Genomic DNA, 561,030 nt, shown 5'->3' with positions numbered 1-561,030 from the left:
TTGTAAGCTGGGTTTCCCCAAAACAGGCGCCTGCTAACCCCACTGTGTGCAGGCTGTGTCATTGGCTCTGGCCACCCCACTCCCTCTGCCCCAGGCTGGGTCTGCATTCTTTCCGATCCAATCAAGAAAACCTGAAATAAGAGAACAGTGTTAAAGAACAGCTGGCTAACTTATAAACTACCAGTAAAACTTAAAATGAATAATGGGGGCTATGAAATAGAAGGAGGAGTAAAGAAAATACACTGCTTGAGAGCCAGCTCTTTTCCTGTGCAGCTCCCAAGCCACACATGTGCACATTTCTGCTGTAAAATCCCCTGAAAACAGCGACTTCTCAACTTTTCAGCTTTCGATCCATCACAAGTGTTAGCAGATTATTTAGAGCAAGAGCCTTCTAAACGGTCCCCTTAGCTTTATATACACGAATTGCTGCCACTGTCAGCCAGAGGGAGATGCATGGCAGCAGGACCATCCATAACACTAGTGCCGCCCTGCCAGGGAGAGCAGGAAAATATTCTGTGATTTTTGCAGCACCTTTTCCCTAAGGCCCACAACGCTCTTTGCAAGTCAGATTGAACTAAACATGTCAGCACTCAGTGTGGGAGGCAAACACTTCTTCCCCTGTGCTGGAGGAGGAAAACTGAGGCTCTGGGTCCCCCCAGCCCTTCAAGCACTGCTGTTCTCTTTCCTGAGGCGTGGGGCGCAGCTCCGATACCCGAACACAGTGCTCCTGTTCCCTGTGGCACCTGACTTCCTGCAATTCGTGTTTGCCAAGTGAGGTGTAATGCAAAAATCTACACGGGATATAAGGAAGGAGCAAGCTGAAGCACTTCTAAGGTCAAATGCTCTGAAAAAGCAGGGCTGTACAATTCTTCAGTGACTTAAAATTTGTTTTTAACGTGTATCCTCATACTGATGACTCCCCACAGCAAGCCTGAGATTGAAACAACCCTTTTAAATTGAGTGCATTATTTTTAATGCTACCCATACCCTAATTATGAGGATAACAGGGAACACCCACCAATTGCTTGCTGCTGTGGATGGAGCCTGGCTGGCAGCTCACTGCTGGGCTGGGGATCACAGTTGTCACCTGTACACCTCCAGCATGAAGGGCATTAGGACATGGCATTTTCCTATGTGAATCACAGCAGCTCTTTGCTATTTTCAGTGACTGCTAAAAATATGACAAGTTTTCTCTGTTTCCTGTAGATCCAGCAGCCACACAGGTCTTCACTGCCATAAACAGCAAAGAAATGTCTAACCCAGTATTTAACTTGGAGCCAGGAAGCTTCTGCTGTCCTCTCCTAAGTAACAAAGGTTTTTAAAATAAAAGGCAATTTGGATGTGGCTTTTGCATCCCAAACGCCAGCCCTGGGCCTGTCGCTGTGAGAAACATCACAGATGTTCCTTTCTACATGGAATTTCCATAGCTCCTCTATCAGTTACCTGGAAAAAGCAGTCATTGTAATGAAAACCCTGAGGGCAGATAGAATCACGAGAACAGACCAGCCTTATTGCAATGGGTATTGACTGTAACTCATTAAGATGTTAAGGTATTGACATCCCATTTGATGAGAAAAACGTCTGATAGCGAGCGTACACAACCGGTAGTGAGCACGCCGGCATCAACACATCATAATGAGTAACTAATGATGTCTGCGGCCTAGCCGGGCGATTAAAGCAGTATCCTTTGCTCCGTGTCACCGACTTGATTGAATGCCGCACCAAGATCGGATCTCTGTGCATCGCTGGGGAGATTCCAGTCACTGGGGAGATTTGTTGGCCTCGTCCTCACGCCACCAGGGTGTCTGTGCCCAACACGGTCGCTCCTATAGCATCTCAGCTGGCTTCCCTCTGAGCAACATCAGCCCTGCTGGTTAACTACCAGCAGTGCATTGAGGGCACGCGAGCTGTCACCAGCACACTGCTCAGCCTGGCACATACCTGCTTTGCTCCTTCCTTCTCGCTGTCTCTGCTCCTCGCTGTGTGGCCCTGCTCAGCAGACAAAGCCTGTGACACTCAAGTTCTGCATTTTCCACGTGCCTCGCTGAGCTTTCCTGAGCACACTCACATAGGGGATGTGTGTGTTGGAGTCACTTTGTCTTGAGACACGCCAAAAGCTGTGCAGGCTCCCAGGTGTCCCCAGCAGCAAGGAACCCTTGGGGACAATGTTTGGCCCAGGCGATGCTGCTGAAGGTTGGTGCTACGGCATCGCCTCTGGTGATGAGGGGCAGTTTTGGGAATGGGGTCCTCCCTCTCCCCTGTGCCTGCCCTGGATGGGCACTGCCCTGATGTCCCAGCATGGCCTCAGGACAGCAGCCTCAGGGGAGCCCCGACAGGAGCCCCACACCTCCTCCATTCCACAGCACCAAGAAACCGCACAGCGGGCCCAGCCTGCAGAGCCCCGAGAAAAAACCCTGCCAGCGGCACCCAGGCCATGCACTGGGATATAGGCAGCCGATGCTGTGATTTAGGGGAGAATGATGAAGGGCCAATCCTCATCTCGGCAGCACAGCTCACCGCCCATAAGGCCATTACCTCTGCAGCAGGCGCTGATCCCTCATTAGGGACTGGGTGGGTGGTGTGGGGCTGTCCCAGCACGGTGCTCTGTGATGGGTGGATGTGAGGGGCCCTGTGGGGCGGTGGGGCAGTACAGCAGTGACAGGGGAGGAACACAATATCCCTTCCTACAGTGAACCATTCATCCTGCGGGCCCGCGGTGCACCCCGTCCCACAGAAGGAAACAGCTCTGCAGATGACCGTGGTGATCCATACCCGCAGATACAAAGGAGGCAAGAGATGGCTAAATGTAAAGTGCTGGAAAATCCAACCTTTTATTTACTACATTTTTGTGACTACATAAACGCTGAAACATTTTAACACTGAAAAGCATGATGACATCATCACTTGCTCTTTTTTCCGTTTTTTTTTTTCTTTTTCCATTTTTCTTTTTTTTTTCTTTTTTTTTTCTTTTTTTTTTTTTTTTTGCTTAGCAAACACAGCAGATGATATTGCACGGCATAAAGTGAGAACAGTAGCAAAGCTTAGAAAAAGGAACGTAAGGAAATTTAACGCAGTACAGGAGATACTCTGAAACAAAGCCGATAATGCCTAGCGCATTACACGTCGCTACACACGAAAATACAGAAGAAGAAGCGCTTGACTAAGAGAGAGATTGAGGAAATATTAGCAACCAACCGTCATTAGGTACAATAATCGGTCTGAAATGCAGATGCGACGCATAAACTACGACTGCTTCCTAATGGATGAACCGAGCAGAGCGGCGCGGCCGCCCACTCCCACTCGCCCCGCCTCGCCCCGCCCCGCCCCGCCCGCGCGGTGGGCGCTGCCCCGCCGCTGCCGCAGCCGCTGATTGTCTCGGGCGCCCCCTGCGCGGCGCGGGCGGGCTGGCGGCGGGGCGGGGCCACGCGGGAAGGGGGCGGGGCACAATGGGGCGGGGCTAAATTTGGGGCGTGGCTAAGGAGGGCGGGGCGGGGCTAGGAGGGGCGAGGCCGGGCTGACCCAGGGCCGGGCCGGGCAGCGGGCACGGGATGAAGACAAGTAGCAGAGCGAGTGAGAGACAACGCCGTCAGTTTATTGTCGTTTAATACTGCCGTTCGGTTCGTACTGCGAAACTAAAATGATTCCACAATGATTATGCAATAAATGCAGAACATACCATGAGAAATCAAACGACTAAAACAGAAAAAGGAAACTTTCTTTTTTTTTTCCTAAGTACAGTTCTGTCCAGTGTTCAATAGCTAATGCTGGATTCGCAGACTAATACTTTGTCTCCTCCCTCCACGTGACACATAAGTCATTGCACGGCATCAGTTTATGTATTAAAAGCAGACATTTAGCCAATGCTTACCGACAGACCATTTAATGATCCTGCATTTCAGAGCATCTTTATTGCCCCATTTCAATACTTGAAGTATAAAAATGTATCTAGAAAGTGTAACTTCTGACCAAAAGCTCAAACCCTGCCCTTGTCCTTCCCTCCCTCAACCCCTCTGACATCCCCCGAATGAAAACAACGTACACCTGGAGCTCACCTACTGTGCATGGAAAGAAATATTTACATCCCTCACAAATCGTGTCATACACAACATTTAGTTGAAACAGAACCTATTATTTTACGCAAAATAAAATACAAGTGAGCGGCATCCTATTTTCTGTGCCGTGATGCCACCGTCAGCTTTGCAGAATTATCATTGTCATTACTCTCCTCAACTCAAAACTGCTGTTCCCCTCTGGAGCTGAGCGGGGTGGCACGCGGTCCCCCAGCGGGATGGTGACACCTCTGCCCATCGGCCAACGCGGGGCCCTACGGTGCTCTGCGGCCCCGAGCTGCCCCCTCCAGGAGCCCACAACCGTGGGTGGCACTGAGGTGGCCCGGCGGTGGCCAGGGCCTGAGCGCTGCCAGCTGGGTGCAGCCATCCCTGCCATCCCCGCCACCCCCATCTGCCCCCAGCTGTCCCCCAGGAGTGCAGCCTGTGGGCGCACACCGAGCTGGCAGTAGCCAGCCACCCCATGGGTGCTCTGGGTCTCACAAACGCCGGTGCCTCGAAGCATTAACCAACCAGAATGCTTTGGACGCGCGGGTCTACCCCCTAAGGAACCTTTCTAGAAAAAAAAAAAAAAAAAAAAGACAAATAAATTAAAGGAAAACGTGCTAAATAATGCCTTTCTACTCTCTATGTGACAAAAGCACTACCTTGGAACACTCATTTTGGCATGTACAGGGCCAGGGGGAGGGAGGCTGGGGGATAACCTGGCAGTGTTTGGGACACGCGTGGAAGTGCACGCCAAGACAAGCCTGAAGACACACCCTGCAGTCAAGAGAAGCACTCTCCTTCAGTTTATCTCAGCATCGAGAATGAAAAGATTGTAACATAAAGCTTTGGCCATTTTTGAATCTACTATATACAATTTCTTTTTAAACTACATAGTCATAAATTAAAGCAGTGATTAAATAAGCGTATACAAAATGTAATTAAATTAAAAATCACAGCACATTATAGAGAAAAAATAGGAACCATTTATCACAGCAGATAATATTTTTTTTACCCTGTGAAAAGAACGTTGACTAGCAAACACAAAGCATCCCAACCCAAACAAAAGAAATCAAAGCCGCTTTTCCCTATCTCGCGTTCATTGCAACCAGCGATCTTTACCCACTTAGAAACGTTTCCAGGAATAGGATCTTCCTTGAGTATAACAGAGAAGTTCTGCCAAAAGAGAATTAGAAGAAACCCAAACCCGACCACAGCAATAAAAAAGGAATGTACAAACAAAACAACCCCTACAAAATAAATAAGAATTATAAAGCTTCTTTTAAGTAACCTTAACAATTATCAAACTAGTAAGTTCTGCCTTATCACATAGACTCTCTATACAACGTAACCCTAACGATTTATTACTATGAGGTATTTGGAGGAATTGGTAAAAGCAATGCACGGCCTGTCTGGGCTGAGGGACTCACGCTGCTTGCGGGGGAAGGAGGAAGGAACCTTTGGTTTGTCAGCAAGAAAGTGGAAAAAAACATTTTCCTTTGGTATCAAAGAAAGTTTCATTGCATGGTTGCACGGCAAAAAGCACCACGGTGAAGAATTATTCCTTTTTTCATTAGTGGCCTTTCTAACAGGCTGAGGTATTCAAAGAGTATAAGGTGAGAGATAAAGAGGTCAACAGCGGTTTAACACTTTGGTTCAAGCAAGGCACTCGTCCTAGGAGTTTACAAAGTTTGCAACATGTTTGCCTAGAGCTTTATTATTATTATCCTTATCATCGTCAGCAGTAGAGTTGTAGTAAGAGAAGCATTCATCAGGTTACCGTCATCGCTACAAGGAGCAGACGCATCTACGCACTGGGAGAGGCGAGGAGGGGGGGGAGGAGTTCCCTTCACAGACCGAGGCCGTGCATGAAAAATCTTTGGTATTCTTTGGTATCATCAATGTGATTAAAATCACCAATGGAAATCGAGTGAGGTAGCGTCTTTGGTTCACACTATAAATAGTAGATCTTTACACACTTTTTTTTTCTTTTTTTTTCTTTTTTTTTTCATTTTTTTTCTTTTTTTTTCTGTTTTTTTTCTGTTTTTTTTTTTTTTTTTTTTTTTTTTTTAACACGTGGAAGTAGCTATTCCTTACCTTTTGCTTCTTTGTCTTTAGCAAATAGTTACCAAATGTATTGTAAAGCTAACCACACCACAATAATAAACCAGAAGGCTAAGCAAAGTCTCAAAATTAGCCTCTGGACCTTTGAATGCACCCAAACGCAGCTGGATAGAAAAGGGTAAGTGCTTTCTCTTTGTTTGCTAAATGCATAGTTTTCATTCTTATGTACAAAGGAGGAGAGGAGGAAGAGTGGTGGAAAGAAGGGGCGAGAAGGCGGCTCACGGCATGGAGAAAGGCCCTGGGGCTCCTTTGGGCAGTGCCCAGCAGCAGTGCCCCTTGGCTGTGCCCTCCAGCAGCACCCAGGGCTGCACCCACTGCCAGCCCCACACCCAAGACAGCTGTCGACACCGCCTGCAGGAGCGGCGGCACGGCCCCGCCGGCTCGCTTGGCTTTACCTGAGTGAGGAGAGGAGGACAAGGCCCTGGGAAGCCTCCTGGGGCCGAGCCGAGCAGCGCTGCCATCCGGGGCTGCGCCTGCTCCCCAGAGAGCCAACAGCGCCCTTAGGGTGGGATGGGTGCTTCACCTCTGAACCACACTGCCTGGGGTCGGCATGGTTTTGGCAGCCTCCATGGGCCGAACGCACGCCCCTGACACCCTCGTGCCACGAAGCCCCATAGAGCCATGGCAGACTGGGTTCTGCTCCTCTCCTAAATGTTCCTGGCAGACTTTCAGGTCCTTTGGGTTTGGAATCTGAAACTAACTTCCAGTTTGTCGGGTGTGAAACCCCGATCTCATCCAGGTGGACAGACGGACACTAACGTAATGGGAACAGGACGGGTGTGACACTCAGCACGGCACAGGGAAGGGATGGCAGCCAACGAGCAGCAGTGATGGGATGGGGGCAAAGGGGAGCAGTCCCACAGGGATCCACTGCAAAGGCTGAACACAATTAAAGAAAAGTGGGTTCTTGGTTTATTCCGAGTACGAAGCGCATATTGCTTATGGCAAGGGTGGTTTTGTTCTCCATGGCTTATAAAAAAATCAAAAGGTTTACAGATACCTCAACAGGCATGTAAAAAAAAAAAAAAGCAACACTTAAAATCTATAACTTGTGCATCAATTTTGGTGTGTGTGGATACATGTGCATGTATACATACATACACCCATGGGGAAATGTGCGTGCATATATGTATACATAGATCTACTCAGGGGCTCGTGTGGGTGGGTGTGTATCAGAGATCCTGAAATTGCATATTGGGTGCAAATTTAATGCTGGTATGAAAGTTCTCTTTGGTTTCAGCAAGTAGTCTCTAAAGACAATACAATGGAAATACTAAAAAATGCGGCAATGTACTTTGAATTTCCCTGCATTTTTAAATTCTCAAGTTTTAAATAAATAAGGCTTTCTTTTCTAAACTATAGGTACGTTACAAAGCAGTGTTCTGCTGGAAAACAAAACAAAACAAAACCCTAAAACATTAGTTATCACTGTCCTTTTTTAATCTTACACTAATGAAACTGTATTCATAAGATGCTTTATAGGTGAGCTTATTAGTATTTGTCAGTTATACTTTGGTGGGAATGGAACACTTTAAAAGAGAGCTCTCTAAAATTTAAGGTAAGCTAGAAGTTCTAAAGCCTCGGAGATTATGTTTAAATAGGCATTTGCTTTGCTATTCTTAAACTGGGTGTAACATAGAAAAATGGGGAGAAATATCTGTTTTACTTGGTTTTACTTGAATTTATTTTAATAAAGAGATACTTTGGTTTAATTCTAAACACCTACTGGAAGTTACCTATGTACCCTGATACCTGACTAGACTCTGTCATCTTGGGAAATAAATGGTGCCACTGGTATTTGAGTGGGCTTCATCACAAAACTCTCTATATGGCTGATGTTGGTAGAATTCTAGTTTACCTAGAATTTTAATTTCCCTTGAAAAAAAGAGAAGAGAAGAGAAGAGAAGAGAAGAGAAGAGAAGAGAAGAGAAGAGAAGAGAAGAGAAGAGAAGAGAAGAGAAGAGAAGAGAAGAGAAGAGAAGAGAAGAGAAGAGAAGAGAAATAAAAAAGAGTGTAAGATTGCCTATTTCTTGGGCCTAATCTGCATATTTGGTTACTTTGGAATTTAATATGCCTAGTAGAATTATGACAGAAATTCAGGACATTCAGTAGAAATCTAACAAGCACATGTATTTAAAATTTGTTTTTAAAGTCCAATTGGTTTTTAAAGTCTAATTTCCCCTTACACTAAAATTCAATTTGCAGATGTTGCACGCTTTTCTTTTTAATTTTATCAGAGTAGGGATGGGACGGTTTATCTTCTGAGGTTCTATTAGCAACAGAGCAGTTAAACTTTCCAACTATGAATTTTAAACTACTTCATGCAGTATTTGGATTAACAGATGAGCAAGAAAGAATGCACGGAAGAAAACTCAGCCTGATGCATGTGGACAGGAAGCCACGTGACAATAGGCTGCACCTCTGTGTTATGGGAACACTGCTATCAACTTCAGAGGAGCCACGACTTGGTTTTCCAATGGCACACCCGGAGCTCCTGCCAGAGCTACTGCCATCAACACTACCCTACCAGCTTTCAATGGGAAAAGACCCCCAGGCCTTCACATATATTGCTATTCCTCTGCCTAGAAAAGTCAGTAGGTAAAAAAAAAAGAAAGAAAGAAAAAAAGCTCTCTAACATCAATGAGCATTGACCAGGGTTGGGCCCCGGCCCCATTGTGCCATTCTTTCTTGCCATTTGTGAAAAGAAACAAGAATGTGACATTGCTAATGGCAAATAACAGTCTTGATTACAAGTTTTATGTGTTATACAGTTAGATTAGTTTATACCTATAACTCTACATAGTATTTTGTGTAAAAATAGCTTTGGAATATTAAAATCATTGCAATAAAATACCTGCAATATAATTATTAAATGTGTTCTTTGGTAGCTAGTCAACTTTTATGGATGGAATAGTTTCCCTTTTTTAAATCTGAACATTCCTTAACAAACAAAGAGAATGCACTGGTTTAGGTACCATTCAAAATTTCTCTGCCTAGCTTGAACTCATGTCCGGGCATTGCACCGGGGAAGTTCAAACACCAAAACAGCAAAAATCACACTACCATTCAAATGCATTCGGACGACTCCACGCATTGCAGGTCATGCTGCGCACAACCCTCTCTGCCAACCAGCTCTGACTCAGTCCCTACCACCGGTGTGTACACAGCACGGACACACTGCACACCTTCATGGCGATCGCTGTGGAAATGAAGAGCCATATCTGACAAGATGTCCATTCAATGACAAGAAATCACTATGCTCCAAACCACTACACAGCCAAGGACGGTGAAGATGATCATGGATGAAGGTGTGAGACCAGTGGTCTACTTTTCTTCTCTTCATGTTCCACCTCGTTCATTCCATTTCACTCTCTTCTTCCCTTTATTTTTTGCAAGTTGTCATCCTACTAAAGCGTGTGTCTTAGAACAAAGTCATAATGCAGGTGAAATAAGTCTTTGGTTTCTTTGGACTTATAAATAACATTTTTTTCAAATAGTTCTAAGTATAAACCTGCTATCTTGAGGTCCCGGTCTTTCTTTATTTATTTATTTATTTATTTTTAAAGCTTTTCCACCGAGGTTTAGTTTGTGGTAATTCCTTCATGCTTTGGTACAAGTGCTTGATGAAGATGAGTTGCCTGAATTGGAGCTGCCCTCGTCTTGCCACTTATCCAGACTCCTCCTCCGTGCATTCATGAAAAAGTTGCTGACGGTGCTCAGCTCCAACCCGAGCTGCTGGGAAATGGTGATTTGTAATTCTTTGGATGGACGCTTATTTTCCTTGAATATTGCATGTAGAGTTCGACGCTGGACATCCGTGAAGACCAACCGAGGCTTTTTGGGGGTATTCCCTCTGTCTTTCCCGTGCTCTTGTTCTTTCCTCTTGCACGCTGCAAGAAAGCGGAGTACTGGTTAGAGGTCTGGCAGAGTGGTAAATGGCAACCAGAATAAAAGGAGCACTCACTTTGGCTTCTACATTCAGCAAGGATGTGTGGCATGGGATACGACATGCACTTACATGCAGGTTTTGTGGGTCCACCGACAGGCACTCACACAAGTCAGTGTAAAGACAAGTTTAAGGGTTTATTTTTTAACACGCTATAAGCTACGAAAAATTAAGGGAAATAAATTAGAAAATGCCTTTGCCATTGTCTGCTAAAACTCAGTGAAGCTGTCCCTGAGAGGTTAAGTTTTGACATGGTTGAACTATGCAACATCCCTCGAACGTAGAATGGAAATTCACAGAGCTCTTAAGTCAATCTTTCCTACATTTTTAATCTTTGCTATTTGTTGTGAATCCATTTCTGTTTTGTTGTTGCTGATGGTTTTCCTCTTTTTTTTTTTTTTTTGACAGAGAAATAAGGAACTGGGAGAAAACAGGACCCTGATACCATCTCACAGCCCAGAACAATGTGTTCTGAATAAAAGAACCCATATTTTCACACAGAACAATGGCACACCAACTCTTCCTTATGCAATTCCACTTTCTTCTGTCCTCTCTCTCCCCTCTGCTCCCTTTCAGATTGCTGTTACACCATATACCACTGACAGGCCGTGGCAACCCCAAATCTGCCTTGCAGATCACCTGCTCGGCAGAAACCAGGGAGCTGGGAACACAGCTCCAGGTCCCCTGCAGCCTTTGACCGCCTGCCAGCTCATATTGTTAGCATTTAGCCAGGATAAAAGAGTTCCCTGGGAGGACAGATTGGTCTGTCTCACTTTCAAAAGAGTCTGAAGTTGTCTGTTTCCTCTTTTTTTTCTGCTCTAACAGTGTCCTTCAATGCTGATTTAGAGAGGTATTTCTGAAAAGAATATGGACGTTCTGCCTTTGTATGCCTAGCCCTTATTTCTGTGGAGATCAGAGCTGATCATATTAAAAACTCGGTGCAGTTCCTCCACCTATCCCATGGATATAGAATGAAGACAACAAACTATTTTACAAAGATCCTTCCTCCACCTTTTATTGTTAGCCAGGGCCAGCATTGTCACGAGGGTGTAACTGCTTTATGGAGATAGAAGAATGGTCACTCACTGTCTGTCCCTCCAGTTGCCTTCCAGCCCCATCCATGCAGATGCTTTTGCAGAGGCTAATGATGTGGTCTCAGCCATATGATCATCCATATGATCATAAGGACTGGTGTGCCAGACTCACATCTTCTATGGCTATTTTTATCTGAAAACCTTTGAAGAGTACTTTGAAGTTACATCTTAACCTCTAAAATATGGTATCACTTCTAGGCTGAAAAACAGGTTTGATGCAACAGGTTTCTCACGGACTTAAGCCGGTGAGCCCACTGCAGGGATCAGTAAAATAATTACACTGAATTCAGAAATAATTCTGGGTCCCGACTGGAAGTAAGCATTGATAACTCATGGGTTAAAAATACTATTGCAGGAATAGTCCATAAGTTACCAATTGGTGTTCAAAATGAGAAAATGAGGAGTGCAGGAGAGAGAGAAGGAATCTCAGCTTTTTAGATCCCTCAACATTTGAGGTCAGAAGCTCCTGAGGGAGAAGCTGTGAGGCTCAGCTCTAACAGCTCCTGCTGCCCTCTGCCTGTCCCGCTAAAGAGGCAAGCTGAGCCCACGCCACATTAGCTGCCTCTAACAGCTCATTTCTACTCACAATGCTTTACACTTTTCCAAAGACAATGCAAATCCCAGCTTTCACGTGGACAGGCTGTGCAGAGAGACTATCATTTGCCACACAGCCCCTATAACACCAGCAGTGTGACCCACATCAGCAGGAACCACAGAGCTGGTTCACCTGGCTGTGCAGACCTCGGGGCTTCCATCATCACTGAGTATAAGAGTTCTCTGAAATCACAGAGAACAAAACAGCCACATATTGTGAAACTAACTCACATATCATGTCTACCTGAGCTTCTGCTTCTGAGATTTAACATTCCTGGATAATTATTTCCCCAGAAAATGTCTCAGCAGTTACCCAATATCTTGCTCTCAAGGTTCAGCTGCCTGATTACTGCTAGCAACATCCCAGGGGTATGAAAAAAGTGCTCAATGCCGAGCAGAATAGAACAAATTCTGTACGTTCCATGATACAAATAAGCTGAGTTCAGTATTTCACAGATTTCTGTAGATTCCTACTTCTCTCCAGTTTGCCCAGCACCTCACTTTACAGGTGACCGGTGATACCATGCAAGCTGGGACTGACTTTCTATGAGCTGTTTGCTGGCTGGTGAAGGGAAGAGACCAAAATAGAACAGCGGGGATGTGGTTCTTTCACAAACTGGTTGCTGGTTCCAAGGCCTGGCCCACGGTAAAGCTCCCCGGCTCACAGAGCTCACAGCAGGGCTGCCAGGTCTCTGCCTGAGCGGGGAGGGCGGCTCCCGCCTCCATCTTCTGCCTTGTCTGGGCCCGGGAATATTAATAGCACTTAAAAATAAATAATGGTGATAATGAAAAACCGTAATAGGGTTTCCTGACGATCGTTTTTCCTGCATTGGAGCCAATCAATTTTAATAATAAATCATAGCTTCCAGCTTGCCAGGGAACAAATGCGCACAGGGAGGTGAAGCCTGCTGCGAGGCAGCACTGCCCAGGCCATGCCCACACAGCAGCAGTGCCTGCTGCGGCCAGAGCTCCTGTGGCACGGGCAGCTGCTGGAGGCACAGGCCTCACCGACACCAGCTGGCACCTCTTTTGGTAAAACACCAGAGCCCATCCTAGAACTGCTTACCACACACTCATATGTGGATGTAAGCACGTCACAGCACACACGGCACACAGCACAGCCAGCCCTGCCCTCCGCCCCAACAGCAAGGCACCTCGCGATGCCTTTGGAAAGAGCCTTAAGAAAGCCCAGTTTAAAAAAGACAACACAGCAGAGTAGAGTTCCTTTGAGTCTGGCAACACAGGTGCAGATATGACAGTGTAATATTATCAGTGCTAGAAGGAGCCCTATAAATCTAGTGCTGAACTCCCCCCGTCACTTCTATCTTCCTGTGCCTTGAGCAGGAGATATTTCTGACACTTGCAATTCTCCCGATACAGCCCATCAATCCAGTTTTGTCTCCCTTTGTTCCTCACGAGCTGCCCGAGGGATGCGGCTGCGCTCACTTGCTGGTGCTGGGGAGCTCTGCACATCTCCTCACTGCTCTGTGCACACTGCCCTGCAGTCCCACCACAGCCGTGTCCAGGAGGCTCAGCTGGGCGCTACACGCAAGAGGAGGCCATAGGAACTCTCAGTGGCACAGCTGCTTTCAAGCTTCTGGAGGAGACGGAGCACACAGGTGCACACACACATCTGCAGGTGCAGCAGGTCATGGCAAGGGAGCACGCAGCACCCTGAGGGCTCCCTGCTTCAGGATTCCCTTTCTAGATGGAAAGACAGCCATGAACACTGAGACACCGGACACTGCTGGTGTGGGAGAACAGCCACTGGGACAAAGCACAGCAAAACATCACTGTCCACAAGCACAGCATTTTTCCTTCAGACAGGCAAGAGAAAAAAATAACAGCATTGTGCCTCTCTCAAAGGTTCCAGTGCAGGGTTCCCTGGCAGCAGTGTGGAGTTCACGCTGCACCAGGAACCAGCCAAAGTGCTGCAAACCAGGATGCTGCAGGAAACACAAGCAGGCATGCAGGAGATAGACTCGAGAGTTCTCACAAGTTTTGTGAGGGTCCCTTTTCCCCCTCCTCTGGCAAAATGAAATCTCTTTGCTATTCTGACTCCATCTGTACAGGGCATGTCTCACAGACATCAAAAACCTGTCAGAGTTCCCTTCTTTAATGCATTTTCTGATCTTTGCCACATTCCATCTGTAGAATCTGGCACCTGCCTCAGCCATCCAAATGAGGCCCACCAACACTCATCTTCTTCTAAATCACCTGCTTTCCATTTGAAACGTTGCAACACATCCAACAGCAATTTCAGAGAGGGAAAAGTCTTCAGCAGTACAGCCCAGAAAGTACCTTGGAGGGGAAATTCCTCCAGAGGAGGCCTACAACTGACATGCTACCTTGCCAGAGACCTCACCACATGAGCTAAAAGCAGGCAGTTCTCTTCTCTAGATCCTCCCGGTACCATTCAGCACTTTGTCTCTCTGGGAATCTGTATTTACATCACTTGCTCTGGATCTTATTTCTCTGCCATCATGCCCCTTTTACTGTTCCACAACATGAGAAGAGTTAAGGATGAATCTGCATAGGAAGCTCACAGCCTGACATCACCCTGCTAACGCATGGATCCCAGCTGAGACTGCCAGTGCCAAACACCTCACTGCTTGTACTGTATTAAAATGTGACTTTAATTTGCTGCCACTGGAATAACAAAGCGAGGCGGGCTCAGGCGTGCTGACTCTGCAGCGGGGATTCCGGGCTCCACGTGCCTGCAGTGCTGACAGACCCGTGAGCACCTGCATGAGCTGCCACGGCCACCCAGGGCCTACCACTAAGTGGATCAATGGGGGAAGCACCCGATATTCCTGCTATATCATAAAAGCAAACGCTGAATTTCTGGAGCCGAGTCTTTAGTTAACCATATTACTGTGACAAATATTTCTTTGTCTAGCATAAGTAATTAGAATTTAATCACTTTAACGGCATCTTAATTACCTCAAATGAATTGAAAGGACATTTAATAGCAAAGATTAAATTGCCTTAATGAATGATTTTTGCGACTCCATCAATATGTTAATCACGTTAGCCCTTCCTTTCCTACGAGCGCTGGCGGCTGCCGGCCCCTGGGTGGCGACCTCGGCTCACCGCTTCCGCGCAGCCAGTGCCGTCTGCACCGCCCCGCAGCGCCCCGCAGCGCCCGGCTGGGGCCGCCCCCGCAGCCCCTCGCCCCGCTGCCGTGCGGCCGCCCCAGCCCCGGTTCCGCCGCAGCCGCCGAGATGGGGTTTCCGGGCTGTGGAAGTGACGCGCTCCGCTCCCAGAGCTTCGCTGGGATTTTAAAGGTCCTCGAAGGCACGTACCGAGCGAGCAGCTCTCGGACTTGTTTCCTGAGGCCCGATCCCACTTCTCCTCGGCTAGTTGGAAAGCCCTTCGTCAATTCCGATAGTAGTCAAACAGCGAGAGCTGCTCTGCGTCCTTGAGACGGCGGTGCCACCACCGGGTCCCCACGTCAGGGCACTGCAGTGCGGCTGCTACCGTGCTGCGGCCGTGCCCCGAGCTCCGGGCAGACCCCCGCAGTCCCCCGCCCCGCTTGGTGGCCCCGCAGCGTCCACCCGAGCGGTGCCGGTGTGAGAAGCTGCTCCCATGAATTCACAGCATCGCGGGGCCGACTTCCTCGGGAGCGGGATAGCTCGAGTGAGCCTCGTTGCAGAAGAATTTCGCTAAGACCGGCCGCTTCTCCGCCGGGAGGTGGTCTACCCCGAGACATCGATGTTTGCGGCGAAATCGCCGCTCTGGATCTGCGCACACGGAGGTGCAGCAGCCACGGAGAGCCGGCGAGAGCCCGGAGCTCACCGGGCAGAGCCGCCCCCGGTACCGCGCTGCCCCGAGGCGGGCCACGAGCACGCGGCTCCCTCGCTCGAAACGACCCCGTCCGTGCGTGGGGCCCGCGGGGTCCCGCTGTCGCCCGCAGCCGAAGCCGAGCGCGGTCCGTCCCGGCGACGCGCGCACAGTCCGGCGGCTCCGCAGCGTTCCCGTAAACCCTCGGCCGAGTCCCCCGGGCGGCCCCGCGCCGCCGGTAACTGTCCGCAGTGCTGAAGCAGACGAGAGCCGGGCCGCTCCGGAGCCCGCACGGCGCCGCACGCCGTCATCCGTTCGCCCTCCCCGTCGGGGTATCCCGGCCCGGGAAACCGCCGCCCGGCGCGGGGGCGGTCAGTAGAGGGCGCAGAGCCGCCGGGAACGGCGGGAGGCACCGGGCCGGGGCAGTTCGACGGCAGCCCCCGGGCTGCGCGGGCAGAAGGGACGGAGCGGTTCCGAGGCCGCTTCATCAAAATTGCAGAGGATCAGAACGAACGAACGGACGAACAAGGGAGAGGCGGGAGCCGCCGGGGTGACATTAACGAAGGGCGAACGCGGTGCATGCGTGCGGTTGGGAGTCGGTCCCGCCGCAGTGACGCCGCCGAAGAACGCGGGGCCCACGGCGGCACCGGGCTCCGGAGCGGGGTGGCCGGCCCTCGTCAGATTCCATATAAATGCGGAGAACGCTCTGATTACGGTATTGATTTCTTTACAGTTAATTTGGTGAGAAACCCTCGCAGGCTGCCCAGGCTTCCTCCCAGATTACGTTTGGGAGGGAGAAAGGAGATGGGGAGGAGAGAAAAGATGCGTAGGTACAGACAACAACAGCCGGCTCACCGGAACGCAGCGGGGGGGAGAAGGAGAACAGAGGGTACAGCCGCCTCCCGGGACGCGCTCAGCATCCCCGGAGCAGAGGCCGCCCCCGAGCCCCCGCCCGACGGCCCGCACCGCTGGGAAATTACCGCGGAGGAGAACCGCTCGGAAATGCCGACGGGCCGCAGCGGGGCCGGGCGCTTCCTTCGAACCGCGTTTCTTCTCGGAGTCCCTTCGTGCCCTCCAGGTGTCAGCGGCGGCGGTGTGGGGCCGAAGGAAGTGAGCGAGAAACGGCTGAACGGAGACGTACTGAGCGATACGGGGGAGAGCGGGAGGGGGGTCAGACAAAGAACAGAGAGGAGAGGGGAGATGGGGTGAATAAGATGGAGGCTGAAAGAGTCGGCGCTGCTCGCACTGCGAGGCGCAGCCCGGGGAAGCGCCGGGGCCTCAGAGCCGCTTCCACGCAGCCCCCGAGCCCTCGGACTGCCGGAGCGTAAGGCGGAGCCCCAGGGAGGGTCCTCCCTGAGCCCCCCCACCGCCTGAGGCCCGGGGACAGAGGCGGAAAGGAGCCGGGCGTTCATCCGCCGCCGACTGTCCGTAAACGCCCGGGAGTGAGCTATAATTGGGACGTGAGATTTAATTGCCGCCGACTGGAGTAATTTACGATATTCTGAATTGACGTTCATACATCATTATCAGTCCGGGCAGATTTTTACCACTCGGAAAGATCATCACACATGTAAAATCTGCACGAGATGAGATCGATAGCTGACGCACTTGCAGAGGTCGCCCGCCGCCCGCCTCTCTTACGCCCGCCTGCATCCCTTCCTGCCAGCGGCGCTCAGCGCGCGGGCCAAATCCTGCGGCCCGGGGGGAGCGCCGCGAGGACCGCCCCCATTGGCTGGGATACGCCGCTATGCAAATGAGCACGTGCGGCGGGCGGCCCAGGTGGAGCCGGGCGGGGCGGGGCGGGGCGCTGCGGGGCCGGGCGCTGCTCCCTGCGTCCCCTCGGCCTCGGGCTGCCGGAACGGCTCGACCCCGGCAGGCCGCTTCTCCGGGGTGCCGGCCGTCCGGTAGCGTCGGAAAGGGGATACGAAACGATGAGGCTTTGTCCCTCCGCCGGGACCGCCCCGCTCTGCCGCCCGGGTGCAGGGGCGCTCCGGGAGCGAACAAAGGGCCGCGCGGCCCCGCGGGGAGCCTCTCCGCAGCGATCCCCGCACACGAGCGGGGCTCGGAGCGTACGACACCGCGCGGCGCGGGCGGTTCAGCACCGAGGTCGTTGGGCGACGTCGGAAGCGGCTCCCATCCGCCTCTCTGCAGCGCCCGCGGGACGGAGCTGCCCGGCTACCGGGGAGCGCAGGAGGCGGAAAGGGCGCTGCCGAGCTCGGACCTTGGACGCCGAGCGGGGCCGAAGCCGAGGCGGCGCGGGAGGAACGGGGATCCGCGCCGCGTCTCAGCGGTGCCGCTCGTCCCCCGGCCCCGAGGGCAGGGCCGGGCCGAGCGCACCCCGGGTGTCCCCCGGCTCCCGGCACCGAGCGTCGGTGTGTTTGCGAGCGGGGAGACGCGCGCCTTCCCTCGTTGTTGTCTGCGGAACGGATCGGTGACCCCGGCGGATCGACTGTCTCGCGTTCTCCAGGGACAAATTAATGGAGACCTATCACTTAATTAACAGCCTCTTGCTCACGGCATATTAAACCCGCGTCCCACACACGCCGGGGGTGGGGAGGAGCGGGGAGACCACGGGGCCGGAGACGCGTTCCGCTTCGTTCGGCGCACACGGCGCCCGGCCGGGCCCTGCCCGCGGCCCGGAGCTGAGCTCCCGCAGCGACGCGGGACGGCCGCGGGGAGCTTCTTTCATCCCCACACCAAAGCCACGCTCCGCGCGACAATCACCACAGCAATCCGTTAAAAACCGAACGACTTCAGCCGACGGCGTTGCTCCTGCACGCCGGGCCCTCACGTCTGTGCGCGACTCTCGTTCCGCAGCGCCCGCTGGGCACGGGCAGACATAGAGCCCCAACCCACTCCGAGCTCCGGCCTCGCTGCGCTCCCCGAGCCCGTGGGCGCGGCGTTGGGCAACGCAGAGCCCGGACCCCGTTCCGGCCGCGCAATGCCGCCTATTCCTCCGGTGCGGGAGGCCCGAGCCACGGCGGGACAAAGCGGTGCGGGCAGCGGCACTGCCCGGAGCTCCCGGCCCTCCTGGAGGCGCTTCTCTGCACCTGCGGCTGACGCGTGCGTCGGCGCCCGGCGTGAGCTCCGCAACCCGTGGGCACTGCGGGCACCGCGCGGGAACGCGGGGCCGAGCGCGGCCGGAACGGGGCCCGAGCCGCCTCCGCACGGCCGGGCACTGGCGCGGGGCCCGTCCCGTCCCGCCGCGGCTCCGCTCACCTGCCAGCCGCAGAGCAGACATCCGCTGGAACTCGGGCTCCTGGAGCCACTTCCACATCCTGCGGAAGGTCTCCCGGCCGGACTTGAGCTTGCTCCAGGGCTTGGGGTTCCTCAGCAGGTCCGAGAGGGTCCCCTGGGAGCGGCACAGCACCCGCTGGGCGAAGATGGCCTGGGGGATGCTGTACCGCTTGAGCTCGGTGGTGATCCTCTGAGCGACTTCTTTGGTATTGATTTCTTCCATTTGCCCTGAATTGCTCCCGCCGCCCGCCTGCGAGCCCGCCACCGCAGGGTTCTGCTCCCGGCCGGGGCCCAGCAGCTGCCCGTGGCCCTGCGCGCCCAGGTGGCCGTGCGGGGGGTGCGGGATGCCGCCCAGGGGCACCATGCCGGCGGGCGGGGCGCTCAGGTGCTGCTCGCCGTGCCGGCCCAGCATGGCGGGGTGCGGCGCCTCGAAGCCGGTGGGCGTCAGCATCTTGTCGGCGGGCATGGCGGCGCCGGGGTGCGCGTAGTGCGGCAGCGCCTGCTGCGAGCCGTGCACCGAGCCCAGCCCCGAGCCCGACAGCGGCGACAGGCTCTGCCCCATGCCGGCCACGTCCTTGTGGTACGGCGCGTAGAGGTTGTTCATGGGCGCCAGGCCCCGCTCGTCCCGCATGAGCGTGAAGCTGCCGCTGACGTTGCCCGGGAGGCGCTGGTGCGGGTGGTGGTGGTGGTGGTGGTGGTGGTGCGGGAACTTGTCCGACACCGTGGAGATGGGCGGCAGCGGCTGCAGCGGGGTCAGCGTGGTGTAGGTGCCGCTCATGCCCATGCCGGGGGGCGTCTCGCAGCCCATGCTCATGGCGGGGTGCAGCGGCCCCCCCAGCCCGTGCTCGGCGGCGCGGTGGTGGTGGTGGAAGTCGCCGCCGTCCAGCAGCGCCATGCCCGCGGGCCGCGCGGGGCCGCCCAGGTGCCCGCGGGGCGGCACGGCGGCGGCGCGGGGGTGCGCGGGGCCGCCCAGCAGCTCGGCGCCCGGCTCATGGCTCACCGCGTGCAGGTCGCCCATGCTCTCCATCGCCAGCTGCGCGTTCATCGCGGGCCGCGCACATCCGTGTGGTGCGGCGGGCGCGGGCCGGCTCCTCCCGCGGGACGCGGCGGCTCTGGAGGGGTCTCGGTGCCGTCGCCGCTCGGTTGGTGGCGCTTGGGTTTGATTTTTTTTTTTTTTGGTGGTTAACTGAGTTTTTCTTATTTTTTGCGGGACGACGCCGGCTCCGTCCTAGGGCCCCCGCTCCCTCAGGCCAGGCTCCGCAGCCGCGGCGGCCGTCCGCCCGCGCCCCTCGCCATCTCTAGCCATGGCTCTCTCTGCGCTCCGCCGTTTGGCCGCCGCTCCGCTGCTGCAGCGCCGCGGCGCTCCGCGCGGCGCATGCGCGCCCCGCCCCGCCCCGCCCCGCGCCCGCCCGCGCCCCGCCTCCGCGCGCCCCGCCCCGTGACGTCACCACTCCTATTAAGGGGGCCGGCCCCGCGCGCGGCGCTCAGAGCCGCGGTACCGCGCGGCCCCCCCGGAGCACCAAGGTGACGGCCCGGGCGGGGTTCCCGCTTCCCCCCGGATTCCCGCCCCGTGAGCCGTGCCCCCACTCCGCAGCAACCCCCAACCCCGGGCTGACCGGCCCCCCCTCTCGCCCCCCTCCCCAGGCGCTGCGGGGCCGTGCCCGTGCCTGGAGAGCAGCTGCCCCAGCGCAGCCGCGCGCCCGCGGTCTTTTTTTTTCCCCCCGAAATAAAGAATAGAGGGAGGAGGAGAGAGAGAAAAGCGGCCCCCCCCGCCGGCCCCTCGTTAGCGGAGGTGCCTTTATCCCGGCAGAACGGGCAGATGTGCCCATTGTCCGCCCATTAACAATAACGGACCCTGCCGGCGGCGCGGGGCGGGCGCGCTGCGGGAGAGCCGCGGGGCCGCGGCCGGGAGGGTCGGGGCAGAGCCGGCGGGTGGGGCCGGGCTCAGCACCCCGGCACGGGGCAGCCCTGAGCGGAGCCGCGGGGCTCTGCGTCCGCGAGCAGCGGTGCGGAGCACTGTGAGTGCGGTGCGTGGCACGGGGAGCCCTGGGCCGCTCTTGCGGCGCCCCGTCAGGGAGCACCGGGCCGAGGCACGGAGCAGAGCGGAGCCCGACGGGGCGCTCGGTCCCGGCCCCGCGTCACGCTGCGGCGTTAGCGGGGCGCTGACCGCATGCCCCGGGCGGGTGCCGGGACTTCGAGTTCGCTGCCGCTGCGTGCCCAGAGCTGCGTGCGCGGCCCTCCGAGCCGACGCCGTTGGGTCTTTATCCCTAAAAAAACACGATTCGCTGAAATGAAAACCCCACGCACCTCCGCGTGCGTTTACGGCAGAACTCAGAGCCGCTGAATCGCGCCTTCGAGGGACGGCCGTTGCCCACCGCTGGGTGTTTCCCGAAGCCCTTCTGCTGTCCCTTCACCAAACTCTGCGCAGCGCAGCGCCGTTCCCAATACCCGAATCTGCGCGGCCCGAACGCCGCTGCCCCATTCCTTATAGAACAGGAAAGTGACACCCAAAGCTGCTCGTGGCCTCGGGAAACGTTCGGCAAAAAAATAAAATGAAATCATCGAAGCATTTCTAGAGGAGACGAGCGGCTGCGGTCGCTCTTCGGGCCAACGCGAGGAGTTCCGGATCTGATGGGGACGCTCAGCTCCTCGATAACCGTGCCTGCGTACAATTTAAATATTTAAATTTAAATTAATCAAAAGCTCCTCTGCACGACACTGGGCGAGCGGCTGCCAACGCGAACACGGCCGCGCGGAAGCCACGAGCTCGAGTTTGGGGAAAATCACAGCATCCGATTTTTCTTCGAGAAAGGAACGCAGTCTCCGCGGCCCGGGGCGGCTCGGGGCTCGGGAATTAACGGCCGCGGGCCACAGGCCCTGCACCCCGCCCGACCGCCGCTTTTCCGTAACAATTTTTTCCCGTTGCTCCTGGGGAGATCCTGGCAACGGAACGCCAACGGTGCGGAAAGGTTGCGGCTCCTCGACGGCTCCCGCTGGGCGCCCCGGAACGGTCCGGGGCCCGCACCCCGCACACAGCCCGCACTGCCCGCACCCTGCGGGGCCGTCGAGGTGGCCCAGTCCCGGCCCCCCCCCGGGCGCAGAGCCTCCCGCACTGCCGGCGGAGGGGGAGTGTCGGGGACGCATCATTTCGGTGCTTTAATCAATTACCGCTTTGCAGTCAAGTACCATATATTTAACAGAATAATCGTTACCGCCCTTAAGTCTTTATTTGATCAGCAGATACTCAGCGCGGACTTAAAACGCAACTTCGGTTGTTTGAGTTGCGCCGCGTGTTGTGCTTTTTAAATCCGTGGCGACGACAGACGGAACGGCCGCCGGCTCCCGCTGACAGCAGCACAAGCGGGCATCGGGCCCTGCGACGGCGCAGCCCCGACGGGGCGGCCGGGCCCCGGACAACGAGGGGGTGTCCGGCGGCGGGGCCGCGGCTGTGCGGCTGTCCGGACGACTTCGTCCTTCTTTTTTTTTTTTTCTTTCTTTTTTTCCCATTCTTTTCCATCTTTTCCCCCATTTCATTTTCTTTTTCTCTTCTCTTTTTTTTTCCCTCTTCTTTTTTATTTTTTCCCCCTTTATTTTTTCTCCCCCCCTTTTTCTTTTTCCTTCTTCTTTCCTTTTCTTTTTTTCTTTTTTTTTCCTCCTTTTTCTTTTTTTCTTTTTTTTTTTTCTTTCTTTCTTTCCACTCTTTTCCTTCTCCCTGCTTTCCTCCTTTTACCGTGTGCCGCCGCCCCGCACACGCCGCCACCTCGGTGCAGCTCTCCCGGCCCCCCCCCGCGCGGTGACAGCTTGCGGCGGCCGCGGCACCCGGGTCCCCCCGCACGGGGACGGTGTCAAAGGTGACGCTCGGAGGCTCCCGAAGCCAACAGCTGCCAGGGGGGGATTAACTTTTCCAGACTTTCCCCTGTTGAGCTTCTTGGAAACTTGCTCGGTGACAAAAACATATACATCTGTCGCGGGGCAGACAGAGAAAAGAGGGCTTTAGCGGCTGGGGCACGCGGGGGGGAGGCATTAAGGGGGCCGCAGGGTTGGAGGGATGGCCGCCGTGCCCTCAGGGGAGCTCAGGGCCGGGCCGTGGATCCGGGCCCCCGCGGCTCTCGGCCGCAGCCACGCGCTCGGCCCCGACGGGAAGAACGGCGCTCGGCGGCCCGGCCCGGCCCACGGTCCCACAGGCGCTGCCCGAGGGCCACCCGGCCACAAGGCAGGGCTCCCCCCGTAAAGTCCCCCTATCCCGCGCCAGGCTGCCCCCGCTCGCTGCCGTCGAGCCGAGGAAGGCCGCTCCCGCTGCCGGGCGCCCCGCGCACCGAACGGAGAGTTCTGGGAGCGAGGCTGCCCCGGCCTGGGTGAGCGCTCCGGGCTGAGTGTGAGCTTCGGCTGGGTATGAGCCCCTCCGGCTGGGTGTGAGCCCCGGGTCCGGAGACCCGCAGAGGGCGAGGGGGGGCACCGGGAGGGGCTGCGGGAACTGCCCGGCCCCACCGCCCCGAGCCGGCTCCGCGCCGCGCCCCGCGCCGACCGCAGTGCTGGTAATGAAGGGACTTAGGGAAGCTTTGCAAAACACCGTAAATAATTTAGCGGCGTATTTCAGGAAAAAAAATAAAATAGCTTTCTTAAATCATCTCCTCAATATAACTTGCAGCCTTACAGTATGGCCCTGGTAAGTCTGAATTTTTAAAGTAGCAATATTCAAAGAGACAGAGATGTCTGTATTAATTATTTATCCGCCGGTGCCTTCCTTCGTTTCTAACTTATTATTAATTAGGCGCCTCCAGTCTTTCGCAGAGAGCTCCGCAGAGCCAGTTGCAGCTTTAAATATGAATTAAAAGCAAATCCAAGCTACTGTAATGCGAAAATTATTCCGTGTCTTCCATGGCAGAGATGAATAGCCGCGCGGATCAATACTGTGAAGCTATGCTCCCAACGACAGAGTTATTGATAGCTGATATTAATGATGTTAATGATGGAAAAAGGAAAACAAGAGCCCGACAGACTTATAAACTTTTTATCTGCCGAAACCCCGCAATCGGGAGGACGGGAGCGTGAATTAAGGGGGCCGCAGCTAATAAGGACGTTATTTACGAAACCGGATAAACGAGCGCTGCCAGCGCGCCGCGTTTAACTCCGCGCTCCCGGCCGCCCTGAGACACGCGCGGACCCTCGCAGGGGCCCCGTCGGCCTCCGCTCCGCAGCCCCCCGCAGCCCCTCTCTCTCCCGCCGAGCCCGGCCCGGGGCAGAGCCGAGGGGTGGCCGGGAGCGGCCAGAGCCCCGACTCCGCAGCGCGACTCCGCCGGACCGCAGACACGCGGGGCCGCCCGCCCCGTCCCATCTCGTCCCCGTCCCGTCCCGTCCCGCCCCACGGGTGCTCCGGGCTGCGGCTACCCCGGTTCTGTCCCGCGGCCCTGCTCTTCTCCCGGGCCCGGACCGCGTCCATCTGCCCGCGGAGCCGTGCGCGTTGGAACACACGAGCGCATCCCGGCCGCGGTACGACGGGGATCAACGGCGCTCGTGCGAGCGCTGTTACTCAGGTTTATTATTCAGAGATGGACGCTCCCGGCCCCGCTCGCCCAGGGCCGATCCCTCCCGCTTTGAGCCAAGGCCCGGAGCCGGAGTCCGGCCGGGGGGGGCGGGGGGGGCTGCGGTAAGGGGGTGGGGGGGCGGCAGGAGGAGCACCTCGGCCCGGCGCCTGCGAACAGCGCGGTGCTGCCCGGCCGGAGCGGTTGCAGGCGCGGGGCGGAGGTGCAGCCGCGATGCGCGGAGAGATCTCGTAGAACTATTTATCGCTCTAAAAATCTGCCGGCTGTAAGCAGTTTTCTTTTTTTTCTTTTTTTTCTTTTTTTTCTTTTTTTTTCTTTTTTTTCTTTCTTTCTTCTTTTCTTTCTTTCTTTCTTTCTTTCTTTCTTTCTTTCTTTCTTTCTTTCTTTCTTTCTTTCTTTCTTTCTTTCTTTCTTTCTCTTCTTTCTCTCTTTCTTCTCTTTCTCTCTTTCTCTCTTTCTTCTCTTTCTTCTCCCTTTCTCCCTTTCTCCCTTTCTCCCTTTCTCCCTTTCTTAATTCGAAAATATATTTGTAATTATGATTTTTAAAACCAGCTTCCTCCGGGAGAAAGTTGCACTTGTTTCCAAAACCAATTCACAGCAGATAGTGAGGATATCACTTAATTCCTACAGAAATCAATGTGAAAATTAGATTTATTGGCTCCTTACATTGTTAAAAATGACAAAGTGCTGCCTTTTATTTTCATAAAAACACAGAAGACGAAAATCATTTAATAAAGAATCCGCCCGGTTTAATTTCGCCGTCGGCCTTCAGCACCGAACCCAACCGCTCGGCTGCCCCTCCCGGCGTCCTCTCCGCGAGGGCAGAGGCACGGCTCCCAGCGAGAGGTGCGGGGCTTCGGGGGGGGAACCCCGCAGTCAGCCGGGAGGTGACACGGACACAGAACGGGCCCGCCGCTCCCCATCGCCTGGAACCCTCGAACTGTACAGCGGCCTCATTAATTCGAACGGCTCGTTTGTTGCTACTTGGTTCGCTCTTTTTTTTCTTTTTCTTTTTTTCTTTCATCTTTCTTTCTTTCTGTCTCTTTCTTTCTTTCTTTCTTTCTTTCTTTCTTTCTTTCTTTCTTTCTTTCTTTCTTTCTTTCTTTCTTTCTTTCTTTCTTTCTTTCTTTCTTTCTTTCTTCTTTTTAAATTAAATATTTTGGTTGTTACCAATTATTATTCCTGTTATTATTATTTCGGGGTTAATTTAACGTACTGAAACAAAGTAAAATGAAAACTGAAAGAGAGAAAGAGAAGCGAGGGGAGCCCGGTCCTGTAACGCACTCGAAGCAACCGGCCCCAGGCTCGCGGTGGCCCAGACGGTGCCGGGCCGGCGGCTTAGTCCCCGCTCCTCTCTGCGTTTCGCTGCGAGGGAACGAACGCAGCAGCCGCAGCCCGGCCCCACAGGCTCTGCTCCCGCACCCGTGTGCGCCCCGTCGGGCCCCGTCGGTTGGGACGGCCCCGGCCCTGGGCGAGCTGCCCCCGTGGCCCTGTCCCGCGCCGCCGGGATTTGGGATCCGCGCCCCGACCGAGAGGGAGAGCGTCGATATAATTGTGCGTATCAAATGAGCAATCATTTGTTGTGGTTACACGTTGGGTAATGAAAGATGTTAGCAGGATCAATAAAAATGAAAACACTTTTACTTACATCTTGAATTACTGTTTTAAGGGGTGAGCTGTGGTGATGCAACAAACCAGAGAAAGATCTACAACCAGCAAACGGCTTCGAATGAAACCAAAATGAACGCGCGGCGCCGTGCGCGCCCCATTCCTGCCCCGGGGCTCCGCGCACACGTGGGGCCGAGAGCGACCGGGAGGGAGAGAGGGGGCTGGGATGGGGATGGGGTGGGGTGGGGATGGCATGAGGATGGGATGAGGCTGGGGATAAGGATGGGGCTGGGTTGGGGCTGGGCCGCGCAGCGCGGAGCGGACCGACCGCTGGGGCTGTAGGTGCTGGAGAGCAGAGCTCTGCCCTTCGGGTGTCCAGAGGTCACCGAGCGGGTCGTAGCCCAGGGCAAGTGGGAATTTCAGGGAGACGGAAGGCCAGGCGGCTTCTCAGCGCCCTGAACGCTTTTTCTCGGCCGCCGCTAAATAATACGATCTCTGCGGACCGGCACCGTTGGTTCCCCGGGCGGCGGCTCTGCGGGCACAGCTCACGCAGCGGTGCCACCGCTCGTTGCACCGCGCGGACCTGCGGAGGAACCGCCCGCGATCGATCGGGGGGGGACCCGCGATATGCGCGTTGCCGCCGTTTGCCCGACCGAAAACAAAAGCGTGCCCCGTATTGCACGAAAACCATCGGCATCGATTTCGGGGCCACCCGCACGGAATTCAGCGAGGAGCGGCCCGAGCCGCGGCCGCGGACAGACCGCCGGGTCTCGGCGGGATCCCCGCTCCGCGGCCACAGCTCCGCGGGAGGCGGCGGAGCCGAGAGCGGGTCGGGCAGCGGGGACCCCCGGGCCGCGCAGCGCGGAGCCGCCGGGCGGGGCCCCTCGGCGCGCAGTTCGCTCCGCGGGCGCGGAGAGGCCGCAGTGCCGCACGGGGCCCTCCGTTGCCGCTCCCTCCGGGGCCGCCGCCGCCGCCGCCCCTCCGCCCCTCCGCCCTCCGTTGCGCGCCCGCGGCCCCTGCGCGCCCCGCCCCGCCCCGCCCCGGCCCCGTGGCCCGGGGCACGCTTACCCCGCGTCCGCCGCACGCCGCCGGGATGGGCATCCGCTGCGGGCGCCTCCTGGCCTGGCCCCCTAGGAGGAGAGAATCAAAATCAAACTCTATCTGCATAATTGCAAAGGAGAACGAAAAGAAGAAAAAGAAGAAGAAAAAAAGGCGAGTGCCGTGGCCGCCGCGCCAGTCCCGTTCAAAAATAAAGCACCGGACCCTCGCAAGGTGTAGGAGACATCTTTTATTGGACCAACTTAATGCAAGAATTTACAGCCAGAATTACACGTTCCTCATCAGCCTTGGGCTGCGTGTTCCCGGCTCCGCAGGAGCTGCTTTTGGTGGAGGCGGCGGTGGGAGAGGACAGAGCCTCTTACCCCCAAAGAGCCTCAGTTTGTGGCTTGGGCAAAAGCAAAAGCAGGAAAAAAAAAAAAAACACCAAAAAAAGACAGCCAAAAATCTCCGCAGTGCCCCATTCTGCTCCATCCTTAAGTCCAGTGCGGGGTCAGTGCTCTCCCTTCCATCCCCGGCCATAAACAAACAGCTTCCAGCTGCATCTCCTAATGGGTAAAAGGAGCAAAAAGAGAAATCATAATCAAGGGCTTTTTTCTTCTCCTTCTGCGCGTTGGACAGCGCATTTTGGTCAGTGTAGCCCTGCATTTAGGGATGCTACTTGCATTTGAATAGCTGCTGCCTGGTTATGGATCGGGAGGCTACAGAGGAATCAGTATGCAAATTGTTTCGGTTACAATCGAAGGGTTCGATCTGGAGAAGGTGCCTGAGCGGAAGTCGCTGTCAGGCAGCGCCGCATTAGGCTGCCATCGCTGGGCCTGCTCTCCCCTTCCCTCGCCCTTTTTTATGCTTGTGTACAGGTTTCTGCGGCGGTAATTAACACACACACACAAATCAGGGGCTGCTGCGCGGCACGTCGGTGCCTTTTGCCGGCTGTGGGCTGGGAAGGGAAGGGGGAGCACGGGGATATATCGCCGTGCTGCCGGGTTGTTATTATGCAGCAAGGGTGAGGCGATCAGCGAAATAAAACATTTATAAATGGTTCCGTGCTTACAGTAGGAGAGGTGGGCTGTGGGGGGGGGTTGTGTGGGTGCTGATCACACGGCGCAGGCTGCCAATCGATAACCCCTTCCTTGTAATCCCGGTAATTGTGGGAATCACGGCTCGCTGTTAAAGGGACAGCGGGCTGCAGCGGGGCGTGGAGCGGCACCACGGGCCACGGCTTTGTCTGCATGGAAGCGGGCAGGAGGCCGAGGCAGGGCCCTGCCCTACCATGGGGTGCCCCTCTAAGGCTGCACCACAGCTCTCCCGTCACTCCCACCAACCCTGGGCATAAATGCCCTGCCTTCGCATTCTTCTTCGGAGCAGAGCACGGTGCTGCTGCCCTTGCCCAGGCAGCAGGTGGGGCCTAGAGGCTGGGCAGGCCTCATGCCCCAGCCAGCTCCTCGCCTCCCCTTCCTGCTCTGCCAGCCTGGACAGGACGCTTTGGCAGCCCTGTGCCGTGATTTCTGTGGTGTTTTGCTGCATGGCAGGGATGTGCAGGGCTGTCGAGCTCTTGGCCTGCGCTGCCCCAGGCCCCGTCCCTTAGTGGGCGGCCGAGGCGGCCCTGGGGGCGCATGGGCAGCAGTGTGGGGGGCGCGGGGCCGGCTCCTGCCCTCTCGCTGCCGCTGACCATCTGTCATTCAATTAGGGCCGGGAGGCAGCTGAGGGGCTGGGGAGCGGGGCTGGGGGTCAGCGACCCCGTGCACAACGGCCTGCTGCCTCGCAGACGTGAAGAAGTTCAAATGTTAAATGCTCTCCGGCCCCAGCTCATCCAGGGCAGTCGCCTTTGGAGGCGATGGAGGGGTGAAGGGCATCAGTCATTAGCACTTAGATTTCAGCTCTGAGGCTGACCCTGCCTTCTGTTGGAGGATTTTGGTCTGAAAAGCCTTAACCCTTCCTGGGAAGCCCACACCCTCACAGCACCCCCAGATGAGCAGCCCCAGGTTGCTCCCACTGCCTGCAGCATCCCTGGGCCTGGAGCGGCCCCTGGGGTGGGGAGGCCCATCTCCATAGCTCTAAGCCAACATCCTCATCCTCAGCCCTGCTGCAGCAGGCATGTCCCAGTGCCAGGGAGACCTGCTCCAGCCCTAGCCCCAGCCTGCTCACAGCTGTGGTCCTGTGGGGCTCTGTGCCACCCTCCCCTGCCACTGCTGGAGCAGAGCAAATTGATTAATTGAGCTTTCACTATGCTAATTTGGACACTATAAATATTTAACTACCTGCCCTAGCAGCCAGCCAGAGAGGGCTCCTCTCTGCTTTACGTGCCACTTAATCTAAAGTAAATGTTTGCCCCAGAAGTGGCCGGGGCAATCTTAGCATCCCCTTCCTTGCCTTGTCCTCTCCCAGGGGAGCCCGGGGGGTCCAGAAGAGGGGGGTCATTGCATCAGACTACTTCCTGAGAGCCTCCCTGATGCTTCCTCGCCTTCACTGTGCAGAGAGGCCAAATGGAGGCAGAGATGCAGTGCATCCCAGAGGACACAAACACACTACGCTCCGAGCTTCCAGGCTGCTTCGCTGCCAGTGGCAATTCTCACCTCTGTTTGGTAAGGGAGAGGTTCCTGACTTGGGGTTCAGGCCAGAAGGATGGAGCATTTTGCTCCTTTCCAGGGGAACTGGTTCTTGCCTTCCTTCACACTGCAGAGCTATGGGGAGATGTGAGCTGGCCGGAGGTGCCATGCTCCTGTGACAGTTCCAGCAGCCCAACCCCACAGCTGATCTACACTGAGTGAGCCTGCAGTGAGTGACACTGCATCAGGGCTGCACTTAGTGAGAGAACCCCATGGCCTTTGTTTTGAGGACAGATGGCACAGCTCTTACACGGCAGCACCTGATACACCCTGTTGTTTGCTTTGCTTGCTGTCCCCTGCTGAAGAGGAGGGGTTTTCTCCATCAGTGTGGTAGCACACCACAGGTATTTGCCTGCAATTGCGGAGCTTTACTGTTTCTGAAGGGCTCCAGCAGCTATTGGATTGTGTTGGCCATAACAGGTATACAAGCTATTCACCTTAGAAGGCTGTAGCAGCATAAATGTTAATAATAAATAAAATAATAAAATCATTAAACTACTAATAAAATGTTACTTGTGCAGTGGTCTGGGGTTTCAACCAGTTCAGGAGGGGTCAGTCTGGCAGTTTTACAGCATTGGTATGGCAGCTGTGCCACTCACCTTGGGAAGCAGGCATTGGGAAGCTGCCTTTCTATTATGAGCTCTGGTAATTTGCTAATGAGAAGCTTGTGGCGCCTACTATTTATTCTGTCTCTCCTTGCCCTGAGGAGAAGGGCCCTGGAGCTTGGGTAGCTGTGTGAGCTGTGGCAGTAACTGTGAGGTCCCACTGCCTGAGCATGGCACAAGCTTGATGCTGATCCCTATGTTAAAAAACACAAGAAATCTTGTCCTGGATGATGTTGCCCACTGGAAGGCCAGCTGCCCTCCTGTAGCCATCCCACATATGTAGAAGCACATGCGCATGCTGTGCTCATTCCTCCTTTGCCCAGCAGGGAAGTGGCAGGCTGGAGAGGCTGCAGGGAAAGGAGGAGCCAACAGAAGGGACTGAGTACTACAGAGGAGGCGTGTGGCAGCAGTTACTTTGCTATAGGGTCAGATATTGGATTATCAGCAAAAGTTAATCTCAGTCACATGATAGATCTTACATTTGCTGTCATAAAATCTATCATTATTCAATAGGCATGGAAATCAAATTTTTCTGTGGACTATGAAGCAGGAATCTTTTAAAAAAATTCTGTTTGCTGTGACAGACAACATATTGATCCTCAGTTTTGAGGCCTCACAGACAATCCAGAGATGTTTGTGAGCACAAGTGAGCTTGGCAGTGCTCACTGCCCAAAACCAAGCCTCACTGAGTGGCTGTGCACACTGCTTTCCCGGCAGGCAGCTTGTCTTTGCTTTGCTTTAAATACAACAGCTTTGTTAAAGACAAATAATGAGGAAACTACGTAATGTTGGCCTGCCTGTTGTGACACTGCAGTGATGCTCACAGAGCGCAGTGATGAAGACCTCCTTGTGCCACCGTGACGTGGTGTGAGCCATTGGGAAGAGCTCCACAGGGGAGGGCCTACTGGCTGCAGGTGCACTGTGAATGGCTCCAGCTGCCCTGGAGGAGGTGTGCAGCCATTTCAGATGGACCACAGTACTGCACTTACAGACTTATCTGTCCCAATCCCCTTCCAGGATGCTTGGAGGCAGCCCAGGAGCTGCCGTGGCCCTGCAGTGCCCACACTGAGCTCTGGCACCGGGCGCTGGTGCCCTCCAGCTTTACAATTAATGTGGCCTCCAATCCGTCCATATTTTAAAGTGTGGGGATCCTATAAATCCTTCTACATCTGGGACCGCTTGCAATGATCGGTGTCAGGAGTTTACAGAGGAGCTTGCTTAAGATCTAGCGCCCAGAATTGATAGCAGCTGCAATTCCAGGGAGGAGGATAAGCCGAATCCTGATTCGATTCTCAGGTGTTTTCAATTGTATTGCCAGCAAAAAATTATTGTTGTTAAGTGATTCTTCTAGTCTGCTTGTGCCTTTTGAAGTTGCCTTTATTTCTTTGAGCTCGGATTCCTTGAGATCCTATTGCTGTTCCGTCCCCAAGCCTGCATGTATCTAATAAAGCTGACAGCTTCCCAGCAGATGTCTCCATTTTCTCCATTTTATCCCTTATTGAGGAGTCGGACTTCACTGGAGAGCATCTTAGTGTGTGGGGCCAACACAGCTCTACAGAGTGCTGCCAGAGGCCAAACTCATCTCTGGTGGCTGTGGAGGAGCAAGTGGCCACTGCCCAGTGCAGCAGGGGTTGGAATGCTCTGCAGACCACTTGTCCTTCGTTTTCTCTTCTCCCACTTGCCCTTGCGCAGTGCCCCGGACAACACTGGCTCCCATCTGACTACAAGTGCAGAGCTGCCACTTCAGGAGGCCTCAGCCTCCCACCTCACTGTGAGCACTGCCCAGCACCACCATCTCTGTTCCTCATTTGGGTCTGTGCTGGGGTGGCAGGGAGCACCACAGAGTGGAGCCTTGAGGGCTGGGCTCCACAGCACCATGTGCGTTTTCCCAGGCCACAAGACATGTCCCCTGCTCGCTGCTGAGCCACCAGTGGGCCCTGTCTTGGCTCCCTTGACTGCCCTGGTTTGCTCTGAAGTGCCCACATCTGAATGCCTTGTGAGTGGAAGAAAGGAACATGGAGGTGATGGGCAGCATCTGTAATAGGAAATTGCTGTCTGCAGATGTGTGTGAGGGAAAGCCTGTGTCAGACAATGGTATCAAGGGATAAATTCCACAAGTGAGTGAATCCATCTGAGTGTAAGACACAGGTTGTTCGTTTCCCAGGAACAAGCTGAATAGCTCCAAGGCCATCACTCTACAAATGACATGGCGTCCTTAGTGTTGTCCATGCTTACTCAGTAGGAGAGAAGGCAACAGGCAGATAAACAGATGTTTGGCTCCTCTTGGACCAGGTTTTGAACCTTTAGCACTTTTGCAATTAGGTGGAGCTATGCTGGGAGTTTTGCTTGAATAAGGAATAGCAGAGATCTTGATGGTGTTCTTCAGAAGAAGCAATGTGAGAAGTGTGTCCAAGTGGGAAAACCTCCTGGAAAATGCGACATTCCCCCCTGCCTTGCCCTACAGGACGATGGGGTGCAGTGGGAGATGCTGCAGCTCCTTTAGAGCAAAGTAGTTCCTGTGAGTACTGCAGAAAGTAGCTTGCCACCACCTCCAAGCATAGAAATTCCTCCTGCCTCTGCTTTGAAGAAAGAGAAATCTGACCGCTCCTTCCAATCTTCCCCCATACACCTGGTGTTGCAGGGACCAGTGACAACCTGGCCCTGATAAAGACTTCAAGACCGGACCTATTATCTATATCCTAGAAACACTCCAATCATGTGGGAATAGTTAAAGGTAAGAGAATATCTAACAGGTCATCTGTCTTTCAGCTGCAGGCAGCAGGAGGTGGAAGCAGGTCGGCACAGCTGGGTGCTGCCATCCCACCGGCGCCTGCCATGCTGCTGGGCAGAGCTGCGCTGGGCTCAGCACTGCCTGCGCCGTTCCCTTTCAAGTTCTTTGTCCTCAGGGGTTTGTCCTCCAGCTTTGGGAGCCCAGGCGAAGCACTGCAGCTGCTTCCTGAGCAATAGAGACCCAAGATCAGGGCTGGCTGTCCTGCAGGCATGCAGAACAACATGTACTTTCCTTGATACGCTGAGCTGGCTGGCTGCACTGCTGAGCTGACCTGGGTGTGTGCTGAGCGAGCAACCCCTGCTCAGGCCAAAGGCAGCGAGCTGCATGCTGTGCTCCTGCAGCAAGCCGGGAGCATTGAGCAAGTCCCAGCTTCACCTGCTTCCCATCCCAGGGGCAATCAACCATCTGCAGCTCTGCTGCCTGGGATGCACAGGAAGGGAGAGTTCATTAGCAATTTATACGTTTGGTTTGCCTCCTAAAATGGATCCTTCCAGCAGTAAGGATGTGTCAATTCCCTGTTGAGATGCTCCTGCTCTCACTGCAGTGGCTCCCAGGCAATCACTAGGCTCCAGCTGCAGTTGCCATGTATGTAAATGCTGTAAGTAAGCCGCAGGGGAAGGGTCATATAAGCATTTTGTTAGGTTCTGCCCTGTCGGCCTTATTTCATGGATTCAGACAGAATATTAACACGTTTGCATATGTAAATGTGTTAAACTGAGCATCAGCTGAGGGAATGCATTAAACCTCGTGGTCCTGCCGAGTTGATTTAATCTGACAGCGCCTCCATTAAAAAAATAAAGAGCATCAGTTTTCCCTTTTGACTTGATGTACAGTAATTAGCTTGTTAGAGCAGGAAACACCTCCTTTCATAATTGATTTTGCACCCCTTTTACTTGGGTATCTCTGACAAGCTGTTTCTCGTTCCCCAAGGACGCCATCAGTACTTCCCATGCGTTTGGAATTTCATGAATGTGAATAATGAATATGATTTATCCCTCCCACGCTCCCACGCAGGGGTAATGCATGTCGCCAATTTGGGGGCCAGGCCTCGCACCGTATAGCTGGGTGTGGAGGTGTGAGCGCGCTGCTGTGCCGTGCCCAGAATTGAGGCCCGATTCACGACGATGCTCTGGCTGTAGCAGGGAGTGGGTTGCACTGCATGTTTGTCCACCAAGGAGGAAAAAACGGAGGGAGGTTTTCTGAATGGCCCTGTGTATCTACGCTCTCATGCCAAATCTGTTGCTTATTACAGCTGGCACAGTGCCTTAGTGGGCTAATGTGTTAATAATGTGTAATGTTTCTCTTAGGCAATGACACTGCTCTTCATTAGTGCTCCCTAGCCCTGTCGCTGTTGCTTAGCTCCACATTTTGTTTCTGAAGTCTGAGTGAGGGTATTTGAAATCAGGATTTCAGATCTGCTAATACATGTCACACACTCTTTAAAAATGGATTTTAAAAGGGCCTCAATAATTTTATGGCTACTAATAACATTTGTAGCTATGTGAGCTAAGCTAATGATAAGAGTAATCAAATTTCATGTTTCACGGCATAAAACGAGCAACTGCAGGGGTCAGGGAGGCTGCCTGCCTGCCTGCCCTCCTCCCCCAGGAGCCGCCTTCCCAGTGTCACAGCAGCTGAGTGGGGCTGGGGTGTGTGGCCACACAGTGCTGCGGGACAGATTGGGGTCTCATGCAGAAACGGGGCCTTATTTATACACATGGAAATTCCTGCTTTGGTTGTCACATGGAGTGGAACGATATGCTTACGTCACCCTGATCATCCCCAGCCCTAGCACTGGGTACATGGGATGGACTTGTTCCATGTTTTGGGGCTGTTTCCTTGGACACAAAAGCCTTGTATTTCTGGCATGACCCCATATCTTCTGTATGAACTGCTTAATCATAGAATCATAGAATCATAGAATCATAGAATCATTCGACTTGGAGGGGCCTTTAAAGGCCATCCAGTCCAACTCTCCTGCATTGAACAGGGACACCTACAACTCCACAGCGGTCCCTCCAGCCTGACCTTGGGTCTCTCCAGGCATGGGGCACCCACCATCTCTCTGGGCAACCCGTGCCTCACTGCCCTTATTGTAAAAACTTCTTCCTTATATCCAGTCTACATCTTCCCTTCAGGATTTCCACCAGTGCTGTGCCTGCAGCAGCAGCCAGGCAAGCAACAGCAGCTGAACTCAGGGCTCCTTCTGCTCAGGACTCTCATGGCTGTGCTTTGCCATACAGTGCCTCGAGCATTTTCTGGCACTCGTATTTTTAGTGCAATGCGTTTTCCAAAGCCTTTTAGTGCACTGCACCAGCGATGTACTGATGAATCTAAAAGGATTCACTTAACACAATGGCTAATAAAGTAGACAGGAGATGCTCTGAGTAAAAACCCAGCAGCGCCCATTGATAAACTCGGTATTTTTTAAAGAGGGAAATAGCCATGCTTCATTTAAAGGCTTCTTCTCTAGAAAATACCTAATTTTCTGGAACCCATGCAGTGCCTGGAGCCCCATGTTGCTGCCCTTCCCCTCACTGCTGGGTGTGGGGGATGTGTGCTGATGGATGAGGAGCTGTGCCCATCCGGGGGCATCAGGGATCCTGGCAGGAAGACTGAGCTAAACACCCCTTAATTGAGGCCTTCAGAGCAGTAAGTACAACACTGCACCACCCTGTGTAGGGGATTTGGTGTATCTCTACCATCAAGGCTACATTTGTCTGTAGGATTAATCACTTTTTGATCCGGAGGGTTTAAGACAGACAGCTTACTAGCAGTGTGCCGCCCAGCTCTCCCAGGCTGGCAATTAGCTGCCTTTGCTCGTATTGTCCTGTTTATTGTGCCCTTCTCCATCCCTTTTTTCTCTTTCTGAGCAGCATGTTAATACACTAAGTCATTTTTAATCAATTTTAACTGTGCTTTTAGGAGACTTTTAGCAGAGGATTTTTAAGAAAAGCTTTATATTGAACACGGAAAATGAATGGGCAGAGCAGGTCTGTAGATGATGCTTTAAAGAATTCTGTCAAGAAACTCAAGGAGGTCATTTTGCTCTATTTTAGTGCTTTATCTCTGGACTTGCTGAGGTTCTCCTGCTTGCCTGCAGGCCCTCAGCACCCTGAATGATGCCCATTGACACTTAATTGAAACACAAATGAGCTACTTTAGGGCAATGTCTTACCTCACGTGCAAGAAGAGCTGTCCTGTCCCCTTGGAGGCCGAGAACAGCTGCTTGCAGGCTGCCCCTCCTGCCTCACACAGCTCCGGGGAGCAGAACCTCATGCCGTGCCCCCCAGGCAGCGTTTGCTCCATCACCGCAGGCTGGTGCAGAAGGACCGTGTCTCTGCCCCGCTTTTCCTGTGTGCGGTCTGAACACAGGGGACAGGCAGGGAGCTGGCCCTGGGGCCTCCAAATGCTGGTCGAGGCAGTGACTGGGAGCTGTCCCTGTGCTGTGACGCGTGGGATCACACACCTGTGGGGCCTGGAGCTGCTGGCATCAAAGACTGCTTGGCAGAGCCCCGCAGCACCTGGCCGCCTGCCTGGGGTCTGAAACTGCCGAAAGGCACCTGGCTGCTGCCTCGGGGCTCGGCTTTCCTATTTCCAGGCATGACTGTGTCCTGGGTGACCTTGGTCAAGCACGCTCACTGCTCTGCTCAGTGACTTGTGGTCATGCTGCTGACTGCCCCCGTGAAGCACTTTGCTGCACCCCGAGGATGAGCATACCTGTAGGCCGAGCGCTGCTGTGCAGAGCAGCAGTTGGCTGCTGTAGCTAAGGTGAGCAGAGCCAAAGCTTGTTGAAATAGGTGGGAGTGCTGAATTGACTACCGCCAGTTTTGGATCACATGCTAACAACTATAAAATCCTTTTTGCCATTGGACACCCCTGGAGTGGACTTATAGGCACACACTCTGAGCTGGAAGCAGTACGGGCCACTCTTCCCTGCTGTGGGCAGTCCGTCTTCTTTTTTTCTTGGCTCTTCTTTTAATAAATGTAACCTTTTCTCCTATGGCTTAGGCACTGTGTTGAACCATGCCGACAAATGTTCTCAGGTTTTTAAAATATTCGCTATTAAAGAGATCAGGCCAGATGTGTTCTGCTGCCTTCATCACTCTAGGTTGTGTACTCTATGTTGAAATGATTATTGTCATCACTCGGTGAAAGGCAGCTGATGAAAGACTCTCTCTCCCTCTGATGAGCTATCCATCTGCCCATGCCTGGTGCAGAGTGCACAGGTTTTGTTTTTGAGTGATATATTGCTGTGTCAAAGTGGCTTATGTGCTGCTTAAACTTGCACTGGTGAATGATAGAGAGTATGTATTAAACAACCTCATTGTGGCTGCAGCTGTATTTCTCACCTCCAGCTCTGGGAGCACAGTGCGGCCCCGTGTGGCCCAACAGCAATCCTTGTGCCAGGGCTGCTGCAGCCCGCCGGGCCTGGGCACGGTGCTGCCAGAGAGACGGTGCTGAGAGGGGAAGCCTTAGGCTGGAAGTAAGTTGGCTCTTGGTATAACTCATGGAGAAGTGCCTTGGAGCCCAGCTGACTGATGGTCACAGTACTGGTGTTTGAACTTCTCCCTTGTACTTGCAGCACAAGCAAGAGACCCAACAGCATCAGCCCCAGAAAGGATTTTCCAGGTATGTCTGGTGAGTGTTTGTTCCCCAGTACTATCATCTCAGCCCCTTTTACTTTGCTTTGCTCTTTGTTTTTTCAACCATTTGCAAAGTTCATCAAAAGCAAATAAGGGATAGGGAAAAGGGGGGCTACAATGTTTCTATTTTGGATCCCATTCCCCAAACCATGTCCACAACACCCGCTGATGAGCAAAACATGTTACAAACACTGCTTTGTCTTGAAAATGTTCTGGATGGAAAATACAATTCCCTAGGTCCTCCCCACTTCTGCAGCCCTCCCATATTGCTGTGAATTCCCTCAAGGCTGAGCAGAGCCCCTCATGCCAACAGGGCCTTTCTAACCAATGGAGAGTAATTAAAAACCCCACACAGATATTTTCTCTCTGTAGCAACACAATCAAATACTTAACCAAAAATAATGTAATGAAAACCTGGGTCATGGAATGGAGTGCTGCAGCCTGGAAAATCAGTGTTCTGACCTTCTGCATTCCCTCTATTAGCGGAGTGCTGTGCAGTGAGCAAACCCTATTTCTTACAACAAAGAAATTTAGCAATCTGTGAAGCTGTGTCACCTTGCTGGCAGAAACACCAAGCGGCAACAGTGCTGAAAGTCAACACTAATAGCTGACACCAAATTAAACTGCCAGAGTTTGTGTGATGCGGTTCTGTCACCCTCTGACAAGTTTGATGTGAACGCAGAGGCTTCTGCTGGAAGCTCCTCGGTGGAGCTCATGATGCATCATCTTTACATATCTGTCCATCTGCATCTGCCAGCAACAAGTGCGGCTCTGGGGCTGTGGCTGCAGGTTGCCTCACCCCCACACGCAGCACACTGGGTGCCTCAGTGCCTCTGCTCTGGTGTCTATTTGAGCATATGGTGTAACACACCATTCTCACAAGGTAGTATGCATCAGACTATATTTATCTGAGGGTGAGCTGTATCAGACAGGGTTACCATCATGATGTCCTGCAAGAAGAGCTTATCTCACCTTATCTCCAAATCATCCACTTATGCACCATCAGCCCAGAAATACTGTACAGTGCACTGTTCTCAGCTGGCCCTCTGCACCACCAGAATTATCTCTGCAAATGACGATAGATTTCCACCTCTGGAAGACGATTGAGCCCCGTGCCAGGTCCGAGGGCAGAGGAGCACGTCAGACCTGTGCCATATCCTTTCTTGTGCCCTCCTGGCAGGCAGCAGGCACAGACAGTTTCTGAGCTGCAGAGGGGACCATCCCACCTTCCTGTGATCAACTATTTTCTAAGCAACGAACAACATGTCTTAAGGTACATCTGATGGCACTCGTGGTCAGGTGAGGCTTTAAGTTGGATGAGTTAAAGTGGATCATGAAGCACACTGGCCCATAACACACTGCCCCACTGTTTCTGACCCCAGCGCACCAAATTCTGCCCAGCAGCCAGCTGGGAGCCGTGGGGCTGCGTGCACAGGGGATGAGGGCTCCTCAGCTCTGCCCAAGAAATATTCAATTACCGAAATTAGTTCCCCACATTGTCAGATCCCAGAGCACCCTCTTCTGGCTTCTCCCTGGCTGCGGCCGACTCTCCCATGAGCCCACCACGGTGGGTGCATGGAGCAGACCCCACCAGCTCTGGTGCCTCTGGCTCTGTGTGTGGCCTCACGCTGTGCTTGGGATCCAGCCACTCCTCCTGCCCACGCCGAGCCCCTTTACAATTAACCTTTATGTGCAACCTTTTTTGAGCAAAATCCCTTTTCTTATTTTTCAGTGGGTGATCATGGAAAAAAGAAACCTGACTTTGCACATGTTACGTGGCCTCGGCCACGGCTCTCCAGAGGTAGAACCGAGGCTGTTGGTTTATGTGCACTGAGCAGCAGGATGGCCGCAGCACAGCAGGCAGGGCCCCAAACCAGCCCTGCCCTGGGGTGCCCCCACAGGGGCTCCGGGTGGGTTTGGGAGCTGCTCCCCTCTTCCTGGTGCCCTCACAGCAAACCTGGAGCCATAATTCACATTGTGGGTGGGCAAAACTCCCGCTAAGAGCTAATTAACCGCTGAGATTAATATTTCTGTTTCAGGGTCCACAAATGTCATTATACCATTATAAAATAAACTCCTGAAAAATAATTCATTTTAAAAATAATACATTGCTTTCCTTTTATCCAGTAGGTTAAAGTACTTTGTTCCTTGGTACCAGCTTTAAATTTTTTATGTCAGGGTGAAAAGCAATTTTTTAATTATAATTTTAATGCATCCGACCATATTTCGTAGCGATACATTTTGAACCCAACTTGTAAAGGTGTCAGAAGGAAATATGGCTATTCCATAGAAGTACCTGAGCCATAAGCACACGGTTGAAATAACATAGTGCTTTTAGAAGTGCCAATTATTTATTTTAACTGTGATATTCCATCTGTCATTAGAGCTGCGTGAAATATTTGATGTGTTACCAGGAAGGGCCCAAATTCAACTGTTTCAGAGTTGACACAACTGGCACGAAGGCGAGAAACTGGATGGGATCACAACTCCTCCTTTTGTAGGTCTGGTGGCAAAGCCAGCCCTAAATTCACTTCAGCCAGCTTCCCTCACTCTCCCCTACAGTGATGGGGCATGCTGCTCCCCTTCAGACAAACATCTCTTTCCCCATTTATGACGGACCAAAGGTTGAAGATGGCTGCTCCAGCACTTCCATGGCTCCAATGAAATTGTATGCCCTGGAATTGCTGTCGAGTTTAATGTTCTCATTTTATGTAACGAAATAGCAATTGTTCCATCTCTGCGGCTGAATGAATTCACGCTGAAAAAGATTGAAAGTTTTAGGTGGAATTTAAGAAACTGCTCAGACCTTCAGCCAGTGCTGTTACGTTGGATTAAAAGCAGAGATAAGCGGTATTTACTTGGAAAACTGAGCACCAGACATACCTGGAGAATTCTTTCTGAACCTAATACCAACGCATCTGAGAGGGGAAACCATCAGAATATTTACCCTTTTGTGCAGCTTCATCGACCTTTTCTTACAGCCTCTTGTTATCTTTTCCCTTTACAGGTTTTGGTATAGATCCTTGGTTATAAGTCTACAGTTCTCTGACATGTTACTACTTTGTAGAAAGGAAGGTCTTTCTGTTTTACACCTTTTAAATACAAAACCTCAAAATGATCTCCCCTTCAGTAGTATTTTTACATAAGCTCGGTCCAGCAGACAGACCTTGCCTTGACTTTGATGGGTACAAAAACCACAGGTGAACTTTAAGGAGAAAATGTTATTAAGCATTGAAGGTGACAGTTTGATGTTCACAGCACCTTCAGATCTGATGGGGCTGGGGATAACCTAAATGCCAAGCACATGTCCCTGGAGGCAGTGGCTTGTGAGCATTTGTTTTGGAGGACCTGGGCAGTGGGAAGCACTGCTCCTTCCCCAAAGGGCACCAAAAAAAATGGGACAGATAGAGGGACAGACATTTTAGTGGGGTCTGTTGTGGCAGGACAAGGGGAAATGATTTTAAACTAAAAGAGGGGAGATTTAGATGGCATATACGGAAAAGGTTTTATGATAAGGGCAGTGAGGCACTGGCACAAGTTGCCAGAGAAGGGTGAGTGCCCTGTCCCTGGAGACCCAAGGTCAGGCTGGAGGGGCTCTGAGTGCCTGATGGATTTGTAGGTGTCCCTGTTCAGTGCAGGGGAGTTGGGATAGATGGCCTTTAAGCATTCCTTCCAATTGAATCCATTCTATTGAGTCATGGAATCATAGAATGGCTTGTGTTGGGAGGAACCTCAAGGATCATGAAGCTCCAACCCCCCTGCCACATGCAGGGCTACCAACCTCCATATCTAATACTAGATCAGGCTGCTCAGGGCCCCATCCAACCTGGCCTTGAACACCTCTAGAGATGGGGCATCCACAACCTCTCTGGGCAGTCTGTTCCAGCACCTCACCACTCTCATAGTAAAGAACTTCCCCCTGATATGCAACCTAAATCTTCCCTCCTTCAACTTAAAACCATTTCCCCTTATCCTGTCATACTTCTATGACTGTGATCACACTCATTGCTTAGAAGCATGTCAGTCTGTAGCACTCCACCTGTTCTCCTTTGGCTGGCAATTTATCTTAAGTTTTTCAGAACACTGTTAGCCATATTTCCAAGTGGCCCCATGCTGCTGATTGTTGCTGCCATACTTAAGACACTTTTGAAATGTTCTTATTTGAATCATGACTTGCAACAGCTGTATTAAAATTCTATATTTCACCTTCACTTTCCACAATCAATACTTTTAACAGGGCTAAAGCTATGGAGGGATGATAGAAAATTCCTCCTAGCGCGGCCTTTCCCAGTCCTCCCTTTCTGTATCCCCGGTCCCACTCTCTGGTGTGCATCCAAGAAGCACAGAGTGCTCCCTGTGCCAGCAGCCAGGCAGGGGCAGTGCTCACCCAGCAGCAGTGCCACCTCCTCCGCCATGTGTTGCATGTTGGGCTTCCTGTGATCACATGGCACATAGACCCTCTCTGCCCTTCCTCAATGCTCTGGGAAGGCTTTTAAGACCAGTCTCATCTCCTGTAAGCTCTGTCAAGTCAATGGAGTGATGGCATTGCATGGCAGCCACAGCCTTTGCTTGTTAGTTTTTATAACTGAATATATGACCATTCCAATTTCACTAACGGAAACCTCAATTTCCACATTGGCAAGGGGTTGATTTACTCCGATAAATATTGACCCACTGTGACAAAGCATTCTTATTATCAGAATGTATTGGTATAGCACAGATCCATCGATAGGTGTTCAGCTCCATGTTGTATAAACATTTTACAATGACATATTTTGGACTTTCACTGACACGCTTCTGAAAATATTTGTGCTGGTGAGGAAGCTGGGAGCTCACCGGGTTATCTCTGACATGGCAAGGGCTGGGAGGACGATGAGAAATTCACTGAAGCTTGGGCTGTTATCAGTTGTTTTGCATGTATGAGCCCAAGCACAGGTCAGGACTCTGTTTGCAGTGCAGACCCACTTTCAAAATTTGCCCTATGCATCATCCTTCATTCTGCTGATAAACAATGAGTCACCGAAACACTAAATTCTCTCTGCAGTTTCTACAGGAAGGTTCTTTCATTTTCTTTCCACAAGTTTCAATATCTGAGCTTTACTTCTTCTGGGGGCTGGGCGTGGGGCAAAATACATGCATTTTTGTCAGCCAGCAGCCAAATTGCCCTGAGCTGGGACATTTGTGTGGGAATCTCCAGCCTGGGTGAGGCATTGCTGAGAACCTCGTGCTCTGTGTTTCCTGCTATGGAAGCCCACTAAATACCTGGGGAGGAAGAACCTATTTTTAACTGCTGCAGTGTGCGAATGGGAGCTGCTCCTTGGCGAAAGGCAATTCTCCAGTCCCAGCAGAAGCGGCATCATCGCAGCTGTCAGCAGCAGGGATGGATGGAGCCTCCGGCGGCTCTGCTGCCGACCTCGCCGTGGAATTTTCACCACAATTGCACACTGGTGTGCAGCATCCCCAAACTTTTCCAAATTTGTTGGGTTTATCTTCATTAATAAAAGCAAGTATTCACAAGGCTGAGGCCTGCCATTAGGGAGGCGATAAGCCATAATTTGTAATAAAAGAGCTACCTTTTCCAATTGCCTTCAGCTGAAACTGGGATTCTCCATGATGATTTATTGCCTTACTGCCAGGCTCTTGATAAGTGGACACCAAATGGCTCCTCATTACTCAAAAGATCCTCTGATTTCTTGAACCAAAGTCCTTCCCCAGCTCCTCTTAGTCCACTTTTCTTCCAAAGAAAATGAATCAAGGATCCTCTCTCGGTAGCCTATAAACTATTTTAGCATAAAAAATATCATAAACGAGAAAGCAGAAAATCTTGTTTGCTAAAGGGCTGCTGGATGAACTGCCTCTTGCCCTTTTGATAGCATCTTTGAAATGGAAATGGCCAGCTGCCTGACCTTCTGTTCAATGACCCTTTTTGTACAAAGTCAAATTGCAGTGGCTTCACAGCAGCAATTCACCTATGGACATAAACTAGATTTCAGGGGGGTAAGGAAGAGAGAGCTTCTATTTCCAGTTTCTTTAGAATATTTTTTTCCTTGGTAATATTTCCTATCTACACATCAGGAATCAAGTTTATAAAATTAATTGCTGTTCACGCAAGAAATTCAGAATTTTACTCCAGCAGCTTACATCTCTAGACTTTTTTACATTATGGATGCAACAAGCCTTCTTTAAAAATCATTAATCAAAAAGATTTAGTATGTGAACAGCACCACATGCAATTTCAAAAAAAATTCTATAATCAGTTATTGGATTGTAGCATTAATTATTTAACTCATTTTATTAGAACTCGAGGAAAGATATAATTCTGAGCAGAATGAAAGATAAGCAAAAATGAGAGGAAACAAGAAATATCATATTTCTAAATACATTGAGATGTAGATGCCCGAGCTTAGCAATCAGCTGCCCACGTGAGATGTCCAAGTAGCGCAAAACTCCATTCTCCCATCCAATCTGTGCCCTTGCAGCTTAGTTTATCCCGTGATACAATTGCTTTTTAAGGGCAGTCATTCTTTGTTAAATGCATTTGCCAAACCCGAGCCCAGCCTTCCAGCTGGGGGAAATCACTCGTGCTCAATTATACCAGCTGAGAATCGGTCCAAGGAGGTTTCCCAAATGTGCACGGAAACACCGGGCTGGCGGGCGCCTGTTGGCAGGACCAGGGCCGGCGAGGGCTGTGCGGGGCTTCCTGCTGAGAGCCCAGCCCTGCCGTGTGGCTCAGCCTTTATCCTCTGGCTCCACCTCTGCCTCTCTGCCAACTGCCAAACATCATCCATCCAAGGGGAAGGGAGGGGGGATGCGTCTTCCAAGCAGCGCATTTAGCAGTATTTAACTTTGTTTAGAATCACGGCTGGATGTAGGCATAAGGCATTGCTCAGAGAGGTCAAAAATAGGAGATGCTTAAGGTACCGTACAGTTTGCGGTTAAGGAGTGGCCCTGATTGCTGTTTTGTACTAACAGCTGGTATGTTAAGGCTAAAATCGGAGTCAATTAATTCTGTATCAGATCCGCTGAGAAAGACAACAGTGTGCAAGCATATGGTCATTGCAGGAGTAAGGCTGCTGAAAGCAGAGGGTGTTTGATGGTTTCAGCCTGTCGCTCTTCACTTCTGATATTGTAAATGAGGCTAAAACAGTTTAATTTGTGTAACGGGCGGTCAGCAGGGTTTAACTGAAGGGGGAGGGCTGGCAGCACTGGCAGCTCCTCCAGCAGTTGCTCGATGTACAGTGGCTTTGCCCAGTGGCAAGCTGCCCAGTCTTGTAGCACGAGAAAACAGTTCATAATTACCTCATAATTCAATCTCAAGCCTCGTTTCCAATCAATCCCTCATGAACGCTGCATTCTGCTAGCGTCCCCATGCCTTGTAGGGAGATCCCAACCCGCTGACCGCCCCGTGTGCCCCCCCTTCTGCTGGTGCAGGCCTGGCCAGAAGTGCCTTGATGTGTTCCTGGGCTCCTTGTTCAAAGGAGCATCTGTGCATATGCTCATGTTATAGGCACATGCTGTTGTCCATTCTCACCAACAGCACTCTCAGATCATGTGGAAACTCCACCAAATTCTGACCGTGTGCTCCATCCAGGGCTGTTAATTAAAGAGGACACATGCAAGTCATTATCTGCTGATAACGCTTGGGTAAAAGTGTCTGAAATGCTACTGGAAGAGGAGGAAGTGTCTTTTCAAGTCCCACATGTGAAGGGCTCTATAACAGACAAGAAGTATTTCATAGATGTTTAGAGGAAATAAAAATCCCTCTCCATGCTGAGAACAAGGATGAAATATTTAGACCAAAGGTTAGTGTCCTCCCATATAGATACAAACCTCCCGGGTCACCGGCTGTTAAGACAGAAATGTTTCCTCTGCAGCAGAGCCTCAGGAAGATGCAGCGAAGGGAGGCAGAACGGAGAGGGAGCAGTGATTGGAGAGCGGAGAAAGGAGAAACATCTATAGGAACTGCTGCAGAGCAAAAGAGACAAGTTTTCTCTATCTGGAGCTTGCACATCCCATCAGCGCCATGCATTCCCAAGGACATGCCCATCACATGCTATGTCCAGCATCCCATAATGCCCATCACCTCGTAATGACCCCATAAAGAGGAAGTTGCCTAATTCCTAAAGGCCTGCAGAACTGAGTGCTTGCTGCTGCTCCTGCACAGCAGCAGTGTGGGATTAAGACCCGGCACAGACGGGGCTCACACTTCTCTGGACATCATCTGCAAGCTCTGGGTAAAACGCAGGGCTCCCAGGCTAAGGAACAAACACTCAAATTAAATATGTTTATCTCCAAAAAGGGAGTAATTATGGAATCCCAGATTAATTCAATTATTTCACTTAAAATAACAACCCGAGTCCTGCAGAGCAGCTTAACCAAGCTAATGAGCACAACAGCGAGGATGAGCTGAGGGGAAGGAAAAAGTGGTTCAGAAAGCAGTGTGAGCACATGCAAATAAAGCACCTGCCAGGTTTTGTGCCGTGCCCTTATAATCTCCGCCTGTGCTCAGAGGGATTCTGAGCTGCACAATTGCGTATGCACCCTTATTTTCTGCCAAGCACTGGATTGTTTATTTCTAATGACAGCAGTATCATGCGGACCATGGCGTATGGATTGAGGATGCTGCTCCTCTATTTTTTCTGCTTGTTGCTATTATTCCTGGGTTGTGAATATTTTAAAGCACGTGCCAACTCTTTGCATCTGAAAATCAATGGAAGTTTGGCCATTCGCTTTAACAGCGCTGGATGAGCTCGGAAGGTCCGCACCCCCCACCCTCTTTTTAAATAAGTGGGCATTTTGTAGGATAATGGTCCTGGAGAGTATTGATTGGCCTCAGCGAAGCTGTGCATCACCCTCACTGCAAAATATGAAACCCAGACTGAGCTGAGCACAGGGATGTGGCCAATATGCCGAGGGGTTTGGGGCTGAGGGCTGTGCCCTGCGCAGGGCGCACCGAGGTGTCACGACTGCACCTGAGTGCCCAACATGGCCGTGCTGCATGGGCAGCAGTGTTGAGTATTGTGATGGCCAGGGTGAGCGTGGAGAGTCCTGGGGCTGTGCAGAGGGATGCGCGCCCCAAGGAGGTGCTGACGAACCGGTCAGGCATATGTGCCAGCCCAGCACCTCTTCACCCGAGCTATCCATGGCCGTGGTTTGCCACAAAGCACATTCCCATCAGAAACATTGCTCTGGAAAAAAAATCTTTTGGCTGTAGCGGTGACGATGTGAGCCCACATCAGCACAGCCTCTTATTGACCGGCGGGTGTTCGGACCAGGCCCTCCCCCGCGGTCATTTCCAGAGGCAATTACCCTGATGGCTGCTGCCTCGCCTTCTGTCACGCCGGGCGATTGCTCTGGGGCTGGCGGGGCTGCTGCGCTCTCCTGGAAGCCATTTCCCTTCACTGAACTTTGATTGTGAGGAGCAGGCTATTGTCTTGGCAGGGAGACCCTGCATGCGTCCCCATCAGCTCTCTTGGTGCTCGGAACTGACACAACCACACTTGTCTCCCCAGGGCTGTGTGTGATGGCAGTGTCACCTATGTGTGCATCTGAACACGGGAATACACCGCGCAAACATCACGTTGTCCCTTGCTGCTGTGACTTAATCTGGTATAAAATCATACTTTTCCAAAAATCAGAGGAGCTTTATTGTTTTTTTTTTTTTTAACCTGGCTTCACCCCACTTAAAACAATCTTTTAGGTACAGTGTTAATGAAAAGCGACTGTCATAAAAGCAGAGAACGTGGGTGTCAGCCAGTGCAATAAAAGTAATGTAAAAATCATGGGAAGTTGACGTGTGGCATGTACCAGCCCTATTATAAAGGCTGCGCACGCACATGCGTGATATTCAGCACACCCTCTTATCAGGTTTAATTGCATTAGTGCCCACTGCTCATCTATATCCTGTATAAAAGCAGTGAGGCAATCATTGCACAGAGGCGTCGCAAGGCAGAGCAGGGAACGGAGCTCAGCTCCTCTCTCCCAGCTCGATTTGACACGCTGGCATAAGCACGCATAGACAATTCTTAATTGTTTTATTTCAGGGAGCAAACAAATAAAAAGCCAAACCTGAAATAATTTGATGGCATTTTTTTCCGTAAAGGAGGAAGCCAAACTACTATGGCTACAAAGAGGGAGCAGATTGTATGAAAGGACTGTGAATCTAGCTCTCTTTGTTGTGTTTGCAGGGATTTTCAGGGTGATTTAGTGTGGATTGATTTGCAGTTTATTCTGCAGCCATTGTTTGTAATGTGCTTTGCAAGCTCATGTACTTTGAACCTTAATTGTTCTAAATTAAACTATGGGGACCAGACAGAACACATTTCAATCAGAATTACAAAATATTGCACCAAATTCCTTTGGGATACATAATCTTTCGCTATGTCTGCGGTGCTTGTATATGTGGAGGAGGAGTGAGAAAGCATATTTAGGAAGATATCTTACTATAATTTAATTTACCCTTCTCCATTGGTAAACCAAACAAGGACAAGGATATTGGCAGAAACAAGCGATCAAAGTGGTTTGAAGCTGCCTCGTGGTGGTATTTTTTTCTCACCCTGCTTAAGAAACTGCTTGTGCATGAGTCTCCATCCAGGGCACACCAGGTAGGGAAGCGCTGCCAGCAGTGAGAGCCTGGCTATAGGCTGGGATCACCGTGATTTGGCAGGGCAGGGAAAGCAATAAGAGCTCACTTGGGTTAGCATGGGAGAAAGGAACAATATAACTTGCATCGATTTGAGCAATTCTGGGGGAACAAAGCTCAGACATCAGTAGGGTTGGAGTTCTTTTAAGCCAATATGCCTTTAGTGAAAGAGCACTGTAATATTTGCTTGAAAAATACCTTTGTGTATCCTGGCTTGGGCTGACCTGGCTCCTGCAAAGTTGTCAGCCAATGAAAATTCCTTTTTTTTTTTTTTTTTTTTTTTTTTTAATTTTTCTCTAGCTGAACTTTCTGTGAAGAACAATGGAGAGACTTTTCTGATAGAGAAGCTAAATGTGAAGATACTACTTGTGAGGAAAACAGCTGGGGATGATGAGAACGAGGGTGAAAATGCCAGAGAGGTGGCAAAAGGAGGGAGGATTTTGGGGAAGAGCAGCTGATGCCAAAGCAGTACCTATGACCACAAGGAAATGAGGGGAAATGAGTGCCTAGGACAGCTCTGCCATGCAGAATCTGCATCTGCCTTGTGAAAAGCACTTCTGCTTGTGGTACCAAAGCCCCAGTAGAAGTTTCCTACTTGATTCAGCACTAGGCTGGGTTAAAATTATAAACCAACATTCCTCTCCCTACCCGAGCAGGGCAGGGGGCAGCTGCTGCAGAGCCTCGAGGGCAGCTCCACACCCCATTCCTGCCACAGGATCATCATAGCTCGAGGCAGTTTTCTGCTGTACCATTCGGGTGGCTCTGCATGGGATCCCCTGGTAATGGGACCACTCAGCAGCTCAGGGCAGAGGAAGGGGCTGTCTGCCCCCGTGTGTCCCCAAGGAGACAAGCGGTGGAGGGAGGGCTCTTGCCACCCAGTGGGGCTGATAGCCTAAGTGCTCTCTAGATGGAAGCTCAGCAATGGAGAACCCGGGGACAGGAGGAAGGAGACGTGATGAAGGACTGAGGCTGCTCGCATAGTGGCTCCTTGGAGGGCACCACCATTTGGGATAGGAATTTAAGTTTGCTTCGTAGCTCACAAATATCAGTGCCTCTCCTTGTCACTTCCAGTCTAGAGAAATACGAATCAACTGAACAGCAGCTCGACAAGCTCCGGAAAGTCACAAGTGATTTGTCAGAGCTTTTTTGCTGGGAGGTCACTATGAGCGAGAGTGTATTTAGGCACCGTATGTGTCCCTATTTATCGACTGCACCTGTGCTTCCATGCCGAGCCTGAAACAAACCCGCTCATACTCAATTTAGCATAGCGGTCTGAATTAGTTAATTTTAGTCAGTTGGTGATTGTTATTGCTAAGATCCACCACTGCTCTGCATTGCACAGGCATTAAAATTAGTGTGAAGATTGACAGCCTTTTTCCGGAAAGAATAAAAGTATCCGCACATTCATGATGAATATAAACAGAAAGGTCAAGACTCAAAACCCAGCCAGTCACCTATATAGTCTCCAAACAGTAGACTGTCTCATAAGGTCACAACTCATTTAAGCCCAGTGCTTCTTATGAATGCTCTGGCAGATGTACATAAGTGAATGGCTTATTTATCATCAAAGCCTGAGCTCAGATATAACTTTATTGAAAACATTAAGTTTTCACTCTTGTGTTTTAATTTAGACTGCCAAATTAAATTCAGTCGTATTAGAAAAATAGGTTCGAATGTTCAAAGTGAGATAATGATGACTGAACATACTGTTCTCCATCCCTGCAATGTCCTGATTGCCTATTTACGTGTGTGGTTTTCAATATCTTTAATGTTTATACACCTAAAATCTACTTCTGGAGGTAGGGACCTTTATACTCCAAACACAAGCCAATTTACAATAGGTCTGCTATTCCTGTTTATCTTTTATAGTGCCCTTATTCATAGTCCTCGCACCACAGGTAAAAAAACAGTTGGAGATATTTACATAGCTCTCATTCCCACGGTACCTGAATACCTCAGTCACCGTGGATTTATTTTTATCACAGAGATGTGAATTAGAAGAGCACTACTTTTCTCATTCCACCTAACTCAAGAGCAAAGACATCAAGGGTAATATTTTAAAAATCAAACAAATAGAAATTAAAGACAAGCTGCCCAAATCTATCTGTATGAACCTATCTGATGTAAAAGAACCCAGCAAGTCTTGTTTGTGCTATCTATAGGCTGACCAGGATTCTCAACCATTTATCCTTTCCACCAAGGATGCAACTGCTGAATCCTTATGCACAGTGCTCATAATTATTTGTTCAATACTGAGATTTGGCTTCTCAACTTCTCCCAGTGCAAGTGAAGGCAGATGTAAGGTGTGAGTTGCTGGGGCAGGCTCAAGGACTGAGCAGTCAGTTATAGCAATAGCAAGCTTGGCACACCTAGACAGTTTAGGTTTGGTGCTTAAAAGAGCTAACTTCCAAAATAAAATGATATTTAAATCTTTGCTTGCTAGTAAAGGCACCCTGCATGTCTACCTAATTAGTCTTTGTGAGATCTGTATTGCAACGGTGCTCTGGAGCTGTAAACACACTCCTGTTACAACTGTTTTTTTTAGAGGGAGGCAGAAACAGAATCTGCCCTGCAAAGGACCCACTGTGTGCCCTGCTGGTAACCAATGAGAAAGCGATTTGGAGACTTAAAAGACAGGAGCTCAGTGGGTGCAGCACAATACCAGAAAATGCAGCGCTACACCACTGACAGCCTTGGCACAAAGGAAAAGGCTGGGTAGGCACGGATCCAGATTTGCCCAGGCTGAAAGCTGCTGAAAACCCATTTCAAAAGGATGTGCCACTCCCACCCACACTACCAGATGCATAGGACAATACGGGAGTAAGTACAGTAGATGCTGATGGCAGAGCAGCTCCCTTGTCTTTCTTCTACTGTTACCATTAATAGAGAAAGAGAAAAATATTTTGGGGAGAAGAATTCAGCAGCTACAGTTTCTGAGTAAAGCTTATTATTTGTACAGTAGAAATCAAAACAACCCATTATTTGTCACTGCAGAGAGAGGAAGAAATACGATTCCTGTCTCTGGCTCTGTAATGTCCTCTTCTCCAGCCGTGCATTTTGTCCAGTTGTGTCTTATCATGTTAGTGAGAGGAAGGTTTCCGCTCCTTTCTTTCTTTTTTCCCCCTCATCTTTCTTTCTTTCTCATTTTTTTTTTTTTAATACCTCACTGTTCTTGACCTGACCTCTTGCTTGTGTAACATCTCAGTTTTTAAATGGTCATTCACTATCACCATTTCTTTTGGGAAACACGTTTCTAAGCTTAAGCATACAAGATTATAGCAGATTTCTTAGCTTACTGTGTAGCGTGTTTCCCATGTGATAGCTTCTCCTCAGGAAAGCTATTCTTTCATGCAGCCATAGCACCAGCATTGATCAGTGGAAAAGTTCAAGGCAGCAACTCATCAAGCACAGCTTCAATACTAGATTCCAGACAAGGTCTGCAATAAATAAGACCAGTAACAAAGCATCATATTTCCTCCTTACACAGAAAACCAACAGTGACACTGTTCTAAATTTCAGAATATAAGGACAATTTCTCCTCTGCATTGGAGCTAAATGAAAGCTGGAGGTATATTCCCTTTTAATATAAACTACCTTTAAGTAATCGTGAATTTTTAGGACTCCAGCCTTTGAAGCGTGCTAGCATATCATTTTAAATGCACACGTTCTTACCGTACGGGATTTTGCGGTGCCTTTACTGAACAGCACGTTGCTGTCTGAACACCATGATATTGTTGAATATGAATGTTTAGAAAGAACATATTATTCCAACCCGTGTTAGTTACAGCTTTTTATAAAATATAATAATAATTCCAAGATCTCAACGTTAGCTAACAAAAAAGAACAATCTAGTGTTGTAAGCAGATAGGAAAAAAATTCCAAATAGCAGTGCGATAAAAAAATATACACCCTATGAGGCCCTCACAGATTATTGCTATTGATTTCTTTCCTGGAGACGTGGAAATGTTACCAGATGGGGTGTTAGGCAGTAAGTGTGTGGGTGCAAACGCAGTTTATTGCTTGCTGTCTAGAAATCACTGAAAACCTTCACAATTCTGTTTGGCTGTGTCACATAAAAAGGTAAATTTTTTGCCCTACGCCAGTCCTTACAAAAAGCTACATGACACGCTGTAGCAATGAGCATACAGCAAATTTGTCTCTAAGGAAAAGAAGATCAACAAGAGAATTAAACACGCACAGACACATGCATGTGCTTCCAGGGGCCATAAAATGCCTTGCACATATTTGAGTATTTGCCCGCATCTTGGTCATGTCCTCGCAGTATGTTGATGTAAATTCATCCGAAAGACTAAATTGATTTATTTCACGGTTTTTCTCTTTTGCTTCTGCCTGGAACATCGGGCTCTGTCCTGTATTTTATGCCTATGGAAGCGCTAATAAGATTTGCTGTAGGTTTCTAAAAGTCAGGTACTGGAGCTGGAGTATAATGCACAACTGTGTCTGACCCCCTCGGGGATGCACCCATTAGAAAAAAAAAGGCTGACCTTCTGTCACTTTCTTCCTCCTCCCTTTTAATGATTCCTTCTATATCCTTTTGAGAAGATCTTTACAGCCCTTTGACCCCTGTTAGAACAGGAAGACTTAAACAGCTAAAAGTACCCTCAATATCAGCGGTTGCCAACAGGAGCTCAAGAGGCTTTTTAGGAAATGCCAAAAGACAATAACCTACATTTTCAATGCATTTAGAGACAGCTCCACATTCAATATTGTATAATTCCCCCTTCGTTTGCTTTAGCGCAGCGTGGCTCGAGGCCCAGCAGTACAAACAGCCATTCCCCCGGCAGCAGGGCTGCTGCTTCGGCAGAACCGTGTTAATGACAGCGCAGCAAAGCTGTGCTAATTCTACACATTCCAGCACTCCTTACCGAGCTGTCAGGAAGCCAGGCAGTGTGCCTCGGGAGGCTCCAGCATCCCGGTGCTGCTCTGCCCTGGCACGAGCGCCCGCTGGGAGGAAACCTACAAGAGCTGGCTAGAACAGCACCAGGAGGAAACCCAGGGTGGGGTGCCTTTGCAAACAGCTGATAAGGAGGCTTGATCAGGGAGCTTGTTATGTGGTAAGCACTCACCTGAGGCGGTGCTGCCAGAAAGCAGAGTGATGGAGGAGTGGAAATCACCTGGGGAGTTACGTGGACCACTGCAGTGGGGTCACGTGAGCTCACGGACACCTCACTACACATGTCATCAAATAAAATATCATCAAAGCACCAATTAAGCGGTGTGATGTAGCCATAATTTTCAAAATATGAAGGAACAATATTTTGGGGTAACAAGGAATTTAACAGGAACTCATCCAAACACCCTTGCCCCCCCTGTACATCTGATCCTTGGGGACATTGACTGTGAGAGCCTGAGCTGTGCTGGTAACCTGCCCCATCTCTCTAAGCTCTAAGCTTGAGCAAGCCTTTGAGCTTCCAACTGATCCAAGAAGGAAAATAAAACCTAAAACACTTTGAGGAAATTAAGTGAACAGAAAGGAAGAGTAATAAAAAGGTATTTCAGGAAGGGTAATTAAAGATGGACACCTGGATTGCTTTCAGTGCTTCCCAAGACTCAGTTAGTGTTGGCTGCTTGCAGCATGCATTAAGTTTCTTAGCTCAAGCAGTTTTCCACTCAAGTGTGCCTGCACACTGCCATGAGCGCTCAGCCTCCTCTGCTGCCAAGAATGAAGGCACTCTTTTAAGCATACAAAATGATTGTCTGTGGTCTATCCAAGCAATTACAATATGGAGACTGAACTGCTAAGGATGACCTTCTCGGGTCATTTGTAGACCAGTAGGCTTGGAAAATTGATGAAACCAGTCTTCGTGGCAGAGATTTCAAGACAGTAACAAGGAGATCCCCATGTGACTGATGTTGAAGCACTACAAAATGAATGGCCGTGAATATAATTGGGCAACATCCCACAAAGTGTAACCCTCCAAATGGTGAGATATTTTATATGCAACCCATTTCAAAGAAAAGAGAATCTGCTATTTACATATATTGAAGCAATACAAAACGCCCCAGACACTCTTGGTGTCATGCTGATGAAGGAAGAAACTTAGTCTATTATTTCCCATAAGAAAACCTCCATGAATTCAGAATACACACAAGACAGAACATCAATTCCTTCTCACTTCTGCATACTCTGCTGATGGCCACGCCATAAAAGCAAATGGAGAAGTTATCTTTGTTTATCATGTTGACAACGGCACAGGAGATTGGATATCTCATGCCATGTGAATTAGCAAACCTGGCCAAGGGCAGCCATTTTATGCTTCTCAGTGAAAACAGGAACAGCTTCAAGAAATGAAAAAAAAGGGAAAATGGTCATGCGAGCTTCCTGCTGCAGGTGACAAATGAACCCCGGCACAGGTCTGATGGCCTCGTAGGCCAAGACAAAGCACGGCCAAGTCCCTGCACTTGCTTTGTCCTCGCTGAGGCATGGCGTCCCTTGGGGACCAATTGTGCAGCTCGAGTCCCTCTGCCTGGTGGCCCATCGTGGAGGCTGCTGGAATATAACTCGCAGCTGCTCCTTCAGAAACATTTATGTTTTTTAGTTCTTTTAATTTTTTTTACGCACATGTGCATGCACACACACAGACACAAAGCCCAGCTCTGCTCCTTCAAGAGCCCTGGAGTGCCCCGGCGTTTCATTGCTTTTCATGCATTAGCTTTGGAGGGCTTCAGAAATAGCAGAGTATTTATTTATGGATTAGATTGACAGAGTGCTCCCTGCAAGTGCTCTGGGTCCAGCTCTATTGAACTCGGTGCACTTACACCGAGGTCCTGATCCTACAGAGCAAGGGGAACCTGCCCACTGATGTTCTGGGTCCAGGCGTTAAAGCTGAGAATATGGCTGAAGTGTTTGGGGACTGGAGTTCTAAATATCACATGAAAATAAATGTCCTATGATTCTCACCAGTTCCTGAAGCTGTAAATCTTTTAAGTTTATCATGAAATATTAAATGAGTAGAGCCAACTGTAGACACAGGAAGGAATATGACACTCACCAGCCCTCCCAGACAATGTTCTTCTTGGAGTACGTATTTACGTCAGTCCTTTGAAATTATTAGTGTTCAGGAATACTATAAAGCACTTCTTCAAATAAAAAGGCAAAAATATTCTCTGAATTTGCATCAGTACTTAACTAACAAAACCTCCAAACCTTTCTACTGACTTTCTACTTTCTACTAACTCCTCAAATCTTGTATATTGGATAGAATGGAGTTCACATTAGCAAAGAAACGCCAGTAGAAGCGGTTGGTGCCTTCTAATAGCAGTTGCTTGTTAATGAAATCCATCCTGTGAAGGAGTGATTTTAAAATTCCGCAATAGCCAATGAAAATTACATGCAAACATTATGGTCATTTGTTATCATTATAAATTGTGATAATGTCATGGCTGACTTACAAAGATGATGACCTGAAAGGCCATGACATTATGACATTACATTTTATCAATAATGAAAAATTGCTTCTTTTGCATGATTGTACCAGTGGTGAGTCAGGACCCCGAAGGCTGCTGGCTGTGCAGACTGGTCTCTGTGTCTGAGAGGCAAACACACTGATAAAGAAGCATTTGAAGAAAGCAAACAAACCAGCTATAGCAAGACTAGAGACAGGAGAATACATTTACCTCACAGTATTCAATTTGAATTTCTGGAGGCCTGGATGATACGTGTCTTGAAGACAGCCTGGGGGATTCACCCAGTGCAGGAAGCTTACAACAGGCTCGTTCTCATACTCAAATGGCACAAAAGCCTTTGGGACCAACGGAGGCCTTAATAGAGGAGTTTAACGTTTCTGATGTCATTAACTGACATTTCTGATCTGGTCTGAAGTTTCTGAAGGCAAATGGCTCAACTGTTACCATTGGTACAAGTGCTGCAACTCAGCGGTCGCTCCGAGGAGCCCTACAGGACATGTGCTGTGTGTGTGCCAGCTGGTGTGGAAAGCTGTGCTCCTGGGTGCCAGCCTCAATGGACAGTCCCACTGTGAGAAGGTGACAAGGAGCACCCCAACCTCATTGTGCTTCAATATGGACATCAGAAGAGCAAAGCTGCTTACTTTAATTGCTGGTCTGCTGAAGCTGTGATGTGTCAAGTAGGTCTATGTGTGATGGATTCTCAGAAAATCAACACTTTTTTTTTTTTTTTCTTTTTTTCCCTAATAGTGCTTGAATAACATCATTAAAAACCCACTTGGACATACCATGATACTTTGCCTGTTCTTCTCTGCTGCATCTCCTATCTCAGACGGCAATAAAGAGGCAAATGTTGCACTACTCACATGCACCACAAGCTAAAACTCCCAAAATAAAGACAAGAAGATACCTAAATCCCTGCATTTTAGGTGCATTTAAGGTTTTTTTACCTTTTATGTGAGTATTTCATGGCAGGAACACAGATGACCTATTTGTTTCATTTCAGCTCCTCTCAGAAATAGCTTTTGTACACATGTTTTCTTGATGCCACCTTTCTGAGCAAACTACCTCATAATTAAAGCAGCAGCACCTTGCAGCTGAAAAATGCTGTAGAAGCTCTGCCTTAATTTGAGTGAAGAGCAGCGCCGGCAGTGGTGCAGGAAAGCTGTGTTGCTGAGATGCAGTGCAGGAACAGAAAGAGGGAGAAATTCTCAACCAGCTTCCCCCTGACAGGTTCGCTTTTGTGTGCATCTGGGCTGCTACTGGTGGTATGAAATCCCAGGGCATCTGCCAAGATGTATTGCTTAATGTTCTCTGCTTTTCAAAGGTTCAGTAAGCAAAAGGGGTTATCCTGAGCAAGCTGCTGTGACCATGACAGGAGCAAAACACCTCTGTGTATAAATTTGAAACCTTTAACCTCCTAACTGTCAAATTTCAATATTTCTGGTCACAGTGTTAAATGCACCCGAGCATTTTTATTGAAAGAGTTCTCAGTGTATCCGGATGGAAAAATCAAAGTTTGCTTTAATATTTACACGCTGTTAGTAAGTCGTTAAAAGAAGAATAAAACAAGGTGACTGCCAGCAATATTTTGTATTAGTGTAAGCTTTATAGCTTCAGCATGGTAAAATAGGATCCCTATTTTCTCTGTAATATGTGATGTATGCAGTAACTGACTGAGTGCTACTGCTGCCTTAACACGTGCTGCCTCCACCAGCGACAAACAGGGAGTGCTGAGTTAAGGCTGGGGTTCAAACGTGACAGCAAGGAAGAGAGGAAAAGGGGGTGAGAAAAAATGTCAACATTAAAAGACTAAAAACCGCACTGAAGCTAAAACCCAGTTTCCAACTCCTTCAGCGACCGCTGCCTACAGACACGGTGATTTTGTGTTACCCTACACTGAGATATCATTATGTCTCGGTATGTTTTCCAGCCCTGCTCAGTTTTGTACAGGGATTCTCCAGCATTCCATCATAAAGACCTTTGTGACAGCAGACGGGGGAAAGAAATAATGGCTGCAGAAAGCCATTTTCCTTTCAAACAGTAAACAAATATTATCAGAGATAGGCGTGACAGTGATGGAGAAACCCACTGCCATCTCTTCCAGGGGAGCTGCTTTGTCCCACTCCCTTCATCATGGCATGGCCAGCAGCTCAGCTGGGAGCCAGCATGAAGCCTCTGAACGGCAGTCAGCATCGGCTCTGGCTGTGGGGACGTGGGAAGGACGGCTGCTGCCCAGTGCCAGGCAGCCCTCGCAATGCTGCTCGTGCGCTCCTAAGCTGAGCGTGAGTTGAGATTGAACGTTTAACACTAAGCCCTGATGCCAGGAAGAAAATGTACTTTGGGGCAATGAGAGGATTACAACCCGGCTTCTGATCTGCCACGGCCCTGTCTGTGCGGGGTGACTGCTGGCTGGAGCTGCGCTGCTGTGCTTTGTGTGCGGAGATGTAATCGGGCGCTAAGCCCTGCTCCTCCTGCGGGGCTGGGAGCTCTGCTGGTGGCAGTGCCTTGGGGCGGGTGAACAGCCCTGTGGGTTGGAGCGGAAAGCAGGACAGGGTGCTTTGGGAGGGGAGGTTTCCCTGGGCTGGCAGCACAGGTGCTTTGCAGGCAGATGATGCGGAAAGAGCTTGGAGCATCCCTGTGCCTTGCTGAGCTGTGTGCACAGCACCGGGCATACATTCCTCCATCCCCCCTTACCAAATATTGGAGCATTTCTGCCGAGAGAAGCAATAGGGTCACCCATACAGCACAGACAAGGTTGTGTCCTTTCCCCTGCTTTGCTTGGGCATGTCAGTGGGCAGCAGATGCAGAGAGCAATGCCTACTGGAGTCAAGATGTTTAAGTTTACTTGTTAAACTGGTGATTATTTCCACTGCATCGATAGAAAAAGATAAAATCTTGCAGTTGCAGTATATCTGCTTCATTCTCTTTGCAATGGCTCAGTGCTTGCCTGGCCCCCACGGTTCCCATTCTATGCAGTGCTCACAGCCTCCTCAGCTCCCACATGGCTCAGCACAGTCTGAAGATCAACAGCTGTGCCATTCTGCTCATAAAAGGAAGGGTGGTGGGATCTATCCCCAGTGGCATAAAATACAGAGAGGTCTCATACTGAAAAAATTAAACAGAAATGGTGGATTTGGCCATATGATACACTAGGGCCATTTTGTCCAAACAGGCCTTTGAAATATTCTATTCAGAAGGGCACTCAGAATTCTCATCACATTCAGGAACATGCTTAAAACATTCCTGGCTTTCCTGAAATCCATTACTAATTGCCATCAGTTTTTTCTGGTGAGAAGCCAGAGCAAGAGCTTTCAGGTTTAGCAATGTTTTCTAAATATCCCATGATAGTGAAAAATAAACTACGTACATGGCTGTCCAGTGGATAGTTATTTAGCCACAAGCTATAACACAATTCAGGCATTCCAGCCCTAAGAGCGTCTTCACCAGTTTTGCATGAAGCAAAGCAAGAGCTGGTGGCGAGGGGATGTCCAGAAGGCTCAGAGCTGCCCTGCAATATATGGGGCAATTCTGGAAGTTCCCTGAAGCTCCGTGCACCTTCTGCTTGCATCTATTGGAGCACCGGGATCCAAGCTCTGCTGCTCTTTGACTCTCAACACCTCTCTTTTCTGGGGACATGAGTTTTGCTATCACTGCTCTTGTTTTCAAAACATGCAATAATCTCAGTTTGGTCAAATAACAATCAAATGCTATAATTTTAGCCATGGAATCAATAGTCACGAGAATGGTCCTGGCTCATTACAGCTTTCTTGGGGAGTTTTCAAATAGATAAGGGTAAGCGAAAAACACTGAAACTGGAGTGGATCAAGTACTAATTGTAAAAAAGACACAGGGCAATTTTTGCAACTAAGTGCAGGAATATTGCTCAGTTACAGCTGTGACTTACATCCCCTGTTTGGAAGTGTTTAGGCAGATTCTTGAGTATTTCTCAAAACATTCCTTAATTTTAAAGCATCCTCAGTTTCAGTTCACGCCATTGTTTGCTCAGTGTTGATCTGCTGCGTTGTGGCTAAAATCCCCATTGTACAGTGGGAGGCAAGGAACAATCCCATGTGTGTGTTGTGTAACCAGCACAAAGCAGTGCAAACCAAAGCCCCATATCCACCGGGCATTGGGTCAGAGCCATCAGCAATATGGAACAGTTGGAGCAAATAACCCAGGGACGAGCAGCGGCTGAAATTCATATAAAACACTTTGAAAATATTCAGAAATAACCATTCCCATTCCATGTATTTACAAAGACCTGACCAGTTAGCAGTTTCCATAGCAAAGACAGAACTGCGCTTATTGCATGTTTTACACCCTTAGAACCATCCAAACTTTGCTGTCTTGGCAGTTGCTGTCTGGCCACGATGGCCAGAGTTCCTTCAGCATCCCCTGCAATTGCTGGTGCTTGGCTCATTTGTGCCACTTCGATTCAATTGGTGGCAGTGTGATTCAATTTACTATTTAGAGCCATTACAGTGTGTCATGAACTTTCTTAATCTGAAATGTGAGAATCTCCTCTTAAATACGAGGCTGCTGAGCGGGAGGTGTAGCAGGGCAGGTCCCACAGGACTCCGCAAGGGGAGGGAGCTGGGGAGACCTGCAGCTCTCCTAACATCCCCGCCTCTTCTTCCTCCTCCCACCTCTCACTGCGGGCCCTTCCCACAGCCTCACTTAGTGGCATTCCCCTCCCTACAGGCAGGGACCTATAGGATGCGGGGTAGTTTTCCATACAAAGATGAGCAAAAGACATCTTTACCACCAGCGAGCGCCTACTGGCTTGGAGCTGAAATATGGTAAAATTAAGGATATTATTTCACTCCTCCTGTGATCTGCCTCCCTAGCAACATTAGCAATAACCAAAAAGAAGAGCATATCCACTGAGCAAATTCCCCAGCCTGATTAATGCTGTTTGTCAGCGCTGCTGGGCTGAGCGTGGCGTGGCTGAGTCATGCGGCACAATCCTTCAGGCGTGGCTGAAGGGGCTGCAAACAAGCCATGAAAGTTTAACGACATTTAAATACCTGAATGGCTCCTCCATCCATGCAGTGCTTAGGGATTGTGCTGTATAGCTTTTGTAAAGAATTCACAGGGTTAATGACTAAAGAATGGAGTTCTGGTAATCAATATAGTCCTCTGGCTCTATTGATTGGAATCGCCTGCTTATTTTGCAGCTAAGATTTTTTAGCCCATTCAGAACAAAGACACCCTAGGGGACCGTTAAGTAAATAGGCATTTAAGACTTTTTCGTTGCTAAGAAAGTAGTTAATTATTATTAGTGCTTAAAAGTCTCAATTTAGACAGAACATACCAAGGAACATCCTAAAGTCGGGAGTGTTCTGTAAGTTCCATGCACATGGAGTCACAGGTGGCTGCTCAGAGCCACGCACCCATCAGGCCGGGCAAGGTGCCGAGGGATGTCCCAACCCAGAGCTGAGGGCACCAGACATCAGCCCCCCTGTACAGGTTCAATATTCGTAGGGTGATGACTGCAAAACAACACAAATAAGCCAAGGAATCCTCATTGATCTTTGGCTGAAAGCTGACATTCAAAGAGGCCAAGGAAGATGAGCTCCTCAGAGGAGAGCTGGGCTTTACGCTTGCAGTGCTCTTCTTTCCCAAATAAAGTGTTTCACCAAACAAACAACTTTCTATTCTGCCAAATGCGTAAATACTTCTGCTGCCACAGCTTCTGCGGGCCAGGTTTGCAGGGCAGCACCAAAACACCTGCAGCAGATGCCAGAACAGTGAGCTCAGGACAGAACAGATCAGACAGATAGATGGATGCTCTCTGTGTGGAATGCAGATGGCCTTTGTGCAAATGGCTTCCCCCCGCCCCGCTCCAAACTGCTGTGTACGACGGAGCTGATTTGTATTTTGATGCCACTCTTTGCTTGCTCAACCATTTCTGCTTGTTACACTTAAAACTGTGAATCCAGTGAATCAGAGAGAAGGCACCCATTTGGGACTGCAAGCAGAGCTGATATTTTTCATCCACCTTAAAAATTAATTACCAAAGCTGCCTGCTAGGATGGGCTTTTGATATAAACAGAGATCACGCATCAGTCAACAAGCACTTATTCACCAGCTGAGACGTTAAGAAAACACATTTCATATGTGATCCAATTAACAGGTTTTTTTCCCTGACAATGACTTGTTACGCACTTAGGCTATTATCTGTGATTTGGTAATATATGGAATATTCACCATGCTTGCACTGCCTGACACTAATCCTCTTTGTGGATTCTCTTTGCTTCTCTCTTCCTGGGAGTCATTGTGGAGGTTCCTGCCTGCACTGTGTACAGAGCAGTGGCTTTGGCACACTTGGCACAACTGGGATGGGTTTGGCCGTAAGTGATGTTGCAAACCCACAGCGTCACATAATACCCTGAGTTGGATGGGACACATGAGGGTCATCAAGTCCAACTTCTGACTCCACAAAGCACGACCTAAGAGTTAAACCATTTACCTAAGAGTGTTGCCCAAATACTTCTTGAACACCCACATGCTTGGGGCCATGACCACTGCCCCGGTGAGCCTGTTCCAGAGTCCACCAACCCTCTGGTTAAGAACTTTCTCCATCCAACGATAGAAGCACCAGGGCAGCTTTGTTTTAAATGGTCTTAGCACACCTAAATAGCAGTTAATGTTCCTCATTCTGGCTGCTGCCAAGGTCTGCCTTTACCTGTAGCAGGAGTATCAGTAAGCAAAGGATCTGGCCAGAAAAAGGAAGCAGCTATAACTACTGCTATCGTGGCTGGTGCAAGCACCCCTGGAAATCCCTGCAGGCCCCATGTGGAGGCCATCAGATGGATCTACATTTTGCAAGACTTAATCCAGCCTGCAGCAGATTTCAGGTCACCCTGCAGAGCCTTTGCTGTAGTTTACGTAAAACTGAATGCCATGAGTCTGCAGTGAGACAGAATGGGGGAAAGTAAGGGGTTTCTTGGATGTTTCTGAACCTCAGGGGAGAAATCACACAGGGAAGACAAACGGGAGGGAGCTAACTCTAATTGTGTTTCCACTGAGAAGTGTTCTTAAAAATTACAAACAAATGCTCCATAGCAGTTGGTACAACAAAGTCTTTCACTGTAAGCCATGTGAATTCATTCACACCTTAACTTTCTGAGAGTTTTAGTGGGGAAAGTTCCTGCAACAGTTGGAGTTGTGGAAGCCTTTCAAAGTTTTAAATATTTCCTATTTTAACATGTTCAATTTCTCAGCAGCTTTTTGCATAAAAAAGTCTTATTTGAAAGCATTTCAGATTGAGTAAAATACTGAATTTGATCCCAAAAGCCTTTATGTTTGTTTCAGACTTTCTCTTTTTTTTTTCATCAGTAAAGAAAAACAATGTGATTTATTATGCAATGTAAAGACTTATTGTGTATTGCTGGGAATGTGATGCTGAAAGAGTAGCTGCAAACAGCGTATATTGACATTGGATATGTAGTCATTAAGGAGGAGAGAAAAGGAAGGTCCAAAGTTTGGGAATTAATGCAGTATTGCCCAAGGGCTATGTTCAGATACATTTATTTTTTCAATTCGTAGTTTTAACTTCGTTGAACCCATCTGTTATTTTCATTCATAAATACTTTGCTGACTCCATCCTCCGGGCTCCATTGTGCTGCCATGTCTTTGCTGGCACCTCACCGAAACACGCGGCACCTCCCTGAGTCGTGGAGCCAGGGGAGCTCCGGCGTGAGTGGTGGGACCCACAGAAGGTGAGCTTCACCTTCACAGGGCCACAGAAGGAGGTGTGGGGGAGAGCACACGAGTGTCCCCTGCTCTGTCTTTCTGCACAGCTTACAGAGTATTTCAGGGAAGGAAGTATCAAAGCCCTTGATGTTTGTGTTAGGCTTCTAGTAGCCACACAGGCCAGGATGTTAGGCCATGAGTCGCAGTAACACGGAGGGAAAAATTACCACCACAAAACAAACACCCAAGCCTAAAAATTAGTGAAGGTGCCTGCAGCAGCCTGCAGACAGGCACTCTGTTCCGCAGCAGCCTGTGGTGGTGGGAGTCACGGAACGAGCCCTGTTCATGCACACCAGGGAAATCACGGCTACTTTTCTTTTGCACTGCAAATGGTGTTTAGCTTCTGGGGATCAAAGTTCTCCTCCAGGCTCTGCCAGGACTCACCTGGCTGCCCTCTGTCCCCGACCTGGCACAGCTCTGCCTCCGTCTGTGCGGCAGGGATAGTGACCCTTGCCTGTCCAGAACAGGCGCAGTCAGAAAGAAACATTCTTACTGAGGTGCAAGTGATACCATAGGGTTATTTTCACTGTGGTTTCTACCTCTGGTAGACATGCAAAATGTGTCTTTCTGGTTTGGTTATTTACCATGGTTTTACAAATTAGAGAGTGGTCATCTTACACATTGGTATTCAGAGTAATCCAATGTAGTTACTAGAAACCCACCTAAGCAATTACTTTTCTGATCTATTGCCAGATTCCTTTCATATCAGCAGCAGCTTGCAAAACCCAACAAATAACATTTTACATAGGCTTGTAGTCTATATTCATTTTTATCTGATTATTTTTAGCACAGTGGTTTGAGAATCCAAATTACAGCTAAGAAAATGGAAAATTCATTTTCCAACAATGCCTTAAGCTTCACTAGCATTTTAGAGTAGAACATTTCTGTGATGGCCTTTGATTCAATCCAGGCTGAACGAAAGACATTTCATCACCACAGAATGCATTTCTTTATTTGCCTTGGATCTATGATTCTGTCAGTATTGAGAAAAAAGAAAAATCAATGCTGCACTATAAACCTCGGGCAGCCCCTGGCCAACGTGGTCAGCATGGTGTGAGCAAAGGAAATGGCAGGGGAAAAAAATTGACCGCTCAGCAATAGTGTGGCACAGTAACGGACAAAGCTCTGGGCTAATAACAGCTTGCAATTACACATGGAAAGCCAAAGCTTGTAGGGCATTCAGTACGAAGGGGATGTAATACAATTTATTGAACCACCAGTTAGAGTTCTGCAGCTCCTCAATAAAAAAAAGAGCTGTGGACCTGTACTGCTTAAAAGACAGACTTATATGGTGCCAGCAGGGGAAGGAGGCTTGAAGAAAGCAGAAAGCCTTTCCTTTTTGTGTCTTGGACAGCAAGCAAGAAGAACACAACCCATTTGTGCTGGCTGGAAGTACAGCGGGAAGGCTGAAAGGCACAGCCAGCATGGACTGATGGAGTGTTCTTGGGAGGGACAGGAGGGGCAAAACCTGTGTTTAGGCATGGTGCTTCTGCAGAGAACACAGCAAATTAAGGGGTAGTCAAAACAACAGAAAATCTGGAATTAAAGAGAGAGATTATTTATGGATGCTGTGTCCCCAGCTCTGAGAACCAATGTTGGTCATGTCAACAACTCAGGGCCATGCCTGGGAGTATGCGACCCATACCCTGGTGTTTGCATTTGTTTGAGGAGCAGGCTGGGCAGCTCCTGCCCGTGCTGTATAATTGCACATTTAAAGGAAACCTCTGGAAAATTTCAGCACAGACATCCCTCAGCATTGCTTTCAGGTATTTGACACAGATATTGCCCAAACAGTGATAAGTTGCTCAGAGCAGTGACTTTAGGGGTAGGACCCAGCTCCCCTAGTTAGTGAGGCACAGCAGTAATGTTAATACCCAGAGCTCTGACCCTGCACTTTCCAGGGACTGTGATACTCCAGCACTGTAGGGGCCCTAGAACTGTCTGAGCCGTTTGTACACATTGCTAAGGAACACTGTGTCTTCCATTTTCAGCTGACACTGGATGACCAAGTACCACAGTAGCAGTAAAGCATGTGTTGAGAACAACCGAAACAGCAATTGCAGTAAGTTCAACTGTTACATGTCCTTAGCCAAAGACATCAAACTCTTCTCAAAATGCACTGTGGCTATGGGGCCAACTCAAGGACCACCCCATAGTGGGATACGCAGTGTCCTCTGTAATGATTGTGATGCCTTATAAATCCATTTCCTATGTGATGAAAACAACCTCATGCTGAACACTGCATCCACTTAGCATGTCCCTCCACCCCTACCAGAATTCATTCCTCCTACATGGCATGGCAAAAGAAAAGCATGAGGTGCAGGAAAGGCTCTGATGATGCTGGGAAATGGGGTCTGGGGGCAGTCCTGGCTGCTGCCTTCTTTTTCCAGCTGGGGAAATGGGGGAGGAAGATGAGAGACTGCCCATTCCCAATGTCACCTGCGGAGAGCCATTAGCCTGCTCAGCCCTCTATTCCTACATGCTGAATCAAATTAATCTAACAAAAACAGATGACCTGTGAGCTCAGCCTGCCTTACAGCAAAGTCAAATGGGAGCGAGGGGCCGTGGCGGCGAGCGAGGCAGGGAGCAGTGGTAGCTGCCCTGCAGCGATGCTGCCCCACAGCCACGCTGCCCTGAGCAATGCCACCCCGCAGATCCCCTGCCATCCCCATCCCTGCACCTCGACCACCTCAACACGTAGCTGGGCCGCCCCTCTCCTCCCACCTTGGTGCTGCCCCTCCATCGCCCACGTCCACACGCACAGCTGCTGACCTAGAGGTGTTAGCCACTCCGCAGCTGCCGTTCTTCTCACATTAATCTATAGGAATCAATGGACATTTCATTAGAGTAATCAAGTGTGGATGCATCCCGCATTCATATCCCGCACCTCCCCCTCCCCCACATGGCTTTCACTGGCTAATTGGTCCTGCAGCAAGGGCTGCGTGGATATTTTTCCCTGCAGATGAGTGTCAAGAGCAGTTTTTTACCGCTGGCTGAAGCACCCATCAGTACAGAGGTGGTGCATGAGCCCCCACCCATCTGGCTGTATGCTGCTGCCAGCATGTTGCACACCGTTCCAGTGCACTGGGCCCCCTCCCTTATATCTTTATCCTAAACAATTGCCTCAGTTACGTTATCCTCAACAAGAGTTGACCCATTGCATTTTCCTTTAGAAAACAGTTTGCAAGAATTAACACTTATATCTCAGTTCACAGAACACCGAGGGAATTTCCCTCATATCCCTACGTTACCAGCACTCATATATTACCTTTTCACTTTCAGTCAAAGTTCTTCATCTTGTTTACTGTGATACCTTACTATTTCTTCCAGCACTTTACTATTTAGGCATGAAATGACCACTTGTAAAAGGCGCTGGAGATAGCACTGGAGAGCTGCTGTCCCCACCATGGGCATGTGGGATGAGGCTGGGGACCAAACTGCGTCCTGAGAGCCAGGGGAACAGTGCTCTGTTCAGACTGTCCTTCAGTGAGAATGAGAAGATGTGGTGATGGCTTGAGAAAGAAACTTGAAAATTTTATACGACCGTGGACTTGGCACATGGAAATCATCTGTAAAACTTTTGGAGGAAAGAAGGCATCTAGTAACTCATCTTAAAAACACACAGAAGGTTCTAAGATGCCATTGTGGTGGTCTTGGGAGCCTTCATAGCTCAGGAAGCAGCAGGGCAGCTCTGGGCCATCCCTTGCATGCACAGCAAACAGGCCACTCCACTTTCTCTTCTGGGCACAATTTCTGACCATTAGAAAGACAAGCTGAATTCAAAATCACCGACTTGCAATAAAGCTGATAGTTCTGGTATGTTATTAACCATCTTTCAAGTCATGTCAAACCTGAAAAAAAGCATGTTTTCCAGGCAGGAAGGCACCCAAGCGAGAGAAATTCAAGTGAAAATATATCTTTTGTCCTGTTTTCAGAACTGCTAGCATCAGTTACATGGATCTACCCAGGTGAAAGCACGGCCCCGTCTGCTGGTGATGCAAGTGCTCATTCTAAGACTTTAGGATAAATTGCAGGGATGTGGAATTTCTTCCACCTTCCTGACTCTTCCGCTCACCATGCAATTTCCACCTTTGTTTAACGAATACCATATATATAGAGAGATATAGATATAGATATATATATGGCTGTTTTTTGCTTATGGCCAAATTCATGAAACTACAATGAAGAAAAATGAACCTGCTGAAGGGGATTGACCCCAAATGCTCATGAACAGGTCTTTCAAGACTAACGAGAGAGTTTGCATTTGCTTTTGCTGCCAGATCTCTTTCCTGAGGGCACACTGCATAATGCAAAAAGAGCTATGTGCAAAGTTTGGTGTGGAGGATGAAAATGGGGCCATTCAGCTGCTTTATAAAGAGATGAGGTTCTCCCCGCCTTTCCCCTCCACACATTTTCATTGTAAGTGAAAATGAAACCTGTGCTTTCCAGAGGAAATGGCTGCTAAAGGTTAAAGGGTAAATCTTCCTTGCTGCAAGCATACATTTTTGCAAGCTGAATCTTAACCATGTGGCTAGCAGCTCCCCCATTGAAATCGCTGCAGAAAGCTTGGAAAGAGAAGTGAGGAAATGGAGAGGAAGAGTATCAAAAGAACATCTAAAAATTGATTCATCCCCTTTTAATTTTTTTCCCTTCATTTGAGATCTGACCACCTCCTTTTCACACACTGCTTCAGAATCAAGAGGAGGGCATGAAGCTGTGTCATGGAGGGGCAGGCGCTGCATGAAGGAGTGAGAGCATTGCTCAGGACAGTTACCTCTGGGGTGAGAGGTAAGCAAAGCCCTGGGTCCTTGCACTGCTGTACCAACCAGTGAGTTTATTTGTGGTGCCATGGAAATGAGGTGCCAGTTCCCAGCCCAGTGTGGAGGAGCAGAGGGGCAGGAGGAGAGCCCACCCTTTGGATCTTGGACTTTTCCTGGCCGAAGGAGCCGTGGAGAAACAAAATCTGAGTGGTCCTGAGAGTAGTTTCTACATTTGGTACAAATGATGCTCCTAGGATGTATTTCACTCCAGGTAAACGCAACCATTCATCAGGATTCCTGTGGAATTGGGAATATTCCTCATAACAAGGTGTTATGTTAAATACCAAATAGGATGAACAGGAGCCCAATCTAACTCCACCTTCTGGCAGCATGTTTTTGCAGAATGCAAATGCAGCCAAGCTCACATGCATTAACACAGAACAGAAATTGAAAGCGATGTAGCACAGATGTATATCCATAGAATTACCACCATTTAGTTTTAAATGAAGACAGTTGTCATCAGACACCAATTCCAGCTCTGAGAATATGTTAGCTCTTGTCCCTTCTCTTCCGTGCCTCCCTCCCGTATTATCCCTGGATGCCCCTGGGAAGGTGGTGGTGGATCAGTGCGCTCAGCTGGGCATGGCTGGAGGTCGGCCCCAGCAGGGCACCTTCTGAGGGCTGCAGGGCTGGTGGGCACCTGGATGTGTACAGAGGATCTGGGGGCCACTGGGTGAGCCAGACCCCAGGTATACACCGCGCTGCTGCCCTGTGCCAGGGCCTGGCTGCACAGCTGCTTTCCTTAGGGCTGTGACATATGCTTCCCATCCGCTCCCTGCATTCACACTGAACTTTACTCCTCAGCTGTCGCAGATGCAATTTCAAGGATTACAGAGAAACAGTCTGCGCAGGTTTTAACTTCTCTATGAGATGCAAAGAAAAAAAAACCAACCTATTTTTATCTTGCTGTAGGCATATCAAGAAAGTCAAGTTATTTCCTGAAGCTGAGGAAATAAGCTGGTAAAGCTGGAAATATGGCTACATTTATCAAATATCAAACAACTTTTAAAAACAGATTTCATGTAGATATCCTCCACATAAACCATCTTTGTGAATCTTTTGGCTAAGTTTCTTAGATAAACTGAGATACCTGAAAGAGACATTGAGAATGAGTTAAAGTAGCTGGATGAACATATCCTAAAGGGTTCTATATAAGATTTTTTTTGCCATGAAGTATGAAGGTGCTGTGAGGCCATTTCTGTTGCTACAGGTTCCTTTTCTTCCTACAAAGATGTAATGAACAAAAATTGTTTGCATTCAGTTTGCCACATAAGAATTACCTCTAAGAAAGAACCCTTTTCCATCCAAAAGCAATCAGAAGACCAGGCAGGAGATTAGGAACATGATGGTGCTGGAGCCAACCCCTGCGGTCCCAGGTGCAAATGGAACCCTGATCCCACTTGGGTCCCTTCAGAGCTCTGGTTTGGGTGAAAGGCTGATGGCCGGCTGAGCAGATTGTGTCCTGTCTGCTGGTAGGAACCTGGGAGCTGCCGGCATCAGCCTCTCTGTGCCTGCAGCCCACATGTCTCAGTTGAGACGTCTCAAAATGAGAAACCCTTCCTTTCTTTTGCCATTCCCAGACATGTGGACACTGCCATGAAAAAAGTGAGGTTGCTGACAAATGTTTCATATTTAGTATTAGAAAGTATACATCATTTTTTTAAAGAATTTATTTTGCTCTACAGAAGAAGAGAAGTAAAATCCACAGTAGGAGCTGTCCTGAGATCTGTTCAAATTCTCCGTTTTCTTTACTTGCAGCAAATGCAGTCCAGGAAAAAGGCATTCGAAGAAAAACAGTTATGTCCAAAGCTCAGGGATATACATTATTTATAAGTGTAAAAAGCCTCCCCACTTGGTTACCTCTAGAACCTGCCTGCTCAGGGATGAGGACGAGACAGCAGCATCACTATGGCTTTATAAGCTGACGGTCTTCCCTGTGTTTTAATGGCTACAGCTTGTGCATAATAGAACGGATCACAGACATCTTCATTCTCTGCCTTGTGATGCACTAGCACAGAGGAATAAAGCAGAATATCGCTATGTGGTAGTCATAGAAACCTCAGTTATCAATGTAAAGATTGGGAAGTAAGCATAGAAGTTTCTCCTGAGTTTTAAGCCACTCTTCATGTAAGGATGATCTATCACAGAGCACTGTTTTTCCAACAGGAGCACAAAGCCCCGTGTTTCTCCTGTAGACATGTCTGAGTGTTGGCTGTTGTAGAAACCCCAGTGCAGGGGGAAGAAGCAGCTCTTCCCAGTAGCTGTGTGGAGCCATGGGCTGGGCGGGAGGCAGCCGAGGTAGCAGATAAGGCTGCTCCAGGAGAGCTCCTAGATGGGGCGAGGAAGGGATTACATTAATCCCAGTCCCACTTACAGACCCTGCTGGCCTTCAAAAGGTATTCTTCAGCAGAGGAGATGAAAATATTCTTAGCGCTGGACCTGTTAAGAGGCTCTTCATAAAATGTCACGAAGCCAGTTTAGAGAAAATGGATCTACCTCCTTTCATCTGCTGCAGGCATTTTGGCTGCGGTTGGGGTTTGCGAGCTTGCTAATGGCAAGAAGAAAGGCTCTGAAGTGGCACAAGTGGGAAATGAAGCACAGCGGCTGCTGTGCGTGCAGCCCGCAGCCCTGCGCTGGGTCTCAGGTCTGCGCTGGGAGCCTTTGCGAGGGCTGTCGGTGAGAACAGACACAAAGAGCGGGGCACTCCACCAGCTGCTTTCCTCCATGCCACAGGCAGCCTGAGCCACAGAGCAGAAATGATTACTGTTATGAGGCCAACTCTGCGGAGCAGCTTTCTTGCTTCCCCATTAGTCTAGGATCCTCTGAGCGCTGGAAAAACCAACCCATTCATTCAAATCTTGTTTTGGTGTTTCTAAACACACTTACTTTCAGAAAAAAAAAAAAAAAAGGTCGAAGTACAAATACTTGCCAGTAATTTTGTTTTAAGCTCTCAGATTTTAAGGTGGATCAACCCCAGAAATCCTTCAGAGCTTGCAGCAAGAGGAGGTGAGGGTCTGGGACCATCCCACAACGTGGTGTGAATGGCTGCCCAGTGCAATGCCTGGGACAGGTTGTGGCACTGCTAGGGGCAGCCCTGGGCTGTGACAGAATACAGTGGAGACTGGAGGCAGTGCCCAGTCCTGCCGTGCCCATCTCTGCCTGCTCAGCTTGGTAGCCTTCCTTCCTCAGCCAGAGGTTGACAGCCACACAGGTTAGCTCTGGGGTTTAGGTTTGAGCAGATCAATGAACTACAAGGAAAACTACAAAAACAACACAACCTGCAAACCCACAAAGTTCTGAAGAAAAATCTGCAACAAAAAGGATACCAGGAACAAGGAAAGGAAAAAAATTCCTCCTGCTGCACACAGAGCTGTGCAAAGCCCAAAACACTCTGACCTGGGCTGCTGTTTGTCATGCACTGACACAGACCTATTTTGAATAAAAGGAAGAGAAAATCTTGCAGGGGTTCGCTTTTAGGCTGTGTCTGTAGAGATACCAAGCAATTTGTGCAGAGATCAGAAGGCACAGTTAATGTTGGGTGAGGAGCAGTCTGGCAGCCACACGCAGATCGAATCCCAACTTCCCACCATCAGCAGTGATGCTCAGCTCCCACAGGACACACCATGCCTCATGGAGGGCTGAGGGAGAGAGATGGGCAGGCGGTGGGATGTGGGGATGGCTCCAACAGCTCCAGTACAGCCATCAATAAACAAGTTGTTTATTACTAATGACAGCAATTCCTAGCTCTTACGCAACACAAAATAGAGCGTGCTGTACAAGCGCTAACTAATCAATGATCTAATTAATGATTCAAGATCCCAAATCAGCAGTGGGCTGAGGCAGTGCTGGAGCTGTGCAGCTGCAGGGTTTCAGGCGGAACCCTGCGAGCAGCACCTGTCCTGGAGCACCGCATGGCACCTGCAGCCTTGTAAACCATCATGCAATGAGTTTACAGTACTGACCAGGCTCCAGGCAGTTCCTTTTTGCAAGTTTGCAATATGTGAAAGCAGTAGGAGTTAAAGCAAAGCCACTCTTATCTTAATGACACTAAATACATGCACGAGACGTTTGCTTTAATGAGATATACTCCGGTTTATCTAGCAAGCTACCTCACATTACGTGGGTATTGCTGCTTTGCCAGCCAGTGCTACAGGCTGCACTCCCACAAGCAGAGTGGTGAGGGCTTATGTGCTCTATGTGCTCAGCCCTGCACTGCACAGAGCTGTTCAGCAACCTGAGATGAGGCAGTCGGCTCTGCCCTGCCCAGCCCAGCACTACTTCTCTCTGGGAGGGGGAATGGAGCTGCTGTGCACATCGCAGATCCAGCAGCAGCCTTCCAAGGGTTCTGGCCCACCCACAGCCCGGTGAGGGACATTTTGCACTGCTGCACCAGGGCTTGGTTGTCCTACAAGCTGGCTCAGCTTTCACACTGCAGGATGTGCTGGAAAAGCAGCACTAGGAGCAGCCGCAGATGGACGTGGCTCTGTTTCTCAGCCAAGCTGTGAGGAGCAGGAGGTCAGCGAGGCACAGTCAAGCACTGTCATGCTCTCACACCACACAGCTCCAGAACCTAGCTGGCAAAGCCAGCCAGCAGCGAGCTGACAGGCTGGTACACAGGAGAGCCCCAAATAATTTGTTCAGAGTTCAGAATAATAGATGGGTCAGCCATTCTGCATGGCTGATTGACACGGAGGCCCAAATCCAAGATACACAAGAGCAAAGCTTTTTTCTAAACAATTCTTCAGGAGACTGCTATATTACATGAACTAATGGCACACACCTTGACCAGTTCTTCTGCAGACATCTTGCCACATTATTATTTTACAGTATGGTTCCACTTATTTTTAGATGGTTAAGTCTGGTTTGCATGGAAGTGCTTCAGGTTCTTGAACGGTTTGCTATGTATTTTCACAGACCTTTGATGGTCGAGTTGATTTCTTTTCAATGTGCAAGTCAAAATTAAGTAATGTATGTCAAAGAATATTTGAAGTTCTCAAGTCTGAGGTCCAAATGTATTACCGGTGTGACTGCTGCGAGGCAGACAGAAATCTGACACAGATTCTGGACTTTAGACAAATTTTATCTCCTCTGAGGATTATGCAGAATTCACTGATCAAAGGGAGAACCCAATCACCTTCCTCTGCCCGTTGCCTCCGCAGTGGACTTTGCAGCCTCATTCAGCAGTGGGTACCTCATCTAGGAAACATCTCAGCAGGACAAGTAACGAATGGGGCTCCTCGAGCTGAGTGCTGGGAGGCAATGAGTGCAGGGGCACAGGTGAACGGGCCGAGCGTCACTGAGATTTGTAGGTGACCAAAGCCTGAAGTGTATGGTTTGTATTTTACCAATGCAAGTTCCTGCTTTTCATTGATCTCCATTCACTAAATCCGGATATTTGGCGACTGGAATAAGCTGAGTAGCTTTTACCTCCATCTTTCATCTCTGTCCAAGTGCCTATAAACTGTGTCGTGTTTACAACAGGGATGCAACTGTAAGGGAACTTCCATTTTAATCATTCAAAACACTTGGGCTGAAAACTCCCAAATATTCTAAAGCCAGGGCCAAACTTGAGTTTGAACTTGCATCTTGGGCTCCCCTTTATATTTTATAGTGAAGTAATTGATCCGTGTAAAGTGCTTCTACCTCATGCTGAGAATGGCAGCATGTAGGGCCTCAATATTTTATATGAGCAATTCCTGTTTTTAATGTTTTATTAATGTTAGCCTGAGACATCATGTGTTACTGTTTAATTGCTTAGCTGCAGTTGCTCTTGTACTGCACAGCCCTGAAACAGAGGTGAAGCACGGCATGGCTGGTGTCCAAAATGCAGACTGGATTTCACACCCCCCAGTCTGATTCCCTGTTCCAGAGTGTGAGCTGTGGTATGGCTGCCAGTGCATCCACCTGCATGGTCCCAGCCTGTGTCCCAGTGCTGCCTGCTCTGCACCCCACATCAGTGGGACTTGGCCAGGACTATCTGCTGATGTGCCACGTCCCCAACAGCGCTGATACTGCTCTTTCCAAAAAGGAGGAAGGAGGAATAGAATATCTTCATTTAACTGTTAAGGAAAAACATGCCTCGCAGGTTTGAGTGATTCAAAGCCTCTTTCAAGTGCGCTGCATACAGATACTTCTGAGATGAAAACAGCTCGTCTCAGCTGTGTTTCTTTGAAAAGACCTAAGTCAATCTGCAAAGGCATTACTCTTGGATATTTTGTGCACATTGCTCTATTTTTGGCTTAACAACTTTCCTGTTTATATCGCTGCAAAATATCAGCTAAGCAAAATTGCATTTTGCAGATCCATAGACGAAGTGTTAACATATTGTGGTCGCAGAAAGCATAAAAGGACAGACTAGAGGAAGAGAAAGAATTTTCATTAAGGGATTAATTAGATAAAAGAAGGCAATAAAAGAGACTCCAAAACGCTTGCTCTTTAGAGATTTCCATAATTGTGCTCCTTACAAATGAGTTTAATCACCAAAAGGAAGAACCAACTAGCAGATGAGGAAGTGGTCAATAAGAAACAATAAGTGACCACTGCATTACTGGGATATCTCGCACACATCAGGCCCCATATCCGGATGGCTAAAGTACTGCAATAATGAATCCTGACCCACGCTGGTATCACTGCGGCAAGTTTCTGATGTCTTGTTCTATTCTGGGTAAAAACAGTTCCGCTTAAATTTTTCCCTGTCATACAGGAGCTGCTATCATATATATATAGGACTTACCTTTTGGAGGTCAGATAGGATCAATAAAAATTGAAACAAACCAGAGATATGGTAAACGGACTACCTTATGTTATTAACTGAGTCAAATTGATCATTTTCCTACTTTTTTCTTCTGTGCTTGTTCCTCAACAGCTTTAGTGGAGTAAACAATAGAAAAGAAAAAAAAGAAAATGAATATGTAAAGTATCTCAGTCCCTTCCCACGTGTAATAAAATGAAAACAAATGTTCTCACTTCTATAAACTCTACCACATCAAATTAATAATGGAAAACATCACATCAAAGCACTCTTTGTGCTCAATAGCCTGTGGCACATTTGGACTCATCAATAGATGTTCAACAATATTACAACTTGTTTAAATCTTGGTAAAGTAGTGTTATGTACTATTGTTATTGACTTTCTTTTTCTAATTATCACCCAAAGGTGACAGATGATACAGCACTAATGATCAGACTGTTTAAGAGCTGAATCAGCTCAGAATCCCAACTCATTAAACCTCAGCAGGACTAAAAGATTTCTTGCACTTTGAAGCTAAAAGCTTCACCTTGCTGACAATGTTCTGGGCAGTTGTATAGGACACACCAAGGGGAGATTTAAGGCACTTTCCACTAAAAGCACTTCTGGAGCTCTTAAGGCTTCTAGTGCACCCCGGTGTCTAAATACTTAGAGGTATGTAACATGCACGTGGCCGGCCTGATAAAGTCTCTGCAGCACCTGCTTTGTCATGCTGAACCTTTCCTTGCATCTGCTGAAGCTAACAGTAAAACTGCTCTTGATTTTAATAGAAGCCGAAGTCAACAGGAGATACGGAAGGACAGCGTTTCTGTGAGCCCGTCTGTCTGCAGAGCCCACAGCAGTGTCTGTGCTGTGCACCCATTTACCTTAGTCAGAGACCAAATCCATTAGTTTTCTTGAAATTAGCTGGTTTGGTACAAAGTATGGCACCCCTACATCTCTGCTTTAGGAACATCCTAATTCCTTCAGGTTTTCTTTCCATTGCTTCATCAGTTACAGCCTGAGAACAAAATTCCTGATGCTGCCCTTAGGTATGAGAAGTAACCCCCACAGCCCCTGTGTAGGTGCTGAAACAGGGCAGCTCTGCGTGCGCTGGCCAGGTGGCACATGCTGGGTCACTGCAGTCCCATTGCCTCTGCTCCTCCCTGCAGCAGGGAGAAAGCTGCTGCCTCCAGACACTGGGGCCACTGGGACAGCTCTCCCCTGAGCAGCTTCTCCTGTGGGCACATTTTCTAGAAATCTTCTGTTACTTCTCAACACCCAGTGTGCGCCATCAGGAACACTCATTAACCTTTTACCTTTGATACACTTTGAGTGACCTAAGATATTTGCTTTTAGAACCTCCATAAACATCCCTTCCTTCTGCCGGCTTTGCATTTTGCTGTGCTGTTGTTAGAGCTGATCATGGGATAAAAGATCTAGGAACCTGCAGCCAGACTTGGCATCTGCAGAGGGGCCCAACAAGTCCATTAGCTCCTCACTGACAGCTTCTTTATAAACCTTTCATTTTTTAATTTTTGTTTTTATTTTAATATAAAAACAAAACCCAAGCAAACAAAAGAGCAAAAAAACCCTATAAAACCAACCAGCACAGCAGAGCAAAGCCTGAGCCACAGCAGGCAGGGGGGTCCTTTGGAAAGTAGGCTGGGTTTATGCTTCAGGGTATGGAAATGCGGATGGTACAGGCACTCTCTGTGCAGCATGGATGTACCTCAAGCATTTGAGGTGCAAGAGCCATCAGCACACCACACTATATCTGTAGGCTATGTAGTAAACCAAGAATCAATTAGAATATAGGATTTTTATCTGAGATCTAGGAAGGCATAACCAAGGAGCCTCCATATAAGGGATTTCAGTCCTGTTTAGATCCCACTCAGATTGCTTTGCTAGTTCAGCCAACCTGAGCATAGATGTGCCCATGTCTGAGGATGTGCTTTGAAATGCAGGCTCAGTGCCTGCAGAGGCTGTGCCACTGCTCACAGGACTCGATGCCGTACCCATCTCCCCAGGTACTAAAGCTTACTTCCAGTAACCAGGCTTTTCCAAGACCCCTGGATATTTTTAAAGCACACAGAGTATGATAGCTTCGTCAGTATCTTGCTTTTCTCCTTCTCTGCACAGTGTTTCCTCTATTTGATTTGTGCTCTTCTAAGTGTTACTGGACAAAAAACTCAAAGCACACCAAATCCAGCCCTGCTAGCTCAGCCTTGCTTTATATCAGCCCCTGCACTGCAGTCAGCCTGTTGACCCCATGTGCTTCCAGCTTAACTTTTTCTGACCCATCACCTGAGATACTGAGCACCAGAACCAAGCCACTGTCACAAATGAAGGACTTGTCCACCATTTAAGAGGTGTTTGTTTTTTTTTTAATCAGAAAGCCATAAACAAGAATTAGTAAGAAAAAATCAACAACAAACCAATAAAAAAACTGCTGCCAGCCCAATGACATAGTAGTAGTAGAGCCCCTTCGTTTCCCGCAAACAGCATGGTGCCTCTTGCCCAACCATTATGTGGGAGCTGGAGGTTGCAGGATGCTTGTGAGATGCTTTCTCTCTCCCACGCTTTTATGGCCCATCTGGGACCTTTGTAGACTTATGCTCATTAATCCCCTCATAAAAAGCGTGGGTATCAGGTGCCTCCATGACCAGCATTCAGGCCATTTGCGCAATTAGAGAGGAATGCCACAGATCACTCTGAATTCTCCATAAAGAAAAGTTGGAATACAAACCTGTAACCCTCACAGCCTTATCTAATCCTGAAGCACACCACCATTATTTCCTGCTACCAAGTTTCTCACCAGATCTTCAGCAAGGCATTGCAGAACAGGACTCCAGCAGGACTTTGACACCGGGTGTTGGCACAGTGCAATGCTGTCTGTCTGTCCACAAGGAAAGCCCCGGTCTCTGCGCTTGTTTAGAAGCTGGCTTGCAGGATAGACTTCTTACATGAGAATGTTTTTATGCTTTTATTTTTCAGAGATTTAGATTGCTTTAAATTAAACTGGTAAGAAATCAAAGCAAAAATAGTAAGGAATTGATAGCAGAAACTGAACATTCAATTAAGGGAGATGCAGGAGCTACTGCCACAGCAGAAATACTTTTCTGTTGAGAAGCTCTAATGGCTCATGAGTCCCTACTCTGCAAATGCTTTCTGCAATTACTAACAGCAAGGTTTGACCTGGTAGGAAAGGTGATGGCTAAGGACAGGGATGCCCCAAGCTCACTCTCATGGTTGTGTTCTGAGAGACGAGTTCCAGCCTCCTGCCCAGGAAGGGTGATGCTGCCTCTGGCTCGAGGACACTTGTCCAAGAGCAAATGAAATCCTCACCTGGACAAATTCCATTTGCTTGGCAGCAACCAGAACTAGAAGCGCTAGCCTCTATGCCTTGCACTACAAGCCCAAACTTTTTAGCTTAGCAAGCTATCCCTCCTGCAGGACTCACACGAGACACCTTCCAGGAATCATATCATTGCTGCACACCCAGCCACAGGAGCAGGCTTGTAAAACAGGCTGGAGTCACTCTGATCTCTATATTTGCTATCTCACACTTAAGCCTCATATTAAAATTCAGGGTAGTAGTTATCCAATTTGCCAGGTCAGATTCCTTAAGAAGAAAGTAAATGAAACTATTAGGTGTTATTACGAGGGCAGGATTAGCAACTGAAAACTTCCCTGTAAATGGCTGTCTAATAATTTATGACAGGTTTGATAGTTTCCTGGCAACCATACAGGCAGATTAATAAGTCCATAGTTCTCCTCTGATATTCTCTTTCTTCCTATCACCAGATTTGGACCTTGCAACATTCAGTTGCTCTTTGGTGCAGCTCAAGTAGCACAGACAGCATGGAGCTGCAGGGTAGGGAGGCTACACCCAAGCACAGCCGTAGGCCTATGTTGGAGCAGTACTGCCAGCAAAGTAGGGTGAGCTCTGTGTGCACATGGAGTGATGCCCCAAATGCCTTTGGGAATGATCTTTCTCTGTTAGCTGCCTTTGTGCCATCAGCTCTGCACCTACACTCCATAGATGTGTCTTGGGTCCATAAACACTGCCTTTGTGGGACTATCCTCATGCTAAAGCAGCTACAGCCTCACCCTGGTGCAGATACCATGTAGCTCAGACCCACATTATTCAGGATTTTCTTTGGGAAACTGCTTTTCTTTTTTTTTTCTCTCACTGAATTTGAGAAAAGGATTGGGGCTGAACTCCTGTGCCTGTTGGGTAGGTTTGACTACTAATATCTGAGTGATATACCTGGCCTCTAATTTTATAAGGGCAACCCAGTCTGAGCCCTCTGAGTCCCAGGTGTGCAGATCCCAACGGATGCAGCCCCATTTGGGCCCCATTAGCAAGCAACCAGAGCTATTTAATTCTCAGTAACGAAATACAAGGGTTGAACATCCCTTCCTCAGCAAGTACATTCAATGGAAACATTACCTAATTCTCTGTGAAACCTTCCAAGCAGGTTCCCAACCGTTGCCTCTTTTCTCTTTCTTGCCATATCTCTCCCAAAGCATCCAGCTGCAAGCACCATCCCTCCTGCAGCCTGTCAATAGGAGTAATGTTTGCCCTGCCACACTGCTCAGGATGCCCCAAGCCACCCCACCACTGGGCTCCAATACAGCAGCGCCAAGCAGTCCCATGGGGATCCAGAACAGAGCAGCAGTTTTACCCAGAGGTCATAATATTTTGGCTAAAATTGTGAATCAGTTTTAGCTGTGCGTGGTGAGCCTCAGGCCACTTTTTAAATTCTCCCCCAAAGCTCAGTGTTTTTTACATGAAGAGGCCATATGTCATAATAAACATCAGGCTCAGGAGCAGCTCACACTCTAAATGTCAACCTACAAAGCTACCTTTAAAGATTAAATCTCTGCCCTCTTCAAAAGGGAGGTTAAAGGGAGGGAAGGAGAAATCCCAAATACAGAGAACTGTACAAATAAAGTGAAGTTTACTACTAACAAAACATATCTTGCAAAAACACACTTGGTGCTTTTCCGGTGGAGCTGCCCTCGATAAAATGTGGGTGTCATTCAGAAAGGACATCATTTCCAATGAATTCTGAAAGTGTCACACAGAGTATTGATCCATCAAGTCTTGCCGTCAGCGTGACCGGGGCCGGCAAAGAGCTCTCCCTGTGATCCAATTTTCAGAGCATGCAGACACCTCCAGTCCCAGGCAAATGGCGTCAGCAAATGGCAGAGGGAGGGAGGTGGCGGGGGCAAGGCAGGGCCTGCGCTGCCGTTCTGAGCTCCGCTGCTCAGAGCACTGGTGACCCGAGTGCTGCGTGCTGCTGGCCATGAGCCCCAGCATGTGGGCAGGTTGCTGTCGCCTGGCTGTGTGCCCACACCATGCCGGGCTGCTTGTAAGACAGAAGTGGGCACTTATCGGCAAGAGGTGCCTGATAAGATCACCTCTCTATGGTTATGGCAGTGCTTGGCCAGGCCCTGCTTCTGTCTGCAGGCACGTAGGCACGGTGCAGATGGGCAAGGACGAGCAAGCGGCACACTGTGCACAGTGCAGAGCCTGATCAGGGCTTTGGTGCCAAGCCTGGAGCTGCTGCCTACAGGGCTCAGGCACTAAAGGCATTGAGCTGGCAGGAAGAGCTGGGGAGGGATGCTACTTATGCCCATGTTATGAATCTGTTTGCAGTTGAAGGTGATGCCCAGGCCACTGTGCATTCAGAGATATGACCTCGTTTTCTCATGCCAGACAGCTAGCAACCAACAGGAAACAACTGAAATGTTTCATTGGTTATAGCTATCATTGAAAAGAGCAGTATTTTTAAACAGAGCAGAAGCATTTGAAAGAAACTGTTCTATCAAAAAAAAAAAAAAAAAGGAAAAGAAAAAAGAGATAGATTTTAAAAAAGAGCCTCCAAATCTTAACAATAACTTACATAATAATCTAAAATTCTCCCCTCCACCCCATTTTCACTTCCCTTCAGTATTTTCTGGTGGTTGAGGAGGAAAACCAATTTCCTGATGAGATTTACAAATGAAGGATTGGTGAAAGAGGCCCAACTTACTTGAATTTAACCTAAGAATATAAAGGCATCAGGCTCTAGTCAAATTGAGCCCAAACGTTCCCTATAGGGATTTACAGCTATTTTGCAACAAACAGAAAAATTCTAATGTGATTTTGTAGGTGGATTCCACCAGTGACACAGAACTATTCACTGAGCTCCTAGCAGTGCTCTCCTTGCAGGCTCAGTGCAAGACCCAAGCCCAAAGCTGTAATGTTTGTAGCAAATCTGAGCAGCACCTATGTCTGGGTGAGGAAAGGCAGGATTCTATGGTTATTTGAATGGCTGTCAGGTGGAAGTTTGCTCTCTTTCTTAGTTTCTTATCAGTGAAATATTTTGCTGTAAGAGGTAGCTATGGAACTGAAATTCTTGCGAGTCATCCAGAAAGCACAGCCTACAGTTTTCAGTATGAATTCACTAAGCAAACTTAATAATGGGGCCAGCAGAAGGAGATGCCAGGATACACGGAGCGCACAGCACCACTTCAAGGCACAAACAAATCAATCAAAGTCAACATCTATTTCCAAGCGATTTGAAAACAGAACGAAAGTAACTAATTTAATGAATTTTTCATTACAGGTCCTCTGCTCTGCCACAGATGAACTAAAAACTCTACAAAACAGTCGCGCAGTGCTTGAGAGAGAGAAAATCCTCCTTACCTGAGGAGCAGCTGCTCCCAGCTGCTTGCACTGGGTAAGCCCCAGCAGCGTGCAGGCTGCAGCCCTCATTAAGGCTCTGCTTACTTGGTCCAGCTCATGCAGTCCTGTGTCACCCACTGGTTGCACTGGAACTCTGAGGTGCCTACCAGTTATTCCATTCAAAGCTTTGTTTGAAAGTTCAGACAAACAGGTCTAAATTTCTCCTTCTGTCTGTATTGATTCTCATAACTGGCTGCGGCTTAAAAAAATAAAAGCAAACCCAAACTGATATCAGATCCAAGTAGTATGCATCTAATCTGTGTCTTGGCCCCCTTCACCAAATATATATGTGTGTATATATATATATATATATATACATATATATGTAATTTTTTGAACTGAACCTTCTCTACTTCTCAATATAATCTCCAAATTTTCATGGTACAAGAGTGAAATTAGCTCATGTAAATGAATGACATTCAGGTTCAGTATTTGACAGACCTATTGCATATTGCTGATGCCTCTGGTGGTTTTGCAGACAAAGCGGAATTGGTACTGAAGTGTCTTTGTGGTTTGCACCATGCCCTTCTGGCAGCAAGGAGTGGGCATTCAGGTGAAAAATTCTGACTTTTCTCATCACTGGTGTACCTGGTGTGAAATAGGTTTGCAATGTACTGTACCTGTTGTTCTGGGCACTAGAGTGAGAGTAGTAAAAAAGGACCAACCAGGGATTTTCTTATAAAGACTGAGTTAAAGTCCGTTCAAAGCTAAAGCTCCCATTGACATCAGTGGGATTTGATTCTGGTCCAGATACTGCAGACGGGTTCTGCAGAAGTTCAGCGCTCTGCAGTGCAATGGCTCAGTGTTGGCAAAGCCAGCTTCCATTTCCACCCTCCATTCCTTCATCATCAACAACTATGACAGCAGCACTGGGCAATCCAACAGAGATTAAGTAAATCTGAATTTATTTTATTATTTCATGAATTTCTTACAGTGAGTGGGCATTTGAGGTGCAGTTCTTGAAGTCAGATCACTACGCAGGCAAATAAATCAGGGACTTTTCTGCCAGCACGCTTGTGTGACAGCAGTGTGAGCAGCAGTGATGCTTTGCGTGCACCAGTGTAGGTGTTGCAAAGGGCCTTGCTGGCTAGAGCAAGAAGCAGGGTTCAAATCCATTGTTTTTGGGGATGAGGAGGATATGGGGGATAAGAGGTTAGGAGGCTGTATTTCCTCAGAGAAGAGGATAAGCAGCAGTTCATGGAAAGAAACACAAGTCGTGGAGTGGAAGCTGTGGCAGTGGGGAGCCTGAGGCCAGGCTGCATGTCTGACTGTGCAAGAGCCATGTCCCAGTAAAGGCTTTCATCTCTGCTTCTGAAACACAGTGGCAGCCACCTTCTGAACAGGCACATGGAGGCCACAGGGGGCCAGCTGCAGGTACAGCTGTTCCACCCCTCGTAAGTATCGTCCCTTTAACGAAAATGAAGAACACTTGGGCCAGCTTTTCCTAAGCATCTTTGGCACCGCTTTATGTCCCTGTGCTTGTTTCATTAAGGTAAGATGCTCTGAATAGGAATTGTTGTCTAATAATTATTAAATCCTTCATAGAAAGGAAAAAATCTGACCGGGGTGAAAAACCCCTGCCCGTCTTCAATCAATCCTCACCACCACCAGGCATCTAGTCAATTTTTATTCAGTCTTCTCTGGCCCCGACTTCAATGCAGTGGCACAGCATGGCCCGTGCCGGCAGCTGCTGCCCGGCCGCAGCCCTGCGTGGTGAAGAGGAGCCGGAGGCACGGGCAGCACCGTGCAGGGGTGCTTCAGTCCATGCCCCGGCCCTTAATCATCAGCTCGAGGTTCAGAGCCTTGCTGAGCTGCTGGCCGCTGATCCCATCTCAAGGTGATCGTCACCTCTAGCCTTTCTGCAAACTGCAAACCTACTGTCCATCCATCTTAAAGCAGCTTGACACTGGCTTCTCTACCCATTTTACAGCCAGCGAACATTTCCTATTGATTTATTGATTTCTGTCTGCCTGTGGAAGGAGCTCAGAACAGACTCTATGTGCTCTTGCAGCCTCCTGCATAGATTTTTTTCTCTCTTTTTCCCTTTTTATCCAAGCTGTGCTAGCAGTCTGTGGTGAAGCAGGAATTAGACCGTGCGGGAGCCCAATTTGCTGCTGGTGGATGTGCCAGGCCTTTCTCCCCTCCCTGCCCGGCACACACCTCCACACCTACACTCTGCTGGTGCCTTTTGCCGTGGTGAAGCGGGCAAACCTCTGCCCATCCATCGGGCCCTTGGTAGCTAAGGCTGCTTCTCCCTGTCAGATCTTTTCCTTATCATTAGCAGGTGTTTGATGTGCGTGTGAGCACTGCTTGTAGCTGCAAGTCCTTGATTTCTACAGGATCAGAGAAATTTCTTCTTTCCTGAGTCAATTAAGAAAACAACAGCACACACATCTGTGAATGCAAAGCTGTGCATGTTTTAATAGACATGCACTTTATGAACTTCAGAGCCTTGCAGAGGACTGGGTAGCTCAGGAGATTTGAATCATGGCAAGGATATAGACTGCCTTCCACCGTCTAGTTGCCAGTTCAAACGCAGCCCAGGTCAGCAGTGATTGAAAGTTGTTCCCAGCTGATGGTTGTTCAGAGCCTTACATGAAATTAGTGTGTTTGTGAGACAGCTCCCAGAGGACAGATGTCCACATCACAAGAAAGCAATCTGGCTTATCACTATGTGCAGAGAGGCAGGCCTGGTGGGGAGAGGCAGCTCTTCGTCCTGGCTCCAAGGTGGTGCTTTGAGCCCCATGACGCTGGGAAGCCTTCACTACTGATGGTCACAGGCCTCCTCAGCTGGCATCGGTGTCTCCAGGCCTCCTCGTGTTGGCTCTGGGGACAGCCCCAATCCAATGGATTCGTCAGAGTTTTTGCTCCTTTAGCTCCTTGGAGACTGATCTGCTCATGGCAAAAATGCTGATAAAGAGCCTCATGGACTTGCTTCAGAGAGGTGCCTGCGTTGCTTGTAGGAACTGGTGTGCAGGGCTGGCAGCTGGCACTGCCTTTATGGCAGCTCTGCAACACCTCATACAAGACCTCGTGGGCACGAGTGTTGAAAAACATGTGTAGGTTTAAAAGACATCATCCATGCCTGTGTTGCTGATGCTGATTTGTTGAAAATACAGTACTGATGAGATAATGGGGACTCTAAGAAGTAGATTTGCCTGCCTGAATTGGGAACGTGTGTGGAAGGAGGGCTGCAGGAGAGGTAACGGCCACGCAAGTGGCAGATGTCAGGGGCTGGAGCCTGCTCTTGTTTAAGCTGATATATTTCCAGTGGTGCCAATGAAATAATGCAGATTTACACCAGCAGAAAACCTTGTCTGAAGTCCACTTGGTGCCCCTCACACAAGAAAAAATGTATGCATGGTAATCAGCACTGTTCTTTTAGGAAATTGCGTCTGCACACTTTTACGTTGGATCTATCCATATGTAATAACTACATGCATTTCAAGGGGCTACTTCTGATTTACACTGCAGGCATTGTGCATCTCCCTAGACAAACATTAACTATTTATTGATCTGCTCGGTACCCCTGTGAGGAAGGCTATTATCCCCATCATATAGACAAACAGGGATTACATTTTGGAGAGTGTTTGGATCTGGTGCACACATTTGGACCTCTTTTGCCATCAATTACATGTCTTACAGCTCTTATTTCCCTCCCCCTCTCACCATATGTGTGCAGGAGAATGGAGAGAAAAAACAGCACAAATCATAATCCAGGTCTGAACGCAAGGTAACTTCTGCTAGGCTTATTTCACTTGATTTCTCTTAATGAAAAATCTCTCAGACCTCTTAAATTCGCAGGCAGCTACATCCAAGCCCTTTCTGCTTGATCTGCAGCTGTTTGAAGTGGTGCAGAGGGATGGGGTTCTTTCTGGGAACATGCACCTGCAGGATCCCAGGGAGTGCCCCGCAGCTGCCAGTTGGCTGCGAGCGGAGGGGGACGGGCCAGCTCTGAGTTAGTGACAGGGATCTTAAAGCTTGATTCCAAACACACCAAGCACAGCACCGAGTCTCCCTCAGTGTGCTTTGTATCAGCTCTTTAATTCGGTAATTCATCAGCATAAGGTGGGGAAACCTCTCAACAACACAGTTCTCATTTTGGGATGTGCTGTAAGATGCCTGGATCTCCTGCTCTGCCTGTGCACCCACCTCGTGCTCACCTGCAGGACCCATGCCACTCTGCCAGTAGAAGCCAGAGTTTCAGATTACTCACCATGCTGACACCTCCAGGACAGCCTTGACAGAGCCTGCCTACTTTCCCTGGGAACCTTTCAGGTCTGGGTATCCATAACTTGCTGCTAGAAAGCAGAATGTTGTGCCCTACATGGACATTTCTTGGATGTTTGCCTGCCATTTATAGGATTTCATGTCAATATTTTCCTCTTCTCTTCGTGGAAGAAAGCCATTGAAGCTGGATTTCCATCAGCTGCTGCAAGCACCAAGCAGCAAGCCCTAGCACAGCATTGGGAACAAGGTGCAGCAAAGCCTCCTCTGCTAGCTGGGCACTGTGGTACAGGAGTGCAAGTTGACATACTGAATAAATGCAATTGGCACATGATTTATCGATTACACCTCTTCTGAAGACAGGCCCTCTCTGAGATGAGATTCATAGCACATCACATCACCTAAACGAGCCCTGAAGCATGTCCTTCATCACATTTTCACCACTGTTGCTTTTGGGAGGCACAGGCATTTTTAGGTTTTCTGTGTGTGCAATCCAGCCCTTGGTGTGGGCCAACATACCCCACTGGTACTGCATCAGAGTTCACCCAAAAGCAGAGTTTATGACCTGCAGAACTTCAGGTATTTCAGCACTGATTGCTGTCAGATTCAGTGGCTCAGGTGCTCCGAGCTGATCTCTGTTTTGCAGCAAGCCCCAGTCAATGGTTCAGTGCAGTGATGCTTCCCCACCCCAGGCTGGAAGACGAGGCATAAACTTGTCGGAAAGCACTAAAAATAGAATTTGCAGTCTGCAGCATGAGCATATTTCAGACATGATACTATTTACTAGATAGGCAGAATTTTACCACTGTCACTTCACAAACACACGTATCAGGCTGAACTCCAGTCGCAAAGGATGTCAGTCAGATCCTTTCATGAACAAAGTGATCTGCTATAGAGGTGTCTTGTCAAATGACTTCAGCTCATTTACTGAGTCACTCTATTTTACCCACTTCGCTCTGTGAAGACATTAGCTTGATTTGGTTTTGTTGCCAATGATATATCTCCTCCTGCTTTTAGTTTTGCTGATGTTTCTCCTATCACTCTTGTTCTGTCACCAGCAGTGCCTCTCTGTACCGTGCGGTTACTCTCCCCGCCACCTATTTCATCCTGCTAGGTGGACAGCTCAGCCATGATGTGGCCCAGACAGATTTTCTTGTTCCTGATAATAAATGGGGTGCTCAGATGTGTAACTCTGACCTTGTGTATAATTTTCAAAGATAAGTTTTGGGAAAACAAATGGGTTAGCCATTATAGAAGTACTGTAAGGCTTGACAGAAAATAACACGGCAGAAAATTATGACACAAATAGCAGAAAGCCACTATGAGGCCTTACAGTATCTAAATTATCTTTCTGTATCTCACGATTGATAGTTTTACAATTTTTCTCTGAGTTTCAAAACTTCATCTCCCTGGGGTCTCCTGCTGTTATTGTATTTCCTATTTTCCTGCAAGAACTCCACATAGGTCCACAGCTCTTTTAATAATTTTTAAAAAGCTTTCCAAATGTTTACTCTATTTCTTATGCTATTTCCTATGAAAAATAAATACTTCACACTAAGAAATTTTTTAGTGTTTCCCAGTCTCATCTCAGGCAATAGCAATACTGAGGAGGGGTCCGGAAAAGCAGCACGATCTGCTCCAGAAATACAGCACAGAGCTGCAGGCAGTTGCAGGAGGCAGTGGCAGATGGTGGAGGTTCTGGCCACGGTCCTCCTCCTGCCCCAGATGGTAAGTGCACGAAGCAGTCCCCCTGCCCTGATCCTGGCCTCTAGGCGCTGTGTTAGGGAAACAAATGGACACAGTGGGAAGGTTTGACTCCTGCTCCAGCTTGGGGAAAAAGTACAGCGCTCAAAGGAAGCACTGGGCAGTGCCTCCCAAAAGCAAGGTATTGGCTAGATGTATAACAACATCCACATTGTTGTTTGTCAGAAATCAAACACCAAGAAGAAAATAAGCGCAAGTGTTCAGGAAGCTTGTCTGTCCTGCCCGACAGCCAGGGGCACTGACTGCAGTGGTATGCAACTGCCCAGTCCTGCACACACATGCCACTGACTCGTGAATGACTAACGACACATTAGGGTGTTTGAGATATGTTCCTATTGATAAGTGTGCTTGTTGACTGTGCAGAGGTGATGAGATTGTTTCCATGCTGAAGGGAAGTCAGATGAACCCCCGTGTACAGCCGATGGAAGCACTTTTTCCTCCCCTGCTGCTCTGGACAAGGCATCTCAGCCACATAACAGCCAACATCTGCAGTGCTCCAAACATGTTTGCCAGCACTTTGATCGTGTAGCTTGTTTCCTACCCTTCTTACTGTTGCCATGCTCACTTTAACATGTTGTGACACCCCCACATTTGCAGCTAATTGTGGCCTGACTGCTAGGTACGAACTGCACTTATTTGCGTGCTGCATGAGACATGAGAAGAAGCCCACGCACAGTGTAAGCTGCTGGAACTGCATGGTGGGCTTTCACTGAAAATCTCCAAATGTAATCAATTTTATCAAAGTTGCTCGAAAGAGTAATAGAGCCCATGCTCTGCTGGGAGGCTTAAGGGTGGAATTGTGTGCAGCAGAAAGTGGAGAGGGTTGATCTCGGCTCCATGGTTGTTCTCCTGATGGTTAAAGTGATGGTCTTGTCCTCTCATTCCTCTCCCTCCTTACACGCTGCTGTATCCCAGGGACTTCCAGTAACCTGGAATTTAGTTACACAGTGCCACAAATATAATAAAAGTTGTTCTTGTTTTATTGATTTATTTGTGTGTGCAGTTATTTCTTTATGGTAACACACTTTTTGTTGCTTGGGTGTAAATGGTCCCTTTGAAGAGCCATGGCTTAACTCTAAGACCTCCCAGGCAGCTCCCCCTGCCTACCTTGGCACAAGCATGCAGCGTATGGTTGGGCAGAGCTGCCCATGTGCTTTGCTGGCATGATTCAGGGACGTGTCATCGCTGAGAACTTCAGCACATCAAGGCAAGCAATGGATGACCGCTCACCAGAGCTCTGCTGGGAGGATGACTTTCCTAGGCTCTACCTGAAAGGATGAAAGCTCATTATATACCTAACGGCAGAATGTGTCTCTCCTGGCTTTCTCCCAGGGGGCAAGATGACCCCAGGACATTGCAGGCAGCTCTGCTCAGAGAAGTTGCCAGTGGTCTGTTAGAAATGATTGCTGAGCAAGGAAACAGCACCTTTTCTGCTGACGCCAAGGGCAGTGGCGACGGGTGAGACAGATGCTGGAAAAAGGTAACCCTACAGCAACCAGGCAGAGGCTCACTGGCACTTCCACTACCATCCCTCTCCTTTTGTTCTGACTGTCCTTGAAAAAGTTACACAGGGACATGTTACCAGCAGAGCATCCCTGGGAGGTGAGGGAAGATTGTGTTACGCTGCAAGGTATTAACGGTTGCATCAATCACAAGTCTAGTCAAAGCAAATAGATGTCCTACTCACCCTTTATTCAGGCTGAATGGAAGATGCAATTAAATGGCTCTCATATAGCGATAGCAGGAACAGCAAAAGCCATTATCTGAAGCCTGAGCAGAAGTGTGTGGGCTGAAGCACCGCAGTCCTCAGCAGGAGGCAGACGGGCTGACGGATGCCCGGGGACCTGCTCAGAGAGGCAGGCAGCAGTGGGCAGGTGCAGGGAGAAAGTGGGAGCAAGGGAGACTGGGAACACCCGATTGGGAGCAGCATCCCTGAGCTGCCAACGCCAACCTGCCAACACTGACCTGTTGACTGCTTCTGGATTGTGCTCTGCTACTGCTTTATGTAACCAGCTTCACTTTTAGGGGGGCAAAAAAGCCCATGAGAATATTGGGTAATTTATTGGGGCCAAAAAGGCCCCATTAAGCTCATTCAACTGTGGGAAAAAAGAAAAAATATTATCTAACGTACCAGAGGGGTGGAATTTACCACATGTAGATAGCACAGAATACATGTCTGCACCTGAATAAATGGCCTAAATTCTCCTGAAGTCGCTAGAGAAAAATAGGCAGTTTTAGGGAAAACTTCATCTTTTCCTAAAGAAGGTGTCTAAAATAGGTCAGATGAATTGTGCTTGGAACTGCTTGCTTCTTTCTATTGACTTTCACAAGAGTCTAGACAACAAGCTGAGATAGAGATATCTGTGCTATATATGTCTAAAGTTAGGTAAGATGAATCCCATCCAATAAGTCTCTGTGCCTCTACCTGCAGGCAAGGAAGGCAATGTGAATAGTGATGGATGAGAGAAGCATTGAATTTCCTGCAAGCATTCATCCACTCCTCCTGTGAACTGGCTTTGGCTGCATTCTCAGGTATTTGTGCTTTCCATTAATGCTGTATGACAGTACAAATGCTGGTGGAAGGCAAGTTTCATGCTTGCACACACAAAACTTGGGAGAAGAAGATTGTCAATTTTGTCTCAGAGGCTTTTTGCATCAAAACTGATGGCCACATTTACATTCAGCCGGGCTATCTAGGCGAACTGCTGTGAACTTCTGACCTCTTTAGGCACAATGAAAGATAACAAAGATGAAGGCTGTATATTTTCTTTGACAGAATTATGAAGGCCAGGACATAAGTCATTTAAGCAGAAAGGATTGAGCGGGCCATGGGGTGCGTCGGTTGCCACAGAGAGAAGAGCAGTCAAAGTCACTCTATCAGAGGGCTGGTGGATGCTGATGACAGAAGTGTAGGTATAATCTGCATAGGAATAGGAGTGAGATATTTTCTTGTTGGAGCCGGTATGTGAGCCAGGGCCAAGTCACCCTCCTAATTCTTCCTGTCATTTCTGAAAGATTCATTTCCCAAAGCCTCTGCTGGAGAAATGGGCTCCGTATCCCAGGTCTCACCTTGTCCATGAACGTATTAGGAGCTGTCCCAGGGGTCAAATTCTTCTCCTGCTTGCAACCCTGGCAAGCCCATCATCTTTAAGGGTCTCACAGAAGCATTAATGAGAAAAAAAATATGGTCATCATCACAATATCCTGCTTTTATTTTTATGAGTGACAAAAGTGTTCTTTTCAATGTATTTTAGGTACGATACCTACAAAGTGGAAAAACATTCAGCTATTTCTCAGCTGCTAGCAAGATTTCAAACCCTACCATCAACTATCCGTACATAATAGATTTTCTTTAAATAACTCTTGGTAAATGCTTGACATCTGTTTTCTCTAATTAATTCTAGCAGTCATCATACTTCACTGCATATGCTGAAAGCTCTCAAGGCTAAGAGCTACCTACAGCATTTCAGTCATGGAAGTTTGTCTTGTACACTACTCCGCGAGTGCTTCAGCATGTTTTTTTCTGACAAGTCAGGAAGAGGTGTTCAGACCACTAAAAAAGGCGAGACATCCACTGAATGTGAAAATAATGAGCCAGTACCTCCGGGGATGTATTTCAGAGAGATGGCTTTTGATTTTATTGCTATTAAATACTACATGAAAATGAGACAATAATTAGGAATAAAGAGTCTGGACCAGCATTCCCTACTGTGAAAATATGAACCAGAAAAAGTTCTACACTAATTTACATTTGAAGCAAAAAGTAGATAGAAGCGCAAGCACACAAGGAAATGAGAAGGCAATAATATCATCCCTACATGTCTACGCCCCATCTCACAAACTACACTGCAGCAATCACACACTGGGAAACCCCCAGAAAAGCAGGCGCAGGGGGAGCCTGTGTCAGTGCTCTCAGCCCATCCCTGCTGTCCGTCTCTGCCTGGGGGTTTGGTTACTCTCCCCTTGGTTCCCCCCATTTCCATTGTGCTCATTCAGCCCGGAGGCTCCCAGTGACCCAGCACTGCCAACAAATGCAGGCCTGCCAGAGGCAGCCGTGAGCACTCTGATTGCAAAGGCAATGCAAAAAGCAATGCTCATAAAAGCTCAGTGCTGTTCTCTGAAGAGGGGCATACCCTTCAACATCACCTTTATCTCACCCATAATAACCCCGGTACGCTTGCAAACAAAACAACAAAGACCTCTCAGATAACATATAACGAGTATAAGAGTTTGCTGCCATCCTTTTAGGAAAAGCAATAATGTCCATGTTCTGCTCAAATCTTATTATTTACAAATAATAGGAAAGTCTTGTCACTGACAGTGCCTTGAACTGCCCTGTTCCCAGCAGCAGGGCTGTGCTGTGCGGGATGGTCCTTTGGACTCCATGATCCTATGGGCCACTTCCACCTTGGGATATTCTATGCTTCTATGAGGGCTGCGGGACGGGCTGGGAGTCTCCCCCAGTCTGTGCTGTGCCCTTGTAGCACTCTGGGTGGCATGTAAGCAATCCAAGACAAGGCACATGCGTCTGCTGAACAAAAGCACTGCCTATACCTTCCCTCATTGGTGTTCAAGACCCCCATGACTGTTAGCAAGTCCTCTGCTCGCCTCTGCTCACACAGTGCTCTGCAAGGCAGTACCACAGGCTTCATGCTCTGCTTGGGGGCTGCTGGAGTGTTTACGTGTCAGGTACGTTGTATTTTCAGCAGTGTGAAGAAAAGGCACAAGTTGCTAACATTTTTTTTTGTTTGTTTGTTTGTTTTTTTGTTTGTTTTTACCTTGCAAAATATTTATAATGCCAACTTTCTTGTTAATGTGTTCTGAAATGTCTTCTCATTGTTAAGTGTCCAGTAGTGGAAACAAAGCCCAGAAAAGATAACATGCTACAGGGATACACAGTAAATCAGACAATTTAATGAATTCATAACCTTTCATTTTATTTCCTTCCTGTGAGATAATTTTAGCCAGTGTCAATGGGATTTGGAGGAAGGGAGAATGAATAGTGATCCTACCTCAACCAATAAAACAAAATCCTAATTTTCTGTCTTTTATCTTTTCCCATTCTTTTGTGCGCCTCTTTGGCCTTGTCAAAACATATCGTTCAGTTAGAGACTAAAAATATTTTCCCATCGATTGGGGTTATTGATTTTTTTTAATCTGTACTTTGGCTTAGAGAGCTCGGGTGAAGGGTGAAAGTTCACCGGCTTAGTCCGCTGTTTTATCTGGACAGCAGAAGAATGTATTGGCAGCAGATTTGATTTACCTTGTTGGTCAGCTGTAGTCACTCCAAGCACTGCAGAGAAGCAGCAAGCATATTTTGCTGTCTATTTTATTGTACACCAAACTTCTTGAAGGTCCAACCTCTCTATTGATTTATATCTCAATTTCCAGTGCCCCGTGTTTCTATTCTTATTAACATAAATGTATCAGAAATCAGATCCCCTCTCAAAGATATATCGATCATTTATGAGCTTTGAAAAAAGTCTGACATGTGATGCTGCACGTTTCAATCATTCATCAGGTCCACAAGGCTCACGTATGCTAATTAAACAAACGCAGAGAAAAGTGGAGTAGAATGGCATATCTCACCATGCTCTTACAGAATGAGACACAGATATTTCTGGTGTTAGTATTTAAAATTTTTTTCATACTAAATAGAATGATTGCTATGAATGTATGCTTGTTTATCTCCTCAAGATTCATGGCAGAATTACTGAGAATTTATTTTTGAGCAATTTTAAAATAAACTCTAATGAAAAGATCATTTTGTTTATTTAATTATGAAATATATATCGTACTGTACCATGCAAAATATTTTCTCCGCTCTGCCTTTAAGATGTATTGAAACATGCTAACACCTTTCTCACAAGACCTGCTTGCACAAGTTTTTGTAAGACAGCTGTTACGCAGGTAGCTATTTAAATACATACAGGGGAAAGTTCTTGTCCTAGTAAATGATTTTAGGAAGATGATGTCATTAGCAGAGCACTCGTACCCAGTCAGGAATGTACCAGCCTGGGCTGGGCACAGCAGGTTCTGCCACTTGGATCTGCTGGTAGGGAAGAGGAGCAAGCCAGGAGGTGCGAGGGGAAAGTGTGGAGGATCCTAGAGCCAATTGTTCTTCCTTGAGGAAACAACCCTTTGGCCACCAGACCCGTGTTCCTGGAGAGACCTGACAACTACTGAAGCACTTTGTAAAGCTCTACTGCCCTTTCTTCAGGCACCCACACTATTACTTAATCAGGGACTCATTCTCCATTTCTAGTGATCTCTGTCACAGGCATGAAGTCAGGAGCCCTAATCCTTCAAGGTCCAAACGGGCTTTCTTTTGTTCTTTGCTATCAGCCTCCCTCTCTCAGCCCTGCCCCGTGCTCACAGCCTGCCTGCCAGGTGAGGGCCAGCTGCAGGGAAGGAAGCCTGTGTGTGCAGGCTCAGGGCTAAGCACGGCCCAGCGTGGTTTTGTGTTTCCTGGGGGGCAGTGAGAGGGCTTGTTTCCCCTTCCAGACATCAACTTCTTGGAGGCAGTGAAGCACAAGGAGCTTTCCAGGAAGGATTTGAATGGAGAGAGCACGATGACCTTGCAGATGACAAGTAAATGCTCACACAGTGAGCAATGTCAGCTCCCCATCCTCTTTGTGGCTGGAAGCATCCTGGAGAGCTCTTTCAGACAAAATGCATTTCCCATCACAAACCAGCTTCCTGCATTCTGGATGGTTTCTGGCTCTGGCAGCAAACACCCCACATTTGTGGTGTCAGTTTTATTTTAGGTTTCACTTTTGCCAACAATGCTGTGTTCTTGAACTTGACTTTGGTCCGTGGGCCAAACAAATGCTCAAGCTGTTTTTTCCCACTCTCTGTCTCCTTTTGGGCTCATGAGAACAGGGGGATGCTTGTATGTTGTCCTGCCCCATTCCCTAGAGGCTTATCTATGTGACACTGCAGCCGAACCACAGACCAGGTTTCCTTCTCTGTCCCTTGCTACCATTACATGTGCTTGCTTCATGCTGGTTGTTTTCTGGTCTTGTTCCTTCTTACATGCAAAGGGAGCAGCTGGAAAAGGCTTTTTTTTTTTTTTTTTCTATGAGTGGGAGAATCATCAATATTGCACAATCTATCTCCATTTTCAGCAAGTCCTCACCAGATAGCCATATTGGGATCCCATGTGACATGTAATAAAGCCCCTTTCCATCACAGAAACATGCCCATTAACAAATTTTACATTTTCTTTTCTTCCGCTGCTCACCACAGAAGCAATTTCAGTAAGTAAAGGCCCTGACCAAGCCTTCCCACGTCTGGAATACACCATCGATGGGGGCACAGATGAGACTAAAGGAATGAGTTGCTGGGCATTCTCTAGCCCTGAAAATTCATTTGTAAAGTTGAAGTAAATTGACACAACAGACGCGATTCTGTTTAGCAGTTCTGGCCACAGTCCTCTGGGGTGCCCCTAAATTTGAATTTCTTTGTTACCCAGAAAAGATAAGATACAGCAGTGATTGTTCAAACAGACTGTATCAGAGACCTTTGCACGGGGCATTGCTACCGCAGCTCCAGCCGGTGCCCGCAGAGCTGTTTGCTTTGCCCAACAAGGCAACAGCAGGAGCTGGGCAGGATGGCTCACCCCGCCAGACAGCACAGCCGCCTGCTATCTGCAAAGATAGCGTATTCCATTATTGTACTATATGATCCTAAATACTGTCATAAACTGCTAATATACTAATGTGTTCATAGTCTATTGATTGATACTGGGAATACTGTTCTGGGTTAGCTGAGCTCATTTGTAATCCTGCATATAAGCAGAATTTCTTGGAGCACACGGCATGTAGGGAAAGGGATTCCACACATACTTGGTTTGATCGTTGGAGCACTAGTGTTGCAGTTTCTTTTATAGGGTAATAAAAATCATTTTATTTATAAATCTCCTCGCTCTCCAAGCATTTGAGAAACCATGCAAAATTCCAGAAATAACTTAAAATGCATTAAAAATATATTAAAGGACAAGAGTCTGAAAGTTTTAATAAAAAACTAATCGGGGCATGGGAGGAGATGGTGAGAGATGTTATTCATATGGGGTCCGTAACAACCAAACTGAAAACACAGTTAAAACCTCTGAATGCTCTTACAATGGGGAGACAGAGACTGAGGGAGTGTAAGGAGAGGCGAGCGTGGCATGTGGGGCAAAGCAGCCACGGCCACAGAGTGTGGCAGGGCCAGCCCTGCACTGGTGCAGGGTACGGGGTTGGGGCTAACCAGGACCACAGCCACTGACATTTGCCCTGGCCAGTGCCGTGCTGGCAGCCAAGGACAGGCTGTGGCACAAGGCAGGATGTGAGCAGCAGTGTGCTGGCACCTCTCTGGTTCACCTGAGACAGGGTTTGGTTCAGGCTTACACCTTCGGGCTAGACCAGGCACTGTGCCACAGAGCCAGGCAGGGTGTTGAAGGGAACCCACAAACAAACCACCCTGTGCCCAAACAACCTGAAAGCAGTAGAGAAAGGCCCTGAAATGGAAACAACAGTTATTGAGTCTTACAGTCATAAGAGCACCTCCTGCTGTGCACACTGACCAGGATAGGACCTGCAGAAACCAGGCATGATGCACAGTTTGTGATTACCTCTGAATTTCTTAGCATGGCTACTATATCAAGATGTTAATGAACTGAACACTGTTCCTCGGGAGACATTAGGTGATGGAGGCTAAAATCTGTTAATCTTTTAAAATAGCTTCTAGCAGCCTTCAGAAACCACCCTATCGACTCCCAGCCAGCCCTCAGTGTGGTCTTGAACTCAGAGCCCCTGAAAGCCTCAGTCATGCATCCATCAGATGTACACATACGAAGGCTCCATGCCGATAGTATCTTTCCATGCAGAAAAGCATGAGCAAGCAAACATGAGCACAGTCATGCATGGCACATGGCATCAGCATTCGCTTTCAGATCTTATGGATATGTACTATAAATCTGGAGACTGTAGATAAAATTTGCACTCAAATATAAGAGAAGAAGTAGTGGCATACAGGAAAGCTGAAAATGTCCTTCTGGTTATTTTTTGGTAACATATGTTTAAGTAATTACGGTCTGTTAGGCTTACCATTTATTTTAGCATCTCACATAGGCTACAGGCAAGAGCACAAGAACATTGTTAGAGAGATGAGGTTTTCCTAGGAGGATGGGCATGTGCAGTAGGGGATTGCAGTGTGGCATGCTTCAGACATCTGCTGGCAATGTCACTGAAGGTCAGAGTCCCAGTATGTCTGCAATCAAAGCTAACAGTGACACATTCAGTAGAGATATGATGGAAGATACGTTTCCCCTCACTGTCCTAGAGTAATAAGTGAACTGTTAAAACTTTTCTCTTAAATATACTGTATGTATTATAGCAATGTACATTTGGATTTTCTTCACTGAAATGAGACAGCAATGATCAAATGGAAAATGGAGTAGTAGTGTATTGTTTGCCAGTGGTTTCCAAAGGTTCACAGCTGTGGAATCCCACGTGAGAAAAAGCAACAAGGACTAGAAAGGGTATACTTAAAGTTCACGCAAATATGAACATAATGTTATGCAACACTTCTGTGCCTCCCAGAACACTTGGGCTGACCCAGGCGTGGAGCAAAGATCAGGCATAAAACAGCTGTCATTCAGGTCTACATGTTAGTCTTAGAAACAATTACCTGTGGCTGTAGCTGAACCGTTCCCAGCACTGAGATACAAAACAGGAGCCATGACCTCTCACGACACTGACTTCAAAGCAGCACTATTTCTTCTACTTTTCCTTTGGAACCTCACTTTGTTTTTCCATCGAGGCCTGCCAAACCCTCACCCAGGCCCCAACAAGATTTTCCCTTGTTTCTCATCTCAGATACTACAAACTGCACTATGAGCATATGGCCAAGGAGCCCACCCCCTTATCATGCTTAGAGCTAGCTTTCGTGAAGAAAAAAGTCAGCCATAAACGATTTCTTGTTCTTCAGACACAGAGCAATCTTCCTATGTGTGCACAACATGAGGGTGGCAGGATCAGAAATGATATAGGGAAACCAAGAAAAGAACAAACAGAAGCAGAGATTGACTTCATCCAAACAGAGGGTCAGTAAAAATGAGAGGGAAACAAATGAGGAGGAAAAAAAGGGAGAAAAGGCAAGAGTGAGAGAGTACCCTGGAAGGACTGATATACCAAAGCAGATGTCAGGGCAAAGATAGTTGTTTATGTGCTCCATCCGCGTTCTTTCACCAATCCTATATGAAGGTAGCTGTGTGAATGTGGGATAGACACTGGTTTTGTACATTTAGTTTCTGACTGTATGTAGATATGAAATAAGGATAAACAAGAGTTGATCATAGGAGGAGATGTCCAGCCATTTCCTGAGTGAAAGTCTGAAACATTTGCTTCTGAGAAAATAATTCTCAAAAAACCCCACAATTTCTCCACAGAACCCACTGCCATTCTGAACATTTCATACCAGATACAATAATAAAATTGAGTTGCAATACAGATGATATGAGAAAATAACAGGGAAAACAAGGGAGAAAACAATTCAGTAGCATGAGAGGGAAGTTTTATTACAAATTAGATGGCAACCAGGCTTATTCACAGAAACGTGCCTCTTTTTTATGTTCTCACAGCTATGAAAACAGCAGGCATCTACTTAGGAACTTGCTGGTATTTCTAGTAGGTAGCAGGACCCTGGCTATTCTTTGCCTTCATGAGTTATTTTTTCCTTTTGAGACTTAGGATATCCCTGCTAAACTGCCTCCTTGACAATGGAAGCCAGAGGTTCGAGCCAGTCCCTAGCCCAGCTGTCTCTCATAATTCTTCTCCAGCTCAGCCCATGCATCCTCCTTAGAAATATATACAGCTGGTTTCACTGGTTGCCACGTGCCTTGACTCTTCAGGAGCCTCTGCAGCTCTCCTCATTTTGGGTAGAGAGAATGAGGGGAGACTTTCTCCACCTCTATTGCTCTTTTTCTCAGCCATCTTCCCTTAGATTCCTCCAGAGAAATCTCAGGTCAGGCAGTTAGCTGGAGCAGCGTATGGAGCCAGCTCCTTTGTTTTCATTTCTAGGTTTTGCGATGCTGGCTCTTAGAATGCAGTGTTCATGTTCAAACAGTGCTTGCCAGAAATACCATGTTAATTTTTCATCAAGACAAAATAGTAATGCTGTTGAATATGTAGCTGTTCTGAAAGTATGGAAAGTATCTCAACTGATTTCATAGAAATGTCCTTTTCATAAGGGAGAGCAAGGAGACTAAATGTCTTGCAATGGTGAATTTTACACACCTATTCTGGGACCTGGCACCCAAATACAAGCTTAGAAGACCTAAAATGGTCATATAAATCACCTAGCAATTTATTATGAAGTAATTATGTATGTATTGGGAGATGTCACACAATGTAACTCCATTGATTAAAATGGAATTGATATAGGGCATCTTGCCATATCTTGCAATATATCAAAGAATAACTTGAGCACGACTTCTGTCCCCACCATAGAGCTAAGAGGGTACTGTCTGCTTCAGAAACAACTGCTGGCTTAAGCTGTTGTTGGTTTCATTATCAGCTGTGGTTAATTTTGAAAGAGACAATACATTTTTTAAAAGGACAAATAACTGATAAAGAGAGAGTGCCCCAAAGAGTATTTTGTTTTTACTTTTGTGTCTACTTTTGTGCTGATAGTAACAAAAATCTGGCTTTTAATCTTGCAGCTAAGGTCAAATATTAGGAAGCAGTGCTACTTGCTGGACTCTGAAGAAAGCATGCAACTTCTTTTGTTTCAAGAAAAAATGCTGTCTTTCTCCACCAAGAGAGCTGGCTGAGGTTGCAAGTACCTTCTGCTTGCAGTACTGCTAAGGAGGAGTGCACTAACAAATAATGAGCTGGGTTGAAAGGCTGTGAAGTTCTTAAAATGAGTTCCTTTGGGGAATCTTCCTACATGCTTTTTTGTTTCTAACCCTTCAGGATTTAAGTCCTTTAGTTCTCCATCTTCATCAAAAAGGAGGGGATAGAGAAGAGGAGAAAGAAGGATGCATCAAATATTAAAACAATAAAACACAAAAAAGAATGGCATTGAGTTTTCTTTGGATGAAACTCTGTGAGAGCACTGCTTGAGCTGTGCCAACAGAAAGAAACCAAGGAAAAGTAACTTCTCATCATTAGTAAAGAAGTTCATTAGAGTAAGGAAAACAGTATGATCCCCTAAGCTGCTTTCTCTCTCTCTCCAATTCACCAGAAAATTCTGCTAGAGCTGTTCTTTGATGGGAAGAAGTTAAGCACTGGGCTTCACCAGCTACTGAGTATTCAGGATCAGCTTTTGAAATCAGAGCAGTGTGAGCCCTGTTATTTCCAGTGATGTCAGCATTGCTTTTATAAATACCATTTTCCTTGTTGCCCTTAAACATTCTGTCAGGTTTCTGGAAGAGACAGATTCTGTTCCTACATGAACGCAGCAGTTTCTGCATCCACGTGCTTCTGAGGGCTCAGGTTGGCTCTCAGCCAAGGGGTGAATTTTTTCTTTGATGATTTTAGAAATCATTCCCCTGTTTGAGCCTGATTTTATTTACAGCATAGAGAACTAAACCTCCTAAACCAAGAAACCTGATTAGGATGCTATGTAACCACTGTAATAATAGGAACAGCTCCTATTTATTTATAAAATGAGTGTTTGTGTTGCTCTCCAGGGTTTGCAGTGAGGTAATACATACAAAGTAGAATCTCGCTGTGCCTGGCACTTCACAACTGCGTACTGCAAATAAGGGAGCTTCTCCCAAAGATTTTACCACTGCAGCAGGTGACTTTTGCACTTCTGGCCATGCGACCTAAGCCACTAAGGCCTGGCCTATACACAAAGGCACGGAGAGTGTTGTTTGATACTGATTTAATTAAACCGGAGCAACTTTTGCGTGGGAGTATTCACACATTGGTTTAATTTGTGTTGATGAATTTACAGGCATGAACTAAATTTACATAATCAGTCTTAGGCTGACATGAAAGATGACAAGCACAAAAATTGCACCAGTTATCTAAATGGATATAAATTAACCCTGAAGCCCTTTCTGGGCAGAAGAAAGCCTTAGCAATACTCTACATCTGCAGAGAAAAGCATCCAGCCAGAACAATTCTATTTATTATTTAAGGATTAACAATATGAGATTAAAAAGATGCAAAACCAATTCAGAAGTTTTTCAAAGCTTCCGTGTATTGAAAACGATTTGCTTAAAAAGTCTCACTTTCCAAGGCCCATGGTGCAGCTGCCAGTCAGTGGGGTGGCCCTGCAGAGAGGTCTGTGCTGCCAGGGCTGCGCTCTGCTCCTGGCACTGTGCAGAGCCTGGCCCACAGAACGGCACTGCTGGGCAGGGGGACAGCAAGGGGACCGACCGTCCTCCAGCTGGTCACAGCCACCAAATAACTTGCCTTGCTGCTAACACAGCGACGAGTTCTGGTCAGGTTTGTTTTACGTTGAGTAGAGACCAGTTGGTGCCATACAGCTTTTATACTAATTAAAAATCAGAATCCAATCATACTAATGTCACCAGCCAGACCCAAAGGACAGTATAAAGTAACAGCAGGACAAACATTGAGAGAGGGACTATTACAGTATTTAGATCGCAGGGAAAGATGTAAATTACAAATAATGAAGGAAAAGTATTGTATAGATCTATAATTTCTGTATGAAGATCAACAACAGGCTTTTGAAATGCCAAAAAATTACACCCGTGGCAAGGCAGTGTCACAGTGGGAGAGGAAAGATAGTGACAAACAGTTTGTCAGAAAGGTAAGAAGCATTTGATTCTCTCTCCAGCTGTGGCATTGGATATTCTTTTTATTACTGTGGTTTGTGAGGCTCCAGGTAGATCTGGGCAATTGTTACAAAAATAAAGTAGTTCCACAGCTAATATTGAAACTAAAAAAGAGAAGTTCACTTTGGTTGCACCAGGCATTTTACCTCATGCACTTGTCTTTGGAATTGCACAAGAAATATTTTGTTTCTCTGTTAATGGAAAATGAAAATCTTTTGATAATCACATGAACGCATTTGATTGGAACTTCAAGATGAAAGTGTTTGCATACCCATCTTGAAAACCCTTTTCCCCCTTTCTGCTGGATATTTTCAGATATTTGATCACAGAAGATCAAGAAGAATATTCTATGGAGCTGAGCAAACGCACCCTGTTAACATCTTAGGGAACAATGAGGACTCGGTGATTAGTCAAAGGGGAACAGATATCTTGTAGACTAACTAACCACACCATTGCCAAAACAAGACTGTTCACAGATTGCTGACAAACAGAAAGAGAGGAAATAAGTAAGATATACAGCTTTAGGGCTGAGGTAAAATATTTTGCTAGCCTCATATTATCGCATATTTGCTCTGAACATTAGAAATTTTTTTTTTAACATACAGTGTGTTGGACTGGGAATCTTTGAAACAGTGTATATATGTTTTTTTATCTATGGAAAAAATAAAACCAACACAGGTTCTCTCATGTCTGAGGGTGTGGGCTGTTTGCACAGACTGTGTAGAGCCTCAGTTTTCACAAGGTGCACTGATGGATGGCTCCAATGCTGGCTCAGCTGGTGCCACCATCAGTACCAGTTGGTGCAGCAGTGCAGCCATCAGGGTGGACTGGATCCTGACAGCTTATTTCACACATGCCAACAAACTGTCAGAGGATCAATCACCTTCTATGCTTCGCTAATCTAGGCTAGCTTTGACCAATGAAGTTCCACATCCTAATGCCACTTCTAAAGCTTATGGTCTTCTTCAATGATACTTAAAAACAGCCAAAATTTAACTCTGGACAAACGCTAACTTCCTATGGGCAACTCGTCCTTCTTCAAGAACATGGCACAAGAAACACACTAATAGGTAAGATTCACATCTGGTGGACATTTGTTCCTCTCTCCAAAAAGTGGAAGTTGCTTCACCTCCAGAAGTCAATAATATCAATAATATCTCTCCAGCCACCTGTTTTATGTCTCACTGAGCATCACTGCACATTTTTCCCTTATTCTGCCTTCTCCCTTCCTGCTGGCACCTGTGATTCATGCAGGCCATCTGCACCTCACAGAGCTACCTGTCTGTGTATCACAGTCATTTGCTCCATGCCTTCCCCAATGGATTCTTTCATACTGCTGCTCTTCTATCCCAGTAACTTGGAAAACATTGCTGGCAGGAAGTCAGACTGAAGACAGTAAGTTTATTTTACAATTGAACTAGCTTTTGCTGAATATTCTGAGCTCTTTCATCCAGCAGAGAGAGTTCACAACCTCTGTTCCCCAACTGTTGACATTTACCTGCCCTTTCTTTCACTCCAAGCTCTCCTTCTGTCATTCACAACTCTGATTCCACAGTGACCTATTACCATTTGTCTTTTATTCCTGCACACTTTAGGAATGACATCTTTTATGTTGATATATGGATTCCTCTACCTTTTACATTCCTCTAAACCCTTATGCAGTGTTACTGTTCCTAACAAGGAGCAGCAACTAGCTGCTGCAGCTTGCCTCTCCTCACAGCCTTCTCAGCACAGGGCAGGCTCCTTTTGCTAATGCCAGGGCCAGCCTTGGTGGAAGAGAGCACTGATCAGGTGCCAGCCAAGCAGTGGGTTGAGGTCAGGGCCCACTTGTCTGCTCATGAGCTGGGGACAGGCCTGGCCCCATGGAGCCTCCTGAGCACAGGAGCATGCAGCACTGCTAGAAGCTGGGGCTGTGGCTTTTGCCACAGGTGTCCTAAAGAAGCGAGCCCTGCCTTCATTGCTCTCTCAGAAAGGAAAAGGGCACTTGGGACAACCTGAGCCCAGCTTCAGGCAGCCTTGTCTCCACAGGAACACCTTAGGCGGCTTTAAAGAGGACTACAGAGTGTGACTGAGTGTCATCTAGAGCTGCAGGCTGCAGAGTTGCTGGTGGATGAGGGAAAAGTCCTTTCACTTAAGTATGGATTTTAATCTATGGCTGGGGCAAATGGAGGGTGGGAATGCATTAGGTAAGGTTACAAGTTTGTTTGACTCAGCTAATCAATAGCTAAGTAAAGAAGACTATCTATCCATGGAGAAAATGTACTTATTCACTTGCAGAGGAATTGCGAGGTGCTTCCAGCACTGCTTTGTATACAAATGTCTTTGGTGTTTATTGTCTCGTTTAAATAATGTTCTTTATTTTAATTACACACTGATAATCTCACTATGGTAACTTATGACAGCACTCTCCACGCTTAGTTAAAGCGGAGCAGATATGTGTAAGTAAATGAGTTGAACAGAGTGGGAACACTGCTGCCACAGAGTGCTTTATCCTTAGCTGGATAGCAGTGCAAATGTAGCTTCTCCCCAATCCCACTGCAGGTTTTCAGCAGTCTTTTCCCACGTTTACATGGGTGGAATTTTTTTTTTTTTTTGGTCTATCTACAAAATCTATTTCTTCATATTTTCTTCTTTTTGTACATTTGATACACGGCTCTCCGAGGGCTTAATATCTTCATGTCCCTTTTACAGAACAGGAAAATCAGTCAAAGACTAAGTAATCTGCCTAAGATCACAGAGGAAGGCTGTGGCAGCATCACACCGAGACCTGAGGTCTCCAGAATCCTATTAGTGCACACTAACCCCCAAACCACCCTGCCTTTCTTAAAAGCTTTACTATTACACTGAAGCATATAGAGGCTCAGATGGAAACAAAACCAGAAAGCATAAACAAACTCAGCATTTCAGCAACAGCTGATATTTTGAAAGAAGAGCAAACATATAGAGTTAGATTAGCTTGATCTAAATTTAGACAGGGAATTGTAGTGTAATCCATTTAAATCTATTTCACAACTATGGGTTCGTTATTCAGTGAACTAAAATATTCTTGAAAACGAAAATGAGTTCTTCTTAATACACAGCGGTGCACATTTCTCCTTTGTGAGCTCTATTTCAAATGTGACCTGTGTCTACAATCTTAAAGGTAAAATCTGATGGAAATAAGAATAACTCTCTCTTAAAAATATTCCCTCTTTCCCAGGCTGCGATAAGTCTGTCCATCACCACAGACCTGATAAAAGGGCAAAAGCAAAGGTCACTGACATTAGCAGTCACACAGTCATGCAACAAAATGGTTGTGGAAAAACGTGAAGTTATTCTCTACTTTGTCGTTAGCATCACAGACACTGCAAAAACTAATCATGCTCTTCAGAAGGAACCTGACAACACAAGAGCAGAGCTCCTGCACAACGGGAACTCTCCTATTCACGTTATGAATAGATAAAAAAGCTGCTTGTGAGCAGTTTCACAATGTTGCAGACGCCTTATTTTAACTCCACGCCTACCTGATTTATGCTCTCAGGCCATATTTTTCCTGTTGGTCTGTCAATTGTTCACTGAAATGACTTTATCTCACCTGAAATCCCTACTATCAGTGGAAGCATGCAGAGCACTTCCTAGTGTGTGGGGCAGTGAGAAGTTGGGTAAAGAATAGGAAGGGATAAAAAGGCATAATAAAGAGATAAAAGAAAGCCTTCAGGGAAGCTCACAACACCTCTGCTTGAATACTTTGAAAACTTCCTCCTGCTTCCAAGTTCCCGGAGTAGTAGGTAAAGTCCAAAGTCCAGCCAAGGCATTTCACAGTGTAATCAAGTAGTGACCTTGGAATATATTTAGTTAAGAGACTGTTTGTTTTATATACACCTGCTATGCTATCTTATTTGTCATGCCCAGAAGGCTCTGCATGACTTACTACCTAACTATCACCATAATTCATCCTTGGTTGCAGGTGACTATCATGAAAGAAAGAAGAAAAGTTCCCAGCAAACTCAGCTCGTCACCAGCAGCCACTTGGTCTGGAGAAGGGGTTGTTCTGTGGGCTGCGAGCTGAGCACTACAGTCCAGTTAATTGCACACTAAAGCAGAAAGCACAGCTCATGCTTTCTATGTTTCGTATTTGAGGATGTTCTTACATTCAGGGAAGTAAAGGAAATTGAAGCCTGAGCTTCTTCAGATCATAACATGAATTGTATTGTATTTCAGGGAATAATCTTTCTGTGTGACTAATATGCATTCATTTCACTGTTCTTTGGAATTGAAGGCAGGGCACTGAGATGTTATTGTACTGCTAAGTGCAGTAAGAGCTGAAGAGCAAGTAGCTAAATACCCCGAGGAAAGCAAACACAGAGCTAATTACATGTAGCAACTGCTCTACCACAAGGATTTACTGGAGCAAACAGTTAAAACCAGAAGCAGAGTGTATAACTGCAAGCTTGATTGGCTTCAAATTCATCTAGTCCTATAACTTCTACCTGAAAGAGCAGAATGTGCCTGATCAACTTAATTGGGAACACAGAGGGAAGTTAGAAATAGTGGGCTGAATAGTGGGCCTCTGAAAAGACCAAAGCAATGGGCAAACAGTCTCTCAGACTTTTTTTTTCTGCTTGGTCTTTTACCACCATCCTTTTTTTTTTTTTTTTTTTTTTTTCCAAGTTTACCAATGATTTGAATGAAATTCATCCAAACCAATACTTGATATTCAAGGCTGCCCCTCGGCAAAGAGGGCTTTTGCATTCATTAATATTGCCTTGGGATGAAGGAAGGAACAGGAGAGCCCTGATTGACCTTGGACATTTATAAAGGTAATCTAATTTGTGCTTGTTTGCTACTTTTTCATTAAAGCCACTTCTGGAATGTTTCTTATCATGAGTTGCACTTCCCTTGAGAGAAGTTTTAACAAATAGACCAAACCTGGCAGAGAGCTGGCCCAGCAACTGCACTCACGTGCAGAAGTGATGTGGAAATGCAGTTTTGAAGATATCTGTGATCTGGCCTGCAAAACTAGGAAGTGCTGTAAAAGACACAGCTGTAGTTTATGGCTCATTGAAGGTGAAGTCAGAATCAGGAAAATCCATGTTCAGACAAGTCAACCTGTAGCCAGTGAATGGCTCACCTTGCGGTCACATGGAACTGACTACAGTCCGTCAAGGACTGAATTAATCTGGTCCATTCACACAGGTGAGCTGCCCATTTTGCAGCTGGCGCGTATTAAAAATCGCTGTCAGCTCATGTACACATAGAGGAAATGGCAGTAAATCTGCTCCTTCGTCCTGAAGATTTCTCACAACCGTATGGTTTGTGAGACATAACTCCAGAAGGGCCCTGTCCAAGAAACAGCCAATGTGGATGACGAAAAGAAATGTTGTAGTTCTCAGAAACCTTACCAGTACTGGGCAGGAACTTTGTTTCCCTGACTTCAAGTATATTTGTTATACCACAGATTAACTGCATCCATTTAGAGAAGAGATGGTCTTGAATCATTGTTTCATCTTAGGAACCACAGGTGATGTTGTACATAGTCTGTTTATACCCTCGGGGTTAGTGAAAATGAAACCAAACTAAGAAAACGCAGACCATTGACCAGAACGAGACCTGCCAACATTTCCTTCTTTAATCTCTTAACCAAACAATATGACACATGACAGCGCAACGGTGAGGATGAGGTTTCACAGCCTGCTGAGAATGCCATTTTTTGGTCAAAAATAAAAAAAAAGAATATTATGCTTGTTTGATTTACATATCGCTCATCAAATAAGCCACACGGGGTACCATGCTTCAAAATGGACTTATTTTTTAAGAAATGTAGATTAATAATCCTCCTTGCTTAAAAAATGAGCTTCAATATTTGTGCGAATCGTAGAGTGAAAAAAATCAATGTGCTATCGACTGCTGGGGATGATCACATTCATTTTGCCCTTTGTGGTTGGTGAAATCCATGCTGCAATTACAGAGACAGGCTGGCAGCAAAGAGCCTCAGTTGGGCTTTCAGCTCCACATTAATCCAAAACTCACCATTTTAATGCAGATATAGATTGCCACGAGTCAATAGCTGACTACTTGAATTGTGAAGTAGCAGTTCCATGCTATATTGGCAGTGCTGGCTGTTACAGTGCCTTCAAGTATTTTGAGATTTCAAAGCGTTACACCATGCAAGTGAAGAGCGCATCTGACACCACACTGGAAGGGACCGCAGCATTAATGCTATTACCATTAATGAAGTAATCTAGAATAAAGACAGAATTCTTTGAAAACTACACGTAATCTTATAGTAGATCAAGTGTAGACTTTTCATGGGATAAAGTATGCACTTAGCTCATGTTCAAATGCCCTAATGCATTATCTCATAACTTGTTCCCTTGCTGATTTTTTATAATATAACTGCCATTTCTCTCTCATTTCCACTGTTTCCAGCACAGATGACTTCACCAAAGTTAAAGAAATTGGTCTGCATTTATAATCTGGCAAGTGAGGTCGGAATTTGGCTTTGAGCAGTAATTTCCTCTTCAGCAATCAGTCTGTAAGCAAGAACTGAATTCTGACACTAAATCTGTATGAAGAATTGGAGTATCTACTCAACTGTTCAGCATCTCTTCTGCAGTGAGCTCGACACAGTGCCTTCAGAACTCTATTTTACATCCAACAACTATGTCCTTGTATACCTTTATGATACTGAACTCTTTCTAACACCATTAATGGGTATCCCCATGAAGTGGTAAAATGGGCACCAACAGATCCCAGAGGCAGAGCATGACAGCTGTCATTTATGGTGCACAAGGCAAACTGCACTCAGAACATGCTGAGCTCCCTGGAAATGCTCCCACTGATTTCGCTGAGCTAAGTGTGTGAATGCAGGCAGCTTAGCTTCACTGCATGAGCAAGCACTGAATCTGTGCTCAAGAGGGGCTGGATGCCGCTGCCCGGCTGCTAGCGTTCCCTGGCATGGAGCTGTGGCAGTGCCTGCAGATCCAGGGGTCACTGGACAATCTGTCTGTGGCCATCTTTGCCATTAATTGCAGAGCTGTTGAAGTATTCACATGTTTTCCAACCACTATGTGTCCGGCATTTCAGGGGTGCTCTCTTTCAGGAGTGATGCTGATCAGCCTTAACTCCTCCACACATGTATCCACTTTCCGCACTAGAGGGAGGGACAGGAGAGGAGCGTGCAAGGGCTGAGCAACACATGCAGCTGTGCCTGTCACTTTTGTTATCAGGGCAGCCTGTGAACTCAGGAAGGTCTATTAGCACATGTAATACTATCAATAAAAAAATAATGAAATAGGTAATATACAGGGAGTAGGCCAAATATTTTTCTGCAAGATCAGATGTCTACAGTCAAAAGAAGCCACTGTCCTTTGTTCCTGTCTGAAATGTAGACTCATTTGATGTTGGTAAGCCTTCAAGTGGTTTTAGACTCTTAATGATGAGTCCTGAACAGACTATGCACCTATAAGGCTTTGTGGAGGATTTATGAAAGAAAGAGGATTCACCCTGGTGTTACATATTGGTATTCTGTGTAGCTTTTCTTAGCACGCCTAATATACCTTAACAGTCTACCTTAAAACCATCATGATATTGGAGCAAGAATCTTAACTTTGCCTGCAGAAAAAAATAATGGTTCTTGCTGCTGACCTGGAGCCAATGTTGTATCTGAAAGTCTCATTAAGTTCAAAAATTGATATAGAGTGGAAATGAAGATATGAACATCTTTTATAAACAGGCTCTCATTATGTTTGGAAACAAACAGGAATCACAGGTTTGTAGTTTTTACTTGTGAGCTTTACAACGTTTTACATGGGATTTCGTGAGCCTAATATGAGGTTTCCTAAAAGATTACGGTTTATCTCGACTATCAGTATAATTGCAGCATGGGTCTCATTGAATTTGATGGGAGAAGGACTTGCATTTGCCTGAAGCAGCTGAGGGTCTTCCATAGGGAGGCTTTCTTTATCTGGGATTGCCCAAATTGTTAGTTTGCAGAATAAGGTCCTGTCCTGGAATAACTGCTGTGATCTAAAATGTCATGTAGAGAGATCTCACAGCCACAACCATACAACATCTATTTGCATATTTGTAAGTAAATGGGAAAAACAACAAAAAAAGGTGTTTTTTGTTGTTGTTGTTGTTGTTGCTTTTTTAAACTTGATCTTCATATCTGAGTAGTTCTTATTAGTTATTAGGAACTGGCCTTATTGTGAAGCACATCATGACAGCCATTATGCAGAGACCATAAGATTAAATGTTCTTTTTACAGCCTGTCCAAACAAGCAGATGACAAAGTCTGTCCCAGGAAGCTTGCAATCCTCAGAGAAAGCTCACGCAGAAGGAATAGTGTTGAGTGCACAGCTGAACAGTATCCCAGCATTAAGCAGCACAACCAGGCTTCGGGGAAACTGTGACAGCACAAACCACGAGGCATAGCGTGCTGCAAGGAGAGATCTGGCCCCAGCTCACTGCTTAGGTAGATGACAGAGCAGCGGTGGAAGGGGAGCATGCCACAGGATGAAAGGTGCCCACCCTGAACTGAGGACAGAACACGCTGCTCCAGCACTGCAGGGCCCTGCCTGCCTCCTATCTGTGCTTTCCCAGGCCCATTCTGCAGACACTGGTTTGGTTTCCCACCACCAGCAGCTCTCTCCTTGCTTGAAGGCATGGATGTAGGCTGAGTGCTGGCTGCCCTCCCAGCCACTTCCACAGCCGCTGGGCTTCCCATTCTGCTGCGCCACATTGCCCAGCTTGTACTGCCTCAGCTGGGGTGTTTTCAGAGCATCCTGTGCAGGCTGGCTCTGACACTTAGTGAAATTCTGCACTCCAAGAAAGTTAATTTTGAGCAGTTCAGGAGAAGTAAGGCTGCCTTTAACAACCTCCACCTGGAATAAGAAAATGTAATAAATTCTTCATGTTTACTGCGTTTACACAAGGCCCCAGACTATGGATTACCTTTTTATTACTCCTTGTTGTAAGTTTTTTTTTTCCCTCTATTATTAGTTTTTTTAACAAAACAGTGGCAAGAGGAGAAAATTGTTATCTTCCCTGTGGACATTTACAGGCTTTTCAATGAAAGTTTAGTTACAGATGTGCACTCTTTGGAAGCATGAAATAGTTTTCCCTTACATTGCTGGTCTGCCCCATTTCTCAACAGAAAAACTTTCCCAATAATCTGGCAACAGCTGTTCTACAGCATTAGATAAATGGCAGAGAATTTTGAAATATCTGCTTCACTGCTGAAAATATACCAAAGAATGAATGCACACACAAACACGGATTCCTACCGAGGACTCCCCTTGTGTGCTTTTTCATAGACAAAAACCCAGGCAGTAGCTTTTTATTCACTCTTTTTTGCTGCAAAAATCTATTCACTTTCCAGCAGTGAGTGGAATTTTCCAATGCTGCTTAATGTTGAAATAATGAACTTTGGTAAATCTAAATCAACTTAGAGCAAACTACAAATATGAGAAGTGGTGGATTAGGGGGCAGTGTGTGTCATTTCATCAGTGGAGCTGAGCCATTCCCAGACCTGCTGTACTCACGGATCATAATCTAGTTCCTCTACTGCTTCCCTCTTATCCTATTTCCATCATTTGGTGTTATCATTTGGCATTATTATCAATCCCTGTGTTACTGCACGATGCTGTAATATTGCAGGTCTTCTCCAGGAGGAAGATACAATATTTTTGAAAAGGAATACTAACTAACATTGTACTGTGACGTCATTTCAAGAAAACACAATTTAAGGAACGGATTGGCATAAACTGATCACTAAAGAGAATGAATTTCCTCTTTGCTTGTCATGCCTTTGGGCTGATTACAAAGCTCTGTGCAGAAAGTTGCAGTATGATGCAGCACGACCCACAGAAATGCCCAGAAGTACCTAGCTCATCTAAGTGAGAAGGCAGCTGCAGGAAATCAACCTCAGAGAAGATGGAAATAAAATCAGTCAGAAAAAAAAAAAGTTAAGGGAGGGAAAGTACAGCAATCCTCAACCACTGTTTAAAAAAGCAAAGTAAAAGGGAGCTGAGATGACATACTTTGCATGATGCTGCCCAAGCAGGGGGAGATACAGAAGGACACCACACTGTGGACTGGAAAGTCAGTTCCTCTCTATGCCTCATCAGACATTTTGGAAGCTGAGAAACTAGGCTTTAAAATTCCTCCTAGTACTCCTCATTCCCATGGATATTTCCATCTAAGTAAATGAATCAGCAATATTAACCCACCAAATAAACAGAGAAAAAGCCCTCAAATGCCTTAAAAGTAATTGTCTGTGGTTTTAAATAGAATAGACTTGTAACATGAATGTATCATTCAATTGAAAACCAATTCCACGAATTCACTGACATTCTTTCTGGTTTGCATCAGAAGAGGCGACACCCTGTTCAGCAGCATCTTACTGCGCAAGGGTATCAGTGGATCTGCTTGGAGAATGCTGTGATGGCAGCAGGAAGGGGAACAGACACTTACATGTCCCTTTCTCTCATTATGCTTGATTGTTTTTAAAGTTCAATCAACTGATCCAGCCCTGTTATCCAGCAAGCGTCGTCCAGGTTGACTTCTAGCACCCAAAGCATGAGCCGTGATTTTAGACTCCATAACACATGATGATCATGAAGATGGAAGACAGCAGATATGGATTGCTGTTGGAAGAGCTGCAGAAAGACTTCCTGCTTGGGAGAGAATTTGCTAAGTGACACATTCAATTAATGGAGCCTTTTAATTTAAACTTGATATGGCCAGTGCAAAATACTGGATGGAATGAAGAGCACAGAATCAATCTCAAAGGTTTTATAAGTACCTGTCACAGATTATCTGCACGGTGTTAGAATATACTCCATACACTGCCTGTCCACAAAATTCCTATGTTGAATTTGACATTTTATGGTTCACTTAAAAGCTCTTAGTGGTTTCGACCTTCTACATTTTGCAGAGCCGCTGTCCCTGGCCCCTCTCAGCCTCACTGGGCTCGGAGTTGGCAATGGGCTGGAGGCCTGAAGGGAAGACTCCACAATAACAAAGTTTTGTGCTTATGGCCGTTCGTAAGTCTTTGGCTAAGTGAAGCGTGTTGTTCTCACATAAGCTACGGAAATTAAAACTGCAAAGGTGTATGTTGTCTGCATAAACTGCCCAAGCATAGATCAGCTACGTTTTGAAGACCGAACCTCATGTTCCACAAAATGCTGCTCTTCCAACAGAGCAACAAAGTGAAAACTAAATCTAATTTAAAATAAAATGCAGCTCTCAGATGGTTGTTTTCAATTCCATAACTTAGCACTTCAGAAAAACACGACAGAAACTTATTCACTTGTCAGTGCACAAACAATATTACCACTTATACAGAACTGTCAAGTGGGAAAACTTTTTTCACCAGAATTAAGAAGAACTACACTTTACAATACATTTATTACAAATGTTCAGAAAAGCCCTGGCCACTGAAAAAATTCCAACATCACAATATTCCTAGTTCAGTTGTTAGTGAGGTTCTTAATGGGATGATAAGTTGCTCCATTAGATAAAGTTTTTTGCTTCTTAAATGAGGTGTGAGGGAAGGAGAACTACAGAGGTAAGCAATTATATTTCTAACTGAGAAAATAATGCAAGTTAAATGCATGTGAACCAAAACTCAATTAAAAATAGTTTTCCCATCTTATGAGCATTTTCAATATTGTAGATACTATTTGCATCCTAAATGAGAATGAAAAGCTGTAAAAGTTTTTTGATGCAAAAATTTAAGAAAAATTTGTTTCTGTTAATTGAGTTCAAATCTGCAACCTTTTCCACTTTCCATTTGATGTATTTTTGCTATATATTTCCGAACAAAATGTAAGGAAATTGAACTTCCAGGAAATGATGTAAAATCCTGCATGAACAATTTACAAATTACTTTTCAATACATCTTATAAATGGAAATGAAATTTTAAAGGTAGACTACTACAGCAATCTATTTCACACTTGAAATATCCACATATTTTGTAAAAAAATTGATTTTGACAGGTTATTTTCTGTCAACTCTCTTTGATAACAATATCTCAACTCCGTGAACTGTCAGACTGTGAAGCTATTACAGATACTGAACATGTAAATAAGTAATTCAATTTAAATTACTTCATACTTTTTCACACAAGAAACATAAATGCAAGAATAGGGCAATCTGACTGTAAATATCTAAATATGTCCTTTAAAAGCCAAAGGAATGTCAGATACAATTTATTTTCAGCCAGTGCAAACTGAGACATTAAGTGGCAATTCTACTTCCATTAGCTAAATCTGGCAAATATGCAACTGTTTAAAGGCATTGTCAATAGCTATTGCACAATTAAGTATTTGTACTGATGCCTTATTAAATTACCCTTTTCAAGTAGGCATAATAAACTAGGAGCTCACTGTACAGATTTTCATGGTGAAAGTCCAGATCAGTGGAAAATTTATTTAAAGAGAATGCAGTCCACTGAGTAATGAAGTAAATGTCAAATGGTCTTGGGCAAATAAACCTGACTTGTCTTAAAACTTTTTTGGCAGATGTAGCTAAAGAAGACACTGGTGATAAAACAACCTTCAGATTAACGGTTTTGATTTCCCGAGTCCTCAAGTAAACTTTCAAATGCATCTCCAGCACCAAGTAATCCTATTTGGTGTGACATGGAGATCAGTGCCACTGGCAGGACAGATGGCAAGGCAGCTCTGCTGCTTCAGCCCCAGCTGACCATACAGTCATAGAACCCTTAAGTTTGGAAAAGACCTCTAAGCTCCTGTAGTCCAACCATCAACCCATCACCACCAAACCCAGTAAACCATGTCACTCCATGTGACATCTATCCTTCTGTCGAACACCTCTAGAGACAAGGAACCTAATGCTGCCTGGGCAAGCTGTTGATGCTACAGGCCCTGCAAAGAGCTCCTGGAACGGTGAGGACACAGGTTGCAGCTGCTGGGTTCACCTGCTGCCCCTCGCCCAGCTCAGGGCACAGCTGAGAGGAAAAGGAAGGCAAAGTTGTAAGCAGTAACATACTGCAAGGTATGTCTTTGAGGGTAAGTGTCGCTTAGGGTGGGCTATCCTTGTGGTATGAAGGCTCCCTTCCCTTCTTCTCTGCGCTCTGACCAGCTACACAGCTGGAGGGAAGGCAAAAAGTGGACTCTACTCGTTGTAGACTTCTGCCTAGAAGAACGGGCCAGGCTGCCCATTCTGTTACGTGCAGCACAACCTGCCAGGCACACACTGCCTCACCTCAGTCTCACCCGCCTTCAGCTCACATCAATGCAGTTTGGGCATTTGCTCATGATTTTGGAATAATGCAATACAAAAGATTCACCTTAAATGTGTCATCAAACCACTTTCAACATTCATAATTTCCTTGGCTACACCATATAATCTTTACATTTGTTCTCACTGGCTGTACGAAGATTTCTTTGTGAAGAGCTCTCTTCTATGGTTAGCTTCAGCCCAATGCTTTTAGGAACAGTAAAGTTGCTGCAGCCAAACTGTGATGCATAGGGTTGTGAATTTATTCTTTTAAATTACGGCTTAGTATATTTAGTGAGTTTGTTTTATATCTAACGTTTATTTAAGCGGTTTTCATTGTATTGACATTTTATAATGCCCTCCTAATATTCTTATTATTGATTTTAATACAGCAATGGTATTATTCATGGTGACACCTATTGGAAAGCAAGCTTCAATTATATCAATAGATGCTATTATTATAACATTGATAACATTAATATTTGATAGTGGTATAAAATGTGATGCATTGGCAATTAACTCATTAATGTAGATATCATTAACCAAAAATGTCAAAGTTGTTTTAATGATTTTTCTGTTGCTTTCTTTTAACAAATTTTCTGATCACAGAAAATGTTTCGTATTTTTGAATAGGTATTCTCCACAAAAGTTGTTCTGAAAGCTAAATAACACCGTCCCTTCAAAATAAGAAAAGATGGGTTTTTATGGCTGAGGAAGTCAGGATCCTGACCGGGTCCTGAAGCAACAGCATCAGCGAGAGACACGGTACGTGCAGCTCCAGCCCACAGTATTCCAAAGTCAGGATCTGCCCAAACAGAACTGTGCCTTTTTGCTGGCTGCCTAGCAACCAGAATTGATCCAGCACGAGTCACCTGACTCGGGAACCGCTGGTGGCAATATTACTCCATCATTTCTCTTTTGCACACTGAACTGATGAAGGTTCTATCAGAAGCAGCTATTAATTGTTTCTTTCTTTTCTCTCCAGCTTCTTAATTATATAGTGGGAACATTTCTATTGCTGTTACTGATAGGAAGAGAGCACCCTGAAAAACTTAAAAAATAAACAGACTTATTCAAATCCTTCTCGAGCTAAAAGAGCAAATATTGTAAGCCACAACTCACTGTCAACTCTGCCATCCCAAAATAACAAACGCAGCAAGCCGCTCAGATGGCAGCAGAATAAGCGTTGTTACCACACCTGCACTGATGGACAATTTGCAGTGATCTTTTAAAAACCACAGCCTAAGAATACTTGTTTTGATGACTCAGTTGGAATTCACCACCACATTTGTCTTGCTTTCATCATTTCTAAACATTAGCATTTTCATCTGTTGACCGAAAGCACTTCTGGTCTTCTATAACATATATATAAAACACTTTTGATCTTTTAAAATCCTCCTGTCAACCTGGAATCACACAGCCTCTTACATTACCTTGTTCTTGTCCTTAATGGTGACCCGCGGTGAACTCTGCACTCCCTACTTTCAGATGTTCGACATCCTTCCTTTGTTAAAAGCTGCTGATCAGAGAGGAACATTGTGCTCACTGCGTTCCTCTCTATAGCCCCTCGCAATCATTTACAGGAATTACACTAAAACACAGGGTATGGGCAGTGGAAATTTCATTTAACCACATACCATTTTTTGTTTTGCTTCCTATAATGCTTAATGCTTTAAGTAAATGCAAAAATCAAATGCACCTTTGTACTCATATGCTTGGCCCACCACGAGCGGTCGAATACAATATTGAATCCAGGAGCAGCAAAAAATTAATCCACAAACACTTAAATTGCCTTTTCACTTTTTTTTCCTTTGAAATGAACATTCTGTATAAGCTCAGATGACGTTTGTCCTTTTAAGAAGTGAAAAAATGTTACCTAAATGGACCATATATCCAGTTTCACTTTTCCTCTGTATCATATTCAGATCTGGTAGATGGGATTTGATTCTGTTTCCCATAATGCCCCCTTGGCTTTTTCTGTAAAAGCTTAACAAGGACACAGCATCAGAGAGTCTTTAGTGGCTAATACCCGACCCCTTTCTCTCACATTACAGCTCCAAGTGACCATTTTCATGGCAAAAGGTCACCACCATCCCCATCCCCATGGAACCAATGTGCATCAACCTTCTAACCTTTGCTACCGAGAGATGATAGCTATTTGGGCTGCAATCCCTTCATTACAGATGGTCCATATTTTATATTTAGTGTGGGAGGTCAAATTTAGGAAAGCAATTTCTCTTAAAGCTAAGAGTTCCAATAATCCAGGATCTTCTATTGGCTTATGGGTGAGTGGACAGTAATGGGCTTATGGACAGCTCCAGATTTCTTCTCTTCACTGGAGAGGGAATTTTTGTCAATCTAAATTTTTAGGATTGGGTGGCCACCATTGTTTATTATTCAATGAGCTCTTATTAGATTGTATCTAAGCACACTGCAGCAGGCAGAGAGTATCCTTATAAGCAGGCTCACAGGCTGGATCAATATCTCAAGGCATTTACAGTCTTCTTGAAACAGATTAAACAATGCTATTTTTTTTAATGTGTTTTTAAAGATTATATGCAGTCATGCAGTTTTGATAGTGACAAAAGCCTTCATCCGTTATCGTTATTAATTGCAATGGTTGATCTGCTGTTAAAGCAGCTTGCATTTTAATACTGAGACCACTTTTGGTAGAAATAGCCTTACACTTGGAAGCAGATCACATCACGATTGAGAAAATCCTGAAACCAATGATAAAATACAAAGGATCAAACTCCAAATATATCTGCTCTAATTATGTTGAAAGAGGAATGCTTTGATTCCGTTTTTGATTCCATTTTGTATCCATTTTTGTAAGATGACCCAATTATTAGTCTACTACTGCAAATATTTATGCAAATACTTAAAATCGTAAACTAAATACTGAGCTTGTAAAGCATTTAAGAGTGTTGTTATACCTGGTCCTGCTCAGGACACATCCAAGTATGTGTGTTACTTGCTGGTAAAAGGCAGATCCACACGTAGCCTTAGATGTGTAAAGTAACATTTACAAACCATAGCACCATTGAATGACTCCAGCTCTTGAAGGCCAATGCAGTCTAGCTCATATGGCTAAAGTCCCTCTTAGACCTTCCAAACTGTTCCAAGACACAAAAGCAATTTTGAAGCGGTCTTGGAATAAGCAATTAAATGCTATTTGTTATCGTCTATATGATCATGTTCTCTGTTAACTGTAAATATTCACCACCCCATTAGTGAAATCTCAGTTGTTTCAATATAGCACTGACCAAAGCTCTCTGCAAAAAAAAACAGAGTTTGCTCTGGGCATGGAGCAGAAGTAATGCTGGGTCCTCACACACAAAGGGCAAAAGGAATACTCTTCTGAGCAGCTTCTGGTTGCTCTGCAAAGTGTCATTAGTTTACATCTGTACCCTTAACATGGTTCGGAGCAGAATTTTTCAAGTTTTCAGATTTCTCCTTTAATAACAGATGCACAGATTAGAAAAGGAGACCCTCAGGCTAAAAACCTGAGTTATCTGACCGACGCCGCAAGAATGAATGCCAATCACAATGAAAATCCGAGACCCAAGACAGGACTACAGCTGCTCTCTGGAACGAGATTTCTTAGATATTTATATGCACCTCCCTTAGTCCTCTCTGCTTGCTGAAACCTCTCCATAAGGCTTCCAACGAACCCACCTACTTCGCTGCTAAGTGGGCCACACCACACAGCCCTGTCCTGCTGGGGAGCTGGCAGCAATGCATGGCCCTTTGCCATGGGGGAACTGAGCACCAGGCAGCACAGCATGAGATGGAAGGGCAGACATGCACATGCACGGGAGAATATAAAGGTCCGATGCTGACACTAGCGTGATCTTAAAATAGCACCTTGCCTCCAGTGGCAGGCACTAGCCTTTGGCAGTATCCACAAACTTGCTAGCCCTCCCTGTGTATTGCAGAGGGGGCAAATGGAAAGCACATGCTAAACACCTTCCTAAGACCATCTTGATCCATTAATAGAAAAGCTGCAAGGAGCTTGGGCCACATGTTTGCCTTGATAGCGCTCGGAAACATCTGCAGCTTCAGCCTGGACGCTCGGAGGGCACGACGTGGGGACCGGTGGTGATAACAGTGGTGGTAATTCTGGAAATAACACTGGGCTAAGCTGACCCCTGATATAATCCCGCTCCGATCAATGGGGTTATCAGGATTTTTTGAAAGGTGAACCTGGACAGCTTCACGCTGCATTTTTATAGCAGTGCAAAGAGAGACAGCTTCTTTGGTCTTTTTTAAAAGATCCTCCCTCATCCTTTTACTCAGGTAAAGCTGTGCCTGCACAAAGCAGCCCTTGCGTACACGAAAGTCGAAGCGTGTGGCTCTGAAGGAAACGAAGGGACCAGAACTACCTCACCTTTCCCAACACTTCCCTGACATCATTTTTCCTCCTTCATCAGCCTCGAACGTTACAATTCTGATATTTGTGTGCAACAATTCTGTAAATCAAAGCAATCATAACACAGCAAATCTCTATGGATTTTGCCTTCAATTTTCTGTTACTCAAAAACTAAAAAAAGCTGTTCCTCACCAAAATGCAACCCCACAGTCAGTGACCTTAGCTATACCTGCATCAAATTTAATTAACGCAGTTATCTGGGATATAGGGCTCCTGCTCAACTTTCAGATGCCAGCAGCTGCCACAGCCTACACTGTAACCTATCATAGTTTGAACCAGTTAATATTAAAATCATGCCCTGTGAAGGTACAATGGGTGTGGACAGAACCAATTTGTTTATACAATTGTGTTTTGCCACAGCGTAAATTAAGTTACAGAGTATTCAACCAAATTAAATTACCACAGCATGAGCTAACAATTTTCTGAGGACACTGTGACATGAGCACAAAGCAACCCACGTCAGCCATGGGGATTCGCTGTCATCTTGCAGGCTGCAGCTGAATTACTTACCCAAAGGATCAGACAAAAGCAATCCTCAGAAAGCTGGAAGTCGCCAACCAGTGGAAAATGGTGGCAAGTCTAAAACTGTGCTACTATCAGAGGAGCCAGGAGAAAGGGGAGAGACCTTCTGTGGGTGGGCAAAGGAGGGCATGGTGAGGAGGGTCAGCATCCCGACAGGGACAGCTGGGCTTATATCCTGAAATATTTCTGAGAAATCAGAGTTCTGGTTGACTGCTTACTATTTGATTTAGTTTACTTATTATTTTTTACAAAACTTCTCCTATATTGAGATGGAGAAAGATTTCCCCCTCTCCTACCTCACATTACTTTAAACAAAGCAGAGAGCGAAGTGATGAAACAGTTGTGATTGAGTAAAGGAAATTTTGAGGGGGCAAATAGGGACAGGGGAAACCATAAGATTTTTTAGCCTTCATTTTCACTCAGAGAAGAGGATTTTGGAAAATAAATAAAAGGACATTTGTGGGGAGACCAACTTCTAACTTAACATTTTGCTGGAAGAAGGTTTGCTTTGTAAATTATAGTCATTTGACAGGAAATTGAAGCATAAAAAAAATCCAACATTTAAATGGTATTTTGGTTAACTAAAAATAGGTTCAAGGTGTAAAATAATTTGAAGAGCACTGAAATGCTGCTGTTGGAAAAAAAACAAAACAACATAAAGGTTGAGGGACTGGTATCCTTGTTATTTTGAGAAAAACGCTGCCACCTCACTTTTCTTCTTGATAAAGAAAAGATTTTTGAAAGGACCGATGCTGGCTTTTTTGATTTGGGTGGGGTGGGCAGGATTGTTTTCTTGCTTTGGTGGAAATGGACTTAGGCTACACAGCACGTTACTGGATGCCATCCATACAGGTGCCTCAGGAGATGTTGACTGTGCACATTTACATAAATCTAAAAATAAATAAATATACTCACAAACCTCCTCAATCAAAATATGCCATGGACAACTAAAAGATCTTGAATCAAATATTAATGCTGGAGATTTCTCCAGCCATTTTGTAATGCTTCCAGCTATCTTTATTACACAATGTGTAATGCACTATCTTATTTTAGCCCTGAGCTATCTGCAGTACCATCTCTTTGACAGCATCAACCCGGCTTAATAAAAGCAGCCCTCTGAGTGCCCGGCATGGGCTGAGGACAGAGCCTGCAGGCAGTGCAGCCATCCCCAGCAGGTCTGCTGCTCACTGTGGCCAGCTGCTTTGGCACAGCAGCATCTCCTCATTCTGGAACAGGTGAGGGGACTGTGAGTGCTTCCCTCTGAATCCAAATTTTGTCCTCAACATTGGCATGCAATGTATCTGTTTTTCTTCCTTCTTTGTTGTTGTTCTTTTTACCTTCTGCAATTCCCCCAGTGTTAAATCCAGCAAACATACCTCTTTCCTGTGTTGTGTGCTTTCTCCTGCATTGCTGCAAAGTTTCATGGGAAGGACTCGGATTTATGTTTTCTAAATAAAAGAGGCTGTGATATTACGTTTATTGGCAGCAACCACAGAAGAAAATGAATCTGTTTAAAAAGAATCCCATGCAATTCCCTTGCAAATATAAGATTTGCAGCATCGCTATGGGAACAAAACCAAGTCACCGGGTTTTCTAAATTTAATGAGGTTCAAATGTCCAAGGGCACCAGCTTCCAGGGAAGAAGCAATGTCAGTGCACACAGAGATAGTGTTTCCTTCAGCAAAGGAAAGAAAATATCTTGAAAGAGGTTTACCCCTTAAAGTGAATCAGGTGAAAGTTGGTGGTAAAGAATTAAACGCAGGCAGCTGGGAGTGTTCAGAGGGGACTGGATTCCTCCACAGATAGTGACTTTTAAGTTCAGTCACTGCAGTATTATTTATGACAGTTAGAGGCCTATATGGCAATATCTCAAGAAGGAGAGTGATTCATCCGCCCCAATACTACTTATTCCAGAGACAGAGCTGCAGTGCAGCACATCACAGCCCATAGAATTAGATACGAAGCAAGAAATCTTCAGAGAATGATGCAAAGGCTGCTCAATCAGCTTAAGGTGCCCATCATCTCAAGTGAGCTTTGGAGAAGGGCTATAAAGGAGGCCACTGACAACAACTGTATTTGCCAGAAATTCCTTTTGCTAAAGACACCATCTCTAGCATACTACTAGGACTGAAGCAACAGCTGTTTATGCCTCAGAGCATCTCAGCACTTGCTCTCAAAGTCCCCAGCACAGCCCCTGGGGACAGCAGATGCACCAAGTTTCCTCACTGCCCTCTGGCCACCAGGCAGGCTGAAGCCAAAGCTTCCAGCAAAATACCTGTCTTCAATTCTTATCAGATGTTGGCAGCTCTGCCACCTGGTTTGATGGCAGTGCACAAATACAAACCCAGACTACGCCTCTCTCATGTAATAGCCAGGCAATATTGCTTCCTTTCACAAACATCTGAACTTTCTCCTGTGCTTGCCTATGCTCTTCCCACCAGTGGCAAGATAAAAATGGGGCTCTTTGCAAGTTGCTCATGAATGAAAGTGGAATTTGCCATAAAGCTTTAGCTTGGGCTGAATCTTGGAGTCAGTCATTACCCTCAGTCACTACCCACACACCCACACACACAATCTGAAGTGCAAGATAGTGTTGGAAATCACATGGTATCTGATACAGTCCAGCTTCAAATACAGCACATATTTATTCTTTGCTAAGGTAAACTCAAGTCTGTAATTTTATAGTAAAAGGGAATGTGCCGTCACCATTGTCCTTATGCTCTATCATGTCTTCTCCAGATAGCCATGGTTCTGTTCTCTCTGTTTGATATATAATGCACCAGCACTATAAAGCAAATACGTATGAGCGATACACCTTGTTTTAGTGTCCCTCTGATCTTCTGCTAGACAGCAGGAAATGATCATGCCTCTGCAGACAATTTGTCAGCAGAGATGACACAGTAATATGTTTACAGGCTATATTAGAATACATTTTATTTACACATAATTATATACGTTCCAGAGGAGAGATACAGCAATACCTGGGGCAATTCCTCCAAGCAGGAAGCTCCGCCCAGCTGCTCTTCCTGTCCCCAGAGATCAGTGATGTGCAAGATGCCAGGCCCAAAGAACAGAATGCATTCTGTGGTCCTTGCGCAGCCCTTCCTACCCACAGCAGCAGAACGGTACCAAATGCTTAAGCATGAATTGATAATACAATATATCTTAGCCAGACTGGTCATTTGCTCACATACAAAGAAAAAGAAATGTGTAATAGTGACACCTGGTGATACTTATTTTGTTTATACACACACTCTTCTTTTTCCAAATATACTGGGTTTTACTGAAAACTCCCAACCTATGCTAAGTGATCAATGCAACTATAAAATTGAACACTGAAGTACAACGAATGTGGAGTAAGGTCTTGTTCTTTGCTTTTGCTCCCTTTTGACACTGCTAACCTTCATCAAGCAGTTTACTCACTGTGCTGTCATGTTCAAGGAGAGGTATCAAATACTGCATGGTCCACCCGGAAAAGGAAGCTGTAGCTAAGCATTAATATAAAATGAAAAATGAATTATGTTGCCAGCAATTAACTCCTCTTTCAGTGGTATGCATTCCCAGAGCTAAGAATCTCATGTTCTTTGCAATGAATTCTGCCAACTTAATAGTTAGGAGAGGAGACGGAAAGATATTCTGTCTTGGGTTTAACAAAACCAAACACTCCACTCTCCAACATTTCTCTGCCAATGTAGTCTCAAAGTTTTTTATTAAATAAGACGAAAAAAAGCTAGATGTGTCAGGAAGATACCAATAATAACTGATGCTATTATACATTGATCCCCAATTTCTCAAAGTGCTTGCTGGGAAGGGCAGGGATTGTCACCATCTATTCTGATGTTCTGGTTTTGTAAGTTATCATTTGTGTCCATTACTAAACCAGCTCACCACTGTGGTGAAAATCACTCCTATTCTCTGGTAGCCAGACTATGAGCCATCTAGGCCAAGGGCTGTGCACAGTCCTATTGGAAAATCCTGTAAAAATTAGGCAGTGAAAAATAAACACATCTTTCTGACTAGAAGGGGAGCACAGTGAAAGGGGAACTAGTTTATACTTTTTATTTTGATATGTTCACAAGAGAGTATGGGGAGGTGAGCCAAATGCCATGCAGATATAATAATACAAACTGCATTTCCAAGCTTTGACCATTTAACTGTTTCCCAAGAGACTTTTTTACTGGTATTTTGTTGAACTCTCCTGTCATTACGCTTCCTGTTTTGAACTGGTTAAAGAGAAGATTACAATGCAGTTATGGGAAAGGAGAAAATAAAGTAAGCAAGTGCATCTCAGCAGAGAGCAAAGGGAGAGAATGGCAGGTGTCTCTTTGTCTTCTTAATCACACCAACTATTTTTTGTCATTCCCTATCCCTTTGCTCATGTTGGTCAGGTTGGGCGATGGGACTGGGGCTCCAAGTGCACAGCAGGACAATAAAGCTGGACTCCTAGCTGAAGAGCAATGCAGAGATTCCCCTGAATGCCTATTGCCAAGAAGGACTGAGCCAGGGTCATTAATGATAATTAGTCATTAATTAAACTGAGCATGATGCACTGCAAACAGTACGTTAAATAGTCCATTCTCTGGGAAATCTCCTTTAACTGTTCACACAAGGTTGTGCTTCCAATTTGAAAGATGATATTCTTAGGATCCTAAGCCACAGAGTGAAGTTGTGGAAGCAACAATCCCGGTTGATTGAATTTTCACTTAATTTAATTTCATTGGAAATCACAGATGGTGTCATCCAGCAGCTAGAGGCTAAAAAGGGGCACTTTACAAACTGAATGAAAAACTTATTAAGTTATAATAAGCAGCCAAAGCAAATGGAGGTGAAAACTTTCACTGTAAACATGTTTACTCTACACTCAGTAATATCAAAACATAATTTCTTTTTATTTTAAATTTATTCATGCTCATGGAAAAGCAAATAACTATAATACGATGCAAGAACTTGGTTTCTGACAATTGACACTCCCACTTCTCACCAGTCTCTCCCCATCTCTTAGAGAAGCATTCCCCAAGTCAAAATGGCCAGCTCTGAAGGTACTGACACGTGTCCCAGGCACACGCACAGGAGGTTGTGTCAGCCTGAAACACGGCTACTGTACAACTCTTCCACTTTGCTGGCATCAATCCACTATTCCTCACCAAGATGATATAGTAAAAACTCAAGGATCTATGGGTTTGTCACTATGTATATTAGTTGGGATGCAGCATGCCTGCAAGGGAAAATTTGCTGGGACAGAAACTGATGCTTCATTTTTAAATTAGAAAGTGAACATCTGCCATTATTAGAAATGGAGAAAGTCTTTTTGTGATTGAATGGAACATCGTTGCCCCTCCTCTGATTTTCTACATCATCATTTTTGGAGAAAGGAATCATAAATTTTAAGATAATCCCTGCTCACAGATATGTTATTTATTCACCCCGTTAACAGCCATTTCCTGCAATCAGTATAAACTGATCAATCTGCCATAATGAGAGTGGAGCCAGCAGCTTCCTGGCCAGGGATGAGTCTGTGTCTCTTCTGATCTGCAGACATAAAGTATTGGAAGAGAAGACCACTGAATTCCCACATGTTCAGCACTGAGAACACGGCAGCTTTCCCCTCTGCAGGTAGGTTGCTAAAAATAAGACATATGAAGACAGCAGGTCTCAGCTCACACATACCATTGCTGATAGAAGAAAAAAGTCTTCTAATATACGCTTGAATAATTTATTAAATAATTTTGACACTAAAGAAGTGTTTTTCAGTCTCCATTGTAATGTACTTTCTACGACTAACAGATAACGTTCAAAAGCTGATCCACAAAAGCATAAGAGAAATGATTTTTGACCCTTCATAGAAAAATGCTCTTGTTAGAGCTGTAAATACCTCTGCTGGAGGTATTGGGGGTAAACTACCGAACAAATGAGATTTAGTGGGAAAAAAAAGGGGGATCAAATGGTGCTTTGTTTCCTCGGAAGGGTAAACCAGTAAACAAAGCAACAAAAACTTCTGGCCCTTGATTTCAGGATCCCCATGGGCTGCCCTGGAAGGAAAATGCTGCCATAACAATATTTTGAAATCTGACATTGTTATATCTGTAAGGTAGATTTTGGTTTGCGTGAAACACAGCAAACAAAGGCCATTAGGCCTTTATCTCTGTTTTTGCCTATGAAACAAGCCCAGGATTTTTCTTTGCCTTATTTTATGGTGTCGATGTGTGGGCTCTGAAATTTGTGGGGTTCAGAGAATTCCTAGAATCAAAATATTTCTTATTTAAAAGTATTCATTACACACTTGTAGGAAGTCTTCCCCACCAGCCCAGGAAATCTATAGGGTTTTTACGTTGCTGTTGCTTAGGCGCTAAGATTTTGCTCTTTAAAAAGTTACTCTTGTCTGTTGCCAAGAGATATCATGGTGCAAAATAAAATGTATTTCTACCCAAACAGTGGATGCAGCACCCACTTTCACCCAAAAAGATGTAAATTTTAACTAACTCCTTTTACATACTAACGGCTTGATCCCGTAAGAATTTTTGCAAGTATTTATACTTAATATTATAATTTGTTCTGCTGCAGTTAATGGCCTTTATGGATAACTTACACAATGAATACGTGTATGCATTTGCCAAGGCAAACTTTTGGGAAAGCAAATGGTACTGGTAAGTGAATGTAATTCAACAGCACTAGCTCCTTTTTCACTCAGAGATTAAAATAAAGAAGAAAACTAAATGCCAACAATACCATGCTAGTGCAGGGTTAGTACAACTGCATGATCTGTCACCAAAAGTGAGAGATGTGAAAATTACAGTTACTGTGGCTGCAGTATGTATTTTTTACTATGGAGCAGCACAGTGAATAGTGCAGCTTGGTGTCTGGTGTGTGTGCCCCGTAAAAGTGGGAAAATATACAATATAGATAGATTAAGTTTGCATTAAAACCTCTACTTTTGTATTATTTTGTTTTCACAATATCAATGCAGCTATAATGCTGCAACAACAGTTAATTGTGAATTTTGCATGTGCTTAATATAATAATTGTTTTCTTCTGTGATAATTGCAAGTTTCATCTGCTTCAATGAATATAGAGTAACTTATCTACCCCTTAAGGCTAAAGCTGAACTCCCCAGTGCTGCAGGAAATATCGCTTATGACTGAAATTATGCAAAGAATTATGCTAGTGATTTCTTACTGAAAAATAGCACCATCACAAACAGTGTGCTAGGTGATACTGAGTTGTTACTGAGCCTGTGAAGGACCAAGCTTTTTCTGGGTCTCTGTACATATGTAATTCACGCTGCCATCTACAGCCATACACACTCAATTAAAAGCCAAATCCTGCAACTAAGTGCTTAAGAAAACCCACCCAGATCCTGAATGCAATGCTTTGGAACCGAAACGGAGAAGGGCAGTGACATCCTTTATTACATGAACTGCCAGGATTCACCGTCTTCTGAGAATGTTCCCTGGCTAAGAAGAGCAAGGGGCCTCGTGATGGACTGCAGAGCTCTGGGAGCAAAGGACAGCTGACAGCCCCGCGGGAGGCATGGAGCTGGCAGTGCCTCACCCTCCCATGGCAGCAGCACAGCAGGGTGCCACCTCCCGCTGCCCCCACAGCTCTTTCCCAGGGATGTGAGCTGTGGGCTCCCTCCAGCAGAGAGCAGGAAGCCCCGAGGAGCCAAGGCTGCCTTACAGGCTGCCGTTAGCTTGCCATCACACTCATCGCTATGCAGAGCTCGGCACTCCTAGCTTAAAAAGTGCTGCAAGAATGGAAAGAATTATTAATATTGAAATTATGAGCCAAATAATTTATATCCTCCTTTCTCATCAGCACCTTGCAGAATGTCCCCAGCAGCAAATGTTAAAAGTCATGACATTAAATGTTTGTTAGAGCGTACTTTGTTTTGAACAAAGAAGACTTTACCCCTCAAAAATCACCAACAAAAATTCAAGTGTGCCCAAAAGGGGCACGATCTGCCATTTGTTTTGGGAATCTGTGCTTTGTTGCACTGGTGCTACCCTTGATGATGAAATCTCATGTGGTAAATCATAGAGCCCAGATGCATTTCATGCGTTTGCCAATGAATGTGAAAGAGGACTGAGAGCAGTTGGGAGCGTAAACACAATTAGTTTTAAAAATTATTCAGGAACCATTTTTTAGTTCCCTCGAGGTTTCTATGTTAACACAAAAGCACCTCAGTTTCTTCAGAAATCAGCGCTTCTAGGGAAGTTTTGATGGGAAGGCAGGCAGTATGGCACCTGCCTATATTATAACACCACTGTGTTGTTATGCACATTTGAGATAATGAAAAGCATATTCATATTAATTCTTTAAATCTCAGACACAGCAACATTTATGAGTTCACTTTATCTCGTGAAATATTCTCGCTTTACACCAACTGTCCGCTGTTGTATTGCAGGCAGAAGAGGCCAGGGGTCAAATCTTTTCCCCACTACGCTCCTCCATCCCGCAGTGCAGCAGAGGCCAAGTGCACCTTGTGCACTCCAGGCTACCTGCACAAAGGCTGCTCCGATACATGGTGCTGCCTCTGCTTCCCCCACCTCACCCTTCATATTCAGAAGCATTCTAGATGTGATAGGAAATGTACAAAGAAACTATTTGCCATTGATTAGCAGTGCACGCATTTTTCATAAGAGTTTTTTTTTTGTTTGTGTGTGTATGTGTGTGCGCGCTAATCATGTTTGGAGACATTTCCCCAAAGAGAACCACTATTTCCTAGTAATGAATAAGCTCAGCACTTGTGAGTTCAAGCTGGCAAACTGCCACTAAGCATTTATTATCTCTGAACTGCTGTGTGAAGAGTGCAATGGCACAGCTCAAGCAGGGAAAAGAAAAACCAGAAAGTCAGGAAGGGAATGTGGCTACCAAGTTTTAAACTTCTGAAAGGAAAAGAAGACAAAGACAATGTCACTAGTATTTTTTTTGCCTCTTGCTCGTTTTTAGAATTAAGTCCTCAATCTATAGTGGCTGGTCCGACAAACGGAGGCATTGCTGTCGCCTTCAACAGCGCAGCAGCAGTGCTATCCCGTCAACGTGCAGATGGACGTGCCTGCTGGCTACGCCTCCGCTCTGCTGTGCCCAGCTGAGCCCCGCGGGACGAGCTGCAGCCGGGCTGTGCAGTGCTGCTGGCTCCACGCGCACTAAGCGCTCTCGAGGTGTCCTCACAGTGATCAGAGGCATCAGCAAAGCCTCAGAATCATTAGCGAGGAAAAGAAATCGCCTTTCCCAACCAAGTGCAAAAGCTGGTTTTTAGGGAGGTCTCTCACGTTTTTGCTCTCTATAAATTCGCAATTGCTTATGCCAAGTCTTGATCTAAATAAAGATGTAAGGGAGCACTCACTTTCTGCACTTTATTTTAAATCTCCACTTCAAAGGGATTCCAGTTTTGGCCCGTCCCTAAGGAAAAGATAATACAATACAGCCCTTTACCATAATCCACAAACAAAGAAGAATGTGTAAGAATAATTTGTTCACAAACTACCAAAGCTGGGACCATTTCCTGCCCTGCATTTGGGTAGCACCTGTCAGAAGAGAGCCCTGACCCGAGGCCCCGGCCTTCAGATAATAGGCTGAGTGCTGGCTGGCTTCCTGCAGCAGTACCGCAGCTTTTCAGAAGATAAAGAAAATAGGAAAAGGCTTTTTCAGAAACTAAATGCTAGCGGACTGTTTTTGAGGAGCCAGCGATGAGCAGCTCAGATATCAGCTGACAAATATTTACTGCAGAAGTTCCAAGAGTTTAAAGCTCATTTCTCTTAAGTAGCTGGACATATGTCTTCTGATTTTTTCTCATATGCTATCTCTTTACCCCCATATAAGATATCATGGGAATTTTACCAGCCTTAACCTCTTGTTTCCCCACAGCTTTACCCCAGGTAGGAGCTGACCTTTGCTAAGTGTTAGAGCTGCCTTTAACGAGGAAGGATGTGCGCTGTATATAGATCTTCCCGAAAATCCATGAAAAAAGGCTGTTGCCCAGTAACAGAGAGCCCAGCTTCTCTTGCTCACAGTAAGCAACATCCCTCTTTCCTATGGTCCGGCTGCTTCCCTTCTCCTACCTGAGTAAATAAATACAATGTCATACAAATGAAGGTATGAGGCAGGGCAGGAGGCTCTGTGGAAGGGCTCTCCTTTGGAGAGGGCTCTCTTGCAGACCTTGTTTACTGGGAAGCTGATTTTCCTGATATTTTCCTACAGTCGTCTTTGCTGTACAGTGACATATGAGGCAGACACTTGACCTATGCCTGCTATTTAATTAAATGCACTTCTCCACCTTTCTTCTTTGTGTCCGTGTTATGATCCATGTAAGGACAGACAAAATACAATGTTGTTAATAGGCAAAACTTATGAAGCTTAAATGGAAGATTTGGCTGGTTATCTTTAATTAAATTGGCGTTAATACCATGCAACATCCTAACTCTGAATGTGAAGGCATTAAAATAATTAACTGGTCTAATCTAGGTTTAAGAGGCTTGAAAAATAGGTTGAAAATAGGTGCCAGTGTGATAGTATATCCCTGTGAAGGTGACCTTAATACAACAGATGGAAGAAGTATGCAAGCACCCAGTCCTTTCAGTATGCATACATGAGGACATGGACACACGTTGTCCTTTCAGTCTCACACTGCATCACACCTCAAGGACAGCTCTGATGGAAAGGCAGGTAAGATGACAACATTGCTTCATGGGAATCTGTGCTCCTCTGCAGGCTCTACTTTGATCCTATAGCTTGCATGCATTAAGTGCATGCCTGAAGAATATATTTTGGTAAGATAAAGTTAGTTCTTCATAGACTACAAATGTAAGGAAGACTAAAGAAAACTTCTCAGCTATTTCCCCCACAGTTCTGGACACCAATTTGGAGAAACTGTATTATTCCACTAAAATAGTGCTTTCTGCTAAAGATAGTTAAATCATTATTTCTAGACTGCAGTGCTAGCACCCTCTGAGCATATGCATTTTAACCCTTCTGGAAAAAAAAAAAAAAAAAAGGATAAAAGGATTCTTTGTTTATCAGCCTCAAGAAAGTAACAGGAAGAACAAACATGGCCATTTGGTTTTACCTACCTCCCTGAAGAAGATTCGTTCGCAGTGTGCATCTTTTCAAGATAGAAGATCATCACTGAGCACTAAAATCTAGGATTATTATTTTTTTTTCAATGGAAGCTTAAATTCTGAGTACGTTAAACTGTGTCCATGCAAATCACATTGTTGTTAAACAACAAATCCTAAACTGTAGTACATAAAGTCAGACATTAATGCCAGGAAGCTTTGATCAGTGTTAATGCTGGGATGGAAAAAATCCAAACCGCTGTAGCTAAAATAATAGAAAGGAAAGGAAAGTGCATCTCCAAACCCTGTTGTGATCTCAGCTGGCCAGAGTACAGTGGCAATCTGCAGGATTTTTGTCTTTATTTATCGGACTGCATAATCTAATTATCTCTCATTAGTCCAAAGCTGATTATTTCATTTATCTTTGTATATGTGACAACAAAAGGCTCTCTTTAATTAAGCAGATCAGCAATTAACTGTTGTTTTATAGGCAGTTTTAAACATCCCTGTACAAATAGCATGCAGCATGATTGTAATCAGATGCTCAGGGAAGAATTGTAGATGAAGACATTTTGATTTACAGCCCCATTTAGTTTAAAGCTGCGCTGGCAAGTCTAACTCCAAAAGCAAAGGCTTATGAGATATGACCAAGCTGCCAAGCAGCCTCAGTGGAACAAAGCCCAGCTGAGATCTGCCAGTGAAATTTAGTTAGGTCTGCAAAGAGACTTTTTGTGGGATGACCCTGATGAACATGGGAACTCTTGTTTACATCAAATAGGACAATTCACCTTCAAACTCCTTGGAGAAACAGCAACAGGAATGCTTAAATTTACAGAACTCAGCTCAAGCAATTGGGAGAATTACTTTCTATTTGTGATAATGCTGTTGACAGCAGTGGATATTGCAAGACATACAAGAACAACTTGATTTGGCTCGTGTAGCATCCAAAAATTCAGAGCAGCAAAAATGCTAGAGCTTGGGTATCCTTCCAAGAATCTTTGGATGAATCCCCACTGCCAGTGATTCCTTCATCTCCTCTGACAAAGGGCTCTCCCACTCTGGGCTGGTTCTGGTTGTTCCAGGAGGAGGAGGAGGATGTACTCTGCTTGCCAGTCCTGCATTACAGGTATTGTAGCTGAGCAGCAAGTTTTTGTTCAACCTTCACAAAGTCCTGCATTACTTTCATCAGCCAACAATCTTTCACAGCTGGTCATGTCAGTGTGCCAGTGTGGGTTGGCATCTCGAGAGAAGAAATGCAGAAAAGAGAGAAAAGCAGAAAGAAAAGCATACCTTTTCCTCACGGTAATTTATGAACTCTAGTAAGTTTTGATTTTAAGATGCAAGTGCTGAGGTAAGCACAAAGAAATTAAACAGGATGTGTGTGGTAGTACAGAGAGAAAGAACAATAGATTGGAATGCAAATGTTCACAGAAACTCATATTTGTAAGCACGGTTATTGTCCATTACTTGAGAGTAGCTCAATTTAAATAATCAATTTGCAAGAGAAAACTGCTGGTGCATTTAATATACTGAACTTCCCCCACTGGACTGTGCTTGTGACCTACTCTGCTTAAAATATGGAGAAAAGAGATTAAACAAACTAGATCAAAATAGATGCTCCCTTCTTTACTTCATTTTGCATATGCAATTTATTGTTTCTCAAGAATCACCTGGAAAATTATGCTCACTTATACTGACACTTTTTTCAAAATGTATTTGTTTTACTTTGCTGAAGACAATTATGTTTACTGTTGGATGGAGATATTATAAGATTTTTAACTGGAACAAAATGTGGCATTCCAGCTAAATGTATGGGATGCTCTCAAACCTATGAGGAGGTACCGGAAACTTGGGAAGAAGCAGGAAGGTTCTTCAGTGACCTTTAGCCTTCTTTCTGCTAATCGAAAAGAGATTTCTCTGCACAGGGCTCCTTTGCAAAGTGTAATAAGCTTGGAGCAATGCGGTGTTATGAAGCTGTTTACCTGCAGGTAATTGGCAATTAAGTCTAGTATAAAAGGCTAATGGCAATTCTCTTCTGCTTGAAGAGTAAGAGGTAGAAATCTTGCTTGAACAAACTGAAGACATCTGTGAAACTCCCTGAAGTGAGTCATGAAAAGGACATAACCTCTCAGCCGCCTGCCGTGAATTTTAAAGGCAGAGTCCCTAAAAACTGCAGATGGAAACAATGAACCTAGGGCACCTTGTGGTACAGAGAGAATTGTGTTGATATGAATGAATCAGGTAGTAGTAGTCTTCATCAAAATACGCAGGGATGGGTAGGCTGAGTGAAGACCGTCGGCTGCTGGAGTCCCAGTGCAGCCCACCATTGGCCAGTGACTTGGATGAACCTCTCAGAACAAAGCTTTTATTTAGAAGAATAAAAGCCTCCCTGTAGCACTGATCTCAGACTGATCTTAGAGACAGAGAAGGCTAGCAAAGCACCGACAAAATGGGTGCTAGCAGTAATTGCTGAGTGGCTATAGAACAAACAGCTTAGTGAATAAGTAAAGGCCTTTTATGAGATAATTTTTCCTTCATACCCTGACCAAAGCACACCTTTAGAAACAGTGGTTGGACCCCATCTATTCTTTCTCTAAACAAATGTAGTCTTGAAATGAGAAAAAGTGCTCTTCCACTGGGCATATTCTGAGAAGTCCAAGACATGATTCATGTTTACACTACCTAGTAGGTACACTGAGAAACAGGAACATAGGAATAGGAATGAAGCATTGTAGATGGACGATGGCATATTCTCTGAGATAGACTAGTGGAACATCAGACAGCCTGGACAGTTTGCAACAGCAGATTCTCCAGAAATGGAGAAGCCATGTAGGCCAGAACTGCACTTCTGTGTCATCACAGATCTCATGGTCAAAGAATCATTAAAACCAATGTCAAAATGACAGCTCTGTCTCAGAGTTTTTGTGACACAAGAACACAGCCATCTGACACTTCTTAGAGAGAGTAATACATGCACAACACAGTCTACGGACTCCTCCACAAAGAGGTGTAAGAGACTTCTGTAACAAAATGCTCTTACCTCCTTAAGCAGAGTTTTTTGCACTGTTAAATATTGGTCAGCATTCAGGCCAAAAATTCCCTGACTACATTATGAACCATTACCAGGTCAGAAGGAATCTGAACTCGTCAACCATAATAACAGCTTTAAATTATGATGAAAGAGCCAGTAGACTGAATCAAGGGTCACAGCAGCTGAAAACCATGCCACACAACAAGACCAACATAGACAGCACCTTTTCCTACGAAATAGAAGCCAGAGGTGTACAGCACCTGTTCAAGGAAGTGAAACCAAAACCAGAAGTCACAGCAGTGCTGTGAGCACAGCTGCTGCCCGGCCCAGGGCTGCTCCCACAGCTGGGCTGGCCTCCAGCGCTCCGTCTGTGCTGGGCACTCCATAAGGCCGAGGCTCTGGCACTGTGCTGGAGGCAACAGGGTGCTTCCACGGCCACTGGCAGTGCCAGGCACCACATCAGAAGAGAGCTTCATTTGAAGGGAAAGAGTATAGCTATGGATTTCTTGAGGTAAATTATTTTATTCATAGAACAGCATCACTAGTTAACTAAGTTTCTGAAGCCTGGTTACCCATCACTTTTAGCTCTTGACCACTTGCTGCCTTTTATGCCTTTGATGCGCTCCCATCTCATAAATTGCAAATGAGGAGCCTTTTTGAAGTGTGTGAATTTCACCTGATGTTATTCCAGCCTACTGGGAATGTGAACGTGAACCAAACTTTCACTCACAGAGCTTTGCCACAGCTGGCTGCAGCCGTGTGCTCCTTGTGCTTCATTTATATCTTCCATTTCTCTGAGCCTCTCAGTAATAAGCAAAAAAATGGGCCTAAAAGATCTAGGACAACTTAATATTTTTTGCTTAAAATAAAAAAAAAGCAAAGTGCCAAATAAATTGTCTTATTTCTGATAAATGTATATTGCAACACATAATTTTAGAAGCTAAAAAACCTCTTGCAACAGACAAGGACAGTTTGACAGTGAGGACATCACACTCATACTGTGCAATAAAGGCAACTCTTCTGCTTCCCATTTTGCAGGAGAAGAAGCCATTTAAGTCACCTTATGAACTTGTCTTTAAGCTAAAGTAAGAGATGGGCAGAATGGGAGACAAATCTTTTCTCTGCAATCCATCCCTTCTTCCTAAAGCACTCAGTCCCAATTTCATTATAAAAATAACATAAATTATGGAAACCAAGCACATGTGGGCATGAATCCAATCTGACAGCAGCTGGCAGGGAGGTCGGGGTGTGAGCAAGGCTGGGCATTGCCTCCTGCCTTCCTGCCCAACCTGAGCCAGCCAGCAGTCATGGTTGGGGGATTTTATAGGAGCCCCAGGGCTGCTCAATGGCTGGACGTTGCCATTGTGGGTGTTGGTGACTGCTCAGGGACTTGCTTCTACCTTTACCAGCTGGCTTAAACTGACAAACTTTTAAGCACTCAGTTTTAAGGAAAAACATTTATTTTTTCCAACACTGCATCCAGTTTAATCCTGGGTTTCGTATAAGTTTTGTTTGCAACATAAAGGTATTTGAAAAACAGCTAGTTTCAGCATAAGGCTATTTTTAGGCAGCACGTGGGACTTCAAAAGATAGGAATTACGCTGTCTCCTACTTTTTCTTGTGCTGCTCATGCCCTCCTTACTCTAAAATTACAAACACCTATCCGTGAAAAACTCAAACCTGTCACAGATCCACTTCTTCAGAGAAACACCTGCCCAATTGGCACTGCAGGGAGAGAAAGTGTCTGCTGTGCTGGGGAAAGGAGAAGGAAAGCTGTGGCCCCCAACTAGCTGCCCTCTAAAAAATGGGTCTCATTTTGAAGCTTTCTGGGACAAGCCCACCAGTGCACGACGAACAGCTTTTTATGCTATTATTGAACACTTTCTAATGCTTTTCCAACTTTGTTTTTCATACAGGTTAATCACTATAGGCAGCAACTAATTTTTCTCATGGCTGATCCTTCAAAATGTACACGGGGAAAACTGGAAAGTGCAACAGACTGTAGAAATCTACTTCTCTGGGAAGTAAAGGTGAAACTTCTGTATTTCTTTTTCACCATAGGAAGATTATTTACTTTTCTGGAAGTAAGATGAGCTCAGTGTTGCAACTGACATTCACTGTATTGATTTCCAGCTCCCCTATCTGTAAGCTGAGCAACATGTGCCCTGGCCTGTGATGGCTCCTGCTGCCAAAACCCACAAACCAAAACAGCTGCCTCTCCAGTTAATCATTATTCTTATTATCAAACATCAGGCCTAGAGGAAAATGGCTGGATAATAATAATGTGACCCAAGTGAGCTTAAACATTGTTTCATTGCTGTAAAAACAGTATTAATAACAGCTAACTGCAAAAAGAGCTCTGATTTCAGTGCTTTGAGGTCCCACAGGTACAGCAGACTTTTATTTTTTTACAGGACAGAGCCTTCTGACAGTTTCACAATGAAGACAAACGCATACGCAGAGAGAGATGTCAGAGTGGAAAGGCTCCTGAAATGAGACCTATCAGCTAACTGGCAAAGATATAATAGGCTGCATGCCTCTGCAGAACTATAATAAACAATCTTTGTTTTCATTATTGCTCCTTAATTTAGTAAAACTAGAATGTGGTAGAACACTATGGTTACTGGAAGAACAGATCCTGATAGGATTGAGTTTTTCAGCCACAGACTGAACAAGTTTTCCACTGTACTTGAATACACAGAAGAGGAGAGCAATGAAAAGCTCCCGAACAGACCTGAACAGATAATCAAAAACGTCCTTCCATGTAAATGCTGAAGAAGAACTAGCTATTTCCTTTCTGGCTGTTGCTTTCTCTACACATAGGCCTATTAACCAAATCAGCAGTGCCTATGTTGTGTATTTTCCAGTGTCCTGCAGTGACTATTGCAAGGGAAGGCAAAGATTCACCGCTGCTTATTCACTTGGCTTGAATAACACACTGCTGCCCAGAAGCTGTTCTCTTTTCCCAAAGAGAAAGGATAGAAGTGAGTGCTTTTTAGAGGGATGGGACTTGACAGCATGTTAATATGATGACCCTCCAGTAGCAAGATCCAGTGGCCAGGTATGGTGCGTATCAGCTCTGATGCTTGCAGCTCCACGAGGCAGGCTCATGCCCCCAGAAGCCACCCTTCCCTTCCCTGCCCGGAGCTGGCAATTAAAGCTCTGCTCCTCCAACCCTGCTGCCTCTCGAAAGCTAAGGAAACAAAGAGCAGGGAGTGGCTGTGCGATACAAGGCGCTCGGACAGCAAGTCCCTGTGAATGAATGCAAATGACATCTGCAGTTTCATACGAAATAACACAACACAGGTGGGCTGCTCTCAGGGAGGAAAATGTGAGCTCATTTGTATTTATCATTAGTCAGAAAAGAGAAAAATGTCCTCTTCTCCAAACACAGAAAATGTATGACATTTTCAGTGTGAAAATTAGCAAAGGTCTTAGGAGACAATACCGTGGCATGTCAAATACAGATGCACTTTCTTTTTTTTAATTAGAAAACACTCCATTTATTTAATTAAAAAATTTTTAAATTATTTTCTCTATTCTGAAAACCTTGTGCTATGTTTAGTTGCAATTTGAGACTAGGAGCTCTAAACCTCTAAACCTAAAACTTGGAGATTTCAGGAACAGAAGTGCTGTACAGCAGTACTGAAAAATTCAACCATCTTAATCGTATGAGCTATTATTTTAACTTCCACAGCATTTTGTACATTGTCTGCTTCAGTACCGTGTCTCCCAAAAGACAGGGGTGAGTACACAGGGCTGGGTGGATTCATTCCAACGGTGCATTTTTCAGCCACGTATTTCCTTAGAAATGGTATATTTCATATTATTGTGCAGCGCATCCTGCATAGCAACACCGTGGATTATTGATTCAATTGAATTGCGCAAGACTGAAATTCTAAACCGTGCTTTTTGCATTGATCCTTAAATCGTATCATTAAAATAAAATTCAATGATGTTTTGAATACACTGATCCTGGTAATTTCAGCGTTTGCGATATTCCGTTGCAACACCGATGACTAATGGCTCCTGCAGCAATAGATACAAATATTCCTGAAGCACAGTTGTGTCCATGCCGTTTGAAAGCTGCAGACAACAATTACAGTAAAATTTGGCGTTTCCAGTCAGGGTCCATAACAAACACAGCAGCACAAGGACTTGCTGGGTTATTTATCGGGGGAAGTTACTGAATGCTTAACTATGCAGATGAAATTCTGCTCATTCTTTCCATACATGGCGGCAAAATAAATAACTTAACAGCTCACAGATCCCAAGGTAGACTTGTTAATCGGCCCAATATTGCTCTAATTCTCCTCGTAGCTAACTGAATTGGAGCATGTAACTGGATAAAATGTGTCTTTAGATACCATGTACTTATTCCGATTACTATTTGGTTGATTGATGACTTTCTGATTTTTTGAAACAATGCCAGCACAGTGGCCTCTTGGTAGCTGAACACATGACTGCTGTTTGTTGTGCTTTGGGGGGACTGCAGTGCGAGGTCTGGCTCAGTCATTTTTAAAATCAATACTTGCTCTCTGAGCATGGGATAATTTAGAGAACATAATTCAGAATTCTACCTTTCAGCATGTATCCTCCATCAAAGGGGGATTTTTGTCCAGAGTCAGCACAAAGGCTGCATGACCCAAGAATGCACAGATAAGGTTAAAAAAGAAAGGAAAAGTATATATTTTTTTCTAACCAAAGCGTTGCTAGCCACATGTGAAGATAAGTGTCTTATGTCTCTGCACATACAGCATGTGTGTACCTCCATGAATACCAGCTGGAAAAGGATGCTTTGAATAAACTCCAATTTTTTCTTAGTCCCATGGGTTTTTTTTTTCATGTTTTGATCACTTGTGTATAACCTCACAAGATCCTACTTTACTGCAAAGAGTGAATTGTCTGCAAAGGACTAACTGAAAAGGTGACCTGAAAAGCCTCTGATCAGCTAGCTTTCAGCCCTCCTGATGTTGGAGTTCTGAATTTCCTGCACAAGTGTTAGTAGTATTCTGCTCTCAGCTGCAGAAACTTGAGCTGAATTTGCCACATTAAATCTGCAGAGTTCTGCAGGTATAAACAGAGAATAACATATTCTAACCAGACCCGCTGCTCTTTGGGTGTTGACAGAACTCTGGTGTTAAACTATTTAATCCCTTTTGGATTAATCTTCATGTTTAAACATTCTGGACCTACATTATGCCTCCAATTCATCCTCCGTATCCCTTCCATGAAAGAAAAAAATTATTTTCCTACATGGCCTTCTGGCTCCTCTCCCTGCCATCAAAATCCAAAGTCCTCTTGGCACTTTCTTGTCCTGCTTTCCCCAGGCTGCTTCTGAGCTACCGCTCCCAGATACACTCCTGGACCTTTTTCCTGCCTGGTTTCCTTATCTCCTCCTACAGCTAAAACTCTCACTCCTCACATGTTCTGACAGAAGCTGCCAAAGTCAACAGAGCCTTTTCATACTTAAAATGTATCTTATTTTCTTTTAAAATCTGCACGCATTTTAACTGCTTCTCAGTGCTGAGAAGTTCAGTTTTTCTACCCAGAGCGTGTCCAGCCTGCCAGGCTGGGAGCCCCTCCACAAGCTCCTGTTCTCATTCCAAATTTGATTCTACCTCCTTCAAAAGGGGAACCTTCCAGGTGTATCTGAACACAGCTTACAGCTTCTTCGTGTTGCCAGAGGATCCTGAGAAAGGAAAGAATACTGCTCCTCCAAAAGCACGAAGCCACCTCATCTTTAGCCACTTTCTCATGGCACCAGTGTGAAATGTGGTATGTAACCTTTCTGGGAGTTTGGTTAAAAAAAAAAAAAAGCATGTAAAATCAGGAAAAGCCTGATGCCTTACTGAAAGGCTACTCATTATTTTCAATATCTCGTCCTCATCCAGATTTCTTACAAGGAAAGTGTTTGTCATAATTCTTTGCAAAACACAGATGAGTTCCACTGGAAAAGCCATAGATGGCAGCAAATTATCTTTAGCAAGCTGTGTTTTCCTATCATTCTCCTTTTTCTCATGTTTCTTTTGATAGAAGAAAGAGTTAAAACAACATCTTAGGCCTTCCAGCTGTCTAATGACTAATGAAAGACTACTGTTTTTCATACTTCTTACTTATTTTTAATTAATCAGCCCTCACCCACTACTTCTAGTGGGGACCAAAAAAGAATAATTCACCTGGGATACAAAAGTTTCAAACCAAGCATCCTTTCAAAGTTTTTGATGAGGATTACCAGCACCATTATATCGTGTACACTGCACATCCACATCAGCAGCACTGGAGCTCTGCAGTTTCCCTTGTAACTTACTTTTTCCACAGCTCTCTGAAAAGGTCACCCTTTTGGCTAAGTTTTTTTAGTGCCTGTAAATATCTGATGTGAAATAATTATTAATCGAAAACTTATATAATAATAAAATAATAAATAAATAAATAATAATAAAATAATTAATTAAAATAATTAATAATAAAATAGTAATAAAATAATAAAATAAAATAATAAAATCATTAATCGAAAACTTACTCTTTTTTTTTTAATGAGAGGATAGACTGCATTTCATGTTACTCTCTCCCATAGAAGGGCATGATATGAATGTCCAGGTACTTTATAAAAATTCGTATGTTCTGATTCATCGAACTCAAGACTTTGAATTCCAGAGTTGATATCAGAGGCTCGGTGAATATTTTTCGCAGCAAGACAGATGTTCAACCTGCCGATTCTATCCAGCCAGATCTCCAAGCAAAACACAGTGGCACAGAGGAGAGGATGAAAGGTGCCTGGCTATACCCACAGGAAAGGGTTTAAAGCACCGGTGTCCATACCAGTGAGGCACCTTTCTGACTCACAGTGCAGCCTGCTGCCCTTGGTATCACACCTTCAGCAAGGTTTGCTCTCTCACCACAGAGGAAAAAGTGGTGATGTATACAAACGTATACTGAAGTCAAGCTGATGGATTTTGCTGCTTAGAGACAGAGAGCAAGAACAAGGAAGGCTTCCAGTCTTCTTATTTTCATTTGTCTCTAGTCTGATATGATACAAAAACTACATTTAAGTTATGACAGCTTGAAAAACTCACCTAAATTTTTCCTTTTTTTTTTTTTTTTTCCTGTTGGTAAAACTAGCATATCACAAGAAAGAAAACTAGAGGAGAAGGAAGAAGTCCATGTTCTCACTTTTGCCCCAGAGGCCACCTGGGTGCTTATAGGACAGGAAGGGAAGCACATGGATACTCTGTGCCCACCTAGACTGGAAGGAATACATGGGCACACGTGGGAAGTCTGTGATACTTGGTGCTTCCTACTACTTACCAGAAATGGGGAAAAAAAATGCATATAGGTACAATATAGCACTACAGTATTTATTTAAATGTGGGAAAAAATAAAGAGAACATGGAACAATGATTTCAGAAATGAAAGGCTAGGATAAAAATCACTTGCAATCCTTATGTCTGAATGCTTTATCCTGACGTGAAAGCATCTGAATACTGCTTTATTTTATAGTATATGATTTCAGTTGTAAGAAAGGGACAGTGTCTTTTTTTCCTTTTACCTGCCCTGTATTTTCTGTTCTTGCCCCTGATTTTCAGCTACAAATTTGGATGTGAATACCTTCACATCCCAATTCTCTGCAAAGGAAAAAATGCTCAAACAATGTACCTGTATAAGCTGCAAATATAAATTATCTGACAGAAAGATGGGCTGATAGGTTTATGACAAGATTTTATTTAGAAAATGTATGATTATGCACATATCATTTTGAGTTAGAGATGATCTCATTTGTGAGAAAATAACACCTCTGCCATCACTGAATATAAAACAAAGGTTTTGTCATGGTGGTTTCACCAAAAGGCACATTTAGGAAATGCAATATCTTTAATAGTAAGACAGTTGATGTAAAGATGCTTTTAAAAATTCTTACAATTATAATGTCACTATCATAATTTTACGAGTCATACCCAACTACTTTTTTTCCCAATACTTGAAGTAGGAGAACAAAGGCTGTAAACTTGCATTTCTTACTCCTCTGTCAAACTGCTTATTTTCTCCATTCTTAACCTATTGCACTGTGGCACGGACAGCCAGGCTGCTCATTCAGGGTGCCTGGAACAAGTGTTCATTCATCCTGGCTTGATGAGTCTGGAACCAGACTCTCCTTTGCCACACTATCCTTGTCTCCTCTCCTTTTGAGCTTTTCACTCTGCAGGTACATCCCTCCAAATTCTGGATGCCTGAGTGCCAAACTGAGGAAAACTGTTCCCCAGGCTGCGACTGTGATCAGGCCTCTCCTGAACACAGCTCCCTGTGATGGCAGCTGAAGAGCTGCTGAAATGCAGATCCAAATGTATGCTATGGTTTTATTTTCCTTGTTGCATGGTCAGAAAAATAGTCATCATATAAATTTCCCTTCTACACAGCCATGCTAAAAGCAAGTCTCCTTTGGCTATCCCCCTTTTTCCCCACTCTCACAGGTGAACATGTGAAGGCGGGGCACAGTGCCTGTGCTGGCTGCAGCCAGGAGGAGTTGAGGTTTGCCTTCAGATGATACATTTCAGCCCAGTTTTAGGATGGGAGGGAATGGCCTCAAGCTGCACCAGGGGAGATTCAGGCTGGACGTTAGGAACAATTTATTCTCTAAAAGATTGGTCAGGTGCTGGAATGGGCTGCCCAGGGCACTGCTTGAGTCACCATCCCTGGAGATGTTCCAGAAACATGCTGAGGTGGTACTAAGGAACAGAGTTTAGTGAGAAACATTGGTGGTTGGAAGACGGTTGGACAACACGATCTCAGAGGTCTTTTCCAACCTTAATGATTCTATGACCCTATAAGGTCCTATTGCTGCCCAGTGGCACAGAGCTCGTGCAGTAAGTAGCAGCAGTACAGCCCAGTACTAATGCAGTCAGCTTGGTATTTTTGCATCCTTTCAGGTACTGTATAATACCAATTAAACATAAACATTAAACAAAAATTGAATTCTGGCATGGGCCTTTAATTAGAGATGTTCTGTCAGAATCAGCTCCCCTAGCTTGTCCAGGACAGGGTTTTGCAGAGTGCTCAACGAGTGGTTATGACATTGAAGCTAGGTACAAGTCATTACTGTCTCTGCTGTAAGAATAGAAAGAGGTAGCTTATATCTTAAGGAAGAGGAGAGCAGACTGTTAATGTGTAAATGTATATATTATTCAAGAGTGCCTTTGGACTTGCTGTGCTCCAGATTTTGGGTCTGGAACAGAGACAGCCCTCAGGAGAGTATTGGTATCTGCACATCCATGAAATTGGAGAATCCAGTCCTAGCTTTTAAAAGAGCCAGTGATAATACAGTCCTGACATCCTTGAATTTATTTTCAAAGTCAAGAAATAGAAGGGGATTCACATTTTGTGTAAGCAATCTTCCTTTAGTACAGTGGGTTAAACTGAACCAACCTCTGGACCAAAACACTTCTGAGCTTTGATTCCTATTAATCTGTTTTTGAATCCTGTGCCTTAGGATACTTCTTAAGAGCAGGTTCACAGTCTAAACACACATGAGTTATTAATGAGAGGCATGCAGATGTTACAGAAAGCAATGTTTTCAGCTCTTCCTCATCAGATGAAATACTATCGAACAACATCTGTTTCCCTGCCAGATTTTCTGGCACAATTATGCCTTAACAAAAATAAAATCTGCAGGAATTGTAATAATTCTATAAAAAGTCACGTCCCCTTTAAAGAATTGATTTCTATAGCTGTGTCTATTTCATTAGAATTGTTTTCCTTTAAGTAATTTCATAATTCCCTGTTAACGAGCAAGTGAAGAGTGTCTGTGATTAAATAGCATGTGATGTCTAACCCACCAATCACCTCCCTGGACTCCTATCTCTCAAACCACCTGCTAATCATAACAATTGCTAATTTGAGACCCCTTAGCCATTTCTGGTGTCGGTGACAATGCCGTGTAGCACGCAGTGGCCATTTGGCCACTGTCCCACCCACCCCAGCGGCCGTGCTGCTGCTGCCCATTTTGGGCTCTATTGTTCTGCTGCCTCTGCTGACCACGAGCAATTCCTCCTTGCTGATCCCGGGGGAATCTCTGCCTTCACAATGGGGGCAGGGCCATTTGCTTTGTGTGCAAGATAATCTTTTATAGAATTGTTCTCACACACACGCAGGCACACACTAGCCTGCTCGTGCTCCCTTGCTGCTTCTGAAAGGCTGACAATCTGCAGTGGGAAGGTTTAAAAAGCAGATAGGAAATGTTAACCATCCCTGATTAGTCATTCCCTCATTGACGCGCATTTAAAAATAGACATAGATTTGGCTAAACGCAGAAATAAACGTTTTACGCAAGCACTGTTTTCACACTCTTGATAAGAGTAAATCCAGCAGTGCTTTGCTTACACCTTGCAGCTTAAGTCTGATACTAGATAAATAGGGCTCACTGGATTTGGGTTTTCTGGATACCCGTGTGTAAAAGCCATAGCGAGGTCGAGCAAGTGCTTCCTACAGTATTTCAAATGACAATGGAAGTCTCAGGTGATCTGTTAGGGGTAGCAGACCTGCCACTGCCCATGCCCAGCATGCGGTCTTCCTGCCCCATGGACACTCCTTTTCCCCAACCCGCTCAGAACAGAAAATGCACTCGATTTCCCTGCTAGAATACAACTTTGTACTCAGCCTTACCGTTAAGTCCTCCTCTTGGAAGGATTTAAATCTGGTCATTATACTATAAAGCAGGTTGCAGGAGAGAAATAAAAAGGGTTGACTGCACCGACCAACAGCTTTAACCAGTGCGGAAACTGCAGTTATTACCCTAACCCATATGACAATAAGGACACAACGAGCAAGCAGGCGTTCCTGCTGCGTTTGACACGGGTGACAATTTGGGCTATTTCCTGCAGCCCTTAGAACCGTACCGCGCCGTGCAGCCGAGCAGCGCCGCACGCAGCGCCCCGCACCACCCGGGCTGCGCCGCTCAGCGGGCTCCCCCTAGGCTCGGCCGCCCGCAGCGCACCGGGAGCCGCGGCCGATCGATAGCCCGAGCCCGCAGCTGCCCGCAGCACAAAGCGCCGGCCCCCGGCGGCAGGCAGCCGGCCGAAGGAAGCCTGCGGCCGCTTCGCAAGGGTTGTAAAGGCAGGCGCAGAACGTAGGCAACGGGGATGCCGCAGACGCGTTGGGATATCTTCTGGCAAACGCGCTAAAAATAGGGGAATGCGGAAAACCGAATCTGTCGTGCCTGCCCGTCTGCTGGGCCGGGCCGACTTGCCCCGCTCGGCGCTTTGTTGTGCCGCCGCCTTTCATTACCGGGCTTCGGGCAGGCGGCGAGGGCCGCGCTCCGAAAAGCTCCCCGGGGCCCGCGGTGTCTGAGGATGGACGTTACCCGGGGCTTGGCTGGGACCCTGTGTCTGAGGCCCAACAAACACAGCCTCATAATGATTGGCACTTTTGGAGTTGAAGCCTGGCTTCTGACATGACATCGTAATTCATGCCGAAGTGCTCCTTAACATGTAAATTACCGGAGATATTAGGGGATGTTTTACTCTAAACCCAGGTCTATGTGCATGAAATTCAGTTTTCCAGCTGTGGCAGCAGCCCCTTGGCGTGGTGCTACAGGTGCTGGACAGATGCAGCTGGAGCCCTGGGTTGTGTGATGTATTTGTGCTGTACAGCACACTGCAGCAAAGAACTTCAGCTGTTTCGGTCAAGCTCAACAGAACATTACAGATGTCACATGAATGTCATACCACAATCCTGGTATTTAATCATTTGGTTCAGAAGTAGCAATTTTGCAGTGGTTTTTGCAGTGTAATGAACTGCGAGCACTGCACAGTCACAGAAAACCCTTTGCACAGTGCCAGTCACCTCCTGCAACTTTTATCTGCACCTGCAATCACCTCCTGCACCTTTGTATTGCCTCCCAGTGATCTCCTTTCTGATACGGAGCTGCAGGTGCTGCCAGGCACACAGCCAGCACTGTGGGCACAGAGCAGGACCGGGATGCTGCCCTGTGGTGACTGCAGCAGCCTCCACCAGGATCCTGCAGTGGGACGAGATCAAGACTAGCAAGGGAAAAGCTCTTACGTGACATAGTGAAAATGGTGGATACAGTTAATTTAATGTTAAGAGTGCAGATTGGAAATGTAATATGTATACTTGAGTTTTACTCGAGCCTGATACAGTTGATATAAATTATCAGCACACAAATCCTCCAAGCTTTGTCATAGCTAAGTTTCAAAACTCATCATTAAACATAGCATGAAGCTGGTTTGGAAAGCTCCCACTCAGCTGAAGAATAGAGGAAAGACCTATGTTTTCTGTAATTACTACAAAGCAGAAGATATTTATAACTTGTAGCTGCAGATAGATTTTCAAGATAGCTGTTATTAGCCAGCATGGCAACCATTTCATTCAATGCCAAAAGCTTTGAAAAATATATCCAGAGCACTGACTGTCCTTGAGTTTCTCTGAAATCAGAAAAGCTGAAGGATTTATCATCCTGAAGGAGGTGTCCAGCAAACTGGAGGTTAGTCCCATAGGTTGAAGAAAAGCAACTGGGCCCCATCTCAGGCCCTTCTAGAAAGATACAACACTGCAAACATTGTTTGGCCACCTCCGTAATGGTGTAAATTTACTGCCAATTCACACAGATATCTTTATCTCAGGCTTCAGCAAGAAGCATTTGGCCCAGATGTTGCTGAGTTAGCTTGAATTTTAACCCTTTACCCCAGTCACAAATGCTCTTATTCCTTTGGTCCCCTGCCACTAAACCCAGATTCACTTTCACTCCTCAGTTCCTCTCACAGCTATGTATCTCATGCACTGCCCTGTAGTGTGGTAATACAGGATAAGAAACGTAATAGAAAATTTGCCCTAGGAAGCAAATATGGTTGGTATGTAGCTGGCACCAAGAGATGCTTGGTTCTGTCAGCGCTACGCGCTGGACCAAATTCATTTCCATGTTTCACATTACACCTAAGCTGTTTGCACCAGCCATTCATTTGGCCACAAATTAAAAGTAATGCACAGTGTATCCTGGTACTAAGCTTTGCTCCATATGGAGCTAACTTTCCATAAGCACCCTCAGGTAAGCACAGAGCACGTCCCTCTCTTCTAGCGTGAGAGAAAAGCAGCTCTGAGGCTGCTGATCAGAGGACAGAGCAGTTCCCCTGGAAGCCCTTTACCTCCCTCCAGCCCTGCAGGCCGCTGCGCTCCCTTGGCTCCCACACACCACAGCAGCTCTGCAGATGCCACCATTCACAGGGGGGATTTCCAGCCTGATACAGCCAAGGGGTTGGGGGAGGCGGATTTTTCCACTGCTCACACCTGAAATCCCACCTCACTGCATTTTCATAAGTTTTCTTGCGTAGAAACCAAATTAGTTTTTAGCTACCTGAAGTTTTCATTTTAACAAGACACGTACAATATTGCTGTGAGGCCAAAGAGGCCACTGGTGCTACAGTGGCTCAATACTCAGTGGTAAGAAGCGGAGGCAGTTAATCAGTGCCGAGCCAATATTTCAATATAATGTTAGGAGGCTTGGTGCTAGTGAAGCTCTATTTTTAGTCTCTCTGCCAGCTGCTCTCATTGTAGTTCCTGTGGCTGTTTTTGATAGAGGCTATCTCTGGTCAGGCTCTTATTCTGGCATTTTCTTACTCCGTGCTGAAACCACTCAGTGCGTGTGTTTCTGCTCTTCTGCCATAGCACATAATGCTACACCTCAGGCAGAGCTGAGGTGCTGTTCTCCCACAGGTGAGTGGTGCTGGGGACGTGGAACTCAGATGTGTGGGCAGAGCCCTGTGCAGCACTGCTGGGCCAGGTGTCAGCGCAGATGCAGGTCTGAGCCATCAAAGGTAAACTTACAGCTGATGTTTGATTTGTCATATCTATGAGAAAGCTGAAACTCCTCATGTTTGTGTGGTTACTAGGACACTAGGTGTAAATATCCTATGGCAATTTCAAGATAAAATTTGGAGTCTGCTATCTTAAGCATTTTTGCTGTAATAGGGTAGAATAGTTCATAGATTTGAGCATACTCTTAGCTCTGTTTTAATCTTGGTACCAAATAGTTTTAAACACAAAGGCCTACTTTTGCTTTTGAGTCAGACTGTACCATCCAAATAGAGAAACCCATCAGACTGTGAATGTTGCCACCTTTCCATTGCTTTCTCCACCTTCCTTTCATGACACATTGCAGGCAAACCACAACACAAGATGCACAAACACACCCTCTGCTTCCTTCCCTCTTAGAGTGAAAGATCAGCCATCTAAGGCTCTTCTCCAGCATAGGAACATGCCTTCCCTCCCTACTTTGAAGGATGGCTGTGAGTGCTGGGTTCAAACACACCCTGAGCTCAAAGATACCTATTTGAAAAAAAATAAATGTTCTGTAAGTCTTTCAGCCACCTACGAAAAGGAAAATGTTTAATTGCAATTTAACTGCAGAAGCATTTTGGGTATTTTAACCGTAACAATAAAGAGGAAAACTTTCATTATCAGGTTCTGGGATTCAGCTGTGCATCTTTCCTTAACATTAATAGGAGAGCCTGTGCTGTTTCAGCCCACCTAACACTGAAAAATTACTCAATAAAAGTTACTTGTCTGGTGCAATTACACCCTCATCTTTCAATTAGCATTCTCCCTAGTAGTTAGGGTGGGCTTTAGGAGGCCAGTAAAGAGATATTTCTTGGCTGAACAAAGTCATCTTCTTACCAAGCAGATTGGTTAGCCTCAGCCTGCTGCCCCTTTCAATGAGCACAGGATCCCGAAAGCATTTCATCCTCATTACTGAATCACAGTGCTGCTGCTGAAGTGTGAATGTGAATGCTTTGGTCTTCTGGGAAAGGGAAGCTTAATATTGAATAAACAACTGTCTGGGGAGAGGCAGAAGAGACTAAGAGAAGCTTCTGGAGCAGAAGAGGGCTAATGCCAAATATTTTTATTGGTATCATTTTTCCTTTAAAAGAGAGTGAGCCACTTAAGTGTTTCCTTTAATTTGTATTTGGCTGACTGAATTATTGTTGGAAAGAAGGGAAACGCCTGTAATACAATCCTGAGTGCTAAAGTATGTATCATGGATAAAAAACTACCTGGATCCTTGAGAGGGAGAACAAACGTAGCAAGACGTTTGCATACGTGAATCCTTTCAGGCACACTGAGTTTGTACTGCTTATCAAAAATATCGTCCTGATTCTTTTTATATTACTTTTTTTTTTTTTTTTTTTTTTTCCATGCAGAGCAAAGCCTTTTTTTTTTTTTTTGACTGGAAGCAATCTTTCCTTCCCTGGCATTCTGAACAAAAAGGCCTTCGAGAAGGAGGAGCCTGTCCAAGCAGGCAGAGAGGTGGGATAACAAGTGGAGGCAGGGCTGGGTGAAGCTGACATTGCATTGCAGGGCTGGAGCCTGGGACTGATCCCCAGGGCTGCTCCGTAACAAGGACAGGGCCTCGTTCTCACTGCCTGGAGAGCAGCTCACCTGTTCTCACCAGTGCTATGATCTCACCTTTCCAAACTTTTTTTCCTCTTTTATAAATAAACATATGTTAAGCTGAGCAGAGGAATTTCTGTCCCATCACAAGAGGACCCTACTTTTCAGGCTTCAAAAATATTCTCCCTCCTTTTCTGGCTGGATGAATGTTTGGTGCTTTTTACAAAGCAGTGGCTGACATTGCCATCAAAGTTCTGAAACACAGGGGAGCACTTCCATCCTTTACGATCTGTTTATTATTGAGAGAAAGCATTTAAAGGCTGAAGAAGACACAATATAAGCTTGATTTACAATGTAGTTAGGAACACTGCTATAAAACTTTTCATCAGTTCAAGGGTAGGTTGTTCTTTTTTCATTGTTAATTACCAAATAATGAAGGAGACTGTGTCAGGGAAATAATTTTTTTTCCATAAAGCTTGATGTATGGAAGAACTTTAAAATGTCCTTGCTAGATTTCCTGATTTTACAAAGAAGTATCTCTAAAATTACGTTACATGCGAGCTATCATTTTACCACCTATTGTCATTTTCCAGAAGGTCCCGAAAAGGCGCCTGAAATCCTTCCCTGCTCTGAATGAGAATCACCTTCACTAACAGCAGATAAAGCTGTTGGAAAAGAGTAGTGCTGGATCAGCCCAACAGAGGGCAATGGGATACATTGACTTGAGACAGCCTCACACACTGTGGAAGATGCTAAAGCTGGTCCCAGTCCAGTCAGGCAGAACCCCCACCATTTGCAACAGCCCCGACTCTACTGTGCACAGATTGCCTGGCACGGTAAGAAGGACGGAGCAAAAGGCAGGGGTGAGTGAGCGAAAGGTACGATCACAATGTTCCTGGAATGCTCACATAGTTGAATGTTGGCTCCTTTGCTTTGCAAATTTTTTACAATTTATTTATTTATTGTCTGCATTTAATTTTGAGATCTGCAAACTAAGAGCCCCAAGAAAGGCCAATCTGGCAGGCATATCTGACACAAGAGGTCAGAAGCTTGATGGGAGCATAGGGGCTGCTTAGCTGGGTCAGCAGCAGCCCACAGGCTTTGCACATGGCCTCCTCATCCCCTCTGCTTGGGTAGTGTGCCCAGCCTGGGCAGCCAAGATGAGTTTGTATGAGTCCAAGAGCTGTATGTATTATAATAAGCACGTACATGATAAGAAATACATTTTGGTTGCTTTTCACTTTACCTTTGGTCTTAGAAATCTGGGAAAAGAAGGTCTAAAATAAAACTAAAAAAGTATATTCTGAAAAGAATTCATGAAACCAAGCTGAAACCAAGAACCTGGGAATTATCAGCAAAGGACTGTTCTACCAAGCTCCTCTCCCAGGCATACTCAGACAAGATTTCTACAAACAAAAATACTTCCCATGTTTGTTTAAACAGAGCACCCAGATGCTATGAGACATTCAGACTCACATCACTAATATACTGTGGCCTATTCTCTGCTTAACAGTATTAGCAAACTACATTATTTTACAAATTACATGGGGTTCCTCCATACTGAAATCCAATGGCAGGAAAGCCCCAAATTCAAAATAATATATTGAAATCCATCTGTCAGTATGTAATGCTTTGTTCAGCTGGTAGTAGGTAATTTCAGAGATGTTTTCTTTTATCGTATGTTTCTCTCAAAATCAGCATCAGGGAACACGTGAATTAACAAGCATCTATACAGTGGGAGGATGACCACACAGTGATTTCAAAATCATGTTCTCATTACTGCTAAAAATATAGTTTGTTATTCCAAGAAGGCATGTAACACCTCTGTAATTAGGGACTGCTCTGGCCTCAGGGGAATCCTAATAAAGCAAATTTCATACATTGATGTGCTTCCCATTGCTTCATTTCTTTGTTCTATCACCCTGTTGTTAATAACACCCTGCAGCAAAAAATGTTCATGAAGCCAAGAGCTGTCCAGATAAGAGAAAAGGTCATGATCCCCCTAGTGCGCGTTCATCAGTGAATGGACACCAATCTGAAAATAAGAGGATGCCTGTCAATATGGAATGGAAGGCAGCAGCATAACATCAAATTAAAGCCAACGAATGCTCATACAGTTGTACTGGGCTCCAACCTTAACCAAAAATCAATAGTCAACAAAGTATTACAATATGAAGTGACTGAATTACTGGGGAAGGAGGTAGCAGAGGGAGGAAGTGCATGAAAGCTTTTCAACCATTATTATACTTATATACACATAGACGCACAGAGATGATGGAGAAGACAATGCTCTGTTGCCTCTAAATTTTAGCAGGAAGCAGATCCTAAGCTACCAGCTGTGGGAAATAAATGCAGCACAGGATTCCAGCCATGCCAGGATTATTAATGGGAGATGCAGCAGGTACACTCCTCCTCTTATGCGAGGTCCTGGAACCAATAAAATGTACTATACAAAGCCTTTGTGTCTGATCACAGCCCCAAATACTGAGGGTGACTTCTGGCCATAATTCATGTATATTTTATGGCAATTCCTTTGAATAATCACAGGAGCAGTAAAAATTTCACGGAGCAAGCAATGCCTGATGGCATTATGGGAAGTTGGGATCTTTGCCAAGGAAAGGGTACAATGAAAGTACCACTGTGCCTTTGGTGGTTTTTTGTAGGGTGTGTTTGTGGGGAAAAACACCACATGACTGCTGTACACATAAGACACAACCCATATCCCAGAGAGTTTGTCTTAAATAACCTCCATGCTTATCATTAAATTTGTGAACAATAGCAAAGCAGTAAATTCCCATCACCAAGTCTAACATTTGGTGAAGCATTTCTGTGCTTTCATTTTAGACCACTGGTGGCTTATTCCAAAACCTCCCACAAGCATTTAAGAAGCTCCCAACGGAATCAGCGAAACTTGGTTCATGTATGGGAGACCTGGGGGATCACTGTTCTATTACTTCATGCCAACCTGCAGATAATGGTTATATGTCTTTAATTTGCTGATGAGCTCAAGAGAGAATTCTGAATAACCAGATGTGTAACAACATTTAAGAGCATGTAGCTACCCACACTACAGGCTTCTCTGATAACTGCTTTCTCTCGCAGCAGATGAGAAAGCAGAGAGAGAACCAGGGAATTTCATATTTGCACATTATTTTGTGGTGAAACAAAAATCATTTAAGCAGCAAGATGTGTTGGTGCTCTTCATTTTGCCCCATCAAATGCACAAGATTAATTTTGCTGCCTGAAGGCTGCCCTGCATATAATTAAGCCTGATGATAGAAAATGACCTTAATTTTATCCATCAGTTTTATATCCAGAGTAAGTACGTGAGCACTGTATAGCTGATAGACATTGGATGGCCAGATTAAACATGCAGATCAGATAGCTGGACATCTAAGCCCAATTAAATTAATCAGCCTTTACCTCAATCTATAAAACTGAACAAATATTTTAAAGTTCGCCGTTGTTTCTAAAGATAAAATGGACCAGAAATTCTGAGGTCACTTCTGAGCCCCAGAACACATGTGGAGGGCGTATCAGAGAAATGTGGCTGTTTCAGCCTTCCATCTTGAAAGTTTTCTCTGACTTTTCATGATGAACTGCCGAAATAAACCTGAAGAAGGCATTCATTTACAATAAGTCCAGTTGCTCCAGGCACTGCACAAACCATGGAACAATCACCTTGATCAGCCTACGAATTTAAAAGACCAAAGCAAATAAGTGATTGGAAAAAGGATACTGCAAGGGAGAAATCCCCAAAAGAGGAAGTGGGCTACAAGGCAGATCAGGTCCACTCGGTTGTGTTATTACGGCTGTTTCTTTTCCCCATTTGGACAAATGCCTTGTGTAAGGTATTTTTGTAAGGCAAGGACTAAACAACCTGTTTACCCTTCTGCTAAGTTGCAAGCAGAAATGAAGAAGAGAAAGAGAACTTGGTCTTTTTTCCAAAGCCTACGCTTGGACATAAGCTTTGTTATCTGACCTCCACATTTGCTCTATGCATTACTTGAGAACTACATTGTAGCCTTTTCTTATTACCCAAGCCATAAATTCATAGGACAATTATGGTCTTCAAGCTACAATACAGTGTCAGTTCCAGTAATCCAGGGACTCTCATCAACCAATCTTTTGTTTGGTTTGTTTCTTCCAGGAACTGTGTACTCTGTTCCTTTGCAGGGAAAGCTCTACCTGGAGCATATGGTGTCTCAACAGCTGCATCATAAGCAAATCTTTAGGTTTATTACTGTGTTAATTAGGGTCATTGCCCACTAATAATTTAGCCAATAATAGGATATTTTTTAATTAGCCAGTCATTGCATTTATTATTTCCTTTGGCTGAAGCTGTAATAAACACCATGAAATACTTTAATTTATGATACTTCTGCCTGTCATAAAAACATTTAACGTGGCCTTAAATTTTCTTTAATGGTAGTCTTCATTTCTATTATATCAGATCTTTTAAGACTCTATCATACATGTTCTGTAGCTGGACTTCACCATCATTCAGCACCTTGCAAGCCAATAAATGCATTTCCTGCTCTTGCTATTGAGGGTGATAGCGGAGAAATATTCTGTTACTATCTGGGATTACCATAGTCTGTTGCATTGTATCAGGGCAGGGTAATGCTTGCCTATGGAGAATGCTATCCCACATTACAGAGCTGTCTGAAATCCTACAAGTATCTGGACCAGAAATGAGAACAGGTTTACAGCCCTGATAACCACCCCGAGGTCTGTCCCTACTGCTGCCACCAGCCACACTGAGATGGTGCCGTGCTGGCTGAGGAGAACTGAGCTTTGCAGGGCTCATCGTAGGGCACATGTTCCTCAAGAGCCTCCATTAAGCATCTTGAAACCTCCTTGATGGAGAGCTTCAGCTACACTGCCCTGATAAAACAGATGAGCTCAGGGCTGACTTTTGTACTGTTTACGTTCTGCTGTTAAAGAAAAGGTTTGTGTAAAAAAGACCAGAAGGAGGAGGGAAGAAGAGGGAGCTGATACTGTGTCACATTAAAATAGAGGTACTGCATGTGCTCAAAGTGAGAAATGGCGGTTGCACTCTTCAAAAAATCAGCAAAACTCTTAAAAAAAGAACACAGAATGGAAAAATAAAATCCAGGACTAAATAGAGGTTTCCTTGAGTGCAACTCAGTGATGATGTATGCAAGATGTAATGCCAGCAGCTCATCCTGACAAGCAGCGTGAGGCAGAGAACCAGAGTAATGTTCCTTTTGTGAGAGGGGAGTATTAACCATGAAGATTTTTTTCCACACCAGCAGGACTGAATACATTAGGATTAGGACCAGAGATAGGTAAAGCAAATCCTGAGAGGTAAGGAGCTTGTCAGCGCAATATTGATGTCACAAGTCATGCTGATGCCCAGGTAGTAATAGCACTATTTTTTGTAGCTGTTATTTGTATTAAAGTAGTTGAGATTACGATCTCTTTGTGTTAAGCCTTTAAGCAAGGGAAAGTCTAACCCCCAAAGAGAATGTAGTCATCAATAATAAGACAAGCAAAAGCTGGGAACAGGGAGCTGCTATTATTCCCATTTTATAGCCCAAGAACTGAGACACTGAGATTAAACGACTTGTCACACAAAAAATCTTGGGCAGAGTTGTGACATGGAGACACATCTCTCACTTCTACAGCTTCTGACTCAACCACAAGATCAGCCCTCCTCTCTACACATAAATGATAATAGGAGGTAAATAACACATTGCCCCCCACCTAAAAGTCTCAGACCACTTAACAAATACTAACAGAGCTTAATGATGACTTTGGAAGAACAGTAAGTATCCTCTTAAGTGTTCTCATCATCTAAACAGGCAGGCTTTTCCTTCCCTTGTTCCAATAATGCACATCATATCAAGGATGCCAAATTGCCATCCTGGCATTGAAAGCATCATCCTTATTCATGCTCGGGATACAGAAAAGGAGAAAAAGGTGTGACATACAGATAAAGATCTGTAAAACTGTTAAGTACTCTGACACTTAAGATTAGAAGGCTGCACGTGGAGTGAAGCCACAATGTACATCTTGACTCAGATCCTTGCCAGCAACATAGAAATAGTGCAAAAGATTGTCCAGCACAGCAGGGAAAGGATGGCAGAGCCCAGGGAGCATTTCAGCTGGGTCACGTAGCCCGATATACCTCATGGCAACAGCCACGTGTGTGCCCACAGCACATGGATTGTTACAGGCAGGGCTAGCTGCTGTGAGGCTGCAGCTCCCACCTCAGCCATCCAAGGCAGATGCTGTGATGGCATCGCAAGCAGGGCTTTTTTTTCCCTTGGGCTAGGGTTGGTTCCTTGATACAACTAAAATTACACCTTAATTTATGGCCTTATTTTCTGAGCAATATGGTGTTAATGTGCTGTGTGAGGAAGAGTGATATGTCCTTTATTAGCACAGACTCTTAACACAGAGTTTCATCTGTGGCAATGACTGGCACTACAGGGCTGTACTGCAAGTCCCCCTAATTTAATGCATCACAGCATATATTTGAAATGATACCTCTCAGCTTGCCATAAGAATTGGAACACAGAAAATTAGAGGCAAAGACTGAGGTGCAACCCCTGGCTTTGTTTCTCCTCCAAATGGTAAATTCAACAAGACGGAGAAGACAGTATTGCATGTGTTCAGCCTGGTGTTATTCTGGCAGTGGTTTGTGTCACTGAAAAGCACCTGGTAGCAACAGATAAGTAGTGGCCACGGAGATTGTGGGAAACTCGGCTCACTCTGACCCAGTGACTCAGATGCTTTGTTTCCTCCATCTGTCTCCAACTAGAGGCAGGTTTTCCAGCTAAAAAGTTTTTCCTTTTGTGTGTATTTTGCTTTTGTCAAACAGAAACTCAGGAGAAGGACAGGCTAAGTGGAAGAAACATCACTGAGCCATGGATAGAGTTAAGTTTTAGAAGTATAGGAAAGATTGAGATCAATCCAGGAAAGGTATATTTCTCTAAATGTGATGCTAATGCTTCCAGACTCCAGGGGTATTCAAGCAACGTTACAGGAGCCTGGTATTCCTTGTAACACAGTGGGGATACCAGCAGACTCTGGAGGAGCAGAACACAGTAAAACATCAGGACAGGTTCAACAGGAGCTCAGCTCCAGACCGGTCACCTGTTAGCCTGGTGAGCTGCAGGAGCAAGGCTTTCATGGGCCAATATTGCTCAAGTCTGTGAGATCAGAGTTGCAGAAATATTGCTGTGCAGCAGCTGGACTGCAGAGTACCTACCCCAAGGGAAATGGCAGTGCAGTGTGCGGGGAATGTTGGACACTGCTGCCAACTAACGGCCCTTCTGCACACATAAACGAGATGAGGGCATGCACAAACAGTCCATGCCATAATGGCCAATGATGCTGACCACAATAAAGTGGTTTAAATAAAATGTTATGGTGGAGTAGACAGTACTATAGTTATACCAGACACTCTACAAGGTTGAGAACCAATTGGATTGACATAATATTCAAAAAAAAGCAACAGAACACCCTCAAATGGTACTTATTTTTATGTTCAGAGGAGAAAAATTAAATGTTTATTTTTCTGATTCAAGCTGGCGGATTACTATTTCTGCATTTATGGTGGATATGTTGAATAAACAGAAAAGATTTAGTGAAATTTGATATATAATAAATCTAAGAGCTCTTAAAATACTAATTCTACTTGACATGTACTACTGTGAAACACACTCTGCCGTAATCACCCAAACTATATGTATGTTCTATGAAGAATTATCACCCACCGCCTCTATATACATTACTCAGACCAAGACTGTCACCATCTGTGTGCTGTGAAGACAGCAAGAACTCATTTGGCAATTAACAACAGTGGAAAGCACTGTACCACGTAAGCAGTGTTCTACATAACAACAACATAGCTTGATAACAAGCTTAGCATGTTTAAGCATAATTGGTTGGAGAAATCAATCCCCTTCTCTGCTGTAATTGCTGTGTGTGCCAATGGGAAATAGGACCAAAGTTGAGAGAGCTGTGCTCTGTGCCTCCTTTGCTACAGGCTCACATTTTGGTGCAAGTACTGAGGAATGCACTCAGAAATCAAGTATGGATGGCAAGGAAGAATGTTTCTTCACCTATTTCTGGGCAGACCATAAACAGTAATTGCAGTGAGAGGTGATTTCTCCCATCATGCCCTGTGTTCTATTGAGCTCACTCAAAATGTAATTGGAAAACAAATACAGCAACACCATCATCAGGACAGACACAAGTGCTTGTCTTGGGAGCGAGTCGTTGTATAATGTGATAGATCTTATTTTCACTGACACTCTTTATTCTTATCTAATAAAGTACTCTGCCACAGCCTTCACAACCCTGTTGTAACAATTAAACCTCATACATATGTATTGGTGCTCTGTGTTGATTCAAAGGGATATTCTAACAACTGCTAAATGTTAAGACTTGGCCTACGCCTGGAAAATAGAATCTAATTCATCACCAAATTATTTGGTTAATGTAACATCCTCCTCCTCTCAAACACGTAAGGAAATTATAAGTAGGAGCTAATAAAAGTGGATCTTAGCAAACAGGAATGCTTTTGCTAGAAATAGCGTATGGCACTGCATAGTTACACTTATTTTTAACCTTTCTGCATCAATAAATTTACTATGAAGTCCATAATCTATACAAAGAAAAGAAATGAAAAGCAATTACCGGTGAGAAAGGCCACACTTGTTAAAAATACCAGTCAGGGCATAAGAAGCTACATTTGATGAGAGTGCACATTTGATATGACTCATTTGTTCGATGGTTTTAGTTGTAGGAGGCCCACGGTCAAACCTGAAAGGATAATTTCAAAATAAATGTATAGCTATTAGCTTCTGGGCACCACAAAAGTTGAACCGGAATAGTGCTGCAAAGTCAAGCAAACTAAAAATATTTTGAGAGACACGATGACACTGCCACTGACTGCAGCCAAGAAGCTTTTTATCAGCTTCGGACAGAGAAAGATTTTAGGCTTGAAAGCATTTCTTGGCTCCATCAAATACACTTTTTTTTTTTTTTTTTTAAAGCCGCAAGCCTGTGGATAGAGCACATAGCATCCACTATCATTTACCGTTATGCACAGTCACCTACCTGCTATGACAGTGCCATCCTGCCACCATCACTAGCAAACAAGAGACTATATAGATGTTTCATGCAAGGAAACATCAGTGATTTTGAATCAATTTAAATATTGATACTGCTGACTGTGTATCTCCCCTACATACGTACACTCCGCTCCATCACCTCTCCGCTGATAAATAGAAATTGCAGTGTTTACTACAGGAAGTGCAAACATATAGGACTTGTCAAGTAGTATTTAGCCCCGCTTGCACTACCACAATTATTTGGTTACCTTCTTCCTGCCTGCTAAGTGTGATGCTTTTTTTTCCTGCCTAATATCCTGTGAAGGTGCCAATTACCCTGCTGCTTATCAGTTGAAAACTATGCTTTGTGCAAAGGGAGCATCAATTATTTGTGAGCAGAGAGCAAAGCCTGTTTGAATCATAATGATAGGATGCTGGGGCTTCCAGCAAATAGAACATATCAAAAGGTAACATAAATCTAATAAAGTGTAGGTCATAAGGGATCATCTCAGAAGTCCACACTTCAATCTTTAATTGTTAAAATCACGTTAGTTTTCCAGAAGGCGAGCCTTTGAGTGTGTATGAGCTCACTAAAGCTTAATAATGGAAAAAAACCCAAATCAACAAACAAACCAACCTATTACAGCAGAAAATAATTTGTTCTAGCAGTATTGTCTATAAGATGCATAGTTTCTTCCACCCTATTTATTTGAATTATTAAGCTTTCTATGTCCATGCTGTTGTTCATGCCTTGATTCTGCACTGATAAAGCATTTTGCAGCAAACCCTCCTTGGTCTCAGCCAGACATAAACATGCTGCAAACCTGTAATCCTCTGTAGATTGCAGAGAGAGGCTGTAAAATGATTTTGTGGGGATGCTAGTTCTCTTTATTTGGTATCAACATTGCTTTTACAAGTCCTTCCCCCCCCACCACCCTCCCCCCCGCCTTTCAATTTCAGGCAAGCTTTTGTACATGAGGGGATATGGGACAGAAAGATTAGGTTATTCCTTGAACTACCTCTGTAAGGTCAACTCTTTATATGCTTTTGAAACCCAATTTGAAGAGCTTGTCCCTACTTTTTCCTCAAGGATTGTGATTCACAAGGGTTACTACCGGAGACCATTATCTTATCGTAACACCTGCTCCAAGTGGTGGGACTGCTGGGCAGCTCCTGCAAACCAGTTTCTTTTATATTGCAAAACTGCTTACCTGCTGACTGACACAGTCTCATTCAAATGATGTACAAGTGTGTCCCGGCCATTTATGGGATTATTGTGCTTCTCTTTCATGAGGCTGGTACTCCCCAACCCTGGCTTGGGTCAGAAATCAGGTAACAGTGCTTCTGTGGAAAATCTGACTACTTAGGGATGGAGTATGTAAGGACTAAATATCCTGCTGTTTTTTACACCTATGGTAGTGTAGGAGTCTTATTTTGCACTATTATCCTGTTACTAGGAGAGAAGCAATGTTGCTTCTTAAGAAACCATTAAAACTTATTAACCTATTCAGCGCAGAATATTACTTTTAGGCCCCTGAGCCTCAGGCGAAAGCTACCAGTCCTCCTTCCAAATAAACAAGTGTACAGAATACAATACCAATGTATTGGTATTGTAAGAGAAAAATAATGGTGTCACAGTCTGAAAGGATTCATCTGAGCTGCTACAGCATTAACAAAATGCATATGCACAGAGAAGTAAAGGTCAGCCTCTGGTGACGGCCACCTCTGGCAGCAGCTGTCACATGAAGCTCAGAGGTGTGGAGATGCTTGAACCCCAGGCAATGGACGCGACACAAAGCATGATGGAGAGAGAGAGAAATAGAATGAGGCAGCTGAGGTTCCGTGCCTTTTCCTGCCTCATCTCTGCACATCTCAGAACAGCTTACAATGTTCTGTGATCAATTATTATATCTGCACGTCTGCTTAGGGATCTGAAGAAATTCAATATTTTCAGTTGCAGTTTTCTTCCCAGCAATTGCAGGCCTTCCAGAAAACGGATGGCACACACCAGTTTGCAGCCCTCTCCCCTCTCAGCTGAAAACACACAGACACTCTGTGCTAAGAGAAAACACTGGTGTGACACCCACCCATTAGCAGCGCTTTTCAAAGAGACGATGGAATAGTCCTTTCCTTGTATCCTTGTATCACTCTTGCAAGCAGGTATCTGCCTTTTCCCATGTTCAGTGGTTGTCTTTCAAGGATTTACCAGGACATGGGATTATCTCCTGCTGAAATCCTGTAGCCACAGCTTGTAACTTGAGGAAATGACCCCTAAAGTCAAAATACAGCCTGCCCTATAAACCCATGCAGGAATGTAAAATGTGCTGCTCTAGGCTCTGGTACCGGCTCCCCTCAGCAAAGAATCCTTGTGTGGCCCCAGAGAACCTGAACTCTCTTATTTTGGAAGGGATTGGTGGGGCTTGGATAGACCCATGTTGGTGGTGGGCTCATGGGATGGGACGTTACTTCCTAGAAGTGAGCTTCTGAAGAACTGCAGATTATTTCTGCTGCTCAGTAGGTAAAAGCTGGGAGTACTGACTTCTCAGAGTTACAACCCACCCTAATCTAACCTGAGGACTGCTTGGTTTTTTGCCGCCCTGTGGTCTGGGCAGGCTGCAAACCAGTCACTTGTCTCACAAGGCAACCTGCTCAAATGCTACTGAAGCCAAAGTTTCCAAAGCTGTACTACCCACAGTGAGATTCAAACTATTTCTAAACAGTACACAGATAGTCAGTGGACAGCTGACTGCTTTCTCCTGGCATTTATGTAGCTTGGCCCAGCCCCAGTTCCAGCAGTTATTGTTGTCACAAGTACGGATAGCCAAGCAGGCTAGTTAATATAAATAATAAAGATACAAATTAGTATCAATAGTGAAAAACCACAATCTTATCAGAGAAACAATTCTTCAACTTACACAGCCTTATTCAATTCACAATTTCTGGGAAGGGATGGAAGATTCAGCAGACCTTGCTGTAACCGTCAGAGTCAGCAAATCTGAGTAGAAGGTGAATTTCTAAGGCTCTGGGAATCACAGCCTTTAAACAGAAGCAGTTGCACAAACCAGCAATCGGGCAGCATGGCAGAGGTCAGAATGCCACCTGAGGCTGCATGTTGGCTGCTGTGGGGACCGGGGATGAAGCCACAGCAGGACTGATGGTGACCACGATGCTGCACCAGGACTAGCATTATGCAGCTCTCACCAGATGCGAACAGGAAAACCTCCTGGACTCATCCTCATCCTTAATAGGGACAGCACTCAAAGGGATAAGTAGGAAAGAGCCTTTGCACAGTATTTCTAGGAATAGTATTAATTTCCTGAGGAAGATGTTAATCAAAAGAGCAGGAATAATGCAAACAGTCTACACAGTGGGCAGTAGGTGATGGTAGAGCCAAGTTAAGGAAACAACTTGATTTAGAAGCCTTTGAGATACTCCTGTAAAAAGTGGCAGCAGAATATCTTGCCTTATCACCTGCCCAAGCTAATTCTTCAGGTGACCTAGGTAAACCTTGGAAATGTTAAAGAGTCACAAATGAGAAAGTGATGTCTTTTCCATCACAACCCTTCTCATTTTTCCCACCTAAATCCAGGCAATTTCATTTCAAAGCTCTATCTGCTCTATAATAGAAATTGAGGATAAACAGTCTTCTTGGCTGCATGTCGGTACAATTAGTCCCAGACTGACAGCAAATGTTTATCAGGCTTGAAATACTCTGGTTCTGCTACTTCTAAGGTACAGTAATGAAAAATTTCATACAATTTTGCTTTATCAGAAAGTTCATCTAAAAAGAAAGAATATAAGAGGGAAGGAGGATTAACCATTTTCTAGCTGTATCCCAGGGAATAAACCTTCCCGGCTACCTGCAAAGAAGATTATAAATCCATCTCACCAGGTTTACACCTTCAGTTCTGTTGACATGTCTTATGGCAGTCCCATAGCCTCGGAAAACCCACAGGGGCAATTCTTTTTCCCTTCCAAGACCAGGAAGAGAGAATATACTCTTCCTCTTGTCTGCTGGATGGGAGAAGAAGGGGAATGTGCACTCTCAGTTGCATTTCACTCTTCCAGAATATTTTTTGAGAATATCATTGGTTGGAAACAAAGATACCAGAAAGGAAGACTTGCTCTGTTGTTTATCTGACCTCTCAAGATTTCTGCTCTCTCTCTGATCACAGTCTCAGTGCTCAAGGCTTTTGATGAGCCCTAGCTACCACAATTTTTATAGTTTCCTTTGCAAAAATGGGTCTACCAAAAGATCCAAAAGGCAACCAGCAGTTACCATAAAACTGCAGTATCTGATTTGGATGTAAATCTAGACCAGGAATTTTATTTGTACAGGGCATTACACAACCACCGTGCCTATGCTAGCAAACTTATGTTTGCAAACAGGCCAGAGCCTGTGTTTTGGGTTTTATATTAGATGGGATGGTATGGCATACCTTTCATCTGTGCAGCCATACCCTTCCTTGCTGCCTCCATTGCAGGCAAACCCTGGCTTTACCCGTGTGGAGGAGCACGATTGGTCCAAGCTGAAATGCTTCTAGTAGGGATTGTGCTGGAAAATCAGCAGTACATACTGTGAGCTGTTGCCTGAGTGTGTGACTTGCTTCTGAATTCATTACTGGCATGGACATAATAGTGAGGAAATCCAGGTTGTGTTTTGTGTTTTTATACACTGCTGCAACAAAAATTTGCAGGTGCTAGAACAGCATCTTAATTTATTAAGCTAGTTTTATTGGGAAAACCAAATAGATCTTTGTCCCATCTTTACAGATGCCTCATTTACGTTTCCCAAAAAGACAAAAACAGGACAAGCACAATCTTTGGAATCTGAGATGCCAATGACCTTTTTCTCCACAAACCTTTCATTTTGCTTTGGCTGACTGTTCTGACTGACTCTGCTCAAGGAGCATCACACATAAACCACTTGTGATTGTCTGCTCCCTCGTGAATTGGCAATTTATTAGGACAGATTTTTGGAGAAATACGTAACAAAGTATGGATGCTTGAAAATATAATTTATAGTTGTGTCACTCGCAGGTGCAATTCATAAACATACAGATCTATAGCTCTAATAACTATATACAAAGTACTAAATGTTTTAACCAGCCTGAAATTGCCAATATTTCATTATGTTTAGAAACTCAAGAGGAGATCAAGAGAATATGCCTAGGCTGCAGAAAGTTATTTCCTGAAATACTGTTCTTTCTCATGGATCCTGGTGTCCCAAAGCTAATCACTTGTAGGAAGAGCAGTATATTTGGCTAAGTATTGAAAATAGAAACTTTATAGAGTTTGCAGACAGTCCCTGGAGTATTGCAGGACACTAAGGATGAATGCCAAAGAGGAATTTTTTTATCTCTCCGTTTTCCCTTCTTCCACTCTGAAACAATCATCAATTACCCTTATCCACTAGCACCATCTCATCTAAGTTCATTTTCAAGATGAAGTTTCCTTGTTGGATGGTGGCTGCCCAATCCTCTTTCTGTCCATCATGGACTGCTTTAGCACTGTCCCCAGATTGACAGCCTGAGAGCGAATCAATAATAATTATCAGGCTGAAACCACAGCGAGCTGTGTAATTCTGTGATGGGATAGCACTGAACAAACAGCCCCACATCTACTGCACAGCTTTAAATATGTGGTCCAGGGCTGTCCATTTAACTACTCTGATCATGTGGTTAGTAGTTAGCCATTTGCCTTTTTTTTCATTCCAAAGATAAAACATATAAAAGCTGGGTGTTACTCTAACACAACCATGCCATCATTTGCATGTGCTAAGTAAAAACTATTTTCCAGTAGATGTTAAATAAGTGCATGAAACAAAACAGTACATAACTGAAGGGGAGAAGAAGGCTATTTTTCCTGAGGTGGTTTTTTATGAGGGCGATAAAGAAAAAAGCAGCTGATCTACCATATGCAAACAGATGAGAGCATGTGCACTGCACTACACTACAAGTGATATGCATTTTACATACTGTGTGAATGCCAAGGTCTGTGGGCTTTCTCAGGTAGTGACATGGTCTCTGACTCAGCTGGGATACTGGAATCATCTTAATCTCACTGGGTGTACGTGTACACCACAGGTATTGTCCAGTTGCTCTGACAATGAAGCAGCTCTACAGACAGACTCGTGTTTTGCTGGAGAAAATATTCTGTGGAACTATACTGTAAGAAAAAGCACAGTGCATTGTGACATGTTCCATCAAATAAGAAATAGGTGCATACTCAGAAACAGTGGTACCAAAATGATTCCCAAGTCAGTTTTGATTCTTAAGAGCAAAATCAGTTCTAGGAGTACCAGAGTACTAAACTCAGGTGCTAGGAAAGATGTGAAATAGGTACTGGTCTAAAATTAATAATTTTCCACAAGATCTGGAGGTGAATAGAAGTGTAAGTTAACACAAGTTAAGGAAGAATAGCTTTTATATAAACCACCATGTGGAGAAGGGATTGGCAGGCTTTTGGAATGAAAACAAGAAATGGGAAACAGAAGAATTGAGAGAAACACAAAAAACAAACAGTGTAAGGAGCACCATCTTTTAACTGTAAGACTTGTGGAATTAGAGTGATTTCTTCAGGTGTAAGAAAAGTAGTTTGCTGACAAAGTAGAAAATTCTGAAAGTAAATACATGGGTGAAACACTATCCCATACTATTACCAAAATGTAATGAGAGGTTTTTGATGCAATACATTCAGCATCGTGTTTAGTGGAATTTACAGTAAATGAATTGCGAGTTTATTTCATACTGCATTTCTTCAGGCTCAATTCAGTAAAATTCCAGATGTTTCTCACAGTGCCAACAACAAACCAAGCCAAGGCATAATGACAAGGCAGACAATATGATGATATTTAAAAGTGGTAAGTGCCAAGTCAAATCTGTATTATTGACTCCACAAATGTTAATATATAGCTGAATAGAAGTGGAAAAAAGATACTGTCTAAAATAAACGCATTTATGAAAGAAGTTGGATGTTAAATGGAGAGACTTCATCTCAGAAAAAAGACAGTAAAATTTACTCAGAAGCTTGGATCCTCGTAGGACATATTTAATGTGTTTGGGCTGTGGACAGTAACTAGCAGTGGAAAGAATTAGAACTCACCTAATGCAAACCAACTGTTGTGAGGAAAAGAGGACTTCGTGGGGAAACTTTAGAAGCAGCTTAAATATAGCAGTTGAATCAATAACAACAGTATAAAACAAGGTAGACAGTCTCAGATGATAGATGATATAAAATCTTTTCTCTACAGACAAGATTAGAAAATATTCATCAGTAGTTTGTTGGTCTGGGGCTTATTAAAATAGATGGTATAGTTCCTAGTACCTTCCCTTCTTACAAAATCACCAATACAGAGACAAAGTAGGAACATTTTACTAATGGATTGAGAAAAATTACTTTGAGTAAAAAAAATGCCAGTGGCAAACCATAGATCTGTATCTTAAGTATTTATGATAATTATTATGAATTTAACAAATATATTAGTAAGAGTGCCAGCACATGGGGACCAATAAGTAGTTTAACAATAATAAAACAGAATTCAAAATGTAATCCAAACCCTCCTCAGGCTGGATTTCTGGCTTTATGCACTGGTGAAATTCCTTGTTTCTATGACAAAGAGAGAAATTAGCAGAGTTACTGCTTGGTTAAAAAAAAAAAAAAAGGCTGAGAAAAAGCTTTGTGCTTCAGAAGGATGGTGGAAAAAATGCCCTATTCAGTTGTAGAGCTCGAGGTCAGGTTGTAGTCTTGAGCATTATCTACTATTGCTAAATATTGGAAATTCTTGTAACAGTCAGAAGGGCGTTGCATGTTATGTGAGAGGTTTAACAGTAGGAAAACTATTGTTGCAGGAGCAATTTCTGAAAGCCTAACAGAAAATCTAACTCTTCAGTTCCAAACACAAAACAAGCTTATCATGCTTATCCCTGAATTCCCACTGGAAGCTCCCCAAATTCTACCTTCTCCTGTGTTTTGTTGTGTTTTGTTTCTTTTTTCTTCTCCAAAGAAGTGCTTACTGAATTTAAACATACATTTGCTGCTTACTTTCCATCAGCAAAGAAAAAATGAAATTAAACAAGCCAGAGGCAGGATATTAATGCAGAGTGCATTAAAAGAAAAAAAAAAAAAAGGCAAGAACAGGGTAGTGACTGATTTATAAAATCAATCACACTTTTGGCTCCATGTCACGTTATAAAAAGAAAAATAACCCTGTTTATATGAATAGGATGATTAATCACTCTTTTCCTGCTATTTAAGATTTGCATTTTCTATTTGCTTTATTCTCTTATATTATTTGTAGGCAGTAACATAGTTGTTTTATAATCTAAGCCTGATAATCATCTGCTGATTATAGAATACCTGATGTGTTTCTGCAGTTAAAAGACCTGTCAGCAACAATTCTGAAACAAATTTTCAGCCATTTTTAAACAGTCATAAAAAATCACTACTGGATGAAATGATTTTTATCAAGTTCTATCAATTAAAAAAAATGGAAAATGTGGTCATAATATTTGTAGATCACATTGCATAGTATCAGGTTTGGAGGCAAGCATTTGATATTGGATTGTTCTGTGGCAGCTTTCCTTTTTCCCGTACATGGAAACAAATTGACCAGATTCCAGGTAATTTAAAATGTGACTGCAGCTGTTAATTATAAATTTGCGTAAGTTTATTATCAGTATTAAAAGAGTTTTTTTTTTAATTTATGTACTTTGCCAAATCTGATAATTGGAAAATAACATTCATTATTGTTGTTTAAAATCAACTTTTAAAGCAACTTCATATTTTGTATATGTATACTGTAATTCAGTAAATCTGTACAGAATTAACACCTTTACTTCCAAACATTTATTTCCTTGCATACATACTATAGAAGGGAAATTAGAGCAGGAAATACAGAAAAGTACTGGGAAGAATAATGGCCTTAGCAATTAAAGCAATTGTATCATGGGGTGTCTGTGCAAATGGAGTCCAAGATCAGAGCTGTGCTGTACCAAGACTAAAATTATCAGCTGATAATGGATACGTTCTGAAAATGTGTACCTACATCATCTGCACCCATGCAGAGATACCCAAAGGCAGAATAGCTCTTTTGCATAGTACTTTTTTCAAAAACCACAAGGAATTTTAATCGTGAAGAGAAGGCTATAAAAATAACAAACAAACAAACAAACAAACAAAAACAAAACAAAACAAAAAAAATCCCCCAAAATGACACAATCACAGCATCTTTAAAGGAATTGTGCTCAAGGAGAATTATCAAAAACTCAAGATTTTGTTCTGTGGTTTCCTCCTCTTGGGTGTGCTTCCTACTCCAGTATCACAGAACTGATATTAACACACTTCATATCCCTAGGTTGCTAAACACCTGCTTTATCTTCATCTCCAAGCATTATTTTGTAGTGGCTTTTGCTCTGGACATATCCTCTTTGAAATTCTCAAGGTGACTGGCTCTTACAGAGGAAAGAAATCTGCTTGTGAGTCCATACTAGTTTGATGGCCTTTCAAACACAAAGGAAATTCAGTCCCTGAGAAACTTACGGATGTCTAGCATGAGGACTACTTCTGTGACTACAAATGACAGGGAGTGCTGAAGATCCCTCGATGGTTGTTGATTCAGATAAGACACACAAAGCTGCAAAGATTTAGAACTGGATACAAAAGAGACCTATAGATTGGACATGAGGAAAGGAGTCTGAAAAATGAGTCTTTCCTCTAATTTTCCTATTTTCTCACAATTCTGCAGAATCATGAGAACCTCCCAGAATGCAGAGAAAAATGGCACTTCAAGGTGAAGAGCCACCTCAGTCTACATATACAAGTAGAACATCCCTGTTTTGTAAACAAAGCAGTAAGCATTAAGGACCTAGCAGAATGCTGGAACTCCCCGTCAATCACTGCACTACTGAGAAATGGAGAAAGTCTGGGATAAGTGCAGAGAAATAAGAACTTTGCCATGGACCACAGTGCTGATTGCATTACCTCTTCTCTAACGTGATATACAGGGGAAGTTTGTCAGTTAAAGTGTGCTCAGGAACAGCTGCATCACCTTGTGATTATGTGTACAGTGTGAAAATATACATAGATAGAAATTGCCTGAAACTCATTCCAACTCTCTTGGATTTTCTAGCATTTATTCATTTTTTAGGTCGAAAATACTTTAATAGAAGTAGTCATTCTATAGGCAATAATCTAAAACCATTTTAAAATTATTTCATACAATCTTGGAGAAAATGCTGCCAAAAATCTTATTAAGTAAAACTTTTTTTTTTCTTTTGTAATTTCAAAGAAGATCAAATAAGATTTAACATGATGATAATTATAACAAAAAGTGTTATTCACATAAAAAGTGGACATGGCAGAAATGTTTAGAAATCTACAAAGCCAATCAATAGTTACTACATAGATGTACTTGAACCTCTTAATGGGGATTAATTCTCAAATATTTTGAGAGAAGAGTCTTAGCTCCATTATGGAATCATGTACAATTGATTCAGGTGGTAGGACAACAAAGGATTATTTCCTAGTCACAAAAACTTAATTAAATTGTTGTCAGTGGTGAAAGCACTCCTTTCAAATTAAAGTTAATTGACTGCCAGCCTATACTTGCATAGTTAAAATTAGAGTATATTAAAATAATTCATCAAAATAAGCAGATAAGAATGCAAATACAATCAAATTAACTGATTAAAAGTCCATTGATTAGACACAAGGAAAAATGTTAATATAACAAAAAAACCTCTCTACTTTTTGAAAATCTGCAGGTCAACATTTTGGAGTTGTGAACTTCTATTTGTAGAGTTCTTATACTTCTTATTTTTTAGCATTGCCTCTGAAAGCTAGATTTACATTATTGCTGTGAAAACAACCACCCAACTGCGTTATGAATCTCATCACCCCAACTTCTTTATCTTCTATTTCCTTTCATTTTGTACTTCCAGAGCACAAAACTGGTCTCTGGATCCTTGCATTTGTGGCGCACATAATTCCATATTATTAAATGATGGAAAATTATTTTCCTTTCATTCCACAAAGTATCAAGTTAGAAAGTCTGCCCTACTCAGGGAATTTGAAGTCAGATATTGTCATGGGACTTCACTAAATACCTACATTGCTTATGTTATGCTTTTCTTTCCGTACTTCTGGGAATCATTTTCTCCTGTCATAACCTTAGGGACAAGAACTTTGTCATATTGTGTGACCAAGCACCATCTTGAAGGTTTGATATGTACTCCGTGTACTCCTGAAAAGCATAATTACTAGGGCAAGTGCATAAGGTGGAACTTTGCTTGCACTGTCACAGAGTCCCTTTACAAAGGAAACTTTACATGAATTCACTTTTTCCAGTGGCATCTACTTGTGTTGTGTGTGAATTTTCTCATGATAGGAGTACAGAAGTGCTCAAAGCAATTACTTCATGGTGTTACCTAGGACTAAATGAAACTGCAAGTCATCTTTTTCGAATTCAGGGAAATATCCCTGATTTATCCTAAATTAAGGTTTCCTACCAAGAGTCAAATTGTAAAAATATTATTCAAATGCTGATAAAAAGCAGAAGATACTTAGAACTTGCAGTTTGAAGCAGCAGCACAAGAACTGATGCAAACGCTGTTGACACTTTAAAAACCTGGCATTTTGTGTATTGTTTGACTTACCAACTTGTCTGAATCATTCTACATGCCAATACCATCTGTCAGAAAGAAGAATTAGGGAAGTAATCAGGTGAATTAGTTTAGAAATAAAGAATTCCATTTAAGTGCAATTCCTTTATGGCACTAACTTGATAGAAGATCTGGTACACAGCCCAATCCTAACCTTATATTGAGCAAAGACAAAAATGAAAAAACAAACAAACAAAAACAAACAAACAAAAAAACCCACAAAAGCCGAAAAACCAACAAACCAACCAACCAAAAAAAAAGCCATTATCAACTCCAAGCTGCAAATGCTCTTGTTTGATACCAACAAAGGTACCTTATGCATGCAAAGCAACTAATAAGTGTCTGATTGAAGTTTTGACTTCTATTAGTCTAGCTAAGGCCAGAACAGTTTTCTGGGTTTGAATGTCCACAGTTCAGTTGGATTTCCCTGAGGATGAGCAGGAAATACCACTAGACAAAAGATGCTCAGTGCCTGAAATGCTTCTTCTGCATTCAGTGCCACTGCACTGTCCCAGCTGCTCTACAGTTTTGTATGTCAGCCCTGGCTTCCAATAGAGACAAGGACATTATTCTGATATGACTGAAGTCTGACAATCAAGAGAATGCAGTTGGTCCTGGTGTATTTTTATAAGGGTATCTGCTAGTACCACTTCTCCAAATTACATCACAATCTTCTGATCAGGTGCCAGAGTAATAGTTGGAGGAGTGCTGTTTGCAAACAGGCAGATGAGCCCTGGCTAAGAAACATCAGTGAAGCTGCTTTTAAAGTAATGGGGAATCAGCAAAGTTACAACTACCAGAACACAGAATGAGAGATGATTCTTGAAACCCTGTGCTGCCCAGTGATTGCACAAACCACAGCTGTGTAACAGGCTCTGAATTCAGTGGGATTTGAATCAGGCACTCCAGGTTTGCTATGTTTAACTATGAATTGTACTGGGAAGTAGGCTCTACAGTTATTTTCAGCCAACCTTCTCTTTTCTTATATACCTTGAAGGGTTTATGCCATATCACAGGTTATTACTTGTTTTTATTAAATCCATTTTGAAGCCCAGGGGCTAAATCCTGAAGTCTTTGACCAGCCCCTTCCTTTTCCCTCTCCCAGACAAATATCCCCACTGCCTGCAATGGGAGTTTGAAATCGGTAAATTAGAAATGATCCAATCAGCTTAAATTTAATACCAGCTTTTGCTAACTGGTTTATCATGCAGTACCTTTATTCACTGGATGAACATACTTTATAGTAGTGCTACCCTGTACGAGCATTAACAAGGAAGGGAAGGATTATATACAGAACTTTCTTACATGTTCTGTAAATTTGATCATGAAGTGTTTCCACCAGAGAAGATTTTATTGAGGCTATTACTTATCTGGAGATTCAGTCAGTGCAGAGCTGTAAGATGTGCAAAGTTTACAAGGTGCTAAACAAAACTTAGACCAACCAGATTAACTGGGATAGCTTTCACGGTACCATTATACACGATAAGAACATCTGCAAAGTCCTGAGTGTTCAGGATAGAAGACAATGCTTTATGTTTAGAAAATTGGATAAAATAAGATTTTACCCTTCCTTGTTGGAATAAAAATTGAACATAAATTGTTTACTATGGTTTGAACCCATGGATTAAACAGTAAATCCCTTAAAACCTACTGGTAATCACCATTATTATCTGTACCGTACTCCACCAAGAATAGGGCTCCAGCTGCGGGAAGTGCTGGACAAGCTTTGTCTGTCCCATGCACGTGCTGTTGGAACCAACATTTTCCATGTCTGTAACTTAAAAATGATTTGCATTGAAGTGCTTGCCATTCTATAGGACTTCAAACCCATCAGCTTTCTGTCCTCTTTACTGATAGTACCCTGCATCAGATTGTATGAAATATCAGAAATCATGAGGTAGTCAAGGGTTTATTTCATTAAGAGCAGTATATATATATATATATATATATATATATATATATATATATATATATATATATATAGGAGAAATATAACAGTTCTGCATTTATCCACCACTGAGAGTGATACGAAGAAATTCCCTAACTTACTCTAAGGAGCACAGAGAACCTGTTCCAATAGTAAGAATTGCACAGGAATTTTCCTGGCTCCTTTTTTTTTTTTTTTTTTTTTTTAATCATGAGGAGAGAATTGTGTAGGACTATAAGAAAATGAGGGACTTGTAGCTGCATTTTATCAACATGAGCCCTTCCACATGTGTTGCACAGGAGGTTCTGCCAGTGTTCCCTGGTGGGCTCAGAGCCACTGACACCACCAAGTGCAGCGTAAGGAGGCAGAGTACTATTCTCAGGTGATAATTTCCTTTGCAAACAGCCACCTAACGGCTGAAGGAGGCTGACATGCTCTGAAACAGTCCTATCCTCTTATGCTGAGCGCAGTAACCATTTAAAAAAGAACAAAATTAGGATAAGGAAATTTAAACAAGTCTGCTTTAACTGAAGTAACATTCAGCTTGAACATTCACAGAAAACCACCCAGCTGAAACAAAAATACCTCAACCACATTTCAGAAAAGAATTGTTAGATATCCTTGAACCTATCAAGGTTGTTTCCATTGTCTGATATAAATTAGCTCCTGGGTATAAAGGAAGTAATTCAGGGCCCTACTTTCTAAATGGAGGGGAAATGGGGAAGATTGTTACGTGAAACTCCCTGCCATAACAGCTGCAATTGCATGCAAACTGTAAAAATAGCTCTGAGAATGGACATATTTTGATTTACCATTGTCTACATACTTTTGATGAATGCTATCACCTTCAGGGAAAATTAGAACATTTTAATAGACCTTTTCAATTCAGTGTAGTTGCTATAGAAGCTCATCACTTGCATGTCTATCAAGGTGTTGGAAAGCTTTTTAAAGAAGCAATGATAAGTTAAACCATGAATAAAATTGGTTAAAAGTGGGCCTTGTCAATCAGCTGGCAGAACAGAAACATGCCAGTTAATTTCCAGGAGCCTTTAGGCATGTATTTCTTACTTGATTTCTAATCAAAATTATATACAGAACAGGAAAAAGTGCAATTACTGGTCTGTTATAATACAAAACAAGTCAAAAAGCTAGAGATAGTTGCAGTTTCACGTTTATAAATTTAATATACTTACATGCTGCCAAGACTAATAGACTTTATTTGATTTCTGGCCACAAAAACCCAATGATAAATGTTAACCTGGATATCAGATTTTCAGCTAGGATACCTAAGTACTATGTAACATTGACAGATATAGATAGCACAGTATTTAGCCGGAGCCTTCCTTGACCTCAATTACCACATTACATTACTGTTAACAAATTTAGAGTCAAATTGGCATTTATTATACAAGATTAGGTTCACCCAGAGTAATTTACATATTGTTACCAGGACTGCCAACTGCTTACATCTTCATATAGTCTGGAGGAAAGCAGTCAATATTAGCAGAGCAGATGAAATGATAAATATAGTGTTCCATTCATGACAAATTGGAATTTTGCCTTCGATTTCATGGACCAGATTTGCACCCACGAGACATTTTTCTGCATACTGTCTATATTCCTCACTGCAACTTAAAGAGCTCATCTATTCATATGGAGTACAATTTCCATATTTTTTTATTCAGGTGAATCACTTTACCATATTTCAAATGCTAATATGTAATGCTGTATGCTCAAGAATTTTGTGGCAAGTGATTGTGTTATGTAGTTCAGTACTAATATTTAATCAACATCAGTAATATAGATAACAAAATGCTGCCTGCTTTTTAATGTTCTTGCATGCTTATGTGTTCACTGAATCACAAAAGATAAAAAAAAAAAGAAAATAAGGAAAAAAAGATAAATTGTACCTATTTATTCATGTAAAAATATAAAACGTATGCATACATATGTTTACGATTATCAGCTTTTGCAATATTTAGAATTGATGGCTGTTTCTTATTTCAATCTATTTTCATACTCTCTAAATTTTAGTCATAAACGGATATTATAGAATCACAGAATGGTTTGTGTTGGAGGGGACCTTTAAGGTCACCTAGTTCCAATCCCGTGCTATAGGCAGGGACACCTCACTCTAGAGACCAGGTTGCTCAAAGCCCCATCCAGCTTGACCTTGAATGTCTCCAGGGAGGGGGATCCATATCTGGGCAACCTGTTCCGGTCTCACTCCCCTCACAGTAAAGAATTGCTTCCTAATACCTATTCTAAATCTACCCTCTTCCAGTTTAAAACCATTTCCCCTTGTCCTGTTGCTACACGCCCCTTTAAAAAGTCCCTCCCCAGCTTTCCTGTAGGCCCCTTCAGGTACTGGAAGGCTGCTGTAAGGTCCTGCAGGAGTCTTTTCTTCTCCAGGCTGAGCCCCAGCTATCTCAGCCTCTTCTCATAGATATATGTTGTACAGATTAGTAATCTAACTTTCATCAGCCTCCAGAGTCCCATGAAACTGCTGGTCCATTTACAGTCAGTCCTTAATCAGATAAAACACCTAATGATTTCAGTGATGATTTTATAAGGACTTTAGAATTTGCCCTACTGTTACTAAGCATTGTAGAAGAGGAATCATAGGGTACCTCCAGTTTGTACTCAATCTAAAAGAGCATTTAGTCCATTAGAGTAGATCTCATAAGAAATGCTTTCTTAGAGGCAGATGCTGCAGTGGAGGTATCTAAGGTATGTAATCCCTTTAGCAGAAACATGCTTATCTCAGCATGCTGTAAAACCGTAATAGCAAACAAAACTACAAAACCAGAGATCAGTTGCTGTCTGATCTTCAACTGTAAGTGCTTTCTAAGATCCGCAGACAATGTCATCTAGGGGCATCCAAAGCACTGCACAAAAGAATTATTTAACTTAGTTGCATTGTAAATCTTTGGAATGTCATGCAACTATGTGGCTAATGCACTCACACTGCTTGTTAGTTGCACAGTTGCAATGCTTTCAATTCTAGCTTGCCCAACTCTGTAGAGCTACCATTCTTTCATCTCGTCCACATCTTTTACTTTGAAGAGAAGAAAAATGGTTTTAGGGTAAGCTAGAAGGAGAAACTTTGTATGGAAATTCATAGAGATTCTCAAAGAGCTTAAGCTGCCTGAAGATATTTTCAACATGAATCAGTCAGGAATTGACTGTTTTTGAAGAAAAGAGTATTACAGAATTCCTTACAGAACTTCTTAAGTGCAAAAATTGACACCTCTTTTACTCCTTAAACTTGCTCCAATAGACTAACTAAGGCAAATTTTTGCTCCAGATGAAGTTCTGACCATAAGACACTCTATAGACCATGGAAGAATCTTTGGATTTAGAGCTAGAGTTACGTGGGAGATTTGCTAGACAAGTGCTGACTGGATTCAAAATACTTGCACAAAAACATGTAAAAATAATTGTCTTAAGTAAGGAAAAAAATTCCTTTAAAAAAAAAAACCAAACATATTTTGAAATTACAGGTAATCCTACACTAGATATTTTAAATTTGCAAATTTACACAAAGGACTACAGGAGTAAAATTGTAGACTCCTGTTGCAAAAAGGGGATAAAATTTCCTTCCCCATTTTAATAGTATATTTGGTTTCTGATGAATGAAAACCCTCTTATAAAACTATATTTTAAGGGGCAAAGTTCCAAGTTACGCTGAGGAAAAAGAAAAACACCACAAAAAACACAGAAGAGAATCCAAGTAGTTAAAATAGTTTCCTGTACATGATATTGCTACTTCTTGAGCAATGTTTACCTCCTTTGGAATGCATCAAGTCCTTCAAGGTTATAAAACAAAATTATTTCAGAATCAGAATGAAAAGGACTGACACTTTAATGATTTTTTGGGGGTCTTCCTTTATCTTTGGTTTTTACTTTGATTGTTAGCTTAACACATAACTACACTTTGCACTTTCACCTTTCTCATGCTCATCTGTGCAGCCTTGCATTTAAGGCAGGAACATGGAACATAGCACTCATGATTTAAATACAATTTTGCCACTGAAAGTCATTCATTATCATGGAGATATATTTGTTCCTTAATAATTGTTATGTATACCTTCTCATGGCCAGGACAAAATTCAAATTCAGATAACTATGATTTTTTTTGCAGATCTTATGAAATTGGCCCTGGATAATGCTAAGAATTATTGCAATGATTGCTTCCATTTGGTGAGAAACAAAAGAAAATAGGAGCTCAGCTGAAAATCTGCTTCTTTGTAAGCCACATTGAAATTTTCTGCAGATTTTTCATTCTCACATTTACAGACAAATAGGATGTCATTAAATTCATTGCTTGCTTCAGTCAAGGCTGTTTTGTCTTCTAGAGCCTGGGAAATTTTGGTTGTGTTCTAAAGAGTGCCCGCTGTGAAACATTGACACAAAATGGAAACCAAATATACTGCAATGAGGTACACTGATGTGCTATCCAGAACACATAGCATAATAGTAAGAATCAAATAGCACAGTAACTGGTGCCGTGAAAGCATTTACTATATACAGATTGATTGCTGGTGATTAGATTGACAAGGTAAAATAAGAAATAGACATCAAATGTACTCTGCAACTGAAATCCAATGAAGCAACCTTAAAGTTGGGTTAAACTGGACTACCAGTGCATTGCTAACTCATTAACAACAATTAAGATTGTTACTTCCTATGAGATGAAATGTTGCAAGTAAAAATTTCTCTGTGGATGGATCTGTAACAGAAAGTACAAGACCTCCATGGCATTTTCAATGGCTGCAACCTTCTCTGGTGAGCAGAGAAGTGAGCACCAGATTACCAAGATGGAGGTTTCTCTCTCTACAGCCTCATGATTTGAAGTCTGTGTAAGGGCAATCTCTCCAGTTTGCTTTAATGCTTGAAAGTAAATCTAGTTTACAGTGTGGTTTGCCAGTGGATTAGTATTCAGCTGCTTTATTCTGGCCCCTCTGCTTCACACATGCATTTTTCCTCAGGTTTTTGATCTTTTGATCAAAACAAGTGTTTTTATAGGCATCTTGAGTTTTTCAGTGGAATCTAAGGCACTCACTGGAAACTCATAATACAGTGTGTAAGTGCCAAGTCACTGTAACAATGGCTGCTGTTAGCATTACAGTATGATTTATTGCTTGCCATTTTTAACATAAATGTGTGCCTTCAGTCTCTAAGGATCCAGCTAGATCTCACACAATTAAAGAATCATCCTATACACCTCTGTCAACCCCCCTGCTTATCAGCAGCTCTTACTACAAAATGCCAGTAAGCTAATAACAGTACATTAGACAGTTTGTGAACCTCCTCTTACTCCCTTTAAATACATCTTGCAAACGGAAGAAGATCCTTAAACATGCCCTATAACTTGACCATTTCAATCCAGGACTTGATGTCACTAAAGAGTCCAAGAGCACCCACAGAAAGCTATTGCAGCAAACCACCGAGTGTAAGGAAGGCAGCTGATTTTTCTTACCTTTCTATTTAAAAGACTTCTGTGTGCATCCTAGAAAAGCTTTTCAATTTTATTATAAAACCTCATTATTTCTTCTTATTGCAGACTTAGTGGAGCCTTCTAGTAGAAATTAATCATATGATTAACCATGAGATGGTCTTTTAATATTGTATAGACCATACATTGTTAAACGTTCTACTCGACCCTTTATTTGCAAGTTGAGTATCTCTCATAAGACAGAAAATAAGAGTCAAATCAATGCAATAACATATTTCATCTAGAGCTTCCTGCTGTATCCTAAACTCACATTATTTTAAATCTTTTTATTCAAGGAAGATATGAGATTAAATTCACAACTGTCAGAAATCTTTAAACTCAGAGGAATTCTGCCTGCTTATTCTAGCAGAGAATCCGACCAACATCAAACATTTTATACTTGATTCCCTTCCCTCAGTGCCTTAAACAGGTAAAGTCTGGCAATACAGTGATGACAGAGAGAAGAATCTCCACATTAATGACACTATTAAAGACAAGATGTACAGCTTGCTAAAGCAATAAGCGTTCATATAGCTGGAAATGACAAACTCTTCAAAAAACATTTCATGGAGAGAGAACTGTGTGAGATCTTACAGCATCACAGAAACAATTTCCTTCATTTGCTTTGCTCTTTAAGTGTTGGTGTTGCCCTTGCCTTTTTTGCGGGAGATCAGATCTGCAATTAAAATGGAACAACAAATGTTTCCATCTGCTTGAGTTCTTTCTATGCATTCGTCACTTATTTCTACCCGTAGCCCTCGGAGAATTTCTCCCAGATTGAGCAGATCCCCATCCCATAGGGCAGAAGCTCTCCTGAGACACGTTTTCTCTTCCAGTTCTGATCGCTATGACAAAAGTTGGAATGTTTGTGAGCCAACTAAGGGAAAACAAACATCAGTAAAGATACGAATACCAAATGAGATCTGCACAGATGAAGCCACAGCAGATGATCTGAGCTGTGGGTGCTCTTTGGGAAAGATGTGGACTTTAATTTCTGTGTTCACACTATAGCCTGGGACCCAGACTGAGATGCTATAGCTGTAGCACTGCAGTGCCTTTTCTGTGCTCAGTGCAGGTGCAGCTCTCACCTGTGCACCTGGGGAATACTGTAGTTGCAGTTTGAGCTGGAATAATGTTCTCACTCCAAGTGAAACGATCTCCACTAACCACACAGCCTCTGAGGTTACTTTTTGCCATTTCAGAGGTTGCACAAGAGTCTGTTTTAATCTGCAGATTTAATGGCTAACGCAGCCCATTAAGAGCAAGAAATGAAAGAGCTGCGAGCTACTGAATACTTTCCAGACTTTTCCAGTGTGTCCGTTCATGGACTGTCAGATTTTTAGTGCTTAGGATTGCAGGTTTTCAGTTTTAGCTAATTTTAAATAGCGATATTTAATGAAAGACCTATATATGTTACCAGTATAACTAGTTTATACTGCTATCAAATATTTGTAACAAGTAATTATATCCACATTCAATTCGGAGTTTATACTATAGTAATTTTTATAATTATTATTGTAAGTTTGGCTCATTTAGGATTTCTGTAGAATAATTATGCTATTCAAAGACATGGCAAGTACCTAGGAAGGAGATTGGCATAAATGTCTAAGACACCTGCCAGTCATTGATTTTCCAAGGCTATGTCTTAGAACTCCTATGTTCTTTTGTAAACTTGACCTGAAGAATTGAGCTCATCACCAGTTAACACTGGTTTTGCTTGAAAAAATACCTTAATCTTTTAGGTCAAGTTTTTCTGCTGTTGATGTGACGCTGGAATAAAATCTGTTACATTCAGTGATATTGAGGACTTTTGAAAAAGCACATTGAGAAGTTAGCACCGTTAGCTCTTTATTTTACAACCAAATAGAATACAAACTGCTAAATCAAAATGCCACCTACTAAGCTTGTGCCATTTTTACACTTTTATAGGACTGCAGGTTTAGGCAATGTTGAACTGAAGCATTCATGGTTGGCCATGTACTGTAGCAAGAACTGAGACACCCCCAGAGGAGCTCAGCATTTGGCAGAAACAACTACAATGTTCAGCATTTAGATAATGGGGAGAAAAAGAAAAAAAAAAAAAATTAGTTTCAGGAATGGGACTTTCTTCTCACTACAAGTATAAATCAGGAATAGCTGCACTGAAATCAAGAGAGGTCAATCAGGGAGAGGAAAATCAGATTTTGATGTATCTAAATATAAACTCAATGTGTGCTACATTTACCAAAACCTTGCAAACATTACTTTTTCCCCCTGGAGATTGTGTCCAAATCTGACTCTTACCCTAATGTGCACTGTATAGAGATAGAAAAGCTGATGCAAGTGAATATCCAAGGTTCTGGCAATCTTCTCTAGTTTATTCTGGTGCACTGCAAGATGATGCAATTCAGTATTATCCACTTCAGTATAAACTCATCTTTTCAGCTATTCCTACAGTTAATGGAATGTGTGCCCTCTACTGCAGATTTCCTCAAACCCACCTATCTTTTTTATTGACCTCGTGGAAAAAATGCCTCCTTCCTTCTAGCTCATGGGTTGGAGTTCTTCATGACTACAGAGACATTTCTGAAGGTTTTTAAGAGTTGCAGATGCTTTCAGTTTGTGTAAATGTGTGTGAGACAAAGAAATAAGTGGACAAATAAATGTTCTTACAGGAATTAACTTGCAAAAAACAGAAACTTGGTAATATGATGATATGCTTACTGCAAATAAAAAAAAATAAATAGGACAGCCCACTTCTGGAGAGCACAGCATAAGAGCTGAGCAATGTAGAATTTTCAAATCCTTTATTCTAGAGCAGATGAGGCTGGTTTGCTGCTAACACAAGGCACCATGTGAAAAGCTGTCTCGACCTGCCTTCACTTAGCTTGTCCACAGCTACAGACTGCTGGAGCTTGGATTCTCCCCAGCTCTTCCCTGGCTGCTCCCTTCTGCCCCAGAGTAGCTCCTTCCTAAGAGATGCTCTCAGCTGTTCATGTCTAAATAATTAATCTTTCTTTAAACAGCAGTCTTTCCATTTTTAAATAAAAGCTGTTTACATTGTTTGTTTTATCTCTTCCCATTACCTTTCCCAGTACCTTTGTGCTCTTCCCTAAAAATTGCTCATTTTGAAGAGAAAGCAGATATCATGGCTAGGTGGAGAAGTGCATCTCTATCCAACCCTTTCTAGTCTATGGAAATCCAAGCTATCTCCTTTTCACTGACGGAGAGAAACCTTGCTTCTGGGTTATGCCTCTGTTGCTGTCTTTGCTGTGTTTGTAGCTAAAAGAAGGGAAGAATTTAAAACTTAGAAATCAATGGTAATTGGTCTTTGTACAAACTCACTCTAAGTGAAAGACTCAATTTCAAGTGATATCATACTGATTGGAAATCAATTCTTACTAGCAAAAAATGTTTTTAGGCATCTAAAACTCATTCTTAAAGACTTGGATCACAACCATGTTACAGGACAGTATCATTTGTCTCCATAGCCAAAGCTTCAGATCTTACCACTTCAGAAAAATCAGCAGTGAAATACTGATGCAAATATGCAACCATCGCAAGCTCATTTAGAATCTGTCCTGTTGTAGATTTTTGAAAATACAACAACAGTTTAAAAAGTCAAATGGAATTATTTCAAAATCTTTCCTACAGCAGATAACATACATCTGTGACGATAAATACTTTTTGTAGTCTTATTCTGATATGGAGGGCAATGGCAACAGCACACACACGTCACAGTTTTACAGAGAGCACTTACATCTTCTCCCGTGTTTGTTACTCTTAGTTGGCCCGGACTTTCCAACAACCTCTGGTAAGTAGACAGGAATTTCATTACCTTCACCTAAATCTTACCTCCTATTCCCTGTGATGCCAGTCAAGTCCCTGACAACGTGGGCCTGGCCCCATGTCAAGAGGCTGCCTTCCATCCTGGTGCAGTGTGCCTTGTGGTCCCAGTTTCCCTTGCCTGTTCGCTCCCTGGCTGCCACAGCTCTGAGCACCAGGATGTGAACAGCAGTCATGGGCCTTATGGTGGTAGTAGACTTAGCCTCAGACATAGTATTGATTTGGCCATGCTGCGCGACTGGAACGTATCTCTCTCTCCAGATGACTTTAAGTATTTTTTTGTCCATACCAATATTCCTCAGTCCTTCAAATCTTTCTTCTCAAGTTACAGAATAAAGGTTAGGTCACTATTTCTTTATAAGTCATACTTTCAAAACACTAAATCATGCATTTGTTTGCCTTCGACTGCACTTTTACCAGCTCAGTCAGCAATGTCCTTCCTATATCACATTACAGAATTGCAGATAATCCAAATGGAGTCTGACCAGTGCTTTTCAAAGTAGCAGAGTAACATTAGTAGTAGTAGTAGTATTACACATCTGCTTGCATTTGTAGCCCTGCCAATATTTTCAGTTCAAGACCATATTTGAATTTGGTTTTCCAGAGCAAAACAGGAATCGGTGCATCTGTGAATGCACAAGCAAACAGCCCAGCAATAATTGACACATTTCCTTCTCCAAACATGCTCCTGAAAGGTGACAAAACCCTTTCAGAATTATTCACATCAAATACCCTACCAGCAATTTTAACACAGAGAATGTACCCCCAGAAGTGATGTTAGGTATTGTATGAAGCATCAATATTAAATTAGTAGCATTCATATCCAGTTAATCAAATGAGTTCTGAGCCAAAACCTCAGAGACTCTAAGGGCTTCCACCCTGTTTGATTTCCTATTCTTTGCATGAGATGCATACTACAATCTCTTTAGTAAAAATCCCTTGGAGAACTTTACAACAACACTTTGGTACAATACTCTGGCTCAAATCCATCTCTTGCAATTATATTTCACTATCAATGGCCTCTCCTTCACAGTCTTACACTACCAACGTGAAATGTAGTCTAATGTTCAGTGTGTAGGAACTGCTGCATTATACCTTGGAGGGACCAGCATTTAAACACTGAGGATATTGATGCCAATTTGAACTTCATTTGTTGATCTTACAGTGCTTTGAGACAAAAGATACTGCATACAGTCACTGCTAGTGATCATCACCAAGATTATATATATAAATGGTTTACTGTTTAAATGCATCCAAGTTTACCTAACCCTCATAACTCCCAAATGTGGTACTCTAACCCTCATAACTCCCAAATGTACAAGTAGGGAGTTCTTCACAATTTGTGCATGTTTACCTGTTGAGATGGCATGATGCCTGGCTGCTCACAAGTTGGTCAGACACTTCCCCCTAAGGCATAAGTTTCCAGGGAATATGAGAGCTAAGACAGGAGCCCTAGATAATATTTAAGTGCCATCACTTTTATAGGAAACCCTTTCCACTGTGACAGCTCTGCCACACCGGTGTCACATCCCTCTTTACACTTCATCACGCCTGTTCACACTTTGCGCATTGACGAATCAATTAAAGCATTTTCCTGGCTTCTTCTGTCTCCCTTTTGCATCAATATGGGACAGTTTGCTTGCAACAGGACAAACTTTCACATCTGGATATTCAAACCTTTTATGGAAGGTAATGAGAATACATATTACACAGGTAAATCAACAAGCATAGCGGGACAACAGTGAAATATTTATCCAGCTCTGTTTTACTTCCTTGCAAAATTTAAAAAAAATGGTGGCTGTAATTTGAATTCTAGAGTTGGTCAACTAAAAGGAAAGATCTATTTTCCTTTTTAACAATGTAAGAACTAGTAACAACTACTGCTATTGAAGTATAATATGTTTGGGGTCAAGCCAAAATTTGTATGCCTTAATGAATACACATTACATGGAACTGGGCTCTTAATAGAAGTTACCTGAAACTCAAGAGTGATACACACTCATAAATCCTATTGCAATTAGTGAAAGCTACAGGCACTTGACAGCTTGGAAAAAATAGCTTCTACCTAGATGTATGAAAATGCTTTATAATCTATGTTTAGGTACCCTTGCATAGAAAACGTACTTTATTGAAGTTACCATGCACACATCAGTGTAATCCATATCTCCTTGAAAATCAGTCTAAAAACCTCCCATTCTTAAGACTTTCAAAGTTGATCAAAAGAACAACCTTGGTAAGCATCCTACTTAAACATTTGTCCGCTTTTCAGATTCTGATATTCAACTCCCCCAAAGGGAATCAAACAAGCTTCAGATCTTCTCCTGTCTTGACCTAGCACTCTCACCGCAGAACAGAATTGACAAGAAGAGAAGTCCACTCTTGCCTATTTATATATTCAATGCACATATACTCTTTTATATGCACACACAAGAAAATGACCTAGGAAAATAGAGATATTTTACATAACTATGCTAATCAAAGAAAATCTCTGCCCAGCCATGCTCAAGATCATGGAGACTCACCCAAAATAATTTAAGTCCCACCCAAATATTTGCCAGTGTCACTCAAAATTAACAGCAAATCACACCACTGTGACCATATTTATTACACAAAGCAATCCACTTTAGTGATGATTGGACTGTAAAACACTTTAGAAATTGTAAAAGCAAACCAACATGTTCTTTGATCTGTTCTCGATTATCCTTTGAATAAAAGGATTTTCATTTGCCACTGATGTGATGAGTAGCACCATGATTTCCAATCTGAAATGCATAAGCTATACTCCCCACAGTGTGAAGCATATGCCCTTCATGAAGACGGTGTTTAATCTTGCCGTTTCTTTCTTGTGAAAGTTATCTTAACCATTCACTAGTAATTTTTGTAACTAGTGCTTGTACGACTGGCTCCAGCCTACAATACATATTTAGAGATATAGGTTTTACCCTAAGCAGAATCAAAACCATGCTGCGCATTAAAACTTTTCTTAACCTGTTGCAGATGCAACAAAAATGATGTTTTGAGCCTTTTCCCTAGCTTTTTTTTTTTTCTTTTTTTTTTTTTTCAAGAAGGTAAAGGAAAGAAATTTGGGTTAAAGCTTTTGTAACCTTCCATTTACTGAATTAGGGATTTCTTAATTAGAGAAGAAAGCAGCTCCTGGAAAAGTAGCATGTGAGTATTTACTTTCTGTTTAAAGACCTTGGATTAAAAGATATTGGAACAGATAACACAACAAAATTAGTTTTTGCTGATGGTGAGGTAAAGGTTTCTGCTGTTGCTAGGATATGCAGCCCTATCACAGCCAATCTTGACGGCAAAAATTGGTGCCTTAATTTCCCAGTGGTCCATGCTACTTCTGACTTAGGCCTCATTCTGGTTAATCATGCTGTCATTCTCACTACAGATTGCCTTTTGACATCTTCATCTGCAAAAAGATTCTACAGTCAAGCCTATGGCAAGTCAGTTCAGCGTTTCACTGATGGTCAGGGCTGAACTCCTGCTCAAGTTTCTTGTAAAGCAAACAGGTTTGCTAAAGGCTGAGGAATGCAGTAACTGAAGTGTTACTTTCTTGGCAGAGGGAGATGTGACCATATCTGAGCAAAACATAATTGGAGCAGCGATTACATTTGGCTCCTGGTACTGCAGCATCAGGAACCATTTACACTGCTACAAGAAGAATCAGAAGATGGAGGCTTTCTCTGCTTGCACTGGTTAAAATAACAAAACAGAATAAAGTTGCCTTGCATTTACATTTGTGAGCTGAAACGTGCATTATGCTTGGCACTGACTTATCTCAGATGATACATTCTAATGAAAACTGATTTCTTACAGATTTTGTTGTGATGTCTGCTTTATCAGTCACGATGGTAGAATGGACCATCTGTATTAATTCCCTTGCAAAACTGCAATTCATTCCCTCAGCTATTTATACATTTGAGAATGTTTTTCCTTTCATGCCCCCTATAAGGCAGCTTCATAGTGTAGCAGGAGGTAATATATACACCCAATAGAGTATATAACCTGTGAAGACATGAGTGCTGTCAAATGCTGCCCAAAAAGGTTTTCTGAGTATGATTGACAGGTGTCTGACTACAGGTTTTGCCTGAAGAGTAACAGAAGAAAATCTGTGAGATACCTGCATTTCAGCCAGCTAGAAGTCATTTTCTTTGTCTCTGTCTGAAAGATAAAACTGCTGTTATACAAGACCAGAAGTTAATTCAGTTAGAAAATTAAAGACTGTATTTATGCAATGATACCCAAACCACCAAACCACATACCTTTTTCCCCAAATATATTACTGTTTCTTTCACTGCTGTGTATCAGTGTGTTTAAAGTGTCCCTAAACCACATCAAATGTCAATTTCCTCTAGAAAATACTTGCAGATGTCATTGAAGTTATGCCAGTAGAGAAACGCAGAAAAAAAAAAAAAAAAAAAAAAAGGTAAGACTGAAGAGGAAGCATTTAAGCATTTTAGTATTTTGAATAATTTATCGATGCTTTTCAAAAGCAGATGCGCTCTCATTAACACTGCCTCTCTGATGACTTCTGCCCTTACTACCTAGATTTCTTCTGGTGCCAGATGTCTACTGTGATTTTCCACAGTTACAAAAGCAGACCACTTGATCCAGTGAGCTACAGAGAAACAGTACAGACAGCCTTGCAGAAGATTTCCCAGCAATTACTATTATTGTTTTAGAAAAGAGCAGAAAGATTATCTGATGCTCTTAGCACCTTCTTTGACACCAAACAGATATCACAGCTGTAAAGGTATCAAGTGAATCAGTTGAAAAAAAATTCTTACATCCAGTAAAATCCAGTGAGCTAGGCATTGCTGTTCCTGCTTATAACGGCTAGCTTTATCAAGGGCACCTAAATTAAAGTCACTGATATTTCTTACAGAGACAGTAAGTAATACTCATCCTGAGGAGAATGTTGGTTTTTAGAAAAGTGGAGAGTAGAAAAGAAATCTGGCTAGTGCAGTAGGTAACCAGAACTAAGCGTGGTCGAGGGGCACTAGCACAGGGGAGAAAACAAGGAGTTCATTGCAAGTGTGGTTGATGCATTAATTCAAGTAGTTGAGAATCCAAGCACAGAAGAAAATCAAATCTGAGTAAAAAGATCCCGCTTTGCAAATACGCAAAACAGCAAAGAAGATGCAAGCATTTTAATGAACCACAGAGAACTGCTTGGGCAAAAGATGCTCAGAAGTTTTCTGGTTAGTATCATTATAATCCCTCTCCTAATTCTCCACTACAGATGGTGCTACCCTTTACAACAAGGATAAAAAGATACTGTCCTTCATATAAAATAATTACACGCACCATATATGCAGCAGTGACATATATGTACTGGACTCTGAAATCAAGTGATAAATTGCGTTTCTCCAGCACCTCTGACCGCCTCACCTGCACTCTGCCCACTAATCCATCTTTGCCAGGACTACCTCTAACCTTCTAAACCTATCAGCTGTTAGCAGACAATCGTCATTTTTTTTTTTCTAGATAACAACCTGCTAAAAAGAATATTTTTTACTTCCCGCAGGTGAGGAATATGCCCCCACAATGTATTCATCTGAGGGTCAGGGCACTCTAAAACACCAGCAAGTTTAAAATCTAATATCTCAAATCACTTGAAGCTCAGAAATGGGGGAGAGCAATAAACTCGCACCCTTAATTTTTCAGTATATGCCTTATCAGATGTCCAAGTTTTTTTATTTCAGTCCTGCTAAATCACAAGATATCTGACTCTCAAACTTCAGTATTGTGAGGCACTGAAGGCTCTCAGACACGCTTGGATGTTCTAAAGTCAATTATTCAAGTTCTCAGCCTTGAAAGCCCTGCACAAATAACTTCACAGCACTGAGGAAGTTTGGTGTAAAGGAAGAAAATAAGAGGGTTTTCTCTCTCTCCCTCTCTCTCTCCCTCTCTCTCTCTCTCTCTCTCCCTCTCTCTCTCTCTCTCTCTCTCTCTCTCTCTCTCTCTCTCCCTCTCTCTCTCTCTCTCTCTCCCTCTCTCTCTCTCTCTCCCCCTCTCCCTCTCTCTCTCTCTCTCTCTCTCTCTCCCCCTCTCCCTCTCTCTCTCTCTCTCCCTCTCCTCCTCTCTCTCTCTCTCTCTCCTCTCTCCTCCCCTCTCTCCCTCTCTCTCTCTCTCTCCTCTCTCTCCTCTCTCTCTCTCTCTCTCTCTCTCTCTCTCTCTCTCCTCTCTCTCTCTCTCTCTCTCTCTCTCTCTCTCTCTCTCTCCCCCAAAGTACTGCAAAATACATCTATTACTGTGTAGCTATGTTATTTTTTCAGTTGAATTTCACCAAATCATCTCCAAGCATAGGCAGATGGAATCAACGTCTTTTTTCCCCCCTTATAGCAGAGAAAAAAATGTAAGGAGACACGGGCAAATTTTCTCGCAGCTTGGTACACGTGTAGAGAACTACTGAAATCAAGGCCTGGAAGTTCTGCCTCAACAGAATGACAGCATTTTGCCTAGCATATTTGGGTTGAGCAGCATATCCATTGCACAGAAAAACAATATTCAATCAAAACATCAATTAAACCACCACCACCTTTCCACCTCTGTGCAATGCATAGTGATGGAATGGTATACAAGACACCGTAAGGCAATAAAGTACCTCACTGTATTCCAAAGCTCTTACAAGCATTCCTAAGGAAAACCCCATTCATCTCATTTCCCTGCTCTATTACTGGCAAGCTATAGCAAAATCCAGCAAATTCTGAGACCTTGGAAACAGGCTGATCATGCCATGCAGTGTGTACCAGCAGGCTACTTCTCCTCCTTCCTTATTGCCCTATTGATTGCCCACTTTAATTTACAAAGAGTGCAGCACTTGAGAAGAAACAGATATGGCCACGAGTCTGCCTTGACTCCTCCCTTACTCCTATAGAAAATGGAAACCAGAGGCTGCAGAACATTGTTTTGGGTCAGTGTTGAGCACACCCTCTACTGAAAAGCAACAGCAGTAAATCTGCACACCAAGGCTGGACATAAAGGGAAATTCACATGTGCTGCCCCTACTGATGCAGTTTGTTTCACAAGCCTCTGATAACCTCGGGCTGCTTCTTTGCTGTCTCTCTCAGAAAACTTATGCTTTGGACAGGAATCCGGTGGTGTGCTTTTCCATCATGGGAATTAATTTAAAAAATAATCCTAGTATATCCATAGATACTGTTAAAAAGAAGAACATAACCTATCCAGTTTTACAAGAATTAGATAACTGTCTAAATTTAATCTCCACTGGATTGAATAGACATGTAATACTGAACCGGTAACTGCAAAAACGTTAGGGCCTGTTTGAGAACTTCCCTGAAGCCCTGATGTTTTCCTTCTCCTTGTTTCAAAACTCCTATGATGAGGTTTACAAATAATGAGATAACTATTATTAACTCATTTGCAGTTTAACACCAATAATCAGATTATACTAAAGCAATGTTAGCGTAACACAATTTTCTCAAAAATTTTGAAAGACTGAAGATGAAGAAAATTGAAAACTTGAAAGAAATACTTTTTCCATTAAAAGAAAGTTTCACTATGACTGAAGTACATCAGTTAACTTTCTACTTCTTTGCAGATTGTTCCTGGTTTTGAGCATCATGTAATAAATCAGTGATATGTTGAAATAAGATATCTGTAACCAGAGCTAGTCAAGTGTACAGAATTAGTTTTTCCAGGAAATATTCCATGTGCACACTCAGGTTTTTAGTTATTGGATTCCTGACATTTTTTAACCATTTGCAAGCCAAATGTCCTAAAATATTTAGAATATTGATGATTTTTTAACTTAACGATTCAAACAAACTTAGAAAAGTTGTACTTGTTAAGCACCATGATGTGTGTTATCCTCAGCTTGCTTTGTTTATGTGAGCTTAGATGGCAAGATTTCACAGCACAGTATAAACTCCAGGATTAAGCAAGTAGGCTTTCAGCAGACTCAGTTCATAGTATCTTCAGAAATAATTTCCAGGAAGCATGGAATAACTCATTTCCATGTTCCCCCACACAACCACACTGCTAAGTCCAAAACCTCCACTGCCATTTGTACTTCTGGACTCATGGGTCCACAGCATCCATTTTCCAGGTAGACCAAAGTTCTTTGTAGTGAGAACATGGAGAATCATGGAAGCATTACGATGTCCAGCCCTTAAACTGTTTCCTGTGCACATACAGAAGGGTAAGTTTATCCACCACTGCTGGTATGTTCCCTTGTGGGAGTTTCTTTTAAAACAAGAACAACAGTAGAAATCTCAAGCAATTAACAGTATGAAGACTGAAAGGTTAAAAAACAAACAAACAAACAAAAAACAAGCAGAAAAAACTATTAAGTGCTAGAGTAAAATTTTCATGTGACAGTGGACCATACTTAGCATGTTTGAACTACATCTACTGTTGCAGAAACTGTACATACAAATACATACTGAGACAAAGCTGTACAGTCATGGTTTTGCATAAAAATCAATGAAGATCTCGGAAGAATGAGGACGTTAGTTGGTATGATCCCATCCTAAAGATCTATATGTGGAGCTGAATTCTAGGCCCTCCTGCCTCTGTGAAAACCAATTTGACTTCAATCATAGTGAGAGACACATTTCCATAGGATGTGTTTCTGTAAGATACTGCACACAGACTTTATTTTATCTATTTGTAAGTGTGAACAGCTAACAGAGCTGGGATTTGCACCTTTGGATCAAAGGAGAGTAGGTATTTGAAACCTGATGCTTATACTATTAAGGGATCTGATCTGGGACATGCACCGTATGTATTCCTGCTTTCCTCTCACAGGTTACATTCCATAATGAAAACTTGATATCATCAAGGTTTCTGAATATCATAAATTTATCAGAAAAAAAAAATGTGCTTTAAAAGAATAATATGAATATGATGTACTTTGGATGACAGGGATTGGCTTTCCTCAGACCTCCACATGAGAGCAACATTTGGTTTATGTGCAGGAACGAAGAACTTCCTAATTTTTAAGAATGTAAAAATGTTTTGTTGGCAACAGACCTCATGCCAAACAGAGGGACAGATTAAGGAATCAGTGACATAAATATTTGTTAATTATTTAAACAGGAATTGTTTATGATGCATAAGTCTTGAGGTTTTCCAAAGAAGGCAGAACAATTCTTAGCAAACACTGCTTTGTTAGAAGTGAAGTGTTGCAAATGTACTATATTATTATGTGTCTTCCTTCATATGTTGTGATTACGCGTTCAGTAAATAGCATCCAGTCTAAAAAGACCTTGTTGTGAAATCAAGCAACATTAACTCATTAAGTCAATAATTCATGGATTCTTTTATCTAAAGTGGCAACATCACACCATCAGTTCACAAAACAGCCACTTCTCCGAAGTGTATGTGATGATAATAATGGATTTTCTAACAATACACTCTCAGAGCAAGGTCACTGCGCACAGATGTGGTGGACGCCATGATCTGACCTAGGTCAGCAAAACAAGCTTTATTATTGAACCTAATTATGAACTATCAAGATAATGGCCTAGACTAAACTGTTTCCTAGGGGATTATTTAGAAACTAGTCAGCCATTTTAGGTTCAGATCTACTGTACAGCACTACCTTCAAAAGTACAGCAACTGCTCCTGGTATGTACTATATCTGCTAGGTACAGTGTATATGTGTGTATGTAAAGTAAAACATCTACTTTTAAATATTTATGTATTTATCAAAGGTAACTTGTGTTTATGGCATATATCCAAATCAAACTGAATGGCATTTTTTTGATGAGAATAGTCTAGTGAAAAGAGAGCACAAGTAAAGAGAAAAATGAGGTGTAAATGAGGTGTACAAGTCTGCATTATCATCCAATAAAAGTGTAACAATACAAACTGCTGGCATTTGGCATTGTTTGGGTTTAGAGATTTAAAAAAAAAAAAAAACACACAAAAAACAATCTCTTGATACAACCTGATTTTAAAATACTGAAGGTGAATAGAAATGAAACCAGAACTGCTTGGAATGCCATGGACTGCTTTCAAATCAATCACAGTAAAATTCATGATATATTTCAAATGTATTTAATAGGAGAGCTCACATAAGAAAATAATTTCATCTTTCCCATGTTTCTCTGATTAGCTAAAATTAATGCATGGGACTAAAGCTGCCTGGTGTCATTTTTCACTCAGCTGAGGGCATTTTAACTTATTTTTTTAGAAGTCAGTTGAGTTTACTTCTCCAGACAGAATAGTCATTAGAATGTTTCCTTCCCATGTGTGCTTCACTCCTATTCTCCTAGGTATATAGAACTGTCTCATTATTATTTTATACTTCAGCTCATGTAATTATACCCAAGTTTCAGAAAGGAATAGTTCCTTGAGATCAGAGTTCTTTTGCTAGAAGTGGAGCCAACCTCTGAGTATTCCTGGCAGGGAAAGATTGATTCCCCAGATGATTCCCTCAACTATTTAAAATGATCTGGTTTTATTTAAAAGCATTGATTCCTATGATAACTAGAAACCCATTTCAGAGTTGTTTGTTTTTCTAAGATCAGAGTTCCGCTGCTGTGATAAACTTCTCACCTTTAATCCAGCATCCAGTCCCATGAACCAGTCAACCTGTATGAATTAACATGATGTGATTGACCCCGTTCCTTGCCTGTGGGTTTATAACGAGATCTAACTCATGGGAAAACATGCAGGGAGAAGGGAGGGGGCAGCTCAGCCTGAAACCTTTCCTTTAACTGGTTGGCCTGTGAACCCATAAGAACTAGATCTCCCACAGAAGTTATGATTTGAAAGCATTACTTTCAAATCACACTTGGAAAAGTTCACATAGCTCTGGTACTAATACACTGGGGCAATTTGCAGAAAATTTTGTATTCCTTCATGCCTTACTGACAAAGACTGAAGTTCACAGGCTCTAGGCCAAAAGAAGCCATAAGGGAAAAGTAGTTTTTCACAGAAATCAAGATAAAAGAATGACTTAGTCATGCATTGTTGGAAAGATTCCTTAGGAATAAATATAAGAGAGAAGGTACAAAGGAGACCTACTTTTTCAGGGGCATCATTGAAAAGGCTATATTTAAGAAACAGAGATATCTCCATTTCATGCCCTTAATTAGCCAGGCTCCATTTATTCTGAATTAGTCAGATTTCTATAGCAAGGATACTGATTTTTATAGCAATCACTTAATAAATTCTGTAACAAATTGAGCATCCTGCTAATGATACTGGTTAGAAGATCATTCCCAACAATTTGAGTAGTAAAAGCATGTTTTAGACACTGGAAAAATTCTGTTTAATATTTTTTTTATTGTAATAGGACTATTTCTATTAATATATTCAGGAAGAGAGACCAGAAATCTTTCAGTTAAAGGTGGTGGCAGCAGCATTGTCACATGAAATACAATGTTAGACAGCAAAACTCAATACGAGGTATACTGTGGACCTACAAAGGCAGAGAATAAATCCATGTTCTATCCAGCTCCTAAAAGATCCAAAGCCAGTACTTTAGAAGGAATTCAGTAGGAAAAGCAGAAGTCAGTTAGAAGTAAATTGGGAATTGGCACCAAAATCATACACAAAGCTCTGAAATACCAAGGAAGATGCTTGAAACATCAGCAAAACACTCAACAGCCAAGAATGTGAAAGTGCAGAGACTCTTATCAAGAAATATTAAAATTGCAAAGGACAATAAGCAAAACGTTCATGGAAGCAGATCTCTCAAAAGAAATTTTCAGAGAGCACTATGAAAAATATTTACATAAAAGGACCAATTGCTCCTCACCTGAAAATAAACTCAACTTTTATTTTACAACATAAAAGACTTGATTCAAATTTTAAGTATTCCCCAGCTAAAGGCAGATTGCTGTGTTTGGTGTGTCAATAAGAACAGGGGATGTCCTATAATGCTGTAGTCCTGTTTCTTCATTTGCAATAGCAGCTCCCATACCTTTCAATTAGAGTTTGATCAACACGGATAAAATTGGGGTTAATGCCCAACTAGGCCTCCTACCTAGAAATTTTCATACATGCTGTACATCTACAGTTCTCATGGACCACAGAGGAAGCAGTGAGCACTAGATTACATCCGTGTAGGTATCTAATCATGGATTTAGACACAAAGTAGTAGAAAAATCTAATCTGAAAAAAAAATTTCTCTGCAATTCAACTTCCAGGAAGAATTCTGCTAGTAGCCCTGCTCCTTGCCCTCCCACTTCCACACCTTTGACCCCCACCAGGTGATGACAGCACAAGCTGTTATGCAGCTACTTGGCACCTGGAACGTGGGCTCTGACTCAACCACCATAGAAATTTGCAAGCATCTTCTCACTCATTTAGGTAGTCTTCAGAGTGTGGTTGTATTCTGTGGTACAGCATGAGAATGCTGAGTGAATGGCACTAAAGGATATTATAGCACTGCTATTTAACATTTCTGAAATCTGAAATTTTTTACAGAAAGCTTGTAATAAAATTGAAGCTGAGAATTTCAAAAACATCAGTGGGAAATGTTGAGCAATCTTGTGTAACTGGCAAGCATTCTAGCAATTTAATGTCCTCCTTGTGCACATATGCACCGACCTGCTTTATGTGCACGCACTTTCCGTAACACTCAGTGGAATTAGCCTCTTTTCCACAGTCTCATGATACATATGTGCTGAATCAGGCCAACACATTGCTTTGTACATAAGTGCAAGCAATAAAATCAATTGTCTGGAGCATTATCTGATGTAGTCGACCAGTGGAAAGCACTTTACATTTTGTTTATGCCTATTCCTGGTCACTGTTTTAAAATAAAGCATATTGAAATTGTGTTACCTTTTCACCGCAATTCTATTGTGCTTCTAGAGTCCAGATCAGAAAGGGAATGCAGGACAGACATTACAGTTTTAACTGTCATATAATTGAATTTCAGGGAAAGAGGGAAAGGCAACAGACCAATACTTCAATAACGGCAAAGAAACTTCTTGACAACTGGATTACTCTTCTTATGTTCTTCCCACCTTCCTATAGCTTTTAGTTCTTTCCCAGATCCGGACTGCTGAAATCAACTCTTTTGATCTGATTGTGACTGCAGATAAGTATCAAAGTAGTAGAGTTACTAACTACAATGAGAGGATACACAGCTTTTGTGCTAATAAGCACTTCCTTTTAAATGCTAAGAGCAATTAGTCCTTTTGTGTCAACTATTGATTATGCAGACTGATAGACAAAAAAAGCAGAACCTCATTCTTCATTGTCCTGTATTTCTAAAGAGCAAAATTGGCTTAGAGCAATTCTAAAGCAGAGCAATACTCTATCTTCAGAAATCAAGAGCAGCTTAGCCATATTACACAACTACAGTGATGGGTTCAACTATGAGTTTTTGATGTGCTTCTTCCTCAGCACTGTTTCAGGAATATATTCCCTTCAGATATTAGCTTCCTGGACCAAAGATGAAGAGGATTTTTCTATGAAGTCTTAACAATAAATATACTTTTTTCTAATTGAAATGATTTATTTATTTGGAAAAGTGACTTCTTTCACAGTTAAAAATTAATTGAGCATTTAATTTAAATCTGCATTGCTGCTTCATGCAGGTGAATGTGAAGATATTTGATAAACTACTGCTTAATCCCTATGAATTTTCTACAAATACCTTAAACCTTATTATAACAGCATCCTTGAAAGCCAAGTTTTTTCAGTGTCTCAAGACGTTACTGCAGCAAAGGAGAATGTAGTAGGTCTTCATGCACAGTATTTGAGACCCAGAGAATTTTCAAAGAGAATAAAGGAAGGTAGCACCTATTTATACCATGGATTGAAGATTTTCTTGATGCAGCATATTAAATTCATAGATGGATTCTATTTTCTGACATAGACATATGAACACACTAGTCTGTATCACTTGCATGCTTTTGTTATTCACCAAGAAAACACACTGTTATGAATTCCTTGCCTACCCCCCCATTACAGAGTAGTAACATAAAGTAGAGCAAGTCTCTGATGGGTGCATTAAGGTCCTGCAAATGCATTAAAAAAAAAAAAAAAAGCATAAATTGACCATAATTCAGTTTTCAGGTGATAATTGTTTGATACTTCTGCTGCTGTACCTATTTAAGACTGCATTTCTAAATACAATTTTGCGTGTCTAAAATCCCCATCTGAGTGCATCAGCCAGTATCTGGGCCCATATCACAAATAGTCATGCAAAAGGGATTAGAAGTAGAAGAAATAGATAGCTACTTAGCTAAGGCATAAGTGTATTCAAGGTTTGGGTATTTGACACGTATGAAAGCATTGCAATGCCTTCTGATAAGTGCCCATTAGCACATTCATTTATGAATTTTGAATGTGTAGTACTGAGTTATTCATATCTGGGATTTAGGAACTAAATAATATATTTGTACAGATTTGCCTTATTAGATTAATGCTTCGTTTTGCTAGGATTTCTTCAGCTTGAAAATATCTTTCCTGCTTGTTTTGCTTTCCATGAGCACTGCTGATCCCCATTACTGAAATCTCTACTCAACCATTAGATTTTTTTTTTTTTGTAAGTGCCTGCATTGCTTTTGAAAGCTGTTGAACTTTCAGATTTATGACACTGAAAATCCACGCCATTGATCCACCACACAAATACATTACAGAGGACACTTGCAGTATACAGTAGCTCTTTACTGAAGAGCTCTTTCAACATGCTTCACTCTCGACCCAGGGCCCATCTCTAGAAGGGAGAAAAGTTGTCTACTCATTGAACTTCTCAATCAGGACCAAAAAATGTACAATCACTGTATATGCTGCCATTGCTAAAATGGTAGCAAACTTCTCTCTGCACCAACACCCAGATTTCAATTCCATGACCCATAGAAGAGAACCTTTGCATCTCTTCTGGATTTTACTCTTTTACAGTCTTCATAAAACAACTAGCAGCATTATTTAAATGACCTAAATACCTATAAGTCTATTGCTTCAAGACTTCTGAATTTCTGTGTGAGAATTCATACAACACCCAGGTTATAGGGCTTTTTAAACATAACATACTAGTGCACAATAATCTTGAATTGTGGGTCTGGACACTAATTTTTATAGAAAGTGCAGATATAAACAAGTGTAGTTAAACATGCTTCAGATTTATTTATTTAAACAGATAACTACTGTGTTCACTCTTAAAATGATAGAAAACAGTTTAACAAATGAGAGTATGTTTTCTTCCTACATTTTAAGTCATCTTAAAAAGCATTCTGAGATATTTGAGCCTTGAAATAAAAGCAAAGGTCACTGAACACTGGATAAAAAGGATGCAATCTCAGATTTTTCAGCTTAAAAAAAGTGAGATAGTCTAAAGAAAATTTCAGATCATTCCACTGTCTTTTCTTCTGCCTATTAATCTGCATTAGATGCTGTCCATCTCACAAGCACAATTCAAAGAAATACAAACATCCTTGCTCAAAAATGACTTTATACCTCTCATGAAACTCTGTTTCCATCAGCACATTGTTCCATGCTACAGGTCTCCTAAGTGACACATCAAATCAGAGAGTCTAGTGTTCAGTATAAGACCATATAGCTCCTCACAAGCTACAGAGCACACTGTTCTGGTCCATCTACGCCTTTAGTACAAGCTTCTCATAGCGCATAGAACACCAACTGAATTGTCTAACTTTAAGGTCAGCCCTGGTTCAGACACTTATATCTTCATTAACATTACAAGCACTCATTTTCCCCAGAAAAAGAGAACATTAATAGCAATAACCTGTTGGATTTAAAAGAAAACGTTGCAAAAAATTGATTATATGGAGAACATAACCTCATGTACACTCCTTGTAGCACAGCATAACGTTAGTTATGAGATACTAGAGAAAAAAAACAACTAGACTCACATACAGCAGATTAACTTAAGTGAAAAGTTTAACCACAGAAACACCACCAGCACAGGTTTGTTACAATCTGAGCTGCATTTCCCAGTGCTCAGGTTGTTATGAACAAGCCTAATTAGATGCTAGAGTTCAGTGTAGCCAGGGCACAAAGATATGCATGCTTTCAAAACAGTGAACCTAAAGTGAAATGAGACCTTCTATGAGGTCCTTCTGTGGAAGATGTGTTAAAGTAAGGATCTTGAGCAGGCTTCTAAAGAATGCTTGCAGGGAGAGTTTTTTTTTTTTTTTTTCTTCAAGGAGAAGAGGAAAACTTCAAATTTCAGAGAATTTATTTTAACTTTTCTAAATCAAAATGCTCCAGATTACATATCAAATATTTATTGTAGTTGTTAAGTAGAGTCTTAAAAATATTTTCAAAGAGTTCTTGTATTATTTTCACATCTCAATTGGTAGAACGTGGTCAGGAAGAGGCACGATATAACACAAATTAAATTTGCTACTTGAAAAAGATATGTGCATAAAGATATGAAAAGAAATAGGCACCTGTTACTTAATATGAGATGGAAAAACACTAACTATTTCCTGTAAGTTCAGCAATTACAATGAATAACCACTGTTGTGGGAAATGGATAAATATATAGATAGGATTAGATCATTCTTAGGTTAGGAATTTTTCATGTGAATTTTTTTTTTTTTTTTAATACCTGGAACTAGCTTCTTTTATTCATTTAAAGCAGGCATTCTCTTAGTTTATGCAATTGGCTGAAGAGAAATTGTAGCTCCTACATAACGTAATTTAGGATAAATTAGAAACTTTGAAATATGCTTCACTGTTGTGCAAATCATCTTAATCAAGGCTTACCACTAATATATTGTCAATAATAATGGCTGAAATGTTTTCCTGGAATCAAAGAAAAAAAAAAACTTTCATTCTGATAGTGTATTATGTCACAAAAAGACTTAATTGCACTATCATTTCTGACCAATTACAGCTGTTGTTTCTTCTGGAGAAAATCGTCTACGTTAATCAGCTTTCTCGAGGCTCTGCATCCTGATCTCAATGAGGATTATGATCCTGCTGCTGTGAGAAGGCTGTGGGATGAGTTACAGAGCCCACTGGGAAGGCATTAGGACCTCAGTCCTTCCCTGACAGAGCATCTGGATCCACTTGCATTCTAAGGGGACACATAAAACATATATGCTTTCAAAAAAAACTTAGGGTTTTTGAACCGGTACAGTTCATAAAAGCAAGTGCCTTCTCAAGGGCAGAAGAGGCACTGAGTAGCTATCCAGCAAAGCTCATCCTTCAGAGCAACTTTTTCCTCAAGAATTAATTAAGTTAAAACATTGTTCCCGCAGCCAAAACTTGATATGGTGATGCAGAAAGATTAATACAGCTAAGTATCATAGAGATTAAGAATTTCTAATTAAAATTTTCTAGTAAGATAAATGAATTAACCTCGTATTAAAGATTAATGCTTTTGATAGGCTTGATGGCTCAATATCCATTGTAAATCATAACAGAAGGATGCTTAAAGAATTGATTCAAACTTATTAATTGCAATAATAAATATCACAAACAACAAAAATCTCTTAGGAATGATTTGTGCTTGAGTACTAAGTTACAGAATTTTTTTTGCAGCTCCCCCTCATGCATCCGATGAGCACTCACTGACCGGTGTGGCACTATGGAAATGCTGTATTTACAAGAATGAGCTTCATCCTCTCCCTTTGGTAGTTCCACAGCTGGGCATTAACCTGTTCTGACCTGGTGAGGCTCCAGAAGGGTGTATGCCAACTGCAAAGTCAACTTTTAGTGGGTAGCGACACAGATGCTCCCCAAGGCTAAGCCCTGAGGATTTCTCTTTGCTTTCATTCTGGGCTTTATTCCTTGCCCAATTTCTTTAGACTTTCCTGCCACTTAGCCAAAAAAAGGTCTTATTCCACACACAGGGCTCTTCATTTGAATATACACATTATAATTTATTTCAACATGAATTCAGATACCTTTAGAGCTACCTACTGCTCTGCTAGAAGTCCTTTGTTAGAAAATGCTTTACTTTGTGTATATATTGAGTTTTCTACAAGAATGATCTTGAACACTAAGGAAACATTGTCTGAAAAACATCACACCCACTTTAGAGATTCCTGATTATTCTTCTTCAGGAAATTAAGAACATACAAGTAGAAGACCTGAGCAAGATACTATTCAAACTAAAGCAGGTTTAAAATAATAAATGGCCCATTCTGTTTTCCTGCCTTTGGGCAGACTTGACAGCTAAAGAAGCGTTATGAGATGCAGAGGTGCCATCTACCTCAGCAGACTTCCAGCTCGCAGAGTCATTAAGGAACTTTCCTAGGTAAGGTAACTTTTCCTTTTCAAGGAAACAAATGAAAGTTTTGGCATCCTGAGGAAGGTGGTGTAGAACACTTTGCCTTTTTTTTTTTTAATTATTATTTTTATTATTAATTTTAATTTTTTTAAATTTATTTATTTTGCTAGAGCCACTGGCTAACAGGATTTAGAAACTGAAATTTATCTGGGAAAATTCTTGCATCTCCTCATTCTCCTGTAGTGAGCCAGTTCATGGAAAGGTTACATGAGCAACACCAGAAACACTGTAAAGGCAGTTCACGTTTCACTGCACAAACCCAGCCTAGAGATAATGCTTGTTGTTATTTATTTAAACAAAACAACCTGATTTTTTGTGTACTCAGGCTCATTTTAGTGCTCATTTTTAATTAGGGTTTTCTTCCGGTATGCTACATGTTTGTAACCTTTTGGATTAGTAGGTATTAGAGGACAAATTAATAGTGTATGTTAATGAACAGCACAGGAGACATTGCAATATTCATTTCCCCCTGCAGGATTTGGATAAATGGTAGCAGCTTGTTTGTATCAAGACAAATTATGACTCCATGATTCACAAGGGAAATGCAGGAAATGCATTTGATTGCACGTACAAGAACTAGCCCAGTATTTCTAGAAAGCCTTACGACTACTTATACTTAAACATTTCTCCAGTTAAACCAACACAAACCATCTCATGCACTCATTTGAAGAACTAGTTCCCTGGTTTTAAAATTAAAGAGTAATATTGGAGATAGCAAGTATTCTTTGAGTCAGGCTTCTGGTCTCTTGCTAAGAGACCTGGGGACACAAGATAAAGGAAACCAATGAATGTCTTCAAAGTTGAACTAAGTAACAGGCACTGATATTCATTTATACTGTTTGAGTGGTTGTGCTCACAGCCATTTCCACATCAGCTATTATAGGCTTGAATTTGAAGGCTGTCTGTACTTAATTGCAGAAGGAACAATAACCTCTAGCCTGATCCAATACAGGTGACATTTGCCCTTTTCGCTAGGGAGCTTTCTATTCACAGCATTTGAAGGAACAACTGCCTACTGTACTAATTTAATGGTTTCTCCAGAACAAATCTGCAGATGCAGTTATGCACAAGAAAGAAAAAAAGTGTTAACATTGAGTACAGGGAATAACATGACCATCCATGTCACTGGGAAGTCAGTGTGAACAGGTACAGTTCCACAAGAACTGTGCAAAAGGCTAAAGGTCTCACGTGTGTGATCACAAGGATTACTTTAGTATTTCAATTCTCATCTGGAAAGAAGCTCCATATAGGCAAAAGTGAATGTTTTCCTATGTTTTCTCATAAATACACATGGTCCTCGGTCACCAAACTGATTGGAAGAGAACATTTGTTTAGCAGGATCTTTGTACACTGATAATACTGTTGCAAGCATTACCTTGAGATTCCAGCTGGCAGAAATTTTTAATAAAGAATAGTTTCACCATCCTATTGTTTAATTCTAGATTAAAATTTTCCTGTTTTAGCTGTGATCATGCCACTACTACAGGGCATATTTGAAAGCACATTAAAAGTCAATGGAATAACTCCAACTGAATTCACTTGGCTTTGAAATCAATTTCCTCAGATTGATTTCAAATGGAGCTGAAAAAGGACTTATGAAGTTGGAACTCTGAGGAAAAAAAATATTGTATTTCTCCTTATTATGACAAAAAGCTAAACAGAAACACATCATTTTAGCTTACATAGGATAGTAGCAGCCTAGATTTACATACCTGACATTGAGTTGAACACAAAAATGCTAAGTCCCAATAAACATATGGAAAGAAAAAAGAAAAAAGGAGAAAATGTTACTGTTCATCTTTTTGTCAGCATGATATTCGGACTCACTGCAAGAGTTGCAGGTTGCAGTTACAAAGCAAGGTTTCCTGTGACCAAATTTGGTAGGGCTCCTCTAGCGAGAGGGGCTGAGCACGGCTTTTCTCCTTAGAAAATCTGTCTCCTGGAAGGTTATGTGGATACACAGCATACACCAGGCAGGGAGATTCTTGGAGCCGACAGCAGTCAAAGCACCACGTCTGCCCATGTGCTTGTCCAATAGCATGTTCTTAACAGTAACAGCAGTAGCACTACTGAGGGGCTCTGCCAATTGGGCAGGCCCTTCCTGGATTCAGATGCTGCTGAGTTTTATCTAGACATTGCTTTCTCTGTGTCTGTAGAAGCCTGCAGCTTGATGAGGAGCACAGGAAATTATCCATGCTGACTTGCCAAGCTATTAAGGTAACATTTTCTGAAACTTAAACAAGTGAAAAAAGGGACCACAATCACTGCATTTCGTGATTGAGAGATGTTCGTCAGCTAAGGAAGATGATACAAATGAATGAAGGAACCATACCTTGAAAAACAGGAGACGATTAAAATGCCTCATCTGCATTACAGTAATACAATAATTGGAGAGAAAGAATACTCTTTGCTTGATGCTTTCAATCACACAGAAGACATCCCTTACCCATGAGGCTGGAGATGATGACAGGGAGGATAAGAACTTAGGTAGCATACAGAGCTCTGACAGCAGGCACCATACCAGAGAGAATTTCTAATTATTTTGGCTTTCCAGTGGCAGAGAGCCTTTTGGAGAGGTAAATACTTTTATTGGCTACTACGAGCATTGGGCAAGACAAAGAAGGCAGCAGAAAAGTATAATATTAATTTTCGAAGCAAAACAACCAAGACATTTAATCAAATTTCATTGTAAAGACACAATTGAGGACATTAAACCAAAAAGTACTGTCAGTAAAGTATTTTCAAGTGGTTGTAGGAATCACATCTGCCAAACAGTAGAATGAGATGTCTGGCACACCTAGAACCAGCAAAGATCCCAAGCAAGTATTTTAACACACTAAGAACTGAAAAATCAGAAAGGTTAGTAGTGTAGGATTTTACAGAAATACCACTAAATGGTAAAAATTTAAGTGAAGCTAGTATACTGGACTGAAAGTTTTTCTTTTTAGAAAACGTTGTTTGGTCTGAATGTATAAAACAAATATTTTGTTTTGTGACATCATTTCATCTTTATTTCTTTCTAGGAAGAGTCAATTCTTCCAAAGTGAAAATTAAAGTAGAAAAGCTGGCTGTGTCTAAAGCAGTAAACTATGTAAAGCAAACATAGTAATCCTTACAATAGAAGTGAACTTTCATAGGCTACAGATATGAAAGCCTTCAGTCAGGCAAAACCCTAAAGACAAGTGGCTTTAATCCTATGGGGAGGCAGCAGAGCTCTGGGGAGGGAACCAGTTTTGTAGACAGGCAGCAGAGCTCTGGGGAAGCATCACTCTCCTCAGACAAGAAACTGGACCTGAGGGAATCAGCAAGGCTCTACAAAGGCAGACGCTTCTGTAGACAGCTAACAAAATCATTGTGTGTACACGTGAGCACACATACACAGTCTGTAATAAAGATTTATAATAAAAATGGTAGCCAAAATCCTCATAATAGAATCTCAGATACATAGAATAAAACTTTTTTCCCCCTGGAATTCTTTTCTTCTATTTTCTTTGGAAATGTGTTTTCCCCTTAGAAAGGAATAGTTCAAATTGACTTCCCTCAGTTCCTAAAATATTACATCAAAGGTTCCTCAGAATAAAGAATATCAGACTGAATTTTTTGTCTTCCAACTGTAATGTTCCTTCATTTTCTCTCTCTCTCTCTCTCTCTCTCTCTCTCCATCTCTCTCTCTCTCTCTCTCTCTCTTCTCTGCTATATTAGCATTCAATTACACATACAAGTACAATTCTTTTTTTCTTACCCATCTGAAGAGTTTTCAACTGCTATGCCTATATAGCCAGTGCTGTGGAACACCCCAGAGGCAGAAAATATTAGGGCTCAACAACCTCCCTTGCATCTGTTCCATTAGTCTTTTTAGAATGCTACAGTTTGGTTGTTAAAAAAAAGTAGTATTTCTGTTCAGGTGGCAGACTCATGCTACTTACTATAGAGCAGGTTTCATCCAGATTGAACGCAGGTTAAGAAATTCTGATTATTACCTAGTAATAGGTATACAGAATCAAAATGTGTCTAAGCAAATTTATAGAAGGAAAATCCATTGAGAGCTACTAAACAGAAAAGGTATCAAATACGCAAAGCTCCCAAGCTGCAAAACTGTGCAGGATAAATGAAGTTGGTGAAATATTAAGTTCTTGCTCTGTTCTAGCACTTCGTTTTAGAAATCTGCACCTGGTTCTTATCAGAGCCAAGATCATGGCCAACTTGGGACAGACACTCTCACACTTACTGCATCTCAGTTATCCCAAAGTAAATAATATACAAGACAACAATATGTTCTTCACTTCCAAATTGCCAATTTGCCATTATTCCAGCACATATATAAAACACTGGTAAAATGTAAAACACTTCTGCTGGTAAAGCGCTACTGATCTATTTGGTATTATTCACGTGACTGCTATTCTAAGGTGAATACTTCTGAAATTGGGCCATCTGCCAGCTGGGAAATTAAGACCTAAATTCTATCACTTTTACTTTTACTGAGTATTACTTCACTTTACAAGTTGACCTGAATGAGATTCTAATTGGGGTAGATAGAAGCTTTTCAGCCAATATAATTCAATGATGAAAAATGACAGGTATGCTTGAAATCACATTTCTTTCACATAATTCTTCTGCTCCTGCCACTGCATTCCCACAGAAGACTGAAACCATTGCTACACTGGCTTTCCTAAAGCATGGTTGACAAAGATCAACTACTGAACTTAGTGTCAAGGTTGTTTAAAACTGGGGAGGGTATTCATTTTCAGTTCTACCACAACACTGAGTAATGCAGGAGGAAACATGATTATTGAGAAGATACTAAGCTCCTTCTCTTTTAACCATTTTCAAGCTGCAGAAGTAGGCTTTGAATTGAAATGGGGGTGAAAACACCCTGCAGGTAATTTCCAGTTCTCTTCCAAAGACTAGAATAAGCACACATACAAATGAGAATTTTATTTCTAAAGATGTGGAAACCACAAATGCTATCACTTTGTATCCTCCAACAAAAAGAAGTTGATGCACAATCAGGAAAAGTGCCATCATTTCTCTTAAGGTCCCTGACACAAGTAGTGGCTTTTGCAGCTGTGTTGGCTTAGTGGTCTGGGTGACCCTGTTCCCGAACAGCATTCACACTAATAACAGCTGACTGGTGCAAGGACCCATACACTTTTCTCCTTAGAAGCTATATTATAAGAGGCAAAATACAACTGCACAGGCCAAGCAGAAGTACAACAAATGAACATAGCAGGTAAGAGGAAATAGGCAAGATGTTACAGAAACAAGCTCTGGAAGCATGAATACAGGATATAGGTGAGTGAAGGTGAAGCCTTAATTAGAAAAACAACAGCCACAACTGCCTGGATATTAATTGTGGGTCACCGCTAGATTTTTAGCTTTCCAGAAGGATCAGAGGATGCAGCAGCATAGCTTTTTGTGGAAGAAAGAAAGAATAAATGCAGTTAATGGGAGAAGATCTAAACATAAAAACAACAAAAACCCAATTATTTAATTTTAAAAGCTTACAAAGATCATCTTGTTCTCTTGGTTATTTCCGCACAGTTCCTATATTCCATTCTTTGTCTCGGTGGAGCACACTTGACAGCTTCTACTTCTGCTCATCCTCAGCTCTGCCAAAAGTTAGTTTTGTGCTACAAGTAAATGACCACAGAGGAGTAGGCTATCACATAATTTATTTTTCAGTGCTTGTGTGGCTTCAGGCAGGTTTAGAGAGTGCTGAAGCAAGACAGAGTTTAAGGCTGTCCCTAATTCTGCAGCTCAAGTCAAGATGGGAGGCAGCTTTATGGGCATTTACAAGACGTATGGCGCTGCAAGCAGCCAAATGCATGCAGACTCATCGGTGAGGCATCAAAAGGCACACTCAGTATCACCACTCTCCATCAGTGTTGGTCAAAGCATTTTCTACTAACTTTCAAAACGTTTTATTAACAGCAGGATTTCCCCCAAAACCTCATTCCTACACAAAAGTCTAATTTTTTTTTAATGTTAATAAGAAATATAATTCTGCCACCAAGACCTATGTGTTCTGTGACCAATTTTCATCATTTCTAAGCAAACATGAGATTCTTCAATTCTAACATTTTCTGTATGAAAGAAAAAAACCTACAGATTTCCTGACAAAGTAACAATTTTAAAGCTTTTAACTGAATCAACTCAGTGGCTTAGATTTTTGTTTTTATTTTTTAATTACACTACCAACACAAATCCAGAAGTGTTGCTACGTTTGCTAGCAACAGCATTAGAAGATGTCTTGGCAGCACTACACGAAGGACCCAAAGGTACATCAACTCTTACCTTTCTCTTTGCTGTTTTGCACAGCAAAGGAATGCTAATGATTCACCTGAGAAAGCATTTTTGTGTCTACTGGTCAAAAGAATTTCCAAGTATGTCTTAGCATCTCCAGGCTCTTTTGCAGCTATTCAGAATTCCAGAAAAAACTACATGAAAATATGCAAGAGCCCAAGGCTCTTGTGATTGATAGAAATTTAGATAATGTACAAATTAACAATACATGTGGTTTTTAAATTCAATTTAAGCCTGAAAATATAGCCTTGGGGGTTTGAAATAATGGGGCATTAACTTCACTATCTTTTACAAACTACCGTGAAACATAAGTAAATGACAAAGATGAATAAAATCAGAATGATAAATGTTTTATAGTTGTTTTTTTCTTTCTTTTTTTTTTTTTTTTTTAAATAATGTTATTGCCATTGAAAACCTAAGTGAAATGAATTCGATCATTTTAGCTTGGTCCCTGGTGGACAATAGTCCACATTTCAAAAGCATCACACACAATTTGGCAAAATTGGTAGCTTCAGCTCAGATGTGGCTTAGGGCTGAGTAAGCATGCAATTCCCCTAGTGAGAGTGCCCCTTTCCTTCAGGGTTAAGGTCAATGGCTAGTCACTGTGGGGTAGAAAGGCTGATATTGTCTGCTCGTATTCATCTCAGCTACAGACACAGAATTTCAGCTGCTGGTGTTGCAAAGCCTTCCAGTGCCAGCAAATATTCTTCCTTTAAATATACATGTACCGTCTCTCTCCCCGGCCCTCCCAGATAAGCACATACTTTTCCTTTCTAGGACAGACAGTCCTTCAGTCAGTTTTATAATTCTTGTCTTACCCTTTCTTCTTCCCCTCCTCCTCCCTTCCCCATTCCACAGTCATATTTCACCTTATACTAGATTTAAAAGATTGCCCATTCTTGACCCAGAATACAGCTGGGCAATATACTAGTTTAATGACAGGAAAACAGGGGCATCAATGGAAATTATAGAAAATCAAATTGAACAGATGTCAGGAAGCACATCAGGCATTGTAAATGTGAGGGATGCCCATCAGACAAGGTTATGGAGGTGAAAAAACAGAAGACGTAAAAACGCAGAGCAAGTACAAAACCAGCCCTCCCCCCAGCTACAGGCGATGTGCCTTAACGAATGCAGTGAGAAGGCTGTTCTGTGCCACGCTTCTGCTGGATTATGCAGTTATAAAAGACACCAGAAGTGGGATGGCAACATGTAAATACTTCAGAAATCATTTTAAAAATACCTTAGTCTCACTGAAATTTAATGGAGATTTGTGTCCAGCCCTGAAATTAAGGTTTTATATAAATTTTCCACTGATAGTAACCTACAGAACTTCAGATTTTTAAAGGTATGTAAGAATTTAACCCAGTAGATTTTGCTCACCGATATTTTTAATATAGACGTCCAATTACTGAGATTTTGAAAAGCCTGCATCATCTCATCAATATCTGAGACATTTAAATAACTTTACAGAGCTTGCTTAGATTAAGATTTTTTTTCTGCCTTTACTACCACATTTAAGGTAGAAAATAGGATAATACTTCGCAAACAGTAATAGGACACCCAACATTCTGCTTTCCTTCAGATCAGATAACTCACTTTTCACTGGGATGGTATCACAGCTGGTCAAGCTTTGCTTTCTTTTATCCAGCAAAGCCAAATTTGACTGGAGCAGTAGTGATTTTTACTCTTGAGAGACCAGGTAGGCCCTGCTCCACCCTTGAGATAAAGCTCTCTCTAAAGGTAGTTATCTATTGAATTAAATACTATTTTTCTAATGTCAAATCACATAATATTTGGGACTTTGTTCATATTTTTGGAGGTTTTCTTTAAAAAAAACAAAACATATGAAATGTACATGAGAATGCATATTGCTCAGTCTATGTGAGGGTCAAAAACAGTATTAGCAGATGTAATAACTTGTAAGTGAACACAATAACACAAGATATTACCTTGGTCACAGATTTTGAACCATTCTTCTGTGCTTAGACATATTTATAAAATCATAACATCTTCCCATTTTGTGTTGATTGTAAGGGAACAGCTTGCTCAAGCTCTTAACAGCTGGCATTTACATAAAGCAATGGGAAAGCCACCACACCATCCTACACATGGGTAACAGGGCCCCACCTAAAGGCAGGAGGACACTCAGCACTAACAAATGGTCATAATGAGCAGAGAGGAGTGAGGCATCCCTTTGCCTACACAAAACAGTGCTGTCTAAACGGAGCAGAAAAATCAGTAACAGAATTTTAGACCGTAAACTTGCACCTGGAATCCACGGCACACAGCTGTTATTTGTAAAGTCCAGGAGTTTAGAGGGATTCTATGCCATTGAGTAGAGTAAGAGCGATCACTTGAAAGCAATGCCTCATATTCACAAATGCTTAAAAACACTCAAATTGTTCTTCTGTCTGGAAAGCTACTGGCCATTACCCTCAGCACCTTACTGTTATTGTTGCAAAGAGAGTCAGAAGACAGTCTAGAGTTTCTTCACACATTCCATGCTCATTACCACTGCATGGCCAGCTACCCTTGACCATGATTCAGCCAGGCAGCTTCCACCAAGATAACAATTCAACAACCAGACTCAAGCACATACTTAACTAGCTTCAGGAGTTCTAGTATAATGAGGGAAAGAAGATTTATGGGAGAAAAAAAACATAACAAACAAAAAACTTGGTCAGCATGCTGTGAACCTGACAATTTCAAACTTCATTTAAAGCCAAAATGTTTTGAAGCAACTAATAAAGGTTTTTCTTACTTGAAGTCATAAATTCTACAGCAAATAGCATGCAATTCAAACATCAGAAGGAAGTGGTAGTGCAGCAAACATCAGGGTTTAAGTGCACTAAGTTACAAAACGTTCCTCTTTCTATCATCCTAGCCAAAACTAGCTTCTTGCGGAAACAAAAGTTTCACCAAGCCAAGATGTCTCACCTCTCAGAGATAAGCATGAGGAAAAGAGTTCTCAGGAACCTACCTTTTTTATCCTTATTGGGTTCAAATATCTATAGAAATACCTGCTTACTAGGACAAAGTTGATTGTTGATATGAAACCACCTTGCCCATCAGTTCTGTTCATTACTTCCAGTTCTTAATTGCTTGGACGAAGCCAGGCCAGCTCATCTTTAATTGGAACAAAGAGTTAATCTTTTATACAAAGGACCCAGCTGAGTCTTTGTATGTGTTTGAATGTGTAAAGGGCTTTTGGCAGTTTAGAGTGTGTGTGGTGTTAGTGGGATTTAGCTCATTAGCAAACCACAAAGGCTCTGCTGACACTGTACTCCGGGTAAAATACATGAGGCCAACCTACACCCTGTGGACATGTACAGCATAACTACATAATAAACAAGCATTTATTAATAATTTTATCTGTCACACATGCAGAAGGAGAGGGTGAGAAGTCAAAAGCTGTCATATGTTGCAACTAAAGAGGCATAATTAAAATGATAAGTGTCATGTGATTATAACCCTTGAAGAATTAATCTAGCATGAAACAACAATGGTATAAATACAACAGCATATGTTCCAAAAATTAATTTCACATAATAGGCATCTGATGTAAGCACTTAGACCCAATTATGTATGGTCATACAATAGCAGCTGATGCATAGAAAATCCCTTCTATATTGTATACTAGCATAATCCCATTATAAATGATTGAATAGAAGGACTCCATTAAAGTCTTTGCACTAGTACATTTGCAGACAAAGTAGGACTTCTGGAAATATGTAGCTCTAACTTCTCCACAGTTTTTTTTATTGGTTTAAGTTCTCAAACCAGAAATTGCTTCCTCTGCAATCACAGACCATTGGCTTCTCTGCAGAAGGATTTGTGGTGACAGCAGTTAGAACCTACAGATTTAACTCCCATTTTAAATAAATGTGTTTAACCTAGTTGTATTTCATAATTTGTACTTCACCTAAGTAGTGGGAACTGATTCACAGCATTATCATCCTTCCTGATTCTCCCTCTGAAATTAAATGAAATAGATCATAATTGAAGAGCTTTATCCAGTAGTAACAAAACTTAATTTGTTGTTAATATTGAATGCTTCAGTTTTACTTTTATTGACCTTCATTTTAGTACTCTGATTGATATCTCTCTCGCAGTAAAAGCATACACAGCTTACACACAAATGAAGCATGTTGGTTTCTAAACTTATGCTGATCGTCTGCACACCAGCTCTGCTATTTTTCTATTGACCTCACCTCTAGTCGCGTGCAATGCAATGTCACATCCCAAGTTTCAGCTTGAGAGCACAATGTGCATCCAAAATTTGAAACCTGGAAGTGCTGATAAGAATTCAGATGCACACAGATTACCTCTTGACAATGACAGAAAAACTTATTCTAGACAGAAACTGTATTTATCGATTTAGATTTGGCCCTGAAATCACTTCGGATGTTTGTAAGGTCAATCAGAACGACCTACCATGTTTCAGTAGCCTTCTTCCCTTTCAAGTCATTTAATTTTTAGTTATGAAGCTATGGACATATCTACCACTACAACTGACTGATGGCACTTTGTATGCATATGCTTAGAAAAGCAAGAAGAAAATTTCATTCACTGTGTCTCCAGAGTCAGTGTACTAAACAAGAAAAACAGTGGAAATAATATAGCACTGCAACAAGAAAACAGCATTATCTACACCGTAGAATTAATGTTGAACTTCAAAATAAGTGTTTTGAGTCAAAACAACTTCAGGCATACAGACAGAATTACCCATTCAGCTGAACACTTGAAGATATGTATGACAAAAAGCATCTAAGGAACAAAGTATTTAGCAGAGAGGAAAAAAAAAAATGAAATACGCTGTGCCTCAAAACAAATAATCTTCAATGCATTAGCAGTTCTTCTTACTCTAGAACTTATTTTATTGTTTCAGCATGCTAAGGAAAGAGAAGGAATACACACAGCTCATGGAATAAATACTAACTTAGTTCCTATGGACTAAAGACATACCCAAACTGCAAACAGAAGCAGCAAGAGGTAGCCTAGATTTTAACAACAAAAAACTCTATTTGTTTAATAGACAGATAATATTATAACAGCGGTTAGGCAATGACAGAGTTACAAGCTACAGGGAAGTAAATAAATATTATGTCTGCAGAACACAAGGCTTTACTGGCATCTACTGAATTTGTATGTGATAATTGCAGCCAGAACCAAAGTGTGCTTTCACCTCCTACCCTAGCAGAGCCAGCACTTGAAGTTTCAAGACAAAGAAGCAATAGCCATTGCATTCAGCATATGCAAGGGAGTGATTTACTGAATTAGGAAGTGATGGACTGAATGAGATGTACAAGGTGAAATAACACTTCACCAAAATACCAAAAAACAACAAAATGAAAACAACCACCATGTTGTAATTCCTTATTGGTCAGAAAACAAATAAACTATCTTAAAGGTGAATAAAAGCCATGAAGTAAAAGAAAAAATTAAGAACGGCAAACACTAATTGCTTACCTGAAATAATAAAGAAGAGATTTTGTTTTAAATTAATGCACTTATCTAGTTTTTGAAATACCATTTGACATTTAATTCCAAACATTTGTGAACTATCAATTAAATTAGCACTCAAACTTTGATACTCAAACAAATTATAAAATTCTACTTTAAGAGACTACTAGTTGCAAAAACAACCTTGCTTCCTGCAGGCCACTATTAGCACTACAGCCCCTTAGGAAAATACCTTGATGCCACCAGCTCCCATTCCAAAGGGTTCCAATGTACCGCTTCTGACAAACTCTTCCAGTTACCCCTAGTTGAGAAGACATGCATATTGACTATACTCCAGGGCACTTATTCACAAAAGCAGCGTTTTCAGTCTTCTTTTTTTCTGCAAAGCACCCCAGATCACCCAATGATCTGGTAAAATGCGAGTTGAGCCCGGTAAAACGCGAGTCAGATTGCCCTAATTTATGCCAACCAGATTGGCCCCTTGGGGACCCATTCTACTAGGAGGGGATTGTTGGACTTCTGCCCTCTCTAATCATGGGTGTACCTTTAAACAGCAGACCAGTACAACTATTGGTATATCAAAACAGCTCACTGTCCATGAATTTGCTTTATAGCAGACTTATCCACAAGTGCAAGAAGAAAATTCACTTCTGCTAGGGATCCATCCCAAGCCCTTCAATTTGCAGCTAATTTTAGTTGAAGAGACTAAAAATATTTCATTACCAAAGTGTTTTTCCTATTCTACCCTTCCACACTCAGCATTTAATTTAGTGGAGGGTGCATACAGGTGATCTGGCTGTTAGATTGTTTAAAGCTTCTGCTACAAAGTTAAGGAGAAACTGCACATGAGTTTTCCAGAATGACGTCTTATCTTTATCAAACAAGGCCACACATTTAGGCCTGGAAGTACTAACAGCTGTATCTAAGTGAATATTATTAAGAAAGGAAATAACGAATTGGGAAGTATTTGAAGTTCTGACCTTTCACCCCTAAGACCATGATTCAAGCTAACCCTGAAGACCTGACTATGATCTATCAATGATTTCTGGTTTAGATTTCCAATAGTTAATTTGTTTCATGCTGGGAGAGGTTGCATGATATGGTTTAAGAACTAGGCTATTAGTAATGGGACATCAGTTATTTCTGTAAAATCATGCACACTTGCCTTAAGCACTGAATAAAACAGTGATACATCCACACATAACAAAAATAAAACACTCCAGCTGAATTGACAAGCAGATTTGAATTTTAAGAATCGGTTACGCAGATTTCCCCTCCCCCCCATGGAGAAGTCTTGAGTGAATGAGCAACACGAGTATTACTGGACTTAATGCCATAAAAATTAAAACACCACCTGATGAGTTTACAAATAATGGAGACTTTAAAGCCCACTATTATATCTTTTAACCGTGTTGCTCTATTAGCGATGCATCTCATCAGTTAAAAGGGTGACATCACTCAGCATTACTGAAATATAGCAGGCACCTAAGGAAATAAACTTGATGTGAATATCCAATTTTAAATGAAATATTTTTTTGTTTTCACGAGTAATGAAGAACATCCGCTCTGAGTAGGGGAAAAATGCTTGAGGAGCCAGAGTTCACGGGATTGTTCAGGGGTGTGACAGTATTGCTATGATGCTCTGGGGTCCCCATCTTTCTTAACAATTGTATAAAGTCTACACACAAGCTTTATTCATACAATTCATTTGATCTCCATTTAAACTGAATAGATTACGCTCCTCCATTTTCCTCTAATCCAGGTGCCAAGTAAATATGTAAATATCTTTGGCCACATCATACAAAATTCACAAATCCAAATACTGTTGCCAAGATGAAGAAATGATGTTTCATGAATGCTTTTGTCCTTTTAACTGTTGTTTGAGAACAATCTTGAAATGAAAAGGAGAGGTTATTGCACTCGGACAACCTTAATTCTTTAGGGAAAGATACACAGTTTAATAACACAAGCCAGCCATCTGCTGCTCCTGAGGTCTGCATGCAGATGGAATAGCCTTGCAATTCTGTCGCCCTCTGAGCAGGTTCAGAGACAGAAGATATCTTATATATGACTGTGAAAATACCCTGCCAGGACATAATCCCTTCTCACCATCAGCATGGTCACAAGAAGCAGAGGGATTCCGGGAGGGGTACCTGCTGTGAACCACTGCAGTGCACACTTCACTAGCATCGCTGTATCTAGGCTCCAACAACAAAATAAAAATTAAAGAAGAAATCAGAATAAATTGGGTATTCCTTTTAATTCCACGATTAAAGCTACTTATTATGCATCTAGGTTTAGCATGCAAGTGTCCATATGGCTAAGCACAACAGCTGTGAATGGAAGGTTGCAGAACAGACATGTACCTATTTTCCTACAGATTTATGGGGAGCTACAAGGAAAGGAGATGGCAACTCAAAGCCCAAACACGCTGCATAGATTAGCATACAGGAATCAACAAAACAAAAACTGTGACATGCGCTGGAGAGTGCCCCAAAAAAGGGCCACAGAGATGATGTAGAGACTAGATTTTCTGCTATGAGGAAAGGCTGAGAAGTGCAACAATTCAGCCTAGAAAAGAGCAAGCTGGGAGGAGTCTCATCAATGTCTATAAAAATCTGAAGAGAGGGCACAGGGGATAGAACTAAGATCTTTTCAGTGGTGCTCTGTGGCAGGACAAGAGGCAACGAGCAGAAACTAAAACATGGGAAGTCCCATCCAAACATCGCGAAACACTTTTAGATAAAAACAACAGAAAAAAAAAAACCACCCATGAAAATCCACCACACCTGGAATCCCCAATACTATGAAGGTGTCCAAGTATTGACACAGGGCGCCTAGAGAGGTTGTGAAATCTCCCTTGGAGATCTTCAAAAGCCATCTGAACACAGTCCAGTGCAACCTCCTCTAGGTGTCCCTATTGAACACACAGCAGTTGGACCAGATGACCTCAAGATGTTCCTTCTGGACTCCATCACTCTGTGACAAACACTCAGCGTGTTCTCTAAACCTCAGTTTAGTATGAGAGTCCTCAGGAAGAAAAAAATTCTAGCAATTCTAAGAAAAATACATGAAATGCTTAAGCAAGATTGAAGTTTATATTCATTAGGAATTCTGTTCTTGCGAACAGAACATAATGAATGTAAGAACAGAGTCTCTTTTAGATGCAAGATTCAGAAATTGCTTGTCCAGTGAAGCATTGCAAGTTTACCCATATAGCCTTCCAGAGTTTGTTTCTAACATTTCCAACCTGAGTACACCCAGCACACAGATCATACATAATATGTAGGCTATAAATAGAAAAAGGCTTAATTGTAGTTTTCCTGAAAGCTCTCAGCTGGAGTCAGCATGCATTTCTGAGAACACAAGAGCTGAGGACCACAGCCGCACTCCGTTTCCCCTTCCCATTGATTTCTCACAGACATTTTGGAATCATTTTTTCAGCAGGTTCATACAAATTCTGAACTTTCTGTACCAAGTCTGTACCTCTGCTTGTGGAGCTACCAAGTTTCCAACCAGCAGTGACCTCTTGTTGAGAGTGGTAAGGGATAAAAAAAAAATCAGTTCTTTTTTCTACCCCCCTCCCCCCTCCCTTCTGCATTAGTATGTATTACCTCATTTAATACATCACTCAAATGCAAAGAAATTCAGGAACGTCAAATTTCTATAGAAAACTGAAAAGAAAGGGAAGAATACATTATTCTGCTCTACAACATTTGGCTAGCTAACATCAAATAAAGATCACCATAACAACACCAGCTCTGGACCTGAACTGACTGAGGTAACATAAAAATCCATGATATTTAAACTTCTGTTTGTTGGAGCTTTTCTCTAACCCTTAGAGTTGTTTTGTAAAGCAGTTTTAGAACATACTACTGTATTTTCCTTTGCTTTGTTTGAAACAAAAAGGTGTGATTCTCCCTTTTCTAAGGTGTATGTCAAGAAATGTCACAGTGTAGCAGATTAAATGCAAGACTTTAAACAATTGCTGCATACAACACTATAAACAGAGGCATTTCTCTGTGAATTACCAAATAGAAAATTGTGAACCACGCTGGTTATAGAATAGCAAACACAGGGGTTCAGAAAGCAATGGGAGTTAGTGAAAAAGTTGCAATTAAATGCTTCCCTAGCCACACGGCAAAGCACTGAAACAGCACATTCCTGGAGATCTGGGAAAGAACTGAAAACTTCTTTGCTTTGTGCCATTGCTGTTCTGTAAAGTACTGATGATTATCATTGCCTCCTGTAGACTAGAGCAGTATGAACTTCATCTGACATTCTGAGCTAGTTTCCTCAGTCAATATTACCACTGAATGGGACCCATTGATCAACCAAGTGAAGCAGCAAAGAAATGGATTCCAGCTTGAGAAAAATTCACCTGGGAAGCCGCACTTCTGACTCAACCTGGCCCAGCAAAGCTCAGTTCTCTGCAGTTTGACTACGTTATACCCACAGCTTGCACAGCAAATAAACTTCAGGTAACTACAATTTAGATTTAGTGGCATGCTAAAGTTAAAATAGCTTCCAGACAACAGTTTCACTTAGCAAAGTCAGATGAAGCTTGGACTGAGCAAAGCGAGCCAGTTATATGTTCTGATACTGGCTTGTAGTTAAATAAAAGTCTACTTAATTATGGCCTTGCCAGAAGCTTGACTTCCTAATGAGAGGTTGGTAGCGGTTACTCTAGCTTCTCCCATCTTTTGATTTACCACAGTTTAATAGAGGAGAAAAATAGATATTAAGACAACAAAGGGTGGTGTGGCATTGGAAGAGGGTGCCCAGAAAAGCTTTGGGTGCCTCATCCATGGAGGTGTTCAATGCCAGGCTGGATGGAGCTTTAGGCAACTTGTTCTAGTAGGTGTCCCTGCCCATAGCAGCTGTTAGAACTAAATGGTCTTTAAAGTTCCTTCCAAGATGATTCTATGATTGGGGATGAAGCTGTACCTTTGCTGGTTCAGCAGTGTTAGCAGTGGTAGAAGTACCTTCATGAGCAAGGGCTTCTTTTTCTAATAACTGTTCTGCCTTACAAATGCAGTAAAACTTTTCCATAGTTATGATACACACAACTTGCTTTTCAAGCATCAGGAAAATATCTATAATAAATCACCACACAGAGCTCCTTTAAAGAAATAAAGTATGGTGAACTAAAGCTGAATTTAGGATAATGGTGGAAAGCCAAGAAATGAAAGTAATAGTTACATAGCTCAAACTATTGCATCCCTTTCTGTAGCTGAAAGTACACTATAATCATTCATTAGTAACATAAGCATTTTTATTCCTTTGCTGCTGCAACTAACTTTGAAGATGCCTACAGATGACCGAGAGCTGCTCTCAGGTAAAGCTTGTTATTCATATCCCACTGAAATGCATTGTATGCCAGTTACTATCAGCTAATCAGATGAACATTTCTTCCCTAAACCTACTCAAATTTTATCCCTAAAAAAGAAAGTTTTCATTTGACTTCTGTATATAGGGGAAAGATTTCAAGCATTATAAACATGGTAGGCCCCCCAGCTATAACAGAAACTGAAAAAGCTATTTGTGTACAACATTTACCAGACCTTTATTTTTCCTTTCTGTTTAGGTTACTGCATTGCCTTCATCATCACTGCATTTAAACTCTTTGCATCAGTCTGTTTAGTGACATGAATAACTTGCCACATAGTTGGCTCCTCTGAGTATCTCCAAGGAGAAGACAGTTTATGCGAGATATAGCTTGTTTATGACATTTACAGGTACTGTCAAGGGTAACAATTTTCTATTAGCATAAACACTAAAATACTCTTAAAAAAAAAAAAAACAACAACAAAGCCAAGATTACTTAATTAATAATCATCTTCGTTTCAGAAAATTCAAACAAAAAAATTCATGTCCATTATATCAAAGAAATTCCTGAAGCCACAACTGGCTCCTCAGAATCAGATGAGACGACCTAGTTTTATCTTTACATGTTTCTCATGCTGTAGTAATTGCAGGAACAGCCTTTACATAGAAAATAGTCAGTTATCCATGTCTACAGGTTACTTAAACATTGCTAATGTTATGCAACTGACAGTACATGCTCAGCACCATACAGAAGCCCAAGCCCTACCTAGGGGGCCCAGATCCCATTATCTGACTCTGTTTCAAGTCAAAACTCTGTGGCACTGCTTTCATCCAGAGAAATATTTAAAGAAAACACATTTCAATTTGGGGCACTTTATTCAAATCTGAAGGCAACTGGTGACAGAAACACCCTAGAAGATTGATATGGTTTGAAGCATGTTATGTATGGCTTTGCTGTTCAACTTGCAAGTAATTTGTAAAGCCGGTCCGTCCTGACTATGAAACATTGTATCAGTGTGATTGGAATCAATAGTTCCTGCACTGTCATTTGTCACATATTTACAAGCCTGAAAAATAGTTCATTTTGTCCTGATCCTATAACTCAAAAGATTGAATCAGAACCCTGGAGGGATCTTCGAGTGCGACACATTCATTACTGGTCACTGGTCTTTGGTGACGCTGTGGTCGTCACACCAAGAAGGGAATGCAACTTCAAATTGAAGTAGGGTGCCCTTGCATGAGATATCTGCTAAAGAATATTTCAGGCCTGTTGTTAAGTTGTTCCTGATTTACTGTAGCTAATTTAAAATTACTTGTATTTTAGTTTGCTTTTCAGTTTTTGTTTCTCTCATTAGAGGACCTTTCAGAATTTTGTGTTTTTAAACACATTCCAACTACTGCAGAATTTTTATGGAGCAAATGTGAGCCATGAAATAGTCCAACTAGCATTTTCTCTTACAGTTTTGACTACAAACTATACATCTCTTCCTGATGCACTCTGGACGCATGGCCCAACAACTGAATTTCCCATTACCTCCTCAAGACTGAAAAATCATCCATTGATTTAAGCAAACAATAGTCCAACTTACCAATTCATTGTCATGAGGTAACCCACTTTCCTATAGGAACAATGTTAGTCTGTGAAGGGGACCTATCTCTATGCCTTATGAACTGTCAGGATTTCTATATATCAACTCTGAACAGCAGGCTGAGGGATTCTGCACTAAAACTTGCTCAAAGCTGAATGCAGACACACTATACAACTGTCTTGCCCTTCTATTACTGTTCAGCCTAGAAACTGCCCTCTCCCCTTCTCTCTGCCCCAGAGGAGTCAGGATCAGATAGCAGAGCCCCTTAGATGAGGACATATCTTCCCACTCTCTCTCATGTCTATCTAGCCAAACAGCACCCAGTACAGAAGAAGCAGGACACCGGCTTCCTCAGTCCTCTCATATATTTCATACTGGGGAGGAAAAAAAAAAGAAAAAAGCTGGAAAAGAGAAAATCCTTCAGCATATTCAATAATGTGAATACCAAGGTTATCAAAATATGACAGGCAACTCTAAAGAAACCTGTACTTGATTACTTTATGCACATATGGTCTGCATATGCACATATGGCTGAGGGTGAAAACCTCAAGTGTTATGTAGTTTTCTGGCAAACCAGCTTTTCTGGCAAAATGGTAATTATTTAAGAATATTCAATGAGATCCCATAATTTAAACATAAAGAATCAAGTCAAAGCATCACTTACATCTGGGTAAAAGGCAAAATATTATAGCCAAGATCCAATTTAAAACAAGTCCAACATTTGGTACTGACAAAGAATTCAGTCACTGATTCATCCAAAACTCTCGAGAAACAATCATCTCCTCCAATTAGCAAATATATCAAACAAGGTCACTTTGCAGATTATTTAGCATAAGAAGAACCTCAGAGTAACTGTTTCTCAGCTGATGTATCACCTAAGAATGAACAAAGGTAGTATCAGAAGAGGCTGGATTAACAGAACCAAAAATACAATCACAAGAAAAAAAAAAAAGGAGGATTTCACTTCTGACCAGCGGCTGACATTCTACAAAAGACCAAGCAATGTTTCCACTGGTAGCTTGAAGGAAAAAAGAGCCTCTTAGTGCTGTGAGCCAGGAGACCTGATAGTCACTGCTGAGACTGCTTACATAAACCAACTTTGGGGACAAAACTGACCCTCTACTTTTCTGGCTGCAACTACTAGAATACATTGTGAACAATAGTACACTTTGAACATTCCCTTAGAAAATGCTTACAAATTCAGTTGTACCATCACCCTGCTTTTCAAATTTTATTTGTTGTAATCAGTAGAGTACATAAAGCTGTATAAAATTTTTACAGTATATTATATAACTGAAGTAGTTTTTTGAGCATCAAAAGGAAAAAAGCAGAAGTTTTCACACAAATGTTCAACAAACAGCAGAACAACAACCATGACTGCTCACACAAATTTCACTCTCTTTGCATTTTCACAGAGTGAATCTTCAGGATGGGGGTGGGTAACACTGAACAAAAGTAAAGCAAGTCAAAACTCCCCACAAGCTCATGACTAGAGAAAGGATGACAAGGAACCAATGCAACCTTCATGCTCTTATTGAACAGTGTGAAGTACCCAGCTTTGGAAAGGAGTGGGGAAAAAAAGAAAAAGTATCAGGAAAACTGGGTTTGCAATTTTATACCCCTTAATTTCCTCCTACCTCAGCCTTTCACCCTGCCTTGGCGTAACGTTATTGTGCAATACAAAGCTGAGCGCTAAGAGCAGAGTGGCAAAGTCCTAGTGAGGATAAACCCAAGAGCAGCATTGTGGATGCAGGAACAAAATAAAAAGTCTGCTTACCCTTGGAAGGCCTCAGATATGCAGGAATCTCCAGCAGATACCCTTGCCTCCAATGCCAACCTTTAAATCAAGTCTGGGAAGGAGTGGATCCTGGCTGCATCCCTTTGCATGCACCTGAGCTTCCCTGTGTTGGCCCTGCCTTCCCATCAGGTGCTTAATCACTGGTTCAAGCCATATCTTTGTATTTCTGCTACTATTTATTTAGCTCACCAAAACATTTCTCCCGGCTGGTTCTAAATATTTTCAGCACATCAGCATATATCTGCTCTTACCACGACGCCAATATCTTTCCTTCAGAAGACCTTTTTCTTGTAAGTTCTGCTCAGCAATATTTTCAGACCAATACCAGCACTATAATGGCACCAAATCCTTCCTAATTAATTCATGAAAGTTATCAGCTTACTACTTGTAGCTGCCTTTTGAACTTACCTTTAGAATCTTTATCTCCACACTTGATGGTGAAATTCCTCTTGCAACATACCTCATGCCTCTTTTTATTTCAAGTGTTCTTTTGTTTTGGTTTTCTTTTTAACCTCCAAGCACCTGTGCTTGCTCAGTCCCTTCTCCAAAACTCCACAGTCCCTTTTCTCTTACAGCCTTTTTTTTTTTTTTTTTTTTTTTTTTGTGTGTGTGTGTGTATGTGTGTGTCAAATTTCAAACAGGCTCCCTTATCCTTCAACCCAGGGCCATCTATAAGGTTGAACTTTCTCCAGACATAACAGCAAGCTCCAGAAAAAATATATTGTTACCAAATATTAGTTGCAAGCATTTACAGATGCTAACATACTTCTAGTGCAAGAGGTAGAAGAGCGATTGTGAAATACATACAAATCTCTGTTAATTCTGCAAAGCACCCGCCATACTTCGTTTTGCACCAACAATACTGATTTCTTCAAAGAACACATATCTGCATTGTAAGTTCTTTTTATTGCAAATAAAGCAAGAATGGAGTATTAGGACATGGCCTATTTGATACTTAGAGACCAGATGACTCAAACTTCCCTTTCAAGTGTGACTATATGCAATTTAATGCTAGTAGGTAACAAGGCTTCCGAGCCACAGAGGGCTTCTGAATACTATGTAACCAGAACAGACACACAACAATCAAATTCAGAGCTAATAGGTCACAGGAATAGAACTGAATAAACGACAGGGTATCTACAGTGCTTGAGTTTGTCAAAGTTAATTTTATCCTTCTAATGATGTTCCAAGACTCAAAATCCAACTAAGCTGCCCTTGCTCTGTGTGCTTCCATTCCCCTTCAAACCACACTTGTGCATCTCCTTCTCGTATCACTTGTTATTTGTCATAGACCTTAATAGGGTTTAAAGTCCATAAGCTTTTTTTAATCATTACTTGTGTTAATCTGCACACTTCCTAATTCTTCATCTGTTACCCATAAACATCTGATGCAGTTTAAGTAAATCTCCACCCTCTTCATTTGTAAAACCAGATGCAAAACAGTTAATATATCTGCTGTTTAATATCTTAACCCTTAATCCATACCACAGTGTCAACCATTAAGACGATCCATTTTTTAAAATATTTCTCTTTCAACTTTACAGCAATTAAGAACCACAGCAACAGGTGAAATGGTTTACTTTAATCACACGCAATTGCTTCTGACTACTCTTGCCTTTCCTACTTATAGAGCAGCCAAGAAAGCAAAATGAAGTAACCAAAAATGAGAGTGATGCTGAAGCTAGAAATTTAGGGACAAGGTCACATTCTCTATATTCTTCAATATTTTCCCTCTGCACTTTCATCATTAGTTATTGTTTTTCCTTGTGGATTACACGTTCCCTCAGTCCGTGGGGATACAATAATAATATCCAAAACACCGGAAAGCATCCACAGCACATGCCAGTTCTCTTACCTGCACCTCAACTGCTCTCACCAGACAGCTCAGCAGGTACCACCCGCCACTTCAGCTTCAAGTGTCCTTATGCAGTCTGTCACAGAAAGGTGCAAGGTGCCTTTTATCCATCTTCTTTTGTCAGCATAGCTCCTTGAAGGATTTCTTTCTCTGTCCCAGAGTCATTATGTCCACTATAGAAAGCTCATACATTACATGGATAGAGCTCTGTCTGCAGCACAGAGGAAACGAGAGGCCGCTGCTCACTTCTCTCACGATGGCCTCCTGGGAAGATGAATAGCCCAGGCTGTGGCAGGAGCAAGTGGGAAAAGCTGAGTTTACATGGCCTTCTGGAGCAAGTCCATTAGATTTTTCACATGAGGACACAACAACCAATCTTTGCTTATGGAAAGAGGTAAGAGCAGGATCCATGTATGTGGAGCAGCAGTCCTCTCCATCTAGTGGGGTGAGGCAGCTGCATGCAGCGCATGCTAATCCTTTTTCCATGGCCCAAATCTGTGCCACCTGAGGAAGAGGTTCCTATTACTGAGAACATTTAAGGTTTTCTCTAACAGCTCAGTCAGGATTTGTCACAGCACTTGTGCAGTCTCTCTTAAAACCAGCAGATGAAACAAGCCCAGCTGCTGCCAGCATTGAGTTTTCCAGTGCCTTTTCTCCCCTCCTCCAAAGATGAGGTGTTTTGAGGCCTGCCCAATGCACACACCAGAACTATGTACTCGCTATGTGCTCTACTTCAGCACAGGGCCTCAGGCTGGGTGCTTTTAGTCCCCTCAGAGAGGCTGTAGTACAGAGGCGGGAAGTTGAGCCAGGGCTGAGTCATAGCTGGATACTAGCAAGGCTGAGGCAGGGCAAGCTGACACAAAGACCTGAGCTGGGTGAGAGGAGATGCTGAGAGGGCCTGGTTGAGGCCATCCAGATGTGGTGGTGCCCCCAACACTGCCATGCTCACACTTCACCATCCACACCATCCCACAGGGCCTCAGAGTGTGTGCTGGCACAGGTGTGGGCCTCCAGGTGAGCACAGTGAATGTATTTAGCTAGCCTTAATAATTTTACTTACTGTGGCTTTAAGAAGTGATTCTTCGTAAAACATTTGATGTTTAGGAATACATTATTGAGGGGATTCCACTTGTACCTACAGGTGAGGTTGATCAGCACCCAGCAACTACTGGCCATCTCACCAAGGCACACTTTCCTGTGTGATATGATACAGAATTTTCTGCTCCACCTTCTTTGGGAGGATGAAGCTTTTTAATATCCCATTCATCATCATTATAGGACAATATGAGCAGATGTTGCAACATCACTGTTAAAACTGCTGAAGATATGGCTTCTTGTACTCTCTTTGCATGTTCAGAAATAATTTCATTTTCCACAGATTGATCTCTTATTTGGAGTCACCAGTAGTAAAATAAGTTAAGTAGAAAAAAAACATTAAATTTGTCTGAAATTGCTAAGAAACACAGAGGTTCTTGACATGAGAAGCAGTAAAAACCTACACACACATACAAATACAATGCCATCAATTCTTGACACAAGAAAGGAAATATTAATGCTGTTGGTTACAAATAGCTTTCCAGACTTATTACAGACATAGAAACCACCTACATCTTCTCCATTGAAATTTGATTTTGCTAACATCTGATCTGGTTGTTTGGACAGGATATGCTTGCACTAGAGGAGCAGCCTAGCCATGATCTCCAATGGCACCGATGCATCTATATGAAACTTCATTTTGTGAAGAAGCCCAACATTCACATAGTTCATCAAATCACAGGTAGTTGACAGATCTTAACAATGGCAATCATACAGCCAGACAGCCAAGGAGCCAACATCCCCCAGGCAAGATAACGCTAACTTGTGAGTAAGATGCATTATTTATCTCAGTACTTTCTGTCGGTGTGACCAATTTTCTTTTTTACTTGCTCTAATGATGATTTCCCATTCTTCACATTTTTGGAAGATTGTACAATTATTAAATAATAACAGAAACAGTGGCACTGTTGCCGTCTCTCCACAATCTGTCCATAAGGAGAGGAAGAATTTGACTGGATTGGAATAATGAGGGGAGGTTGTGACTGCAGCCCTTCCTGACTTTAGATTCTGGTCACAAGCAACCCCTCAAGGGTGCCAGCAAGGTGCATTTCGTCTGCACTTATTGAGCCTCCATAATTTTCTTGTGACCACAGTGATAAAGCTGTGATCACTGTCATCATGGGATAATTACACATAGCTTGACACTTGATACTTGCTGTCGGATGTCTAGTATTTGCAGAGGTAAAGAAAGGGTTTTCTTGGGATGACCAGATAGAAAAAGTACCTGCCCAATTTTAAACTTTCTTCACAACATCAATAAAAAACAAAGCCAATTGGACTCAAATCTAAATTTTATAACGTGCACCAACTGCACAACATATTTTTACAGGTAGAAGTTACTTGTGATAACAAAAGCCAATGTGTTCAAGTGATCTGTGGCCTAGTGGGAAAGTAAGGAGCTGTGGCCAAGAGGCAGTGGTAAATGTTATGCTATAGAATGGCTGAATTTGGGCTCGGGAAAAGGGCTCGATGGATTTAAATCTGTGTCCAGTCAAGGTCAGAATATGCTGTAAAGCTTTCAGTTCAGTGGGACTACAGAGAATTTTGGGGAGCACTTTCTTCATTTATCTGCTTTCCAGAGGAGGTCAAGCATCACAGCAAAGCCTCACATCATATGCATTAGTACTTACCACACCCTGATCACTGCTCCAACAGATTTAGATTTAGTGAATACAAGATAGTTTAGTGGAGGTGGGAGTTCTCTCTTGGGTTTTGGTAGCCAGAGAGGACACAAGTGGGAATACAAAAGTCACGGCTTGGAAAGCAATTTGTCTTCATGAAGTAGTAAATCAGTGAAAAAAACTATGGTGAACAAAGCAAGTAAATGTGTACTCCGTAGCAATAATGCACCTTGTGACACCTGAGAAAGCAAAACAGATATGCCAGTCACACATAGAATGTGTAAGACAGATGACAGAGTTGAGTCAACAGGACACTGATTGCAGATGGAGAAAGGAAAATTTAGCCAAATACGGAGGACAGAACAAATAATTTCACAGGTTTGTTACGAGATTGACATGTATAAAATTCCACTGCAGCCTGCATTTACCTGTTAGTAAAAGGTGGTTTCCAGATCTTAAAGAGCTAGTACTCAGAAAGGATTTTGACATGAATAGGAAGTAAGTAGAAAACAAGAAGAAATGAAGAAAAAGTAGTTAATGCTGAACTCTGTTACAGGAGTTAAATGATGGCTTACTCTTGTAGCCATCATTCCTGTATTATTTAAGTGCTTCTATTTTGTGACTGGAAGTAGGGAAGAGTAACTCCCTGTGGTAGTTGGGTTTATTTGCTCCAAGACCTCAGGAACAATTTGTGACAAAGCCAGCATGTGCATTAAAGCTTGCTTAGCTCCCAGGCAATGGCTTTTTTTCCAAGATTAGGTTTCTAAACCCAGTGAAGGAAATAAACCTGACACTTATCTTCCTGTTTCCCTCTGCTTTTCATCCTTCTTTGGGAGTTTGCATTTCCCATATGGCTTGCAAAGTAGCTTGCATTTGTACAATGGGGAGAAATCCAAACACTTTTTACAGTGCTGGCAGTCTGTTAGTCAGGTTGCCTCTTTGAATCAGAACTTGTAGAAATGGTATATCTTTATTGCTGTTAAGACACTTCTCTCCAGGACGGGTCAGTGATAAAGGTGAGATATATCCTAGAGTTGTAAAATTAGTAAGCCTTAGATGCAGGATTTCATGGGTTAATTTTCATGTAAATCTCACCCAACTGCAACACCGTGGTGCTCATTAATAACATATTATTAGTTTCCTCATGAGTAAATCATAACATCAGATAGAGGTGAGGTATTTCTTTCTCCAATACTCCTTTTAACATTCACCATACACATTCGAAGGGGCCTAGCACTCCTGCTTATACAAGGTTCCCCACTTTAATATTTGTCACCTGACTATTCACAGTGGGGATTTTGATACAAATAGTGATGCTAAACAACACACATGTTTTAAATAGAGACATGTGCTCCCAACAGAGTTGCAGCTAGGAAGCTGCAGCGAGCATGTTAACTGAATTTTTATAAGCACGTATCTCAGTTGAACAAATAATACAAGGTCAGTTATCTACTCTTTCTGAATGCCCTCAGTCTTCTACATTAACCACTTACAGTTCAAATCACATCTACAGTTTCTGTGTCTGACGACAGTGTGCACAGCAACTCACTCTCTCCTCATGTATCAGACTGTAGCACACTGATACATTTTGTATTACAGTGGGCTAAGTAATTTAGTGAAAGCATTTCTTCCCACCAAAACATTACATATGATTCATGAATTTGAAATAGTTTTAGCAAATTAATTGGTTAAAAAAAATCTTGAAAAAAAAGGAAATGATAAAAAAGTGAGTCAGGTACTTAAAGAAATCTTTGATATGCAGACAAGTGATAAAAGCCTGCAAATCACCAGAATAAAACAAGTCTGTATCCACATTTTAACTGAAAACAAAAAACAAACAAACAAACAAAAAAACAACAAAAAGTACAAACCAGTTTATGTTTTTCATCCCAGCTCTTATTTGTTGGTGTCCAATCTGTGATGATGTAACGCTTCAGTGTACAAGCTCAGTCCTGGGCCTCTCCTAATAGGAACTGCCAAATATGCCAAATAGTGGCAATTACGTGATAGCTATGTGATGTGGACCATTGCCCATTAGGGACACATCTTTGACAACCAAACTGATTTACCTCAGGACCTGAGGATGGATTATGCAGTGATTCCAAGTACAAAGGCATCTGCTGTTAAAATAGTTTGATCACTACTATAAACACAAATACAGATTGAAAATTACATCCTCTTAGGGTTGATTTAAAGGATACAAAATACCTTGAGAATCATGACTTTTGGCTCAAACCTGAAAAACTAGAAACCCTGATTTTTACTGCTAATGTAATATTTATATATATTTTAATATTAATATCCAATGGGAAAAATAATAAAACAATTATTAAGCGGGCAAGATACTTACTCCTTGCCCTCTTTATTGAAGCTATTATTAAGTTACAGATCTTTATTTTCTTCTCACTTGCAAAAAACCTAACCATCCCAGAACTCAGCTATGGACTGCTGTACCAGTGTTCCTCACTGAATGCATTCTGGGTTTTCTAGTTGTCGCATATGTTTAATTTAATTACAATTAATGAGTTACAATTTACCCTAAGGGAAAACTAGCTTTTGTTGACAAAGAAGTGTTTAGTGAGTGGCATTCAAATTCATGACCTAGACCTCGAATTAACAAGCTGTCCATTAAGAATGCATGAGTAGTTTTAAAGACTGCATTTATCTGTCATGGTCCTTTAAGTACTCTGTGATGTTTTAAAAAAGACAATCAGAACTGTGCAATATGAAAAAAAAATATCCAAGTGTTACTTTTGATGGTGTTTCTTTCACTGCAAAATATTACTGAGTTATACTTGATTATGTCCCCTAAAAAGACTTTCAACTAACCCACAGTGAATTAGGACTCTCCTTTTTAAACCTTGTTCCAGTAATAATGTGGCACTCCTAAATTCTGATCTCCACTTTCGTTCATGCAAGAAATAAAATCCTAGGGCTCAAAGGAGGCACACGCTTCCTTATTAGCAAAGCAGCAGAAAGGGGTGGGCACAGACACAACATTCAGGTGAGCCAAATTTTGTGGCTAAGTTAAGCAGACAATTGGGATTCCATGTCTTTGGGAACTTTGATTCTAATTTGTGGATCACGGATGTGTTTTTTCATTTTTTTTCACATGTTATCAGGGTATGAAAATTCGTGATGCCTATTCCACATCAGGTGGAAAAAGGGCTTTTATGGCATGTCAGTCTTTAGAAATCTGTACGATCAAATAACAATGTCCAAGGATCTTTACATGATGAAGTAAAACACGTAGTCTGGTTCTGGGTGTTCAGCTCACATTTAATTAACCAGTGCCTGTGTCATTCAGGTAGTATTTTCTTATTTCAGAGCTGGTCAAAATGACCTGTAGGAGACCTTAGCTTGGGGAAAGAAAACTTGGTTAGCATTGAACAGTTATAAACATTACACTGACACCATTAAAATATAAACACATGGGATTTAACTATAACTGCAAAGTCAGTGCAAAGTGGCTTGCCATATACCATTACTGTTGTAATTTTATTCTTCTAACCTAGCCAGCTTATACAGACAAATTTCTCAGAAACACATGTACTAGAATTAAAAACAAAAATAAAAATATTAGTTTGTTATTTTCACTAGGAGGTCACCTGCTAGTGCTTGTGCTATTTAGTAATTTTCCAGCTACAAGAAGTAGAATTTTGCTTTTTCTGCAACTTTTTTTTCTGTCAGATACAGCAATAATATGCAACAGTAGAAATCATCTACAAACAGCTACATTCAAACTACTAACATGCTATGGCAAATTAATATATCAAACAGTTGCTGAATTTGACCAATTTAGTCTGCATTTCCCTGAAAGAATATCCCAGACCGTGCTGTTGGTGCTCTCTGTTATTTGATTGTTAGAAAAATAGAAAGATAAATGTTATCTTGCGAATCCAAGCTTGAGATTGGAAGTACTGCATCACCTGGCACAGAGACACAGAAAATTATTACATTTTAATAGGGTCTAAAGTGCATATGGTACTCCCAAAAGGACAGACAATGTCCCACTTGTGTCTAACCAAAAAAAAACCAGCTGAAAATCAAGGCCATGACACCTGTTGGGTCCTCGTAATGAAATGGAAACTCTCTAAGATCCTCCTTTCTTATTTTTCATTGTGTTTGCTTCTCATGCAAAACTATTTCCCATACATCAGTACTTCATACTTTCCCCTCTTGCTTTTCTTCTTACGCACATTTTCAGACAAATCTAATTGCTCTGTAGCAACAGCCAAAAAGCTTTCAAGGGTTTCTTACAGACACTGGATGACAGCAACAAATGCAAGGCAGGACCTGCAGAGAGAGTCATAGGAACAACTACATGAGGACTTCTGGTGAGAGAACTCACAGATTATGGATCACAGACACCTACAGCTACAAGGCCAAACTGCTTGCAGGGAGCAGTCATGGAGCATTATTAATACATTTCCAACAACTTCACTCTTCCTGTGGCAATTTGCCTCCTGGAGCAATTTTTTCTTTTCCCACTGCTTCAGTGTTTGAAGGAAATAGCAGTGTGGTGGTGAGAAGTGCAGCAGTAGCCCTTGTTGACATAATCATGGAAGAAGTGGTCACTTGAATACTTAAACAGGGAACAGATTGAAGTGTTGAACAAAAATAAGTAATAACAATTCAAGCTCTGGGACCCCTTTCTTTGTCTTTTCGGATCACCAGATGAATAATCTCTTCCTTCACATAGGAGCAGTTTTCATGAACAGAACCACCGCTCCCTTGAAGGAGTGATACATACCTTGAGGAGGTAATGATCAGCATCAGGAGAAGGCAGAAACTTTCCTCTTTGGAAAGGGGTAAAACATAGCACTGATAGGTGGCAGTTGTACTAATTAGCAGATATGAGGTATGATTAGGAACTTCTTTGACATCTGAAGAGGTCAGAGGTCATATTCACCAATCTGCACCATTGTATGTTTCTGCAGTTGGAGTATTTGATTAGAATAGCATTAACGTGGCAACTATGTAAAAATGAAAATGTTTTCTAAGAGTGCTCAGTTGCATTTTTTGACTGAAACCTGAGCTGTTTCACTTTGATATTGAAATGCCTGCAACACAGACCATCTGTTTTTTCTTTAATAAAAGCCTTACTCCGTGCAAGTCAGAGAGTATGAAGACAAAAACCTGTCCCATAGTATGCAACAAAAATGGCACAAGGACAGATCCTACCTTATTGAGCTGAGAATGGCTTTGCTGTTTGTTTCTACTTTTTCAAGTATTCATGTTCATTAGATGACGGACACTTGTGTGTGCATGCTGGCTAAGACAGGTGTGAGCACTGCAGTAGGCACTGCAAGGAGGTGGCATGCTGTCATCTCTTCTCTCAGTGGTGTACGGGGTGGGCACTGACCTTGCTACATTTTACCATCTGGACAAAGAATATCAGAATTTGCACATACAAGCAAGCAAATTCTTCAGTCTGCATCCAAGATATTTCTGGAATTCAGTCATAGTAGATGTACATGCGGCACAGCATGCTTGATGATGCTAGGTATAAAGTTGATCTCTTATGTTCAGAAAAGAAAATCTGCTTTGGGATCTTTTCATTAGTGCTGAAGTTCCTTTCAAACTGATTACTTTCAAATTCTACAATTTAAAACTCATAAAACATTTATACAACCAGAACTTTCCAAATAAGACATGTAATTTGAAATGCTTCCATTTTTCAACTGGTGAACCTAAGGTATTGACCATATTTATCCATAAATATCCATATATTTTTCTTTGTGTTGAAATTATTGATACACAGCATTAACTGTGAGCTTTAAGTGATACAATTTAAGGCAATGACGGATGAACATAATCCAGAAATTGAGACATTTGTGCATAATATGGCAAAGCATAAACCCTTAGGAGTGGGATACAGATCTTCTAACTGTACAAAAACTGCCAAGTACTTGGTTCTGGCCGTAAATAGCAAGTAGTAATAACACAGGTAAGTGGAATTACAATCATTCTGGACTTACTGGAAAAGAGCCAGACAAGAAACTAGAGCAAAGCATGATGCACAACCTCCAGGAATTTGTGTTCAGCAAATTCCTGCACTTGGGATATATCACATCTTTCCCATCTTTGTTAACAGGCAAATAATTCAGATTTATAAGTGCCTTGCAAAAATATTTTGATTCAAATACTGCAGAGTACTTGGTAAAAGAAGTTAGGGGAACAAAGTTCTATCAGTTTGCTTATATTTCTTATGTAATCTTAGCGTACTACAAATTGAAATAGCACTACAGAAATTGTTCAGCATGAATTTAATGACAAGTGAGGATGCATTTTGTTTTACACTTATAAATGTACAAGGCTACACTCTATCTGAGAATCATACCAAGAAAGCTTGGGTTAACTGTTCTCTCTAGATATCCACTCAGAATCTCTAAGTGTCTGAATGGGAGCCCTTTGCTATTTAGATAGTGAGAGATAAGATTTCTTCTTTAAATATTAGCTGTCAAACTGTGTTATGTCTTATTATGTTTCATCAGATTGGCACTCAGCATGATGAGGTTTAACAGCACATGCTGATAACACACAAATAATGTAACATAACTTAGGAATAAAATTAAAGGGCAGTAGACTATTTTCAGCTCAGATACCTGCTTATCAATGTTTTGAGAGAGAACACAATTCAACCACAACAGGAAATGCAATTCATGTTCACAAAACTGGCAAATGCTTCTTTTCACAAGATAGCTAAATTAGAACAGCAGCTGTGCTGACTGCAGTGGGGTTTGTGACTATTTTCAATTACTGTAATATTTGCACAGTACTTTCAAGATATGTATGTTTTGTAGTTCCCAGCAGAAAAAAGATCTGAGAAGTATCCTTTAGGTTACATGCTCTGGATGAGTATGTAGAGCACATGTGTTTCTGTGTCCAGTACAAACAAGATCCGCTTGAGAAGCAGCAAAGGGCAGTTTCTAAACAGTTCGACCAGCCTACAGAATCTTTCTCTTGTTTAACATGCTGAGTTCATTCTCTGCATCATAGATTATATACCTTTAAACCCCTTCATCAAGAAGAAAGGTTAGCACTCCACTAAGATGCCTTTTGAAAGTGAAAAAGCAGACTGTTAATAGGTTACCAAAGTTGGTGCTCAAATTCTCTCACCCGAAATTGAGTTCCAGATTTGTAAGAACTCAGCTGTGCTCACTTTTTAGTACACTACTTCCATGCAAAACTTTTTTTCCTCCTAATTCTTACTGTTAAGATATTAACTTCAGATACTTTTTTTTTATCTTCCTCACTTTTTGCTCTAAACCTCAATTATAGATTGTATTCCAGCAGATGATTTTTTTGTGCATGGTTGGGAATTAAAACACTGACCTTCAGTAGACTTTTCTTTTCCTTGGTGCTTTTCCGACTACCTCCTCCATACCTGACAAATGAGGCAGCGAGGTCCCTCCATATTCTGTTTGGGTCTATTGGCTGAGGAACTCTTGGTCATCCTACCTGCCTGACGTCTAGGATCATGATGAATTGTCTCCAACTCTAGTCTCAGATTGTTTTTTAACATTTAATTTAGTTTCTTCCTGTGCTTGGATGAACATGGCCATGTTATGGATTTCTGCTCTAATGTACACCAGCAGGTTGGAAGAACAAGCCTCAGCAAGCTGTGGAAATAAGAGAGGCTGGATCAATAGTCAAGGTCATGACCCTGGCTCTGATTTTGTACACTGTCCTGAGATTTTCTACCCTTAAAAGCCTCTGACTGCTTCTAATGTGGATCCGAGTGCATACTGAGAGAGAAATTCTTAACAATCACCCCTCCAAAAAGGGTAGGTGCAGCCTGATCCTCTTACCTTTTGCATCTTGCACACAGTGCTGATGAGGAATGTGCCTCTCTGCATTTGATCTAAGAAAACAATTTGCTGAAAATGCTGTCCCAGGAAACCTTTGTGAAAAAGAGGTAGGAGATGGCAAGTTTTATCATCTGGTGCTGTGAAAGCATTCATTCATTAGGAGTCTAATTCATAAACTGCTAGAAACAAATTCAGATAGATAGCATCTGTAATATCCCCTTTTAATGAAGATGTGTGATTATTATACAAGCCAAAAAGCAAAAAGATTAATTTTAAAAGCATAACTTGATTACAAGAAGTTGAAAATGCTGCTATAAAGTGTTGTGATAAAGGAATAAAGATGCTAAGTCATTTTTTGAACATGCCTTTGTTCTGCAGATAGAGCTTTGCATATGACTGTAATGCAACAAGGCATGTTTCTGAATGGGTAGTAATTTTCCACTGCAGGATACAGTCATGCTGAGATTTAGCACTAAAAAAAAAAAGAAAGAAAAAAAATGATCGCAAAGGTATTTAATGTTTCAAAACTGCCCCCTCTTCCTCAATCCTTGATACAGATAAATTGTCATATTTGTTAAAACCCAGCCCCAGTGATGTGCAGTCAATACAATAAACAATCCCATCTCCAGTAGAGACGAGCAAAAGAATTTCTCAGATAAAGAAGCAACCTTTTGTTGTTTCTGCAAAAAAGTGAAAAAATCACTTGGTTCCTTTTTGTGACTTTTACTTAACAGAACACAAAGCTGCATATTACTACTGAGCAAGAGAGCTGAAGGTCAGTGAGGAAATTCAGCTTGTTGCATCACACTGTTTTGATCTGAATCTGATCACATGCTCTGCAGCAGGATGGCTGCAGGATAGCTGCAGAGAATTGCAATGAATATTACAAAGAAAAAAAAAGCTGTTTAGATAGCTTTCCCATAATTGCTAAGAATTGTTTACGAGTACAATTAGCCTCTTAATTAAGGGAACAGGAATTTGTAGTATTTCACATGGTGAAGAGTGTGCAAAACATGAGAAGGAGGAAGTTATGTGAGCTTTATGAATTGACACAGTAAGGTTGTCCAGAAGTATTTAGGTGCCTCATGGGATCTTCAGTCAATGCAAATTAGATAAGTAGTGGTTTCGAAACATCTTACTCTATGTCTATTGCATGTTGAAGTGCCAAATCACTTATAATAGTTTCTGAGGCCTGTTACCCATTAAAAAAGAAGAGTAAAGGACGTTCCTTTGGCCTCTGAAATGGTTTTGGTTCCAACCTCTAGCTGTGAATTTAGGTGAAGACTAAACAGACTCCTCTCCTGTATGAAAATATGTACCTGATGGTAGGACCACCACTGTAAGCTCATTAAATGAAAATCTGAAATTTCACTTGCCATCCGCAGGGGGATAATATGCAGTAATATTTCACCAAATCTGATAGTACAGAATTATGAGATATTGCTGAGGAGAGAAAGCAAGAAGAATCAGTTAAAAATTATGAAAGAATTTAAGGCTTATTCTTACAAATGGTACCAAATTCTAAACTGTTTAAAATGCATAAGCAGGAAACAGAATACAGTTTGTAGCATTATAGCAGGATACAGAGACATAGGTCTAACTTTGTTACTGCTGTGGGGTTAAAGTTGCTCTTCCATTTCATCCCATTTACACTGGTCCATCAGCAGTAAGGGCTTAGTAACCTAATAGATATGATTAGTTGAGGTATAAAGGAAATTGTTGACATGGCTGTGCTCCACACTATGTTGGTCCACACTTAGTATATAGACCTGTGATCATACAAAACCATGATTCAATACACACACACAAAAAAAGTTTTTCTTATTTAATATTTCTTATTTCATATTTAATAATGTCTTTGTTTGTGACTAACCTCTTACTTATCATAATTTTCTGGGTGAAATCCACCACTGTAAGGATCTAAGAATTTTTACTTAAAATCCAAAGATAAATGTATCTGTTTGGAGTGCTGTCTAGTTTTGTTTTTGGTGAAAAGTAAGATCTGCCATTATCTGCCACTCTTGAAAAGTTGAAAATCCCTGCAGATTTTATTGAGGCAGTATCCATTGTGTCTGCTCATAGAATTCTCAAACTAATGACATGTAGATGTGGATTTGATTCTTAATAAAACGTTTCTTACTCTGATGAAAAAAAATATTGGAGAGAGAAATTAGGGTCTCCTAAATTTATTGAAGTGAACAGAATTGTGTGAAAACATCAGGTGTGACTGTTAGTAGATCCTGGCCTACTCAGTACTGAAAACCATTTCAGAATATTATCTGATGTCCAAAAATGTTTTGTACTTTCATAGCAAGAAAAGATGATGAAGGTGTCTCCCTTAAAGTTTTTGGGGGTATAGTAGGATAGGGAATGTGAACTACGTATAATCACACAACCCTAAGATTTCCAACCCTCCCTTGCTCCTCTGTGTTTTTTTTTTTTTTCAGGCCGATTTCAGAATCCCAGCAGACACCCTGTGCTCCCTTTTCCCATCTCATTTCCCATCATCCACTCTCAGCTGTAATGGGTGATTGCTCCCGGTGTACCACAATTCACATTTCCAATTCACATTTCCAGATGGTTAACCAAGAGAGGCAAAACACAGCCCATATACAACACATTTGTCAGTCTCTGAGTTGGCTGGAATCAAATCTGGCTGCCACTGGCTATCCAGGAGCCTTCCAGTGGCTCTGAGTCCTTACTCTCTTGACCGAGAATAGCAACAGTCACCAATATTGTCACTGCTGATATCAGTGTCACCTCAGAGTCAAACTTTTACTTTCTTACACTATTTCATGAAGTAATAGTTAAGAGGAGAGCTCAAGAGCATATGTGTTCTAGGAACTTAATGAAAGACCTCATTCTAGCATCTGTTTCTGCCTCTTAAGTGCCTCATTTTTGTGCTTCCTCTCTGTTTGATGAAACATTACGTCATATTAAACCCATCTACTTTTCTTTATTGCTCACTCCAACAGAAAGTGATTCTTGCTTCTTGATTGCACGTGCTCTTTCCCAACACTTCTACACACAATGTAGAATTCTGTTCTCCCATAAGATATATTTCCCTTGGCTCTGTAGTTTTGTACTAGTTCAGCATGTGAAAATGCATGGGGGAGTGTGTGTGTGCTGTGCCTCAGTAAAAAAAAGCAAAAATCAGCAGCAGAAACCCAAACTCTCACAACTGGCTACTTCTATTCTCTAACATACCATGCATGGAAGTCAAAATACAAAAATCCTCATAACCATGCCCTTCCATCACTAGCCATGTAAAAGATTCAATCTTTCTTTTTTTTCACTACTTGATGTAATCTGATTCAAGAAAATGTTGAGAAATATGATTTTAGCAAAAGGCTATTAATCAGAAAATACCTTCCAAGTAAAAAAGAAAGAACAATTACTTTTGTTGATACTGTGAAAATTGCTGTCTCGAAAAATCTGCTGTGAATTTTTTTTCTTTATCCTTGTTTCACAACTTACTGCCTCCTGCTTATGGTTCCAATGAAAGGAACACAGCGTATAAGTCACATCTCACCTCCACCTCTTTCCTCTCTGATTACAGATTAAATAATCAAAGACATCATGGGATTAACTCTTCTGTCAGATGCATACCCTCTGGATGTTGCAAACAATACATATGTAACGTGCAAGAATGGGTCAGACTTTCAAACCACAATTCTTTTTAGATGTTAGCAGTACCTCAGCATCTTAATTAACCTTTGTACTCCTGTGGTCCCTATATGATGGATTTCTGCAGATATTGCCTGTATCAGAGGAAACACTGAAAAACATCTTTAAGGAATGTCAGCAACGTTGATTTTCGCCAGTTTCCAAAGGGATGGTGTCTCATATATATATGAAAAAAATGCAGCCATATATAAGGCATCAAGCCATCAAACGGAATAAATTTTCACATATGAGAGCAAGAGAAAAGTTCATGTGTGTCTAATAATGTGTTTCATTCAAAATAATTGTGATTCTTTAGGTCTTGTTCTGGACACTAGACTCACATCGAGAGGATTGTTGGCCCTTTGTTTCTCTCCTTTGCTGTGAACCCTGGAAACACACCATTGATTGGGTACATCTCCCTTGCCATTCCACAAACCAAACTGAGATGAGGATAATTATAAGCACCTCTCATCTTGTAGAAGTGAGCTATGTAGAGAAAAAGCCTTCTAGTGAGACATTACCTCTTGTCTTACATTGACACATGGGACCATGGGATCAATGTAGCAGAGTACTGAAAGGTCAGTTTTCAGGATTTCTTGAGTATTTCAGGATTCAGCATAAATTTTGTCCAGACTGCTGAACAAATCCAACTTGTGTAAAAACATTCTGAAATAAAAAGTTGAACTGGTTGGTCAGCTTCCCAGATTTCAATGTGAAAAGGCAAAGAAGAAATAAACATTTTCAAAAATTTCTATTACATGTTCAAAGCAATTGTTGGACAGCAGAATCAACCTTAAGTAGCTTTCAATCTCACCAGCCAGTAACTTGTATTTTGCCAGAATTGGTGACCTAATAAATATAGAAATGTGATTATTTGAAGATAGAAGAGATCCTCCTTCAGAAAAACAAAAACAAAACAAAAACAAAAACAAAACAAAACAAAACACAAAAACAATCAAACACCAAAACCCACAAAACAAAAAAGGATTTTAATACACACACACACACACATATATATATATATATATTTTTTTTTAATTGATGTACTATCTTTTTACATTGGCCTACTAAACTATTGATATTAACGTTTTCCAACACTTGTTTAAAAACATGCAGAACATGCCGAAAGGCAATCAAATCTAAAAACAGGTGGTTAACAAGTATGGCACTGATTAGTCATTTTTTGAAAAGGAGAAGCTTGACTGGAAGTAAGCAATAAAGTCCTAAAGTTTTCCCAGGAAACAAATGTTAGTGTCCAAGAAGCTTCATATTTTCAGATGTTCTTAAAGTGACCTCAGCCTTTCCCAAAGCTGTTTTTACTTTCTTTCTTTCTTTCCTTGTTTCACTTACTCCCCAGAAACCCACATACACACAGTACAGACAGAAGAGATGTTTGTGAAAACTGCAGTTTCTGCAATCAAAAGTACAACATTTACTATGGCTTTTATCAAAGATTTCAATTCCCCCATCTTAAGGAAAATGACCCTTTTATTTTGTTGTGGACATAAAATTATGGCCCAGGGAAAATTGGAAGCATTTTTGTTGAGGGAAATCAATTTTCTCACTGCCATATATGATCAACATGTCACAGCCATCACCTAGATAATAATAGTAAAGTAGAAGTAAAATGGCTGGTAATACTGGCTTCAGGAAAAAAAATAAAAAGCAAGATAACACCTTTTCTCCCAAACATGTTTGCAATAAAAACAGAAGAGAGAACGCAAAGGTTTCTCCTGTGATCATAGTCTTTCAGAACAAGAGTGTTTTATTCTGTATATTGATAGTCTGAAGTGTTGATGAAGCCCAGGAGAAATTTGGTCTTCCTGGAAAATAGTCGGCGCTTTGTGTAAACTGTGCTTGGTCCTTTTCAATCAACTTGTTAATGGGTAGCTAATAGTAAGGAGATGTGACCGGCCTGAGATTACCCAGGAGTATGTTTACGTAGAAGCAGCACTGAGAGCACAGAAGCATCTTCTTAATTTGGATACTACAAACAAAGGAAGCATCAAATCTGACCTTGCTGGGGGAAAGTTAATGGCTTCTACTCATCCTCCTCCTGCCACTTAGCATCTTTTGCGCCCCACCTTGGGAAGCTTCCCGGCAGGAGTGTGCATTAGCAGAACTCTACCCTTACAAAACCCTGGCCTAGATAAGGGGAAAACATTACAAGTGATTAAATGATCTTCTGATGTTCACTTCAACAGATGTAGTACGTCACCACAGACAAGCACATCTCCAATGATGCCATAGCTGTATGTACAATGTAAATCAGATCTGCTAAACAAGAGGAAAGTAGTTGGTTCATTTTTAAGGTTAAAACATAAATAGTGCCAAGTAAAATATTTAAAGTAAAATAATTTAGATATTTTCTACTTAGATTCTCATCCAGCAAAAATGTTTACTTTAAGCACTGGTAGTGACATTCATTACTTATGTGCACAGGGCAAAGAATATGTTTACATTTTTGCAGGACTTACTGTAAGTTTCATGAGAGTTCACTATGCCCTCAGTTTTACAAAGAGTTTAAGGATAAAATTAGTGTGATTACTAACACATTTGAAATCAAGCATCTGCTTTATTGGATAAGGTTTTTGGAAGAGATAATATAAAGTTAGGTGTCTATATACATACATATATACATGTATATATACAAATATGCAAAGCCAGTAAGAACCTAAAGCAAGCCAAACTACATTTATTTGTCAAAACAATTTTCTCTGTAATAATTGATGAAGGTTAAACATCAAATTTTCCAATCCTGCCTGATCAGTCTGAGTGCATGCAATGCCATGACATGCTTCAAATTTGAATACAGTCTGTGTGTTTCTGAGGAGTAAAATGTATAACAGAAATGTACAAAGAATATGGTGAAGGCCTTTCAAATCCTTTTTTTAGCCTTTAATCCATTATTTAGCACTTCATTCTTTTAAAAGAAACCTTCAGAGCTATATCCTCTCTGAAGCACAACCTTGAAACAAAGTGTTTTTAGACATGCACAGAAAGCATTAGTGTGGCTTTCATTGCAAAATGACACCTGTGCACTCATATGTCCTGATCCCTGAAGTCATACTTCAGAGTATAGACTTATTCATTCAAAAACACTTCATCTGATTTATATCAAAGTCCCTGCTGTTGGCTACACAGACTAAGTAAATGTCCAGCTCAGACAGCAAACATTGTTGTCTTGAAATCTTTCATTCTGGTGTACTATCATGCATTTATCATTATGGCATTTCATACCCACATGCCCATAAATATTTGGTTTTGGTTGTAAGCAGACCTGAGTCTCATGGAAAGCTGACCTGCAAGTAAGTAAGAGGTAAAGCTTATCTGCGGCCTTGGAGAAAAGGAGATAAAAATGAAGGGAAAGTTTGAGCAGTGTGAGTAAAACTTTTTTTTAAGTTTAATTAAGTAAATGACCTGTAGTCAGTCATTAACTTCACATGGTTAATGCTGCTATTGGGTCTAGAAAGGTTATCTGCTGCTGCATTTCTTAACATTTTCATAATGTTATCAAGAATTAAAAAGGTAACATCTATCAAACGTTCACTGTGTCTGTGAGTCAGAACAAAGAGAAATGACACAGTTGTGATAGTGTCCAAGCTGTCGGCTAGAAGCAAGTCCAAATACCCTGGAGGTATTTGTTTTGGATGATACATTCTTTGTCATGTAAAAATATAACTTTTCAAAGTACACATGTTACTGATTAAACTCTAAAGTTGGAAAATCTTATTTCCTTCTAATTATTCCTAAAGCCCTATATAAAAGATGGAGAAGGATAATCAATGGGATGATCCAGATAAAAAAAGGGCCTTAACATGAAGAGAAGTCAAAGGACCCAATCCTCCAAATCCTTCTATGATTAGTCTTTAATCTTTAGTGAGATTGGTCAAGTGAAACAGAATTTACAGGATCAGATCTTAAATTTCTTAACAGCATTTTCCTAAGAAAAGAGATGAATTAGAAAATCCAGACCTAATGTCTCATTGTGTCTGGGAATGCCAGAGAAACAGTGGTGGCAGCCATCAAATCTAAAAGACTTGGTAGGATTTTAGTAGGTTTGAATAGGATCAGCTAGCACTAACCCTCAGTGTAGTGAGTGGAAAACTTAGTTATGGTAGTTTAAGTTAGATCCCTGGCAGACCAAGCAATTGAACCCACACAAGTGACTATGCTAAAGGCAGCCAAGGAGCTAAGATTCCCAAATGTTTCCTCTACACTAAACAACATAACTTCAAAGTAATTTTAAAAATGGAGCAACTCTTGCTCAAAAATTATTCTTATATGGAGACTATTTTCAGAAGCAGCAGAACAAGAGTTAGAAAATGGAGAGACTTGGAAAAAATGTATTTAAACAGCCTCAACTACAGCCAGATCTGTGTTAGGTTCCACTGCATTTTCTTCTGCATTCAGTTCCAGCCAGTACCTGGCACTTCTGTTTTAACAGCTCTCATCCAGACCTACTTCTGGTCAATAATAAATAACTTGGCAAGAGTAAACAAGTGAATACAAGTGCTAGTTACTGCCTCTAGCAAATTTAAAGACATCGAATCAATATTATGTTTCAATGGGACTCCAAAACTTCCAATTCACTCAATATCTTCTAAAATTATCATTTCACTAGTCAAGAATTATTTAAATTATGTGTTAGCTATGGGTTTGCTGTCAGTATGTCTTCTATTAAAACTGTTAAATTCTGCATCAGGAAGTGGGACTGGAAGGATAAGAGCTACCTGCTCACATTCCTCTGTGTTGTAGTTACATACAAAGGTGACACCTTTGCACCCCTCTCATTTTCTTACCCCTGTTACAGGAAGTGAGCAGACAGGCTCACTGTGCTTCTGTGCCAGTGGGATGGGAGGTAAGGAAAAAAGGAGCAGAATTCAATGGCACCTCTTATTTTGATCTACAGAGTTCCCTGGGACTCACAGATGACCCATTTCTCAGGAAGAAGGATAAAGTACTTCTGTTCTATACTTTTTCTCTTTCCTGGACTTGCTAATCTCTTAATGTAAAATAGATCAAAATGATGGATGGCTCACTGCCACCATTCTACTGTGGAGATCATGTTACTTTGCTTCCTGGTGTCCTGACTCCTCTGTAGAATACAACAGGTCTTAGAATAATCCTACTAATCAGATCTGTACACATTACTGTTTCTATTTCCCTTCCTGGTAAGTACTATCAAAATTTCTTTAAAAAATATTTTGTAGCAAAACGCTGAAGTAGATAAACAGAATTGTTAATTCTTCTTCTTCTTTTTTTTTTTTTAATGATGATGCTCTGAAAATATTTAGTATTTAACACATAAGTTCCCTTTAGAGAGCTGTGACTAGAATTATCAAAGCTTGTCCGGGATGAATAACTAATTCCATGCCAAATTCTGGTTTAGGCTACAACCAATATGTAGAAGATGCTTTTTTGATTTCGCTGACACTACTCTAGATTTTCACTGGCCTAAGATCAGAATCAAACTTTATTTAAAGATATTGTCCTCCAGGATGGCTTTCCAAATTAATTGGCACAATTATATCCTGATTTCACTTGCCCCCTTCAGGTCAGTCTATATGTCAGAGGCTTACAAGCTCTGTAGATTCAAAGCTGAATGAGTGCTTTAGGGAAACCAGTTATGAAGGTTTCTCTCATGTCTAATGGTCCAAACTCTTTTGTTTTTGATGCAAAAGGTACAAAAAAACACTAACCTTTTATTCACTTAGACTTCCTCTTCTTCCTTTGAATGGTGAGAGACACTTTCAGAATGAAATAGGCTGTCTCCCTTCACCTGTGAAACAGTTCATGAAACACTTATATGCACTTATTTTCTTTTTTTCCATTCCTCTTTGACTACATATTTTCATGATTTCCTTAAGAGTAAGTAATCAATACTTTCTCTTAAAGAGCAATAAAGAAATATTAGTATTAACAACATAAATGCCTTTTTCAGACCTGCTGTATCTCACATTCACAGAGAAGTTGGAAGTGGAAATCAAGTGCAGCTCCTATTCTCTCTTTTCCTGTTTAGACTTTCAGTGGGAAAGGCTGTGTGTTAGCAGTGTGCAAAGACAGTGTTCCAATATTAGAAACCTCCCAACCAGAAAGTTGTATTTTGGACCTCTGCAATAGCAAAATCCCTAAGTGCTGTTAGATGGCAATTACACCTTAAGCAAAAAGATATTGCAGATCATTGATTCCTGCAAATCTCCTCTCCTTTGAAGTAGTGGCACTTGCTTATGAATGAAGATACACACACTTTCACCTTGAAATCACACAAAGCTATTTTCTCTGTCTAGTCCTGAAAGCACACAACCTACATGGTCCAAATTGGGTATATCTCATCTTACGAAAAAAGAGTTTGATTCTTAGCAGTAAGATAGGATAGCTGTGTGAGTAGTCTCAGTAAAGTGGTGGAGGCTGTGGAAGCGAGAATATGAAGTTTGCAGGATACAGTTCATGTTTGTCTCAGACCTAAACATTTGCAGCTCCACTCAGGTGAGTCAGATTGAAGTCATGTCACTGGCTCCCACATGGATATTTGTGTGAGCAAGGACAGGAAGGGAGAAAGGCTGCAGAACTGTGCTATTGGAAACTACTCAGTTGATCGGTAGGAAAAAAAAATAGTAGAATTAAGCTTTTCTTTGATTTTATGGAACATCGACTTCTGCAAATGTGACCTTAAATTCAAATTGATTTGATCTTAAATGTGGGAGATTTCATCTACCTTCCAGGCAAATATGCTCCATATGTTAAATACCAGTAAATATAGTTAAGTTCTCCACTGTCTATGAATGGAATACAGAACAGCTTTTCTGTAAAGACCAGATTCTCCCTTAGCAGCAGAGGATTTAAAAGGTCAGAAGTAGTAATGATCAGCTGAAAACAGGAGTTTGTCTGAAAGCTGTTAGAAGGTTTGCATTTCCAGTAGGTCCTAAAGCCATTGTTTGACTGTCATTCCAGAATAAATCAAGTGTATTTTCTTGGTGGTGACAATTCGTTCTTTCTTTACCTTTTGACAATTACCAATCAAACTGGAATACTATTTTTACGCAGCACAATCTAAAGGAGTCAGATAATTCCCTCACAGTTATCCTGGGAAGACTGCATTTATTCATAAACTCAGTTTAGCACTTAAATCACTATTGGGTAGGATTAGGTAATAACTTTTTCTTTCAATTAGTTTATGCTATAATTGCTCACTGCAAGATTTTCTATTTAAGTGTATTGTACTGCTTGCCAGCTGAAGGTTTTTTCAACAATTTTGACTACTTATTTATTAAGCAGCTCTCTGATGTTGTTCTGGATAGCCACTATTTTTAGTTCTTGGATTATACATACTGGGGAAGAAGAGTGATGGTATTCTCTCTTCCAAAGATAGATTGCCTTTGAGTGCCAAAAGCTGGCAAAGGGAAAAAACAAAAACGACAGCAAAGTGCTCATGGCAGAAGGCTTGATGGAAGCTTTAGGGGACTAATTCTGATATGTTTACTTTATTTTCTTTGTAATGGGATGTCAGCTGAACAGAACAAACAGCTCTTCCTGCATCTAGAAGCATAAGCATTTATTGGTCTAGATAAAGCACAGAGAAGAAATATTATTCAGAGTGTACTGTAAGTCATCACCATGTCTCTCCAGGTAAACTGCCAAAGTGTTCCTGTTGTACAGTTTTCATTGCACTGCTCTGTGCAACATAGATTGGTTGAGAGGATTACTTATGGCTACCAGAACACTGGAGAGTTTAATACTGAATGTATCCTCTTAATCTTACCCCGTAAGAGCCTCTTAGGTAAAAATATTTCTAGTGTTGTTAACAGGAAAAGCAGTTCTGTTGAGAAGGATATGTATATACTTTCAGTAGAAGGTTGCACACTCATATGCAGGTGTTCTGAAACCTCTGTAAGCTACGAGGGGCTCAGGGAGACTTGAAGAGTCAAGGACTGTAATGTCCTATCTCTGATAGATATACATGGGGAATTTGTACTGTCTCTGCTTCCTAACAGCTCCTTCTCCCAAGACATAAGGAACTTGCTTTACTTTCCTCTTCTCAATCCTCATAATAAAAAAGCCTCATTTTTCACATATTCACTAGCATTGTTTAGGAAAATAGTACACATGGCAATCACTTTCCCACCTTTTCAGGATATGGACATAAACATAGATGGATGGGATTATTTTTCTGAGAAAGGAAAACCTTTTGATACTGTTTAGATATATTTCAGAGCATTGTCAGAATAAAGTTTATAGCAGAGCAGTGTTACATATCCACGTTTCTTTTACATATTTCAAATAGCTTTAAACCATAACCCCTTCTTAGCACAGAATTCTTTAGAAAGTAAACCTCCTAATCATCTTGTATGTTCTGGATCAAATCCATGACGCTCACATTGGGTTTCACTATGACAGCTTCTGTATTGCTTTTCAAAACTGCCCAGAGGGAGACCAGAATGGCCAATATATATTATTCCCCAAAAGGAATATTCTGGTGAGCTTTGGTGAGACTCAGATGAAATTTCCAGGGAGAAAACCTGCAGGCACTTGTCTGTCTTATGACTTTCAGTATCTAGCTCCCTGAGCCTGCGCTCAGGCTATTGGAAGGGACAATAGAGATGTCTGGTGTCAAATCATGGAAGTGCTTTGGAATACAGGGAATTGCTGGAGCCCTGTCAAAGACCCGCGTGGTTACTGCCAACATTGGTCAACAAATCCTCCAAACAGCTGTGTAACTCTTGCATTCTGCTGTTTTATGGGATGTAGGAAAACCAAAGTTGCCACTCTATCATCCGCATCTCATTTATAAACTGGTAACTTTCTCACGCTGGGACAGTTATCCATGGCAGCATATATACTCTTGTACAGTTTGTGCCGCTACTGTACAAATAATGCAATATCAGATTCCACTCAGGCATAATCATTCATATACATCAGCTAATGCCAATTTAATTGTACAAGCTTATCATCATAAATACTGAGATATTTGTATATAATAATATGTGCTAAGGAACACATCGAATTTCAGTTTGCCATTAATTTCAGTTTGCTATTTATATACAGTAAATAGATTTCAACTTTTCCCTTGATGCTGGCGTTGTTGAAACAACTGCTTGATCTATTAAATTTTTTGAGTAGCTCTGTAAATTATAAATAGTGCCCAGTTGTTTATTTCAAGTGCTTTCAGTACTCCAAATGTGGTTTAATTGTATTTGAAAACTGCCAAATATCAATGGAGATCAATTCTGTCCCATTGATCTGTTTATGCAGTTAAACATGTAGAATATCAGATGCAAGCTCTAACATATTTAAATACTCCTCTATTGATCAGCTGCTGCCATGATCCAGCACAGATGATAGTATAGATGATTAGAGGAAACTGCCTGCTCTGGTTTGCTCACTGATACCTCTGCCTTTTTAAAGGCTGTATGAAAAGCCTGAGCCACAGCTTGAAACCAGCAGTTAAGTCAGATTAACACACAAGCCTGCCCTACAAAAAGTGTTCAATCCATGGAAAGATTTTAGCATCTCATACAGATAACCACATAAACATGTACTAAAATATGTGGGAAGTATGTTAAAATCCTGGACCTTACCACCCAAATCTGAAAGAAGTGAATTAGTGAATTAAAAAATCTCTATCCCTTCACAAAAGCAACTGGTTAAAGATTGCCCAGGGTTGTTTGCCCAGCTAGAAGATAAAGGTATAAACTTTATTTCACAGAAGATGATAGGTCTAATCGAAGAAAAATGCAGAAATGACAGATCTTAAAATGTTACTTCAGTGTTTCAGATTAGTACATGATTCAAGTTGGAGAGCTCTACAGACAAGTTAAAAGTATACATTGCTTCAACCCAAAAGTTCTATGAATGGGTTTTTAGAGCTAAATGAATGCCCCTTTTATTTGTAAGCTATTTTGAATATCCATTAGAAAGCTGACCAGGAAACACTGGCTTCTTGTATTTAGTTCAGGAGTGATCAAACAGTGAGAAAGCGTGTGTGAGGAATGATAAAGCGTCTTATTACAGTACTGCACAGAGATCAGGGCCAGTTATCAGAGGAGAATCACTCTCCTGTGAGAGATGAGGTTTTCAAGTAAGCAGTTCTGTGTCAGTAGTTCCCAGTGATGTTCTGTTCTGCTCAGCTCATGGACAGCACTGGGGAAAGCACCTCTTGTATCCCTCAGATATCCCCAGGTGAGTGAGTGCAGCTAAATGGCTGAATGGAATGTTGATTTAGATACTTGGAAAGAAGATGTGGGAAAACAGATCTAGATGCTTAGCTGAGCTTTTATAGGTAAGAAGATATAGAAAATTGATGTATACTTCCAGAAAGTATCCAGTATTGGATTTGACAGCACAGCAGAGAGAGTGGTGCAAGGAAGTGCCAGGAATGTGATGTTCCCGCCCTGAACATAAGACTTCCAAAACACTCAGCATTGCTGTAGATGAATAAGCAAAGCTCTGTGCATTTCAGTAACTCTGAGAGCTGAATGCCTTATTTCTTGGGCTTCATTGGAAATCTCAACTAGAGATGTGAAAAACTAAGGTGAAAGCAAAGAACAAATACATGTAAACTGCTGTGTGTGTTTTGTGTGAAAGCTTGGAATGCCATCACCTATCATTATTATTATTGCTCTTTGTCAGCTAACAAAGGAAAGTAAGAAATTGCCCTTGTCCAGTTTTCTTCAGAATCAAACCTTGCTTCAATCCTTAAATAAACAGCCTTCTCTGGGAACAGGTACACGTGGTATTATCATTACGTTATCAGATATGTACCTTTTTCTGAACTGCACACAAGACTGTTGGAACAAAGTCTGAATATTTTTAAACCTGCATTCCTGTGTTAAATAAGGCTAAATCTGTAGCTTAAAATAACCTACACATATATTATAAGATCGCATTAACTGTTTCTGAAATTAGTTTGTATCATACTAGATTAAAACCAATGTAACTATATTTACTCACAATACTGCATCTGCTTCAGACTCAGGACTCACTTTATAGTTGACCCTCTCTTTGGCAGGATCTGAATGTTTCAGCAGCTGCTTCTGAGCATTGCGAATCAAATCACAGAATTCATACTGCAGTAGTGTAAAGTACTAAGGAAAAAGGAATACATTTCTGCATCAAAGCCAGCAGTTGAAGGACAGTATTTGGTAATAAGGACTGTTTTTGGTAAATAACAGAAGCTGAAAGATGGCTTCTTCAGCCAAACAGTTTGAATATATAGCCATAAATTCTTGGCTGCAATTATTTATTCAGCTGTTCTATAAACTTAGCAAATGAATTTTGATAGATATAGCAATGGTATTTTTGACAATAAAAATACAAGATAATGAAAAGAAAGAATGTGTTGAGTGTGGGAAACTTCCTTCTTAATTCTTGTGGTAAACGGGAATCAAGTACTGCAGGTAAAGCTTTACCACTAACAGCGACTTGAGCTAGCACTCATCAGTATCTCTAAATTACTAGGAAGAATCTAGCTAATCATTATTTTCTTACACCTTCTGGCAACCTTGTAAAGATTGGTATGAGTTAATATAAATCCCATGTAGATCCACAAAACGTCCTTTGACTACCGGAACTTTGTGGGAAACTAATTTAATAACCAACCAACAGGTTACAATACAAAACATTTGTTGAAGGTACCTTGGTATCTGAGTGTGACTGACAACGTGATGAATGGTGATTGCTGGGCTAGCTTTGAACAAGCATTCTTATTCCAGCAAAGTCAAACAGACCTTGCAGAGGAAGTTATGGAATTTGCTTTTTGTTAAGGCAACTCAGAGATCAAAATCTATATGCCAAATCTTTAAAACCCTAATCCAGTCACACGAGTAGGTGACTCTTCTCAATTCTGTCCTTTCAGAGATCAAAATAAAGAATCTCTTTGGAGCTCTCATGTAATTGCTGCATGATAGCTAGCTAAAGACTCTGATACACCTGTGCTCACAACAGCATTGCCTGGCAGGAAAGCCCAGGGCAGCATACAGAGGGCAGCATACAAAGGGCAGTGTGCCACCCTATCCTATCTGCCAGGCGAACTGCAAAATATTCTGTCCAGCACTGATAAAAGGGAAATTTATTGGGTGTACTTAGCAGATTTTTTGCAGAGCCCTTCAAAGCAGGCAAAGATAGTAGTAAATGTAGACTTTGTATGAGTGAATTTGAATGCCTGTGTTAAACTTCATCGTCTATGTTTAAAGATTTATCAGTCAAACTGTCCCTGTGCTCATCATAGGCTGTATACATCATAGCATTCATTCACAGATACAAACCAGTCTCAAATATAAAGTGGGGAAAGTAAGGATGGAATTGGGTAAAATATGCAGGAAGCTATTCTATCCCCATATGGCCTGAAATTTGCTCAAGGTATTATACATGTGATTAGCAACTGTCTGTCAAGTAAAGGATAAAGCTTGAAAATTTAAGGAGGATATGGCTTTTACTGAAGTTATGGTGGGCAGATGTTAAGTGATTATAAAAAGAATTATTAATTTCTGCCTCTGACTTTGAAGACAGGGAAAATAAATGGTCAGGTTCTACTAGGTTTCTTTTGTTACCATATTAGCTAAGACTGCCTTGTTTCAAGTGTGGAGATAAATATACCAGTTGTATTGTTCTGGTCTGACTGTCAGGATCAAAATCAGACCAATTTTTCTTTAGAATGTCTTTAAGAGATTAAAATGTGTATATAAAAATATGGAAGTTTTATGAGGCTTTATTATTGATTATGAAAAGACACAAGCTAATACAAATAAAAATTGGTGCATAATAGATATGTACAGTGGAAAGAGTTAAGTATTCTGTCTGCAGTCCTATAACTGACATTTCACAATGTAACTGAAATCTTCACATTCCGTTTCAAAATAGGACTCAAAACAGAGTGTATAATAACTGATATATCAAAATATGTATCTATGTGTGTATGTGTGCGTTTGTGCATGTATACGTACACAGGACTCGATTTGAAATCATCTGTAATCACTGAATGCATTTCAGTGGACTCACAGCAGATACTATCTTAATATAAATATACAACATTCAATTTAATGACCTTAAAACTCTATTAAACGATTTAATTTAGGTATTTTGCATCCTAACATATATTCCAGAAAACAATATTAGTCATGAGCACATATCTTTTTGTTTCTCTGAAGGTAGAATATTTTGTATTTGTGCAAAAGATGCATTTAAAGGGACTTGCTACAGTAAATTACAATCACCTGAGATTTTCCCTTTTATTTCTACATACTTACCAAATAAAAACTGTAAGTTTGCTTACAAAACTTTGTCATCTGTTATTTATGTAACAATATTAAGAATAAAATCTATCAATATCTCTACATAATAACTCTAAATCCACCACGAGATATTCTGTGTGGCATCTAAAGAAAGCATAGTGTGAGTACACCATTAGAGTTTATCTTGCACACAGATACAAAATGTTCTGTTAGCATATAAAATATCTGCTATCAGACATGCTAAATTATATAATTTGACAGTTTAAAATGCATTAAAAATTAATGTTGCAAATTTATATTAATATATAAAATCTATTATGTATATAATTTATATAACGTATATAAATGTGTACATATTTTGTCTACATTTATGTACAGAATGAGAACTCTATTTATTTACCTGCATTTGTTCTAGTAAAGAAATACAATAATCAGTATCTTCTTCAGAAAAACCTCTGTTGATTTCTTCCCTCGTCTGTAACTATGGAAGAGCAGAAACCATCAAACTCTCAGTGGTAAAGCAGTTCTATCTGTTTAGCTAATTTCTTCCTCAACCCTGTAGAGGCAATGTGCAATGTTCCCCCAGGCTTAAAAGAGAAAGAACTTACTGAGTCCCATACTGCCGAAGAACAGACAAGACCATAGAAGTGATAACATGTAAGATAAAATAGTAACCCAGCAGTGGATTGAACCCATTTGGGACCTACATTTTTTTAAAATGTCACTCATTACAGACATAAACCTAAGTTGGAGGGATCAGATCTGTACCAACAGCAGGAACTAAGCTATCCAAAATTCAGTATCCCCTGCCTTGGCTTCCTCCCAGCCTTCTATGAGATGAAAATGTAATAAAAAACTGTCACAAGAACATGCATTTTCAGCTCCACAATTTAATTAATACGTGTAGAGCACTTTCAAGATGACTCACACAGCATACAGTATGTTTCTCTTGAAGGCAATAAGATCCACTTATAAAAGAGGATCTGAGTTTTATCACTTCCAGAAATGCACAACTACTACACTTAATGTATACTTCATGTACACGCTTTTGGTACATATATACCTAATAGCAAAATAAGTGGGCCTACAATGGCTTCCTGGCAGAAAGCCAACTGGCAGGGGAAGACCTGAAAGAAAAGTTGAGTGAAAAATGCTTTTGCCTTCCAGAAGAGCGTGGACATATGTGTTCAGGCGTTTTCTGGGTGTTCTCATAGGGACTGTGTTATTTCCTACATGTCAAAAACATGGAGTGTCCCCTTAATTTATCAGTACAGATAGATGAGTTCCCATACCTGAGAATTTTCCCTTGCTCTATTTTACTACTACAGATACAGCATCTAAATCTAGCCACCTTCTGTGATGGAACAGGCATTCCCATTCCTAGAAATACTGTGTACACTACAAATGCTATAGTACTAAGATAGTGAGAAAGAATTACTTCATGAAACAAAGCAGATTAGTTCTTATTTTCACAGAGTTAAGCTCAAATAGACCCACGTTGTGAAAGAAGCCTGGTCCTAGATTAGTAGTGCCCATCTTTTTTGCTATAAATTGTAATCATTCTGTTTCATTATGACTCACTTTCTAAGGATAACTCCAGGCACTACAGACTTACTTTCATCATCAGTACTGAATTCATTAGTAGTATTTTATTCAATAGTCACTGCTGGTTGTAGTTGAGATAAGCAAGGCCAAACTGGTCAGCATGCTTGGAGCTGGTGGTCTCATCGTAAGCACAGTGTTGTGAGAAGAAAAAAAGGAGTGTGTATGTGCTGGCAAGGAAGTGTGAGGGCAGAGGGAGTGAAGCGGCTGCTGGTTTTTGCTCCAGATGCCAAACCAAAGCTTTAACAACTGGCTGTCACTGAGGATTCTATGATAACTTTCACAAGAACAGTTCAATGCATTTCACTCAGTTGTCACTTCTTTCAAAAACACTCTTGTGCAATGGTGTTCGTGTGGAATAGAAGTTGAATTTCACCGTGGAGATAGTTACATTTCAGTGGTGGGTGAAGTGATCCCAGCAGACTTTGTAAAGCACTTTGGGATTCTTACAGATGAAAGGTGCTTTACAAATGTCAGGTATTGTTATACACCACTTAGGAGAAATGTTTCCATTTATTCCCCTGAATTTACTCTTGAACGTTTTGAGATAATCGCCATTGCTGATAATAACAGTAAGAATAGAACACTGAAGGCTGCAGACTGACTGTGTAGATTTTTCTGTATTCTGCTTGTCTGTAATAGGAGGTTGCATACTGATAAGGAATTTTTTGACACTGCAATTATGGAGAACTAGCAATTTTTCACATTATGTGGTTAAGGTGGAATGGCTGCCCCATTTTCAGCCCAGGATTATTGAAAAGATTCAGCAAAAGGTAAAGTGCTTTCACAATGATATTCAAATCAAGATAGCCCTTTATTTGGGCCATTTGTTTTACTGTATTATCTCTCTTTATTTGTCTAAGTTCTACTCATTCATTTTATCACTACAGTCTATTCAAATGCAAGACAGATTTCTAGCAATGCATATCCAAGCACCTGTTACAATTTCTTAGAGAGATTTCACTGTTTATCTTACCACAGGTACATTTAGTTTTACTTTTTTTACTTTATTTAGCGTAACAGAATTCATAACATAGTCCAATACTGACTAAAAGAGGAATGTAAAAGGCTGTTTTGCCAGGAGATTAGTAAGCTCAAGTTGCTTATGTTCTCTTTTATATCACTTATTGCTATGCTTTAACAAATCAAATGGTCCTTTTAACACTGGAAAAGTATCCTCTGCCAGCAGTTCTCTCAACTGTATAATACCTGAACATAAAGACTCTAACATTCCCTCTTCATCATCTGCTTCCCAAGTCTCCTCGTATTTCTACCTTCCAGTTGGTTTATCTCATTAAACTCTGGCTCTGTCCCTTTCTCATTATCTTCTCCTGAACATTGGGAAGAGAAAGAAGTAAGTCTGTATTAACCCACTAGTTGATGCTGACAAACTGGTGCTTCTGAGCCGTTTTGGAGGTAGTTTTGGCCGAGTAAAAGTGGGTGGAAGACTGAATGCCTGATAAGAAATCATGTCATCTAATGCGGGATTCATTTTTTCAATACCTTGCAAAAAATTTATGTGCAAGGGAATTGAATCTGTCTCTAAAAGGAAGTCATGCAAGCCTCCCTCCTGTTTTTAGTATGTTTTAGTACCTTTAAAGAAAATGTAAAAGCATTAAAATGTATAAAACTACCTTCCCTCCTAGCTAGCTTACAAGGACACTTTCCTGGCCAATCCAAAAAGCCTAGCTCCAGGGGAAGAGTTAAATGTTTAAGAAAATCTAGTGTTGCTGAGGTCCATTTTGTTGTCCCATTTCCCTTTCAAGAATTCTGAGTGAGCTCAGTGCAGTGGAGAACTTTGCCCACTGCACTTGTGTACAGGATTGTGGTTATGGCTATATGTATCCTACATAAATTCCCATAAATCCTTTCTTCCTAGCATACTGACCTACCTTTTACCTTCAGCAGCTCTGGTCAAAATTACCATAAAAGATCAGAGTGCAGCTTGGAGGTCACTGTGACCATAATTTGGCCATGCTAGTATATTTACTTTTGTTAATAGAGTTTAATTCTTCCTATTCTTCCTTACTGCTGCTTTTACCTTGTTCTCTCCCTATGGCAGTTTAACCCCTGAGTGTCCTTGAAGGAAGAAAAAACTCAGAATTCTGGGAACAGTGTGATAGATTTGTCACACACAGAAGGAAGAAAGAACACAGATCTACAGATTTAGGCACAGAGGAGTAAAAAAAGTTGATATGGAGTTTGTGAGCTAACCAACAACATCTGCGTAAAGGACTTAAAAAAGAGAAGGCACTTTTTCATAAGAAAACTAAACAAATCAGTGAAGTAATCAGAGTTAGTCAGATATGTGATTTAAGATGTGAGGAAAGGATTTTCTAAGACCTCTTACAAAAGGAATTTTAAAGATAAAGATTTCCTAATGCCCAGACTTAGCACAGCAAAAACTAAATGCACAAAATGTCTTTCAAATACCAACTCTTCAAGTGATATAATATTTTTCAGTGTTTAGTTGAATAAGCAAGTAAACATAAGAAGACTCATGTTCATGATATGATAGATGGTGGATTCGCCTAACTCTTCCCAGAGATTTCTTTATGGAAACCACCAAAGAACCTCTGTAATTTAATCATCAGCCACTGCAATTGGCTGACTGCCTGTTAATTGCTCAGATGATTCCCAAATTGTCAGACCAAAAGTCCACCCAGTGATTCATTGGGCTGTCACTCCATATAATGAAAGCAACAAATATAAGAAGCAGTGGCTAGAATGAATCTTCCCTTGTAATGTCATCCCCGATTTTTTCTCAGGATCCAATCCATTAAAATTGTTCAACCTCTTTAAAAGTTAAAAATCTCACTGTTGCTTGTCTCACATTCCTAAAGAGCAGTTTTAAGTTATACTCCAAGGTGATTCTGCAAAAAAGTCACCAAGGAAAGGCATGCTTTGATGAATCAGTCTAAAAAGTTTGAGCAGGGTAACAAAAATTTATCAATGTTTTACCCATCCACCCTTTCAAAACAGCAAGGTTGTGCCTTGTCACTATTTCTATTCTACAAAGTACAGATACACAACTTTTTTGCAGTTAGTATTTAAAAAGTATTTCCTAACAAAAGGAACTAACATCCTTACACTTTTTTATCTTTTTTTTTTTGTGATAATTTTTCCTCTGTGCCCTGTCAGTGAATACTTCCAGTCACACATATAACACCTGCTTTTACTTCCCAGGGCCTAAGGATGATCCCACAAAGCCTCCCTGAGGTTTCAGCCGACGCTGCAAAGAGACAGAGGCTGTGAAGACGGCTTTAATTCTGGGTCTCTGTTTTGTGGCTTCTCTTTCAAAACCTCTCTGTACTTCTTAGGCAAAGCAAATGTCAGAGCACAGACAATTCCGTACAATTAAAGATATTTGTACCTCAAAACGTACTCTTTCAGGATAATTCATGATATTTTTATGAGGTATTATAATTAGCAGAGCCCACAGCACAAAACCCTACATTGTGCATTCCACTACCTTTCTCTGCATTTTCCATCAACAAGAATGCTCTGACCACAGCAACTGCTAGCTGCCTCTCATTCTGCAGGGAGACATATATATCTTGGTAACTCTTAACATTTTTGGATCTTCAGAAACTGCACATGTCCTGAAACCTAACACAGTAAAAAAAATAGTAGCAATTTAATTTACAGAAAGAAAATGTCATAATGGACAAAGAACAAACCATGACATCTGTATTCGCAGGCAGATAAAATATCTTGCCTTTTAACAACTGACTTCATGATGTTACAGGCTTGTTTAAGAGTACATGTAACTAACCTGATATCCATCTTAAAAATAATCTTTCTCTCAGTTCATTTATGACAATAATATTTTTAAGCATGGAGATATGGAATAAGCTCACCGGTGTGAATTTCAAGGCTTGAGTGCTGCTGCCATCTACATGGCAGGAAGACTATAAACCGAAACAAACAACAATATGTTTGCTGCATTTTACTTGGCACACTGTTTGCCAATGTGGCTATAGAAAATCAAGTTATGAAACTGGACAGAATATTTGATTTCCTTAAGTTTCTGTGCGGGAAATTTGTAGTGACTTAGAGTTCTCCAGATCTGTATTAACAAGAAGTTTACAAATTATTTATATAAAATCTGAGAATAGATAAGAAAAATACAATTATTTTACTAGTTCTGGATACTGTTAATATTTTTCTGCTGAGTATTAAGCTTTCAAATGCTAAAAATAAATACAAAAATAATTCTCTCAGTTGCTGTAAAAATGGAGGGAGCGATGTACTTAATTAAACCACATATATTACTCAAGTAATGGTACTTTTCCTGGCTATCTTACTGAGTGTATTGCCAGAGGAAGAAAAATAGCTTTTAGCCCTACATTTTGAGACACTTAACGGGAAATCAGGCTACAAAGCTCTGTCCCTTTTCTAAAGTTTCTAGAACTACATAAAAGGATAAGTGCAATTAAATTAGTACCGGTAACAATTTCATCATGCATACAGCCCACCTTAAAAAAAAAAAACAAAAAAAAACAGCAGATATTTAGATATCGTAACGTATAATATTGTTTAAGAACTTGTGCTGCTTCACTTTGGCAGGTATATTTGTACTTATTGATCATACTGTAGCCAGGAATCACATATTCACCAGAATGTGGAGAAGTCAGTGTTTACACGAGGTATCTTTGTCCTGCAGCACAGCTCCTGGTCACCCTTTAGACTATCCAGCAGCTGCCATTTGAGAGGTAAACATCCCATGGTCCTCAATTAGACAATTCTGAGTTATTATTTTTTTTACTTTATTTGCATCCATAGATGTGTTATTTCTCAAATAATATTGTTGAAGGATCTGTAATAATAATTACTGGGGGATCAAATCGTAAACCAATGGAGTCTCTAGTAATACTACCAAGAACTCTGCCCAGCATTTCATACTGGCTTTTCCATGAGTGAGGGAAAAGGGAAAGATCAATCCTTGAAATTCCTCTGCATGCTTTTATCATACAAGAATGGCCTGTAAAAATCAACAGAAATATCTGAAACATGAGGAGCAGGACTTTTTCTTCATAGAACTTACATCAGAAGTGTGCATATTTGCTAGCTGTTCAGTGTTGGCACAGTGACTTTGAGATTTATGCTCTAGCTCATTCCCCTAGCTTGCTTTCAGAGAACATGCTCTTTCAAAAGGAGTAAAAATCTGAAGTGATGCCCTTCGTTACACCCTTTCTCATTTTGTTTCCAGAATTTTCAACACCTTTAGCTCGGTCAGATATGCAAAATCATTTCCAATTATAGATTCCAGGTGCTTTTTGGAGCTTGTGGCTCTGTAACATAGTGGTCTTATTAAAGAGTTTCACTCTCTTCTCTCTGAATCTCATATAAGTATTTCAAGTTCTACACCAATGTACTTTAAGGGCATTTTCCATTGTACTGGGGAAGAGCCTTGTTTAATAAAATTTTTAAAAAAAATACAACCCAGGAATGGAAGTACATGAGATTTCAAAATGTAATGGTTTGTATTTAGAACCGTAAATGAGTGGTTCAACATTTAGGGATGTTTTCAGGCAGAAATCTCCATCAGTGATCATTTAACAAGTATGAATCATTTGGAAAACTCCAAATCCATCAGATTAAAGAGATGTCAATGACTTTAGGTTTGGGCTTATAATAATCAGTGGATTCTTTTTTAATTATAAAGCATAACAATAATTATAAGCATAACTATAGATATAGCATATCTATATACATATAGCATAACTATAGATATAGCATATGTAGCTTATATATAAGCATAACTATAGGATTTGAAAGCCAAAAATCTATTTTCAAGAAACACCCTTTCATAAAGCATACTAAAGCTCCAATTTTGTGCTGAGATAATGTTGGTGTAATTGTGGCTTGCCACCAACTTACATGATATCTCACCCATCCTCCTGGCCTGAGCTGCTTGTTACTCCTCTGTTCCATGCACTGAGACTGGTGTTCATGTTGACACAGCCTAGTCATATGAGTGCAAACATAAGTTAAGAGACATAAAAACATAGGCTGAAATGGGGAGAAGCTGCCCTGTTTAGTGGTAGGATGTCCCAATGTTGCTTAAAACACTGCGAATTGATCATTTGACTTAAGAGTAAGTGATCCTATGACTCCCAGAGGAAGCAAAAAGTAAGGCCTTGCTCCCCTAGCAGTATAGGCTTTCATTAAATTTTTATCCCATACCTAAAATTTGGACACGTATTCTAAAATATTAGTATGTGACATCTTTTGGTAGGATTCCTCCAATGAAACACAACAGAAAAATACACTCATAATTACCTTGCAACTTTGTTGTAAAATCAATCTCCATAACAATGAACAGAATGGTACTTCAGAGTGCATTAGAACATAAATATTTCTTCAGTTACTATGACTTATGAGAAACAATTGCAGGAGGTTAGTACGTATTTTTCTACAGAGCTCTAAAATCATCACTTTGATACACAAAGATTTTTCTAAGCAAGAGTTCATCCTGAGCGTATACTGTATAGCTGTTACTGTATAGCTGTTACTGGAAAGGCATCCAGACCACACTGGAAATAGATTCATTTTACTGGGACATAAATGTACCTAATAAGAAAAATTCTTGTCTTCCTGTGGTGACTTAACAACCGATAGGCAGCTCAGCACCACCACACCTCTCTCACTCCCCCTCCTTAGAAACACAGGGGGAGAAAATACAATGAAAGGAAAGAAAAGCTTGTGGGTTGAGATAAGGAGCAGTTCAATGAAAGGGGAAAAAAAATGCAAAGGTCATGTGGAAGCAAAAGGAGAAAAATTATTCATCCAGTTCTTGGAAAGCAAGGCCTAAGTACACTCAGGAAGGCCAACGCTTTCACAGAGTTCCCCCTTTCACCTTCTTTCAGCCAGATTTTATTGCTGAGCATTACATCATACAGTACGGAATATCCTTCGATGAGTTTAGTTCAGCTGTCCTGGCTGTGTTTCTCCCCACCTTCAGCCCATCCCCAGCCTGCTGGCCTCAGGGGCAACAAACCTGAAGATACAAGTCCAGAGCACAGCTAACTCCATCCTAACCAGACACACTACACATACCTTACTGGTACCGCAATTATAATTAGCGCAAAGCACACATAAGCACGTAGCAAACACCACTCATCATCGCACAACCTGTTCCAAGGGCTGTCTGCATTGGCAGTCTGCTGATGTGCACTGCTTTGATGAATTAAAGACAAGCAATCAAATATTGTGCTGCATAAATGTAATTGCTGCCACAGCAATACTGGGTGTCATGGACAATGCCAATTCCTTGAGCTACGACACCTTTTTGAACACACAGTTATTTTTAAGAATATCTTGTAGAAATGGTTTTAGGAGATTTGCTACTCTTGTACTAAGAACATGCAAGTCAGTAGATACTGATGCAAAGCAGTAACGTCTGTAGTGAAGGGAGATGGATGTCTCAGTGCCAGTGGAAGATTACTTAAGCAAAATAGGGATGACTGCTGATGAGGGCGTGTGGTGAAGAAGATAGCAAGGTTCAAGCATCATAGTACATTTGGTTTACTGTCTGCAGATTTTTTTGTAGTAAGTTCCTGTAATTATACTTGTAACTTTATTTTCATCTTCTTGATATTTTGATCTTTGATTTTACCATAAAGTTTAAGAAGAGGGCATATGTCAGCTGAAGGCTTGTGCTGCTCTTGGCTGTGTAGAACTTGCGTTATGCAAGTATAAATATGTCAGTGAAATTACTACAGACATCCAGCGTGATAAATGAAAGAATGAAGCCATGCCACTCCATGTCTAGATTGTTTAGTCACCATAATTCAAATGTAAGCCTGTATAAACAAAAGGCATGGTTTATCTACAAGAATAACTCCTAAGAATAAGGAAAGCTTATGGTGTGATTTTTGGGTGGTCCTGTATCGATCCAGGAGTTGGATTCAATGATCCTTATGAGTCCCTTCCATCTCGGGATATTCTGTGATTCTATGAAAGCTCCTCCTGAAACATACCAAATACGTAAAACACATTGACTTTTCTACAAAAGATATCATTTTACGCATGGTATACATAATTCCAAAAAAAGAAAATTAAATATCTTTATCTGCCCTGGGCTTCAACCTATTTTAATGGCATATTTTCAGTGGAATGACAATTCAAATACTATTTCTTACAATGTTGCAGCCAAATTCAAGCCACAGTAATAACATCAACCTGGTTTGGTCACACCTACAGCCACAACATTTCCCCACAAAGAGGACAGGGATTCATTGCCAGAGGATCTTGTTGCACTAAAGAAATTCCCAATTTTCTAGATAAGGCAGATTATGGCTAACATAACAGGAAGCATAATATCAGGGCTATGATTTCCACCATCACACAAATCCAGACAGTACCATCTACAAGTCTCTTTGACTTCATTAGCCCTCCTACTATTGATAATACAGAAAGCAAATGTGCTGCTCAGAGCAGCAGACCAGCAGAAATCCCTCAGAACTCTATGTGATATATGAGTCTCATGAACTGCAAATATTTTCCAAACACAATCATTTTTTTTTTTAAAGGACAAAGATGTGTATCTTCTTTTCCCCATGAGCACAAAGAGCAATTCAACAAAGTGCATCACTTGAGAAGAGAACTCAGATTGACTTCTCCCATCTTCATACCAGAGCACCTTTATTCAGATTATACTGCTGGCATTATAAAAGGAAAGTTCACATGCTAGACATGACCAGACAAAAATCAATTTCCCATGCAGACCTGTGAGCACAAAGTTGTTTATATTTTATTGTTTCTAAATATTCCAGTGCATTTTCCTTTAAATAATAATAAAAAAATCTCTATTTTTTCAAATTAGCCAAATGCTTTCCATTTTGCTTAGTGTTAAAATGCTATTGGCAATAAAAGTGAGAAGAAAGGAGGTAAAAAAATAAGTTTGATTATTTAAATAAGTTGCATTCAAAAGAATATTCAAACTGAGGCAAGAGTTTACAGTCAATTAGTACTAGGAATCACTACTGTAGCTAATGAAAAACATCTAAAAGAAGTATTTGATATTTTCTATGTTAGAAATATCAAATTAAATTGAATAACTGTAAATCTATTAGTGAGAGAAGTGTGAATTGAATTCAGTAAATCAGCAGAGTAGCTGACATTATGGAAGATATTTCTTCTGAAAATGAGGTGTTAAAGATATAAAATAATAACCACAATAAGCCACCCCATGTCCATTCCACCTTTATCTTATGTCTCAGTTGCTCTTGTGCATCTTTGTATTCTTTCAGCTAAGCAGGGTCTTCTAACACACCTTACAGGAGCACACCTTAGATATCCAGGGATGTGCCTTCATGTCATCTGGAAAAGAAAGAAATGTATTTTGTTTTAAAAAAAAGTTATTTGAAAATCTTTTTGAAGATTTAGAATCGATATTTTTCTAATGAGATTAAGACTTAGCACATCAGCACAGTAGTGTTCAAAAAACAAAAAATCTACATCCAGAAAATTTCTATTCACATCACAATTGCAATATTACATGAGGAAATATGGAATCCAAAGTAGCTTAAGAGAATGCATAGCCTTCCTTAGAGTTTTTCTATGAAACAGCCCTCCTCTTGACTTCTTCACCTTTTTGTTTTGAATGAAACACTTTCTAGTAGGTAAGCAAAAAATAATTTCAGTTTATAGCTAATAGAGTATTTGCTTTTCCTATGGAAAAAGCATTTTCAAATAATATATATATATATATTTTGACAGAAACAATCCAGCGTTAGCTGTAAACAGAAGTAGTAAGAAGCTTTATTAATAAGGCATTAATAGCTAAATTTGTAAGGAGTAATCTCAGTCATCAGTTTTTAACTTCATGACTTTCTCCCATTTAATGCATATATATTTATATATTTACAACCTGAATTTAAAGTATTACTTAAATTAGAAGCACTGCTTATGTACATTCAGCTCTTTATGAGTACGTGTAACATGCTGTTCTTTCCCACCCTAATGGCTATCTTCTCAGTTTGTCCTATTGTCTGTCATCTATCTGCCAATCTATGTCTTAGACATAAAGAGAGACACATTTTCCTGTTGTCAACTATATGATCTTCTGGTTTTACAGTTTCATTTACATGGTAAAACCAAACCAAACAAACAATGACTCAATACTAGCAATGCTGAATGATGATGGGAGACGGCAACACATCCAATACAGTGACATTCTTATGGGCCTAATTTCTGGAATTACCCCTAGACAGTAATGTTTCATACTCAGCAGATTAGTATCTGTTTTTGTTATTTCTCCACATTCTCATTTCTATTTCCTGCAGTTCAGCCTCTAACAGATTGTACTTCAGGAGCAGTCAAAGATCTCTCCCATCTCTGTGTCAAGGTCTAACTAGGACATGCAACTATGGCAGACGGTGAAAACTGTTTGTATTTTCACTGTTATCTGTCATATGATCAGAATCACATTTTGTCCTGAAAGAAGAAGGAAAAAATTAATATCTTCAATGTTTTTGCAGTGAAGATATCACAGGGAGCAATCACGAGCTGTAGAAGGGACTAGCTGACTCAGCCAAACTTCCTGCCTACTGAAGGCCATACATACATTCTTATTGTTTACAAGGTTTTCATCCAAAAAATAGAAAAATTTTTAATTCCAATCTACAGCTTTCAATTGTTGCTTTGTTTTGCTTGATCAAGCTCAATTTTCTTCCGTTACCAAAGAAAACAACAACCTATTGCTTGATCTACTGCGATAACTCTGCTAGGGGAAACAAGAGGCAAGGGGCATCTGTGCCTATATTGTTCCTTCTGACTCCCACTCAAATCTATTTTTTAATCTGAGTGCTATGCTTGCAGAAGCTTCTTTAATGGGACTGCAGCACATGTGAAAACTAAAACATCTGCAGTTGTGTAAACTCCTGCTCTGTTCCTCTCAGATTCGGACTGACAAAATTCAGAGCACTTTCAATACCCTTAAAACTTAAGCAATGCCCTACAAATAGGATTATCTGCCTTCTAGGGTTGTGAATTTTCCACCACGGTTTCATAAGAATATTTGGGTGAATAGTCAGACATAGAACTCAGACATCTAAGTTTGATCAGTTTCAGCTTCTTTCTCGGTTTCTCTAAGTGCGGAAAATTTGACTGCTGAAACGGAAAACAATGCTGCGAATATTTATTTCTACTGAAGAACCATTCTACGGAGCAGTGAATTCTTTGCAGCAGTTTAATGTGATTAAAAGTTCTACAAAAATCTGTTGCAATTCCTATTTGATTATTATGTTCAAGGCCAGAGCAGTGTTTGAAAAGCCAAGGCTTTGCATATCAAACAGAAGTAGTCCTCAGCATGTAGGGAAAATGGCAGTGATAAACCTACTATTAGGCACCTGAGAGAGAAGCCCAGTATCTCCTCTGTGTGAGGGCTAAAATAGACGTGAGCCACTATCACAGATAATGGCAGCTTGTAGGCACACGAAGGGAGAAACTAAAATCTATTTCACTTAGACAAGAAACTGCAGTCTGACATTTACCTGTGTCCATCACACATGAAAAGTGTTTGCTGTGAATTATCCAAGAGAAAAGTGCAGGTTGAGGGGTTTCATTTCCTACCTAAGTGTAGCTTGGATCACACACTGAATACAAGAAATCACAGGTAAATCTCAGATTGGGGTCTTGGTTAGTCAGATGGATTCCTACCATCTGAGTATAGGCCTTTTTTTTCATGACTGCTGGAGGCCTATCTCTGGAGCAGTAAGAACACAAGTACAAGCATATGAAGAGTGTGAAAGTAAAATAAGCAGAGTACTCTTTATGTGATTTTAGAAAATTTAGATCACTTCGAAAATAACTTTCACTCTTATATCAAGGTTAGAGGCTGTACTTTTCATCGGTAGAAAGCATAGTAAACAGATATGTCTACTAATGGCTATGTACTCCAGCCTTACTGATGCTGGTAGAAGATGCAACAAGGAACCCTGTCTAGAAATATTTGGAGTTCCTTTCTGGTATGTTGTTATACTTTCATCTTTTCCTTATCAGAAGAGATAATAAAGTGAAGATATTTCTTAACATCACTTTTGCACATATAAACATATTATAAGTGAAATGCAACAGAGTCTGCAAAACAAACATAATGACAGCTCTTTAGTTAAAGCTTATAAATGATTGTCAGTTGTCCTGACTTTCAATATGAGAGAGAGTGAGCTAAATTCACAGGTTTCACCAAATCAAATGCTGACCTTCCAGACACTCTTAAATTCCAAGATCCATTTCAAAGTCAAAACACCTGAGAAACACTAGAGAAAATCTTACCCAACAGAATGCCATATTATTGTTTCAGCATTTGCTACTAAAAGTAAGTAGTAAGTTTTAAGTGAATGTAGTCTGTTATCAAATCTCTCCTTTCAAACAAGCACTTCGGTCAGAAGTGTCTTAATTTCTTATCACAGAATTTCATCCGCACAAGGAGCAATAAATAATTCATGTTCCTGGCTCTTTGTTGTGTGTCCCTGAACTGCACAGAGCTGGAAGGCTGACAGCTGTGTCAGGACAAGCACCAAAGATCTGACATGACAAGTGACTAACAAGTTTCTTTCAGTCTATAGTGAAAGAAGACAATGGCATAAAGTGCAAAAACGAAATCCTGAAACAAAATGAAACTGTTTCTTTCTCTTTACCTAAGTGTTTGCTATGAGCTTATTTCCGACCCATAACCTCTGGTCATTTTATAGTACTGCCCAACCCCCTTTACTCCTCACATTCGCCTGGCCATTTACGCCTGTCCACGGATCAATATGAGCAATTCTTGGAGAAATACGATGTCTCCATGACAACCAAGCCACAAATTCTCAGTGGAAAGCAGTGAGACCAGTAGTGAAATCTCCTGAGGTTTTCAGACCTATAAGACAAGATGTCTTAAAATGCAGGAATGGACAGAAACAAAAGCCAGAGTAATTCATTGTTTATTACCAGTTTAATGATGTCAGATGGACCGCACGGAACTCAGTTTTTAAGTTTAGATGCTTTATCAACATGTATGTTTGCTAGCCAACATTCACCTCCTGATAGTTTTTTATCCTTTCCATTACTTCACATAGATATGCAGAATGTAGAATTGGCATTCAAGTTCCCATCCAAATGTGTGCACTTTGCTACGCAGAATAATTTAAATCAAGGTTCAAATTAATGTTATCTTTAATGTACATTAATTCTCACCTCAACGGTTTCACATTACATTGCTTAAATTTTTTTTCTCCTTAGAACAGATCAGATCTTGGACAACCCACACTTTCACACAGAATCATTGTAGAAACCATTGTACAGATGGTTTCTGAAGGATATACCATGCACCACAAACAGTTTGAGGTGGTCATGGCAAAGAAATTACATGGATCTCCTTCCCAAGTAGATTACATATTTCTTTCTAAATCTCATACTGCCTTCTGCTGTATAGCAGTGAGTTCAAGCCAACTTGGCTTTAAAATGAATACGAATTTACAATTCATTGGTTTCAATTATTCTAATGTATACTTGTGTTCATTTCTGTGGAAAAGATGAAAAAGGAATGTAGTTCAAATCAGGTATATGACGGCAGTTGAACTCCCAAGGAATCTTGGAGGAGTGGAGTGTGCTGAAATATAATCCCCCAGACAGGGGTCCTTTCTGGGTTCTGAGATGACTTAGGGGACCTGACATGGATTTCAGACTGCACCCTTTGACTGAAAATTAAATCTCAGCAGTGTTCCTTGGGGAAGGATCAGGGGACTGTTGGCAGCTGCCCCCTGTCAGCACAGGCTGCAAGATTTGGAAATCTCTTAACTAAGCTGACAGGCCACAGAGACGATGAATCAAAAATATGATACACGGATCAGCACACAAAGATGCAAGAGGGTACACAGAAACCAGATAAAGCAGGGGAGGAAAATACTGAGTGAAGAAAGATGTTTAACTCTTTCATTAATGAGTACTATGTGCAGGTTTCATTTATGGTGTATGTGGATCAAGCTCATAGATTGTTTATAAGATTTTAATATTTAGTTGCATAGAATGTTTTTAATCAGCTGTGATTGGATGTACTTCATACTTGTTTCCCCTTGGGATTCGTTTAATGAATTTCTTAGATATTCCATAACTAGGAAGATAATGATAGTACATGAAGATAAATCTTTTAGTCACCAAAAATAATGCACTTTATGGATGTTCTTGTATTTAACTGAATCAATGTTAAGAGTCATTAAAATGAAATAATGGTTGTGAACTGATTTAGAGAAAAGAATCAAGCTATTTAACGCTACCAATTTGCTTTCCTCCAGAGATACAGTATTTGAATGTCTACTGCTAAGTTTAACTGCAGTATATACAGTGCTTCTAATTTTTCATAACCTCATTCTACCTTCAAAGGGTCAGACATTGCACATATATTAACTAAGAAGTGTAGTCCAAAACTAATTATAATGAACTAGTTGTGTCAGCTTTCTTTTTGGTCATAAAGACCTTATCCTTTCTAAGACCTGAATTCTTGATGAAAGAGGAAAGGATAACACTGTGACCCCTAGAGGTGACCGTTAATTTGACACTGCAGCTGCTAAAAAGGAAACAGCATTACAGTGTGCCTTTTTTACCGACCCAAAAGCTGTGTCAGATTTATCATATGATACTTGGTAACTGTCTTTAAATGGTTCTCACCTGGACTCTCAGATTCTTCTAAGACACATCTGTCAGGCGCACCCTCCACATCTTGGAAGTTTGCAGAGTTTGAGCTCTTGTCATGCTTCAGCACACTAACTGGAGCAATAAAGAATAAAAACAGGGGGAGAGAGACGTAATTTATATTCAGAAAACAAACATCCTGATATTCTGCAGATCATTCAATGTTGAAGATGTATTTTATAAATACAAGTGATAGTCTGAAATAAAACCCAAACTCAAAATACTTATACGCAGCCATAACACTGTTGAAAAGTCTATAGACAAGAATTCATCTGGGGAGAAGTTTGAGGCACTGGCTCGATCCTAAAATAAGAACATAATCTCATAACCATAAAAAGCGCTATTCTGTTTCACGAAAGAATGCAGTATACAATATCAAAGACTAGTTAGCTGGTTTAGTAATGGGTGGAGATATTCAGTAAGAAGAAAAAATATGTTAAGATGAAAAGGTGTTGAATATAACAAGCTAGAATGTGCAATAAAATCAGTTATAACTCAACATGCAGAAGAATACAGGCGGAAATGCAGTTTAGAGATGGTCAAATTTGATTTCTTCTTTTAATTAATTGCTAAAAATATTTTCATTTTTAAGTAGGGAAATATTTTCATGGAAGTAATTATTTGTCAATATACAACTTGTAGCTTTCTTGGCTTTCAAAGAAATTCCACATAGGTTTTCCTGAAAAGTTTAGGGGCATTTCTCTTGACAGTGTTCATTTCTTTCTCTTCTGCTCTTATGAACCCAAAGCTACATTACAGAAAAACAGACTAAGCACTAAATCTCAAATATTCAGTCCCCTTAAAACTCTCAGTTGATCTCATTTCTTAAGGATACCGTGGTGACTGGTATTAATAAAGACATTTTTTCTAATATCTGTAAAAGTAAGCAATGTTCTAGACTTCAAGCCAGATCATGTGAGTGAGGATCACAATGGCTACAATTCCACTTTTGTCCTGTATTCAAAACAAGAAATGTATACCCTTTTAGCATTTGATGGACTTTTTTTTTTTTTTAATCAGATGAATATTTGCTTTTCTAAAATTACAAGAAATGACAGTGGACTTGCATCAGTGGTCAACCTCTCCACATAAGGAGGAATACTAGTTCATAACTCTGCCATGGAAGTGTTGACAATATAGCCTGCATGAGGAACACTGACACTAAAGAATAACTTACAATAAATATGTTCTTTTTCATGAAAACGCTATGACATGCAGGAAAAAAATGTCTTCAAAGATTTTTGTGTTTTCCTCTGATTTTTACAACATCTAAACAATTTTCAACTATACTATCTGAAGGCTGGGATTCCCACTTCAAAAAGGAAAACTGGAAACCACAAGTTTGCATATTATATTTAGACATTTGTTTTGTTCCCAATTTATTACAACACTTTTTCTAAAACAGTTCATTCTATCAAGTACTCAGCTCTATTGTGCTGAGTGATAGATTGAGCCATTACAGCAGCATGAATTTATAAGTCAGAACTCTTCTGAAGAAGAGCAATAGGAAAATTTCCAACAGAGAATTCTGTGGTAAAAGGGAGAAAATAAAGCATACAGCAGCACCTCTAGAGAGAAGGAAAAGTCACAAGAGATGTCCTCTCTAAAAAACATAACACTGACCAAAAATTCAGAATCAGCCTTTTGAAATGGAAAGCTCCCAACTTCAGGATCAGCAATGAATAATATTTTTATTCAGTAAATGACTCTGAGTTTTTCTCGGGTCTAGTTATAAGAAGCTACATAATTTCAGCTTAGTTAAGATAAGGTGATTCCAGTGGAAGAACGACGACAACAAAAAACTGGCTTGATGTTTAATTTAATATGTAATGTGGTGCTAAAGCAAAATATACACCTCTGAAACAGATCTTTGATAGGGATAGACCAAACAGTATAAACTCATTATCATACATAACACACTTTTTGATTCAGTTCAGCTCTTCCTGTTAACTACAAGAATTGAAATGCTTAAAGCAGAGCTACTGGGTGAACAGTTTTCTAGGCATCCCCACAACCAGATATGAAATCACATCTCTCAGCTGAGATACATGCAGAACATGCACTAAGACTGACACAAAATGTGTCTAAAAGTTTAGCAGAGTAAGGGCTTTGGTTAAGGTCTGGGCCAAACACGCAAAAGTGACATAATAGAGGGTCTGTTAAAATACTGATTTAGGGTCGTGGAAAGAGCATTCAGTTAAACACGATTTGGAGGTATAAGGAGCAGATAGCTGTAAATCAGAAAGTAGTGGGAAGGCTTGGAAGAGGTGATGAAGAGATCTGATTTAGTTCTTTATTCTGTGATCCTGACTAACATCAGAGGGAACACCAGATAGGCTGAGAACTGGTAATGATGAGATGACAGCTGACATAGATGATATCAGAAGGACAGTGTGAAGTGATGGGAGATACCGGAGAAGATGGAGTTATAGAAGCCCAAGAAGGACAGAAGTGAGAAAACAGGGATCAGGGGCAGAGCTGATATAACCTCATGTGATGGAAAACAATGATGAAACACATTCACAGATGGCAGGTAGGAAAGGAGTTTATAGGAAGAGTTTAAAAGGAAACAGAAAGCAGAGATGGGAAGGGCTTTAGCAGAGACAGAAAAGCAAACCTCAGTTAGCTATAGCTCAAATAGAAAGAGCAGCTGGAGAATGGTGGTCATCAGGTGAAAGTGAGGCTGGCAAGTGGACCTTTCAGAAAATCAGGCTAGGGTAACTGGTACAAGTAAGGGAACGTATCTTAACCTTGTCAGTTACCCCACTGTATGCATATCTTCCTACATAAAACTCAGGCAAATAAACTTTACAGTACCCTAGTTTATGATGTTACATAACAGTGTAGTGAGAAAGAAAGGGACCTAGGCAGATGCCTCCAGGTCTTTTTTTTTTTTTTTTTTTTTTTTTTTCCTTCAAACGTGCTCAATTTGAAGAGGAAGGTACCTTAAAAATATCATAAAAGATGGAAGAACAAAGGGAATTGAAAAATTAAAAATAAGAGCAGTCTGGCCCAAATAAAGTATGAAAGTTAAAAAAGCATTATATAATTCTTGAAAAAAATATTTTAAAAATTACATTTAAATAGATATCTACTTTACTGTGTTATAGAATTTTATGTTATGTTCAAATGTCAATAGTGGAAACATATTTCTGAATTTCTCATACCCAGGACACTGATGGAATTTCAGAACTAATGGAACCATACACAGTACAATCTTTACTCATTCTGAGGATACCCTGTCCTATACTGGGTTTAAATGAATTTTAACATTACTTTTGATTCCATTTGAAAGATAACTTGTGTATCTCAAGTGATGTAAATGTCTAGAGTGTAAGTAAGCCCCAAATCTGCAAGTCAGAGAAAGAAGTTAAGAATCAGACATTTCTGATAAAATGACCCCAATTATTTTTTAGTTCAGTGAGATGTTATTTAAGTTGTTACATACATAATAGAAATTATTCTTGTTAAGTAATGTAAAAGGACAAATTTTGTAGAGTCAAATTGCATCAAACAGCATATTAAAACAAGGTATATCTTCCTTGTACAGAATCAGTCCTGAGAACTGCAGTAATTTTTCCTGATACATATTAATAAGCTCTTAATGGAACTTGATTGTCTTATATTCTAGCATTAAAAAGAAAAAGACAGGCCAGGCAAAATAGGTGTAAAATTTAGAGTAGCAAATGAACGCTATCACAGTACTCAATGAAACATTAAACAGCTTCCAAATATTTCAAATGCAAAAAAGAAACCCAAACAAATTATTTCCATAAAAATATAATGGACTCATCTGTGATAAGTCTATGAAAGAATGGTGTTTGTGTGAGAGTGCTGCAAAAATGATAAGCTCTTCTTTGTGAATTTGTACTAATCATGGCAACAGCCAATCACTATCTTATTTCTACATGTTATGTTTGAAGCCCCGAAAGCCTTGTTTCACTCAGGAATGAACTATCACATACCAAACTCCGAGAAACCTGTTTTTTATGCCAACTTGCATAGCGAAGACATATTGGAGAAAGCTTGCAGAACAGAGGTGAATCAACAAATAAACATTTCTTTTTAATAAGATGCTTTGTGCATTCATGAGAGGGATAAATAATTTGAGGACAGTGTGCCTGCAGAGTAAACAGTAATGTATTTGTCATTCAATATGTGACATTTCAAAACAAGCTGATAGGGCAACAAAAATTATTTTTCAATCAAAAATATTAGATAAGATTGGCTACAGGTCATAAATGTATTAAAGGCTCAATGCAAATATAAAATAATCTGAATCTAAATAAAATTGCAGGGAAAAGTAAAAAATAAAAATACTGTGGATAAATTTTCATTTCCAAAGGGCTTTAAAACAACTCTTCTGCAATGCTGCAATGGCAGTTCTAGGATGCCCTGGGCCTACAGTTACCATATTACACCCAAGGAGCTAGGCTGACAGCTGGGAAATGCTTTTGAAAAGGTCGTTTCTTAGTAAAACTTCACCAGAAATGTCTCTAAAACTCCAAACTGAAACTCAGGTTCCAAAACTAGTCTTCTTTTATTATTTGTTTTGTTTTTAACAGTTAATAATTCTCAGTATATTTCTGTTCCACAAACTTCTCCCACTCTTCCCTTAAATGTCTAGAATTTTTGCACCCTACATCCTGACTTGCTTTAACGTGGGAGGCTCTTTTTTTTTTCCCCAAAACATTTCTCAGGCCATATAACCACTAATTCACTTGAGGGATGAAGGACCTCAGTTGCTGGTCCTTTCATAGTCTTTAGTCCCATTAAAAATAAACAAACAAGAAATAAAGAAAACATTCTACTGACGTATTTAGTCAATACCTAATTGCTGATGGCATGTCATTTTCTGATGTTTGCCACATTCTCTAAGTTTCCATTAAATTTTAATTTTAAAAATAGAGATTAAGAAAGTAACCCTGCAAAATGTGTAATTCTAAAGTGATTGTAGCATCACACGGGAGCTGGAATGTTTTTTGAAATAATCCAGCGTGGAGCTAGTCACATTGGAAGCTAAAGTAATTTAAATCCTTGCATTAAATGCAGTAACAGGTCTTAATACTGATGTGTATTACATGCACAGCTCATTCTGCAGAAATACGAACCATGCACACAGAGGATCAGGAGTCAACTGCTGCACTCTGGGAACCCGTGTGCAAATGAAGTTCATTCCACTCTCTTCTCGAATTGCAACCAAAGAACTTATCTTCTTGTAAGAGCCTAAAATCTGTTTTAAGATTTTTCTAGCTTTTAAATTAAAACAAACAAACAAACAAACAAACAAAAACAACTATAAAACTCCATTTTCCATCCCTCTCTGTATCAGAGGACAGAATTACTCCAGACAGGAAAATGAAAATTTTCAGTGATTTTTTCCTCAATATACCTTGCAGTTTTATTCACCCAGAGGGACTTCCCTTCTTCTCACAACTAAAATATGGCAGTGTGTAACAAATTACATTCTCAAAGGACATCTCATTTTTGTTTCATTAGTGCAATGGAACATTCATTCAATTTTAAAGCAGTTGTCTCAATCTTAGTTATGATTTACACCAGAATGTGTCCATGTATTCTGTGTACTGTATATAATAAAATACCCAACTAGTTAAATTGTCTCAGTGGGTTCTGCTACAAGAAATAAAATTATTTCCCATAAAATCCCACAAAGCGTTTATTGCAAAGCTCAGAGCATATGCTTCTGTAAAACTTAGGAGGATTATGAAAAGGAAAATGTAACCTCAAACCATCCTTAACTCGTCTACCACTACATACTGCTTTTTCCTCTCCATATCCTCTCTAGCCAGAAAGCCCACATTTCTTTTTGACAAAACATGATGTAGGACTGAGTAGTTTAATCAGTTGATTATCATTATTAGCACCTCTTTTTTTTTTTTTTAATTAAATACATTTTTCTTATAGGAATTAGGAAAGAAGGCCTCACTGCAGTTCTGGTAGTTACTAAATAAATGTCATCTCCTATCCTGTCTGTACTTCTAAAAAATATAAAGCATATTAGAACAATGGTATTGGATAATCCATACTGTAGATATAACTGCCTATCAGTACATCAATCTCTTCTCCATAAACAACAAACAAATAGGGAAATCCATACTTCATATTTTTAAAATTACATTATTGCTAGATGATAGATAGATTTTTTTTGGTATTCAACTGTAAAATGCTTTTAATTACTTCATTTATACACAAGAATTAAGTTGTTGATTTCTTCAATTTTCTTTCAAAAAACAAAATGAAACAATGTGCAGCACTTTATGACACTCGCATATCCCTGTGCATAATGTGCATCTTATTACTTGCATACTCTTCCTGTCTCTTGATCAAAGCTTTCCAAAAGGCTTAATCCACAGGGAAAAAAATATACAGAGAATCTTTATTAACCTCTTCTGGCCAGATTATTGTTATTATTTTGCATTATGGCCTTGAAGATGCATTACTGATAGGGAGGTAAAGCCAACTCAGCACAGCATGAAGCTGCTGAATGGCTGCTGTATGAAAGTGGAAGTACTTATTTCCAGGACATTTCTGTGATGCTCCCTACTGTTAAAATGTTATCTGACTTTAAAAGATTTTCAGTTCAATTGTAAGCAATAAGTAAACTCAGGCAGTACAGTACTGTATACTGAAGAGTTTCACAAACTGGTCAAACAGGCATTATTCCAAGAAACTAATGTTGTATAGGACTGCTTCCTGGTGGCTGAGACCTCTGATTGGCAAAAGACAGCAGACTTTTCAGTCAGCAAGCTAGTTACCCATGGATGTGGCTTGAGGCTGACACACAGATTGACTGGTTCACACTAATTTACTTCACACAGATTCCATTTATCTCCTAGAAGATCCCCTGGCAGCAGCTTATAATGGCATATCCTAGGATGCCTGCCTGCATGAGTTTTTAAAGCGGCAGAGCTTGATGAATCTAAGTCCAGAAAACAGTTCACAGATTGAGGACTAGGTGCAATCAAAAAACATCAAGTAGCACAGCTGGGACTTGCTAGCTTGCTTGACTGGTTTGAGCAGCTGAGCATTAACTACGCTTGCTTTCCTGCTGGCAGCCCTGTGTCACTAGGACAAATAGGAGCACTACCTGACAAAGAAAAAGGGGGAAAAAAAAAAGAAAAAGAAAAAGAAAAAAAGAAAAAGGAAAAGAAAAAGAAAAAGAAAAAGAAAAGAAAAAAATAAAAGAAAAAAGCAAAAAGAAAAAAAATAAAAAAATCAAAAGGAAGAGAAGAGGGAAGAGGATTATGGCATTACACAAAACACTATTAACAAAAGCAGGGAAAACTCATTAGAAATTTAATCTTTATGCAACTTGAGGATTATCAAACCAAATAACATTCTAGTAAGCAAGTTTTGAGGCTAGGAATCTATAAAATTTCTTTTGGTCATGCTGAAAGTTAATAAGAAAAAAAAGACCTGAAAAAATCTAAAGCTGTTGCCATTTATTTCCTATTGAAAATAAAATTATATTCAATCTGGTAACTCATGTACTGTGAATAACAGTTACCAGTACACTGTGTTTTACAGTGTAACAGTGAGATATGGGTCGATGTAATTCCTCACCTTCTCAGAGAACAACAGACTTCAATAGGGGCAGGTTTATATTTTTAAAAAGACTGAAAACACAAGCTTACATTCTCTCCAAACTCAGGTAGACAGAGGGCATTTTTTAAACTCCCTGTCAGAAAGGAAGCAAAATTAATATTATTGGACAGTAACATTTCACAGCAAATGTACTGTGAGAAATACAAAGCACATTTAGTACTTTGGAGGTTAAAGACTCAGCTGTAGTGCTAGTTGATGAAAAAGTAGGATTAAGGCTTTAGTATGAGTCTTGACATGATCATGTTGTCTGCCTGCTGTCTTAAGCTTTGAAAAACAGCTGGGATCATCTTCTTCTAAGCTCCAACTCAAAGATGTTTAAGCAGTTCCCAATCCAATTAAACAGAGGTAAATATAAGGAAGGGCCCTACTGAGCCCAATCATCTTATTTCTTTAATGAAAAACGGCATAATTGTAGGTTACACATCTCCTTAATCTCACTTTAAACCTAACAGACTGCTGCCTTAAAGTGCACATGGCAGTCCCAGTTAACCCAAGCGTTCTGTATTGGTGTGCTTAATTTTGGTCATTATCCTTTATTATGTTACTTGTAATCCTAAAAGCCTATGATTGTGTCCAGATATTTGGCAAGGATTGTACCTGGATATGTAGGGATTCCTCTTCTAAAGAGTAATGGATTAATTGGATACTTCTGTATGAGTAGTAGTTGGTTTTGTAGTGAAACTGCTGTGCAATTTTTAATTTGTGAACACCGCTTGCTTTCTCTTCTGTCCTTTAAACAAGTTGTCTTTTTGAACATTAGCCATGGTGCTGTAGGAACCTATATTCTCACCACGAACATGATGGCACTACAAAAATAACACTGCTGTTCATAATGGACTGTTTACTAAAATCCTTGTCATACAAATGGAAGAAACCTACAGAAATCTTATTTTTCAGATGGAATTTCATGTTCAATTAAGAAGTAGCTATTTCATACACACAGCCCTGTTATAGTATTATTACCTAAGGGCTCGGTGCATTAGGCCACTTATTTTCCATCCAGTCTAAAAAATTTTGAGGTATGCATATGTAGTCATGCAATGCAGTGTAAGAAATATTTGCCAAGGTGTGTAGTTTTTCAGTGATTAGAGTTAATACTATAAAAGCAAAAATCCACATATGTAATCCTGCATTATCCTACAAATACACAATGGGACATTCTCCAAGGATGTAAAAGCAAAATCTCAAAGGGGACTAGTTCACATACTGGCTCCTCGTGTCTGTAGAAGCAAGAAGAAAATGTAAATGAGCAGGAGTGGACAGTTTGCAGTAGCTGTTACATTATGCATGATTCCTGGCTGCACAAGATTTAATCAATGATTTTCAGTTATATGGTTAAATTTTGTAGTGAACTGGTGTTTAGGGCAGCAAACTAGCATCTGACACATTTGTATTATTTTGTGCTTGTTCCCAAACAAAAACTGCTCCAATTAACTGTCCCTTTTCTTGTATTGTTGGAAACCTGTTTTGCATAAGTGGACAATGATTCTGTCCTCTGTTACAGAAGCATAACTCTAAATTAATTCTAATAGAGTACGCTTGTGATACAATTGAGAACAAAATCTGGACATTGCTGATCTGTAAATTAATTATATTATCAATGAATTTCACCATCGCTTTCAGCTACAACAGACACAAATTTGGAAAACAGATCTTTTCACTTCAAGCTCTAGAGAAATGAGAGGACAGGCAAGTAATGGTGAAAGAGTGGGTAAAAGAGAACCTCTCTCTAATACTGCATCTTAACACCATTCACCCGTGTTCGACTTTATACTTCAACCATCAGCAAGAATATCTGTAAGTGGAAATAAGGGCCTGAACCCTCTGCTTTGAGATGGGTAATAAATAGGTAAAAAAGACACTATGGACACTGGCAAGGACACAGGCATCCAAGAAGGTGACTTCCAGTATCTCTGTGGTTCAGAGGCTGTGTGAAACCGCACGCGAAGAACTGAAAAGCACTGTTCTGAAAACGCAGATGATCTTTCTGTTGATACGTGAAACACGGTACAAGACTATGCTCTTACTGTAGTAGTTAAGTTTCACAGGGAGATGAAGAACTGACGAGTTACACGAGTATGAGCTCTTCCTAGCGTCTTTTTTTTTTTTTTTTTTTTTTTAAGTATTCAGTCTCTCCAGTTTTTGAGCCCTTATTATTCTTCAGGAATGCTATTTTTCTGTTTTCTTTTTTTTCTTTTCTTTCCTACATGCGTTTGTATGTTTGCTTGGACTTTCAGAAAAGAAACACACTGTAGTTAAAGACTGGCCATAAAATGGTGAAAGTTAGTGAAGTTATGTTACGTTCATGGTAACTTCTCTTTTCATGTTAGCCAAGTCAGTGTTTAGAGTTTGATTTTTCATTCATGTCTGATAATTAGTTTCTTGTTAATTCTGAAATCAAAGCTTTACCTTAGGGCCTATACAGTAAGAACTTCTCTCTCTCGAACTTAAAATCAACTTAAAAAAAAAAAAAAGGCAGTTATCATAGAAAATGTTAAATCAATTGGCTCCATTGTGGGCATGTGCTCAGTAAAGAGACTATCTTTGTCTCTTAAACAAAATAAATATATAATTTCATGCAACCTCTGATTTTCTGATTCTAAAAGTGGCTGTTTTGTTGCTGAAGTGATTTTAAGCTCCTGCATTAACACCGACAGGAGTCTGTATATAAAATTCAAAGTACTGGAAATATATTTAGGTTTTCTGAAACCTATGTCTTCCATAGTGGTGCTTATTCATGCACATTCCTGTGTTTAAAAGGTAGTTCCTGTGTTTTAAAAGTAAGCATACACTGACTATTTGGAAACGATCCAGCCATCAACAAGAAATTCTGTGTGGAAATGCCCTACCTGTTCCAAATTGTAATCCTGGTATTCTTTTGTTTACTGGTTAATTTGTTTCTGCTCCTATATGCTTTCAGCCTATCTACACAGTCAGAGGTGAATCTAGGGACAGTCACATATATCCCTCTACATACTGAAGGATAAAAACAAATTTAGTGTTTCAGGAAACAAAACTGCCTGTTCAGGAGAGCACTAAAGGTTGCACACCAGCTTGTAAGATGAGTGAAGTGGAAAAGCCAAAAGGGCTCCTGCACAAAAAAAGGTACAATTGTGCAGCAGGACCTTGATTGCAGTCTTCAAAGACAAAGTGCAATGACTGTAGCATTAACAGAGAACATGTAGCTCTCATAAAGTGAATCACAAAATGCTCACTCCCTGCCGGGGTACTGAGTTCACACCTGTGTTATCTAGATGCACTTTGACTAGAGTCTCATGGAACTGCTTTTGTTTAATTACAACCTGAATTTGGCCAAACAAGAAGTGCTTTTTATGTACCCAAATTCTTCTGGGTACGTAAAAAAGAGAAGAACAGATACAGCATGTAAAACAACTTTCCATAATTATGTTCAGAAGAGCTTGCCATCACCAGAATATAACTGATCTTCTAGATTCCTTCTAATCCTTTCCTAAATATAGTGAAATCAAGACTCAAATCAAAAATAAAGCTTCAGTTTTCTTAGTCCAAAAATTTGAGAATACACAGCTGTAGCACAGCTATATACCCAATTTCAATGATTAGTTAAATGCAAGAGTCCACTGAGGCTCTTGGGCATTTCACTCTTTGCACAACCAAATTCACGGGCAAATGACAAATGCAGGTGAACTTCTAGCTACAGACTGCTCCCAAGGCCTGATGCTTTTTACAGAAGAGAAATGCCTTGCTCTGCCAAGAGAGCTCCACTTTACATTTCTACATTTTCAGACTCCATCTCTCTCTTGTCTCTCTCAGCCCCTTCCTCAAAAACTGAAACATCCTTGGTCTTTGCAGCACTGTTCAGCAACCACCAAAACATTGGTGCATTATCGACAATGTTTTTCCCCCTAAAGGCAAAACATAGCATTATACCAGACATTATGAAAAAAAAATCAACACTGTCCCAGCTGGAAACAGCACATAGACGTAGGATAAAGAACAATTTAAAGGAATTCTATCAATGTAGAGGTTAAATTCAAATTTACACATTTGGGTTCACAGCAGTATTACCATATTATATTATTATTAAACACTTTATCTGTGATTATCTTACACTTTTAGTTCCAACCACCACTTCAGGTTTTACTTCAAGGGAATTGCTCCATTATTCAGAGCTAAAGAAAGGTGAAAATGTGGTTTTTAGGAAACAAGCACCTGTTTTGTCTTAGTCCATGAAGAAAGCTATTGAGTGCAAAAGAATAGGGTTTACTTTCCTCATCTTATTTTCTTTTATTCTTACAATGACATCCTCTAAAAAGCAGATGTTATTTTATAGCTTCACTGGGACTATGAACTCTTCTGGATGTTTATTCATGTTATTTCCTTTACATGTCAGTATTTAAGAAGTCCAGCTTCACTTAATGCTTTATGTAAAGATCCATCTATCCATTTTCTTACTATTTTTGTTAGTTTACTTTTTGTTTGATTGTTTTATTGTACTAATTCCTGCCTGTTCTAGACAAATCAGCAAACCTCCTTATACATAAATCACGTTCCTTAAAAAAATGATGTAACAGTATCTTATAGAAACACCAGTGATAGCTCATGTTAGCTATTCACAGAAACCAATCATGACTGGAAAGATTACTAATGATGTGTTTAAGATGAGTTTTGAATTGGGAATTGTTCCACCATGGTAAACACTGCCCAGCTATCTAGCTATCCTTAAATGAAATAATTCACACTGCAGTTCCAACTAATTTACTCTCTGTCATCTCTTTAAGGGAAACAGATGTATAATACTTAACACAGCTCACTGAAAATCCAAAAAGTCCACAATGAGAGAATACATTTTTTTCTTTAAAAGCAGTTCATCTGAAGATTTACACAATATGTAATTATAGGAACAATAATGGATCCCCATGAAGGCATGAAAATTTGTGAGCAGATAACCGTTTGCTAAAATATGAAGGTAAAATCTTTTTCATTAACCTACTTTTATGTTTTCTATATATTTTTCTTTTCATTTAATCCTACGAAATTTTTTCTCGACCTCTCTTGCATATACACATCCCGCAAGGTATCTTTCATGGACATACAACATTCATAATATAGGCAAAAGAATGACAAATGCCTTTTTTCACTTTGTAAAGTACACCAGCATATGCGCTAGGATGTTTCACAAGTAAAGGCATTTCTCAGACTCTGTGGCATAATGTGAATACTTATTGCACCATGGCTATACAGAGTTTGCATAATAAAAGCGATAGTAGAACCTGGAGTTAACTCACAGGTGATAGTACATGGTGACTTCTCTAAAAGATTCAGAAAGAAAATTAACATTAATACAGTTTGTTAATACTAGAAACAGCTTACCTGTTTGGGAGCGTGGTACACAGCTACAGCAAACAAAAATAATATACAGAAAAAATACTTGCAAGATACAGATATTACTGATAAATGAGTGAATTGCTGTACTTCAAAATGTCCTGCTCAGGACCAAGTAGTAGCCTATAAAGTTAGTCTGCATTTCACTACTATGCATTAGCTTTACTTAATTTTCAGTGAACAAGCAAACAAACCAACCACATCAAGAGAGCTGTAACAGATACAAAACTGCTTTTAAAGGTAAATAATTTGATCAAAAGGACTATTATGTCATGTTATAATTCTATCCAGAACAACAAATCTCCTAGCTTCCCATTCTTACTGGAAAACCCCTTGTTCCAACCAGATGTAATGCATGCTTTGAATTCATACTTGTATGCAGTTGTTTTTCTTTACTGCAAGGGAGCAGCTCGTAATTTCATTGAATACTGATTTATGACAGAGCTGCACCTACAAAGACAACTGACTACAAGATATTTAGAGGACAAAAACTCTTCACAACAATGTAAGTCTCTGTGAATACAGAGGTTCAGGTATTTTACATATTCTTAACCCAGTGCCTGTTTAAAGTACTTCTTTTAACCTTATTCTCTAACCTGGGTTGGCCACATTTCAGGTATGTATAAATTCTGATACTTCAAGAATATCTAGTTTACAGCAATTTTTAACTAACTTTAGATTTATTACAGTATTACTAGAGGAAATCCATTTCTATGAAAGCTGTATATTCACAATACATTGTCGAAGTATTATATATTACATTAATACTTCACCATGCTTATAAACGTTAATATAGGTTATTTGTTTATTACTATGTCAAGGTTATTCATCATATGCAGTGTCAGAAAACACACGCTGACATCTCATATTGTCTGCTTCAAGGGCAAGAACCAATGTGACCTTTGACACCTTCTTTTAAAAAGGATGAAATCATTCCACAGGAATAATGCTATACTGCACAGCTCCCTTTAGGAATCAATCTGACATATATGGTTTCCAATTTTCCATACTGTAGCATGGCTTGTTAAGCTAATTTTGGCTAATTTTCTCCTTCAAATTTAGACCAGTAAAACTTCAAAGTAATTTTCTTATTTGGGTATTATTTATGCTTCCTACCTATTCACCACAAAATGAAAATTTTGAATAATTGGTTCTTCATTTATTTCACTAGAAATGATCTTAGTTCTGCTTGAGCAGGGAAATCATGCCTACCAGTGATTTCCTGCATCTGTACTGCATCTGTAATCAGGAGATATTTTAAAACTATTTGGGGCTGTCACTGTTTTTTTCTTCCAAAGTCTATTAAAATCTCCAGGAAATCCCTCTTCATTTTTATTCGCGTTTCTTTTTTTACAGTTCTCTTAGTACTCCCGTTGTCAGTGGATAAACATATGTGCAACCGAAATAGGAGGTACAGTTTCTAATGAAGAATATAGTGAATATGTATATTGAAATAAAAAACACTGGAAAGTAATCTAAGAGAATGGCAGTGATAAAAATGAGAGATTATCTGTGAGCAACAGAGCTCTGCCTTCAGCTGTTTCAGTACCACCATAGTGGAAATCAGATGCACAATTTGAAGTACGAAATTAGATGCAAAGCTACATGTGTTATGACAAGGTATACACATGCTCTTGAGGCATATGTGCATTTGTACAGGTAACTAAATGAACTTCATTATCAGTCTCAAAGTGAGTACATTTTAGGAGAGAGAGGGATGAGATTCACATGAATTGGTAATTATATTATCTGCGCATGATACTGATTTCACTATAAAATTCAACCAAGGAGAATGCAGCATACTTTGACCTAGCTGATAAAAGGTCAGAAAGCAATTTTGAATAATAAATGAGACCTGCTGACCTCATGACCCGAGTCTGGCAGGGTCAGCAGCAGTCCTCTCACCAGATGCTGATGGCAGATATACAGACGCAGACAGCTCAACTAATGAGCTTCCTGCATAAGGGTTTCATATCCAGTGACATTTAAGTGCTACGCAGTATATAAAATAAACTTCCAAATAATCTACACCATAAAAAATTAAAGTGATACCTACAGAGAGGTGTAATACAACACTGTAATCCCCGCTACAGCAATTATTTTACTGCTTCATCTAGATTGCCTTTAGCCACAAAGTATAATACCTTACTAACATTTCCTACGAGGTCTATTCTCTTCATATGCATAGAATTCCCATTTGGTGGATGTACTTAGAAGAGGCATAAGTTTGATAGCACCTCCTGTAACATGAGTCAGCAAAAATTAGTTATAAGATACATTCAGTTTTATTCCATTTAAATTTTCTATTTAGGGGGTAAAAGAGAGGCCTAGAGTGTGTAAGGCCAACAGTGATTTTCTCCTGATCCCTTCATAAACCGTGCTAGTCAGAAAGAGTTACAAAGTAGATGGCTCACAAAGAAGATAGAACACAATACTGGAATTAAATATCCATCATTAGTTTCCACTCTACAAAAGGCCTTGGGTCAGTACCCCATTTGGATCTGAGCTCCACAAATTGCTCTCTCCTTAGTCAGCTATGCTCCAGCTGCTTGCATGAATTTGCAGCAATACTTCTACATCTTTGTGTTTGTCCTCCATTAATTAGCAACTTCATATTAAGCTTCTAAATACCATTCTTGGAGAGGATTTGAGATCTGATCTGCAAGGGAAAATCCTGATATCTAAGAACTTGTCTGTGGATAAAATACAGGAGCTACAAAATCTATAGGACTTACATCTTTTAAAAGTTACTGTAAATTACTTTTCAAAAGAATGCTCTTTAGATACAGAAGTCTAGAGGCTACATTAAAATTCTATAGAAAAGTAACTGTGGTCTGTTCAGTTCTGTATTGCTGTGCATAAATAGTGTTTAACTTACATGGTGACTGGTATTTAGCCACTATACTTTAGCCACTAAGTTCAGTAAGAACTTAGAACCTTTGAACACTCAATAGAGATGGAGAAAAACTGCTGCCTCATTTAATAGGAGAAAGGGAGGCATTATGTATCATGAAGATTTTCCTCCAATCATTTTAAGATTTCCTCAAAATTTCAGTTTAGCTGCACATCTACATGCTCTTGGCATGCTCTTTACTTTTGCCAAAACATTTGTAATTCCATATACTTATATGACTTTTAAAAATATTTATATTCTCTTTAAATCAACCAGTTTTAAAAATACATTTATAAAGATACCTACTAATTTTTCTTGCCTTTCTTTAAACTCTTCTCTATTTTAGCCATATATTTTCAGAGACAGAGTCAACAGAAAGGAACGTGACCTCCCCAAAAGGCCATACAATCAATGTATGTAATAACTTTGTAATATTTGCAGAGTTATTTACATTCTTCTTACACCCCCACAGTCTATCAGCTCTTCTGAGTACCGCTGTGCAACTTTTGACTGAAATGCAACACCTGACATTTATAGATGAAATTTACCTCCACAGTGGTGAGTGGCATACCACTAGGGAGAGAGAATCTGCATCCATCTGATCCAGGGGCTGCCAGGAGCCATTTAGATCTTTTTAATCAGTGCTGATTAAGGCAAGTCAGATGACTATCCTCAAATTTATCACTGCCTTTAAAGACCTTGTAGCAACCAATAGCTAGGGTATCTAGCACAAGGGATTGTCTTGACCACATGTCCTCCCTTTGCACTTGTAAGGACTTTGCAAGGAGAATTAAACACTGTCTCTACATAATCTATCCCAATTTTTCACTGAACCATGTGTGTGTGTCCAGAATGCAATTCTGGGACTTCAGTATTGTGTGCAGATACCAATTAAACTCATTGTTAGTGAACCCAGCTTTTAAATCTTACTGCATTCATTTAGGGAACCAGTAACACTAACCAGCTCCTGTACTTCCAGCCTGCATGCAATTGAAATAAAATTTGATTATAAATATATTAGATTATAAAAGTTGCTTAAAAAAATCTCCTTGTAGCTTTGCTTCATGTATTTAAGGCAGCAGCAGACTACATAAGGAAAAAAAAATATCTTAGTGTATCCAGGGCATCTGAAAAAGTATTTAGGCTTGCTTGATTGCTTTTCTGCCACAGAATAACATGTGTATTCCAGGAAGTCTGCTAGATTTCCTTAAAAATATTACATTCACTCTGGTTTACAACTGACGTGAGTTCTATAGTGGACAACCACTGTCAAACCAACTTTAACTACTTCCATGCTGTTTCCTCATCCTCCTGATGAGTGCCTTGGTATTCCAACATCATACCTCTCTTAAAAAAAAAAAAAAATAAAAATAAAAAAAAAAAAAAAAAAAGAAGAATATCTCTGGGAAGTTTGGGAAATATCATAAAAGGACAAACAGACAAAAATCTCTCTATCCAGACTGCTCTATTTAATAGTCATGGGAGCACAAGTCATTTTGAAAGCCAATGAAGAGTTTGCAAAAAATTCACATTTGATGAGCCCCTAGAGGCTATATACATCAGCACAAGCTTCTGTCCAACAGAATGAATCTTCCATTACATACATCAGATAGGTTTATGCTAATTGTTTACTGGTAAAACAACAGGAGGCAGAACAGTGCAGTCTGGAATTAGATTCACAGCCCTGAGATGCATCTCTTAAACAATATCTGAAAATATTTTTTTTTCAAGTGAGAGGAGGAGCTCCATAGATCATGGCAAATGGTATCACCTGTAAGCAGAAATTCCATTTTGCTTTGCACAGCAGGTTTCTCCCATGTATGCTATTTGAGAGCCAGGAGCCAAAAATACATCCTACAGAATGGATCTCACTATGGGAAGGAGAAGTCAAAAAGGTTACTGTATTCAACTGGTAATGTAATAACAGCAAATAGGCAAATATTTCTCATAGAAAATCATCCCACGCAGGTCCTTCACAGTGAATTTGTTAAACAAATCTCCTGGCTGTGCTCTAATGTACCCCCTGTCCTTGTGCAATTGTGATAACAGTTAACTCAAGGTAAGCTGCAATCTTCCTTCCTTTGCCCTCCTTTTCACGCAGCACAATGCCAACCCACACAGAATTTTATTTTTGGTTCTGCATGTCTATGTGGTGACACAGAAAACAAGAATTGTCTCTATATCTGTATTGTTTACTTCACAAGCCCAAAGGATGCATTTTTAGTGTTACTTCTGAACTCTAAATGAGGAAAGTGTAAATTAGTACTGTCCACTAAAAATCAACATGCTTTCCAGACTGTACAATATTTATTCTTCTTAACCTGGAGTAACATATTCCCAAGAGCAATTTACATGCCTTATCTTCTTTCTTTTTCTACTAAAACTGCTACAGAGAAAATAAGAAAATTAATGTTTAATTTGTGCATGTTTGATCTAATCTTGATCCAAATTGTAATCTTAGTTGCTAATCTTGAGCACAATTATGCTTGAGAGGACCTACATTTGTATGTCCCAGAACAGATTTTGCATTTTATGGTTTTTAAATTCTATTAAAATGTATTTTCACAAACCATTTTTTTCCATGAGAAGATTATAAATTGCCTTGATGCTGACCGCATATTGCAGTTTTGTAGTTTGCATAAACTGATTATTTATTAAGTAGAACTTCTACTTTTTTATAGCAATTGAACATATTGCAATCTAGTTTTATTTCAAAACAACAGTTTATCTTAGTTTGCAGCAACACATTTTATATGGTTTCTGTTAGTCAAAAAGCAACATACTTTCTCAGTTTGGGTTTTTGGCTTTTTTTTAGATTTTAAGGCCAAAAGATAAAATGCTAAAAATGCTTGAGCTACACAAATGCTTGTAAAGTTTGTATCTACATATGAAAACTCTTGTGCCACCCCTTATTTGATGTAATTGTCCTCATATCCATTTTTTAACCTTTACCAACCTTGAAGTCTGTTTTATATTGTATCAGAAGTGCAGCTCATTTGCAGACAGCTGCAATGTGAGTTTCCTTATCCTGCCCTGCCTTTGACCTACAACCTGATTAGAAAGAACCACCTTCTTTCAGAGTGAGAAGTTATTCATTTGCCATAATAGCTCTATTTTGGGCCTTCTCAGCAAAAAACAGGCAATTGTGCCCAAATAGCATGAGGTTTTGTGATATCAGCCCCATTTTATATATGGCGACAAAAACACAAGGATATTTCACAAATGACTAGCTCACAATCAGAAAAAATTTATAATTAAAAACAGACTTGAAACATAATTTGTAAAAAAATGTGTTAGAAATTGATATTTCACATTCATATGAATTTGTTTTAATTTTATTCTTTACATTATGGACCTTATTCAGTGAATAAAATCTAATTTTCTAGTAGTCAATTGTATGAAAGTCAACTTTCAAGTGTTACCATTCCTTGAGAATAAATGAAAACATGAGATAATCAGAGACTATTGGATAGCAGAAACAAAATGTTTCTGATGAAAACAATTAGTCACAAGCATTACAAGTTGAAATTCAGTTCAGTGTTAAAGAGACAGTTTAGAAGCACACGGTACATTTATCACAGCTCCACAGACAAGTTATTGAGCTGTCTGTGAAAAACAGAGCCAAACAGGAAAGCTTTCAGCAGAAAGCAGTGGTTGAGGTCCTTGATTGATAGAGTTAGATGATGCAAAGCTGTCTGATGGCCTTTCTGCAAAATAAAGTGAAGGAACTCAAGGTCTTTCATGACGATCTCTGACCACAGATGAACAACTACTTTATTACAGCACAGATTGAGGTTGCACCTTAGTCCATATTCTGCCACTTTTGGATGCACACGGGTAACTTTTACCAACAATCCACTGTGTTTAACGTCTGCCATCTTTAAATGGTTTTTAAAGGGACAGTAGGTCGCAGTAGTTAAAAGCTTTGCCTCCTGTCTATGACTGAAAATAATATAATCATTTTCATCACAGTCTTCTTGCTGCAGAGAAAGGGCTGATTGTTCAGGAACAAGTGTCTCATTTAAAAGTAGTAGAAAAAACACCACTGTGCATAAAAGGCAGTAACTACCTGCTGTGCTCTTCCAAAATATAATCTCTCTCCTCCCAGTTTTTTCAAGCGTGGTTCTGTCTTACACTGACATGATGCTACTGAGACTAACTATATAGTCACCAAAAATTATACCACATTTGCTTTTAGCAAAAATGATACATTCATCTCTATGCTTGAGTTATACAGGGAAAATATCCTCAAAGCAAAAGAGTCAATTCTGCATTTGTTAGTGATGTAAAGTATTTATAGCCAATTACCTGCAGTTCCAGGTTTCCCAGTCTCAGAAATCAATGGGTTCTGTCATTTGAGTCATGGTGTGAAGCAAACATAGGTTACAACATTTAAAATTATCGCGCTTACTTAAGCCTCATATTATTGTCTGATATACACGTATAGAGAATAATGAACATTTTCTTCACTGCTTAATTGCCTAAACCCTGTTCACTGGTATTTAGGACCTCTGGTCATACTTCATTTTGGATACCTGAATACACTATCAGACTCTATTTTTTCAAATGAAGATGACCAGCACCTACCTTGTCACTGCTGTTCAACTCTGAAGAGTCGTAAAGAAGTAAAAAAAGATGGGGAAACTATGCCTGTTTCACACTGACTGACGCTTCTGATTTTTGAACAGCAAAAATTTCCACAAATAATTTTTCAGAGTGTATGAGTTTGATTATCCCCTCTTTTAGCTCAAGTCCCTGTCTCAAGCCCATAGTATGCTCAGCAGAATTTGGACTCACATTCACTCTCTTTTATACTCTTTTGAAGAAAAAATGCATTTTCAGACATGTAAGGTTTTTCCTTAATTCTCTCTCTCTCTCACTGGCAAAGCTAAGGCAGTGCCACTGATATTTGGAAGACTTTCATTTATCTTTGCAGTCGTTCGTATATTTCAATTTGAACTATTCTGCTAGCTTCCTTGTTTCAATGAACTGCAAGAGCTTAGATCAGAACAATTTATGGTAAAGCCCAAAATACTTATGCCTCCTCAGGAGATGGTTCAGCAGAAAACCAAAGTGTCAGTGGCAGCAAAAAGCAAAATTCTAATATGGAAAGCTTGCATATGCAGACTATTCAGCTTTCTAACAATTTCTGATCACAGGTGAGGAGTGAGCCTTACTGATGAGCTATCTGTTCAATACATTTCTTTACCACCTCTAACTGCCTTAGTTTTAAAGTCTGTGATAATCACTGCTCCCCTGACTGTCTTCCTCAGAATAGTTTCTTCTTTCCATTACCTTAGTTTAATATTTACTTTAGAGGCTGCTGCCAGAATTGTCTCCTGTTATGGAATTCAGTCTTAGCTATCACAGGATTGTCAGGAGGAAATCTGTTTTGAAATCTTGACTCGGGAGGGGCTGGTTACAAAATGTTTTTAAAATGATTTTACTATTTTTTCCTCACTAATTGCACACTCCAAATATGACAAACGTATTTATCTTGATGTTAAGCCACAGTCACCTTAAATAAGTTTACATAATAACTAGGATACTACTATCTTATGAAATAAGGCAAAGTTGACAGTAGAATACCTGCCAGGATTTGGCATTCAAAATAAACAATATCTGTTATGTCAGGAAAATACTATGTAATTCTGTGAGCTGCTCAAAAAACAAAGTGCATGCAGTAGCTGTGGTTTTTAAATAGAAAATACGTAGACAAGTACATTAATTAATGATAACATTATTACATTTTGAATGTAATAATGAGCATTTTAGTTTGAATTCACAAGCTCCTTTTTCATGGTTGCTATGGATAAAAAAACTTGTGTGCACAGCTTTCAACTCAGTTACTTTAAAAGAAAAAATACCCAATTGTACAATAACATATGCCAATAGTAGATTTAAACTATACTGTTTTAAACACTTCACTTGATTTGATTTGTTTGGATTTATCCTGATCAGTGCATACAGGTAACAAGTCTTGCAGAGATTTATGCAAAAGGAGATCTTTAGCCTTATCTAGGATTTTGCTCCTATAAAATATAAAAGATTATCCTCACTACAGTGCAACCTGATAAAGAGGCCCTCAATTGCTTGGGCTAGATACTGGAAGAATGAAAATAACGCTGGTTACTATTAGTGAGACAGGCGTTAGGAAAAAGATTTCCTTCTTAAAACTTCAAACTGATAGTGTGTATATACCTACAAAATTCAAAAGAAACATCTAATGCGTTTTCAATTATTTCAAAGCAGCACGTTTCTTTGTTTAATACTCAGAGCACTGTTTTTATATCCTAAAATTGATCTATGAGATTGCATGGTTGCATAAGGTCAGCCTTGGAACGAAAACCCTTTAAATATAAAACACCATGTCTGCTTCAAATAAGTAAAGGTGTTTTTAAAATGTGCATTGGCTTTTTCATTTCATTAAGATTTTTGGATGAATCCAGTTGTTAAATGGTTGTTCTAGTAACTGGCCTGTCATCTGGAAATGTTCTTAGATTGTTTTTCTGACACAATGTCCCTGAAAAAAAGTTGGTCAGTGTGACATAAAGAGCACAGGTTTGCCTATCACGCTGATTACTTGATGTAATAGTAAGCAAGCTTAAGTGAACTGTGTGTCTTCAATCTTTCCAATCACTTAGGGATGGGCACCAGAGGATACCATCCATCATCCATGGCCTGAAACATATGGTGCATCAGCAATCTTAGGCTGACCTAAATGATAGTAAAAGCTGCTACACTGTTCACAATAAGAAATTGTTGTTCACTGAATTACAGGTTTGTGATTAGATTGCTAACATGGCCAACTTGATGTATAAGTGAAGTGTCCAGGAAAGATATTCCCTAGGATCCTTTGAAGATTAATTTATACCCTTGAAATGTGCACCAATCACAAAATGAAAAAATATGTCAAGATATTTTTCTTGTGAACAAAAAAACACTGCAGTGGTTACGGCTATTAATTTATTTTTGGCAGTTTTAGCCAACAGAATAAAATAAACAAGGTCTTAAAGGTTTTTGTTTTGTTGCAAGACATTTACTGCTTGATTCCTGTAAACACAGAGCAGTACAAATCCATCTTTTCTACAAGAGACAGCTTCTTCCTTAAAAAGACTGATATATAATTACAAATATCACACAGCTGGGCAAAATACTGAAAACTCTTCATTTTGTATTATTATATTCTCCTCTATTGTTTCAATAAAGCATCTATTTTTAGGATGGTCCACAAAACAGAAAACATACTGTAACATATCTGACCTGCTGATCCCAAAATTATTAATCTTGCTTCTCCATAAAGTAAGTAGATCATGCTCATAATGTTATCATTAATCAATTTTGGAAAAATGCATCTTCATCACACAATTAAGGTTTAAACTACAATACCAACTTTGGTGTTACAGGGATGAGCGGTGAGAGGAGGGAGGCTATTATCCCACAGCAGCTACCTCTCTTGTATCCATGCCAGTGACTGCAGTGAATTTCACCACAAATGGTGAAATACATGTTTTAAGAGACACAGTCAAAGAGTGAGGAAGATTTCAAAAGTATTGACTTATTGTAACTGTGAACTATATTAGAGCATAACTGAAAAAACAGCACACATCTGTGATGACCATTCAAGATCTTGTATGAAAAACAGCTTACTCCAGGCTAACCTCAGAGAGAAATTACACCCTTATAAACTGCAAACTCCAGATAAATTATTTTGCAAATATGGCTATTATATGCAATTATCACAAGAAGAGATTGGAAAAAGTGATTCTCTTTGCTGTATTTTTCTATCAGTGTAACACTTTACTGTCCTGATACACGTGAGGTAGATCTTCTTACTTCTGTCAGATCAGACCTCCTACTGATGCTTTAGCTCTTTTTTTTTCTTATGACATAATAGTCCTTAACCCCATACGAGTCCAGCTTAAAAACATTCCTAACCATGCAGCTAAATCATTAAATTTCATTACACAAAGGAAAGCACAGCTTTGCAATCATAATCACCTCACTACTCTTCAATGTAGCCTATTGCCAGTAGTACAATTTATATGATATACCATATATCATGCCTTGACACCGATAACAATGGTCACTGGTAAAATTGACTCCTTTTGAACCTTCCAAGAGGTGCTAATTAATTAACTAATTTTTTCCTGTGGCTGAAGAAGGCCTTAATTTGCTAACTTGATCAGGGGCATACCTATTTGATCTCTCTTATTTTATATCAATATGTTACTTTCTTTTCTGAAAATGGAGATTAAAACTAATGCCTGCTTATGTTATATCTAAATACAAAAAATGTGTTGGTTTTGCTAAAGGAAATCCTAAGCCTAACCTGATATAGCAGTGGTGGAGAATAGAATGTACATAACAACTATTAATTACTTTTAAAAAAAAACATCTCTCAGATTCAGATTCCTTCACCCTCCTCACTAGGCTATCTGAGCATCTTCTGGTAGTGCAGCAGGTGATGCAACTAACATCCATCATATGAGAACAATGCTGGCACTTGGTCCTTAGGGAATAAGCAATAGGTATTTCAAGTGTGACAGAAGCTGAAGTTTTCCAAGAGTAGGAAAAAAAAATATTGGGCAGATATTTACTTCTACTTAATGCAAAATCCTTAGGTGTATTGGAAAATTTTCTGCATTTGTTATCATTTGAATTGACTTTGTTTTGGTACAATACAACACAAGAAGTGAATCTAAAATAGATTAGTGAAGCAAGATATTTGGAGGATCTAACTTCATGACTTAAAATAAAGCTTCTGTTGAAACACCTGGTGTGGAACAGGGATGAGAGGAGAAAACTTTGAAAATACAATTATGAATTTTCCAAATTTGTAAATCTTTTTCTGCTATTTGATTTACACACCACCTAAACATGAAATACTATTTCTGTTATTATTTTTTATCTGCATTGAAACAATGAAATAATCATTATGTGAACACAGAGCTAAAGAAAGCTTTCTATGAGAAAATAAGCTGGTTCAGGTTTGACAGTACGCTCAAAAAATTAAATCCAGGATTAATCAGAAAATAATGTAGATTAACAGATTTTATGCATTAGAGGTCCTTCACATGGCTGAGTGTGAGGCCACTGAAGCTGCACATACTTTTCCAGTTTTAGACTTTTACCAGCAATCTGGTAAAAATCACTTGGAGTAATGCAGTGATGTAAGAATGCAGTGTGCTACACGATCTGTGAATGCTTTCAAGTCTGCAGTAACCATACTGCTACTCTCCCCCAGAATGCATATTTTCAAAATTACAGAAGTATCCTATTCTGTTTTCTGCTTAAGAAGCAAAGGAACGTGTGATGAATTTGCATGCTTGAAAGCGATGCTAGGAAGCAACTTTTTAAATTTAATAAAACAAAACCACTAATACAAAGAAGAGTACAGACTGAGTTTGCTTTACGTTATTAAAAAAAAAACTCAAATAAAACAAATACGACTCCAATAACAAGATTAGTCAAAGCATGAAATAATCCATTAACTGCACATGGCACACTAGTCTGTCTTCCTAACTGTCCAAGACAACAGAAGTCATAGCTACCTGAAATCAAAACCACTGAGTACATTTTATCCTTACAATAAGCCACAGCCAGAAAACACAACCCAAAAAAAGTACTGCCAACTCCTTCCAAACCTTTTTCAATCAGGGCACCATAAAACACAGAAGAAAACTCCCCTAACCTAGGGAACTTCTCTCTTTATTTATCTTTTCCCCAACTCCTTTCTCAGAGAAGCATCTAGCTCTCCAGTCCTTCTAGTGTAGGATTTAAGACTCTCATACATACATCCTGCTTTTCAATTCATATTAAATCCACATGCAGAGTTTCATTAAAGGCCTGAGGCTGCATTTGACTTGGCTTTTTTTTTTTTTAAGAAGATTTTGTGAACTTCTAACAGCAAAGTTAAAAGCTAATTATTTTATAGGAAGAAATTAATAAACATTGTAAGAAGGTGAATGCAGAGCATCACCTTCAGTTCAGAAAAAATAGTGGAAAACTACTTTAAGTATTATGTTATTGATTTGTTCTGCTCTGTAGCTAGTAGCATGGAGCTAAGCTAATACTCATAATGAATGCCTATACATAGGTGTACTTTTTCTCCCTACTTCTCATGATGGACATATAGAAAATTCTCTACTTCCCAAGTATTAGCAGAGATAGTTCTAGAGGAGGAGCTACTCTTAGAACTAAAGTATTCTATGCATTCTTCTTTTTTCTGTTGTTTTATTCATTATCATTGTAGTGAGTAGAATAAGGACAAATAAACAGTGCTCAATGAGTTGCTTAAAAGTACAGACAATGGACAACTGAGAATCTGAGCCCTTAAATTCTGGATATTGTAAAGTTAATATAGTAGAAGCATTAACTTCAAAATCTAATGTAATCGGATTTTTAAAAAAAGGTTTTGTAGTTTCTCCATTTTCTGATGAACTTATGTTCATAGATAATGGTGAAAAGAAATTCTGACATACAAGAAATCAAACTCTACATTGTAATCTACACACTTAGTTTCCACATTATGTTCACATCTCTTTCATTTCTAAGGGAGCACCAAGAGGCTTATTTGACTCAGGGTTCTGTATACTCAGTGATAGAATAATAAAAAAAAAAGATTCAAACTAAATAGTAAGGATAATCAAATGTGAGAAATGTGAAAACTCTGACTAAGAAAAATAATTCATGCAAGGACACCTTCAGAACAAGGAAGCAAGGTGTGACAAGAGGTGGATCTTCAATAAAACAACAGAAGACAGAGATGGCTAGGCTTATTTCAAAACAGATAGGGTACTACTATATACAAGGAGTACTTGCCATTCATTTATATCGAAGCCTCAACTCAGAATCAACTGTCATGTTTTTAAGTCCTGTAATTTGCTTTTACCAAATGAACCTTTAAACAAATTTCAGAAATAGACTAAAAATAAGCCAATGATAATTTTGTCTACATTAGCAAAAAAGTGTTAATTTTTAAAGGTTGAAATAGCTGTTTGAAAATTTTCTTGTTCAGTATGTAAACAGTGAAAAAAGCACATAAAAACTATACTGCACATTTGAATTTAGAATATGCGTCATCCTTAATCCTTCCTTGACCAATGTCCTAGAGCAATCCTATCCTTCCTAATGTTTTGGAGGAGTCTGAGATGGCGCCTGTACAATTTGATTTTGTGTAAAAATATGCACTAAATCTGATTTCTGCTACATTAAGGAGTTCTCCAGTAAAATATATGATGCACAGAATGAAATAAGCTGTAGTTCTAGAATGAGTCTTTAAGCTTGCTTCCTTTAATACTTGACCACTAATATTAAAGACTACTGGATCAAAATACAGTTTTAATTAGATATATAGAGATGATACAGTAGTATAGATAAACCACAGGTTAGATGCTAAAATATAACATTGATTTGTATTCTTTTACTGGAAATAATTGTAACATGAACCTAGGATATAATACACTCATTTTTAATGTATATTCAGTACAGAAGAAATCTACTGCTATTACCATCCTGTACTTAAAGTCTATTCATCAAAGAAATGCTAGATTAATTTGTTTGCTCTTTCAAAATCCAAAATGAGATTACAAATAAATCTCATTCCAATTAAATGCTGAAAAAGTTGATTATACAATCATTTCTTACATTGCTTATTGCTAATATGCACGTACACCACATTGGTCAGAGAATTTTTTTTAATGGCTTGAAGTAATTCTAATAATTTAATGAGCATTTGTTAACCACGTGAACTTGTTCAATGCAAAAAGTATAAAACTTCAGTTTTGCCTACAGAACATTCTTCTCCTACTGGCTAAGAAGAAGAGGACAGAGAAAAGAAATTCCATTTTATAGATAACTTTTATCATTCTTATTTCAGAGTGAAAATATGCTTGTTTTCAACAAATAAAACCCAATAATCTTCCTTGAGCAAAGTATGTTTCAGGAGTTTACAGTTTCATCTTACTGAATAATAATTCATGTAATGCTCTGATTGCTCAAGTCTCTGGTAATTATGAATTCTCTAGAAAAAATATATATTTACTCAGGAAGAAGTTAAAGCATTTTAAACTTCTTCCCCCACACTACTCAAAAAGTTGATCGTATTTTTTCATTGTTTCATTTCAACTCTTATCAAATTTTTGACTTTTTGTGAAACTCCACATATGTTTATCTTTTTAGATCAATTTTGATTTTAGAATCTCTAAAGTATAGTCACTCTTTTGTATCAATAATCTCCAAATCATTTCCCATACATTAAAAAAATCTGTAAACAATTTCCTTAAGTGATTACTATGCCTTACTTCCCTCTCTAACAAAACAGGTAGATTTATCATACTTTTTCTTTGAAATGTCTCTAACTTCAGTACCTCCTTGGCTCTATTATCTCCATTTTTATCACTCTGGGTTGGGGGGGGGTGACCTCCTTGGATTTTGCTAGACAATGAACTCTAAAAATATTTAATCTCCATATCCTTAATAAATTGAACTAGTTTGAGAAAGAAGCAGGAAGTACTATTGGTTCCTCTTCATGAATAAAAATCTTTAAAGTAGTCTGCATGAGGTAAATCATCTTTGCTTCCTTCAAAAATCTGCGTATCAGAAAATACTATAAGATTTGTGAGATTCACAAATAGGTTATGAAAGCTTGCACAAATCTTTTACTTTCTTTCCTTTAGGAAATCTGCCATATTGAATGATGTTTTAATTTTCTTTGGCTTTCTTCCAGATGACTTGCATTGGTCTTTTTTCCTTCATGTTATTTGAATTAGCATTTACAAAAAAAATAATAAACGTATGCTCCACTTCAAAACTGTTAGCCTCTTAACTGTTTTCACATTTAATCTCTTCTCTCAATTTGGAAGAGAAGAAGGTTATCAGTACTAGTCAGTATGAATTCATCAAGGCGAAATCATGCTTGACCAACCTTGTTACTTTCTATAACTTCATAACTGGTCAAGTAGATGAGAGGAGAGCAGTGGATGTTGTCAATCTCGACTTCACCAAGGCTTTTGTTGCAGTATCCAAGAACATCGTGGTAGGTAAGCTTAGGAAGCATGACATAGATGAGCAGACAGTGAGATGGATTGAGAACTAGCTGACTGGCAGAACTCAGAGGGTTGAGATCAGTATTTCAGTCTACTTGGAAGCCTGTAACTAGCAGTGTTCCCCAGGAGTCAGTACTGGGTCTCATCTTGTCTTAATTAATAACCTAAATGAAGGGATAAGAAAGCATTCTCAGCATGTTTGCTGATGATACGAAACTGGGAGGAGTGGCTGACACACCAGAGGGCTATTTTAATTCAACAAGACCTGGACAGGTTGGAGAGTTGGGCAGGGAGGAACCTAGTGAAGTTTAACAAGAGCAAGTATGGAGTGCATGCATCAGAATAGGCTAAGGGACAGCTTGCTGGAGAGAATTTCTGCAGAGAAGGACCTGGGTGTCCTCATGGACAACAGGTTGTCCACAAGCCAGAAGATTGCCCCTGTGGTCAAGAAGTCCAATGGTATCCTGGGGTACATTAAGAATATCATGGCCAGAAGATCAAGGGAGGTTTTTCCCCTTTCTCTACTCTGTCGTGGTGAGGCCACATCTAAAGTACTGTGTCCAGCTCTTCTCTTGGCTCCTCAGCACAAGAAAGACAGGAAACTTCTAGAATGTTCAGTGGAGGACTACAAAGACGTTTAATGGTGTGGAACCATTATGTGGAATCCCCTTATGAGGAAAGGCTGAGAGATCCGGGATTACTATTTATCTTAGAGAAGAAAAGACTGAAAGTGGAACTAATTAAAGCTTATAAATTGCTAAAGGAGTGGGTATCAACTGGGAGCAGGCTGTTTTCAGACATGCCCAGTGACATTGCTAGGAGCAATGGGTACACACTGGAACACAGAAAATTCTATATGAACATGAAAAGAAAGCTTTATTTTGAGGGCTACAGAACACAGGAATAGGCTGCCCAGTGAGGTTATGGCATTTCCTACTGTGGAGATATTCAGAACCCAGCTCACACCACCCTAATGCCACCTGCTCTAGGCAATCTGCTTTAACAAGAGTGTTGGACTCATTCTCCAAAGGTACCTTCCAATGCCTATGATTCTGTGATTGTGAATTTCTTCCAAGGAAAAATCACGCACTGACAAAGTGTCCTTTTTACTGCATCTACCAACTAATCACAATAACTTTCATCATATCAGAAATGAGATCAAATTCTATTCCTGACAGTTTTTTAATCAACAGCCAATTTCACAGAATCACAGAATCACAGAATTGTAGGGGTTGGAAGGGACCTCTAGAGATCATTGAGACCAACCCCCCTGCCAAAGCAGGTTCCCTACATCAGGTCGCACAGGTAGGCGTCCAGGCGAGACTTGAATATCTCCAGAGAAGGAGACTCCACAACCTCCCTGGGCAGCCTGTTCCAGTGCTCCGTCACCCTCACCGTGAAGAAGTTCTTACGCACATTCGTGCGAAACTTCCTATGCTGCAGCTTATGTCCGTTTCCCCTCGTCCTGTCTCCACGTACCACTGAAAAGAGACTGGCCTCACCGCTATGGCCGTCACACCTCAGATATTTATAAACCTGGATCAGGTCCCCTCTCAGTCTTCTTTTCCCAAGGCTAAACAGACCCAGTTCACTTAGCCTTTCTTCATAGGGGAGATGCTCCAGGCCCTTCACCATCTTTGTGGCCCTCCGCTGGACTCTTTCCAAGAGATCCCCGTCTTTTTTGTACTGGGGAGCCCAGAACTGGACACAGTACTCCAGATGAGGCCTTACCAGGGCAGAGTAGAGGGGGAGGATCACCTCCCTCGACCTGCTGGACACGCTCTTCTTAATGCACCCCAGAATGCCATTGGCCTTTTTGGCCACGAGGGCACACTGCTGGCTCATGGCCAACCTGTCGTCCACCAGGACGCCCAGGTCCCTCTCTGCACTTGATTTCTTGGATTTGATTTCCACTAGAAGACTGATAAGCTGCTGCACATACAGTGCCATGTTTCTATTAAAAATATTTTTTCATATTTTATCTAGACTTTCATGTCAGCTTTAGTTTCTTTCTGCCCATTATCCTTTCTGTTTTAGCTGTTTATCTCCTTTAATTTTTTCTGGTGACTGCTAGTTCTAAGATATTCTAACTGGACATCTTTTTCCAGATTTTGCTTGATTACTCGATTAATGTCGGATATGGAACTAAGCAACAGCAAGAAAAAACTGTTTTAAAGAATTAATATTAGATATGTCATGAGTTAAATCAAAACTTGAAACTAGCATAGTAGGGCAAGTGTAAAGACATCAGTCATGCTTTCAGCAATCAGGCAATCAAGCTGAAGTTTTTATTATAAGTAATCTTATCAACAATCCAATTTTTTTTTGTTTGTTTGTTTAAATACACAGCCAAAAAACCTTACCTCCACTAATATGAAAAAGCAGGAGACTACAGGAAGAAGACACAATGAAAGAAAGTATTAAAGATAGAAGAACAACCCTTGTCCTCATCTGCACTTTCTTGAAAAAACAATAAGACTTTGCAGGCAAGCAAGAAGATTCACTTGTTATTCAGAAAGATTTCCTAAAAGACGTGCGTGAATTTCACATGAAAAGTTGCATGTGCCTAGACTGATTCCTGAAATTAAGATAAGTAAAAGCCTCTGCTGCAGGTCACTACACATATCTAAGTGAACAGAAGCTGTTATATCTTGGCTTACATTGATTTATCATTAATGAGGAAATAGAATTCCTTATTTGTAGATATGTAGATAAGTATTTGACAATACTTTACACTAAATTCTAGAATTTAGACTCTACTCTCATGCAGAGAGGGGTATTTATCAGAAGCAGCTTGTTTTTCCTGCAAGAACCTATTTAGTAATTGATTAGTTTAAAAAGCTCCAAAATCACATATAAAAGACAAAGTTATAGATAATAGCTTTCAAATATACATACTTAAAACCCTGAATAATTATTAGTTTCGCAAACTAAGGATTTTTAAGTGTTAACTAGAATTTATTGCAAACAAAACTTAGCAGTGTAATTTTTTTTTTTTTTTTTTTACAAATCTAGGTGGCAGTTAAAATAATATACTGTATTTTGGAATAAAGCATGGGTCTTGTATTTGTTTTTAATTTTTCCAGCTTTCAGTATTTCAGAAATATCATCTGCATCAAATCCTCAATTTAATATCTGATCATGAATACCAGAACACATTAAAACAATTTTCCTAAAATGTAATTGAATCCACATTCACATATTTATTCACATTCAACAAAAAAGAGGCACAATGCCAGAAAAACTTTTTTGCTCTACTGCAGTCTCAGATAATATAATTTTGGATCCTTACGCATTAGAAGAAATAGGCATCCAAGGATGGCACATAGGAAAATGCCTCAGTGCATTAGCTGAAGGGAATTTACAGTCCTAGATGGAACACTCAATTGGAGGGGAAGGAAGCCAGTTTCTAACTTTTACTTTTGCAAGTGTTTTGAAATTTCCATTAGAAAAGAAACAATTTTTATAGAGCTTCACAAGAAAAATCACTGCAGAATGCCCGGTGGGTTCAAACGAACTACAAAAGGGACTATCCCATTCCCTTGTGTCCAGTCAGTGGACTGTTGAATGAAATGGAATGAGACTTCTGCCATTTTTCCTCTGGTCTAGCAAGTTCGGCACATGATTGGGTATTACTACGTATGTATGTTGTAAGATCAAATACTGCAAATTAAAGACAAAAAAAGAACACCAGCAGATTCATTTCCTCTTAGTTTGGCAGTGGAAAACAACACCATTAGTAGTACCATTAATATGAGTTTATCAGTGTTTAGGAAAAAAACAAGACGAGATCAGTACAATGTACTTCCTCAGAATTACAAATAAATGTCAGAAAGAAAACAAAACAGATAAAACTTCAGTTTCTCTGATGAACAGAACCAAAGTTTACCAATATACTTGGAACTTGCTCCAAATGATCACATCTCTGACATTAACAAATAAATCACAACTGTTTGCATTTATATTCCCTTTTAATAAAATAGGAGAATGTAGTAGGACACAGCTAATGCCCTGTGAGCAATACTGTAAAAAACTTTAAAGATAAGAATGCCAAATCCTGGAAGTTTTCTATTCAACATCTTAAATAAAAATTCAGTTTACTTCAGTAGCTACATGATGAGTAAATCAACATTAAAAATCTTGGGAATTTATTAATTCCAGTTAAACAGAAATTCCATGCAGTGTAATGATTCTGATCTCCACTTTTACTCAAGGGGTCAGAGCATGTTCCCGGTCTTGAATTATGACTTGAACTTGAAACAATATTTAACCTTTATCTTCATGTTGCACAAGATGACTGCTACTGTGCCACTCATCGATACAGATTTAGTAAGATATAAAATGACCTATGTATCAAATGAACAAGTAAAACCAGACATAATTATGTGTCTCAGTAATTACACTGACTGGACTCAGTCCTGAGTGGGTTTTAAACAATTTCTACATATAATTACATCCCCAAACCAGTTTTGCTCTAACATGCGAAAAATCCCTGAAGATTTTGTTAAATTCTTAATAAAAACAGCAAGTTTTGCAGTGCAGAGAACCACACAAGCTAAAACAAGATTACTTGCTTATTTACTGTGATGAATATTTTGGGATGTTTCAGTTACAGTGCATCTTCTCTCAGATTGTATAGTAACAAAGTGATTCAAAGCAATCTCAACTGTAAAGAATAAATTCATACGTAGAAATTACTCAAACGTTTTCAGTTTGTTATATTCCAGCAATCCAAATTTTAGAGAGACCATACTATTTTGTATTGGTTTTTTTTTTTAGCATCCTGAAAGAAACAAATATATAACAAATTTTCGTGACAGACACACACATCCAATGAGATTATAAATTAGTTTCCCAAGAGGGCTCACAATTAAGATAGGATCTGAAATACAAGCCATTTTATTTTAAGACTCAGCTAATGGATTAGGGAGAAAAAGAAGGTTTAGTTTCATAATATAAAATCTAGTTCAATCTTTTTTTTACTATAAACATTAGCACACTGTAAAGTTGCAGAGGGTAGGCTTCTTGTAAAATGAAATGATCTAATTGTAAAATGCATTTGATATCTCCTTGCAGAGAGATTATTTCTAAAAGAAAAATAAACTATTCTATACTAGATTTCAAAGTTATAACATCAAGCAATTAATTTTTAGTGCTAAGACTGATGTCATGGAAAAGAAATTTTTAAAAATTTTAAAGATGTTTTACTGTTCCTATTTCAAGCACACTGCTTTCCATATTTTCAAGTGTATTTACAATACCAGAACTATTGTTTGTAGGAAAAATTGCACAAGCAAAGAAACTATCTGTTCTTCTTTAATGTTGAGAGCATAGAAGTCCTTTAACTACCCAATCATCTGAAAAAAAACAAAACAAACAAACAAAAAAAAACCACTACAGGCCTGCTAGCACCAAAAGTAGGTCAGTAAACTTGTCTTGCATGGTAATAATGTATTATGAACTCATTCTGCTAACTTCTTTTGAGTACTAGGAAATGTTCTGCTAAAGGAATATAGCAATAAATTTTGTACTTATATGACAAAGTTTGTAACGTATTGCAAATTCATCTGATTAGCTTTCCCAGACTTTGGCCATGTCTGCAACTTACCATTTCCATTCTCTAATATAGCCAATGGCTCTCTGCAGGCTGCTGTCTTTCTCAAGGTTGTCATAGTCCTCTGAACTTCTGCCAACAGCACTGCTTGCATTGCCTCAATAATCTGTCATAAATGCAAATTATTATTGGATGATACTGATAATTCAATTAATTTATCTTTCATTTCACAATTTTAAACAAATACTAGACAATGTTAAGACAGTTCCAGCAGATGTCATTAGAAAGATAACTTTTACCAATACATTAGACAGTGATAATCACGTGGCTCTATATGAATAACCAAATGTTAACTGGAGAGCAGTAAAATGATGCAAGTTATGAATTGTGACTGCTCTTCACAAATTAAACATTCATTTTCCTTAGTCTCAAAAATAGAATCAACAGTCTACTGCCTCTTCAATACAAGGGAGCCATTGCAATACATGTTAGGGCAGCACAGATGGTAATATCATCTAATAAAAATATCTTCATTTGTATTTGTTTGCAACAGTGATTTATGGACTGAATAAGAACCTCCTATTCTGATGTTTTTAGAAGTGCGTCTGGTCTCTGAAGAATTTTGTTAATATTTTGCTATAAGTAGTAATCTCCTATTCCTCCAGCTTAACCATGCTAATACAATTTTTTTGCCTAATACAAAGAGTAAAATTCCCCTCTAACTCCTCTTATCCAAAAGAAACTGCTGTAAATATGGACAGCCTATAAATGGCATGTGAAATGTTGTTGCACCACATTCAGGTGTTAAGATAATACAGTTTGTAAATGATATGGCAGAGTTACAATTTTTACTTGTCTTTGCTTAAGCAGAGAAGCCCAAGGAGAACTTGGGAAATTTTAAAACCTTTCACAATGGACCCAAGTTTTTGCATTTCCTGATCAGTCTACATTTCAGCATAGCACAGAATGGCAGGACGTGTACCTTCTTTTAATTTATTATGTCCAACAGAGAGCAGATAAAGTTTCTCAACCCCTCAGGTAGTCATTCTCAACTACAAGAAACTTACTGAAAGACAGAGACAGCTTACGCAATATAAATGTGAAGTTGAAAATAAGTTAAATATAGAATATTTATAATATAAATATATTTGTTCATGTTTATATTGTGTAAATTTATGTTAATAAATTGAATGCAGACTTCCTCAAACTGTCTGGAGAAGTTTCATCTCACAATCAAGTACAGTGAATTCACGGGCCATCCTCAATCACAGTTCTAGACACTTTTATAAATTCAAATCATTAAGCAGAACAAAAGCTTTAGGTGTCCTTCATGACAAAATACCTTATTATAGACAAGTATACCCTGGTCAGGTCCACAGTGTGAAATTTCACAGCAAATGAACCCAGTCCCATGTACTGTGACATAGTGTAAACCTTCATCTTGTTGTAATAGTTCTTTATTTTACAAAGGAAACCAAAGGCAGTTTCCATTTCCTCACGTCCGTAAAACACTGAGCTTTGGTGATTACAGATCCTACTTTATTTCAGACTCTTACAACATATCTACAGTAATTAAGAGAGTGAAACCCTGAGAAGTTTTCATTGTCTTAGGAAAATTGCTGACAAAAAAAAATATTTCTGACAAGTCACACAAGGAAATTGTGCACATTATCTATTTCTTATGTTTTTTGATCTGCTAAGAACCTGTCAGTAATTTGGATCAGATGTTCATTATCTGTTCCATTGTTGTGTATGCCATCCAGGCAGCATTTGTAACATGTAATTTCCTCTAACATCTTAGAGTAGAATGAAAAAAAACTGTTCCAAACGGCACAACATGATATTGTGGAAGCACCTGTATGTCTCTGCAGGCAGCCTGTCTATCATTTTGTTGAATCCGCATTACCACAGGGCTCACTGTGGTTTCACGTTTGGTTTTGTTCTCTCACTGTTTTCCCCAGCAATCCATATACCTCATCTGACATTATCACAAAGTTTAAAAACCTCATGAAGATTTACCTGTTTTTAACACAAAGCACATTTAAGTGAATAGTTTTAGTCGTCTTTGACATTTTCCAGTCTACTCTTAGCATCCTTTCGGATTACATGTATTGGCTATCTTGTTGGCTAATGTGTTTTTATTATCCGTGATTGTGAAAGACGACAGAAATTATACTTCTCTAAGGTTATACCTGATGAAGTATAAATAGCATATGTCCAACTACAAATAGAGATATTCAAGGGTAAAAGGCAATTGCCTGACTATCAGGGTCTGCAGCTGCAATACCAGAGAACAATTCAGAAAGATAAGTGAAAAGTTATATTGGCTTTCCTTTCTACTCCTAATCAATTATTTCCAGGCATTACTATTCTCTTTATAATGACTGGGCTTGATGAGAAAAGGCATTAGACATCACCCCTGGTTATTGCTCAGACCATAACCTCTGCAGGGTTGAGCCTTCCAGAAGCTGCCTCCCAGATACCTCCATAACAGTCACATCTGTGAGCAAAACCCTACAGATCAAAACATCAGACTTGCAGTACCCAATTTGCTTTCCTCTAATTTAAAGCTCCTACAACAAGAACAGATAGATATACTGGGGAGGGAGGGGGGAGGTGGTGAAGGGCAGGAAGAAGAAGCTGTGACCTACCATGTACTAGCTGTAATGATTTTTTGAGCAGTTTTTGAGCGTAAATTAATTTCCTTCCTTCTAAAGCACAGTGGTGTGGCTATACAAGGGATCTACTGGGCAGCAACTATCAAAATAATTATTATTGTTTAGACACTAATAACGTAGCCAGTTGGCTACAGGTAAAGAATCAAGTACTGTAAAAAGAAATGCATTCAGAGCTTGTTAGGGAAATCATTGTAAACTTAAGCAATGTAAGTAGAGACTATCTTATTAGCAAGGTTCTTGAAATGGTCTAATGTTCGCAAGTAAAAATCTTTGTAAAATATTTCAGATTCATCCATCTTATTTTAAATATTAATAGAAATTAAGTAACTAAAAAAAAAAACCAGATGTTTTGCATGAATTAATAGAAAGAGATGAGAAAGTCCAGAGACAATTCATCCTCCGAAAATCTGAACGGTTTCTATCAGGTGTCTATCTTTTCCCATAGATTAAAGGGGGAAGATAAACCAACTACAATCCTCATGCACACAATTACTTTAGATATTTAAATATGACATCATCAGTTTTCCTAAGGGGAGAATTACCTAGCTAAATGGCTAGCTAATTAGAGACAGTGAAAAGTTTCTTGCAAAGAACAAGAATACCTGTAGAGGTGGGTAGGGGTGAACATCCAAATCAGGACCCAAATGCTATACACTGAAGCTATATAAACTGTTTTTCTGATGATGGTCCTGATTTAATACAGCCAAGTTCTAACAAGATCTTATCACTTGAGGCTGTATTTAACAGGACAGTTTCAAGATTAGAACTGTCTCATGACTAGGTATATCTGAACTAGTAGGAACAGATGCAGGACTCCTATTGATCATGAAGGTATTAGTAGTTAATGTGATAAAGCAGACATTTCCATATGGGTGTGCAACACCACAGTGCCCTGATAGTGTTATATATAACACAGAGGCAAACTGCTGAGGGCCCGTAGACTGATGTGTGCCATACAAGTATGATAGATTGTTTGCATGCTGTTATGTAATTGAATCCTTATCTATAGAAGCAAAGACAGGAGACGTTTAAATGTCTATCATTTAAAGGAGCTCAGAATAGCAAAGGAATGATTTTAAAAGAAAGTGTCTGGTGGAAAAAAATATCCTTGTCTCTGTTAGACCCAACAACATCAAAGCACTACTTGTGTGCTGCAGTTTGATCATTTATTAAATATTTCTTAGAAATTTTGTTTTAATGAGCACTCCTTGACATAAAAAGGTTTCATAAAGCAGCAAAAATATAACAATGCAGTATATAAAAGTAAAATATAACTAAATAGGTAACAGAGTAGCAGATTATTTTAAATATAGAAAAAGGACAACTAAGGGCAGAAGTACAACCACTGCTACCTCATTATTATGTATTTCAGGGCAAGTAACTCTGTGTGTGTGTGCGTGTGTGTGTGCGCATGCACGCGCGTGCGCACTTCTAAAAAGGCCAGAATAATTTCAGGGTAAGGTTGGAGTGTAGCAACAAAATGCTATACTTTACTTGAAGTATAAGTGCGTGAAGACCTTTCCTTTAAAATCAGTTGGGGAAAAATCTTGGAAAAATATTTTTAAAATACATGCATTTTTAAAGTTTAAGACAAAGACCCTCCCTTGGCCCTTCAGCTTCAATAAGTCAGTTAGTCAGTAAAGCCATGATCAATCATTTGCAGCAGGTTCTTTCAGTTTCCTTGTTTGCACAGAACCTGTTACAGTACAGCAAAGAGATGAGGAATCAATAAATGGCAAGTCCTTTGAGTCATGTCTGAGAATCAGTATCCTCCACAAAAAAAAATAAAAGAACTTTTTTTTAAAGCAGGATAACTTGGGTAGATGTACATGACTGCTTAATCAGGCTGCTCAGGATTTATACGTTGGCAATGAAATTGTTTGTGTATAAAGAGAGCGTTAATAATGCCATCCAATTATCAATAAAACAATCATTTTATGTAAACCATGGGTAGCTGAATACTCATAACTGTTGGTAACAAATGATTTTGAATATTGTATTTATAGTTGCTTAATGCAAACAAAAAAACTATGCTACAAAACTGGTTTGCAAAGATCAAAATGTGAGTAGAGTTCATAGCATAGTATTTGCAGTACTTCACAATTTCACTGGATATAAAGTCTTTTCAGAAGAAAAAGATATGATGTAGCTTATTCCAAATCTTATCTTCCTTCAGACTAATCTCCTTTGGCAGATAAGACCATTAGCATTGTATAAATTGATCAGACACTAAATTCATCGGGAAATATAAATACATAGATTTTACATAATCAGCTATGCTGCAAGTGCAAGTTTCGTGACTATACAACTCTACTCCATAAAGAATTTTAGCAGCTGATCAGGCCAGCAAGGGATTAAATGGATTTCACGTGACAATTGCAGTTATAAAAACTAAGCTGTTATTTTCATTTTTTTCCTTAAAAAAAAGATTCCGGAAAGAAAAAAACTATTGTAAGAAAACCGGGGGCAGTTTGAGAGGGAAGAATGCTGAAATAATATGCAAGACACGTAGACAATGGAGGTATGATAAATAACTGATAAGTTCAAGATAAAATGTTGAATTTAACTGGATATATTTACAGAGACCATTAAAGTCTTTCTGTAATAGAACAGAGAACTACAACCATGGTGCCATCCCTTGTGTCAGCCCTGGAAAATACTCATTCACTTGAAATCAAGCAAAGAATTACAGTCAATTTTAAAAATAGCATCATAGAATAAACCTTCTACAGTTATTTCCCTGTCTAGAGTAAAATCCCTTGTGGATGCAGTATCATATCTTCAGTTTTCTAATTTTGAACGTTAATCAACTCATGCATTTATTTAGATGCATATTTCCAAAATTAAAAATGAATTCTACATTCCACTTCATAGTTTCCTGTGAATTCTCAGGAAAAAACAATTTACCTCTACAGACATGGGATTTTTCACTATCATGAGCTTTCATTGACACAACTTCAACTGACCTGGAAACCTATATCTTATAGTGTTTTCTAGCTCATTCCTGAGGAGTGTTCCAATGGGTTAGGATATGGGATTAATTTTATATCTCGTTAAGAATGCATTTTCTGTTTCCTGCATAATACATTAATGCATGATGTTGCCCTTATTATAGCCTTTATTTATATAAGTTACATCTAGCCATCAAAGAACAGGTAATTCATCTCTAAAACATGCTGTGAACAAGATAAAATATCATTAAGCATGCTTTGCTTGATAATTACTATTCATTCAGATTAAAGAACAGTTGCTTTATCATATTTAAATACGTACTGAAAGGCAAGATAGTTGCATTAGTAGCATATCCCATACTGAAATAATCTGATTTTTAAAGATACTAATAACATGAATTATGTGATATTTTTACCATACATTACTAACTATTGTACCGTATGAAAGATTCCAAATACTAAGGTCAGTATTACCTAAAGATTTCGTTATTGTAATTAGCACAGGCTGTTTCCTACCTTTATAGATTGGTCACTCCAACAACAAATGAGTTTCAGCAGTGAAGCATTCGCAAAATCAGAGGAACGGCGTCTACTTTTATCTAAAAAACATGTGTAATTTATGAACTGATGTAATACATAGGAGTTGACAAAAAGAAGGATATTTAACCTTTTGAGTTTTTCACTTCATCAACATAATAACTCAGAAAAATTTTCTCAGAAAACATTTTAATCTCATAACACAAGCATAAGGCATGCATACATTTATTCTCATTCAACATCATATTGGTTCATTTTCTTTACAGTGATCTAATTATCTGCAAAGATATTATTTCTATCATGGCTTTTAAACATACTATGCTATGTACAATCTATTGGTTAATATAGAAAAGATCTATACAAACATGTAAATTTATGCAGACCTAGGAATTTATGCTTTGTGCCTAGCAAATCTTTGAGCATTTCAGTATTCATTTTGTACACTTGTACCAAGATCCTTCAAAAAATTAAATTTGAAGTTTCCAGGATATGTTTCACATAGGACAAGGCTAAGTATGAAAGAAATGAAAATCTTTTTTTTAAAATTAGTCAAAAATCAACCAAATCTAGAAGAACCATCAAACCTATAATACCCAGATTAGTAAGTAAAAATGTAATTCTCCTCATTTGATCCTTGTAAGTGTATGACAACAAGAAAGAGAAAACAGGCTCAGATGGAGAAACGTAATTCTATTCTACTTATATTGCTCCCACTTTCAGCTTGCAGTAAATTTACCTTAATTCAATAAAAAGTGTATCTACAGATTCTGCAATGTGGTATGCTCATAAAATGAGCTGTTCCACAGTTTTAAAGTTGCATATACAAAGAAAAACAAGCAGAGCATTGACATTTTTTGTTATTAATACTATTATGAGGTGGTGGATCCTCTGAACTTGGAGAACGAACTGATGAAGAAACTAGAAATAACTATGTTTTAGTCTGTTCTACATCCAGTGCTTATTACAGGATTCTCTTCCTCAAGATCTATGAAATGCTGTAACCAACAGTTTTAAAGAGAATACCTATACTTTTAAATTGTAAGATCAGAAAATCATTTTCATACAGTTCTACTCTGTTTCCAATTTTTACAAGTGACTTTGTTTGTCCTTCTGTATAGAACTACTAAGAATCTATCCACCACATTTCACTATGTTTTTGGCAACTGTAAGTGTTAAAGCAACACCAAAATTCACAAGAAACCCAAACACACAACACAGCCATCCATCCACTGAGATGGTTCTTACTAGCTGATTGAAGAGCTAACTTGAAGCAACTCTATTGTAAACAGTGATCTTTCAACAAGCATCCCTGAGATTGAAAGAGTACAAGAAACACAGTATCCTATCCAACATTATCCTCTGTTCTCATCCAAGCAGACTTCAGATTTATGTCAATGTATGTAAAAACACATTGAAGGAGCCTATTCTAATGTGACTTTGTCATTAGTATTTTAGTAATCTCTACTTCTGTGCAATTTATCCATTTACTTTTTATCATCCCTTAACTTCTTTTTTCTAGCAAGTATTTTTGCTATCATCACAAGTTATATCACGTAATAATTACAGCATGTCTAAGAGAGAACAAAAGATACAATAAAAACTGATTTAGATGGGGTTTTCATGGCTTATTTACATACCAGAAGGTCAAGTCGTTACTTAGAAGACCTCATGTTGGCAGTTTAGACAGGACTTAACCTATAACAGGAACACTATCTGCTACGTAACATATGGTGAAAAATCTACATTCCAGCTTCTGTTCTTTGCTTCACTGCAAGTTGTAAGAACAAATTTACAGTGGCCTGCAAGCCAAGATCCGTGAATGACTGCCTGTGGGATATTAGCATGAAGAGATTACTTTATTTTGCCTTAAGCCAAAAGTCTAAGGGCATTATTGAACAGTCAAGATAACCCTCGTATTACTAAGGCAACAGTTTGCTTGAAGGGTCATATATATTGCAGGGTTGGCATGTAACAGTGTTGAGGGAGATGGGGGAGGGTAAAGATGACCATTTCATTACATTTCAGTTTTTCAGATAACTAGAAAATATCCTTAGAAATTCACCTAAAGTGTTTTGCCACCACACACAAAATGTTTCCTTGAATACAGTATTGCTTATCATTCAGTCTACACGCTTTTGTATGTAAAAATGATATTCACAAAAGAAAATAACAGATTAATACAATTTCTTTATGAACGCCCTTGAAAATAAAAAATATATATTTTTTTTCATTATTGAAGTTAAGCAATATATTTTAGCAATGAAAGGCTAGTATTGCCACACTTCCATATACTTACTGCGTGGTAACTCTCCATAGATACTGGGAAATGAAGATATGGCCGCTTCCATATTTTGCCATTTGCTGTGTACAGATTCTGGTTGCTGTAGGCTGAAAGAATATGAAACTTGAATAAAATCTGAACATACAAAAATTTAATGTTTGATTAAAGGTGAATATTCATAGAATCATAGAATGTCTTGGGTTGGAAGGGACCTCTGGAGTATCAAGTTTCAACCCCCTGTCACAGGCAGATTTGCCAACCACTAGATCGAGTACTAGATTGGATTGCAAAGGGCCCCATCCAACCTGGCCTTGAACATCTCCAGGCACAGCCTACCCACAAGCTCTTTGGGCAACTTGTTGCAGCACTTTGCCACCCACTCAGTGAAAAACTTCCTTTAACATCTAACCTAAATCTTCTTACTACCTATTTCACTTACGTATGATATAATTTCTCTTCAAGAATAATTTGAATGCTTTCACCCTCAACTTGCTATTGAAACAGACAAATATCCATAAGTCCAAGACCATCATCAAGATGCAGGAACTATACATACAACTACACATACAACCCAAAACATTTTGAATATGACTTTAACATAACGTAAAGAATTGCATTAAGATAAAATTTTCATGCAGTATTTGGGTTGTCTTTCTATTACACAGCATAAAAGTCTAAAAGCTATAGCTTTATTTTATAGCTTTTCAGTTTTTCAGAGTTCTATATTTTCATTTAGAATATGGTTGTAATACTTGGGATTTTGACACGGAGCTAGAACTTAGGAGACTAACATGTATATGAATACCTCTTTAGGAAAACCCTTCAGTACTTGTCTCTGACTAATTCAAGAATGTAACCCCTGAAGAAAAAGAATGACAAGAGAAGAAAGGAAAGGAAAAGCCTTTCTGAACTCTTACAGTATTTTAAACAATGTTCTAAATACTTTTCTATAGTGACTCTGAAGTTATACCATTTAAAAATATTTCATCTTTAAAAACCAACTAGGAAGTTGTACTGTTACAAAAACTTCATGATACTAAACTCTGAAAACTGTCAGCTTGAGCACTAAGTTGTAGACACAGATATCAAAATGTACAGGGAAAAAAACTAAGACCTTCTGGTAGCTTTTTCCTTTTTATATCCCACTTTTATAATACGACATTTTTATGCAAGTTCCTTTATTTTCACAACAGTGATCAAATTGCAAAAAATTGCAGATTTAAGAACATCTTCATGAGTAATAGTTTATAGACACATCTCCAAGTTGTTTCAACTTGGAAGTATGCTTTTCATACTTTTTTCTTCTTTGGATTGCAAACTGTTTGTTTTGTAAACTGCTCAAATAACATTGAAAGATACTCATATTTTCATTTGTTTTTAAAACAGTTTAGTACTGGTTTGATAGCATGTTCAAAACATGTAATTCACTGTTCATTATTTTCACATCCCAACAATTTTATTCATGCAATCTGGTAGATAATATTTCACAGCTATGCTACATCCTGAAACTTACTGATTGAAGCCATTACCTGAGAACTTACAACAGCTAGTCAAGAGTTCTTCAGCCCATGTTCACTGAGGATTGTTGAACTGTCAAATTCATGGTTTATGCAGAAACATATGTATACACACGCTGACAAAGACAGAATTTCTGCTCAAAATAAGATTATTTTCATCCAAGAATACCCAATAGTATATGAACTGCATTTTTCCAGTTTTGATTCTCCAGATTAGAAGTGTTTATTTAACAGAAAAGAAAATCCTTTCGCTCTCCCGTAGTAACAAAATCAGATATGCCAAAGAAATTTAAATTTTATTATTGTATTCCTTGGATCTAGGCACAGTTGTCTGTCAATAAAATAATTCTCCCTATAGACCAATGAGTATTTCATTGCCATATGCAAAGAGATACAGCATTAGCAGAAGAAAGTTGGAATCCTAAAATCCTAAACAAGACCATGGTAGTATTGTAATAGTAATGTACCTAGACATCCTGCTACACTGCAAGAAGTAAATGTGCTAGTCTATTAACATGAAACTGGGGAGGAATTTGAATACCAGCTACATACATATTAAGTATTTACTCACTGGCTAACCTGTACAAATGTTTTTATCCTGCTCTGAACTTAAATGTTATAAAGCTTCAGGTTTCTTGGATTTGTTCTCATGTGCCAACAGAAAATAAACTTTCACAGGATGGAAGGTTATATAGCTCTGAAAATGAAAATACTGAAAAGGTAGAAGAATCCTAACTAAAGAAAATGAAATTGCATTTTATCTTCCATATTAGTAACTGAGCTAATAAGGCTTGTCTTACTGCAGTAATAATCAGTAGACCAGGACCCTTGCAAGCTGTATAAAACATCTTACTAACTTCTTCAGTAAATGCTGCAGCAAATTAGAATTCAATATTTAGCTTTTCCCTTGAGCGTGCAGTAGTTTTAACTAAATCAACTGCTGGAGCAAGTGTGGTTACTTTGTACTTTTAGAAAGCAAATTATAGAAAGTCATGTGTTCTTAGTTTCTTTCAAACACTTAGATAGGCACAGTACATTATTGTAACACAACTCAACATAAACAAAGCTCATTTCAATCTCGAATACATAGTGAACAATGAAAAGAATAAATCACAAAGGAAGATTTCAAGAATAAATTAACATCAACTGTGGTAGTTCACTCAGACAAATCATAGAGGAAAAAGTTAAATGACTGATGAACCTCAATATCACCTTAAATAAATAGTCCTATTCATGCTATGCTTAGATTTAGGGACAAAAAAAAGAGGGAAAGGAAACTTACGGACCACATATCAAATATTTTGAAACAGTTTTTGCAATATATGGGAAAAAAAAATACAGTCTGAAGAGAGAGCCATGATGAGAAAAATACTTTCTCATCAGCAGTACAGAGGTACAGGCCAGGTGACTAGAGCCTTTAAGGTCTGTGTTGATTCAGCTCATGTAGTCTAGTTCTGATCTAGTTCCCTGAAAATGAGTGCTATCCTTCTACACCAGGAAAAAAAAAAAAAAGCTTCTTTTCAGTTATTTTCCAGATGTGTGAGGGACAAAGAATAAAGAAGGAATAGACTCAAAACTTAGTGTGAGTGTGCTAGTACAGTCAGGACAAAAAGAGGAGTGTTATTTCTACCCAGATTTATAGCACGTTCTATTTCTGTTAAGGAGAGCAAAAGGAAAATATAAAGTTTATAAATATACATACATGTTAAATTAAAAAAAAAAAAACAAAAAACAAAACATAGGGAGAAACTTAAGAGCTCTTATTCAGATGAGGTCATTTTTTTCTCTACAGCTTTCATAATTTTATGGAAAGGATGTTCCAAAAACAGAGTTTATGTCTGGAAAAATGCCAGAGTACAACAAATTGCAAACAAATTTTGTTTGTATAAAAAGAAATTAAAGTCCAATCTGGAATCTTGGAAACATCATTTTGTGTAACATCTTGCATTGAGTATGGAGCAGCAGGCAATGTAATAAGCAAGAAAAGCAACTGAGAAATCCATGTTTGTCTTGTAGGATCTTGCATATCTCCTGAGGCATCTTGAACGCCTATAGCTTTGTGGAAGATGCACAGTCCTTTGCAGCACAAGGATCAATATTTTTTGTTCTTCCTCTTGCCTCTAGGCTATAGCATCAACAACACTGAAGTTAATTGTCCCGAAAATACTAAATACAGACCAACATAGGTTTTCTGAATGACAACAGTCTGTGGACAGACAATATCCATTGCCTGATTAGTATGCTCTATTTGGCTGTGTCAAATAACGTTGAGCATGCTATTTTTTCCCCCTTAATGCTGAAAGAAGCACTAAGTCAATAAATTTGTTTTGAGTAACAAATGCTATTCGTGATGGTTCTTACAACATGAGGGTTACTTCAGATAGGATAACTAGGACAGATTGTTTTTGGCTCACATTTTGTTTATCTATGAAAACAGGGTAAGTATATTGCTTACAGGAAGTGAAAGTCAACACAGCACAAATGTGTTAATGCACCCAAATATGTCTTAGGAGACCTCATTATTCTCTTTAAACTCTAAGAAAAAGCATTTCCTCTGAAAAGACAGGATGTGAAGTTGGATAGCTCTAATTCTTGTTCAGCTGAAACAAGTTTACTTATCAGCTAAATAGAAAAACAGATACTTAACTTTCTTGCAGCCTCCTTTCATTTTAAGAGTATTCTACAAAACAAAGCTCTAGAAGAAGAATGCAATTTGCTGTTAAGGAAGAAAAGACAAACAAGATTTTCTTACCTTTCAATTTGACTTGTATCTTCTGAAGGCATGTTAAAAACTCTGTTGATTAAAACTATTCTGCTTAATAAGAAAAAAATTATTTCAGCTCCCTTTGTTCCATAAACATTATTCACTGCTCCATCTTTCTCACCAGCGTGTCCTTCAGTTGCAGCAAGGTACTTGTTTGATAAATCAAGCACTCTTTTTGAAAACAAGTTGCTTGAAGTTTGTTCTTCTAGCACACCACCATCAGTACATTTCCATCCCGGCAACATCAGAGAGAGGTGGCTTTCATTTGACACAAGTCCAAAAGCAACCGGGCACTGCAGCCTTAAGATATCTAATTGCCCAACACAAAGATTATCTATTTCTTTATCTACACCCCAGGGTAAGAGACATGACAAAAGCAGTTTAGCTGTATCTGTGGTGATGTTCACATCAATGTTTCCTGATGGCTGCATTTTAGTCTTTCTTGAACTCTTCATTTTTTTCTGCCTTTTTATGCCACCACTTTCTTCCAAAGGCCTAATTGTGTTAGGATCTATATTGACCTGGTTTGCACAAACAGTATCTACTTGTCCATCCACTGACAACGTGAACCCAGCAGTTTTATTTCTTTTTAATGTTAGCGCTCTTTTCTCAGTAGTACTTTTGGCTCTTTCTAGAGTGTCATAGTTGTGGAATGAATTTGATGACTTCAATCCACAGAGTTGAGATGACAGCAGAATATCCACAAGTTTCTCCAGATCAAATAAGAGAACATGAAAGTTTGCATTGTTCCATTTTGTCTTAACTGGTAAAACAGTAAAGGGCTGTTGAATAAGGCTGTTATCCGTTACCTGAAAGAAAATTATTTAGCATTCAAACAAATCCATAGTATTTTGTTAGATATCAGCAAAGTTGCACAAGGAATAGGCTAAATCCATTAAATCCTCCATTAAGTTCAACTTAATTGCATTTATTCACTTGCTAGTTCAGAAGATTTTTCTTTTAAATTGTTTATGCAAAGTGACGTGCTTTTAAATATTGTAATCAGGATTCTCTAATATCTTTGAAATAAAGAATAGTCCAATACATTTTTATTGCAGAGATTAAAATACATATTTTTTTCTAAGACACGCTTCAGATGCTTTTGTAGAAAAGCAACTATTTTAGTTCACAGAAATCACTGTGACTCACTTTGCCAAGGGGAGCTTTCTGAATGTGCTAAGAGAATCACCAAGTGTTAAAGTCAAATTTTGAGATGGTGACAAAACGGCTATCAGAATCCTGATTTATTTGTTAAAGAAGTACTTCTATCTTCAGGAAACAGCAGACATGAATATAAACTTCATTTTGATTCCTTTACGTTTTCCTTTAAGCACTTACAACTCATATGCTTTTACTGTCCTGCACTAGCCTATGCTCTCAGTACTGTGTTCATACTAGGGATTTCATCTTTATAAGCAAGCATGTATAAGCAGAAACATAACAAAGAAGCATATTTTCAGCCCAGTGAAGCTTTTGCAGAGAGGCAATAGTGTCAAAGGAAAACAGGATTTTCTAGATCATTTAATTTCTATTGTGATAATCAGAAATCAGAAATACTCTACCAGTGCAAATTAAGAGCTGTTTCTACTATGTATATGAGCCGAATCTTAAAATAAACCATCAGATATAAGTTAAGAAAAATTGAAAGCTAAATTTAGTTTGAAAATGACATTAATCAACACTGCATTCAAGAGTACTCTTTACATAACTCCTTCTACAAATTAGGATTAATTGTATAGGATAGTAGGATTAATTGTTCCTTATCTGTTACAAGAAACAAACAAACAAACAAGAAAAACACAAACAAAATTTTTGACCCTATTTACTCAACAAGTTATTTGACTATTTAATTTGGGGTAATAAAATGACCTGATGTTCTGTTAATTAGTGAATGATATTAAAAACAGATGAAAACACACTCTAAATACAAAACATTAAGCCTCCCTATGGAGATCCTTAGATGAACAAGGGGTTATAGCAGCATGTTCATGCTTTTTTTTCCCCTGCTATCTCTTCCCTTTAAAAAAAAATATTGTAGTTAAGCATTAGGATTATTTTCCATCTTTAATTATACTGCTTCCTAATACTCAGGTAAAGTACACACTGGAATTCACAAACTAGTTCTGAAATAAATAGAAGATTCGTACTTTTCTGTCTATTTTATACACTTATATTTTGTTGATTCACATTTAAAAGCTTTTAGGAAAAATCACCATTCGAACAAAAAAATATCTTGACAATGTCAATCAGTTGAGGAATCTGGTGATGCTACTGGGCGTGAGGTCACAATAAATGTTTATTGGCAATTCGAAAGCTTATTGACATTGATCCTAAAAGCATCTACCAAGTTGTCTTAGCTCTCTGCAATAGGCATTTCATTTCAGTGAAAGCAGGTGGACATCTAAAGCTACAAACATAAAACACTATTTAGGACATATGGACAAGCTATTCTCTCTAACATAAGATGACAGAAAATGGAAGGAAGCCCATAAAAATAGCTATGAACTAGAGTGCTGGGAATAGCATTTGATGATGGTTATTGAAAAGTAGATTAAGTTATTTACATCCTGAATGGTGTATTTGTTAAAGTTCCACATGTGTTTTACAAAACTAGATTTACTGGCTGCAGATAGGTATTGTCATTAATTATTATTATTTTTATAATAAGCACATGAAGAGTTTAATAACTTGGCATCAGAAAGTAGGCTAACAGCAGCAATAACAAAGAATGGACTGCCTCTGAACCATGCGGTCTAACTCAGAGTTCTCCCTGTTGTCAGCACATAGGTCTTTTTTTTTTTTTTTGGACACTTTTTGTTCAATGCAGTTTCATTTAAAGTTTGAAAGACAATCCTGGGTTAATGTGATCACAATCTATATCCAAGTATCAAGCCAATCAAGCCTTATTTCCCAAATGAATTTCAAATTACATTAAAAAATCCTCCAATAATACAAAGGCTTCCTTCAATTCTACAAGTTAAGTGACAACTGTATGTTGTACTACTAAGCATAATCCACAGATTATGATAATCACCATTTTCAAAGGACAGTATAGAGATCTCCTCTTTTTCTGATTCACCTTTGCTAATTAATACACCAACTTTCTTTCACCTACTTCCATTAGTAGCAATTAGGAAGGTTACTTTTAACAGTCTTCTGACAACTATCATAGGGAGAAAGCTTTTCATGGTTTTAATAACTTGATCTAGATTTTAAAATCTAGCTATTGTTTTTTTCATCATTGTCAAAGTGTGTGACTCTAAAATAATTATGAACATTCAGACACTCCGTTGTACTGCGTTTATAAGAATTAGCTGAATATGTTCTCCTTCTGCATCACTAGCAATAACTTTAAGAAATCTATCTGAAGTATATCTGTACCAGTCGAGAAAGACAAATTTATTTATTAAAAAAAAACCAAAACATTTTCATGAAGTGTAAAAGCTGAAACACAAAGCTATGAATGTTTTCATTGTCATAACATAGCTAATTCATTGTTTTAAATGTAAAACTAAGAAGTAGCAAGTACTTCATCTTCATCTGAAAATGGTGTCAGCGTGCATCATTCCAAAAGCACCAGCAACCATTTAAGCTAAAATGTTTCCTAGTCCTTAAAATAATTTACAAATAAAATATCAAACAAAGCTTTTAAAGACTTATAAAATCTTATTTTAAACATTCCCAAATCCCAGTGTAAGTGTTGCCACCACCACCCAAACCCACAAAACATTAGATGCTAAAGTTTAGTAGTGAGGCCAGATATCCCTCATTTAAAAAAAATAAAGCTTTTCAATGACAGTCAATGACATTCATGCTGGAAATTAGAATTCAGAACATTTTGCTTCTAGGAGAAGCTTGCATTCATTGAGAATGTTCCCGTTGAGCCTTCACCTGTGAGCTTTTAAAGAAGCATGGCTACAGACCAAAATGATACCACATTCATGAATCTCTTGAGCATCATCTCTGACTGAACCACAGCTTTGCATATCCAAGAAAGAACAGAGATTCATGAAGGCTTTGAAATGGCAAGTTATATTCTGTGCATAGAAACTATAAGATAATAGATCCCCAATTTGCTGCTAAAGATACTATAGCCAGGATACAAGCCATTGCAACAAACTGCAGAATCTCTCTGACATGGAATCCCTTCCTGCTCTTGGAAGATTATTCTTTTACACTCCTCCTTCTCCCTTTAGAAATCTTTACCAAATCACCTTAGCACACAGGACATGATTTTTTTCTCATCTGTGGGATTTGGGGGCCACCTTCTCCATAGCCATGAAATACATCAATGTTATCTTAAAAAAGTTAAAAACATACACATTACAAAACTATAATGGGAAGTACAATTCAAATGTTATTTTATCTAGCTGCCTTTTCTCTAAAGGCACTTTCCCACTGGGATCCTCCCTCCTTAATCTAAGAACACTATTCCACTTAAAATACACACGTCCATTAGCTGGCAGTGACTCTGTATTGTTTCAGCTCTTCGTGTATGTACTTTTTTGTGCTCCACTTTTCTTCACCAGAAGCACTTTTTTTTTTTTTATGAGTTTTGTGCTAAAAATACATTTGACAAAAATGGTCTTGACGTTCATTTTACATAAAAGAAATAAAGTGGCAAGTAGACTTTGGAAGGCAAACCAGGTTCAAAATATACTTAGAGGTCACTTTAATACCACTGAAAGAAATAGTTCTCAAAGTGTGGGTGGTATCAACTTCTACACAAAAGCATGCCTGAAAGTATTAAATGCAATTCTTATATACTTTTGGTCTTTATCCATTGTACTTATTTTTATATCAAACATAACATACAACTAACAAACAGGCCCCAAATTTCCCAGTGCCTGCAATGTGAATCAATAATGTAAATGTGAGCTAGTCTGATGAGAAATATCAGTCCCCTCCTTCCTGCGCTACTTCTTCTCCATCTCCCACTGCACAAAAATAGAATTTAGTTAGATTTTGGGTGCAGGTGGTAGTGATTTTTCAAAGTATTGTCAAAAGAAAGATTCATTAAAATAAGCTGTACTGCATCTGATTTTGGAAGAGCAAGGTATAATTTCTAAGAATCCTGACGATTTTGTTTTTGTTTCGTTGGGTTTTTTTCTTAGCAGATTTAAATTTTGCTATTTTCACATATAAACTTTTAATAGACTACTGACACTGACCCAACAAAACAGAGCATTTAAAGTCCATGATAAAATCTGCATCAAAGGAATGAGAATTCCAATTTTAAAGAATAAACAATGCCTTATTAAATATAAGTATTGAAAAGAAATTGCTAATCAAATACCATCATCCTATTTATGTGTATTCAAAGAAGACAATCTGTAAACAAAAGTTCATATATTTCACCTTCCACGAATGTTTTTAAGCAAAAAAAAACAACTAAATAATTAAAACTGCTCATTACTGTCATTACAGACAGATTATATTTCTGAAATAATACCAAAATGTGAGATGAAACTATCATTACGCTCATTTCAATGAAATGAGCACTACAGTGAGGAAAGATGGGGCAATAGAATTTGCCAATGAAAATTTATTGGAGGCTAAGAATTTCCTGTCTCTTGATCATGATAGTTAATGGGATGTCAAAAGAAGTTCAGAACTTTTCTCAGAATCATGATCCAGCACTGGTCTCTCTGCACGCTCATAAGAAAAGCACGGAAGTGTCATACAGCCAATTATAAGAAAACATCTATTCCTCCTACCCCCTCTCTTACATTTGCTTCATGTATCTGGAAGAAATATTTTGATTGAAGCAAGTCTATCACTCATAAGGATCTTAAAAATCCACCTGTACTGAAAGGGTGGTTCTACTCTATTCTCCATGATGTTTAGTCCCTGATAGCAGGAAGAAACAAATGTTACTTCCTTTGTGATGTCATTTGTTGTTTTTGTCATTTTAAATACAGAATAGCTTAATAAATGTCTTCATCTTCATAGATCCTTTTCTCTTCGATCTTTTAAATGAGATGAATTACATATACCAGGGATGCTCTGAAAGTAACGCCTCCTATTTTTTTTTTTTTTTAAGTTGGCCCACAACATCAGAGGTGGATGTTGGTGATACGGCAGTAGAAGTTAAACCTTCCCACCAGTATTCCATTACATATTATTGCCATGTGACAGATGGCAGCAGAGAGGCAGTCTGACAGAATGGCGGCTGACATGAAAGTGCAGATAAAGCAAAACATTTTTCCTCCATGTGGAAAAAACAGCACCCATAGGCATTCACTGATGCTTACTTGACATTTCTGGAGACCAACCATTGAATGTGAGCACAGTGAAGTGATGGGTGGTGCATTTCAGCAAAGGTGACAGTGAGTCACCTCCACAGGCACAGATTTTTATGAGTGCAGTATGCATTCTCTAGCTCATCACTGGTAAAAATTCATGGTTAATGGTTGAAAAAATAGTGTTTTGGAGCTGAGAATTGGTTCTTTAAAATAGTAGTGTTGTTCTCTTTGTAACTGTTGCAGTTTCCACAAAAATAAATAGGAAGTCTTACTTTCAGAACAAACTAGGTAGTATACATAAGAGAAACAACTATGTTCCAGGGATGCGTTTGCAGGCACTATCTTTTACAGTTTTGCAAAACAGGAAATGTGGAATTCTCATGGAATTTTCTCAAAGAAAAATACATTCTAAAAATGCACAAAATGGTTGGCACAGTGCAAATTAAAGCATTAAATTCATTCCTAAATCCTCTGAGCCCTGGGCTGCTGGAGATGGTAGTCGATAGTAGTAAAAAAAAATTGCCTCCTTGAAATGTGCTTGGTGGACAGCAGCTTGATGATTGGCAGCACAAATAGAAGACAAACGAGAAAGCCTTCAATCTGCAGCTGATGCACAGGAAGAACATGGGGAGCTGAGTTTACAATAGAGAAAACATTACCAAGCTAATGGCACAGGCAATCATTTGACCACCATGCATCTCTGATAGCAGCAGGGCATCCATTTTCAGTTAAGTGTTAGAGTACCTTTTTGCTTTCTCCGACCACTGCAGGGGTAAAACAACCTATGCGTGAAACCCACTGACTGGTAATAAATTACTATATTGGATACTTTTTGTTTTCTTTCAGCAATGACTTTACTGTGTATTCCTGCTATCATTACCAATTAAAGTGGAGATTGCGTTAGCAAGCTATATCTAACTGTATATCAGTCCCTATGCTCCAATTGCTTTAGCAAGTATCACAGGGTCAAGAGGCTCCTTTGACCTTTATCATCTAAGTCTCTCTGACCACTCACTATTTGAAGCAATCTCAGCTGAACAGATGGACACTTTTGCAGATTCTATAAAGCTTAGAATATAAAGATAAATGAAATTGTGTTTGGGGCTTCAAACTACTTTATGAACATAAAATATTGCAAGCAAGTTTCACAAAAAAAAACTCTCAGATTACAAATAGCGTGTCTTAAATTCATACTATGAATACAACACCTATCAACTACAAAATATTTGTAGCTTCAATATATAAAACTAAAGGCTTGATACAGCCTTCACAGCCAGTTATCATGAAGTTACTACTAAATATACAAAGCTTAATGATTCATTAATGAAAATTTAATCCAGGATTTTACTGTGACTAATATATGCCAAATGTTCCAACAGATCATACAGTGGAGGAATACTAAAACAGATATTATAGAGCACTCAAATAGAGCTTGGAGTTTAATTTCAAATTTCCCTGATCTTAAGCATTCAAAAAGCTCCCTAAATCAGTACACAAAATTTAAGTCACACAACACTTAAAGAGAAAGCAAAATTCATAGTGATGTCTGAAAAACTGGTAATAAGTATAAATTATATATAAATCTTGTTCATTAATGGCACTGAATAATCTTTTCAGCTAAATCACATCAGAAATCTGCATTGTTAAGTTCATAATGTTAAGTAACAAAGGCAATACTGTCTTAAATAGATTCATTGTTGAAAAATTATTAAATTGGATGAAATTGAGGGATTTTTGTTTGATTGGTTGTTTTGTTTTACACTGCTTCTGTTTTCAGGAAAATAATCACTTAGGAAGTGAAGTTCTGACCTGAATGTTCTTCTAGAGTGTTATGTTTTATACAAATACTGCCTTAAAACATTTTCTAGTTCTTTTTTCAAGCACAATCTGAATTCAATCAACAATTCAAAGTAGTCTTACTAATGATGAACCCTGTAAATACACAGCTTTTTTTTTCTTAGCTTTGTTGAATCTATGATAAATCCAGGATATGGGTGCAAAGATGCTTTTGGTCAAAAAAGCTGCAAATTATAGGTGTGCAACTAAAATGGCTAAAACATACACCATTTCTAAAAGGCTGCCCAGGGATGAAGGATGAAAATCATCAGTTGCTCTTTCACCTCCAAATTAACAGGCAAGATGCACCTTCTATCCCAACAGAACTCCTACCGATACATACACACTCCCATGCCTACCCTGCTTAAGGATCCCTTCAATTTAGGGAACACATAAACAGTTTATCACTAGAATTTGCTATAGTCTCCTAAAGCTGGCACAGACAGGCTGGAACTACCTTCTCCAAAGCAATGCTGTCTTTATGCACAGAGGATCATACAAACCAGAGGCGTTACTACATCAGTCAAACAGGATCTTATTGAGAAGTACATACATAACTTTCAATATTGTTTATCCTTTTAGTGCCTTTAACAAAGGCTCTCAGATTTTTATTGTAGAAAGAATATGAAAATGAACTGAGGACCCATTCACTTCAAAATAAGACCCACCTTCTACATTGACAGTCTGTGAGCCACGAAAATCTTAGATGGTAGCAAAGTATGAGATTCTTTTTTTAAAGGAAGACATTAGTATTTGAACATTCAGTACATCAATTATGTCAGCATCTTAACATATCAATGTAGAAGTAAATTTTCTAACAAAAAACGGTGCAACTCTAGAAACATAGATTTCAGAGATGGGTGGCAGTGAAAACTTCCTTAGCATTACTCAGCACTTAGGAAGGAAAGCTGTAACATGGAACATCCACTCTGGTTCCTACACAATCAACTGGACAAACAATGCCATGGTAATCCACAGACAAGACGCTTGCATCTGGGAATTATTGTACTGAATTATTTACTGGATGAATGAACACCCAAATAGTTATGAGAATAATGCTGAACAGAGAAACCACTAACATAACTAAAGGAGATTAAAACATGGGAATATTGCTTTATTCCAAAATGGACTTACGTATGTAAAAATTAAGCTACTAATATACTGCTAGCTGCTGACTCCAACTGGGATAATGTCTTTGCCATGGGATTCTCTGATAGTGCAATTTCCATACTGGATTCTAAAAATAAAATTTATCTACATAGAACTACTAGATCAAATTCTAACCAAGTGAACACTAGTTCACATTAGTACCAATACTAGTAATTTTGCAGTTAAGTTTTAAGTAGTATAATGCAGTCTAGCCGTGAAAATGTCATTCTTAAAAACGTATGAAACTACAGACTGGACTTTAAGATTCTATACCATTAGTAGAATTTCCTGGGAGGTATCAGAATAGCAGCTACATCCCTGTACCCTAGCTTTCATATGTTATTTCTTTGGCACTAGTTTAATCTTACTGAAGGCAGCAGTATTGCAGAGGTTACCAAGAGAACAACATTTGAAAAATAAATATTGAGACATACCTGGTTTGTTGATTCATCTTTTTCAGAACTATTGAAAGAACAGAACCTGGCCATCCAAACAAATTTAGGTTTGAGTATTAAAATGTAGAAAAACAATAGAAGAACAGAAATGTAAGCACTGGTGTTGCTTCTTTGTTGTTACTGTTTTCTCTAATAATTAACAGAAATGAACTAGTTATCAGAAGGAAACTGGAAGACAGTGAGTGTTTTCTTGCTGAGTAAAATTTGGTGTTGGCTTCAGAAGTCATTTTGCAAGGCCTAGTTCCATGATTACATTTAAACTGTCAATATATTTCTAAAAAAGTTACCACTGTTTTGAATAGACAAAGGAGTACACCTCAGCAAAGGCCTGCCTGTGTTGCTTCCTATCTGCATCTGTACAAGTAAAATATGCTACAATATCACAAAGGTAGCCTTTACTTTTATTCTGATTTGTGGCAATGAGTGGAGAAAACACCAAAATCAACAAATTCATAACTTGGTAGAGGTGTTCATAAAATTGCAGTAACTTTCAGCAAAGCTGGCATGTGGTCAGCTTTCAATCATTTAATCATTCAAGCTATCAATCTCTCAGGATCATGATGCCCTTTGACTGTCACCTATTTGATCTAATAATTCTGAAGTGATCCCTTCATTGTAGTTACGTTACCACATTGGTCCCATTGCGTGTTTCACAGGAAACATGGTGCCGAAATGCTTTGCATCTGCATTACAGGAAATCCATCTATAGATCTTTGTTTCTTTGCTCATTTTACTATTACATTTAAATAACTTACTACTATGTATAGTAGTATAGCAGTAACATAGCTTCTGAACACAAATCTATGTATAAAAAATGAAATAACCTGACAGAAGAAGAAAAAATTACCCTTTTCCTGTTACCAACATTCTCCCACTTGGTGTTAATAGTTTAATTTAAAGTGATCAAAAACCTGTATCTCTTATACTACTCTAGACATCAAACTGAAATAAAAGGAATAGACATCTAAGGTTCCACAGTTTACAGTATCCGAGTTCATATTTGAAAAGTAATATTTGGTATTTGTGTTTATATCTCACTTCCATTATTCTATCAGTTTTCACATTGGCAAAATTTACCTTGTAGTGATTTTTCCAGTTTCCCTATAATTATTAAAATGCACCTAATAACTTACTAAAACAAACGACTGCTGTTGTTCCAGTCCACTTATATCTTGCTTATTCTAGGCAACATAAAGTAGTTTATTATTTATAATTTCTGCACATTCTATTGCATACTGATTTAAGTAATTCTATAAAAATACTAACTTCCTACTGAGGAAATACTTTTGTTTCATAGGCATCCTGTTTACACATATTTTGTTTAAAACAGAATATATATGCTATCACATAAGTGAATGGGAAGCTCTTCAGAACAAATATTAGGTATGCCAACAAATTTAAACTAAGTTTTAGTATTGTTATAGTGACTGGTACTTTACTCCAGTTATATTTACTTCTAACAGCTGCATAAGCCCAATGACTTCTTATGGATCTTGTATTTACACTTAAGAAATTTTGACTTTCTGCACCATTCTCCAATGGCTATGTGCTCAAAGATTCATATTTTAAGTGAAATATATCAAGCGGTAAACATTTCCATAAATTTTCCTACAAAAATGTATTTCTCCCCTCTCGTTATCTTTCTCATCTCACATAGCTATGAAAATGATCTTAAACATTATTTTTTTCTAATCTAGCTCTTCAGTAGTATAATTCATCAGATCAAAGATTTCAATGGAATTTGACTTAGCAATGATTGCTCAAATTGTAGAAGCCTCTCTTCTTCCTATATCTTTACATGAAGGAAGCTCTAATTACATTATTTAACCATGCAGTAAAAATAGCAATGCATGATAACAGATTTATATCCAAATTACTCCAACTGAAAGGCTGGAAAATTTTCTAATGTGAAATGTTTGTGGAACATCAGGAAAATGGATTCCATTCAATTTTTATGTGAAGATTTAATTGATTCACATAAAGCAAGGCATTTTAAAAAAAAAAAAAAAAAACAACCTTTTTTTTTTTTTAAATACTCAGTTCTATTTTCAAGAATAACTGATTTAAAGGTATAATGACAGCTAGTTCCATACAAACACCACAAGCACACAATCTAGTATGTAGTCTATTGTAATTAAGACCAGAGATTCAATACCTATTGCTACTGGCCAGGTATCATAGCAACCTTATGTCATTGAATACTACTGGAAAACTGTTCAGCACCAGCAAGACTATGCTTCAGGAAAATCTACAATGGCACTGCAGATTGTCAACATCTGTGGGGGTTGTTACAGAATGAACAAAAAAGAAATCCTTTAAAAAACCAACAAAGCAACAATAACAACAAAGAAAAACAACAGAAAAATGATAGGGACATGGTAGGATCATTAAAAGTAATACAAAGAAGAAAAGATTCTCTTTGTCATTAGTTACATAACTTATGCATCAACATCCTAATATCTATCCACATAAGCTGGAGTTAAAATAACAGTTCCAGCATTGCATGCATAAATCCACAAGGTATTTTCTCTCTCTCTTTTTTTTCTTTTTCTTTTTTTTTTTTTTTTTTTTTTGGCTCATTATTTACCACTAATGTTAATTTGAAATCACTACAGAATCTTAAAATAATATTTAAACTTCCAAAAATGAATTCTAGATAGTCTTCTATAAATCTGCAAAAAAAGAAAAAACAGGTTACTATGAACAAGAACCCAATATTGATTTTTCTGCGGTGCAGTAAAGCATCTCCATTCTATTTGGCTGCTGTCAAAGCCACTCTTTAACAGCTGGAGTCAAATTGCACTATTTACAGCAAGAACCCTTGTCAAGTGGACCATAAGTAGTCTAACAATACACTATTCAAATGGCACTTTGCCACACAAATTGCTGACTTGATGAATACCCTATGTCAATGACTAAGGCCAATATAAAAGTTTCATTTTTATGAGAGATTTTTACATTCACATACTAAGTACAGCTTTCTTGAAGAACTATTAAACTATATATTTTGGGTCTTTTGACATTGAAAATAATTAAAATCTGTTTAAATATATCTAGAGTATTTGACAATACTAATATGGATCTTGCCTTAACTGCATTTGTCACACTCATCTGTTATTGGTACTCCCACTGGCACGTGCAGCACAATAAGAGAATTAAAATGGTCAAAACACCATGAAATCAAAGCATTCTGCCTTTGTATCTGTGATTCACATGATGACAAATGTTTTGAAAGAAAGCCTTTGAAGCTGGTCTGCTGTGTGAGGATATTTTTCTTAGGATGGAAGAAAGAGACCATTGTCTTGCAGATGAGTTTTTTTGTCTTAAATATATTATTAATGATAAAAAAAACGCAAGAAATATTAATCTTGCCTATGAAGTTCATGTGGATCACTGTACAAAGTAAGTATTTCTTACAAACATTATGCTGACCTGAGAGAATGGATGGAATTCTAACATTTTCTGTTACATAAGTCTTTGAAACTGAATTTTTAAGCAGGCTGAAGTGGAATTTTTGTTTGTTTTTGATAAAATTGGAGTGTTGTTATCAGTTTAGCACATTAACTTCTTATTATACAATTTGTCAGAGAAGCAAATGGATAATGAAATATTGATTGTATACATGCATATTAAAGCATCTCAGATTTTCATGATAGTTTAATCTTAGAGGACATTGTATACAACATGGCGTGAATGTGTTGAACTCGCTTATATCCATGGAACTTCCACTAGCTTCATGAAATCAGATTTCAAGAAAGTATTTAAAGATGTTAAAACGCTGTGATTCAAAAGAGTCAATACGAAACACTTGGAAAAAAACTGAAAAAAGTTTCCAGATCAAGAACTATAAAAAATTCTTCTGTCTTATGAAGCCTTGATTTGGACTTCATAACAAAACAGCTTCAAATATAAGAAGCCACATGGTCCCTTTGTGCAGACCATACCAGGTTTCTAGAATAACATTATGCAGACTTCCATTGTTCACTTAATTGTTATTCTCTTCTCAAGTTGGCTACATCCTATGCATTTAGCCACCAGCATCTCCCACACTAATCTACAGAATCTGGTCTAACGGGGTTGGAGGTGAGACGAAATGCTGGATGCAACGAGTGGCAGAGTTTGATGAATGCTGTTTCTCCAAGTACAGACATTTATTTGTTAGGGAATTAGACTAACTTGACTGTAAGGACAAAAAAGAGAAGGTGAAAAAAAAAAAAAAGTGTGTTGTCAGTCATAGAGAAGTTTAAGAGCCATCAATAATGTTCTCTAAGGAGTTTTCATTAGGACAAGATAACTAATGAACAAAGTTGAAAGATGAAAATGGAATATTTCATTGCAGAATCAGAGCAGTCAAGACACATGCCTGATCAAGAAGAGTGCTATAAATTATTACAACTGTCACCTCTTGTGACATTACTTCAAATTTAAAATCACGGTAATCCACAAAGTACATTAAACTCCTCACTTCACAATTTGCCAAAAACTACTTTCCCATATTCCATGAACAGCACATTCTTTTTCTTAAACACTTTGTTAAACTCATGCAATTTGAAAATTGAAATATAATATGTACAGCCAAAACTCTGCTCCAAAGACATCTATTATAATTTTGTTATTTCTCTTTGAAAAAGCTAGAAGAAATTATTTCTTTAACTAAAGTAACAGTGAGATCAGATTCTGTGTCAGTGGCCAACTAGTACACCATCTGCCCCACAACATGCTCAGCAGGATTATGCTTTAATAAGACTTTTCAGAAAATGGGATAAAAAAGAACTTTAGAAATCAGACTAAGATTAGTAAAAGGTCAAAGAGAAATATAAAGAATTGAACAATTATAAACTCAAAGGCACATTTAAATTGTAAGGACAATTAGGAAAAAGACCAGAAGAGAAAGTTTACAATAAGGACTTGGATTAAGCTATTCCTTATCAAACTGATTTTTGGAAAAATCCAGTGTTTTGTTTAACACTATTTAAAGAAGGAAAAGGTCAGATACCATTCAAAAGGCTGTTTCCACATATGAGTCAAAGTAAAGCATTTCTCATCTTCTCATAATTATGAGAAGGTATTTTTGATCTACATTCAATAGCTTCATCTATTTTACTGAAGGGAAAAGCCATCCTGAAAAACTAGTAACTAAGAAGGACTTCATTTGAACAAGCAAGGTTGAAGCCCCATTCTTAAGATTCTTTTGTATCAAGAGTTCAGTTAAATATACTTAATTCCTGGTATACAAACCAGGTGCAAAAAAGAAACAGGGTATCAACCTTCGTCTTTCAGTCTGAATAAGGGTTATACATACCTTATTTGAGATTGCAACAAAACCAAGGTTGTAATTAAAATTTGGCTTTACATTGAGCAAATACAGCCTTTTTAAATATCTACAATAACAATTAAAAATATACTTATTTAAGCAATAAATAAATAATTACTATTGCACTTTCAACTTTATTTCTCATTTCCTAGTATCTCTTATTAGTTTTTTCAGATTTAATGGTACATTAGTAGTAGTTACAGTAAGGCATCTCCATCTATTGCTTAAAAACAACAACAAAACACAACAAAGAGTGTAACTTTTCTATCAGTCGCAATTATTTAGCTTAATAACATCAGTGAAAAATTGTGAGATAAAGCTAGGTATTTTTCCTGGCCAGATCACTCCTGAAGACTGATATATACATTTGTGGCCCAATATCTCACATAACGAACTTTTTTTTTTTTTTTTAAGCAATAAAGTGCCAAGTTAATTGCACCAACATCAACGAAAGGCACTTTCATTCTGTTCTCCATAGTTAACAAAACAAACATCAAGTAAAAGCTACCATTGGATAACAAAAGAAATCTACCTCTGTAGAAGAGCAGAAAAGACACATGAGCCTTTTCCCAAGACTCATCCACCTGAATTGGCACACGCAATACTCTGAGGGTATGACTCATAGATGCAATCTTAAGCTAGGTTTGTAAGGAGATATGCTCAAACTGTGCTCAGCAATTTGTTCTATGTAATAGTACTGAACAAATACAAGCAAGGCTTTACAAACTTAAAATCAAGTCTACACAACACAAATGCAGGACTATACAGGGAAGGTGAAAAGTTAAAGAACTTGCATCACAATTATTTACTCACACATTAATTTTCATTCTTACCTTATCTGAAGATTTTTCAGCCTGAGTAAGATTGTAGGAGATCATGCCATGCTTATAAGAGCTGGAGGATTTGTATTGAACATTTTTATTTCTTCTAGACTCCTGAGATACAGGATGTAGAGAATCCGCCACTAAGTATTCTGAATCTTCAATGGAAGAAAGGATTGCTTTTGCTATTTCACCTGTTTCATGCCGTTCCAGTGTGCCTAGAGAAACACAAGTTGTAATTTTTTTATTTTTATTTTTTAAAGAACTACAGCCTTTCAAATGGCGATTTATATTAGTATATTTCACAGGAGCATGCAAGTCATGAAACTACACTTACAGATTAGCTAACTAAATCCTTACTCTCTAGATCTTAGAAAAGTAGGTTCTATTTTGCTGCATTACTACATTAAAAAAAACTGAAAACTTCTTTAGAAGTTATTGCAGCAAATATCTTAAACTTCAGGAAATGTAGGATATTGTGTAATGTAAGAAGCCAGATGCACTTTTCAAAAGGAGAAAAGGAATTTTAAAATACCACTTGTTCAAAACTGTAATTTGTCTTCTTCCCACAAGCCTTCACTGTGTACATAATTAACAGTGTAAACAGTAATACTTATGTAATATTTTAGTGCTGTCCTCTAGCGTTCTGAATTACAAACAGCAAGGGGAAGCTCAATTTTTTCCCTCTGAAACATTTTAAACACAGTATAAACACAAATACAGCACAACTAGATTAAAAGCCCAGAATACAAATACAAGTTTTAAAGGATCATTTCCCCACTTGTGTGGATATAAAGAATCTGATTCCTTTAAGCATCATATCCATATTATAAATAGGTGCAAGTGCTATTTCTCTAATTAGAAGAATTCGTCTCTGTTCTCCAGATATTTCCTCAGTTTTACTTTTCATTCTTACCATACTTTCCCTATTCCTCCCTGAGAGTGAATCAGAAAAAAGGTAGCATGTGCTGAATGACAGCTCCTTATTTTAGGCTTCTTTTATTACAGCCAATGAAAAAGAAAAAATCATAGGGCCTAAAACCAATTAACTTCTGACAGGTGATTTAATTCTCTTTACTTCCTTCTTGCTGTATTTTTCCACACTTCATACGATTTCCTAGGTTAGTGCAAGGGAATTAAATGCTATCAAGCCTGCCATGGGGCAGGAGGCTGACATTACTAAGTAGAGCAAGATTGTTTAATTTTGTTTGAAGACAGTGGAACATCTCTTCCATGGTCCCCAGATTGTTCATGGGTCAGTCAGGTAGAATGAAAGCCACACAGATTTGCCCCGATTCCCTCTCCTTTAGGTTACATGCCCAATTAGACTTTTCTTTCTTCTTCTTTACACATTGTAGAGTGGGCTCCCAAGAATGTAATGAGGTTCAATGAGGCCAAGTGCAAGGTGTTGCACATAGATGAGAGCAATCCCAGATATGTGGACAGATTGCGATAAGAGTCCATTGAGAGTCGCTCTATGGAGGAAGACTTCAGGGTCCTCTCAGAGGTAAAACTCAGCATGAGGCAGCAGTGTGCACTTGCAATCTGAAAGCCAGCAGTATCCTGGGCTGTGTCAAAGGAGGGGGTGGCAGCAGGGCAAGGAAGGGGACTGTTTCCCTGTGCTCTGCCCTTATGAGGCCTCTGTGTCCAGGTCTGCAGCCTTCAAAACAAGAAGGATGTGAACTGTTGAAGTAGATCTAGAGAGCCACAGAGATGATCAGAGGGTTGAAGCACCTCTCTTGTGAAGAAAGGTAGAGAGAGCCGGGCTTCTTCAGCTTAGACTGCAGCTTTCCAGTACACGAGGAAAGCTCATAAACACAAGGAGGACTGGTTTTCTACATGGTCTAACAGCAATAGGACAAGAGGAAATAACTTTCAACTAAAAGAGGAGAGATTTGTTAGATGTTGAAATTCTTTACTCAGAAGTGATTGGGCACTGGCAGAGGCTGTTCTGAGGGCTATGGATGCCCCATCCTTGGAAGCATTCAGAGCCAGGTTGGATACGATCCTGGGCAGCCTGATCTAATGGGTGACAACCCTGCCCATGGCAAGGGTGTTGGAACTAGATCTTTAAAGTTTCTTCTAACCTAGCAATCCTTAATATCTTCTCAGTTCAACCCTACCCCTAGATATGGCCTTGCTGAAAGATTCCCCATGTATTTTTCATAACACTCTAGAGGCAAAGCATCAGTCTGAAGATCGCAGAACATTTAACCATAAACAATTGAAACAGTTATTCATGACACAAGGAAGCATGTATGTTAGTTATCAGTTCAATAAATACAGCTTTAAAGTTAAGTATCAAACTAATCTTGAATAGATGGATGTAGGTCACTCCAAAAGTAATGTCTCCTATTTATTTACACGGAAACTACAAAATATACAAAGACCACAATGACACTGTTTGACAGAGCACATTCTCAGTTGCAAAACATTTTTCAACAGTCACCACTATTATCTATGCATTTTTACCAGTGATACCTGCATAGAGCCAGCATGCCATACTCATAAAAATCTGCATGGCCATCCAGAACATCGTTTGACTTTCATGTTATTGTCACCACTGCTGAAATGCACCACCCACCACCTCACCTTGCTCACATCCACAGGTTGGTCTCCAGAAACATTCAGCAAACTTTGATGAATGTCAGTGGGTGCCATTTTACCATATGAAAGAATTCAGTTTCACCCCTTTGCTTCACCTGCCTGTATCAGGCACCATTCAGTCAGATTGCCTCTCTGCTGCCATCTGTCACACGCCAACAAAATGTAACAGCATACCAGCACAAAGGTTCAACATCTACTGCCATACCACCAACATCTGCCTCTGATGTTATGGGCCAACATAATAAAATAGAAGGCATTACTTTTGGAGTAGCCCTAATATTTTAAGTGAGCTCTTACATACCATGTATTTCCTATAGGAATTAAACTGTAATTACCCATTTCCTATAAATAAATGAAATAAAACATGGGAAAGATATAAAAGTATTAAACATCTACTATATCCTGAAATGTTTTTTCTCTTAAGTTTGAATTCTTTGTAGCCTCAAGTAATACAACATGAATTTCCCTTTTCACTGCTACTCAAAAAAAACCCAACAAAAACATGTAACACTGAAGTTCTAACAGTAACACCTGCTAAAAAATATTGGACTGGGATTGAGAGATCTCATACCACATGTTTGTGTGTATAAAACTTCCTTAACAGAGATGGGTGAGTTTCAGAGAAATAATTTCTGATTACTGTAGCATCTCCTCAGTTATTTATGTGACCAAGAGTCTCTATACTCAGGGCAGAAAAAAGCAATGCAACTGACTCTTTGTCCACTACAACTCAATTGAGTGCCATAGATTATTCTGTAATGTCACACAGGAAAAAAAAAAAAAAAAAAAGGATGAGGTTTGATTCCTTTTAATATCTCATTTTATTCACCAGCCTTGGGATTTGCAGCCAGTGACAGAGGTTGTTATAAAAGCGAATATTAACTGTAAGGAAAGCAACATTTCTAAGATCTTTGAAGTCAGACCACCTATGAGTACTTAAAAAACAAACAAACAAACAAAAAAAACCACATACACACACACAAAAAACCCCACCAGTTGCAAAGCTCCCAACATTAGAATATTTAAGCATTTCAGGAGCAAAACCTACATAAGTATACACAGGATCAAGGAAGGATTATGCGATCTGTACTAGACTTGCATGAGTAAATATGCTTGAAGGTATTACCGTATTTGGAAATAATATAGTTATTCATTTAATATTATTTTGGCCTCTGTAAGCATGCAAACAACTTCCTGCAATGTTCAGAACACAAGACAACCAAACCCAATGTAAAAATAGTTCTCTCAAGTGTAGAGAGCTTGGCTTTCTCTGCTATCTGCTTCTAGAAGTCACACATCTTCCTGTGTTTTCTATATTGCTTTTATCTGTGCAATTCACTAAATATTAAACATTGCGAAATTACAATAAGTCTTTAAGGTAGAGATTGTGATAAATAAATCCTTAGTAAAGAAAAAAAAAATTGGGGACCTGGTATTAAGTTTAATAACAAATAGTATGTAAAACATGTCTTAGAGCTTCAAATATGCAAAACAGGCTTTGCTAGCTGCTGATGAACCTGAATAAACCACACCATACACAGTCAAAGGAATACAGTGGCTAAGTGGTTTATTCTAGAAACAGTTTTTAGATAAATGTTCTCCAGTTCTGAAGGAAAAGGAAGTTAAAGAGCAAGGCGGTAGGAAAGAGTGCAAGTGACATAAGTCCCAAATCTGTATTTTGAACAAAGAAAACCTAAAAATTTCATATTGGGAAGCATAAAATAACAACGGATTAATGAGAAAAGATAGTGCTTTCTGCATAGCAGCATCACTACTGTTGTGTCCCCATAATACAAAATACGGGAAAAGTCTCTCTCAGGCTGTGACCATGGCAACCAACTCTCCTGAACAGACAAGAGTGGAGTATTTCATCCTGCTGGGCAGCTTTGGACCACCAGATGTGACTAGCTAGAGACTATTACAACATCTTATTCTTCTTCTGGACCAAGTAGTACAAATTGGGTCTCTGGGTGTTAGTGCTATCTGTGCAGTTCTCTGGATTCTGCTCTTACTGAATAATGCATTTTTACTGGGGAGGTCATGTATATTATGCTGCCTCAAGACGAGGCTTTCACTGGCATCACATGACCTGCCATATCATCAGGCTCCAGTGCTTTCTGCTCGCTGTCACAGCTAAAGTATTGAAAAGACATTCTCAATATTGCAGTGCTGCTGTGACCTAGTAACTCAGCTGAGTCTTACAGCATAAGTAATCTGTGTGAATGAAAAATGGTTTCAGAATTGATTTTATTCAAAAAGAATACGTGGTCAAGAATGAATCTTTTTCTTTAAATTTACTAGTGTCCAAAACAAATAAAGAACATCTCACGCTTCGGACCAAGTATCACACCTGTCAAATGTTAACTGTTTCTCAGTGTTTTATTTTCTGTCAAGATACTCCTTTCCATCCTTTGTCATCTTAAAAACTTCCAACCACATATTTTCTATTCTAGTAGAATCAGAAAAACAAATATTACATTCCTCACAAGATTTCTATTTATTTAAAACAAGTCTACTGCTCTCCTTCAAGACTGTACCAGCACTTCACTTGGGAGGGTGGAAAAAAAATCTCAGTTGCTAGAGTTCTACTGCTAATATCACATAGCATAAATCAGATGGAACAAACTCTTTTTAGAAGTAAAAAATATACAGTTCCAACCAATATCAAGACTAATAAATACCATCTAAAAAAATATATGTAGATTGTTCCAAAAGTAATACCTCCTATTTATTTCCATGGATACTACAGCAGATGCAAATAGCATAGTAACACTGCTTAATAGAGCACATTCTCAGCTATAAAACACTGCTTTCTACAGACACCACTATTAGCTATGCTTTTTTTGCCAACTAAGAACAAGAACGTGCATGCTGCACTCAAAAATCTACATGGCTTCCAGAACATGGCTTGTCTTTTATGTACCTGTTGTCACTGCCCCCATGCACCACCCCCTGCCTCAGTGTGCAGACGGCACTGCTTGGTCTCCATCTTCATTCAGCAAGACTCAGTGAATGTCAATGAGTGAATTCCTCCACGCAGAAAAAAATGGCAATCTCACATCTTTGACGTGGAAGTGCTTCTGAAACAGATGTCATTTTGTTAAACTGTCCCTCTGCTGCCATCTATTGCACAGCAACAAAATGTAACAGCATACTGATGAAAAGGTTCAATCTCTACTGCCATCCCACCAGAATCCGCCTCCGACGTTGCGGGTAATCTTCCATATAATAACATAGGAGGCATCACTTTCAGAGTAGTCTTCATAGATGGGATGGATCAAATAAAATCCAGCCTCCCCAAATCTACTTATTTGTAAAAGGATATTTTTCTGTAACTTCAGTACTAAGTGTTCTGAAGATTCATGTAGAGTAATAGAGGAAAACAGACTTGGCAGACACTGCTGTGATTTTTTTCATTTAGAGGATTTACATCACAGCCCAACTGCCGAACATCGCTGACATTTTCAGACCTGCATTAGCAAACTTGTCAGAATGTCTTTTAATGAAAGATAGTAATTGAGAACAACGCAAAGAAAGCCTCTGAAATATTATATATATAGCATAGGCTTACATAATAGGAAAAAAAAAACAGCAGTTATTCAACGGAGTCAGTTCTTGTCTCAAGTATTCTGCTGCAGAAAAAATATTCTGATAGAAGAGCCATTAAAACTCACATTTGTTTCTTGACTTCACTTAAGTTATCCTAAACAGCAAAGGAAAATAACCCTGTAACAGGAATTGATGAAACATGCTAAATGAACTGAAATGGACCAAACAGAGGAAATGAACAGGCGATACACAGGCAGTTTCTCTATTTCTACTTTGCCATGTGAAACAGAGCAAGAAAAAAAAAAAAAAAAGGCCACCCTCTCAGTGTCTAGAATTGAAGTCTTCCATGCAGTTGAACTCTTCTAACTACAATGACCAAGCAAGAATGGGCAGCTATCAACTGTAAAGAATTCTTTTAAGCACATACAGCTAATTCCATGCATTACTCCGCTGAATATCCATGAAGTATACAAGGATTCATGATGTATGAATATATATCATCATTCTCTCCATAAACGCATGCTTTTAGCTTCCCTAGATTGAGGAACAGAAGTTTGTTGGTTTTGAGACATACTCATCCTAGTACCTTTTATTATTCTGCATCTCTAAGCAGTTACTGAACAATGACTCAAAGTTAGACAACTATAAAATGTTAAAGTGCATGCTACTGACTGACACAAGGCTTACTCGTCTGATGACATGAAAAAAAAAGTTTTAAGTTCAAGCCTTACAAATTAAGAAACTCTCTTCAAGGCATATGTATTTTCATTTTTATGAAATATGTTGAATCGTTCACATTTTCAAAAGAAGGTAACTAATAGTAATTTCTCGATCATTTGCCTTTTAGAAAAGAACTGAAGTCTTTGCTTGGTAAGTTAGGCTCAGAGCAGAGGACATTGAGGGGTGCCATCAATACTTTCCGCATCTTCCTCAGGATGGGGAGTGGAGAGGGAGTTGCTGATTTGTTTTCTGACTGGCAATAGGATGAGGAAAAGACTAAAGCTGCATCAGGGAAAGTCCAAACTAGATACTAGGAATAAGTTCTTCACCAAGAAAGTAGTCAGGCACTGGGAAGAAGTTGATACATCACTTTCCAACTTACTACACCATCATTTGCACTGTTATGCTTTTAACAATGAATTTCTGCACACACATGCTTTCTTAGAGAAACATTCTTTTAACCAGAATTTAACATTGCACTGCATATTCATAAATTTCCTTACTTCTGGCCAAAGAAGTTATCTTCTTTCTACTTCATCAGCATGAACGAGGTTAAATCACTCCCTGCAAGGTCTCTCTTTCTCTAAGGATACCTCTTAAACGTGAAAGGAAAGAGGGCAGACTGGAAGTGAAGGTCTCAGCCCACATGGTGTTTGCCTCAATTGTTAACATTGAAGGTCAGACCATGAACTAAGAACAGAAGAGCTAAAATCACTGGAGCCTTTTTCCAAATGCTAAAAGTTCCCTTCAGGAAAGAAATAAGCCTTTCAGTCCCCAATAAACACCTAACATTGCAACAGAACACTTAATATTTGAGCCACAGTTTCATAAGGACTATTCTTTATAGTTTCACAGTGATTGATGAAATTATATGCAATACAACAGTTTTACATCATTATTAAAAATATCAAATGACTATTTGTTCTAATATCAGAAAAAGTAAAGTAAGTAGTTTTTGTATAAGCAAGCAGACTTTGAGCTTATTCAGAGAAACACCTGACAAAGCGAATCTTTTAAAATAACTTGCTTACCAATAGTACCATTATTTCACTAGCCAAACGTTTAACAAGGATGTAATAAAAAAGACTTGATTGGCTTTTCTGTCAAGTAACGCCTATCGCAGAACTTGGCCATTTACTACTTTTGAAGACCAGTGTTTTATTATCAGTTACATCAGGTTCATTGCTCTGCCCACATGAACTGCACAATCTGGTGCCCTCTTTCTAACAAAACCATTTTACAGTTACTGCTTCTTACATTCACAAGTGTAAGCAACTTGAATTTCTGATCACAAGACAAGGCCTAGAGGCAAAAATACACTAGCCAGGAGAAAGTAAATGAGTAAACAGTTTTTTAAGTTAATATTTATAGGCTGTTTTTTGCACCCAGTAACATGGCACCATGCAGTATTTTTTTTCCTGAACACATGGTGCTTCACAAAAACATTGCCAGATGTAGTTACCAAGGAATCTAAAAGTGAATTCTGTATCATTCAGGATCTTCAAGCTATGCAGAGGGCATTGGAGGAAAAAAGAAAAAAAATAGTTTGACTATGATCTTGACCCTGGCTGCACCACAGCCTCTAGCATATGAAAAGCAACCATGGGATTTATCAGCTAGGCCATACTCATCCATTCAAATCTAGTTCTGACCGATGACCTAAAGATAAAAAAAAGAAGAGATGGAAAGAAAAAAAGGAAAATGAAAAATATCAAGAGACTGTAAATCACTAACTTCTACAGGGACAAAAGGGTTAGAGAATTGTAATTATGGTTGCTTCTTACAACAACCTAGACACAAACATACAGTCAATTATTAAGTTTACTTTGATACAATTGTGAGAGTTTCATTAAAAATGTTCAGATTATATCCCTACAGACACTAGAAGAAACCTAAATCTTAGTTTTTTTTAACAGTTTAATCAAATTGTTCTGGAGTGAGTAAAGCTGTCGGAAATACTAAGTGAGGGTCAGCTTACAAAAAGGAAAGGAAACACCACGTATTCTGCAGCTCATATAACTCTGGCAGAGCTTATCACAGACTTGGAAGATTTCTTGTTGGCACCAGATGGAAAAATGTTGGACCACAGATATCTAAAAGTTAACTTTGAATAGGTTTTGAAGATGTTCCAGTCTGTTTGTCAGCCGATGTGAACAAAGCTTGGTCTACAACACCATTCCGTAAAGTCTGCCTTACGACATGGTCTCATAACTGAATGGAACACTGCTGTGAAATACAGTCAGCGTTAACGTCCTCCTGGTGGGAACAAGACAACTTCAAATGAAATAATTACATAGTCTTATTACCACTTCTGTTTACTCAAAAAGACAGCTATGCAGACTTCATGTCAAATATCAGCATACAGACTCAATCTTCATTGAGCAGCAATCACAGCGTTTCACTTACCACTATATAAAGAATTAACATAATGCTGAAGTGACAGAAGTGGAAAGGAATAGCAAAGAAAATATCACTGAGCTATCTTGCATGTATATGATGCAAGAGATTTCCCTTCAAACACACATCTTACTTATGTGACTAGCTACATTGCTTTTAATAACGTTTTCACTCTTTCGTAGCAATTTGTTTTAATGTAGAAAGTGAGGGCCATTTGCTTCTCTCTTTTTAATAAAATTACCCTGCATGTAATAAATGGTACAGAATATTACACAAGTAAAAGATAACAGATCCATAAACAGTTTCAGATGTAAAGTTAGTCATAAACAAAATAGTCAAATATTACGTTACAAATTTTATTTCCCAACAGCCCATATTTCAAGCAACTAGTAAAAGCAAACAAGTAAAATCATCATTGCCATTAGCAGAAACACAGTCTTTCTCTATAACTATAATAACAGAACAAAAGGTCTGATTTAATTATATTATTCTATTTTAAACTCACAATAAGCACATAATTGAACAATAAAATAAAGCAAGACTTGCAAGGCAGAATAAAATATAGTAAATTACTGGAGGTTACATTCTACAAGAATGATGAATATAATCACATTAAAGTCAAAACTAAACCTACCTCTGATAAATGAGGATTGCTTTGCTACCTCAAAACAAAGAAGATCCCTCTTTGAAGTCTACCTACTATTTCCTTGCTCTCAGTGTGTATTAGACAAAGATGTAGCTCCATTGGCAGGTTTCCACATGATTTTTTTTTTAACCAAGAAAGAAAACATGATCCTGTTGTTACATCTTATACCAATTACCTTTTTTAAAAAAATCTCAAATATATCAACTGCTCAGAAAAACATAAGAGCTATATAGATTACAGCTAATTTCCTTATTGAAGTGGACTTCAAGTGGTGGCTATTGGAAGAAATATTTTACACTTTAATTAGAACAAAATTTGTTATTGATTTTCATATTCATCTTCCAGCACACAAGTTTGGAACATACCCTGTGCACATGCTATATTAATATTCCATATGTATTATTAGATCGATATTTATTGTCATGGAAAATATTCTACTTTAACGGGAACTTACCATATCCATATATTAAAATGTAGGCAAAATGTTTGCCTACACAAATACTAGTTCATAACATCTATTTCATTTTCCATATCACTAACCACATGCACGTTCAGCAGCAACGTTTAAACTTACAATAATTTCACTTTATTCAGTAAATCAAAAGTACTTAAAATGAGATTCAGTTCATCTTATTGGAGTCTCTTAATAGTAGCAGCAAGAAATTTGTTTTCACCCCCTCTTCTTCATGCTCCCCTCGTAGTCAACGGAGAAAAGATAAGCCCTTCTACTTATTCCTAATTCCTCCTAAACATTAAAGACACAGCCTAAGCTACTAGCTGCTAGTTACTAGATTATATTTATAAGCATAAATGTATGTCCCTAGTTCGGATGAATTCCAACTGAAGTTAACTATACTCTTGTCATTTAATGCATTCCAACATAAGCCATCCTCAAATGACTATTTGGAATAATATAGGGAACCCGTCATACTCAGAGATTGCTTATCATTTATGAGGCAAAATAAAGTCTTTGACAGGTTAACAAAGAGATGGATACAGGCTGCACACATAAATGCTGAGTTAGATTTTAATCTATATGACAGTGTTTTTCCAACTCCATACAAGAAACTAAAGTACACTTGCTAAGAAGTGCCTTAAATTTAACTTCAGAATACTTTTTGAAAAAAGTATCAGCCATCAGTATCTCATTGAAATTTAGAAGATAAACTGTAATATATAATAAAGGCTTTCATTTGCTCAAGGATTTGTTTTCTTAATTATCTGATAGGACAGCTCTGAAGCTAAAGTGGTATAGCTGAACAACTATCACAGGTACTAAAAATCCCTGAATTTTTGTGAAGTCATTTGTCAAATTCAGAGTTACTGCTGACTCTACAGCAGTGTAAATACTGAAATATTCATAGAGATTCCTTATTTCACATCCCCAAATTATAAGCAGACTGGCTGTTTTCCCAGTTATCCATTATCTCTAGTACAATAACAGTGTTCAGTATTTTTTTTAAACTGCAAACAGTGATGTATGAGGCTGACACAAAAATCGGGTCCTCTGCTGACTTCCATTTAGAGGCAAAGCCTCAGTCATGAAACTAACTGTACAGTCAAAAGAGGAAAAAAAGACCCAAACCACTTTTTGACAACAGAAACTACTAAAACTATTCCCTGTTCAAATCCACGATGGAATTTGAGCACAAGGCTACTGCTAAGAGTATTTCCCAACTTTCTGGGAACTCACAGGTAAACAATTCTGCAAGTGGTACATGCACATCTGTCTGTTCAAATACTGACAGATGAAAACTGTATTAAAAGGCTTTGCTTCTGCTGAGTTTTGTTTGATACATCATTCTCATACATCTAAACAGTGCTCTGTCTGCCTGAGTGACACTGAAGTATCTATATGGCTCTTGATCTAGGTCAGGCCAATTTCAAGGATCAGTGCTATGACCTCTCAAGTTCTCCTGTAATAAAGATTTAATTTACGTTAAAGCAAGTATATCCTGGTTGGCTTAGATGGCATTTTTCAGCTACCAGTGCAGAAGTGGAATAAAAAAGAAAGTTGATACAGGCTTATGCAGCAAATAACTGCACCTCTGATGCTCCACACATTCCTTAAAAGTAGTGATTGCAGCCCTCATTCTAGCCAGTGGCAACAAGATACAGAAACAGTAATTTAACGTATTTTTAATCATGTTGACCATTTAGAATACATAACATGTGAGCATTCATTTTACTTCTTGTCAAATGAGCACCATTTTCATGGCTAAAGGAGAGATAGTTCAATTCATACTGTTTTTTGCATTCTTGGTACCAGTACAATCCTATGGTACTAAGTCCCACTGATTTACAAATAATTCACTGTACTTTTGTATGATATCATCCTAGTCACACTGGAATAAAATTGCAACTGAGATATAATCATCTCCCTTGAAGCATCTTAACTTCTTGGGCTGCTTTAGTCACTGTATGGTGATAGAAAGGTGATACAGACTAACTGATGCAAAACATGTTAAAATGATAGCAATGATAAGAAGAGATTAATAAGGAAACAATAGAAGATCTGTGGTTCTTTGTCACATTTCCAAGCTCTACTACAATTTCAAATGCAACTAAATCTTCAATAAATTTTAAATGACCTTTAGGGACATCTCAGACTCAAGTTTTTATATACAGCCTATTCACGTGATGATTTTTAGAAGTGCCTTTCTTAGTTATGTATTAAACCAGGAAAACATTCTACATCACAATTTCTCCCACCTAAATTACATACTGTTTTCACCATCAATTTTAAAAGAGGAAAAAAAATGTAGATGGAACAGTTAGAGGCTGGTAGCATCTTCAAACACCATAATCTCTATAAAAATGCTTGTATTTATTAATGACTGCTGAGCTCAATTCACTGCAATACCAGCTAATCATTCAGTCATCAGAATCTGACTTAAATTTCTATATAACCAGCTATAGGTAAGCTATTATATTAGTGACATACCTTGAAGAGTATAGAAATTTTAACCTCCCTAATTAATCTAAGATGTTCATAAACATCACAGACAAAACTTAAAGTGAGCAAATAACCTGATATTACCTGTTTCAATTTCCCAAACATAAACCGAATCATCTTCACACCCAACAATTAGCAGATTTTCAGTGGGGTCATATTTTATCTTCTTCACAGGAAACAGATGCTTTCTGGCATGTAAGAGACAAACTTTCTTCTGAAGGTGTAGAACTGCTACCGAATGATCACTACACACACAGCACACTACACTATGATACTGCAACTGCAAAACAGATTAAGAATTTTGTTATCAATACTGCAACTAAAGTCATGATAGCATTGTTGTAAGCCTGGAACAAGTTATTTAGTAATTTATTTCCCAGAACATACTAATGTTGGAAAGAGCTTTATTTCAGACTACATCTCCAAGTCATTTTTAGCAGGCAAGCTGTAAAGCAGATACCTACATCCTCTTCTGATTTTCCAAATTTAAGAATAGTTTAGACACCAATACTTGGCCTGTCAAAGCAGGTCAAAGCTGAACATAGGAAGTTCTGTACTACCACACAGAAGAACATCTTTACGTTGAGGGTGACAGAGCACTAAAACGTGTTGCCCAGAGAGGTTGTAGAGTCTACTTGTATGGAGATACTCAAGGATTGTCTGGATGCCCACCTGCGTGCCCTATTGTAAGGTACCTGCCTTAGCAAGGGATTTGGACTTGATGGTCTCTTGAGGTCCCTTCTAACCCCTGTGATTCTGTCGTTCTCATAGCAATTTTTGGTGATACGAAGGAATTTGCCTGATGGAAAATATCAGCCCCATAAATGAACTGGATCATCATCCAAGTAGGTAAATACAGTTTGCTTATATGTCAGAAAAATTACTTAAGAGCCTTACAAGCTTTAAGACCTTGAACTAGTCCTTTCTGAAGTATTTAAATATATACCATTTACAAAGATTTGTCAGATTCAAATGCAGTTTTACAATCATGATATGAAAAAGGATGAATAGACTGTTAAGAATTAAATCCATCACCATTTTAGCATTTTTCTGTACCACTGAAGTTATAAATTAATGAAATCAACACCCCAAAGTTAAAAGCAACTTTCAAACAAAATTAAGTGATCAAAGATCAAGTGCCGCAGGGCAGAAGTACGTGTATTTGAGAAACTCTATCATATATATACACACTTACTTTGCAGTTGTCTGGAGATCTCAATAGCTCTGTCACTGGACCAGATTGCAGACTAAATCGGTGCAGGATTTTTCCAGTAAATATATCCCAACAGATCACAGTAGAATCCTGGCCCCCTGATAACAGCCAGCTGGGATCAAACCTTACTGAATTACCATGTGGATAAAGTAAACATGTAACTCTGCTACTATGACCATTCAAAACTTTATGAGGTAGATTACCTGAAACAACACAGTAAGTTATTTATCTTCTTTAAAAATAGAGGCTCCATATTTGATAATACATTTCATAAAACATCAAGAGATTAGAAAGACTAATTACAACTAAATTTTCATCTAAAGAGTTTTAAGAAAGGTATCTTCCTACATGAGATCAAAATTTTGGACACATTCTCTCTAAAAAGGAGAACAAAGGTGTACATTCTGACCTTCATCCACCAGAAAGCATCTTATTTTTTTTTTTATTTCTGAAGTGGAATTATCTTTGAGAGGGAAAATGACAAAGATGACTGCTGCCTCTATGATATCCCACAACTCTTATTCCAGTTGACTCCAATCCCCACCATCCATCATAGGACTAGCAGTACCAAGTCGTCTGGTAGTGATTTGATAAGTCACCTACAGGGAGGCTGGAAAGAATATCATAATATATTTTCCTCATTATTCTATTAGCCTCATCTCCACTTTCATGGAATACTTAAAGGGATGACTGAAGGGAATGTTAGAAGCATGAAGTCTTTCGTGCATCATTCAGATAGTTAAGCAAAATTGTTAAAACTTACCTTTCAAAGACACATTTTCTAGAAATCTTGCTCTTGCAGTTTCTAGACCGAGCGTTATGAAAATTTTCCCATTTTCACATCCACACACAAGCTTATCCAGACGGGGTATGTACACAGAGGAAGTCACAACTGCATTTTCAATTCCATCTTTAAACTCACAAAGATGATCTATAATGCCCTCTGACATTGAATGGGCTTTATTAAAACTATCTTGAAGAGTCCATGTTGTTGAAATTGGGATTTCTAGAGTGTGGGGAGGAAGAGGCAGGAACATTATTCGTTTAAATTCAGAAGAAAACCAAAATGTATTTTTCATCTCACAACCACTTCTAAACTTATCCCTCCTGTACTTTTAGGTTGGAGTTAGTGGTTGCCACTCCAACATGTTACATCATCTCACTAAAATCCTTTATTTTAAATATACCTGAACAGCCATAAGCAGGATCAAATAAGCAAATTTCCATGACATTTGGTAAAGGTTTGCTTATGAGCAGATTGAAAAGAAATAGAATATTCATACATTCAACCACATGAAAAAGAAGTGTCAATTACTGGACACTCCCCATTGGTGTGTTGCTGCTGACTACAGAGAATCACCACACAGCAGATGGATAAACAACAATTTTTACCATTAAGTATTTTCACAAGTTTTCATAATTTACAGACATAACTAAAGAGATTGCACTGAAAGCACAGAATTACCAAACCTTTTGGCGAACCATCAAATGTTGATGCAGGAACATCAGGAACATGCCATAAAGTGATTCTTCCTGAAGCTTCACCGGAAAAAAGAATCTTATAGAAAGGCTCCTTCCTTTCATTCATAAAGCCCATGACAAAAGGGAAACTCTGTCAAAAATAACAGTAAGTCAAACTCCTGATGTGGAAGAGGTGATAAAATAATGTAATAATTAATTTCAAATTCCAAGTTTGAGATCAGAAGCCATAGAAATATAAAAAATGAAATGATACACTCTTCCAGAAAATAAGAAAATAGGAAACTCCAGGTGTATTTCCTGTAAGACATTTGAACTTAGAGCAGGAGTGTACATTGGAAATTGGTGCTGCTTCTTCATGTTTTGAAGTCATCCTGGAGTACCACATAAAGATTCCTTCTGGGTGAAATTAAACCGAAAGATGCATGCAGGAGCACAGATGCTGCATTTCAGACACAAAGGTGCATAACAAAGAGACTTGCCAAAAACAAGCCAGAAAAAAATGCATGCTCAGTAGCATGGATTGAACAGTCATCAGCACAGTTTCCCTCTAAAGAAAAGTTTTAATTGCATCAACACAGCTAGACTGTATGCTCCTTGAAGACTTTTTAATAACATCCCCATAAGCAGGATATGTTTTATTTACAACATTGAAGTTTGGGAGTAAATTTCACGATAAGCAACTCTATCATTATGTAACTCAGGTTATCATCTAAAGAGATGAAAACAGACTGTCACCGAGGGAGCTGTGTCCTGTAAAACAAATCCACTATAAAAATTATTCAGGTGGTAAATATTTGAGTAAAAATATTAGAAAATGGCAGCAGACATTATTAAAAATGCATGTATTTGGGGGAAGAAAAAAAAATATATATGAGCTTCCTGCTGTAACACCCTAGTATTACTAAACCATGTATTTTGGCTATTTCTTTCTTTTTACCAAAAGGTATCTGACCTTTTGGCATCCTTCAGCAGTTATCCCATCTTTGCATGCAACAAAAACAGTTTCTAAGAGTCTCTGGCTGCCAACAAAAACAAAAGCTCACTAGAAAAAGCCTATATATTTGAGAGTGAAAAATAGGTCTCTATTGAAGATCTACATAAACTGCTTAAAAACCTGTTTAACTTCATTCACTGTAAGTACTGTCAGGTTGCCCACACTGTAAGAGTTAGCTGTGTGATGATGACTGTGCAGGCTTGATATAATAGTAATCTGACCCAAAACCCTTCAACTCAGGATAGGCATACACTGAAACATGCATACATTTCTTAATAGAACAAGAATTAAATAACCTGGTTATCTTTCCTTGCTTTTTTTTTTTTTTTTTTTTTTAAAGCGGATGTGAGAGTAAGAGGTTCTAAAGCTATTTTAGAGTGCTTTTAACTTAAAGAAAACCTCTGCTTCTTTATTAAAAAAATCAGGAAACACCTGTAGCTGAAAATGCAGGATTTCTGTGAAAAAATTAAACAAGCCAGAATTAAAGACAACACTGTGAACATCTCCAACTTTATAAAGTAAACACATTCATATGAAGAAATGTCTTACTTGCTGTTTAAGTGAAAAACCCACACTTACAGCACTTAAATCTTTGTTGCAATTCTGGAAATTAGAAACATATATTGAAGCAGCTTTTGAATCTCACTGTAAATCTTTATGAATTTACCTTATTTTCCTTCACATCAGTAAAGCAGAGTAAATGAGGATAAACAGTTTCTTTCAGCATCTTCCCATCTGCAGGATACGTGCTTTTGGAAAGTCCACTGCATAATTCAGAAAGAAAAGATTTAGAAAGTCTTTTTTTCTTTTTTCTTTTTTTAAAGAAAGGAGAACAGCAACATCTAAGATCCGCAAGTTAAATTAAAAGTTACCAAGCAATTACAAGCGACTTTGTGAAATCACAGCACCAGCTGCCCAAGTTCTACATGGCTAATCTTATTCCTGTGTCTCCTGCTGTGTCAAACAAAGACTGAGAGCTGTCAAATTCAGCGTAAATCTTTGAGTGCCAAAGTGTTTTTGTTCTGGTTTTTGATCACTTGCAACATGCAGAGATTTTCCATAATAAACCTCCCAAAGTTCATCCTGTACCTGAACTTTTTGTGTGAATTTCCCATTTGAGCCCACCTGTTTAGCAGCTGGTAGATGTAACTGTAACCATCTTCTGTCCAGATGATAAGCCTGTAAGCTGCTAGTACTTCTCCACCAGCAAAGCACTGACCACTCTTACAGAACTCAGTACACAGCAAGGAGAAATCACAATAATCATAGACCTAAGTCCCAAAAAAGAGTAAAACACAAACAATATTGACACAATCATATTTATTCAAGCTAGTTTTAGGAAAAGGATCAGTAAAAAGAACATTAGCTTGACTCTGTAGTTCGACCACCTCTTTTAAAGCCAAAGCAATATTTATAACATTAAACTAGCATAATGTCAGAATCAAACCATATACCAGAAAGATAAACTGGAAAAAAAAAAAATAGCATTAAGGGCTTCTGCTATGTTAGAGGATTTTAGATAGAGTTTAGTTTGCTTTGCATTCATTATTAATGTTTACTGGACTGTTGAGTAGAAGCAATGAATTTAGTACATAATATGACGTTGAAGATTGATACATACAGTTAATGCTTCTGTTCTTATTCTTTATGTATTCTTTAACCAATAATCTGCTGATGTAATCACAGCAGATTTTAGCAGAACAGATTTTTCTTTGTTTGACAAACAGCAGATTTTTCTTTTTCACAAATTAATTGAAAGTGAGGAGGATTTAACTTGGGAGAATTCTTTCAGCTTTTCTGTTTCTGAAGACTAGAAATAAAATAGTAGCTTGTTACCTTTGGCCTCCTCATCTTAAACAAAAACATGGCAAAGCAAGATATGGTTTTTGTCCATGTTCCTAGCAGTCTTGAAAAGAGTTTTCTTAGCCACGTTCTACAACTTACTCCAACAGCATGAGGAAAACTTTCAGAATGAGAATTATTATGATTTATATGGAGCATGGGACTTGTATAAGATTGAGATAATTTGCTCAATATTTTCATAACCATAGAAGTGAGTTGAGTCGCTAGGGATACATGTGAGTCTCTCCCATGGCACGTTCTACATAACCTTCTATTTAAGTAGTAAAATCATCATTATCTTTTCCTTTAGAGGTATATATTTATTAAAACAAAAGTTTAAAGTAAGCCACATGCATATATTCTGCTGTTTGAAGCAGATAGATAAGTACACAAACACTACAAGAAACATGCATTTTGTGAAAAGCATCACAAATTTATAAATAACAGGATATTACAGTATTTTTCCATGCAAAGCCTGCCCATTCTGTACAAGAAAATTATCAGTGCTTTTATACAGTGTTTTTTTTTTCCAAAATAGCCCAAGAGGAAACTCAAGAATACCCAACAAAAGCGTTAGACAAAGCTGACTCAGCTCTATAAACTCCAGCTTTCCAACACCTCCTGAGGCACCTGAATCAGACATTAATACCAATAGTCCAAAATCACCTTCAGAAAAATGTCACAACACCAGTTTGCTTTTTAATGTACCACAGAGTGTGCACCCAGTGCTCTAAAACTGGGGATACTTAAAATAATCCCCTTCCTACAGAGCCGATTTAATGCAATCTTTTAAAGCAGGAATACTTAAACTGAAAACCTCAGTAACACAGTTAAGGTAACTGTCAGCACACATCTGACAATTAGCAAGCACTAATTTTAAGAGACGTATTTACATGTCAGAATTGATTACATCAGCTTTTCAAGGTTCTTAAAAACAAACAAATATGATGCGCAGCAACATACCTGCCAGCATATGGAAGACACAACCAGAAGGAGCCTTTCTGTGTAAGTGCAAAACCTTATTGCTCGGCAGTTCATACAGTCCAGAGACTTGGATTCCTTTTCACACACATTTTGCCTCTCCTTTGAGCAGAGAAGGAAAAAAAGAGCTGTGATTTATTCCAGACAGCTTAACTTTCACTTTTAGAATAGAAAGAAACTATTGAAAAATCATGTAAAGCAACATATATTTCCTAATTAAAAGCCAGATTGGAAGACAGAGCTCACAAGTACTGTATGAATAAATTACATTCTGCATGGCTCAGATCTTCATCTATGATGATACTGGAGTTACTTTAATTATTGATTAAATGATTGAAAAATTACATTTTCTGCTTTGAAAGATACTGCCGGTATCATAACTTCCCTGAAAAGGGGTATGCTGGTTACAGAATCATTGCACAGTAAGAGGGCAAACCATTCTTTCATTTCACCTCATATTAATATCAATCCAATCTAACAATATTTATTAAAATTCTGTTCTCTAAGCATCTGCAGTAACTTGATTTTTACTAAGTCTACTCTCCTCTCTTACAAAGAAAGTCCCAGACAGTAAAATAAAGGGATAGCAGAAGCAATGATATGGGTGCTATGTGCTGATCAGTTTTTACAGTCCCCAGAATTTCTACAGTGTAACAGTATTTTTTTTTCCCCTAGGAATGTTAGAAGGAAGCCCCAAAACATTGTGGAACAGTCAAAAACACATCATGTGAACACTTGTACAGTATCAAACCTGACAGACTGTCCTGAGGGGCCTGATCCTATCAATTAACAAGTTGTGCAGTGGCATGCTCTGCAGTTTGTCAAATAAGGCAGTAATGTATTATGGATGCTCCAAAGAAGATTGATGACTTTTTGCCATTTTGATGACAATCCCTAGTACTTATGCTCTTGTCTTCTTGTGAAACCAGTCCTCAGAGTTTGACTCGAACTCAGAACACCATTTTTGACTTTTAGCATCTGTGCAAGTCAAATGACTGTTGCTGAGAATACTGACAAAATTCAACAGAATCAGGCAGTTTGAAGATGGACAAATTGATCACTCGACACTGCAAGAGTATTTTCTAAGTGAAAACAGTACTATGAAAAATATTAAAAAATATAATCTAAAGAATCATTTTGAGAAAAGTAACAAGGATGGAGTACAAGGGGTGGGTTTTTAAGAGCTCATACGCTAAGGAAAGATATGAACACTGCAATGTCAAGGCAAAAACTGGCCAATATCCCAAGTAATTTTAAATAGCAGTAGGAGGATGAGTTTTCAGGATTTTGTAGAAACTTAATTGTCTCTAGCATCTTCAAAAACAGACAAAAATAATCTGGATTAAATCATAGTCATGAGATCTTCACTCATTCATATTCTGCTTCAGTGTATCTTCACTTGATGTTATCTTTATGTTTATGTTATTGTTGCAATTGTCATTTCATGAACTGACCTGTATGCTGGTCAAAGACGAAGATAGGTCCCACGCTTTAAGAACTCCAGTTACAGACACAGCAACCAATGAGTCTTCTGTGAAAAGATAACAGCAAGATAATCAGTTTGAAACAGAGTCCAAACAGTGCCAAACAAAAAGAAAAACCTTGGCATAGACACTGGTGTGCCACATAGCACTTAATCTGATGGATTCTACAGGCACTGTTTCAATGAATTATGAAACAGCTCATTCATACTTAGAAATACAAAGCATGCAAGCAAACAGTGAATAATTTTGTCCAACCACCTACGTTCCAAACAAAAATAGCAGTTGTGTGTCCATAATTCCCCTGATATTACCAAATTAATTTGTACTCATCTCCAAACAACAAGTTGCTTACAGTTGTAGAGGTCATTTCTTCTTCTCTTTATGAAACAAAGAATGAAACATGACCAGCATGAAGGGTATTATAGACACCTTAAATTCTAACAATAGAACAATGTCTTACATATAAGTGCTCTGTAAAACATGTTTGAATATTTGCTAATCTAGTAAGATCCTACAAGTCATACAGAAATATTTCATTAAATTAATTGGTCTGTATTAAAATCTATACTGCATACCTTGAATTCTTGCAGAGCGAACAATACACATACAATTTATCCAATCAGAAGACTGAGAAGACAAAGTGTGCAGAACACTCAAAGTCTTAGCATCAATAATAAGAACATCTTGATATTCTCCAAAACAAAGAAGCCAGCCTTCACCTGTCATTCGGAATGAGCAATGGTAATACTGTGCAAGTGGAGAGGAGAGAGTCAGCATAACAAGCTCAGGTGCATGCATATCATTTACATTAAGCGTATCACAGAAACATATTCAACACTCTGAATTACTAAAAATATATACTGAATTACACACATGAAACAGTAGAAAATTTTGGTAGAATTGCAAGTGTTCCACATAAATTTATTACAATTCAATATACGTTTAAATTTTAGAAAAAGGGGACTTAATACTGAAATCATTATCTGCCCTGCCTAGCAACTAGGATTTTTGAAAGCATTAAAGATGTTAATTTCATTGTAAATTGCTAAACAGTTTGGTAGTGACTTCTGAGAGCTCATCTCTTCCAAACATCTGATAAAACTTCATTTATCAAGAAGGACAAAGACTGGGGATAAGTCAGGTAAAAATGCAGAGGATTCATACTGAATTTCCAATTATTTTCCAGGAAGAATTTCTACTCCACAAGATATTTTCAGTATGATACTAATTGCCCTCCCATTCAAGAAATCCATTATTTCTCAAAAATCAAATAAAGGAAGAAACACATAGCAAAGGGCTTGATAACAGGGTGCACCTTTTTTCCAGATGTTTTATATGTTCAAAGATATTTTTCTGTACTTCCAGTTTGGGTTAGATAGTTTTCAAAATATCAGTTAACTAATTCAAGTCTGAAAATAGAGGTTCCATAAATAACTGGGAATGGGATAAGTACCATCACAGAAATGAACAATCAGATGGAGAAATGCTCAGAAACAGGAAGAATTTGTAACTGTTACTCAAATATATAATAGGTTAGTCCTCAGTATATATAATCAGTCAGTCCTCTAATGAGAAGATCCCACTTCTGTTAAGATCCCACAAATGGTTAGCAGTTGACCTTGGTGTTAAGTTTCATTGCAAATTGGAAGTATTGTTTGTACTGCTTGACATCTGCCATTTATAGTACAACTATTGATGCTGAACAAAAGGAACATACTAAGCCAGATAATGTCAACCAAAATGTTTTTAAATAATGATGCTAAAACAGCACACACTACAACTCCCAGACAACAACATTCTGTGTGAAGTGATACTTTTTGAACTTGTCACAGAAAAAAAAAAAGAAAAAAGCATTAAAAACACTCAAAAACAAAACAAAACAAAACAAAAACACAGCCAAACAATATCAAAGAACACAAAACAATTACTAGTACTTGAAGACTGTATTTTAAGAATTGTTTCTTGTCCTAGCTACAGAATTTTCTTTCTTAGGAAAATTTTGTTCCTAGGTGCTCACACTGTCCTTTCACCATCTTACCATGCTAAAATCATAGACAAAAAAAGATCATTATAGAGAAGTAACACAATTCTGAAAGTATCTGCCTACTTGAAGGAAAAGAACTAAGCTTTTCCTCTTCTTCGCAGAAGCATACAAATCACCAGATAATCAGCCAGGTCACATCTGCCTGCTTCTCTGTGGAACATCTCCAAAACTATTAAAATCTAATAAAGGAATACACAACACAGATCACACCATACTTCAAATACATAATTGAGCATTAAAATTATGTGTACTTAAACACTGAAAGCATGTTTTCTATCACGTATGCATAAATACTAAATAGAAAAATGGCTTACTGTTCTTATACATGTATACATGTACAAGTAAACAGATTGTTAAGAAGCTATTCATCTATAGTGTTTCTATTTTGTGATTTGGCCACAGTTTAAGAGTCACATGAGAACTCAGCAAAGTCCCAGATTGCCATCATTCGGAGATTTAATTCCACTATAGACTTCTTCACTGAAGATGATCATCATTTTAATTAACACGAGTTCTGAGCTCTTTTACTGGTATTTCCGCAAATAAAAGCATCTCTGAATCAAACCCTTGTGCTAGGCTCTAAATCACATTTTAAACACCCTCATATTCCAGTTCCAGTATATATTTCGTGCGTACCTTACCAGTCAAGGCAGATACTTGAAATGATTTGAAGATTTAAAGCAGTTTGGCCAGTGAGAAAAAGCACAACAGTAATCTACCCCCTGATTTCTGCAGTGAATGAAAGAGCATTTTTGGTAGCGAGGCAGAGCAGTCTTGGAGGTTAGTCATTAAGGTATTTTTTAAACCCATTTGAAAGGTTTTGATAAGATCTTCAGCAAACTCGCTCACTATGCCCAGACTGCTCATGCTTCAGAAATAGTTCATCCAGAAGCCAGCATTAAAACTTGAAGCTCCCATGCTATTTTAACAAAGGACAAGAGTAAAGATTACAAGACAACTTTATTTCACATCATATTTTTAAAATACATAACTGAGATTGCATTCTAGACACATGTGGCTTAATGAGAATCAGTTTGATTTGATTAAGGAATACCAAGTCATAGTTATTTTCTCAGAAGGAATCTAAAAGGAAAAAATTACATACAACTAGTTTTGCAACAATTTTCTATGAATTATGTTTAGAACTGTATTTAAAACTATGTATTTCTGAAAAAAAAAATAATAGAGGAAAAACTCCTCTTGTAATGAAGGGAGATATTTCATGAAAAGTTTCTATACTTACATAGATTGCTGTATGCCTATAAGGAAGCTTTGTTTTCTCAATGCACAGTCCACTAGTGACATTCCAAACACACATCTCCCTGCCAAAGATAACTTCATATTATTCTCTGTCATTTCCACTCAATTGGATGCAATAATTTTGTGCCACCAAGTTTTTCTTTAGTGCTGTACTTAAGTGCAGCCTGGTCATTTATGTGGCTTTTTGTTACAGATTACTGGGTATGAAAACGTTGCGGTCATTAGCAGGGCATGACATACAGTATCTGTTGCTTTTTGTTTTGGTAATTACACCCTGCTACCTCGCAGCAAACCTGACTTTAAGGCCAACTCTGGTCTACAACAAATTGTAGGCGCACTGCCATTATAGCTCGTCAAAGTGTCACTATAACTATCATTCGTTGGAACGACATCCTCCTGAAAATGATTCATTCAACTGAACTTAAACCACACGTTTTGAAACACATAATGCATCTTCTGCTGCAGGCTTCAGTTCTAGGGAGGAGCTGACGCCCTCAGGGAAGAAGAAACAGTGCCACCATGAGGCTGCTGCCGAAGTCTCTTGGCAACCCTAATGTCAGTTCTACTCCATAACATGTAAGAGCTGTTTTAAAAAGTCTCATTAGCTAGTTTTCCCCCTCACTGAAATATTGGTCAACACACTACTGAACTAGAGTACAACAGAAAAAAAACACTAATTTAAATGTTGTAAATGAATTTTTACCCGGCTTGTAGTCATAGCTCAGCAATTAAATAATAATCTCTGCTTCAAATTTTAAATCATTATATTCATGATTTCCCAGATTACATTCAAAGGCATTTTTGATAAGAGGAGTTTTCAACATTAGGGGGAAATATTTTAATATATCAAAAATACTTAGTAACTTGCATTTTAATCTACTCATTAATTTTTTTTCACTTTTGCAGGAGTACAATCTATATATGTAGTATGTCAGAGTTCATAGAACAAAAACAATAACTTTTAGTCTTCAGTAATCATTTCAAGGCAGTGAATTACTTCTTGTTTATATCAGAATACATGAAATTTTACCACTTCAGTGAAATTGGTATAATACATACACATAAGCACACACAAATTAGATCAGAATACAGCTTCAGCATCTGTATGCTGCACTTAATTTACTTTGCATTTAAAAAAGGAAGTGATGCAGCATGTTGATAATACTGCCCTACAGCACATTCCACAAGTAGACACAGGACATGAGTGAAAACTTATGAATAGTGGATTAAATTAAATTACAAGATTTCCATGTTAAAAGTACCCATAGTGACTGATAGTCATTCTTCTGGAATAAATCAGTTAATTCTGATGAGGGATTTAGAGTGAAGAAGAAAGGAAGTATCTCCCACACGATTTCCTCTATCCCCAGTGCAAGGAGATAGAAGCTTGAAAATGGCAGAGAACTGAAGGACTCACAGGCCAGAAAATAGTTTAATTCCATATCTCCTAAAGAGGAGGCTTCCTGTTTGTACTTCTCAACTTCATATTGTAACCTTCCAGGGATAAGTAATAAATGCTCTGCATTTACTCAGTATAGAATTTAAGCAAGCAATAGTTCTGCGGTTTGGAAAGCAAGTATTTAAAGCAGATAGAAAACTGTTTAGACCTAGCAATATTCATTCCAAGCAAGCCCTATATGACAGAACCTTCAGAATATGAATGTATGTATGTATCACATCTATTGCAAAAACCTCATTTGTTTCTTAACACATTTTATCACAGCTTTTTTGGAAATAGCATCTTTTATTCCAGTATGATCTGTAAACGATATTGCACTAAGAGAACTTCAGAATTAAGATGAAAGATCAGTTCACTTCTGAACTCTCGAACAGAATTGTCAGCGAGCAATCAAAAACTAGTTCTGAGGTTCTCCCATCTTTCTTTTCTGATGAATCCTTAAAGCTTAGACTGTCCCACTAGGCAGACGGAGGTAAATAGTTTGGTTAAAATGCCTGAATCACATTGCTCAGTTAGCCTCTCCTTGCAAACTTAAGTTTGAGAGAGTTAAAGATCCTAGTAGCTGGATGGAAAGGATAAACAATGTTGTCAGTGAGAAAGTAGCACCCTTAAGGCAACAAAAGTTGTAGCTTGAGAGGGCAACTGACAAGAGTTCGTCATGGGAAGAGGTTTTAACAGAGCTGCCTTGTTAATCAAAAAAAGCGAACCTAAGATGAATGAGGAATCAAGCATCAAGACAAAGCCTTTTAAGAAAAGTAATTAAGGAATTAAAAAACTAGCTCTAACTGCTTTCAAAAGCTGAAATCCTCAACAGATAGGCTTCAGATTCCAGCACAAAGGATTATAAAATAGTCAAGAAATAAAAACTCTCATATGTTACTCTGGCAGTACTGCAGAAATTAGTTTGATTGAAGTAGAGTGCCAAATCACAACAAACATACAAGAAAATCTGAAAGATCACGAAGCTCAAGGGACATACTCCAAGACAGCTGATTCAATTTAAGTAAAAACAAAGAACATTAACACCTTTTATTCAAGAGTTGTTTTTTTCTGTGCTTCCAGGTGTGGTCACTGAGCAAGCACAACCTGCATCAAATAGATTAGCCTCCTTCCTGATTCAATTCTTGAGATCAAATTCCAGAAGAAAAAAAGTCATCATGATACTAAAATTCTGAACCTCCCAAACCCTCCCTCATACTCTGTTATTGTCCATTTCAGTGGGGCCTGATTCTTGAATAACTCATTTTCCTGACTACTGACTGGTTACCTGAATTTGCCGAGCTCTTCTATTGCCTAAGAGATGAATTCTTGGTTAGCCTATTGTATACGAGAAATAGTCATTATCATAATTGCTATTCTTTTTATATAATCAAGAAAGTGGATGAAAAACTTTCTGCCAAATGCAGAATTTGATTTATGTTTGATGTACATTTCATGATTTGAAAAATAAATTGAGTATTCAGTTACCTACCCATTTTCAGTAGCACTCACTACATATGGCTGTTTCTCAAATTCTCTTGCCTTTGCCAAACAAGTTACAGAAGCAGTATGGCCAAAAAGAATTTCTTTAGATGAAATCTAGGAGAATAATACAATGGTTTAACTTAAACAGAGCACTTAATAAACTACCAAGGTCTAAAAGCTAGTAAATCCTACTTTTAGACATTATCAGTAATTGACAATGTACTTTATATTCTTATGTTCTTCAGCTATGTTTCTGAAATATACAGACATGTGTACAGATCATGCAAGTTTGCATGCTGCCAATAGGAATTATAGTCTTTAATCACTGCTGTCTAGAAACCGCTCCTGAAAAATTTCTGGAGTGTCAATAGTGTTATAGAACAGGCAAAGCACAGAATCTCTCTGGCCTACACTATGCTGCAAAATGAGAAATGGCAAGTGAAGCAGGGAGTTGATATAGCAAAGTACTTAAGCATGTATTAATACCGTGTGTTTAAGTTACACCTCTGACTAGGATGAGCTTCATCTCATACAAAAATCATCTTAATGGGAAAAAAGTATCAGCATAAAAGCATAAACTAAAATGTCAAGATATGTTCAAACTGAAATGGCACAGCAAAATCCAAGAATAGAACCATCACTAAGAACACAGAATAAAAATTTAGAATTGCTTTGACTTCGTTCCACTTTCAGAGAGGTGGACATGAAATAGAATAGTAGTAACTCAACAGTAGTTTTGCAGTTTAATTATATCATAATTAAATATTTAATAAATGAAATATAAAATTAAATATATAATAATTAAATAAAATATATCAATACTTCATCTTTTATCTTGAAATGACAGGCCATGGTCAACCACTGTATTAAAGAAAAAAGATTTCACAGTCTAAGAACTGCAGTACTTGTATGTTTACTTACAGCAATTACAACACAATCTCAAAATAAACATAAGTCAGCAATCATCTATGAAAATTTTTCTAATGTCTGCAAAAAATTGGTTACTCATACAGGTGCTTTAACATTTACAACTTTGCTTCATAATGTATGGTTTATTATAGGAAACTTATCTTTAATAATTAATTTAAATGCAAGAGCCTAGGGAATTCACTGTTGATAGTAAAAGATGAAACCTCAATTCATCACTTTGGTAGAAACAAACCTTTAATTCTGATGAAAGATCCCAGAGACATATTTGCCCCTCTTGACTTCCTGTAACAATAGTCTGCTGGTCATCTGTAATCATAATGGCAGTGATGCTGTGAGAGGGAGCAATTCTCCCCCACACTGCCACAGCTGGTATTGATACCCTCATAGCTCACACCTGAAAACAGAAACAAGCCAAGGTGAGGTGATTTTAAGCCACATGGAACATAAAACAAATAATTAAAATAAACAACCACCAAATAAGCAAAACAAAACCACAACAACAGAAAAACACACAACACACTTGAGAAAAAAACAAACAAAAAAAAAAAAAAAACACAACCAAGCAATTCAATCAGCATTTGAAGAGGGGAGCTCTGAAAAGCTGATGAAGGAGACTGGCTTTGCCAATATCTCATTAACGCTTTTATTAATAGCTTGAGAAGAAAGAAGGGACAGAGAAGTGCTGCTATTTTAAATCTGTGCTGTGCCAAAAAGGACAAGTACTACTACAATGTAAGCATACTCTGCCCTACATAACATGCCTGAGCTCTAGTGGGCATATGCCACTCTGTTTTCTTGCTGATTTAGTTTGGTAGAACTACCATACTTACCTTACCTCCTTCTACCAGGGGTGTTAATCATGCTCAGCAGCAAACTATCAGAGCACAGAAGTTGGCAGGTGAAAATGGGTATCAGTAAAGAGTTCATGGTTCCTCAGAAGGTAAAGGAAGATGAAGATAGTGGTGGCTGGAAGGAGAGAATGGATTGAGGGTGGTCAGGAAAGCAGAACCTCCTAGAGACACAAGAAGTCCAATAGGAAAGTATGAGGCTGAGACATAGCTGGGAAATGAGTTGTTGAACACAACAGTTAATTCATCCTAAATCACATGTGCCTTGTCTCAAAGATTTATCAGCATAATAGATTTCAATCACTACTAAGAAATTGAAACTGTCCAAAATGACTACTGGTCACTAAATTCCTGTGAACTAAGTATGTAAGAAAATATTCCAGTGTACATACTAACAACAGTACAGAAGTTTTCCTTTTTACAAAAAATTCAACTTCTCCACATATAAAATTTGACACTTGTTTGTTTTAGAAACTCTTCAGCCTTCTGTATTTGCTTCGCTTCAATCAAAATAGTTGATAAAAATGCTGTCTCAATGATCGCATAAGCATTCTACTGCATTTTTCTTGCCTTCAGGTTCCTGTATTCCTAAGCGTCCAACATCTTTCTACAATATACCCAACAGCGTCTTCAAAATGAAAGCCAGCAAGTAGCAGAACATTATTTGGTGCTTCAAAGACAGTTTTACCTAAAAAACTTCTATTTGTCCTGTCAAGACAAGTATTCAGGGAACTTAACACACACAATTACATTCTTTGGGTCATGTTACGTGAAAGGACTGGTTGCTAAAGAAAGGCGTAGATGAGCAATACCTAGCAGTGTCTTTACATGAAATATTCCTACAATAAAACACCACGGTCTACTTGAGTACAATTGCAAACTACTCCCATGTGTAAAAGCTGCCTCAAGATTCCCCAGTTAAGTGGAGTATCAATACTCTACCCTAGGGTGCTCTTTCATTTTTCCAGGAAACCTACACAGATGCTTCAGGAGCATCTATTTACCTCCATTCCCTTTCAATTTATTAGAAAATAATGCCAAAACATTGTTGTCTTCTTCTAGCTCTTGTCAGGAATGGAGAATGATGTGAAATGGACTTGTGCCAATCAAAAAACTCCTCAGAAAACCAAAATTCTCTTAAGCTTTAGTGAAGACAATTTTGACTCCCACTAGCCCAAGAAAAATGGACAAATAGCTGAAGGAGTCTCAGCAACGTCAAAGTGTTTGCATACATCACATATTGACATGAGATGAAGAGCTCAGTGACCGAGACAAAGGACTGAAATGGTTGGTGTGGCAGTCTATCAAGGCAGGTCAACCTACCATACAATATCAGCCAGAACATCAAAAGCAGAAGAGGAACCTCAAAAATTAATTACAAGAATTTCTTCAGTAACTCACACACAGCATACTTTCTAATTTTGCTGTGGGTATGCATCAAAATATTTAGAGAAGCAATTGATCTCAGCTTTAAAATGACTTCTCTCAAACTTACTTTTATAAATTTCTGGACATATTAAGTATAATGCTTACTGAACAAGAGTAAAGTCTTTTTCTTTATCTTAGTGCCCTGAAAAGGAAGGTGTTTTATCCAAAGTCTAAAAACATATTTTTAGGTATTGGCTAGACAACAGAACTTCACTGTTTTTATGATCCTTACAAAATGGTGTCTTCTGAGTTAACAATTGAGCGATAAACCAAATCCTTGGTCTTTAAAGTGTATTTTCTCCTGAATACCACATAACCATTTATACTTGTGCCATGGGAACATTCAGTTAGTGTAAAACACCATGCAGCAGCAGATTGCAGGTTCATATTGCATTGAATAAAAACCTTAAGTCGTGTTTTCATGTGAGAGAAATACAGAATCAAAATCAATATTCTTAGCACACCTACTGCTGAGCAAGTGGTGTGTAGTGGAATTAACTACAAATTGAAAATTTAAATCTCTAGAATTTGTTATTATTGAACAGGGCTGCTCTGAAAGTAATGCCTCCTATTTTGTTGTGTTGGCCCACAACATCAGAGGCAGATGGTGGTGGTGTGGCAGCAGAGGTTGAACCTTCCCACCAATATTCCATTACATTTTGTTGCTAAGTGACAGATGGCAGCAGAGGGGCAGTCTGATGGAACACTGTTTGAAGCAAAGGGGTGGAACTGAATTCCCACGTGCAAAAGAAATAGCACCTGCTGACATTCATCAATGCTTGTTGTATGTTTATGGAGACCAACCAGTGGAGGTGAGCACAGTGAGACAATAGGTGGTGCGTTTCAGCAGTAGCAACAAGGATCATGAAATGCAAGCAGTGTTTCAGATGGTGATGAACAGCTGATAGACTAGAAGGTGACAGACAGCATCAGGACTTTCCCCTTTGTCTTCTTACCAGTGAGTGCAAAGACTTCTCCATTGTCCTTACATTCTACAGCAACCTTTGGGACAAAAGGAGCCTTGGGAGGAAGTAAACGACCACTCCAAGGAATAACAATGGATCTATAGTGGACTATCGCGATGCTAGATGGCTAGCTGACATTGAAGGTAGCCAGATAAGGCTACGTCTGTTGGGCAATTATTAGGGGTGGATAGGATAATGAATTTGAGAATGGAGTGAATATGCAATACACGTGAAAATATAACCTGTTCACGAAAGATCAAATAAAAAAGTTCAAGACAAAGTGCTCAGAAAGTACTGATGAGCGGTGTCTCTTGGGATAACAAAGGAATGATTCTTCTGGACTTCCTAGAACACGGGCAAACCATCAACGCTATCACATCATGACTGATGCTCACTAAACTGAAACCTTGAGCTTCCAGAGTCAAGCCAGAGAAGTAGATAATCTCTCTCTTGCAACACAATATGGGCCAGACCCCATACGAATTTGAAGGCCATGGAACACATTGCCGGTCTTGCCTGGACTATCCTATCACACACACCATATAGTCCAGATTTGGCACCAATGAAAGATAGGCTATGTGGGCAACATCTTCTTAGGAGCAACATCATGGTAGCAGCTGTGAAACAGTGGGTGGCTCATGCTGCTGCACATTTTTACAAGCACGACAAACAGGCTCTTGTTTATTGCTGATGAAAATGCATAGCTAAGGGTGGTGCTTATGTTGAAATAGTGTTTTATAGCTGAGAATGTACTCTATCAAGTAGTACTACTGTGCTCTTCGTATCTGTTGTATTTTCCATGAAATAAATAGAAGACATTACTTTTGGAGCAACCTAAGATAATCCATTTGTACATTTTCAGACCGTAACTTATGAATTTATAAACAGATATTACTCTGGACAAATCATTCTAAAATCCCTTATATGTAATTTTTCACACAAATTTTTTGCACTTTTGTCCTTGTGTTGTGACTGAAGTGCAAGAGAAATAGAAGACAAGGTATACGAACTTGTGTTAATATAATTGTCCTTAAATCTTCCTCCTCCTCTTAACTTTCTTTAAGATCAAGATATTGATGTACAAGATAAAGAATACTTTGCATAAATGTTTTGACTCTACAAATACCACAACTGCCCTAGAAACACTGCATGCTTATTTGCACAAATGCATATTCACACTTTGTCTGAAAATATTAGTTTTATCAAAGGTATATAGTGAAGCTGATAGCACTTAAGGCAAAATTTCTTACTTTTTAAAAGCAAATAATTTATCAAACTATTCCTTTAAAGAGGTAAAGCATTTCCACAAAGTCAAATACTGCCCAAGGCATTTCTCGCCTGCATGTAAGCTTATCAGCTCATGTTAAATTCCTCCAGCTTTGCCCATTCAAGCATGTCTGATTCACAGTGTTAACTCATAATCCAACTTTAAATCAGGTTCCTCAGTCATGTTCCCATTTCTCTCTGCTTGCAACCTAATGAACTCGTTCGTCCTGCCTTCCTCTGACTGCCAGAAAGTATTCCCTCATAACAGTAAATTTTTTTTTGTTCTTAGTTAAAAATATACTAGTTCATTCCATCTATAATGTCACTTCTCCACCATCCTGCCCCTACTTTTATGAACACATCTTACCAGAACCACAGCACAAGCCTCTTAACTTTGAAAATTATCACAATTTGTACAGCTTAGAGGACTTCAGCTGTACTTTTTTAATTTGGACCATTTATACAGCATCAAAACTTCTCTTTGAGATGCTGAGTACAACTGTTGCTCTAGAGAAGCTGCTATGTATTTAGAAGTCCATTCAAAAGACATAATAAAGCAGAGAGGAGGAGAATCTTCCTAAGCACGTATTCACACCAAGTTCAAGAGAAAGTTGAGTATTCTGTTTTGCTCCCAGTCAAGTCCAGAGTTTACATTTAGTATTTGGCTCTGCATTTATTTGTAGGCAGATCTGGCTCAAAAGCATAAAGGAAGCTTTCTTTTACTTAATATATGGAAAAATATTAAACTATTAAGTACAGTTATAGGAATCATTTCATTAAAAAAAAACATTCTGAGTGCAGACTTCAGAATTCATTGGTTCCAGTGCATGTCAAGGTCTTTATAACTAGGAAGTTAACTTGCCTGAGATGTAATCTCAAATTGTTCAAGCAATAAAACAATCGTTCTGGCAGAATGCTTCTTTTCATACCTGCAGAACATTCCATGATAAAAGCAACCAAACAGGCATTTATAACTTATCTGGGGAAGGAGAAAGACTGTATACATACATAAAATTAAAGAAAAAAAAATCACCCCACAGGTAACAATCACAGTGTCAGGAATCCTTTTCTGGCTTCTTACATTTACTTATTTTGCATTTCCTAAGCAACCTGTACTGTCAACATGGTCAGTTGTTGCAAAATCCAGTTACATACACAATGATCAGTACAGGCAGAAAAAGAAAGCAGAAATTTTTATACAATCTTGGAAGTATTTTGAGATGAGAAGCACTTAGCTGTTCATTTTGGGTTCAAAACTCAGATATTTAGGCAAACTGATTAACAGTAGCTATTGAAATTGTATGAAGGCAACATGCATCTTCAAGTCCATCAAAATTCTGTTTGCCCAAGCATTTATATACTTGATAGTTACATCAAACACTAGTTGCCCCTTCAATCTTCTTTAGTTTTATTATAATATTATGGCAAGAAGCTAAGTTTAATTAGAGACTGGTAGGTATTCACAACAAACCCTTAAGGATTTCTGTCTATTCTTTGCCTTTATCTGCCATTTTATTAATATTTTAGTTGGTGTAAAAACTTTACTTAAATACTGCATTGACTTTCAGTCCCTATATTCTGTATAGCTATGACAACTCTCGGATTTTTTCTTGTCCACAATATAGAACAAGTCCAACTAAGAGTCACAAATACCAAAATATCCTTACAAGGTTTTCTCTCTAAATACAAGTGACCTAATGCTGTACTTGCAACTTTCTGACATCACGTTGACGCCTGCAATGCTGCTCACAACTTTACTATAAATTGCTCTTCAGAATCCCATTGTATTCATGAATCTGAACACAGCAATATTTTGCAGTTCGTGAAACAGCAGAGTACATGCAGGTTTTTATAGGTTTAAGCAATGCAGTAAATTAGAAAAGAAAATGAAATACTGAAAAAGAAACTTAGAATAGAAATTAGAATACAATAGAGATGAAAAGGCTCCAAGGAATAAGACTATTCTTTGTCCCACCTCTTCATGTTTTAATACATTTTTCAAGAATGTGAACCATTATACGCCTTTCCCTTTACTTGGCTTTGATAGCTTCCCCTCATTCTCATTCTGGAGACCCTGGCTGCCACTACACTGCTAGTTTAAGATTTAACGGGACTTCTTCTGAGACCTGCCAGGCCTACATCTTCATCAGCATGAGGAGTCACTGCTGAGTGACCACCAGATCTCCCCTGGGGTGTGACTGCGCTGCTTTTACAGTCCAAGGGAGCAAGAGCTTGGGACCAGGAATCAATACAACTCATTTTAACTAGCAAGAACCACCTAGTAATACCTTGTTTGTATTTCTTGAACGAGTGACACAAAAAACACTTATTTCATTCCACACAGTAATTCACCACAATCAGAAGGAGCACAGTAAGGGCAACACCATCTCCCAGCTGCTGATTACATCAAAGGTTTGCAGCACAAATTCAATTTTATGATGTTAATCTCAGCCTGCCACTCAGAAATTTTCTCTGAGGGATATGATTTTTTTCTCTGGATTTCATTTTAAGAATGATTTTCTTCTTCAACAATCAATAAAGATATGTTTTCATCAAAAGACTCTATCTTGGCAGAATTCTATTGGCCATTTGAAAAGCTTTTGGTGACACAATATTAATTAAAATAGTTTATTTTGCTTCTAAACTGGAAAATGGGGCAGCAAAAACACCAGCAACTTGGAACTCTTGTGCTGTACGCATTGTTATAGGGTACAGTAGAATAACCTGCACCTCCTTGAAGTTAGCACTGTTCCATAACCTATTATTTTAAGCTTGCTATAAAAGCATTGTGAGACACATTTTTCCAAGCATTAAAAAAAAAAACAAAATTCTTGCAAGATTATAAAATCCCTTTCTTCCACCATCATTAAATGCTTCAACAACAAAAATCTTGGATATAATAGCTGTCTACATATTTGATAACCATTAATGCTTGTGAGCTAACAAACTTCTTTTAAACCACATACTAAGGATCTTGTGTATATGCAGTTCATTTGGAAAAAATATACAAGTGCTCAGAGACATAAAAATGTAATTGGAAAAATTATATTTGTTTTATTGTCTGCAATTTTATCCTAACATCCTATCTAATAGAATAGTTGTCTGTAAGAAAAGGTTTTGAGCAATCCTTCAAGTGCACGAATTCTTGGCCACTTCCAAAATCTTAAGTATATAAACAGTATCGCTTAAGTCTTCTGTGGAGTTACTCATTTAAATGGTGAAATGTGTTGCTAAAATGGCTTTAGGAAACTTATCCCTCCCTTCTTACAGAAAAGCATGTGGGAGAAGACAGCCATCAGTACCTGCAGAAGTTTGATTTCTACAAAGCTACATCTTATTGACATACATACATGTTTTAACCTTAACTTTTATATATGTTATTTGTACATTATGTTTATCTGTAAGGCGCTTTTTTTTTTTTTTTTTGGCTTTTAAGTGCTGCTTCCTTGTGCTAGCAAACAAACAGCTTTGTGGATTTTTCTATTAATTACAAACAACTCTGCTCAAATGAATTAATGTCTTTTAAGGCATTTAAGATACCTACATGCATCAAAGGGTCTGCTAAGGTGGTTCCACCTCCAAGTTTGTGACCTATACTCCTAGGAAAACACGGCATAACAAACTTCAAGTCCGTGTCAAGAACTCTCACAGATAGAAGCCAAAGCCATGTATCACCTACAAGAACTTCAATGAACTTTCATTTTTATGAAACACCATATTCTGTAACAAACTAGCCATAACTAAGCCTACAGAATTCATTATTTACACTGCTTTAATACAGAAGAAAATCTAGCAAGGTCAAGATGTTAAACCTGAAAAACTTAAAAATAAATGAAATCCCCAAGAAAAAGGCAGCAAATATGCATCAAAGATTGAGTCACTCAGTTTGTCTTCCCTGAGTGACCTTGAAGTCACTGAAGATACATCATCAGAAGGGTGTTGGTCTAGGTTCATCTACACTATACTCCAGAATGTTGAAACAACAAACAGAATTGGAATCAGATGCTAGAAATAAAACATTTCGCCAGCCTTTGGCTTTTGTATAGTGATGCAATAATCACTAATTAGTAGCGTAATCAAGCACATCATCATGAAAGTTTCCCAACTGTGACTATTTGAGAACTCTTCATTTTCCCTTTTGCTCTTCAGCTACTCTTTATTACCAAACAGGCCTCTACACAATGTTCCCTCCTGTGGGGCACACAGCTGTTTAGTGTAAACAGCCCTGAATGATTTATAATATACACACAGCCAGACCATTACAAAGACACAGTTTATTATGAAGCAAAATCAAAGTCCGAACCTGACTCAATCCTTTGCAATGCATAGATTGCACTCCTTGTTACAGTATATTTCTAATTTTAACATTTGAAGTGTTTAATGAGAAGCTTGCTCTTGTCGCACCATCAGCCTTGAAAGCAGGACAGACCTCTGGAGCAGAACCAGCTTACACAACAGTAGTTTTTGTAACGAGCATTCCTAAACTTCACATATCCTTAACGAAGGCATTTGCAACTTGGTAGCTACGAACACATTCAGGAAACACCACTGTGTTATGTAATAAAGGCTGGAAAGACTACTAAGAACATAGTCCAGCAACCAGCCCACGCCTCTGACTGCTTGAGACCATACCCTTCAGTGCCATATTTACTCTTCCCTGAGTGCCTCCAGGGCAGCAACTCCCCAGCAACCTGGGCAGCCTGTTCCAGCGCCCAGGCACTCTTTCTGATTTCCTAATATCCAACCTGAATCACTCCTTAGGGCTGTGCCTTCTCATCCTATCACCGTTATCCAGGGGCAGAGGCTGAGTCCCACCTCACCACAACCTCCTTTCAGGGACCTGCAATTGAAGCAATGACTGAAGAAAGAACGGTGACCACAGGGCTCTAACTGAGCCCGCTTGATTAACTGAGCAGAATTCCTAACCAGAACCACTGCTAAAAAATAAGGTATGGAAGGTGTACATACATCTCCAGATATTTTGGAATCTAAACACCCACATCAAACAGAATTAAAGCTTAAATACAACACAAACATAGAGCCGTTGCTGACAGATACGCATTACAGTTAAAAGAAAAAGTTAACTCCACTCGAGCAAGTTCCCCAGCCGGCCAGTGCAATGAGAAGGGTGGCAGAGGCCGCGCACAGCGGATCTCGCCCTGTTCTCCCGTCACCCTGCACAGCCCGAGCCCCGCGCGGGGGCTGCAGAAGCAAAGGCTCGGGTACAGCACGCGCCTCGCCTCGCGCCGTGGGGAGGCTGCACTCCACACTCAGCGATGCGCTGACAGGAGCCGAACCGGGCCGGCACGACCCCTTACCTGGAGCCGCTCCGGGCACCGCGAGCGAGGGAAGCACCGAGGGGAGAGGCAGGGAGCGAGGCCAGGCTGCCTCCTGCTCCAGAGGAATCACGCGCGGCTCTGCGCCCGCCGCCGAACGTGGGGCGGCAGTCGGAGCAGGGCTGGTCCGAACCGCCCGCAGCTCGCTCCGCCCGCAGCCCGGTCGGAACGCAGAGGTGACGCACTCGTACGGCAGCTCTCCACCTCTATAGCTCGAGGGGAAAGAATAGGGAACCAGAAGAAAGGAGAAACAAAACAAGAAAACAAGAAGAAAAAAAAAGAAAAAAAAGAAAAAAAGTATGTAAAAAATGAAAAGTTAAACTTTGGTGACGCCAAAACAGCTCGTCCATCTACCCGCCTCTCGCTAATGAGGCGAGGTCGCGCCCCACCCAGGGCAGCTCCGACAGGTGAGCCCGCCCCTCGGAGCTCCCCTAGCCGGTGATGGAGCACAGGTGATGTTTAACTACCGCACAGGGCAAAGAGGTATTGCGCTTCTGCTTGCCGCAGCGGGACGCAGGTGTTCCGTGAGGGGCGGGCGGGGCGCGGAGCGGCCGCTGTGGGCTCCCAGGTGGGCGCTGCGGGGGACCGTGATTCCAAACAGGTGTGGGGACCGCGCCTGAGGTCAGCGCGAGGCGGGTGGGCTCTGCGCGGGGCGGGGGGTACGCGCTGCTCAGCTTCGAGGGCTTAAAGGGAGCTTAGGTGGGTTGAAGTGAATAGAGAGCGAGCCAAGAGGAGAAGAACAAGTAGGTGAATGTGGTGTCGGTTCACGAGCGTGCGCTTTTCTTGTTCTGCGCGGCAGACATAATGTAGCCGAGACCTGGAAGTTGTTGCTGTGAGTATCCAGTATGGGCTGGCCGCGGTGTGTGCTGTGAGTTTGTCACAGATGCTGGAAAGCTCTTACGGAGTTGTGTAAAGGGCTGCAAACAAAGCTGTGGGAACCGGTGTTACTAAAGAGTTTGTGTCTCTAGGTCTGCTACTTCCTGACTTTGGTTTTTTTTATGTTTACTGGAATTATATTAAAACGTAAAAAGTCCTGAGGGGTATAAAGAAGTTTGGTTTTTAGTGCCTATGGTTTTCATATTTTAATGCAGTAACTACTGTGGTGCTTTATGTGCACTGTTTTTATCTTTGTTTTATTGAACTCGAACATATGTTGGGATGTTTCCCTAAGGCATCTGCTTTGAGATAAAGAATGATATTCTGAAGTACGTTGGTGTGATTGTAGCCTTCATCCATAGGGTACATCATGGAGGCAAGAAACAACAAAGAAAAGAAGTTTGTAGAATTTGTGGAACTTTGAAATGTGCTTCACCCTATCCCCCACTAAGTTCTGCATTTCAGCTTTTGCAAGATACATTGTTTACTTGAAAATGTATTTTATTTCTTCTAAACAACTTTAGAGATAGAACTTCTAATATGTCTAATGCTTTTTCATTTTGAGTAACTTCATGTATGGAAGTTACTACCACTAAGAATAGGACCCTAGTGTGAATGGAGTTGTTTAGTTAAATTGCATTCCTATAAGTTATATAAAATCAAATATGATATTTTACGTGAAAACTTTTAGAAGTGCTTATTTCTGGGCTTGTTTCTGGGTTTTTGGTAATAGTCATACTGAAAACAAAATGTACTCACTGTAGTTTATTCTTAGAAAATGAAATACTTTTATGTCGTTTTTCCGTGTGAACTCTTGTCCTAGTTTGTGTGAAGTATGAGTCAAGATCATTGCTGACACTTCTGAGTGCTATTTCTGAACGTGGCTAAAACTGATTCTGCACTTGAGCTCAACAGAGATCACTTTTGTCTACTGAAGAAAAGGAGACCTCTGGACTGTTGGGATCCAGAATGCAAGGGCAGTCAGTAGGTCAAAAAATGTGCAGAGGATAGGGGTGCATCCACTGAATGAAATGGACACTGAGAGAATCTCTCCTGAAGGAGATAAATTGTGGGTTTGTTTCTTCTGCTCCAAAAGCAAACTTCCTGCATGAAAGCTACATTCCTGTTTAGTTCTATTTCCTGAATACCGTTTTCATGTACAGTTACAGGAGGCATGTCTAAACTCAACTCTTTTTTCTCAGTTTTCTGATGTACATACCACTTCATTTTATCTCTTTTTTTCTTTTGCATATGTGATTTTTTTTATTCTTCTGTTGAAGAGAGCTTATTTAAGTTCATTGAGTGCTTCATTCAGAAATGCTATGTTTATTGCAACCTTGGACACCAGGCTACGCAGAAACATCATGCAGCTAGCTTCTACTTTAGTGTCTTATTTTCCCAAACTATAATTTTATAAAAATAAGGCTTATCATAATGCATGTAAAACTTGAAAATTGTAAATGAAAAGCACTTTAAAAAAAAGTAAAAAGAAAAAAATCCACCAAAAGCAACAAAAACAAACAAAAATCCCTCAAACTTTGAAAGCTTCACAGATCTTATTTAGAAAGGAAAAGGGAGGGGGCTGCTTCCTATGATCTGGCATTGTGTACGTACCATTCTTTCATTATAAATTTCAATTCATGAATTTATTAATATTCAAAACCATGTAATAGTTCAATAATTTATTGTTATTATTATAACCCAGTAATTAATTTCTCCAGCTTTCTTATCTTCATCTCCCTAGAAGAACTTTCCCTTTTATTTGAATGAACAGAAATGCAACTTCTGTGAACTAAAGTATTCATATGGTCTCATTTAGTAACCGAAGCTTGTTTTTGAGATGAATATGAGCAATTAGGGGTTAACAACATTGACAGGTGTCATGCACCAAAGTGTGAAGCAGTTCTAGCTTAGATTGCATTAGTTGTCAAGTAGTGAGAATTTATTGTATTAACTTATTTTGTGTCAGCATTTCACATTATAAATGTCAAGTTTTGTAGCAACTGAGCTATTGTTTTGCTTAGGTAAGCTCTGGGTACGTTCACCACTCTTGGAAACTTAAGGATGCTGTTGATTAAATCAGTGCTTTTACGAGAATAAATGTGATTTCACAAATTACTATTGCATAAACAGACAATGGAAGTTGCTACTTGTCACAGTACAGAATTAAACCAAGGCAAAGTTCAATCTCCTGTCATCTCTTTAGATTTGAAAAATGTATCTTACTGTTTCTTCTCCCCCCTACCTCCTCTCCTCCCCCCCCCCCCCCCCCCCCAAAAAAAAAAAAAAGCTTCAATCTCTAGGTCCAAAAGTATGGTAGTACCATGGTTGTTATTAATGTGTTTCTGCTTGAGGTGATGGAGCATGAACTGCAATACACTTCTTGTGACGCTAGAGGGAGCCAGGGGAAAAGATGGAGAAAAACACCTCTGTTTAATTTTCCTGAGAAAGAGGAAACGAAATTCGATATTGCTAAACTGGTGTTTAAATAGATTAAGGCTTAAGCAGAAGTATACATCTTGCTGCCTTCATCTCAAAGCTATTTTAAAACTGTTTTCTTGACATATTTAGTTTTGTGTTTTCTTGAGGGAAGAATGTGAAGTTCTTTTTTTATAGCAAATCACAAAAGAATTTGTGGGGCCATTTTTTCCCTACTTTAAAATTCCTCACGATGAACAACATAACCACACCTTTCCCTGTAGTATCCTGTGCAGTCATGTAATAAAGGCAGATATGAAAGCTGTATGTGTTTCCAGGAGCTTTTCACATACTTTTGAGCAAGAAAAAGCAAGGGAAAAAAAGACTTGTACTTTCCTTTTTCAGAAGGGCAGGAAGTATTAGTACTTGTCTTTAGGGGATAAGGTGATGTTGGAAATGAAGGCTGAAAGTGCTGAGCTGTTATAGGAATGATGATTTCTAAAGGGAATACTAGAAATCTAATATCTTATGTTTGCTAAACAGAGGTACATACAGGAGATGAACACTGATTGTTCAAATGCTTTTCTTGAATACAAGAATTCCAAAGCTAGTTGAAAAGATTACAGTTCTGGAAAGACAAACGAAGAGGCCGTGTGGTTTAAATGTGACCACTGAGTGTCCCAAACATGGAAAACTTTTGAAAGCACTAAGAGAACACACGTGGAATTTACAGCATGTGCAACTAACTTTAGTCTGGTTTACAAAACATTCTGCTAAATCCCAATATAGTCAAATTAAGGTTGTCAGACTTACCTGCCTGCTTATTTTTCTTTTTAATTGTATTTATTTTCATTGTTGCTGGAGGTACCTTTTTGCACTATAATTCCACTGACACAAAAGAGCTAACTAGCATGCCGCTGCATCTCTAATGCAGAAGGATGACTGTATAACTATATGGGTAAAAACAAAAAGCATCACCCACCTGAGATATATATTTAGGAGATAGACCATGTTTAAAAATCTGGTGAATAAAATGAACAAAACTGGTGGTCTGAAGAAAGATCTTTTGAAAGCAAGGTACTACTTTTATGTTCACTATTGAAAATAATTTTAAAAGCAATCTAAATATTTTTTTCTTCAGGATTATATTTAAATCAACAAATAATTTGGCTTTTTTTTTTTTTCCCCATCCCAGGCTTTTCGTGTGTTTGTATTTTAGTGGTGTTTTAAGAGGAAAATTAGATGTGGAAACAATTGAAGTTTGCTCTCTATCAAGTTCTTGTTGTCCTCCAGAACAAATCAGACATTCCACTAGGGGTCTGTAAATGTAAAGGAAAGGTAGTCTAGGAAGTAGCTGTGTGTGCACATCAGAATGTATGCAGCACCTGGGAGACTGGAAATGTTTCATTGGGCCTCTGGTGAACCTTGGCCTTTTATTCCTCTGGAATGATAGTGAACAGTTGAATTCCACTAGGAGCAATCTGTTTTATACAGATCATAATAATGATGAAGTAAGAATTTTTAGAAAATCAATGGTAACTGAAAATAGATGCTAAAAAGCAGATAGGCTTTTCTTTAGTTTTATCTTTCTTTGTGTTAAGGCATATCTCTACCTATACATAGATTTCTGGGGTATGTGACTTCATATTTATAAACAACTCCATCACTGTAGAGGCTTTGAGTCTGAAGAGTATCCAAACTGAATAAACGTAACCATCATATGGGTTCTCAATCTGTATGTGGCTCAGAATAAAAGTGTTTAAGAAAAGATGGCTTCATAATATTCATATAGAAATGCAATTCAAGGAAACTGTTCCTACAAACCATATTTAAGTATCAATTGAAATTTGGCTAAAAGGTCTTTTTTTTTTTTGCACTCTTTTGTTAATATTATTTCTTATGCCATGGAATTCTTAATTTTTGTTTTATTTTCCTTCTCTTGTGAGAACTGAGAGGTGATCTTCCAAATTTTGACAGACACTTTCAAATATGCTTTGATCCTCATTCTCCTTACGCAACATACTATAAATCATGTGTTTGTGACCATATTTGTTGCATTACAAGTATCCTGCAGAGGAAGGACTTCCTGAGAAGAACAATGTGTGGTTCTAATGCCAAGTAGGTAAATAATTAAACTGAAACCTTCTTGCTTTCAATGCTGAGCAGCTCCAAATTGTTATTATGTGCAATTTAAGTCAGTACAAAGAAATACTGTAACAAAAGTACTGTTAAAGACAAAAAGCAACAGAACAGATTTCCATATATTTTACAGAAGAGCACTCAGTGATGTCAAGTATCAGCTTGATATCTTAATAGAAGCATCGTACTTTGTTCTGTTTGTACTTCTTACCCATTGTGGTTTTTATATTGTTTGACTAGAAGTGCAAGACAATTAATTCTGTACTTTTTAAAATATTTTCCTGCATTCTTGATTCTAGATATGGATCTGCATTTTTTCAAACTTGTTATTTCAGGCATTAATTAAGAAATGATAAAATGGAGGAGGAAAATGTAGGTGAAGGAATGACTAAGTGATAAGATACTTACTTGGATGTACTGAAACTACTGACTAGTGAAACACACTTGTCATATTGCAGCTTCTGCTCTTGTTCTTCAGCCAAATGCTATCCTGACTGCTTGTTTCTGCTCAGAGCTCTCTGCTGTTCTTTTGTTAAGCATAATGCTTTTTCTAAGTGAAGGACTACCTATGCTAAACATATCCTCAATCCATAGCAATGCTCTGCTTGTGTTCAGGTATTCTCTGTATATTTTCTGCTATGTAATCATAGCAGTTTTCCCAGTTGCTCTGACATCATGGCAAATAAACCACAATGACTTGCAGCTGCTGGAACCCAAGTATTCAAGAGACTAATTAAGGAAGTGGAAGATTTAATTGCATGTATTTTCCATTAGTAGCTTGCTTCCATCTGTAAATGTAATCTTTCTTGTGATGGTCATTCATGGGTGGGTTTCTTGTGTTCTTTTTCTGTTGTTGTTTTTGTAATTACTCACTGAAATTATTTTCTAGATTTTCAGTGTCTGTGCTGGCTGAGCTTTTCAAATTATATGCTTATATGCATGTTGTGCAGAAGTCAAAATGCTGGAGAACGGTGATTACAACAGTGATTTGCTCTGTTTTGAGCAAAGGCTGCTTAATTTGGTCCAAATGTGACATCAGAATTGGATTCTCTATTGAATGTTAGACTTGTGCAAGTTCACTGGAACTCCATTTTTTGCATAAGGCTGGCTCTGGGTGACTTGTTCAAATAAATGGTATTCCAAGAGGAGAAGTGTAAGCATATTAGTCTGAAAAGTAATTGTGACAGCTTTACATTATAATACAGTAGCACAAAACTAAAGTCAGTATTAGACACATGGTATCAAAACAAAGACAGGTACATCCTTCAGAGTGACTGCAGGCTTTCCTGGAGCAAGTTGTGCACCATATTTGATTATGTCATAGTTAACATAGCATAGGCCATTTTATTCTCAAATTGTCGAGGTTAGAAGGGAGCACTTGAGATAGTTTAGTCCAGCATTTCTGCTTCTTCCATCGGGCCTGTGAGACCAGGTTGCCCAGGATTGAGTATAGTCAGGTTCTGAGCATCTCCAAGGATGGAGTCTGCACGTTCTCTCTGGACAAACTTTATTTCATTATTAAATTACCTTCATGATGAAATATTTATATTGTTCAGATGAAATAGGCACAAATTTAAATTATCTCCTGTCCTGTTGTTAGGAAACAATGAAAAGTTGGTCTCACTATCTCCTGTATTTATAAACACTGATAAATTTCCCCCAATGACTCCTTTCTCTTTTCTCAACATTCACCTTTCATTGAATTTCTCTTGAACCTCAAACAACCTCTGATTTTTCTACTTGAACTTAAGATCTAAGAACAAAAAACAGATTGTATGGTACAGACTGAAAAAATTAAAGTTTTTCATCACTATATGAATATACATTAAAACATTTTTAAAAACAAAAACAGCGCCATTAATAACCCAATTAACCAGCACAAACAGTAAAAAATGCCTCAGTTCTTGTAGTGATTTTAGTGTTTTGAGTATGGTTTCAAAGTCAAAGATCACTGTAACAGGTTATTTGTTATCAATGCAGAGTAACCAGGTATAACAATAGAATTATGATTTCATGGGGTGCATTAAAATTAAGCTTGCCTCTGTGATATTTGCTTTTTGTTTTAGTAAATTAAGCCTACTTTTACATAGCTGTAAGTAATACAATAAAATAGAAGTTCTGTGTGAGCCAATGTGTAGAATATTAAGCTTTTTTTCAACAAAGTATTAAAAATGAAAATTTAAGAAATCCCAGTTCCTAATAAAATCATTGTGCCATGTTTGTTATTGCTGGACAGAGATGGCATTCAGAAATGTTATTTAGACTGGAGGCAGCTGTGTATGTCAGATAGACGCTGAGGAAATGAGGGAGAGGAAACAGCTGTAATTTTTCTATTCCTTTTCCATCTCTGGATGTTTATTGAAGCAGAAAGAATTTGTCGCTGGTCTTTTAATTGGCTGGATTTTCTCCATGTAAAACATGGGAGGAGTGTGTAAGAAAAGTGAGACACGTAACACGCTCTGAAGAAACAGGAGGTAAAATGTAATTTAATGTTCACCAAGACAAACTATTTCAAGTTGTCTCCCAAATTACCTTTCTTCTGGAATGGAACTTCTCTCCATAAAAGGTAGGTTTTTTCTTATCAAGCAGGCTTCTTCTCCTGTACAACATATTTAGTAGGTGGCTGTTTGAAGCACCTTCAGAGACTGTGGGTGTGTTGTTGATTTATGTGAAGGAGGGGGTCCTTCTTGTAGTGCTTTCTTCAAGGGAAGTCAAGCAAGCACTGTGTGTAAATCCTGTGCTCTTGCAGTGTGCTCAAACTGCTGCAGTGTTTGGAACCCCAGTCTGCCTGTGGCTTGGTGACAGTTTGACAGTCTCTGCCCTGAAAGAATTCTCACCGTACAAAACACAGTGAAATTGTTAAGGCAGACATAAGTACATTGCAATTCCACGGAGTACTTAAGGATATTTAGGTAGATAAGCAAGTGGATGTCAAAAATAGTGCTAAGCTATGGGGACCTCAATAATATAAAGCTAAATATTTAAAATTTGCTTTTTTAAAATTTACTGCAATTATGAAATCAAAATTATACCAGCGAAATACATGATACACATAAAAATAGCAGGGCTGCAGTGTTGCTTCAGTCAAATATATCTGAACTGCCTAATAAGTGCTGATATGGCAGGAAAAATATTTATTTGGATTAAAGACTACATTAAATGATATTTAGTAGTCATATACCAGATCTGAAGTAATGACCAGGTTTCCATGTGTAGGAAAAAATCTATGTCAATCGCAGCACAATTGGTTCCAGAGAAGAGAGAGTGACTCCACAGAGTGGAACTTACAGCTGTAAAATAAATAAATGAATCAAAATTCAAAATGCAAGTTTTTAAATTGGTGAAGTGTTTGCTGGAGCATGTCTTTTCTAGCAAGCAGAGTAAATACTGAATGAAAAGTACTTCTGAATAGGATGCTAGACATTAGCTTAGATTATGTGAAAGCTGTGAGCTTTATGTGAATTCTACTTAGAATTTTGAACTGTCATTATGAAATAATGGGTAGTAGATAATAAAGAACTATCCAGTCTCCATTCCTCCTTTGTATTGGACCCATCTATTTATTAAGCTCAAATAAGCTGTAAAACAAACTACCATTTTTTCGTGTTTTAAGAAATGATATTACAGTGATGTTTATATGTGGAAGTGTATACTTTGTTTTTTTTTTAAACCATTGAAATAGCATTGATTTCCTTTTAACAAAATATTAATTCTATATTATCAATGTATGAAATCTTTTTTTCATTTATAGTTAAAAAAGGAAGGTTGGATAAAGCAGCTGGTAAGTCTGAATTCCCTTTTAATTTCTGCTGTAATTTTATTTCATATACTTCATTGTAAACTGACTGTCATGCATCTCAACAGGAGTTCAGCACAAAACAACTGAGGAAATAAAAGTACTTTAAAGATAAAAATTAAAAAAATTTGGACTCTAATAATTTGTTATTTTAAGTTGCTAATTATTGTCTTTCAATCAAGTTAAGATATTTCCATTTTAAAAGTAATTTTACTTAATTTGACCTAAACTGATCATGAATCAAGAGAAGCTATTTAACTTCACTTTCTTTTCTCACACAACATTGATCAAAGGCTCCTGTTTTTGATTGAGAATTGCACAAGTAATAGATTTGTGGAAGTAGAGTTGGTTGTCTGTGAACAATTCTGCGACTCCTTCCTACTATCAGAGTAGCTGAGTAACAGTCTGTTTTGACAGTTATTCTTGAAGGAGAATGCACTGTCTGCTGTAACATGGAAGACAGCTTTTGTATTTTGTTACTGAATATAACCCATGAAATCTGAAGACGACTAATTAGTGATAAAGCACTGAAGACTGTCTATATCCAGAGAAAAGCTAGAGAGGCCAAGGATCTCTTGGAGAAATAGTAGTTCTAAAGGGCAGATGACAAATTTTCAATCACGAAAAAATGATAATACAGGCAGACAGATTTCTCTAGTTTTTATGCTAGAAAAAGAGCTGGGAGAGATGAAAAGTAATCAGGATTTATCACCATTTTCATTAGTAATCTGGTTCATTGCTCTACCTTCTCATGTTGTTTCCTTTAAAGGAGATGATTTTTATATTGGGTGAGGTTGCTGTGGAGTTGTTTCTTTTTAAGTTTAGAAATGGGTATAGGTGTTCAAAGATGTTGGATTAAATGTTTCAGGTGGTTGTTTAGTAAAATGATTTAATAGGAATTTGTTTTGAAAATTTCTCACAACTTAAGCTGCAAGCTTCCAAACCATATTTTCACTTTGCAGTTACAAGAGATTTTGCAAATTTCACCTTTTGCTTCAGTTAAATGGAGTAATAGGATAGCATGGGAATCATGCATTGTTGACACCATTTCTCAAAAATAAGCTACCGTTCTTCTACATCTATATTGACTTTGTCAACAGTGCATTTAAAGTAAGAATAAAATGTGTTTGAGAACACTGGTGTACTACGTTATAGAAAATGTTAACTGCTGTTGGTTTTCTTTGGGGAAAAAAAAAATCATTACTTAACACCTTTTAGTCCTTTTGTCAAATATTATCAGTCCTGGTTAAAAAGATGTACCTATAGGATAAGCAGACAGAGGCAAAGAGGTCACCTTTCTCCTTCATGAGTTTTGGTAATTGTGATGTAATTTAAGACAACCCATTCAAGAGACCATTGTAGATGGAAACAATTTCCCTCTTGCTTGGTGGCTGATTGACCTGTGTTAATACAGGCAGCTCAAAAATAACTTGTTTCTTGGCAACATCTAATGTATATGTTAACAGTAGGTTTCCTTTAAATTGCTGGTGTTTATCCATATGTAGAATACTGGAGGCTAATAATGCTTGTTCCATGCATACAGGCTGAAAAGATTTTCTGAACAGCTCAGCTCCATAGATCAAGACAATATAATATGCCCTTTTACATCTTAGATTCCTGTGTGATGCTTTGTTGTGGGTTTGCATGGAGTAGAGTTTTCTCCACAGAACTTTGAGTGGTGCTGTGTTCTGGATTTTTGATTTGAAATAGTGGTTATAACAAAATGATGTGTCAGTTTTTGCAGAGCAGTGCTTACAAATAGTGCCAAATAGTCAATCACCAATATTACTGTGTCGCTTGAAGTTGAGGAAAATTTGTGAAGAGTACATGCTGGTTTCATACAAAATCTGTCAGGGGAATTGATAAATAATCTGGGAAGTCATGTCTGGAATATGATCCCTAAAACAATTGCTTGCATGTAGGATTACATTATTTCCTACCTGTAATGGGATTTTCCTGTTATAATATCATTATAAGGATTTCCTTGTTCAAGTCCACATGTTTGAAAGCAATCACTGAATGTGTTCTATGGAGAAATAGTGAAATCTCTGTAACATTCAAATTGAATGTTTCTGGCTTCTAGAGTAAAAAAAAAAAAAAAAAATTTAGGTCTGCAACTAATTGTTCTTGTTCTTTTACAGAGGCATTTGACACCTATGTTGTTTTGAAAGTTCAAAACCTGAAAGGCACTACAATAGAAAGAAGGGGAAGTGAACCTTGCTGGGAGCAGGACTTTATGTTGTAAGTTTCAGGTGGTCCTTATTGAATGACTGTTGCTTTTTTGCTGTTTTTTGTTTGAGCAATTGATAGTGTGTGAGACAACTTACAACCTGTGAAAGCAAAGGAAAAATTACTCTAGCAGAATAAGGCTACTGACAACTGGAAATTGTACCACTTTTTTTTTTTTTTTGAACATCAGTATGGAGAGAAAAAGCAGTTGGGAAATGTCACTTCGACTGCCTTTTCCAGTCTGGTGCTTATATTATGCCTGCTATTTTGTATTCTGGATATACTGAATATGAACCTCCTCTGAATGTACTGTAAGACACTAACTCAAGATACTATGATAAAGAACCACCATTTTCAGTTTAATAGTTCATGTATTCACTGTTTTTAGTGAAATTGATGCTGGTGAAAAAGGCTTCACTGTAGAACTGTGGAAGAAAGGTTTGCTCTGGGATAGCATGTTAGGAGTTTTATGGATTCCTCTTTCATCTGTGGAACATGCAACAGACGTAAGTTGACTTTCTGTGAAAATACAAAATGGCAAAATCCAATTAATTTCTTGGTGTTTTACTCTCAGACTAGTGTAATGACATAATTGTTGTAAATTTATAGTCTCTGCTTGCTTCGGTCTCTAATACTGAGGGTATAGAGCAAATGTGACTCAGTAACAGCTGATATCCATTAGCTGTTCGTACCCTGGAGAACAGGCTCTCGTACTGAGTCAGGTGTAATTCAGTAAGTGGGTTAGAGTTCATTTGTACTCTAATTATTAGGCAGGAACATTTCGGATTGTGGGATTTGAGCAAGGGAATTTCAAATTGCTGTTCCTGGCTTGACTTTTCACTGTGTGACCTTGAATAAGAATCTGTTAAAATGGCCAGAAAAACCCTGTTGTGCTGTTCCATGGGAATCGACTGCTGTGTCATAGAGGGTAACAGAAATTTGCTCTATGGTAATAAGGAAGGACATATTATAATGAGGACATAAAGAAAGATGAGTGGAGAAAACCCATTAGTCCCAGAAGTGAAGTATCTAGCACAGTCACAATCAGCCACTGGAGTATGGTTATGCTTGCTCTCAGGCTAGAAAATCAAGAAAAAAAATTTCAAGGAGTAAGTAAATATTGAAGCAAACTGCAAGTGCTGTGAAATTGTCTGAAAGGAATAAAAGTAAGAAGAGATGCCTTATTCTAATACTCCTCAATTCTCACACCCATACATCTCTTCTATGTAGTCTGTGGGGTCTCTTTTCTAAAAAGAAAGTAACCCTGAATTAGGGAAGATGGATTAAGTTGCCCTTCACCTATTCCTTGCACATAAAAATAATTCTGCCTAGTAATTGCTCTGTCCCTCAGTAGAAGCTTTGTTCTTTCTTTTTTTTTTCCTGTGAAGTGGTAAGTGATAAGTTAAAGGAGAGTAAATCAGAATAGCTTTCTTACAGCATCCCCCTGATCAGTTTCCATAGCCATCTCTCCATAGAAATTAACATCTATATGTATAATGAACTGACGTTTTGATGATTCTACTTACAAGAATAAGGGGGGGAGAGAGGCTGGGGGAGGGGGAAGTAAGGTGTCATAAATGTATTCACATTGAACTAAGGGAAGCTTGATGGATAATACTTTAAATCCTATGTAGGCATATTTTCTGAATATTTTTCCTAGGAAGGTCCAGGTGCCTGGTGGACGCTGTACTCCAAAGTAATAAGAAATGGAATTGAGATTCAAGGCACAAGAATGCCAACTTCACATGAGCTCTTACTGGATGTCTACTTTGCAATTCCATTCGGTGAGTTAAAGACTGGGGAGGAGGGAAGGGAAGCATCTGTAAATACCATTGTCAAAAAAATTAATATGGAGATGCTGAGAAGTAACTTTCAATGCCAGTTCTTAAACCATTCTGTTCTACTTTAAATTCCTAAAATAGAGCCAAATGGTAACTTTTCTATAGATTTTTAAATGGTCATTTGTCACAAAAGCACTATATAGCATTTCAAAAGCTAAGTCATCTTAATATTCTGCATTTTTGTGGTTTTTCTGTTTGTTTTTTTCCCCATTGACCTTCCACAGTTTACAGTGTAGGATTTCCTTTCTTGCTCTTTGGCTGTGCTTCTTTCTGTCTGCTTATGCATTAAAAAAAAAACCAAAACAGATCACTAGTAAAAAGTAATAGTGGGCTATAAAGATGAGTACAGAAAAAGACAGTATGCTCAATATCAGTAAAATACCTATTATAAAAGGAGAGAAACTGGTACAACTGGTATTTATGCTGTATATTGCATACTTGTTGAAATCTCCTTTGTATCAGTACAGCTTTCCTATATAGAAACCAGATGGATGTCTTTGGGGAAAAAAAAAAACACACTCTGTGTGTTTACAAGCTGCAAATTCAGGTTGTTAATGATGTCAGGCCACTGCTAAGCAGGAATGTCAGTGTACTCCAACCAAATAAATTTGAAAGAAATAGGGTTTTAGGCTGTCCCTGGTACTCTAGATAGAGTGCTGAGGAGATCCTGTAGAGATCACCCTTACACTACAGTTCTCCTTGCGGAGGGTAGCGCTTAGAAGCGTTATGTCTGGTACTGAGAAAGCTAGATGCTAATTTTCACCTCTCTGTCTAGAGTTTAAATGAATTAATACGTTTTGATCACTTACTCTGTCGAATGACTTTCAGTTCAGCTATCATCAACTGAGAATCTGTCCTTGACTATTGGAGTCGGTCCAGTCTCTTTGTTAAGCAAATTACATTGGAATGCCACGTACTTAATCTGTGGAAGAAAAAACAATGTTCAGTAGAAATAAGAGCCCCCCATGCTTTTCTTAACTTGTGATTTTTGTGGAATTGAATTACTGCTTTTAATATTAAATAACCTTTATTAATGGGTGCTTTTTTCCATAAATATAAGTTAATGCTACTCTTGGTAGTAATAAGTGGTCATTTCACCATATTCTGTAAAAAAAACACTGCTAAGTAAAAATGGGAATCTCAAATTTGAATTTTGCATTCAAATTCACAGTAATAAGGACGCCTCTTATTTTTCTCTAACTGGACCCATATTCCTTAACAAGCATAAAAATATACAGAATTTTATTTAGGCCCAAGAGCAGGCCATAAAGTCTTAGAAAAGCACGGTCTTGTAAAACCATGGATCCGTGAATAGCTGAAAATACAATGAATGTGAAGTGCCAAGCAAATGAAGCAATTGTTTTTTTGATGACACATTATAGAAACATTAGATCAAAGATGAATTTGTGATTGTTTAAATACATTTAAACAAGTTTTACTGTTTCATTATATTACTTCAGGCTGAACACTGAATATCTTTACCTAGAAACTCAACAGCTGTGTTGAGCTCATATTTAAGAAATATTTTTGTCTTGTGAGTAGGAATACAAGCATGAGCAAGGACCTGCTGAAAATCAGTTAAACCTGCAAGTTTCCCTTAAGGGTTTGATATCCAAAGCACTCAATGTATAAAGTGGAGTATATCTTCCAAAAGACTTAACTTGGCAGAATACACAGAAGAGGATGGAGATAATTTTATTTAAATGAAGTGGATTTGGCAGTAGCTATAATTTTTGAAGTCATTTGTGTGACTACAAGTAGCTACTGAACATTCACTGGGCTGTAACCTCATGAGTTATCACCAAGGAATTAACAAACAAAACCAATTTTTTTCATAGTGTTTTTATTTGCTTAAAGCATGGTCCTGAAAAAATCGGTGGTATACACAGAAGAAATATAAGGACAGTTAAAGAGCAGTACTGGAAAATTAAGGTTTTGACTTCTTTCATTATCAACAATAATTCTCTTTTCAGTTTTGAAATAATCCTTTCCTAAGATTGTGTGTCATAAAGGGAACCAGCTTAGGTTAAGGTTTGTTAGGCAATGTTTTCAGAACAGACAGAAGATGATCATTGTTGTAGATCTTGAAAGCATTTCTGCTTTTCCTTAGAAAATTGAATTTAATTATAATAGTATTTAGGTATCAACTTGATTAATTCTCCTCTATCAAGTTTATTGTTCATGGGTAAATATTCACTTATTTTAGAAGCTCCTTCATTTCTTAAGATGGACAGAAATATTTATATATCTCTCCTCCTCAGATATGCCTGAAGATTTAGATTACAGAGGCTGCAACAGGGGGATGTTACTTCAAGGAACAAAACATTCACATAAAGATGCATATGATGGTCTGTCATCCCTGGAAAGTGGTCTCAGCAAACAAGACGACAAGTTAAGGTATGTTAATTTGTCATATCAAGCAAGTATCATTTGTTTTTGAGTGACATTCAGTGATACACAGTTATTTTAAGCAAGTATGTGTTTGGAAGTTTCATTAACCTATATAAAGCTATTAAAAAAAAAAAACAGAAAACCTTTATATCTTTATGGTAGGACAGAGTATAATATCTTCATATTCTATTGAAAGAGAAAGTGTGAAGAATACAGTTTCCTGCTATGTTCTCTTATTGAATCACAGGTTGTCAGAAAAGGGGATTTTAGCCTAATAAAAATATAGGCATTAGAAGTGCATAAGAAATACTTGGGGAATACTTATAAAACAGTAATCTGTTACTGATACAAAAGCAGTAAACACTTTAAAATCTGTGCAAGAGACTCTATGTACATGCTTATGTACAGATAGCTTCAGAAGCACAAATTTGTTAACCTTAATTTATGGTGATGCTTTTAAAGGATGCTATTTTCAAGACAATGTAGTCAGTCATTAGCTTTTTTTAATGACAAATATATCATAATTTTCTTTTAAATTAAGGAACATCTCACTAGAACTGGAAGTCACTCTCACTACCCATCCCTGTTTCCAACCCCTCCTACTCTTGCATTTCCTTCTAGTTGTCACCAGGTGGTTAATCCCATTTCCTGATCTTCATCACTTTTGGAACTGTTGTTTGTTGGAATGGGCTCTGAGCCTTTTTCTGAATCAAAAAACAAGCAGCACCATTTCTCACTTTTTTTTTTTGCCTATTTAGTGAATTGAGTGGGTTCAGAGGTGAATGGAGCAATCTTTTTCTCCTCTCTGCCAGCTGATTACCACTGTTTCCTGTTTTGCCCCCTTCTCTGGGTCATCACAACAGTTTGTATAGCTAGTCAGTAAAGCAGCCTGGGGAACCATTCTGCATGTAAATGAAGCATGTTTTGCCAGGTTAATTTTCATTCAGCCCAGCTCTGTGGTCCATTTGACTTGGCAGATGCTCAAATGTTTTGTGGCAGCATGAAGAAACAATAGGAATGAGCAGGGGCAGACCCTGCTTATTCCAGCATTTTTTCAGAGGCTCAACAAGTCTAAATAATGAGATGCACACTGAAGCATGGAACAGGTAAAGTTTCTCACAGAACGGTGAACTGAACTCTCTTGCAACAGGAGGAATTGAACAGTCTGTTACTGCTGTTTGCATTCCTCATGATTTTTCAGCAGCGTGCTGCCTGCATGATGCTTAATTTCACAGTACAGAAGGTATTAAATTAAAGCTGAGAACTATAGGAAAACTATAAATATTTCTAAGAGTGCTTAGTGGGACAGCAAAGTTGACAGACAGTTGATTTTATTATACTCTGGTGCAAAGTTCTATGTGGCTAAGCATTGAGATCACTTCAGTGGAGTTAAAAATTCAGAAACTTGCAGTGTTTGCTGTCAGAGAAAAGACAATAAAAGCTACATTATGAAGGGATGTATTCTCTGAAGGTATAACGTGTACATACTGAAGACTTCTTCATGTATGGTGAAAGCTGTAGTTCTGATGTAGGTTCAACAAAGAATTACTGCTAAGGACATGAGTTAGCAAAAAGATGATCAAGCTCATCAGTGTGGTCAGTCAGTAGAAAGTATACATATACCAAGTGCTACAGCATTTTTTTTTCTGGTTATCTTTTATCTTTTTGCATTCACGAGCAAACTCTTGCAGCATATTAGTGGATAGGTACAACTGCTTCCTTAGTATGAGGAATGTCAGTAATTCAAGAGCAATTTCACTGTGTTTTTCCAAGAATGCATGCAGTCATTAGTGCATTGTCTGGGCTGATGCATCTTTTTCAACAAATCTGAGCCTCTGAGCAGATTAATCTAAATGAAAGTAACTTAATCTGTCCTGATAATGAAATTATTTCCTTAGCCTTTTTGTCCCAGATGATCTTCTTGAATTTAAATGAGCTTTTGTGTTACTAAATTAAGAGTTATTACGAGGTAATAATTTAAAATGGAAATATTTTCATCTAATTAGAGGCATCTTTCAAAGATTATCCAGAAAGATTATAATAGTTTTAAAGATTAAAATAACAGTGTATTTATATAAAAAAAAAATTACATTTGTACTAATGAAATACATCTGATAACCCTGTGGTGAGTAATTAAATTAGATTTGTTGTGAATGCACCAAATTAATTGTATCCTGTAAATACTTAAGGTTTTCTGTGTACAAAGCTCACTTTCTATTAATCTGTTTTTTATCCTGATTTGTCAGTCCTTTGGACTTTCATGCATACAGTGTTTATGGCTGACTCTGGATATAGACTGCTAATTTAGTGTAACTGATCAACTTTTTCCTGCCAGTCATAAACTAAATACATATGGCTATGTATAGTAACCATATGAGAAATCAATTGCTTCATTCTGTATGTGGTGATAGTATCCATTGCTCAATGCTGCTGCTAGCCAGAATATGGATATCATGGTAATTATTTTTCTGCCACTGAGATACATTGCAATATTCTACATATATTTCTAGCCATGTACTTTTTATACCAGAATGTCTGGAAAACAGCATATAATTTTAAAATATAATTTTTGGAGAATGTCATAGTGAACGAGCTTTTCATGTAATTGTATGTGTAAGGCATGTGTGAGTATCTGAGTTACTCTTCAGTACAATTATGCAGAATATACAATTCAGTACAACTATACATATACAATGTCTGCTTCCTTTGTGTACTTAACATATAAATCTATTACATTAACAGTATGTGATGTTGTTGCCCTAAGGAGGGGAATTAGTACTGTAGATAATTGAATTAAGTACGTACAATATTGAAAGACTAAATTTGTAAAGATCTTTACATGAAAACTATACATCCTATGCAAGTAGAGGTATACTGGGATAAAAAAAACCACTGTGCAGTACTGGGATCCTTGCAACCTGAAATATGAAGGCTAAAAATAGCACGAGATGTTTGTATCTGCTAAGTTTATGGTGTTTCTTTGGGAGACGCTTCATTTAACTGATGCTCTAGGATGGAAATACTCTTAGTAATTGAAATGAATCCTTTAATCAATTCATAATGCAGAATAATCAGAGTAAAAGTCTGTTTTTTAAAAACTGACTGTTTGAAACAAAAGAACTATAATAAAAAGGTACACTAAATAAATGCTGAGCAATGAATAGGCCTTTATGTCCTATTTACAACAGAACTTAGTTATTCAGCTTTTGAAAGTGTTGAAAATGCAGTATTTTAAAAATACTTATCTAATACGTTAGACAGTGTTAATACTGGGGTCAACAGCTAATCAGCTGAACAAAAGTACAGCACAATTGTGAATCACAAACTAAAACAAAAGGCATTGCATTGACAAGGTGTATGTCCAAACCAACCAAAATTAAATGAAGTCTAAAGCATTAGAGGAACACAGATAAAAATTTTTGTTTCACAAAAATATTCAACATACTTCTGCATTCAGAACAAGTATCAGAGAACATAAATCATATGACAATGAAAATGACTTGCTGATTTACATATAAGAAATAAAAAAAAATTGTTCTTCAGGTTTATTATTCCATCTGCATAGACATCTGGGTAGATGTTACGCATTCCTATACTCATACTGGAAATAAAGGATGTGCATACAAAACCACAGTAGGCTTATGTAAACCTGATGACAAAGTTGGGTCTGAGTATTTGGTTCTACAGCATTTGGTTTTCTGATGTTTTGTTCTCCAAACTATTGTGTACGAGATGAACTGCTGAGTGTTAGAGAGGTGTACTACTAAAACTGGAATTAGTTATCACTCAGTGTTGATTTAAATGAGAACTTTGTTAAAATAATATTCATTAAACCGATGTAATTTGATAGTAATATACTGATTATTTATAACATAGTTGAAAACTGAAAAGAATGCTTAAATGTGATAAATTGAGTTTTAAAAGTTTGTTAAAGTTTGAAACATCCTGAAAGGCACACAGCAAGGAAGACTTGCTTCTATGGGATTAGTATTTACTAAGGTCTGAATTCATTTGAGATGATTGCTTTATAGCCATTTGTCCAGTAAGCTGCTTAGTTATTCACATACAGATGAAAAAAGAATGCAGAGCAGGGCAAAAAATTGTTGATAAACTGAAAATTTATGCTTCTACTTCTTAGCTACACATAAGGAACTTCTGAGATGAAAGCCATGTTTCCATTATGTAGCCACAGCTGTTTAAACAGATGTTTGTCCACATAGATTTTCTGTTGTGATCTTATTCCTCAGGGTTACAGTACAGCTAAGAATACAGTATTCTGTATAGCTAAGAATAACTGTTATTCCATGATGCATATTGTATCATTTCATGTTTACTGCCAAAGAGGAGTAAGCCCTCATGCACCTACCCCTTACCTCCTCCTTCCCCCCCTCCCCCCAATAAAAAAAAAGGCAGCTGATATCTTTAAGAAGTGGATTCTGGTGATTGGTTTTTTTGCATTTAATTGCTATTCTGAGGCAGTTTTCTAAAATCAAGATGTGTTGTGTGATTTGCATTCCATGTGCTCTGTGTTGCTCCAGTTGGATCACTGAGCTTCACTTTCTCACAACTGATGCTGTATTATTTTCAACACATTTAAAGAACAAAGCTATCACTTCCAAGGACAACAGCTTCATCTGTTCTGGAGGGTTGTGAAAGGCATCTTATAACATGAGATTTTGTAGAAGGCATTATTCTTTCTAAACATAAGTGTTATTTAATATTCCCTCTGGTAACTCAGTTCCATGTATAGCAGATGTTTCATATGGCCTCTAGAACGCCTGGGCTCATCTCAAGTGGCATCTGAAGGCCAGATGAGTTCACATACCTATGCTTAGGTATCTGAGTTGGATTCTTTCTGCTTGTTTCGGAGATATATATCCACCAGTTCAGTTGTCTTGGACACAAGTTCTTTGAAAACATCTAGGAAAGCACGTTGCTGTTCTGAAAATAAAAGATTTGAAAAAGACTTTATCTAGTAAGCATTTTTGCAGCCTACTTATACTTTGAAGTGTTTGGGTAAGACTCAGTCAGACCATGAATTGACTAGACATGCTTCTGATCCTTGAACTTTAAATATTGGATTAAAAATGACAAACTTCTTTTTAAAAGCACTTGCTTAAAATGTCCTGAGACACTGAGAAATGTCACCCAAAGGCATTCTGTCCATCAGCCATATCTGAGCAATTTAGTCAGCACTGAGATTTAATAGCCTCATGGAAAGCAATGCAATTTAGTACTAGGTTTGTCAAGTTACAGCCTCAGGGACAAGAATTACCTGATTCTAAAAAAGATAATACTAAAAACTTAATCTTGAATTCCTCCTCAAAACCTGAACTAATGAGGAAAAATAATTCTAGATCTCTATTATAACTAATTGAGCTATATCAAATCTGTTTTCAGAATAGCGACTGAGGTTTGATACAGAAACTATAGTGGGCATATGTGAAACTTCATGGTATATGGAATGAGAGTGCCATCTTCTAGTTTACACAAAGGGAACAATAGGCAGGTATTCAAGATGAAAACCAATATTTTTTTCTCATTTCTGTAGTATTTAGCATGATGGGATCTGAGTGTTATGGGCGATGCTTTCATAATACACTTATTGTGTGCTATTTTCCTTTGGTCTAAATTATTGCATTCCAGTTGTGTTCTTCCAAATGCAGGTAGAAAATGTGATTTTCTTTTTTTTTTTTTCTTTTTTCCCCCAGTGGGAAAGTAAGAACTGATCTGAACTTGAAGTGTTGAAAACATACACAATGGATAGCTAGCGAAAACTCTAAATAAGATGGCCTCAGACCAAGTATTAGCAATAGCTGCTGCATGTCTATCTTAATTAAACCTCATCTGATTTAAACTTCCATTTTTGCTCTAAGGTGGTATTGTAGTATTGGATGCTTGATGGTTTTTGCTGGGGAAAAAAAAAAGCGTCTTTCTATAAAGTACCCTAAGAATAGAAAAACAAACGTCTGATTGTCAGAATAGTTTGGAAGAATCAGGAATCTTGATCAGTTATTGCTGCAGCTGTACTTTGGCTTGCTTTTCTACTTAATTTTTTTCCTAGGTAACTTTAATAGTTCTACGTTCCAATGGCAGAATAAGATCACTGTTCACAGCAAGCTCCCACTAAGATACCTACCCTCAATATGAGCATCTCTCACATGTTGAAAAGCATTTCTCTGAGAATTTTGTCCGCTTAGGCAGCAGTTTTATACTTGAATTACAGAAAACACTGTGAGTAGAAAGAGATTCTGCCTTAGGTGAAGTTCAGTTTTGCCTTAAAGAAATTTAAAACTACTTATAAATGATGTTATTCATTTATTTTATTACAGCAAGGTAGATCTTTTCAATATTAGATAATTGTTGTAACAGTGGCTTACACTCTTCATAAAATTAAGCCTTTTTGAGAGTACTGTAGTGCTGAGAGTTCATTCCGTTATTCCTCAGGCTTAATTCTCATCTGTCACTCAAGTTGGTACACTCATTAATGGTCTTTTTGTTCTGTTGCCCTTGCAGAGTTCAGATTCAGCTTTTTTCAAAAATGTCCTTCCTTCAGTTTGCTGGAACTATATATCTTGAATTAAATGTTATTTCAAAGTCTGTTTAAGAAAAAATCTTTCCAAGGAATTCTGAAGAATGCTATGGTAGCTCTCCACAGAGAAGAAGTATGGTCAGTGTTCAAAATCAGAACTGGAGAGTATTAAGTACTGTAAAGATGGCGAATTTGAAGTTTAAGAGATGGATTTCTATAAGATGCCCATACTTAATTTTTCTAATTGTATTAACTGTAGGAATAAAATTACTAGAAGTTGTATATGTTGGAAGGCTTTGAGTGAGAAAACTAACAAGGAAAAGAAGATAATTCACTGGGAGCTGTATGTAGAGAAAATATACTCTGTAGGCTGAGGAAAAAATATATGGGGAATTGAGCAAATATACTGAGGGAGTTGGCAATCCTGTCACAACAGCCAGCAGACTATATATGAATCTGTTAATAGAAGTAGGGAACAGAAGAAACTTCCTGTGGCAAGGCAAATTGCAGTTTAGAACAAATGATATTGAGTTGATATGATGTGTTGATGTATATATTTTTATGTATTTTTTGTTACATTTTGAATATATTTTTATTTGTCTGAACTCAAAGTTATAAGTAGATTCAAAAATAGTTTCAAACAGTCCAATCATCTTGTTGGAAGCACTTCTTTCTCTCTTGGATTTCAAGATTCAAGGTCAGAAAAGCTCTGTAGGTAGAGAGATGACAGGCAACTCCTTTGTTCAGTGGTGCAACAATTGCTAAAAGGCAAGGAAAACATCACTTAACTACAGACACTATAGATATGGATTAAGTATGAGTTAAAACCTTCCACTTTCTGTGGTGTCAGATTCTGTTCAAAGGGGACTGAAATATGATCAGACTACAAATAATTTGCAATAGATACGTGTATTTTCTTTTTTTCAATGATTTATGCTAAAGATTATCTATGACAGTACAGCCTTCTCTATTACTCCTTATTTGTTGCAAATCACATTGGATGGAAGGTAAACATAAAGAGCATTAGATTCCTAGAATGAATCTTAGGGGATTTTTTTTTCCCCACTGATGTTATGAATCATGGTTAGACTAGTGCCCTGCTATATTCTATCGTGTTTCTGGAAAACTGTATCTAGGTTCTGTTGCTGAATTTTTTTTATATAGAAAATTTTTCAGAAGTGAAACAGACAATTGTTCTTAATTTCACTCTGTATTGACTGAGGAAGTTAGAGAAGATGCTTACTGAATAAATAATGTGTATTAATGATGCAGTTATGCTGTGAAGCAGAGGCTTGTTCTTATAACATTCTTGCATTGCACAATTCACACTATTGAAGACTACGTACAGCAAGAAAAATAAAAAGCTGTGTTTTCAATGATTGTGGATGCAGATTTCATAAAGAAATATGCACGATTAAACTATATATTGAGAAGAGCAAAGTTGTATGAATGTAGAGGAATTTGAACAGGTGAACTGGAGTTATAAATGTGACTGCAAATAAAATGCACATGCAAGAAATGGGGAAAATAAATACTAGAGCTCTTCCATTGTTTTACTGTAAATAATGCTCTGACTTACTAATGTCCACTTGCCTGAAACTTGTGAAAGAGAACATTAAGACACCTCATTGTTACTTGTGCTGAGTGATGCTTTGTGACAGTCAAGATGGTCTAGAAGCTGGTACTTCATTGGACAGTAGTAGAAAGATGTCTTACTAGCATCCTATTCACACTTACATATGTTTTTTCGTTTTGTATGTCTTTCCTGATTGCTTCTCGTCTTGTCCATCACTTCCTATCCTAATTGCATGTCCTTTTATTCTGATAAACGTCTTACGTTTGGGAGAAGATGAATATAACTGTTGTAGCACTGAAGAGATAATGCATCTTAAGAGGATTTCTCAGTTAGCAAAACTGCCCTGCATTCATCAGGAAAGCTTGCAGGCAATTTGTAAGATGCTGATTTACTGTCTGACATACTTTGGGGGAAAACAATACAGAATGTCTTCAAAGCTATTATCTTATAGCTGTGTAGGGGGAACGTATCGGTACTTACTGACACTGTACTAAGTGCCCTAAGACTGAAATTTTAATAAGTAACCTATCTGAATGGCAGCTTTCAAGTGTTCAGTATCAATCCAAGTTTGGGTATAAACCATCTTGCCTTCTGTGGTGGTTTCTGATGGATTTCTAACTACTGAAGATTCAAAAAGAGAAAATCTTTCAGCCCTTTGCTGTCAGAGTAGAATAGAATACCTCTATCATTACTGTGGACTTGTGCCCTGGAGAGTGTTTAGTTTGTCACAACATGTAAATGGTGGCATAAATGAAGTTATGTCACAGAAGACCTAACAATAGGTCTTAACTGGCTTTAAGCCTCTGCTTATTTTCATGTTAGGAAAAATAGGGAGGTGGGGACACTGAAAGCACTTATGTAAAGGTTGGAAAACTGCTATCAGTTCCAGCTCAGTCCTTCCAAAATGCCATTTCCTAATAAACAAAGTCCATGGATTATACCTCTGCTTCCTCCCTCAATGTATCTATTTTTTTCAAATTATGATCATAAATATTAATGGTAACTTCAGATGAATCCTATTCTGGCTGTTCTGAAACTAATTTTCACCTTACCCTCTTAGAATATTTCTGTCCTCCATTTTGGTTAATGTCAAAAACATTTATTTGAAAATGCTCAGAGCAATAGATTCAGGGCTGGTGACTGTAGGAATGTAACAAGATGCCTCAAAGAGGGTTTGGAAAGTTTCTAAGATCTTAATCAAAAAACAGCAGTAAAACATACACTAGCACTAACTTCACTGTATCAAGTCAGTGACTTTGTCACTTGCAGCAGTTTGAGTTATCTCCCTTCCCCAGTAACCATTTTCAACTCCTCAGACTAGCTTATTGGAAAATAGTTGTTAAAATTAGCTGTGACTTCCTAAATCAATTTTAATTTAACTGGTAAAAATCTGTAAATATATTGCTTAATGGTGAACATTTGTTAAGGGTGAAATGCTAAGGAGAAGGAAGAAATTATCTTGCAACAAATGGTTAATTACCTCCAGGAAGAGGAGGGGTAACAAGGCTGCAGCTATTTACAGGGTATCTTTAGCAGCTGTGCTGATAATGCTTTAACTCAGGTGTTTCTTAGAACCAAGCAAGAACAAATATCTTCAGAAAAATGGAAAGATCACCATAGGGGTGAGTTGCTCCTATGAAAATCTCTGGAAGAAGTAGAGAAAATATGTGGACTTAAGAAAAAAAAAAATATATATGTGTGTATATATATACATATATATGTACATATATATATATATGTGTGTGTGTGTGTATATATATATATAAAAATATATAAATATAAAAGTGAGTTTTACTATAGGAATGAACATGTACCTGGGAACTTTGCTCCAGAGGTGAGTCAAAACATGGAGGCCTTGATATAAGCCTTACCTTCTTAATGATTTAAAAAAAAAAAAAAAGGGAGACAAAAGTCTCTTAAGCAATTATTTAAGTTATGCATATTTGTAAGTGACCTTCTTGTTTATGTTCTCATGTTACTAAATGTTTGGCTTGGAATGGTTAGTAGGTAGATGTTATTGCTGTACTAAGTGTTCAATTAGGCACATAAACAAAATGATTTTGAAATCAGAAAATATTATTGCATCGGTACAGAAAATGTTGCTTTCAAAACACAGTATGGAAAATTGAAATCTAGCAACTCGTCCCAAAGTAACTCATGCTTTGAAGTTGTACATTTAATACAAGGAAAGCTATCAAGAACCTAGGTCTGTAACTGTAAATTCTTAAAAGTGAATAACGATTCTAATATAAGCATCGTGTGGACAGATATTTAAAGATAATAGTAAAGCTTCTATAATTTGTTGATGGAGATATTAAGAAAGAAAATACGAACAAAAAAAAATAGTATAGTCAAATTTAAAATGAAAATTTATCATAGGAATAAGTGGCTGACCTACGAGCAAGTTGTTTATCTGCTGTAATATTTGGAAATAAAATTATGAAGTGCATCTTGGGAATCTGAAAATAGAAACATGTGAAGGGATATAGATTTAGTGCTACAGGAAAGATCTTAGAGCAAAGTTTGCCTTCTGTTTGTTGTCACTAAGACATAAGAGTAGGAAGAGATACAAATATGTGCATATGTATGACGTAAATAATGCTAAATCTTATGAATCTGTGACATTTAATTTGAAAATCTTTCTGTGATCTAGCTAGCTATGGAATGCCTAGCTCTCTTCTTAATTCTCCTTTAAATATTTTATATTGTCATTTATTTCTTTTCAACATGTTGCAGCTAAGATGTATGCGTGTGACCTACAGTTCTTCCCAGCATTTTACTAAACTTTGACTCATGACACAGCTTTTTAATGTTAGTGATTCTTTTAATCTGTACAGATTAGGTCAATGGAAAAGCATTAAAATGAAATTATTGCTTTATAGCATGATAATTCTTAATTCTTCAATACCATTTTTTGTGGTTCCAAATTCCATGTATGCTTTTCTATAAGAGTAGTGTTCTCTTCTACTTAGTAGGAGAATTATGTGAAAACTCTGATGCAAAGCACTTTGTTATCAGCTGGAAACAATTTCATTGTAGCCAGCTTCAGATAAATTCTGGACAGGTGCCTTAACAAAGACAAGGTGATTGAAGCCCAGGTGTATGCAATAATACAACTGCATGGCAGTTGGTAGTGTGGGAGTGGAAACTGCTGGTTAAAAAGTGTCTCATAATAAACTTTTTTTTTTTTAAGAAGGAAAAGATGTTGTAACTATTTCAATTTTTCTTCTGTTGTTTATTTCAAGTTGCATTCAGAGCTGATTGAATCAATATTAGTGATGAATAGTTAGAAATCAATGCAGGTATTTTAGGCTGTCTGCTGCAAACAAATAAGTATTCAGAGGATGTCATTATTTGTCTGGATGTGGCCATGCTGCAATTGCTCTATAATTAACTGCTTTACAACATGGTTTATTGTGAGATTTAATTTTACAGGAAATGTCATGAAAATGCAAGTTGTATTTGAAATATTAGACCAAATTTAATGTATCTGGCCAACCTTATTGATAAGGGAAACATCTACTAGATAGAAGTATCAGTGTAATTTTTGTGCTTTGTTAAAAATCCTTATCTTTTGATCTGACTGTAAACAGCTTTTGTTTTCATGTAGCCTGTGCATTCCTGTGCGTGTCTTCTGCTGGTAAATGAATTTCAGTAGGGTGGTTGTTTTGATCCTTGCAAAATGGAACTATGCTGCTGGGAACAGTGAAATAATATGACTTTGGGTTTTTACTCTTTTTAAAGGATTGGTTTTTAACAAGCTTTTTGGCTGGTCTACCAGGGGAATTGTGATTACTAGATAGGATTCCATTGTTTTCTGACTTCATGCTCATGTAAAGATCTTAGTCTGCTTTTTCAAAAATTATATCTGTTTGGAACAAAATATGGCTCTTGTACTTAGTTCAGTTAGCACTACAAATCACCTGACAACAGTTTCTGGTGGTCTTTGTTATTCTGAACTTCCATAAAGTGCCACTTGTTGGCTTCATTCAATGTTGAGAAGCTATTTCCTGCCAGGTAACTAGTTAGCTTTAATAGATCCAAACAGAAAATTACAATTACTGGTTATCTAAACTGATCCAGTATCTGTATTAGAAGGAAGAGGATGGATAAAAAAAAAGCTGCCTCTGCCCTGTCTCTGCTGAGATACTATCTGGCTTATTTGTGTTGGAATAAGGAGGAATGTGTCTGCACTGTTGAGCAGGCTGGTCACAGATCAAGGACTTTGCAAAATTATCCAAACCAGCTTAATGACTTTTTTTCCTGCTTTTGTATGTTATCCTTCAAAACTTCAGAACAAACTTGACCGTACTTAACTGTCAGTTAAGACACTAAAAGGTGTTCCTATCTTTTCCTTCTGAAACATCTTCTGACCTTGAGGCTCATTACTTTTAAAATTCCTGATGTTATTTATTACCTAATATTTCCCGTCTGGTCAACAACTATAAGACGGTGTGGACTAATTACTAATATAACCTATATTTACCTTGTAATAACTGGAAACAAAAAAGGGGGGGGGGGGGATAAAACAGGAGATGTGAATAGAAAAAGGATTGGACCTGCGAATAGGCAGCCCCGAAGATGAGAGCAGGGTGAGACAAGCCTCTTCATACTTCATTTGCATCATGTTCACTCAGCTGTGCATATCAAAGAGAACATTTTTCTCCTCAGATAAAAGAACACTATTCCAAAAGTCCAAGATAATTATGTAGGAATGTGTGAACCTAAAGTATAATATGAATACTCTGCAACCTTACTTAGTGGATAGGCTGCCATTGTCTTTTATATAGGTGTATTTTACTGCATACTTCCAGTTTACTACTTAATAGACAGTATCTTTTGAGTTAATTAGATTCTTGCCAAAGTCCTGGAGACCATACTAATGAATTTAACCTGTGCCTAACAGCCATGAACTGAATTAGTATAGGGAACACAAACTGATGTTCTTCACAGCTGTGGTGAAACGGTTGGTTAATGGAGTTACATTATAATTGTCTTGTGCAATTTCTGAATATGGGGGCATAAGATTTCTGTTTCGAAGATTTGTTAATAATGCTTAGCTGATCAAATATAAGTTTTTGTTGTGCTGGCTTCTTTTTTTCCCTCGTAGAGGTTTAGACCATACCTCAAAAGCCTTAAAAGGTAAATGGTTCCAAGATATTCTATCAGTAACTCCTTTGCTGCAGTTTGCAAAGAGCGGATGATAGTGCTAATAATTCTGTCTTAAAAGGATTTATGTTCAGAGAGAAAATTCAGGGCCTTTCTTTTAATTTTCCTCTTTTTTTTTTTTCCTTTTTCTCCCACCATTTGATGCCAAAGGTCTTCTAAACCTGACTTACGTAGCAGTATAATGAAGAAACTTATTCCTTTGCCAATGCTTCTTTATACCCTATTAATAATATTAGGTTTGGGATCATGTCTTTGCAATCCAAGTATACTCTTAGAACTACTGAAACTCCCTATAATCCAAAGGAGTTACTGTGAGCCAGTTTTCTTTGCTTGAACGTAGCTTCAGAATGCCTGGATAGATAAGAACTGTTTCAGAACTGCAGTCTGATGTTGCATTACAACAGAGAATGTCAGTATATAGAGTTACTGGCATATTTGCTATGCTTGCTCTCTAGTACCTGCTTATTTTTCTCTGTGTGCTGAATCAAGTGTGTGTGTGTGTCACGCAGTCACTTTACAGTTAAATCACCAGCAGATTTGAGGACTCTTCACTATAAACATTCCGTTCTGTTTTATCAGCTGTCAACACAAGTGGAGAGTGTCAGTGTAGGCAGAAATGAATAGGGAAAAGTGGAGAAAAATGTTTCCTTATCTTTATATTAAATTGTAATAAAACTAAGGCAATAGAAGTATTAATCATCAAGACAATATTTTTATATGTAATGTTTCATTTTGACAATTAATATCTTTAAATATAAAGCTATTTAAAATAATAATGTTAGGTTGCTATAGATTGTTGCTTTATTTGCCTCTCAGAAAAAGCATGATAGATGATTTGTCTTTTAACCTGTTTATTGCCTGTAACAAATATTGATCTAGTTCGAAATATATCAATCAGATATGGATAAAATAAGTATTCCAAGGTGAGGGCTAAAGAGATCCTAATGAAGAGTTCCTATATTTTTAAACCTAGTGTATTTGAAATTGTAATGGGCAAAGTAAAGCCACTTATGAATCTACTCACTGATAGAATGCTACAAGGTACAGATTAAATGTATTATTGAGTAGGAAGATAATGCTCATTGCCTACAAAGTAAAAAGTTACCCTTATACTAATTACCAGAAAAAAAATTATAAAATCCTTTTTAAGAATGACTTCTGCAGAGCTAGTACTTTCTAGTACATATCTAGTATATGAAAGATACTATATGCAGAAGAAATACTAAGAAAACAAATAATGGCTGTACTTCAGTTTGATCAATTTGTCCATGTCCTTCTCAGAGATTTTTTAATTTTTCTTTCTCCAGGAAAAACAACGATCAAATCAGAAGTAATTTTGCAAAAGCAATATGGGTCAGGGCTATTCAGAAGGTAAGAACGAGCTCATCTTTAAATTATTGATGCTTCAGTGTAATTGGAAGAATTGAGAAAGAACTTGGTGTAAGATTTCTTGTTTAAGTTATTAGTTACAGCAGGATTTGAGGAGCTGACTTCGGCAGCTACTTCCAACATAGCTAATTCCTTCCATTGGTTCTCTACATTCATGTGGTGACCTCTCCTCAAGGTTTTTTTTTCTTTTTTTCTGAAATGGAAAGAAAAACATTCTGAATTAATCTAGAAATCATAACTTCATACATCTAGTCCTGAGTAGCTTTGATATTGGCAAAGCTCACTACTTCAGTGTTTAAAACAAATGTATTTAAGAAACGTTTGACAACTTATCCTAGAAAACTCTTAGTTTGTACTGATGATATCATTGCCTAAACAGGCTTTTTCTTCTTGTGGCAATGAAGGGAAATTTTTATGACTTGCTTGGTTTCTGGTCAGTAACACTCACAGTTACTAAACTGCACAAACTGTTGCCTCACGTGAAAAGATGGGAATTTGCACATTATTTTATACACAGGTTGCTTAGCAGTATTGTTTGTTGTGTCTGTTGTGCCTCTAGTGAATAAAGGAAAGGGAGTAATAACTTGTAACTCTTCTAACCTTTTTTCCTCCATTAAACTGTTCTATTTTGCTGGTAGTGTCTAGCATGGACAAGTGAGCACAGCTGTGCATTCCCTCCACACAACTCTTTCTTGTAGGTCTGATCCTCTGTAGAACACTGTTCTAGAACTTCACCTCCTTACTTTGAACCAGTTTTCCCAGTCTTTATGAAAGGGCTGTAGGTGCCAGGGAAGTTGTACTCTCAGTAGGAAGAGAATCCAATTGTTTTAAATTTGACAGCACTGTCTGAACTAAGCACTTTTTTATTCTCATGAAATGGCAGTGGAATCAGTGAATATCACTTGTCAGGGCAAGAATTTTCATGTGCCTAAACTGAGCACCCCCAGAACTCTTTGTAAGGCAATGATCATATAAAAACAAACCAAGTGAACAATACCAACAGTAAAACAAACAAAATAATAAGGAAGCAAACAAATGAAAATTAATTTTACTCTTCTAGGAGAAAAAAAAATAAAAAAAATGTTAAAAGCAAGAAAGTACTTACTGTCATTGACTGAAGAGTCTTCTTGGGATGTGGTTTTGGATGTATTTTTGTGTTGTGTTGTTGTTTATATTGGTTGATTGTGCTTTTTTTTCTTTTCGGTATTTCCTTTTAATTACTTTTTTTTTTTTTATTTCTATAGGGTAGATCAAGATTAGATATGAGGAACAGATATTTTACTGTGAGTGTGGTGAGCCACAGAACAACAGGTTGCTCAAAGAAACTCTGGGTGCCCCATCCCTGGAAGTCTTAAAGGCCATGCTTGATGGGACTTTGAGCAACCTGATCTGGTGGAAGGTGTCCCTTGCAAGGCAGGATGATTGGAACTAGATGATCTTTAAGATCTGTTCCAACTCAAATCATTCCATGACTCTTTCAAAGCAATTCTAATAAATCCCGTACAGTGCTTGAGTGAAAATTATTTCACAGAGTTTTAAAAGTGATTTGAAAGAAATTTAGTATAAGCGGTGTGAGACTGTATTTTAACTCCCCTGAAGTCTAATAAAGACTTTGTTCAATAAAAAATGCTTCTGCTCACTATTCACACAGTGACTGCTGTGCAGGTGAAAACTAGCTTGTAGAGGGGAGTTGTGCGTTGAATTAAAATGTAAAAGCACAGAAAAATGTCATTTGTCACCTTACAGCCTTGGCTGTACTGTAAACCTGCACCTAATAACTTCTGAGAAACACAAAATCTGTTTTTTGATGTTTGTTTTGACCTAACAATAAATTGGATTTTTTCCCCTATCATCTGTGCATTTTGTGCACGTAGAAAAGCTCATGTAGCTACCATATTCTGTGTCTTTATTGCATTGATACTAAGGGATGATGACCAAATCACTTCAAGACTATGACGAATTTTATAGTAAGAAACATGGCAGATGTAAGCAAATACCCTGTGTGTGTGGAACTCTTTTGTTTTAATGAATTGGAGAAATATTAAAAGGATCTTTCAGATTTTCAGTTAAGCTTTCTTTGAAACCTATGTGTGATGAACTTTTGTCTTGATATGCTTCTAATTTTATGTTTAGTGTGCATCTAGAGCACTGGAGGCTGTGTAAACACAGCTCCTGAAGGACTGGATCACTCTTGGAGAGAGTGATTTAGATATCTTCCTGTACTAGAAAATATATAGGATATGTATATATATTGCTTTGTAGCAATTCTGTGGAAAACAGAGTACTGTTCTGAAGGACCTGAAGTTACATCAGGAATATTTGGGATGTATGCTTTTCTGCTAGTCCATGGAACTGAAAGATTGAGTTAGGCAGCTGTTATGATTAAATATGAGATGACAGCTAGTGTTTCACCAGAGGCATGGCAGCTAATGAATATTTACTCAAACACTGACCAGATAGGAAAAGTGCCAAGCTATTGGTTTTCAGACTGACTTTTTATATTAAAGAAAAAAAAACAAAACCCTGCCCCAGTTTCTGCCTGAAATAGCTAGGCCTTCTTGCAGTTGTTTAGAATATGGGAGTACCAAATGTTAGGGAAATCCTTTCAATATTGGGGAAGGAAGAGTAATTAAACGCATGAGGAGAAACTCTACATAAGGAGTAAGTTGCATTTTAAAAGACAGTCCAGGTTTAGATAGGGTCCTTTAGCTGCTGCTCTACTTGTTGACTGGAAACAAAAAACCCAAAATAGAAAACTAGGGAAACCAACCAAACCAACCAACCAAGCCAAAATCCTGTGTTCACTGTTTTGTGAACATAAAAATTAAAAAACAGATATTAGGATGGGATTACAGAAATTCTAACACTTGAAATCAGTGCTTTTAAGCACTGGCAACAATTATGAAAAGATGTGTTTAGAAGGTTTGTTGTTTTTTTTTTTGTTTTTTTTTTTTTTGGTAACTTGGTGTCAGCCAGAAGTACAGTGAAATAGATTTATCCCTTTCCTGCCTCCCTCCTACGGTCCACAGTGTATGTCACTGTGATTGTATCTTTTATTAATAATCCTATGTATGCTAGAGACACTTCTGCTGCTGAAATGTAATTATCTGAATGAACAATTACTGCCTAGGTTTTTCTTTTTTTTTATTATTTAAAATACTGAAAATAATAGTTGATTTCAAAAGCTAACATTAAACAGAAGACCATTTGTGTAAGGAGTTATACCTTGTACCATTCCACAGCACTGCTTACTAGTAACAGTAAGAATTAGAAACAAAAGATGGTGAGATGCTGGCACTGTTTTAACTGGTTCTATAACCCCGAGTTAAAAAAAAATTTAGAGTGGCTTTGGCCAATTTTTCCTACATGCCTTATTTCTTAATTCTAGTATATCCAAGTGTCACAGTGTTCATAGCTTTAAAATATTCAGTGTGTGTTCCACTACTTAAAAGATACAATATAGAACTCAGTATTCACTGTGGGTTGTTTTTTTTTGCTGTTCTTTGTGATTCGAGGTTAACTGTATGATAGATGCAGTGATGTTCAGTGTGAAAATACAGTAATGCTGTAGCCAGCATTATTGGTTTATTGTCTTATTCAGAAATAAAACTTGAAAACCTAATGCTAAAGCAGAGCAATGGGGGCTTGGGACTGGGTAAGCAGACATCACTCTGTTTAGGAGCTGTGCTACTATGAGATTAATGCAAAGTTTCCCTCTATAAAATTTTAACAGGCCCAAGGAACTGCAAATTAAAAAAAATAATAATAAAAAAAATCGTCCAGCTGAACATTTTTTGCATCCCTGTATTCCATGTAGCATTTGGTGTATGTCTTTGAATGTGGATAAACAAGTATTTTCTTTTTTAAAATTGGTAATGAATACCCATATCTCAACTCTATTAGAATGTAATTACAGTGTTTGAGTGACAATCAACATACTGATTAAGCTAAATAACTGTCAGCAAACTAGATGCATTTCTTTTTATGTTCTGTGAATTTATTTCAAAGATCAGAATGCTTAAGATCACAAATGAAAAGACAGTTTGAAAACAAAGAACTTTAAATGTGCTTTCTTTTCAATTAACTGAACTTAGTCTCAGTGCAATTTCATCCATTTTAAGATTTAAACAATGGTTTAGAATGTTAATTGATGATATGAGGCAGTTCAAAGTACTGGAGGAGATGAAAGACTTTGTGATGCATTTTCTTCATTAATCATTATTGATTGTATTATTAATTGGGAAGAAAATTACTAAATAGTCATTAAATAGTTTCACTTATGATAAAATTAATCTTGACTATCTTGCATCAGGACCTCTTAAATGTACTTGAAGAAAGTAGAAGAGGCAACATGAAGACATCAGACTAATGGTTCTGAGGTCACTGAATGGTTTTCCTTTGGTCTTTAAGATAAATTCAATCAGCACAGAAAAGCTGTACAATATTTATTAAACTGATACATTTTGGCCTGTTGATAAAACTTCATCAACAAACATGCATGCAAGAGCTGAAGAATAAGGAAAATCTGCCTTTAATGTCCAGTGTTATCTCTCGAAGAGGAAAAGGAAAGGGTGCATGAGCCTCTTGTGTTCAGTAGTTAAACACAAGAAAAATCATAAACGACAGCAGCCTGCAATATGTGATTATAAGTAGAGAAATAATGGATTAGAAATTGAGGTAATAAGTCAGGAATAACCCTCATGTCAGAAGTATGAAAAAAAAGGCATGGTAAGAAATAAATAGAGCAGTTGCATGGAAGTGATTCCAAATAATTTAACACAAATTACTTAAAATACTAATTATAATTGGCTTACGTTTCAAATGAAAAATTATTCCTTCATTTTGACTTCTGTGTCTCATGATTTATGTGCAGTTTATATACCATCTAAAGGGATAATTCTTTGATATTATTTTTCCCCTTAAATCGATGTGAGACTCAAAAATTGCTGTCTTAATTTAATTGAAGGTGTTAAGAATGATAGACCCCAGGAAGAACCTTGATGAGTTGCTGTCCCATTGTTTGAGATCAGTTATGCAAGGATAGAAAAAGGTTGCATTACTTTCCCCTTCTGAAAGTAAGATATAACGATTCACATCAAAAAGAATAAGAAACCTTGTTGCTGCTCTTTTGCAGAACATACTCTCTTCCACAATTAAACTTCAATTTTCTATTTTGCTTCAGAGCTCCAAGAGAAACCACTAATATTTTTTACCTTTCCCTGTTTTATCTATCTCCAGTAACCCTGTTGCAGTGACATAAAGGGTGTCTTTGGACTCAGAGTAAATGATTTATTACTGGCTTTATTGGTAGTCTGAGGCTAAGTTGATATACTACAGAATTATACAGCTCCTGGAGCATATTTGTAATTGAATAACAGCATTTTGTGAACATGTGTGGTGATGCTTGAAAGGCTGAAATGTAACAGTTCTAAAAGAAAGTTTACAAGGGAGAATGTGTACTTCTCATAAAACAGTCAAAAATTACCTTGCTGGTATGAATGAGCTGGAGTGTCTTTCAAGAACACCATTCTGTGGAAGGAAAAAACTTTTGAATGCAGTGAAGGTAAAAAAAGTGCTGAAGATGAAGTTAGAATTATTGAAGTCCAGGATCCATTAAGTCATAAAGAGTTGGAGATCTTAGTGATAAGAATTGGAGGAGTAGTCTCATAATAGCAAGAAATGTGAGGAACTCAAAGGGTGAAGAGGGGAGAAAAATACTGGTATGACCAGCAATTGTATCCGTGGGAGATCTAGAACAGGAAAAGCAATGAAAGCATCTGAGGATGGAGCACTGATGTAATCCTGGCAGAAGGAATGATAGGTAATAAAAACCTAATGAAAGATAACACTGGAATCTAAGCAGATACTTCAGAGAGAAAGATCAGGAAAAAAGATCCGGGAGAAAAAACTGCTGTGCTTCCAGGCTTGTAATACATGATGTAGCCCTTTGCTCCAGCAGTCCTAGCACTGTGAGCAGGGCAGTTACAAACATTCAGCTTTTAGAATCATTGCAACACCTGCATTAGTGTTCCTGCCTTGCTGTCACAGATTTTTCCATGTGATTTGTCTTCTCACAATCCTTACTTATTTTCAAATAAGGTCGTTTGTTTTAAATTCACTGCCAAATTTTTCTTATGCAGTCTGGTGGTCTGGTCTTCGTTGCTGAATCTTTCATGCTCCTACTGTTTGTGGCAAGTCTCAAGAAGACTCTTTATTACCACCATTATTCTGGATGTTATTCATATAGTTAATTTCAAGTGCATGACTAAGGCCTGCATGGAATGGAGATACTTTCAGACTAGGATTACTTTTTTTCCAAAGAGCTTTACAGTATATAAAGAGACTCTGCAAGCAGGATAAACATAATTTGAGAGCAAAACAACATTTTTATTTCATAATACAAATAATAGAAAGCTAGGACTAATAAATTACTAGGCTAATCACTAATACGTGCATCACCCTGATAAGATAATTTCTGTTTTGTTTTCATATTCCCCTGGATGAGCAAAATGGGAAGGTTTGCTCTACTGCTTCTTGCAGTAGGCTGATACTTGCTGATATTGAACTGCCATTTTCCAATTCTGTTTCCTACTGTCTCTGCCTCCCAAACTCTTAGATACCAGAAACCCCTGGTTGACAGTAACAGTCAGCTCCTCAGGTGGGACTGGAATGCATGCACTGTCAGAGCAAGGAGAGGTCCAGGAAGGACTTATGCCTATAGGTAGATCTGTGGTAGTGCTAGCATAAAATACAGGTTATTTTGTCTGGAACTGAGTTGTAAAGAATCAATGGAAATAAATTACTTTTAAAGTAGGAGTGGTAGAAATTAACTTCTATAATAGGGCAATGAGAAAAAGCAGACAAGCTTATTACTCTGAGCTCATCATTCTTTTCTGCCAGTTTATATATAAATGTTAAGATGGCAAAAATTAGTATTTGCATTATGCATTTGAAAATTAACTATTTTAGGATAAAAGAAAAAAAATTCAAGATTGTCTCAAATATATATATAGTGAGCCTTGGATCATTTTAAGTTAATTCCTGCAGAGATCAGCTTGTTTTTCTACATTTATTAGGAAGCTGCACAATTGGTAAGTTACATTACTGATATGAGCACTAATGATAGATGTTCTGCTAAAATGCTTAGTGTTTTCTCTGTAATTGGAGAGAGCTTAGTCGAGCAATGGTACAAATTCATACTTACTTTCTGTGAAAACTGAAGGGATGCATGTATCAACAGTAGTATCTGAAGAGCTTAGTTACTGCAGAAAGTCTTATAAGTGCTGCAAAACATAAAGGAACACAATAATAGTCAGTAAAATATCAAGCTAAAATCAATTCCTTGCATGAAAAGTGGCAACTGAGTGCGATTTCTGGCTTTTAAATTTCTTTGGCAAACATTCTGCTCTCATAGGCAAGACAGGCTAACAGTCTCTAGGGTGTCCCCATTGCTGGAGGGAAACAGTGAGCAAGAAGAGTGCATTGCAATTATGCTTCAGAGGGACGTACTTTATTCGTAAATGTCTACATCATGTCGATACCGTTATGACTTTGGGTGCTTGATATACCCAAATGGGAGAAAAATCACTTTCTCTCCTGAAATATGCTTTGATATTGGTCTTTCCTGGTGTATGTTTGTTTGTTTGGCTTATGTGTTGTGATTCTTTCAAAACTAGAGCCAGCTTATGTTTAAATTGCAGTTGACCAAGAGCTGTTATGATTTAAAAAGTGTTTATATGTTCTCCGTTAATTTAAAAACCTTAATGAAAAACCTTCACTTCTCTTAATGACATTTAAACTGCATAATTTCATAGATAACAATAAAGGAACTATGTTTGGATCTTTAGTGGAGAGTAAGTAATGGTCTGAGCCTGCACATTTTCAGAAACTCCAAAATACCTGACACTGTTTCCATTTTGGAAACTGACAGGTGGATCCCATCCACTTATGCATTATCAAGATTTGTGAATAATGAATAGCTTTGTCTTTTTCTTTCTAAAAGTAAGCCTTTATATCCAAATGACAGTGAGGTTTATCATAAAGAAAATAACCACTGTATGAGAGAACATCTTTAAAACTCTGTACATTCTCCCCAGTGAAATGGGATGTATTTAATACATTCCTTTGTATCCTGAGTGAATTAGAAATTATTTTAAGCATTGCGGACATGAGAACTTTCCATGGGTTTAAAAAAAACTATTATTATAAAAACCATATGATACCTCCCGTGATGGAGTGGCTCTTAGCCCACACAACTGTACTATTGGAAGCAAGCAGCGCCCGGCACTTGAGGGCAGCCGCGATGCAGGGCCGCCGGGCGGCCAGCAGGGGGCGCGCTGGGAGCGGCACGGAGGCGCTCGCTCCGCCCGGCGCGGCGGGCTACGTGCCGGCGGGCTGGCAGCAGCAGCCGGAGCTGGGAGCGCCGCGGCGACACCGAGCCGGACTGAGCAGTCGGTCCTTCCAGTGTAGAAAAAAAATGGAATCTCTGATTAGACTTAGAATTGTATGATTTAGGAAGAGATTGATCAGATTTATTTCTAATTGACTCGGCGTAAGGATTGACACTGTTATTGCCTTTTCGTAATGATAATGAAAGAGAAGAAATATTCCTCCTCTCATCAGGCTGGGGAGGCGGAGGATGGGACAGCTTAATTCTGTGGCAGCTTTTGCAAACTTAGGCTGAGAGCTGTCATTAAATACAAATTGCTTCTAATCGGTTATAATTGTCATAATTTCAGTATAAGTAGTGAGTCCATTAATGCCCCATAGGATTTATTTAACAGTGGTTTTATTACTTACAAATAGTGATGGATGTTACTGAAATATTTTCATTTGACAGACTATTATTCCTAAGCAATAGGAACTGTCTTCTGTTGCTGAATTTTGTGTATGTCTGTAAAAATATATATGTGTATCAATGTGTAGGAAAAGCTTTGTCCCATTTTCTTGGTATAACTGGGTTCCAAATATAAAACTGCTTTGTCCGTGAATATTACACTATATTTTAAGTGGATTTGTTCTGCAGGCTGAACTTGATAGCCTAAAGTATAATTTAGCTTAAAGAATGAAGTAATTACTAGTATAGTTTGGGTGCAGAAGGACTCAATTTTTTTATAAGCTAAGTCATAATGTAGGTTGACAAGACTAATAAATCTGCAGAAGTTTTTATTATTTTGGAATTACTAAATTCATTTTTCCCCCATAGAAGACTTCTGGAGTTAAATCTATTGAATCAGGGTCAGAGTGTTACTATGTGTTTCCTCAACAGTATTTTGCTAAATCATAATAACTGTGAGAGAGATCACTAAATACACTGAAGCTGTGGTTTCAGAATTTTATTCACTTATAATAGTTATTATTTCAAATATATTTCAATCAAAAGAGGAGGAACAAGAATCAGGCCTTTTTCTAGAAAAAATGTGAAAGAATACATTTGCAGTGTGTCCTGCAGTTGTTGAAGTGATTTCTTTTGTCTTGGAGATGCAAAGGTGTGTGGAAGTATTCCTCAAGGTTAATAGTCTAAGTTTCGTGCAGTGAAGCTCAGTGGCTACATTAGTAGTCATTTGATTAAGGAGTGTTTATAGTTTCAATCAATTCTCCCTTTAGTAGTTGCCCATATTAGAGCTATCTTGGTATGGAGAAAATTATCTTTCTTTTATATTTTCAGGATGCAAAACATTAAGTTAGAGTCTGCTCAGGTAGTGGTGGCAGCACCGAGCTGGCAGGAGTTTAAGAAGTGGACGATGCTCTTAGACATATGCTGTAGTTTTTAGGTATTCCTGTATGGATCAGGAGTTGGATCTGGGGAACCTTTTGGGTGGCTTCCAGCTCAGGGTGTTCTCTTCTGCTTTATGAGTTAATGTTTTTACAAACCCATGTATGTGTTCCTGGGACTTTTTTTTGTATCTCTTTTTCTACAAATGCAACTTAATTGGCACTGTGTTCTTCATATCGAGAACTTTTGACCATTGATGGATGACTGCTTCAAGGAATTATCACTAGCAATCGTGGTCATGAAATCCTGGAAATAGGCATACAGAATAGCTATTCTTTCCATGAAGTCTTTATGCCTGCTGGTCGTTGGATGGTTTTGTTTGCTGGTTTTGGACAAGGTAGTGTTTTGTTTTGTTGCTGTTTTTCTTCATGTGTGAGCTGGCTGGATAAAGTGGTTGCTGACACGATCAAAGTACAGCAGTTGGGTAGAAGAGTGTAACAGAAATCACAGCATTTGTATGTAGTCTGTTAACCATACACAAGGCAGTTGTTAACAACTGGTAAATTGCATTACATCATTGTCAGCTCTTAAAGGTATTTTAAGGCTAGCTTCATCAGTGTATGAACTAAGAAAATGTAGATAGCCTATGTGTTAGTTTATTGAGAGTGGTATGGACGCACATCCCAGTTTTATATTGGTCAGTACCATACAAGTAATGTCCTTACAACTAACACCTAACAATATCCAGACATAGTGATCTCTCAAGGTCCTGTTCAACCCCTATGATTCTGTGAACTTGCTTGATGCTGACTACATTAATTGACGTGTTATGAGTAATGTTATTCACAAACACTTTTTATTAAGTGAAAAAAGATATCTTTTTTTTGCAAAACATTCTTCGTTTCATTGCTTGTAGACACAAGAGCGTTTATTTAATCTTGATGAAAACACAGCTTATTTGTTACTGTCTTTCTACACTTGGTGGCCATGCTTGATTAAGCTGGCCAATTATTTATTTATTTTCACCCTTAATAAGCCATTCTATTGGCTGAGGCACTATTTTTGCATCTCATGTATTTAGGACTATATTACTCAAAATTTATATCAGATGAATATTTCCTTTTGTGCGTCTATAAAGTTTTATTGTATTCCTGTTGGCGTGCAACATGGTAGATCTGCAGCATCATTTTGTGTAAGTTTAGACAGAATAGTAAGTAATCACTACAGGCTAATTACTACAATAAGATTTGAATAATAAAGCATTCATTAATCTGATTCGTAGCTATAAATCTAATTAAAAGGAGTATTTATAGGCTGTGTTCATTTCAACAGAACATAATAATGATCCATCGTTATTTTATAATGATATGCAAAAAAAAAAATCCAAACTACTAATTTTATCACGGGGGATGATGGTGTTCTAGAACTGTTCCATCTGTAAATCATACTTCAAAAGCATTATGTTGTAAGATCTCATTGCTCATAATACAGTGATTGCAGAAAATGCAATCTACAACCAACAGAGCTTTAAATAACTATTACTAAAAACTGTTGAATACCTCTAAGTGCCACCGTTGACTCGAGGTATCATTAATGTCTTTTAGAAGGAAATAACCGAATTAGTAGTTCTGTTGCTACTAGCGTGTCAACACTGACCAGAAATTTCAAATTTTATTTTTTGTACAGGAATTATACATAATTTATGAGCAAAAATACTTAGAATTTTATATGGCATTTCAGTGCTGCTATCTCCCAAGATTGATGTGGTAACAATATACTTGTGGTGGTGAGACTGTACATGTGTTAAGTAAATATTTACACTTATGTTATATGGATACTGCTTTGTAAGCTGATGGTTTCATGAAAGATTGTCCTGCAGTTCTTCATGTGTCAAGGTTTAAAACATACTTAATGTGCTGATTGTGACTTTACACACACCATTAAATCAGTTAACATTAAAAACTATTACATTTTGTAAAGGATAATGATTTACTCCCTGCATGAACAATAATAATAATCTATTCTGCTGTTTGAATACAAATAAGTGACTGAGTCCTACTGTCTAGGAATTAAATGAAAATACGCAAAATACTGTGTGTGGGGGGGAAAGGAGCAATGCTTATTATCTCAAGCATCCTTTAAATTTTAATTGTTATGGATCTGTGTAGCCGATTCTTCTATTAAATAGGAATTTAAAAAAATCAGCCCTTTGGGAAATCCCTGCCGAAGGAGAAAGCTATACAATTGTTTCTCTGGGCGTCATGTCAGACTGATAAAGTGTTAGGTGAACTATGGCCCTACCAAGCAAGAGATATGATCTGTCACTGTTATCCTTGTGGCCAGTGATGCACCTGCTGGCTCTCAGGGAACACTGCCTGTGCCGTTTCTGTGAGCGAGGGCTCTCTGTAAGCCTATTTTACTCCATCTGTGAAGAGAAGGGGCTGCCTTCCACGCAGGAAGGCTGTGGCTATTGCACTGAATACTGCATACAGAAGCAGTGGCAGAAGAAAACGGCATTGGGTGAAGTTACCAGCACCAAAAGCACCAGGAGGATTGCTGTGCTCTCGTGTTGATGTTGTATTTGACCAGGAGTACAACGCTGACTCCCATCTTGCTATCACAGCGGAGAAATAAATCTGAATTAGTAGCTGCACTAGTAGCAGAACGAATTAGTAGCTATAAATACAACTGCTCATAGCTGTTAGAACAAGTTGTAGGAGGGTGGGGGGGGAAAAAAAAAAAGAGAGAAAGCCAGGGGGTTGGGAGAAAGCGTTTAATGCTGCCTAGGGAATACGATGGAATTTTGAACAGATATTGTTGCGGACTAACAGCATGCCTGATTGCACTTGAGTTGAATCGCTGAGAAGCAGCCTCATGTCTGTACTGTACTGCTTTTAAGGCTGAAGGAAGAATGGGAAAATAGGAATGGATTTGTGCATGGTATTTCTTCATAAGAGGAAAATATAAAGATGGTGGTATGTAACTTGTATCTTATTGTTTTTAAGAAGAATTTAATCCAGGTACGTATCTTCTTCATATTTTTGTAGCTAGTCTGCGTACGTTTTTCTGTTTCCTTTGTTTCCTTCCCTTATTTTCATTCTGAGCGTACCTCCTGCTGTTCTAGCTAATGGGATGCATTGATTTGGAACTGATTTCTTTGTAATGCTACAATGTTGATGAAACTGTTAGGTCGGGTAGAGTTAAGAATCAACAATTCTTTAGGAAGTCTGTGTGTGGGTTTGGGTGGGGGGAGTCTTATTTTGCAATGTTGGTAAGTTCACAGTGTAGAATTAGTGTAGCGTTTGATTTAAAAATGAGTTGGAACATTTTAAATGATATAAAAAGCTATGTTAAATAATTCAAATATGGATACATGGTGAAAATATAGTTTGTTTTGCTTATATCCCTTCATACTTTTTTCCTAGTTCATCATAGGATTAGTAATAAATTGAGCTTTACAGATGCTTATGTATTTCTGGGTCTTGATTAATCTTCAAGATGAACACCCTGCAGCTTTGCTTTGAAAAGACAGCTTGCTCAGAATACATGCTTGATTCTGCTCCAAAGCTAAACCAGTCTGTTAGAGTACCTTTCCTTATCTACCATCCAAGCCACAGGCTAAGAAAATGTAAAGCTGTTTAATATTTTTTTGTACATCATTAAATACACATTAATGTTCTGTTTTGGGTAGTTCTAGAGGTTGATTTACAGAAGCTGAAAGTATTTTCTTACTGAGAGATACATTTTGCAATAAGTAGGTGGAAGAACTATAAAAACATAAAAATTCAATTGTATTAAACTGTAACTTTCTTTAGTCCTATGTGTCCTATTGCATTTCTGTCTAATAGACCAATTACATATAGTGAAATAGAAATACAATATAAAACAATGTACTAAGAATACTAATGTGTTTTAATAAATGTCTAGTGGGAAGAAAAAGAGTATTAAAAACATTTAGGAATAAAATAATCCTTATATGATTGCTTAGAAGTCCTGAGACATCTTAAAACATTCTCTCAAAGTATTGTTACATTGGTAATTTGGCTGCAGGCTGGGATTCAGTGATAATTTTCTATAATACCTTGATACAGAAAGGGTTAATATGAGTTATGGCCTCTTAATATTGAAGTTAACCTTTAGCTGACAGGAACTATTGTGCCTTGAAAGAATTCCGTGGTGTTGTACTAAATTGCTTTCTGGTGTGAGAATTAACTGTTCATCATAAAGATCTTATTTTTCACAGAGGAGGTGACACAACGCTTGTATTCTAAATGCAGCTGGCAGCGATTACATAAAATAATGCCTTTAGTGTAATATGCTACAATGATTTGACAATCAATAGCAAACAAATGAAATGAAAATTTGATGTTATTTGAAACATCTGACTGTTCTGAAACTAGTGTTAATCCTTACCTTGTATACAATCAATGTGCAGAGGAAAGTGTCAAGAGGACAGTGCTGAGGCTTGAAAGTTTCAAAAAAAAAAATTAGGTTAAAACCTTTTGTTCATTCACTGTTATTTTTTCTAATGGCATTATGATAGAAATTATGTTGAAGTGTAGTCTCAAAGACACATTGCATAAATAAACAAGCCATAATACATGATTTTTTTTTCAGTGGAATTTACACAAAGTGCAGAGTTGTTTAAAGGTCTTCTGACACTACTCTATTTACTTGATCCTGCACCAATGTCAACATAGCATTGCTATAGTGGCTATATATGAGTGTGGGGGTACTCGGGACATCACAGGTGAAGCACTGAGACTCCAGAGCATTATCAAGCTGGAGGAGAAGGCAGATAGCTCAGAGTATCTCCCAGTTCATAAAAGTATCAAAGAAGGCTGAAAATTCCCAATTTTCTTTTAACTTTAGTGCTGTGAAAATCTAGGAAGAATAAAGTAGTAGATTGTCTCATGAAACCATTGCAGCAAAACAGAAGCTTTGAAGTATAAAAATTCTTTGGCACCTAAGAAGGTTATCGTGCAGGTTTTGTCTTTATCACCTATGTCATTCAGTTAGATTCGTAGCTCTAAAGTAGGGGTGGAAATCTAACTACTGCTCTGCAGATGTCAGTATTTAGTAGCAAAGGAAGAGAAGATGTTCTTTTATAACTTAATTTTTGTGGCACATTTGGAAACTTGTTTTATGTCTACCATTCCTGTTAGTGAACATCAGCTCAGGTGTTTGGCAAGGTCAGCTCATGTTTGTGTCTACTCTCTCTGGTGTATGCTAGGTAGTGTATGCTACCAACAGCAGCTGTGGTGGTTTAAGTTTGTGACCTTTTTCAAATGTAAAAAAACAAATGGTTGCTACTATTCACCAAGTGAAAGGTATCTTTATTAAAAACTATTTCATACAGTGTATTATAAAAGTATAACTAGTTACACTATCAGTATATTTTAGAAAATACTTAAATATTTTTGTGGTAGAAGTCAGTTTACAATTTGCATTATTTCACATATACTTTTTGTAAGTGGCTTTAAACAGCAAGAACAAAGGAGAAAAGAAAAAAAGAACACCAACCACCCTAGGAAAAAGTCCTCCAAAACAAATGAAATAAATCAGCACTGTTTAAAATTATCCATACGATATGGATTGATTTAGGTCAAAGATGATCCAAAGTTCCATGGCAGACTGTCCAGAAGGGGTCTAATTCATGGCAGAGAATTGCCTGTCCCAGAGCTCATGCCTGTACAGTTAGAGGATTTAATATCTATACCTGTGAGAAAGTGATTAATATGCCCATAGTGACTTAGTAATACAGTTATCCCGATAATCTTAACAAATAACTTTCATTTTTAGGTTTTCTGTTCCCTCTATAGCCTGCACTTAAATAGGAACAAGTTATTAAATACAATTGTCCATAAAGCTTTCCAGTTCCTGACATGAAAATATTGATAATAAGATCAATAAGATCAGGTAGGACAACATAACATTGTGCAGCTGTAAAAAAAAAAAAAAAAAAAAAAAAGGGGGGGGAGGAGAAAGAACTTTTAGGCTCTCTGCTCTTCTTTTTATACTATACTGTCTTTTTTTTTTTCTTAAAAAGAAACATTAAAGAAAAAGAGTTAGGCAGATAATATTGAAGCTGTGTTCCAATCATGCACAGTCTACATCTTAACTGTTGTGTGAATTAATATATTCAACTACACTAAGATAAGTAGTCTACTGCTCTCCAGATGGAGCCCATTTTAACTTTAGGAATGCGTTCAGCATCTTTTTACATTTAAATATTATTCTATCATATTGCATAAATCTTTCTTTTGTAGGTGTAGTTAAGTCATTGTCTTATAATGACGTAGTTTTGAATGTATATTAGTTCAAAAATCATTTTCATGTTTGTGATACGAATACCATACTACACATTTCTTTCTCAGAAGAAAACTTATCAGAGAAATGCAAAAAACATGAATTTACACAAAGCTGTGGAGAAAAGTGCAACTTAAAAACAAAATAAGATAAAAATCCCACCTCTTTGGATGTGTTTCACGCTTGGTTGTATTGGTTACATGTCCTGTAATAGAATAGTAACATGGCTGGTTAGATGGTGATTAGATACAGAGATAGCTGGATCCATAAAGAAATATCAGTGGTTAAACAATATGTAGTGAACTTTCAAAATGGTATAAAGGACAAGAGGAATAGCTTTTTAGCCAAATGGAGCAAGTGCAACTCTTTACCATTATTGAGATTAGAACATTATTATTATGGATTTCACATTATCCAGCTAGCTTTCTAATGTTCATAGAAGGATGTTTTAAAGCTTCAAGCCAAGGTATATGGCATATGTCACAGCTTCTGTGGCTGCTTTCTGACAGCCAGTTAGTTTTCTTTCTACTGCATTAGGGCTGATGTTGTGATTAAGATTGATATTGTCCAGCTAAGATTATTTTCTCAGTATTACTATAGGAGAAGCAAGTCTGCATCCAGCTGAGGCGAAAATTTTGTGTTCTGGTAGCAATCCACACTCTCATTTGAATAGTGGGGAGAAAATCTCTGGGCTGAACTCTGCTGAGAAATTCCTGAAACGAAGGAGAATAATCCAAAAGATTTATTGTTGTTAAGCCTCTCTTTGCCAGGGTGTGCAGGCAGATCAGCTACATATCATACAGCATTAGCATCAGTATTACTTTATCTTGAGAGATTCACCAATAACACAAATCATAAATGTCAGTATTTGAGAAGAATATAAGAACTTAGAAAGAATATAATGCAACAAATAATAGTTTCAAATTAAATTCTTACAAATTGTCATCTGAGATGCATTTCAGTGCAATGTTATGGTTATTGTAAATTAATGAAACAATCTGGAGACTATAAAATTTTTAGTGTAGGTTTCACCTAGCAGACATAAATACATTGATTGAAGTACAGTTATGTCAGAGTAGCCTTATTCCCAGGAGACTACTAAAAGCCATACTTGATAAATCTGTAGGAGTGAATTATGGCTATCCTGTTATTGATTTCTTGTGTTCCTGAAAGTAACAAAGACTGCTTTAACCTCAGTTTCTGTAGCTACAAACATAATATTTTTAGATTTTGTCTGTGATTACTTCACTTCTTAAAAGCATTTTATGTATCCCCAATGGATACCTTGGCCTATAGGCAATACTGACTGCTTTGTTAGCAATGCAAAGTGGCATTGCTGCCGAAAGGGGTTTTGTTTTATTTTTACCTCTACTACCTCAGTGTTGTGAACACCAACTGCTACATGCCTTTTTAGAGAGGGGAGCTACTACTTCTCTCCCCCCTTCCAAATACGTGCAGGCCCCTTGTAGCTGTGTAAAGCTGTAAAAGTTAAGGAGAGCTGTGATCTTGTCTGTTTCTTGGTTCTAGCGGGAATGTTCCTAATCCACAAACCTATCTTTGATTGGAACAGGGATGCTACTGTATATCTTCATTTATTGTAATACAGCAGAATGTCAGCAGTGATCTACTTGTTTTGATTTGATAAAAATGGAAAAGTAAATCTCATAATCTATGAGGATCTCACATTTGGATTTCTGACCAAATACATTGCTTGCATTCTTTAAAACTGTTATTTTTAACTGATCTCCTGTGTCTCCTCAATCTGACGCATAAGTTTTAGCTTTGGGAATAAGACTGTTTATACTTGATGCTTCCAGCTGAAGAGCTGGCCATTACCTTGCTATTAACAGTGTTCTTAGAATCAATTCAAATTTCAAAATCAAGATGAATGATAAAAACTTATATTAAGACTTTCTAAAGGGAAAATATGGAAGAAAACATCTTTGTCCTTTTTTTTTTTTTGTTGTTGTTACTGGAGGAACCCATTAATGAACTTCATTTCTAATATCACAGTCTATATAACTTTCCAGTTTCCTGACCTGTTGCTGTTGTTATACTTCTGCTAATTAACTTTACTGCTATAATGATAAACTAAACATCTGAGAATGAATTCTTCTTAGACTTAACCCCTCCCTGATCAACTTTATCATATATGTTAGTTTACTGTGGTAACAAGCAGAAAAAGACTGAAAAATAGATTCATGTTGATTCATTAGAAGACCTGGATAAAACCAGAAAATTACTGCATGACAATTTAAAGATCTTTCTAATAATTCTTTGTTCTACATGCCTCACAAGTGACTATTTCTTATTTCTCAGAGTTAATTTCCCTTAGTGCACTCCTTTAAAATAGAAGTATGGTAATCTTTTCTTGATTAAAATAAGTCTTGATTCAATATGTAGAGAAACCTTTTTAGAAAACTAGTATTTAACAGAGCAGTGATAGGCTGTAAACTGAAAAATGGATCATGTGACTAATGTAAGTGAGAAAAAATGCAACTTGCATGAGGGAACATAAATGTGCTAAATTGAGCAGATTTATGTGCTTAACAGTACAACTTTTAATTTACAAGTATTTTAAATCGTCTCTGATAAAGAGAGTAGGTCAGGCATTGGATAAAAAGTGTGGCTGGCTATGAAAGCAAGGTTCTTCTAGAAACCTTATTTAAAATGAGTAAAATGTTTAAATTATAACGATTACTTCATTGTTCCTTGTTGCTTTCAAGGGTGAGACAATAAGCAAGCCTGCTAGCTTGTTTATACATTGTTGATATCTTTTCAAGGAAGTCTGAGTGAATTGAATTGTTTGCGTGGTGGAGGCAGGAAGTAGCTTCCAATCTTGTTCAAGAAATGGTTACAAAAATTCAGTGTAATGGCTTAAAACTTTAAGTTTTTCTGCTTCTAGAATCGTGCCTTTGAGAAGTGTCCCAGGATAGTAATCCTCTAATAATATGTGAAAGCTAGAGAGCATTATCTACAGAGAGGGGAGAGTTATTGTATTATTCTGAGATGGCATTTGCATGCCTTAAAAATTGTATGCAGCTCCACTAAGCCAGCACTTCTCTTCCAAACATTTATTGCCCTTATATGGCTTTTAATATTCAGAAATCGGGCATACACCTGAAAGAAGAAAAAAGTCATCAAAGCTATGTATGTTAAAAGATATTTTATTTTCCACAAATATTTTAGCTCATGAAACAAAAGTCAGCTACTTTAGAAAGGGTGAAGACTATTGTATATTATTTTTCTGTTTGCTTTTGCTCTGCCTCATAATTTAGTTATGAACTGGATAAGAAATATCTTCTTACATCAACTGTTCCAGCACTCCATGTACCAACCAGACTTGTATCAGTTTTGCTTGAATCAATTAAACACAGTGCATTTTCCTGTTACTGCTTGAATAACTAGTTAAGGTACCATAAGGAATATAATTAATAATAGGCTCCATGAAGACAAGCCTTGTAATGAAGATGATTTATATTAAGGCATGTGAACACTCTGTAATGCTTCATACATTACCATGCCATTTGCAGACTTGAAGGAGAATTCATAACTTATATCCTGTACCCCTCCTATGCTGCCACAGAGTAAGTTTCAAAATTTGCGTAGCCTGTGTCTACATAAACTTCTTATTCTGCCAAAGAATTTTTAGCTGGTTAAGAAACTGAAATAATCATTTTAACGACTATTATTTTGGATTTTTCTAAGCTGTTTGTCTTGTTTTATCCTGCAGCTGTGAGTATTATATGCTGTACAAAAAACATCAACAACAACAAAAAAAAAGAACATCTATAGGTCCATCTATAGGTCATTAAAATGTATTGACTGCTTTTTTTTTATGGAATAGAAACTTCTCTGCAATGGAAAACAAGTTTCCACGTACCTCCTGGAATCTTTTCTAATGTTTCTTCAGAACAAATTGCTTTCCTGCTGTAATGCCACCTGTATTTATCCTGAGATGTGTAAACCACATTTGTTTCTCTCTCACTTACTTATATGTACTTAATTTTTTTTCCCCATGACCAGTGCAGTTTAAAACTTAGTAACTAAATGAGATTGTTCCATCAGTTCAGCTTAATTTTGTCTTTTACTTTCTCTTGTGGATTCTTTTATTCCTCTTTTATTCCTTCTTAGAGCAAAGAAACCTAGAATGCAAACGCATTCAAAGTTCTGGCTTATCATGACATGTTAGTTTGGCAAAAACACAAGGCATCCATTTCTCAAACCATGTCATGCATATACACCAATCTAAAAAGAAAACAGTACCAAAAGGATTTTTTTCTATTTTGCTGGCTAGGAACAACTTATTAACCTGGGTTTTTTTTGTTTTGTTTTTTTTTTTGTTTGTTTTTTTTTTTTTTTTTTTTTTTTTTTTACTGTTACTGTACATCATATAAATTGAAATGTCATTACTCTGGGGAAAAAAGCAGACAACATTAACATCAAGTATCTCAATAAATCAGTGCGCAGAAATGTCTATAAACATACCTAATTCAGTTATTTTAAATGCATTTGCTAGGAACCACTTTCAGCTTCAATATTTAAGTTATTTTCAGACAATTGTGGAGAAAGTATAAATAAATACTTGCACTGTAACCCAGTTAATGTGTGTTATTGAATGCTACTTGTGCGGCAGCCATAGTAACATAATTCCCTCCTTTTTAGACACTTCAAGATGCCACGCGCAGGAGAGTGAGATTATACAAGACAGAAAAAAGGCCCTCAGGATTTTGTTTCTAACAAGAACATATGGCTTTTTGGTTGGGGATTGTTGTAATTCTTGTTGGTTTCCTTTTTTTGTGAAGTGATACCAAAGCATCAGTAGTCTAGAAGTCTAAAGTATCTGTTGATGAAATACTTACTGATGTTCCTGCTGGAGATGCAAATATTTGGCTGGATCGATAATTATGTTTTGTGGAAACATATTTATGTAAGTTACGCTCCATGGTTTCCTCCTGCTTAAAGAGCCTGATCTCATCTTACATATATAAGATTTGCAAAGGAATGTTTACAAAGAAATTGGGAAATAGTACAAAAAGGAAAGAGAGTTGTCAGAGCAAAAAGGAACAAGATTTAACTCCAACTGGACAAACAAAGAATCCAAAATTTTCAAATACTTTAAAAAGCACCGTTAAAAAGATTGCCAAGTGTCCATCTGCTCGCAACTTATCAACTGAAGAAGAGGAAAGTAATAGAGAATTTTCTCTTTCTCCAACATTCAGTTACAGAGTTGCTATCGCCAATGGACTGCAAAAGCATGTTTTTGTAACAAACAATAATAATGAAGATTTAACACAAGATCTGTCTTCAAATGATAGTTCATATTCTGATTCATTAAGTGAGGTAAAAAGTAATAGCAAGAAAAACGAGTACTTTTCACACACAATGCCTGTGAGACGCAACAGAAAGAGTTTAAGCAGCCTTGCAGCATCTGATGGAAGTTCTGATGGAGAACGTACTTTACATACACTAAAGCTTGGAGCTCTACGCAAACTGAGGAAATGGAAGAAGAGTCAAGAATGTGTCTCATCAGACTCTGAACTAAGTACATGGAAGAAAACATGGGGCTTGAGAAGTAAATCGCTCGATAGAACTGGCCGTCACCAGAAATCAAATACTCTTGAACCTGGCTTCAGTTCAACAGGCTGTATTAGTCAAACCCATGATGTCATGGAAATGATCTTTAAAGAGCTTCAGGGAATAAGCCAAATAGAAACAGAACTTTCTGAATTACGAGGGCATGTAAATGCTCTGAAACAATCAATTGATGAAATTTCCAGTAGCGTAGAAGTGGTGCAAAATGAAATTGAACAATTGCGAACTGGATTTGTACAATCCAGAAGAGAAACTCGAGACATACATGACTACATCAAGCAGATAGGCCATCCAGGAAACAAAGCAAGTCTTAGGTTTCTAAATGTGCCAGAAGAGAGACTTGAAAAAACTGAAAACATAGTTTACAAAATACTAATAGAAAAAATGGGGTTCTCAGAGGCACAAAGCACTATTAAAATTGAGTTTGCCCAGAGGCTGGGGCAACAAAGAGACTGTCCAAATGCAAAGCCAAGACCTATTCTTGTTTACTTTGAGTCATCACAACAGAGGGATTTGCTTTTAAAAAAGTCTTATAAACTTAAGGGAACTGGTATTGGAATTTCTACAGATGTTTTTTCACATGACATAAAAGAGAAAAAAGAAAGAGGGCTGCCTTCTTCTCAAACTTACGAGAGTATGGATATGAAGATTTTACCTGTGGAGACAAAAACTAAAATGCATGACTGGGAGTCACCTGATAGCGATAAAGACATGGAATCAGATATAAATAAGAACAGTTATGCAAAGGTATCTAAATCAGCACTTCAAATAAAAGCAAGCACTACAAAGGGGAATGTTGAGTCCCCAGATCATAAAGACCTTAGCAGAACTGCTGATAATAACACCTTTTCAAACAGAAGGAATTATGAGAGTCAATCACCAGAATTTGACAATGTGGAAAAGCAACCAAAGATGTATTATTCAGACATGACTCCTCTATGGCATTTGCAGAATGACTTTGCTGCACCTAAACTTAGCCGTTCAGAGTCAGATTTCTCAAAACTGTGTCAGTCCTACTCTGAAGATTTTTCAGAAAATCAGTATTTTAGCAAAACAAATGGTAGTTCATTATTGTCTTCCTCAGATCGAGAACTTTGGCAGCGAAGGCAAGATGATTCTGCCAACTGGTATGGCAGTTCTCAGGAACAGACTTTTGCACAAGATGCACAACAGTATACAGAGCAAAATGAAGTAGAGAATACAGAAACTGTTGACAGTGGATTAAGCAATGGAATAATGTGTGTATCTAGAGACAGAAGCCACTATAGTGATTCCCAGCTTTCTTTACATGGTGACTTTTCACCATGGAAAGATTGGAATCAGTTGGAACAAGGGGCGGATTTGGGTCTAGACTCATCTACACAAGAAGTTTTTGTGTATGATATGAGCAGTCCTTCAGATCAACAGACAGATTTTGGAAAGTGCCAAAGTTCTGACCTACAGTATGATACTGAAAGCTATGATTTTACCCTTGACGGAACTTCTCCATCATGTGCAGGCCTTGATAGTGAATCACAAAGTCAGTGGACTGGTCAATATGACGATTATCAGGAAACAAATTCTAAATCACCTTATCAGAATCAAAACCGATTGCCTATGATGTACCGAAGTCAGAGTGAACTACCAAGTGATGACTCAGAAGAAGCAGCCCCTAAGTCATGGCACAGTAGATTAAGCATAGACCTTTCTGATAAGACTTTTAGCTTTCCTAAATTTGGATCTACACTTCAACGTGCTAAGTCAGCATTAGAAGTTGTCTGGAATAAAAGTACACAAAGTTTAAGTGGATATGAAGACAGTGGATCATCTTTCATGGGAAGATTTAGAACTTTGTCTCAGTCTACTGCAAATGAATCTAGCACAACACTAGATTCTGATGTTTATGCTGAGCCTTATTACTACAAAGCAGATTATGAAGAAGATTTAATTGAACCACCTGGTGAGAATGAAACAGACTATGTTGAAGTAATGGAACAAGTCCTTGCTAAACTAGAAAATAGAACAAACAGTAGTGAAACAAGCGAGCAGGTCCAAGAATATGATCTAGGACAACCTCCATGTGAAAGTCCTTATACAATACTTCCAGAGGAACAGTATGATGGACAGTTTGATGGTTTGGTCAGTGAAGAGGTACTGGAAGTTGAAAGTGACATGGATGCTCATGTGGATGCTCACGTGGAAATAAGGGAAGATGAAAATCAGAATGTCCAAGAGATGCTTACTGAAGCTCCAAAGAAAAAAAGAATACGCCCGTCATTCAAAGAAGCTGCTTTAAAAGCATACAAGAAACAAATGAATGACTTGGAAGACAAAATCCATTCTGAAGGTAAATTTAATATTTTTTATATTGTATTTTAGCAAAATGTTGTTCGTGTTAGAATTGGTTATTAATTTCTGTATGGTATCTAATCCTGCTTCAGTTGAAATTTGTGACAGAAATTCTGCTTATTTCTGGTTTGGTTTATAGGGTGAAACAGTCCCATGGAATTAAAAAAGCTAAAATTGTCCAATTTTCAGAGTACATTTATTCAAACGTATATTTATGAGCAATTGCAGTGATTCTAATTTGCTACTTGAAAATAAAAATTTCCCAAGACTTATGAAAAGAACCAAACAGTTTAATATTCTTGATACAATTGTAATCACAAGAGCAATACATAGCATTCAGATCAGTGTTTCTTAACAGTTTTTAATATGTGTCTGTTTCTGTATTCATCCTGATAAGTAGTGGTCCTCATTCTGTATGCAACATGTACCTTCTTATGTACTTTGGAGAGCACAAGTCAAATCTGATTTCAGTTCTGTCCTTAATTATACTGGCAAAATACCCTTAAATGAGTGATTTGTCCTCAAAAAAAAAAAAAAAAAAGGGGGAGGGGAAGGATTTGAAAGAGGAAGGAAGTATAACAGGTATCCATGTATAAGAATGTGTTCAGGAAATGAATTTAACTTATGATAGGTGATAGTGAGATTTGTTACAATCTTAACTTCCCTGTTAGCAGACTTCAAAACAGACAGCCATATGCATAATTTTAACACTTCTAGTGTTACACAAGTATAATGATTTTCAGTGTTAGCCTACACAAATTGTAATGTTATAATAGTACTTGCTCTTTTAATTGGAATCACATAATTACTATAGCTAGCCAGATGGTAGTTGTCATCTTGTCTGAATCTTTGCTTTCTTTATCAACCTTGCAAAAATATTCATCTGATACATTCATATTAAAGACGAAGAATTGTGCTTCTGGCTAAAGATTGTCATAGTAGTAATTAGCATCCAAATCTTGAGGTACCATGGCATTTATTTTGTAAATGAACAAGCACTTTATGATAAAATTATAGTGAAATTGGAAGTGTGTTCTACAAACAATTACTAATTTGAAAGTCTATATTAAAGTCTATTTTTATATTCAAACAGTGTAACAAAATTGTAGATCTGTGTTTTGTGGATGCAGCTTTATGGTATTGTATATATATGTATATATATAGCATTATATAATATATACAGTATGATATTATGTCTCATGTGGCCAGTCCTTTTTTAATTCCTTTAACCCAGCAGATAAAAGAATTCTCCCAGTCTCTTGCTCTATTGTCATTTTTTCCTTCTGAACTACTGAAGTTTTTCTTACACTATACTTACAGAGAAGCCAACCGACCCCAAATCCAGTTTGTGAAAGTGCGCTGTTGGATGTACGCTATAGGATTTAGTTTTTGCAGTGTTATACGTTGTCATACTAGGAGCTGAACCTTGTTTCCACTGAAATAAAGGTCAAAGGGAATTTACAGAAAGACAGCTACAACAGTACTTCTTAGTTTTCCAGACAATTATATGCATTGATTTTTTATTTTTTTATTTTATTTTTTTTTTGGTGGCAGATCTGTTTTCTCTTCACACTTTATTTTCCTGACAATTTTTTTCTGCTCGCTGGTCTCTGACTGGTTTAAAAATATACTTTCAGGTCTTGTAGTATGCATGGTGATACTCATTAACAGTATAGTCTGTCATGTTTTATGCTTAAACACACAAACTGTACAGAGGTTTGTAGCCTCTAAGTTTTTCTACTCTGTCTACTCCCTTTGCAAGTGGGTTCATGCCTTTGGAGGAAGAATTGGAGAGCAAATGGGCTAGATGACAGTGAACAATAGCAGAATTGTTTAGTGGCATGATTTAATTTTTGTTGAAAATAATTGCCTATTTTTTTAGTGACTTGTTTCATTCATCCAGGTAGGCAAGAAAAGGAGGGTAGTAAGCAATCTGGGCAATAAGTAGCATAGCTTGATAACATCGTAGTGTCATTTCTCCAATCTAGTATGAAAAAAAAAGTTTAGAATCTTTTCATCTAGTAACACTTGAGGTAAGGTCAGTTAAACTTTGGTACATAAATAATGTATGAGTGCACAAGAGTCCTATTGGATAGCCCTAGTCTGTGCCACTAGCTGAAGAGAGAAAATACGCTATGGGCTGATTGCTTATGTATTATTTATTACAACTTGGTTTTGGAGGCATACTGGAGTGAGTAATAGGATATGAGGATGAGAGGAAACATGACCAACATAGAAATAAACCTAGGATTTAAAGTTTTGTAAGGACATAGGAACATTGTAATTATGTGTGAATATTAATTTGAGAAAAAAAATATCAGAAATATTTGTAAGTGGTTTGTTTTTCTGTGCACCATAATCAAGAAAAACCTTTACCCCTTTATTCGTTGTCACAGTTTTCACTTGCTACTTTCTCTCTTTAGCTTTTTCCCTATTGGTTTCTTTCATTCCATTCCAATTTTGTTCTCCTTATATTTTATAGATGCCTTAGATAAGTTTATCTCCTGATGAAACTATCACTCTGGCTAAGCTTCCTGACTCTTGCAAGTCACTTCCAATGACAATATAGACTTCTGTCTGTGAAGGATAATTTACAACTAGTAGCTTCGTGATCTTGTTGATGAAGATCTTGTTAATCGTTTGGTGGCTGGACAGATTTTAGTAAGACTTTGGTCTAGATGTTAGTTTATTATTTTAAGATGGGTGAATGCATCCTACCCTATGCATACATATATTAGCAAGTCAGATTGCAGTGGCCAGGAACAGGAGTTGTCTTAAAATTGTATGAGAGCTGCTTTTCTTGTTGTTTTATAGGAAGAGATTTGCATTATCTTTTTTGATCTCTCAATAGAGAACTGAATTTACAGAAATTATGATCAATAAAAGCCTCATTTTGTATAGAGAAGGGTGCTTGTATTTTTCCGTCTTCCTTTGTAGAAAGAAATGTTAAAGCTCGAAACAAAACCACAATGTGGTCATTTGGTTGCAGATTAAGAAAAGCCATCAGTAAAAGAAGTATATAACTTGTATACATTCCAAACTCTGGCAATTTCAACTACGCTATCTGGAAACGAGTGTATACCTTCTTATTTTGAAATATGAACAGTATGCATCAGATTATTTTCCCAAATAGTATAGGCTTTAGGAAATAATCTAGTCTCGTCATACTCTGTTTTTTTTTTTCCTTTTCCATCTTACCTCCACTTGTTTTTATTGTACTTGTGTAGGAGCACATTTATTATTAACTGACAACTATAGTTAATGTATCAGTTTTGCTGCATGAATATGAATCTTGGATTTGGATTTCACAAGATCAGTGCTGTGATTCACATGAAAATGAGTTAAAATATTATTAATTGTTTGAACTTTTTGTATGTGTTTTCTTGATTGTTTTGTTTGGTTTAAGAATAAAGTTTATTCTCAGTCAAGTGATGTAGGTTGTGTAGCAGAAGACTTTCTAGTAGGATGGAGAAATTCTGTTTTGGTGTATAAAATAACACAACAATCAATGATAATAGAATGTGTTTATCTGTGTATATTATGCCAAAATGAGCTGCTAATTCTTTGACCAGCAGAAAGTTTTAGTACCATCAGTATTGTTCATACCATTGTGAAACAAATTTTGTCATTTGTGGGGGACTTTTATCCATTTTACTCAGTCTTTTTTTTGCTACAACAGAAGTAACAGTTTGGAATCTTCAAAATCTTTCAGTTGCTCTGTTATTACCTTCTCATTTCTTCAAGTACTTTGTTACTTAAAAAAAATATAATAATATAACCTTAAGTTTATAGCTACCTGTTTAGTTAATGGTGTTGCAATGGTACTGAAGACTTAGATGTAATTAAATCTGAACAAGCTGCATTGAGCTAATCTCTGCTACCGTAATCCTTACAAGAACAGAAGATAATTTAACATTATTTTTTCAACTTTAGAATTAATGTAGATTGATTAGTATTTGTGAAATTTCCCTGCTTTTTTTTTTTTTAACTATTCAAAATAAAATTTTTAAGAGCTCAGAGAAAATCTAAGTGTAAATACTAGTTCCAAGCATTTATTTACATTGATTCTGAGGAAATGAGGACACACTAATATTTTCTTAATCTAGGTAATAAATAGTTTCTCTTTTTCTCTAAAATATTTGAACTTTTTTTTTTAGAGAATTGTATTTTAGAAACGAAAAACACTGCATACTTTTATAAAACAGTGGTAGGATAAAGGAATTTCGTTAAAACGACTGAAAAGTATCTAGATGTATATTTTGAAAAAGTGTAATGTCTTGGAAGTCATGATTTCATAAATATGCTCAAATCTTTTTCTGATCTATTGAGAAAGCAGAATATTGCAATAAAGTAAAAAAACTGAAGAGGTTCTCTCTTTTGCTCCTTAAGAATTTTGATTACTTTCATGCAACAGGCGCCCAACTTTCTCTTTATGCACATTTTCCAGATGATCTGTAGAACACCTACAGAATTCCTCTTTGTACCTGCCTTGATATGCAGACAGTATTCAAAAGATGGCTCTCATGATCAGGAATTTTGGTAAACTTAAAAATAAGGATAGAGTTGACTGATAAACATCTGTGGATTAAAAACAAGATGCATATGCACTTCTGATTTTTTACAAATTCATTTCCTGTACTGGCCTCGCATGAAGTTCTTATTCAGTCTGCTGAAAATTTTACTAATTTTCATATTAAAATCGACAAAAAGAGCAGATTTTTCAGGTAGCCCTGAAAAATAGCTTTGTCTTCTATAGTTGTGTTGCTGTTAGAGATGTTTATAAATGTCCTTGACACTCTAAAATTAAGTGTAGGTGTATAAAATGTTAAATAGAGGAGGGAGGAAGAAAAAAGAGACCCTTGTAAATGGAGGACTAACCAAGTAGTAGCAGACAACAAGCTGCCAACTGATTAACTGATAGCTTCTCTGCAGTTGACTAATGAAGATAGTTATATTTAAATTTTTTTCTTCTGGCTTTTGTTTTCAACTCTTCAATTTTGTTTACTCATACTGTAATTCCAAATACAGGGAAAACCATTTCAGCTGATGTTTTTACAGGACTAGTGCCAAAGCAATGAATCACGCAAAGAATATTTTGAATTCTTTCAAATGTTTGAAACCTATTCCAGTTCAGTATCTCCTACAAACTGTATAAAATTCTGTTCAATTAGCTTGCAACTGAGAACATAGCCCAAAATTTACTTGTATGATATAGTTTAATAATCCACAGAATTCTTCCACCCAAAGAATTATTCCCAAATATCACAGTGCAACTGAACATTATTTTCTGTAATTTTTATCTTTACTCCATTTATCTTGTATGATAAACCATATTAGCTTCGAAGTAGTTCAGGTCTTTTCCTTCTCTCATACTAGTTAACCAAGTTTCCTACCAACAAATGAACTTTCTGTCTTATGTCAGTAAACAAAAATGGCTGATGTCACCACCTTATTCTGTTGGTGCTTATACATTCACTCACGTTTTCTACCTCTACTCTACTAAGTCTTGAAATTATTGTGACTTATCTGAAGATTTCCACTTGGTTTCAAACTTTTGAAAGTCGTTTTTAAGGCATTTGAGACTATTTTAAAAACGTTCTTAAACCTTAGCTAGGAAGTGAATACAAACACGTAGAAGAAGAAACAATCAACACCTATGAACTCCATAGCCTGTGGAATACACAAGATCGTTATATAGTATTCCAAGTCAAATATAGTTTGAATATGTTGGCTGTGTAGAATAATCAACTGTTTGATTTCATAAACTTGGTTCCTTTTACAGCTATAATTTGTATCAAAAGAGATAAAATATTCCTCCTTATTCTCCACAGATTTTGTTTTACAATCCCTCTGCCTTTTGGATTTGGAAGAGTTCCTAAATGCACTCTGCATTTTACTTAAGATCACTCTGACAAGAAGGAAACTGTCATGAAAGCCCAGTCTTTAAGAGGGCTGTTGTTTGAGAACACCAAATATTTAGAAGCAGTAATATCATTCCACATATCACTATCAAGTAGTTCTTGACAAAGATTTATTCTTCGAGAGAGAAATTTGAGGAGTTGGTAGATGTATCTAGTAGCTGTTTGAGGATAAGTGAAAACAAGAGCCATTGTAAGTCTAATGCAACTCGATTTCAAACACCAGAGATGTTTTTAAATCTCATCGTCTTGTTTCAAATTTTCAGACCAGCTTGTTTGCAAAGACACAGATGCAGTTTTTATCTTCACCAAGCTGACCTCCTGTTTTTGCTCTCAATGTATATGCTAGTAATTTTTCTACATCACTGCTAGTAAAGTGCTGGCAGCAATTCTTCCATTTCTCCTGTCAACCAAGTTTTATTTAAGTGTGACCTTCTCTCTGTCAGACAAGCATCACTCATCTCACATGATGTGTTAGTTTTAATACTACCTTTCAAACATTGTATAATACCTCTTCCTCAAATATACCTTAGCAATACAACATTCTCTAGGATCAGATTCTGTAATATTCTGTTCTGTACTGATAATTTCAGCCTTCCATTACCATGTTTATTATGTTAGCTTGTCTTAATTTGTGTTATTATTTCAGACAATGTAATGCACATCTTTTATTTGGACTTAGTTTTCATCATTAGTTTCTTAACAGTTGTGTGCTACTTAGAATTGTCCAACTCAGACTGTGCACTGCTTCTAAAATCACTGGGTGATTTTAGAAGTTATTTCCACAGAACAGTTGTATTGTTTTTTTTAATCTATTTCAAGTATTTTGTCTAAAGGGTTTCCTTCCAGGAATAGCATAATTATCAGTCAGTTTGACATTCTTGGAACAGTTTGCTAGAATTAAAGATTAAAATGTTACTTTAAGAGAATAATGAACTTTGTCATCTTCCAATTTAGTGTCATACAATTAAGCATAGTTACAAGAGAAAAATTAAGATTGTGTGCATAATAACATCTTGATCTTTCCTAATATTTTGATTTTTTTTAATGACCTTACTGCTATTTTTGTGCTATAGGGACAAAGTTAAACTAAATCTTTGCAGTCATGAAAGTGTATTATTAAGATATTCCACTGCTCAGAAAAGTGCAAAAATTAAATAATGCCACAAGGCTTGAAGGATCACTATGACTAATGGTAAAAAAAAAAAAAGAAATAATAATCTTTTAAACATTTTTTAATCGAATTATCGCTAACAGCAGACTGATCAGGTTGTTGTCTTGGATGTATGTTTGATTTTCTGATTGTCTCATAAAAAATGAGTTTTAGGTTAGAAATAAGGAAAAAAATATTTATAATGAGGGTAGCTGATGCTGGAATAGTTTGCCTAGAAATGTTGCAATTCAGATCACTTGTTAATTTGAAAACAATTGATTACTGAAAAGCTCAGCACTTATAAGATCTGTTGTTTTTTACACTGAGCTTGTATAGTAATTATGCAGCACTCAGACACTTTTTGAAAGTTTTACTTGACCTGCTTCAAACAGTGTAAACTGATATACAGCCAGAAAGACACTTGTGGCCTCCTTTGAAGGAAAACCAAAAAACTATTCTCACTTTCCCCTGTCATGGGAATAGCTTACCACAGTGGATACATTTTCAACAGAAGTCAGTATTTAGTGGAGATGCTGAAAATTATACAGCCTTTCAGTGTCTTGTTGGCAGGATTTTAGCAAGTGATTATTCTGAATTTCTTGTTTACCCAAATCTTTGAGTCTGCTTATGAGAAGCCTATGGAGTGATAGAGACAGAAGAAGGAATGAAGAATTAGAAAGAAGAGATTGAGAGGGTTAGAGATTGTGGTAGAGATGTAGAGAATATTCTACCCCAGCAAGAATACCACCTGAAAATATGAATTGCAAAATATTCCTTAAGATTATCAGATTATCCTTTCTTTTTTTTTTTTTTTATCAACTATTAGGAGTACTGCATAAATGTGTACTTATTTGGAGAAATGTGTTGTGATAACAGATCATCATGTATTCTCTGCTGCTGTTAGTGATATTTTCCCTTTTCTTCTTCTTTGTGTTAATTAAATTGTGGTCATTAGGTAAATTTAAATGGAAAAGAGGAGCACTGTACCACTACAGTACACTTAACCTAAGTTAAAGTAGGTTTTTCCTCTCTTTACCTAATTTACCTAATTTGAAACTGTTAGACTAACAGAAATATTAAGAAATTTGTTTTTTGCCTTTTCTGTTTCACGTTTGTAAATATAATTTTCACTAGTAAGTAGTTGGATGACCATTCTACTGCACAGATGTATGTATATGGAATATACTGGGCAGAAATAACATATTTTGGAACTATGTTACTCCCTGAATTTTATTTCTAAACCTGGTAAAACTCCCTGCAGGAATAACAGAGTGTATAACAAGAAGGCTATACTGATATTTGGTATATAGTGAATCTTCACATAAAACATACTATAAGGAGAGAGAAGCTAATTTAAATGAATTAAGAAACATCCCATAGGGTTAGCTAAATGAACCAGTGTCACACTGTTCTTAATACATTCATAAATTCTTTTATGTTTCTTGTTTGCCATGGGATGGGCAGGTGGAAGAGATGAGTTATATGAAGATAAACTCTTTTAGGTAAATCGTTGTCATTCTGCAGTATAATCGGAGATGTCTGCTCTCATACCCTGAGACAAAAGTACATTCAGTGGTCTCTTACATAATCACAATTCACTTCCTATCTACATCAAAGAATGCTGCTGTCTGTTCTGGCAGTCTAATGACTACCAAAGTGAATTGCTTAGTGCTTGTACACTTCTTAATTTGGTGCTCTCAGACACGTAGAGAACACTTCCTTAGCTCAGATTATTTCACTCAGGGTGAGTTCAGAAGAAGCAATAAATGCTGAACTTTTCAGATCAATTTTATCTCTGAAGTTGCAGTCAATTCTCAAAATAAAATAAAAAGATGTCCTCAAAATTTGTTTTGGGGAACTTTGTGCCAGTTGCCTGCTTCACACAATCACTGTTGAAAAAGGAAATAGAAATGTATTTGAATTGAGAAATAAAGACATCTTTTCTAAGTACCAACTGCAAAGAAAAACAAGTTTAAAAAAAAAACATTGTAGTACCTTGATTCCCTTTCTAATTGTTGATTGTTACTCTCCTTCCTAGTTTTAGGAAAAAGCAAAATTAGGTTCCAGTAAAGGAAGTGTAGTGGATTTAGATGAAGCTGGCTGAAACCAAGGAGAGGTAAAGAAAATTTCCTATGTCCATCTCATGTTCCAAAATACAATATTCCATATAATGTGGAATGCAAGTCTAAATATTTTTGTATTTTTAATATAACTTTCTGAACAAAATCCATCTGAATTAAGCATAGAACTCATCATGATTCTTTAGGCAGCTGGTAACAAAATTTCTGCTAACTGCAAACTCCTTAAGCAACTGCAAATTATTTAAAAGTTCCCTTTTCCACACACAATCCTAAGATTTAATATGAGTCTTTAAATATGGATATTTAGTTATGATCAGATAGACATTCTAGGAGGAAGATACAGATTGCATGAATAAATTATGGTGAGATTTCTTACCTTCCAAGTGTCTAGAACTTCCTGTCTTCTCTCTAAAACTTTCCTTAGTCCCAAAATTTCTCTTCACCTTCTGCACTATGCATTTTCTGAGTTTGAGAATTACTTCCTTTTCTCTGATTCACCTGTCCAGATGCTGTTCCAATGCTTTGATACATTTCTTCTTTTATTTAGTCCCCATAATCACATATGCCCCTCAAAAAATATTTTTTTCTAAACAAAACAAAACAAAACAAAACAAAAAAGCTAAGAAATGATGCTGTGTCCCCATTTGTATTCAGAAGAATGAATTTAGAAGGAATCACTTAATGGCAAGAAGATACTGTTACTACATAGAGAAGAACTTACTCTATTTTTACTAAATTACGGAAGATCTTAATGCTAGTAATAGTTATAATTTAGTATTCTGTAGAATTCATACTGGTTTTTCTTTAAGACAATAAGCAGTTCATTCTCTTAGACGTGCTCTTTCTAAATGGATTGCTCACAACAGAATTGAAAGAAAAGCTAACATCTGCAGGCAAGCATAAGAAAAGGGCAAATTTGCTGGTCTCACAATGGAGAAGGTCTGCTGCATACTTTAATTTTCCGTGGGTTCATGTTTGGTGTTGGCACACTGTGATAATATGTAGTAGCCTGATCTCTCAATTTTTTTTTAATAACACAAAATCAGATATATCTAACTGGTAAAAACACATTTCAAATAACTAATGTTTCTATTCTGCCCATTCTAGTGTACAAGCTAGCCTTGACCATAAAAGTAGGCTTTAAAATTAGTGGCTCTACATAGGCAGTGCTAATGGCACAACAGCGGTCTTTGATTTTGCTGGATTGTCAATGCTTTTAGGAGTATACACTTTCAAACCTGACAATACCTTTTAAATATATATATATATATATATAATTATAAATATATATATATATGAATGTGTTGTTTTCTTATAGATAAATTGTTCTAAACCATAAAACGTGACGTGATTAACACAAAAATAATCATTATGTAACATACATATTTTGGGGTATCTCCAAACATCTAAAAATAGCTGAACTATTTTGGGAGCCTGTAGAAAATTTGTACTCTGCTTGTGGAAGAAAAACGGAAAGCTCAGTAAAGTGACAAAACAATGAAGTTTTGATTATGTACTGTATTACTAACTATCTAAAAAGAAGAGACAATTTATTGATGGAATACTGTATATAAAAACAATTCTAAATTTTCCTGTATTTCAAAATTGACAAGATAAAGTAAGGCCATACATTCCTGTCAATAGGTACTTTTTATAGTATAGATAAAAAAATGTGAATGCATCACAATTTATATTAAAAAATTCATAGTGATATACATCATATCTTAAATTTGCACCGTTGTAATTCTTATGTGGTAAATCTTAGCTTTTTTTCATGGTAATTTTTATATCATTACACGAGTAGTTGTAGTAGAACAAAGTGAAATTCAGGAGAATGTGTGTGTGTATATGTGTATCCTTTGGGAGAAAGAAATTAATTTTGATAATAGAGCATCATTTTTTAACACTTCCATAGTATTTGTTTATTGGTACTAAATATATATATATTTTTTAAAAAGCTAAAAATTCTGTGGAGAGGTGAGATTACATAGACCATGTGTTCTTTATACAGTCCTGCAGTATCCAAGTGTCAGCAGGTCTGAGCTGCAGAAAATATCTTTGAATTTCTTTACAATGTAGTGAGAGTGATTGGACTACACTGAAACAGCTGAACAAGGTGTTCATGCAGTTTGTTTCTGCACTAGCAGATTAAAACTATGACAGTTTTTTGTAGCATTAGATACTTTTTTCAGAAACTGTCTTGTCTAACCCATATTTCCCTTCTCAATTCTCTTTCAGATAGCGGTTCTGTGGATGAAAAGGTTTAAAATTATGTATTTGTGATAGGGATCATGCATTTTGCTGATATGTGTTTGTGACTTAGCTGAGCTGTTTTGTTCCTTCATTTTAGTTGTGAAATTTGCACGGTTTTTTTCCATCTTTTCGCTCTTTTGTTTTCTTTTGAGTGTATTGCTTTATAAGCAGCATATCCATCACTGTTGTGCTTATTGTAGTTGTGAACATAAGGGTCTGCTACTGTCAAACATTACATCTGAGATTTTTGCCTCTAATTATCATCTATGTTGCATACACTGTAAGACATGAAGAGCAAGAATATTTGGGAAGTGATAGAAAATATTGCAGGTTCTCCCACTGTATATCATTAAATGTTGAATGTGACTAAAATGTATTCAAAAGCAAGAGTTAAAATAGTTTTGGCCTGGAGCTGACCCTTCTAAACGTATTTTCACAGTAGATGTTAATGTTTGTCACAGTTAAATTTTGTCCAAGACTGAGAGCAACTGAGTAACTGTGATTTTCTGCTTTTCTTTAAAGGCTCGGATAGTAAGTGGAAGTTCCTTGGATACTTCCAAGCTATATGCAATCCAGGCATTTAGTGGGTGAGTACCATATGAATTTTATTTCTATCTGCAAAATAGTCTCATAACGTTACTGTAATTTTTTAAGGTTTGTTCTTGTAAGAAAATTGTTTGTCTGTTTTAAGTTCTCTAAAATCAAAATAAATTAATGAAATAATTCAACTGCAGGGATCTATTTGAGGACAAAGGTTTTTGCCTCTTTGCTTACAAAGATGCTGATTAATTTTGTGTTCCCATTTTAGTAAATGGGCTCTAATGTAACAACATAGTCTAATGTTTGAAATTTGAATGGAAAAATGGAAAAAGCTCTTTCAGTGGCTGAAGAGAATGAATGTGACATGAACTTGCAAACTTTGGTTGTCTTCAGAAGGAGTTATCTTGAAGCCAGTCCTAGGGATTACTTCCTTCATATTTTGCACATCTTTTTCATTATTTAATTTGGGGGGGGGGGGGAAGGAGAATGTGTGTGTGTGTGTGTGGGGGGGTTAATTTATTGGTAAAATTTATCTAAAAATTTATCTAATTTGTTTAACTATTTAAAAGAGATATTATGTTTATTGGTGTACAGCTGCTTGCTGTAGTTAGGTTATGTTACAAAGAGAACATGATGATATCACATTATATAATTTATTTTTTCATTTGAACATCCTAAAGACTTACTCAACAGAATTATACAACAGCATCTAGATACTCTGATGTAATTCCACTTTGATTCCTATGGCTTTTTTTCTCCTAAAAGTTATTGATGGTATTTATTTGCTTAATATAATTTGCAAGATGCTGTGGTGAGTGGTATAGTTGTGGTAACTTTTGTACTTATGACCAGATAACTTCGGGCAAGTCTAGGAGCACTGTCCAGTTCTCAGCGGCTTAAATAGTTCTCCATAGCATGTCATATCTCCAAGCATTGTATTTTTACCTTTTCCAGACTGTAGAAACTTCTGGTGCCAGAGGTGACATTGTTCAGGATTAATAGTTGAACTCGGTGTGAAAAAAAATTAAATATTGTGAGATATAATTGCTGAATTTTTTAATTAACTTGCTTTTTAACATAAGAAAAAAATTGTAGCATACTTTTTTGGCTTGCAAAACACACAGCCTGTTTGTTTTCACTTTCTTCAGCTGCAGTTTTCTCATAAGACTGGAGAGAAGTCTGTCACGATTAGTGCTATAAACTTTCACCTTATATATTGTCCAGCATTATTACTATGCCAAAACTACTTTTCCTTTTCTAAGTACTATACTATTCTGAATCCTCACAGCTCCCTTCATTTCAAAAACAGAAAAATATAACAGAAAAAAAAAAACAAAACAATATATGTGATTTTTTTTTCCTGACTTCTAAATAAAAAGCATTGGTATTCATATTCAAACAATATTGTCCATCAACAAGAAACTAGCAACATCAGAAACAGCTTTCTCTTGGTTAGATTACTGATTTGAAGACTTATTTATTCAGTAATGTATTAACCATGAACGCATGTACTAAAACTCACTCTGGGTCAGTGTTCATCTAATTCTTGCCATAGGATGTTCCATGGCTTTTAATAGAGATTGCAGTTATGACAGCAAATTGTGATGCTAAACTTTCAGTTTTATGTATGTCTGTGTATCTAGTGGCTTCTTTGTTGAAACATCACACAAGCAACCTGTGATATTTGTTACAACTTTTTTCATGTCAACAGAAGAAGGTATATCTTTTTTTTTTTTTTTTTTTTTTGCTATCCCACATCACTTTTTTTTCACTTGTAGTAGGCCTCTCATTGGAGTAACTGAGGATATGAGGTACCACAAATAGTATTATACCTCACTAATGAGAAGCAGGAATCTTATATCTTCACTACAGTAAGCTGTGGCTTAGTTAAACTAAGACAAGTTATACTCCGAAGCATTAGTGTGCAGGCCTAGCAGAAATGTTTTAGTCTGAAAAAAAAAAAAAAAAAGGTGCTGCTCATTACTTTCAGCACTTTTTTCAGAGAAGTTTAGTGTGTAGGTCACAGCATATCTTTGAGAATTGGGAGGAAAATATTTACTACCAAAACCAGTTCAAATTAAGGGACCACAACTGAGAAAGTGTCATTTCTAGATAATTTAATCGATGATGTTCAGTGCAGAATTGTTTGTTACGTCCAATGCTACAGTTATGCTATAGAATGAGTAGAAATGGTATTTTGTTTCCCTGCAAAAAAATCAGAGAACAAATAGTAATAACAAAGCTGTCCCTAACTGTCTTGGATTTCTTTTCTGTGCTTTTTAATGTCCCAGTTTAATCACTGCATGTGATTGGACTTCCATTGCTTAAGTTGTTAGTTGTTTCTTAATATAACCAAAACCTTAATGAGAAAATGTTCTGTTTCATATGAATTTTCATTGTTTTTTCTTCTGTAAGCCACTTTTAATTGCTGTATTGCTTTTTATACATTTCTCCCTACGTGAGCTAACTTAATATGAATTAGCTCATTCTCTCATGTCACATGCAACCTACAAAAATAGTTTTTCTTGTTCTTTGTTGGTTTAAAGGTTTGACATCTAGTTATTGTGTAGATTAGGAATAGCGTTTCATGAGGAGACTCTGTCAGTGCAGATACTGACAATGAAACATTGATTTTATGGCTGCAGAAAGCTCTGTGACCATACAGTTTAGCTGTGCTTTCCATTTTCTATTGCCAGTTACTTAATTTATTCGGGCAACTGTAATTATGTTGTAGGAGCTAGAAAACTAATGTACAAGAGTGTATAGAATCTGTATTTTAAAGTGTGTTGCATATTTGTAAGCAAATGAAAGAACAAATATCCATCTTGTATGTAAGAAGACCTTCTGTCACTGACAGGGACCTTTTAGACATAAATTGTTTTTTTTTATTCACTCCGTTTCATTTGTAGGTGAAAAAGTTCAAACTATGAATCCTCTGAGGATAAAGTGTGTCAATTTCTTGTGTAGGCATCCTATAACCAGAGCATAGGACGCCTTCAAATGACTGGCAGTAGCTCAATACTAGATCATGTTCTTAGATTAAACTTTACATCTTTTTCTCATAAAATTTAGATTGAGCCTCTACTCCCTCAGTTTCCCCTGTTTCATCAGGCCCCCTGACAATGATGATACTATTTTCATTTAACTTCTCATTCAGGAGAAGAGTCTCTTTTAATTATACTTTCCATTCTATGTTCATCTTGTCACTGATTCGTTGCATAAAATGCAGATATTTTCCTTTCAAAATTGCCCTTCCCTAAGTTCAGGGTAGTTTCTTGAGTCTTTTAATAGTATTCAGATATGAAGTATGTATATGCAACTCTCTGACATTGCCAAATTTAAGTAATTACAAGAGTTGCAAAGAAACTGCAGAACCTGCTGATAGAATACATGTACTTCTGGTAGGTGCAGTGCTGTGCCAGTGCTGTTGGAGGAGATGGTGAAGTTCTTCTTAAACTAAAACATCTTTAATATTTTTAAGATGAAAATGGAATGATTGTTTGAAATAATTTTTAGAAATAATGAAGAATGAATACCTTGACCATTTTTAACTTTTATGGAAATATTTTCAACATTGTATAGATGCTCAAAAAGGAAATCAGATGTAGATATTTTTGCTTAGCTGAATTTGAGAAATCATAATGAAAAGATTAGCAGAGGGAGAAAAAATACAGAGTGGGGAGAAAAGCAAGTGACTTAAGGAGAAGTGGATTTGAATTATGGAAAATCTATGACTGACTAAGCATGAATTACACCACTCATGTCATAACAAAATCTACTTGTCCTATGTAACCATCAGTCTTGATTCTGTCACATTAACATTCTTACTGTTCCCTCAAAATCTGTGTCATCTGTTTCTTATTTTGGCAACATCATCAGCATTCTTAATTCAGACATAATTTTTTCTCCTGGGAAATACTATTATTCATTACTGAATTTCAAGCATTTTTTTCTATGCTATAGGCTAGTCCTTAGTGATCAGTAAAGGAAGTTCAGTAAAGGCCTTGGTTTTAATCAAATTTTGTGTTATAGAGCAGAATAAGAGATGGGAGTGAATTTACAGCCATTTCTTGTCCAAAGTAGCTTTTTCTAGCATGAGAATGAATAAAACTCATCATGTGTATAAAGCATTGACAAATAATAGAGCCCCAAGAATCTCATGTATGTTTAATTTTCACAACTTGAGGATGTTCTTTTAATTGTAACATGCTTCTGCTGAGATTTATAGACGTGTCTAGAAGGTGCATTTGGGGGAGATCTACCTTGATCTTTATGTTCGTAAGAGGAAAGAATTCTAAGATCAAAACTCATAAAGCAAAGACTTCTAATGTGACAATATAGAAGAAAATCATAAGCGGTCCATGAATCCCTTTTCCTTTCTTACAGAATGGTGGAGGTGCATCAGTAGGAGATATGGGAGAAACAGATTGTCTCCCAGATTTAGAGGATAAGAATTAGGATACTGCTTGGAACATTGTGATGTTTGTAAGGCTAAAATAGACTCTCCTATATGCTGGATAAGGTTTTTGTCCACTTAACTAAAAAACAGAAGGGATGACTATTTTTTGCACTTGTAACAAGAAGGAATTCTAGGAACATAAACGGGATGCTTTGAGAATTTTGACATGCCTAAAATTTGGGAATTCTTTGTGCAAAAAAAAAAAAAAAAATTGTCACCTTATACAGTGCATTAGAAGAATAAGATGACAATCCAGAATAATGTATTTTTAAAAAGAAATGTCCAAATTACTCAAATGGATATGAATTGGATATGAATTATACTCTTAGAAAAAATCAGCACTCCTTGTTTATCTGAAGAATTTCAGTAATAATTTGAAGTCATTAAAACTACTTCCTTCTACTTATCTTTTCAAGATTTTTTTTTTTTCAAATTTTACAGGCCAAGAATGATTTGTCTAGAATTACTCTGAGGTTCCAGTCTCTTTTAGCCTGTTTACTAGCCACTGTCAAATCTTGTTAAAGTCTTCCTCTTCATTTTCAAGATTTTGTTCTTATCCTGTCTTAGATATCATCTCTGTTGCTCTCTACTTGCATTTCACCCTTCATCTTAACTCTCAGATAAATCGTACTTTGTTTGTCAATCACACCCATTAGGAACTCTCAACATCCCAGATTCCAAATATTTTCAGTGCTCTTCAGAGTTACTGAATTCTCCTTATTTCTTGCTTATCTGTTCTGTGAAAGACTTTCTAAACCAGCATGTGGGGTAAAAATAGATTTTCTTCATTTTATTGGCAAAGCTTTAATTTGGATGCCACCAGATGTAGATGTGTGTGAAGTTAGGAAACAATTGTAGTTGGTTGGGTTTTGTTTGTATGTTTGTTTGCTTTTAGGTTTAGGTTTTGCATTGGTTTGCGGTTTTTTGGGTTTTGTGTTGCTTTTTTTCTTTCCCCATTGTGCAGAGAGAGGAAAGGAAAAAAGTTTACAATTTGAATTCTTGCTGCTTTGAGGCTGCATTGCTCAAAATCTGCCAGCATCAGCTCATGTTATGTGACTAGAAGCATAACAGGAGGAAATAAGGTTGGAACTCCTTTACAAGCAACATTATTTTTTCCAATAGCTCGACTGTTTCAAGAAACTGTTTCAAGTAACATGTAAAGATGGTACCAAGAGACACGGTGTAGTGGGCAATTATTGGTGGTAGGTGGGTGGTTGTGTTAGATGATCTTAGAGGCCTTTTTCAACCTTAATGATTCTACGATTTAGGAGGACAAGGAATGTCTGCAGCAGTTTCTGTTTACCATCTCATTTCATTTCAGAAGCTCTTAAGAATGTACAGAGAATGAGAATTCTTTGTAAAAGTGATTTATAGCCTAGAATAAAATCAACCTCACTGTCTGTGGGTTTTTCATTGCCTTCTTACACCTTTGATGGCCTTTTTATTAAGGCCGATATGTCTTAGAAGTAGCTAAATAAAATAAATGGAGTTCGGTGATATAAATATACTGTTTTCAGTATAAGGCAACCAGAACAACTTTGAGATGCTTATCGTTTTGTTGCATTTTGTTGTTGTTGTTTTGTTTTAAAAATAAAGAAATGGTGAGTACTTGTTTAACCAGAATTTGCAAGGGAAATATAAGCGTACACCAAAATGAAGGAGAGTAGGCAAGAATCAAGAGATTATACATACAGAATTACTCCAGAAAACACTGCAGGGAGAGAAATAAGATGTAAGAAAACTAGAGGAACTCTTGAAAGACTATGCAATTTTTAGGTAATAATAATTAAAATACATAAAGAATAATAATAACAAAAAAAAAAAAATCAACAGAGATTCTCTCTATTGGTTCTGCAGATGCATAGGTAAGAATTCTGCTTATCTTCCATGCGGACTTAGCACCTGTCTGACACATTATCTATGTAGGTCACACTGAAAGTAATGCCTCCTATTTATTTCCATGGAAACGACAACAGATACAAAGAAAATAATAACACTGTTTGATAGAGCAAATTCTTACCTACAAAACACTATTCTTTTACCAGTCACAACCGCTAGCTCATTTGCACAGACGAGTGTTTAGGGTGCTCTTCATTTCATGGTGTGATGACAGCTGTGCATGGCTGTCAAGAACATAGCTTGTTTTTCACATTATCACCACTGATGAAATGCAGCACACACTGCCTCGCCATGTTCACATCCAGTGTTTCATCTCCATAAACATTCAGCAAGTGTAAATGAATGTCAGTGAGTCCCAATTTTTTCCGCATGAAGGAATTCATTTCCACTCCTTTGCTTCCTCTGCACTTCCATGTAACACACCGCTCTGTCAGACTGTTCCTCGGCTGTCATCTGCCTCACAGCAACAAAGGGTGGGAAGGTTCAACCTCTACTGCCGTACCACCACCATCTGCCTCTGATGTCATGAGTCAACGTAACAAAATAAGAGACATTACTTTCAGAGCAACCCTTGAACATCTTCTGCTTAGTGACATATTTGTTAAAAAATAATTAAAACACGTTTGGTATTGTACAGGCACTGTATGTCATATTTTTAACAATAGCTCTTCTTTTTTCTAGTTTTTAATAGCCTGTTACTCTTTGTTTTAAACATTGCCCTTGCACTTCATGCATAATTTTTACTGGCTAGTGAGCATTTACTTAAAGATGGGTATTTTGTTCCCTCAAGGTGATATACATCTTTGCACAAGCAGACAATACCTTGCATGTTCCTGTATGTTCTCTGTGTTACTATTTATTTTTTTTTTTACTCAATTCCAGGGTCATAGATGAAAATTAGAATTACAGACTGCTTTTCTGGAATTTCAGACATAATGATTCTTTTGGGTCAAAGTAAATAGCTTTAAAATCCCATAATCTTCTATGCTCCCTATGACTTTAGAAATTGTTATTTCTTCACTAAAATCATGAAATATTAAGCATATGCCTGGTTCTAACAAATGCTGGTTTCCAAGGAAATGAGTTTGCATTCATTTTCACTGTCAGTGAATTTCCACTTACCAACTGTTTGATCTTTATAATACATATTACTGTATCCCAGCTGAATCAAGATATTCAGATGAATGTCACTTAGAATAGAATTGCTTCGTATTATTTTCTGTATGGCTTATGGATATTAAAATAAAAAACTGAGAATTTCTATTTCTGAGAACTATTTAGTAAATATAAGGTGAATCAAAATGTTAAATCGAGATGATGTGTGATGTGGTTCCATCCTCCCAGTTCACCCAAAGCTGCTTCTAGACAATTAGATATATGAAGTATACTACAGAGGATACCATACAGAGATACAGGTTTCCAATTATAGAGATTCCAATAGTCTAGTAGCTGATCTCTCTGCTTATGTGTTCTGAAAGGAAAATACATTTGAGCAAATTCTCATCGACAAAAAAATGATATCTGTTTACATAAATATACATACATATCATCTGTCATCTTCTTACCAGACAGACCACTTACCAGTTACACAACAGAAGGTATTACGTGTTTCACTACCAGGATGTGTATCTGTACAAAATTGCCAGTCTCAGAGAAAAAATCAGATTTTATTGGAAGATATTGTTGTTTTCATCAGAATTCATTTTAGGTGCTTTGATTATAGCTTTCCAGTCCCGTGTTTATCGGCAATAAAGAAGAAAGAATAATTTCACTTGAATGAACAGCGTGGACCTGATGAAAGCTGGCAGCATCAGACTTAAATGGGATATTGTTGTTGCTGCTGTGACTAAGTGAAAAGGATTTATTCTAATGTTTTAAAGTCATTCACGTGACTTACTTTAACCTCTATCACAATCTTATTGAAAGCTTGTATCTCTGGGGAAATTTTTTCTTCATAACCTAAGTACAGATAGGCATGATCTAATTTATTTGAAAATGTCATGTGACACCAAGAATAAGGCAGACCTAGTTCTTCCCAAAATCTTCCTCCAGAACTGAACTCTCCCTCAGTTAAGAATGTTTTTATGCTTTTCTCTATTCTTCATCCTCTTGTCTCTCGGGTGGCATTTTGAACTTCAGAATTCTCCAGCTTCCAATTTAGTTTAATTCAAATAATAATAGTAATAAAGAAAAAATATTATTTCCAAGTAGGAGAGCCTTGGGTTGGTAAGACTAGAATAATCAGTTTTTTTGTTGTCCTGTGTCTGGTGGATTTGAAGTGAAGCCAATTGATTGCATAGAAAGATAGCTTAACTGATGATTATTTGTGTGTGACCTGAATGCATTGCTGTGTTTTGAACAATACATAAGAGAGGGGAAATGATTCCATACTAAAGACTGTGAAGCAATAGCTCAGATAGAAGTTATTAATCCACTGCAAGGCATTTGGTAGGAAGGCAGCTGGTAATCATCCATTCCTTACTGCACTAGTGACCAATATTGTGACCTTCTAACACCAAAATATGACTGAAACGGTACAACTTCAGCCTTTGTTCCCTTATAAGGCAAATAGATATATTTTCTAATCACCAGGCTACTTTAAAACAAAAACTTAAGTTCCTGTGATGAACTATTACAAATACTAACAACAATTTAGAGCAGAACTCTTCTAAAAGAACATTCTGAATTCTCTTCTGGTTATAGGGTTCTCAACAAGGTGAGTGGCTGACAATTTTGTCAACTATTTGTTAGTGTTGGGGAAATTATTGATCTCTCTTTTGTAAAGACTGCTTGCTAAACATTAACGTTCATAAGAATTACCAGTTTCCAGCTATAGGAAGTAATCTAATTTTAACTATGCACACCGATACTGTATGCACAACTTAGGAATGCAACCATTTAAGCTCTAGATTTTTATTTTGTTTACATTTTCATCTCCTACAGATCTGGCCGTGGACTATATGGAATTGATAGTATGCCAGACCTTCGCAGAAAGAAATCTTTCCCCATTGTTCGAGATGTGGTAAGTGACTTCCGATAACATGAAAGTGTCCGTTCTTTTTTCTCTTGTCTGGGTCTTACTTTTAATTACTGTTGTGCATGGTGCATGTCTGTCTACAATTGATTGGTTTTTTTTGGGAAGAACTATCTTGAGAGAATGGATTGAGAGTAGGAAAAGTCAATGTTACAGTTGTTATACTGTAGTCTGAGTACTGTATTCTGTAGTTGTTAGACTGTAGTCTGAGTACCTCACTGAATATTCAAGTAATAGTTGTGGAGTCAGGCAACGTGCATGTTTTGAAATAATAACTAATTTTAATGTTGAACTAGCTTAAGTGAAGAAACTGTTCTTGAGTGCTTGAGCTATTGACTGATTGATTTATTGTGATACTGAAAGAGGAAAAATATTCTTCTTAAAAAGTAAGACTGACTTCAATATGAATGTTCTACAGACGTGTTTCCAGCGCAAGATGGGATATGTTATTTTAGCAGTCACTGTAGGCAGTAATGATCTAGGCAAATGCATTTCAGAAAGGAGAAAGGAATTGAAGTTACTTTAAGATTTATTTTCACTTATAGTCTAAACAAAATTTAGGAATATCTCTCTGAGCTGAAGAACTTTAAGTGCCATTCGCATTTCTCTTTTTGATTTTCTGAAGTACAGAATTCGTAATTCCATAAAATAAATATTTAGTTTCTGGCAGCAGCCAGCTCTCAAACCAGTTTGTCGTGGTAGAGAAATGAAGGAGAGTCAGCTAAAGTAAATTATAAATGTTTGTCTTCATCCTTTCCCAGGTTATCACTTAGTTTCTTCTCAGTCTCTCAGTTAATCTGCTGTGAGATTATGATACAATCTGCATCACAACAAGAAAGCATAGCAACAATCTTAGACTAGAATTCTTTCTGAAATCAATCAAAAGTTGAAATTTGTGGCATAGTAGAGCCTGTAGTCATTGAAACCATCTTTTTTACAGTGGCTACTCTACTGCAAGTTGTGTTACACAAGTGTAATCTATAGCTGCATTGGAATGCATTTATAAGTAATATCTTTATAAATAAATAAAACACTTTGCTTTATTTTTAGTTGTTGGAAGTATTTACAGAAATTTTTCTCATTATGAGCTAAGGTATCAGAATCTTAAATATCCTTGTCTTTGAAAAACATAATCGAAAACATCAAAATCAAATTAAAAAATGGCATTATGTAAAGATGGAATGAAACTTTCATTTGATTAATCTAATATGATCACAAGTATTGTTTACTGTTTTGGTGTTCAGTCATTCTAGGATAATTATTCCTGGAGAAATTCCATCTTGTAATTCTGACTGGAAGTAAGATCCATAAAACTGCAACATTTTCTGGAATTCAATATTTATGAACATATAATTGCCTCTTAACAATGTGTTATCTAGCTGTATGTTATTCTAAAACAGCAACTTATAGTATATCTCAGTTTTGCTGCTGTAAATCTAAAATAAGTTTACCAAGTTATAAGAAACTTATTTCAGATCGAGGGTGAAATATTGAGATATTGTTTATATTTGAAAATACATGCATTACAAGCAAACTCCTTTTCAGCTTTGAGGTTTCATTAGTTTTATTTGAAAATAACTCATTTAATTTAGTAAATTAATTCTTGAGTCTTTCTAGGATCTGATACACTGTAAATGATCTTTTTAATGTTTATTTATATGACTATTTCAGAGACATAAAAATAATACTGCTTGAAATGAGTGCTAGTCTCTTCTGACAGTGAAAGGAGTAGATATCATTTGATACTTTATAATAAATCAGACAAGTTATTAATGTTCTCTAATTTCTTTCCTATCATGTCTGGATTTTTCAGGCTATGGTAAGTGCTTTTACACTGATAAATACTCTAACATATTCATAATAGGTCTCAGGAATTTCATGCATGTCCTTCTTTATGCTGGCCATTTATTGCAAAATAGAGGACCTATTTTATGACCAAGCATTTAATCCCAAGTGAAATTATGGCTTATGTAGATGTCTTGTCCTCCACATCATATATGCTAAAATTAGTAGATAAAGTTCACATTTATCTATGTAATCCAAATATCCTTTCTGATAACGTAAGAAGATTGTTTGAAACCCAGTCATGTCCCCCTGGAACTGAAGGACCTTATTGAATAGCTGGAGGTTAGAAATGTTCCCTAACTTGTAATACTCTTGTTTCAATCAATTGGATTATTTTTCTCTCTTGTAAAATATGTATTTCCCACCAGAGATAGACTCTTAGGTATTATGGCTTAATTTAGTCTGACAACTAATTAACTAACTAATGGCATATGGAAATATTTTTTTTCCATTGACTTTCGTATATGTAAAGCTCCCTCCTTTTTCTCCTATTCCCTTTACACTTCCTGTTCCTCTGCATAGTTTCCACGTTCTCAGCATGTTATCTGCGTTTTCAAAATAATGTACAATTTCTTAAGACAATATCTTTAGCTCCTTTTGTTCCCATAACTTCACATTTTGATAAATCCAATTTTCATTTAAAATGAACACTAAGAAAGATAAAGACCTAACATTCTATTGAAGAAGCAGTTCCAAATGAGATACTGCAGAATGGAAAATGACTCGCACTTAGACTTATGACTGCCTAAATTCCTGGTATTGCTGGGTTATGTTTTACTAAGTTATAACTGTTTGCCTACAATTTTCTGTATTTCTTAAATATTCATAAAATAATTTTGTGACAGTTCCTTAATATTGTTGATTTACATGTTCCATGATGTTCTTTTGTGCCTTATAATGATTTGAAAACATTTTTTAAAAATCATAACAGCAGCAGCCTTGCTAGCAGAGATTAAAAGTTCATTGTTAATTATAACCATGTAGGTGTGGTCTTCTGGCCAGTTGTGGACAAGGTTAGCTAGCCCTGTTCATCTGTCTCACTGTGTTTAGTCTTTGCTTCTGTCAATGTAAGGGGGGTAAGTAGTTTTGAACAGTACCTTTTTTCCCCCAAAATAACCACACACGCACCAGCACTGTGTCTGCCTTTCCAAATAGTGGAATCTAGATCTTTAGGGAAATGAACTTCCTCTACTTGCTAAACAGAAACAGTTATGAAATAGTGCAGCTTTTAAATGTTGAAAATGGAGTTTTCTGACACTCTCCTCCACTGGATAGCTTTTGCATTACATTAAAAAAAAATAAAAAGAAAAGCAGTATTTGTGCTTTCATTATCAAATATTTTGTTGTAAGTATGTTGATTCTTGGTGCAAATGATCTATAGATTCTGTTGAAGAAAAAGCTCATGAAAGAAAAGACAAGCAGCAAAATTAAAATCAATTTCAAAAACAGAGGAATGAGTTTTGCATGGCACAACCTACATTTGTGAATAGCTGAAGAATATTAGCTTGCCTTCTTCTTCCTCCCTGTTAGTTTAGCTTCTCAAAACACAGCTTTCATCTATTTAGTTGAGACAGGTGGCTCTTTTTTCACCCACACAATTTTCATTTAACACTTAATTGTAGCTTTAGTCTAATCCTCTTGTGGTAATAGTTACAATTTTCAATGAATTTTGTAGAATGATTTCTAGTTATATTAATTTATTTATTTAATCTGCTAAGGCAAATTTAGAGGTAATACATAAGATAGTGTAGTTACAAGTTTTTAGGAGGCGTAAAATTCGTGAGCACAAAGGGGAGCGTAAGCTATTTTGAATTCTGTAGCAGGGATTTGTAAGAACGTGAAAATTAAATAGATTATGTTCTCTTTTATAACCACCTGATTGTTCTGGGTTATTTGATCATGGGTTTTTTTCCTTTAGATATATTTCTGGCAATATTCTCATGATGAAATAGTACCTACATAGACAGTTTTTACTCTGTTAAACTCAAATTATCATATAATGATAGACATGAGACATGGTATCTGAACCAATTTGATGGGGTTAGCAACTGTAAACTGCTGGACCAGTGTTATCTCCTTTTAAAGGAGAGTAGTGTTTCTCACCCTGTTCTTCTGATATTCTGGCAATTTGGACCTCTTCCCTGGAGGTTTGAAATGAGTAGGTACAGGAACTTTTAACCCTTGCTTGTATTTGGGGGAGGGAATATGGTGAAATATATATTTTGGTACATTCAGTATCTGTCACCTTATTTCCCATAAATTAATCTGGCTGCATCTTTCCATCCCTCTTTGGAAAATAGTCTCTTCTTCTTTCATCCCATCCTTAAGAAAAGTCATCTAGCTATCTCAGTTTTGTACTTTTAGCTGTTGATTTATCACCATCTAAAGCATTTGAGAACAGAAACATTTTGTGTGCTTTCTCTTAAAGATGTATTTAATTCTGACAGCGATGCATAAATAGAGACAATTCTGTTTTAATCCATAATGGCTATTAACTTTTCTGCTTTCTCACAAATCCCCTATCTTCTTTTATGCCCCAGCATTGCAAACTTAAGAACAACCTAGTTATCTGTTCGTGTATAGGACACTATAGGACACCAAAATAACTATATGTGATTTTAGGCAGGTTTCTGATTAAAGAGTTACGTGATTCCAGGCACAGCTCTTGGAGACTGAGACCTCGCAGACATGTGAAAGGATCAAAATTACTTCCCTAATTTGATTTTTTTCTTACAGGAAAATAGCGTGTAACTGTTGCTGTGTTGCTGGCTCACATACATTAACAGACAGATTGCTGAGAACACATCATTCACTACGCTATATTCAAGATTAATGTTCTTATGCCTCTTGTATTCCTGCCCTGATATCTAGTCCACATTGTCCTATAGCCTAGAATGGCTATCACTGTGTAATTAGAACTAAAACACTTTCTGAGTGTAAGGGATATGAATATTAGAGATAAAAACCATAGAAGCAATATACCTCAGGGAAGTAAATGTAAATGGCTACTTTCCAAGATTTTGAGAAGAAACATATGCTTCAAGAGGGTTGGGGAGATGGTTTTTTTTAATATTAGTCATTATTTTTAACCCAAACTTCTAGTCATTATGAAAATTTTCTTTTCCTCTTGATGATCCTGTTTTGCTTGCCATTTATCACTTTGATATCTTGGTACTGTAGAGTTTGGTATTGTCACAGAAAGTTTGAAAAAGCAAGGTGTGGGTTTTCTCTTCTGTAATTTTTTTGATCTTGCTGGCCCAAACTGATGAGATTTGCCATATTTGCAGAAATAAAATCAAGAGATGGACACGGAGATAGAAGTAGAATTCTTTAGTCCTTAAGAATGGTCTGGGTAAACTGATAGCAATTTAATGTCATAGGTTTAGATAACCCATTAACAGTTTAGCAGAAAAAAAGGGGTTCTTCGCATGCCATATTAACCATAATAGGACATCAAGGTTATAATCTTTGTACCAGAAATGAACTGGCAGATATTAATATACTTGTCTTGTGATCGAGAGAATAGAGACTAAGCCTTTTTTCTTCCTAGAATAACCAGATTATTTCTTCAGATACCTACTCATAGCACTGAATGAATATTAAGTGCCTTTGAGGAAAAAAGTTTTAGGTTTCATTAAGACTTTTTTATTTAAGGAAGGTAGAAATTTATACGTATATATGCTGTTAAAAAAAAAGTGCTGAATTACAAGATATTATCTGGACTGACAACCTGAAGTGTAAGACTTGCAAAATGATCTCCCATGTTGCTGCAAGCACAGACAGTTTCCAAATTAGGGCAGGGTGCCTATCTTTTTACCACATTGACTTGACTGGTAAAGCAGAAAAGCAGTGAGTCTGTGATTTAGGAAAAAAAATAATAAAAAAAAAACTTAAAAAAAAAAACTTAAAAAAAAAAACAAAAAAACTGAGTCATAAACCCTGCATAACAGGTTTTATATTAGAAATGGCAGCTCAGCTAGGCACCGCTGAAAGAAACAGTGATGATGATGGAAAGCACGCTTCCACTGTGTACTGAAAACTCAGTTGTGCACTACAAACATTAACTAAAAGTTTATGTAACTCCTGCAGTTATGCTTAAGTATGATTAGTTTAGCATAATCTAATCTGCTTGCCTTTCATTAGATTCCAAAGTTTATGTTGTAGTATAATTTTTAACTGTTTTTCATTTGCTTTATACAGACACTTGCAGCTCGAAAATCTGGTATTTCTATGGCCATGCTCATCCGGACATCAATAAACAATGAGGAAATGGTAAGTGCTTTCAGTGGCAGGTTTAATTCATTCAAATAATGGAGGTGTTTCTGTTCAGAGCTTCTTAGAAATTATTTAATTCTTAAACAGGGTAAAACTGCATGCATGTGCATTTCCTTAACTGTGCATGAGCTTTTGGGGACCTTAATGGCCAAAGCTGCACCAACAGAGTTTCAGATTGACCATTAGGAAGAAGTTGCTTACTTTGAAGGTAGTCAAACAATGGAGCAGGATTTTGAGAGAGGTGGTTGATAGACCACGCCTGCCAGTGTTCAAAATTCATTTGAATAAATTATGATCTCAATAACATGCTTTAATGTTTAGATAGCCCTAAAGAGGTTGGGAAGGTTGGACTTTGAAGGTTCTTTTCAACTGAACTTTTCTATTTACTATCTGCTCCACTGTGACAGAACCTGATTGTCATTGTCTTCTGCAAGTGCACCCATGTGCTGTGCTATTTGCATTTCCCTCTCTAACCGCTGTTCAGAGTGCTTCGCATTTAGAAATTCTGATCCTCAAAACTGAAACTAAATGCAAAGAATTGCATGGAAAATTCAGAACGTTAAATGGTGAGGCTATAGAATTTGTTGTCTCTACTTGAAAAGTAACACATGAGGAAAGAAATGTAATTAGCTGTAATCATGCAGTTTGTCTATTACTACTATCAGCGCCATAAAAAAAAATATATCTTGTTGTGGTTAGAGATACTTGTCTGAAAAGATAATTTAGTACCAAAGGCAAGTCAAAAAGACAAATAGAATGTTAAGAATTGATAGAAATGAACAGGAATATCCTGGGATTCATTATGCTGCTGCACAGGCCCATTGCATAGCTCAAAACACAATGCTAAGAATCACAAAAAGTATAATCAAGACATAAAAAATGCAGATGTAATCACATGCTAGAAAAGAACAAACAAATGAGGTCTGTTCTACATGGAGAGGAGAAGGCTAAGAGAAGACCTATGCAATTCTGAATGATACAGTGAAAATATACCTGTAACAGTTATTCACTGTTTCTCTTAACATAGAAATTTGTAGGTGTAAAACAGAAAAATAAAGCTATCCTTAAATAACATGTTACTTTTTCATTGCCACAGAGCTAGCAGAAAGCATGAAAGTATTAAAAAATGGGGGGAAAAACAGAGTAGAAAAACTTCTGAAATGAAAACCTTACATTGAGAATGAAACATGGGGCTTTCTATGTCACCTTCTGCTAAGAAGTGTGGGACAACAGTCTATTGTTTTTACAACCTCAGCTCTTTGACCCAGACTTGTTTTTGAATGTTACTGTAAACCCTATACTGCAATCTGCCCCATAGTTGCGGCTGAATTACTTCCAAGGCTTGCTTCTGCTGACATGCATCCGTGACAGTCAAAAATGTGCAAAAAACCTTTGTTTCACAAAATAGTTATTTGGTGAAATTCTTAATTTTAGGGTGTCCAGTTTCACCATCCTTTTTACCTGCCTGCTATTAACATCTAAAGAGATCACACCATCAATAAGACTGAGATGACTCTACAATGTCTCTGTGCAGGCTTTTTTAAGTCCTTATGGATGACTGAGACATTCTTTGACTTTTGTTAATGTAATTCTTTTCAATAACAAATGTTACCCTAGACAAAGATTATATTTCATATAAGAGCTTACCAGGATAACCTTTTGAAAAAAAATCATTCTCATAGCTAGTAAAACCTGAGTGTTGTTGTTATCCAATTTTTACTTTACTTAGATTTTGCAGAAGAGAATTATTTAGAACAAAAACAAGACAGATTATATTTATTTTGGGAATTTTTTGATTGTGATGCTAGCAAATTTATATGACTGAGCCCATCATGCTTAAGAAGAGAAGTTACTAATTTGAAGGAACAAAGGCTTCTTTTGTGTTCCTCAGAATCCCTGTGCATATAGAATCTTCTAGAACATACTCAGCACTGAAAAAAAATGAAGTGCTTAATTTTTCTTTTATTGCTGTTAATGTCCATAGGAGAATGAAAAAGCAGACTGAAACACATAGTGCAAGGGCAAGCACATCCATCAGTCTTCCCTGATTTGTTGTGAAACTTTTATGCTTATATGGTCATCATTTAATTTGCTGATGCTCAGGGGTCGATTGATGAGAGAGGAAGCAGCTGTTGTTTGAAATGATTTTTCAGTAGAAACATTATTTATTTTGTTCTGTGATCTCAAAATAGCAAGAAAGGTTGGTAGAACAAACAACTATGGGATCTTAAGCAGTGTGAAGCAGAGGGAAAATTGTAGAGAATAGATTTATGTCAAGGAATCAGCTCAGAAGAAAACTTTTTCCAGCCACGTTGTAGCTGACACAAAAATACCTGAGTTCAGTGGAAAGACCCTAAGATATTTCATATATTTTACTAAATAATGTCTACAAAGCAAGCAAATATCATTCACAAATATTACTAGCTTTTTGTAATAAGTTCAGGTTCAACTACTCACATACATGTCAGCCCTCATGCAAAAGCTGTCACATTTAGATGCTAGGGGACTGAAAGTGTAAATTAATGGAGCTAGTATAAATTGTTAGCAAATACAGAAAGAGTAATACAGCCACACTTGTAGATTCTGAATTAAGATGTACTGTTCAGGAGAAAAAAAGAAAAAAAGAACAAAATCTCAGGGGACAGCTCAGTGCAAAGATTTCTCCACTGCTTATTGTCAATCAGGAAAAAGTAATGTACTGTGATCGAGGAGAAACTGAAAGGGAAAAATACACTGAATTTGTCTTTATGCGATTATACTCCTTTAATCTCAGTCTGAGCCAGTCCACATGAAAAATTGATTCAGAAATAGAAATTTCTTAAGAAATCTTTAATCTAAAACATTAGTGGAGAAACAGACCACAAATATAATTTAGAAACATAAATGTTAAGGAAGGAAAATATAAAAGGTTACCTCAGAGAAGAGGTGAATAAGAGGAATCAGAATTATGCTATCCTAAACATACTGAAGTGCTTGTTCTACAGTAGACATAATGGTACAGATAAAACTGACTTCAACATTTAAAGCGGGTGAAAAGTAATATTTTTCTGCTTAGTCTGCAAATAGGCAGCAGAACTCAGTGCCCTAAGGCCCGATCAAAACAAAGTAGAGCAAGATACAGAAACAAAAAGATACTTTCAGGGATAAAACAACTCTTCAGATAATGTCCATGAAACCACATAAAGCAGCATCCACTGTTTAACTTTAAGGAGGAAAGCTCTCTTCAGGCAAGGTATACTTCTGATTATGGCTTTTCTGTTTGTTTTTTGTTTTTGGGGTTTTTTTGTTTGTCTGTTTGTTTGTTTTTACTTTTCAACCTTTTCCAGAGGAAATGTTAGTGACACTAATAAAAACAGGTTGTTTGGCTGGTGAAAATCATTATCAAAATGCCTTCAGTATGGGAATTATTGGAACTAATGTTTTTTTTTATTATTTATTTTAAAAAGATCCAGTGTCACTTACTTAAAATATTAATAGATGAGGATAAATACTGAGCTTTGCCACCCTACACCACTATCCTTCTAATGTAACATCAGTGAGTGTCTTGACACTCAGTCTTGACACAGTGAGTTTGTGTTTTCAAGCACTGATCCAAAGGCCTTTTAAGCACTGTCAAAGTATTAACTTCAGTGAAACTGAAGCATATGTTTACTGTTCAGCATCCATTTAATTACTTTGCTGAGAAAAGAGATGGAGCAACAATTTTGTTAAAATAATATGTTGGGTGACATTGATAAATCATCTGAAGTAAAATACAAGAAAAATAAACATCACTTGGAAAGATAAGCAGATACATAGAGAATCCTCCTAAATGCTAACTGTGCTGTTACCATGCTTAAAGTTCAGTGCATGCACACGGTACATACTTTAAAATAGAACAGAGTATTAGGAAAGAAAGCCTCTGGACAAAAATATAAATAGAATTTGCCTTTACAACCGTACTTTGTTTTATTAACAATATATCAATTAGAAAGGGAACGATCATGTTCAGCAGCAAAGCTCATCTAAAGATCGTGTCTTTCAGCTGAAAACATCATTTACCTTCAGATGTTTATTTCAAGGCTGGTTCAGCTGTTGAGCTGTGCTATTGCATTACCTGCTGCCCTTTCAGAAGCAGATGAATGTTGCTGGGAAAGCTCCAAAATGATTTATATTTTGTGAAAAAATCAGTGAAGTTAACAGGGTGAAAACATAAGATTTATTCTGATACTACCAGAGTTCAGGTGGTAAGATTGATCTACGTGTGAATCTTCAAAGACGTGATGGCTTCTGATTCGTAAAAAACACAATTCCTCAGCAAGTGGCATAAATTAACTTTGGGTCATTTTTGAAGTTTTCTTTTTGGTCTCCACAGTCTCCATGGGAGCTGGGGGTGGATATGTATACAAAGAAGTAAGATGGCTACCCCAGACCCTGAGAGTGTGTTTCGAACTGAACCAAAGTGGACTTTGCTTGCTTTCTGAGGCTGATGTTTTAGGAAAGGCTAAAGATAAAATGCAGCTTTTGGTCATTCCTGCTATATATTCATCTCTTCCTAGTTTTACAGTGTTCTCAGATGCTAAGACCAATGAAATGTCTGACATCACAGGATAGAAGCTGTTATTAGTATGTAACTAGCAGTGTCAATCAGAGCTCTTGTAGCATAAGCTACTTAACAACATGTTTTTATTACTTCTAGTGCTTGAACCTATGAAGTTCTGATTTATGATTGCAAGTCAGTAAATTTATTGTTTCATGGCTATGAATGTGCAATATTATGCAGATATATTTTTATTTTTATAAGTTATTTTTAGCACATTTTCCCACATTTGAGGGGAGGTGTAGCAACATAAATAGAAGAATTAAGTGCAAGAACATATCAACATACTACTAGAGAGAATGATATCTTGTACTTGAAATGCACTTCTCACAGCTGAGGAAATGTTAAAATTATGAGTGTTAACAAGCCACTTAACGGAGTATAATCGATTGAAAACAACTGCGGCTACAACACTTCTTATGGAAGAAATACACAGTTCACAGAATAATTGTTGCACTTCATTGGCTCTACTTTAAATTATTTTTCTGTTTCTCTAGCTCCACAGTAAAGCTATTTGTTGTTTCTTAAGCTCAAGCTTTTGAGTATGTTAATTCCTCTGAACTGGTATTCTAATCTAGCCTTCCCTTTTTTATACGTGTTATCAGTACTGTAGAAGTAGAGATAAAGCACAGTGACAAATAATAGACATTCTGAAGTGCTTTTCCCCAGTTTGCTACAGCCGTGCAACCAGCATATGGCTGCCTTGGGTTACATCTGCACAAGATGAAGTGATGGCAGAACAGATTTTCTGAAATATCTTGTACAGCCTCTTTTTCTAAAAGAGACAATTAACAGGTCTAGAGCTTCTAAAGTAGCAGGCACCTGTACATTTAATGAAAAAAAGAACCAGTCATATTTGTGTGTGGAGTCCAATTTCTACCTACGTACTGCTGAGTTTTTTCTCATCTTCAACAAATCAATTGGATTTGAAAGAAAAAAAAGTGGTGGATCCGTGTGGCTGGAAAACCTTGAACAAGTAAATCAGACCACTGTTTCTCAGTGACTATTTTTTTCCTTTTTTTCCTTTTTTTTTTTTTTTTTTTTTGCCAGTTTTCAGCTCATTGAGCACTGTGGAGCTGATTTAGATTGTTTATAATTCTAATCAGCAAATAACTGACTGTTCTCCTGCTAGAACTGAACGTGGCTGCTAAGCCAAAAAAGAAGTCCAAAAAATGGGTGTATATTTTTAAGAGTATGAACCATTCTAGTTTACTAGGTAAAAAGTGTCAGTAACTATAATAGAAGCATAAAATGAGAAAATTAGTATTTCAGAAATAAGTTCATACTTCAATGTATATGACATTGTAAATGTAATAACATATACTTAACAACATACAGTTTAACTTCAGTTCACTTGCATGAGGCAGCACTTCAGCTCAAGTCCTGATATATTTTTCTCACTCAACAGAAAATACATGTTTTCAAGAAGACATTGCAGGCCTTGATCTACCCAATATCATCAACTACACCTCATAACTTTGAAGTTTGGACAGCAACAACTCCTACATATTGTTATGAATGTGAAGGTCTACTATGGGGCATAGCCAGGCAAGGAATGAGATGCACAGAATGTGGTGTTAAATGTCATGAAAAGTGCCAAGACCTCCTAAATGCTGACTGTTTGCAGAGTGAGTATTTTGTGGATAGCTAACACTTTGCAGTACTGGACACTGTTATTTTGTCTGTATGATCAGATATTTCTTGAAGTGAAGGGCCAAATCATCAGATACTAGTGAAGGCATGTTGATTTTCAGTGGCTTAGGATCTAGCCAGAAACTGTGAATGTTATTTTTGTCCTTGGAATGTATTGAATATTGCTGGTCAGTAACAAAATAATATTCTGTAGCATCAGTATGTTATCTACTTTGCATTGCAAATGGCAACATCCAGAGGAATTCATTGCATGAACTCCTTGTTTTGACTCAGAATACAAGAAATGTCAGAGCAAAGACAGAGGAAACACTAGTGTGATATTCACTGTAGTCATAGTAATGTGCTTTCAGTAATATAAGCACAAAAATATGAGTAAATCAGATCTTTTTCTCACCAAACCATAATACAGGAACTCCTTTGGGACTAGAATTAAGATAAAATAGCCTCCTTTTTAAAATCTTTTTCTCCAGTCTCTACAGATTGGGAAACTATAAGCAAGTCAATAAGATTACAGTGTAATACCTTTTGTATTTGTGTTCACATGACCTCCAATTTGGTCATTTTTTACTTTGTGTTTTTCAAGGGTACAGGAGCTGATTCTGAGTTACCACACATTTGTTTTAAAAAATAATTGCTAGATTTTTGTGGTAATAAGTCTGGAAACAGTGAACAATTTAGTTTTAAAAGAGTAAACCTCTAGAAGACAAACTACAGACAAAAAAAAAATTGTCACACCTAAAGAATCCTGGTCTTCACATCAGTACAGAATAGTTCTTGAGCATCTTGTCATTGTGGATGCTTTTAGAATCATCATCATAATTCCATAATCACCAGGACATATTGGCCCCCAAACTTGTGGAGTTTTTTTGTCTGTGGGCTTTTTTTGTCTGGTTAATTGATTTGTTTTTTGTTTTTGTTTTTTTTTTTTTTTTTTTAATGTGTAGCAACTGGTAATATACGCCATAGAAAAAATTACCATCACAAGCTCTGTAAGATCAATATCTTGTTTTAAATTAGGTTTAAAAAAATCAGTGCTATGTTCATTACAGTTCTCTTATTCAACAAGATGCACCTTTCTAACCGTAACTGCAATATTAAATCAGAATTGATTTTAATTTTGCTGTGTTTGTATTAGTCCCTAAAGTGGAAGGGGCTAGTTACCTTATTGTGCAGTGTAAGTTATATTGTCTTAATTAGTCTGATCAATACTGCACAAAATAAAAATGTTGCTAGCTGTCAGCAACATAGGATATAAAAGCTGTTGCAGTAAATGACTTGGTAGAAATTGAAAGATACGCTGATTTATTTATTTATTTTACTATAACTTAAAACTTGCATTTTGAAGCATATTCCAATTTGATTTTAACTGTCTCTAAAATCAGTAAGATTTTCTGTGAGAATACACAGTTGCCATACAGAATGTGTCCATGGTTCATGATGTTATATCTATGCTTTTTAAAGGACTGGAAGAGAAAATAGAAAATGTTGATTTCCTTCATCTTTCAGGAATGACTTGTCACAGTTTCCAAATATCATCTCTTGACATAAAATTACTAGATAGTTCTCCATCTGGTATTTAATCTCATGGTAGTATTTAGGGGTTTTTTGTATTAATTCTTAATTTTTCAGTGTCCTGAATCTCCTCGTCCCTTATAAAAGGCTGAGGATATTTCATTTTTTTTAATCTGGAGAAAAATACTGCATTTGTTTAGTCCTGAGAAAGGAAGCAGAGAGGGAGGTGCTGGTATCTTTTCCCTGGAAACCCATAACAGTAGACATGAGAATGTCACAAAGCTGCAGCAGAGGACGTAGATTGGATATAAGGAAACATTTATCTATTGTGAGAATGGTAAAACTGTGGAACAGGTTTCCGCGTGACTTGATTGAAGTTCCATGCGTGTCAGTGTTCAAGAGGCATTTGGATAATATGATTCAACTTTTGATTAGCCTTGAACTGGTCAGGTAGTTGGACTGCATGATCTTTGAAGGTCACTTCCAACTAAGCTATTCTATTCTACCACTTGAACATCGTTTTGTTTTTTGTTTGTTTGTTTTGTTTTTTATTCAAGTGAATTAGACCAACAGATTTTCAGGATGTCTTGAGATTTACTGGCTATGGAAAATACTTTGACAGCCTTTTGGCTATTTGATATCATATGTATCTGGAATCTCATCCTACATTTTTTCAATCTTATGAACTTATGCCACTCTCCTTTACTATATATATCTCTTTGAGCACATCTGAGGACGTTAGAAAAAGAGAGAGAAGTGATACTTCAGACACAATGAAAACAAAGAGAGCAAATTATAAGATTGCAGTTATTTAAGATTTTGCTGAGATATTATGCTGAAAAATAATCTTTTCCAACTCTGTAGATGTATTGATAGTTGATTCAGTACTCATTGCAAGCTGTGAGAATCTCAAAAAAGCCATTAAAAAAAAAAAGTGTTTTTGGTATTGTAGGAAATGAACTGAGATCCTCTAGATTGAATAAAGCATTGAAATATCTGAATTGTAAATGAACAGCAAGATGTTTAAGATATCTTTGTCATAATTTGACTATCAATTCAAAAGGAGCCATAATCCTTTGTACCTTTCATGAGCTTTGTTTAGAATGCTAACTAGATAATGTTTTTACAACCTTTTTGAAAAATGCTTGATGCTAATAGCGATAGTGATGATGATTATGATGCTCACTGCCACATACTCTGGAGCAGCATCTAAAAACATGAGCTAAAATTCAGTACTACTTTGGTCAAATGGCAATATGACATTAATTATAAAGTATTATTTATTATTCTTGTATCTGGACTTAGATTTCCATCAAGAATTGGAATAGCCATCTTAGCATGGTGGGGGTTTCAGCTTATGCTTCAGCTGTTTGTAATACTATTCTGGTAAAATGTCTGAGTTTCTTTCCTCATGTCCACCTGCAAGATGAGAAGTATTGACACTTCTTCAAGAGCACACAAGTTACTCCAGTACAATATGTATTGCAGAGACATTGATTGGGAACACTTAATCTGACAGACAAATGACGCTTTACAAGGAGAACTGTCTTTTGGCTTTAAAGTGACTCTGATATGGGTTATAATTTCAAAGGAGAAATCTCTCCAGAAATCTCCTGGGAACAATAATGAATCAAACCCATAACAATATGGCCTCCTTGTACAACACTGAAATACTGTTATACAACACTAAAATCTGAAGTCATTGGTCTGGGACTTCAAAACCAGCAAATTGCTTGACTACTGTTATTTCATTTCTGGAATTATTTTATAGATAAACCTGACATACCACCATAGATTAATATAGTGTAAAAGTTATTCTCCTTTGGATAACATACTTTGATATGCTGTATCATCCTCATATATATACTGAAATTACTAATAACAAAAAAGTTACTGAGAAATGGAATCTCTGTTCCATACTTGTAGTATAGTCTTTGGCTGGGTGGTCACTCAGTAAGTGTTTTCCAAAGGACCATGAATTTTGATAGCACACAAGCTCAAGTATTGTGTTGACTGAGTTTTAATATCAAAATTTAGCGCTTGCCATTAAGTTTTGTTCCCATGTTTTTGACATTTGTTAGTGTTGTGAAAGCAACATGTGCTGTTACGTTATACTGCAGACAAGATGCGAATAATTACCAGTGTATCAACACATAATGAGCAAGCGCTGTTCTGTCTTAAAACTGACAGTTCTATCATGTAGTTTCTCTGTACATGACACAAGCCTTTGCAGCAACGCAATACATATTGTTGCAAATATATTGATTTTAGTTTGAAGATTCTCTGCTTTCTTCTACCCTGCTGTTTTTATTTATTAATACATCTGTATCTTTCTACTTCGTACTAGGAAGGAGGCTACAAATCTCTCCCTTGAATCCTACCCCTGGCCTGCAGCTGTTAAGAGCAGGGTAATGGAGATTCACATAATTCTTAGTATGCAAAACTAGACTTCATAAAATTCTCTAACCCCATCTCATTTTTTCCAGATTCTCATTTTTCTATTAGATGCAATATTCCTTCCCTGGATGGTCCCAGTGTTGAAACTCTTGGAAAAGCATTTCCTTTAATCTATTCAGCAGTAACCTGAAGGTCACATTCACTCTGTTAGAGACTGGGCACGGAAGGATGGCTTCAATAGCTGCCAGAATTTCCTCCATTAGCATAGAGCTTTGTGAAACACACCTCTGCTCACTCATGCTGCTTTAAAAAGAAGGGAAACAGTGTATTGCACTCTGATCTGGAGTGAGGATGTCAAGTCACGACCGCTGACCTGTTTAGGCAGTTAGGCCAGTCTCAAACTAATCTAAATGTTTAATTTCAATGGCTTCTGAATGCCTTAGTTAAAAGGATTTATATGATAATTACAGTATCTACATATAAGCATATATATGAAAACTGTACAAGGAAGGAATGAAAAACTTTCTATGAGCGTAGGCAGTCAGCAAATGAGATGTATTTCGAAGTGGTCAAGTAAGCAGCTGAATCTGCTATGGCTGGTTTTTTGTGGGTTTGATGGTTTTTTTTTTGTTTGTTTATTAGATTTCCACTGCTGGAGAGCATAGTAGGAGTCCAGATTAATCTTCTTACTGTCAAACTTAAATTCTCTGAAAAATGAAGTGGAAACATTAGCAGTTTTACATATTATTTTTGCTATTAATATTTTTGTCATAATGGAACAAGTATGTTTCCTGTATCATCCTGTTCTAAAAGGAGAAAGGAATGAAAATATTGCATTGTGCTGACGTAGAGGAAAAAGTACATGCAATTTGAAGAAGAAATTTTAAACACGTGATGTTATTAGCTGATGATTCAGCTAATATCAAAGGCAAGATCAGAGCAAATGGACCCAGACACTGAATACTTCTGTACATGCTTCTGTAAGAATCAGCATGCCTAACCCCATATAAGAACCATTAGATATTCTGATGTTTTCACTGTATTGATCAGTACTGAATAGTACTGGTTCTATAAATATTTCTGCATACAATGTGTAACCGAATGAAGGTGTGTATTAACTTCTTATGTTAAACTTAGGCAATTGCTAATTTTCAGATATTTCAAAGAATAATTACAAGTAGCTTGGTATTCTCTAAATGGGAGAAAGAACTAAGAGAGCAGTATTTTAAGAAATGTGTTGACCTTTTTTCTCCTTTTAGGAGCTGCTGAGAAAAGTTCCAAACATGGTGCAGAAGATAAGACACAGAACATTATTAGTGCTATGAAGGAAAGAATGAAGATCAGGGAGAAAAACAGACCAGAGGTGTTTGAAGTGATCCAGGAAATGTTTGATATTTCCAAAGAAGATTTTGTACAGTATACAAAAGCAGCAAAGCAAAGTGTTTTGGATGGGACATCCAAATGGTCAGCAAAAATAACTATCACAGGTAAATATTCTTCTGAATCGTTTGCTTTCAGAGTTCTCTCCTTCCTATTTTTCTTTGTTCAGGAATAACATTTATTATAATTAGAATGGGATCTGCATGATAAATGGCATACATGGTACATCTGTAAATGTCTGAACTTGTATCATCTAAACCTGGAAGAGTTTTAAGTTACAGCCATTAGCAAAACTATTTCATATTCCACTGCTCTAGGTAGTACACTGGTCTAGATTGTAAGGTAAGTAAAGGCTTTTATTCAGTTTCTTCTGCCTCCCACCATTAACTCTTGTGCCTGAGAAAATTTTTACCAAGTGTTGACCAGTTGCAAGTGCATGATGACTGACATGCTATAAATGCTGCAGTGCACAATTCCTGACCCTGCTGATCCAGGGACTTATCATCCATTTTTATTTCTTGACTAAGGATCAAGCAACTTCTCAGTGCTGCATAGCAACCTTGCTAAAATGTGTGTTTAAATCAATTCTGATTGTAGCTGATGTTTCAGACCTGTCTGTAGGGTAATTTTCCCAATAGGTTTTATAAGATATTTTGATACATTGTTTGTATGATCAAATATTCACAGCGTTAAAAATTACAGGATTGTCCTCTACAGCTCTTTATAAACCAAGCAATTAGAATACACAGGCATATGAAGGGCAATCTTAGCAAGTTACTCAGAAAATATGCAAATGCTTTCAGTCTGTCTATCTCCTTAGTAAATATCAGTTTACTACTGTTGGTTCAAAACTCGCATTGTTGAATGTTTGGTTCATCTCTTTTTAAAAGAAAAGCCCTTTATTGTTTTAGTTTTGCAGATTCAGCGCCTAATTACAGAATCACAGAATAACACATGAAGTAATTTTAGAAGGGTAATCTTCAGTATATTCAAACCCTCTATTAAAAGTAGGACTAACTTGGAAGTTACACAGCTTGCTCAGGGCTTTGTCCAAACTAGATTTGAAAGAATGCAGATTCTGGGCAACCAGTTCAGTGATTCACCACTCACAGTGTGTTTGTTTTGTTCTTTCTTAACACTGAGCTAAGCAGGTATGGCTGAACTCCCACAGGGAGATGATGTGCTGAGTAAGAATACTCAGCCATTTTTATGTATCCATTTTTCTGAGTGCACTGAGGGAGCTTCATTATCCAAAATGATTGACATCAGAAAATGTTTACTAAATGTTTCTGCTGAGACATTTTAAACAGTATGTGCAAAATAATAAAACCTACCTCTGCAGATGTTAGGAGCAACCACAAGTGTTCTAGCTGCAGCTTTCTGGATTTGATGAGTTGCTTTTTGAGAGTTCTGCTTTCTCCTGAGTTTTCTAGGAAATGATATGGATTTATGCTTGCCACAAAATTCATATATACACTAACTGTATACAACATTAATTAGCATAAATGCTGAAAAAAACATAAACACTTAAATAAAAATGAATAAACTGCCACCCTGTTTATGATAGAATGGAAAATATTCTGAAAACCATCATAGTTTGTCTTTCCAGTGAGAAAGAGAAATGGCAATCACATTCCTCATGACTAGTTTCATAATCCACTGTGTGGATTTTTGGAATTTTGGACGTTTAAATTTTCTATATATCTTTTTCATATTTGGGGAAAAAAAAGAACTTATTTTGAATTTTAAAAAAGAAAGTTTGTGATTCAAGGTATCATAGTATTGAAACCAAATTATACAACAGTATTATGTTGCCATGCTGATTAAACTGAAGTTTGACTATCTGAATTATGCATGGAAAGAAAAATACTTGTTTTGTGCTTTCTACTGACTTATTAAATTATTTCGCTATCAAACCAGTTTTGTAGATTTTATTCAGTCCAACAAAGTAGTTAGAAAAATCTTATTTATCTCCGGAGGAACAGAAGCTGGGAAAAATGACCTAGAAATTTTTGTTTCAGCAGCCCTCATTCTGAGGGCTTTGTTTCCTGTTGCTGCTGTCACTGTCTCATTTATTTATTTGCAATAAAGGCTATGAGGGCTAAAGTACATCTCTCCTTTTGTTGCAGTGCTTTGTGCTCAGGGCTTACAAGCTAAGGACAAAACTGGCTCAAGTGACCCATATGTTACTGTGCAAGTTGGCAAAACCAAAAGGAGAACAAAGACTATTTTTGGAAACTTGAATCCAGTATGGGATGAGAAATTCTATTTGTAAGTATAGAACATCACATTGTTTCTTACTTTTCTATCTTATATTTAGGTAATATAATGCTGCCAAGTGGAAAACTTACTTAATTTGAAAGCATTTGTTGTCTGTTCTGTGCATATGCATGGTACCATGCATTAATAAACTAGCTCTAAATGGGGAGAGCATAGGAGTTTTTACAGGTGTATCTGTAGCATTCGTACAACTCATATCTATTGAATCTATTGATGGTGTCTATTTGGTTTCAGATTTTATAAGGAACTTCAATAACAACTTATTCAGACTTTCACCTTAGGTGTTAAAAGATGTAAATGCATTCCTGGCCCTCAGGCACTGGCTATGAGAGTTAAAACATGGCTTTATTGAACATCATGATTACCCTAGGTGAAACTGGGGCACTGACATGACTTAGTACGCTTCAAAGACTGGGCTGAGTTGTTCATAATGGTTATCTTTCCAAGGCTGAGTGCTGTCTAGAGGTCAGTTCTGAAGAGTCTGATAGGATCCTTCTGTCTCCTTTCCTTGGCTACAGCCCCAGAACTGATAATGGTATCGTTTGTTGTCAGCACATTACTGAAGTTCAACCCTGACCACAAAGTAGATGTTCCAATCTGTAACATGTTGACTAAGGCTTCAACATGATTTTATGCCAGTTGTAATTTTGGCAGCATTCCCAGAACCTCTTTCAGAAAGGGATGTTACAGTAGAGGAAATTCCAATTCGCATGTACTGCATTGTTCCTTTCCTTGAAATGTTGCTTTAGGGCACAACACATTCCTGACTGAGAATTGTACTGATCTGATAATAGTATCAGTTTGCTTAGTGTTCTTCCTCTGCGTGTATCAGAAGTATTTCAGCATTTATTTTTTTTTCTCAGTTCGATTACTATGTGCCACTGTATTTGATGTGCACTTAATTACTCTTAATTACTCAAAATCAGTCAGGGATTCCGAAAGGCTAAAATAAGCTCTAGATTTTGTTTAGAAAATTTTATGTGAAAGGGAACTGTTCATTCTGGCAGATGTTTAAATTTTCAGTGAAGTTCTCGTTGACTCTGAAAGCACCTATAACAATATTATCATATAAAATCAGTAGATAATTTATGGAATAAACACAGTAGTAAATTATGGAAAGATAAAATTATAATAATTTTTGAAATGATATGAAATTCCAGTCTTTGTTAAATAAAATACAATCTTATTTGTGTTCTTAGTGAGAATATACTCAAACAGGTGATACATAATAATAACCTACGTTATAGAAACCTATTGTACTTTTCAAAACCGGATGTTAATTTGGTACTACTTATCCAATGAAACCCTGCACCAGTGATTATAAAAGCAATGTATCATTTTATAAGCATCTGTGAATTTATTAAACAGCTTACAGGACTGTTCAGGATCCTGCACACTGACCAGTGAGGATTCAGAACCACTAGTTTCTCAACATATGCAAAATACAATTTCACAATAGCCACTCACCACAATGAAAAGTAGTTGTCTTCAGGCTGTAATGTTGTTTAATTTCTTCTCCCTTCCCTTTCTGAAGACCTCAGTTCTCATTATTTCTGTCCATATAAAACATGGAGGGAAAAATCTGAACAAAAAATGTTCAGGTTCCTGAACATGAAAAGCATTTGAAAAAAACTTTGTTTTCTTCAAGAAGGTGCAATGTTGTCGGGTAGCATAACAACTATCTTATCTCCTCTGCTTTTTGACTAAAATCTTTTGCCTTAGGTTGGGGAGATCATCATTCCACTTGTGAGTTTGAAGGATGTCTGACCCAAGGTGCCACTTTTACTTCTCAGAGAAAAATCCATCTGTGTTAAACAATGTATACCCATTCCTTGCACAGTTTCAAAGGCCAGTATTAGAAATGAAAAATTAATTCAGAGCACATTCACACTCAGAAGCTTTTTACAGATTACTTGTATATCAACAGTGTTTTCTTTGTGGGAGTTTCATGACTCCAATAGCTGTTGAAATATCATATCTCATAGAATGACTGTAATATAAAGCAGAAGATTAATTACTTTCTTTATTTAAATATATGAATTATGTAATATCTAGAGCTGGGTGAGCAACTCAGCAGACTTTATATGAAATTCTGAATTTATTTTCTCGAGTATGTAAACAGAGCTACCAGAAAATCACTGGAAACTTGAAATTATTTTTTTTTCCACCCAGAAATTATAATCTGCTGCCCTAGTAATAATGTTAAAACAACAACAAAGCTACTACAGCTTAAATCTCCTGAATTTGAACTATATACATTTGAACTGATTTGAAATTATATGCATTTTCAATCATTTTTGATACTTGCATTTTCTATAACAGTTATCACTCTGACTTATTAAATATATTTGATTTCAATTAAGAGACTACCTGAAGTGTATGAAGCACACTATAAATATTTAATCACAAGATTTAAATTTGAAGTAATCAGTATAACTATTTCATTGACTCAGGAATTTTCACTTAAAATTGGCTTTACTTGTGATCTTTGTCAGTCCTGAATATAATCGAACACTAATCATCCTTATAATTCCTAAATGCTGAATTCAGAGATTAAACATATCACAACATCTTACCACTGCATATTTAATCATAATATCAAGACATTCATTTAAATTTCCCAGTGCGTGCTAAAACAAGGAGTTTGAACAAATGTTGGCTCCCCAACGCTCATTTGCTCTATCATAGCAGAGTGAGGGCAGTATTCAAGCTTGTAGAATTACACATAATCCTAACATAATTGTATGGTTAGCAGAGTGAATGTTTCTAACAGCATATTCAATAGAGCTCTGCTAAACAACCATGATGCAGAAATATGGGATAGATTTAAGTGTGAGAACTTACAGATTATGATTAAAAGGGAGCACATGTACACCTGCATGCAATTCAGTAAACAACCAACTAAAGACTATCAGAAGAAGAATCTTTCCTTGGAATGTGCATTTTTTGGTACACAAGCTAGGAAAGTAAATAGACCTATAGATGCTCCTTTAAATAAATGTATTATAGGCAGCAAGAGCTTGTTATTATCTTAGTGAGTAACAAGGTATCAGTGATAGGTGATTTTTTCAACCCTAGAACAAATGAAGAATCCTACAACTGTCTGCTTTCTACCTTCTTCTGGTTGTGTTGAACAAAACAAACGAAAAAAAGCTGCATTTTTGTTTTCAGTTATGGGGGAGAAAAATATTTTGGCTGCATAGTTTTCAACTTTTTACAGACCTCTCAATCTATTGATATTTTACTTGCACCCAACACTTTAATGGAGTCTTCTACACTCTTATGATTTTCTCAACTATTTTCAACAGTTGATTCAGATTGTCAAAATCTTTCTCTGGCAGTGTTTGCTAGCAAAAGTACCTCCCCAGACAGCCTTGCAGACTCTGCAGGGATCATGTTCCTCTGATCTCTCGTGAAGTTAACACCTCAGCTACAATTGTATATTCCAAAAGCTTTTAATATAACTGGATGATTATTTTATATTACTAATTCTACTTTGGTTTTCACTAGACTACCATATGTCTCCAGTAAACAGTTTCATTGGATATCTGTTACCCTATTCAATGCACGAATACATATGCTATTTGACTTAGATCAGTGAAAAGGTTTTTGTGAAGACAACAATTACCATCTGGACAAGATCTTGGTCATCACTAAACAGTTACAATTTGTCTAATGTCTGATATTGTTGAGATTTCCTTGTGGTATACTGCAAATACCATTGCAGATACAAAATCCAATTGATTGTGTCTGGGAAGATTTCCAAAAACTCTTAAGGGAGAAAAATTTGTATTTGTACGAACTAGATTGTTTCTGAGCTTTCTTATTGCTGTATGGCCAATCATAATGAGAAAAAGTATCTTCTTGCACTGAATGGCATTCACGTAGGTTAGATGCAATGATAGTTGGTCTCCGTTAGTCAGAGAAGCTGTTCAACTGCTTCATATTTCAGATATTTCAGTTTAGAGTTTCTGATGAAGTGAGACTTTTTGGCAGCTATTTCAGACCTCCAGTTCGATGTTGTTTAGAATTCCCCTAAAGAGCAGTATTTGCACAGTTTAATAGATACAGCCAAGATTTCTGTGCTGATTGCTTGCAGAATTTCACCGTGATAGAATATTAGAAAGTTATAGCAGTATCACTTTAGAATAGGGAAATAAACTCTGTTAACAGAAAGACTGAGGAAGAATGTTCATCTCATTATATAGTGCTGTATCTGAGGAGGTGTTTCTGTACAGGTAAGCAAATTATATAGAAAAAGCTCTGTAAGCTTAATAGTAAATCTTTCTGGATTCTCACTGCAGGGTAGGCCAGTAGAAACAGGTGTTTATCCAACCAGTCTCTTTTTGCATCACAAGTCTGTACAAGTTTGAAGGCCTTGCATATGAACTTTGCAAAAAAACATAGAAGCAAAGCTGATTGATTAATAAAGGTTTAGAGAAGATGAACTTGTGAGCAAACATATAGGTAGCGATAGGTATCATCATGCTTCAATGATGGAAAAAAAAATGTGATAAGGATGAAAGGATATCAGGGAAAAGTGCATGATTCCTGACCATCTGAAATTCCTTAATCAGCTAAGTATACATCAGAGGGAAATATATGCTGTAGCAAGAGAATAAAGTATGTTATTTCTAATGCCATTTAATGACTTTCTGTATGTGTCACCTCCCCAAGAAACAAAATGGGAACAAAATCTACTCATTAGCATAGATGTGGTGATTAGAGTCACATAAGTGCCTCACTAGCGTTAGATCTCCCTATATCACAGAAAATTCCTGTTTAAAGTTTAAACTGGATGCAAAATTAAATTGGGTTCTGAACTGTGTCAATCAAAGCTACACATGAGAAACATCAGATGGTTTGACTCTGGGATTAGTCTAATTTCTTAATGTAAAAATGTTTATTTGATCCATCTTCATCTGTATTTTCCTATCTTATTCTGTCCTTGCTAATAACTTCTGAATTTTGCAGTCAGAAGAATTTTAGATTGTCTATTAGTGGTTCTGTCACATTCTCTGAAAAACAATAGACAGTCCAAGAGATGAAGTGCTAAGTGTGTCCTTGGTATGAACTCACCCTATAATAGACTAAGGAGTCCATATGAAGGGATAATTTATGAAAACCCCAATTATGAGAGAAGATTCAATTTATGATTGCAGTTTGTTAGATGTCAGGAAAGGCAGTCATAAGACAAAAGGAAACCAGGCTTCATTAGTCTTGCTAATCACAGAATAATGTATTTTTTAATTACCAAAGATATCTTCAGTGTTAAAATTTGGAATATGGACAGGCACAAGTATTTCTGTGATACTGAATGATGTCATAGTGAGATGTGAATACCATTTTTAGTGACTGATCGGCCCTGACAGTAATAATGACATTTAAAGCACTTTGTACTTTTAAAGCCTATTACTACTGCTAATTAATTCTTAGAACAAACCCTGAGGGGTGCCAGTTGGGAGATAAGTTATAGTATTACTGTTTTAATACTGAAATTGATAATTGAATAGATCATTAAGCAGTGTTAGTGCTTGGAATAGAATTCAAACAAGAGCTCAAACTAATATCATGAAGGTAGGTCTGAAGATGTTTATTCACTTGGGAACTCTTGATGAGAAGTGAAGCCACCTCATTCATCCAGAAGTCCAGAAGTTTCTAACATCAGCTTAAGTCAGGAGAGTTTAATAAGCCACTTGAATTTACAATTCTTTGCTATACAACAATCTGTCACTACTTCTCCTTATGAGGGAAATGAAGACCTTGGACAAAAGTAACATATCTTTTAAATAAAGCAGCTATTTATTTCCCGGGGGTGGTGGTGGTGGTTTGGGGTTGGTTGTTGGGCTTTTTTTTTTTTTTTTTTTTTTTTTTTTTTTTTTTTGCTTTGTTGGTTTAATTTTTGGTGGATTTTTGGTGTTTTTTTTCCTTGCCCATCTTGTTTTTGGCCAACTTCATGCATACTTGTTGGGCTTTTTCATTCCAAATTCAAAACCATTGTGCTGTGTATTAAAAATATCAGAGTTTTCTCACATTTTTTATTATTACGCTATAGGCTACTACTTTTGTGACCTACTAGAAAGACCACATAACGTTTGTAAATAAATAAACCTTATCTGACTTTAACATTCAGAAGGTATTTTTAAAAGTATTGAGAAGTACGTATTGTAAACCTGCTAATAATTTCAACAAGAAGTATGACTTTCATAAATGCAATCTTTATGTATACGTAATTCATTCGAGTTAATCTCTTTACTTTCTACATGTAGTAATTCTACCTTTTTCCCTAGCAGTGTGTTATGGCCATCTGTTTCACTGACTATTGCAGTTGTAGGTATTCTGTCACTTAAAATGTTTCTGCAGAAATCAAGCTCAATGAATAGCAGTACAAAAGTAAAAACTGACTTATAGATTTTATTTTATTATTATTTTTACAGTGAATGCCATAATTCTACAGATAGAATAAAAGTGAGAGTATGGGATGAAGATGATGACATCAAATCTAGAGTAAAACAACATTTCAAAAAGGAGTCTGATGACTTCCTTGGGCAAACAATCATTGAAGTAAGAACACTGAGTGGAGAAATGGATGTGTGGTATAATTTAGGTATGATTCTTTTTGATTTTTTTTAAAACAAATTTAGGTACAATCTCAACGTCTGTGCCTTAGGGAATTCAAAATACACAGCTCTGGTACTGATATGCATATTTTTAAATCCCAGATGTTACAGGTCAGTTTGAAAATTGTGGATATTTTCTGGGTTTTGATGAATTACAGAAACTGAGCTAGTCACAGCTACACCAAAGACAAGTATTTGGTTTTAATAAAAAAGCAAAAGAAAAAAAAGTAAGAAAAGCCATCACTCTAATCCAGTCTATTCATAGTAGCATTGGTCAACATATGGTAAACAGTTCTATCAAGACACATAGAAAATCCTAGCAAATATTTGCCTTGTGCACATTCACTTTATTGCATTTTTTATACCCAATCACCTTTTATTTTCAACAGCTTTAGATCTGTCATTCTTCACAAAACTTTTTTGATTCAGTTTTTTGTTTTGTATATCTGAAATATATTTACATGCATAATCTTAAATTAATGCAATCTGCTGCAGAAGACAACCTTCTTTGATATCCTTACCAATGGTACTTTCTTATCTGGTCAGGTCTTAAGTAGTATCATTCTTTGAGCCAGAAATAAATCAATGAAAGTGTCTCAGAATACATTCCCTTAATCTAAATCTAAGCATAAAGCTCTTGCTCAATTCTGAAAATCTTTGTGAGCTAAGTGTTCTAGAATAGATGTTTAGAAGTTGATCTCCTATGTATAGTAGCAAAAGCATATTAGAAATATTTTCTTTAACATTTCCTTCTATAAGAAACACATTAGGTGAATTATATAACATAGATTTCTGAAATTGTAAGGCATCTTTTGTAATTAGTGGTCCTTGTTTTCCTGGATAGCATTTCATTGCCCAGTAAGAAAAAAATAGGGATGTATCTGGAAATTTTTTGTCTTCTTTACAATGACAAAAAAAAGTCTTGCTTTATTTCCTTTTTTATAATGAGGTTTGTTTTTATTAGAAATGTGTCATCATGTGTTCCAAATGTTAACACTTCAAACATTTTGTTGGATTAAGCTGTTGCAAATATTTATATAAATAATAAAATTCAGAAAAAGTCAATCAGTATCTAAAAAGAAATATCAGTAAATGGAATTTAACATTCTGAAAAAGGATGACAACTTTTAATCTGATACATGCACATATTGACACAAATGCAGTATACTGGTATCACATCACTCAGAGGAAAGAGGCGTGAAATGGTCAAAAACAAAATCAAATTTAGTCTTCAAAACTGGTGGCAGATATTAATAATTATTATTAGCTCATATACCAGATAGGGAATGGAAAATTATTTGTATTGAAAAGACAAATGTGTTGCTTAAAGTGGTATGCAGCCTGTTTTGAATTTGGTAAATAAAAAAGATTCTTAATAACTTGATGTCCTGCTTTGTGGCTTGAAATCTATGGGACGTACTTAAAAGATATTCTCTGTTCTCAACAGCAGGACTTTCCAGCTTTAAAATGAGTGCATTTTGTGTGACTATATGTATACCTGATGGTTACTAACATGTCATTTTTCTGCCCTTCAGAAAAACGGACAGACAAATCAGCTGTCTCTGGTGCTCTTAGATTGAAAATCAATGTTGAAATAGAAGGAGAGGAGAAAGTTGCTCCCTATCATGTGCAGTACACCTGTTTACATGAGGTATGTTGCAGAAGTTAAAGGAAGCAAGCTAAATAGAAATTGGTATTCAGTTGTTACAGAGGTAAGGAAAAAAAAAAAGAGGTGAGAAAATATTAAAATGCTGATGCAAGTAACTGCTGCTTCAGGACAAGTTCATTGTTGGTTTCTCTTTTTGTATCACTGATGGCATATATAGTCACACAAAATGTGACACTGTCAGATCATTCTTGCCAGCAGGAGACAGAAGAGGAGATGAAGTCGTGGAAGTTTAACAAACATGCTTGCTAGCATCAAGATGGTACAACCATTTCTGCATACTACAGAAATATTACTATTAATTGAAAAGGACATAATTCCTGCTGCGGTTATCCATAATTTGGAGATGGGGGGGAATGAAGGAAAAAAAAAAAAAGGAAGCACAGAAATTTGAATAGTTGTTCACTGGCATAAATTGCTTTTATCAATAATGAAAAGCAAATCTTGACTGATTTGTATCTTTTAGAGATTTTCTTTGTATTTGATTCCTCTTCCCTTAAGCAGTGGTCCACATTGAAGTTTTATTCTAAAATTTTCTGAGAACTTATAGCTGAAAGTTCATCACTAGTATGCATCTGCAAAATGCTGTTGTTCACCATGTGTAAAACTGAATTTTCAAAGCATTTGTGCCCACAGATATTCTTGTTCCTGTAGAATAATCCCAAAACTCTTATGAACTAATTTGAACATTTTAAATTACTTCAAAGTTTTAAGACTTGGTTTGTTGTTTGGGGTTTGTTTGTTTTCCAGTGAAAGCAGACAGGAAATCAAACCTGCAGTTTGTGTATACTTATGGAGTTCAGTAATCTGAGAAGCATTCCATGACTTTACCTCTAAATAAAATAGTAGGTTTGGTTTAGAGTTTGCTAAACTTGAACATTATTGCACATGTTTCAGTGGCTTCTTCCATATTTCTAATTGTTTTCCTGCAACATATTTTATTAATTGTGAATTTGAAATTTAAAATTACAGATCAAATTCCAGTTGAAGGACTCTCCAGTGAGCATTATAATATCAGGATTAGCAAGGGCATTTAGGAGAGGAGTTTCTGCACAATTTTATGTTGCAGTCTCTCTGTGCCAGTTCTCTGAGGTGACCTTACGTCTAGAAGATAGATCAAAGTGCTGAATCATGGACCTGCACTACTAGAGTTCAACAAAAGCATTTAGTGTCTTGGGTATTTTGTTTGCCAAATGATGGTTCATTGATGTCAGCCTTCAAAGGAAAAACTAAAAATCTAAGTTAATGAGCATATGGCTGATTATATAAAATATACTTATAGAATGTCATTTAAAAACTTCATATTTCTATTTGAAAAATTTCTTGCATTTAGAATCTATTCCACTACTTGACAGAAGTTAAATCTAATGGTGTGGTAAAAATCCCTGAAGTTAGAGGTGATGATGCCTGGAAGGTGTACTTCGATGCTGCTGCACAAGAAATTGTAGATGAATTTGCAATGCGTTATGGAATAGAATATATTTATCAAGCTATGACGTAAGTATTTTCATATTTGGTTGTTGTTTTTTTTTTTACTCTATTGTCAAGAATGTGTTTGAGGGAACTGATGAGTTCCAAGACTTTGTGACTCTGTTTTCCATATTACACTTGTTCCTGAATTTGAATTCTGACTGTCCTTTGTGTCCCTCTGACTGGCTGGAGGGCTGCTGAGCTGCACTAACATTGCGATATTTTATAAACATTTCATAAACTATTACTGGTATTATTATCACTAATGTATTACTTAATCCTTATGATATTGAGCAAGGATCAGGGAGACTTCACCTTGCTTAACTGGGATTGGGTTACTCTGCTAGCTAGAACAGAGTCTAACAAGCTGTGTACCCCTCCCCAGGAATACAGAAATTACAGAATGCCAGCAATGGATATAGAAACCTTCCATAGCAAATGTAAATAACTAATGCAAACTGCTTTTAATGGTATTAGAACATATCACTACATCCTTCATACTGAAGTAACTATGATTACTTTAGAACACAGCACTTTTGAGCTTGGTTAGAAGCCTGGGGATACGAAAGCTATATCATACAATCTTGACTTGTCCGGTGAAGAGTTTGCTGGTGAAAAGGACTATATTCTGCTTCTATTGCAGCTGTAGGAAAGCAGAGGACTCCAAATGAGTACATTATTGCTACAGAAAGCTGACAAGGAATGTTTAATCAAAATATTTATTTTGTTTTTTCCATCACTTTACAGCCCAACCTAAAAATATGATCCTCTTCTATAGTATGAAGGTACATACACACAGAAAGCTTTATTTTTATTGCAAGATATAAGGACAAAATCTGGTATTGCAATGAACATGTCTTTTACTTCATTGTGAGTTACTGTATTGTAGGTCTAATAGGAAAGTAGAAGTGTCTTTGTAATACATACTTGTTTAATGGTCTTCCTCCAAAGACCTTAAACAACATTGCACAGAAGAATTTAATTAAGCCTGACACTTCTCATGTGGTACTGTATATTCACACTATATATGGAGGAACACATGCAATAAGTTTCATGAATAGAAATTGGAATTTCTAATTCCATATTTTTTGCTAGTGTTTGATTTTTCATGTTTACCTTCCCATCAGGCATGTACGTCTTTATATCTTATATCTATAGATTACTGGAATGTGCAAATCAATACAAAATATATCTCATGTATGTTGATGTATCTCCTTTGGACCCTGTACCCCATTATTATCTTAGGATAAATTGAAGTATGATTGAACCCTGATGTTAGTGACAGACAACCCACATTTTTACCAGAAAAAATGTAGATGGTTCTTTCCTGAAGGATGCCCAATTAGAAAGGCTTTCTTATTTCAAGATATAGATTCCAACTATCCTGTTTCTAAACAAGGAAATCCACATGTGGAATTCATGTGAAAGAAAAAAACAATTATCAACCCAAACCCAAAACTAAGATAAAACAAAAGGACTGTGTTGCTGCAACTGAAACTCTTTGAAAAAAAATTGACTTTATAGATTCTATAATTCACCTTTTATTTTAAAAATTATTTTTTTCAGTTGGGTAAAGAAATGAAAAATGATTGGGTTGGAAGAGGACTTTATTTATTTATTCTTCTAGCAGCCAACTAAACATAGTTAGCTATGTTAATGTTATGCATGTACATGAATTCAGAAGAAAATGGAAATGAAAATAGATACAATAGAAAGTATATGAACAAAAGCAGCAGATCAGTGATCCAAATGGGCTCTATTTTGATGACTCTAGTGATGGGTGTAATTTACGTTGTGACTATGATATCTTGAAGATGTCATACTGGAAGGAAGTTTATTTACCTACTCATATTAAGAACATCCCCAACAGCAAGGAAGAATTTATTTGCTATCATTCTGCTTCCAATGTAATTTATTTCTCTTTGAATGACAAAAAAACAAGGCACATACTGAAATGACTGACTAGATAATGAAAGTATACATAGCATCACCATCCTAGATCTACTCTTTAGTAGAGACAAGTGCAGTGAAAGCTCTATTAGGATCTTCTTGCTGGCAAGAATCACTACAGGAAGCTTCAGTGCTTCTAAATCAGCAACATTTTTCTTATTCTGGAAAGTTGATAGGCATTAACTATGCCATCTTGTTTCCAAAAGGCACACGAATCATCAGTTGAAGAAATTTTCATTGATAGCTTTTGCTTACTGAGCAGTGTGTGTTAGTGAGCCTTCTTTCTTTGCCTATTCACACTACCAGAAGTACTGGAAAACTCTCAGGCACTGAGGGATCATCAGGAATCGGCATAGTAAGAAAGTTGCAAGATAAAGCTGGCAGACCTGAATTAAAATATATGATTCTGGGTTAAACAATGCAATATAAACTCTAAAATATGTGATACTTGGTAATGTTTACCGTGATATACGTGCCCATTGGAAAGAGTTATTACTCATGCTACTGGTTGCTGTTGTCAACAAAGACAAGGAAAGAATTTCATTGATGTATTTTTTAATTTATTTCAGCAAGCAGAAGCAAGCTTTCAGATTTCTTACCTGGTTTACCAGCACTCTAAGAGTTATGGCCATTTTTAAGTGTGATAAATGTAATAGGCTCTGTGAACTTTACAGATTTTATTTAATGACACAAATAAAAAAATCACATAACCTTGACAGTGATGTTAACATCATTAATCAAATTAGTGGTGGAATGGAGTAGTGATCTAAATAAAGATATAACAAACTTATATTTATAGATTTAATTTTTCCTTAGAACAAATAAATATAATTTGTTTCTATTTTCAAGATAGGAGCTCAGACCATGTGTTGAGTAGTTCAATGTGTGTATTCATTAAAAGAACCTGCAGAAGTGACCTCACTGAACTCAAAATGTTGACACAAACAATTTTTCCACAGTCTGTCTTGTCTCCTGTGGGCAGTTATCTTAATTGGTTTTCCAACTGCAACTGCTGGTGATTCCCTTCAGCAGAGCACATGCTATAGAAGTATGGTTCCTAAGGGTGAATAATTACTGCCTTATATCTCCAGCTTGAGGTTCCTCATGTACTGAGGATTTTTAGGTCTATTACAAAATTTTTTGAAATTTTAAGTCAATTTTAAAATCGTATGTTAATTATTTTGGTGTCAATTAAAAAAAAAAAAAAAAAAAAAAAAAAAGGTAGATCATCAAAGGATTGTAGCAGTTGGAAGGGACCTCTGGAGATCACAAGAAAGCATCCAGGCAAGTTCTGAGTATCTGCAGAGAAGTAGGCTCCACAATCTCTCTGGACAGCCTGCTCCAGTGCTTTGTCACTCTTGAAGTAAAGAAGTTTTTCCTCGTGTTCATGTGGAACTAATCATGTTCCAGTTTGTGTCAATTTCCCCTTATCCTGTCGCTGGGCACCGCTGAAATGAGCCTGGCCCCATCCACTTCATTGCAGTCCACTAGGTATTTATAAGCACTGATAAGATCCCTTCTCATCCTTTTCTTCTCCAGGCTGAACAGCCCCAGGTCTCTCAACCTTTCCTCATAAAGAAGGTCTTCCAAGCCCCTCATAATCTCTGTTGCCATTTGCTGCACTCTCTAGAAGTTCCCTACCTTTCTTGAACTGAGGAGTCCAGAACTGAATGCAGTACTCCACATGTGGCCTCACTAGGGCAGAGCAGAGGTGAGGCATCACCTCCCTTGACCTGCTGGCCATGATTTTTTTTTTTGCACCCCAGGATACTATTGGCCATGTTGCCCACAGAGGCACACTGCTGGCTCATGGCCAACCTTTTGTCCCCAGGACACCCAGGTCCTTCTCAGCAAAGCTGCTTTCCAGCAGGTCAGCCCCTAAACTGTACTGACACATGCAGTTATTCCTCCTCCAGTATAGGACTCCCACTTGCTCTTGTTGAACTCCATAAGATTCCTTTCCAGCCTGTTCAGGTCCCTCGGAATGGCAGCACAGCCTTCTCATGTGTCAACCACTCCTCTCAGTTTTGTATCATTAGCAAAGTTGCTGAGGGTGCAGCATGTGTCTCTATATATAATTTCTCAAAATTCATGTGATGAATAGATCTGGTGACATTTCTTTTAACTTTAATTTTACCTGCAACTGGGGAATATCACCTAGTATCACTATGTTATACAAAGAAATTGTTTTTCCAATTGTTTATAGGAAACATGCGACCTGCTGAAAGATTTTCTTAGATAGCTGGGTTACATTTTTATAAGATTCATGCTGCAGTATTTAAAGCACTTCTGAAAGGCACTGGCAATTAATGAAATGTTTGGTATTATTCTAGTCAACTGGGAATGTTGACTTCTATTACCTGCCCATGTGATTGATTTGTTGTGGAGATGAGCAGTTTCCTGGAATTTCATAAAATTTGGGTAATAGCACCTAAAGATATACCTTACAAGAATGCTGAGAAATGTTTGCAAAACACTTTGAATGTGACCAGCATGATATGAAATTTACACATCAATACAGATCACCATATTGATGAAAGTCTGAGCCTGTGATCTATAAGCTGCACATGAAAATACTCCGGTGAGTCTAATGCTAGAGAAAGCCCAGGGAGTTGGCCTCCTGTCTTGGCCTCAAAAGGCTGCAGATACAAAGGGACCTCTCAAAAAACACTGAAGCCCTAGATTCTCTTTAATATGAAGCCTGCCTCTTCTACCTCCCAGCAGGATCTCTTTCCTTCCAGACTCTGTGCCCAGTCAAATAAACTAGAAAATCCAGCAATTATTCACCTTCTTAGTCTAGCTTTGGGAGGGATTAAGGCCTTGATTCATCACACTATCCTTTTCTGCTGTAATCTTATTTCCTTAACCATTCCAAGATTTTGGACAAAAATGAATATGAATATATATACTTGAATTTTCTTTAGATGTTTGTATATATGTAATTAATGACTCAATTTTTTTTTCTTGAAAGTTGATTTAAATTATAAGAGGATTTATCCTGAGTGAGATGCAAAAGTGTTTGAAAATAACAATTTTCCAGCCAGTTGCATTTCAATTACAGAATAAATTGCTTTCATCTTTACAGTAAATTACCTCATGGATCACACACGCTCTTAAGCCCTCATTGGTTATTACATCCAGAATGAGTTCAAGACTTGTCCTATATTGACCATGGTGATCATCTAGCTGTAGTGATGGATAGATGCGTTTAGCATCACTTTCATCTTGCCAGTAGTTGATTATACCTAGAATGTATGTCTTCAGATATACAAGTTCTGTTAGAGGTCCCACTGACAAAGAATATTACGGAGAACAGGTTGATCAATGATTTTATAGAGCCCATTTATGATATCTAGGTACTGAATGGAAGATAGTAGCTATCAAGTTTCTTAATACAGATTGATTCGTCAGCCTGGACATCTGCAGAGTTTTGGAATTTTCTTTTTTTTTTAATGGATATGTGACCTAGCACAGATTTCTGAAGTAAAATTTGCAATTTAGATGTCTCATTTGTGAAGTAAATGAGAGTTTTGGAGAGGGCTTGGTTTAGAGCAATGTGAGGTACTGGCAGCCCAGAGCATATTTTTAAGCTCATTTCTGAATCTGTAATGAATGCAACGGAAAAGAAATTATAATGACAGAAAGGGCAGACTCCTTGCCACCTTTAATAACTGTCAGTTTGTTTGAATTATAGGCACTTCTCCTGCCTGTCTTCTAAATATATGTGCCCTGGTGTTCCAGCAGTTATGAGTACATTGTTGGCCAATATAAATGCTTTCTATGCTCATACTACAGCAACAACAAATGTATCTGCCTCAGACAGGTTTGCAGCTACTAACTTTGGGGTAAGTAGACTTCTTTTTTAATAGAATAGTAACCCTTACTTTCTAATATACGATAAAATAACAATTTCTGAATTCTAGTTTTAAAAAAGTTGATCGTTTAAAAGAATGAGTTGCTCTTAGCTTTCAAAGATTTTACCAAGTCTTTACAATCAATCACTATTAAATCTATGGAAGGTAAGGTATAAATCATCTAGTGTGTATGTATAGAACTAAAATGTTTATCAATCAGTTTTACTTTTTTATTGCAGTGGGTCCTACAGACTATAAAAACTGCATAGGCTAAGTACAGTTTGCTGTTGCTTGCTTGGGTATGTCATTAGCAAAATCATTAACCTAAAAGATCCAGGCATCAATAATTGTAAATAATAACATATATATATCCATTGTTATAGACATATATTTTATGAAATAGTGCTTTAGGCATCAGAATTTTAGGCAGAATTTCAGAATCCAATAGGTAGCACTTTGTTGTCATTGTTAACTTTCCTTGTGTGGACTTACATCTCACAGTGGAAATATAAAACGATTTTTAAAAAAGAAATTCACGGTATATTCTAATCTATTTCCCTCCATTCACCATGGGTGAGAGAGCAGGAAGGGGGAGGATTAATTCAAGGACGATGCTTACACATCTGCTGTCAAATGTGATATGGTCAGTGGTTGTGTATGAACACCATTTTATACTGAAAAATGAATTCCTTCTCACCTTCCTCTTTTACTTGTATAGCTAATATCCAAGACATTCATAAATTATCATTATATATGAAAGTTTCCTTAAATACTGTTTATGAACATAAAATCAAATACTAAGCAATTAAAAATAACAGAGTACAAATTATAGTGATATGAAGTAGCATCAGAGGTAGTGATGCTCTTTTATATTTTAAGGTTCGCTATGAAATACGAGTATTAAGTTTCCTTTATATGTATTACGAAAATCAGAATATTTATGATTTAATTACTGGAATATTGCTTTGTACTTATTCTAGTTTGTATAAACTAATTGATGGCATACTGTGGAATGAATCTCCATCTTTTTGAAACAAGACAACTCACTCCATTTGAGCCCTATTAGACTTCTGACTTTTATCCAGCTTTTGAAATGTAGAATGTTTTGTTGCATTTTCCATTCTTTCCTTCCATTTTGCTAATGATCTGAATTACTTTCTTTCATCCTCAGATTGGAGGGAGATTAAATCCTCTGTCTGATGTTAATGCCAATGTTTACCTTTGACGCAATTTCAAATGCAATTCATGGTTCAGCAGATGGATGGAAAGGCAGTAGAGTAGTAAGCATCACTAACAGAGATTTTTGAGATCTTTCTTTAAAAAACTGACTTATAAGCAAAAAATTATTTTACTGTTTTGTTCAAAAGGCATTTGTTAGTGGATAGCTGCATATCATTCATCAAAAAGAACATCTCAAATTCAAGACCTCAGGCTACAGCTGGGAAGGATTTGGCTGACTGAATACTTTAGTACAGATTTATAGCATGACAGAAAAAAATCCTTTTTGATTGATCCCTTAAGGGAACCATGCCAAATTGGTGGCTTTAGGTGTAGGTTAGTGTTCCACTGAGGAATAGGAGACAGTGCACAAAGGGCTGTGTTTTATTATTAGAGCATATCCTATTTCATAGGTAGCATTATGAGAGCTATCAGATTTCGCAACTTCCAACATTCTGCTGCTTTTGCATATGTTGGTAAGAATTTATGCAGTGCACTGATGTATGTTCTAATATGAAGAATGGCAATTAAAACCTCTCACAAATATTGCTTGGGAATGGCATAGATTAACTGGTTATCTCATAGCAAAATGCTTTCACTGCAACTCATCTATGACGATAACAAGGTAATCTTAACATTTAAAATGTAATGGCGTAGTATTACTTAGCTTATTCTTCCAAAAACCACTGTTTCTGAATTGTTATTTTCAATCATACTTTTACATCAAATTCTGTTGTAAATTAACGTCATTTCTTATGCGGGAAGAGAAAGTCATTTCTTCAAGAGTATAAGTAATTGCAAGGCAAATATAAAAAGCTTAAGAAGCTCATCTGTTTTAGTAAGCTCTGATAACATAACTGAAAACTTTGGATTTTTGTCACAGACAGCAGACGACATTTTTCAATTCTTAGGTAGTTTGTCTGGGTTATTTAACAATGTGTCAGTAAGGTAAATACTGTACAGGAAATCCTACATCATATCACTAATGCATTGCATGGCTGCACAGTGTTGAATGTGTACAAGGTAAATGGCAATACAAAATAAAAGCAAAAGCACAGTTGTAAAAAATACACTGCCTGCCTCAAAGCCCAGATATCTTGGACAGTACTCTTATATGAAAGAATGGAAAATAATCTGTCTTTCAAATGAATTAAGAATGTAAACAGATTAAATGATTTCTTAGAAATTAAAAAAAAAAAAAAGAGTTGTAATTTTACCCTTGTTACAAAAATGTGCTAGTTCTTATGCAAAGTACTCTCGTTTTCATTTTACAGAGGGAAAAGTTCATTAAACTTCTGGATCAATTGCATAATTCTCTGAGGATTGATTTATCTAAATATAGAGTAAGTTCATCTATTTTACCTAGACAACCCAAATGTGTTTTCCTACAAACATCCTTGTGCACTTTATCTGCTTTAAAGAGGTTTTAGAGATTAATTCCTCCTGTGGTATAGAAGCTGTAAAAGAGTGCTAATAGAAGACCCCAAATCCTTAAGATCAAAACCTGCAGTGTTAAAGCATTTTAACTGTTTTTCCAATTTGATTTTTTTTTTTCCCCAAAAGCTACTAAAGAAGTCAGGGGATGAGCAGACATTGAGGAAAGTATAGGATTCAATGACTTCAGTAAGTTAATTCATCATTTAATTCAACTGGGATTTACCTTTCACTGATGTAGTGTAAATTGCATTTATTGATGGATTTATTTCAAGAGGTACTACAGCCATCAAGATTAAATCCTAGAAATGCTGAGAGTTGATTCTTCATTTTTCTAGATGATAGGAATCCTAATTTTACTTATGTCTTTTAGAAGATTTTTCCACTGAGTCGTGCCCCAAACCCAGCCTTATCTGGAAAGAGGCATGCATGAAAACCTGCCACTTAACATACCATTCTCTCTATCTCCATTTCACTGGATCATGATGTTTTTTAATGAAGAGTAATTAATAAGGACTCCATTAGCTTTAGCTCTCTTTTCAAATTCTAGGAATGGCAGCAAAAAGCTCAGGAATGTCTTTGTTCAATCTGTCTTCCTTTTAAAATAGAAAGATGGAGAGAATATTTAAAAGAACCCTAAGGCATTAGAGATCATAGAAGCTACATATACTCTGTGTTTAGGACCTAATCCTTTGCAGTTAACTAAGTTATTTTAATGTTGAAGAATGTTATTCAGGTTATACTGGGGCATAAAGATGTTTGGCTGATGTTTCATTATCATGAATCCACTTAAGTAACAGTACTTTCCATCAATCTTCCCACAAACCTAAAGATCACAGCAAAAATTTCATGAATGATTCCTTCAATAAGCTTACTGAATCTGTGGTCACCAGTGAATTGTGTGCCATGGAAAATGCATGAATGATTTTCATTAGCAACACTTCCCCGGACTTCTTGTTGTATTTTTTTTATATCGTTAATGTTTTGAAAACATCACAATAATTTAAATAATTCATATTACAGACCCAGTAGTATTATCAGAAGTGCTCCTATTCACATGAAAGGAGATATTTATTTCTAGCTTCCTCACAGGCAGAATTAGAGCAGCAGGTGAACATTTCTAATCCTTCCAAGCATCACTTTTCTTTTTCCAGATAATTTTTTTTTCTAATTTTTCAATTATCTTACCTTCAACTTCCATTTCACAATTCCTCTCTTCCTCACTCACCAGGATAACTTTCCTGCCAGCAATTCTGAAAGACTTCAAGATCTGAAATCAACTGTGGACCTTCTTACCAGCATTACTTTTTTTCGAATGAAGGTATTGTCCTTTATTTGCACTTTAATTATCTAGGCAGATAGTATTATAATCCTCTTGATTATTTCTTAATCAATTCATCTCCTGCAGTTTTTCAATCTTTCACTTTCTCAAGATCACTGTTGTAAACATTAACAGATCACACTAACAATGTGGTAAAAATAAACTCATTCTCTTTGAAAAATTTTCACTCTTTTCCTTTCCTAACAATTACTTTACATGTTCTGAAGGAAACAAAACCAACAACAATTAAAAACAACACTTTATTTAATAAAGTCCGGACAAATAAAGGAAAATAAATTAATTTCCTTAAGAACTAAATCATCTAGATTGTGCTCCTAGTAATATCACGTGTGAAATAGAAAAACAGATCTGATAACTCTTATTTCTTTAATCAACCTAGATATTCAGATCTAAGTGATAGAGTTCTGAAATAGTTCTAGAATAAAGTGTCTCAAACTTATATTACTGGATGGGAATACTGAAACACTAAACGGAGTTTGTAACTACAGATTGTGATTTCACTGTGTTAGGCACAACATTAAGAGAATTAAAATGACTAATTAAATTGGAATTCAAATTGCTGTTTCCTAAAGTGGAGTAAGAAGCTAGAGTTTTTGTTGTAAAAAATGAAAAGCAATTGGGCTGGTATTCAGAGAAAATCACATAATCAAATGGCCTAATGTTATCTTAAAGAGGAAAATCTTAAGAAGGAAAAATCAAAAAGAGGAAAATCAAGGGAGCGTATAAACAGGAGGGGGAACAGCCGTTTACAAGAGTGGATAGTGATAGGACAGGGGGGGAATGGTTTTAAACTGGGACAGGGGAGGTTTAGGTTAGATATTAGGAGGAAGTTTTTCACACAGAGGGTGGTGCAGCACTGGAACAGGTTGCCCAAGGAGGCTGTGGATGCCCCATCCCTGGAGGCATTCAAGGCCAGGCTGGATGTGGCTCTGGGCAGCCTAGTCTGCTGGTTGGCGACCTGCACATAGCAGTGGGTTGGAATCAGATGAACATTGTGGTCCCTTTCAACCCAGGCCATTCTATGATGATATTATGATGTTTAACCTTGAGCATGGATGTTTCTTCCATTCTATGAATAATTTCTTTCAAATAACATGTGGAGATATCACTTATTTGCTTAACTGAAGTATGTTTTAATGCATCTTTAAACTTAGATCAGTGTGAAGGCAATGTGAGTTAATACATTATCATTACTATATTTCAACACTTGTGTTCTTGTATTTCAAAGCCACATTTATTTGGATTTTCTCTATTCCATCTGATTCTGAAATTGTCATTTATGAAATGTTTTCTTAGGTCCTTGAATTACAGAGCCCACCTCGAGCCAGTACTGTGGTGAAAGACTGTGTGAGAGCCTGCCTGGACTCAACATACAAATACATTTTTGACAATTGCTATGATCTTTACTCCCAATTAATAGACCAGGTAAGGCTTCATGCTTCACTCGGTCATTCTGGTTAGCTTACAGTAAGTAAATACACAGAATCCCAGCACTGCCTCGTATGAAAGCACTTGAGTTATTTTCATTTTATTTTTATGAAAAAGAGCATAATATAATAAATAAATCCCCAGACAAATGTGAACTCTCAAATGGTTCGCAAGATGAGTTTCAAAATGAAAATGTCAGTCTATAAATTAGACTTCACATTGGACAGAGCTATAAAATTGTCCAATGACTTTAGGGAAGATGAAATTTAATCGCTTACTGTTCATTTATGATTAGTAATTGGAAAATAATCTTTAAAAATTCAATATTGCACTTCAGTGGTTGTAGGAAAGAAGTATTATAGTCTGTGGAAAATAATATACTGCCTTTCCAGGTTAGTATTTTATCACCTGTGATGCATACTTGGATTCAGGCTTTAGAAGCAGAGGATAATTACGTAACATTTCTAAATAATAGTCTATCAGGGTGAGCTTTCCATGCAAAGTAATTACAGTATTTGTCATGTTCAAATGCCATGCAAAAGCCTCAAAAATGCTTTTTTTTCTATAACACTGACAGAATTTATTCTATAAATAATGGTGAAATAAGGAAATTTGCAGAATTAAGCTACTGTCTAAAAGGAGCATCACTGCTTTATCACATTACCTTTGCCTTCTGGGTGATACACTGGAAAAATGGTATTTTGGTGACTACTGTCTTGGAAATGATGAGTTATGTTGTTAGGCAAATACACATTTGCTGTGTAGTGTATCATAAATAAAAACATTTATACTACATGATATGAGAAATGAAATTTAATTTGAAAGCACATCTACTGAATTAAAAAGATGAATACCTGCATTCTAGAAGAGGAAGTACAGGCCATCCGTTCTGCTTTATCAAATGAAAATGTTTTTTCTAATGTTGGATTCCCAACACATGAGAAGCTTACCTCTAGCTTTCAAACATTTAGTGTATGAAACTCCAACCAACACCTGTAGGCAGAACTCTTCTTCTAGAAAAATCAATTGAATTTATTCAGCTGTAGCAATGGCTGTCTAATAAATACAAAATTCACTCACTTTAAGGCTTCGTGATGCTGCAGAAGCATCAAATCACACTAAATAAGAAATCTCTGAAAGGTGATTTGTAGTAGGCTCATATTGATTTTTGCTGCTGGGTAACAGGAAACAGTTGAATTATTTGAATTTCTAAGAAAGTGCCTGAAATTTATCTTGCTGCAGCCACCTTGATACTACTGAAAACAGATGCATATTGTAGGTATTAAATAATGTGAAGTACGACCTATGTGTATTACTTTTGTAACAGAGTACAAATGATTACACAGGCGATTTGTCTTTTCCCCTATTTTTCATAACAACTTTTTTTTCATATTATGGTTAATGAATTATTGCAGAAGGAAATTTTCTACAGAATTGCTTGGGGGCTTTTTATTTGTTTGTTTGTACAGAGATGAATTACATTTATTCTATTTTCTGGAGAAGAAAAGTTAGTTAAATGTAGGAGGAGAAAGGGATTTGTATAAAGAAAGTCTGTAGGGAGAAGGAGGGGGCAGTGATAGTCTGGCACTCCTGAAACTAACCTGAATTAGCACGTTTTCATTAGCTTTACCTTTGAGAAAAAGGGATGTGTAAGGCTTCCCGCTTTCCTGCATGCATTTTTGTTGCTTTTATACTTCTGCATTCCATTTCTTCTCCATGAAACGCCATTTTTTCTTGTTTTTATGTTACACTTCCATCACGCAGAATTGTTTTAAAATTGTTGTTGTCCCTTGTTCTTCTAAAGGATGTTTGTTCTTTGTTTCTGTGATAATCTTAAAAAAGAGCGTGTTTAGTCAAAGAGCACTAACCTGCTAACTATGAGCATAGGTGGTGATTTTAATTCTATCTATTTTACTCAAATGGCTGCAGGTAGCACAACACCCATTTCGGCAGGCAGCTTTTACCCCCGAATAATCAAGAAGCACACTCAGAAGAGTTCATGTATACATTTGTTTTCCAACAGAATATACTGCAAGCTGAAGACCACTGTGAATCAGTAGGAGCAGCAACTTCAAGCATCACATTTATTTGCCTAACCAAAAGCTCTGGTCTTCTCTTTGCTAACATTTACTTTGTAGCAATTTGAATTTGTTTGTTAAACATAGTATGGGCAATTGCTAGCCTGGATATTGATAAGTCTGCAGAGCTTATCAGCAAACACTTGAGTTAATAGGTAAAAGTGGAATATGATGTAATCTTCTGCACAGCGCTGCAAAACCTACAGCAATAGATAGTCTAAAATGCAAGGATGTTATAGACTGCTTTGGTGGAGAATGTAAAACAGGTTTAAATTGATGTCTCTCTCCAGATTAGCTTTTTAGAACAGAAAGATGAGTGAGGCCTTGTTACATTATTCATGTCTTACATAATTATTTTGACGTCCTGTACTTACTGATAGAATGGTATGAAGTCCTGAAATTAAAATAATAATAATAATCTGCAAATATTCACTCAGCTGCAAAAACAAATTAACTGCAGCTTCCTCACAGTGACATACCTTGTCTGCTCCCTTTCAGCAAGTATCCCAGCAGGTGAGTTTGTATGTCGAAACTTTATGAAGGCAAGCATCTACAAACTATAAACTGATAATAACTTAGCAAATATGGGAATTTTTGTGAAAAATGAGAAGAAAATACAAGATAAATTGAATAGAAATAGACTTTATACAAAATAACTCATCAGAAATCAAAAATCATATGCAATCTTAATAACTGATAGGAAAAGTTTCTGTTTCATGGCAGGTGGTAGGAAACTGAGGAAATTTAATTAATTAGCTTTAATAAAGAAATCAATAAGATGATTCCGATTAGAGCCAAATTCTGCATCAGCTCTAGAGTAGTACTCCTCATTGTCCTCTTACTGTTTGCCACCAATACGTCTGCACACAGAACAGCTGCTAAATACAGTTTGTTGGAATCCAGAGCTCTGAAGGATTTCTGGTGAATCAAGGCATACTGCAGACAGATTTGTGGCATTGCAAATATCATGATGAAGCAGAAAACAATAATATAATTAATATTTTATTAGCTTTATTTCAAAAAACCTTTAGTCCAGCTACCATAGATTTCATCCTTGAGCCTTCTTCATTAACCATTCTCTTATCTCTGCTTGCCTCCCTGTCCAATGGAAGCCTCTTCCAAAAGGAAACTGAGTTCATGGTAGCATGGTGGGGAGCAAAGGAGGGTCACGTTTTAGCTGCACAGCTGAGATTTGAGCTGTGAGGAGTGAGTGCTGAAACCGATGAACCCCAAAGCAACAAGACATGGTTTGTATGTAGGCCACCACCTGCTCTCACTCAGGGGAAAGACTGGCAGCTGCTGTCTTGCTGAAGCCCACTGCAGGCTTGGAGCTTTGCTTCATTTCTTGCCTGAATAATCCTGTAGACAGCATTACCGTTACTTAAACAATAGTATTTCCACCTGGACAAAAGTAGTAGCTTCATGCACATTATACTATGTGTGCAACCCATGTTAATTACCTCCTACGTTTGCCCTTCTCTACAACCTGAAATTCTCAAAGGCACTTCCACAGTATTACTAGAAAATATGCTAAGTATCTGAACATGTGTAATTCTCTGATTGTAGAGTGAAAATGAAATAAATGATGTAAAAGAGGATGTTTAAGGTAGAGATTGGAGAGTTTCCACTGCAAAAGGAGTGAGCAGAAAATCACCGAATATGCTCAGCAGTCTTTGCTTCCTCTTTTATTACCTTCATGTCAGCCAGCCAGCCACAGTTGGAAAGCAAATGTCTTGCAGCAAAATATCACTCTCTGGGAATAACAATATTTCCTCGAGTGAAGCATGGCAAATGCTAACAGTATGCAAAAATGTCATCCTATGTTTTCATAGCAAGATACAAAAACAGCTGGTTACAGAATAAAATAAATAAACAACAACAAAGGAATACAAGAGAAAGTAGAACGTGATGCTCTGACAATCTTACAAATATTTATTACAGTTTTCATTATTTGAGACAAAACATTTCAATGAGGAACTATCTAATTCCTTATGCAGCAGATGTAGTATCTTCAGTTGACACTGATCTCAGGGAAGAGCTAGATGTCTTATGCTGAAAAAAATAGTGCTGTCAAAAGCTAGTTTAGGAAGAACATTGCTAACTTGCTGCCTCAGTTTACAAATATGTTGCTGTTTCCATTTTAAGGAAACAAAAAAATTCTGGAAATTTTTGCTTATGTTCTCAATAAATGAAGTTCCTTCAGGAATCCTCTTGCAGTTTTGTCCCGAGTGAATGTATGCAATGTAAGTGTGAAAGCATGAAACAGAAAATAAAGGTATGCAGTAGCAAAACTGTTTTCCTCTCTGAATGCTACTTTTCAGGCTTGCCATTTCAGTGTAATAAGGCTGTGAGGGATTTTATCCTATTCACACACTGCTTTAGACAGTATGTAAATACTGCACAGGTACTGTTATACTGTGAAGGTACTAAGATTTTTTCTAATGTCCTTTTCCCTGAAGCTGATCAAAATTTTAACCCAAACCTCTTAGTAAGCTTGATACAATGTGAGTGATTTTATTTTACATTAATCCTATGATACTCTTTTAGATTTTCTTTTCCAATAGGTGTGAGATCACTGCTGAAGTCAGTGTCACCCTTGGCTCTGGCTACTGTTAGGACTTTCTCCCATTTTATATCTTCCAAATAAGTTGTTATGCTTCTAATTAGTGTTAATATACTGTTGTAGAAATTTATTCTGCTAATTGATTAATGTCAGCATTTCCTGGTGTAAGAGCAATCCTTGGTTTCAGCTTGTTCAGTGAATTATAAACATCCACCAAAAATGAAAAAGAAACTTCAGAAAATTACTTTAAAAAAGTAATGAATCGTGAACAATAGCTGTTGACTGGTGCCTTTATCTTCTTTATATACTTGAGAATTTCTTTTCCTTGACTTTTTAAATGTATTCTTAGAAATCTCCTTATGACTTCTATCCTCTACAACAACAAACAGTATTCACTGGCTTATGTATCTTTTCACTATATTTGTGCATTTGTGTGTAAACTGAGTACACTGGGTATGTGGTTCACATTTTTATACTACTTTTTTCTCGATGTACATAACTTGAGTGAATGGAGTTACTGATATTGAGATAATAATGGCAGCAACCATTACAGTGCAAAAATAACTTGAACAGCTTTGATCCTTTCTTACCTATCTGTTAGATTTTAGGATTCAGAATGGAAATTAAAATTGGGTGTGGGCAAAGTATGTGCTTTTATTTCAGAGCATAAAATACATATGTTAATGTCAGACTGCTTAAAAAATTACTCTTTGGGGCAATTTTGCAGAGATCATCTTGACTTTTAGAAGATTTCTGCACTCGAAGCTTTTGTGGAAAGCACTTCTTGTGCTACTCAGACTTTGTGAACTAAATATATTTTTCTACCTATAATAAAGCATAGAATTTCACATTCTGTGATTAATTTTCACAGTCCCAAAATGTAGTTTCACCTGCATGACATGGTAAATTTTTGCTGTGAAATACAACTTTTGGATAGGATGTTGGACTAAATGTGAACCAGCTTTATCTTATACAAGTACCTTTCAGTTAGCTTGCCTGAAATATGCTCTAGCTTCTGAGAAATACATATAAATACTATTTGAAAAATATCTTTCTTATAGAAACAAAATCTTGATGTACACCAGGGAAAGGCCTTGTGAATGACACTAATGCTCCGATATTCATTTCTGTTTTGAAAAACTTTTCTGCTTGCAGAGGTGGTTGCTGTTATAAGTCACACCCCACTCACTGTAACTGCTTCTGAGCCATACCTTTATTTCAACTGTGTTAGACACTGAAGCTGTAGTATTTGTAGATGAAGTAAGTTTGCAACGGGGTTATCTGAGATTCTCCAGAGACTGGCAAAAACACTTTCAGTTATGCGTTGTTGAAATTCCCTTTTTGCCACTCTAGATATTGTTAACAGATAAAAGTTAATTGAGGTTAAGATAACATTTAATTAATTCACTATGACAATAATAGAGGTCTAACCAAAGAGAGAAAGGATTCACTCAAGAGGTCTTATTAGGACAACAAGTGAGAAGTATAGAGAATGCATTCTTAAAGTTAATGCAAATTTCAGTGAGGTGAAAAGTAATAAATTCTCATGCAAAGTTTGTAAGTGGTGAGTGTTAATACATACTTAACACTATTAAAAGGTGCAAAGGGCAGGCTTTCAGTCAAAGAGCATATAAAACACTGCATTACTTGCCAAATTTTTATTAATGATTGGAGGGTTTTGTTGACAATCCATCTGACATGTCAGTACCTCATGTCATTCTTGGTCCTTACGGAAACATAATGTGGCTGCTCAGGCTCTGTGTTGGATGCAAGCCTAATTGTGGTTCCTTTCATTTACAAAAGTATACAAAATTCCATTTCCTCACAATAAAAAAGGAATAAAATATGTGTCTGGGTTTGCTCATGGCTATAAATCCCTGGAGAGGTAACATCCCTCTTGAATATTCTGAGGTACCTTTTCCTAGTGTGTCTGTATCTCCAGGGTTTTTTTTTTCTTCCTACTCTGCACTGTTTTCCTTTGCTTGTCTTAAATGCACATATTATGGTTCTTGTCAATCTATCAGACCCTGTAAAATGTCTGTGCAAAATACATTGGGCAATAGCCTTTGTTATTTTTGTTATTGCAAAATAAATTAAAATGTAACTGTTTCTTTATTTAGAGTGAAGAGCACAAACGGTATTAGACCCAATAACTTTGGCATAGTTTAATCCACAACAAAATAATAAATATTTCTCATTATTAATTTATTCACTGTTTATTATTTAGAGTATAAAAGTTCTATTTCAGCAGATCATTTTACCTACATTCTGTTTCAGCACAACAAAAACTTGAAGAATGTATTTAATGAAAGTATGGATATGGACAAAATGTAAAATCTGCTCTTGGCTGACCTGGGTGTCTTAGTACTATCCCTGCAGCCACGTACAGACTATTATACAGTTTACTTTAGTCTGGTTAGGTTGAAGACAGCGTTTATCTAATTTTTTTAAGATTCTTAATATGTCTAAGTAATAAGCTGTAGGTAGAAATAATCTAATAGTTTCTCTAATTTTTTCTAATATACACTATATTAAAATCTTCTTTTAACAGGGTAAGAAACAAGAAGTTCCTAAAGAAGAACAGGGACCAACAACAAAGAATTTGGATTTCTGGGCACAGCTTATTACTCTGATGGTCACTATTATAGATGAAGATAAAACAGCATACACACCTGTCTTGAACCAGTAAGTAAATACTTTCCCCATAAAAACTAGGAATCATTGATTTATTAAGAACAGAAAATACACCAGAACAGTTGTATTTTAAACATAATTTGATTATGGAATTTTTTATTTTTATTTTTTTTAAAGGCTATAGAATTGATTGTTTGCACTCTAGTCACTGGAAAGAAAGTCTTTTGTTTTAGGAACACTAGAGGCACGTGGTATGTGCACCATCCCAAAGAGTCGAAAAAGTATTATGCAAGAGAACTAACCAGGTAGACAGAAAGCAAAGATCAGTGAAACAGTGTGAGTATATTTGTTATCAAATATACTGTATGTACACAAGCTGTTGAAATGATGATAAGACTTCTCTTAGGCACTGTAACAGAGTTTTTGGGGGGAGGGGAAAAAGAGTACTGAACTTCAAAAAGGGACACTCTCCAAATTTATGATTGGTTGGAGAGACAGCTTAACTTAACTGACTTGAAAGTCCTAGAAACAGAGAGCAGTATCTTGAGCTTGCCATAGGTGGAAGTTAGTTTCTCAGAACTCAAGGTATAATTTGCAAGGAAGGAACAATCAGTAACCAAGACAAATTGAATAATCACTGACATACTTGTAGAGAAGAGCAAGCCAATTGATTGGGGTGAGAGAGGAAGGGTTTTGAAAATGAAATCTCAAGGAACATGCCTCACATATCAAGACTGAAAAAATGGAATGGTTTTAGTTGAAATGTGTCATGGCCTACAGAAGTGGTTTATCTCTTTTAGCTCCTTAGAGATATTTTGCAGAGTCTACAGATTCTGAGCATCATCTCACTGTGATGATTTATACAAAAGTTAAAATTGCATCTTAGACCTGTGTTACAGCTAAGCCTTTAACAGAGACATCTGCAGTGGCAGAAGAAATATTAATAGAATGGTCTGAAAGGGAGCAAGAATGACTCTTTCCTTCAGATAACATTTGACAGATACTGAAAAGCACTCTGTACAGGTAGATGTACTTGTCTGTAGACCCAGAGAGTTCCGACTTACTCTCCAGTATAATTACCAAAGAAACCTCCAGGTCATAGCCACAAACTGGAAAATTTTTACCTTCTCATTCCACTAATTCCTTTAAATAAATGAAGAATTGTCTCAACCCTGGGGAATAAGCAACTCTGTGCAATCATTTCCTTCACTGACCTTATCAAGGAACAGTTTTCTATCCAGAAGAAGAAACAAAATATTTTTCCTGTTACTCCACTTACACAGTCTAATGTGAAATTCCTGGTGTCTATTTGTTTCTCATGAATATATATGTATCTCACACTTTAAGACCAGATTAGCTAGACAGATTGTATAAACGGCTAATTTATTTGTCATGAAAACCTAGCATATTCTGTTTATTCAGAAGTCTCACCAAATAGCACTGTTACGCTGATCTATGACTTGAGGATAAAAGACTGTCATGTGGGTGTGGAAGTTGATTTTGACAGCGATGTTTTAGATAAACTGTGATTTTACAGTATTCCTTGAAGAATGACAGAAATTGGGAAAATTAGGGCCCATGAGACAGAAATAACTGTAGCAAAAAAAACAAAGTGACTCATAGAACACCCTCCTAGTTGTCCTTTTGCTTCCCTAAGAAATGTGGAGATTATGGCTTTTACAAAGACTAGAAATATAATATGTAGAGTTTTGCTTGGGAAATTTCTCTGACATTTTGTTGCTTAGGGATTAAATTCTGAAATTGTTCAGAAAAAAATATTTCGACATAGCGATAAAATAGAAATAGTACAAAATTCCTTATGTGCACAGGTGCTTTAGAATTCAACCTTTAATTATCAACTGCCACTGTTACCATTTATCTTCAACATAAGGATTTCTTTGACAATTCTTTTGTATGTTAAACCTTATTAGCTTCTCCCAGATTTGCAGCACTGAAACAATGGCATTTGCATAATTCCTATGACAGCTGCATAATGCCCACCAGTCTCTGATTGCTTTAAGTATGGAAACAAGTGTAAGTTTTGGAAAGGAAGTTCAGAGAGAACTTGGAATTAAGTATTCATCTAGCACAGCCATTTTTTTTCTTATTAGAAATTTTGAAGTTCCAGCACAGTAATTTCTTAAACCTATTAGAAGCTTCTAAGTGTTGCAGTAGTGTAAACAATAAGCTACTGTGACATGGGTAATCTTAGGAATATGAGTAACCAAATGAACGTTAAACGTGGCTATTCACATGTAAAGCTATCTCTAAGGGTAACCTGTGGCAGGAGTGGTGCATACCTTAGTGATACCAGCTACTGCTTCCCACAGGAAAAAAGGAGAGCACCTGTATGTAGAGCTTACGTGCAGAAAGTCTTGGTCAGTTTGTTGAAGTCTCAAGTTTTGTATATGTCCGTATTTCTAAAATGAATGCTCAAACGGTATTATGGAGTAGATTGTTTAAAATGCATGGTAAATGTTAGGAAGATTGAAAACAGGTGTTTTTGTTTAAATTGGGACCCAGATATGACACAATTTTTAGCCATTCCATAACTTTAAGTATTATAGATTTTATTGCTAGTTCTATCAAATTTTCCTTTGTTCCCAATCTTTCTTTGACAATGAGAACTTTACAATTCTGAAGTTTTATTTTAAAAATTAAACATTTTCTGAGTTTGATTAGTGCTTCAATAAAAATATTTTAGATCAAATTCTTTGCTAGCATCAAGTGGTGTAGCAAACTCAAGATAAAAGGCACACAGCTCTGCATGTTTCTGCATAAATCTGGTCTTTGATTTTATAAATTTATGGTGAACTGCTAGTGCATCCTCACTGCACCACAGCAATGTTAAGGATTGTTTTATTATTCCAAGGTTCTGTGCAGTACTTCCAGCTCTTTTAGCTGGGTGTCCCACTTAGGTCTGCTTCTGTGCCCAGACAATTGTACAGAACAGACAATACAGTGACTACTTCTTAAGGGAGTTATTTGGCAGAAAACAATTTCCTTGTGGAAATATTTGCCTTTCTGTTGTGCAGCTGTAAGAATAATTTCTAGCAACAGGCTAACTGATGTAATGTGATTAATTTTAGGTTCCCTCAGGAGCTGAACATGGGAAAAATTAGTGCTGAAATCATGTGGACTCTGTTTGCCCAGGACATGAAGTATGCTCTGGAAGGTAACTGTAAAAAAAAATATGAATTACACTAGAGAGTTCATCCAATGATCTCCATTGCACATCACACCTGTCACTGTATTTTCACAGCTGGAAAGAGTTTTCTTATATACTTGAGATTATTCACATGGTAGTAAAAATACATTGTAAAGGAAGAGATGTACTGACACTATATGAAGTAAATTGTGCAACCAGGAGGCAAAAGAACTGTAAACTGAAATGCAAATTCTAATTATAAAATCTAACAAAATCATCTTCAATGTCCAAAAAATCAAAAATATGCCATTATAGGCATTCCCAATTTTCTTAGAGCTGAAAATTACTTGCTTGGCCCTAAGAAACATTTACAGAATGAAGTTATGGAAAAAGTGCATACAGATAGAAAACCTGTCTTCAGAACGTAAGGATGGTTTTATTATTTCCAACAGGATCAGATGCAGTTCTCTTTTGCTCTTTAGGATAGTAAACCACAGGTGAAATATATATTTTTCTCTACAAGAGTTAAACTCCAGATAATCTGCGGACCCACTCATTAAAGTATGATTATTGCAGAAATCCCAAGTAAAAATTTCTACATGAAGCACTAAAAATACTGAAGAGATGTAATTAAGGGAATAGGCTTAATAAATAATGGAAATATTGCCAACCCCCGTATACATAATCATTCTTTTAGATAATTATTAAAGCCATCTCTTGAACGCAAATTTTTCAAACTGTAATGTATTTCTCCAGAACAACAACAACAACAAAAAGCATTAAATTTATTTCACTCTTAAACAGAGCTCAGATTTAAATGTGGGAGAAATGCAAGCAGATTTTGGCTTCTGATATCAAAATGCAGCCAAAATAAATTGGAAATGAAATGGATCAAAACTGGATCTGACTGGAAAAGTAGTTTTTTGCAATATAAGGCAACGATATGTAATGAAATGTATTCTATTAATTTTGTACCTTTTTTTTCTTTTCTTTTTTTTTTTTTTTCTTTTTACTTGCACTCTATCAAAAGTAGCTGATTAGAATAAGCCAGATGCTGTGACTTTTAGGAAAGTAAACTCATACACTGTTGTCAGCCAAGCCTGCTGCTGACTACAGGGCCTATCTTCCAGGGTGAAATTATGAGGTCAGACTTTAAGGAAAAAGCAGTGTTTGAAGATAAATTTCTGTAGTATTTTCTCCAGAATGTGATAATGGGATACTTTGATGATGATACAAACTTTCATCATGATGAGCAGAGAAAAGACAAGTGACTAAAGCATTTATTAATGGAAGAATTAATTTGTTCATCTACTGTGGTGTCGCTTTATTAGTTATTTGAATTCTGGAATTTGCACACTAATCAGAAAAAAAAAAAACCAAAACCTTAAAAATGGGGAGAAAGGAAGGAAGGAATTACAGGAGCAGTGATTATAATATGTATAATGTCAGAAGAAGATATAAGAAACCAAATCTAGAGTGTGGGTCATAGAAGATTTGAAAACTAATATTAGAAGCTAGTGTTCTACAGTCGTGTTAGAGAATCAAAAGGATTAGACTAGAAAACTAAAGTCAGGCAGGAGATAATCCTTTGAGAGTGATCAATGAAGCTGAAAGCCACCAGAAACTGAGAAGCAGGAAGACCAAATGAAAGCCATAATTTTGGATTAGAACATGTTCCTGGAAACATGAGTGGTAATAGCCTTCTATCTCAACAAGCTGTAAATCAAGAGTAGATATCAACAGAAGAGCATGTACAGCAACTGAATTTTCTGATCATAACATCACAAAGATTCATAAGAATTTCTAATAGCCATTGTATATTTCAGGCTCCTATAATTTTGAATGCATAGTTTATACTTTGTGCACAGATAGCCATAAGCACCTCCCATTCTTGTAGTGTTTTAGTCATTCAACTACAAACGTTCTGTACAACAGGAAGACTATTCACCCAAGATCACCCTACTTGCCAGGTAGAGTGTATCTGATCCCACAAAAGCAGCTTTAGATCAAGCGAGAGTTTGTATTCAGATTCCTCTTGACGAATACTGAAGTACAGAAGGTTTATCTGGGTCAGGACTTGAAAACAAATATTAACTGAACATGATTAATATATAATGTATGTCCTAACTGTTCAGAAAGGGGTACAGAGGATTAATTAGAAGGCATGTGACTTTTTAAGTCTATTCCAAACCAGACCCTGTGTTTGGCCTTGCCTCTGTGCTGTTATAGATACTCTGAGAGGAGCAAATGCCATTTTTCTAATTAAACATCTCAAATCATTCCCAGAATCAACAGTGAAACAATTTCTGTGTATAAAGAATAAGTAAAGGAGACTGAGTTTAATTACAAATTATGATAAATGTATATGATTTCCATCCTGCAATGGAATCTTGATAAATGTAGTCACAAAATATAGATCAACGTGCTCCTCTCTCCAACTTTACTGTCCTTTAAATCACTATTTCCCCAAATCCTCTACAAACTGAATTTGATTCTGCAATTGTTAATGGCAGGAAGACCTTTCAGTGTAAATTCTGCAAAATTAGGAGTAAATCATTAAATATGGTCAACCTCGATCCATACAGTTTTTTATCATTAAATTGTATCACATTCAGCTATGCAAGTTTAGCCTTCCAAGTTATTAATACAGGCTGCCATCTGTTCATATGTAGAGTCCAGGGTTGTTGCCACCTCTGCTGGATCCAATTTAGTACTAATCTTCTCAAGCATCATCTTTGTTGTGAAGTTGATTCCTTCCTGTGTCTGATCAAGAAGCTATGACATAGTCCAACACCATTTGAAAAAGGATCACTGATATGATTAAAAAAAAAAAACACCTAAGATCCTGTTTCTGTTCTTTTTCTCCCTTCATTAGTTCCTACCCACTAACTCCTATAAATGTGAATTCAGGGAATTAGTATGTCCTATCTCTGTTCTCTAACAGAAGATCAATACTGAAACATCTAGCATCTTTTTCACTTTTTCCTGAGAGCAGAGAGAATGGCTGTCCAGGGCTTGTCCTCTGACTGTACAGCTGAATGCTTCATCTGTCCACTCAGGGGAATGCAAGGAGCTGCATCTGCTGGTGCTGCTCTTCAGAAGTGCTGTCTGACCCCACTGCAATAAAAGCCAATAGATGCTAGGAAGCAGGCAAGTCATTACACCTCTCCATCTTGCGCTTCCTTCGGTTCTTGCCCAGGAACACTCCAGCCTTCTGTGATGGGATGGAAGGGTGCTTGAAGCCTGCTGCTGTGTGACTGAGAAGATAGAACAGCAGCTTCCACAACAGTGACCTTTTGCTCAGATGCAATGCCTGCATGATGGTACAAATGCTAAGGTAGCAAATCGGTGTGTGACAGGGTAGCTTCTTGCTGTCAGTTCAGTCAGCTCTCTTTATGGGTGAGGGGAAAAGTGCATCCCAAAGGACAGATCCAGACTCCACGGCTGCTGAGAACAGGGCTGCACTGTTCCAGGTTGACATGACTTGCAAACAAGAGACTGCAATAAAAGCTAGCATTGAGCTAATTGTTTTATTCTAGATTTTCTTCCGTTTCAGATCAATAACAATGTTTAGTCTTTGGCTAGTATTAAAAGTTCTATGCAAACTTGAACAGATTCATCCCACTGCAGTTCTTATTTTTTTTTTCTGATCTGAAGCTATTGGGATTATTTTCACGTACTGATGCTGCATGGAGAAGGTATTAGATGTTTCTCTTTGAGAACTCACTTCATTAGGTTTGACTTTTTTTTCCTTCTTTGTGAGTTATCTTGAGAGGTAGGAGTGATTTGCAAGATTGATTATATGTTGTTGTTTGGCATTTAGTTTATACAAGCCTATCTGAGCTCACAAGATGCTTAAATTTGTTCTGTCTAGTCACTGAAATATTCTTTATTTACGGTATAAACCAAAGAGAACACAGAGAATTCCAGCAGCAGTGCAAGTGATTTGTTACTGACTTCATATGTTAAAGAAATCTTTTTCTTTCTAAGCAGGAAGGCATAAAGGTTGGAAGATGATAAGAGACTAACCGCTGAAATGAGACGTACAATTGGAAAAGTATCTTTTTTAACCTATGTCCTCAGAAATGTCTTTCTCTTATAGTTTGCATCTCTGAATTTTGAATAGGTCAGATCAAATGTCCAAAGCTATCCAGACTGTTAGAAATACAGCACTCTAATTGCTGTTATTATGATAATCTAATTCTGGTAGTGGCCAGAAGTCAAGATCAGGATCAGGCCAGAAATTGGCTGCTGTGTAGATACAGCAGGAGATTGCCTCAGTTCTGCAGAGATGATACTCTGAGTTGTCAGATCTTAAAAATATAGAAGAGGAGGGAGATTGTTTCACCATTTTATGCACTTCACATAGGTTTCATATAGGATATTTCAAAAGTAATGCCTCCTATACATTTCCATGGAAACTACACCAGATACAAAAAGCACAATAACACCATCTGATAGAGCAAATTCTCAGCTACAAAATGCTCTTTTTTAACACAGTCACCACCATCTCCATACAGAGAAATTCAATTCTACCCCTTTTTTTCATCCACATTTTCAAGTCAGACACCATTCTGTCAGACTGCCCTTCTGCTGCCATCTGTCCCATGGCAACAAAACGTAACAGAATATTGGTGGGAAGGCTTACCCTCTATGCCATACCACCAACATCTGCCTCTGACATTACAGGCCAACATAAAAGAAAAGGAATTAGGAGGCATTACCTTTGGAGCAGCCTCACAGATTGCTGTTGTCCTCAATGCATGAGCAAATATCTTTTTGTTTCTCTGACAGATTCCTTGTTCATTACAGAAACTGATAAATGATGTGAAAGAGGCAGTTAGAGAGTTGATTCCAAGCACGGTGCCAGCATAGAAAAAAATAATAATGCTGCCCACAGAAAGGTCACACCATTTCATGGCAGATTTCAAATTAGTCTTCACTTCAGCTTAATTTACAAATTTCCCCTTAAGACAGGATATACCCTTGTCTTAGATGAAGACTACATAGCAGATTTGGGGTGAGGAGGGTAGTGAGGGCAGATTATGGAAGAGAAAGAATGGCGGCACCCACCAGAACGCTGCATTTCATCAGGGTATCTATTGAACTACTGAACTTATTGATTTTAGTAAATCCTGTTCTGTATTCAGGTACTTCAGCAAATGTGTCTTCTATCCTCATTTCTCCTAAGACCTTAGGAATGAAGAGTTCAATGCAGCCTCGTGAAGAAATCAGAGAGAAAGGGCAAAGAGGAGCAGATTACTACTGAGGTTAATTAACAATTTTCCTTTGGTAGATAATCAGTTAAATTGAATATGTCATGATCAGAAGATCAAGGAAGTTAGAAATGCTATTTGGTCAGCATAATTGACAATGATGACAATAACAGCAGCTACATTTTGTGTGTACTGGAGGAGTGCCTGAGCTTTTTGAGTACAGCAACCCAGCTGACTATTGATCTCAAGCAACACAAAGATCCCAATTCTTGTCTAAAAAGCACTGTAGCCATACTAAATGGCCCTACTTTGTTGAAGTTAATTAGACACACTAATTAAGACAGATAAAGTGAACAGAACTGTTCCCAGGGGCTAATTTAATACTTCTTCATGGCATCATATTGTGCTGTATCGTTGCGTGATCTTACTTGCCACTATACCTCAGAGATCGCTAGTATGTACTACCTTCCACTTGGAGATATATCTACTGTATCTCTGGGTCATTCCCTAAGCCATTTTCTTCGATTTTGCATACTGAACCATAATTAGAACTACAAGTACTACTGGGTGCTTGTACACAGTGTAAGCCTACAGTAATCTTACTAAGTTAAAGCTGCTTTATTTCTCATTTCAGTGTATTCATTACACCAGATCTTACTGGAGAAAATGCAGTGAATGTCTGACATCATTATTTTATCTTAAAGTTGTCAGTCAATAATAGAAATGTATATTATACCGTGTAATTCGTAATGAAAGCTCTGGCCTTATTTAATCTTTTATCGACTTTATTCTGTCTTTTTTAAACATAGATACAGTGGTAAATTTCCCCTGATGGGCAAGCCCATTAGTTCTAAACTAAACATTTGACACTCGTTCCAGCACCCTTCAGGAGAGGTGAATCCATTAAAATTGTTTGTTTCCATATTAATTTGTTTTAAAGCTTCACGTGCAATTTCTGAACATCTCTGTTTCTTCCTTCTGCTACAGAGGCAGATCTAGATACAATGCTGTTAATAATTAAAGTCTTCCATTTATCTTCCTGCCTGATTTCTCCAGTTCTGAAGTTTTTTCCATTAATTGCTTATAAAACACTACCATGAGTGTTTTATACTCAACTTGCACTCTTGTAGTAAATCAAAGAGGAGTGTATCAAGTCCAGGTGTTTCCTTCATGGAAGGAGGTATTTAAAATTGATGTTGAAAGTGTTAAGCTGAAATTGATATACAACACAATTAGAACTACCTTTATCACCTTTATTCTCTATTTCCTCCCAAACTCAAGCATTATAGTATCGCATTTAATGAGGTAATGGTTTCCAAAACATGAATATATGCTCTACTTGTTTCACAAGTATTGGCATGTATTAGAGATTTATGAAAGCCTAATAATTATAAAGTGAATATACCAGCATTAATTTTCCTCTTACATGCGATTACTATTTGATTTTATAATTACTTTGCAACAATGTTGAAGCTTCAGTATTTGCAATTTCCATCATATGTTTCAGAACCAGAGCTTTAATCATTGTCATGGATCTCACGCCTAATAGAATGGATGATTTCTTCTGGTCCATTCACAGCCTGCATTCCTTAGGCCGTCTATGATCAATTCATGCACAAAGAATTCCACTAACAGTAAAAAAGCACAATTCAAATTATTTAACTTCTTGGAAACAAGTGCTTATTTCCTTTTGTAGTCAATACTAGCCATATATACCCAACGGCAGAATTTTGTGTTTGAGTGTTCTTTGGATTTTATCGATCAGTTTGGCTTTCATGGTGCACAGATTTTAATCTGATGTGATACTGAAGGGTAGAAGCTATACAGAGGTTGATTATTTGTTGTACTGGTATTTCTATTTTATTTTATTTTATTTTTCTATTTTAGTTGCAAGCAGAGCAAGCTTGTGCTTCGTCTGTTTTGTATCTTCGAACTGTCCTGTTATGACACACCTATCCACTTCTGGTACTTTTTGAGAAGTATTTGATGCTGAATAAGTAATTAACTGATGAGACTAACAAGCTAAATTTTCAATAAGGAGTAACAAAGGAGTTCAGTAACATTAGGAAGATACCAAAGTTCACTTGTGAAAAGTAATTTGAAATGTTTCAAGTATCAGCGTAACACAGCAGGGAGCAAATGACAAACACAATGTTTTGTAGTCCAAAATAAGCTGTTTTTCACAGCAGATTCACACATCCCTCATGGTATTACATGTTGTGTTCCTTAGATATTATGCAACATTATTGTTTTATGCCCTTGAAGTCCCCATAAGCAGTTTATCTCTCCAGGAAAATAATGCACATCTCTGTCTTTTCAGATGCTAGGCAGCTGGCCCTAAAGTCACTCCTACCTCTTGTGAAACCTGAAGCGAAGTAAAGCTCTCTGACAAACAAATTCTCCTTTTGAAAGCTCCTCCTCTGCCATAAAGGGCAATGTCAAATCAAATATAAAGCAGTCTGTGTTACGTCAAGGATTGACTATTTCATTTCTGCTGCTGCCAAGCGGGGGAAAAAAAAAAAAAAAATTGTAAATCGGTTTCTTCTCACAATTCAGAATCAATTCTGCTTTCCTTTCCTACTTTCTGTTCAGTGAGGAAATATGACTCTGTGGTTAAGAAATCTATGAACAAAATCTATGCTGCTGTTTCATATTTTATGTACATTCCCTTAGTAAAATTTCTGATTCCCCATCTGTCAATTGTGAATAGCACTACTTAATCATCTTATAGAAATGTTGAAAGTGGAATCCTTTACATTTGTGAAGTGTTCAATGATATTTTGATGAAAATGTCCAAGCAAATGCAGTGGTAAGACTGAATATCTAAAAGCCTCTTGTGAAAGGATATATTTTTAAAAGGAGAATTAGAAAATGTTCTTTTTTCTTAGCTGCAAATCAGTTGTAGTAAACGAGAAAAAGAGAAAAAAAATGGCAGAACAAGCTTTTCAGAACAGGCTTAGTTTTTAGTTTATTACATTTACCCTGACACAAAGAGCCCTTTCAGAAAGGTCAGTAGTATTTCACATTATCAAAATAAATGTAAATTACACATAATTATCAATTAGTTGGCTTTCTTTGTATTTCAGATAATAACCGCTGACTTCCATTGCCTTTAGCAAAGTATAAAAATACTGGGGTGAGACATGAAGTAGTACATAAATACGTCCTTCTAAATCCTTCTAAATAAACTTTGCATTTTTCTTCATTTGTGGCCTGATCCAATATATTGCATTCAATCATATTATTTCACTTCATTTCAGTGTTACAGGGGTTAAGAGTAGAGCGCTAGATCACAACACTGAAAATACACTGCTTGTGCTGATTCACATTTGCACTGACTTGTGCAAATTTTTTAGAAAGTATCCATGGGTTCTAATCTAAATTAGAACACTAACAGTGATGCTCTTGTGTTTTCTCACCTACATTCATGGTGGATCATGCCATCTTGATCTTCTCATAGGTTAATGTTAGGAAATTAGGATGTATTTTTCTTAGCTAAATGTAGCTTAACTTAGCTAAATGTAGCTACAAGTTACAGCTGAGAGATTTGTGAAAGATTCTTTCCCTTACAAAAAAGGAAAAAATTATTAAAAAAAAAAAAAAATTGCTTGTGAATTACTTTCATGTTCATTTCTAATGTTAGATCTTAACTTCAAAAATAAACTTTAAAGAGATGGAATTGTATAAATGGTGCCCTCCTGCAAACATATGCCTATCATTTGGCAGCAGCTCATTGCTAGAAGTGACCTGCTCTCTGGGTTGTATTTCCTAAGGATATTCTGAAACTGCAGGTGCTCCTACCTGTAAATAATCAAACCGATTGTCCTTCAAAATGCAAGTACTGTATCACTACTGCACTGAGGCAGAATAATGTCATTTACTGTTAAAATGTTATTAAATGCTTTTATTTCCACTCCTTTTATTACAGAACATGAAAATCAGCGGTTATGCAAGAGCACAGATTATATGAATTTGCACTTCAAAGTGAAATGGTTTTATAATGAATACGTGCGAGAGCTCCATGCTTTCAAGGATGCAGTGCCTGAATATTCTCTGTAAGTAGTGTGTAGGGATGGCTTCCATGAGTTTGGGCTTGGTATAAGGTTTATTTCCTTCAAAAATATATGCTTAAGTTTATGCAAGATATCAATATAACAGCACTAATTTTAAGTACATATTGTGTACCTCTTTAATTCTACAATTTATAAAATAATTACTAAAACTGTTATTAGTTGTTTTACATAACATTTTATCTGCCTGTTCTAGCAGCTGCCATCTTCAAAGGTAACAGAATGTTTCGATCAGAAAATACGTGAAAAAATAGGAAATGTTGGAAATGTTGATCATTGGTGCACATATGATTTCATACATTTTTCTTATTTCATATTTCTGGATCAAGGCACAATGCTAATGGGATACATTACTGAAATGGATCTTAGAGCATTGGGTTAATGTTCTTTTGATGTTTTAAGTTTCAGTTTTTCTTATGAAATCAATACATTCAATTCTATCCTTTTGTACGAGAAATCTTTATTCACATCTTTAATCTTCTACAAGTTCTGCAGATTTTCCAAAATGGTTTGGTGGATGTCACTGCTTCAAAAAAAATCTAAATAAATGGAAGAAAGATTAAACATCTGACATTTTATTAAAGAAAAGCAAAGTTTTTCTTTGCTTTCTTTCACATGCAAATAAATATTAAAAAGGAACCAATAATGGAAAAGACACATAAAATAAATATGAACACGATCCTCTGCAAAACATGAGTGCATTTCTCTGATGGCCACTGCAATCTCTACATCATTGGGGAAGACCCAATTGAATAGCACAGTTAAGCTGAAATGTGTTTTGTTATCCACAGTATCTTACAGCAATTAGAATAGACATGAAGACACAGTGACAAATCTTTAAGGAACGTACTTACTTTAGAAAACTGTTTTTAATTTTCAGATGGTTTGAACCATTTGTCATTCAGTGGCTGGATGAAAATGAGGATGTCTCAATGGAGTTTCTTCATGGAGCACTGGAAAGAGACAAAAAAGATGGGGTGAGTCCATATTTTTTGAAACAAAAAGTACTAAGACAAGGCAGTTCATTGGTGTTGCAAAACAAGAAGTACACTTGATCCTGCAGTATCCTCATTAAGACCTCCCAAGATGCACAGTAAATAACAGTATAAAAAATAACCAGTAAATAACAGTATAAAAAATAACCCTGTGCACAAATTCCTGCTCTAATTTCATCTGTTTAAGCTCCCCACTGACTTCCATCTCGAGTTTTGTTAAACTCTGATGTGATACTGATGTCACTAAAGAGAATTTTTCTTTTATTTCTACGGGGCTTCAAAGTCATATCAAGGTGAAAAGTCTCTGTATTAGCAGTAAGATTTTAATACTTTTTCTGTCTCTAGACAGAATGTTAAAAGTAGGAAAATCATTTTATACAGTTTGGACAAGTATTAACTATTTGAATGTTTCCTTTCTCTAGTTTCAGCAAACATCAGACCATGCCCTTTTTTCGTGTTCAGTGGTTGATGTCTTCACACAGCTCAATCAAAGCTTTGAGATTATCAGGAAACTGGAGTGTCCTAATCCAGAAGCACTGTCTCATTTAATGAGAAGATTTGCAAAGGTAGATTAAAATTAATGCATCTCAACTAAATTTCAGAGAGTGACATCGTGTTGCCATTGTACTTAGATACTAATTCCAGTGTTGTTCAGAAGCAATCTTTCTGCTATTGAAAACTGCATTTCATTAAGAATAACGTAGAGACTTTACTGCACAGATTTGAAAGTATGTTCACAGGATAGTTTACATGAAATTTAAAGTAAAATAAGGTACACAAAATGTGTAAGCACCCGTAAAACCTACAGTTAAAAAAAAAATTTGTTCTTTTTTTTTATTTTACACGATGAAATTTATTAGAGTTTCTTCTCTTCTCCTAGACTATCAACAAAGTGCTGCTTCAGTATGCTGCAATTATTTCAAGTTACTTCAGTTCATACTGTGACAAAGAAAATGTGGTGAGTACAAAGCTGTTTTGTGTCTATCTAGATGTCTTATACAATAGTAAACTCCAAATATGAGAGTGATCAATATGCTGTCCCACATTTCATTTCCAATTTTCCAGCAAAAAAAAAAAAAAAAAAAAATTCTTTATCTCAGATTTCATTCTGCATTGGGTTGCTTCTCTTTACCAGTGATATTCCTGGAAGTTTCCTATGTAAGGGATATGTACTGACTTTTCTGCTACTGCCAGTCTACTGCAGCAGTGAGAAAGACATGTGCTGTTCTGTTGCCTCACTTGCCTACAAGGGCTGATGAACCATAACTATTCTATAAATTTAATGTAAAATGAACTAAAACTTGAACTGTATTTTCTACTTCTTCCATTTTAATACCAAAAGTAAATCAAATTTACCATTTTTTATAAGAAATGAGCTTTAACGCATAGTCACTGAGTCACACTGTGTAGACTTTTGGCCTGTACAATAGGATTTTTTTAATAGTAGCTGATTTCTGAAACCAATCTAGGATGCCAAACTTTTCTATGAATTTAGATGGAAGAAATATAATTATGTTATCGTAATATTTTAAAAAGAAAAAAAGCATAAAGCATTACAAAAATGCCCTTAGCGGAGATAACTTTAATAGAATCTGTTTTCTCATGATTATAATTATATTCAAGTCAGTATTTTTTACTATTTTTATTATGCACTATAACACGTATGTGTCAACTGTTCAGATGAAAATACACCAGAGGTGTTTTTCATAAAGAATGTATAAGGTAAAAACATCCCCTCATCTTCCACCTCTTGTCAGAGTTTACAAACAAACCTGATTTTTATGCATTGTAGTCACTACTCTCTTTTGCATGTTGTTGCATCTGTCTGTCTGATTCCTCCAATCACTGCAAAGGGTATTCTGAAGGACATAACATATTGAAGTAAAAAATTAGTTTTTTGAGCTCTAGTTCTGTTATTTACTAACAGCAATAGATATTTTGCATTGGTCTAAGGTAGGGTTAGGCTCTGAGAGAGCCACCTTTGGCAGCCTGAAAGAAAATGTTTAAAATGGCTCATTAATGAAGTATCTATCTTATAGCTTCTCTATATTGGCAAAGACATTTCCATTTGCTTTGAACAAAAGAACCCTAACATTTTGTTCAACTGTTTTTTCTCTTATCAGAAATCATAATCAGTGATGTATACTGCATATAGTCTAGAATAATGAGTATGGTAGAAAGGAAGGTATGGCTAAGGAGAGACAGACACAATTTTAGGCATTTGAAATGAACAAAAGGTAGATAAGTAACTAGAAGTGGCGTACGTGGATTTCTGAAGAGACTGGAAACAGGCAGTATTTCAACCATTATATTCCACCGACTGTCTTTTGGTGGAGGGCAAATAGCATGTTTTACTGAGAAACAGTAATGTAATATTAAGAAGTCAGATCAGATTTCTCTTTTTACTTCAATTGGGAAGGGCTTACGACCCTCAGTTCCTCCGAGCATAACTGTAGAAGATAAAGCTAAATTTTGTACCTGATTTTTTCAGTACGAAATATAATCCTATCATGTTTCAGCACTATGCTGAAACATGCTATTAGCTAGAAAGGTATGGTTGATTATCAATTGCTCAAGCTGTTATATTACCTTCTTGATGGAAAAGTGTGTATTTATTTCATTAAAATATATTACTTCAGTGTCTTGGTTATCCCAATTAAGCACTAGAACACACTGTCCTTGACCAAGCAGAATTACTTTAACAAGGGTTGTCTTGTTGCTCCTCCCACACAATTCCAAACTTGCTTATAATGTCATCCGAATAACTAAAAATCTATCAAGAGGTCATTTCTTCCATGTTTTTTAATAAGATGCTTAACCTCATCCACGCTTTACTGTTTACCTTCTATTTATCAAGCAATTGCCATCTTTTACACCGTGATTTTGTTATGCCTTAATTAGCTTAAGCAGCAATATTTTTAGACTAAAGTATTTACAAAATTGTATTGCCTATTCACAGAATTTTCGATCAAGAAATATAGTACGCTTCTGGAATAATATTCTGTTCTTTAAAGTATTGCCTGTTGACTTATTCATATATTTGTGCATCAACCTTTTTCTGAGTTACAGTGCTGTCACAGCTTTCTGCAAAGACTGCGTCTAGAAAGTAATCTAGTACTCCCTCTCCTCTCATCTACTTTCACTCCCAAAGTACTTTGGCCATTATCGCATCTGTTCTCCAATAGATAATAATGCAGTTCTTGATTAATTGTACTTAATTGAATGCAACTGATGAAATACTGGGATCTGAAAACTGCCCAACTGCACTGGAGAAGGTAATCAGTCTCCTGTGGGGCAACATTTTCTTAAAGGCATAATGGGCAGTCATTGTCAGAGTGGGTGTACTGACTGTGCAAGTGTGAAATAAAGCAGGAAACAAAAGCTGCAGATGTCAAGAAACACAGATCCTTCTCTAAAAGCACAGCTGCATGAAAATAACACACCTATTTCTCATATCTTTTTCTTTTTTTTTTTTTTTTATAGCCCTGTATCTTGATGAACAACATTCAACAGTTACGAGTGCAGCTTGAAAAAATGTTTGAGTCCATGGGAGGGAAGGAGGTGAGTGGTAACTTTTCCTGGTTCATTCGATGTTTCTTAGAGATCATTAGCACCATGTTTTCAATCCAGCAACAGCCTTCACTTCTGCTTGCAAAGAAAATCAAAATTTAGAAAATAGTATATGCAATAACTGTTCAATGTTCTGACAATGCCAGAAAGACCTAGCGTTATTTCACAGAAACATGCTAATGATCTGTAAAGTTCTACCAGCGGTGGGTGTTCTGTGTTGTAGTCTGTAGTGCCAGCTTTACTTTAATGTTTGTATTGGATCATAATTTGCCTTTTTATGTATCATTATGTTGTGCCCATATCTGAATATTGTGCTGAATATGTGCCTTGTGCTTTGTCTGTAATGTGTCATGTCTTTGTCTAATGCCTTTAACTTGCAATCCACTGAGCAGAAGAAAGAAGGAGAGAGATTCTCTTATGAGGTTTGTGATAGTAAGCATCTTTTATTATTCCTGACCTTATTTTCTAAAACTAAGACCAGTCACATTTCCTACTAATCTTCATTGATGCATTTGTGTAATTCCCTATCAACTAAAATCAAAAAGAGCTATGCTTGGGTATTTGAGTCTCTACATTGAAATGTTTTGCTAGGCAGATAGTGTGAAGTCTTTCAGAATTTCTAAAAAGCTATAAAACATTCTTTCAAGTGCTCTTCTAACTATCTCTGAGGGCTTGCTTGTATCCAAGATTAGACACTTATTTCAGCAAGAGCAGCTATTCAATAGTCCAGAATATGCTTAGCTTTATCTCCTTTTATATTTAAAAAGACTTTAAAAGTATCTCAAGTCCACTCAACAGTAAAGCAACATAAATATTTCAATATTTTACAAATCTTAGCCTGTAGCTCTCATGTCAAATGATCGTACGGATGAGTAAAGATTAGTTCTGCACCTGTTAGGAGTTATTTTTGGCTAATCAGAATAAACACTGATATATTCCTTTTCAAAGTAATGCCATTTTGGTGATGACAGAATTGACTTTGAAAGCCTAGCTGTTGGTTTCGTTCATTTTAGTTGAATAGCACAAAAACCTAGGTAACAATTGCTTCCCTGGCCCGCTGCTAGTCTGCTATGTAAACACTTCAAAAGGTGCCGTATGTTTTTATTTTAATAAGATCATGTTTACTTGACTAATGTGTCACAAAGCATTCTGAAATTATCAGGATCTCAGTCTGATTTTTGGAATTCACCTTCCACAGATAAGTACATGTGTATGCAGTTGGTAGTCACAAATGTGTTTCTGTTTTTAACTACTTGCTTTGAAAGAAATTGACATCTTTTCGAGGCATTGAAACCTGTCTTATTAAAACGTAATATTTAGATAATGAATATACTAAGTATAGCAGAGAACAGAGACATGAATTGTAGCAATTGCTTGTTGTTGTTGTTTTTTTAATTTAAAAAGCACCAAAAACAACAACAACAAAAATAAACCTGAAAGCAAGTTATGTGCAACAATATAACATCCAAGTCTTTGATTTGATGACAATGGTCCAGACCCACAAAGGATTCAGGCCAAGTAGTTCTGAAGAATTAGATTCACTTTACCTAGGACAATCAGCTGAGTGGTCATGGTAGAGAAAGGATGAGGATGAGGTCTGTTACAGACAAAAAGAACCACTGAAGTGCCAGATCTGATAAATACCTGTCATTTCACTGTTTGTAACTAAAAATAGTTACAAACTATTAACATTTTTTTTTGTAACATTTTTTTTTTCTGAATTGAAGTAACAAGTTAGTCTCATTAGGAAAGTATAAACAAGCTATTCAATCTGTGAAATTACAGATAAATGCACTCAAATGGAATTCAAATTAGAGAGGTTCCTCTTAGCACATGCAAAAGTAACTTGTACATCTGTAATTTCCTTTGGACGCTGTTAAAAAAAAAAAAAACTGCAGTTAACAAGGTTTTCTGTGCATTAAATTACAGCATAGAATAGCTCAATCTAACACTTTAGATAGAAAGCAGTCAAATTCATCAGAACTTTAACTTATTTACAGTATTTCAAAAAAAATCACATTTTTAAGCAGCATTTGGAAGCAATGGTATAAAAACAATTTTAAAATATTTTCAGCTGTTCATTGAAAGTACTCTACAGTTTTGGGTGGTGCGTTTCAGTAGTGGTGACAGTGACAGTGACAGTGGGTCAGCTCCACTGGCGCAGATTTTTACAAGAGTGGTGTGCTGGCCCTTGTTCATAGCTGGCAAATGTGTAGCTAATGGTGGCAACTGTGTTAAAAAATAATATTTTGTGTCCGAGAACTTGTTCTATCACATAGTGTTATTGTGCTCTTTGTATCTGTTTTAGAGTTTTCACGGGAATAAATAGGAGACATTACTGTTGGAGCAGCCTCACATTTTAAGGCTAGACTGCACATTCATGTCACAAATTGTAAATGCAACCCAAGAAAATAAGATAAATGGTCTTTCTGCTCTTCCAATTCTTAAATTACTTATGGCATATTATTTACAAACCTTTTTCCCTCAACAATTATCTATTTTTCTGTTCCTGAAAAAAAAAAAAATTCAGTTGTTTGTTGTTGTTATTTGATTGGCTTTTATTATTATTTATCAGACACCATGGAAACATGTAAGGCTTGAAGAATAGAAGTCCCAAATACTGCAGATGCTTCATCTACATCCCTATATAACGTAATCTCAGACCATAATCACCATAGTATTTTGCCTCCCTTTCATCATTTTTTCATTCTTGTTGATTGCAAAGTAGGGTAACGTCAGGGCTAGATTAGACTTAACGTTCATCATCTGACTGTGGTTGAGATTTCTGCAGCTGAATATATTTCTCTCACTATTCTTAGATTGCTACTAATAAAAACGAGTATGAAGAATTCAATTTCTCATAGGCTTCCCTTCCCATAATAACTGCACTGTCAGTAATCTCGCAGCAGATCAGCACATGAAACAGATGGTAGTTTTCATCATTATTTTCTGGTCAGATAGCAATAATAGGCCACAAAACTCAGAACTTCTCTTGTTTACTGGAAAGCCTTGGATAAATGTCTTTGCCTCATAGCAGTTTTACATAGTAATAGCAATGCATTTCTATCTCAAGCAATAAGTGTTGTGATGTCAGCCTACATAAGTTTTGCAGCATGTCAACTTCACTAAGCTAAACTGTTTCCACATCTCTGTGCATTTCCCACACAATGCTTTCCTCTGAACAAGCAAATCTGGTTTAAAAAAAAAAAAAAAAAAGCAGTAACTGCACACATACTATCTTCTTCAGAGGAAAGACCCAACAATGTCCTTATTGAGATGTTTGTGGTTTTATGCTGTCAGCACTGTGTCATTTTTGAAGTGCAGATAGGCTGTGATCTGCAGATTTATAGATTATTTAAGAGGGAAACAGTAACACTTTCTGCATGTGGACAATGATCCATAATAATTAATGTGTGATGTGCAGTAGCACCAAAAGCTGCTGCATCTTATTTCCATTGTATAAGGCCATTCCAAACCATCTTCACCAGTAGTGTATTCCCCAAAGATTTTCACAGTGTAGAATTATCACAATTAATCCCATGTCCACTCTACCGTATCAGAGAAAATGTGGCTTAAAGGTGAAGTATGTTTGCATGATACTAGTCAAGGACTCTCTGATTCGCCCTTGGAATGCACTGGCACACATAGGATACCTGGTAAAGTAAAGGAAAAGTGCACATTTTACTTTTGATGAAGCACTCAAGCTATCGTATTGTCCTGTAGTTAAACAAAATTAATAACAGCACTTAGAAATATTGCTAAATTATTCTCAGTCATCACAACACCACCAGGTATTCATCACCCAGACAGTCAGCCTGCATACCTCTTTATTCCACTCCTCCCTACAATGCTGCACTACTAAGCATGAGCATGTGCACACCCAAAGCTGGATGTCCTGCCAACTGCTTCTAGCTATGCTCACAAACTTGTCTGTGCAATTTTTGAACACAATGCTCTCTTCAAGCACTTGCATGTACTTCCTACAACGTGTTTTGTTCACAATTTGATATCAATAAATGAGCCCTCTAAAGTTGAATAAGTCCAATTCCAGGTGAATTTAGCAAATGTACTACTAGGGTTTCACAACAACCTCCGACAGGATGCATCTACATCTGTAGTCCTACTAAGAAGATTCTCTAGCTTGAGCATAACATGATAAGAAATTTGGAGATTTCTGCCTGCCCAGCATTCTGTGTTTTCTCTGAAGTGTACTATGTTCAGTGTGAATGCTTTTGTGTTCTGTTGTTTGTTAAACATGTTAACATTCTAGTGGAGTTCCTCAGTTTGTTTTCCATACGCATCTTACCAAACGGGGTGGCAGAATTCCATAGAGAATTTCACTTCCAGGAAAAACCAGTGCCTTTGTTAGTCAACTCTAACTTTGCTAACTAATATAGACATTTACATAAAATTCATTTTTTAATCTCTGCTTTTCATATGATGGAAAGCAATCACTTTAAGTGTCTGAACTGTCAGAGTTTATCTACCAGGGAAATTACTAAGACACAAAGTGGAGAAGCAACAGAACATCTCATAATGCAAAATAAATAAAAACTAAATCACTGAGTATTCACAGGGTTAAAATAGCAGCTCCTCAGATTAGAAAAGTATTGCACATCACTGGATATTTACTAAAGGATGTATACTAATTACACTGTTCATCTATTTCAGATTTTTGTTGAACTGTAATTGAGAAGTCAGATTTTTCTAAGCTTTTAAACCACAAGTAATCTTTAAGGAGAGAAGGAATACCCTGATACTAGAATACAGTCGATCTCAAGGGATGTTTCAGGGTTTGTGCTTTCTTTATTTTGCCTTAGAATCCTTGTGTAGTCTTATGTAAGCCATCCAACGTGCTGTGGCACAGCTTCCCCTGTGGCTGAAGTATGATTAAAAATGCTGACCTATTAAACCACAGCACTCTGAAGCATCAGATGAAGAGCAAGCACTAAACACTCATGCAGTTGAAAGATATGAAAATGCAAATACAAACATGTTTATGTATTCCGAAGTCTGAAATCTGATTTGTCTGAAATTCTCTACCTGACATTACTGCAGAAGTGAGCCTAGAATTCGAGGATTATAACTGAAAATTACCCCGTCTCTAACGCTGTTATATAGGTAGCTCAAAGATGAGGAACGTCAGCTATTAATTTATATTCAATTGTTGATCCTGATGATCATCAATCATATCCTACAATGGACTGTCACTATTTTCCTAAACACTCAAGGAGGAAAACAAAAGTCATTGTAATTTGGAAAAGAACGCATAGCAAAAAAAAACAAGCTGCTGATCAATATCAACAGAGTACCTTTTTGATTAAATATACATGCATGGATCCTCACCCCTGTAAATGTAAAATTACATTTCTTCCCTGCATTTTCTCTTTTCCTATGATTAGAAAACCTGTATCAAAGATACAGGAGCTACTCTCCCTGTACATCAGAATGTGTTGTGCTGAGCTTGAATTACGTGCGTCTTAATGGCTTTTAGATATAGAAACACTGAAATACAATGGATCCCTTTCCTTCAGACCGTATCAATAGAAGCAGCATGGATAGTCCTCAAGCCATCTTTTCCAGTGCAAGCTGTTCACTTTCATGCTGCATTAATGGGAAAATGGAAACATCTTCCAAGGGAATCACAAAATTAATAAAATGCCATAGGTAAAATATATACACAATTTAAAAAAAATAAAAATAACACAAGCACTGATGCCTCATGCATCTTTCTTTCAATGTGCATTGTAAATACCATTGTCTTGATGTGGTAATTCTATTCTGATACAACCTGCACTATCTCACAGAAAGTCATTGCACAGTGGCACTGTTTTGATTTCCAACACTTTAATCTTTTCACTACTGCAATTAAATGTTTTTCTCTAATTGGCAATTGGATTTTTAGGTTTATTAAATAATCCTGTCTTGTAACAGGTGTTTCCATACTTGGTTTTCCATAGTGCAGTGTATCATTGCATATAATTCCAAGCGTGCTAATTTAACAGAAAACCCAAGATATATTTTATAAGAAAAATATAACATTACTTATTCTTTGCAGTTGGATCAAGAAGCTAGTGCTGTTCTAAAAGAACTTCAAGCAAAACTTAGCAACGTATTGGATGAACTCAGTGTAACGTATGCCACAAGGTAATCACTTATTTTACTTCAAATATTAGAGATATATTTCTGTTCATAAGCCTGCCTCGTTGCCTGTCTTGATAGATGTTTGTACTTCCTGAGATACAGTTCATTCCTGTCCTGATGAAGCAGCGTGCATTTGTGTGTGTGTGCATGTCAAACACTGACACATGCAGCAGTAACCTCTCTGCAAGGAAAACTGAAAATGGTCTGTGGGCATAAATGTGTTACAGAGGTGAGGCTGTGAAATTTTGTTCTGCTTTTTAGAAAAAAAAAAAAGTGCTGGTTTCCACGTGCGTGATGCTATGTTAACTTTTCTCTCTGGCCATGTTTATGTTAAAAAACTGAAAACTTTTTCTACGTGATCTGTGAAAACAAGAGCTATCTGCCTGTGTTGAGCCTGCTTCAAATGGTCACTGTAATTGGGCAGACCCATGGCTCTGCAAGAACTGTCTGCAGATAGAGACTTATTCATAAAATCTTTGATTAATCAGTGTGAGCTTTTGAATGAACGTGCTCCTGCGTCAGTAGTGTGTCTCTGCTATGAGAAACTGCAAATTATTTTTGCTTCAAATTAGAAAGAAATCTAACAAAGAGGGATTAGTGCTGTAGTGGTAATCATTAAGCAAAGTCTGTATCTATTGGAAGGACTGGTCACAAGTACTTACATGAGCAGCTTCAAGAGCAGGTTTATAGTTAATCTTTGCCATTTATCTTTTCACATTTAAATGCTCGGTATATTTATGGCCTCTGTTTCGCAGTTCTGTTCACAAACTAATTCTCAAACAAATTACTATGTGGGCAAAGGCATTATTCAGCCTCTGAACTGCTGATTCTGAATAACTGTTGTTCTGCAGTGTTTAAATGTATTGACTGAAGCCTGCATCACATCAGTGATACTAGAATGTAACCCAGATGTGTCTACTGTATTGATTAGGAAACTGAATGATTTGCACATAAACTGAAATGACCCAACTTGAGGACCAGCAACTTGTTCACACACATGTTCAAGTAGAAGAGAGTCCTTCAAAAGATGTCTGTATAAACTTCTAAATGTTGGGGTTTTTTTGTTGAAAGATGATTTTAAACAGTTTAGCTGTTTCAGCTGTGCCAACTTCCTCCAAAGTTTCTGGTAGTACTGACTGTGTGAAACCTAGGAAAATGTCCAAGTGAGCCAAGTAGGGCAAAATCAACAGAAGTTTTCTATTTGTCCTCAAGAAAAATATCAAAGCTTGTTTCGTATTAGCCATAAAATAAAAAATGATTTCTGGTCACCTTTTCCACATACAAAAAAACCTGGAGTTGTTGCCAGCTTGTAGTCTACTGTATCCTAAATTCTATGTGATTCTATGATTCTAAGAAATTGCAGATTCCAATATATCTATTGCTTCCAGAAAATAACTACTTAACATCACCGCAAGGGCATGAAAAGCATAATGACAGAACTGAAACAAGAAAAATAAATCAAAACACAATGCACAGGAGGTGGAGCTTTCCAACTGTAGCACCTGAAGTACGTTGTGTTTGGGGAAAAATTCATTTTCACTGTAGAAAAAAGATTCTTGTTGAAGAATCTGATGCAAAAAGGTAAATCACAGAACAGTAGGAGTTGGAAGGAATCTTTGGAGATCATCCAGTCCAACCTTCCTGCTAAAGCAGGTTCCCTAGAGTAGGCTGTCTTGTCTTCTCTCCCAGAATTCTTTCATTCTCTTTTTTTTCTTCTTTTTTTTTTTTTTTTTTTCCTTTCTCCTATAGTTTCCAATCTATTATAGAAGATTGCATAAGACAAATGAGCTCTGAACTCAATCAAATGAGAGGAAATGGGACTGCAGCGGCCAATAAGAACAGCGCAGCCATTGATGCAGAGATTGTACTTCGGCCCCTCATGGATTTCCTGGACAAAACGTAAGTGTGACTCATTAATGTGTATGGCACGTTAGAAATATCACACTAGTCGAGGATATATACTTGGCTGTACCTGAAGCATGGATAATACCTAGAAATGTTTGCAGTATTTTTAATAATATTTGTAGTGTTCACATATGTACAGGATGCTATGCTTATCGTGTTTATTCAGACTAAGAAACTTTCCCATAAATAGTATATATGTCTATTTCTAGTCATGTTCTGAGGCACTGAAATAGAGCTAGTGTCTGCTCTGTGCTCCATGAGCAGTTGTATAAGGAAAATTGTGCTGAACATAGTATATTTTTTATCTTGAAATGTCTTACCACGTTGACTAGGCTGGCACTCAGTGTCTCCTGCTTATTTATAAGTACTTCCATGATGTTAAAAGCTTAGCCACTATTGAAAGATTTACACTAATTTACAGAACAGCTTAATTTTTATACTTTTATTTTTCACTTATTAAAGAACTAAATTTTCAAATAGTGCCACAAACTCACATTGGCCCTGAGAGTAAGCATGTCTCTTCTCTTCATCGTCCAGTAGTGACAGGATCAGCTGTTCAGAAAGGCACATGCCTGTGCTGTCTCTAAGCACCCTGCTGTCCTTGCTCATAACAGGCACAAACTGGAGCACAGAAAGTTGCATATGAACAGGAAGAAAAACTTCTTTACTGAGAGATTTACAGAGCACTGGAAGAGGCTGCTCAGAGAGGTGGCGGAGTCTCCTTCTCTGGAGACATTTAAAACCTACCTGGACACTTTCCTGTGTAACCTGCTCTAGGGAACCTGCTTTAGCAGCAGGCTTGGACTGGTGGATCTTCAGAGGTCCCTTCTAACTCCTAAAATTCTGTGATTCTACATCATTGCTGGCATTTGTGAAACAGCAGTGGCCTAGAGACCAAGCAACATGACACTGATCCTGAGCTTCAGATCCTGAGTGGCATAAGTATGCGTGAACCTTTAAGCATATGAGTTAGTTACCCTTTAACACTTTGGTTCTTATGTATATTTCTCCAGGGCAGAAATTTTCAAAGTGAAGCTGGAAAAAGGTGTGTTTAGGAGGGAGTGTCATTCTTCCTTAAAGTAAAGTAGAACAAGAAGCATAACCAGGAGGATAGAACTGGTGTTAAAGTTGGAACTGTGCTGAGAAGATTTGAGGAAGGTGCTGAGCAAAGAACGGGCTCAAGGAAGCTAGTGCCTTCCAGGAGCCATTATATGAGATAAAAAGCCCTTGTTTGTAGGATGCCTGCTAAGTCTATCCTGCGAAGTCCTTGTCTGGAGAGACTGAGGCAGCAGAATAGGTTCAGAATTCCTGCCAGCCTCTGGGGTCTGTTTCTTCCCAGGCTCTGCACTCTCTCATCCCTGAACATTTTTTTTGCTCTGACCAGCTCTGCATGTTCTCTACCCTGTTAAAAGAACGTATGTAGAGTGTCAAGGAGTGTTTCTTTGTTTTCTGCACTGTAAGTTAGTCTGTTTCCATTATTTGTAAAGCTCTATGCTGAAGGCAGCAACTGGAATTCCAAAATCTCTGGGTTACTAGTAAGAGCTGAATCAAACACTGATTTAAGAATACATTTAGAACTGACTTTTCTCTCTCCAGGTTACTACTTAACCAAAATGGGACAGATGAGGTTGCTATCTTGTAGTCATGACTGGAAATCACTGCTCCCAATTGTAATATGCATAGCCGAAGTCTAAAGCGGACCACAAAGGGCGGGGAGAGAATTAAAAGAGATACAGATTTGCATTTCAGGGTTTATTTCTTCTAGGCTTCATTTTTGAGGGGTTTGCAAGTTATGTGAGTTTTATGCGAATTTCATTGCCAAGAGGAAATGGGGAAGCACTTATTTAAAGTGTTTATGATAAGAGTTGGCTATTGTTGTAATACTGTTGAGGACAGCACACAATTTTCTAACTTGGCAAAAAAAAAAAAAAAAAATTGTAACTTATAAATTTATATGTCAGCCTTTTACTTTTGGCAGTCTACCCAGCTCTAGAAGTTAATTTACTCGAGGGTTATGTGCTACTAGAGGGTTATATATACAATAAGATTATAAACATTTATTAATATGATTTAGTTTTTAGTTATTTCTTAATTCTTTTCATTACATACTTGCTATTGATTTGATGATTTGATATATATAATGACTTTACAGTAATCTTTTTTTAATGTGACTAGATCAGAAATTGTTCTGTGAAAATTCACTCATGTTTGCATTGTATAGTTTTCAAATGTTTTCTTATGCCTATGAACTGCTGCACTTTATTCGTGAAAATACGCATGATGGTAACATCATATCATCATATATGATAGTTTCAGACCGTATTTTTAAAGAGATAAATGTACTCAAGGATGCAAAGCCTCTAAAAACTTAGCTTGACCATCTAAGTAATAGACAGTATGATTGCACAGCTATGCTGAGATGTAGAAATTAATGCTTCCAAGTGGTAGCCCTGAATTTGTATCAGAAACCAACATCTATGTGAAACTGTATACACAGAACAACCTCTCTTTCTTTTGTACTTTAGGGCTCAACATTATATGTCAAAACTTAAAGCTAGGGACTTAGAGGTGTTAAATCATTTCACTCATCAAATCTCACATATCATCACACGTGTGCATTTTCAATCAATACATATTAGTAATATATTAAGCAATAAAAGGAATAGTCCGGATTTACATGAATCCAGAAAACCTTCTATTAACCAAAAGTATTTATTTATAAACGTGTGAAATAACTAAACTATTGAGAAACAATTCTTGGTGCAGGAATACTTAGCCACAATGGCCATTAATCTGAAGATACAGTGACACAGCACCTCTGAAGGCTTAATGCTGGTTTTGGAGGCCTATTCATGTTTCTTTTTTTTGTTCCAGTTTAAGCCTCTCTGCAAAAATCTGTGAGAAGACAGTTCTGAAACGGGTTCTAAAAGAGTTATGGAAGATAGTCTTGAACAGAATAGAAAAACAAATTGTACTTCCACCGCTGACAGATCAAACTGTAAGTGTATACAGTATATAAAGGGTTCTAATAAACTCAGTATGAAATCTAATTGCTGAAGGGCAGGGGGAGATGTAACATGGTATGGGAAGATTGTGCTAAAGTAGAAGTTAAAATTTTAGTAATTTTAGAGTAAAGCTGATTCCACCAGACCAGCCAGGCCTCCGTTTGCTGAATTTGTTAGTAGTTATTACATACGCACAATCAGAAACAGGCTGTCTTTCACTGGCTATATCAATTTTATATTTCAGATATTTTGAACTCGCTTTTCTAAAATTTTGGTGCAAAAACTCACTTACTTCTGTATAAGTAGTGCTTAAATGTGGTAACATTTTCAAACAGGAGTTTTGCTATTGTTTATTTGCTTTATGCAACACCAATTGTTACGTAACGAATCACAGAACAGTGCTGCTCTTTTTAATTGGTTGCCAAGAATGCAGAACTACCAGTCTAAGGCTGAGTAAGCCCACTGGGGTAATAGGATGTATCAGTTAGGATTATAAAACAACATTTTTGGACATATTTCCCCTGAACAGCTTGAAAATTGACCTCTATTTAAAAATTAATTATTTGTATACTAACTACAGCAAAAAGAATCTCTCACTTCCAACTGAACTCGCATTTCTGTTTCTCTTTAGCAATTTGTGAGCACTGCTGTTGTCTTTACTGACGTTCAGAATCACACCAAGTAGTAACTTGTGATGCTAGTTGCATCCCATTTCAGAACAGCTTGCTTAGCAAACTGATACTTTATTAAGCTGTGAGTGGACATCTGGAACAAGAACATAGGAGGGGGTAGTGCAGAAGCAGACTGACAAAGGCAGAGACTGGTTCCATTTATTTTGCTACTTCTAGTTACAACTGAGTACACAGTTAGTTAAAATCAAGTGAAAGGTAGGAAACTGTAGAAGAGATTTTCCTTCTTGCAGCCTTGAGTATTACTTTCTCTCTGAGGGTAAAAGGCATTCAGAAACTAGTTTATTTTTTAATTATCTCATTTATCTTACTATTCTCCCTACTACTAACTAATGAAAAATTGAGATGTAGCTCTGTAGTTGTAGTCCTATATTGTATATGTACAGTGAAATGAGATCTGGAAACAGAAACCTTTAGGAACAGAAAATACTAGTGAAAAATTGCTTTTTTACACTATGTAATTCATACTGCTTTTGTTCTCCTGGAATCCAGACATCCAGAGCTATGTCTTGTTGAGCTGCCAAGTAACCACAATATTTATTATGTTTCTTAGAGTACTTGCAATAAAATTGTGATCATAAAATTGTAGTAGGAAACTGTTTATTTCATGCTAAGAGTTAGTCGCTATCCTTTGGCATCGTGCCAGGATTTGGCTTTGCAAAAATACAGGTTTAAATTCACAACAGTACAGTACCCTTAAAAAAGTAGCTTCGGCATAATGCTAGATCATTATCTTGTGTTTCACGATAAGGATTTCACTTTAACTCTGAGTTCAGCTTTTGCAGGTTCTTCAGGCTGTTCACTTCCTATTGCGATTATCTATATTAGCATAGCACTTACGGATTTATTGACACTGATACACTGCATAAAATAAATAATCCCAGCCTTAGTTTAAAAATATTAGACAACGTTAGCAGTTTCTCCTGCTTCTGTCTGCTATCAGAAAGTCAATATTTGTATCAAGTATCATGCTGAAGGGATTCAACTACTTCTTATCAAAATTATAAATATGTCTCGTGTAATTTAAGTTTTCATTTAATTTCGCAAAACAGTGATTTTGGCTAATGTTCTAGCAGAAAACAAGATATGTGGACATACAAAGCAACTACACTGTACTGATCTGATTCCTGAACTTTCAATGTGATTGCAGGGGCCCCAGATGATATTCAGTGCAGCCAAAGATCTTGGACAACTCTCAAAACTCAAGGTAACGTAGCCAAACGAAGCAGTGAATGGCTTGTTCTAACAGAAAAACAGATGAAACATTGGTGACTGTGAAGCCAAAATTATTACTCTTATTTACTGTAGTAAACTTGAATGTAGCAGTAGCTGTTCACAGACAACTAATGATTTTACAGTCTCATCCAAATAGATTAAGTGATGATATGCTTATGTGATAAAGTGATGATCACTAGCTGGGTCAAGATGATACAGAATAACAAATTGAGATGTGTTCCCTGCTGGAACAGTTCCCTTCTGGAACTTCTGAAAGCAGTTCTGAGGGGGGAAAAAAAAAAAAAAAAAAAATAGGAATACTTGTATATTTGTTCTGCCTACACTACTGAAAATAGGTATTGAAAAATGACTTATACCTCTACCATAAACTCATCGACAACGCATCACTGAAATCCATATGGTTTTCTCATAGACACCTTAGATGTTCAATATTAATGTCAGTTGTTTACTGATCAATTTTCCCAACTTCACTTCAGAACTGACATAAAAATGCAGAAAATTGTGCTTAAATAATGACTGAGTTTGTTAGTGGAGTAAAAATGAAGCTTAAGTAGTCACAGGACGTTATATTAGATGAAGTTCACAGGAATGTAGTTTCTTTATGACTATTTAACTGGTGTTGTAGTAAGAACCCTTTTTAATATGAGGCATTAACCAACATTAGTTAACGTTTCAAGTTTTTTAATACAATGGAATTGCTTCAATAACATCAAATATAATTTTTTGAACTTGAAATCTATTCATCTGTATCACAGAACACAAGAAAATTCTACTAATTAAAGAAAGTGATATAGGTACTGTGTATTAAGAATTGGATTTTCTTCCCTACAGTCTATGTTTTCAAGGAACAACACAATTGCTTTAGGTTATAATTTGTTCTAAAGTAATCCTGAAGTTGAATTAATCCCTGTTAAACATAGGAGTTTGGAGAGTACTTCAAAGTTCTGCTTTTCCAAAGTTAGACGGGCCACAATGCTGTCTCTCTTTCATAATGAGCTACATTCTTAACTCCTTTTGCAGGACCATGTGATTCGAGACGATGCCAAAAGCCTGACGCTGAGGCAGTGTGCAATAATGGAAGTAGCACTAGCTACTATAAAGGTACAGTTTTACATGTTTTTCCATTCAGTGACCAAGTATGTAATTACATAAACAGTAGATTCCAATGTAGAATGGTCCCCTAGAACCATGAAGGTCAGTTTAATATAGCAAGAGCCATTTGATCCAAGCTCTTCACAGTGACTTAAAGCAAATGTCTGGTAGTCTGACTGCAGCAAAAGCTATAAAAATTATTCAACACAAGATTAATTCACTGAGCAACTTACATAGTTGCTCATATATATTTTAACATAGTTAAAATATAATAGATTTTGTATTAATGTTTGGGAGAGAGTAAAATAAAAGGATAATCTTTTACCTTAAGTAGAACATGTTATCATTTTGTAAAAAAAAAAAAAAAAAAAAAAAAAAAAAAAAAAAATCTTAGCAAATATATTACCAAAAATGAAACTGTCTTTCTAGCCTCAATTCTCTCTCCTATCTTATTATCTGAACTTAGAGATAATTTTCATTCATTATATCATTCTAGTTTCCATTTTTTTTGGGGGGGGGGTGGAGGGGGAAGTTTGTGGTTTTTTGTTTTGTTTTGTTTTTTTGTTTTGCAGGAACTGTGAACATGTAGGAAATTTAGGAAGTAACAGTACCATTCAATGTGACTTATATTTGTCAAACTTTGACTGAGACCGCAGCATCAGTGACATTATGTACTTGTGTTTGCAGACTTCATTTGTCAGTGTGACTAACTTTAAAGAATATATTCATTACTTGTGCTGTAAACTGTGCCTTAATTTTAGAGATTTTTTTAGATAGAAAAAAGTTAAACTAACACGTGTAATTTTTTCCCGTAAATCTTAAATTTTCACTTATGGAAAGAAGAACAATTGTAGAAATGGTAATAGTTCACTGCAACAATCACAAATCTAACTGGCTCTGCCAATGTTATCTTCAAAGGCAAGTTGGAATTTACTTTTTTTTTTTTTTTTAATATATACTTTTTAGCAATACTTCCATGCTGGAGGAAGTGGGCTGAAAAAGAACTTCCTGGAAAAGAGCCCAGACCTACACTCCCTGAAATACGCTCTTAGTCTTTACACACAAACTACTGATGCCTTGATAAAGAAATTCATAGACACGCAGAAGTCTCAAAGTAAGTGATTTTTAAGAAAAATGCAAACTTAAACTTTAAAATGTTCTAAATGACTGTTTGCTAATCACAGTTTCCAAACACCAGTATTTTAGAATTTATTGCCACAAATCTGCCCAGGTGATGTTATCCTACATCAATCACTAATTTCAAACAGTGGAGGTTTGATTACCATCTGTAGCTATCATCACATGATCAGTACATTAAGCAAAGACTGTCATTTGTTGTGTCTAGGTCCCATAGCTCTACATGACCACTGAATATCCAAGTTATTTACAGAAGCACTCCACGTGCAAACAAGGTTGCAAAGGACATGCAGAGTTATGTTATAATTGCATAAACAGAACAAATTCAAAGAGTACATTAGTATCTTGCAGAGCTGATTGCTATTAATTACTTACCTCAGGTAACTGCAAAAAAGCATGGCATAGCCCCTAAGGTTTCCTTTTTGAATTAAGAACAGGGGACTGTAAGTAAGTAATGGGGCCTTACTGTAGTACAACAATTCTGTATTACAGAACCCTCACTTCTCCCTCTAGAAGGCCGTCTATGGCTTCCAAAAGAATAGAAGGTTTCAGGAGGCTAACAGTACAGCATTATCCTCCCTAATTGTGTGCATGCGCATTTCAGAATATAGACTTAAAACCATTCTGCTGAGAACATCACATCATTTTTCATGCCTACATATCAAAGCTCAGTTCTGGCACCCTTGCAAAAGCCAGTCAAAACAGCAAAGGTGAAAGAATGCTGTATCAAGTTCACTATGAAATCTGAATGTCAGCAACATAGAAGCTCCTGTTTTCTGCTCTGGAAATTTGGTGTAGTGCACCCTAAAAATTGAAACATACACATACCATTCATTAATGGTGTATTGCAGAAGAGGACTTAGATTTCAATAAGAGGAGAAGTGTTTAGGGTTATTCTTTTAGGCAAAGAGGCTTTCTTCCAAAAAGAAGCAATTATTTACCTTTTTCCTTATTGATGTATGTTTGTGTTTTCATACCTCTACAGTGCATACAGAAACTGATTTTATATGGATAACATGTTATATTCCAAACAAAACAGTTGTTACTTCATTTTAGGAACTGTAAAGTTTTGCAATTTTTAAAATGCAATGGACATCTTTTAAAACAGATTGCCATTTAGCAACTTCAACAAATAATGCAGTTTGATTATACAGACATCTACCCTGTTCCTACTCATTAGAACTGTAGAAGTTTTAATTGGATAGCTAAGCTGGAAATTGATTGCTTTCACCTCTGGCACACATTATGTCACATTATAAAAGGCAAGAAACACTTGCTTTGCTGCTGGCCTTGAAGATTAATTATAAAGAATGAGTTTCTGGACAACTCCTATATTAGGCTGAGGATCTTTGTTAATAATTCATATAAAGTTGTACTGCTATTTTCTCAGTTCTAGTATAAGGAATAGACTTTTTTCCCCTTTCAGAAATGATTAACAATAGGGATTTAGGCTGAATGTTATTAATTACTAGTATTTTTTGCTTTTTCTCTTCCATATTTTCATTGTAACAAAAGAAAATTATCCAGGTTGTAGCCATAAGGAGATATCCTTTATTATCTCTGAACAGCAAACATGAATTTTCTGATTTTCATCACGGTTTCTCTCTCAGATCTGTGTTCATTTCTCTACAGGTCTATATTTGCACACCAGTATTATTAGAGGCATAGCCACTGGGAATTAAAGTTAAGGAAAAGCAACTCAAAGCTTTTCATCATCTTTTAACATCTCATTTAGAGGAACTAACAAACATATCTATAACAACTTCCAGTCTCACAACTGTAGCTGTATCATTACCATGCAGTTACAATGAGCCTCTGTGCAAATTAGAAACTGACGTTGTATATAAAATTAAAATGGTAGAGAGAAAAAGTTCAGCTGGTTCATCAAAATTGTCATGCAGAAGTTCTACGGGAACAGTGCAAGAGTGGATTTGCAATTTACCTGTAAGAACTCATGCGCATATCTGAGGTGAAAGACATATTCTACCATCTATTCATTTGCATACTATCAATCCACCTTTTAAATATATTAACGCATTGCAAGATATGATGCAAGAGATACATTTTAACTAGATTTTAACTTCATTGATTAGATTATCTACTATCATTCACAGTATAGCCAATGATTCTTTCCTGAAGCATTTCTTGCAGTCAGATCCTGCTATATGCCACCCAGGATTAGATGGCTAGAGAAAATTGACGATAAGAGCTCTACTATCATATCAATATATAAGAGTCATCTATTTTTCTAGTTCCTGCTGAACCAGCCTTTATGAGCTCCAGCGCCATGCCCAATGTGTTAAGTGTTGCCTTCTCTCTTCACATACAGCTTTGTTTCAACTTAACTTAAATATGACCTCTCTACAAGGAAACACACTCACTGGTCATCTACCAACTACAAAACAAAAATATATAAGTAGCTCCAGAAATAACAATAGTGCAGCATCCACTAGTATTACTCTATGACATCTCATTCCAGGGAGGCACCCATTACAATGAAAATAACGCCTCTACCCACAATGGTTATGTTAGAAAGGCACAACTGTCATGTGAGAATAGCTGTTTGAGAAGTGTTTCTTCTTTAAAAATCCATGGCTGCTTTTACATCTGATTTCAATATGTTAATAAATCATTTTCAAAATAACATCCAACCACTCAATAATTTATGTGCACTGATCACACTCTGTGCTCTCTCAGTATTTACCGTACACTAACCTATAAATGAATAAAAATCAGGCTTACCTTTAACCACAGAATTTTTTTCTCCACTTCCCATGATGAAGCTGCACAATTCTCAGGGAAAAAAAGGCATTCAATCAGTATGAGAAGCAGAAATTAGATTTTACTCCTACAAAGGGTAAGACCTGTATTAAATTTGTATGCTCTGGTACCTGATACTACCTTCTTGTATGTGCAGGGTTTTTAAATTCAGTAGGAGCATTCAAATAAGCCAACCAATAAGCATGCTTTTGCACCAATTCTGAACAAGGAAGACTGCTTGATCTATAATTTTGATTCCAACTCTTTGCATCTACACATTCCTAAAGAGCTTCCTGGAAACGAAGTTGTTCCTATGGGCAATACTAATAAAAACATTCCTAATTTGCAGAATAAACACCCAGTGATAATTGTAGTTATTTATGCGTTTTTTCATGTACTTCACCAAATAACTATACTGTTACTAATCCATGCTTTAAAAGCAAACTATCAAGAAAGTGAGACAAATAAGTTAACTCTCACAATCTTAACCTGATGGATTTTCCCTTTCAAAGTGCTTCCATAGCCTCAAGAGCATACTCAAAACTAGACAATTCTGAGCACAAAGCAGCAGCTGCTTTTTAAATAACTAATGATATCTCAGTATATTTATTTTATATATATTCACTATTTTTATGGGATTATTGTGATAAATATCATGAATTCAATCCTCACTCAATGTTGCGAAAACAAGTCTGTAACTACACTATGAAAATGAAAGATGAAAGTGTTTTCTGAAACAACTTTTTTAGATGTACAGATACCAAGATGGCATATCTTTAACATGATATTCATAAGATGTCAGATGCCATCTTATGAAACATCTGTCTTTCTTCATAGCATAGGGGGAGAGAGAGATTTCTCTTCTCTAACTACATCTGTGCTGCTGTCTCACACCTGCCACACGCTTTCAGATTTTGGAAATTAAATACTTCTGAGATTCTGATTATTATGAATTTTAACATAGGTATTAATCAGATAAGGAGGGAGATAATTACTTATGTTTGCCCCATAGTATAAACAAATTATTTAAGGAATTTTATTTCCAGAAAAATGAACAAAACCTACCAGCATTTAAACTACTTCAATCTCAACTCCCAAACGCAAGACTAGTAGAGAAGTTTTCTCTTTTGCAAATAAATTGTTGCTTGGTAGAAACCCTTTTACAGTTTAACATGCAACAAAATAGAAACTGTTAAAGAAATTTAGTTACACTTCTGAAACTCAGGTTCAATATCAACTAGAAAACGTCCAGGTAACTGCAGCATCAGACACCCCGTTGTAAGCACGTTCTCCCAGTACTAGTGTTAACACCGCCAAAAGCCATTTCCTGAAGCAGGTAGCTTTCAGGGTCTCTATCAAAAAGATAAAAGAATGTCTATACAGAACTAACGGACTTTGAAGACTTTATAGTAGTTTAGCGAAGAAATGTGCCTTTCAAGTCCTGAGTGATAGTATCTTACACACCATATGGTCACTGATACCTCCACTACGAGCATATAAGCACAGCCAAGTGTGTATCTTCAGCATCAGTACAAAAAGACACTCTCAAGTTCAGATCTCTGATTCTGCTTCCATTGGACTTTGATCTCCTGAGGATTATCATCTTTGGATTGGATACCTTAACATATTTCCTCCCCCCTCCTGATTCTTATAAACTCAGCTGTAGGGTAAAATTTCCTTATAAATTCAGACTACAACTCAGATATATATTTTATCACCTTTTGCCACCAAACATAATCAAATGTGCATATTATACCTGTGCCAAGCATTAATCAGTTCTAGAATTGCAGTACCAGTACACTGCCCAGCCTGAACTGCAAAATCCTGCTCAGATGCGAGACTTGGGAGTTCAGTGCTGTATGACTAAAACACACCGTAGTTGGCTGATAGCCACGTGGAAATCAGCAAGTCAGTACAGAGTAGCATGAAGGAAAGCCCCAAGGTTTCTATACAAGAAGAAGACATATATATACAAAAGACAGCTTACCATTACTATACATTAGCTATCTTAATTTTGTAAACTACAGTCTGTGCCATGAATGTTTACATCTGATTAGCATCACATCTAATAATGCTTGGATGAATCCAGTCCTAATAAGCCACATAACAAGACCTCACCTCAAATATTCTGGTGTCCTGAATTTGATCCCGTTACTTACCAGCAATTTCTCCAAAGTAAATGCTAGAGTTGTAGGTGCCAGCATCTAAAACAGGTACATATCAGAAATATCCATTATATTATAATTTTTATGCATATACAGCAGATTAATTTTATAAGCCTCAAAAGGGAATGCTAGCATTATTGTAAATGTTTCGTAAAGATGAAAGACTGCAATATGTTTTTTAGCTTGACTTTAAAGAGTTTGTACTGCTTAAGGAGAAAATCAATACTCATTTTGCAACACAGAGCTCATACTACATTCCCCACTTGAGTGTTTAAATGGCTGCAGAAAAAGGTAGTCTTTCACATCAGTTGAAAAATGAAAAAAAAAAAGCATTCAAAAAGTATCAATGTTTTGTTAATAATGTATAACAAAGTCATCAGCTATATGTCATCACTTTAAAAAAGGATGTTTTAATGTTATCAGTGCACTGCAGAATACACATAGAGACCTATAAAGAGGCTACGCCTGCCTCTGTGCAGCACTACTTAAGACATACAGATACATCTGGATGTTGCTAAGTGAACTTCCCAAATAAAAGCCGGTTCATTCATGTTTTGTCACTGATCAAACTCACAGAGGCCTAAATAAAACACAGGGACATAACAGGGGTATACGGTTTCCAGCCCTCTCATCATGCATTCAGAGGGATGGTCTATACTAGGCAGAGATGAAGCAGCTTCAGCTGCTGGTTCCAGCCTGGCGCTCAAATGAGTATCTTATGCTTAAACCTATAATAGTATTTAGTATTTTAGTATAGCTTTGGTATTATTTTCCTCAGAATTCTTCATATAACATCACGTGACATTACAAAATATCAAACAATATCATGTATTTAATAGCATGGCTTCAAACAGTTGGGAAATGTAGAAACGCTGCAGAATCTTCTGTCAACCTTAATACCTTCACACAAAATAATCCTTAGGATAAATTATTTATGTCTTCTAATCAAATACAGACCTCCTAAATCCTTTCAATCCTTTCGTGGAAGCCTGTTTAAAGAATGGCTGCTTAAAGTCAGTCATTGCATAAATAAGAATTCTCCCCATAAGTGATCAATTAGAGATAGTTTGTAAAAAACAGCTTAAATTCAACCAAAGCATGTTTTATAGTTAGCGTGGTTATCATTACCAATTCATGTGTGACGAAGAATGCAGCCCTGGACAGGGCTATCACAGTAAAATGTACGTGTCCTTAAGTTACCTGAAAAGCTCTCCCAGACTGTGCAACAACAGCTAAAAGCTTTCTGCCCTTCCTGCAAACCGTCAGCCCAGTAGCTACTCAGACCTTATTAAGCAGCGTTTGCTGCTCACAGCCAAGTGCTGTATGTGGTTTAATAGCACATACATAACAGCACTTCATCTCACATTCAGTAGCATAGATGAAATCTTTCTCCTCTTCCATTTGTGCACTGAGAGCACGAGTAAAAGGGGACAATAAGCGTTCTCTCACCAGTCCCATGCTTTCTTGCATTAGGAGTAAGCCATCTTCCTCCACAGTACTAGGAGAAAAAAAAACATGTTCACCGATTGCCTTCTCCCTCTCTAAATACATAGGAAAAAAATCTTCCAGCTTCCTACATCCAGAGAATTCATCTTTAATTTACTCTTCGCATTACATAAAAAAATTTTAAAACAGGCACTCCAGATTTTCCTCCAAATTACTCAGCCTTAGGATTCCATGAAAAATAAAACAATAGAATGACTATTCAAGTAGAATACGTCATCTAAGAAGTTAGGAGAACAACCCCAGCAAAATATAATGGCTGCTCCAAAAGTAATGCATCGCTGTGTTCTTTGCATCTGTTGTAGTTCACATGGAAATGAATAGGAGGCATTACTTTTAGAGATCTACATGCACATAGTTTTTGGCATTAATCAGAAGATGCCCAGTGTATGTCTAAATTAATATGTTGGTTTCACAGCTTATGTAATTTCTGTAGCATCACGCTCTGAGGAACCCTGAAGATATGTCCAATTTTTTCCTTACACCTTACACAGTAAATGAGGTGAAAACCTTGGTATGGTATTTCATTAAATAGCTGGATTTATGCTGAATTTAGGCCTGTTAGGCAAATGGGGTAGGATAGGGTTACCACAGGGTAATGCTGCTAGTTCAGCTGTTTTTATTGCCTGACTCCCAGTGCTTAGTGAGCTTTTCTGTCTCAGGTACTAAAAACATATCATGCATGATGATTAGCTTGTAGCTAGTTGTTTTTCCTTTAAACTAGATTTCTAATCCTCAGAGAGATAAAATCTTAAAAACCAGAGTAAAATAAATAAATAAATTTATGATGGTTCACATGTATTTAAGACCTTTTAGTATATCTTTAAAGACTATTTCAGAGCCTAGCTTATTATCTTTGACTATTTTGAAGCCAAGGCACTACAAAATTCACCACTTTCACCAACTTTTGTGACTAGACGGGAGAAGGAAAATGTCAAGAAGCCACAAAACTCCAGGAGTTTTTAAAAGAGCATCTAGCTCCAAAACTACTAAAACAAAGCCCACAGACCGAAGGAGGCATTATAGACAGAGGAAGGCTTATCAAATAAAGTTAAAGGAAAGCTGAAAATGTCAGTAAGAAAGGATCACCTCTCACTTGGGATGCAAGATTGGGAAATCAGAGAGCCAGGATGCTCACAGGTAGAGAAGCAAGTTATAGCCTGAATAATTCAAAGTTGAATACAGATCCATGTCAACTGGTTGAAGACAAGTAACAAACACCTGCATGGTAATGCAAAATGAGAGACAACTGTGAAATTTCGGATGAACAGAAGAGAAAAAGAGTTTTTGTCAAATCCCATCTTAATTTGGGCACAAAAATAAGGTCACAAGTGTTTAGTACATGAGTTTCTGCTTTAGTTGCAGTAAACATAAATGTTTACTGCTCTCTTTCCTCCTTACGTTCTGTCAGATTTTCCCTAGCAGAGTCCACAAGTTCCCATTTTTCCAAAGGCACCTGCTAAGGACTAGATGACAGAATTAGTTGCCCGCTGAAGAGCAACCATTTTCCTGCAGGAAGTGCACTTCTCTCCATTACAGCCTTTTGTTGCAATGGAACGACTGCAGTCTAAATGAACATAGGTGATCATTTTAAAACCAACCAATAAGAGGATGTTGTCTTTTACTTCATTTATATTAGGAAGCAAATAAAGTCTAAAGCACAGTTTAGAGCTAGAGCAGAAGCAGATAAGCAATCATAATGTTTTCCAACATAAAATAGAATTATTTGTATATTTGTTAAGTCTGCAGTGAGTTAAAGTACAGTACTAAAGGAAGAAAACTGCAATCATCCTCTGTGGTACAGGGCTAGATTTTTTTTACTGTTAAATTGATCTCAAGTGTAGTAGGAGGAAAGGACTTTTCTTTAGTGCAATCAGAATCATTAATTTCTGCTGTGACTAAGGCTGGTAGCAAGGAAAAAATGCAAAACAGCAGACAGATCTGAGACTTCAAAATGAAGTTTCAGAGTTCCTCCATGTCAACAAAAACTGATATAAGCAAATAATGAATGTTCTGGAATTGTACTTTCAGTTTGTTCAGCAGATCAGTGAGAGCAAACAAATGCAAAATGGATGTGCTGGTAAACTGAAGGAAAGCTCATATTCTATATTCCATCAGAAGCTGCCTCTACAGCTGAGATGTTCTGCTGCACAAATTTTATAGGGTCATTTAATGTCAGCTGCTTTCAATATAAAACTGTATGACATTTCACACAGATTTCTTTATAACCATATCAAACAGTGCTGCACACAAGACTGATCCCACTGTATATTTGCAGTATCGCTTAGAGCACTGCTGTGAATTACAGACCACTAAAAAAAAGGAAGGAAAGGATCAATTAGAAGCTGTTTGCGAAGAAATACTTTGCACAGTTTAAAAAAAAAGAAGTTTTAAAAGCAAGGACTCATCTCTTAAATTCATAGATTTGATATTGGTAGCATCTAATGAATCTTACTAACAGTGTGCTCTCCATTATTAACACCACCCATAGGTTGCTGCACAGCCTACCTAATGAAAATGCTAATCATTTTCTTCCAAAGCATTCCTGATTTCTGCACAAAGGGTTTTGGTTTTTAAGCTAGAAGCTAAATAAACTAGTTGACAGTTGCTGATATTTTCAGTGATCCTTAGGATCACCCTGGCTCACCTTCCACTGCAGTCAGGGTAAATTGTTGTTAAACTCTGAATTGGAGAGAGTTTGGAAACATCTGTTATTCCTTCCCAGTATATTCAATTAATCCTACCCATGCAATGTTTCTATGCTTTAGTAGATGTTGCAAACTCATGGCTCTCTTCTACGCAGTTTGGCAGTAAAAGCTTTTTTAATCAGCAGGACAAAAGATTCCATCACACATAAAAAAGTCCACCACCCAAAAGGGAACTTGTTAATGTTGATATTGGTCCAGTGTGTAGCAATACCAAAACATGGAATTTCGCAACATGATGTAACAGGATAGATTAACATTCTAGAAGCGCCAGTCTGTACTCTCTCCAATTTCCTTTACAGTATCAGAAAGTAAAGGGTGTAACAAAGATACACAGAGGAGTCCTGAAATATTAGCAGTGATAGTCTGCCTTCTGAGTTTTAGATGTCAAAAGATGCATTTTCTTCATTTAATTCAATTTAAGAATTCAAAAAAAAAATAAGGGAAGACACTGACAGTTTTCACATAGCTCTGCAGGTTGGATTGATTGTAGCTCTATCAGAAACATCACAGATACTGTGTATAATGAAAATGAAGTCTTTTGTAAGTCATGTCTTTTTAACAGAAAAAAATTTACAAAGCATTTTACACTTGAAACAATTTCTTTTAAACAATAAATAAAGCTTCAAGAAGCAGAAACTTCTATCAGTCCTATACTACTCAAAGATACAAGTTCCAACGATGCTGTGCAAGAAAAAAAAAAATCATCTCAGGATTACTTTATCTGGTTGATACTGGAATCATTTAGCAGCAACGTTTTTTTAGGTAACCCTGCAATTCAGTAGTAGCAGCCATGACCAGATTAAGACACTAGACTCTGCACTTTTGCTAAAACACTCAAATTCTGAAAGTTATTTTGTGACAATTCTGTGCAAAATTCACTTGAAAGCAGAAAAGCACGGAGCTGTATTCAAGGATTCTGAACAACTTAATTGAGCACTGGATTTCTTCACCTTGTTCTCTGAAGTAGTAACACTTGAGCTTGTTTAATTGACCTTGAAATATTCAACCACTATAGAGAATGCAATTACGGATTACACCAAAAGGATTCATCAATAGCAATGGAGAAATAGCTGTCTGAGCGTTTGCAGTAAGGGTCGTGAAAGAAAATATTTACAAAACCACAAACTTATGCATATCAAGATGCACACACACACCTAATGGCAACGAGAGCAGATGGCTTCTAACGAATAGTTTTTTCTTGTTTTACTGAAGCACTTCATAGAAACCTTCAACTGCTAGAGGCACTTCTGTGACAAAATCACTTATCAGTAACTAATTCCCATCTGAATGTGAAAGGCACATCAAATTCCTTACAAATATCATTCATCTTTCACGTTCTGTTTCTCTTGATATTCCAAATAAGCCAATCATGCTAACCTACCATTATTTTCAGGCCAAACCACTAATAATTCAGTGGGTGAGATATCTGTACAGGTGGATCTTTCTACACATCCTGGAACTGGTGAGCATAAAGTTACTGTAAAAGGTAAGTTTCAAATAGCTAATTTTAGAAGTAAAGCAATAACATCTAAAATTCCCAGGCATTAAATCCTAATTAAAACATACCAACAGTGAAATAATAAGAGATAAGTGTTACAGTACTTGTAAAGCTGTGAGTATGCTTCAAGTGATTAGGTTTGTACTTCTTCCTTGCTCAACATCAGCACAAGCTAAGTAGAACTGCCTATGCCTCCCAGCGTAGACAAAATCTGTTATACAAAGTTATATAGTAATAAATTCTAATTTACCAGATTACACTCCTGAATTACTTGTATATAATTTTCCAAAATGTACTTTTGAATTAGTTGTATATAGTTTAATGCTCCACAAGCTCTAGGAGAGGTGGGTGATAACTCACTGCATCAATATTTAAAGTGTTCCCTTTTTAACAAATAAAATTCTTTTGTTCTGCACAATACAAACTCCAAATCAAGCCAATTATCACTTAGATTAGTAAAAATTGATTTTTGAGTTACAGCAAATATAGCAGACAAGAGAGCTGTTGATGTAAATTATTCATAAAATTCGTTTGTATTAGCTGCTGCTATAACTGGAAATATACACATAAATATATATATAAGTGTTTGTGTAATTATACGTAACAGTCAGGAGTTGGCAGAGAACAGGTCCTCCTAAGCTTGCCAGGCAGAATCATAGAATATCCTGAGTTGGAAGGGACTCGGAAGGACCTTGAAGTCCAATTTCTGGCTTCACAAAGGACCACCCAAAATTCAAACATCATGTCTGAGAGCATTGTCCTAATACTCCTTGAACTCCATCAGCTTGGTGCCCTAAATGCCTGTTCTATGCTTGATCACTCTGTTCATGAAGAACCTTTTCCTAATACCAACTAATGACCTAATTCCTAATGACCCTTCCCTGATGCAGCTTCCTGCAGAAAAAAGCTCTCAGGTCACCTTTTGCTAGGTACACAGTCATACCGGATAATTAATTGAAGTCCTTCTAATGGAATTTTATTTTCCTTGTTTTTTTTCCCCCCTCTAGTTGTAGCAATTAATAATCTCAACTGGCAAACAACAGCTATGTTCCGGCCATTTGTGGAAGTCTGTGTATTAGGTCCTAACCTAAGTGACAAGAAAAGGAAACACGGAACTAAGACAAAAAGCAACACCTGGTCACCAAAATACAATGAGACTTTCCAATTGTAAGTTTTTTGGGTTTTTTGTTTGTGTGTTAATCCATATTTCCTGCAAATTTTGTCCGAATTTCTTGCAATTTAACACAAAAATACAGCCTTACCCTTAAGGTTATATCACAGCCCATAGTACATAAGAATCACTTCAAATCTATTTATTCATGTAGAACAGTTATAAATTAAGACAAACGACAACCACTATGCTTTTAATCTTCTAAAAACTGCTTAAAACGTGCAATTCATTTCCACACGTAGGAATAAGTATTTGTGTTCCTAGGAAACGATTTGCCTAAGTAGTTATCTGGACTGATGTATTAATTCTTACAGCTAGGCCATTATCTCTATTGACATACCTAAATATTTAAAGCGTTGTGTATGTTTTCGTGAATGGTGTTATCTTTATTTAATGCCCAAAGCTCTAAATACCTGAAGTTTTAAATTTAGTATTTCCTCACAGTGCATCCTTTAACCTGTCCATTCATCATCCCCTTATTTATTAACTGAAACTGATTCATTTTCCAAGCACCAAATTCCCACACACACAGTGGGGGGACAGAGCTCGCTTTCTTGTGTATGACCATGAAGCTGTTTTTTGAGGCCGGTTGCCAGTAATTTTATTTATCCCACTGCTTTATCTGTGACAGTAAGTGACCTATAAGGATACTGAGCAGCAAGCAGGCTGAGACTGCTTTTATGTGAACATAACAGGACAAGGTGAAGAAGAAAGCCCTAGGAAAAATGTAAGCAAAGCAGGCTCCATGTCCAAACTCTCCAGTCGAATATTTCTCACAACCTCTTCAGAACTGTTTCCCAGACTTCCTGGGAACCTCAGCTCCTTAGAGCTGCCTGGGAAGGATGAGGGGCATCAGCTGCAATCATACTCTATGATTCACACACAATTTTTTTTTTTTTTTCCAGAAAAATGATATTAAATGCACTGAGATTACATTGCAAATGGAAGTAGCAACCTATGAAATGTAGAGAGAGAAAATGTTTCCTTTACTTTTTTGTAGCTATTAAAATCACACAAAATTTACAATGTTGAGTTTCATATACAACTGCATGAATAGAAGCAATTAAAAATTAGATTAAATGGAAATAGTTGCAAAAATCCAAATTAAATTACAGTAAATTATGTACAGCCTTCTTCATTCTTATGAATAATACTGTCTCCTAAAAGCTAAACACACATTCACCTGTGTGAGAAGAACTGCATCTTCTTTCTGAAGCTTATGGCAGCGTTATTTTATAGATATGCTCAGATCTTTCCTATGATTACAGCTTAAATATTTCTTTCACATAAATCAAAACCTGAAATCCCATTTGAATGACTGCATTGCACAAGGATTAACACTGTCTATCAAATATCTTTTATTTACCTTAAATCAAACGATACTGTAAACCTGCTTTCTCAGAGCTACCCTGTCCTGTATTTGCTCACATGATTCAGAACACAGAGTAAAGGACGTGAAGAACTAAAATAAAATACTTGCTGATTTTTAGGAAACAAGCCCCCTTTGTAACTGCTCTTCTTCGTAAGAGACTGCAGTGACCTGCAAAATGAGCTCTGACTTCAGGCAGGATGAAGACATAAGCATGCCATGATAGAATTCCCACTGCAGCAATTGCGTAACAGGGAAAACTCTCCCCAGTTTGCTTTGGTTTTTCAGTAGGTACAACTCTAATTAAACGTAACTAGCCTCTAAGCTCATGGGGATATCTGCTGTCTCACATGTGCTATATATAGCTTTCAGGCCAGTTTTTAATACAGCATAGAGGATCCCCAATAGCCTTGGAAGGGAATAAATTTTACTTTTAAAAATGAGCTTGCAGAGCTTCTTGTTTGGTTGGGGTTTTAAACTCTTCCATTAAACTTTAAAAACATCTCAGATCTACTGGATGAAAGATGCTAAAAGCGCATTCTTGCTGTCGTTTCAAAATTACTGGGATAGTTTAAGTTTCTTTCATTCCTATCTAGGAGCTACAACACTAGCAGTAAGTAAATACAAAGTATGAGACCGATACATAAAACAGTTGTGATAAGTTGGCAGTTATTTAAATCAACTGACACCAAAGAAAATGCTTCCTATTAATTTCTCAGTGCAACGTCTGTTACCAATCATATCGATAGATATTAAACACAGAACTTCAAGCAAACAGTGCACATCCTCAAGCTAATTTGGACCTGACAAAACAAAAAGAAACAGAAGTTCAGCTCAGATGCGTTTTGTGAGCACAAAACTCACTTTGAGGAGACTGAAAAGACCAGGTGCCAACTCACAGCAGGGGGGGAGACAGCAAGGACAGAAGCAGCAGCAAACACTGCTGTAGGATTTCACATTGCAGGCATAGAATTTACACTCAGAAAATAGTACTTGACAGCAGAGAAACTACTTCTCCCTGGTTGCACAATTCAGAACTACTAAGCTGGGAAAAAAAATGAGCAAAATCTAAGTTAAAAAATTTATTCCTACCTACGAAGAAAGTAACACCTAAACAGAAGCTATCTATGATTTAAGCATGCCTGTGTAAGTATTTGTATAGTTATGAGAGTTGAGGAAATAGTTGCACATTTGAGGTATTTTCTGGAGAAAGGTAACAGCAGTACAGATGCTGAAAGAACTGCTAAATTCCTTCCGTTTCTGTTCAGCCCTGTGGGAAAAAGGACTGCGTGATCAGCAGCACATGAGATATTCATGTGCAGAAGGTTCAAAACTAAATGATAATCTGTTGTAAAAAAAAAAAAAAAAAAACACAAAAAAAGCCTCCGCCACCGTTTTCATTGTGACAACGTTTCTAAAGCACACTCATCTCTCAGGGGAATGAAACTAAACTTCTTGTTCCAACTTTGTATTTTTATTTCTTGCAGCATTTTGAGTAATGAAGATAAACCAGGAGCCTATGAACTTCATCTCTCAGTGAAAGATTACTGCTTTGCTAGGGAAGATCGTATTATAGGAATGACAGTTATTCAGCTGCAAAAAATAGCAGAGAAAGGTAGCTGTGCATCCTGGTATCCCTTGCTGAGAAATATCTTTGTAGATGAGACTGGGTTGACAATTCTTAGGATACTTTCTCAGAGGACCAATGATGAAGTTGCTAGAGAATTTGTAAGACTTAAATCAGAAACGAGATCTGCTGAAGAAACAGCCTAAATTAGTCAAGTAATGCAAGACTATCACTGTAAGAACATAGATTCAGTGCTGTTGTCTGAATAGTGCATGCATGTGCAAATTTGTGGGAATGTTTAACCATGTTTTCAGTGTTTGCCAGTACTTCTGTACTATACTTGCAAAGTATGTCAAGGAGCTGTATATCTTTTCTACATATTTTGGTCTTTGTTAAAGTAATCGTTCCAATGAAGTGCCAAAACTAAAACTAAAACTAACATTAAAAGTAAATGATATACTATATATTTTAAAATGCTGATTTTGCCTCATCTCAATCCCTTTATTTTTTAACATTTATAAATAAATAGCTTTTTGAATTGATTAATAGTCTGTCTCTCTTAAACCACTGTGTTGCATATTTTAACTTAATTTATGTCCCATTACTTAAAAAAAAGAAATAGCTGATTTTCTTCAAATCATCATTTTATGCTAGCCTCATTTTAGGTATCTTACTGATAACTTTTTCTATCATTACTACAGATGCAGTTACTTATAGAAGTGTTTGTAATTTTATAATTACCAGTATAAAGTAATGATTTTTGCATAAAAATGAAAAAGGATGGAAATATTTTATGCTACTCTTTTTCCAACCTTTCATAAATATCACTGTGAAGAAATGCTGTTTAAGCAAGTTCTCAAGAAGCTGTGCTTATTAGAGTTTGTTACTGACGTTTGATATCTTGAAATAACTTTGTTCTTCAAAACTGCCAAGGTAATATCATATTTCTATTAAAGGGGTATCTGTAGAATAAGACTGTCATACAGTACAGTATATGTGTATTCAAAAACCATTTTTAAATGATAAGGTACTGCAGAAGGGTTAATAGTTTGGAATACAAAGCTGGTTTGTGGTTTGTTTCTAGGAATTGTTTCTGAAAAGTAACAATGCAGGTAGCAATTTCACTCAGTTATTAACATTGCTTTACATACTTAGCTGTAACTTCAGTTAAGTGCTTTGTTTCTTTTGTTTTGGAGACTTTTTAAGCTTTGGCTTTTTTGTTGGTTTTGGTTCAGGGTTTTATGTTGGGGTTTGTTTTTTGTTTTTTGTTTGTTTGTTTTAGAGAGAAGTTCAACAGTTTGTACTTATGCAACATTACTATGTATTGCACTAAACAAACTCTGTGTCCTGTAAATATATTTAGTGATAAATTGTAAAATAAAGTATGAAGAAACCGTTTCTAGTCATATTATTTGATACTGTTTATATTTCTATAGATTTAAATACCAGTGAAGCTAGTGTACGGGTTACAATACAGCACAAAGTATGATGCCTAGTGCCTAGCATTTGGCTCTTTTCTATATGTAAGATGCATGTCAAGATCACAGAAACTTATAATCAGTGATGCACACATTTTGTTAATGTACATGGACATAACATTCTGTAATAATGCAACACGCAGCATTCTGCAGTATACATGTATTATGACTGAACATCATATGCATGTCATTATTGTTAGCTACAAGTTTCCAACTCAAGTTGGAGTTTTCAGCTCAGAGTAGAAATAAATAAATGGAATGAAGGATACAGAGCTAGTACAGACTTGATTCCAGTCATTTAAAACACAATATGTGACTTCATATAGATAAAACAAAAATTCTTGCCAGGATATGCTTCCATGACATATTAGCATGAAAGAGCAATTTAAGAACATTTTTTAACCTTATATCCTCCTGAATACTAAAAATTAGATTTCCCAGAAATATATTTAGACCTTTAGAAAAGACAGGTTAAGCTTATCAGCACTGATGACTATGTATTGCAGAATTTGTACGACAGATTTTGATGAGTATATTTTTTTCCTCATCACTTCAAAAAGGCATTTCTCTATGTGAAGAGAAATGATAATTTTACATTCCAAGTTCATAACTTTAGGCATTAAATGATTCCTAAAATGTTTCTGAGAACGCTATTTCAATAATAGCCACTAAATACAGGTTTCACGTAATCACAAATACTTGCAAAACTCTCAAAAATTTGAAACAAATTCAAGAACATAATATTTCAGGTGTGTTTTGTGTGTTACTTGAAAGCAATATACATATGTAGGCATCAGTCAAAAAAATTAAAGATCTTGAGTCTGTATAATACCTCCTCCAGAGAAATAGCCACTTGTGTGTGCAAGTCACACCACTGCTTAGATGCATCTCTGTACAGTACAGATCAAAGCTTCTACAGTAGACGACACTTAAAAAAGCCTATTAACAGTTAAGAATTAGTGCAAGAAATCATCAGCAGATTTGGTCTCAAAAAAAAAAAAAAAAAGGGTGGAGGGGATTTCTCAAGGGATGAGGTTATTTCTGCAGTATAAGAATGAACATCATAGAATCAAAGAAAGATCTAGGTTGGAAAAGACCTTCAAGATCATCTATGTCATCTAATCGTCACCTAACACTGCCAAGTCCACCACTAAATCACATCCCTTAGTGCCATATCTACACATCCCTAAAATACCTCCAGTGGTGGTGACTCCACCACTTCTCTGGGCAAAATTATTGTAGGAACTACCTAATTTTCAACATACCTTCCAAACTAAATCATCCTATGATCACAGAGCAGATCCTCCTGGATGACATGTTAAGGCACATACAAGATGTGGAGGCAATTTAAGACAGCCATAGCTTCCCAATGGCAGATCATGCCTGACCAACCTGGTGGTTTTCTATAATGGAGCAAAGTAAGGGCAACAGATGCCATTCACCTGAATTTGTGCAAGGGCTTTGACATCCTTATGTCCCACACCACATCCTTATCTCTAAATCAGAGAAATATGGATTTAAAGGCTGGATTATTTTTAATAAAGAGTTGGTTGGATGGCCGTAATCCATTGCAGTTGTGGTCAACAGCCCTATGCCCAATTAGACACCAGACAGAACTGGTGTCCAGGGTGTTCCAGGGACCAGTCTTGGGATCAATATTATTTAACACCTTTATCAATGACACATACTATGAGATTGAGTGTACCTTTGCTGATGACACCAAGCTGAGTTGCGTAGTTGATAGAGCAGAAGGAAGGGATGCCATCTGGAGCAACCTGGACAGGCTTGAAAAGTGAGCCCACATGAATAGAATGAGGGTCAACAGGGCAATCCCAAGTATGAGCACAAATGGGAAAAGAAATCTTTGACAGTAACCCTGCTGAGAAGGACTTGGGGGTCCTGGTGGATGAAAAGCTAGACATGATCCAGCAGTGTGCAACTGCAGCCCTGAAAGTCACCTGCACCCTAGGCTGCATCAAAAGAGAACTGGCTAGCAGGGTGAGGGAGGTGAATGTCCCCCTCTACTCTGCCCTTGTGAGGCCTCATCTGCAGTACTGCACCAAGGCTCAGAGCCCCCAGCATAAGGATGCAGAGCTGTTGGTGTGGGTCCAGAGGAGGGCCATAGGGACAATCAGAGGGCTGGAGCACGTCTCCTATGGAGAAAGGCTGAGGGAGTTGGGCTTAACTTGGAGAAGAGAAGGCCCCAGGGAGGCCTTGGTTCAGCTTTCCAGTACATGAAGGGAGCTTATAAAAAGAGGAATATGAGAAGGAATAGCTTTAAAACTAAAGCAAAGGAGATTTAAGTTAAGAAGAAATCTTTTACTTAGAGTGATGAGAGGCTGCCCAGAGAAGCTGTGGATGCCTGATCCCTAGAGGTGCTCAAGGCAAGGATGGTTGGGGCTGTGAGCAGCCCCAGGTAGCAGGAATAAATTGGGCTTTCAGGTCCCTTCCAGCCTAAGCCATTCTAGGATTATATGACTGTAGATAACATGAAAAATTATTACACAGTAAATAATCTGGTTCCATTAATTAAAAATGATAAGGCTAGGGAACATGGCTTGTTTTATTTCTTGCATTAAGCATATTTTGCACATTTCTGTTGTTTATTCTACTGTAAAACAGCATGATTTTGATCTGTAATATATTCAGCATCCACTTAGCACTGATACACACCAATACAGAAATAGCAACCAAAACTGTCAAAGAAGTCAGTCGCTGTCCACAGTGATAAATAGTCTGTCTCAGCTGCACATACCAGAAGTACTCAGACAACTTGGCAAAATAAACCCTCGTAATCAACAGCTTTAAACACTAGACATTAATATTGCCCTATCTTTAACAGATTATTATTTACTTCCTGTATCTACTCTTCTGAAAGATGAAAAGAATATTTTAATATATCACAGGACAGTTACAAATCAAAACGCAAGTAAATGCAATGGCGTAGCACAACTAGGTAAATCAAAATATTCTACCTTGTGAAAGTCCATTTATGTGGAAAAGTCTCCAGTGCTATTTTAAAAGAAATTATATTCTCTTTTTACTTAAAAAATAGAACTTTCTAATCCCTGAATTTTTATTTACAAGAACATTTTCTGAACTCTAATGAACTAACGTGAGTGAAGTGACAGCTATTTATTTCCATTTCACCTCTCAGTGAGAACTGAACTGATGTAATCAAAACTCAAGTTGGAACTCCATTTGTGTTTGTTACTATAGAGAACAACATATACACATTGGGAAATAAAAAGAATGAAAGAGAAAAAGGCAAAATTGATTTAAGAACAAGTTTTCTATTCTGTTTTCTATCTCATTCTTTTACTACATGGAAACCATTTGACATGCACCTAGAAAAACAAATACATTTAGAGAAGCCTGAGCTATGACAAAACTTCAAGTTAACCAGCATACTAACAGCATGATAACTCAGTTCACAACAGCTTAGAAGAGACTTCTTTAAATTTAGTTTTATGAGATGGAAATGTATTAGCCAATTATAAGGAACTGCAATTTTTCTCAGTGAGCTTCACTGTTAATATCTGACCAAAAAAATTAGTAGCACTTGAATTAAATGTATAAATATTCAATAAAGCAAATATTCTTAAACCTAAAGCAACAGATTTAAAACAACTTTATTTAGCAAGAAGCATAGGCTACAGCATCACCTTCAATCTTCACCTGCCATGAAATATTTCACAGGCCCTAAAACTCCACATAGATAAACATCAAGCAGGATCTGCCTAATGCCATTTTTTAAACAGTACTTTGAAACTATAGCATTTGGCCTTTCATGTGGGACTCTGTACCCAGAAAACTGAAAATACCAAGGGAAACATCTACCAGATAGAACTTCACATGCATGGTTCTCCATATGCTGTATCTCTCTGCGAGAGTTATTAGCATCAGAAAAATAAAAACAGTTGTTGAATTATCAAAGTCTAAGCACTGAACTATGAACCTATTTTCTACATTATTTCCCCCCTACAGGTTGGTATCTAGGCTTTGATTGCCCTGTTTACTCTGTCTACATGTATTGGCAATGAAAGATTTTAATTTCCTTTCAGGTCTTGTATGTTCCATCACTGAAGATTCCCCTAAGACTAGACTGTAAATGATTGTAAAAAAAGTATTTGCACCCTTGAACAGTATACAATCAGGAGATCCCTTATGAAAAATTCAGAAAGTATTTCTCTCATTCTGTAAACTGTAACTATCTCATTTTGGTCTGGCCTACAAGAGGACACCTGTCAGCAGTTTAATAGGTTTTATTTATTTATAAGTAGAATTTTAGTATCACACCATTTTATCTTGGAATCTCATCTGGAATTGTGTAACAAATGATTGCTTCTTGTTTTGGTGGTCCTGTGTGGAGCCAGGAGTTGGACTCAAATGTTCCTCATGGTCCCTTTCAACTCATAATATTCTACTGTTCTAAAACCACATTTCACGTGCAGTTATCCTTTCTCTGAAGCTTTCAGCCTAACTGCAGAAATAAAGTAGGCCAGAAGCTAGGTATAGACTCTAACTTCATGTTCTGAGATAAAGCTGTGGAAACTCTATTTAATGCACACAACTAACTGATTGAGACATGGGGAAAATAATGGGAAGTTATGCAAGTAAAGCAACAAGACTGCTGATTCTTCTGGTAATAGACATTTACAAAGCAACCACCCTTCCACCAGCATTATGGAGCAAATCCCTATTACTTATTCATCCGATAAACACACTTTCTTGAGCTTATGCACCGTACCTGTCCTCAACCTAGAAATGAACATGTCCAGGACAGCCTCCTCAGCCATGGCCGGACCAATCACACAGTTCATTAAGGTGCAGACAGTGAGAACAGCTCTACAGAAACAAAGGCCAGAGGTCTGCTAACCCACACTGTTACAAGTGCTCTCCAAGGTACAAACAGGGCATTATCTTCTAAATTGCTTTCACACTCTTGGCAAGCACTAAATGTCACTCTCAAACAAGACTTGATTTGCATTCTAATCCACCCTATCGAATGGTGGTTCTTCTGTATTTTATTTTTTCAATACATCAAAAGGCCTAAACCACCCTAAGAACTGAATCTACCCAAACATTTGGACACAACACACTCACCACCTTCCTGGATAATAGCAGCAATCACAACTTTTCCTACAGAACTTCACTGCCAAAAGTAGTGAACTCTATTCTTCATTATACACATAGTCCATTCATAATCGTTTTTTTTTTTTTTTTTATGCAATAGGGAAGTTAGCCTTTATTCAGGTAGCTAGTAAGTCCATCCATGAAGCCGGTCATATCATGAAAGGCCAATATAAAAATCATACTATAAAACCATTTCCTCACCTATTGTGCTATGTACACTGCTTGGATCTGATATACTTAACTGAACTAAATAGTCTGTTCTGGCAAGTTCTATTTGCATTTTCTCTATAAAGCCAGAACATTGCTGTTACAGGGTGCAAATTCACTGAATTCATTTGTTTTTCTTCCTGAGGAGCTGGGTATCTTTTCTTGTCCGTCACTGCCCCCCAGTAATTAGGGGTGACAGAACAGATTTAGTTTTGATTCTATGGAAAAAGAAAAAAAACAACCCACCACTTCCCAAAATCATATGCCGCTATCTGAATCTCTACGTTATCTACTACATTCTTGTTCTAATACCAAACTTCTACACTTACACTTCCAGCAGCAAAACAATTCCAAAATTTTTAATTTGAGTTGACTGTAACCTCTCCAGCAAACAGCACAGCTGATCAACAGCCAATTCAGAAGATTTTAAGTGCAAAAATCTGCTCTTTCAGCACTTCATTTGAGTTGAGCCATTTAGCTCAAGTTGCTTTCACCACCCTGGATCTGCTTTTCCAGTTTGTGGGCAGTAGGTTACTGGTTGAATGGGACTCTGAATTTCAGCAAGAAATAAGACACACTGAATCAGAAACATTCAGAGGAAAGATAAACTTCTCTTTTGAGGTATGGACATTTTTTAGAATAAAAGATGTTGTCATGTCAAGACTTCTTGCATTACTACTAAGAATTTACACAGAAGGGATAAAGGTACCAAATGCATATCTTAGAATCACAAAATAAGTTGGGAGAGACCTTTGGAGAGCACCCAGTCCTACCCATCCCTAACACTGAGCCAACAAAAACAGGCTGTTACCACAGAGAACTGCAGAAGCAGATAGATGTACTTTCAGGTTTCACAACAAGCATAGTTAAGAGGGTAGACTAAGACATAGCTAACAAATAGCTCGGCTGTAGCTGCAAAAAAATGCAAATAGGTCTTATGAATAGTAGCTTCCATAGCACTGCAATTAACTCAAATTGGAGTGGGCCTCAAAATTAACATCTTTGTTTTTTAATATTGATAATTACATAATCTTTACAGGGTCTCAGCATAAAAATCTTTGATTACTAAAACATGCTATAATAAAATGAGAACACCTGTAGATTTAATCATTACAGTTAACACTAGGATATAAAATTTTTATTTTGGTTTAACACTCCCCAATAACTCATAGCTGTCCAAAGGCAGCTACAAAATGGTACATCTAACATCTATTTCACAGTGAAAAGAGATAACAGCTTTTTTATAGAGACATTTCATCCTTTCTGCATGCCCTTTGTCCTGTGGATGCTTATTTACATGGTATAATCAGCCAGAAAGTTACTGCATCAAAAGAGACATGATTAAGTTCTCATCTCCCTTTCAAATTGAGAAAAAAAAAAAAAAAAAACACATTACATATCAGATGTGCATGACAGGAGACTAAATCTTGACATCTAAAATGACAAATTTGGGGAGATGACAATCTACGACGTCTAAAAAGAAAATAAGTACTTTTTCCTGAGCAAGAGAAACCCAACTTGAACTTCTGGAATCACTATCAGCAAGTAGTTCTGGACCACAGTTTCCCAGCATATAGTTGGCCCACTAATTTTCCACTAATATAAAAATGAGGGGAAAAAAAAAATCCAACAGGTTATCAACAACATCAGTTGAGAAACTTAAAAATAAATAATAAAACAATTATTTTCATGGTTTCATTCTCTAATCTATTTTACTGGCTTTCATCAATATTCTCATGCCAGTAACTGCAGAAATCAAATCTGTAGGCAAACACTGAAGACAAAGGGATAATTTACTGTTACTTCATTAGTCTAAATTAAAATACCTATTTCATGCAAATCCCTTGAAAACTAAATAAAAAAGCTAAACAAATGTGACAAACATTGAATTATTGTATTAATTTAAATTCAACTGACAGACATAATTAACATAAACGGATTCAGTATTATTTACAGACACAGCTGGGCATGTCTTGGAAAGTATTCTGTGAACACCATTCAGTTGTTTAGACCTGCTTATTTCAATGGTATTTTCATATCATCTATGTGCACCTTTTGGTAATGCATACACATCATGGAGTTGCACTACCAAAAAGTCAAGGAAATGAATTCACAGGAAAAAAAATTCTAAGTTATTTCAGAAGTGATAATCAACTTCAGATTGTGACCAATGAGCAAGACTGGAATACAACAGAAAGATGTCACTGAAAGTATTAGTTGATACATAGAAACATTAGAACATGTACCTGGAGAATATACCTGTGCACATAGAGTGTAAGTTAATTTCTAAGAGATTCATCTATAAGTTCCTACAAAATCTAATTTGAGGACAAACCTCAGTCAAGAAGACGAACAAAAGGATCTTCTCAGAATGATTCTATAGCTCAAAGCTCATTTACACAAACTGCTCTGAAACACCTTATGGTTTTAGCTGTTTTTGAAGGGCAGCTTTGAAGATGAACTCGTCTCCCAAACTCAGGAATGTTAACACAAAGTTCATGATTTAATTCAACAACATAAACAGACAGAGAATAGTGTTGGATACTACAAATAAAGATTTGAAGCTCCAAAGTTACCAACAAGGAAAAAAAATCTGCTCAGACAATAGCAAAGCATGTTTTCTATTGATGGTAACAAATTCAGTTCACCTTATTCCTTGATACAGTACAACACTGCCTGCAAACAGCATGCTGTAGGCCAGATCACAGAGCTCTCAATTCACATTAACCATAAGCATTAAGCCCTGGCTGTAAAAGACTGCTCATGACAGCCAGGCTGGGCCTTACTTTCCAGACTCCATGCAAGAACAACTCAAAATCCTGAAGGTGATATATGCTGTACACTAAATGGACTGTAAAGCTTTGCATGAGGACTAAGAGGAACTTCAATGGTGCTATATTAACTTGGGATCCCCAAGAAATACTGTTTTCTTTAAGTAGTCTTTAGCGTTATAGGGAAAGAGAGCAATCCAGAGTGAACTACTGGCAGTAGAAACCACTCACAGCTTTGCTCTGTAAGCTGTGTATGTGCTCTTGTTTGACTCGACACAGTGTATAAAACATACACTGGTAAGCACAACTGACTTTATCAGAACGGCAACCAAACAGTCTCAGGCAGAAATCAGAGGTGTCTTCACTTGCACTTCACTTCACTTACTAGAGCTTGCTAACAGTGCTCTTGATTCTTGGCAATTCCTCTGAGGGTCAATGAAGCAGCTCTATCTTTCATTCTTTTGATGATTAGGAGGCCCCACACATTTTATTCAACAATGCTTACCCATTTAAGCAGAAGTTTGTTTTGTTGCTGAGTGATGACAGTTGACTGCAATGTGAGTTAAGCCTCCAGGCCTGAGGTTACAGCACTAGGAAAACAAATGTCAGTGACTGACTAGCAGCACACAAAAAAAAGAAAAGGAATTGCCAAAACACATACTGAATAGTACAACACTAATGGAAAATTACTGTGCACTGAATAAGCTCCCTTCCCCTACATAACAATCTCCTATGTTACTTCTCTGAGTAAAGAAGTCACTGTAGCTACACCATGCCTGCTAGCTTGATTTTAGTTTTTAAGTAGATGGCAAGGCTTTGTCCGCACAGTTTATACACAACAGCCACACATCAGCAGTAATACATATGTAAGCTGAATAAATACAATAGCTGCACTGTTTTGTAATTCCTTGTGACCAAGGTGACTTAAGATTTGAAAGAAACAAATGTAAGCCATCAGCTTGCCTTGCTTTTGCAACTGAAATGACACAGTACAGATACTTCAAATGCATAACCGTGAGCATCATCAGTGGGGTAGAAGGACAAACCTTGGAAGACCAATCGGTTTCTGAGGAAGAGGGAAGAGCTTCAGCAAGAGAGATGAGTAAACTGCAATATAGGCAAAGTGGCATGAGTAAGGGAATATTTTACAGAGATAGTGGAGGGAAATATAATCACCTCCATGACACAATCAGCCACTTAGGTATCTTTTTACCTGTTAGCCTTCACTGCGTTTTCTCCCAGCAATATGGGAGAGAGATTCAGAAGAAAGAAAAGAAGGAAAAGAGGGACAGATACAGAGCAGGGCTGACGTGCCATCCAGCCTTAGAGCCTCAGTATTCCTTAACTGAGTGCAGAACCAGAAAACAATAGGTGTGGCACTGATACAACAGATACAGAGGTAGAGCTCTCTACTTTTGTCATGTTCTACTCTAGTTCAAGCGTTCCTTCTGTTGACTGCCATTTCATTAATGGTACAAAACAGATTTTGATCTGGGTCTCCCCACTCCTCTTGTACCAAGTGAAGGCTGAATACATGGGCTCTGTATTTCACTATCCTTTGTTTGTTACAAGAAGATAAATATATTTCCAGCCTGGAAGAAACAAATTCAAACTAAGGACTCTGAGAGATCATTTCCCTGACTAACACACAGGCAAGAGACAATACCATTAACTAGGTAGAATGTTCTCCTGAGGAGCTTGAGAAACAACAGCAATTTTCATCTAATGATGCATCAGTGTATCAACATGCTAATTTGCACCTAGGTGGCAATATTAAATCAATACGCCTTTTAAATGGTATCACCTTTCCCTATGTAATTTGTGAGAAGAAGCTCACATCAGACTGAGCTTTCCCTGTACCCTGAATGCTAGGAAACTGAATTAAGGCTCTCATTCTTCCTTACACAGCTTGACATTAGAAACAAAACATTGCAGGAGCCACTGAAGTCAACAGCAGCCATGAACTTAACTCCTATCAACAACTGTGCTCTATAATGTTCAATAGCCCATATAATTACAGCACATCTCTCTAATGCAGAGAATTTCATTTCTGATCAGGGAGACATTCCACAACAGAAAAAAAAAAGAAACCTGTAACACTGTTTACATTTAGTATTGGCTTACTGCATTTTTGCTAGTCGGAAACAATGAAGAGTATTATTCTGAATCTATATCCTTCACTGTCACACACAAAATAAACAAAGTTTACATATAACATTTATTGTACATATCAAATCTCTTATCTATTTACAGACTGCTTATATACAGCTTGCAATTTTGATACATTTTATTATTTAAGACTGACTACCTAAAGGGGTTAAACCTTCGTTATTAGCTATTTAGGCTAGCTCCAACCAAAACAGACCTATTTGGATGAATGTAATAACTACAATTAGGTTACTGAAACAGAAGTGGTCTAAAATCCACTGCTTCAGATAATGTTTCTACCAGCAAACACAATTAACTGGAACACCCGGAGCACATCTGTCTACGCAGAAGACAAGTGAGCATATCAGGAGATAAAACTTATCACCAGAGGAAGAAAGCTTGGCAAGGTAACTGATATTGCAAGGAACGGTTTGCATCTAGATGACAGTATCAAATAAAGTATCACTGAAAAAAGGGATACCTCAAACAAGATATATTGCCATAAAACAGAGAAGAAAGGGCAAAATTGAAAGAGAAAGGCCTTTTTTTTTTTGTGCAACACAGACTGCACTACTCTAAATCAGACCTGTCAGCTGGAGAGTCCTTTGAGACCGTTACAATGTAAATTATTTAGACAACTGACTGACAGAGAACAATTAGCAGATATCTGCGCCAAGGTGACCATAACAACAAAAACCCACAACTCTTCAGAGCAGATTGTGAAGGAGCTCTAGCAGGAGGGGTGAAGCTCTAGATGCACTTGGAGATTCCATGACAAGAACAGAATTGATTAGATATAAATCAAGTACCAAATATACTTTCAGTAATCCCTTTGTTAACACACAACAGAAGCGGAACAACTGATTTTCCTACTCTTCCTGTCCACAGCTCATGCTCACAGAAGGTTTGTTATCTGAGCAGTGTATGAAATTTAGAAAACTACTGAAATCAGGGATAACAAATGCTGCACTCTGCAATGCATTTTACTACTTAAAAATCACAGTCAGTCAACACCGTAACATCAAAAAACCAAGCTACTCTGCACACAAATTAAACACTGATCTACTAATGTGGGTTGGACTCAGTTCTGCCACAGTTAAGAGTGAAACAAATGCACTGTTAAGATTATTAAACTGCTGATCCAGCACTATCGCAGTTTTGAGCTTATGCAGCTTTCTAACCTGGGAATCCAAAGGGTCATGCCCTCATTTCCAAGCATGCTTGAAGAAGGCTCAGTTTGTGTTATTCTTCTTTCATTATTAATGCAAAGAAAATAGTCTAGCTGTTGAGGCCAATTCCACAGCAGAGCTCTGTAGCAGCCCTAAGACTTGAGAAGGAAGCATTGCGGCACGGCGTTTCAAACCAAATTTAAATTATAAAAAGACAATGTGAGAGAGTGCAATTTTTTCTCTAGTGCTGCAACTTCAGCAGTTTATGATAAAATCCCTGCTACTACAGTAGCACTCATGGAGCAATCACAATCAGGTAACCACCAAAGAAGGTTTAGCAGCAAAATTGACCTTGGATCAAAGCTGGAATTGAGCAACTATTTTTCAAAAGTCTAGTAAAGCAGATGTATGTCCCGCAAGTACAGGACACTTAAAACAAAAGAACATACCAAAAAGTTTGATAAAATTAACTGTACGGTATTTGTCAAGAACATGATTTCATTAACAAATGTTATTTACAGGAAGGCAGCATTCTCAATGAGATTTGTGAACTGAACTAGAGTGGAGTAAGTTCTGTAAGATTCTGTCACTAAGGACAAATTGGTGCTAAAGACAGAGGAAGAAAAATTAGAATCCAGAAAACTCAAAGGGTCAGAATGACCTTTGGTTGCCAGCTTATATCAGATTGTTTTAAATAATTCTGATATCACATTTCAGTATTATTTAAATAACATCAAATTCTATTGTAGTTTGCCAAAGAGCAAGCTTCATAATTACGACAGAGTTATGTTTGTTTTTAATTCTGAAGCATCAGATTTTTTTTAAAAATGATAATATTACATTTCTATCCAACAGCTTTGCTATAAAGCCCAAAAAAGGTGATCATCTGCAGCAAATTAAATTTTCTCCTTTGAAAGGCATCAGATTTCAGAATTTACCATGACTTTTTCTTCCTTAGGCCTGATTCATAAACCACTGAAGACAATGGGAGTTTTTACACGCGGAATTCCATGTACTTTACAGTTCTCCCTACAGAAATAGATGTGCCAAGAACGATGTGCAGGTACTCTTGCATAAAAGCAGATCTCTTCAGAGAGCAAGATTACACCCAGTCCCACATGCACATTAATTCATTTGTAGTCTCCACTACAAATGCATGCATTGCTCTAGAGACAGGAATTAAAAAAAGGAGACTGCCTGTTTCTTGGTTGTATTTTAAGAATGGACTTCTGAGTGGGCAACCAGCCAAAGCTGACAAGTCAGGATTGGAAGAACAGCCCCTCGGTATTCATCTTGTGCTGCTGATCTACTCCCCATCACAAGCCTTCTGAGGGACAATTCTCATCGTAATTATTCACACACAGAACTGAGAAAGCAGGATTCAATTATTTGTTTAAGCTACAGAGGGCCAGTGACACAATCAGAATTGCTATTCAGGCAGCCAGATTTGCTCTCTGTTGCACTTTGCGTTTTTCCTGAGGCACAACATGGGGCACATCCTTGCCTGTGATTCTGGGTGTTTCAACATGTCTCACTAATTTTATTAAACCAAGAAGGAAGATTTCAACAGACTTTTCAACTCAGCTGGCCCTCTGGTAATTGTAGGTAGTAAATGGAGGGGAAAAAAATGCACACGAAGAATCCAACTTTCTGAAATTTCTGGAGATATCAGTGTGAAAAGGAAATCTATTTTCACTGTGCTGAAGGATATCAATATGCACAGGCAGAAGAACTATTAATTCACAGCTTAAAGTCACTAGCTGAGAATGTTTCAGAGTGCTTCTTTATCTATGCATCCAATACTTGCTTTAAAAAAAAAAAAAAAAAAGATTTTCAAGAGCTATATATATAAAAAAAAAAATCCAGGCAAATTAAGCAGGTAAGTTAGCAAAGTCAAACCTTAAAGTCACTTATAATTCAGGAACTTCCACAGCTGCCACTTGTAGCCAGAATCATCTTTGCCAACAGAAAACTACTAAGCTTTACTTAGAATCCAAGGCTTGAAAATCACACACCCACAGACAACCATCCATAAATCTTTGCTAACGACTTGTAAAACTGCCTGAGATCTGATCATATTAGGACTCATGAGAAGAAACACCATCAGCATTCTGTCACTTGTGCCCATTATAGTGCCCTGTGGGTTTAAATCCATATAAATCATTTCTCCTTTACATTAACTTTTCTGTTGACTTGATTTATATATGATGAGTTCATTTGTTCATTGTCAGTGTCCTCCTTCAGTAAGGTATTAACAGGACTTCAAGTTTTCACCATTAAAATAGTAGGCATCCTTTATGCTTTCAGAAATACTACGTATTTATTTCATCTGAAAAATACATCACATCATCTGAAATTATTTGAATTTCTCTCAACTCAGAATTTATTTATTTTCAAAAGGGGTTCTTCAATAATTTCTTAGCTTTTCCCAGATAAAAATTGCAACCTATTGCTAGGAACTAAAAGGTGTTGAATGCACTGAAGCAACCAATAATTCTGCAAGACACAGCCAGTTAGTAACTTTTTCTGTTAATCTGTAAATAACAAGATTACACAAGTACCTAATTATTTCAAAATAAGATCTCATTACACCTCAGGAAGTGAGAGTTGTTCCCAGAACGAATGAAGTCCACAAAAAAAAAAAGGAACATCACAAAACAGGATGTTCAGATCCTTTTCAAATATTGCATCTGAAAATCCCTAATGTCTCTATGTTTACTAACATTAGATATCAAAAAGGCAAGTCCAAAGCAAAAATCCAAATATCCCAGAAGACTGAGTACTCTCTACATTTAAGGAGCTACTAATTCATGAATCTAGAAGGGCAAACTGAGATACAAATTTAAAATTCAAAGCTGGAAAGCTTTCAATTCAGACTTAACATACTGTCTGTTCTATGATTATACTGAATTTACAATTATGTTACAAAAAACTATGTAAAGAATCTTCCTCTAAGAAAAAGTAGGAAAAGTAGGAAAAAGTTATCTGCTTACATTTGCATTTTAGTAGACTGTTTTATATTATATTTGGCACAGATGTTCTTTTTAAATTCCAATTATTATCTCAAAAAATACAGTCAGAAGCAGATACTTCTTGCTGCAAACGGATTATCAGAACAGATACAGCACACTAGGAAAAGGGAAAATAAAGCAGAGACAGCTGTCTAAGGTCATACAACACGTCCATGACGGAACAGAGCCAAACTTCATATGTGCCAATTAGGTAATTTACCTGCAAGCTTCATTCCTCACAATTCTACAGTATTATTTCGAATAACTAATTAGGATCTCAAGAAGTAGAGGTTTTTGATTTACTGGCAAGTAGCTGCACTATATGTAAACTATTAATCATGATGTTCCTAAAACTATTCAGAAACGTAAAGAGGCAGAGAACCAAGGGTCATGTGGAAATACCACTACAAACTATAAGCTGCTCACAGTCACACAGCTCTTTTATTAAATAAATCTGTGCCTGCATTGAAAGTGTAAAATTAGGACTTGAAATCCCATTAGCCTCAGTTTTTCCCAAACCAATTTCATCATTCTTGATGAAACCACTCAACATATGCATATCTTACAGCATCCTTTAGCTCAGTCAAGACAATTTTTATTATTAATCTTGGATTTGCCCAGTAATTAAAAGATAACAGAGATGGACACTGAGGATTCAACAGAAGACATTCTAAATAAAAATATACAATTTTTAGTTATTAGCCAGGAGCTGTTTTTATGTTATGAATTAAACTTCACAGAAAATGGCCTAGATTAGATATAAGATTTCTTCAATCATCAGTGAATAATTAATTCCTATCAGATGGTCCCAGGATAGCAGAATACATAGGTAGTAGCTTTTGCTCCTTTCTCATACATATGTGCTATCAAGGTTATTCTAGTAGCTGACATGAAGTGATACAAGCACAAGATGTTTTTGAGAAGAATTTTATTTGAACTTAAACTTGCCTTAAATTTACAAAGAACAAGAGTTCTGCATTTGTTAGACTGGCACAACTACTGTTTAAGTATTTATGCTTTTCTATTAAAATATATTTAACATACAACTTGAAGAAGTCTTTACATAAAGTAGATGGGGCCCTGCGCAATCTAATCTAGTACTTGATGTAGAGGCTGGCAACTCACCCTGTAGCACGGTGGTTGGAGCTTAATGATCCTTGAGATTTCTACCAACCCAAGCCTTCCTATGATTCTAACTCCTAGCCAACATTTTAAAAGGTATGTGTTTATAATGTAGAGTTTATGTATACATTTTCTAAATGTGAAGGAGAAATAAATATTAGAAAAGAAATATTTTAAATAAAGGTCAATCCAAGCACTTGAGAAAGAAGACAAACTAAGCTCAATTTGAAGCTTGTCATCAAAATTGACTATGCAAAAGTGATTCATTAAAGATGCCTCATTTCCAAACACATTGAATTATTTAGAAGCTAGATCTTGTATCTTCTTCTTTAGTAAAGAAAATCTATTACAGCATTTTAGAAGGTATTACACTGTCACCCTTCCTCCTCCATCACTACCAGAATTAGACAAATAAACATTGTGAGGGAAAACCTTGCTTGCTATCTTTCAGATTGCCAAGTTTCCATTCCACCACGTACAACTGGCCTTACAAATCTAATATCACAAATAGCATTAGAAGAGAAAAACCTGGTCTGTAACAAACTTTCTTATACAAAGTTACTATTAGTTAAGCACAGCTTCACAACTTCATTTTTTGCTTCTGCCCATTAAAAACTGTACCCAGCCAGGCATTCCTGCTCCTTCCTTGTGATAGCAGCAGTGCTTGCAGAGCCTATGGTGAGTTAGATTAGCTATTAGTTCAGTATTTCTTCCTATTAAATGAGCTGTCATTAAGTCATGCATCAGTTTCTTTTAATCACAACAACACAACGTTCCCATGTTTTCACGAGAGCTTTTGGTTCTGGCTCAGCTGCACAAAAGCTCTTAACAGACACTTAAAAACAATAAATGAGTCAATACAGACTATCAGTCTCTTAAGTAATTATGCTCACCATCCTTCTGTTAACAATTGGAATCTACAGAGCTTAGCAGTGCTGAGCAAGACCCTGCGTACAGCAGAAAACTCATTCATAATCATTCACCACTGCTTACACAATTTCACCTCTCTTGACTTCAGGATCAATAGGTAAATTTTGCATTTCCAACTCATACGAGTCCTATATGAGATGACATTATGGAGTTACATTCTGAATTCACGCTCTTCAGAACACATTCCAGAGGAACACATGCATGAAAAATGCAAAAATACTCAGAATCAAGGCATTATTTTTAACCTTTGACAAATAAATGCTGAAACTAAATGCCTGTGTATGAAGTTCACAAGACACAACCAAGTTCAGTTGTGAGGGAAAAAAAAAAAAAAACCTATCACCTGATGAACTGACAGACATTTGTACACCACTGAGAGGTTGCTCTGAATCCGTATGCCAAATCTCCAAGAAGCACAGAGAAGCTCCTGTACTCAGCTACTAGATGTTCTCAGCAGTTGCTCAGTGAAGATTAACTGGATGTTAGTCTCCATTCATCTTTTTAGAGAAAAGACCATTACAGCTAGGATTTTTTTATTTTTTTAAATATACAGGACTATACCTGTTGCTAGTAAAACATAAGGAAATTTTAAAGTCTCTTGAAAAGAGAATCAATTCTTTTTTCTTTCGTCTTTAAAATCTCCACTCCAAGAAACACATTTTCCCAAATCAACATTTCTCAAGAAATGTTCTCAAGAATGCTCAAAAAACTAGAAATTTATGGGATTAGAGCAAGTTATTTCTGTAAAACAAAGGTGCTTTTTCAGTCAGTAGAAGACAAGAAAAAAAAATGAAACAGCTAAGATAAAAATACGAAGACCAACACCTTTCCCTTTCTCCTTTGTATTCCCTGACTGAAGAAGATGCAGTGAATAGCATTCAGTTAGAAAAATGCAATAGAAAATGACTTTGCAGTACTTCTTGATGCTTTTAGCACTAAAGCTCTGCACAGTGTAGCCCTTAGAGAGAAGGGCAGCTATTTATAGAGAAATATGGATTTCAGAAGGTGGGCTGGTGTCTTGCTCTGACTTCTGTGGCACAGGAAAAACACAACTCTTCCATTTGCTCACTCTCTGAAATGAGATTATGATCCCTGTCATCACAAACTGCTCTCTGCTAGATCACAGACATGCCACTAAACCACTTCTAAGCATCCAGCACTTAACACAGCCTGATTCTTCCCACTTCAGAAATCTAGCACCAGTATCAATAAGCATAAGAGAATATTTACTGAATTTTTAGACTTTGCACTTCACACTGCTAAGGGTAACTGTGTAAGAGAGAAAAGTACAAGGGAATTACATACAGTCACATCACTGTCGTAAAGTTGGTTTTCTAACTTTGACTTTAGCAGCTGCCTACTGGCATATCTGACAGTGACATTTCCTGTCTATTTCATTTTGAACATTTCCTACCTTGTAAAAACACTTCCTACACTAAAAATATAACTCTCGTACTACATCTTTTCAAGAGATCTGTTGCTTCCTTATTCAATCTCCCAACATTACTCAGTTCCACTCCCCCGGTGATCCTGGAAAACCAAGGGACTCACCAGGAAACATTAAGTAGGTTGAGCCAAAAAGAGCATTAACAGTACTGCTGAGCATCCTGCAAGCTGGGTGAATCCATGCTGTGGTTTAAATAGTGCCAGAAGCAAATGTCACATTCTGCCTACAATAATGACAGTTACAAAGGTGAACTGAAACCTAAGTAATTAAACCACAGGAAGATGAAAGAACTTAAGAAGGACTTGAAACAAATACCTTCTTACTGAATTCATCCTAAGACATTCTCCAGTTAGCTCTCCTTAAATCTCTCCCATCATGTTCTTAACAGGCCACGAATATGCTATCCTACTACTGAAGTGAGACAAGTGGCAGAACAGAACTAATTTGGAAGTGCGATAAGCCCCTTCTTTTACTTCTATTGTTTGACATTCATCTATACATCACTCTTACTACTTGTCATCATCACCTTAATTATTTGACCTGCCTTAGTACTTCAGATACAACCTCTTTTAAGTTGAATTTTCCCATTAGGAAAAACTGAATTTCAGCTCTGAGATCGAAGTGCACTCTGAGACCACACTTTCACATTACAAATCCTTCACTGTTAATGATTTAGAAATTCCTAATCAGTAGAGACTGCGTGAATAAGATGATAAAGTGTGCGTGTACTCCTTCCAATATCAGGACAGTATGTGTCACTCACACATACTGTGAGCCCTTTCAGTCCTTGTCTGTTCATTACTAGTCCTTACCACATCACTACAGAGCAGATCTGAATGCTTTACAATGCTTCTAGGTTTAAACTACCACCTTAAAGTGAAGATGAGGTAATTAATTTAACTTTCACCCCTTAACCAGACCCTATTTGTGGGAAATTAGGTCATATTTCTCCTGCAGAGCAGTAGAAATACTGTGCAGTTATACAGAATAAAGCAGAGATGCATGAGTTGGATATCACTGATGATACTAGATGCAGTGCTAGTGAAAAACACCCAGAAACGTTGCTGTGTATCACAACACAATCTCTGCACATGCAAGTAAATTTCTGGAATTTAAGTGAATAATATACAGAATATATGCTTTAGTTTTTGATGCTGCTGTATGGCGTTACACTACAAAGAATGATAATGAAATGGAATGCAATTGTCCTGATGTTCAAAGAAAGTCAGAACACGAGTACTAGTCACGTACTCATACCATCTCAAGTGGTTTCCCCTTCATTCTTGACACAGTACTCACTACTTCATACCTAACAAAAGCAGCTCCAGCCATTTATTGAACAGACAACAACTTGTTGCTTATTGCTGTGACAAATCCTTATCTTCTACACTCCCTATGTGCTGTGATAACACACATGCACTTAAGAATTCCTCCTTCTGCAATGTGTTATCACAATGTCCTGGAGGAGAAAAAGAAAAAAAAAAAGCACATACCTGCAAGGTTTTGAAATTTGCGATTCTCATATTTTAAGAAGCAGGTTAGAAACACAGCAAGAGCAGCAATCTTGTGCCTTTTGAGATTTTGCATTACAACACTCCTAGATGTCAAGGACAATGGAAACTTTTGAAAAAATTTTTATAGTGTGTTTTTCAATTAAAAAATGAAGAAAAACATACACAGCTGGCTTGTAATAGTAACATCCCAAAGCCATACACTTATCTGCCAAAACAAATAAATACTAGATTTGTTTGGATGCAGGAGCCTTTAATCAAAGATGTCATCAATTAGTTTTCTATATAATCAGATCCCACATGGAAGTCAAGGGATCAAGAGTTCAGGACTGTCCTTCCACTTGGCATTCTCATCATTTGATTTATGATCTAACCAATCCTGGCAAACATCTGCCATAATAGATTATCTTAGGCATTCTTGAAATCACAGCAATAGAAACAATTCTTAATTAGGTTCACCACAGTTTGAGAATTTCACTGTCATTTGATATTCATTCAGCCTTGAAGTCTGTCCACAGAGAATGAGATTTGCAGCACCAGGTCAGTTACCTGCTTGGAAGAAACCTGAACACACAGCACCTTTTCTCCCCTACTGCTCCCGCTCCCTCTCCCTCCCCTCTCCCCCTTCTTTTAATCTTATTTTGCATGATTAGTCAGACTCATAGTACATGGCTTTCTACAGACAGCAAAGCCTTAGCTTTGTTACTTTTGCATAATCACAGCACAACATTTTACATGCCATTTGTCTTCATTATGCAGCTGATAAGCGTGCATGCTGACTGACCATTATAAAACTAAGTTTTGGAGCATCCAAGTATATTGATATAAATAATTTGTTCTATATTTCAAGTCTTATTTATAATATATTAGTCTGTTTTGTTATAGTATATATACATACACCAGAAGCAGTATCACTTGTGCATTTTTTTGTCTGATTCAAAGCCATCAAATGAAGTTAGAAATACTTTAACCACTTTATTTCATCTTTCTTTATGTAGGATTTGTATTAGTATATATAACAACATCATGCAAGTGGTTCCTGAGATATCTGGTGGCACCTGTATCTTTCAGGAATATTTATACACTCTTTTCCACTAAAGATGTTTGAGAACCTTATCAATCTACATCTGTACTTTTTCAGCTCCCTTTATCCTCTGAGAACTGCTTTGTAATTTTCCAATACCCTCTCAAGAACACCCTTGCAATGCGCTGTGTAGCGACTCAGCAGAAGCAGATTTAGCTGTTGCTGTACATCTAACTTTATGTAAACTAGCAAAATTAATTATTCAGACACTTGAACTGAATAACAGGATGAACCAACTGGCCCAACTGCCTATTCATTCCCTAGAAAACTGTACTGATTAAATTATTTCTGATTTGCTGAGATTATAACTCACTGATTTCTAATTATCAAAACAATGAAGGTCTGAGTCATTTCTACAGTGCGTATCCTTTACAGGTGCCCAAACTACAGAAACTGCAGCTAGAAGTTCGCCCCCAGCATCAGTTAAGTTTAGCACGTAATAACTAACAACATGCATATCATGTTTTGTACAAAGCTCCACACACACAGCAAGTAAGAAAGTTACAAGCTCTTTCCTGCCATAATGAACAGCTAAAGTGAGCTAAAAAGGAAATAATTTCACATTTATTTTCTGCACGAGAGTCAGGGAATGCAGAAAAGATGGTAAAGAAACTCAGCAGAGCCAGAGCTATCATTAAAACATGACAGTGATCAAACACTTGTGAGGGAGTTGCTAAGAATCAAATATTCTACATTACACTAGCATAGCCCTTAGCAGTTGGGCTAGGCAGCTTACATGCTAATTTGGTTGACATTCAAATGCCATGCAGTCTCCAGATCACAGAAGACCAAATACAATGCCAGTTTCTAACTATTCAATACGGGCAACATTTTACAAAAAACTCTGGCAGACACATACTGCATTTACCATTCACTGGTATGAAAATCTGGTTATGAGGTTCCCCAGGGAAGAAGCACCTACTAGATGATCACACTACCATATCCTGCAGGGCCTGCCTAGGCACAAAGCCTTCTGAAGTAAACATAATTCTTCCTGAGTACAGAATCCTATTTAATCAGCCATCAAGTATTACAGAGTGAATTCAGTAACCACAGATTACTTATAGCTGAGTAGAGGGGAGAACTGAAGTAATTCAAAGGTGTCAACATTTAAATATCCCTTCAAAATTAAAACCAGCCTTAGGGAGAGGGCAGGAGGTAGAATGCCAGATCTCTCACTTTTCATCTGTTTAAAAAAAGGAAACAACAACTCTTGTGGTAGCAATGAAACTGTATTTACATCTTGCATTTCTTGACAGTATGATACATTACATAATGTTGTACAGAATGTAAAATGGTTGGCTGAACAAATTTTCGTGCAATTTATTCAAAATCTGTGAACATTCAGCACCCTCTTAAAATAGCTGCTTCTCAGAACCTGAAACATTCCTAAATGTACAATTGAGCAGGCAGACAAGGGATTTAAATGCTTCTGAAGAACCCAGAAGGAAGAATTTACAATTAAACCAGCAATCTGAACGGGGCTTCCAATACTTTAATTTAGAAAGATATAAATCCAAAGCACCTCTAAGAAGCAATCATCACTACTAGTTTCAGCAAAATCCCTTCATCTGAACACGAAGAAATTTACTACTGAGGACTGCTTGTTCTGAGACTCCCTAGAACCCATTATCAAAGAAAAGAGGATTGTAGTGCTGATAGGGACACTGGTCTTTCAAAAAGACAGCTTTTATTTTGCTTACAGCATAATAGATGAATTAGTTGTTTTTGGTTTTTTGTTCTGATGGGTTTTGTTTTGTTTTCTTGCTTCACACAGTTTTGAATTATAATTCATTCCTTGTTGGATTTTGTCCTCACAGCACTTGTGAACATTCATCTCAACTC

The 561,030-nt window shown here is 38.7% G+C and overlaps 3 protein-coding genes across 14 annotated transcripts; 1 reads left to right on the top strand and 2 right to left on the bottom strand.

Moving 5' to 3' along the window:
- Positions 1 to 2,588: 2,588 nt before the first annotated feature.
- Positions 2,589 to 20,210, bottom strand: ONECUT1 (one cut homeobox 1). The gene is made up of 2 exons (XM_085234029.1): positions 18,813 to 20,210; positions 2,589 to 10,066 (listed from the first exon to the last, which is right to left on the bottom strand). Exons 1-2 carry the CDS (start codon positions 19,873 to 19,875, stop codon positions 9,777 to 9,779), a joined length of 1,353 nt encoding a protein of 450 aa, XP_085090155.1. The 5' UTR covers positions 19,876 to 20,210; the 3' UTR covers positions 2,589 to 9,776.
- A 239,347-nt stretch (positions 20,211 to 259,557) lies between these two features.
- WDR72 (WD repeat domain 72) lies at positions 259,558 to 366,566 on the bottom strand. 2 transcript variants are annotated; one of them, XM_031555262.2, is made up of 21 exons: positions 366,388 to 366,518; positions 357,393 to 357,528; positions 356,795 to 356,956; positions 355,640 to 355,746; positions 352,693 to 352,771; positions 349,981 to 350,152; positions 349,376 to 349,452; positions 347,904 to 348,023; positions 346,224 to 346,369; positions 345,766 to 345,862; positions 344,093 to 344,234; positions 343,386 to 343,628; positions 342,605 to 342,825; positions 341,494 to 341,689; positions 328,547 to 328,752; positions 312,703 to 313,523; positions 308,449 to 308,540; positions 306,132 to 306,214; positions 300,041 to 300,152; positions 265,477 to 265,575; positions 259,558 to 260,148 (listed from the first exon to the last, which is right to left on the bottom strand). In XM_031555262.2, exons 3-21 carry the CDS (start codon positions 356,945 to 356,947, stop codon positions 260,093 to 260,095), a joined length of 3,222 nt encoding a protein of 1,073 aa, XP_031411122.2. In that variant the 5' UTR covers positions 356,948 to 356,956; positions 357,393 to 357,528; positions 366,388 to 366,518; the 3' UTR covers positions 259,558 to 260,092. The 2 variants fall into 2 exon arrangements, with proteins under 2 accessions (XP_031411122.2, XP_019474929.2); XM_019619384.3 differs by lacking the exon at positions 357,393 to 357,528 and having other exon boundaries at positions 366,388 to 366,566.
- Positions 366,567 to 366,730: 164 nt separating this feature from the next.
- UNC13C (unc-13 homolog C) lies at positions 366,731 to 538,577 on the top strand. 11 transcript variants are annotated; one of them, XR_014885973.1, is made up of 38 exons: positions 366,731 to 366,888; positions 375,590 to 375,619; positions 377,776 to 377,875; positions 378,252 to 378,369; positions 379,524 to 379,647; positions 381,966 to 382,101; positions 396,680 to 396,743; positions 432,636 to 432,700; positions 441,955 to 442,033; positions 448,091 to 448,162; positions 454,153 to 454,372; positions 459,566 to 459,793; positions 461,816 to 461,957; positions 468,404 to 468,573; positions 470,122 to 470,237; positions 471,586 to 471,749; positions 477,367 to 477,517; positions 480,019 to 480,087; positions 481,410 to 481,499; positions 482,817 to 482,945; positions 490,141 to 490,274; positions 493,313 to 493,398; positions 502,516 to 502,642; positions 503,538 to 503,634; positions 504,075 to 504,218; positions 504,533 to 504,610; positions 507,136 to 507,213; positions 507,615 to 507,644; positions 513,281 to 513,369; positions 515,116 to 515,265; positions 518,146 to 518,269; positions 520,116 to 520,172; positions 521,222 to 521,302; positions 522,260 to 522,407; positions 532,960 to 533,052; positions 534,072 to 534,231; positions 534,867 to 534,962; positions 537,092 to 537,222. XR_014885973.1 is itself a non-coding variant. In XM_085234275.1 (37 exons), the coding sequence occupies exons 1-37, from the start codon at positions 366,861 to 366,863 to the stop codon at positions 537,375 to 537,377; spliced, it is 4,257 nt and encodes a 1,418-aa protein (XP_085090401.1). In that variant the 5' UTR covers positions 366,731 to 366,860; the 3' UTR covers positions 537,378 to 538,577. The 11 variants fall into 11 exon arrangements, 10 of the variants coding, with proteins under 10 accessions (XP_085090401.1, XP_085090403.1, XP_085090406.1 ...); XM_085234275.1 differs by lacking the exon at positions 534,867 to 534,962 and having other exon boundaries at positions 537,092 to 538,577; XM_085234280.1 differs by lacking the exon at positions 534,867 to 534,962 and having other exon boundaries at positions 366,804 to 366,857; positions 537,092 to 538,577.
- The last annotated feature ends 22,453 nt before the right edge of the window (positions 538,578 to 561,030 follow it).

Source organism: Meleagris gallopavo, chromosome 12 (assembly GCF_905368555.1).
Source record: "Meleagris gallopavo chromosome 12, MGAL_WU_HG_1.1, whole genome shotgun sequence".
NCBI classification, from domain to species: Eukaryota; Metazoa; Chordata; class Aves; order Galliformes; family Phasianidae; genus Meleagris; species Meleagris gallopavo.
This window is presented reverse-complemented; position numbering and strand designations above follow the sequence as displayed.

What these genes read in the sequence shown, in the direction of transcription:
- WDR72 (XM_019619384.3), bottom strand. Translation starts at nt 356,947, where the DNA reads ATGAGGGTATCAATACCAGCTGTGGCAGTGTGGGGGAGAATTGCTCCC. An exon ending in ATTTGATGGTTCGCCAAAAG is followed by an intron (nt 343,629 to 344,092) that starts GTTTGGTAATTC and finishes CCCACACTCTAG; the next exon opens with AAATCCCAATTTCAACAACA. An exon ending in AGAAAATGTGTCTTTGAAAG is followed by an intron (nt 342,826 to 343,385) that starts GTAAGTTTTAAC and finishes GTGTTGTTTCAG; the next exon opens with GTAATCTACCTCATAAAGTT.
- UNC13C (XM_085234283.1), top strand. Translation starts at nt 417,730, where the DNA reads ATGGTTTCCTCCTGCTTAAAGAGCCTGATCTCATCTTACATATATAAG. An exon ending in AGACAAAATCCATTCTGAAG is followed by an intron (nt 420,707 to 432,098) that starts GTAAATTTAATA and finishes ATTCTCTTTCAG; the next exon opens with ATAGCGGTTCTGTGGATGAA. An exon ending in GAGAGAGATTCTCTTATGAG is followed by an intron (nt 507,645 to 513,280) that starts GTTTGTGATAGT and finishes TATTCTTTGCAG; the next exon opens with TTGGATCAAGAAGCTAGTGC.
- ONECUT1 (XM_085234029.1), bottom strand. Translation starts at nt 19,875, where the DNA reads ATGAACGCGCAGCTGGCGATGGAGAGCATGGGCGACCTGCACGCGGTG. An exon ending in GTCTGCTCTGCGGCTGGCAG is followed by an intron (nt 10,067 to 18,812) that starts GTGAGCGGAGCC and finishes GCTTTCTTGCAG; the next exon opens with CGTGCAAGAGGAAAGAACAA.